We start from the raw sequence: 451,956 nt of genomic DNA, 5'->3' as shown, positions 1-451,956 counted from the left end.
AAAGAAAACGTGACTCAGGTATAAAATTGTATTTCAAATTTTATTCAACAGCACCATAAAGATTACACTAAAATCTTAGCTAATTGGCTTCCCATCAGCCAGAAACATTGGTTTTCAAATAATAATTGAAGATCACCATATTATGTAAACATCTCAATTTGAAAACTTACTAATGAATCCGTTGTAATTCATGAAAGTTATTACAGAAATATTGCAAACAATAAATGAATCATTTTGGGCCCTGATTCTTTTCCATATTCACCAGGCATAATAAAATGACATTTAGTGAAAGGCTGTCTCTGCAAACACCTCCAGTGAAGAGCTGAGACTACGAGTGTTGCCTTGGTGATGTGCAGCCTACATGCCAAGATGTTTGCAGTTTGCAGGGATTAGTTGATTTAGGTTCTTCTAATTCTTTCATGTACTGCATGAAGTGCAGTCCAGACCAGGCACCACACCCCCACACTCTTTATTTGCATTTTAAATTGATGTATGATTGCAGATGGACATTGGTCTCTCTCAGATCCTTTCACCAGTGCCTGTGATCCTGCAGCTTATGTGGTTTACCAAACAGACCAAAACTGGGGCAATACTTGTGCTATATAATATCAGATGAGAATTAACCTTCAGCATTTATTCGTTTTGTATGTAAGAACGGCATTGAGATATTAATTATCATTGAAACTGCATGGGCCATTCATGGCTACGTTAATAATAAACGACCCCTCTGGAAGTTGCAGTGGCTGTGGAGGGAGAGGGCAGGGCTCACAAGCAGAGATGTTGCATGTTAAATTTTGGACTTGGCCAGCCACTGGATTGGCTGCATTATTGGGGAAACATTTCACTGTGAGCCTAACAGTCTCTGTAACATAGAGCTGACGTCACTCCATTTGTGAAAATCCAACCTGATTTCCTGCCACTGGAATGATATAGAGGAGAGCAGCTGATATAGGTTGTAAGTTTTAATGTAATTCTAACAAAAAAAAAATCTCTGGCACAACCATACTTCATAATAGGATCTTGTTTGCATCTATTCTGAAGAGAATGCAGAAAGTCTAAATCAGTGGTATTTTGCCATCAGTCCAAAATTTAAAAAATCATTTGATGACTGATCTTATCTCTTTCTCACAAGAAGAGATGAAACTTCTTCCAAATAGAATTAGCGGCTCAGCTATTGACACTGGTGAAATGACAAAAAGTATGGAACTCACATAATTTCTAAGAGGAAATTGGAAAAAAAAGGCCCTTTGACTTATCCTTAGTTCATGCCTCTGGAGAGAACCAGGGAAGCTTTGGGAGACAGGGGTGCTTCACTGCCCTGTTTGAAAAGTTGACCATTTATTTAGAAATTAATGCAGATTTTATATTTTGGGATGTTTGAGTATATGCACTGATTACTGGGCAAATCAATTAAACCAGGTTATATCACAGAATCATTATTAGTTTACAAGGGGAACTATTGGATCAAGGAAGATTGAAGACGATTGCGGTTTGTCCAATTAACCAAGTCTTACCCAGCAATAGTTGAAGCTGCTCAAGCAGGTCATAACTACCTCCTGGATGATGAAGATTTCTCTCGTATCACCCTTGGTTCTTTTATTAATCAAAAAAATCCATTCTCATAAATTGTTAGCATAATCCATTACAGGATATGAAATAAACATCTTTATTTCAAATCCATGGGATTAACCTCATCAGGGATTTTGACTTAGTAAGACCTGAAGAGCATTTTGGATGACAGCAAAGTTCCTGCAAGGGCTAGGAAAAATGTGCCATGAATTTTACAGACAGGGCGCTATTCTGTGGACTGAGATGTTATTTCAGTATCAGGGTAAAGGGTACTTGGTTTGTTGAATAGTTGCTGTGCATTTATTAATCAGGAACATATATCTTTTTTTTCTGATGTTGGAGATGCTTCATATATTTGTAAAGCACCAATTAAATTTGAATTTTACCTGTGGTTAGCCTTGGAAGGTTCTCATTGACATTGAAAATATTTATTTCACCACACACGTGAATATTGATGAAAAATTATTTCCATTGACAATAGTTAAAAACAGTTAAATACTGTAAATGAAAAAACAAAGATTTGAAATGGAATGGACAGCCCAAGAAAGTTATATTTATATTTTTGTTTATCCAGCTATAAATGAATGAGCATAAGATTTATGGAAGTAAGACTTATACTTTTCATTTATACATACTTTTTAAAAATAATCTTTTAATAGTTTTTTTTGACGTTCAGGCATTTATGGGGTATCAGTCTCTGAAACCCAAATGATAAAAATTCAAATGGTAATAATCAAAATTAATGCCCAAAACCAAATAATGCTATTAGCTGCAAAAAATATTAAGATAATAGGAATGAATTCTGCCAAGTCTAATCGTAGCATTTATCTCCTTTATGTTGCAAGAGGTGTGTTTGCTTCCTCTTTTTGTTTGGAAAAGTACACTAATCATAAGTACAAATTGAGAAAACCATTTATTAATTGCTTTCTCCCCATTACAGCTGTCTGAAAAAAAATGCTGCTTTAAACTGATGTGGCAATGACAGGGTGGTGTGAAGTGAACTATTAAGCCCTTTGAGGTTTCCCTAATTATTATCTCTACCATGCGGGGGCAGGCCTCATCTCACCAAGACTCTGGTCATACTTCTATCTATGAAGAGGATCTCCTCTTCAATTCATCTGCTCCATACCATGAGTGTGAGAAGCAGAGCTTTTAAATATAGGGTCAGGCAATTTCTCTGTAGAATGATCTGATTGAAGTTTTAAGATCTGAACAAATCGCAGAACACGAGGAGTGTTTGACATTTGACAATGGTTCAATGAGCAATCAATGGTGTCTCTAGTCATAGGTTGGGCCAAATTTAAGGCTACATTAACTGAAGGATATTATGAGCATTGCAGAGCCTAATAATTTTTTTTTGCTAAATATGCATGTATGATTTTTTTGCAATCTCCTGATCTCAGCTTAAAAGTTTGGAAATGTTGCATTTGGAACATTTTAACATCTAAAGACATATTTCAACCTGTCTCTTCTGTAACCATGGCCCGGACTCTGAAAATCAATGTATTGTGGCTTTGTTTTTTTTATATACACTTTAGTCATTGTGTGCAACTGGAGATGTGTAAGAGACTTTAATTCTGTGATATCTCTCTGTCCTGCGGGGATATACTGGTGGCTCAGGGCCCAAGATGGTGGTGCAGCAGTCGCTCGTAGCCACCTCCTTGGGTCCTGGTGCTTCCGTTCCTATGCTTTTTGTAGTTTATTCGACTGTCTTTTATGTAGCACTGTGGGTTTGGGGAACTATCTCATTTTTTTTCCTTAAAGTGACAAATAAAGCTTACTACCATCACTATTGTATAAAGCCGTGGAGAACAGGAGGTTTTAATTCCAACGACCCCTTTTTGAATGTGATGGCTGGTGGCTGACATTGACATAGAGGCACACTTGGCTTCATGGTGCTATAAAAGAATTTTCAATGAGAAAGTGAAGTAACTACTTTTCCTACAAGTATTATTTAAAAGTTAAAAACGACATGGAAGTACAATGTAAAAAAAAAATTAAGATATGCTTCTAAAATCGTTGAAAAACCTTGGTTTCAGACCTTTGTGTACTACCAACGATGAATAGCATACTACAATTCAACTATTGTAGATTATTGATCATTGAGTGGCTCAGGTAATCTTTATCTTGCTCTAAGATGTCACACACACACACATACACACACACACATCTGAATTCTTTTGAAACACTTCCTCCTTGAAGATATAAAACTAGAAGAAATAAAGAAGAAAATGAGATCATCAGTTAACAATCTTGGCCAGATTGTTGCATTGGACGGAACATTTTAACCGCATTTCCACTTGGGATTGGAGCTCGGCAGCCTGATTTTTCTTTAACCCAGAGTTTTGAAAGAATTTAATTGAAAGAAAACACTCCAGATTTTAGAAACTTGAAGCAAAACAAAAAAAAGGCCAAAACAGCGGGCAGGTCAGATAAACATCAGTGGGGAAAGAAACAGCGTAAACATCACAGGCCAATGACGCTAAACCAGCTCAAAAGTATTGACCAAGAACATGGTCGGTATCTTTGGTCTGGTGCTTTCTGGACAAATGGCCTTAGTGGCATGAATACTTCCCCAGAAGTACTAAGGAGGCTCTTCCCTCAAACATTTCTGTATGGCGCAGGTGTAAACATTTAGTGATTTATTTTTAAAAAAGTTTTCAAATACTTAGGAAACTAAAATAAATTTCAAACTATTAAAGTTGAATAAACAAAGTTTAAAAAATTTAATTATTTTTGAATCATTCAAAAATAGCTAACTAAAATAATTTAAAATACAAAAACATGTAAAAACATTAAATTTAAGCAAATTGATGTAAAAAAAAGTAACTCCAAACCTGAAGCCTTACTTTGTGAGGTGAACAAGTTTTGGGATTCAATCAATGGTGTTCTGGATCCCATGTGAGGTCTAACTTGGTGGGAGATGGTGTTCCTGAACTAATGCCGGGGATCCTCATCAAGTCTGTCCCCTGCCATTGAACTTTGTTGGCTCTGACAGATCCTCTGGCATTAATCAGCGAGATCCAGCCCTGAAGATGAGTGGTGGGAGGTTCAGGAGAATACAAAGATTTTTTAATTGGCAAAATATTATAACCCATTAACAATGTAAGTTGGAAACGGGGAAATATCTTCTCTCTCCTGCCACTGATGTGCTCAAGCAAGCTGACCCAGATTATTCTTCCAGGTAAATGAAAGGTGTACAATTTAATTTCTCCCCTCCTGTAGCTTTGAACTGCGGTCTCAGCAAATTAAATGCTGCTAAGTGCTGGCAGTTAAAAAGGTTTAATTTGTTCTTTAACAATTCTGCTTTTTAATTATGTTCAAACTAACTTAGCTAACATTTTGGATCTTCTTCCACTGTGCATTTGAAAAAAAATTTTGACTGGTTGTATTCCAGAATAATAATTGAGATAAGCAGAAATTCTTTGCTTTTTGATTGGCACATCCTAATGAACTCTCTTCTGGCAATTGACACTAATTTAAGTATTGCAGAAAAAGACAATGTGCAAGAACAAGATTCCAACATGTCCAAGATGTCCTTTTAAGTGCAAGCACATGACAGGCATCATGTCTTCCATTTGTAAATTGCTATTTTAGTTAGACCAGTGTTTGTGGCAAACTTTAAATCCTGTTGAAAGCCAGGTTGCATTGATAAGGTTCAGTGCAACTCTTGCAATCCAGGTACGGTGACATCCATTCACATCTGCAACACCCCTCAGTGGTCGAGTTGAGTTGGACTGAATATTCAAATGGGAGCATTATGACTGGGAATAATATCACAATGTTTTTCCTTGAATTCAAGAAAATCCATGCAAAATATGTTCCTTCATTCACGCTTGGGTTTGTTTACTTTTCTTGCAAAATCAGTGGAAAAATTGTGGTGAACTCATCTGTGAAGACCATGTGTTTTAAATATCTGATGATATAAATGTAGGATTGTTGCTGGGGTACACTTATGCTGTGAGGTTGTTCCCTGTTATTTCCATGGGGTGGGTGAAAGAGGAGCAACTAATTTTTCTGATCTTCATTGTAAATATTATGAATTAATTTATAATGGCAGCAGCCAGAACAATTTTTCCTGTTCCCTCTGGTGAGACTATTAACCCCATGTGTGATATTTTGTATGAACTGCAGGTTTGACGCACAAAAGATGATGCTGTTGGAAAGATTTCTAAATCTACTTAGGAAGCTTAATGCCACATCAGACGGACTTCCAACTTGTGTTTTTTACAACCCAATGTGGAGAAAATTACCCCATTTATATACTTTACATAACAGCAACACATTTTTTTAAAAAAAGCACAGCATGCTTTGAACATTGCAGCCCCTTCTGACAATTGTAAATCAAATGTTTGAAACTCCACTGAAAATCAGACCTCATTGTTTCACTTTGGCAGAGACAAAATTAAGTAATTCTCTCAGGAAATGGCAAGAGGGTGGGGAAAAAAAATCAGCCTCAAACACATCTTCAAGAACACGCAGGGACAACATGAAAGGCTTAAGAATCGTAGAGTAAGTATTATTTGGGATTCCCTGTGGAGAATGATCATGCAGGTTTTGCACTTAAGAGTGGTGTTTAAGTCTTTATGCTAAAGAGGGAATTTATTTTTGAGACATTGGCTAAGAAATTACATCAGAGAAAACTAATGGTCCCACAACTCACTGATCTTATCCATTAAGATCAATAAACCAATTTACTGGGCTCCTGGTGTCAGTCCCAGAGGTCTGTATGAAACAGAGGGGTCACGTACTGATTTAGGAATAATCGCTTTATAAAATATGGAAGCACGCATCTTGTAATCAACACATCTCAAATACATCTATAACCACTTAATTAGAATTCACCTTTATTCTACTGTCTTTTATTTTAAGGTAAAATTTTTTTATCTTGAGTTGATCTTATTTTATGAATGATACCTATATTGTAAAATTTAACACTAGCCATAATTTTACCAATCTCACTTCTAAATTCCTCTGAAACTCCTTCATATCATGTTTCAACGATTCATTGCAAGTGTAAAAATATGAGGGTATAAATCATTGAGTACTAATAGAGTTATACAAAATTATGAGGGGAACAGACAGAGTAAATATAACTAGGCTCTTTTCGCTGAGGTTACTTGAGATACAAACCAGAGGACATGAGTTTAGGGTGAAAGGGGAAAAGTTTGGGGGGAACATTTGAGAGTACTTCTTCACTCAGAGAATAATGTGAGTGTGAAACAATCTGCCAGCTGAAGTGGTGAATGAGGCTCAGTTTAAACATTTAAGAAAAATTTGGTCATGACTCATGGCTGGGAGGGGTGTGGAGAGCTGTGGACTGGGTGTAGATCAGTGGGACTAGATAGTAAAGTTCGGCACAGACGAAGTGCCGAAGGGCCTGCTTTCTGTGCTGTAATGTTCTATGGTTCACTGGTTAAAAGGGATGGAATGTATTGTAATCCCCTCACTGAAACGGAATGTAAAAGAGGAATGGAAGAGAGCGATGGGTGTCCACCTGAGTACTGGCTGAAAATTAGCAAGCAATTTCTGCAAAAAAAAATGCTGTTAATTGTTTCTGCTAATTTGGATATTTTTCATTCCCCTCTCCCACTCCCCTGGTTTTCATATTCATTTGCTAGTAAATCAACCTCAGTCGTAGGTGCCATGTAGTTGGCCACTGGACCATATGCATGTTGTATTCCCCTTATGAAATTAATTGTCATTGAATTTAATGACCAAAGTCATCTTTCTATCGCTACAACAATTAATTGTCCGCTGCTGAGATAACAGAAATATGATCCTTTCAACTGGGGTCCTTTTCCTCACTGCTGACATGATGCCTGATACTGTCGATGAAACTTCCATGAGCCTTGATGAAAAGTGATGAAATTTTTGGAGCATGCAATTTAATCAGTGAAATATTCTGATAAAATATTTAATTCTTGGGAGATTGCAATCATTCAATATCAGAATGAATGAACCACTATTTGGTTAAACTCTGAATCCTGCAGTCATACAGTATCACCCCTAATCTATTTTTTTACACAAATAATTTTTATCATCGCCTCATGGATTTAGCATTTAATAACATAATACCAATTGGTGGAAGAAACTCATCCCTCATTATAATCATAGATAGACCTTATTTTGATGAAAACACTGCAATAAATTGACTGAAAACATTTGTGCAGTAACAATAAAAATATATCTATTTTCACAGTTTATGATCCTATAAATTTTGAATCAATATAAGGTGTGAAATATGTTCCAGTCCTATAAATGTACGCTACTTGGAATAATTCATAAGAAGACAAAGTATCTCCCCTACCTCTTAGTCCTGCGTACTTTTCTAGATATTCCCTGGGTGTGCAGCTATCTTCTCAATGATGAACTTCATTTCCATTTGAAGAATTGTAATGGGATTAATCATCAAAATTTTAATTTTCAGATGCAATTTCCATTGCGCTAAGTCATGTAGTCACTCCACCGAGAACTGCCAACATCATTCAAAAGACTCTCCACTGTAACACAGACTCTGTAAATGACTCCCATTGCATTAACCATTCAAAGTAGGGAAGTTAAAAGAGGACTGGACCTGATTGTAAGTGTAAAGGATTATTCACAGAGTCAAGGCATGGCCAACATTTGTAACTGCCCTTTCCACTTTAACATCATTAAATCTCTTTTTTTTTCCCTGCTCCACTGAACTCCATTTTAACACCAAATAGTAAGTTCAAAGTTCTACCAGTTAAGAGTTGGTTCACATCTAAATCAACAATTGTTTACAACTGTTGGATTTTCAACCAAGTGTACTGAGTCTGCAGATGTCTAAATTGGTTTTAAAACTGGAAGGCTGCTCAACAGAGATGTTTTTCTCTTTAGAAATGGAGAGCAATGATAATTGAATTAGATCAAAATATCAACAAATATAGTTAAAATTTTAGGGTGAATCCAGCCAGTCTGTATTTCTGCAATTTATTCATTAACTTTAAAGTCATTACTATTAAATCCCAAATGAAGACAAGATTTAAAAGCTAGGAAAGCCATCGTCAGCTATTCAGGGAAATAATAAAATGATCTAATATCTCTGATGTGTGCGTTAGAACTAAAAATCAGAACATTTTCAGGGAAGTTTCGATTTTTTTGAATCAGAATTTAAAATTATGGATTGGTATTAATTTTTGGAGCTAACACATTTTAGTACTTTCTCATAGCGATTAATTCACTCGTCTCGAGATCTGTGGAATTTGTTGCCACTGGTGGTTGTGGAGGCCAAGTCATTGGGAGCATTTAAGACAGAGATTGATAGGTTCTTGATTAGCCAGGGCATCGAAGGTTACGGGGAGAAGGCCGGGCAGTGGGGCTGAGTGGGAAAATGATTGAATGGCAGGGTAGAATGGATGGGATGAATAACCTAATTCTGCTCCTTTGTTTTGTAGTCTTATGGTTTGCTCAAGATCCCAGCACCTGCAGCTTCCTGAGTCACCAATTGCTTACAACTGTTGGATTCCCAGCAAGGTGGACCGAGAATGCCAAACCCAGAGGTACTATCTTCTACTGTACTACTGCGACGCTCCCTTTCCTATTTCCAAGTGTCCTTCGAAATTGTGCTGTAATATTCCATGTTTGCTGTTAGTAGGACTCAAACAATTTATTATGTTGCTAAAGATCATTAGCTAACCAGGTGAGATAGGAGGATCTTTTAGGTTTCTTAATGAACATAGGTAAAATTCCCACCATAAAGGTGCAAGAAGAAGTTCCAAACAATATGCCAACAAATCTAAATTTATTTGTATCTTGTCTTAAGTTCTTAATATTAATTTGACTCCTAATCCTTTTCTGACCCCTTTTGGAACTAGTAAGACCACTGACCTAAATTTGTCTGGCCTACATTCCCTTGTAGCCTTTTCTTTTGCTCTCCTTAGCCCTATATTATCATGTATCACTATATTAGTGAGATGGAAAGATGTTGTCCCTCCTACTCGTATTATCTGATGTGATTGCACGCCTGACTGGAAAAAAAACAAGAAGTTCTACTGCTGAAATGACTTTAATTTTCTAAGTTCATGGGGTCCTTTTCTTAGTATTTTCATAATTTATAAGATTATTTAGATCCTTTTTTGTGGTTTGGTTGTTTTCTCTTTTACAGTCATGGAACACATATGTACAAGGGAGGGGTCAGATGATTTTTACATTTGTCTTTTTTTCTTTTTGGTCTTTATCAATGTATCATAGGTTATTTGTAGCCATGTGTAATAGTATATCTAGTTTGTTGGATACTTATTCTTATTACCTATGTATAATTTACTTATAAAACTCAATAAAAATATTGAAAAAGGAATCTAAATTTAGGCGGACAACGATCTACTAAATGATTTTCCAATGATAGAAAATTGAGCCGAAAGCTTCTGCCAATCAATGCTGTGCATAACAAAAAGGCTGAATCATTATTATTCTGGAATGATATACAGGAATTATGTGAAAGACAGTAGAATAAAGTGTGGCGTGTTCAAGCATATCTTAAAGTTGCGTTTTTTACGTGTAATTGTATGGCTGGAAATCAGCCTTGTCTGATTTGTTCTTGGAACTCTTTAGTGCCCAATAGTAATGCATGGACTGGTGACCTTACATATTGTCTTTTAGCTTTTGATTCTTTTTTGATTTAAAAAAAAAACTGTTGTGAAGAAGGATTAAGGAATAGCGGTGATACTATTTCTCAGTGAGTGAAAGTTGAATAATGCGTTCCAATTCTTCCTCCTCTTGCTGCTTCAGTTTCTCCACTTCCTCTTGTTCCTTTGTAGAGAGTTCCATAGCGAGTCGCAACTGCTCATCATAGTTGGGGTAGAGTTGACTGCTGGGTATGTGCTGGGGACTGGGCTGACTGTGGTGTTGTGGGGTTCTGTAAAGTCAACGTACATAGAGTGAGAAACATAACTGCAAATGGGCTTTCTTCTGGATGATCCCAATGGGTGAGGGGATGAAGGCAGACATTGCATGTCAAGGAACGTTTTCCTACTCTGAGTAAGCTTAGAATAAACTCAGTAAAGTAGATTTGTCGAGTGTCATTTTACACCTACAGATAATCTAAAAGTAACACAATATTCATTCTTTGGTTTCGTACCTTAACCCTATAGACTCTGACCTGGTTTTCAGGGACTACCAACAAGCACATATACTGGTTTTATACCCAACTACCAGCTGGTTTGTGCTGGTGTTCATTCATACTCATCGACCTAGTCCAGAGTATATATTATGAAAGGTTAAAAATGGCCAGAGTCCAGGGGTTAATTGTTCAAGAAACGTACTGCACTATACTTGGAATTCAGATTAAATGAGAGTAATGTGTAATTCCATCTGCATTCTCTTCTTGTCCAACTATAGTGGAAATCTATTATCCAGGAAGCACTTGGCAACAAGAGCATCCCATGGGTTTTCTGAGTTGCACTTGGAATGTCTCTGGGCAATTTTTTAAAGCAAATAGCTGAAAACCAATTAGTGATCATTCTTCATATTTTCAAAGATATCAAAATCTCAAGTATTTTGCAGATGTCTAAAAACGAAAATTTGTAGCACAAAGAATACATAATTTTAACTGCTGCAAACCACTCAATGTTTATTGTCCAGAAAGATAACTTTTTTTTTTGGTGATCGGCCCAATTATACCCAATTGACCTACAAACCCGGCACGTTTTGAAGGGTGGGAGGAAACTGGAGCACCGGAGGTAGTCCATGCATACACAGGGAGAGCATACAAACTCCTTACAGACAATGCTGGATTCAAACCCGAGTCGCTGGCGCTGCAACAGTGTCGCTCCAACCGCTACGGTAACCATGCTGCCCTAATGCCTAGAGTAGAATGTTTAGCAAAATATACAACAGGTGAAAGGAAAGAATCTGATTATTTACTTTGCTTAAATTCTCATGTATTATTGGGAGGGTTTAGCTGGAATATTGGGAAAGCAAATGAAATTACATTGCGCTTTTACCTAGTCATCAGGCCTGCTGGTTAATATACCACTCTTTCAAAGAACAATTTAATCAATCATGAGAAACACACAAGTATATACAAAGTTCTCTACTCTGACCTTAACAAGGAATAGAAGGATTAAAAAGATGCAATCAAAATAAAGATTTAAAGCCAGCTCAACCCAAGAGAATAAAGCACCCATGTAGCATGGAAAATTAGAACGAATGTTGAAAATATAAATGATACCTATAATATCATTTAGTTCTGGCATTATGGTTATTACCGGTATAGGTGATTCAATTTACTATCTCTCCTGTTTGTTGGGTGCCAATGAATGCCTTTGGACCTGTAAAGACCATGCTGCGAAAGAAAATCATGAAACTTTAAAAACAGCCCAGGTTTCAGTGCTAGTGGATGAGAACAAGGGAATTAGTTCAGAGCTAGAAACCTTCAGAGGCCCCATCTCCATTCTTACCTTTAACCCTTTGAAGACTGAAGGACTTTTTAAAAATCTTCTGAAAAACAACCATCATATAGATAGAAGGACTAGAATGCCAACATTGATGCCAAAGAATTAGAATCCTAAATGGCACTGACTGAGGCCATTCAGCTCAGAGACTCAAGTGGACCAATTCTCATCGAGGCCCCTTTTGTAGGGTATTAAAAAAAAATGCGAAATTCAAACTTCATTCGATTTTGGATATGCTTTAGTTCCTGAAGGAGCAGATGTCCACATACTTTTCAGAATTGAGTGTACATCATGGTAAACTGACGAGCGTGAGAATAGTACATTCAAAACTGTACATTTATAATTAAGCCCAAGATACTCAGCAAGTTTTGTGACCTAGAGACAAACAGCGTGGGCATTTGAGTATTGAGAGCAGTCAAATAAACGGTGGGCTCTGCCTTTCTGCACCTTCCACTCAGATGAATTGGTGTGCTGTCTGAAATTCTACAGGAGACGACCAGTGGATTTTAATAGCTCTGAATCTTTGCAGAAATCTTGTGATAAATTAGCTCTGCTCACAACTACATAATCTCAATCTGGGAGGAGGCAGCAACACTGTGCCTGGTAACATTTTTCATTGATATTCCATACGCATGAGACAGCAACAGATCAATTTTAGCTACGCTGTCTTGTGGGCTTTTGATTTGTATAATCTGATTAAAGACCTTTATCGCATTGGCTGGCGATGACTCACTTTTTCTTCTAGCTCTTCATCTGAATAACCTTTATTTTCTCCATTTAAAGGTAATTTAAAAGCACCGTGCAGATTTTATAGGCTGAAAAAAGTTATGAAAACTTAGGTCTGCACCAACTTGAACAGGGGCATTGGGGATTTTTTTTTTGTAATGGGTACAGTTACTTTGGGAGAAAGGAAAGAAATGCTACTTTATTTCAGTGAACTTACACTACTTTATAAACATTGATTTGTTTTCAAATGAATATGGCCAGCTGCTTTTGGGTAACAAAAAATGAACGAGATGGAGAAAATTCAGGTAAGATTAACAATAATTCTTGCAACAAGGTCAATACTGATGAATTGGGAGTAGGATGGGGAAATGGAGCAAAGGTAGAGAATTAGCCAGAATCTAACTGAATGAGGATGAAGGTTCCAGGGCCGCACAACTGACTCCAGCTTCCCTTCTTAACAGATAGCTTGAGAAAGAAATTGGTTGTGAAACCCTTGTCCTGGGAGGTTACCACGTCATGGTCAATCATTTGAGTCTGATCCATAGAACCACAGAACACTACAGCACAGAAAACAGGCCATTTGGTCCATCTCGTTTGTCCCATAAACATCATACCACTAGTCCCACTGACCTGCACCCATTCCATAACCCTCCAGACTTCTCCCATTCACGTATCTGTCCAATTTATTTTTAAAACTTTTTAAAAATAATTTTTTATTTTTCACACTGTGAACCATATCAACCAAAATATGTACAAATGTTTCTCATTAAATATACACAGTGGCATTTTCTCCCTTTTTCCCCCCTTTCCCTCCCTCCCCTCTTCCCACCCACCTCCAAAACCCATATATATTCAACATGTACAATACAATAAAACCATAAAACAATATCTTTACAACAAAGGAAAATAAAAAGAAAAATGCATCATCTATTTGTTACACACTGAATCAAGTCATTTTTTCTTCTTATCATTTTAGGGGATGGAGGTCCGAGGCAAGCACTCTCTGTTATGTTCCATGTATGGTTCCCAAAGTTGTTCAAACAATGTGACTTTATTTTTTTAATTATATGTTATTTTTTTCCAGTGGAATACATTTATTCATTTCCATGTACCATTGCTGTATTCTCAGGCTCTCTTCCATTTTCCAAGTTGACATTATACATTTTTTTGCTATTGCTAAGACTATCATAATGAATCTTTTTTGCGCTTTATCCAATTTGAGGCCTAATTCTTTACTTCTTATGTTACTTAAAAGAAAGATTTCTGTTTTTTTTGGTATGTTATTTTTTTGTGATTTTATTTAATATCAGATTTAGTTCTTCCCAAAACGTATTCACTTTCGTACATGCCCAAATTGCATGTACTGTTGTTCCCATTTTCTTCTTACAGCGAAAACATCTATCTGATAATGTTGAATCCCATTCTTTTAATTTTTGAGGAGTGATATATACCCTGTGTAACCAATTATACCGTATCATGCGTAACCTTGAGTTTATTGTATTCTTCATAGTTCCAGAACATAACTTTTCCCGTACTTCATTTTTTATCTTTGTTTAAATTCTTTTCCCATTTTTGTTTAGGTTTATAGTTTATTTCCTCATTTTCCTTATCTTGCAGCTGAATGTACATGTTGGTTATAAATCTTTTAATTATCATTGTGTCTGTAATCACATATTCAAAGCTGCTTCCTTCTGGTAATCTCAGTCTGTTTCCCAATTTATCTTTTAAATAAGCTTTCAGTTGATGATATGCAAACATTGTACCATGAGTTATTCCATATTTGTACTTCAACTGTTCAAATGTTAATAAATTATTTCCCAAAAAACAATTTTCTATTCTTTTGATTCCTTTTCTCTCTCATTCTCTAAAGGAAAGGTTATCTATTGTAAAAGGGATTAGTGGATTTTGTGTCAATAATAATTTTGGTATTTGGTAATTAGTTTTTTTTCCTTTCTAAATGGATCTTATTCCATATATTAAGTAAATGATGCAATACTGGTGAGCTTTTATATTGCACCAACTTTTCATCCCACTTATAAAGTATATGTTCTGGTACCTTCTCCCCTATTTTATCTAGTTCTATCTTAGTCCAGTCTGGTTTTTCCCTTGTCTGGTAAAAATCTGATAAATACCTTAATTGTGCAGCTTTAAAATTATTTATAAAGTTTGAAAACTGCAAACCACCGTGGTTATGCCTCTCTGTTAATTTATCTAACACTACCCTCAGTTTCCTCCCTTTCCACAAGAATTTCCTTATTATTCTCTTTAGTTCATTAAAGAATTTTTCAGTTAATGGAATAGGTAACGTTTGAAATAAGTATTGTATCCTTGGGAACACGTTCATTTTAATGCAGTTTACCCTCCCTATCAACGTTAGCGGTAATTCTTTCCAATGTTCTAAGTCTTCCTGCAATTTCTTTATTAGTGGCTGATAATTTAGTTTGTACAAGTGGCTTAGGTTATTATTTAACCTGATCCCTAGGTATCGGATTGCTTGTGCTTGCCATTTAAATGGTGATTCTTTTTTAAAAATTCTGTTTAATCTGCATTACTCATTGGCATCACTTCACTTTTCTTTGCATTGATCTTGTACCCCAATATTTCTCCACATTCCTTCAATTTCTTATGTAATTCTTTTATTGCTATCTCTGGTTCTGTTAGGTATACTATGATGTCATCTGCAAATAAGCTGATTTTATACTCCTTCTCCTTTATTTTTATCCCTTTTATTTTATTTTCTATTCTTATCAGTTCTGCCAAAGGTTCTATTGCTAAGGTGAACAATGGACATAATGGACATCCCTGTCTAGTTGACCTACTTAATTTAAATTGGTTCGATACATATCCATTTACTGCTACCTTCGCCAACGGTCCATTATACAATGGTTTAATCCAATTTATATATTTTTCTGGTAGATTGAACTTCTGTAATACTTTAAATAAGTAGTTCCACTCTACTCTGTCAAAGGCTTTTTCTGCATCTAAAGCAACAGCCACTGTTGGTTTCTTATTTCCTTGAACTGCATGAATTAGATTAATAAGTTTACAGACATTATCTGCTGTTCGACTTTTCTTAATAAATCCAGTTTGATCTTGTTTTACTATTTTTGGTACACAATCGGCCAACCTGTTTGCTAATAATTTTGCTATTATCTTATAATCTGAGTTAAGTAGAGATATTGGTCTATATTCTCTCTTCTTTGGCTTGGCTTCGCAGACGAAGATTTATGGAGGGGGTAAAAAGTCCACGTCAGCTGCAGGCTCGTTTGTGGCTGACAAGTCCGATGCGGGACAGGCAGACACGATTGCAGCGGTTGCAAGGGAAAATTGGTTGGTTGGGGTTGGGTGTTGGGTTTTTCCTCCTTTGCCTTTTGTCAGTGAGGTGGGCTCTGCGGTCTTCTTCAAAGGAGGTTGCTGCCCGCCAAACTGTGAGGCGCCAAGATGCACGGTTTGAGGCGTTATCAGCCCACTGGCGGGGGTCAATGTGGCAGGCACCAAGAGATTTCTTTAGGCAGTCCTTGTACCTTTTCTTTGGTGCACCTCTGTCACGGTGGCCAGTGGAGAGCTCGCCATATAACACGATCTTGGGAAGGCGATGGTCCTCCATTCTGGAGACGTGACCCATCCAGCGCAGCTGGATCTTCAGCAGCGTGGACTCGATGCTGTCGACCTCTGCCATCTCGAGTTCTTCGACGTTAGGGATGTAAGCGCTCCAATGGATGTTGAGGATGGAGCAGAGACAACGCTGGTGGAAGCGTTCTAGGAGCCGTAGGTGGTGCCGGTAGAGGACCCATGACTCGGAGCCGAACAGGAGTGTGGGTATGACAACGGCTCTGTATACGCTTATCTTTGTGAGGTTTTTCAGTTGGTTGTTTTTCCAGACTCTTTTGTGTAGTCTTCCAAAGGCGCTATTTGCCTTGGCGAGTCTGTTGTCTATCTCATTGTCGATCCTTGCATCTGATGAAATGGTGCAGCCGAGATAGGTAAACTGGTTGACCGTTTTGAGTTTTGTGTGCCCGATGGAGATGTGGGGGGGCTGGTAGTCATGGTGGGGAGCTGGCTGATGGAGGACCTCAGTTTTCTTCAGGCTGACTTCCAGGCCAAACATTTTGGCAGTTTCCGCAAAGCAGGACATCAAGCGCTGAAGAGCTGGCTCTGAATGGGCAACTATATGATGCTGATGTTAATGGATCCTTCCCCATCTTTGGTATTACTGTAATTATTGCTGTCTTACATGAATCTGGCAAGTTTTGTGTTTCTTCTACCTGGTTCATTACTTCCAGGAGAGGAGGAATTAATAACTCTTTAAATGTTTTATAAAATTCTATTGGAAATCCATCATCTCCTGGTGTTTTATTATTCGGCAGCTTTTTAAATATATCTTGTACTTCCTCCATTAGTTTGTTTTGTTCCTCTTCTTGCAATTTCGGCGGTTCAATTTTAGCTAAAACTCTTCTATTTTATCATCTTTCCCCTCGTTCTCAGTTTGGTATAATTGTCTATAAAATTCCTTAAAGTTTTCATTAATCTCTGTTTATTCTTTTTCCTTGATGCCAATACAGTTATTTTAGCTTGTTCTGTTTTGAGTTTCCAGACCAATATTTTATGTGTTTTTTCTCCCAGTTCATAATAGTTTTGCTTTGTTTTTAGTATGTTCTTCTCCACCTTATACATTTGTAATGTTTCATATTTTATCTTTTTGTCCACCAATTCTCTCTTTTTCGTTATATCATCCCTTTTTACTAGCTCCTTTTCTGTTCTTACCATCTCCCTTTACAACTGCTCTATTTCCCGATTGTAATCCTTTTTCATCTTAGTTAGATGAAGGCTTTCATTGCGTCCCATAATATAAATTTGTCTTTCACTGAATCTGTGTTTATTTCAAAATATGTTTTAATTTGGCATTCAATAAACTCTCTAAATTCTTGCCTTTTAAGTAGCATGGAGTTTAACCTCCATCTATATGTTCTTAGTGGGATGTCCTCCAGTTCTATTGCAAATAACAGGGGTGAATGATCTGATAGTAGTCTAGCTTTATACTCAGTTTTCCTAACTCTTCCTTGAATATGGGCCGACAACAAAAACTTATCAGTCCTTGAGTATGTTTTATGCCTACTTGAATAATATGAATATTCCTTCTCTCTTGAGTGTTGCCTCCTCCATATATCCATAAGTTTCATTTCCTGCATTAATTTAACCCTAAATTTGGCTACTTTATTCTTTTTGTTTGTCTTTTGTCCAGTTTTATCCAACATTGGATCGAAATTAAGGTTAAAATCCCCTCCTATCAATATATTTCCTTGTGTGTCTGCAATCTTCAAAAAAGTATCCTGCATAAACTTTTGATCCTCCTTGTTAGGTGCATATATATTGAGCAAATTCCAAAATTCTGAGTATATCTGTCACTTTATCATTACATACCTCCCTGCTGGATCTATTATTTCCTCCTCTATTTTGATTGGTACATTTTTGTTAACTAGTATGGCTACGCCTCTAGCTTTTGAATTATATGATGCTGCCGCTACGTGTCCTACCCAGTCTCTCTTTAATTTGTTATGTTCCACTTCAGTTAGATATGTTTCCTGCACAAATGCTACATCTATTTTTTCTTTCTTCAGTAAATTTAGTAGCCTCTTCCTTTTAATTTGGTTATGCATTCCATTAATGTTTATAGTCATATAGTTCAATGTGGGCATCTTATATCTTGCTTACACCTCTTTTCCACTTCCTCACCACCTCCATCCCCTTTTTTCCCATTTTCATCTCTTATTTTTCCCTTATTAATCTCAATGTATGACAACACATTTAAAACATAAAATACTCCAACAATTCCCACACCCAATAATACCTTAATCCCAAATGCTCCCCCCACCCTGAGTTGCCCCTTATCCCTTGCTGGACAACCATAACTCCCCTTTTCATTTGGATTGCGATTTTGCTCGCAAGCGTCCACTGATTTTGCAGTGACAGTTATTCCCTCTCTCCCCTGCCCCCCCCCAGAAAAGACACATATAACAAAGCTCTCTCTTTTTCCCCCCTCACTTCCTTCCTTCCCTTCTCTTTTCCCTCTTTAGTTCTTTATACATACATTGTTTTTACATCTTTATATATACTTTATCGCCATTCTTCATTCTTGTTACATCTCTTCCTCTCTTCTTCTGTCCTGCAAATGTTCTGCGAATTCTTGTGCTTCCTCCGGATCAGAGAACAGTCTGTTTTGCTCCCCAGGTATAAATATTTTAAGCACAGCTGGATGTCTTAACATGAATTTATAATGTTTTTTTTCCATAAAATCATTTATGTCTGGGTAAAAAAATAGTTTTTGACCCTTGTATTCCAATGGCTTCTTATCTTCTCTAACTTTATTCCTTACCCGCTCCAGTATATTTTCTCTTGTCGTATATCTCAAAAATTTTACTAAGATGGATCTTGGTTTTTGATGTGCCTGTGGTTTCAGAGCTAATGCTCTGTGTGCCCTTTCTATTTCTATTTCTTGCTGCGTTTCTGTTGTTCCCAGGACCTTCGGGATCCATCCTTTTATAAATTCCTTCATGTCTGTGCCTTCTTCACCCTCCTTCAGCCCCACTATTTTTATGTTGTTTCGCCTACTATAATTTTCCAACATATCAATTTTCTGAGATAACAACTCTTGTGTCTCTCTAATTTTTTTGTCACTTTCTTCCAATTTTTCTCTTGTCATTTACTTCCATTTCTACAGCCGTTTCCCACACTTCCACATTCTCTACTCTTTTCCCGATTTCTGTCATGACCAGTTCTAAACTTTGCTATCTACTGCTCTGTTCATTTTCCTTTTAATTGCACTAAATTCTAATAACAACCATTCTTTCAATGCTCTCATTTGTTCTTCAAAAAAGACTTTATCTATATTCTGTCCATCAGTTTTACCTTCTATTTCTCTGTGAAGATCTTGGTCTTCTTCTTCCTCTTCTTCTGTGTCTGTACCTGTGTTTGTGTCTTCTCTTCTTTGTGTCTGTGTCTCCTGTTTTTCCTGATGAGCTGCTTCTATCTCTTTGTCGGGGCTCCTCTTGCTGAGCCTCTTGCTGTTGGTCCTCCCCTCCTGGGCTGCCCATCAGTCTGGCCTCCTGCCTTTGATCCTCTTGCCAGTTACCCCGCCATCTTTCTCCCTCATCTGATTCCTTGCTCCCTCCCCTGCCGCCATCCTCATCCTCCAGCTGAGCACCCAGTTGCGCACTTTTGTTTGGCTCCGAGAGCCATTTTTGAAGACCACCGGTCGGGAGGTCGCGACTCCACAGGGCAGGCACCAACCTCGGGGATCAAGTGCTCCTCGCCACCACAGCTCCCTGTTCCTTCATGCAGGTAAGGCCTTCTTCTTTCTTCTCCGGTGACTTTTCTTCTTTTTTTTCGTTGTTTTTACTTGGGTGCCATCTTCTTTCTCTTCTCTGTAACTTTATCTTCTATTTTTTATATTTTATTTTTGTTGAGCTTTGTCTTTTCGTAACTTTTTTTCTTTATTTCTGAGAGGGCTGGTTTTACCCGACCAGCCACTACTCCATCACGTGACTCCTCCCTCCTTTATTTTTAAAACTTAAGAGTAAGCCTGCATTTATCACATCAGACTTTCCCCTTTCACCCTAAAGCCATGTCCTGTTGGATTTATCTCTCCCAATCTTAGTGGAAAGAGCCTACTCGCATTTACTCTGTCTAATCCCCTCATAATTTTGGAAACCTCTATCAAATCTCCCCTCATTCTTCAACGCTCCAAGGAATAAAGACCTAATCTCTTGACTCTTTTTCAATCTTTTTTATTGTTTATATGAAATACAATACAATGAAGAAAAGGGAACAAAACTGAAAATACGGTATCACATATGTATATAAAACTTCAAACAGTATAAACTCGATCCCCCCTCCACTGCAATGGGGGAAAATGAAAAATAAAAATCAAAACTATTTTATATTTTAAAAAAACCACCAAACCTACTAAAACACAACTAACAAAAAACTGCTGAGCAGCTTCTCCTGAGGGTTTTGTAGTTTTTGGTTCCTACCATAAATAAAAAAAAAAGGTAAAACTATATCTTATCTGGAAGAGTAATACATCTAATCACATTAGAAACATTTACATCACATAAAAATAAGACATAAAAGGTCGCCATGGATCTTCAAATTTCACCAATGAATCAAATACATGATAACTAATTTCTTTCTAAACTTGGACATGAAAACCACGGTTGGATGTCTAGAGTCTTTCCAGTTGAATAAGATGGCTCTTCTAGCCAACAATGTAGAGAAGGCTACAACCTGTTGAACAGGTACAGAAAAACTCTCTATGTCTAGGTCAATAACCCTGAAAAAAACAGTTATTGGATTGGGTCATCGCTCCATCTGGAGTATAGTTGAAAAGATATTAAAGATTTCTTTCCAATAGTTTTCTAAGGATGAACACCACCAAAACATAGGTGTGTCAATGTAGCAATTTCAGATTGGTATCTATCACAAATAGGTTTAATATTAGAAAAGATACTAGCCAATTTATCTTTGGACATGTGAACTCAATGCACCACTTTGAATTGGATTATTGAATGTCAGGCACATATAGAAGAGATATTTACCAGTTTAAAAATCTTGTCTCATAGATACTCAGATAAGGGTCTTGCAAGTTCTAGTTCTAAGCCTTTTTAATCTTATCATGAAATACTGCACATAATTTTAATAATCTATTTTTTATATATATATAATTCCATTTAACCCTCTGTTTAATCTTTTCCTATAACTCCACTCCAATAATGGCAACATCCTAGTAAATTTTCTCTGCATTCTTTCAATCTTACTGATATCTTTCCTGTAGTTAGGTCCCCAGAACTGCACACAATACTCCATATTTGACCTCACCAATGTCTTATACCACCTCACCATAACATCCCAAATCCTGTACTCAATACTTTGAATTATGAAGGCCAAGATGCCAAAAGCTTTCTTCACAACCATGTCTACCTCTGACGCCACTTTCATGGAATTATGTACCTGAATTCCAGATCCCTTTGTTCCTCCGCACTCCTCAGTGCCCTACCATTTATAGTCCTGCCTTGGTTTGTCCCTATCCATGTACAGTTTGAATCCATTATAACACTGCTCTTAGCTAATCATTTATTTGGGGAAAGCCTAATCAGCAACATGATCATTCTGATAAAATTATACTTTTAAAAGACCATTATACTTTTAATCATCCAGAAAATATATATTTTTTGAGATACAGTACAGTAACAGGCCATCCGGTGCATGAGCCCCTGCTGCCCTGATACACACAATTAACCTACAATCCCAGTATGTTTTGAAAAGTGGGAGGAAACCACGCAGACACGGAAGAACATAAAACTCTTCACAGACAGCGCTGTAATAGTGTTGCGTTAATCGAGAGGTGAGTTGTGGTGACAAGAATATTTAGAATCACCAACTGTTGTTTTATTTTATATGTAACTCAAAACCATTAGGGAAAGCTTGAAATCTATGTGTTCTGACAGATTTCACTTTTGCTGTATCTCACAAACTAACTTGTTGAAGTTCATCTCCTATTTGAAAGTCATTGCAAGTACTTTAATATAGTCAAATACTCAGTGATAGAATTTTTTAAAAGCTCTATTTTTAAAGATTCAATGTTATTACAAAAGGATAGTTGGTGCTCTTAAGGGAGACCTTGGACAGCCAGGAGTAGGAAAGTACATGCAATGGCTATTATGCAAGCTGGCTCTTGGTGTAATATATTATTACTCTTCCAAATAGCTAGTTGGTGCGAGATATTTTATCACATAATTTCCAGCCATTCAGAGCTTTTTATTTTGACTTCAATATTAACGCTCATTTTTTTTTTCAAATAACTCACACATCAACTTCTTAATCTCTATGTGAGGCATGGAAATCCAATGGATGATGTTAGAATTTATGGAAACCTGCTGGGAATTCCTTCAAAGTGGATTATTAAAGAAAGGAATTTGAATTGGTGATAACGAGGTTAAAAATTCATTATTTTACCAATATTCGTGGACTTTACTGCTTAAATAATTTGGATTTGTGATAATTGGCAGCAAATTATTCTTCTCAGATGTCGCTATTGACTATAATAAATTCTTCAGATTAAAACTTGACATTTAGTCATGAACAATAGACTGGCATCGTGGGTACATGAATTCAGGAAAATAAGCTCTGCACGTTGAATCAGTTAACCCTTTTTGGATTGCAGGTGATTTACTGTAACAAAACTATCTCAATAATTGTCCTTTTCCAACAGAGAGTATCATCTATTTTAGAAATATTTCATGCAGCAATTATTCTAGAAGTTGACAGTATAAATATGATTTTAGTGGAGACAGGTGTCAGACGATGTAGGTTTCTCAGAATCTTTGAAGTAAAAAGGAAAAATATAATTTTGTTCTTCAGTTTGGAACTAGTTAACTTTGAAGGGTCAAAGGGGAAAGGAAAGAAATTGATGAACTTCATTAGAGCGAGGACCTCTGCATATGTGAAACAACAAACAATTGGCAGAGTTGGACCAAAACTACTGGTCAAGATACAGTTACTGTTTATTTGGATAAACCCAGCAATATAAGGCATTGGATGTTTCATATTTGATTCAGTCTGAACCTTAACCTTAACCCTAACCCTAATGTAAAGAAACAATGCTGGAGAATCTCAGCAGGTCAGATTATATAGCAAAGATAAAGATAGTTAACGGAAACTGTTAGCTAAGAGATTATTTTCAATATGCATAATTATTAATTACTACTATTTTGGGGAACTAACCTTATTGTGCGCCCATTAATTTCCTTTGTGTGCTGGTTGCAAAACGTGTGTGCATGCTTGGAGGGAACAGTGCTCCCATCAAGAGTTCTGCCTTGTCCATAGCTCAGAATGAAACTTGCTTTGAGGGGAAATTCAAATAGTGATTGATGATCACAGCTGTCAAGCTTACCAAATACAAACCCACACAAATTAAAAGCTCTCGTCAGAGACCTTGGCAATGTTCAGAGCACGTCAATTAATAGAACCCTTAGCCTCTCACTCTAAATCGACGTTTTGAATGTTTTCTATTGTATTCAAAGCAAATGAAAAATTCATCCAGTGTAGGTGATGGAAGGGTAGATTTGCCACACCTTGGTCATCTGAGCTCTCTATCTCCCACGGGCACCTTTCACATTTTTCAAATGCTTTTGTATTTATAACTATTACAGCTTTATATGTGCTTGCGCCAAATGACTAGTGACATTTATTTCATGAAGGCTTAGAATTAATATCCACTAAAGGCTTTGCCATGTGTCAGCCAGTGGGCAAATCCTCAGATGGACCTTTATCTCTTTAGTTTTTGACGCCTTGATGAGAACCAAAGCATCAAAGATCAGTGTGAATTAGAAGGGATCAATTTGAATTTAATTGTCGCACATCTGGTAAAACCCACCAAAAATCCCTTGTAACTGCTGGTCTATTTGCTTTTGTGTGAATATTGTTAGGAAGGCGATAATGAAGTTAATTTGGAAAGTTTCCCTTTGTGATAGCTTTCTCAGAATTGTCTCAGGGCAGCAAACTGGAAGATCTCAGCCCAAATCCCTCCAGTCTCTGGTACACTGGATTCCAGTCGTACAGAGAACCGTTGATTTTTGTTTGTTTGCACAGCTCTGGTCTTCCAGTAAATTAATTTGTCAGACAACTCTCCATTATCTTTTCTACATATATCAGGGCTCAGTAAAGGCTTTGTTAATGCCATGGAAGTCATTAAATGCATGGAATTATGAACTAAATTTGAGTAGAACAAAAGTAAATGCTATGCAGGAGGTATGATATAATCTCCTTTTAGCTGTGGGCTATTTAAGCGCAAAGATTGCTCAACTGCAATGTGGGGCCTCCTGCAGTCTTTGTATCCTTGCGTGAGTTAACTGTGGCATTACATGAAGGAAGAAAGATCTTTGCTTTGCCCCCCGCCCCGCGGTATTAATCAACACTCTTGCCACTACATCCCTCCTGCAAAAGGCAATGAGTGTGTTGCAGTGTGCTCATGTTAAAACTGTGAGCATGTTCTCTGCAACATGGCCTGAATGACTTTTTATGAGATTGTAATTGAGAGGAATCAGGTATATGCATTTTAATCTGTGTTTTATGTATCTTCTGGTGGATTCCTGTATTGTATGCGAGTAGAAGCAATTTGCTTTACAACATGTAGGTTTGAACTGACAACGTTTCGTCAGTTTAAAATATTAGCAACAACCTAGAAGTGTGCGAACTGCATGCTATTCAAAGAAGAGTGCAGAAACATAGTTCCTTATCGTGTCTTTCCACAATCATTTGAATTCAACCAATTTCTGTGATTGAGTTTACTTACAAAAGTTTACCAAAAAAAAGTTTACACGCCCAACCAAACTCCCTCCCGTAAAATAGGTAAAAGATTATTTTGATTTTTTTTTAAAGCAAAATCACTTCTTAGTTCCTCATTTTATTTTTCTTCATCTCATTACACCTGAAAGATGTGACCCACGCAGTGTAACAGAGATTCAGACATTTCTCACACATTATTGAATGTTCTGGCCAAATATGGAAAAGCATTCAGAACTTAATTCATGATGTAAGTGGAAAAACAAGAAACATCATTGCACATCAGTTTTTTTTTCAATATTAATGTTGAGTTTTCAACTAATACAACAACAAAACTTTGGTTCACAGTTCACAATGAAATCTTTCCAATCCCCCTGACTATGCTGACAACTAACCTGGTTCTTTGATTGTTTTGGTGAATACTTTCCATGTGACTAAATTAAGAAATTATGCTTTGAGACATTCAAATTTGGATATTTGATACATTGATTTAATCTCCTGACAGGTTACTTCATCTATTGGATATATTATACCAGAAACAGATCGACAACAGGAAGGAGTGAGCTGCCTGCAATCCATGCCTTAGGCCTTGAGATACAACAAGGCTGGCACCAAGAGGGTGCATCTGCAGGCATTGCCCCCCAAATGAGTTATTGTGCCCCCCCCACCCACAGCACTGGCATCACATGGTTTTGTCTCCACGTAATATAAGCAGCGCATTTGTCTGTTACGTCGGAGGGAGGGGGAAGGGTGACGACGGCACACAGAGGAGGTTTATGGCAGGTATGGCACCCACCACCCTCCCCTGCAGAGTGAGTTTTCGAACGCCAGTTTGTGCCCGCCCCGCGGTTACCCTAATGCCCCAGTTAGACTTGTTCTGACACCAACTCTGAGTTACGATATCCCAGAATTAATTAATCTTTCTGAATCCTGTTACCTTTCTCCATTCCTTTCCTCACAGGTCACCGGGCGTGTTCCTGGCTTGCTATTGGTCAATGCCTCCCAGATAGTCACCTGGAGCAAAAGTATAAACAAAAATTGTGATTTTTGGCATTCACAACTTCATTATTTTAGATTCAATGTAGTCTGTGAAAACAAAGCAATTATCATCTGATCTTAAGAAGGTTACATTGGTCCTTTTTAAATTTAAATATTTTAAATATAGACATACAGCACGGTAACAGGCCCTTCCGGCTCACAAACTCATGCCACCCCAAATACCCCAATTAACCTATAATCGCCATTTTTTTTGAAAGGTGGGTAGAAATCGGAGCATGGAGAGGAAACCCAGGCGGACACAGGGAACACGTACAAACTCCTTACAGACAAACCCGGGTCGTGGGCGCTGTAATAGTGTTGCACTGACTGCTACATTAACTGTGCTGCCATTTTCTGCTATCCTAACCTTTGCTCTACACTATCCATTTCATGTTTTCTCTACTCACACAAGGTAAATGCACAAACAATTTAACTCATGCATTAGGTTAAGTGGGGTCAGAAGTTCTTTGGAGATGAATAGGTAAGGTGAAGTTAAAAACCTTGGCAATTATCTTAAAGATATCATTAAAGTGTAATGAAACATGAAACTCCACAGATGCTGTGATTGTAGTAAAAATGCTGGAGGAACTCAATTGGTCCTGCGGTAAAGATGTATAAATAATGTTTTGGGCCTGAATCCTTCTTCAAGGTGTGAGCAAAAAGCAGACAGATACTTAAATAAAAAGTCTGGAGCAGGAGAGAAGAAAAGGCAGGGGGAAGAGCATTGGTCCACAGGCAAAAGGCCATAATTGGACATGGATAGGATGGACGTGACTCTGTGAATGCAGAGGTGGAGGAAAGGAGACAGGGAAAAGGAAAGAGGGAGAGGCAGAGCTAGAGAAAAGGAGCCTTAGGATAGGGGAGAAGGAGGGGGTGAATGGAAACCGGAGAAGTTGATGTAAATGCCATCCGGTTGGAGGGTGCACAGTTGGAAGATGAGGTGCTTTTCCTCCAATTTGCGAGTAGTCTCAGTCTGGCAGTGCATGAGACCATGGACCAGAGTGTGTGTTTCTCTACACTAGACTCAGCTGGGATGAATAAGCCAGGATATAACAAGTATTCTTTGTTATCAATATTGTAATTAAGAAAACGGAAGAATATGGACAAATGAAATACAACATAATTAAAGCAAAATGCTCAATATTCTGAATTATACAATAAATCTTACCTACAATTATTATTGCAATGTTGTGAAATCTAAGAAGAGATTTGCCTTAGGATTTCTCATGCTGTCCCAGGTCATGAACCAGCCCACCTCTGGTGGAAAATATTATCATGAAAAGGTGCTGTTTACTGACTGCAAAAACATTCTACTCCCAACTCAGTGGGATGACGATGGAAAGTGCAGTGTCTGTGGGCCACTGCAGACATAGATAGAGGTAGATCTGTAACCAGAGCTCTCTTTGCTGATCGCAACTGTAAAGTAAAGCTTATTTAATCATGTATATTCTGGACATTCTGGATTATCAGATTTTCTGAAGTATTGGATGTTATTCAATATTAATACTCTAAACATTTTTAATTCACCTTTTTAGATATTTTAGTATAATGATAAATGTTCAAGTCAACCCAGTATATTTAAAGGGAGAACAGGAAATAGGGATCCAGTAAGTTGCAAAGGAACTTGGAAAAGAGAACTAGTTAAGTGAAGGGAGAGCAGAAAGTGGAGCTCCAATGACTTTGAAGGAAGCAGAGGAACCGGGGTTGAGTTGTAAGGGATACATCACCTGGTGAGACAGATATTGAACCTTCAGGATTTCTGTGTAGTCTGACAGCGTCTGAGAGTTTCACTCCAGTACACTCCATTTTTAAAGGAACTCCATGCATTAAACACTCTGATAAGAATTTATACAAAGGCTAAGCTGAGGATCCGCAGAATTAACCACATTAAGTTACTCTGCAAGACTTTTATGCAGTCAGATTAATTATCACACATATAATGTGCAACTAGAACCATCCGCATCCTTGGTTGGTCACATTCACCAGCTAGGAGCTCAGTATTATGAGTGATGGGCACCAGTTAACCCTGATCTGCCCCTTGAAAAGAGCAAGTAATGAAGTGGGCAGGTCTCAGCGAGGATGCCCTTCCTGAACGATTTCACATGACATTACATACAACCCTGAGATTCTTTTTCCTGCAGGTGAGGCAGAATTAATTCTTATGGGTAGTGCAAAAAAAAAACATATAGAGGTTAACAAATAAAGAAATGTAAACAAACTGTGCAATACAGAGAGGAAAATAAATCAATAAAGTGCAAAAGTAACAGCCCTGATTGAGTTTATCGTTGAGGAGTCGATTGGTTTTTGGGTAGCAGCTGTTCCTGAACTTGGTGGTGTGAGTCTTGTGGTGGGCTATATCTCTTTCTTGATGGTGTGGTGTGGATCCTGATGATTGCTGCTGCTTCCCGATGGCAATGTTCCCTGTAGATGTTCTCAATAGTGGGGAGCGTTTTGCCTCTAATGTCCTGGGCTGTGTCCATTACCTTTTATGCTCAGGGGTATTGGTGACCCCATATCAGACCATGATGCAGCCGGTCAGCACACTTTGCACCACACCATTGTAGAAGTTTGCCAGGGTACAAATAGGCGCTCTTTGTAGAGAGGCTCGCCTTGAAGAATCGCTGTCTGAATAGTGCGTCTAGATAGGGTCATGACAGTCTACTCAAATCCAATGAAAGAGATTGACTTGTGATGGACCCTAACCTCAGGGAAGTTGTGCAAAAGGAAGAGGAAACAGACATGAGGGGATAAATGACCCACTCCCATCCCTATATATGTGAAATAGTCATGAGCTGTCATCAATACTTGTGTATTTTGCAAAATAGTATTCAAGAGAAATAAATTGACTGGAGCTTATTAAGGCCCAATCAATGCTTCTAAGTGAAATCAAATTACAATTACAATGAAAGGATATTGAAACATTAGAGAAAATGTAAGAATGATTTACGAGTGTTTCCACCAGAGCAGAGAGATTATAATAATCAGGAATGTTTGAACAAACTGAGATCTGAACGATTTTGAATAAGTTGACAGGAAGAAGATTTTGCATTCCACACTGAATCCAAAACTATGGCCATTATTATACAAGTCAGTCTCTTGACATGAAATTCTGGAAGGAACTTACTTATCCATTGAGGACATGGAATTTGCTTGCATTTGAACTATTTTAGACAATTACATAAATAGGTAAGAACACGGGGAGAAAGGAGCAGAAGGTGTTCTGATTGGCGGTCATTGGTTCCGACTGTGCTACCTTTTAAAGGTTAAAAGAATACAACCAAATTCATCTTTATAAAATGCCCCCACTTCATTTATTATTAGTTTGCCTGAGACTACTTGTGTGTTCCAAATAAATTTTTTTAAAAACATATTGGACAATTACAGTCTTTTGAGATTCTAAGGTAACACCATAATGAAGACCACTGATTTCCAAGCTTGTGTTTCAGAGTTTGAGAGGGGACTAAACACCACATATATAAAATTGACACTTCAGACCAAATGAGAGTTTAAAAACAGTATAAATGGCTTAGTGCCTCATAACAAAATATAACTCATGCAATGAAGTAAAAGATTTCTTTCCTCAGCAGTACAATGGAGAACATCTGACAGCTGCAGAATTGTGAGAGCAATTTATTCAGTTGTTTCTAACAGCCGTTTCTTTGCAAGTGATTCCAATTTCTGATCTTCAGCAAGAAAGTTCAATTTCCTAGCCCTGAGCATGCAGTCCCAAAATGTTGCTTAACATGTCATTCTAAACCCTGGCTCATGCCGATTCGTTCCTACCACCAGTACTTGCTCAGTAATTACAAACTATCCTTTACTGAGTGAAGTTCCTATCCCTGTCTATGCAGTTCCAATCCCCAGCTATGTACTGCTAAACCCCAGATCACAACTAAATCCATTGCCAGACCATAAGACATAGGAGCAGAAATAGGCTATTCAGCCCATCGAGTCTGCCCTGTCATTCGATCATGAGCTGATCCATTTTCCCACTCAGCTCCACTGCCCAACTTTCTCCCCATAACCTTTGATGCTCTGGCTAATCAAGAACCTATCAATCTCTGTCTTAAATACATCCAATGACCTGGTCTCTACAACCACCTGTGGCAACAAATTTCACAGATATGCCACTCTCTTGCTAAAAGATTGAAGTTGTGCCCTCTTGTCCTGGTCTTTCCCATCAGACGAAACAACCTTTCTACATCTACTCTGTCCATGCCTTTCATCATTCAAAATGTTTCAATGAGATCCCCCCATTCTCTGAAAGTCCAAGAGCTGTCAAATATGATAATGCTTTCATTCCCAGAATTATCCTTGTGAACAACCTCTGAACGCTCTTTAACATCAGCACAACTTTTCTGAAATGAGGAGTCCAAAACTGCTCACAATGCTCCAAGTGAGGTCCTACCAGTGCCTGACGTGAAAGTCAGCATTGCATTTATCTCTTCACCATCGTCTCAACAATAAAATTTACTTTCAGGCTATCTTGCATCTAGGCATTTTTGTTTTTCTCCCAAATTAAAAAAAATAGCCTGCCTGTTTATTTTTTTCTACCAAAGTGCATGACTGCATTATATTTTATTTGCCATTTCTCTGCACATTGCGCCAATCTAATTCCTTCTGCACCCTCCGTGTTTCCTCAACACTACCTGCTCCTCCACAAACCTTTGTATCATCTGCAAACCAGCCACAAACCATTCATTCCACAATCTAAATCATTAATATACAACATAAAAAGAAACGGCCCAACACCGACTCCTGTGGTTTACCACTAGCAATTGGCAGCCAATCAGAATATGATCTTTGTATTCTAACTCCCTGCTTCCTGCCAATCAGCTAATGACCAGACGTTACCATGTAGTTCTAATTTCCTGTTTTTGATATTTTAGGTACAAACCCCAGCCCTTATTATGTCCCTTAATTTGCAATGTAGACCCCATCCATCAGTTCTGGCATCTAGTTATGACCACCAGACCCAGGCAAGCATTTCCACTAGAATGAAGACCTTTCCCTACCTGATCATATTCGGTGCCTGCTTCGAGCAAACTCTGCTGAATGGCGAACTGCAGGAGGTCATCATCCTCCTCTCTCAGGGAATCCCGATTGCTGCCAACAACAGTGTAGCCTCTGGGCACCTCAAAGAGTGCAGGGTCCATGTCACAGCCACGGCATGAAGCTGGCAAAAGAAGCTTAAACTTAATTGACATTTTGTCTTTGTTAAAACAGATTTCAGCATGTTCTTTATGACCTCAGATGGATGCGAGAGCCATCTGCACAATGAGGGGGCACAGAAGGAATGGGGTGGGGGAGTTGAGACCAGTGGAATGGTTCAGTTGGCTGACAATATAAATCTGATGGGCAACTGGCCTCTTCTGTGACAGAAAAGAACTGACCAAGATAGTTAGGCGAGAACCTACTGAATGGAACTCAAAGTCATACCTGACGAAGGGCCCAGGCCCGAAATGTTGGTTACCCTTTTCCTCCTGTGGCTGCTGCATGACCTGCTGAGTTTCTCCAGCACGTTTGTGTATTGCAAATAACACATCTATTCTTCAGTTGCCTTTATTTTTACGGAGCTTCAGTGTTGCTATGTTTCTGCTATCCACTTTAAGAACACTCTCCTTTGGCTCATCGAGTGCATTCTGAACATCAGAGACCCATTTGTACCTACCCTGTTTTAATCCCATAATTTTATTCTCTCCACATCCCCTGAACTCCCCCGCTCCCCGCCCCCATCCCCACAGATTCTACCTGCCCACTATGGCAGCTTACAGTATTCAAGCAGGTTTTAATGTGAGAAATGAAACCAGAGCATTCCAGAGGAATCCCACATGGTCATGGAGAATGAGCAAACTCCAGATAGGCTGCAGAAAGGGACTGCTGAGAATTAGAATAAATGCACTTCACATTTATGGCCAATATCCCTAGATTTTTTAGCAGTTGTCGATGGATGAGGACCTCATCAACAGATGGGGAGAAAAATTGAAAAGGAATTGGGTTATATAATGGAGGTGGAGAACAGTTGATATGGACATGAAGATTCAAGATTGTCTCTCATTCCTCAAGCAGTTGGAAGTTGTCCTCTGGGCCAAAAGTAACACCAAGGCTCTGATCAGATAGTTTCTGCTACCAAGCTGCGAGGGAGGGAGTTGGCAGTAAGGAATCAAGAGTTCATGGTGAAAATAAAAGATCTCGAAATAAGACCAGCATTATTGCTGATGTTATAATAATCTAATCCGGGCACTGATCACCATAGTTCTTGGTCTATACACCTCTTAAGTCATACTGTGATGAACTTTTATTGTGGACTACAGGCAAAGTAAGTGGGGGTTTGGCGGAGAAGGTGCCACCATTCGGAAACCAAGTCAACACTGATGGGCCCCAGCACAACTGCACATTTATGGGATTCTAGAGAAAAATTCAGCCTTCCAAGCACCTAGACGAAGAGCCAGTCTGCCACTGTTGCAAAGCCAGAATTTTAAAGGACCCTTTTGAAGGTTATTTTTCAATCAGCATGAGCCCATCTTCCTAATCATTCTCCTCAGCTCCCCCCTGTTTTTTAAAATGTGTTTTTTGTTGCCAACTTCCTTGCTTTCTCTCTCAATTAAGCTGCTTATTCATCTGTTTAAAAAGGCACTTTCTGCTTCCATAGATTTCTAATACACTCCCAATAAAATGCTCCTCACATTGCGAGCTGCAGGCAATATCTCAAAAATAATGAGATGGAAAGTGTAGTAGCCTGGTGCTCTCTCTCTCAATGTCAGTGAAACAAAGAAGGATTCAGGAGGGGGAGGGTTGACTCCCTCTCTGATCCATATGATGGGTCCTGAAGTGGAGACAGTGTGGGAGTTGAATTTTACAGTGACCAAACACGTTGACATGGCAGTCAAGAAGGCCCAGGAAGTTTGTTGCTTCCCTCAACTCCCTTAACAATCTCCACAGGTGCACTGTTGAAAGCATCCAACCTGAACGCATCCCAGTGTGGTATGAGAGCTGCTCAGCTCAAGATCGGAAAAAAAACCTGCAAAAGGTGGTGAGTGCAGCTCAGAACATTATGCAAACCCACCCACTCTCTCTTCCATCAACACGTCCAACTGCCTACGAAAACTAGCCAACATAATGAAGAACCCATCCCACCCCAGACACTCTCTCTACACCTTCCCATCACAGTGAGTAGATTGAAGGAAGTGAAATTGGGCACTAACACGGATAAAGATGATTTCTTCCCCACATGCTACCTTGTCCTCATATGAATTGATCTTTTCACTGTGACACTATACATGTAATGGTGCTCTTGGTCTTTTACTTTGTACAGCTGTATGCATTTTAGTGTTGACTTGCAAGCCTGCTCATGTGAAAACTGTTCTCATTGTGCGAAGTATAACCAGAGAATAAATTTAAACCTGACTCAAATTTGAACTTGATTCCATTAAGTGTCCATAAATCTATTAATCTCTGTTTTGAATGAACACGTTACTGTTCCACCTTCTAAATTGAAACAAAATTGTCCTCATATCTGTCATTAATGATTTCTTTATTCTGAAACTGTGTTCAAGGTTCTATATCCCTCACTTAAGGGAAACATTCATTTTGCATTGAATCTTTCAAGCCATTCAGAACATTTCATGGCAATATTCTTCTTATTTGTCTAAACTCGGGAGACTACAATCTGCTCAAGTGTTTCTTTCAGGCAGACCTGCCATTCTGGAATTCCTGCTTATGTAAATTTGCACACAGAATTCCTGGTGCAGTCTCATCTCAGTCCTTTACAGGTGCACTAAGAGTTCTTTGTTCCTGTATCCACTAACTGTTTTGGGTTCCTCTCTTGCAAGAACTCAAACAGAAAGGTCAAGAAACCTACAGTCTCAATTTGACAAGAGGTGGGGTCCATTCATATATTGCTATCAGAATTGGAAGATTTAAGAAGTCTGGATGCTCCAGAGACCCTCTGTCTGGTGTCTGAAGATCGCTATCTGATCTACAATTCTACAAGTTCACCTTGTTTAGAGGGAGGGGTTAGATTAGTCAGAGGATTTTTGGTTTTTTTTTCTTTTTATCTTTTTTTAGATTAATTGGTGTAAATGGTTGTCATGGATCATATCATTAATTAAGATGCTATTTGCCCTTTGTTTATATAAAGGGATTGTTTAATCTTATCTATTTTCCATCCTGAACTGTATTTAGATATATTAGGAGAAAAAGATAAATGATTAATTACCATATTGATAGAATTTGATGTTTTAAAGAAACAAGTCAAATAAACAATTATGGATAGGTTTCTGATTTACATTATATGTTTTATATATCACATATATATATATATATACACACACACACACATATATATATATATATATACACACACACATATATATATATATATACACACACACACATATATTCACACACACACACACACACACACACACACACACACACACACACACATATATATATACACACACACACACACACACACACACACACACATATATATATATATACACACACACACACACACACACACACATATAATATATATATATATATATATATATATATGACCTATTGTTTGTTATATTGGATGACTTTGTATGTAGGATTTATATGTTAAACAATAAAAATATTTTAAAATGAAAAGAGAAACCTACATTCAAGGAGAGCAACTCCTGGATCATCTAACAGAGTCGTTCTGTGCTCCACTGAACAGAGCTGATAGGCTATTTGTTGAGATCAAGTCATGCCCCTCTAAAACAAGCACCATTCAATTTCCCCGTAATAATTAACAAGGGGAACATAAAATTAATAGTAATGTGCTTCGGTAGTGTTTTAATGGTACTGGCTCCAATGGGTCTAGCTCAGCTGGTGGAAGGAGAGGTCAGATCTACATTGGCTAATGCTCAGAAAAGTCACATTATCAAAATTTTAAAAAAAACCTTTTCACAAATTTGTGCCTGTAAACATTGCATAAAAACTGTTGATTGGAGCTTGTAGAAATCATTGGGGATCATCTCTACCAATTACAAGCAATTACAAGATAAAAACGACTGCAGTTATATGCACCGCACCCAGTTTAGAGCAAATGTATTTCATTTATATGGTTGCTGCAACGAAAAAAAATTCAGGAATTACTAATCTGCTTTAATTTTGTACCTATCTTTAAAAAAATTTAACTCTGAAGAAATCCATGCAATTACCATGGTTTAGAGTATAAAAGTTCATTATGGTCAAGCGTGGTTATCACCGGTTCGAATCCGATGCTGTCTCTAAGGCACTTTTGTGTTCTCCCTGTGTTTGTGTCTGTTTCATCCAGGTGCTCTGGTTTCTTCCCACCCTTCAAAATGTACAGGAGTTGTAGGTTAATTGGTATTTGGGTGGCCCGGCCTCATGGGCCAGAAGGGCCTGCAACTCTGCTGTATGTCAAAATAAACTTTCATCATAGTGAGGTAAAGTCAGATACTTCCTCTCGCATTTCACAAAGGCAGTGTTATTTGTTTATTAGTTTACAAATAAAATAAAAGCGGAGAACTGTTAATATTATTATCAAACTTCTAGTTTTGAAATAGTTATCACTCCGTTCATTTTATGCACTCTCGTTGATTTTTCAGAGGTTTAACCCTTCCTGGGCATCATCTCTCTGTCAGTCTGACCAGATGATCCCACTGGCTACATAAAAGCTGGGTTTTTTCTGTCTGACCAGCAGTAGTTTTGTGTTTTAGCAGAAATCCATTTCTGATTAAAAGCGGGATGCACTCATGAGACGAGGAAAATGTTATCTTTCACCACAAAATAATGTACCCCATTCTGGAAGTGCATTGCGTTTTTTATATACATTTGCTGGATCTGTTTATGACTGCTATTTGGTTTAAATCTCACTTTATGTTTCCAGCCATTGCCAGTATTTCTAACACTCTCTACCTCAGCATCTCTCTCTATAATATCCACCTAATGTTTCTGATGAGTTTCCATCACATTAATGTACAGATTCCTTTAAGTGGTTCCTATTCCAGCTTTCTTTAAATTTCAGATCTATTTACTGACTTGAACTTAAATTCCCCAGCTGCGCAGATGGGATTTGAATTATGTCTCTCGATCAGTGGTCCAGAACCACAGCCTGCTAGTCCTGAAAAGTGCCCATATCCCATAATTACTGCTGACAACAGCAACTTTTCAGATGGTTTACTACTCAGTGAGGCCAAAAGTAATGCCAGCTTTCCACCTGCTTTGCACCTTTCTACGTGACATTCTTTGGTAAGCCTGCATCAGATTCTAGGTTAGCGAAGGATAGAGCTTGGCTCTCGATGCTAAAAACAACTATCGAGAACATTGAGCACAGACAAAGGAAGTCAGCAATATAGCAGGTACTAATAGCCCATAATTACAGTCAATCTATCAACATAATTATTACAGATGACTCTCCATAGAACATTGACAAATCCTACATATGGTATCTCTTTTTGTTTATTCATGGGATTGGAAGTTATTTACCTGTGTCTAATTTAGCAACTGACTTGGCCATTTCAGACGCTGGCTAAAAATCAACCAAAATATGTGACTCTAGAATCACCAGAGATTAGAGCAGGTGAGGTCAGTAGTCCCCACATTTTTCTTAATGACAGGCAGTTCTCTAGTCTCCTTGATTTTTTTAAAATCAGATGATTTATTTTAATTTCTAAGCAAGTATGGTTGACGTAGCAGTTAGCGCAACGCCTTTACAGTGCCAGCAATTGGGATCTGGGTTCGAATCCTGTGCTATCTGTAAGGAGTTTATACATTCTCCCCGTGTCTGTGTGGGATTTCCCCCAAGGCTCCAGATTCCTCCCACCATTCAAAACATACTGGGGGTTGTAGGTTAATTGGGGTAAATTGGGCGGCACGGGATTGTGGGCAAAATGGCCTGTTATCTAAATTTAAAAAAATAAAAGTATGCTTGGATTTGGAAATATCCCAGAACCATTAATTCAGGATTTTCATTTAACCACTTATGCTTTCATATCCAAAGAATATTATATCTGGTATTTCTAAGTCAAATTATAGTTAAAGATAAACTACCCTCCTGACGTGCTGGGGAATAGTTCTGTCAGCTTCATTTCATTTGTCCGAGGAATTATCCTCAGAGAACAGGAGTTTACAATATAGACCTCTTTATCAGTGGAGAAACATCTCTCCAAGGCCGATGGAAATCTTATTAATATTGAGGTCAAAATTCACTGCACTCCCCAGTAAAGGTTAGAGATTTGGGGAAAAAAAACAGGTCTCAAGGGATTTCTATACCTGATGTACAGAGGTATCTTGTATAAAATACTACCTTACAATATTCTTTCATAATATCGTGTTATGAAGCTATATTTTTCCACTGAGCAAGTTCACTAAATGATCCAAATGGGGAATACTACTAGAATGATAAAACCATAGAAAGCCACAGATCAGAAACAGGCCCTTGGCCCACGTAGTCTGTACTAAACTATTCTTCTGCCTGGTCTCATCAACCTGCACATGGACCATAGCTCTCCATACCCCTCCCATCCATGTACCTATCCAATCTTCTCGTATATGTCAAAATCAAACCTACATCTACCAGCTCCACTGCCAGCTCATTCCACACTCTCATCATCTGAATGAAGAAGTTCACTTTTATGTTCTCCCTAATCATTTCACCTTCCATCCTTAACCCATGTCCTCTCGTTCTTGCCTCACCCAACCTCAATGGAAAAAAACCTGCTTGCATTGATCTGATCTATGCCCGTGATAATTTTGTATTCCTCTATCAAATCTCCTATCAAATCTTCCAGGGAATAAAGTCCTAACCTGTTTAATCTTTCCCTCAAGTCCTGGCAACATCCTTGTAAATGTTTCTGCACTCTTTCAATCTTTCCTGCAAGTAGATGACCAAAACTGCACACAATACTCTAAATTTGGCCTTCCCAACATGTACTAGTTTAACATAACATCTCAACTCCTGGAGTACATGCACAAAAATGCTGGAAGAATTCAGCAGATCTCGCAGCGTCCATAGGAGGCAAAGATATGTAACCAACATTTTGGGCCTGAGCCCCTCTTCAAGGTATGAAAAAAAAAGCAGGTAGGCACCTGAATAAAAAGGCTGGAGTGGAGGGAAGAAAGGGCAGGGAGTAGCACAGACCAACAGGCAATAATTGGACGGATAGGAGGACAGGAGAGGAAAGGTGAGAATTGATCAGGGGAGAGACTTGGCTCTGTGAAGGAAAAGGGAGAGACTGGGGAAGGGTGGGGTGTTAATGAAAACTGAAGGTCAATGTTAATGCCGTCTGGTTGGAGGGTGCCCAGATGCTATATAAAGTGTAGTTCCTCCAATTTGCAGTTTGTTTCTGTCTGGCAGGTCTGAGTCTATGGACAGATATGTCGGCATGGGAATGGTGAGGGGAAATGAAATGAGTTGCTACTTGGAGATCCCCACTATTGCAGCAGAGGAGCTCGATGAGGCAATCTCCAAATCTGAGTCCAATCTCTCTAATGTAGTGGAGACCATAATGGGACCACAAGGTACAAAAAATGATCCCTGCAGATTCACTTGGAAGGACTGTTTGGGGCCCTGAATGGTGGTGAAGAGAAGGTGTGGGTTAAGGTGTAGCACTTCCTGCAGACACAGGGGTAAGTGCCAAAGAGGCAAGTGGTGGGAAGGGAGGAGTAGGTGAGAGAGTCACAGAGGGAGCGGACCCTGCAGAAGGTGAGGAGGGGAGGAAAGTGGAAGATGTGTCTGGGGGTGGGATCATGTAGTTGGTGGTAGAAATGGAGGAGGAAATGTTAAATGCAGAGGCTGGTGGGATGGTAGGTGAGGACAAGGGGAATTCTGTCATTGTTGCACATGGGGGGAAAAGGGGGCCATGGCAGATGCGCAGGTAGTGTGAGTGGGCCAAATTACTGATCATAGAGGGAAAGGGTTTTTTTTAAAGAAGAAGGTCATCTCAGATGATCTCACATGGAAGCCATCATCCTGGGAGGAGATATGACAGAGAGGAAGGAATTACGAGAAAGGAATGGAATCCTTATAGGGAGCAGGGTTTGAAGAGGTGTAGTCAGGGTAGCTGTGGGAGTTGGTGGGTTTGTAGAAAATGTCTGTTAAGAGTTTGTCTCCCCAGATGGAGTCAGAGAGATCGAGAAAGTGAAGAGTATTGCTAGAGATGAACCAAATGAATTTGAGGTTGGGGTGGAAGTTGGCAGCAAAGTGAATAAAATTGATGAACTCATCATGGTTGTATGAAGAAGCTCTGGTGTAGTCATCAATTAAGCAAAGAAAGAGTTGAGAACCTTTGTTGATGTAGATGTAGCATGGATTGCTCCACATAGCAAAGAAAAGACAGGCATAATTAGGACCCTGGCTACTCCTTTGACTTGGAGAAATTGGGATGAGTCGAAGAAAAGTTATTGAGGATGAGGACATATTCTGCCAGAAGAGGGTGGTGATGAAGGAGACCAGTTGGATCTGTCATCGAGGAAGAAACAAAGGCCTTCAGTATAGGGGATGGAGGTGAATACCAATTGGGTGTCCATAGTGAAGATGAGGTGTTGAGTTCAGTTAACTGGAAATTGTTGGAAGTATGGAGGGCATGTGAAGTATTGTGCATGTAGATGGGGAGGGACTGGACCAGGTTAGCAAGGAGTCAAGGTTAGCAGATACCAGTTCAGTGGGGCAGCAGTACTCAGAAACTATGAGTCTTCGAGGACAATTGGGGCTTCAGATCTTGGGTAGGTAGAACCAGGCAGTGTGGCGTTGTTGGAAACTGCAAGGAAGATGACTGGAATTGATGAGTTCAGAGATAATACATGATGAGTTTTGGTAGGGTTGTGTTGAAGGTGTAAATATGGGGAGGTACATGAGAATTGTGATCTGGCTTCGGCCAGATAGAGGTTAGTGTGCCAGACCACAACAGTGCACCCTTGTCAGTGGGTTTGATAGGGAGGATGAGATCCGCCCAGAGTGAGTGGAAGGCCCGGTGTTCAGAGGGAATGAGATTAGAATAAGTGAAGAGAGTGGTAAGGAAGAGACTGTTAGTATCTCAGCGGCAGTTGGAAATATAAATATCCAAAGTGGACTGAAAGTCAGAATGAGGTGTACAGTAGGAGGAAGAAAGTGTGGGCGAAGGGGGACCGTGAGGCTTCTACTGAGGACAGAGCTTTCCGTCTCTGAGAGGAGAAGGTAAAGACCAAGCAGGCATTGGAGTGGGGACCAGTGGAATGGAGGGTGTCAAGGGTAGGAGGATAGGGTGGATCCAGGTGGGAGGGATCCAAGGAAGGAATGGTAGGCTTGGGGAAGTCGGAGTGGGGGAAGGTGAGAAGGGCCAGGGTGTGAGTATGTGATGAAGGCTCAGTTATCTAGGCCATCAGAGGCAGAGTGAGAGTTTGTGACAGAGACTCACTCCTGTAGATTGCCAGGGCCAAGTGGGAGTTCACAATGGAGGCTCGCCCAGAGCCAGAGTGGGAGTTTGCGACGGAGGCTCAGTCCTGTGGGACACCAGTAGTCACAGAGGTTGAAGTCTCAAGGTATGTGAGCTTTTGATCCTTAATGGACACCAGGTGAGTGTAGAATCGGTTGACTGCATGGATCCAGTGGAGAATGAAGTGTAGGGAAGGTCTATGGTAGTCGTGGCGAGAAAGTTTTGGAGCTATGGAAGTGAGAGAGTGAGGGTCTGCAGATATAAGTGCACAGAGTGTGGTCTATAGGACACAGTGAGAGAAGCGAAGTGAACAACAGTCAATTCAGCACATATACCTGAGGTCCTTGTGGGGGCCAAACTGGGAGGCCTGGAAACTGACCTGGCAGCAGTGGCATAAAGTCAGGAAAAATGATTGGCTGTGGAAGCCAGCCCATCATTTCTGCCACCTATCACGTGATCTCACCACCAGACACATCTTCCCCTCTACTTCCCTTTCCACCTTCCATAGGGACTACTCCCTCCCTCCCCCACTCCTCCCTTCCCACCAATCACCACGTTAGCACCTACCTCTGTGACCGTAGGAGTTGCTCCACTTGCGCTCACTCCTCCGCCCTCCCCACCTTTCTGGGCTCCAAACAGTTCTTCCAAGTGAAGCAACACTTCACTTGTGAATCTGCAGGTCATCTCCTGCATCCGGTGCTCCCATTATAGTCTCCTTTACATCGGAAAGACTGGCCACAGACTGGGAGATCGCTTTGTTGAGCACCATAGCTCTGTCTGCTGCAATATCAGGACTCTCCCAGTGGTAAACCATTTCAATTCCCTGCCCCATTCCCATGCCACTGCCAGACTGAGACCAAATGCAAATTGGAGGAACACCACCTCATATTCCATCTGGGCATCCTTCAACCAGGTGGCATTAACATCAACTTCTCCATTTTCCATTAGCAACTCCTCCCCTTTTCTTTCCTCTTCCTCTATCACTGTGTCTCCTCTCCTCTAATTCTCTCTCTCTTTCTTTTATCCCTCTCCTTTCCCTCCAGCTCTGCATTGACAGAGCCACATTACTCCCCTTATCAATTCTCACTTTCCCTTTCTTATCGATACCCAATTATCACCTTTTGCCTATTGGGTGATGCTCCTCCCCTCCCCATTTTTCCCTCCTCCCCCATCCTTTTTAATCAGGCACCCTGCCTGTTGTTTGTTCATACCTTGAAGAAGGTCTGAAACATTGATTATTTACCTCCTTTGGACGCTGCGAGACCAGCTAAGTTTCTCCAGTATTTTTGTTTTTCCACTCTAACCATAGCATCTGCAGACTTTCGTATTTCATTTCAACCTCTGTACTAAATAATTTATTAAGACCAATATGCCAAAAAATCTCTTTTCATCCTTATTTACCTCTGATGTCACTTTCAGGGAATAATTTATCTGTGTTCTCAGATCCCTCTGATCTAACGCACTCCTTAATACCCTATCATTTACCATGTAAATCCTACCCTGATTTGTCCTTCCAAAGTGCTACACCTCACACTTGTCCACATTAAATTCTATCTGCCATTTTGCACCCCATTTTTTCATCTAGTTCAATCTTTAAAAATCTCCATCACTATTCTCTACACCTTCAATCTTAGGATCATCTGCAAATTTTCTGACCTCATCTACCACATTTTCATCCAGATAATTGATATTGATGATAAACAGCAATGGAGCCAACACTGATCCTTGAGGCACACCACTAGTCACAGGCCTCCAGTCAGAGAGGCCTATGACTAATGACAGCCTTGTTTGTAACATAACCAAGGAAAGACAATGAAAAAGTGGTAAGAAATCAGAATTGTCAAAACTTTTATGGAAGATGCTTCTGGTAGAGCACAGGCACACTCAAGTCTACATTGGTCATGGGCTCTGCAGCAGTTGGCAACTGTTTGCAATTGGTTGGCTTTCCATTTTGATGAAGTACAACTGACAGAAGCACACATGGGCTGGGCAATGTACAAACAAAGGTAATCTTGGTATCAATTACATTATATCAGTTGGCCTTCAGAGAGTGGTGGCTGCATGGAATGAGCTTCCGGGAAAAGTAGTGGCAGTAGGGTCTATTTTGTCATGATTTTGTAGATTTCTATTTTCTATGTTCTAATCAGTGTTGGTGCTGCGCAATTGCTCAGCAAAAGGAAGTGTAAGGCGATCCTTCTATCCAATAACCTACAGGTCCCCCTTAGGAAAGGTGTAGTATCTGTTTGACCTCCCAATCAGGGTCATGTGAAGCCATAGATTGCAGATGGTGGATGGTTTTTACAAGCAGATTCTACAAATTGGAATTTATGACCCTAAAACTAAAAATGCCGGGCAGATGAATCTGCGGATCCACAGCCAGGTTTACTTGTCCAGTATTGGCACTGCAACTGAAAAAGGCAATGGAAAACCACTTCAGTATTTTTCCCTTGTATAATCATGAACTCAAAATCAACTATGGTCTCAGCTCGAAGATGGATCCTTCACCAAAGAAAAACGGGAGGAAACAACTACAATTCGGAGGGTCAGAGATTGTGATGGATGGAGAGACATTTGGAGAAATGCAGGTTAGGATCAATATTTATAGATTGGTTAAAATGTTATATAAAAACCCTAGTGTGAAGGTAGTCACTAATGCTCAAGTTTCAGCACCTTTTTGATTGACTAGATCAAGTAGACAAGGTTGTCCAATGTCGCCAGCTTTATTTATTTTAGCAATTGAACCTTTAGCTAAACTAATAAGACAAGATTCAAAGATTATCTGTATTAACGTGAACCAGGAAGAATATAAAATACATTTATTTGTAGATGATGTTTTTATTGACTTAACAGTCGTGTGGAACCACAGTTAAAAAAATTATTCAAATTAAATTACTCACCATTATTAAAGAAAAAAAGAGATGATATGGAAAGATGGAATACATTATTTATTACTTTAATAGGTAGAGTAAATTGTGTTAAGATTAATGTATTTCCTAAAATACAATATCTTTTTCAATTGATTCCAATTTCAATTCCTCAAAAAAATTTTAAGGAATTAAATGTTTGTGTTAGGAAATTTTTATGGAAAGGATTTCTTTGGAAAAATTAACATGGAGGTACGATTTAGGGGGTTTACACCTCCCCAATTTTATGAATTATTATAAAGCAGCCCAGTTGCAATTTATTAATGTAATGTATGGTTGAGACAAAATTCCAGCTCGGGTGAATATAGAACTCAGTAAAATAGGGGAAGCTTATTTTATTTATAAATGGAATTCAAGATTGTTAATAGCGAATAAAGAAACTCCTATATTGAAACATTTAATTGTGCTTTCGAATAAGGTTGATAAAGAGATTGGGGGAGGAGATTTAATGTCGAGAAGAACACCCTTATTTCAAAATAGATTTATTCCATTTTCTATGGGAAATCAATTTTTAAAGATTTGGCAATGTCATGGTATTAAGAAGATTGAAGATTGTTTTGAAGTGGGGAAATTTATTACTTTGAGTAGAATGAAAGGGAAGTATAAGGTATCTGAGAACACTAGACTTATTAGGTTACAAATATTTTACATGAAAATTTTGGTCAAGATCCGTTATTGCTAGGAGAGACAGAGTGGAGTCATTGTTGTTTAATGGAGATACAAAGAAATTTACTTCAGCAATGTATAGGTTGTTACAAAAGAAAGCTCAGAAAATAGGGTTACATAAATCAAGACAAATATGGGAAGTAGATTTAAATAAGCAAATAGATGAGTGCAACTGGATGGATTTATGCAGAGAAAGTATGAAATGTACAATAAATGTGAAGTGTAGGTTAGTACAATATAATTTTATTCATTTAATTATTTGACACTACAAAAGTTAAATAAATTGAACCATACCTTTTTGGATTTAAGTTTTAGATGTAGACAGAAAGTTAGTAATTTAATAGAATCAATAATGGGGATTAAATTCCCACAGGATTCAGTTATTTTTACTAGGTGATATTAAAGGGATTAAACCTAAATTAAAATTGAATATGAACCATGTGAAGTTTGTTCAAATTGCTTTAGCAAAAGGTAGAAAATGTATTGCCATAACTTGAAAGTCTGATATAGATTTGGGAATTGAGAAATGGCATGCAGAAGTTTAGAGATGTATACCACTTGAGAAAATGACACAATTTAAGAGATAAATATACATTCTGGAAAATATGGTGCCCGTATTTACAAAGTGTTGCTATGAATATTTAAATGAAACTCAGACATTCACTTTCTCCTAAAATAGGTCTCTGCATATTATAAAAACCCTTAGAGTGAGGAGTACTTCTGTCGAAAATCTCGTCCTGTTTTTCTATTTTTCTTTCTTGTTTTTGTAGGTGGTTAGAGGGGTTAAATAGGTGGCCTTTCTTTTTTCTTATATATACATGTATTTGTAATGGATTTGTAATATTTTAAAATAAGTGAATTTTATTGTGGTTTTAAAATTTATAAATAAAATGTTTAAAAAAGATGGAGAGATATGATCGTCCACACCGAATGGCAAGGCACCTGAATGAATGATGTCATATGTTAAGAGGGAGAGAAATAAAAATACAGCCTTTCTGTGAGGCATTAATTCAGAAGTCCAGTGAGATCATTCACATCACAGAAGGAATTCTGGTTAGAGAGAGAGAATGGTCGGTAGATGGGAAGCCATTTCCAAATTCTGTTAAATTATGTGTTGCATAAGCATGGAAATAAAGTGGTATTGATGTATATGGATTAGAATGTAATCTGTTGGAAACCAGTTGTTGATGGTATTTAAATTAAACACTTCCTGGCCAAAAAAAGCCCATTTTTGAATATTTCTATCAACAACAAAATATCAGGAATTCTTTAGTGGAGAGTACTTCTCCAGCAATGGCTGACTTGGTCATGACATCCTACAATCTCATAACTCAACTTCAGGTGATAAAGATGCAAAGTATATTATGACTTTGAATGCATGGCTAGAATTTGCTTTACAGTGGATGTTTTTCAGCTGGCAACATGAAGGGATTTTAATTTTGCAGGGATAGAGATTACAAAGAAAAGATAAATTCCCATGCGATCAAGACTCTAATATTTCATGAGACCACAGCTTTCAAGTTCTTCACATCATGCCCACAAAATGCAGGTTAGAAAAAGTAGTTTTGGCAAAGGATGCTACCCTTAGTAAATACTTGCTTCTGCACATTTCACCATGAAGCCCAGTGGGATTTAAAGGCAGATCAAAACATACACAGGAGAGGAGTGCATCACAATTTTTCTGCAGAGAAACAAAGCAAGGCAAAATCATATTAAAACTTGGATTAGAATCGTAATAGATTTGCTGGAATAAAAAAGGATACGGTAAAATCATAAATAATTGAATAAGTAATTGGCTTTGTGATTAAATATTTATCTGCTCTGCCAACATTTTAACTCAATGGGGGTAATTTCGACTGTAAAATGGGTAACAGAGAACCAAAATTCTGGTTTATACTTCTCAAATCATACTTACTACAATAAGAATTAAAGATGAGAGGACAAGTAAAATGAATTGACGCCAAATGTGACTTAATGGTTGGAATAATAATAAGCGCCACACATTGAGACAGGGTTGATGTATAGACTGCAGATAACATTGAACAATAAGATTTTGCTTCCTGAACACTTTTGGGTGCATTTTGTGAATTTTGGGCGCTGATAATTAAAATTGTCTAACATTTTTCCTATCACATACCATTACATTTTAGATATAACTGTTTTTGTGATATTTCAAATCTACTAGTATATTGCCCACAAAGCAAGCTGTTTTGGTCAGTCCAAACATGCCTGGTCGTGCACACAGTGCGGGTGCTACGCAAATGTTGTCTTCGGCCTGGGCACGCTTCGTCAGGATAGATAGCAGGTATAGACCACTGAAGCAACTATAGAGCACTAAACTACATTCAGCTGATTGACAACAGGCATAGAATACCACGAAGTGCAACGTGCCGTTGAAAATTAATTTTCTGCATTCACGATTGGACATCCTCCTGGCTGATCTTGATGCAGACAGTGATGGACATTGTGAAAGGTTTCACCAGGACTTTGCAACCATGGAAAAGCATATCAGAGCAACTGGAATCCATCATTGCTAGCCAACTATTGTTAGACACTGACACGAGGCATCAGATGCTGAGTATAAATTAAAACCAGCAGCAAAACATTTTTAGGTCAGTTGAATGAGCACAATATGTCAGCGTCGTTATGCGATTAAACAGGCTAAATTCAATAAAAGTTAATTTAATGTTTCTCCAACTTCCTAAGTGATACAGTAAATCTGTTTAGCTTGAAGTTGGCTATCATACTCCCCAGAATTTTTTCAGGAAGCAAACCTTTTGGAAAAAAAAATAGTTGGCCAGTGTAATTAATCACATACTGTGGCTTATTATAATACTTACTCATGGAGCTGGAACTGCTCACACTGGATGTGTCACTACTGGGAGATGGGGCCTCACTGGTCGGACTGTTTCTGATGGAGTTCACTGGCTCATCAGTACCATTCAGGTTTCCAAAGGTGATACGAGCATTCAGGATGTGGAAAATTGGAATTTCTGCAGAGAAGACGTAAACATTGTTCTCTGTATAAATCTTTTTAAAAACTTCATTTGCAAGTCAACATTTGAATTCAAAAACTTATTTCCTAATGGAGCTGCAATTCATAACTGTTCAAATAAATGGATTTCAGAAGAGAAATGCTTGCACTGGTGGAAGACTTTGTCACGCTCTCGAGAGAAGTGACCCTTGCTGCAAGAGGAATCTGGGTGGTCACTCTTGGCCTGAAAATTCTCACGTTAACAGGTTTGCATCAGTAATGCTACTTGAGGATTTAATCAGGAATAATCATTTTATGAAGAGGAAATTAATATATTAAGCTCTGTCCCTCCCATTTCAGCCTACCAGTTTGTGCCACCCAATTTACACCCAATTAACCTATAGCCCCCAGTACATTTTGAACAGTGGGAGGAAACCTGAGCCCCCGGGGAAAACTCGCGCAGGCATGGGGAGAATGTACAAACTTATTACAAACAGTGCAAGATTCGAACCCCATTCCCGATCACTGGCGCAGTATAGGTGTTCTGCTAGGGGAAAACCAGAGGTATATGATCCAGTGATCATTGGGGGATCAGAGATGGAGAGGATGAGCAAATTTAAATTCCTGGAGGTCACTATCTCGGAGGAACTTTGCTGGACGCAACACATGAATGTGATCGGGATGAAAGTATGTCAGCGTCTCTACTTTCTCGGGAGTTTGTGAAGGTTTGGTATGACATCAAAAATGTTGTCGAATTTCTACAGATGTATAGTGTGCTGACTGGCTGCATCATGGTCTGGTGTGGAGACACCAATACCGCTAAACAGAATTTCCTGCAAAAGTTAAGTCAGTGCATCAGAGGTAAAACTCTCCCATCATCAAGAAAATATACATGGACCACTGCCATTAGAGAGCAGAAGCAATGATCAAGAATCTGTACCACCCAGGACAGGCTCTGTTTTCCCTGCTGCCACCAGGGAAGAGGTATAGATGCCATAAGACTCGTACCACCAGGTTCAGGAACAGTTGGTACTCCTCCAACCTCAGAATCCTAAGCTACTAACTCAATGAGAGCCTCATTGGTGCACCATCAATAATCACAAAAACTGAGGGGCTTTTATTAACTATAGACTGGAACAGCCGTCAACCTCATTGACTGGTCAAGGCAGAGTGGAATGGGGAGTATGCAAAGGGCTATGGGTAGGATTGATCTCAAGAGGTGTGTCCAGTTGGCAGTAGCCAATCATAGCACAACATTGGTTTACCACACTCATTTAAGGGGTCTTACTTTGCACATTACTTATTATTGAATATTGATTTTCTATATTGCATAGTTTGTACTTGTTTCTTTGTTTACATTTTTCTTGAGAATAGTTTATTGCACTACCAATAAGTCGAAATTCTGCCCAGACCAGGAGAAAGAATCTCAGGGTTGTATGTGGTGACGTGCATGTACTCTGACAATAAATTTGAACTTTGATGAATGAAAGACTTTGAACTTTTGAAATGGGCTGCCATTGAATCTGATGGTCATGATATGGATCACCCTGGGTGTTATTTGTTTAAAGCTAGGTCTGTGCAGCCAGTAACCATTTATACTGTTGAACTTTGCCAAATGCCAGTTTCCAAGGTGAAAGCATAAACAAGCCTGGATGGTGATGGGGGCGGGTTGAGAGAATGAAGGTTCTATTTCCTGTTGGCTGGCATTGGGAGACAGTGTGCAAAGGAAAAGCAGCTTAATTCAAGAAAACAACAAACAAAGTGAAGCCTTGGACCAATTTAGTGCTAAGATGGAATAAAAACCAAAAGAAGCAGGTCAGATCATTGTGATTTATTTATTTTTCCAATATGTGTGTGTGTGTGTGTGTGTGTGTGTGTGTGTGTGTGTGTGTGTGTGTGTGTGTGTGTGTGTGTGTGTGTGTGTGTGTGAGCGACGTGCTTAAACCTCTTCTTCATTTGGTTTGTTGATTTAGCAATAAGATATGAGATACAGGCCAAAGTTCAAAGAATTATCTGTACCTCTGAAGAACTAGACACAGGACTAGGTAATTCAAAACATTGTGGAATGGTTTTCATCATTAAATGGACAAAATTGGAAACGGTTCCATCTGAAATATTACAGTTCATAGAATATCACGTTCTGGTTTGAAATCCTGGAATGTCACTATTCCACATTCTAGTCAACTGGTGGCAGAAATGACGGCAACTTAAATATCAAACTATATCTTCAGATTACGATGGTGCAGAAAATGACAAGGACTTTAGAGGTGTTCACACATGGGAAAACACTGCAGACCTTCTTATTAATGTAGAGGATTAACAAGAGTTATGTTCACCATAGCCCTGCTGAGTTCAGATATAACTGTTCAAACGGTTGAGAGCATTGTTTTAAGAAGAGGGGAAAGAAAACTAATTAATTTCAGCTCCATTCCAATTTTGATAATGTGAATTCTTCCCAGGTTGTAAATTAAAAACATCTGCTTTTGCAATTCCCAAACCATTAGCTTAGGCTTTGCCTGTTTTGGCCCATTACCCACAAAGGCTCCATCTTAACAGCCTGATGCATTGTTTCTTCAAAGATCCCCATGAATAATTACATAGGAACTCAGCAGCCCCTGTGTGGAGAGGCAGTGCCAGGATCTTGAAAGTTGGCAATATATTCCTTTTAATTAAGTTTACTTGCTCTTCAGACACTTTATTCAGAAACAAAATGTGTGTGAAAATACAGTTTTGCCTTTTTTGCTTGCTTACCTATTTTGACAGGAAATCCTGGAGGCAGCCGAAGGGTGATAAAGTCCCTAAGTTTCGCAAAAAGTGCATTGCTTATTGCCATGAGGTCAATGATGGGGGCTACTTGCTCTGACAAGGACAATGGGTGATCCTCGCATAGCCAGAGCTTTGCTTTAAATCTTGTAAAAGAAAAGGAGAAACAGATAACAATTCAACATCATTGTTGTTCACATCCACTACTTGAAGAACGAGCCAATAGATGAATTAGGTGACAGGAAAAATACAGCAGTTTAGCTAGATGAATTATTCTTAATAAACAATCTGTTGACTGAGTGAGTCCCTTAGTTAATATCTATATTTACAAGTACTTTCCAATTATATTCTCATGTTGGGGGGGGGCGTCCATTATTCCATTAAAGTATTTGATCTGACTTAGAAATACTCAGATAAATAGTTCATTAGATATGAGTGAATTTTAGCACCTGTAGAAGCAGGTTCCAGAAGCTAGCCTCCTCTCCGTTCTCCCTCCCTCCCCTTTCCATTGGTCTTCTTTCCTCCAGCTCTCCACCCCCTTCCTTCTCCATTCACAGAGCCATCCCCCTCCCCAAGCTTTCTGGTGTGCCCTCCCTCCCTGTTACCTATTACCTCCTGCCTTTGGGACTGTGCTCCTCCCCCTGCGCTCTGCACACCCCCCCCCCCCACCACCTGTTCACATTTTGTTCATACTTTGATGAAGTGTTGGTTCTGTATCTTTATCTTTGCCCTATAAAGTGCACTGTTTGACCAGGTGGGTTTTTCCAGCATTGTGTTTTTACTGCAACCACGGTGTCTGCAGACGTTCGTGTTTTACTTCACATTCCAGATGTATTTACATAATTTAAAATATGAAGTTCAACATCACAGACATCTGGTGATGCAGGCTATAAATTTTAAACATTCACAAGGGGTTTGATGACTAGATAGTAAAATGCCGGACTCAAGCATCTTGTGACCTATTCAGTAAACTGAAAGGATGAGAAATTAAAGAAAACATATGCAAGGAGTGGCTGTAGTGTGGATTGTGGAGGGTCATGTGGCCTCTCTGTCTGGAATCTGGTAAGAAGGTGGATTGTGGACAGTCACGTGACCTCTCTGGCTAGAACCTAGTTGGAAGTCACCTCATCTGCTCACAGGTTACATGGATGGGTGTTGCATTGAAAATGTCAAATACAAGCAGTCTCTGCTCTCTCTCTCTGTTGTTTGCTGCTGCTGTTGCTTGGAGACCGTCACTGAACTCCAGGCTGCAGGCCATGGGCAGGTCCAAAGGGCCAAATGCAATGGGCCTCTCCTGACCCCAAGTCACAGGCAATGCTGGAGTCCAGGTTCATTTGATATACTTGTTAGTTGTAATTAATTTACTATTTGTTAGTGTGCTGAGCCTGCTAGAGATGGAGAAAGTTGATACTGTGTGTTTAATCCTCACGTTCCCAATCGGAAGTTGAGAATGTTTAGTCATGATTTATTCTCACCTGAAGTGTAGTATTTGTGTATTAGTCCTGTGTGAGTATGTGCTCTTTTGTGAATTTCCCTGTGTGTATAAATAAAGTTTGTTGATGACATGTGTCCAGCCTGGATTCTCTTTGAACCCATCGAACCTATTCTTGAACCAACAGTGACTTTGCTTGTTCTTTTATCAAGTAGGTAGGCAGCAAAATTGCCCTCCACTCCACACCAATATCAGACTCCTCTCTTCCACTCCACACACAGTCCTACTGAACGCCAACCCCAATCTTGGTCATGGCTTCGCGGAGAACAACGCTCTTCCTGTCTCATCATGACAGGTCCAATACCAAAGCTCAAACAAATATGAGCTCTTTCTCAGTGTTCACAGATGCAATCTTATCCATCCAATATTTCCAATGATTTTCTGTTTTTGTTTCAAATTTCCAGCATTGGTTTTTATTTTTGGATTTTCACTCACAAAAATATCACTTTTTTTTTCTTTATAGTTGCTCACAATGTTCACACAAGCCAGCTATATAACCTTGGCATCTTCCAGCTAGTTAGTTGTAGGTTTACCCTGGTCACTCCCCACCAGAAACTAAAGTTGAAATTGGAGTCTCCATTCAGTTTGGACCCTTCCAACTGTTGGGAAGACAAATTACTTCTGGATAGGTTGGGTTCACACTAAACCAAATGCCAGAAGGCATGGTACAATCACCAAAATTTGAATCTGAAGAGGAAGGAAAATCCACAATTTTTATTTAAAGTGTTCCTTGAGGCACAAAATAATGGACTTCTTTAAAGTTGACAGTAAAGGTCCATACTTAATTAGTTTTAAATTCCCAGCTCTTTCTCAAAAGATGTCTATTTCTTTCCTCAATAGCTCCATTTTACTCAAACTGAATATAGAAACTAAAAATTTAGCCACATTCCTAGGCATTTGCAAAATTATGATTACTCAAAGCTTCATGTGTGAGGCTATTGAGGTCCCCATTTGTTTTCCACAACATGGAAACCCTGGATTTCACTTTGCAATTTCCATCAACATGAGAATTTGCTCAATCTTGGTTCCTGAAGAATTAATGTTATATTTCCTCTAGTTCATAAACTCTTCTTTTTCAGCATCTCTAGTTTTACCTTTGTTTAAAACGACAATGATGGGATAATTCACTTCCAGAAGAGGTCTTCTGCCCCAATTAATATATTACCTTGAAGGTGATGATTTTAATCAGCCATATTACACAGAGCTCCAGCTGAGATCGCAAATAATCATACAATAATTGCTGAATAGCTTCCTTCCATACTATTCTGCAATTCTGTACTTGGAACACATTAGGCATTTATATTTATAAATATAAACATTCAGCATGGTAAAAGGCCCTTTTAGCCCATGAGCCTGAGCTACCCAAATGCACCTACAAACCCTTGTATGTTTTTGAATGATGGAAAGAAACTGGAGCACTGGTTTAAAAAATATTTTGAGAGGAAACCCACACAGATATGGGAAGAGCATACAAACTCTTTTCAGACTGCACGGGATTCAAAACCTGGTCCCAGTCGCTGGCACTGTACCAGCCTTGGACTAACCGCTACACTAACCATTCCGCCCTTTAGAAACATGACTGAAAAATTAAAGGTGACAAATATTTGGTGAGAACCATGTCATGCCTACAGGGAGGCACGGTTGGTGTAGCAGTTAGCGCAACGCTTCTACAGCTGCAGTGGTCAGGACCGGACCTGGGTTCGAATCCCATGTTGTCTGTAAGGAGTTTGTACGTTCTCCCTGCATCTGTGTGGGTTTTCTCTGGGGGCTTTAGTTTCCTCCTACCCTTCAAAATTTAACAGGGTGTAGGTTAAGGGGGTGTGATGTAGGCAGCATGGACTCGTAGGCCCAAATTGGCTTGTTATACAGTGTTGTGTGTCTAATTTTGTTTTAAATTAATAACTAAAAAACATAAGTATTTTACGACTTGAATAGTTTATTCATTATTGTAGATATTCCAGGGTACTTTTAATCTTTTTGATATTAGATATTATAATTCCTGAGTTCTTTATTCAATCTAGCAGTTCTATGAGCATAGATTTTTTTTCCCCTAGATGCTTGTTTTGCTAACTGCAGTTTAATAAACCTTGATGAATTGAGCGAAAAAAGCACTGCTTCACGAGACAACCAATCATTTCAGCACTGCTTCAGATGTGAGAATGATAAACTGACTTTAATTGTTGTTGAATAGCTATTTAAAAACACTGTTTCTACATAAAATATAACCGTACTTGCCAAACAGGAAGCATCCGTGTACAGCGTGGTTAAACTGCGGGGTTTTTTTTTGTTGGAATAATTAAGGAGGCATTTTCCAGGAGAACTTGTTATTTATTCTTTAAGAACTACTTAAACTATGCATCCTCCTTGTGCCAGGATTTAATGCATAATCATCTGACTTGAAGTGAAATTGCTATAAAACTGGCTAATCTGTCATGAGAGAGAGAGAGAGAGAGAGAGAGAGAGAGAGAGAGAGAGAGAGAGAGAGCAATATTGCCTTGATCGCTAATTTAATACACGTTTTGGATATTACCTTGCAGATAAGAGTGGTTACATGTGGCTATGCACTAACCCTGTGGTCCTTCAAAGTAATTGGATGTGAAGTACTTGGAGAGAAGGTACTGTATAAATCCAACTTCTGGAAGTCTTTTGAACTGCATCATAATTACTGGCAAGTGGTAAATTTCCTTTGCAATAAATAATGTGAATGCAAAAATTCAGTTTTCTCTCAATTACCCTCCTCAGGCCAACAGATTTATGTAGGACTACTGAGCGAGGAACTTCATTGTAATACTTCATTACAAATCTCATAATCTCAGTTCTTTATTGCTCAGTGCAACTATTATCTGAAATCCAAACAGGTGGGTGATGAAACTCATTAGAACCAACACAGTGGAACTCAATTTTCTCCATTAAAACAGCTAAGGTTGAAATGTCTGAAGTCAGACCATTGGCCACCCCCTCAGATAGACACTTATGAAGAGAATTTGACACGTGCACTTGTCTCACAGGACTGTTGACAGTGCCAGACTCTGAACCATATTTAGCTCACCCAGCCACCACTGTCTTTATGGAAACCAACAATTAACACCCTCCCTGCATGTAATTCTGGATATCCGCTTGCTCACAATTAAGGGCCTTGCTGCACAAAAGCTTATTGTGGATAATTGTCTTTGAAATTTGATTCAAAGTAGGTAATATTTTGACCCTTGCTTAACTATGAAATCCAAAAATCTATTATCCAAACTCCCAAAGGGAAAATGTGCCCTGAAAAACAGTAGGTCTCTTCCCCCTAAACCTCTTAGTGTTTTTGTGTAATTCACCCATAGTGTGTGGACATGACAGGTAAACCCAGCACTGGATGTCCATCCTGAATTACCCTTGAGGAAGTGGTGGTGAATCACGTTTTGAAATTCTTGCTACAGCTCTGGTGATAAAGGTTCTCCTACCAAGGTGTTAAGTGAGAAGTTCGTGGATATTGATGCAGTGAAGATGAGAGAATGGTCATTTATTTCTAAATCGGGATGGGATGTGACTTGCAGGAAGTAATGTACGTGTGAGTTTGTAATCTAACTGAAACACTGAGGTACATAGAGAAATGATGAAATACATACATCTTGTTTATTCCACATTCTCCACTCACATCACGCATGTGTTCATATTTCACACAGAATCACATCAATCTGGGATCGTACGTAGGTCCTGTCTTGAGGAAGGTGTTATTTCTTGACTGAATTCAACAGAATCTATTTTTTTGTCCACAGTCTCTACTAAAGCAGCCCCTCATAATTACAGAATCCTCACTTCCTTTTGGAAATATTTTGCAAGAAATAGATTTATATTTCTCAATTCCATCTCCAATTTTCACAAGATATCTGTTCACACTTTGACTAGCACTCCATCCTATTTCCCATTAACATCACATGTAGGTGTTAAGATACAAGCTCATCATATTGTTGAAACTTCCTCTCTCCACAGCCTCATTCATACTTTCATTTTTGTTTAACTCCTTCCCCTCCACTCTCCACAAATAATTTAGTTGAATGATGTTCAGTCATGATCTAAATCTTCTGCATATCAATAACTCAGGAATTCTGGAAAGTGGTGTTGTTATTTCGTTTACTGGAATGTTTGATCATCGATGTCTCACTGTTAAACTTGAGCATCCATGTTCTTTCAGTGTTTTTAAAAATTTTTTGCTGACCTGATTCCTGGAATGGTTATCATATGAGGAGCGTTTGACAGCTCTTGGCTTGTACTCGTTGGAGTTTAGGAAGATGAGAGGGATCTCATCGAACATTTTGAATGTTGAATGGTGTGAACAGAGTAGATGTAGAAAGGTTTTCCCATGATGGGAGAATCTAGGAAAAGAGCGCACAACTTCAGGATTGAAGGACGTCCACTTAGAATAGAAATGCTTAGAAATTTCTTCATCCAGAGGGTGGAATTTGTTTCCACTGATGGTTGTAGAGGCCAGGTCATTGGGTGTATTTATGGGTCAGAAATCAATAGGTTCTGCAGGATTGAAGGGTGTCTGCTTAGAATAGAGATGGACATGGTTAAGTGATATTATGTCTTGTTTAAGTTTAGAAAAAAAAATAGATATGCCATTAAAGAGTCAAATATTAACTTTCAAAAGATGTGGGGTCATTTATGGACTATTATTGTAACCTAAAGAATTCAGATTGTTCTGAAGCTTTGGTGCTTTGCTATCCATTTCCAAGTCGTTGTCACTCAGTTCCTATTTGTTAGCTTTTAACCTTGCTTAATGGTAGGGGTTCTGAATTATAAGTTTTTTTTAAATTTTCTTATCTTTTGAATTGTACATTCTGGAGAGAAGGCCAGGCAGTGGGTCTTAGTGGGAAAATGGACCACCTCATGATTAAATGACAGGGCAGACTCAATGGGCTAAACAGTCTATTTCTGCTCCTACATTTTACGGTCTTATCTCACTGATATGCCATTCAACACTGTGTCACATGAAGAAATAAGTGTGTGCTTAATATAATTTCATCTCATAATGTGCTCATGTAGTTATTATCCCAACTCAGGACCATCAAACTCAGGACCATTTGTTAACCCACGATGTGAAAAAATGCATCTCAGTTCTTAAGTACTTGTCAGGGTACAGAATGTAGCATATTTCACTTTGCTCTAATTTGAGTGACTATCTCTGAGTACTACCTGATTATACATCTCTATCTCACCATAAGCAATATATAATTTTTTAAGTCTTGTTGGCCATTTCCAACTCCATAAAGGTATCTGCTGACTTCGCTCTGCAACATTCAGTATGCACAACTTTGTTCCATCACAGATCATGTTCTTACTCACTGTAGGACCCCATTTGTCCGACTCATTTGTTCATTTGAAAGATTCTGATGTCTTCTTACCTATCTTTATTGCTACACAAGAAAATAATCATTGACTTTTCTTAATGTGAACATTTTTTTCTCCCACATCCCCCTGATCGCATGGTTTTCCTACACCCATCCCAAAGACAGTCAGGTTGGTGGGTTGATTGGCCTCACAAATAGCCCCTGGTATGTCAATGAGCAGTAGAATCTGGGGCGAGTTGATGGGAATATATAGGATGAGTGTAGGATAAGTGTAAGTGGACGTTTGCCGATTGACATGGTCTTAAGCTGAATGGGTCCACAATTTCAGTTCTGCAATGTTTTCAGATGCTGTAATCTGGAGCAATGAGCAAGTTACTGGAGCATTTACTCTCTCTCTTTGGCTGCTTGTGAGCCAGTTGCATTCAAATTTAGCTCAACATAAATTATTTATTTCTGCCTGAATACACACTTGCTTCTTTTGTGTTTGTGTTGCTGCGTGAACACTTCTAGCATTTGAAGATGACCTCCTTTTGGACTTGTAGCCGCTATTAGATCATCCTGTTTCCATAGAAAATACTTTGTGGTATCTTGCAACTTGAAAGATTTTCAATCATACATATGCCACACATTTACAGACAGGGTAACCTGATCTCAATGATAGAATAAACAACTCCTCATTTCAAGGACTTAAATTCGCTTTTTTTTTCTTTCATTTGCACCATCCTCTTGTCCTCCTAGACCAGTGGTTTTCAAACTTTTTCTTTCCACTTATACACCACTTTAAGTGGTGCTCTGTGATTAGTAAGGGATTGCTTCAGGTGGTATGTGGGTGGGAAGAAAAAGTTTGAAAACCACTGTTTTAATTGTACTTAATTGACTCGTTATGTGCATGGTTTCATAACTCCGAAGGAAATGGGCCAATGTCAATTTTTCTCAAGCAAAATATTTCAGTAACAATTGGGTCTAGAACAATGGTTCTCAACCTTCCCTTCTCACTCAAATGCTATAGAGCACCAATGGCATAGGGAATTACTTAAGGTGGTATATGAGTGGAAAGAAAAAGTTTGAAAAGCACTGTCCAAGACCATGCCTCCATGTGAAATCTCCTGATATAATCACAGCCTTTCCCAAGACCTTACAGTAGCCTTAGGCTTTCTACCCATGCCACCGTAATCATTTTTGAAGCCATCTCTCATCCTTTTCTTAGATCTCTCACTGCCAGCAATTCCCTGCTCAGTTCCACTTTCTACAGCCTCCCTAATTTGGGAATTGCCTCTTTCCCAAATGTTTATCACTGCTTCTGAAGTCTCTCATGGACCTATTTTCGAACCCACTCATTTTCCTCATCCACACCCATAAACCTTGCATGCATTTTGCAGCCAGCAACAATGTGACAGCACTCACTGCTGATCTCGACAAAGCATCAATATCAATCTCCAATTTCTTTTTTCCTGCCCCCCTTTCTCAGTTTTTCCAGCTCCCTATCTAGCTTCCCTTTCCTTTCATATTACAGGTATACCCCACATTATGAATCTTTCGTAAGCCGAAATGGCGTAAAGCGTGGAAATGATTGCCATCGATTTATCCTTCTGTCGATAGATCTTACAATAAAACGCATCACACTTTGCATTTAGTAAGCCTTATTTGTGGCCTTGATCACACGGCTGCAGCCTTGAGATGTGCGCACAGCCTCACACATTTTTTCATAAAGGTAAAAACCCTTTCATAAAAGCAAACACGGCTTTCTTCGTAAAAAGTGAATTTGCATAAAATGAGTGTTCTTAAAGCAGAGTATGCACCCTGTATAGAGCCTCCATTTTATAGCCCTTTGGCCTCTCCCCCATCACTTCTCAGCTTCTTTCTCTTTTACCCTTCTGCCTGCAGCCCACCCACCTCTCCACCTGCCATTCTTCACTCCTCTCCCTCACCCCATGTCTTTATACAGGCATGGACCTGTTTTACCATATTCCCGACAAAGTGCCCAGGCCCAAAACGTTGGTTACCCTTGACTTCCTATGGATGTTGCGTGACCTAAGTTTCTGCAGCACTTTTGTGCTCTGCCCAAGTCGCCTCCATCCGCTGACTTCCTCGTCTAACCACTGAGTGATCTCTGTGGCATAGATTGCAATTTTCCTCAACGTTGCTGATTGACGAATGTCAACAGCGGTGAAGACATTTGAGCCACAAATCCCACTGGATAATTTTTATAAAGAAGCTGTGGGAAGTATAATTTTCAACAGCGACAAAAGTCAGGATCAGTCTGTGCTGAGAACATCCTTTAATGGCTAAATGTTAGGGTCCATTCTTTATTTCGTTATTTTTAAAAGCTTTCTTTATTGTCAGGAACATTCTTGTTTTGAAGAGAATTGCTAAATGTCTTTTTTGTTTCATATTTCATCAAAATAATTTGAAATTAAAGCAGGATTTCTTTTTTCAGTGAAGTATAAAATATGATGCATCAAGCCAATCCATTCCCACAAAATAAACCAGAAGGTGGTTTCAAAGCAGCGATAAAGCAGAAATGTAATTAAAAACAGAGCTAATCTTTCCTGTGGGGAAAGAGCTCCTATCATTATGGAAGCACTTGTATGCCTACAAATTAGAGAAGGCAGCTAAGCAAGCATAAAGCAGGATTTTGTTGAAGTCTGTGAAAGTATGGATTGCAATTCTCCGGAGCAAATAAGAACATCCTAAATACTGAGCAACTGTGAACAACTTTTTTTTAAAAAATTGGATTTATAAATCACCTTTCTCAATAGAGAACACAACAGAGGTACAGGTCCTATGCTCATGAAGACTGTATCAAACACGATGCCCAATTATGTTTGCACATGATATATATTCCCTCTATTTCTTGCATATTCATGTGTCTATCAAGGAGACCCTTAAGTACTAATATTGTTTCTGCTTCCACCGTTACTTCTGGCAATCTGCTTTTATCATTAAATTGCAGAAAAATTCCTGTTATCCAGAATTCAAGCAACCAGCAAATAAATTGTGAAAAATGAATAGGTAAAACAAATATGAATGTTTAAAATTGACGCCCACAGTGGTCAACTTGCTAATAATGCATCACACAATCTTAAGCAACCAGAAAATTCACTTATCTTGCATCTACCAACCCCAAAGGTGCCAGATATCTGGGGTTTTGGAGGAAATATTGTACAGATTACTTTCATGTGAAATCACTTTTAATCATTAATTTTAATGATATGGCACATATCATTACTGGTTCTTGAAACCCATTCAGCCAATTCACACCCAATTAACCTACCAACTCCATCTGCTTTGGAGTGTGGGATGAAACCAGAGCACCCAGAGAAAACCCATACAGGTTATGGGGAGAACGTGCAAACTCCTTACAGACAGCACAAGAGTTTGTACTTCACTTGAATTCCTGGAGCTCTCTATTTTTTTTTACTCTCTCAGTTTTCCAAGGCAAGGGAGATATTTCTATTGTTTTTTTCCACATTGAAGGTGTGATCTAAACACGTTAACATTTTACAAGCTCAGCAAAGTTTTGAGGAAGTGCATACATGGCAAGAATTTTTTTTACTTACTTCTGTGTTTTTGTGGTGAGTTCCATGGGACGTCCAATATCGCGATTTCCTAGATCAAAGTTCAGGTTGAAGTACTCTTCTGGAGTGATGGATGTTGGATTGGTATTACTGAATGTCTGAGTAATGAAGGCCTAGATCACAAAAGGATAAATGAAATTGTGGCATTTCTAATATTGCACACAGGAGTAAAATAAAACTGAACTAAAATTTCAGAGATTTGCTGATGTGCAGTTGCGAAGTACCTGAGGCTAATGAGTAAATTGTAGGTGTGTACTGAAAAAAATAGAAGTGATGAATCAATTAACATTGCTGTGAAAATCTTGGAGTTCCATGTAAAACAACCAGATTGTGATACACAGTTACTATAGATTAATCAGCCTGAGCATCATTAGGGGAAAGACAGAACATGATTCCAAAAGTTATTGAAAGCCTTTGAAACCCTGAATCACGGGAAAAAAAGGTTTGATTTTCATGCAATCTCTCAAACCTATGGTCGTTCGTATCGTCTAATGCAAGTCAGGGTGCAGGTAGTTTATTTCTAGTTCAAGTTGCCTATTTCTGCCTGACTTCATGACTCAGTGTAAACTACTTTTAAAAACTGGTATTCAGTCATTCACAGGCATTTACATTTTTGCTGGACAATGCTGGGAGGAGAATTTTCATCTGCATCCCCTCAACTGCTCGCTGTACTTTTGGTAGATCAGTAGAAATCTAGGGTGGTACGGTTGGCGTAGCGGTTAGCACAATGCCTTTACAGCACCAGAGATTGGGACCAGTCTGGGGTTGGAATCCTGCCCTGTCTCTAAGGAGTTTGTATTTTCCGGGGTCTGGTTTCCTCTCACTAATCAAAAATGTAAGTTAATTGGGGTAAATTGGGTAGCACAGACCCTTGGGCCTGCATGTTTGGTATTCCCGTAAAAAATGTGGACAGGAGAATCCATATAGATTTTTTTATCCTATTCATTTGGCACCAACATATTCTTTCAGGATGCAATCAGTTCCTAATAAAATTTGATCCCCAACTTGAAACTGCATAACGCCACCTGATTTACATTACATTCACATTCACGCCATGTCTCCTCCCTAGAAAACTAGGTTGTCTTGTATTTTACACCTTTGCCTTAAATCAGTTTTCTTCATTGCAAAAAAAATTTTTTTCCTCTATTATGTCAAGTTTATTGTCATCTGATGGCACAAATTCAACCCGACGAAACATTGGTTCTCAATGCAAAACACGCAGACACATAGCCAGACATAGCTTTCGTACAGACAAACAATGCATATGCAGGACAAGTATTCATATATACAAATAAACATTGCTTCGTAAATATAGAGTCTCAGATGGTTAGCGTGAGCAGTTCCTTTGGTCGTTTAACATTCTCACTGCCCGTGAGAAGAAGCTGTTCCTCAGCCTGGTGGTGCTGGCTCTGATCCTCCTGTATCTCTTCCCCAATGGGAGCAGCTGAAAGATGCTGTGTGTGGGGGTGGAAGGGATAAATTAGGACTCCCTCACAGTCTTGTACGTACAGGTCTTAAAATACCATTCTATTGACAGTGAGCAGATTTTAACTCAACAGGCCAAATGGTCATGGCAAACTGAATACTGCTGACTGTGTCGAGTTTGCATGTTCTCCATAGACCCACACATGTTTCCACTGGGTGCTCTGGTTTCCTCCCACACACCAAAGTCATGCTGGTGGGGTAATTGACTGTGATTACCATTTTGTATAGATCAATGGCAAAAGAATCAGAGTGCTGTCTCTCAATATACAAGAGAAAATAAGTTACAGCGAAGTAAAAAGAGGAAATGGGCCACAGAGTGTCCTTCTGTGGGGCAGTTGGAATCCTGCAACTCCAGCAATCTGGGATCAAGATTCCTTTATTACCATGTGATAAAGACACAAAATTTGTCAACTTTTGCTTGTACACCAAGAGGCTAACACTAACCTAACCCGCTGCCCGCTTATTACCAACTAACCTAGCCCAGTGCCCCCACCAATTAGAGAAGCAGAAGAGAGTCCCTTCAGAGACTGGATTCACCTCCTGCACTCTTTCACCCTCCACAGCCTCCTGTCCATTCCAGCAGTGAACCTGAGGTCCTAGTTTTGAAGTTCTAATATGAATGGGAAGCTGCCCTTCCTGCCATCGGCACCCTCATAAATCCCAGTCATGACTGGTACGCAGTCATGGGAGACCAGCCAGTCTCCAGGAGCCCGCAAGCCTGCCTGGGTCCTTCAGCCACAGGGCCCCTCTCTGATCTGCTGCCGTGGTCACTTTCTCAGCAGGATGTGGCCTCCCACTCTGGTGCCCTGCACTGGTCCGCTGATCCCCCAGATGCTGCCACCCTCTTGGTCCTGACCGTGTACAATTTGCATATCCACATAGGTTTCCTCCGGGATCACAATTTTATCCCAAAGATTTGTGGATTTGTAGGTTAATTGGGCCTAGTTTGTAGGTGCATGCTAAAACCTGGGGCAGTAAAGGGGGTGGGGAGCGGGGAGGAGAATGAACTGAGCCAAGTATAGAGCCGAGTTTGATGGTTGATGCAGACGTTGTGGGCTGAAGGAGTTTTTCTATGTAGTGTGGCTCTGGGACTTTAATGATAAAAGAGAGCGAAAAAGTGCCGGGTCCATAAAATATAATAAGCACTCCAAATAAAGTAAAATAATAAAGTTTGTAATACGCACCCCATTGTGTGGTCCAACATGTTGCTCTGCAATGCCCAGGAATGACTGGAGAGGAGTTTTACTTCCTGTAAAAGAGGAGTAGTGCCCTTCAGTGCTGTGTTAAATCTATGGCAGCTTATCATGACTAATACCTGAATTCAGCATTGCAAGTTTGCTGAGTTCGAAAGACATTGATTTAACTCCTCATTTCAGATGCAATTCCTCTGAGGACATTTGCTACTTATAAAAGCAAGTATGAAAGTAATCAGAGGGGAATTGTTTCCATCCAATTGGGAATGGTGCAGTCGTCAAAAAATACATTCTGTTTCCTTCAACTTTACGTGGCTTGTTAATTAAAGTAGCATTGACAAACGAGAATGATGTCAAGCCTTGCTCTTTTTATTTTTTTTAATTTCCCACCCAGTATTGTGAATGGTATGTTACCAACTTCAACTGTCCATAGTTCAAAAGTGCAATGTCCTCACCTGCATCGGAAGGTAACACCGGTTACCATACAGCGTATCTTTGTTAAGCTTCAACTTCGGCCTAATAGATTTAACATGAATTTATGGCAATTTATGTTGTTTATGGAATTATAACTGTCAAAGTGTGTCACTTTCACATCTTTCAGGAACAGTGTCAAGTTTTAAAATGTCTCCTTGGAGTCAGTTTATAGTTGAACATTTGTTTAGCTTGAGTATGTTGAACTGAGAAATCATACCATCTGGCTAGATATGGGAGCAAGGGAATTACTACCATCTGGGGAATTACAGCCACTGTAACCACAGTAGTACTATATCTACATGTACCGAACATGCAAGGTAAGGACCAGGGTTTTGCTAAACCTGCTACGCATAATATTTTAGGATTGAAATTGTAAATTTAGAATGACTTGCAATCCTTAATAAATTTTAGCAACATCTCTCACAGGGATTCAGAACCAGCTGAAGATGGATCCGAGGACAAGGAGTAATTAGACCAGGGTGAGCAGATGTAACGTCACCCTCATTGTAAAATCATGCATTCTTCCTTTAGTGTTACATATAGGTGGCATTTAACTGTGCTAAATAGACTTGTTGCTACTTGAGCAGCAGTGAAATATAAATGGCTGCAGCAGAGGGGCGTCTTTGCAGTAAAGCCTGATGAATACAAACATGAGAGCCACATTGCACCATGCTGGGTTGGTGGGTATAATTACATAGCAAGGTTATGTAAGCATTTTCCATAACAAATGTTGACACAAAATAGTGACTAGAAAAGTAACAACAGGACATAGGCAGGAAATGCATGCAGACATAATATTTTTAGAATTATAGAGTAACATTTACGGATATGGCAGGGTGGATCAGAAATCCAATGCTGCAGTATTCATTTCTATTTTTTTTTCATTAATAGGGGGAGCGTGTGCCCTGCTTAGAAGAAAATGCCACTTTGTACTGCCTGTGAATGATAGTTTTCATCAATATTACATAACCACGGATGAGAGGGGGGGGTGGGGGGTGGCTTGGGAGGAGGGGGGGGAGAAAAAGTCACTGTATAAGTGTGAAAAAGAAATAGTGTATATCATGGCTAATGTGATTTATGGTGTGAAAAATAAAAAATTTTTAAAAAAATTACATAACCACAAGATCTAAAAGCAATCTGCTGAAGGAACTCAGCGGGTCAAGCAACTTCAGCGAGAGAAAAAGAATGATCAATGTCACGAGACAAAGCCCTTAATCAGGACCTAGAGTTGCAGCAGCAGATTGTGTTTAACTTCTGATTCCAGCATCTGCAGTTTCCTGTGTGTCACTCACCATGGCGTTCGTGAGTAACTCATGACCATTGTTAACATCCAGCTCAGCACATTAACAAAATGCAGTAGCATAATGGTTAATGGACTCTAAAGGTTGTCATAGCCGAAGGTGGTAGTGGATGGTGGGTGGAGGGGTGCGGGGTTGAGTTCCCACTGCTACACAAATGCTCTTCATGGCGGGCATCTCAACAACCTCTGACAACCAAGTCCAACTCCTGGCCTTCACGTGTGGCATAGTTCTTATGCCCGGCGAAGCTGTTCACACTGACAGGAGAGGGGGCAAGGGTGGGTCACTGGCGCCTTGAAACCAATTGCTCCGGGCAAATGAGACTCATTAACCACGGATGGTAATTCACCTAGGAGGTAAAACTCTGATTTCAAACCTCTGCTGCCTTGTGGCTATACCCGCTCAAGGGAAAGGCTTTGGGAGTGAACCTTGAGGAAAACTCCAGAGTCGGAGTCCTCACGGCTGGTGTACCCAGCACCGTCACAGCAACTCCTGCAATGTTGCTCGCACCAAACTGTATCAACTTTCATCATTCCTTTGGACCTGTCATTAGCATGGAGTGGGGGGGGGGGGGGGTGGGTCCTCACTGCATGGGCAACAGATGGATCTCCATATCAGCTCTGCCTTAGCTTGTGTCCCAGAGAGCCACTCCAGCTTCACTTTAGGCACATTACCCATGGTCCACCACGATCAACAGAGGTCACAAGAGAATGGTTAATGTCAGAGCTGTGGATAATAGGGCATGAATTCAAATCCTACCATGGGTGCACAGAATTTAACTTCAAATAATTAAATAAATCTAATTCTGAAACAAAATCTAGTCTCAGTTACAGTACAGTGAAATTATTGCATTGCTCTAAAAACCCATGGGGCTCATTAAATTTTTCAGGGTGGGAATTCTGCTGTCCTTACCCAACCAAGTTTAGGTGTGACTCCAGATCTACCCTGGAGTCCACATTTGCAACTGCAGAATGCAGGATTGTCAATGACATCTAAATCTTATGAATGATTAAATTTAAAAACTCAGAGAAACATGCTCTCACAAACAAGCACACATCCACAGGGGTGCAGTGCTAATTTTCTAGATGCCAGAGCTTATCAAAAATGGCGACAAGGAGGTCAATTGACACCCGACCTTGGTGACTGCCATGTTGTTTTAGGTGTTGTATAATTGAGAGCGAATTGTAGGATGAGAAAGGAGGGCAACCAGTTGTGGAAGAAACAGGTATTTTTGTATGTCCAGAATAGCACTCAGCAGGTGTGGGGGGGGGGGGTTCACCAGAGTGGATCCATAAGGTGCCGGAGCGGCGCTCTGGTGAGCTCCAACAGCACTGCACCCCTGCACATCCACCTTGTAACACAAACTTACAAGAGCCAGGCTAATAATCTGTTGGAACAAAAACACAACATACTGGAAGAAATCAGTGGGTCAAACAGCATCTGTGGAAGCACAAGGTCTGTGTCGACATTTCGGGTTGAGATCATGCATCAAGACCGACGCCAAATGTTGACATCCATCATTTGTTTCCACAGGAGTTGCTTGACCTGAGGAGTTCTTCCAGAATTCTGGTTTTGTTCCTGATTACAGCATCTGCAATTTCTTGGTCACAAAGAAGAACTGCAGACAGCATGGAAGCAGGCATTTCTGCCGTACAAGTCCACACTGACCATCAAGCACTCACTTACATTATCCCTTTACTCGTCCTATTTTTTATTCTGACTGCATTCCTGTCAACACCCCCATATTCTACTACTCATTTACATCCTTGGGCAATTTACAGTGGCCAATTAACTCATCACACTGCACTTTTTTGGGGGGGATGTGGGACAAAGCTAGAGCAGCCAGAGGAAACCTATGCAGTCCCAGGGAGAATTCCACATAGGCAGAACTGGTCAAGAGAGAATCCTTGTCCATAGGGCTGTGAAGGAACAATGCTGCTGGCCACACTTCTGTGCAATCCAGCTGTGGCACTGCACCTCCCTTGCTTGCTTAGGTTGATATTACTCTACCCTGTCTCCAACCACAGTACTAAATGAGGACTGAATTTTGGATTGGTCACTTTTACACTGAATCTAGTTTTATCATCAGGCAGGTAAAAGTCATTAGTGATGCTCAAACTGACACACATGTTACACAGAGAAGCCGGTTTTATTTAATTTTCTTACCATTGTTCACCTGACAGCAAACAACTGATTTTCCTACTATCCCTGACAGCATGAGCATGGAGCGTAATAGGTCGATGAAGACTTCTACTGACTCCAAAGTAATGTAAGACTCCCTCAGGATGTCTCCGCATACTTCACTCTAATTTGGGATAAGCCAGCAATGATCTTACTACGTTATCAACCTCTGACAAAGGTGCTGATCATGGTGTAAATGTACTGCAGAAACTGGTCAGGTTAGGACCGCCATTCCAAAAGGAGGACATGGTCATAGGTCACTCTATACACACACACAAAGTGTTTGTATTTGTTCTTTTTGCAATACCATTTAAATTTTATTTAAAAATATATAATTTTTTTAGAAAAGCGTTTTTTTTTAGAAAATTTTAGAATATTTTTTAGAAAATATAATAACCTATGGCCAAGTCTTCCTTTTTGTAAGTTTGACCCGAGGTCAAGTTTTTCAGTGCAACTGCCCTTCTGAATACTGCACCCTTGCTGAGGAAGCGTCTGATCTCTGATAGTGTATTGTTAACAAGCGACCTCCAAACTGTTTGGCCCTCTGTCTGATGCTACAAACCCTCTGCCCCGCTGATGGAACTTCATCGTGCAGCCTCGACCTGGAATTCCCACAAGGATTTTGAAGCAAAGGGTAATAGAATACTTTTAAAGCAGATGCATATATAGTTTCTCCAAGATGTTTGCCAATCTTCTGTGGAAAACACAGTGGATGGTTCAGAAAAAAATACTGCAAGATCTTCCCCTTAATGTTAACTTAGAATTTTAGCTGTCGATTGGTGATGTGTGTTTGCTATGTCACAGATTGTTTTACTTTGAGGGTTTGAATTCCATGTTAGTGCAGGTACCTATGAGCTTTCAATATTTTGGGGGTTAATCAATGGCACCATTTCAAACTTTGGTGGCAATGAACATTTATTACTGCATTGAAACTCTTTTGGAAAGGAATTTAAATCTTTGATGAAAAAATAGGGTTAAGTTCCTATATAAATATTTGCTCAAAACTCTGCAGGTAAAGACCATTGTTCAACTCCAGGATGGTATTATCGTAAAAACCCCAGACTCGGGCATCTATGGAGATGATTAGATGCCGGATAAATGAATTTTCTGATTGCTTGAGATTGCTTGTTGCGTGATTGGTGAACTGACCATGAGGGGGCTCCAATTTTAAGCTTTCATATTTTTTACCTATTTATTTTCTGCGATTTTATTTTTGTCAGTTGCTTGAGGCTGCCAGTTGCTTCAATTCCGGAGAATGGGGATTTTACTGTATTCAGTTTGGTGAAGTAACCAAAGTTATATACACATCATATTGATGAAACAGTGCAGAAATCAGCATGTTGCACCTTCGAAAGGTGCTCAGGAATCGGAAACTTAAATACCAGAGATGTTAGTTTGTGGGTCTGTGAGGCAGAAATAGCTTTGAGGGACCTCATAAAAGTAACCTGGGTCAACCCTTTCTTTTCACATGATTTTTCCATTATATCTATTCTGAGTTGGTCTTTGTACCTCTTTTAGATAACAGTGAAACAGAATTCTCAGATGGCAAACAGCTCCAGGGAATTCCAAATGCCTTGGCACGTCAAATTTTCATAGTGTTGAAAGAAATCCTAAAATTGCACGAAAGTACAGTGGAAACTCCAAAAGGATCTTGGAAATGGGCAAATAACTGAGGGACTCTAAATCTGATCTTCCACAACCACATATACCCTGGGCACAACATTGAAAACAACTACAATCCAGTCAACAATAACGTAGATGGATTCAGGATCAAAAGAGTTTGTAATAGAACCCTTCTGACTGTACTAGATATTTTATGACAAATAACCTTAAACTTATACAATTAAAGAGGGGTGGCACGGTTAGTGCAGCAGTTAACGCAACACTGTTACAGTGCTAGCGACCTGTGTTTGAATTGGCGCTGTCTCTGAGAAGTTTTTACGTCCTCCACATGAGCTGTGTGGGTTTCCTGTGGGTGCTCAGGGTTCCTCCCACCCTCAGAAGAAGATATTGGGTTTGTAGGTCAATTGGTGCATTTGAGCTGCACAGGCTAATGGGCCGAAAGGGCCTGTTACTGTGCAGTACATATAAATTAAATTAAATTTACAAAAATAACTAAAATGCTTGGCAATCTGGGGATATTTTAAATGAAGGTTTATTCCACGAAAATTACAACCAATTATTTGCAGTTTTGACCGAAGGGAATTATGATTTATGGAGGTTCCACTGTAATAAATTTATTCTGAGGTCACTGAAAAGAACAGTTAAAAATTTAAACAAATATAAAAACACTTTACTTCTGATCTTCTGGTTGTTTGACGGAATAACTCGTTGGTGCGCCAACAAACTGGACGCTGCTGATACAGGTTTGTGTCGCCGGTGCCCTAGAGGTTGGAACAATTTAAAAAAGAATCTGGGGTTGAGAAATGCAAATTGGTGGTGTAGCTCGCTGGCCGCCATACAGCAAAGCGCTCGCAACATCAGCTTTTGAAACACGGTGCTTAGCTTTGAGAAAGCTCAGAGTTGACACACCTGCCTCAAACTTGGTATTTTGTTAAAAAAAATATATATATCTTTGGTCCTGGGGTCGAAATTTATCGCTTCATTAAAACAGAGCTTCACCCATCTCACCTGAAGGAAGAAACCCAAACAAAGCTATAGAAGACAACTAGTCAGCTAATCTTCACAATTATAGCCTGAAGCTTGCATTTCTGCTCAGATATTGTTACAACTTTGTTTGAAATATCACAACAATACGATCAGAAATGACATGTGCATAGATTATTTATAAGCTCTATTTTTTTTAGAAAAAGGCTCATTTATGATATCTGTACCTTAATAAATTAAATTACTGCTAAAGCAACCTTATCAAAACATTCTTAATCTGGTGAAGATCATTTGGTTTGAAAATACTTACTGTTTCTAGAGGTGAATGCTTGGCAATTCAGTTCTTTATTATTACCCAATAAAAGAACATAGAGCATTACAGCACAGTACAGCCCCTCCGGCCCTCAATGTTGTGCCAAACCATATATTCCTTAAAAAAAAGTACTAAACCCTCCCTATCTTATAAGCATCTATTTTTCTTCCATCCATGTTCCTAAGAATCTGTTAAGTGCCTCTAATGTTTCAGCCTCCACCGCCCTGGCAAGGCATTCCAGGCACCCGCAGCTCCCAGTGTAAAAAAACTTACCCCTGACGTCTCCCCTAAACTTCCCTCCTTTCACTTTGTAAACACATCCTCTGGAGTTAGCTATTCCTACCTATGGAAAAAGGCACTGGCTGTCCACGCTATCTATGCCTCTCAGAATCTTGTAGACCTCTATTAAGTCATCTCACCCTTCTTCACTCCAAAGAGAAAAGTCCTAGCTCTGCCAACTTTACCTCATAAGATATATTTTTTCAATCCAGGCAACATCCTTGTAAATCTCCTCTGCATCCTCTCCATAGCTGGCATATCCTTCCAATAATAAGATGACCAGAACTAAACACAATACTCTAAGTGTGGTTGCACCAGATTTGTAGAGTTGCAACATGACCTTGCTGCTCTTTAACTCAGTTTCCCTATTTATGAAGCCCAACATCCAATAGGTCTTCTTAACTATCCTATCTGTGCAGTGACCTTGAGGATTTAGAGGACCCTGTTTTTCCACACTCTTAAGTAGCCAACCATTAACCCTGTACTCAGCCTTCTGGTTTGTCCTTCCAAAATCCATCACCTACATTTATCCAGATTGAATTCCACCTGCTACTTTTCCATGAACTTTAAATCGTCTCCTTATTCTTTTGTAACCTACAACAACGTTCTGCACCGTTCATAATTCCTCCAATCTTCGTATCATTCACAAACTTACTGACCCGTCCTTCCACCCCTTAATCTAGGTCATTTATAAAAATCACAAACACCAGGGGTTCCACTAGTCACTGACCTCTAGACTGAATACTTTTCTTCCACTACTAATCTGCTTTCTACATGCAAGCCAATTTTTAAAATCCACACAGCCAAGATTCCATGGATCCCAAGCTTCATGACTTTCAGAACAAGTTTCCCATGGGGGACCTTGTCAAATGCCTGACTAAAATTCATAAAGACTACACCTACTGCCCTACCCTCATCAACTTCTTTTGCTATCTCCTCAAAATACTCAATTAAGGCTCATGAGGCACGATCTTCCCTTCACAAAGCCATGCTGATTATCCTTAAGAATCCTCTCCAATAGTTTGCACACCACTGAAATAATTTCTTGGATTCTTCCTATTTTTTTTAATCAAGGGGACTACATTTGCCATTCTCCAATCCTCTGGCACCCCCCCGGGGGTCAAAGATCATAGCCACTGCCCCAGCTATCACTTCCCAGACCAACCTTGGATATATCGAGACAGGTCTCGACTACATTATTAGTCTTAATGTTTATAAGAAAATCCAACACTTTCTCTACCTTAATTTCAGCATCATCCAGCACATAAGCCTGTTCTATTCCAACCTCACCCTAATCAAGGTCCTTTTCTCTTGTGAAACAAAGTATTCATTTAGGACCTCCCAACGTCCTCCTCCTCCAGGCATATTGCTTCCTTTATCTTTTAGCGGCTCCACCTTCATTCTCATCATCCTTCACATACTCATAGAATGCTTTGGGGTTCTTAATCCTACATGCCAAGGCTTTCTTCTGCCCCTTTCAAGCTCTCTTTGTGGCTACCATTTAATTCCCATGAGCCCCTCCCATTTCCTAAATCTAATGTATGCTTCCTTCTTTTTGACCAGCTGCCTCACCTGTTTTGTCAACCATAGTTCTCTTTTCCTACCATCTTGTCCCTGTCTCAGTGGGACAAACCTTATCCTGAACCCGGCACTAGTCCCTAAACTTTTTCCACATTAGTTCTGTGCTTTCACTCTTGAATATCTGTTTCCAATTTACTCTTATTAGTTCCTGCCTTATCCTATCATAATTAGCCTTTCCCTAATTAAATAGTTTACTGTTTTGTTTGCTTTTATCATTATCCATAGCTGTGCTAAAGCCCTGGGATATGTGGGCACTTTCAATAAAATGCTCACCCAATGAGGGGTTCACCACCTGACCAGTTTCATTACCTAGAACTAGATCCAGTATGGCCTCTCCTCTCATCAGCTGGTCATGTGTCAGGAATCCTTCTTAAACACACCTGGCAAATTCAGCCATATATATCCCTCTGGCAGTCAGGAAATATCAGTCAATATTGGGGAAGTTGAAGTCTTCTATTACAACAACCCTGTATTTCCTGCATCATTCCAAAATCTGCCTTCTTATCTGCTCCTTGGTGTCCCGAGGGCTATTTGGGGGCCTACAGGCTACTCCTAGTAGTGATTGCTCCCTTCCTATTTCTGACTTCCACCCACACCGTCTCAGTAGACACTCCCTCTTCAGCATCCTGCATTCTATAGCCGTGATGCTATCCTTGACCAGTAATGCTATTCCCCCTCCCTTACCTTCCATCTTATTCCTTTTAAAATACCTAAACCCCAGTATCAAGCAATCCTGCCCTTCCTCCAATTGTCTCGTAGTTCCATGCACTGGTCCACACTCTATTCCTAAAACTCCTAGACAAAAAACCCTCTGACTACATTTATGTTTTGACCCCTCCCTGTCCTTCCTCACAAACTCAGGACACATAGCATCATGCTTTTGATGTTTGCCCTATTCTCTGCACTCACCTTCTGCTTCGCGCCCCACCCCCCACAGGTCTAGCGAACCCACCGGCCAGGATATCGGTTCCTCTTCAGTTCAGGTGCAGCCCGACCTTTTTGTACAGGTCAGACCTTCCCCAGAAGAGATTCCAATGATCCACAAATCTGAACCCCTGTCCCCTGCACCAACGCTTCAGCTACACATTAATCTGCCACAGCTTCCTATTCCTACCCTCTCTGGTGCATGGTACAGGCGGCAATATTTTTTATGAAATGAAGTTCTCTTTATTTTTCAGGGAGTTAAATCAATTTATATTATTATCTAGGTCAGTCATGTTATACTACAAATTCAGATCCTAAACAATGAATTTGCTTACGACCTTTCTATGTGACTTCTGACTCAGTGATTATCTCAATGTTGCTCCCTTCTTGATACTGCAAAATATTTTTGTAACCAAGCCAGGAATTGACCATCCACTTAACTGAAATCCATTACAGACATTAGTGTGAGGCAATGCCTCAAGAAGGCAGCCAACATCATAAAGGACTCTGATCCCCCTGGTCTCAACCTCTTCTCAACTGCTACCTTTGGGCAGGAGGTGCAGATCCCTGAGAACCAGCATCTTTAGGTTCAAGAACAGTTTCTTCCCAAAGCTATCAGACATTTTCCCGTTGGTATATTAATCAGGGATTGCACTTTTGGGCTCTAGGATTACTGTGAATATTTATTATCTATCTAATGTATTTATTCTTTATTTTAATTTAATTCAATTTGTTTACTAATTATTGTTTTCCTTTATAAGGTACCTGTTCAGCTGCAGCGAGTAAACATTTCAAGCATTGTTCAATGTGAATGACCGTAAACTCTTTGCCATTGTGAGCTTTTATCTTGTGGTTTATAATCTTGTCAGAACAACTGAAATTGAATTACAGATTTGAAAATCCTGTGAGCACCTGAATACCATATACCTAGTGATGTCTGTCCACTGAAAACAAATGAGCAACAGGAATTCTCAGCTTGGTTTGGATATCATCAAGGGGGTTGAATAAAGAGTAGAATGTGAGTGTGCAAAGCCTTGTAAATTAACCCCCGCCACATGACCCCCCGCCCTCCACCCCAGCACCAAATCTGTCCAAATGCAGAATGGATTATTAATCTAATTCAAAAAAGATTTGCCTTCTATTCATGGACTTCCGCAGAATACCTTTCCTCTTGTTTGTCTTCTAACTCCATTGAATCAGCCTCCCTTCAATTCTCTTTCTCGCAGTGCTGGTGTCATGCTGGCACTGAGCTACCTGATTTCATGTGATTGTTTACAGAGAGAAAGTACTGCCTCACTTACCTTTGCTTTTACCCTTGTTCTGATCCGACAGATGCTCTGTCCTTGTCCTCGTGACTAGTTCCACATTGGAAGCCCCATACACCTAGAAAAGGTACAGAAGAGGACATGAAGTCATGGCCCATGTGGTGTTTGCCAGTGTTAATGAATCCCACAAGATTCCCCACAGCCTACTGCATCTCACTTGATCTACAGCTCCATCTGCCCTTGTGTATTTTAAGATGCATCCATATTATCAGGCCTCAAATGCACCTGCTGACAGTCTTTGTTTCGGAGGCACACAGTAGAGTACAGGTGCTAGAATCTGAAGCACGTGTTGAAGGAGCTCGTTGGGTTGAGCAGCATCAGTAGGAGAAATGCAATGTTGCTCATTCCATTGAGCTTCAGACAACCAAACAGCAATGAATCTAATGTGTGTGACACTTTGTATATGATCATACTTTAGAACAGCCATTCTCCCAGGGGGCCACAGCGCATAAGCCTTGTTTTCCTTTCACCTCACGTAAGTATATTGTATGTTTTATAAGCAGTTGGTAGGAAAGAAATACGGAAGAAACCAAACGACTGGCTCACGGGGAAGGGGGGCCATAAACTTTGAGCAGAGTCTTAGGGGGACCCATAGCTGATAAAAGGTGGCTTTGGAACAGTGGTTCTCAACCTTTTCCTTTTCACTCAAATCCCACTTTAAGTAATCCCTATGCCATTGGTCCTCTGTGATTAGTAAGGGATTGATTAAGGTAATATAGGAGTGGGAGGGGAAGGGAAGGTTGAGAATCACTGCTCTAGACCCAATTGTTACTGAAATATTATGCTTGAGAAAAATTGTCATTGGCCCATTTCTTTTGGAGTTATGAAACCCTGCACATAACGAGTCAATTAGGGATGATTAAAACAGTGGTTTTCAAACTTTTTCTGTCCTTCCACACACCACCTTAAGCAATCCCTTACTAATCACAGAGCACCGATGGCATAGGGAATACTTAAAATGGTATGTGAGTGGAAAGAAAAAGGTTGAGAACCACTGCTTTAAATGATCAAATAATATTCTAATAGCATTTTTGTGCTGTCTAGATAATGTGGAAGGATGATACGAAGGGCATTCATTCAGGTAATTTAAAGATGAATGATGGCATAGGATTAATAAACCAGGTGGTCCTTTCCCTGAATCAAGTTTTTGAGTATTCTTGTACCATTTTAGCTTCCAGAGTCCATTGAGGAAAATACAAAGGACAATTGGCAATCTATCTGGGAAATTATACATTTATATCAACAGAAACCTGGACTGTAATTATTGAGGTAGACAAGAAAATCTGCAGATGCTGGAGTCTAGTGCAGGACACAAAAGTGCTGGAGAAACTCAGCAAGCCACATAGCTTAGGAATGTTAACAGTGGCTCCCAGCATAGACCTTCACATGACAAAAGCACAGATTAGAAATTTTGGATATTGGGTTAATGATTGACAGCCAGGGACATTTCTGATCTGTTTTGCCAAATTCTCTAGTCGACATCATTGAATCCTTTAATATTTCTTTACCTTGGACTCGTATCCGTTTATTATTTCAGTCTTCTCACTTCTCCAGCCCAGGATTCCAGATTTATTTCTGAGAGGGAAAATCAAAGGAAACGGTGGTGACATCTTAATTGGCTTTTAACCGATCTTGTATTCAAGCCTGTGGAGCATGTCATTCAAATGATGTTCCCAAAGTCCATTAACCACTTAAATCTGGAGCATCAGACGAACACTAAGATATCCTCAAGCAAAACTTCAGGAAGAAAACGTTTATTAATCTGTTCTTTATGTTTAATGTTTATTTTTAGGTTCTCTCTGGGCAGTAAAGGCAAATTTATTTTCTTAACTAGTTAGAGATTTGATTGAGAAGAATATATGTTAATAACCTGTTATTCGATTCTCAATGAGATGAACCAGCAAAAAGGATAACAACTACAGAATGATAGCAACACTGTAGGAGGCTAGAAGGGAGAATGAGGCCACTGCAATATGGATTGATTGGGACAGAAATTTCCCTTTCCAAATGACTGCAAGAATTCTAATTTAATTAACTGGACAACTTCAAATTTGTTCCTGGTGATAGGTGTTTGTTATGTTGGCCTTTCTCAAAGAGACCATGGAGATGGTGGATGTGGGAACAAATCGTAATGGTGTGGTAAAAATTGTTTCTCCTCAGGCAAGATTAGAGCTCATACTGAATGGATCCAGTATTAGCGTTGTCACTTAGCTATAAGATGGAAAACTTTCATTCTCCAGCAGAATTATATTCTTTGGTCTTTATATCAAATGCTTATAGGAAAAATTTAGATCTAAATTCAAATCTACCATATATCATTTTTAGCCTTGGTAAGTCCCTTTCAACTGCCATGCAGTTCTGCAAAGTAATGCCATTAACGAAGATTGGTAATTAATCTTCATCATCAATCATGTGCTTAAATAATTTATTATAAATATTCATATGATGGTGTAATCAAAGATAGTTAGAGACTGTAGAACATTTGCTCAAGTTCAGGGTCCATATAGGACTGGAGGCAGCTGTGGTATCCAAACATAATCGCCTTTGAGAATTGGTACATGATCAGAAGAAGCCATTCAGCCCATCAGGCCCATACCACAGAGCCCAGTTAATCCCATTCTCTTGAGTTTTCTTTAAAGCCCTGCAACATTTTCCATTCAAGTAGATGGGTAACTTCTGGATCTGCTTTCAAGATCCTTACAGTTACTGACCACTCATTTGATGAAAAGTATTTTCTTGTGTCACTTTTGATTCTTTTGCCAACGATCATAAATGTACACCCTCCAGGGGTCAACAGAAGAGCTGTTGCCTCACAGCACTAGCGACTCTGCTTCAATCTAACCTAGGATGCTGTCTGTGTGGAGTTTGCACCTTCTCCAGGCATTCCCATTTCTTACATCATCCTAACAATGTCTAGATCAATTCGCCTCTGAAAATTCCACCCAGCAAGTGGTAGAATCTGATGGTGGGCAAAAGAGATGGGGGCAGGGGTGGGAGTGGCGATCTTAATTTTTTTTTTTGCATCTGTATTTACTTGAGAGATGGACACAAGTCAATAGGCAAAACCCCTATACAGATTTCAGAAGAGGAGGTGCTTGTCATCCTGAGGCAAATGTGTTTGGATAAATCCCTGGGGCCTGACAAGATATATTCCTTTGGATCCTGAGAGAGACTCATGCAGAGACCCTAGCAGAGGTATTTAAAATGTCCTTAGCCACAGGTGAAATGCCAGAGGATTGGAGGATAGTTAATTTTGTTCCATGCTTCAAGAAAGGGACTAAGACAGCAAAATTATTGGCCAGTGAGCCTGTCATAAGTATTGGGTAAGTTGTTGAAAGGCATCCTAAGAGATGATGACACTAAGATTGGGAGTGTAGTGGGGACCAGTGAAAGTTTTCAAAACTTGCAACAGGATCTGGACATTTTGGAAAAATAGGCTATAAAATAGCAGATGGAATTTAATGTGGACAAGTGTGAGGTATTGAACTTTTGGTGGACAAACCACAGTTGAACTTGTATGGTACACAGTAGGGCACTGGTGAAAGCGTGATAAAACAGATACATAATTCCTTTAAAGTGGCCTCACAGGTAGATTGGGTCATAATGCAAGCTTTTGGCACATTGGCATTCATACATCAACTGAGTACAGGAGTTGAGATGTTATTGTGAAACCATATACGACATTGATGAGGCCAAATTTAGAGTCTAACTACAGGAAAGATAATAATATGGTTGAAAGAGTGATGGCTCCCTTGCAACCATTTCTATCTTCATACTTACATAATTGAAATACATTTCTGATGTTTTGTGAGCAAGATTTTCCTAAACAAAATGATCTAATTTTAAAAAATAATGTATATGATAAAGTATTGTATTAAATCTTCGTCCGCGAAGCCAAGCCAAAGAAAAAAAAAGTATTAAGTTACTTCACCATCCACCTCACAAGGTTGACTGACTAACTGGAATTATGTCACTAAGTAATCCGATAAATGTAAATGTATGAATATAATTAGGAACATTTGTTAGATCTTACACAAGTGGACTTGAAAAATATACATGCTAATATTTTTAGAGGGTGTAAGTAGCTGGCAATTATTGCAATGTGTTGATAAGTTCCTTCAAATGAGTTTTGAGGAAATTGAAAACAGCACCGGCTGAAAATTTATACTCTGAGAAATGGAGTTCAGCATCCTGCCACATGACAGGGGGGTTAACTACCAGATAAAATGCTACAGATTGGCTGCCGTAAATTTACAGGTTTGATGTTGCTATAAAGCAACCAGTCAGATTAGAGCGGTTAGCAAGACTATTCGGCAGAATTGGAAGAGGCGACAGATAATGAGGATCAATTTGTACAAGAAAGGGCAGGAATATCTCCTTTGGAAAGAATATGCTGTAAACCACATACCTTGCACCTTTTAACCTAAGGCTGCATAATGGAACATGGCCATTACTACGAAATGATTAACATTGATTCTCTCGAGTCATTTACTACATTACTCAACAAATTCTGGCAATGGGATATAATGGTTTAAATATTGTACATCATTTAATTAATGTCATGAATCTTTGGCAGCATACAGATCTAAAGTGGATTACATGGACTTATGGGCTGAAGAATAGTGCCCTGGAGGGACAGTCTTGGGTTCACTTAGCTTATGGTAATGTGGCAGCTTAGAGCAGAATATGACAAGGAGGAGATGTTGTGAATGTGATTATTAGTTTAAATAATCAGAAAAAAAATTAAGCTATAGCAAGGAAAATGTAAGAAAGAATAGGGAAATTAGGATTTTTTCCAGAAAATAGGGAGTACATTCTTTTGAGAATCTTGATTCATTTGGCCTAACTCTGGAGTATACGTGCCAATCTTACAACATAGATATCACTGCCAAATGAAAAAAAAAACAAAGGAATTCTGTGTTGAAGGTTCAGGATGAGTTTGGTGATAGAGGAAGGAATTTCATAATTATGTGTCATGTTGGTGCTACTTTTTACTTCTCAAACTCCAATTAAAGATAAATGCATCCATGAGTCAACTCCAATTGCTAGACATATGAAGTAAGGGCTTTCATACTTCCTGGTTTGCTTTTCTTTTTCCCATGTTACTGAGAAAATTATTTTTAAATATGGAAACAGGTAAAATATGTATGTCTCAAATAAAGGTTTGTTTCAGATGTGAGATTAAGAAAAAATGTGAACGATTGAACTGCAGAATTTGAGTTTAAACTTTACATATTAGCTTTTAATATTTCCTATTTCTCATGACATTGGTCCACTTATTCTAAGCTTGTTTTGAGGGCAATTCCAGTCATCCTATTCAGCCAATTATTTCCCAGTAACTTGTTCCCTTTACATGCTCGTTGGCTCCCCTCTGATTCTCATACATAGCAGGAGCAAGTTGCAGAGGTAAACTGCAGCAGCCGGGAATGCTCTTGCAATTAGAGAACATGCAAGCTCTGCAGAGACAACATCCTAAAGATAGGATCAAACACAGTCTCTGGAGCTATCAGAAAGTAGTGCCTGTCACATTTGTGGCCCGAAATGTGAAGTTAATAAAACATTAAACACAAGTTTTATCAGGTAAACTCTGTGGCTTTATTCTCCCATTTCCTTTGTTCTCTTGCTTGTGTTCTTATCTCTCCCTCTCATACCACGTGACTTCCGGTACATCTCATACATATTCATTATCATGACATCCCTCCTTTAATCAGAAATAAACTTTACCTTCACTTACCAATATCCCTCGGAAACATACAAACATCGTAACTAATGGTAATACAATAACTCAGCTACATAAAATTTACTTCCTACAGCACTCATACATGCACTTTATGATATAAGATTAAAATACTGTCCCAAAATTCTTATTAAAACTATGGCACAAAGTCTTCGGATCGTTTGGGCACTTTCCGGTTTCGTTTCAGCCTGCCTGCGATATTGTCGTCGCTTCTCGGTTGTTCACTCTCAGCGTCGGAAATGCTGCTCGCCACGGCTTCGGGTGTTTCTGGCGCTCTAGTCACTTCATCAGGAGTGCTGGTAACTGCCTCTGGAACATCATCAGGTCTCTTAGTTTCAGCATCTCGTATTGGCCTTTCAACCTCATCGCTCGATATATCTCTGGACTGGTACCTTTTTACACCTGATACATTTCTCTTATACAGGACCCCAGTCGGAGACTTGACTGTCACCATACTGCCACTTCTGGATACGACAGTATAGGGTTGATGGTAATAAGGTGTGTCTAGCTTACCACCAGTTTCATGCCTCACTAGAACATTATCTCCTGGCATGATGTCTGAGTACTTGGCTCCACGTTTAGAATCTGTGTACAGCTTTGCTGCACCTTTCTTTTCAGCATCGTGGTCCCTCATCTCCTGGTCGTCTCGGATTTCCTTTATTTCTGGCATTTTTGTGCGGATTTTGTGAAGTTAATAAAACATTAAACACAAGTTTTATCAGGTAAACTTCTCTGTGGCTTTATTCTCCCGTTTCCTTTGTTCTCTTGCTTGTGTTCTTATCTCTCCCTCTCATACCACGTGACTTGCGGTACATCTCATACATGTTCATTATCATGACAGTGCCCACATTTGTCTCCTTAGCATTCTATAACTAGTTTAGAAAATATTCTGAGCAATTTCAATTTCAAGTATTTTGAATTCAAATGCAAAGTTACCAGGACTGATGGATTCGAATTATGAGGAAGGGCTGGTTTTGCTGGGACTTTTATCCCTGGAATATAGAAGGCTGAGGGAGAATCCTATTGAAGTTCATAAGCTCATGAGGGGCATAGATAAAATAAATAGTCCAAGAATAGGGAAATCTAAAACTAGAGAGCATAGATTGAAGGTAAGAGGAGAAAGATTTAAAAGGGACCTGAGGGACACCTTTTTTCATACAGAGGATGGTGGATGTGTGAATCAAGCAACCAGAAGAAGTGGTAAAAGTAGGTGTAATTGTAACATTTCTAAGACATTTGGACAGATTCATGGTTAAGAAAAAAAAATAGAGGAATAAGGGCCAAATGAGTCTAGAGCTGGTAGACAACTTGGTTGGCATTAACCTGATGGGCTGAAAGTCCTGTATCAGAACTGTAAAACTCTATGACTGAGTTTAACAGTTTTTTTCTGCAATCTCTTAGTTATTCCATAAATGTTATTTTTTTATAACTTAATGGCCATTTATTCTGGTATCTCTTTGATTGACTCAATACCACATTCTATTTTAATACAGTCCCCTAGCACCTCTTTAACCATGATAAAGGAATTCTACTTTCAGAGAACACAAAGTTACTGTTACCTTTCAAACGAGATGTTCTTGGTGTCTAACTGGGTGGTAACGATGGGGGTGCTGAGACGGCTTGCCACCTGCTCTTCTGAGGGCTGCACGGCAACCAACAGCATGTCGTGGTCAAAGTTAGCTAGCGACAGAGTCTCCGAGTAGACCATTTGTCGGTCGTGGTCAATCTCCATTACCACTGCGCAGTTATCTGAAGAAATTGGAAGCATCAGAACATGCAGATTTCCATCTCCTTCAATTAAATAATGCATTAAAATTGACGCTATGTGATGAACCCAGAAGTTCGCTGGTTTAAGACAGCGCAGAAAAAAACTAATCAGGAATGAGAAACTGGATGCTAGATAATAACAGATTAACCAAATAAGAGGCCCAAATTTCTCATATGAGATGGTTGCCCAATCAAGAATGATTAAAATATTTGGATCCAAATGCTTTAGGATTTAGAAGAATGAAAGGTGATTTTGTTAAAAACATAAGGTCCTAAAGGTGGGGGGGGTTGGGGGGGAGCAGTAAGGTAGATGTTGATATGATTTTTGCTGCTGTAAGAATCTCCATCAGGAAGAAATAATTCCAAGAATATAGATAGTTATTTAAAACTGGAGGTACAGGAATCACCCACAGAGGGTAGTAAATCTCTGAAATTCTATCTGCTGAGCGTTTTGAAGTTTAGATCAGTGGCCTTCAAACTTTTTCTTTCCACTCACATACCACTCACATATGGCAAAGGGATTTCTTAAAATGGTATGTGAGTGAAAAGAAAAAAATTGAAAACCACTGGTTTAGATTAATGGGGTGTTTTAAAAAGGAGGAAGATCAACTTTTGAAAGATCAGGCTGTCTGAAACTTACAGAAGAGGAATGAAGGCCTGGGGCAAATCAGCCATGATCATGTTGGATGGTGGGATAGATTTTCCCATTTTCCCATTTTCTTGTGTTCTTGGGTACTGCTAAATTACTGATACCACAAAATCTTTCTTTAATATTCAGAAACATGGTTTATTACAAATATTATAAATAACTGCTCAATAGAAATATTTTGCATATAATATGATGGTTTGTGGAAAACCATTCCACAATAATACTGTTAAGAACAGAAATGCTGAAAAACACTCTGCAAGTCAAGTAGCATCTGTGGACAGTGAAACTGAATTAAGGTTGGCTGTCAGAGATAGGAAAGAGAGATTAAATAATTAAATTGCAGAGATCGTTAGGACAGAGATGATATCTGTGATAGGGTGAGACCAGATCAAATAAGTTAGTGGGACGATTAGAGCATAATTAAACTTATTTCTCCGTTATGTATTGATAATAGCAGGGCTGTGGGAAACGTCCATTTGGTCAGGGTATAACAATGGAGACAGGAAAACACAGCCAAAGTCACAGATGGATTGGTTACAGCAGTAAAGACCAACTTGATACAAACAGAAAAATGGAGCAACCTTCCAGCATTTGCAGTTTCTTTCATTTTCAAAACTGCACAATTGAACATGCCATTTTGGCCACCACAGAATCTGCTCACCATGGTTTATGAACTTCCTGAACGGGAAGAGCACCCCATGTAATTTGAAAAGGAGGAAATAATTGTTGAGCGCCTTTTATGCCCTTAGTACATCCCAAAAACCTTTGTAAACATTGAATTGTTTTCATGCACCTTACTTCAGCAAGTGGAACGGCCATTTTGTTCTAAGGTAGGCTCAATGAGGAGCAACTAAGTAAACTTCCAGTTACTTTGTTTCGGTCATTTGGTCAAGGGAGTGTAAGGACCCCCTTGCTGTTCATAGATGAGTACTGCAGGTTCATTTTGAGGAATAGGCAATTGAGGTTCTAGTTTGATCATCAGAAATTTCAGCATTAAAATGGCCATTCCATCTAATACTTTTGGCTTTAGTCTCCCCACAAGCATAAATATGTGAAGATGCACAAGTCCTAAATTCTTGGATAGCTGTTATTCTGGAACCTTCATGGGGCTAGAACTTTGTTCCCACAGCTCTCAGGGGGAAAAAAAATGAAATGCGCTGTTGACTACAACTTCCCAATTCTAGAAATCCCTTTGCCATATGTGAGTGGTATGTGAGTGGAAAGAAAAAGTTTGAAGGCCACTGATCTAAACTTCAAAATGCTCAGCAGATAGAATTTCAGAGATTTACTACCCTCTGTGGGTGATTCCTGTACCTCCAGTTTTAAATGACTATCTATATTCTTGGAATTATTTCTCCCTGATGGAGATTCTTACAGCAGCAAAAATCATATCAACATCTACCTTACTGCTCCCCCCCCCCACCCCCCCACCTTTGGGACCTTATGTTTTTAACAAAATCACCTTTCATTCTTCTAAATCCCAAAGCATTTGGATCCAAATATTTTAATCATTCTTGATTGGGCAACCATCTCATATGAGAAATTTGGGCCTCTCATTTGGTTAATCTGTTATTATCTAGCATCCAGTTTCTCATTCCTGATTAGTTTTTTTTCTGCGCTGTCTTAAACCAGCGAAATTCTGGGTTCATCACATAGTGTCAATTTCAAGCTAGTTAGGGCTAGTAATATCTTACAGAAATAAATCAAACTCTCTGAGTGAAATGAAATTACACATTGCAGAGCATGCACTTCCCCTCCCCCTCTTAAAAAGGTGCACAGAGAGCTTTCAACAAGATTCTATATTGAAGGGGGAGTCATATGCAATCATGCCATGTAGTAGTATCTTAGGGAAGCACATTATGATGAGGGGGTACCACACTTCACAAATCTCATTAACCCTGAAGCACAGTATGAATAGGAAATTACATGCATTATAAACCTGCATTATGCCATGAGACCATAAGAGATGGGAACAGAATTAGGCCATTCAGCCCATTGAGTTCACTCCGCCATTCAAATCATGGCTAATGTATTTTCTACTTCAACCCCATTCTCCCTATCTTCTCCCCATAATAATCATAACCTTCAGGAACACCTGCCAACCTGAACCATCAGATTCTTCAACAACAAACTCATTCAGGGACTCATTTAAGGACTCTTGCTTTATTGAATTTTTAAAATTATCCCTGTGTTCCACAGTCAGTTTACTTACATATATTATCTGTTTACAGTTCTTTGAGTGTTTACATCTATACACTGTGCACAATTTTTCCCCCACTACCAATTAGTGGTAATTCTGCCTTGCCCACAGAAAAAGAATCTCAGGGTTGTATGTGATGTTCATGTATGTACTCTGAAAGTAAATCTAAAATCTGAGTCAAGTACCCATCATCCTCTGCTTTAAATCTACCCAATGATTTGGCCTCCACAGTCAAGCCAAATGCTGCAGGAAACCCACGTACTGACCTTGCCCTCGGAAGACAAAACTACGGTTTCCTCGTTGCCAGGTCATGTGATCAAAGCCTAATAACGTGGTGTCCACCCGCAGGTTCTGCCCACTTTTCCAAACCCTGTACGTATCACTTGGGCAGATCTTGGAGACCAGGGGCACTGCAAAGCCACACAAAAGAGCAAACTATTAGCATTGGTACCAGTCCAGCAGATTCTCCCTTGCAAAAAAAAAGACAGTTAAATGATAAATTAGAATGCCTACATTGGAATTAAATTTATTACAATGAGCCAAATATTGTGGTCACTAACAATCTTCACATGATCACTAGTACTGTAGAACAAAACAGGCATCAAAATCCCGAATAACACTACAGCACAGAAACAGACCCCTTGGCCAATCTAGTCTGTGGCAAATTATTATTCTGCTTCGTCCCATTGATCTGCACCTAGCCACAGGCCTCCATATCCCTCTCATCCATGTACCTTTCCAAGTTTTTTTTAAATGTCAAAATTGAGCTCGCATTTACCACTTCAGCCTGCAGCTTGTTCCACGCTCAATATGAATTGAATAATATTCTTTTTGAGTCCTTAAAGTGGAATTATTTTAAAGCAGTTTTATGGATAATGACATTGGAAAAAATATGAACTGATAAAATGCATGGTGGAAAATTACCAAGGATCAGAAATAACAAAAATAGATTCTAAAAATCTGTGATCCTTGACTTTCTCATTGGAAGACCGAATCGGAAACAACATCTCCTCCTCACTGATTATCAACACAGGTGTACCTCAAGAATGAGTGCTTAGCCCCCTGCTCTACTCATTATACACCAATGACTGTGCAGCCAAGCACAATTCCAATGCTATCTACAAATCTGCCGATGACACCACAGTTGTCAGCAGAATCACAAACTGCAGTGAGGAAGCGAACAGGAGGGAGATAGAACAGCTCGTTGAGTGGAATCACGCCAACAATCTTGCGCTCAACTTTAACAAAACCAAGAAGATGATTGTGGACTTCAGAAGGAACTCATGGGAACACGACGCAGTCCTCTTGGGTGTTAACATCTCTGAGGATTTGTTCTGGAGCCTCCATACTGAAGAAGGCTTGCCAGCAGCTATACTTTGTGAGGAGTTTGAGGAGATTCGGTACGTCACCAAAGACTCTCGTAAACTTCTACAGGGGCACCGCGGAGAGCATTCTGGCTGGTTGCATCACTGTCTGGTATGGAGGCGCCAATTCTCAAGACAAGAAAAAAACTCCAGAGGGTTGTTAACTTGGCTTGCAACATCACAGGCACCAGCCTTCCCTCCACTGAGAACATCTACAAGAAGCATTGTCTTAATAAAGCAGTCTCTATCCTCAAAGACCCCCACCACCCAGGCCATGCCCTCTTCTCTCTGCTACCATTGGGGAAAAGATACAAAAGCCTAAAGACAAGCTCTCAGTAACACAAGGACAGCTTCTTCCCCGCATCCCTCAGATTCCTGAATGATCAAGGAACCAAAGACACTGCGTTACTTTTTGTGCACTTTTTTTTTAAATTTATTGTTGTAAAAGTGTTTTATATGAACATTTACACTGTGACATTGCCACAAAACACCGAATATCATGACTTGTTCAAGACAATAAATCCTGATTCTAGTGAAGCATCTTTCAGTAACATTATTATTTTTGGTGCTGATTTCACTTGATAGGAAACTTTTTCCTTTGCAATCTTCACCTGCTCTCACGAGGAGGGCTGATCTACTTCACAGTTTGCAATAATATGTCACAATGAATGTGGACGTTTTGAGCTTGGTGCCGCAAAACCTTTTTACAGTGTATCAGGGCATCCAGGCTCTTAATAAGAAGCTGTTGCAGAATGAATTACCCTGGGGGTGTAATTACACAGAGAGACAGGTCACTTGTATCTACTTTTATAGCACAAGTGAATACTTGAAAGGAATTGGGAAAATAATCTCAGCTTTCCTATGGGTTTCAATAAAACTAACAAGTTCTTTGGCTTGGCTTCGCGGACGAAGATTTATGGAGGGGGTAAAAAGTCCACGTCAGCTGCAGGCTCGTTTGTGGCTGACCAGTCCGATGCGGGACAGGCAGACACGATTGCAGCGGTTGCAAGGGAAAATTGGTTGGTTGGGGTTGGGTGTTGGGTTTTTCCTCCTTTGCCTTTTGTCAGTGAGGTGGGCTCTGCGGTCTTCTTCAAAGGAGGCTGCTGCCCGCCAAACTGTGAGGCGCCAAGATGCACGGTTTGAGGCGTTATCAGCCCACTGGCGGTGGTCAATGTGGCAGGCACCAAGAGATTTCTTTAGGCAGTCCTTGTACCTTTTCTTTGGTGCACCTCTGTCACGGTGGCCAGTGGAGAGCTCGCCATATAATACGATCTTGGGAAGGCGATGGTCCTCCATTCTGGAGACGTGACCCATCCAGCGCAGCTGGATCTACAGCAGCGTGGACTCGATGCTGTCGACCTCTGCCATCTCGAGTACCTCGACGTTAGGGGTGTGAGCGCTCCAATGGATGTTGAGGATGGAGCGGAGACAACGCTGGTGGAAGCGTTCTAGGAGCCGTAGGTGGTGCCGGTAGAGGACCCATGATTCGGAGCCGAACAGGAGTGTGGGTATGACAACGGCTCTGTATACGCTTATCTTTGTGAGGTTTTTCAGTTGGTTGTTTTTCCAGACTCTTTTGTGTAGTCTTCCAAAGGCGCTATTTGCCTTGGCGAGTCTGTTGTCTATCTCATTGTCGATCCTTGCATCTGATGAAATGGTGCAGCCGAGATAGGTAAACTGGTTGACCGTTTTGAGTTTTGTGTGCCCGATGGAGATGTGGGGGGGCTGGTAGTCATGGTGGGGAGCTGGCTGATGGAGGACCTCAGTTTTCTTCAGGCTGACTTCCAGGCCAAACATTTTGGCAGTTTCCGCAAAGCAGGACGTCAAGCGCTGAAGAGCTGGCTCTGAATGGGCAACTAAAGCGGCATCATCTGCAAAGAGTAGTTCACGGACAAGTTTCTCTTGTGTCTTGGTGTGAGCTTGCAGGCGCCTCAGATTGAAGAGACTGCCATCCGTGCGGTACCGGATGTAAACAGCGTCTTCATTGTTGGGGTCTTTCATGGCTTGGTTCAGCATCATGCTGAAGAAGATTGAAAAGAGGGTTGGTGCGAGAACACAGCCTTGCTTCACGCCATTGTTAATGGAGAAGGGTTCAGAGAGCTCATTGCTGTATCTGACCCAACCTTGTTGGTTTTCGTATTTATGTTGAAAACTACTGAGAGTGATTTGATAGAGGCATTTACCATTACATAGAACAGAATCAATCAAATTGTTTTCATTTTCTTCTAGCAAGTGGTTGCGTCAAGGTGGAAAATGCCAGCTTAACCAAGAAGAGGAAATGTTGGAAGACGTCAGTCAGTGTATACCAGTTGAAATGCTTGCTTTGGAACATGATGTTACACAAATTGGATATGAGATTCCATGAATGTTTATCCACACTGCATCACCATAGAGCACTTTTTAATCAGAATAAATGGTTGGAATTACAGCCAAGTGGTGGCTGCTGTTCCGTTAGAAAATTGATGATGCTGTGGAGGACAACAGAGACCAGCTATGAACCATTCAGTCGATTGTGGTGGAAGCTGCAATCAATCCTGTTATAACCTACGACAAGCTTCTACATTATCCACACCTCCAACCTTCATGTCAATTGCAAATTTACTGACCCATCCCTCTAATTGTTCATCCAGGTAATTTATGAAAATCACAAAGAGCAGGGGTCCCAGGACAGATCCCTGCGGAACCCTGCGAGTCACTGGCCTCCAGGGAGAATACGTTCTGTCCACTACTACCCGCTGATTTCTGCAGATCTGAATTCGCCCAGCAAAGGTTCTATGGATCCCATGCCTCTTGACTTTCTGAATGAGTCTACGATGGAAACGTTGCCAAAGTCCTTACTAAAAATCCATATACACCACATCTACTACCCTATCTTCAAAACTTCTTTTGTTACTTCCTCAAAAACACAATTAAGCTCATGAGGCATAACTACCCTCACCCCTTGGGCAAATATGGTAGCTGACATTCTATCTATGTCCCTCATAATCTTATACACCTCTATTGTCACCTCTTATTCTCCAAAAAGAAAAGCCTTAACTTGCTTAACATGTTCCTAATCCAGGTAGAATCCTGGTGAATGTCTTCTGCACCATTTCAAAAGCCTTCACATAATGGTGTGACTAGAATTGAACACAGTACTCAGAGTGGGGTATAACCAGAGCTTAATTGAGCTGCAATATCACCTCCTCTTCAGAGCAGAGCAAGTTTGAGCTACACCTCGAGCTCACCCTTCCCACATGCTGAAACTCTCTCTCTTAGCACACGCTGCTTCAATGCAAGCATCTGTTTATTAAACTTTTGGTCATTGAGATGTTAGCCCTAGAGCACTTGGCACTCTGGTCTGTCAGTTTACATTGCAAAGGGTTTGGTGAGGAGTAACAATGTGTGGAAAATCAAGACAGCATTTGAATTTCCTATATACTAATGCGTAAGATCTTTGAAATGCAGCACAAATTCATCAATGCTTCTTTATATTGTTATCCCTCATAGTATTTAACTTAGAGGGGAAGGATTCCCTAGTTTGTCAATTAAAATTGACCTTGATCAGTAAAAATCACCTACCTTTCAGTGTTCACAGCCTGGAAGTGCTTAACTAAGCTAGATACAGCTTGATGGTGCTCATTTGGTAGATCATTATGAATCCACTGGTGCATGTATCAATGCTCAATAAATGTCAACATATTGCTTTAAAGCAAAGGGTCCCCAAATATGTATTTAATAGCAATGGTCAATGGGGCTAATTAAGGGGAAAACATTAATATTTCCGCTCTTATCCTAACACTCTCTGTTCTAGGAATAACAGGTCTTGTATCTGGATCAGACTCCAAATCCAATCGGATGGCTTGAAACTCCAAATTTCCTGGAGTGTGGTTCTGCCAGGATGTGTTACTTTGGGGTTGATATTTTTACAGAGCCAAGATCCTCATGAGAGATTTACCTGCATGTAAACTGCAGGATACATCCCAGAACATTTCCTTCTGTTCTCGCGGATGTTGAATGGAAGGTAAGCTCTCATTTCATGGCATAGAGTCATGGAGCAATGCAACATTGAAATAGGTCCTTCAGCCCACTTGTTCATGCTGACCAAGTTGACATTCTGGGCTATTCCCATTTGCTTGCATTTGGGCCATATCAGTACAAACACTTCCTCTGCACATATCTGTCCAAATATATTTTGAATATCAAAATCATATTGCCATCAATATTTCCTCTTCAGCTGATCCCAGATGTGGACTACCCACAAAGTCAAAAGGTTGCTCCTCAGGTCCTTCTAAAATTTCGCCACTCTCACCTTAAACCTATACCTGCTAGTTCAAATATCATCCATCCTGGTGCAAAAAAAAAAATACCATGCTCTCTCCTGCAATTTCTACACTGTTGGGAGGTAGTTTTGTATCAGAACTTTCAACCTTGCTTAGAGGAAGGGGTTTTGAAATTTTTCTTTTTGGGTTTTTTGTTGTTAAATCTTATCTTCGTGATTGAGCTCTGTGCTCTCGATTTTCTTATTATGAGAATATTGTATGATGTTTTCATGAATTTTTTCTTTCTCGAACATTGTAGTGCATTGTACAATTGTTCAACTGTTTATATTGTAAAACATTAATGAAAATATTTTAAAAAGAGAGGAAGAACACCTTGACTGGCAAGTGAACCTTTGGAGCATTCACCTCATCAAATAAGTATCTTTGATTTCATATTTAACAGCAGAAAATGCTGGAAATACTGTAAAACCTCGTTAGAACACGGTAGTTGGGGTCCAAGATTTCATACCGCGTTACAGCCTAGTCGCGGAACAGATGCATACAGGTCATGATTCAGGAAGCAGGAAAACAGAAAACTGTGACTCAACCCCTATAATAAGATCTTTAAACTCCACATATTAACTTACACATCTTGTAAATGAGCTATAAGAGTCCATTTTGGAGTTTGTGGCTGTTAGGCTGGCATCAATGTTTGGCAGATTAACGAATCGCGTTCTAACGAGGTTTCACTATACTTGGCGGGTAGTGCCTGTGGAGGGAGATTCAGATTTTTTTTGGGGTTCTCAATTTTTGCTTTTTGATCCTTGGTTTCACATCAAACCCATCACCAGGCTTTTGAATAAAGCCCAGGAAGGGGATGAAGGAACTGAAGTAGAAGTAATAGTCCATCTTGCCTGGTTTTACCCATACATCCAGGACAGAAATTATTTGCAAGCACTGCTTATTAAAGAGAAAATGGTAGCTTCTACAATAGCTTGTTGAAGAAGTGGGAGCTAAATATACAAACTATTGAATTCCCCAGTCAGGGAGGGAAAGTTCACAAAGCAAATTTAATCTCTTTTATTCCTCATTAATGTCCTGCAGTGTTCCACATGCAGAGTTCAGATTAACTTTACTGCTCAGAGAAAGCTGGATTTAATGGCAGAAATAATTGAACCCTGTGCTGGAGGTAATTTAGTTAAAAGAACATCCTATCCATATTTTTTATATTGCCTTGACAAATGCCTATATACTTATTATGAAAACTGTTCATATAGATTTGTAGCTAACAGCCACAAACTCAAAAATGGACTCATTTACAAGAATTTAAAAATGAACATCGGGAATTATTAGAATTGCCAGGAAGTATGACATTTATGACATTTCTGTCATATTTAATACAAATTCTCATCCTCATGAGCAAAAATGTATACAAGAATAAAAAAACATATACACACACACTTAATATACAGTCATGCGCCGCATCACATCCATTCGGGTAACATCCGCCCACATATAGGTCCATGGTCCCCAGGAATAGTTTCTGCCTCCCAGTTCCGGACAATAAGATTGTTGGTTTCTGAGTAAGATTCTTCATTGTTGGGTTTCAGACCCTCAGTGGTGCCACTGTACTCTCCTGAGGTCTTTTTTTTTAGTGGCTACAAAGAAATCAACAATCTTATTGTCTGGAATTGAGAGGCAGAGGCTATTCCTGGGGATCACAGAATACTGTCATCAAGACCATCTTCACCTAAGGAACAAGTCCATCTGTGATAACACAGAATACTGTCATCAAGACCATCTTCGCCTAAGGAACAAGTCCATCTGTGATAACACAGAGGGGTCCTCCTTTTGACTTCACACGGAGGGTTATTGCCAGGGAACTGAATTAGATAGTGAGAATGGAACTAATCTTGGGAACTGCCTCCTCCCCGATACCACTCGTGGTGAGGGAGGAGGTGTGGGCACAAATGTGGCACTTTTGTCCCCATGCCCACTTCCACAACAAGGAAAATATGATAATGTGATCTTCAGATCTAACGGGAACTTACTTAACCTACACAGAGACTACACTTCAGAACCTGTAGTTGAGCTGCAGTATGCAGGCCTGCATCTGTGTGCACTCCGAGCCTAAATGTCAAGTATTCATTGACATATTCATTGAAGCCTTGTTGGCTCATCAGCTGCACTGGATGCCACTATCATATTACATTTGAAAAGTATTAAGAAGTGTTCCTTCCAGCAGGCACTGATTGCCTTTCTGTCATTGATAGGTTCACCTCTACCTTTAGTTCCAGGTAGATGTCTGATCTGTGGACAACCTTGACTGCATCCATTTACTATGGACATCTCCAGCTTCTGTAGTCTGGAAGTCGACAGGTTGCCGGTGAGGTGCTGCGGAGTCATTGAAACTTGCAACTTTGGCTCACTTGTAGCCTCGTTTCTTTTGAGGCCAGATAGATGGAGATGATAGTGTGGATTAAGGGATGGTCAATCTAGCAGTCATTGGCATCTGAGCATTCTCACGATCCCTCACTCAGAAGGTCATGCAATTATGCAAGAGGTAATGCTGGGATGTGGATGTTGCCACAAGGTCTTGGCTTGGTCTCTGACAAAGCAGCTTCAGAGTGTTGGTTCTGACAAGGCCATCTCCAAGCACTTGGCGAGAACGACCCCAGTTGATATCAGTCCTTGCTAATCATCCTTGTCAGAGGATTGCCTCGGTTAGGTTTATGTAACCAATGCATGAATATGCAGAAAATAGAAGGATATGTGTAATTGAAGGACATGTACAAGGAGCAGAGTTTTAGTTTAATTTTGGTATCGTGCTTGGTGCAGACACCATGGGCCAAAGGCTTTATTCCTGTGACGTACAGTGTTATGTTCTCTGTTCCAAAGCTACTTGAAGAAACTGCTTTGTGTGCTCTATGTTGTGATCACTCTTCCTGATTATTTCTCAGTCCTAACATCGTTCTTCAAGAACAATTGTCTTTTGGACTACGCCCTCTGTGCAGCAAGTTTGTGACTACAAACTCCTGCTTCAGCTCCAATGTTGCCACAAGCCGTGGGACCAGCAGCCTCAGCGCAACAGATGTTGGTTGGAATGAACGAAGACTGAATCTGACAGCAGTTCCCACTTGATGAAGGCATAATTTCAGCTGTCACTGTGCTGATAAATTGTCCTTTTATCCTTCAAACCCCAGATCATTTTTGAAAGTCTTCTTTCTCAGGGACCACACTTTGATTAACTCCAACTACAAAGTTGTTTTTATCTTTTAAGAGCATCATAGATCCTTTCATGGAAAAATACCGACTGCAGATGTTGGAATCTTGAGTAAATAAATGAGCTGATGGAGGTATTCAGCAGGTCGAGCACCAAACCATGGGCAGAAATTATCTGTCAATGTTTTTTAGGTCAGTACCCTTTGTCCAGCCTAAAACAAAAGGTGGGGAGGGGGGGAAATAGAGCATATATGAAGGGGGAAAAAGTAGAAATGGGCTGAGAAGTTAGGGTATTGGAAAGAAGGTAGGTGAGGTGGAGAAACGAGTCAAGGGAGTGACTATTGGGAGATTAGAGTGAAAATTAAGAACAGTAGTAGATAAAGAGGTGGAAACACTGGAACCAGATGGTTGTGGGGGTGGGTGGGGGGGGTTACATGAAATTAGAAAAATCAGTGTTTTTCTTATTTCTGGGGCAGCATGGGTAGCACAACGCTGTCACAGCACGAGTGATCGGGACTGGGGTTTGAATCCCACACTGCCTGTAAAGAGTTTGTACATTCTCCCCGTGTCTGCATGGGTTTCGTTCGGGTGCTCTGGTTTCCTCCCACTGTTCAAAAAAAATGCACCGGGAGTTATTGGGTGGTATGGGCTCATAGGCCTGTTGCATGCTGTATTTCTAAATTTTTAAAAAGTTACATTTACCTTCAATCTTTACCCATCCTTCTCCATTGTTTGTCTGCCTATTGGTAATGATAGGATCTGTCAGAATAACTTGTTAGACCAGTGGTTCTCAACCTTTTTTTTTACTTACTTGCCATCTTAAGTAATCCCTTACGAACCACAGAGCACCTATGGCATAAGATTCCATACTTGAGGTGGTGTATGAATGAGAAAAAAAGGTTGAGAACCACAGTGTATACACTTAGTCTAACTTCAATTATTTGATGAATAGAAATTTTCCAAATACTGGGAGGACCAATGCTTCTGCCAGAAGCTCCATTGCCCTGTCAGTGATTCCCTTCCCTCATCCTGGCCGTTCACAACCTTTGCACCCAATTCAATCATGAACTGAATTTCCAGGCTCACTTCAGCTCCATCACTAAATCACCTCTCTCTGTGTCGTTCAGCCCCACTCTGCCTGACTCACTCCCGAGGCTCTCACCTGTGCACGTATCATCCTGGCTCAATGCTCCTCTCCGTTCCTGGTGGCCCTCTATCATTCTACCACCTGTAAGCTTATCCAGTTTTATCACCTTTACCTGAAGTTGCATCAAACTCCATGCAAAGTAACAGGCCTCTTTCTTCATAGTTCAGCAACACCTCAGATTTGAAGCTCCCCTACATGTACTCTGCCTGCTATGACCTCAACTTTACCTGCCGTGCAATCTCCTCTAGCCCTACTGTCCTCTGCATCCCTCTCATTCTCATCTCCTGTCCAACACCAACAGCCTTCATTCTGACATCTTTACATACAGCAGCCACAAACTTCTAAAATCTCTCCACCTTTCTCTCCTCCTCCATGATGCTCTTTTACAACTAATGCTTTGACCCAGACTTTTATCACTTTGGAGTTCAATATTAAATTTTATCTGATTGAGCTCCAATAATGTCAGTAAGGGTTTGTAACAAAGGTTCCTTGCAGCCCTGTACATGAGGTACAATGTGTTCAGAATTAAAGTACCTAAAGATATTGCATAAGAACATTTGATCAATCTCTTTATACAAAAGTAGATTATGAAAGTCAGGGATACCTGCATTGAATTACAGAAATGGTCCAGTGTTCCTTGGATTCAAGCCAAGGAATGCCAAATAATTTTCATGCTAAAACAACGGAAGGCAAACAATGGAATGAAGAGAGAGCAGAGCGTAAGTTTTACACATAACTTATAGTGCATTAATTGATTAACTGAAGAGGGAGAGACATTGTGGGAGCTTGTAAGCAGGAGATTAAACAAGTGGGATTGTATCCATGGAAGTTGAATGAATGTGAATGGACAATGGTCTTCCAGATCAACAAACTTAACGGAATTCCATATCCTCTTGTTTCTTTCTGAAGTCGGTACTCCTCCTGGGGAGAACAACTGAATACAAGCAATAGGGAGCTGAAAAGCCACTTTGGTTTTACTTGTTAACCGTTTGTGGAGGTTTTACCACTGGCCCAAAAAAGGTGCCCGTAGTCTGTAATTGTGGTCTGAAAATATAGTGAGTGTAGTATAGTTTATTTTCACAGCTGAAATTTCAATTATGACTTTGAGTCATCTCAGAGGAGGTGTAATGGAATTTTTGCCTTCCATGGAATGATCGAGACAGGGCTAGTTTCAAATTGGAAACTAACTACCATCAGGAAGCTGACAATGTGTGCTTTTCTAGGGAAGGTTCAGATCAGGAGAGGTGGGGCGAGGGATGACCCTGTAAATCATTTTTATACTCTGGAATTGGAGGGAGAGCAGATCAGGTCAACACCAAAGGCCAATTAGAACATGGGCATAAAGGCTTTGAGGAGAATGGGGGCATCAAAGGTGGAAATTAGTGAATGAGAAAATACTTGCAGCAATATCACCGAGGACCGAATCCAAATCAATAAGCGGTTTAAACTGCAACCGTGAGTTAGGAGAGAGATTTATCAGGACCCATGCAGAAAGAAATATTAGAAGCAATTAAGGAGACATGGTTCATTAGGGATGGATATAAATGTAATTGATCAACATTGTGGGAATGGAGAGACCATGCAGATGGCAAAGCTGTGGTCATGGTTACGGGTCTATTAAAAGAAATGAACAATTTACAAGGGAATAATGACAGGAGCTCTGTATTCAGGTGATGAGAGGTTATTGCGGCACAGAATCACCATGTTGTTACCAATGCAAGAACCCACAAACCCACACAGGCTGTTGGTGACTGTTTCATGGGAACCAGTTATTGGAACCCAGATTAGAGAGGGTGCTGAGGGCAGGAAAGGCTCTCATTGGGCCTCGGGTGCTGAAGGCTTCACGATCAGTTTAGATCTGAAGTATTGTTGCCGGTCATTGTTATTCATCAGGTAAAAGCATACTGCATAAAGTTTTCAAGTTCCAGTTTATTATTATCTGATTGAACAAGTGCAGCCTGATGAACAACGTTCTCTGACCCAAGGTGCAAAAACACATCCAGACATAACACACATCTGGACAACGATACATATACAGTATGTGCATACATATATATAAATAAATAAATATTGTTTAATAAATAGGGGAGTCTTGGAGGGTTTGTTTGAGCAGTCTTGCTGCCCATGGGAAGAAGCTGATTTTCAGTCTGGTAGTTCTGGCTCTGATGCTCCTGTCTCTCTTTCCCGATGGGAGTGCCGAAAGATGCTGTGTGCGGGGTGAAAGGAGTCATCAACGATTTTGTGAGCCCTCCTCAAACAATGATCCTGGTAGGTAACCTCGATGGGTGGGGGAGGGAGGGGTAGGTGGAGGGAGTGGCCTTCCAATCTAATTCTCTTCAACTGTACCTCTCATACAAGACGCTCTTGAGAGAAATCCTGTAGAAAGTTGACATGATGGAGACTGGTGGTCTAGCCCACCTCAGTCTTCACAGGAAGTTGATTTGCTGTTGTGCCTTCCTGACAAGTGGGGAGATGTGTGTTCAGGATTTATTCAGGGTTCTTGGCAGTGAGTAAGTAATGAATATGTTAACCTTCTGTCACAGATCAGCAAGGGATGCTTGCTAAATCAATAACCAAGGTGTGCTTTCTATGTGTGCCAGTCAGGAGTGAGATTCTCTCCAGGATGCTGATAAAAGGAGGCATGTCAATAACTTTTTTTTAACCAAGGGATAGTGTGGTTTGAATAGTGGGTTAATTAGAGTGATTTCTGTCACTGTGCTAAAGAGTTTATGCCTTTCAAGATCACTATGTAAATACTTAGTCCAAAGTAACCATTTGTGTTGTAGAGAAACACAGGAGTTGCAGTCGGACGCTGAGAATCTTAAACAGACAAAGAACAGCTGGAGGAACTCAACAGGTCAGACAGCATCTGTGGGTCTGAACCCTTCATCAAGATTAGAGACAAGGGGGTGAGATTATGTATATAAAGTGCAAAGAAGCTGTGGGAGGGGTCCAGTCATGATAAGACAAAAGATGTTAGAGATGGAGAGATGAGTAGAGAGATAATCCAAGGATGGGGTGGGGGGGGGGGGGCAGAATTAACCTCAAATTAGAAAAATCAATGTTCTTGCCATTGGGTTTAAGGCTGGTCAGGAGAGAAAAAAAAATTGAGGTACTGCAGACCCGGGAAAGCAGGGAGCAGAGACACACAGCACTGCTCCATAAGGTCCTCCAGCCCAATGCCATTGGTGACGGAATTAGGCTGGACAGTGAACTTGTAAAGGTCCGCCTCACCTGGATGGAGGTGAGTGAGGAGGTGTTGGGACAAAGAGACACACAGGAGACTGCAGATTTTGGAATCTGAAGCCAAACACAACCCAGCTGGGGAGAAAAGGAATAGTCCATGGTGCAGGCTGGAACCCTTCATCAGGATGGGTGCAGGGTTCTGGCCTGCTGCGATAACTATTCTTTACTCCAGCTGATGCTGCTCGGCCCACTGAGGTGTAGAGTCAAGTTTGCACTTTCTGCAGCTCCAGCAGGGGGGGGGGGGGGGGGCAGCAAAGGATGGGTGGGCTAGAGAGTCTTGGAGAGACTTATCCCTATGAAAAGTAGATGGGGTGAAGATGTGAACAACCCTGTGCTCAAGAAAGAAGCAGAGAGCCCTAAGGTGGATGTGTAAAGAGATTGCTCATCCCTGGTGAAGATACGGCCATTGCGGCTGGCCAAGAACTCTTCAAAGAGGTGGAGGGTGTCCAAATATAGGTGAGAAGGGACTGAACGAGGGAGGGACAAGATGGTGCCGAGGTCTGAGGAGATGGGTTTGGTGGGGCGGGAGCAGGCAGAAAGAACAGGTCTGTCAGGGCAGTTCTCTTTATGAATTTTGGGTAGGAGATGGAAGCGGGTGGTGCAGGGTTGAGGAACTATCAGGTGGGAGTTGTTCAGTCTCTGTCCTCCCCACATTCCCCTCAACATCTTTCCCAGATTCTACCTCTCACCTGTACACCAGTGCTGATTTGCAGAGGCCAATAAATTTTGTACGTCTTTGGGGTGCAGGAAGAGCTGGAGCATCTGGCAGAAATCCACACCATCGCAGAGAGGCCCACTGCAGCCATGAGGCAGCAGTTCCACAAGAAGAGGGTCGCTTCAACTAGGTGCTTTTCTAATTCTATCTGAGCCAGGGTGGGGGCTGCTCTCAGAGTTGTCTTGTTGCCTTCTGTGGCTTAATCAAGGACGGCTTCTGTTGTCCCCAACTTATAATAGTAAAAACAGAAGTAGGCCATTCTGGCTCTCATACCTGCTAATGTGCCCGTACTCTTCAATGGGATCCCACTGTCTTTCACTTCAATGCCATTTTCCTGAACTAATCCCAAATTCATTCATTCCCTAATTTCAAAATGTCTTAAATAATCTCAATCCCAGTTACTGGTCCTCCACTACACTCTCATTCCAAAATGTTACCATCCTCTGTGAAAATCAACCATTGGCTTTAATAGATGAGGGTCAATGAACACAGAACATCTCCAAAAGAAAAAAAACAGTTTCTGTCTTTTTTCATTGAAGAAAGTTTTTGCACTCTCACTAGGATTCAAACCATTAGTCCAAATGGCAACCTTGATAAAGGGCCCCGTCTTCAAACAGTGACTGGCCATTTCTATCCACGGGCACTGCCTGTTCTTTGGGATCCCTCCTGCTTCTCTTTGTTCACTCAAAATTCCAGCAGCTGATTTCCTCGTCCATTTTCTCTCCAGATCCATGTAAAAGAACCTACGGTATTGTTTTACACAATAGCAGGGAAATTATTCCTTGCCCATCATCTTCTGATTTATTTAGACATACAGCACAGTAACAGGCCATTTTGCCCACAAGCCCATGCTGTCCAATTTACCCCCAATTAAACTACACCTCCAGTAAGATTTTGAACAGGGCGAGGAAACCGGATCCCCCTTGAGAAATCCACGCAGACGTGGGGAGAAGGTACAAACTCCTGACAGACAGAGCTGGATTCAAACCCCCAGTCGGGCTCCGATCGCTGGCGCTGTAATGCCGTTGTGCTAACTGCTACTCCAACAATGCAGCCCTTATTCTGTAGTCAACATCAATGTGTTCGATTATCTGTCTGTCATCGTGTATTATTTGTGGATCCATTTGCAGTCATTTTATTTGCTGTATTGCCATACTTTGAATGTAAATACCTTTGGCAATCTCAAGGTCTTCAAAGAGTAAATTCTTTTATTTGAAGGGGAGTCATCAGGGGTAAAAAAAAATTTTACCCAGAGAGTTGTGGATGCCTGGATTGCCTTGCCAGGGATGGTGGTGGAGGCTGAAACCTTAGAGGCATTTAAGAGATGCTTAGACAAGCACATGGATGGAAGAAAAATAAACGGTTATGGGATAAGGGAGGGTTTAGTACTTTGTTCAAGGAATATATGGGTCAGCAGAACAGTGAGGGTCGAAGGGCCTATATTGTGCTGTAGTGTTCTATGTTTGACTCTCAGAGTGCTGGAATGTGTTAATTTTCATTGTTGATTGTAAATAGTCAAAGGTTTTCCTGTGCAGATTTTTGTTAGCAATTCCACGTGTGCCCAGAGGAGGCAGCATTCTTCCACCTGTGCATCAATGTCATCCATCAAATGTGGCTCCTGCCTCCTTTGAACAGCATTTTGGATTGCTGCAGTAGCATTAATGTAATCAAAGCAGGAACAACCAAATAAGATTAGGTTGATTGGTTTGGAGAGGGTGAAGGGGAGATGTAATAGGGAGGTACCACGGTGAGCAGAAACCAGACAACTTAGGACTGTTCCTAGGAGGTGAAACAGTTATATTTTTTAAGACACAATTTGTGTGATTTTACCGGCCTGAAGAAAGTCCGACATCTAGGCATTGGTCGTTCACACACGAATGAATAAACTCGAAATCTCAGTTTCGGGCAGCATACTGGAAGTGCGGTAATTAAAGAGACGTGACTTGCAACGCACGTCATCAATCCGTGCTATTCATTAGCCTGTTGTTCACAGAATGCCTGCGGTTAACTTTAGACTTTAGGAAATTTACTAGGGATCTAGGAGGCAAAACATCAGAACGGGAATGGTACCCGATCCAACCTTTTTACACAGCATGCGTTCCTGGGAAAATTTCCTGGAACACAGCGGCTACGTAAAAAACATAAATGATGATTAAAATCAATGAAGGGGTGTGGGAGGGCTAAACAATTTGTCATAGTCATAATCTAAACCAGTGGTCTAATGCAGCCATTCTCAATGGGGGCCACAACACATTTAAAGAGGGGCCAATGGACAGAAATCATTTTTGATGTTATTTATGTAGTCAGTAGGAGAGAAGTACCAAAGAAACCAACTAAACCTGACTGGTCCACAGGGAAGGAGCCTATAAACTTTAAGCAGAGACCTAAGGGGAGGGGGGTGGGGGGGGGGTCACAGCCAAAAAAAGGTTGTGAATGGTTGTTCTAATGTATCCATGCTGGCCGAAAAACAAAGTGACTTTAGTTTAATCCCATCCCCCAGGTTTCAGTATCTAGCCTGGTGAATTGTGGCTGTCAGAATGTTTATACAGGATTTTAAATGTAAAGGGGGCTCCTGCCTCTCTTAACTTTTAATTCAGACCTTCTCATGACTACACAATCACCGACACAAAGGGAGAACACCACCCTGCCAAGAAGGAAAAGCCTGGAAGAGGACCCTACAGGGTAGGATTCCACAGCAGGGGACCAGTGAGTGGATCAGTAGCCAAAGAACTCATAACAGACAGCAGGCTGCTAGAAACTGACTCATGTGAACTAGGATCTGGACTGGAATTTATGAGGGCGCTGATGGCAAGCTGGGCTTCCTAGTTGTACCAGAGGTTTGAAACCAATGAGGGAGGACTTAAATGCCTGCAGCTCAGATTCACTGCTGGGACAAACAGGAGGCCGTGTGGCCAAGGAAGTTAGGGGAGCGCAGGAGCCAGTGGCATCAGAGGATGTGGAGGGATCCATGGGCACTCGAAGCCTCTGAAGGGATTCTCATTGGCTTCACTTTCTCCTCTTTATGGGCAAGCACATTTTGTGCATTTACAGGCAGCAGAATTTCGAGGAAGCTAAATCAATTTTAAAATAGTTGACACTTCAAACTGGCAAAGTTGTTTATTAAACAAGAGGATGTGCAGAGGTGTGGGAGCTTTTTTTTGGTTCTGTCTAGTTTGAAATGTGTTGTTTTGCATCAGCATTACAGTGTAACTATTGCTTTAAATTATATTTCAACATAAACAGTGCAAGAAAATAGGAGAAAGTGAGGTCGTGCTTGTGGTTCAGTGTCCATTCAGGAATCTGAGGGGAGAAGCAAAGAAGCTGTCCTTTTGCCATTGAGTAGCAATTCATATTTTAGTGAAAATTGGAATCCTGCAAATCTCCTCAAAGCAAAGCTGACTGTATTGTATTGAACTTACCCCAACTCGTAAACTCCCATTTCATTTCAACATAAAAGTCTTGTGCCTGTTGGAAACAAAAGGGCTGAAAGTTAGGGTGATGTTTCTTATTACAATAAAGAAACTTTATTGACTAATAGATTTATTAACTAAGCAAACAGCCTTAAGGGCAGAACATATACATGCCAGTCCTCATGTGGAGGCACCCATCTTGAATCTACCCAAGATGCAACAGCATTCCCCAGATGCTACACACTCTGTCTCCGCCTCCCCCTGGTGGTAGCGCTCTGTCACTACAGTTAGGGGGGTCCGTTTGTTGAAACACTGAATCACAGTTTCGGAGAGATTTTGGACAAAGGGCGTTCACTCTTCAGGCAAGGTGATTCAAAATGCAGGGTCTTCATGCACATCTAGAGTGGGCTGAATGGCTAGTTTAATAATCAATACTGGTGTTATTATGTTAATATCCCATAAAGTGTGAATATGTAAGTTTATCCCATAAAGCCTCTACTTTCCAGCGGGATCAAATTAGTTGTGAACACTGGTCAGGCCAGCTACTACACAGAGCAACCTCTCTCCATGCTGAGGGATGTACTAAGGCCTGATGTAGCCAATGGGGAGATTTTGTGTGGAGGGACCCCAGTTTAGGGTCCTTCTGAGACTGGTGGGGAAGCCCCTCAGACAACTGAAGGGGGAGTAACCAGGGGGGCCATATTAGTGGCAATTAACAGTTAACATTGCAGAGTACAGTACTGACCTATGCATAGGAATGTTACACAAAAAACATGAAAAGATTTTGCACTGCTTTTTATTGTTTATAATGTTTACTTTTGAGAAAGAAAATCTCCTCCATTGACTCTGAATACACTCCCCACAGTAAAGCATTTAATATATGAAAAAGCCCATCGCACTTTCCCCACCCTCCTCCCATTGGGAAGAAGATGCACAAGATTGAAAAGACACACCACCAGATTTCCAAGGGCCGCCTCTTCCCCAGAGTTATTAAACCATCGAAAATAACTATTTTAACTCAACTTTTTCTCCATTACCCAAAACTCCATAATTTTGCATTATCTTAAGTATGAGTAGACTTGCCTGGGTATTACACAAAATAAAGTTTCTCACAAGACAATAAAACAATTTAATACCTTAAAAAATTCCATCTTGATAAATGTTTTATTGAAATTAATCACTACACCCATTCACTGTTCACTTTGCACTGCTTAATTTTCCTTTCTTTCCTGCAACAGTTTTATTAAATTTAATTTTTAAATTAGATACATCACGTTAACAGATGCTTCTGGTCCGCGAGCGCTTGCCACCAATAAACCAATTAACCAACAAAACCCCTTACGTTTTTGGAGGGTAGGAAGAAACTGGAGCATCAGAAGGAAATCCATGTAGATCACGGAGAGAATGTACAAACTCCTTACTGACAGTGACGGATTTGAACCCAGGTCTTGCTAACTGCTACGCCAACTGTGCCATTCTTTCAGAAGTGTTGTGATTTCCAAATCTGTGGACTTATTTTCATTAAATTCTTACATCATATTTTTTTCAATCGCCCCACTTTCTCCAGAGGTGACCTGAACCCAGATCATTATTAATATCTGTAGATAGAAGGCCCAAGATTTGAGGCTTCTGGTGACAAAGTTCCTCCAAGGTTTCACAAGGATCACAAAGTATAAGGAATTATTTGTGCCTAAAATAGAAAAATGATGTTGCTTTTGCTCCGTACCCGTTAATCTCTATTAAAGTACTATGGGCGGCACGTTTAATGCAACGCTATTGCAGTGCCAGTGACCTTCGTTCAAATCTGCCATTGTCGGCAAGGAGTTTGTATGTTCTCCCTGTGTCCATGTGAGTTTCCTCTGGGTGTTTTCGTTTCCTCCCACCTTTCAAAACCTGCGGGGTGGGGTGGGGGGCATAGGTGAATTTGAGTATTGGGGTTCATGGGGCCTACTGCAGGGGCCTGTTATCATATTGTATGTATGCATGTATGTACTTTACACTTTTGTACTGTCTGACTTGTACCTTACACACACACACACACACACACATTTATATATAAAATATGAGCTGTCTAACTAGTCTGCTCACAAAGCAACCAATAAACTTGAACTCTGAGCACCATATGATCATCAACTACATCAATGTACACCCAAGGGAAGATTATATCCATGATCTCTTTTTCTTCATACTACAAATTCCAAGGACAAGCCTTAATGTCAACAGGAAGTTATGACGCAGATAGCTGCTTTACCTGGCGGAGCTTCTCCAAAAGGCATGGGATCCCTGATAGTCGTTTAATAGATCTTTGGTAATCACGGTAACGAAGAACCAGTTGCACTAACTCCAGGTCACCTGTACTTACGGCTTCCTGAAGACCTGTGGGTCAAAGAGCATGAACCCATGTAAAACAAACATGACTTCATCAGGTGGGGTGTGATTTTGCATATTTATTCAGATTTTTATAGTAGTCTTCACAAGATGCCAGAATGTAGGACTTGGTTTCATAAAATTCATAGAAAAGACTAATGTTCCTGTCACTAAAGCAATTCCATCCCTGTTTACTGTACACACCGAGCAGAATATGCAAGGAATTATTGACAGAGGAAAACCTTGATCTATAAATGGTTTTTTTTGGATTGAAAAGGCATGATTTGATTTTGATTTTTCCATTATTAGAAATAACCACATGACAACATGAGAGGTAATTACAACCCTACAATGCAAGTAATTTAAAGTGAGAAAAGGAACAGAAATCAATGGCGTCTGCAGAACTTCCTTCATTTAATTGCAAAAGTCAAATTAAAGATCCAGAAATAATAATTTTAATGTGGACCACAAAATAACTTGCAAAATATCTGGTGAGCTATCAAATCCTTCCACGCGTCCTGAATTATTGACAGATATAATTATAAAGTCACATCCAATTCATATATTTATTCTGATTACACAAAATGCAATCTTATTACTGTGGTGCGCTGTTTGACAGAATCAGACACACACAAGGTAAAGACTGAACAACAGGCTTTAATCCACAAAAACCTCCACAGAGCCAGGCTGGCTGTGGCTGCAGCAACTCAGTGTGAGGCCTCGGGAGGCCGGCACAAGCTTATATCCCGGAGGGTGATTGACACCTGACCGGGTGGGGCTTGATCCATTCAGGGCGACTGATTGGCAGCCGGCCAGGTGTTGTCCTGTTCCCCTTAAACTCCTGGAGGTACAGAGGTTGCCCCCTGCAGTAGGCCAGCGGAACACTCCTGGAGGTATAGAGGTTGCCCCCTGCAGTAGGCTGGTGGTACACTCCTGGAGGTACAGAGGTTTCCCCCTGCAGTAGGCCGGTGGTACATTCCTGGAGGTACAGAGGTTGCTCCCTGCAGTAGGCCAGCAGAACACTCCTGGAGGTACAAAGGTTGCCCCCTGCAGTAGGCCAGCGGAACACTCCTGGAGGTATAGAGGTTGCCCCCTGCAGTAGGCCAGCGGAACACTCCTGGAGGTATAGAGGTTGCCCCCTGCAGTAGGCCAGCGGAACACTCCTGGAGGTACAGAGGTTGCCACCTGCAGTAGGCCGGTGGTACATTCCTGGAGGTACAGAGGTTGCCCCCTGCAGTAGGCCAGCGGAACACTCCTGGAGGTACAGAGGTTGCCCCCTGCAGTAGGCCAGCGGAACACTCCTGGAGGTACAGAGGTTGCCACCTGCAGTAGGCCGGTGGTACATTCCTGGAGGTACAGAGGTTGCCCCCTGCAGTAGGCCAGCGGAACACTCCTGGAGGTACAGAGGTTGCCCCCTGCAGTAGGCCAGCGGAACATTCCTGGAGGTACAGAGGTTGCCCCCTGCAGTAGGCCAGCGGAACACTCCTGGAGGTACAGAGGTTGCCCCCTGCAGTAGGCCAGCGGAACACTCCTGGAGGTACAGAGGTTGCCCCCTGCAGTAGGCCAGCGGAACACTCCTGGAGGTACAGAGGTTGCCCCCTGCAGTAGGCCGGTGGTGTACCACCACATTTAGAACAGGTATTAAGCCGAAAAACAAATTTGTTGTTATTATTTTTGTCCTTATTTATCTTCATTCATTCAGAACTAGCAGCACTTGGCCTGTTTAAATCTTCAATATTTCAAAAATAAATCACGTGTAGTATATGAAATGAAGCCAACATAACGAAGGTGGAATGGTTCCAGCCTACTGTCCGAAGATCAAAAGCTAAAAAGAGTGACTTCTAATGAGAGGGATCTTTACGCATCCATTTTGGATTCTCGGAGTAACGCAAGATTTGCAGATGCTGGAATCTTGAGCCAACAATGAGAAGGGGGAGGGACTCAGCAGGGTAGGAGCATTCAGGGAGAGAAATTATGAAGCTTGGCATCTCCCTCAGCTTCTCATTGTTTGTCCTTTTGTATTACTGGAAATATGGTGGCCAATTTTTATTCAATAAGCTGCAGATCATGACCAAAATCATCTGTTTTTACTTGGGGTAAATATTGGATTTCCTCTCCCTTGGCATTCCATCTCACTGGCCCTTTCCATAAAGCCCTGGAACACTTGGACAGCCAAGATGCATAAATCGAGACGCTCTTTATTAACTGCAGTTCAGCGCTCAACACCATCTTCCCCTCAAAACTTATCAGCCAACTCCAACACCTGGGCATCACTGTGCATTTGGATCCCGGATTTCCTCACGTCCAGACCCCAGTCAGTACAGATCGACAAGAACATCTCCTCCTTAGTCTCCATCAGCAGTGGAGCACCACACGGTTGTGTACTTATCTTCCTGCTCGACTCACTTTACATCTCTGACTATGTGGCTGGGTACGACAACAACACTAGATACAAATTTGCTGATGACACCACTTTAGGGGGTGATGAGTCAGCGTACAGGAGGGAGATTAAAAATTTGGCTGAATGGTGTACTAACAACAACCTCTCACCAAATTTCACTGAGACCTAGCAGCTGATCGTAGGCTTCAGGAAAGGAAGACCAGAGGTGCGTATGATCCAGTGGCCATTAGGGGATCAGAGGTGGAGAGGGTGAGCAACTTTAAATTCCTGTGAGTCACCTTCTCTGTGGACCTTTCCTGGACCCAACACACTAATATCATTGTATGAAAGCACATCAGCACCTTTACTTCCTCAGGAGTTTGCAGAGGTTTGATATGTCATTGAAAACCTTGGCAAACCTACAAATGTGTAGTGGAAAGTGTGCCATGGCTGCATCATGGCCCGATATTGGGGGGTCCCAATACCTCTGAACAGAAAGCCTTGCAAAATGTAAGGCTATCACAAACAAAAGCTTCCTCTCCCCCCCCCCCCCACCCCCTCCACCTCACACCACCACTGCCATTGGAGAGCAGCAGCGATGATTAAGGATCCACACCACCCAGGACATGCTCTGTTCCCACTGCTGCCATTGGGAAGGAGGTGCAGGTGCCACAGGATTCGTACCTCCAGGTTCCCCTCAACCATAAAACACCTGAATAGCAGACTCACTCAGAGACTCATTTAAGGACATACTTTTCTCGTTATTTATTATTGAATATTTATATTCCTGTATTTGGGCAGTTTATTTCTTTCTTCATGGATATAATTTACAGTTACCAATAATTAGAAATTCTGCTTGGCCTGCAAGAAAAAAGAATCTCAGGGTGGTATGTGTTGCCATGTATGTATTCTGACAATAAATTTGAACTTTGAAAACAGCACCATGGGATATTTCACATTCCCCTGAGAACATAGCTGGGGCCTCAATTAAACTTCACTTTGAAAGAAGGCACCTGCAGTGTGCAGCGTCCCCTCAGAACTGCACTGAGAGTCTGCCTGGCTCTTCCAGATTGGAGGTAATATAAGCAGGTACTATTTAAAGTAATTTTCTGTGACACCAGAATGTTTGAAGAGGTCTAATGATTTTATTTCTGCAATTATTTACTTGCTGCTCTAAATTTGCACTCACTGTTCTGTGAAAAATGATGCAATTTGTTTCTATATGTCTGATAATTAAAAGTTATTCAGCCATCAGATTTTATTTGATTCATCTTCCTCTTGGCTTAATTACTCCTGAAACCATGCTTTTGGAACATCTGATTGCTCTTACACCAGCCTAACCGTGACAACCATGTCAAATGCACTGCTCTGATCTGCGACGCAGCAGTTTCTTCCAGCGGTATGACTGCTCGCATTTAGCAGGAGGTTACATCCATTCTAACACCGTCCTTTGCGTCGGCAAATGAAAAGCTCCATTCTCAATCTGCTGGATATGTAAACAAAGCCATTAGTTTTAGTGCATTGTAGTTTAGTGGGAGATGCAGTATGAATCCATTGCACCTATCAAACCTAAACAGGGGTGGTGTGAAAAATGTGAGGTTTAATCAGAAATCATTTAATCATTATGGCCATGTGAGGTTTAATCTTTATGGCCATTGGCAAAATCATTCAGAGCACTGATCATAATTATGTAATAAAATAAAATAGGCAGTTGTAAAAGGAGTGACTTTATTACAAATAGTGCAGTATCATTCCCTTTGCAACAGCCAAGTGACTTCAGTGGAGAGTATAACAGCAAACACTGCAACAGATGAAAGGACAGGCTATTTCTCTTGAACCCACGCCGCCAGTGGGAATGCCGGACTAATCTGGCACATTTTTGGTTAAATATTGTAGAGGTACATTCCCAAAATTCTCTATTTGCCCTGATAGCATGGAAAATCACCCTGGCAGCACAGATTCGCCAACTTGGCCTGTTCACGCATTCAGAGTTGAAACAATCCAAATGCAATTTGTTTCAAAATTGCAGCAAATTGCTAGAAATCTACTATTTTTCATTGCTTAAATAAGATTTACCTCCACTGAAACCTAATTTAGTGCATAAATTTAAACATTCTACAGTAAAATGTGACATCTGTGAATTTTAGACTGAAAAAGGCCATCAATTTTTGCACATCATAATGGACATTCTTTGACTATGTGACTACATTTTAGAAGCGTTTAGCTGCTGAATGCAAGGAAATAAGTGCATTAAAAATAGATTGTGAGGGTTCTCCTCAATGACTGTGAATTAGTTTACTGTTATTGATCCTATATTTCCAAAATTGATGAACCCTTCCCTGACCTGATGGCTCTGATGTTGGGCCTCGTGGCAGGAAGTGACATAGTGAAATGACCAGGCACACTTTACATCTATCTAGGGAAGCGCTGCTGCAAGAATGTGTTGCACATTTAAATGGGGTCGTTGAAAGAGGTGTGAAGATAAAACATCATAACAACACACCAAAATGCTAAATGAACTCAGCCCGTTTTTCAGCATCCATATTTGTTACTCTATTCGACAAATTTTTTAAGTTGATCATTAGCGTTTCAATTGTCTTCATTAAATTTATTTTCTAATTCAATTACTCCAACCAATCTGAATAATTGGAATCACCTTGAGTCTGACACATCAGGCCCAAGTCTTTACTGGTGGCAAACATGGATGAAAATTCATTGGATCTTCCCAGGCAAGCTGCATTGTCTGATGCCTGCCACAGGTTACTACTGCCTGATTTGCCATTTAACACATTCATTTCCAGGGAAAGGAGAGATGACAGGTGAAGAAGGGTAATGAGCACCATGTCCTCTGTGGGATAGGCATGCACCAAATCTGGTTGTCAATCATCTGCCCGAGAATGATAGCTGGTTAAGGGAATATGGATATACTTTTGGCTCTTATTTCCAATCAGCTTAACCATGCAGAATAAGGCACCTCCAGTTCTGACTATCTCAATGTACTTCTGTCACATGTGATGGGCACCACATAAACAAGGTAGCACAAGAAGATGTGATATAACAAGTGTTACGTTGACGTCAGAGCGCTGTTGTGTAGTGTGATGATTTGTCTGGGAAACTAAGTGAGAGTTTGTTTACGTTGGAGAAAAGCAGTTGGTAGAAATTACAGCGTTACCGTTTGTTTTAAATAGTTTAATTGTACGCGATGGCTTCTAATTTTAGAAAAACTGTAGGGTCCGCACAACGCAAAATATCTGGGCCGAAACCTGAACTCACAGAAGAACAAAAGCAAGAAATTAGAGAAGCTTTTGATTTGTTTGACACTGATGGCACTGGAACTATTGATGTAAAAGAAATCAAGGTCGCCATGCGCGCCTTGGGGTTTGAACCCAAAAAGGAAGAAATTAGAAAGATGATTTCTGACATTGATAAGGAAGGATCTGGTAGCATCGATTTCAATGACTTCCTAGCTATAATCACTCAGAAAGTGAGTGAGAAAGATTCTAAAGAAGAAATTTTGAAGGCCTTTCGGTTATTTGATGATGATGGCACAGGCAAGATATCATTCAAAAACCTGAAAAGGGTTGCTAAAGAATTAGGGGAAAATCTGACAGATGAAGAATTGCAGGAAATGATAGATGAAGCTGACCGGGATGGTGATGGTGAGATAAATGAACAGGAATTTTTGCGGATTATGAAAAAGACAAGCCTCTATTAATTTCTATAATATTGTTCTAGTGTCCTGAATTAGAGTTAGTTTTGTTTTTATTTCGGTAATAAAGAATGAAAAAAAATTCTTTGAGGCATGTTATATTTTTGTGTTCAGTATCATTTATTTAATATAAACCCCAAAAATATAAATTCAAGCAATTGAAACTTGTTATCCTTCATTTATATCAATTATTTACTGTTGTATCCCTGCCATAGAAAGAAATTTCATCTTCATTTTCTGCGATCCCTGGGGAAATAAATAATTTTGTTGCTATTTCAGAATTTAAGTGGTTAGAATTCTGTAGAAATCATAACTTGAATATCCTGGGGTTGCGTAGGAAACTGCCATTAAGACAGGGAAGAATTGATGGGAATGGAAGAGTAGATCAAGGCACTGAGAAGTTAGTGACTGCTTTGAAATATTGAAAGATGAAAGGAGTCTAGTAATGTCTAGTGATGGGATCTCATTGGATCCGGTGAAAATTGCATCCTTTGGTTTGGAAGGCTGGAGGGGTGGATCAAGGGAACTGGACTTATTTGCATATTTCTAGAGCCACAAGAGGACGATTATCTTTATCTTTTGAATAACCTATGTGACAAAGATCTCCCAGGCTTTTCCAGAAACATCACTGACAAAGCTTTACCATTTATTTCTGGGGAGGATTAGCTGAGGCAACCTTCTCCAGTTAGTGCGACTGCCTCAAAGTAAAGCAGTAAAGAGCCCTGCATTGTCATAAATGTTGGATTTGTTTGTGGTTGATTTAACAAAGTCCAAACCCTGTTTATTATTTAAGCAATATTGTCGCCTCTTGACAAGAATAGTGGGGTGCTTTTATTGCTAAATAGGGGCATTCAACATAAGGCACACTAATACCTATTTTCCTGTCAGTTAACCAAATGAATTGTTTATCTGTGTATTTCTAGACACTTGAATATTGAGTAAAAGGATTCTGCATAGAAATGTGTTTCACCTCCCACAGATAAAAAAAAAGCTCTGCTCCTTCGATCTAGAAAAATCAGTGAATGTATATATGCTAATATTATTGAGAAGACAAATTTTCTTGAGTCTGGCCTAATTATGAGGAAAGGTTAAGTGGATTAAATCATTGCACCTTTGGTTCATCTAATATATGGGTTCATCTGATTCTGCCCTGAGGCTTCCTTTGTGTACATTAGCATTGGAGGTCAATTGAGACATTCTGAACAGTGATAGCAAATCTTTTAAAAAGAACTCCATCTCCCAAACCAAAATATTGTGTTTTTAAGATATTTTTTTTAAAAATAAAGATAATTTTATTTTGCTGCACTAATCCAGCATTCTCTTAACATTTTCTGAAGTTTTTTTTGGCATGTTTAGACATATTGAATTATGTATAAACTATTCAGTTGTGTGTGCAGTGGATGATCTGGTATGCTGTTTCTATTGGGCAATTGTTGGTTGAAGCAGCACTTGATCCACAAGAAATACAGTAAAGATCAAGCACACAATTCTGAGCATGTACATTGCCCAATTCCTGAGGGCGGACAGTATTTATGAGGACCACAAAGAAACAAGTATTCAGATTTTTTTTTAAAATGTAATAATGACTCAGCTGCATTTTCAAAAAGTATTTAATTCTGCCATTTCAGAGCAGGGCATTACCTGTCCATCCATTATGATTCTCTGTTCCAACATCAGCGCCATGCTTCAGCAAGACTTTTGAGCACTCCAGGAATCCGAGAGTAACGGCAAGGTGCAATGGAGTCCGACCACGCGGGTCAAGCTGTTCGATGTCGACCTGCCAATTAAAGGACAGGGTCATCCATATGTTTTTAAACTTTCCCATCCCATTCCCTTGATGAGTATGTCCAGTGTCTCATGCACTGCCAGATTGAGACCACCCGCAAATTGGAGGACCCTCCAACTGGATGGCATTAACATTCTCCGGTTTCCATTAAACAGTCACCCCCTTCTACCCCTCTCTCCTTCTCTCTCTCCTTTCACAGATCCAAAATCAATTCTCACCTCTCCTCTTATCATACCCAATGAACACCTTTTGTTGGTCTGAACTCCTCTCCCTGCCAGTCTTCAGTCTTTATTCTGACATCTTCCTGTTTTTGCTTACTCTTTGAAGCAGGGCTCAGGCCCGAAATGTCAGTAATATATCTCTACTTCCTATGCATGCTGTGAAACTGGCTGAGTTCGTCCAGTATTTCTGTGTATTTTTATAGAGACTTACAGCACAGTACACGCCTTTCAGTCCAGTGTTGGGCCAATCTAATAACCTACTCTAACAAATGCCTAGATATTCCCTACTGCATAACCCTCAGTCCATATACTTATCCTTTCCTACCTGCCTCCACCACTGAGACCAGCAACGCCATTCTCTGAAAAACTTACCTGCTACATCCTCCCTGTACATACTGCCATGCAACTTAAAACCTCAACCCCTCACGTTAGTCATTTCAGCCCTGGTTCAAAGCCATCCACACAATCAATGCCTCTCATCAACTTATACACCTCTTTCAGGACACCCCTCATCCTTTGTCACTCCAAGACCAAGTTTGCTCAACCTATCCTCATAAGGCATGTTCTCCAATAAAGGCAGCATCCTTGTAAATCTCCTCTGCACCCTCTCTATCCTGAGGTGACCAGAACTGAACACAATATTCTAAGTGAGCTCCAATTAAGGTTTTAGAGAGCTGCAGCATTACCTCATGACTTTTTAACTTAATCCCACCGTAACTAAGTACAGAAAGAAAGAGAGGCTCAATTGATTAATTTTCAACAGACCTCCTCCATCCTCAAGAAATTGATTTGCAATGAGGATTCCTCTGCCCTCACATCAAGGGGCCTTTTACCATACCCAAGAATGGCACTGCATATTGGCATTCTGTTCGTAGGTGAAGTGTGTCACCCACGTGAACGGGTTACAACAGCATATCACAGGAGAGCAGTAATTCACCAATGAAGCGCGGATTAAACCGGGGACACACAGGGGTTGAAGGCCCAAAATGTTGACCATTCTTTTTCTTTCACTGACACTGCTTGAACCATTGATTCCCTTCAATGGATTGTGTTCAGCTTGAATTAAATTGGGGCCTCCGAGTACCTTGGGTTAATGGAGGAATGGAGCAAGTGGATAGAAAGATGAGTGTGGCTGTCTTTGGAGTGGGAGAGGTGGCCAGAAAGAGAGGACAGAGGAGGATTGATGATAAGCAGGTGAATGAGCAGTGGTGGAAAATGTGATGGGGAATGGTTGGTTTGATGACAGGTTCGGAAGATAGTGGTGACTGGCTGGGGAAGAGGTACTCAGCAAATGGGTAACAAGATTATAGCATAATCATTGCGTGATAAGTAAATTAAACATAGAAGAATTGTGCAACTAACATGCAAAGCATGCTGGTGGGTGTTCCTATTAACATTAAAGGAAACTGGTTTCATAATGACCTGTTATAGGCCATGAACAAAACCCAAAACCTGTGGTCTGGTCATTAAGTGGTCGATAGGGAGATGTAAACAATTGTTACATGGGTGCCATGATTGGAGTAGCAGTTACCACAACGCCTTTACAGTGCCAGCTATCTGGACTGGACCTGGGTTCGTATCCCCTTCGAGTTTGTACGTTCTCCCCGTGTCTGCGTGGGTTTTCTCTGGGGGGTCTGGTCTCCTCCCACCATTCAAAATGTACTGGGGGTGTAGGTTAATGGGGTGGAAATTGGGCGGCAAGGACTCATGGGCTGAAATGGCCTGTTACCAAGCTGTGTGTGGTACTGTAAAAAAAATTCACAAGGCTCCAAAGCCTGAAGCAGGAATGGCTGTGAATGCTGTACAGCAGAAATAATAGGGCAGAAACTAGAGCCTTCGCATTACTACCTAGAAAATGTAACCACCAAAAATGTCTGCAGACGCTCGAGCCCGAAAAGTCGGTTATTTATTTTCGCTACATAAGGAACGCTGCGTGACCCGCTAAGTTTCTCCAGCACTTCTCACTAACAAAGCAAATCAAAATGCCTGTGAAAGGAAAGCAATGATAAACAATGGCTTTCTCAATTGGGTAGAGTGTTAGACTGACTGCCATGCATGCAACACGAAGTAATGCCAGCTCTGTCAGAGGAAGCCTCACTAGGAATCAGCCTCCATATTTCCATACAGAGGGCTCAGACTGCTGAGCAGTTGCTGGGACATTGAGATTCAAATTCAGATTTATTGTCAGAGTACCTACAGGACATTACATACAACCCTGAGAATCTTCCTCCAGCGGGCAAGGCAGAATTGCCACTTATTGGCAGTGCAAAAAAAAACTGACTCATATATATGAAAACAAATAAAGAAATGTAAACAAACTGATTGGGCAATACAGAGAGAAAAAAAAATCAATAAAGTGCAAAAGTGAAAGTCCTTAAATGAGTCTCTGATCGAATTTGTTGCTGAGGAACTGTTCCTGGTGGTACGAGTCTCGTGGCACCTATTCTTCTTTCCGGATGGTGGCAGAGAGAACAGATCGTGTGCTGGGTGGTGTGGATCCTTGATGATTGCTGCTGCTCTCAACGGCAGCGTTCCCTGGTGCCCTTGATGGAGAGGGTTTTGCCTGTGATGTCCTGGGCTGTGCCCACCACCTTTTGCAGGTTTTTTCACTCAGGGGCATTGGCGTCCCCACACCAGACCACGGTGCATCCGGTCGGCACACTTTCCAACTTTTCTCCGCACATATACCTGACCTTACACTTCCTGCCCATCATACTGGAATTTCCAGATTCCAGCCTTTCGTGTCATACCAGAAGCAGGGCTGTATGACTCGAAGGTGACCAACAGTCATCAGCAAAAAGATTTACTGAACTCAATCTTTCATTTAAACTTTGCATCCGTCCTCTTGCTAATTTTGCATGACTCACAGCAACGGTATTGTGATTGGTTGCGAGAACAGATTATTGAAATAGCATTTGAAACCTTAAAATAATAAAATGGATCTTTAATAGGAACAACATTATTTGTTAGGAAATCAGCTTCATCTGAAGTAGTTGGCCTGGACTTGTTTTGTAAAAATTCATTTCACCGCTATGATATCAATTTGGAAAGCCATCGTAAAATATAACCCATGCCAGAATATAATTCTGTCTGTGCGCAATAGAGGTGAACAGCAATCCTTTTTTGTGGCGTATTGTTTAGTTCAAAGTGATACAACAGACTGATGCTTAGTGTTTAAGAAATGAATATTCCCTTGAAAAATTGGCCTGACAGATACTTTTACTTTCCAGTGCCATAAATATACAGTATGTGCAGTGTTTATCAATGAAAGCTTTACCAGATATCACCCTGTATAATTGTTTTGCCATTATAGATTCAAATTGCTCAGTATCAGAACCATAAAGCTTTCAGGTAACAATGTCTGTCGGTCTTGCAGACATTCCACGGGGAAGGAAAAATGTTGGCTTCATTTTGAAATGCAATAGATCTTCCAGCAAGCAATAATGCATTTGACATTTTTTTTCATTTGTTGAGAATGGATGGCTGCCTATTGACCATTTATCAGTTCTTTGATAATAAAATGGGGCAAAGAAAAAATGTTGGCTTTTTCCAGCCTGATTTATGAATTTCAAGGTTTAGTTTCTTCAACAAATTCCTTCCACACCTTTGTGCATTCAGGGAGAAATTCAGAGAAGCAATGTGACGCTTCCATCACGATTTCCCAAGTGTTGCAATGATTGATTGATATAATCAGGCTGTCTTATAAACAAGAGCAAGAAGGATTGCCAATTTGTTTGAAACAATGTTACCTTACGACGGGAGATATTGCAAATCAGTTACATTTAATTTCCAAAAGTGTCTCAGAAAATAAATTGAAGCTCAATCTTTAAAATCAAAGAGAATTTATTTTCTGCAAAGCTCATGGGGTATACCATTTCCACACAGCCATTGTTTCTTTCCATGATGGCATTCTACATTGTCTACTCTGTCAATAAGCGCCACAGCCTCACAGTGCCAGAGACCTGCGTTCTATTCTGATCTCAAGCCCTGTCCCTGTAGTGTTTACATGTTTTCCCTGTGATTTTGTGGGTTTTCCTCCAAGTGCTCTGATACCCTCCCATACCCCAATGATGTTCAGAGTTAGTAGGTTAATTGGCCACTCTGAAGTGTCGCTAGTTGTGTGGGTGAGTGAGAGCATCTGGGAGAGTGAGGGAAGAATTTAAAAGATGGGGATGAATGCAAGCTCAGTGCAAATAGGTCTTTAATGCCCAGTACAGACTCAGAGGGCTGAAGGGTAAGTTCCCAAGTTGTATCTCTCCATGACTCCCTAAGAAAAGAGTTCAATTTTGCCATAACTTCACTTTGGTGATTCTTTTTTTAGACTTTGTAACCACTGTAGATTTTCAAAATTAAAGCAGGAAAATTTTAGTGATTGTCTAGTAAGATGATTGCCAATGTTTCTTATAATGAGTCATTTATTCCTGGTAATATAGGCCAGCCGTTCTCAACGGGAGCCCAACGGCCCCACGGGGCCCACTGTACATTTAAGTAAAAGCCTTGTTTTCTTCTCACCTCATGTAACATAAATATTTTTTCTGGTATTTTTTCTGTAGGCAATAGGAAAGTACAGGCAGTCCCTGGGTTGTGAACGCACGACTTACAGACAACTTGTACTTACAAATGGACTACCATAACTTCAGCAGTTGATCGGCTCGAGGAAGGAGAACACCGTCTGCCATTTTAAGTAAGATCGCACTGCCATTAATGTTTCTGTTAATGATCAAAATCACTGTAATAGGCCTGTTAGCCTGTACTTTAGAGCAAAAAAATGCTCAAAGCCTTTTCAATGATTTAAAAGCTGCACAGACAGCAAGTTCCAACTTACCTACAAATTCAACTTAAAGACCAGATCTCGTTCGTAACCCGGGGACTGCCTGTACAGAAGAAACCAAAACTTGACTGCTTCACAGGGAAGGGGGCCCATAAACTTTCAGCAGGTATTTTAAGGGAGCCATAACCAAAATAAAGGCTGGGAATGGCTGATCTAGGCCACAGAAATCTAATGCTCATCCCCATGTTGTGGTGAACCATGTTCTTGAGCCACTGGTACTTCAAGCATGAGGGAGAGATACAAAGCTGAGATGTAAAGAATTCCATGGTCTTGGCCCAATTACAAAGGAAGATGAAATACTTCTAAGCCATTTTGAAGAGGGAGAATTGGTGATATTTCCACCTAATTGCTTCCAGTCTGTAACAAAGAACAATGGTCAGTTATTTGTTTACAGAGCAGAGAGAGAAAATTGCTGACGGACTAAAGTTCTAGTCTCTAACGTAAACTGGAGGCTCAGTTTGATGCCAGATTACCCAGTATAGTTTTGACTGCATTTAACAAGTGGTCCAATCATAGATAACTATCCTTTGGTGGAAAAGACAGAAGGAAGCTTGCTGTCATAATCAGAGATCAGAGGTAGAAATGGGCATTCTATCCTCCTTCTGAGGCAATCACTTGTGAAAGAAAATCACTTACCTTCTATCTGGTGTTGTGGATTGGGAAGTACCCCAGACCGCAAAAAAAAACTGCCGCAAGTTGTGAACATAGCTCAGGCCATCACGCAGATTAACCTCCCCTTCACCAACTCTGTACACCCTAACCGTTGCCTTGACAAAGCAGCCAACTGTTCAAGGGTCCATCCTACCCCAATCACGCTCCCTTTCCCCCTTAAGGTTTAGGTCATGTAGTGTAGGAACCATCAGTCAAATAGCTTCCCATTCTGAAATTTATATAAAAGCATAATTATTCTTGCACTGGATTTTCTTTTCAAAGGATTGGAAAGATCAGATTTAAATGCCCCGTAACTTCAGGCCTTGAGGAGCTTAAAGGTTTTTTTCATTTACTGACCATGTTAACGTTGGAATGTTAATGTTCTCTTCTGCCAAAAATCAGATGCATTAATAGGGTCAATAGATTCATCCAGGACTTAATGAATTCAAATAGAATAATTACACTGGACAACAATTTTTTTTCAAAAAGTTTACTTTCTGAAAATAAATTGGGGATCATGATAGACAACTTCAAGCTGAATACAAAGATAATTTCAGATTTGCAGTATCATGTAGGAAGTTAGAAAAACATTAAATTAATTTTTATTGAATTTTATTGTAGTTAAATCACTTAATGATGCTGACATACTGCATTAGTCCAACTGCCCTAAAAATGTTTTCCACTGATTTTCATTTGTACTCAGCATCTGATTCCTCTCATGTCAGAGTCCAACAGTAGTTGGCCAGCATTGATGGATTCCACTTGCCCTGATACCATTTTTCCATGGTTGCAATGTCCTGGTGATACCTTTCACCATGTTTGTCACTGACTGCACCGAGATCAGCAAGGAAATAGAGAAAATGAATTTCCATTGACAGGTCGCACTTCATGGTTTTGTATGCTTGAAGTCAACCTAACATATGACGGGAAATCACAAAAATCGGTTATATCTAAAAAAAAGGGTACATGATAGGAATTTTTTAAGGTGATCTTCTTGGTCAGCAGCCCAAACTGTAAAATAAACCCAAAAGTGTTCAGGAAACAAAATCTTCATTGTTTAGTGTTATTTTTGCAGATTGCAGATGCTTCCCTGAAGCTTTCTACAAACTCCACAGATCTCCAGCAAGGTAAGTGCAGAATAGTGGACTTTCCGTGAATCCTTTGTAATGAAAGGGCTAGAGTGACTAAATTATTCACAATAATCTGACTGAGAAAGAAACGGAGTTTGAAAGTGCATCCATTAAGATTTAATGTTATCTTCATCTACCAGGAAAGACACCAGAAAAGGAACACTTATGATCTCATAGGAACTGCATCCAAGTGCCCCACCTCAGTGCCCAAACTATGGTGTGTGCTTAGAAATGAAATGAGGAGACATTCATGAAGAAAATTAGGGCATTGTGGAAGGTGAGCAGCTGTTGAAATGTCTACAACTAACGGCATTGTCCAACAACTGCACCATTTGTCCTGGAGTCAGACCACAAGAAATCGGTTTTAAAAGTGGTCATCTCTAAAACACACACACTGCAGTGAGACATTCAAACATTTGGTCTGGACTCTGAAAGAAATCATTAAAGAAACTGGAAGAATGCTTAAAAGAAATCGTCTGACTTGTTACATGAATGAGTGCAATGTGTTTGATGATGTCTTCTCAACTCGACAATGCCGACTCCCTTATACTTCCAGGTGTTGGAAGCATCCAAGAACCTCCATTTGCACAGAAGCTTTGTAATAAACATTAACAGTGATTCTCATTCCCATATGCAGCCATGCAGCCACAAGGAGACAGCATCAGTAATACAGGTAGGTTTCTTTTTTTTTTTCGAAACTTTATTTATTAATTTTAACATATGAAGAAAGTAAGTAATTCACGTACAGAAAAAATAAAAAATAAAGTAATACAAGTACAAAGTAACATAGTTAATATAATACCAATCTCGGCATCTCCCCCTAACAACTAAAAACTAAGACTAAAAAAAACCTATTTTTAACCCCTAAATCCCCCCTCCCCACCCCCACGATAAAGAATGAAGAATTAATACTATTAGTATAATAAAAAAAATAAAAAATATATATCTTAAAAAAAAGATCGATATATATAAAAAGAAACAAAAAAATTAATTAAGTATTAATTATTAATCCAAAAATTTTTTATTATATAAAAATATATATGAAAAAACAAAAACAAAAATAACTTAAATGAAAAAAAAACAACTAATAATAAAAAAGCTAAAAAAAAGAAAAAAAAAGAAAACATATATATAGAAAAAATATATAATAAAAAAAGTTTTTTTTAAAGAAAAAATGATTAATTCAAACTTATTTAAATTGTATATAATCAATAAATGGGGTCAACTTTACCTCATAAAAAGACATCTTGTATAGAAAAAGATATACTTTCCATATCCAAACAAAACCTCATCTCTGAATACCACCTATCTAAAGACAATACATTTCTATTCTTCCAAGTAATCGCTATACATTTCTTGGCCACTGCCAGCGCTAAGTAAATAAAAGAGATCTGGTAATTATCTAATTCTAAATCAATCAACGGTTGCATATTCCCTAATAAAAATATATCAGGGTCTAATATGAAGATTATATAGATTATTAAATACAGATTGAATACCTTTCCAAAATTGTTGTATCCGATCACACAACCAAACAGGTAGGTTTCTGAGGCCATTCTAATTCCCTAGTTTCCATCGGGTAAAAACACCCTCATAAAATGTTGGTCATCTGAATGTAAGTAGTTGATTTAATTTTTAATTTAATTCAGACATACAACACGGTGACAGACCATTTCAGCCCATGCTGCCCAATTAACCTACAACCCCCCCCCCCCCCCACCCCCGGTATGTTTTAAACAGAAACCGGAGCCCCTGGGGAAAACCCACGCAGACACGGGGAGAATGAACAAGCTCCTTACAGACAGCGTGGGACTCGAACCCCAGTACCGATCGCTGGCGCTATAACAGCGTTGTGCTAACCGCTACGCCAACCGTTCCGTCCTGAGATTCTGGAAGTGCCACCACAGAATGAACATCTACAATATACATATTTTATTGTCACCATATTTTTTCTTGCCTCTGAGATCAACCATGTCCTCACATTGGCATTTATGTTCACTATATTTCGGCAGGCTCTGCGACAACTTTTTTTGTCTCTCTGTGTGTACAGTCTTTGTCCAGAGAGCTATCTTTAGTGAATATTCTTTCATGAATCACTTAAAAGGGCCATGACAGTGAGTTAGAGGACTAAGATTCTGATTATATCACAATGCCCAGAGAAAAGCATACATAAACCGAATTATAGCCGTCAGCACAGCCATGGCTATTTGTTATTTCTCAGTATGTGTTATCTACTGTCTACTTATGTTGTTTCAAAACTTGCTTTCCTCTGCACCAAATCTGCTGTCCACTTACAGGAAGGGAATGAAAGAGCTGACAGCTTCTATTTTTTAATTAGGGCTGATAAAATTGTGTAAATTGTTCTTCATTCTGGGCTGGTGGGAGAAACACTGTGTACCGTCATGGGGTTACAACTCCCTGGGCTCACAGTTTTATAGAATTCGCTACAAGATTGCATGCCTCAAAATATATATCTTGATTAAATTGGAAAGAAATAAATGCATTGCACTTCTTTGCCTCTGGGAAAGCTTGTTGATCCAAGACCTGCACCAAAGATTTATATATATTTTTATCGATTTAGAGATACAGCACGGTAACAGGCCCTTCTGGCCCAGGAGCCCGTGCCACCCAAATACTCCAATGTGACCAATTAACCCACTAACCCCATACGTTCTTGTAATGTTTGAAGAAACCGGAGCAGCTGCAGGAAAACCATGCAGACACAGAGAGAAAGCAGAAACTCCTTACAGATAGTATCAGATCCGGGCCCGGGTCACTGGTGTCACAATAATGTTGTGCTAACCGCTACCCTAACCACACTGCCCTAGCTATTATTATTTGATAGCATATAGCAACTTAGCATCGAGTCCACGCTGCTGAAGATCCAGCTGCGCTGGATGGGTCACGTCTCCAGAATGGAGGACCATCGCCTTCCCAAGATCGTGTTATATGGCGAGCTCTCCACTGGCCACCGTGACAGAGGTGCACCAAAGAAAAGGTACAAGGACTGCCTAAAGAAATCTCTTGGTGCCTGCCACATTGACCACCGCCAGTGGGCTGATAACGCCTCAAACCGTGCATCTTGGCGCCTCACAGTTTGGCGGGCAGCAACCTCCTTTGAAGAAGACCGCAGAGCCCACCTCACTGACAAAAGGCAAAGGAGGAAAAACCCAACACCCAACCCCAACCAACCAATTTTCCCTTGCAACCGCTGCAATCGTGTCTGCCTGTCCCGCATCGGACTTGTCAGCCACAAACGAACCTGCAGCTGACGTGGACTTTTTACCCCCTCCATAAATCTTCGTCCGCGAAGCCAAGCCAAAGAGAAAGAAAGAGATAGCAACTTGTACTGGAGTGCTGCATTGCAAGAGATGTCATCACGCAGATGAGATTTTGAATCATGTATTACCCTCTCAGATAGAAATAAAATTCCAGGGAAATATTCCCTCATAGCAGATTAAACAGTCAGTCTCCCTTGCTGCTTGTTGGTTTTTGTTATTGGCTATCGTAAAACCTGCTTCACAACAGTGTTTCCATTCCAAAGGTTCGTGGCGTGCTTTAAAACGGTTGCATCACCGCAAAAGTACAGTTGCTTTATTGCCTCCAACAAGACCTTCTCAGCACAGTTCTTGCGATATGTTCCACTAAAGCCCCTTTCACACTTGCATCCCAGTAAATCGGCCATTCAGTGCCCCGGGATAGGAATGGGGGTTTGGCCTTTCACACTAGACCACTCCTAACCGGGACACTGAAGACTTTCACACTTGCAAGGATTTATCCCTGGCGTTTGGTCTATTCTACCTTTAATAGGAAGTGCCTGCAATGCCATTGCCTGTTTCACACTTGTCTGATCTCAATGCCAGCATCTGCAGATGCCGGGGATTGTACCAGGGATCGAGGCCGGCAATCCCCAGTGTCATCTGATGCCGACGTTGAGCAGCTTTTGCTTTCACACTTGCCACTTTAAAGGCCGATTGATATTCAGTTCCTGGGATCACTGGCAAGTGTGAAAGGGGCTTAAGGTTAACTCTTGGAATAAAGCTAATTTTAAAATGTTGCAGCTACTGCAGACTGCTTTAATGAAACAAATAATATGGGGAATAATAGGTAGAATATATCCAGAGAGGTGTAAAATTTAGCAGGCTAAAATTAAGAGGTAAAATTTCCATCTCCACTTCTTCTAATGGGAAGGGGGAGAAGAAAGTGTGTCCGGAGTTTGAAGGACCCTTCAGTATGTTGGCTGCCTTTCCCAGGCACCACAAAGCCCCATAAGCCATTAAAGGTATTTGCAGTAGTCCCGTTTCAAGTGCTGAAGTACTGGAGCTTCAATCCCCTACAAAGCACAATCTGCCTCACCAGCCTAAGTGATTGAACACAAAATCTCTGCCTTTGTGCTTCAACCCATTGAGATGTATCAAGTGCATCTATTCACTTTGAAAACTGGGCTGGTGATTTGTTCTATTAGTTCAAGAGCTGCACCAAGTATCAAAAAGATAAACCATCAACAGCATAAAAAGAAAAATTCAAAGACTATGTTTCTGCAACTGTAACTTTTCTCCCTTTTTCTGGTACATTAATGCAATAAAGTTATATCTGGTGAACTGCCAATGGTGGCATGTCATCCATGTCATCCATGAATCAGAAGAATCATCCATGAATCAGAAGATTAAGGGTTCAAATTCTATTGTAGAGATTTGGTCACAATCTCAGATCTCATTTCAGGGAGATACTGCTCTTTCAGATACCCCATCTATCAGCTGATTAAACTGAACCAAAATTCCATCCATACCTTTCACAGTATTTATCTCTCAACCAAACATCAGTAAGGCGTTTCGTCTGATCATTTATCTCACAGCTGTTTGATAAACTACACAAAACAAGCTAGATTGGATTTTACTGTCTGTTAGATTGTGAAAGCACTCTTTAAATGCACATTCCTTTTAAATGGATTGTCTGTCACAAAGCATTGGAGCTTAAGAACCAGTATTCACTTCCTTAAGCGATGAACCAATAAAACTGAAGATGGTTCATTGTATCATATGTTTTGATTATGTCCTTCTCTTCTCAATTGTTGGGAAGGCGTATTCATACACCACGTAGCTGCTTTTGCTTTCCTGATTGCCAGAAGGGCCGTACTAATGATAGGGAAAGATGCTGTCCCTGCCGCTCATGTTAAATGGCTGTCTGATATGATGGCTTGTTTATCTTTAGAAAAAAAGTAGATGGTCCATGACTGTAATGAATGTAAACTTTATTTCTTTACGGGATTCATAGGAACATAGGAAGTAGGAACAGGAGTAGGCCAAAAATGGCCCATCGAGCCTGCTCCGCCATTCAATACAATCATGGCTGATCTAACTTACGACCTAACTCCACCTACTGCCTTCTCCCCATATCCCCTAATTCCTCTATCATGTAAAAATTTATCTAACCGAATTTTAAGTATGTCTAATGAGGCAGCCTCAACCACTTCCCTGGTTAGAGAATTCCAAACATTCACTATTCTCTGGGAAAAACTATTTTTCCTCATCTCTGTCCTAAATCTACTCCCTGGAATCTTGAGACTGTGTCCTCTCGTTTTAGTTTCCCCGGCCAGTTCAAAAAACCTTCCTACATCTATCCTATCCATACCCTTCATAATCCTATATGTTTCTATAAGATCTCCTCTCATTCTTCTGAACTCGAGCGAATACAATCCTAGACGATTTAATCTTTCATCATAAGTCAACCCCTTCATCCCAGGGATCAACCTAGTAAACCTCCTCTGGACCGTCTCCAAAGCCAATATATCCTTCCTCAAATATGGAGACCAGAACTGGACACAGTACTCCAGGTGCGGTCTCACCAGTACCTTATACAGTTGCAACATTACCTCCCTACTCCTGAATTCATTTCCTCTAGTGATGAAGGCCAACATTCCATTTGCCTTCTTAATAACCTGCTGCACCTGCAACCTAACTTTTTGCGATTCATGCACAAGCACTCCCAAGTCCCTCTGCACAACAGCACGCTGTAGTTTTTCACCCTTTAAATAATATTCAGCTCTTTTTATTTTTCTTGCCAAAGTGGATAACCTCACACTTACTAACATTGTACTCCATCTGCCAGACCTTTGCCCACTCATCCAGCTTAACTATATCCCTCGGCAGACTCTCCACATCCTCATTACAATTCTTTTCTTTTCTTAATTATTTCCCAAACTTGTAAGGTTAATTAATTTTTGATTTTTGACCTCTTCATTTTTCATTTCATTATCAAATAGTGGACTATGTCTCTCTGTGGGAAGGGGGTTGAATTTGTAGAATATCTAGTTTCCTTGTTTTTTTTTACATGTATTCTTTCATAGATTTTGTCATCAATGTTACTAGTATCATATAAATTTGATTATTGTTCTACTCTTGTTTATTTACCTAAGTGAAATTTTTAAAAATATTGAAAAAGAAAAGGGATGAACCATTGCCAGGACGAACAGCACCAATTTCTCAGCTTCTGTCAGAACATCAATTGCAACTTTTCCCATTGCTTTTTCACTTCTTTCGTTGATATATTTCCCATTCACAAAGAATCATGATCCCAAGATTAAACATGGCCATCAACTGTTCTTTGGAAAACACACTGAAAACTTGTAACAAAGTCATTGAAATTTTCATGAAACAACCACAAATAAAAGCTTTTGCTTCCAATCCACATCTTAACACCTAAAAATGCATCTTAATTCCACACTCTCATTATCCTCTATGAAGAAAATCCCCCTTATGTTCCCCTTAAACATTTCACCTTTCAGATTTATTGTTACAGTGTACACATGACATCACATAAAACCCTGAGATTCTTTTTCCTATGGGCGAGGAAGAACTACCACATATTAGTAGTGTAAAAAAAAAACTGTATTCAACACACACATGTAAACAAATAAAGAAATATAAACAAACTGTGTGCAATACAGAGAGAAAAAAATCTATAAAGTGCAAAAGTGAGGGTCCTTAAATGAGTCTCTGATTAAATTTGTTGCTGAGGAGTTGTTCCTGAATCTGGTGGTACGAGTCTTGTGGCACCTATTTTTCTTTCCAGATGATAGAAGAGAGAACAGAGCATGTGCTGGGTGATGTGGATCCTTGATGATTGCTGCTGCTCTCTGATGGCAGCGTTCTCTGCAATATTCTTGATGGCAGGTAGGGTTTTTTCCTGTGATATCTTGGATTGTGTCCTCTACCTTTTGCAGGACTTCACAGTCAGGGGTATTGATGTCCCAATACCAGGCTGTGATGCAGCCAGTCAGCAAACTTTCCACCAAACATTTCCCAGAGTCTCCTATGTCATATCAAACCTCCGCAAATTCCTGAGGTAGAATCTTTCACCCTGAATCCATATCTTCTCATTTTCAGTGGAAAAAACCCTGCTTACATTGAATTTATCTGTACCCATCACAATAGTCACTAATAGTTCACCACCTGCCTGGGAACTGTTAGGTCTGCTTTGTTCATGAATGAGTGAGTCAAACACCAGACTGAGTCGAAATCAAGGTTCTTTGTTCTTTATTGCCGGATTGTAACACTTGCAACTAACAGTGTTAGTTGGAGAAGGCGCATTCTGCCGTTATCAGCAAGTGGTGTTTTTTTTATACCTCAGGATACGTACTTAGTAAATGATCATACCATTACACTGTCCAATGAATAAACTATTGCTATCCTTCTCTGTTAGTCTGCTGCACATCATCTTGTTAGTGCCAAGCTTATCTTGAGTGTACAAGGTCACGTCTGCATTCTGTTACTCCTTAGTACTGGGTGACTCCTTCTCCGGTCCCATCTCATGATGTTTTTACCTTACAGAACACAGGTTAAATTGGGAGCCATTCCAGTCTGGGTGGGGGGACCCCGCCTGAAAACTCAATCGACTAAGTAATATTGGACTGCTCTCTATTTCAGTATTATTCATTTTACTTTGCATTCTTTAGATTTCACACATTAAGAATAATGCTTCTGTTTTGCATCAGGCATAAAAGGAAAATTTCCATCATGCGGTGAGTACCGTAAGATGTGCTATTTATTCTGGCACAGTATATTTGTCTAATTTACATCACATCGAACAGTAAAATTCCCTCAGGGATCATTCAGCTGTGTAAAGAGTTCAGCAAATAAATTCTTGCTTTTGTGTGTGATATAGAAAAATCTGTCAAGGCATCACACAGTGAAGAAAAATAGCATTCATCTTCCTGACTCCTGACCCTAATATGCTTATTGCTGGGTTCATCAGTATTCTGTGTGAATATAGCTGTACATGGTACATTGAGAGTGACTACTCTCGCTGCATCCAGAGAGAAGGCGACCTATTAAACCAAATAACCACAAAGGCGTAAGTGATTTGTATGGATTTTGCATGCCTCGTCATTCAACTCACCTCCACTTCTGGCATTTTGGTTTTAAAATTCCCCAATTTTATTGAAGTCATAGTTCTAGTCATTAATTCAATTTGCTGCAGTTCATACTGATTTTTAAAAATACACTAAGCAGACAGTTTCCATGGCACTGTTGAAATAGACTGTATAGAGTTTATTTCATAGCTTGTGATGTTGAATGATTTGCAGCGCACACCACTGCTTTTCATGCCATATACATTATCAAAAGGTGCTGATCTGTGAGCAACTCTTCCATTCTCTGAGTAGGTACTAGCATAGATATAACAATCTCTGGAGTAATGTCAACAGATTGATCGGCATCGACAATGAAGACTGCAACAGACAATTAAAATATTTAGAATATTTAATGTAAAACCTGCATAGGCATCCATCCACAATGGATGTTTGACAGGTATGTTACGATGTCTAATGCTGAAGCGAAAGATTTTCCTGTTAAAATATGAAAGTGTCTTACTGTGATGAGTATTCTGTGGTGTCAGATGAAGTAGAGAGATTAAAAACCAAAATAAATTAAGTGGCCTTCTACATTTATATGACCTAACTCCATTTAATCTGATGTTCTGGCTGAGAACAGGAAGCCTGCACCAAGCATCTGGGATTTCATCAGACAATTTTAGTTATTTTTTTCAGTCAGGAAGATCCCATTTGCTAACCTAACATCTCTGTTTGGTTGCCATAGGGATGATCTACAGTATGTAGTCTTCACTTGTTGGGGTGATTTCACAGTCCTCACAGGGAGCAGAATTACAACATGATCATTGAGCTGTGGTTGAAACCTTCATCCACCTTCGCTCCCTCTGAAGTCACCTAAGGGATGATCCTCTCAAGGGGGCTTGGTTTCAGAGGAAGGGCCATCTACATGAGAAGGAGATGAAGAGGAATTCTTCTGTCAGCGAGATGTGAATATCATCTTTACCGTATCTTGATGTCCATGACAATAAACAATTCAATTCTATTGACTGAACCTTTGGAACCCAAGAGGCATTAGCAGCTGAGTCAATGAATATATTCAAGGCTGAAATGGACAAAGATTTGGTCTGCAGGGGAAAATCAAAGCTTATAACCAGGCAGTAAGGTGGAATTGAGGACCTTGATTAGATTAGCTGTGAACTTAAAGAATAATGAAACAGGCCGACTCCTCTCCTCCATCTTAGGTTGGGAGCCTGGCCTTCCTTGTTCTACTCATTCAGTTACTTGTGTCCTAGTTGCGCCAAGGTGTGCTTCTCTTCATCCCAAGCTTGTTGATCTTAAGGCACAGGTTAATTTCAAAATGTCCATCCTCGTTTACAAACTCATCCATCTCCCTTGTCACTGTGACCTCTTCAGCCTAAAGAGTCCTTCCAAGTGAAGCAAAGCTTCACTTGCGTATCTGTGGGTGTAATTTACAATATCTGGTGCTCCCATCATGGCCTTGTCTACATCAGAGAGACTGGAGATCTCTCTGAAGGGAGATTGCTTCACTGAGCACCTTCCACATCAGTGACAGGGATCTATCTCCCAGTGGCCAACCATTTCAATTTTCCACCCCACTCCCACGCTGACATGTCTGTCCGTGGCCTCATATACTGTCAAGCCAAGACCATCAAACCATTGGAGGGGCAACACCTAATTTTCCATCTTGGCACTCTCCAACCAGATGGCATCAATGTTGATATGTCTGTTTTCTGTTAGCCTACTCCCCGTTCTTCATCCCTTTGTCTTCCTTCCTCCAACACTCCACCCCCTTCACTCCCTATTCACTGACCCATCTCCCCTCCCTTGTTTGCTGGTGTGCCCTCCCTCCCTTATCCACCTATTACCTCCTGCCAGCGCTCTTCCCACTGCCCCGTCCCATACCCCCAACCTTTTGTTCAGGCACCTGTCCACAATTTTGGCAATACCTTGATGAATGGTCCAAGCCCGAAACATTGGTTATGTAACTTTATCTTTGCTACATAAAGTACACTGACCTGCTGAGTTTCTCCAGCGTTGTGTTTTTATTTCAACCATGGTGTCTGAACAGTTTTGTGTTTTACTTAAGTTTTGCATTTACTTTTCCTGTCTGAAAACACATCTCTAAAGGGTCTTTGAATATCAGTTTGCATTAAAGATTCTATAGGGAAGAGATTTGTTGCTGGTTTTGACATAGTTTCCATTTGGGGGCCTTTTAAAAATGCTGAAGCTCTGAGTATTTGGTGGCTACACACACCAGATGGTTCAGCACTGATCCATTCCCTGGAACTCTGACCTGTGTTAATCCCTGTGTGGTCAGCACAAGCCACATGAGAGCATTACCATTCGCCTTGGGGTCCTAGGTCCTGAAAGCAAAAGAGTTAACCAGCATTGATTGCTAACAATTGGCTCCTGCCGAGCGTGAACAGAGAGGAGGATAAGCTGTATCTCTGCCCAAAGAGGAACAGGCTGAGAATGCCAGCTGCCCAACTCACCCATGAAGAACTGCCATTGGGCAATTTTCCAACATGCTACTGCTGGAGTTTGGAGCCGCAATTGCTCTCTTTCTGTAAGGTGTAGCGCAACAAAATTAAGTTAACCAAACGACAGAGAAATCTGACACAATCACATTCAACAGAAAAGTATTTCCATGTTTCTAAAAGGAATACCACCTGGCCGGAGAGAGAAGTGCATAAGACAGGCCTGCTTCAAAAGGTGAACAATAGGCAATGGTGCCAAGGGCTTTAGGCATCCAGAATTTCTTTGACTCAGAACCACCGTGGACAGTTTTTGCAAGCTCAGATTTATTGGACGCCCTCGGCTGTTTCGGTTCACTGTGAAGCTGAACCAATCAAAACAAGTTTCTCAGTGCCCGAGGAGCTGAAATCGCACTGCCATTATTGCTTTGCATTCAATGGAGGAGATTCTTCATGGACTGCCACATAATTTGCCTGTAAACTGTATTGGTTATGTTCCATACTAAATTGCAGAAGCCCACACTAATGATCTCATGATTCTGCATTCAAATCCCTCCCTGGTTACTTGAGAATGTGAATGCAGCAAGGACCTGGAAATAAAAAGCTGTTGTCTGTGGCTATGGTCAAAAAGCATTTGAGTCACTGTAAAACATCATCTTCGGCAGTCCCTTAGAATCGAGCATGACTTTCTTCCTTGCTAGTTCTATGGGCTCCTAAGTCGCTAAGAGACTTATGTGGGGACCACAGGTCAGGTGGGCTTTGTGGACTCCTTCCACTATGTCTGCCTGCTTATAAATTGCCCCTGACATCAAGGCCCAAGATCTTCATTCTCTATTATCACCAGGCACAGATCAAGTGAACTTCCTTGAGGTACAACTTTCCTTTGTTGACATGTAAGAAAACAAGTGTAGTGCTACACAAATTTTGCTTTAGAGAGTCAGAAGGCAGACTGATTCACCATCAGCAGAAACCACTGGGAACCTCTTACAGTCAGAGAAAGAGAAGCAAAGGGGAGTCCCCCCCAGAGTCACCGAGTGTCCATGGATTTGCCTCCAATGCTTCAGTAGCCTCCACAGCCATACAGAATCCAGTCCAAATTAATTCCTCTGACAGCCTGGGCATCTCTTGCAGCTGGAATATGTTGCTTTGTTGGGAGGTTTGTTGTTGGGCACATGGATACTGGGGCCCAGCCACTGACTTGATTGAGCCTAAATGGTGGAGATAATGGAATGGGATTTGGATTTTGCAGAGGATTTGTGAATGTCTCCAGTATTGTGCAGTGCTTGCTATGTATTGTCGCATCTTCAAAGCACACAGGAGTGGCAAGATCCTTGCATTTCTGAAGACCATGTGATTGGCCATGGGTTAGAAGACTTGACAGGCCACTGAAGGCATTGGAAAATTTCATCTTTTACGTGCTAAGTGTTTGTTTTAGCACTCCAGTTCCATTCCTATGTGACTACTCTTATGTTTTTTTCCCATCATTATTCACCACCTTATCAAGGAAACTAATAATGGTTAAAACTGGAATGCTGGATCCTGCATTTGTATCAAGGATTGACAAAATATTTTTCATTGGTTGTTTCCATGGGCACATTCCCACCTTCCCTCTTCACTGACACCTCCAGGAGCAAATCAAGATTTTCTGTCAGAATTTCTATTGTGATATCATCTAAGTCTTCCAGGCAAGCCAGAAGATAAACTTCGCCTCATTTGTCTGAACTCTGGTTTTCTGTTATGGTGATCTCCTGTGTGGTGCGCTGTTAGCCAGAATCAGACACACACAAAGATAAAGACTGTACAACAGGCTTTAATCCACAAAGACTTCCACAGAGCCAGGCTGGCTGTGGCTGCAGCAACTCTGAGTGAGGCCTCGGGAGGCCAGCGCAGGCTTATATCCCGGAGGGTGATTGGCACCCGACTGGGTGGGTCCATTCAGGCCGACTGATTGACAGCCAGCCAGGTGTTGTCCTGTCCCCTTACACTCCTGCAGGTACAGAGGTTGCCCCCTGCAGTAGGCTGCTGGTGTACCATCACATTCTGATGAATATTTTGATTATTCTCTGATTCTGGAGTTGAAATATGATTCACAGAGATTAAAGTGAAGTAAAACTGTGCGGTGAGTCCATTATGTCCATGGCTCCCACCTTCCCCTGAGAAAGATCTTTGAGGGTTTCTTCTGGACTATATCTAACAGGCCTAAAATTGACGTCATACAATTGATACAAGCCCTTGAGAGGACCAATCCACAGAAGCAAAACCTCGACAGGGTTGCATGAATTGGAGGTTATGTTTCATGTTGGCGATGAATCTCCTCATCCAAATATGTTCGGTCACCCACGGCACACGTTCATTTGGATATTAAGCTACACGATATAGCCGTGAATAACAATTGCCTGTAAATTTAGTCACATAGCGCTGCAACTTTGAGGGTGATCCTTCTAAAATCATTTATTTATAGAGCAGAATATGGTTGCAACCTGCTCTTAACTTGAATCCTGCCTCTCTCTTGAATTTTTATTTTGATTAGACATACAGCACGGTAACAGGCCCTTTCAACCCACAAGGTCAAGCTGCCCAATTACATCCAATTGGCCCACACCTCAGTGCGTTTTTGAACAGTGGAAGGAAACCCGGGTCAAATGTACAGACAGCGGCGGATTCGAACCCCGATTGCTGGCGCTGTAAAAGCATTGTGCTAACCGCTACGCTAACTGGGCCACTCTTTCTTGCTTGGTGCAACATATTAAGAGGGCATTTAGTCCATTTGGGTCTATTCCAGCTGCCGACATTGCAATCTCATTCATCTTATTTCCCTGAGCTCCTGCAACAATCAACTGCATCCACAAGGTGGCAATGAGGAATTTATGACTCTGTGACTCAGACACAAAGAGTAAATGCGTGGGAGGAAACTAAGCCCATGCAATGCTATGTAGTGTAATGCTATGGGTATGTGCTTCAGTGACAGCCGTCTATTCATAATGTATGATCTATCCGACAGAATTAGTGGAACACTGCAAGAGAATCACATAGGAACACCCAGCCGTGAATTTTCCTGAATTTCTTAAAGGGAAAGTGGCATCTTAGATCCAAAGTTTCTTCAGTGGCAGGAAGCAAATGTTTTTGTAACTAGAAGGCCATTATTATTTGATATTCAGCAAGCTCAGTGCTTTTCACAATTTATATATAGATCTAAATATAAAGGTCATGATCAAGAATTTAATATTTTTTTAAAATTAGACACAGAGCACGCTAACAGGCCCTTTCAGCCAACAAGCCTGTGCCGCCCAATTACACCCCATTGACTTACAACCCCATATGTTTTGGAAGCTGGGAGGAAATCGGAGCACCTGGAGGAAGCCCACGCGGTCACGGGGAGAAGGTACAAACTCCTTACAGACAGCGTGGGATTCGAACCATGGTCCTGCCGCTGCCGTTGTGACAGCATTGTGTAAACCCCCGTTACGTTAACCATGCTGCCCTTGGGAGATGGTACAGAAATTGGACATTGAGTTTCCAATGAGGAAGAAAGCTACAGGCTGTAAGGGAGAACTGTTCAGTTGAGCAGAGAGGTGGCAAATGGAATTTAAGCAGACAACAGAGGCACCTTGGAGCCTATGTCCACTGATCCCCCAAAGGTGGAAGGAATTGGTCAGTGAGGTGGTTAAAGAAGGCAAACTGGATGTTTTTCTTTATTAGCTGAGACATTGAATATAAGAGCAGGGCTTAGACTAGAAATGAATACAACATCAATAAGATGTCAGACAGTTCCCGTCACCACATCGAAGGAATGATGTGATGGCGTGGGAGAAGGTGCATGAAGACACTTCCAGACATGAAACCTCACAGTAATGAGGAAAGATACTGTATTTGTTTTGGACCAGAAGATCTCTATTTTACTTAGCAAGGGGGAAGAGGGGGAGAAGAGGATGCCAAAAGCAGGCATGAAGATGAGGAAAGATTTTTATATTCAGCGGGAACTGGCAGTGACAGAAGCACAACCCCTTATCTCATGTTGGAAATATATGGATGTGTACTGAAGAGCTGTGATCTGCAGGGCTAGACTTCAGATGCTGGACAGTGGATTAGGCTGGACAGCCACTTTTTTTGGTTAGCATGGACTCAAGGGGTCAAATGGCCTGTATTGTAAATATTTAGTGTTTTTTATGAATCCTGCTCCTTATCAGAATCTCTCTCTTTCTGGTCTTAGTAAGACACAAAATCCTTTTCTCTGTTGAAAAATTTAAGTTGGCCCCAAGCTTAAACGTGGCTTTCTCCTCCTTTTCCAGTATTGAACACCGATTTCTGCTCTCACAAAAGTGGCAGCATCAGACATTTTTGTGGCACTCCTACAACCAACTGAGAGTCAAGCATTCCATCTCCTCTCCTGGGGCCTATTTTACCCAAATACGAATGGCAGCAGCCCAGCTCCCTGCCTTCATTCTCCCCTTCAGGGGGTCCTGATACATTTCCTGGATTTGATGTAATGTTTGCAAGACTCTTCAACCTTCAACCACCATAGAAGACACTGGATCAAAGGCAATATATCACAACAGATGTTGGCTGCTTTGTCAGAATGGCTTTACTCAATAGGTCAGTCTGGGCAATGACTGTGAGCAGCCTTCTGTTTCATGGGGGTTAAAAAAAAATCTACAGGCATCTGAAGGCTGATGTCCAACTTAAAACTTATGTCCCAGAGAACAGATTGCAGGTAGAAAGAGTCCCAGAGATCCAGCAATTTGGCCACAATGTATGGATTCTTATTCAAGGCTGGAGTTCTGATTTATTAGTTCAGTTTATTGGCATGAGCACCAAGGTGCAGAGAAAATCTGAGCTTTGTATATTATCCAGGCATTGCAAAAAAAAATTTGCCTCCCTCTGATACCATTTTGGATTTTAGAAAGCGACAGACAACATGGTTAAAGAAAAGTAACAAGATTAATCGAACCACGGCCAAATTGGGTTTGTGGCATTTTAACATAGCAGGCAAATCGATTTATTTACATTAAAGCACAAACATGTTAGAGGTGAAGTACAGTATGCAGGGTGGAAGATTGGGAAGAGGAGTAGGTAAATGATTCCTTCCACCAAAGAGGGATTCGCTTCTCATCTCTGCTGCAGTCGGGGTGGAGTTTGTAAATTCTCTCTAGGTCAACATGGGTTTCCTCCAGATTCTCCGATTTCACTTTTAAAGAAACTATTTTTTCTTAATTTAAATTCTTTGAACTAGATCATAGAACATTTAAGCAGAGAACCAGGCCCTTCAGCCCATGGTGTTGTGCCAACCTACATAAACCTACTCTACAACAATCTAATCCTTCGAATGCCCCAATTGTACCAGCCTCCAAATGCATTCCAGGCACCCACCACCCTCTGTGTAAAATCTGATGACTCCGTTAAACTTTCCTCAATTCAGACAGATATGCTGTTGTTGCCCCAAGAAAAAGGTGCTGTCTGTCCATCTTATCAAAACTGCTCATAATCTTGTATACCCCTCATCCTTCATTGCTCCAACGAGCTCGATCTCTGTCAACCTTGCCATTCTCCAATCCAGGCAACACCCTGATAAATCTGCAAGACTGAACCCTTTCGAAAGCTCTGCATCTTGTAATGAGGCAACTAGAACTGAACGCAACACTCCGTGTGTGGTCTAACCAGAGTTTTATAGAGTTGTAAGAGTTCCTCATCTTCTTGGACTCAATTCCTGACTGATGAAATATGCCTTATCCACCCTATCCACTTGCTCAGAAAATTTTGTGCTGAAGCTGATATAAACGTAGTGGGTTATTAGAGATAATGAAGTGTTTTTAATGACAGTGGGGTTTCAGGATGTTCTGAGGGCAGGCCTTAAGAGTGACCTCCTGAGGTCTCGTGGCTGTTCTGGAACTGCTCTGCCTTAGAGAATGACTATCCCATCCAAGACTTGGGCCATTGCCCCTGCCAGGCCACAAAATAGTAATGGGGTCATGGAATTGCACAGAAGCTCATGCATGGGTCGGGCCAAATCAAGAAAGGCCCAGGGAAGCATGGAGCTAGGTGGTGGAAAGAGAAATGGGTTGTTCCAGAGCTCCGATTCCATCCGCAATCCCACTGGGATGCCTCTATTGCAGAGTTGCAGATTTTACTTTTCTTTCAAAGTTGGACTTTCAGATTACTTGATGAGGTTAAATCTTAAAAATAAAATATGACAGTGCAAGCGTCTCCCACGCACGTCTCTGCAAGTCTGAAGCTTGGTCAAGTTCACAGTTATTACAACAAAAAGTGGATTTGCAGAACTGTCACCACAATTTTCCATGGAGCAAACTTCACAGTTGGAAGAATCAAGAGTCAATAAATAACTTTAATTTTTTTTTAAATTTAGACATATAGTACAGTAACAGGCCCTTTCAGCCTGCAAGCCCATGCGGCCCAATTACACCCAATTAACCTACACTCCTGTACTTTTTGAAGGGTGAGAGATAACCAGAGCGTCCAAAGGAAACCCAGGGAGAACGAACAAACTCCTTGCAGACGTCACGGTATACGAACCCCAAATGCTGGCACTGTAACAGTGTTGTGCCAACCCCTATGCTAACTGTGCTGCCCAGTTTGTTTGATAGTACAAGAGTTCCTACTATCCACATCAAATGCAAGACAAAATGGGGAGAACAGAATTTTTGATACCAGGAGTTTCTGGCACCAAGCGTCTGGCTAAATTTAACAAGGCGATGGAATGAAATGAGCATTATCCTGCCGGATCCAGGAACGCTGTCAGCGATCCCCACCTCCCTTTCCCCTTTATTCAATTCTGAGTGGCTGGATGATCTTATTCCTCTTGTAGGGCATCCCATGGAGTGGGACAGGACCTCTCTTGGTCATTTTTCAATAATGACAAAATATTAACTGAAGTCAGAGTGCAAACCAATTAAATAAGATCTGTGTATTTACTAAATTTTCCCATAGTGGGGCAAGGCAGTTTATGGTTTGGATGTATGAAATGTGCAATCAATTTACATATTGCTGGCGTTCTCAATCATTCATAATAATCTTTCATTACCATTGCTTGAGTAAGATGTGTTGGTCAAGGCATTAGAGAAATCGCTCAAAGTAGCATAATTGATTTTCATATCTTTCAAACTGAAAGATTAAGTAGGGGTTCATCATCATGTCGTATTTGAAAAAGCACTTTCAACAATTCAGTGAAAACTTATTCAGTATTGTATTTGGACATTGGGCACTCGGGCTCTCGGCAGGAGCGGAGACGTCGTGCTCCCGGTAGGAGCGGGGACCTCAACCACCTCGGAGACCCCTACTCTAGGAAAGGTAGAGTGCGGCAATGTTTTGACTTACAATGCGAGTCCCCAAACCCAATCCTATCATAAATCAGGGTCTACCTGAATAGCTGAGATTCTCCTCCAATGTGGGGAAACTTGAACCTATAATATCCTAATGCAGGAGGTGAATGTGCTACCAGTTAAGCTATGAGTTACATGTTCATTCAAAATTAAGATTTGGTCAATCATTTTCCTGACTAGTATTAATTTTGCAACATGTGAGTTTTTGAACATTCAATCTCTTCTGTTTACTCTAAATGAGGCACAATAGAGGAAACCTGGTTTTCACTCCTCTACTCAAGAACCCTGTGATCAAGTGAAATGTTGCTACCCCTACTTTACCTGACATCAATCAGCTGACGCAGTGCAAGTGGAGACAGTTGGTGATTTGCTGGTTTGCAAAATCTCAGTCGTTAGACAACCCTGGCAGTGCAAGACTGAGAGTTCTAATTAAAATGTCTGATTCTGTAGATTTAGATAAGGAGGTCTAACATTGCAGCTGTTCTGCCACGTCACTTTGAGACAATGTTTATGGTGACGCCTTATCCCATTGATATTTAATTTGCATGCCTTTATGTGCTGTGGTTTGAGTAGGAGAACTCAAGTTGCAAATAAAATTATAAATCAATGGTTCACATCTTGGAAGTGAAACTCTGTTATTCAAAATTTTTTCTTTTACAAGTTAAACCTTTTCAAGTTATCTCAACTGTATTTTTAGCTGGAAGAATCAATTTACAAGGCAAGATCTTCATATTCTCCTCCAGGTTGAAATCCAAATTCCAAGGGCCATTTCACCCTGCATTTAAAATCCGTTGGGTTGTAATGTGCTGTCAATTCCACGCTGATCAGTTCGCTCCGACGTTTAGGTCTGTGTCCAGTGACAGGGAGATCAGGGAGGAGCAGTTAATGTTAGGATGGGCCTGCTGCAGATTGGGGTGGGGAGATATGGAAATCAGGGGAGGTTAGATTTGAATTGATCTCTTGCAGACCCACTAGCAATGACTTTTGGAAGCCTGAAATAAAATGGGCTGAAAATAATGTGACATACTCAATCAAGGGACTCTGATAGAATAACGTCGCATTACAGAGATGAAGTTGGAAAGCTCATAAAATGGATCAAGAACAACAACCTGAGTCTCAACGTGGATAAGATAAAGGAGATGACTGTGGATTTCAGAAGGACGAAGGTTGACAATTCTCCACCATACATCAACGCTTCCGCCGTGGAGAGAGTGGAGAACACTCAGTTCCTTGGTGTGCATATAAGGTGTAACCTATCGTGGACTCGCAACAGCTTCTCGTTTTTCAATAAGGCACAGTAGCACCTGCACCACCTAAGGAGAGTGACGAGGGCAAGGCTACCAGCCCTCATCTGGACAATCTTTTACAGGACCATAACTGAAAGTGTTCTGACTGGTTGCATCATTGGGTGGTGTGATACATGGAGGATCATTAAAATAGCCAAGAGGATCACTGGCATCTCCCCTTCCTATATAGGTGACATTTACTGGGAGCACTGTCTAAATACTGTTAAATGCATCCAGCGCACAGCATCTTCAACCCACTACCATTAAGGAGAAGGTACAGAAGCAACACAATCAGGACTGCTGGGGAATAGCTTCCCACAGGCTATGAGACTGAAGAACAGTATCCTGTTAATGTGTAAATCATTCCAAATAATTATATATATTTATTTTACTTTTTTGTGATCTTTATAGAACCATATAACAATTAAAGTACAGAAACAGCCATCTCTGACCCTCTAGTCTGCACCGATTTAAGTGAACTCCACTAGTCCACTAATTTATGTGCCGTGTGTTTTTGTGTGTGCGCCATGGTTTAGAGAGATTCTATTTTGTCAGGTTATAAAATGTACAATCAGATGATAATAAACTTGAACTTGAATGGCTGCTGGCTTCGAAGACCCAGTGAGTTAGCAATTACTAAAGTTGCTTCAAGTATTATTCCCATACGGTAACTGATGACAAATAACCTCCTCATCTTCTACAGCAGTCAGCAGGGAAAATGTGCCCTCCTCTAAGACTTGGGAAACCTATTTTTAGTGTTCCTACAGTGTGAATGTGAATTAAGATGATCAGGTGAAGTAGCTGGAGCAGCAAGGAATCAAGACATTCTAGACGTGGACAGGCCTGAATATAACTCCTAAACATTTTGCAATTTCTTGATGTGCATACATGCATTTATATTTTACCTTTGCAGACATATCCAGCATGACAAAAATACCTGCCTGCATATATGAAAATGCCATTTCTTTCCTGCACTACTGTAACTGTGAATATTGATTACACTCAACAACAAATTTTTTTAAATATTTGCTTCTTGGAAAAAACATGGGAGATTATGATAGACCAAGATGAGTACAAAGACTATTTCAGATTTACTGTATCATGTACAGCAACATTAATTTAACTTTTATTGAAGACAGCAAGTTTAATCACATAATGATACTGACACATCGCATTAGTTCAACTGACCCAAAATGTTTTGCCACTGATTTTCATTTGTACTGAGCATCTGATGTCAGTGTCCAACAATCGTCGGCCAGCACTGATGGGTTCAGTTGCACAGATACCACTTTTCCACGGCCGCAATGTCCCGGTGAAACCCTTCACCAGGTCCGTCACTGATTGCACCGAAATCAGCCGGGAAGACGTCCAAGTGCCAAAGCGGAAAATGAATTTTCAATGACACGCTGTGCTTCACGGTTTTGGATGCTTAAAGGATATTAAAAATGACAGGAAATCAGAAAAATAGGTTATATCTAAAAAAGGTACCCAAGAGGAAAGTTTTAAGATGATTTCTATGATCAGCAGCCCAAAATCCATGAAATATACTGAAAAATGTTCAGGAAACAAAATCTTCATTGTTCAGTGTTATCTATCTATCTGGTGTATTTATTATCTTTCTGTACATTCATTTAGTGCAATCTATTGGAGATTTTCTTTGACAAACTACTTGTTTGGCGCAGCAAGTAAGCATTTCAGTGCAAATCTACAATTTATTTTTGTGTTTGACAATAGATAGATGATCATTTTCACTGTGCAGTTTGATCCTACATTGCCCATGAAGGAATTAAAAAAAGGTTTTTTGCCATAAAGAATGTGGAAGGATGTGCACATTTATCTGACAGGTACTAAAAGCTGATTCTGTGTCTTCCTGTATCACGTCATCTGTGTTTTTATTCTGATAAATAATTGATATTGTGACTCTTGAATTCACCCTTAAAATTTGTTCCACAAAATTTGGATAATTTTTTCCAGTTGAGTCTCCAGGTAAAGTTACATTTACCGCAAATTAATTGACTTCTCAATTCATCGTCTTCCCAACCCCAAATCCATTGTTTGTTATTTCAGCGTAATTTGAACACTGATGAAGATTTGCCACATACATTTTATTAGAAAAAGAACTTTGATACTGAATTCTTGGATTACATTTCTGGGAAAATAGTTTCAGGTATGAAGCGGGCTTGTAGATTGATTTGTGAACAATGCATAGTGTAGATTAATAAGCCTCTCAAGTGGTTGGCAGATTGCACAAATTGATTCGCTTGAGATGGTTTATTGTCGTTTCAGCCGGCACGTCTCCCATTTATTGCATTAGCAATCCCCACAAGTTTTATTCCAATATCAGGGGATTTTTACACCAATTGAAACCGGTGTAAAGTTCAGGGAGGAGTGGAAAGCTACCTTGGAACACATTCATTGGATATTCATTCTGTCAATGCAACCAGTTCCTTCTATGCCTTTATATACACAGGTCTTCCTGAACTATCTTCCTTCTGTCGTCTGTTTTCAAGTATCACAGTAACCTTTCCAATCATCTGAATCTGCCCACATTTTCGATTCAAAGGTAGAATAGTATATATGGAATTTCAGCATATGGGCCAGCTTTTGGAATCCCAGGAGAATGCTAATATTTTGAGAGCAAGTATTTGCCTTCAGAAATCCTGGATGTCACAAGCATCCACGACTTCCAATGTCTTTATTAATAATGCCTCTGTGGTGGTACACCACCGGCCTACTGCAGGGGGCAACCGCTGTACCTGCAGGAGTGTAAGGGGACAGGACAACACCTGGCCGGCTATCAATCAGTCGGCCTGAATGGATAAACCCCCACCCGGTCGGGTGTCAATCACCCTCCGGGATTCAAGCCTGTGCCAGCCTCCCAAGGACTCACTCAGAGTTGCTGCAGCCACACCCAGCATGGCTCTGTGGAAGTCTTTGTGGATTAAAGCCTGTTGTACAGTCTTTACCTTGTGTGTGTCTGATTCTGGCCAACAGTGCACCACAGCCTCCCTTTTAATCCCTTCTTCGATCTCAAGGGACATCCACCAATGATTCAAACCTGGCACCTTTAAACATTGTGACTCAGTTCCCTATTGTCCGATGCTCATGACCTTCAGATGATGATGCTGACATACGTGCCATATTCACTGGGCCAGTTAATGCGATGGGTTGTTGCGCAATATAATTCTGCTACCAATAGGTGCAGAGTTACTTGCTATTGGTGCAGAAATAAATATCGATGAACATTGCAGCCAGCTCAGTAAAAAAAAATGGAGGGCAACGTGAACATCCCCGTTGGCACTAGGTTAAAGAGACATTTGAGAAGAAGACTTCAAACTTCTTCCTAGAACAATGCAACATTAAGCTGAGATGGTGGGAGAACCATATTGGCTTTGTTTGAATTTTGAGGCAGGGATCATTGACGTGAAAAATGTAAAAGGACTTGAAGGTTTTGAGGTGAAAAAAATAACTGAGCTCCAGCAAAGAACTGAGACAAATGTTTATTAGTCATTTTGTTTTCTGGATTTACAATTCAACACTTGAACTGGCATTCACTCATCGAGTTCTGAAGAAGTACAATAAAACCATAGCTGTGAAATTACATTTCAATACTTACTCACAGCAGCTGGTGTTTTCAAAACTATTTAATATTTGATATTGTCTTTCGGTGAATTAGTTGTTCATTTCATTACGTTTCATGTAGTATGTACTATTTGTACATCATTAAAATAGGGTATTTCAAGATTAATTTAGAAAAAAAATTGTGTGTCGAAAGGGTACATTGAGGTAGAATCATGGCAACAGCCCATCAGCAAATTTTAAATCTTAATATTGAATTTAAAATAATTCATAAAATTGTAGTTTGAATAAATGTAATGTTGCCGTGGAAATTAAACTAGATTTATTGTCAGAGTACATACATGACATCACATACAACTCTGCAATTCCTCTTTCCTGCCCATTGGCTTGAAATTCAGTTTACTTGATTTGAGTTATTGTTAATGTGAGGATGTAAGGAATAATTCTGAGCACAAACCCCATATAATAAGCACTCATATTCTGGGCACAGCAGGACATTTCTCTGTCTGGCTGAGTCATGACCTCACTTTCTTAATGGACATGCATACAAACATTCAGATTTGAGGTCAAGGGTCTCTGAGAATCCTTTAAAGGCTCCTGGTTTGATTGACTTCAAAATAGATGAGCCCATTATACGGAGAGTGGCAAAGGAAGCACACAACTTAACCTGAAGCATTGGCTGGAGGTTGCATTTGAAATAAAAATAAATTAAACTTCATCCTAATCTAAAGGCCAAAATGGTGGAATAAATAAATGTGTCCGTGCCTATGATTCGCCGGCAACCACTGACCTAATTTAGGTGTTACCTTGCCTTAGTAGATTTTAATAAGTTCCAGATATGGAACTACAACAACAAAAATAAATGAATCAAATTGAAAACACAACTCTCTCATTCAAAATTAATTATAAATTATTCCTCCGAGGGCGTGAATTGCTTTATCAAATTCTGGAAGGGTGTATGCTTTCAGCTCTCTCATAATTCCCTTCATGTTGGGTGTGAATTTCCTTGACAATATGCAAATTAATTCAGCAGGAAAAATGCTGGCCTGAACTTAATTAATTCAGGGAAACTCCTAACCCTACTGACCAAAAAACATCTTATTTTTTTCCTTCATTGTTCTGTTCCTGCCCTGTCTTTTATAAACATTTATTCATCAAGCTTCATTAAAAACAATCATCTTAAATTATTGGTAAGGTTAAAGTGTTTCCACATTGTTCCTTTATTTTGCAATTCCTCTCATTCCTTTATTTTAACAGCTAATCCCTCACCAACTCCAGCCCTCAGCCACCCAATGTATTCTGATTACAGATCTTAAGTAAGACCATAACATGTGGCATAAGTGTCGTTTGCAGAGTTAGCAAAAACACCTTTGATCAAAACCGTCCTTGTCTCTCTTTCAATCTTTTTATTGAGTGTTATAGAACAAGCTTGCTGTGTATTGAGAACACAAGGTTACCAAATAGGAAGAATACAAGTACATTTCCAAAAATAAGAGTGTTGTACCCCTTCCCCATACAACCAAAGAAAAGTACTCCAATACCCTACTGGGAAAAAAAAAACATGGAATGTTTTGACATACAATTAAAGGCAGTATAGTTCTGCAGAATCTATAAAACATTACTAACTGAAGGAAACACCATGTGCATAAATAAATACATTCACTGATCAAGGCAAACAGATTTAATGAGCACGAAAAAGGACTCCAAATTTTGTCTCTCTTCAATGACGCTGCCTATTTGTTGAAAAGCTCCAGAAGTTTCTATTTGTATTTCAGATATCCATCACCTCTATTATTTTTGCTCCTGTATCCAAAAATCATCTCCTTTCTAATGCAGGCATCCATCTGTTACATTTCAGGCATCACATACATTATGCCCAATATATTTGATTAGCATAGATTTTACAATTGGCAATAAAACACAATAACCTTGGTAAACTTTGTCACTTCAGAGCAAAACAGATCAACAATAAACAGGAAGTGACATAAAGGGTATTAGAATAGGAAGACGTCTGCATTCTCCATTCTACAAAATTGTCTGCCAGTTTCAATATATAACATTGTCAAAGTAGGACCTGTCTTATTATGGAATAAATTAGGTGACACATGTAGTTCTTCTGAATTATTCCATTACACAAAGATTACTCCTGCGGTGTCTAGCTTTTACAACACCTCTTTGCTTTAAAAATATAATTCTGAATACATTTGTACTGGATTTGAGTTTTTAAAAATGAATTATTATATTGGGAAGGGTTGTGGCTGACAAGTGACAGCACTGCCCCCTACCTAGGCGGAGGACACACCAGCTGGCAATCAAACCTTGGATCCGCCCCATCCATTAGTGCACACCTTGCCGTTGGCACTATGTAAATTACCTGAACTGGACTCTCCAGCTTGCCTGTACTTGGCCTTAGGCCATTGGCTGTTGTAACTAGATTAACCCTCCTGGCACTGAGCCATTGGTCCCTGCCAATGACTTGGGTTGGACCCTCCAGCAATATAAAGGTGTCATGTGTTCTTTGTTTTCCCTCATTGCAGTTTGGGACTACCCTGCTTCACTCCAGGATTGAAACATGGAAGGCCACTGGAGAAACTCTTAGTAAGATGTGGTTAAAAGGGTTTAGGAGTGTTTAATTCCTGTCTATTTTAGCATAGAGCTGTGCCTGCACTGTCGTAGTAAATTTTCCTTGATCATTGTATGTACCAGTTCATTGTATGTGCATGTGGGTATTTTGTTCCCACGCTATTTTCCCCATGTTCGGGGTGTGTGTGTGTGTGTTGCATCAGTTACCATTTCCCACACTTGCCTTCTGTAAATAAAATCCTTCCCTACAAAAACTGCATGTCCAGACTCCTAGCCTTTGAGACCGACCAAATCTCTTTCCTCACTCACAGCAATTGTTTAAAAGGCATTGTTATCAGGTATCATGTGAGGTAACGACAAAGCAAAGATGGCCCTCAAACTCCATTGCAAAGAGAAAACAACAGATTTTGTGAACAATAACAAAATCAAAGCTTAAATACGTTCTAATGCCATCTGTAACCTTGAATGAAATCAGTGTCTTATTATCATCTGTGATAATGCATTATTCTCAATATAATTAAAATGACTGTTCATCTGGTATCCAGGGTTTGGGGTTTCATCGTGATTTATAGCTAACACCATATTTTTTATGTTGGTCTTTGCATATTCCAATCAAAACATTCAAGCCACCTGGGTATAAAGCTCCTTCTCTAAGGATAAACATTAACATTGTGGTTTGAAAAGGCTCCTTCCAGTTTAATCTGACATAAGTGATGTCATTGCTCTCATTCTTCACCCAAGTCAACCAGAGGCAAATTGGATTGTGGCTCATGAACACTCGAGTACTTGGTGCCATTGGAATGATAGGAGTGTGTCAATGCTGCAGAAGTTAGAAAGCACCTTCCATGATAAGTACATCAGAGGAGCCTTTTGAGGAAAGATCGAGTCCTCTGGGACTGAATTTAGGTATCTTACAGAAACGTCAAAAATTATGCAGGGCACAGATAAGAAAGGTTGTTTCGATTGGTGGGCGAGACTAGAATTAGGGGACATAGACTCAAAATTTGAGATAAAAAATTTCGGATGGAGATGAGGAGGATCTGTGTTTTCCCCAAAGTTGGTGAATCTATAGAATTCATTGACCATTGAAACAGTGAACATTTCCTCAATAAATATATTTAAGACAAGGTTAGATAGATTTTTTACATAGTAAGGAAATTACGGGATATGGGAAAAACGAAGGTAGGTGGAGATGAATCTATCACCAGCTGAATGGCAGATTGGCTCGACGGTTTGGATGCCCCACTCATATGTTCTCATCTTTATCATCGGCTCCTTTACAGGTCCATTTTTTAAAAAGATAGACAGCATGGTAACAGTTCATTTCGGCCCACGAGTCCACGCCGCCCAATTTACACCCAATTAATCTAATGCTTCAAATGGTGGGAGGAAACCGGGGAAAATCCATACGGACACGGTGAGAATGTACAAACACTTTACAGATAGTGCCAGATTCGAACCCTGGTCCCAATCACTGGCGCTGTAAAGGAGTTGCACTAACCATGCCCTTCGACAACTGTGCTACGCCAACCATACCCTTCAATTTTGAAGCTTGCCAGAATCAGTCATCACCTGCACCATTGGGGCTAAGTAAGAACATATAAATGCTTGCAGTGTTGGTTTGGGATTGAGATCCATCCTCTCTATTGGGTGCCTTGAGCACAACTTGAAAATATTGGGCCATTGGTGGAAAATTTAAGCTAGCTTCCCTAGGTGCTGCCCAGTACTAAACCTGCTGTGGTGCATTCTTGTATCGAGCAGCTCCATTTGAAATAATGTATTCTCATTTTCTCTTATCTATTCCCATATTCCAATTCATTCTAATCTTGTGCAGAATGCATTCCCACTAGAACAAATGCCCATGCTATTAATGAGCCACATTTGATACAGTCCAAGCCTATTCCAAGTTATAGTCCCACTTACACATCATAGCAAAATATTAAAACATAGCCATGACAATATTACGATAACTGCCAGATGAATGGAATCCATGACACAGTGTAAGGACTTGCGCTGAAAACTATTTTCACCTCCAAGTCCAGAGTCCAGGGAATGATCCCCTTTGGTCATTGTTCGATGCAGAATAAAGGGAGCTCTATCTAGAATCTTTGGCCCATGGAGTAATTGCAGAAGATTTTTAGACCACTGCGCTTATTATAACTGCACTCAGCCCTATTCAGGAACAGTCGATGCTAATATTAGATGAAACATTTCATCTCCCAGGGACGGTTACCCATCATTTTAATGAACATCAGTGACATTATTCTGAAAAAATTCAAAGAAAAATCCTCACTTCTAACCCAATCTCCATTTATTTGTAAAATTGTTTCCCAGAGCTGTTGGCAGTCTTTATTTTAAAATAATTGTTGCTTCTCACATACATGCGGCACTCCTAGAGAGGAGGTGATACATGCGACATCAGAAAAATACCTTGGGCATTCTACAGCAGTGGGTGCCGCAATTTTTCTCTGCAGTTAAAAAGCTGACATTACATAGCTTCAGCGAAGGCTGATATTTTAAACACAAAAAAACAACCAAATGTTAATTTTTAGTGTATTTTCAGTTTGTTGCTCCCTGATTGCAGTAAAAACACAGAAATGCTGGAGCAACTCAGCCGGTCTCACAGCATCCATAGGAAGTTCAGTTCTGGTCTCCACGTTATAGGAAGGATATAGATAAGGTGGAGAGGGTGTAGAGCAGATTTACAAGGATATTGCCTGGCTTAAAACACCTAGAGTACAGAGAAAGATTGAAGAAGTTAGGACTTTATTCATTGGTTGAGAGGGGATTTGATCGAGGTGTTTAAAATTATGAAGGGAATAGATAAACTAGATGCAAGTAGACTCTTCCCCCCGAGAGCAGGGGAGGTTGAAACAAGAGGACACAAGTTGAGGGTAAGGAGGCGAAAATTTAGAAGATGCTTCTTCACTCAGAGAGTGGTGGCCGAATGGAATAATCTTCCAGAGGAAAAAATTGAGGCAGTCAATTCTTTCATTTAAGAGGAAGCTGGATATATACATGGATAGGAGGGTTATGGGCAGAGAATAGGCGGAGGGTATCTAGTGGAGTTGTTTGAGTGAACCGGCGTGGACTTGAAGGGCCGGGATGGCCTGTTATATTACCGATAGTACATGGAAGGGTGGGAGGAATCCGGAGCCCCTGGAGGAAACCCATGCAGACACAGGGAGAACATACAAACTCCCTACAGACAGCGTCGAATTTGAACTGGGTTGCCGGTGCTGTAGTAGTTGCGCTGATCACCGCACTAACCGAGCTGCCCTTTGTTTTAAGGAACATCAGTATCCCAGAGACATCCAACTTGTGGTATACTCTCATTGGCCATAGTACGCTTACAAAGTAGCTGGGCTTGCTTTCATAGTGTGCCTTTTAAAAAAACAAATCTTAATATTATTTGAAAAGATTATATGACTAATGCAGGCATGATCACATTGTGTTATCTGGAGGCAGTCTTCTTTATTAACAGGAAGAAAATTTCTCAGCAGCCAAACGCTAGAGAATTGAAATAATTACAAACTCTGCATTGACTCATCCTAAAAAGATCACAGATGCCCAAGGGAATGTGCTTTCTGGAAAAAAAATGTTAAAATTGTCAGCTATTTCAGGATGGGTTTACAGTCTAAGTGCTGTATCAAGATTGAAGCTAGCTTATATTTTGCTGGTTAATCACAGATGGTGCGTTCTCCCTTGGAAGTTTTGATTCTTGTTGGAATGCATCTATTCTGTAAATTCTGAACAATTATGTTAAACAACTCTCCGAGACACTACTATTTAGTGTGTGTGTGTGTGTGTGTGTGTGTGTGTGTGTGTGTGTGTGTGTGTGTGTGTGTGTGTGTGTGTGTGTGTGTGTGTGTGTGTGTGTCATTTCTCTCTATGTGCTTGCACTGTGGACCGGTTGTACTGGTACAATCGGATGATGAATAAACTTGAATACACACTTCTGTATCTCCACTGACTGATCCCTTAACTTTCCAGTTCCTTTTAGATAGCTCTATTTTCATGCCCTCACATTAAAAAATTATTCTGGGCCTAAAGTGAATGCAAACTTCAAATCACACTTATTTGTGCTGATTAATCCCAACTTATTACATAATAACAGACTGGAATAGCCAACTCTCTGGTTGATCCCAGAATGTGCTGTTCTGAGAAATTATCCCAAACATATTCTCCAAACTCCTCGTCAAGGCTACTATTTGTCCATCTAATTTTTCCCCAATCTGTTTCTTGACTAAAATTGCCCTCCATCATCATTGCTCTTTCTGAACACACCCCCGGTTTTTTCCTCAATATGGGAGGGTACAGTTACCGCAACACTATGACAGCGCCAATGATCCATGTTCAAATCCTGCACTCTATAAGGAGTTTGCACGTTCTCATCGTGATCTGTATGGGTTTTCTCCGGTCCTTCCCACCCTCCAAAACATATGGGGTTGGGAGGCTTTTTATCTGTGCTGTATCGTTAAAATTAAAATATTAAATGTCTTGGTCTCCATCTGCTTACCTCAAGTGATTGTTGCTTTAAGTATTTCTCATCCCCACCCACACTCTGCTGACATCCTGGTTTTCTGAGTTGAGGTCATTAGACTAAACCGGCTGCTAATCAACGTGGCCACTTCTCAGCTTTTGCTCAGCTTCCTTTCCCTCCTAAAAGCAATGTCTCCTTTCAATGATCAGACCCCCATTCCAAGTCATCCTGGCACTAATCTCTGTAATGCTCCCAGCTCACAATTAGTTATTGCTATTTGCACTCTGAGTAACTGTTTCTTTTGAATGCTATATTCATCCAGATACAAAGCTTATAGTTTTGACCTTTATGGTTGTAATCTCTATCTGATTTTCTCTTGAATTTGTCTTTCAATGTCTATTATAAATTTTAATATCTTTCTTTCTAGCCTCATCTTTATTCTTTTGTAACTTTGATCTCTTGAACCCATCACTGCATGAAATCCTCTTTGCTTTAGCCTATTATATTTTCAGAATATGGTTGGCAGTTAATCCTCAATAGCCTCTCCCTCCAGATCTAAAAATGTCCAATGAAGCCTATCAAGAAATTCACAAACACAAGACAATCTCTGATCAAATCCATACGGTTTGTTGCTAACTTTGCGATTAGGATGCCAAACAAAACAAGTTAACGTGATCTAACTAGATGTTAGGACCAATTTTGATTATAATTATCCAAAAAGAGAAGAAAAAGAGACTGATCTTTGGAAATGTACAATTTGTCATTCAGCTGCCCCTTCAAATAGTCACCAATCCCAGACAGTCGTCGACACCAAAGCTGAGGTTAACCTTTTAGACTAAGTATTTGCAAAATTAAATTAAATGTCCAAGGGCATCAGGTAGTACAAAAGAATGGGCAGGAAGGTTATGGAGGTGGAAACTCCAGACATAGGAGCGGGAATAGCCCATCCAATCCCACGCCTGCTTCACCATTCAAAATTGTGAATGATCTTTGACTTCTTGCATTTTCTTGCACCATCCTCATATTACTTCATTCCCACACACTCAAAAATCCATCGGTCGCTGCCATGACTATATTCGGCGTCTGAGTCTCTGCAGCCAGGCATTTATTTTGCCAAGACCATTCAGAATTTCTCAATAGCTCCTTTTCCACTGACACATTGTCCTAGGAATTAATGGGGAATTAATTGGTTAAGGGTCCAGAGGAAAAGGGGGAACAAAATGACGTCAAATCCTGCCTGTGATTGACAGGCTCTAGCCCTACTCCTATCCCTTGCATTAGCTGACGCTGGCGTGCTGAATAAACCATGGAAAAAGGACAACTTCCATCCATTCCATTCAAAGATAGACTCTCCGATCCCTGGGGATGAGTTAGATTCAGCGGAAAAGCAGTCAATGTCCTGCCTAAAGGAGGCCCAGTGGAAAGAGTACAAATGGCTTCCTATCCCAGGACACTCCACGGCCAATTAACTGGGATGCCAGTGGAAAAAGGGCTATCGAGAGAAGCAAATATGTCTTGAGTGTGCCTCCACCCCAGAATGTCCTGATGGCTTTTAACGATTCAGTGCTTATGTGCTCTGATATTTATGAACTCTTCAAATAGGGTTAAATAATTAAAAGAAAATTAACTAGACATACTTTGTAAATATATTCTCAACACACCTTAAAATACCTATAGTTTAATGTTTTAGAAAGTGAGATAACTCAAACACTTTCCTGCTTTTGACCTTATTCATAGTCAGTGATTCCATTCAAACAGGTGGCATTGGTATTCCAGTCCTCCTTGGGGAACAGCAGAGACCAAGTGGGGTGGTACATTTACACCTTCTCCTTGCCCAGATTAATTATGAGTCTAGCACTGAAGCAGATGGTTATGGGCACTGGTACCTGACCTCCACAACATCTCAGACTTCTGCATGAGGGAGTCCCAGATCAGCTGAGGTATATATGGCTGCTGCCCAACTATCCCCCTGGGGAACCATCTCCTGGATCCGGCCCAATCTGTCCATATCAACAGAAGACTCATGGAAATCTGTTAACTTGATATAAAGCAGCACAGGCCCAGCAACAGCATATTAAATTAACCTCTCTCCTAACAGGAGAAATGGAGCTGTGAGATCAAAAAGTGATATTTTTTGGAATTGTTTGCACACCTTAATCTTTATTTGGATAAAGAGAGAAGGTGATTTTGTAAAAAAAACTGTGGCAGCCTCAGCATCCACCTAATTGTAGAGGGTGGGAGGAGCTTCGGGTGCTGAAGGTGTACTTCCTGATGGTGTCAGAGGTTTGGATCTGGAGCTCAGGTTGCTGACAGTTTGAACTGAAGTACCTGTGGGTGCAGAGGCTGTGGGAGTGCTGGAGGCGAACCCACAGACACTGTGTCTGGGAAGGGACACTCTCTCTGACTGTAAGGGGTGCCAAGCAATTTCTGCTGATGGTGAATCTTTGCCTTAAGCAGACTAAATGCAATTTTGTAATATTACATCTCTTTTACCACACGACAATAAAAGAATCTTGAATATGTACGTTGTTAATTAGCATTAACCTTCATGCTGCTTAACATTACACAAACTGCCGATCAGAAGCTGTGGCAATCTACCTTATTTATCCTTACCACGTCTCCACCCGGACTTAAAGTGCCCTCCATAATACTTGGGACAAAGACACCTTTTTCCCCCCCCTTATTTGCCTCTGTGCTCTACAATTTTAATTTTGCAATTATACAATTCACATGTAATTAAACTGCACATTTCAGATTTTATTCACAGTTATTTGTGTATATTTTGGATTGACTATGTAGAGATTACAGGATTTTTTTTTTTTATATACATAGTTCCCCCATTTCACAGGTGTTCGTGAGTACTCGAGTATGTTCAATTGCTTCATTGGTGCAGGTATAAGAGAACTAGGCTCGCTTCTAAGCTTTTGATCACCTTTGGAGTTGTCATTTTCAACACGAGGACCAGAGATGTGCCATTGAAAGTCAAATAAGCTATTATGAGGCTGGAAAATAAGAATAAAATGCTGAGAGACTTCACCCAAACTTTAGGATTACCAAAATCAACTGTTTGAAATATCAGCTGTCTCTTTCCAATTACTGAGCTCACCAGTACAATCTTTCTTCTTAATGATGTTCCAAACAGTTGATTTTCATAATCCTAAAGTTTGGGTTATGTCGCTTAGTTTTATTCCGGTTTTTCAGCCTCATAATGGCTTCTTTGACATTCATTGGCACAACTGGGTCCTCATGTTGAAAAATGGCAACTACAGGCTCCAAAGGCAATCAAAACCTGAGAAGCAAACCTGGTTCTCTGATACCGGCACCAATGAAGCAATTAAAAATACCCGAGTACTCACAAACAGCTGTGAAGCCAAATGTCCCAGACATTAAGGTGCCCTGAATATGGGGGAACTGTGTATAAAATGCAATACGATTTCTACACGATCAAACCAAATAACCTCGAATAAAATCTGGAATGTGCACTTTAATTACATGTGAATTGCTTTATTATAAATTTAAAACTGTGGAGCACAGGGGCAAATACAGGAAAAAATGTCTTAGAGGGCCCTGAAGAGCATAAAATCATGTTGTGGTCTGCTATAATTCATAGTCATGTTTAATGTGTCTCTCACACACTTTCTGTCACAAATCCTTTGGCTAACTGACATTTTAAAAAGTGTGACTGTCAGTTGTAACTAAGCTACGGTTATAATGACTCTTCAGGGAAAAATGAGAAACACATCTTCAATCAAATTCCTCATATTCCAGCTGTCCCAAATGAGCAACTTCATCTCGAGTGTATATCTGACCTGAATAAGTATATTCTTGTGCCCAGAAGATGATGCCACCTTCATCAAGAAGAGAACAAAGTATATATTGTACAAAGAAACTATATTCCAGATAGTCATGGTTCCATACAAGATAATGGCAACACACATTTTTCTCGAAGGAAGCTGCTAACAATGTTCTAGGAATTTTGGGTTCCTTTCTCCTGATGGTTTGGCTGTGGGTGATGTGGCAGCACTGAAGGCGAATCCACAAACACTCAGTGTCTCTCGGAGGTCTCTCTTTTATTTCTGACTGTAAGAGGTGCTCCAGGCAATTTCTGCCGACGGCTAATCTGTCTACCTTACAGCAGGCAGAAGAAATTTTGTGACATATGACACTGATTTTTAATTATGTGACTATAGATTGAATCTTGAAGGTTTCCCAAAGGATTGCTGAGATCTAACAATAGTGATGGTTCATAGAGAGTCTCATCATCCCATTAGGCCGGAACCAGAAGGCGACAGTAACAGGCTTCAATGACTATGACCCAGTGGCTCTGCCTCCACCATTCTGAAATGCTTCGAGCATCTGGTGATGGCACACACCAAAGTGCTCCTCCCAGAGATACTGGACTCATTTCCATTCATCTACCTGATGATGCTATAGCCTTGTCCCTCCACTCCACCCTGACCCACCTGGATAACGACACCTCATACGCCAGGTTGCTGTTCATCAACTTCAGCTCAGCATTTAGAATTCATTCCCCAGAGGTTTGTGGGGAAGCTGTCCTTGTTGGGACTCAACATCTATCTCTATAATTGGATTCTGGACTTCCTAATGGAAAGACCACTGACTGCCCAGGTTGGCAGCAGAACATCGAGCGCCCTTGCGCTGAGCACTGGTGCACCTCAGGGCTGTGTGCTCAGCCCACTCCCATTCACGCTACTGACCCACGACTGCATCACCAGAGCCATCTCCAAAAGTGTCATCAAGTTTGCAGATGACACAACAGTTGATGACCTCATCAGCCACAACAATGAGCCATACTGCAGAGAAGAGGTAGAAAATCTTGTGAAATAGTGCAGAAATAACAACCTGATTCTCAACATAGGCAAGACAAGATTGTGGACTTCAGGAGGACCAGGGAAGAACAGCCTCTAGTATACATTAACAGCTCAGTAGTGGAGAAAGAGCATCAAGTTTCTTGGAGTCCACGTAACAAGTGATCCATTCTGGACACACATCTGCTCCATGGTCAGGAAGGCTCAACAGCGATGGCACTTCCTGAGAAGAATGAGGGCAAGGCTACTGACCACCATCCTGTCAACTTTCTATAGGAGCTCTATTGAGAGCATCACAGCGTCATATGTTTGCTGTAGAGCATTGGATTGGAGGTCAAGAGCGGCAGAAAGGATCACTGGGATCTCCCTACCACCCCATTAACGAGATCTACTGGGAACGTTTTTGAAGAGGGCTTGCAAAATCGTTGAGGACCTCTACCATCCCACATGCAGCTACTCCCATCAGGAAAGAAATACAGGAATACAGGCTGAGAAACAGATTCTTCCCATGAGCAGTGAGACTGCTGAATGACCAATGAACTGTTCATACAAAGTCTCCGAGACCCTTCTATGTATTGAACAATATTTATATATACATATGGTCTCCAAATGTATCCGTAAATATATTTGCATGTTTTTGCACCAAAGACTGGACAATGCTACGTTTACTTGAATCAGATGGTAATAAACTTGAACTTGGACCTTGAATAGCAGCCAGTTTTACTGAAGAGTTCTTGCCACTGAGAAACCAAATTGTTAAACACTTGGCAGAGAGCAAGTTGAAAGTCAGTTTACAGTGGTCCATTATGCAGCAAGTTGTAACCATTTATCTTTTCGTGCATTTTTTTTTAAATAGTAACGTCATAAGATGGTTATAATATGAATAGTTGCACCATGACGCTGCCGCAAAACACCAAATTTCATGACTTGTTTATGACAATACATTCGGAATACATGGCAAAAATTATGGAAGCTTTTCCCAATAAAGATTGAGCAATTTCTCAAAAAAAATATTTGCAGTTAATGGAGAACCATTACATTTGAATTTATGCCAGGATGTTTGACCGTGGAATTGGAACTGCTTTGTTTTCATACACAGCTGTTCACTTATTTCTAAGAGATACAGCACAGTAACAAACCATCCCGGCCCACGCTGCCCAAATAACGTCTTCGGAATGTGGAAGGAAACCGGACCACCGGAGGAAAATCACTTGCTCACAGGGAGAATGTACCAACTTTTAGCAGCGCGCGCTGGATTTGAACCTGGGTCATTGGTGGTGTAATAGTGTGGTGCTAATTGTGTCATCTTTTATTGCAGATTTCCAACACCCACACTGTTTTGCTTCGTTACGTGTTCAGTACTGGTCTGGTTTGCACCATTCCCTATGGCTCATTTCTTTAACTCTGTTCCTGCCCTCATTGAAGAAAAGTTCATTTAGATTTTTTATTCTCGGTATATTCAGTGCAGTCATGGAACTATTGGGCCATGGCACTTCAAGGTGATGTAAAGAGGAAGGCAAGAGATACTAATTCAAACAGCAAACCAGGAAGGGTGTGTGGCAGGCTGCACCAAAGGAAAATAGAGGCACAATACTGTTTGGTGCAACACAGCTTTATTCCACTCACACCCACCAACAAATGTGACCAAAGGGCAGTTGGCCTGAAGATTCCTGCTGCTTCGTTCATTGAATTTATTCAATGAGTAGTTAAACACAAAAGTGAGAGATGAGGCAGATTAATATAGAACCTGTTGACATGGGCACAGAATTCAATGGCATTGATGGACTAAATGGCTGCTAGCTGTGCTCAGAGTGTGATCCCGGGGAGAAAGAGAGAGCACACAGTCGGGACCTCTAGGCCTACCTGGTGGTCGGATGCCATTAGGCCGGGTGCCGTGTTTCTAGGCCACCTGCTGGCCGAGTGATGTACCGCAGCGTATCATCACAGGGTGGCCAAAAGAGGGGCAATCACAGAAGGGATTTTGAACAGGACAAGAGAGATGGATGGTGTGGTCAGGTGAAGAGTTGTGGAGAGAACAGTTTCATCTTCCTGCAGACACACCCATTGGTGATGGAGTGAGTGGGATTTTGATAAAAGGAATTTGTGAAATGGGCTTCTCAAAGTGATGAGTCACAAGGAGGGAACGAAGCGAATTAATGACAGGAGGCAAAGCTAAAGGGGTTAGGGAGGTTTGTGGATGAGCAAAATCGTGCATGAGGTAAAGAGAGTTGAATGCATTGAGATCAGTTCTTCGTGGATCTGTTGTGCATTTTCCATGCTTTGTTTCAAGAAGAATGGAGAAATATTTAACAGGGGTAAAGCAGAACCAAGTCATTTAATTATGTGGATATTCAGCAAATAATTTAATGAAGTCACCAATAATTACAAATTAATGTCTCAGCCTAATAGGACCATCTGAACATTATTACACTTGATGCTAAAGGTCACTACTAAAACTGCTCGAATTCCATGCTGTTTTATATCAGGATGTGCCTGGTGAGACTCTGCAATCTCCTACATAATAATTGGGCTTTCTAGTAGAATGTGATTCCCAAAATCCATGCTCATAAACCAGAACCTAAACTCATTCATTCACTGTAAGTTGACATTTACTCTACAGCAGCAGCATCTGGCATTTAGTCCATCAATGCCATTGAACTCTGTGCCCATGTCAACAGGTTCTATATTAATCTGCCTCATCTCTCGCTTTTGTGTTTAACTACTCATTGAATAAATTCAATGAACGAAGCAGCAGGAATCTTCAGGCCAACTGCCCTTTGGTCACATTTGTTGGTGGGTGTGGGGATAACTGGAGTTAGTGTTGTACAGCACAAAAAAGGCTCTTCAGCCCAAATTGTTCACACTAGCCAATGTTGTGCACAAATGAGTGGCCACATTTCAAGACAAAATGGATATCACAGAGGGAATGAAACAAGTATAAGCCTGCTTTCTGAACTCAAAATATTCATGCATTACTAACCAGTTAACCCAATCCAGTTAGCCAAATTGGATTCACTATTCATCACTAAATGTTGGTTGAAGGACATTGTGTCACAGAATACAACCAGGGAAATTCCTTGTTCCTGGCTTGGACAAATCTTCGCAGTCGGTTAAAATCCCTCTCTAAAACCATTAAGTTCATTTGTGGTTAAAGCAGAAGGCAGATGTTTACATTTGAAGTTCTGAGGACTGCTTTTATGCTCGTCATTAACTGGGACAAACTTGGCAGGGGCGAAAAGCAGAGTTTATCCACCAACGATGCGCCTCTGAACTCGGCAGCCAATTAAAATACTTTTGACTTTGCCATGCCGAGCTGAATTGGGAAGCCTAGCTAGACCAGAGCAGTGCCATGTAAAATACAACTCCACAAATAGATTTGGCAGAAATTTAGTAGTGCCATGCAAATCAAAATGAAAATACTATTCATGGATTGGTAAAAAATTAATTAGAATGTTAAAAATCAAACTTTCATGAAGTTATAATTCAACCATTTTATGACGCTGAGACATTTTAAAGTGAACAACGTGAAAGATTTATTCCAGCAATATTACAAAGGCTTTTTGAAATATTAAGCTTCTGTTTAAAGAAGTGTGTATTAAGACTCTAGCTGTGGTGCACTGTACTAATGTTTGTTCTAAACTGCATGCCAAGATCAGTGATGTTTGCCACCTTCTTGCTTGCTCAGTGAAAGATAATGAGCTGGTTCAGTGGAGCAATTGAAGTCAGTTTCCAATCCATCCACAATTATCACCTGCTGCCATTCCAATCACATCCTCATTGTTGCTGCAGTATCCCCATCGTCTGCTAAATACCCATTATCTGGTCACTGGGTGTCCAAACTTCACCGATTAATAAGACCAATAACCAATAACTATTGATTCTATAACTGAGGGGGAAGTCGGGGTTTTTTTAAAAAAAAAACCTCATGTATAACCTTTTGAATAATTTTTGAATTTATTGAAATGTAGTATTATTGTTTAAAATTTATAAATAAAATATTCAAAAAAGTCACTACTTGGGCCACCTTCTCAACTGAATTAGATATTGTTGTAAGATTAGATATCCTTCCACACTGTCCACCTCACCATCAATTTGGTGTCATCCATAGAGCCTCGGGCGTTGACGTCTTCCTGATTATATTTGACGTTTGGACCTGTAGCCAATGGTTTGAACAGGAGTCTGCAGGGCTGTGGGAGCACTGGGGGCGAACCCACGGACATTCAGTGTCTCTGATGGGACTCTCTTTTGCTTCCCTTTCTCATTTTATGATGACCCTTTGCCTTTTGGGCGACAAAAGTATATCCTATATATTACGTTTTTATGTGACAAAAGGATTCTTGCAGGAAAAAAAGGAACCTTGAAAGTTAGCAGAAGTAGAAACGGTCAGGGAGATGTTTGGGGCTGAAATCTGCTTGGATGCCTGAAACTTCATGCATGTACACATTGGGTGAAGGTAGAAAGGTAAAGGTTCCATTATTGTCAAGTAATACTATATTTAGAATGCAACATACATGAAATTCTTCAACTTTCTGTCTACCGTAAGGAAGACAGAGAGGGGCCACTTTGTCAAATGCCCCTCACAGAATTAGGCTTGATGACAATGTCCTTCATGATTTTAAAAAAACTGAAAATAACGTGGCTACCAGATGAAGACCAGGTGACTTGATCAAGGTAACAGAGGCTCGTGGATCCATGGCTGATCCGAATGATGTGGGAGGGATTTGGAGGATGAATAATGAAATAGATCAAATTCTAAGGCTAATTGGCACTTCCTGAAACTCACATTTGATTTGGAATTTTTTTGTTTAAAATAACAGGAAGCAGCCTGACAGTTACTTGACAAGCCAGTCCAAAGTTCAGGGCTATATAATGAGCTAACATAGTTCACTTTAAAGGTTGAGCAGCAGCTTCTAATAAATTAACAACATTCATTATGTAACAAAGTCAAGAAACATAGTAATTAATTTGGAAACCAAATTGTGAGCTCATAAGTCTTAGGTAATCTATAAATACGCACATATTATGGAAATGACCCATGACACAGCAAGTCAGAAGCCATAATATTTTACAAAAAGATGTTTGTTTCTGTGAAGTGCGTGCGTTGTTTTGCTGTTAAAATCAGGCTGTATGCATTTTAAGGATGCAAAGTGAAAATTAGAATTAAGAAAACACAAGGTGGGTTCATTCAAAGGTTAATTACTATTGGGCTGGAGATAAAAATCTTGGTTTTATTTGTGAAAGGATTATCAAAATGCCTGCTGCCTTCATACCTCTGGTATCTGTTCCTAGTGAGTTTTTTCTTACTATTCCAAGTGTTTATTATTTTCATTGTGGCAATTTCTTTAAATGTGGCACTGGCTTTTGAATTAGTTAATGAGTGATGGTAATAATGTGATAAAAGTGTGTAAACTTGTTATACTGTAGATACATCACACAAACTGTAAAACTCCTGTTATCTGGAGTTCAAGCAACTAGCAACCTCAAGCAACAGGCAAAAAATATAAATCACAAAAAAATAAGTTCGCCAATCATGCAAAACAATCTTAAGCTATCAGAAAATTCACTTATCCGGCATCTACCAATCCCCATAGGTGCCTGATACCAGGGGTTTTACCTGTAGACAGATTAGCAAACTTGCAATGTCCTATAATTGTCAAACTCTTCCAGGAAATGTCACTAAAAAGAGCCTCTGACAAGCAATGCAAAAGTCTTATGGATTTTGTTTCCTGAAAAACATTCATCCATCTTTTTCCCTGTCTTTTACCTTCACCTGGAATGCCTTTTTCCTGATTCCTGTGACTGGGTTTTGGTTCCTTTCTACTGCACTCCTTCCAAATTTCATGGAACCATTGCGTTTTTATCTCTGTCCATCAAAATTTACCCCTTCCATCTCCACAGGGTCTTTGGCTTGGCTTCGCGGACGAAGATTTATGGAGGGGGTAAAAGTCCACGTCAGCTGCAGGCTCGTTTGTGGCTGACAAGTCCGATGCGGGACAGGCAGACACGGTTGCAGCGGCTGCAGGGGAAAATTGGTTGGTTGGGGTTGGGTGTTGGGTTTTTCCTCCTTTGCCTTTTGTCAGTGAGGGTAAGCTTGTCGCATATGTAGGAGGTTAAAAGGTTTCAGGCCTGAGCTCTTATTCAAAGTTTCTGTGCTTTTAATACAATTAGGCTAGACCATTTTATTAAATGCAGGTAAGTATTTAACAAAGCCCATTCGTACTGCTTAATAAACTCCTTAGTTCTAAAGTCATTTATTGTATGTAGGCCATAATTCCCTCATTTAATATTTCAAAAATATGGGATGTTTTAAAACATTTATGTTATAGTTTGTTATGAAATTTTGGCTTCCACCTTCATTCTATTGGATACATTAAAATCTTTACATCATGTTGGTAAAAAAGAATAGCTTGAAACTGGCCTTCTTCCTTCCTGGTTGAATATGGAGAGATTGGTAAATTGTGTGGCCATTTTCTTTAAGGTTATTGATTGTCTCCAGAATGGAGGACCATCGCCTTCCCAAGATCATGTTATATGGCGAGCTCGCCACTGGCCACCGTGACAGAGGTGCACCAAAGAAGAGGTACAAGGACTGCCTAAAGAAATCTCTTGGCGCCTGCCACACTGACCACTGCCAGTGGGCTGATATCGCCTCAAAACGTGCATCTTGGCACCTCACAGTTCAGCGGGCAGCAACCTCCTTTGAAGAAGACCGCAGAGCCCACCTCACTGACAAAAGACAAAGGAGGAAAAACCCAACACCCAACCCCAACCAATTTTCCCTTGCAACCGTGTCTGCCTGTCCCGCATCGGACTTGTCAGCCACAAACGAGCCTGCAGCTGACGTGGACATTACCCCTCCATAAATCTTCGTCCGCGAAGCCAAGCCAAAGAGAGAGAGAGATTGATTGTAAAGTTCAAGTCAGTATGTTTTTCATTTAAATGTAAATGAATTCCTTGCCTGTTGAGTTGAAACAGTTTTCAGTCAGGCGTAAGGTAACTACCAGTAAGTAAAATATTTTTTTTAAACAATCTAACACATTTTTTCAGTGGGTATAACTCTGTAGCGATAACTCAATCAGAGACTAATTTAAGGACTTTATTGATTTTCTTTTGTTCTCTCTGTATTGCAGTTGGTTTACATGTTTACACTGTGTAGTTTTTCTTTTGCACTACCAGTAAGTGGTAATTCTGCACAAGAAAAAGGAATCCTAGGATTGTATGTGATGTCATGTGTGCACTCTGACAACAAATCTGAAATCTGTAAAAACAATGCCTTTCCACAATTCTGCTTAAACATTAATGACACCATTCATCTTGGTGAACACGGAAATCTGCCTGAGATAAATATTACCTGTAGGTTTGATGTACATGCTCTGTTGAGGAATGGATTTGCTGAAATCAATTCAGAGCAGGACCTGAAGCAAGTAGCAAACTAACTCTTTTCCTTGTCTGCAATTCACCTCCTTTCTTTTTGTGCAGTCTTGATGAATTTAAGTGAACTGTTCTGCAAAACTATTTAACCTACCCCAACATGAAGTGGGGGGGGGGGGGGGAGGGATAGCTCAGCAATCATTCACTGTTGTACGCTTAACTGGCTGTGTTCTGCAATTTGTTTTATTACAGCACGGGCAGACTTTTGCAAGGAGACATCAGTGGGCAGTAAATATTAGGTCCACAATTCGACTGAAGGGCAGAGCACAACTCGAGGTGAACTTCCTCCTTCTCCGATTGTTTTCTTGGATCAGGCTAATGGAGTCTGTCTCTACCAGCCCAGATGGTGTTGTAGCTATGAAACCATGATGGTAGATTAATCAAGGTGAGTATGGTTCAGGGTGGTATCAGACCGAAAATCACTCCTAAGTGTGCATAATACTCGCTTGAAGAACTAAATCTGGGCTTCTGCTCAAAAAAAACAGCACAATTAGTTCTTTAAAGTGTGTGCAACAGTGCGGGCACTGATACATGTTACAACAACAAAAAAAATCATCTAAATATTGTCACAATGTGTACGTGCAATTAAATCTAACAGATGGTGCGGTAAAAAGTCTCAACTGGGGCCAAGATGACAGTTACAATCTGTTTCTCTTGAACAATGTCCCTATTTCGACTTATTTAGCTATCCTCAGCAGAGTGAAAAGAATTCAGTAATGGTAGTAGAATGTATTGGCTTCCTTAAAAAAAAATCTAAATGTGTTAGAACTCTGTCCCTGGAATTACCTCCAGCTCTGCAGGGACATCAGATGATCTGATAGAATCCCAGCATTTTCAGGCTTTCCTCTCACAACAGCACTACATGAAGCTGTTTAGCAAGTGAATGATTTCCTCATGGGCAACGGCAGGTGATCCCCTCAAAGCAGCCCTCCTTTGCAATGAATGTTGCCTGGTCAAACGTGCTCAGCAACACGTTTAGCGGCATTAATATTTGAAAGCAGTGGTTCTTGAGCTGGAGTAGACAGGAGTCCGTCATTGCCTCCAGAGGGAAGATTGAGAAATCAGTACAAGCTTCAAATGGCAAGCTGGCTGTGAGTCAGAAAACTAAAATCTGAACAGCACATACCACACAGCCTGAAATAGCAAAGCAACAGTTGACTGAAAATAGATTCGGGAAATAGGCTGGCGGAGAAAGCCATCAAGAAAAGCTTCAGCTCTGAGTGTGAGGAAGTGACAGCTTCTGAGATTGGAAAGATGAAAGAGATGGGGAAAGCAACATTCATGAAGACCATTTGTCGGAGCGCTGCTGCTGCGCAGAGTCTGTGTCCAAGGTACCAAGCAAGCAATGGCAGTGCTAATCTGTCCATGTATTTTATCTCTGTCCATCAAAATTTACCCCTTCCATCTCCACAGGGTCTTTGGCTTGGCTTCGCGGACGAAGATTTATGGAGGGGGTAAAAGTCCACGTCAGCTGCAGGCTCGTTTGTGGCTGACAAGTCCGATGCGGGACAGGCAGACACGGTTGCAGGGGAAAATTGGTGGGTTGGGGTTGGGTGTTGGGTTTTTCCTCCTTTGCCTTTTGTCAGTGAGGGTAAGCTTGTCGCATCCGTAGGAGGTTAAAAGGTTTCAGGCCTGAGCTCTTATTCAAAGTTTCTGTGCTTTTAATACAATGAGGCTAGACCATTTTATTAAATGCAGGTAAGTACTTAACAAAGCCCATTCGTACTGCTTAATAAACTCCTTAGTTCTAAAGTCATTTATTGTATGTTGGCCCACCAAGGCCATCCGTAAATTGGAGGGGCAACACTTAAATTTCCCGTCTGGGCCCTCTCCAGCCAGATGGCATTAACAGTGACTTTTCCAGTTTCTGTTAACCTGCTCGCGTTCTCTGCAGGGTTCACATTGAAAGGTTCAACCCAATGACCGGCCGTAGCCTCCTGCAGGGCAACCATTTTCTGGTTTTAATTGTTTTACTGATACAAGTGCGATGATTGTTACTTCAGGGCATCCCCTGTAGAGCCCTGATGAAGAGTTTTTTGGGTCAACTATTTGTTTAATAGTTATTAATATGTGATCATCCATCAGTATTGCAGTGTCTGTCAAGGCCATCTCTGATTCTTGTCCATGGTAACCTAAAGACAGGCCATATCTGATTAGTGAGATGTGATCAAATGGCAGAGAGCGCCAGCCAATCCCAAATCGTCAATAATAGTACAGTAAATGGCCATGCACCCAAATCTTGTATATATATTTACTTATTATGGTGCACAAGGAGGCCATTCAGCTTATCAAGCTGATGCTGGCTCCCAGCAGACCCAATCTTACTGGTGTCACTCTCCCAACCCAACAACTTCCCTTTGGTTGTTATATTTCCCATTTAGCTATACTGAGGGATAACTTACAATAGATAAACAGGAAAATCCACACAGTCATGGGGAAAACATGCAAACTCCACCCAGGCAATGCCAAGATCAAACCTGGTCCCTGATGCTAACTTCTGGGGGGATGGAAATCACCCACTGAGTGTTACTAATCATGACTTTCATAGATCACGATTGCATGAATTTGAATGTTGGCCATTTGTTGATGACTTAAATGACCTTTTAATGGCACACAAAACTCAAAACGGTCAACCAGTTTACCTATCTCGGCTGCACCATTTCATCAGATGCAAGGATCGACAATGAGATAGACAACAGACTCGCCAAGGCAAATAGCACCTTTGGAAGACTACACAAAAGAGTCTGGAAAAACAACCAACTGAAAAACCTCACAAAGATAAGCGTATACAGAGCCGTTGTCATACCCACACTCCTGTTCGGCTCCGAATCATGGGTCCTCTACCGGCACCACCTACGGCTCCTAGAACGCTTCCACCAGCGTTGTCTCCGCTCCATCCTCAACATCCATTGGAGCGCTTTCATCCCTAACGTCGAAGTACTCGAGATGGCAGAGGTCGACAGCATCGAGTCCACGCTGCTGAAGATCCAGCTACGCTGGATGGGTCACGTCTCCAGAATGGAGGACCATCGCCTTCCCAAGATCGTGTTATATGGCGAGCTCTCCACTGGCCACCGTGACAGAGGTGCACCAAAGAAAAGGTACAAGGACTGCCTAAAGAAATCTCTTGGTGCCTGCCACATTGACCACCGCCAGTGGGCTGATAACGCCTCAAACCGTGCATCTTGGTGCCTCACAGTTTGGCGGGCAGCAACCTCCTTTGAAGAAGACTGCAGAGCCCACCTCACTGACAAAAGGCAAAGGAGGAAAAACCCAACACCCAACCCCAACCAACCAATTTTCCCCTGCAACCGCTGCAACCGTGTCTGCCTGTCCCGCATCGGACTTGTCAGCCACAAACGAGCCTGCAGCTGACGTGGACTTTTTACCCCCTCCATAAATCTTCGTCCGCGAAGCCAAGCCAAAGAAGAAGAAATGACCTTATGACTGCTCTCAATGCTTCACAAGCTAAATGACTAAGCAGTTTGTTGGTAATGATTGCAATCAAGGTGGCTCTTGTACCAACATGAATTTGAGAACTTCTGGGCCTACAGAGCTCTTACAAATAATTTACAAATGATTAATTTACACTTTTAAACTTTTGCCTTAAATAACATTTTTCACCTTTTTAAAGCTAGTGAGAAATAGATACACTCCCACTGTTCATTTTCATGAATTTAGCTATATTCTTTGCCAGTTGGGTTGGGCATTCTAAGACGATTAATCTGATGCTATTTTCTAAAATGTAATGTCAATCATTTACCAGATCTTTTGAATATTTAATGTTTTGCCAGTTACTGGAGAACTCCTCTTACATTCAAGTGGGTGTTAAAGATGTTAAACCTTTTTATTGAAAAAAAATTAAATTTCTTTCAGGCAGAAGAACCTCATAAAATGTAAATATCCAAAGTTCTTGTTTAGTTTTAGTTATTTTACAACTTTATCACCCCCTTTCAAGATTTGAGATTCAAGATTCCCTTATTGCCATGTTATGAAAACAGTGCAATAATACATGGAATTGGCAGATGCAAGACTGACAGATTCACCAACGGAAGGAACTGCCTGAAGCGCCTCTTGCAGTCAGAGAAAGAGAAGAGTCCTCTCGGAGTCGCTGAGTGTACGTGGATTCGCCTCCAGCGCTCCCACAGCCACACAGAGTCCAGTGCAAACCATCAGTAGCCTGGGCTCCAGATCCGAACCTCCGACACCATATGGAAACCTTCAGTGCCCTCTGAGCCCTCTCATGTTCTGGTTCTAATACCTGGTACCCCTTCAGCCAGTGCAGAGCAAGTCTCCAACAGCCTGCAAAGGTTCCTCATCTCAAGTCGCCAACAGCCAGTCGCCTCCCTCTCTTCCATTCCATATCCTCAACATCCCTTGACCTCCCATTCTTTGTCATGACCCAAAAGCTTGGGCTTTGATTCTGTGGTTACTTCTCCTCACTATGAACCTGGACACTGATTAATAGCAAGCATTGCTTTTACTAGTTAGCATTTTAACAAGATGCTAAATTTAGGAATGGAAGCTCTGGATCTTGTTTCCCTTTTTTAGAACAAGCTAATGAAAGCATCAATTTTCTTGTCCCTGCTGAGATAAATTAACTGCCCAAGAAAGGAATTAACTAAAAAGCTTGGCCCATCTTGCATGCACAGCTTAATATTGCTCTGTAACAATGACCTTCCTCCTGAATTTATCAAAGCACCCTTTTCCAATGAGTCTGAACAAGGAGCTTCAATTACAGCAAATCCCCAATTTATGAATATTCCATTCAAGGAGTTCTGCTACAGCACCATTGACTGTGTCCATTCAGATTTGCGATTCCAGTGGCCACTCATTTCAGTTCCCCACACCACTCTCTTGCTGACACGTCTGTCCATGGTGCCATGCACTGCCAGACTGAGACCACCGTAAATTGGACGAACAACACCTCATCTTCCATCTGGGCATTAGCACAGACTTCGCCAGTTTCCATTGAAACCTTCCACCACACACCCCCTGACTTCTTTCCTCTAACTCTCTCTCTCTCCCTTTTCCTTCTGTCTCCTTTCACAGAGCCAAAATTAATTCTCACCTTTCCTCTTATATCCAATGAACACCTTTTGTCTGTTGGACTAGACTCCTCCCCCCCTCCCTTTCTTCCTCCCATCTCTCCCCAGCCATTAATTCAGACACTTGTTGATTTTCACTCACATCTCAAGGAAGGGTTCAGGCCTGAAATGTCAGTTACATATACTTAGGGACGCTCTGAGACCCACCGTTCCTCCAGAGTTTCTGTGTTTTGACCGCATCTGAAGATTGGGCCAAAAAAAACTGAACCTTGGCCATGATGTTGGTTGAGGAGAGACCAAAGCAAACATAGGCCTAGAAATTCATCCACAAAATACCCAAAAAGACATGCAGATTTGACAGTAATGTTCGTCCACAGTGAAGCAATTTTGCATGCATTTCTGTGTATATATTATGCCATTGGGTGTTTTGTATGTAATTGTCATGTTTGGGGTGACACGGTTGGCGTAGCGGTAAGTGCAACATCTTTACAGCGCCAGCAATCAAGACCAGAGTTTCAAGACTTGTTCTCCTGTGTCTAAGTGGGTTTCCCTGAAGGCTTCCACTGTTTGAAACATATTAGTGGTGTAGGTTAATTGGGTGTAAATTGGGCGGCATGGACTCCTGGGCCGAAATGGCCTGTTTCTGTGCTGTATGTCTAAATTTAAATCTAAATTTGCCATTGCTGTTTCTCTGTCATCAAACTCACCCAATATTGCACAACCACTTATTCACAATCAAGGGCATCAGTTGAAAGAGCATGGGCTGTTCTTCCCTCACCAAAGGGCAGGCTCTTACAAAGGAACAAAATTAAGTGAGAGGCCACTTGCTGTAAAGTTGCATTCACAGTCACTGGACTTGCTCAAGGTGCACACTGCCCACACTGAACACTGATGGCGCATCTTTTCTTACATCTTCAAACACTCTAAGCCACCTTCAAGATAACCTTCCAAGATCGGCTTGTCTAAATGCTGGAGTCCTCTCCATAGATGACATCAAGGGGACGGCTGTAGAAAGGGTCAGGAGCTTCGAATTCCTGGGTGTTAACATCTCTTAGGATTTATTCTGACACATCCACGTCGATGCAATCGCCAAGGGAGGCGCACCAGCAGCAATACTTCGTGAGGAGTTTGAGGAGATTTGGCATGTCACCAAAAAGACCTGCAAATTTCAACAGGTGTACCGTGGAGAGCATTCTGGCTGGTTGGATCACTGTCTGGTGCAGAGGTGCCAAGGGCAAGAAAAAAAGGACAGAGATTTGTGAACTCGGCCAGCGCCTTCACGGGCATCCGTCTCCATACCAAGGAAGACATCTACAAAAGGTGCTGTCTTAAGAAAGCAGCCTCCATCCTCAAGGACCCTCACCACCCAGGTCATGCCCTCTTCACACAGCTACCATTGGTAAGGAGCCTGAATGCCCAATGGTACAAAACCAGCTTCTTCTCCTCTGCATGGTCAATACACCACCTCACTTTTTTTTTTTTTGCACAAATTAATTTATTTTTAAAATGTAATTTTATAGCAATATTTACACCTTGATGCTGTTCTTGATAATTAATTCTGATTCTGGCTCCTAAGGTACACATGGGTTCATTGCAGGAGGCATACAAGAACTACTGCCCAACCTTTTATCCAGCCACATATCTCAGGAATAGATGCAATTGCGCCTTCTGTCACCTGTCCGAGCACTGACATCTTGCGGTTTGCTTGTCAAGAGTACAGGCCAAAAAGTAGACACCACTCGCTATTGGGTAGTGATGTTCTAAGATACAACTAATTGTGAGGCAAGCTTCTTCTCTTCCTGATCTGAGACCTTTACTTTTCTCTTTGACGATGTCAAGGAGATACTGGCTGAGGAATGCAGCACGTGAAATATTAATGTAAGGCACTACTTGTTCTGTCTCTGGAAAGTTGGCTAAAATCCAATGAGGTGAATGTATGTTCACGAGAAAGATGACAGGAATGTTGAATGAAATGGATCCAAAGAGACGGCATTCAGTGGCATTCGTCTATACCCTATCAGTTGTATTCAACAATTCCAAACCCTCACATGAAGTGTCACACAAAGGAAAATGAGATGCTGTTTGTCTGTTACCGTGGAGCTGGATGGAATGGAGAAAGGAAGACTTTACATTACAATCTGGTTGTGTCATATGACAACCTGGGAGCAGAGATAATAATTATTGCTCCTAAAGTGTGATAGGGAGTGCTGAATACAGTGAATGGAATGTAAAAAATATTTCATTTTATCACTATTGTCACCAAGCTGGGCTGATGTGTGAAGAAACGCTTCGTGCTCACTGACTGACAGGATCAGAACTGCTGTGCCCCAATCTCTGGTGTTTGGAACTGCCATCACCCTTACATTTAAATTTTAAATTTAGGCATTCTGCACGGTTACAGGCCCTCCTGGCCTGCGAGCCCATGGCACCCAATTTACCTACAGCCCCCATATGTCTTGAAGGGTGGGAGAAAACCAGAGCACCTGGAGAAAACCCATGCAGACACGAGAAGAACGTATAAACTCCTTACAGTCAGTATCAGATTTGAACCCAATTCATTGGCGCTGTAACAGCATTGCACTAACCGCCACACTAACCGTGCACCCCTTCTAGAGCTATTTTGTCTTGCTTCTTTCCCTGCTCCCCTTAAAGCAATGGCTAACACTGTCCTGACGTTTAACAAGAAAGGTATGAGGGTGCAGTTATAATCAGCTGGAAACATCATGGGCAGTGGGCAATTTTCTGGAGTTCCTTCCCAGGTGATCTCACTTGAAGCCCTATTCTGCTAATGTCGCAGCGTCATGCCTCAGTGATTGCTTACACGGGACTTGGCCATCTGATGATGAAGCGATTGGAGGTACATTCAATGATGCAGGACAGGGCTGAGTAACAATGTCCTCCCCCAACATCCATAAGCCTGGCAGCAGGAGATGCCTGCCACATAATGACCAACATGATGAATATAACTTGTTTCTGCCTCATTCCACTCCAGTAGACATTCTGGAGTACTGCTCTTATAATTGAATGAAGAGTCATGGAGTCATATAGCACAGAAAAGGCTGCATCCCAACCTATCCATGGCAACCAAGATGCCAATGTGCACTAATCCCATTTTGCTGCATTTGGCCCATATTTTTCAAAGTTCTGATTGTGCCTTACTCTATCACCAACTCTAGCAGCTTGTCCTGCTACCTTTGATTTCAGATCTATTGTCAGAGTACATACACAATATCACATACAACCCTGAGATTCCTTTATCCTGTATGCAGCATAAAACATGTAAACAATCAAAGAACTGCAAACGGATAATGAATGTAAACAAACTGACTGGGCAATACAGAGAGAACAAAAAGAAAATCACCAAATGCACAAGAATCCTTAAATGAGTCCCCGATTGAGTTTGTCATTGAGGAGTCTGATGGTGGAGGGGAAGCAGCTGTTCCTGAACTTGGTGGTGCGAGTCTTGTGGCACCGATGCCTCTTTCCTGATGGCAGCAGTGAGAACAGAGCGTGTGCTGGGTGGAGAGGGTCTTTGATGATTGCTACTACCTTCTGAAGACAGTGTTCCCTGCAGATGCACTCAATAGTGGGGTGGGTTTTGCCTGTGATATCCTGGGCTGTGTTCACTACCTTTTGCAGGGCTTTATGCTCAGGGGTATTGGTGTGAAAACATAACATAGAACATTATAACATAGTAAAAGTTCTTCAGCCCACGATGTTTTGCCAACCAACAGAAACCTACTCAACAAACTAACCTTCCCTTATCGCACTCATATCCCTTTATATTTCTTGCATTTATGAGCCTTTCTAAGATTCTTCTCATTGTCTCTATTGTACCAGCCTCCACCATCACCCCTGGCAATATATTCTTGGCACTGACTGCTTGTGTAAAATATTACCCCTGATCTCTCCACTACACTTTCCTCCTCTCACCTTGTATAGATGTTGTCTAGTGTTTGCTACATGCTCCCTGTGAAAAAGGTGCTGCTTGTCTACCCTATCTATTCCTCTCATAATCTTGTAGACCTCTATTACGTTACCTCTCATCCTTCTTCACTCCAAAGAGAAAAGCCCTAGTTCTGTTAACCTTCCCTCACAAGACAAATTCTCCAATCCAGACAACATCCTGGTGAATTTCCTCTGCACCCTCTCCATACCTTCCACATCCTTCCTATAAGGAGGCAACCAGAACTGATCACAATATTCCCGACACTTGTCCCTCAGATCTCTTTTAATTATTTGTCCTCCCACTTTCAACCTATTTCCAACCCGCTATCAATGGGCTCAATCCTTAAACATTCTCATACAGATATAGACCACTTCCATGGACTCTTGGCTAGGATGGAACAGAGGCCAGATCTATCCAGCCCAAAATCATTCTGGTGCTCAGTATACAGGTACTGAATATTAATCATGAAGAAATCAACTTGTCCTTGATTTCACCTACATAACCTGAAATGAATTTATTAGTTATAGGATATAGGCTATTCTGAAAAATTACCATTTGTTGTCCATCCTTTATTGCCCCTGCTAGGCTTTTTCAGGTCACAGTGAACATTTGACCATATTGCACCAAAGAGTCTCGAACAGGTGTACCATGGAGAACATTCTGACTGGTCGCATCACTGTCTGGAATGGAGGTGCCAATGCACAGGACAAAAGAAACCTCCAGAGAATCATTGGCTTGGCTTCTTCACTCCATCCATGACATCTATAAGAGGCAGTGTCTTAAGGAAGCAGCCTCTATCCTCAAGGAGCCTGCCCTCTTCACATCAGGATAAAGGTAGAGGAGCCTGAAGATGAACACCCAGCGACACAAGGACAGTATCTCCCACCTTCAGATTTCTAAATGGATAATGAACCTCAGCCTCGAACTCACTTTTTCCTATTTTCTTGCTTTATTTATTTTTGAAATACAATTTTATAGCAATATTTACACTGCCACAAAACAATGAATTTTATGACATGCTCTTGACAAATGCTGGTCCTGATTGACTTGGGTCTCGAGTTGCATATCAACCAGACCAGGTGAGGATTACATATTTCATTCTGTGAATCATCTGGAGTTTGTGCAATGATGATTCACTTTTATGATTCCCAAAATATCAGAATTCAATTTTCACATCGATGAGGAGATATGAATTCATACCTCAAAGTCATCAGGTTAAGGTCATGGGTAACTTGGAGGAACACCACCTTGAACTGTCCCAGCAATCTCCAACCAATATTGACCTCTCCCATTTCCAGTAACCTCCTTCCATTCTCTTTTCTTCACCTCCCCTCATCCCCCTGACTCCTTTCCCATCCTTCTCTTTCCCCTACCCATCACTTAAACCTTCCTGTGACCACTCCATCTGGAACCTAGTCAGACATCACTTCACCTGCCAATCAAGGTCAAGCCCTGCCCACAGGTTCATGCACACCTGGTCATTGGCACCTTTAATTACCTCATTGATACCTGGTCATTGGCCCCTTAATGAGCTGATGGTACTATAAAGCCCACTACCTGTGAGGTATCTGCCTCTTTTCTTCTGGGTTGCACCCTGGCTCCACTCCAGGTTAGGAACCATGGGCAACACTGAAAAGTAGTTGGTAAGGTGTGTGCAGACAAAGGGTTGGCAGTGGTAGTATTGTGTATCTAGAAATATCTGACTCTAGTTTAGTTAAGCACTGTGCCTGCTAGAGATATCAAGGGATGGCAGATATCATATGTTACATCTTGATTGTAAAGCTTTCTAACCACGAGAGCTCGCGAGCGTGATGAATGAACACAGCCGCAGGGGAACTGTTTCCGAATCAGGCCGGGAGAACTAGTGCAAGCAGCAAGGATTGGACTGACCGACGATAGTGCATGGCTTGGGAGCTTGGCAAAAATGCAAGTGAATCACGGCAAACCAATTGACTGGTCCAAGCACCTGGACCCACATAGTGAGAAAATGGGGCACCACATTATGTCCCTCCTCAAGAAGTTGGGATTCCCAAAAAACTAAGGAGAATCAGAAGGGTGCCTTTTGGCTGCTAGCGTCTCTCCGGAGACACCAGTGTGAGATCATAGAAAGAAAAGATTGGGAGAGTGCCCTGAAAAATAGGAAGATGATTGCACTCCAACTGCGTTGCTATGTACTGCAAGAGGCAGTACAGACCGCCCAAGCCCAAGCCATTGATCCCAAGGTAAAAGGTCAGAGGTAGTCTGCAGAATGCTTAAAATGTGGCTCTGGAGACAGCACGCCAATCCAGCTAGCATGGTTAAGATCTGGGCCATTGTCCAGTGAGGGTATGGGCTTGACAGGTGGTTGGGGGAGGGGGATGTGTGGATGGGTAGTGACGAGTGTGAGGAAGATGAAACCTGCCCCACACGTCCTCTCTGGTTCGCACCCAAACTCCTGCAGCCTTGACTGGTGACCACGCGGTCGCAGACCTGCCACAAGGGTGCCCCTCCAACCCTACAGAACAGGGAAGCAGCAAAGAATTGGGGGACTTTAGTGGGAAGGGAGGGGGCGGGGAGATATCTGGGCCTTTGCAAAACCACAGTGACACAGGAATATTCAGCGAAAGAGCTGACCGTGCTGGGACCTGGCTACGTGACTGCTCAGACCCTGGGATGAGGGGATTGCCAATACAAATCTCTCATGTTAGGAAGCAAGCACCCTGAGTGACTTATCAGACCAGCAGTCAATTAATCAGGCCCCGTGGGCACTGCCTGATGGGATCTGCGATGGCATCTCCTCGTGGGATTGGGTGGTGATTGTAGTGCAAGCCCCACTGTGCTGGAATGGGAAGTATACCGTCATCTACATTAGTAGGGGACAAGGGTCATCAGGGAAAGGGCTCTAATTACAGGCCTATATGGGGGAGCCTGCATCCCCCATTTCCCATTTCCCCTGAGAACACAAGGCTACTTAGTCACCACAGTGCGAACCCACCCTACCTCCGAACCCTCTATTTTTCTTTCATCTATGTGCCTGTCTGAAAGCCCCTATTGTTCCAGCCTCCCCACCCACCCCTGGCAATGCATTCCAGGCACCCAGAACTCTCAATGTGAAAAATACTTTCCCCTGATATCTCCCCTCAACTTCCCTCCCTTCACTTTGACCAGAATTATGCTTAAACTGCTGTTAATTTGCTTACGCAAGTGGGAAGCTGCAGCAAGTACGACATTCATTACATCTGTATATAGTACTTGCGTATATGACAATGAAGCTTCATTCATTCATCTCATCTCAGACACAAATTTACTCTCAACTCCAAAGCATGATTTACCCTGACGTAAAAGATCAAGGTGGCACTAGCTCAGCTGCGACAAAGAAGTATTCGCTGTACTCACGATTGGCAATCAAAAGATTTAATAGACTCATAACCGATGAGTTTCTCGAGGCTAAAATTGAATGTGCTTCTGTAAGTGAGATCAAATGACTATAAAGGAAGTCACATTCCACAGGAGGCCTGATTAGAGGGAGTTACACTGAAAGATTCAGCCAAAAAGGCTTCAATCAAATTATCTCAGATCTATTCCCTGGTATGGAAATTCTGAATGATTAATTAATGACACATCTAAGCTCTCCACAGTGCCACATTGCTGTTCTTTGCAATCAAATAATAAGCACCTGTAATTAACACAAATGGCCACAGATGTTTTTATGGAACATATAATTCCAGAGCAACATTAAGTTTTATGAAAGCTGTCTGGTTTTTTTTTTAAACCAATAGCAAACCCACTCTCATCAAAGCAAAAATGCTTCTTGCCTCTTGTTTAATTTAATGTCAAAATCCAGGCATAATAATATACAGGGTTACTGTAGTGACACAACCACTGCACCGGGCCATGTGCCTGCCAGCACCGCAGGGGACGACCTCTGTACCTGCAGGACGACCACCTGGGAGGCTGACTCCCCCTGGCTGTCAATCACCAATCTGTATACAGGCTTGAGCCGGCCCCTCCCGGGCCAGTTACACGTGGAGCCATCAAGACTACTACTGGTGTACAACAGAGTCTAAGTCTAAATAGTACTGCTTTTTCTGTGTTTTGTGTCTGCTTGCTACACCACAGTTACTAAACTTTGTATTTACATTTAATATGCCCTCTTTAAAAAGCCACAACCTATTTTGCAAAAAGCTTAAGACCAAGTGTCTTGAATTCTGAGTGCCATGAGTAGACTATTGCACCCCAGAGAACAATTAAAGTTCTTCTCCTAAATATTATTTCGTGGATTGATCAGATTGCATGTTGCCAATGTGGAATTCAAGATGAGCTTGAGAGGGTTGGTCAAATAATTATAGTAGAACATATTGGCATTTTCTGTAACTTACAAAAAATCTGTGCACCAATCGGATTTCCATCCACGTAATCTTGACCAAGAATCCTTTGAAATTTCAAATTGGATCTGTCAACGGTGTCCTCCTCCTCGACCAGAACATTTATTAGAAAGGTTACCCATCAAAATGAGCCATATTAAACAGCAAAAGGAAGGCAGGAGATGTACACAAAACATCTTAATTAATTTTCAAATGCCTGAGAAAGGTCAGCTTGGTATCGATTAAGCCTAGGGAATGTTTTGGACATGAGCAGTTGGTGAAATGGGCCAGAAGACAATGTATGGCCTGGGTTTGCTTTAGTCAGATGTTTACATTGCAGTGGAAATATCACAACTGAAATTACTCCAAATCTTTCAACAATTATAGAGATGCTTGATGGTATGTTTCCCTCAATGGACAGACATCTTCAGGAAATTAATGTTGCATATAAAAGTAAAAATACTGCCAAACACTTCAAATATTCTGCAGACTAGGCAGCATCTTTCGAGAGAGGAATTTTTCTGATGAAAAGCAATTTTGTTGCAATATTAAATTCTCACTCCACAGATGCTGCCTAACCTCCTGAATATTTCCAATATTTCCTATTTTAATTTCAGATCCCTGATACATGCATCATTTTGTTTTTGTACCTCAAATATTTTTGTATGTTGCATTAAATAGGAATTGTCCATTAATCAATTGTACAGAAGTGCTGTAGGTAGTTTTCGGTAACAATATGAACATTTCAGGGGAAGTATAAACAGACAATGATAAAGTAACGACTTTGTTAATTACATCACCACATCAATTAATTGCAAAACACTCAGTGTGATATCAGATAATTGACTGGAAAAAAAGCAGAGATGATATAAATCAAAAATGTTTTTGTAACAGATTATTATTATCTAGAACAAGCACCCATATACCAATATACTAACGTTCGCAAAGGAATTGGATAAATACTTGTAATTATACTCTTGTTCTTTTACTACAGCTGGCTATATATGAATGATAGAATTGACCTTTCCCTTCCCATTGTATTGGGTATAAAGTGACAAAGTTAAACTAATCAAGTACATCATTCCATCATATATCCCATTAAAGTAGTTGCCATGTTGTAAAAAGCTTAAGCAGAATTTAATTTTTTTTTCCCAGAACACTTTAGCTGATAATGATCACGGTATCTATACTTAGGAATAAAACACAGCAGCATTTGTTCCTTCATATACTTTATATTTCAAGTCACATTCTCCAGAGCCCTGGTTGGTAATTCTCAATAAGACGAGCCTTTTGCAGCACTCAATGCTCCGAGAACTTGATGTAAAAAGATAAATGAGACTATTTTCAGAAAAGATTTTCTTCGCGAAATTGATGCAATTTAGAATGAAACTCATTATTCCATACAGATTTAGCCAGAGAGGTAATGGTATGAAGCTGGTCTGTAAAAAATGGATGAATGATATTTTTTTTTTTATAAAAGTTGAATGAAAGAAATTAGGAGATTGATACAAGATGATTCTGAAGTGCTATACATCATAAAAGGTTCAGTGTGAAATACTGTATATTGCAATGTAATTTACCATACCTTTCAAATGTTAAAGCAGTTCTGTTGAAAGGTCAACAACTTTAAAAGATAACCATTCCTTTAGCCACAGAACAACCTCCACATCTCACTGCAGCATGCTAGCTCTGCTTCTCTCTCTGTAGAAGGTAATGTGTTTCTCTCGCCACAGAAGCTGATTGACCGGATGTTTTCAATGTTTCCACTGTGCTCCAAGCAATTGGAAAGGTCCCTTGTGGCAGGGTCATCCAGATGGTACAGGTGTGTGGGATCCACAGTGAATTGGTAGTTTGGATATGGAATTGGCTGGCCCATGAAAGACAGAAGCTGTGGTGGAAGGGTGGAATTCTGTCTGAAAATCTGCAACCAGCAACATTCCACAAGGATCAATTTGGGGCCTCTGTTGTTTTGTGATACAGGTAGTTCCTGACTTACGACCATAATGGGGACCGAAGAATTGGTCATATCTTGGAATGGACGAAAGTTAGAATTTTGCCCATGCATGTGGAATATTGAAGTCTTAAAGCAAACATTTTAATCAGATCATTTTTTTCATCATGGATTTGATGATAACAAATTAAAGCTTCCTGAATTTGTCGATCAACCTTGGTGAATCTTTCCACATTCGGGACCATGATTCCTAGGTCCTGGGGCTGGGCGTAGCCATCTTGATTCAGTTGGTGCATACGTGAGAGTTAAGCGCCCTGACGATGTTGAAATTGCATCCTTAACTCTCGCGCATGTGCCAACCAAACTCCAATAAGTGAACCCACTGCACATGCGCCAAACGAAGACTCACTCATGCGCACACGAATCAAGATGGCTACACCCAGCCCCGGGACCCTGGAATGCCGGCTAACAAGTACACACATTTTGGCTCTTACATGTTCTAAAGCCCTGTTATAGTTTCTCAAATACAACATAAACCACATAAATTTTATATATTTTTAACATTTTTTTTAAAAATTTGGTCATGTGCAGATGGACGCAAGTCACAAAAGTCACAAGTCGGAGAGTACTTGTATATATAAATGACCTGGATGGAAAAGTAAGTGGGTGATTTAGTAGGTTTGTGGATTAGCCTGAGGTCCTGTTGCTGCCACCGCTGGAGGCCTGAGGATCCGCTGCTGCCCGGGGGGGCCCCCGAGGTCCTGCCTGAGTCCGCCTGAGGCAACGGCCACATTGCGGGGAGAGACAGCCAGCCGAGACCGGGCTTGCCCGCACCGCTGCCCGAGCTCCGAACACAGACTGCCGTCGCCAGGCAAACCCCGGCAGCCCACACAGCCCGACCGTTGGCAGCCGAGCCCCGGGCTGGGAGCGGTCAATGAGAACTGTTTAGTGTATTTCAGAGTTTAATACACACCTCAAAAACCAATAGTCTAAACACTAACAACTGTGAACTCCATTGCAGAGTTCTCACCAGTCTTAAAAAAATTTCTACTAGAACTTTTCTTTCTGATCCTCAACCAATGCTGCATCCCCTTTACTCGGCCACGGCAGGAGTAAACGCACGCAGGCCGATTCCAGGGCGCACCACTCCATAACTGTGGACAGCGGTCGTAGATCTCCAGAAAAGGTTCGACCTAAAAGGGGAGGCTGGCCTCTTCAGCCCGGTTAAGCAACCTGCATAGGAGAAGGTCACTCCGATATAAAACCTACGACCCAAGGATCTCACTTCCACATCTCAGCTTGCTTGGCCACGGCACACGAACCATGGGTGTAAAGGGTGGGGCCAGTACTGCACACACTGCACTCCACCTAAAAGCTCCTTTGCGCAGGCCCGAGGACAGGTCCACGTCCTCCCCCTCAAAAGATGCACACAAACTCAAGTTAGCATGCTGGAACATCAGAACCATGCTAGACAAGGCTGACAACCACCGACCTGAACGTCGGTCTGCCCTCATCGCACATGAACTCCTCAGACTCGACATCGACATAGCCAGTCTCAGCGAAGTCTTCCTTGCAGATGTAGGCAGCCTCCAAGAACACGGCATGGGCTACACACTCTACTGGTCTGGCAAGCCTCAGGCTGAACGACGCCTATCTGGTGTTGGCTTCATGGTCAAGAATTCCATTGCCTCCAAACTCGAAAACCTCCTGACAGGCCACTCTGACTGGATCATGTCCATGCGACTCCCCCTTCAAAACAAGCGACGCATCACCCTCATCAGTGTCTATGCTCCAACCCTTCAGGCGGAACCAGCAGAAAAGGACAAGTTCTACACTGATCTGCGCAACCTCATCCAACGCACCCCTACAGCCGACAAGGTTGTCATCCTTGGTGACTTCAACGCTCGCGTTGGCAAAGACTCAGAAACCTGGCCAGGAATCCTTGGCAAGCATGGTGTCGGCAAGAGCGATGACAACGGGTGCCTCCTGTTGGAACTCTGCGCAGAACAGCGGCTTGTCATTACTAACACCCTTTTCCAGCAGAGAGACTGCCTGAAGACTACCTGGATTAGTGGAGTTTTGGGCAGTGTAGAGGGCATATCAATCATTATGGATATCAATAGATACGGGCAGAGAAAAGGCAGAAGGAGTTAAATTTGTACAGTGTGGCACTTTGGAAAGTCAAATGAAAGGGGAGTGTACACAGTTAAAGACAGGACTCTTAAGATTATTCCCGTACAGTGGGACCCAGGTGTCCAGATCCATAGCTCATTGAACATGGCCTCACAACTAGATAGGGTGGTCAGATAGTACAGGACCTCCAGCCCATGGTTACTGTGCCGACCTAGCTCTACCAGAATAAAACAACACCCTCCCAACTTCATAACCCTCCATTTTCTTTCATCAATGTGCCTGTCTCCACCACCACCCACAAAACTCTGTGTAAACTCCCTTAAACTTTCTTCCTCTCAGCTTGTACAGATGTCCTCTGGTGTTTGCTGCTCCAGCCCTGGGAAAAAAGGCGCTGGCTGTCCACCTTATCTATGCCTCTCAGAATCTTGTAGACCTCTATTAAGTCTCCTCTCATCCTTCTTCGCTCCAAAAAAGAAAAGCCCAAGCTCTGCTAACCTTGCCTCATAAGACTCATTTTTCAATCCAGGCAATATCCTGTTAATTCTCCTCTGCACTCTCTCCATAGCTTCCACATCCTTCCTGTAATGAGGAGACCAGAACTGAACACAATATTTTAAGTGTGGTCTCACCAGAGATTTATAGAGCTGCAACATCAGTACAGGCTGTTCTATGCTTATTATGGCCACCATCTCCAAGCAGGCACACCCTCATTATTCCCTTTGACTGAGATTCACTTTTCAATTGTTTAGCAGGTTTGCTTGTCTAATTTGCCAAATTGTTTGGTTATTCTATGCAATTTAGACTATCTCACCAATTCTGTTGTAGTAGGCAGGAAGAAAATTGAATGATCTTTCTGCTAGTACTTACATCCCTGTCATCAGATTTCCAACCACCTGACTCAACCACAAGACTGGCGGCCACTGAGCCATGCTGACACGGCAAGATAATTCAGCTTCTCAGTTTATTTTGATATGGTACTCAGTCAGTTTGCCTCAAAAGGAATTACTCATCTCCAATCCCATATGATTAATTCAAAGAAATGTTTAATTGGTAGCTATTTTTTTTTTTTTAAAAACTGCTTAAATTTGTGATATCCTGGAGATTTATTTTAAAAGACATTTATGAGACCTGACCTTTTCATATTATCAAGTCTCTCTGATGCTTCTAAAAAGAGATTCTATCGGCAGACTTAGAATACTATATCAAGGAACTCCCGAGTTAATTAAAATAGATAATTTCCACTGCAATACATAAAAGAACAATGAAAGGAGCTTGTAACAGACATGGATACTGGTTTGCCATTTATTATATGATGGCAGGGAAAGTTTGTTGACACTGAAGAAAAATGAAATATCCAAAAAGATCCTTTGTGACGCCAATAAATGATTTCTGAAGCAAGGTTTGCATCTGTTAGGTCTGGGATATTAATGTGACCCAATAGCGAAGAGTGACACCTCCTGTAACTTCCAGACAGGGACAGTCTTACCAATTATTCCCACATTTTGACCCTGTTATTTCAATTTCCTATAATGCGGGGACTCATTAAATTTGCACCAGATGATATTCACGTAAGTGAATTCATCAAAGTTACATGAAATTGCCTTTTAATTATCCATAGGGTAGCATATCACTGGATCAAGAACAACCATGGGACACGTGAGAAAAATGGAAAACCAATCTGCAAATATAAATAACCTTCTTCGAATGCTCATTTCATACAAAGCAGGAATGCAACTTCATATTTACTTCTCATTACAGTTGAGTTAACATCCCAATGTTTCATCACTGCTTCCGAACACACAACAGAAATGCTTCAGTGAGTGAAACATGAATAAAAACATCAGTGACTGGGCATGGGATCAGATAAGAGATGTTCATGTTAATTAAAAATATAGAACTAAATAATACACTGTTCATCTTTCTCCTTTTGTCCTTCACAGTAGAGCCTGATTTTAAGTCACAGAATGATTCAAATGTACTCCATTTGCACAATATGTCTCATTATATCCTACATTGTATTCAGTACATGTGACAGAAAAGTGAATTTATTGTTTATGAAATTTTCTCGCTCTCTCTGGGAACAGGTTTAGGGTGGCCAGAATTTCTTATTACATGCATTTTGTTTAATAATGTTGATATGTTGGTAATATTACAACAGGGAAATGTTTTATAGGTTTCCCTTGTACCCAAGAGCTTTAGGTTTCATCTGAAGGTTTCTTACAAAAGTTGCCCTGGACATAACTTTGTTTCATTCCCTCTATTTTTTTTTCCTGAGGAAAATTCCTCTTTTCCCCAGGGGAGTTCTGAAGGGCACCATGGATTTTCAGAGGACAGTTATAAAGATTCCATTGTAGGAATTGATGCACAGAGAGGAAATTGACTGGGAGGTAATATATAGGGATAAAGAAAGTGCATTGATCTTGTCTGAATGTAACTGGAATTGTGGGCAGATACCTGTTTTTGGGCCTCAGCTCTTTGCTGTGTCATGAGTCAGTTCAGAAAATGTATATCAAGCTTTGATGGCAACACAATAAACAGTGTACATGGGAGTGATACAACCAGACAGAATGCTGTCCATGTACACCTTTAGAAATTTTCTAGAGGCTTTGGTGACGTACCAAATCTACAACCGGTCAGTGAACTTTCCACAGTACACCTGCAGAAGTTCCATGGAGTACTTTATGACAGGCCTAATCTCTTCAGACTCTTGAGAAAGTAAAGGTCTCGATGTCTTCTTCAAAACGTGGATCGAGGAGAGGTTCTCCAACATATTTGTCACCCTCTCCTCCGCCATCCCGTCAATGAAAATAAGCGCGAGGTCCTCTCCTGAGGTCTGTTGTACCGTACCAACCAGTTGAACCTGACTTCCTGCTGCCTTATGTGGACCAGCAGCTTCTCTGATAGATTTCCTGAGCATCTGGAATAGCTTGCCTGACGAGAATATTTCCTGCAGTCTAGGTTTCCACAAGCACCCAGGAACCTTTAGATGTTTTGTCTAAGAACAATTCTTTGAGGGTAAGCCTCACAAGCGAGGGCTGGCAACTGGTTTCCCTCACAGGACAATGTGGAACTCGGTGCAGAGATAAGGCATTTTTTTTTCCTCTGAGGATTGCAAGTCGTTGAAATTCCATCTCCGAGAGCAGTGGAAGGAGAGACTCTGAATGTTTTCAAAGAAGATATAGGATAGGCAAGGGTGTGAGTGGTTACCACGGGAAAGTGGGATTGTACAATTGAGGTTACAATCAGATTTGCCATGATTTTATCAAATGGTGGAGTTGGTTTGAGAGTCTATATAGTCTTTTCCTCCTCCTGAATCTGGGTTCCTAGCCTTGCTCAAATCTTATCAGGCTGGACATGAGCATCACTCCACAGTGATCAGATGTGGGAAAGCCAAGCTAAATGATTTGCAAGCTAACATAGCACAAAGAGTTAAACATTTCATTGATCCGATGGAAATAGGTTTGTTATTCATTGCTTATAATAGTTATAAGGAGGTGAATTTACAAACAATAGATGTGCAAATACAGGCTGTGCTGCCAAAGAACTCACACAGGCTATGGGCAGTCAAGGGGCCCACACAGGCTGCTGGAGACTAGCTCATGGGAACCAGGCATCGGAAATGGGATTCGAGAGGGCGCTGAGGGCAAGACCTTGAGTGTTGAAGGCTTCCTGATCGTGTCGGAGGTTCAGACCTGGAGCTCAAGTGGCTGATGGTTTGAACAGCCCATCTGTGGGGCTGCAGGAGGCAAATCTACAGGCACTCAAATGTCTCTGAAGATATTTCCTTTTGCTTATCTTTCTCATTATTAGAGGTGCCGGGCAATGCTCATTGTGATTCTTTGTCTGCCTCACAATGGACAAAACCTTCAAACTTAACATTGAATTAGGCATTTTTTTTATTTGCTTCTGTGAGAGATGAGTAAACTTGACATGAAAATATGAAAGATGGGGAAACTAGTACAGACACATGGAGTGATGGATTAAACCAGTATGAACAGGCTAAGCATGGAAATTAGGATGCAGGAAGCAGAGTCAGCCTATGTAAGATAAGAACCTTCTAGTCCTTTCGACAGGATCAGTGAGCCCACCTTATGAATAAGATAAGGAGAGGCAAGGAATAATAGAATGTAGGAAGTAGAGGTAGTCTGGGTGAGATAAGGATCTCCTAGCCCTAGGCAGAAGGACCAAGTTCTACATATATAATTAGTAAGCCTTACACAGATTTATCAAGTTATGCATATTAAATTAGTAAAACCCTAGATAGGATTAGCGAACTCTGCATATGAAGAGACTGTAGCTCTGAGAATCGGAAAGGTGTGAATGGGGACAAGGGCAAGGTTGTGAATAAGGACAATGAGGATAATGACATGATGAGACACCAACAGGATACCCCTGGTCCTCCAAGTTCACAGAAACTGCACGTAGGCAGGAAGGATTGCCTAATGCCAAACCCATCCAGGAGGCAGAAGAATGTAAGGGGGAGGGTATTCCTATACTGAAATTCACTGTATAAAAGTTGGGTGAGCCCCAGTGTATGTGTGTATTCCCAGGGTAAGGGGAAGCACCCAACTTTGCATTGTTGTAAAATAAATGTTCTTCATTCTCAATTTTTGTCTGGAGTAATTTCTGTTAAGGTACTTCTATTTCTAACACTTCTTTATTTGTTTGGGAGAGTGGTTCTAAGTCCACACACACAAGGGTACACGATGGTGAGATTTGGAACCAGTTGGTAACAGCATCAATAGGCCGTTGATTAAAACCCCACTTTGGAAATAGAGTGTATAATCTGGGTAGCAATTCAACACCGAGCAGCAGAAAAATGAAGATTATAAATGCTGAAAGTGTGAAGTGAGCAAGAAAAGTTCTGGAAACATCTAGCAGGTTATGCAGCAAGTGTCAAAACAGAAACTGAATTAACAAGTGCCTCATCAGAATGTCTCTCTGAGTTCTTACGAAGGGTCAAATGTCAACTCTTGTTTCTCTTTCCATAGATGCTGGATTCTTCCCTCTACAAGTTGTCATGTTTTGGCCCAGTTCACCACCTGTTTGGCTGAATGAAAGTGATCTTGTTGGTTCTATTCACGGGGCAGAAAAGGTAGAAAATTCCCTGTTGTTAGAAACAGAAGTACCTTCACAGAAATTGCTCGAGACAAAAATTGAGAACAAAGAACATTTATTATACAACAGTGCAAAGTTGGGTGCTTCCCCTTACCCTGGGAATACACACATATACTGGGGCTCACCCAACTTTTATACAGTTGATTTCAGTATAGGAATACCCTCCCCCTTACATTCTTCTGCCTCCTGGATAGGTTTGGCATTAGGCAATCCTGCCTGCCTACGTGCTGTTTCTGTGAACTTGGAGGACCAGGGGGTATCCTGTCAGTGTCCCATCATGTCATTATCCTCATTGTCCTTATTCACAAACCTGTCTTTGTTCTAATTTACACCTTCCCAACTCTCAACAACCTCTGCATATGTAGAACTTGCTAATACTGTCTAGGGCTAGAAGATTCTTATCTTACTCAGACTGACTCTGCTTCCTACATTCTAATATCCATTTCTTATCCTGTTCATACTGGCTTTATTCATTTACCCATCTATCTATATTAGTTTCCTCATCTTCATATTTTTGTATCAGTTTTACTCATCTCTCACAATGTCAACGTCCCCAAGAGGTTTATTTTGTCTGTGGGGCTGGTCAGTTGAGTGGACGTCCACAAATAATTCACCGCACTGGAAAATAGTTCACAATGAGGTGAAAGGATCTGTGTCGGCCAAGCACGGAAACGGGGGCTTCCCCCTCCCCCATCTCCACCACACCTATGGCAACCTTCTACCCATCTACACTAATGCAATCGAGCTTTTATTTGAATGCAAGCTCTTTATTTTTCGCAAAGCACAAAGGTGAAAACCAGTGCATTTCAGAAAGCTGCTACATCTATTTTGCACTGGTTTGTCCAAAAATAATTGAAAGCCTCCAAGGTTGTGCGCAAATATTCGATTGAAGTAAGCAGCTAATTTAAAAGTTAGCGCAAGCTCTGGCACAGTTAGCTCAACTCTGCTGTGGCGACAGCAACCCAGGTTCGAATCAGGCGCCGTCTGTAAGGAGTTTGTACGTTCTCTCCATGCCTGCGTGGGTTTTCCCCGGGTGCTCCGGTTTCCTCCCACCCTTCAAAATGTATGGGGTTTTTAGGTCAGTTGGGTGTAAGTGAGTGGCATGGGGTCCATGTCCCTGTTGCTTTTTAAAAAATGCCAGCTGTATGTCTGAAAAAAAAAAATACTATACAACAGGCCCACTGAGTGGGGAAGATGATGTGCTCTGGGTTTAGTTTGCAGAACTCAAATTCCCAGCTCCACTTCCTTTATTCCAATCTACATACTTATTGGAGAAAACTGCTATTTGGAAGTCCTCTTTACTTTCACTACTGTTTGCCCCACCTCATTTCTCCTTGGCTCAGGAGTTTCTTGCCATATCCAAGGTGCAATTGCTCACCATTTCTAGTTGCTTCAGAGCCACTGTTGCCAAGGCAGAGCTTCCAGCAGTGTTGCCAAATTCATTCCTTCAGTGGTTTTCAAACTTTTTCTTTCTGCTCATAAGTGCTCTGTGATTAGTAAGGGATTACTTGGGGTGGTCTGTGAGTGGGAAGGGAAGGTTGAGAACCACTGCTCTCGACCCAATTGTTACTGAAATATTTTGCTTGAGAAAAAGTATCACTGGCCCGTTTCTTTTGGAGTTATGAAGCCGTACACATAACGAGTCACGATTAAAACAGTAGTTTTCAAACTTTGTCTTTCCACTCACAGACCCCCTTAAGGAATCCCAATGCTATAGGTGCTCTGTGATTAGCAAGGGATTCCTTAAGGGGGGTCTGTGAGTGGGAAGACAAAGTTTGAAAATCACTGCATCACTTGGCTGTTTGCAGAGTGGGGCAAGTATCTATAAAGTAAAAGCAGGTCCTCAACGCTGTTGATACCTTCTTGGAAAGTGCAACTTTGAGTGAAACGATGTTAAACAAAACCAATTTTACCATCGGTTCTCAACCAGTGATAATTTTTCTCAAGCAAAATATTTCAGTAACAATTGGGTCTAGAGCAGTGGTTCTCAACCTTCCCTTCCCACTCACATGCCACCCTTACTAAGCACAGATCACCTATGCCGTCCTATGCCATAGCTGCTCTGTAGTTAGTAGACAATTACTTAAGGTGGTACATGAGTGGGGGAAAGAAAGAAAGCCATAGGCTCAATGAAAACAAGAGTCAAGTTCTCACGATTACATTACCAAACTTCTAAATAATGACCCAAAGCACTTCTAATATTGAACTTGAAATGTGTGGCTAATAATGGGGAGGGAGGCCACTGGAATGCACCAGTGGTCATCATCGCCGAAGAGCGGAGGATCAGCTTGGGCATCACCATCACCGAAGGCGAGGGTGGGAGTTTTGCAAGAAATGCTTGAGGGACATGGTGTTGAGGTGGAGTGATAGGTGGTGGTTTAGAGTTATGCTGTTGCTGTAAGACGATGATTGACGGATCCGGCTGGTGCCACAAAACTGCTTGTTGTTGTGAGAGAAGGAGGCGGCAGCCAACAGGGCTATTTGGATTATATTCAGCTTGTCTGGGGGGACAGGGGATGGCAGGTGCTCAGTGAATCTCAGGCCACGGGACAGGCGAGGAGGTGGTAAAGGTTCCATTATGGTCACATAACACTATATTTAGAATGCAACATACATGAAATTCTTTAACTATTGTCTCCCAAAGGAAGACAGAGTCACCACTTTGTCCAGCACCCTCATGGTCTCCCCTCCAAGTACTAACCAGTCCAGAACCTGCTTAGCTTCCAAGATCAGAACAATCTCAGGGGTGTTGAGTATCAAAAGTAAAGGCAGGGAGCATCTGAGTACTCAGTCCAGACATTGAATGCCTGACATAGCAGCCCAGCCACGACTCACCCTGCATGGCCCTTCACCCAGCTATGGCCCAACTGCTTTTCCCCTCCTCCCTCCTGAGGGCCGGCCACATCAACATTCGATTCAAACCCAGACAATCACATTGTAATGAACGAAATGAACTTACTGTATACTCTTCACAGAGATCAATCTGAGGATCATTTTGTCTTCCGTTTGATGTTTTGTTTGGAAGTGGCCTCTTCTCCTGAGAGAGTTTTTTCTCAATATGCTATCAATAAATAAGATGGGATAGCCATTGGATCTTTAGATAGGCAAGCTCAATCTAGCAGCAATAGTCCCTGATCAAAACAAAAAGCTGCTCTATTTAAAAATGATTTTTTTTAATGGGTACAGCTGTTTTTCTGTGTGTGATTAAGGACTTTAATAGGACCATTTGACTCCAAGTACCAGTCATCCCCTGCACCTGGGGAACACTGATCTGTGCAGTTCTGAACACATAAAGGTAAAAAAAATCCTCTCTGAGCATCAATGGAAAGAAGACTTTTGTTTCTCTTTAATTAACTACTTGCCAATAAAATTGTATTTTCTGAGATCACTTCTTCACAATTGTGAACTGACATGACTTGCTCATTAAAAATTAAAGACCACAAGCACATCCCACTTTTTAAATAAAGGAATACATTGTATGTTCAAGCTCTCATTCCATTGGGGAAATTAAAATATTTTGCAACTGGATTACATTACCAATGTCATTTTTGACAAGCCAGTCCCTTTCAATTCCTAATTTGTTTGATGTTAAATTTTGCAGCCTTAAATCGTTAAAAAAAAATGCCCAACTTTAGTCTTTCACCCAATCCTGAGTTGGCAAGATAGAGTCTCTGAGTTTCATAATGCAACAATTTTCCGAACAGCACTTCTGTTCTTAGCAGTGTCTGAGGAAGCGGTTCAAATCATTCTGAAATTTTGTCAGCTGTAATGATATCTCCCAGGATCTTCTTTAGATTGTGATACCACTTTAGGCCAAGTTCAAGCCCATGATTAAATATTAGGAACTGCACCGAAGGTATTCGAAAGAAGACTTTTATTTCCTTCAGGTTGTTATCAATTCACTGCAGTTACTGACAGATAGTTGTTTTGCCACATTTTAGTGCATCTCGACATGACCACTTACTTCATAGTCCCCGGGATGTGCATCTCTCAATAGCTGAGGAAGATTAATGGCTGGACCTTTCTCTATTGTCAGAGGTAGGTGTACGAGAGCAGTGCTGCTTATCTTCCAAGGGTGGTCTCTTAATGTTTCCTCTATCTACTTCAATGATACTGGGACACCCCAAGCTCAGGAAAGTAGCAATTCTTCAATACCATTTGATTAATTAACTGCTGATTTCCACTAATTAAGAATATTGTTACCAAGTCTTGCACATTAATAGCTCTGTGTCCAAGGGTTACATTACACATAAATTACCAAGATCTCCAGAGCAGACTGTTAATTATTAATGCAGATGCAGAATACAATCTTAACGAATGAATGTGCATGTGTGTATGCACACACACCCGAGGAACAAAACTGCAGACATTATACAGTGTAAATAAAATTGATTAAACGTTAAGAAAATTGATGAATTCTTCTTATGGCCATTTTCACTGTGAAATTGGTCACACCTGCAATTACAGACTTGGAACACTAGGTGGAGGTTTGTTGGTTGCAGATCCCTAGAAAGCAGCCACGTCCCACACCCACTCTCTATTTCTCTAGCGCTGGTCTCCTTCAATGTTTCAAGCATGAGAAATAACACCATATTTTCCAATTAGGCAGGACACAGTCCACAGGGTCCAAAATTAAATTCAACCATTTCAGCTCATCAGAAATTCCAACCTTGCACCTCACAGGTCTGACGGTTATATTTCTCTCCTGTAAGTACAGATTTCACCCCTCTCCTCCCACTTGTTCCAGATGTAGTTTCATCACCCAATCAAGATATTCATTCCATTCCTGCCTCCACTCTTTCTTGGATCTTCTGTTGTTCCCCCATTCGCCGTTACATTTCCAACCTTTTCCCAATTCTATTGAAATATCATCGCTTGAAAAATTAACTGTGTTCTTCTCTCTCCACAGGTGCTGACCAGCCTGCTTTGGGTTCAGATTTCTAGTTTCTTGTGACATTTTGCCTTTGAGTAGCAATGAGAGCATCATCTCTGGGCTCTGGGGGAAATTAGGGATTACTGAGAGCAAGGCCACAGGAGAGGCACTATTTGGATCAAAAGGTTCACCAATGTAGGAAATTTACTAACACTATTATCTGACCTAGTTTTATCTTCTGGTGAATAAGTCACATCAAAGTAAATTAATTCTGAATGGCATTAGCTTGGTCTCCTAACTGCTATGAAGCTAGCAGGTCTGAGTGAATCATGGAGAAAGTTTGACTATAGAAAGCACAACTGAAACCCACCATTCAGCAGACCTCTTAGAAACTCGATGCAAAGACCATTCACACTAAATTGGCTTTGTGGGAGAAGCCAGAGTGTAGAAATAAATGATTACCTCTCTGACTGATTATTTGTGGTGTGCCTCAAGGATCGGTGCTGGGTCCATTATTGTCTGTTCATCTATATCAATTATTTGGATGATAATATGGTCAAGTGGGTCAGCAAATTTGCAGAGGACATCAAGATTGGAGGTGTAGTGGATGGCAAGGAAGACTTTCAAAGTTTGCTGTGGGATCTGGACCAGCTGGAAATATGAGCTGCAAAATGGCAGATGGAATTTAATGCAGACAAGTGTGAAGTGTTGCACTAAGGTAGGAGTTATGGTAAACCATAGGGCATTGCAGACTATAGTAGAACAATGGGATCTGGGAACACAGGTGCATAATTCCTTGAAAGTGACATCACAGTGACATCACAGAATCAAAAATAGAGCTTTTGGCACATTTGTCTTCCTAAATACAAGTACTGAGGGGTTAGGATCTTATGCTGAAATTGTATAAGACATTGGTGAGGGCAAATTTGGAATATTGTGTGCAATTTTGATCACCTGCCTACAGATTGAAAAAGTGCAGAGAAAATTTAGAAAGATGTTGCTGGGACTTGAGGAACTGAGTTAGAGGGAAAGGTTAAATAGGTTAGGACATTATTCCCTGGAGTGTCGGAGAGGGGAGATTTGATCGAGGTATACAGCATTTTCAGGGGTATAGATAGGGGAAATGCAAGCAGACTTTTTACACTAAGATTGGGTGAGGACATTGGGCAAGGGTGAAAGGTGTAAAGGGGAATATTAGGGGGAACTTCTTCCCTCAGAGGATAGTGAGAGCCTGGAATAAGCTGCCAGTGGGAGGTGTTAGATGTGGGTTTGAGTTTGACATTTGAAGAATGGATAAGTACATGGAAGGGAGGGGAATGGAGGGCTATGGTCTGGGTGCAGGGGAGAATAATAGTTCAGCATTAACTAGATGGCTGTTGGGCCTGTTTCCGAACTGTAGTATTCTATGGTTCTAAGATATATGAAGAGAGATTGAAGCAGGATGGGCCTTTACTGGGGTTCAGTTCAAGATGATTAAGGTGGGATTAATAGGGTGGATGCTGAGAGAATGGTTCCCCTCATGGGGAATCTGGGAACTAGCTTCGAAATAAGGAGTCACCCACTTGAGAGAGTGCTGAGAAGGGGTTCCATCCCTTGGAGGGTCATGGATATTTAGTTATCTATATGGAGAGCTAGCATGGCAGAGTCATTGAAGAGATTCAAGGTGGAATTTGGTGGACATTTGAAGGTGAAGAGGTTCAGTGAGAAGGCAGCAAGGTGGAGTTGAAGCCAGCAGACTCAGGCAAATTGGTCTGTTTCTGTTCTGGAAAGGAAGTGGTGGGATGAGAGACTGTGCCCAGAATGGTCTTGTCAGGAGAAGAAGAATGAGATGAAGCCAATGTTTTGTCTGTCGATGTTAGTAGCACCATTGCAATGCTGTTGAAGTCATTGGTTTTTGCATGAGAGAGGAGCTGTTGACTTAATTCACCAAGGTCAAAGGTTGATGGATGGAGAGGAGCATGAGAGAATGGCCTGGTGTTGAATTCATACCAGGTACACAAGAAAATCTGCAGATGCTGGAGTCTAAGATTGAAAGAGAGCAGAGAAGGTTCATTAGAATTTTACAAGGACTTCTGGAACTGAGTTACGAGGACTTTATTCCTTGGAGTGTAGAAGAATGAGGGGAGATTCGACAGAGGTGTACAAAATAATGAGGGTTATAGATCGACTAAATGCAAATAGGCTTTTACCATTGAGGTTAGGTGAGATACAAACCAGAGGACATTGGTCAACTCCAGAGTGGCAGAGAGGATCATTGAAGTTTCTCTCTGCCACCCTCACCCCCCACCATCAACGTGATCTATCGGGATCACTGTCCGAAAAGGACAAACAAAATCACTGAGGACCCCTTCCACCCCGCACGCAGCATCTTTCAGCTGCTCCTGTCGGGGAAGAGAGACAGGAGGATCAGAGCCAGCACCACCAGGCTGAGGAGCAGCTTCTTCCCACGGGCAGTGAGAATGTGAATGTCCAAAAGAACTGCTCACACTAACCATTCCAGTGTCTCATATTTAAGAAATAATTTTTATTTATTTATTTGTATATATGAACACTTGTCCTGAATATGGATTGTTTGTATGTGTGTTCTGTCTGTCTTGCACTGAGGACTGGAGAGCGGTGTTTCATCAGGTGGGTACTTGTGCAATCAGATGACAATGAACTTGACTTGACAAGTAGATGAAATGCTGCATCACAGGAGCCCTGATCGCACTGCATTTAAACAGCACGGAAGCACATCTATGAATGATTAATCAAAGAGATTCTCTCGTTCACTGATGGAACAACTGACCGGTTCATGGTAATTAAAGTGTGAGCAAGGTGAAACATTAAATGCTACCGAACATTTTGGGATATCTTTTGAGGGATAAAGAAGGCCTTGGACCTTTAACTTGACTTGCAATATCTAAAGAGACGGCCTCCAAGTCTTTCATCAATATAAACTATGTTGTGGTATGCTAAATTCAAACACTGCATTCAAAAGGAATTGGGCGGCACGGACTCGTGGGCCAAAATGGCCTGTTAATTTTTTAAAATTTAAAATAAATTTAAAATAGAAAAAAATATGAATGTGATATCAATTGCAAAAATTAAATTTAACATCAGAAGATTAGCACGGGCAGGATTGAACAGAATAATTTGAGGAAGTATGTGCAAACTGAATTGCAGCAATTATGTTTGTTTGAGTGGTGACTACTTTAGGTTTTCATTTATTTTAGTATTGAGATGCTTGACATTTATGTAGCTAATATGAACATTGACAAGGGGATGCAGCTGATCAACAGAAATATCATTTAATTTTCAACATTAATGTCCTGAGTGTTCCAGATTGTTTCATAAACTGATGCTGATTACATACACTGGCATAGCCAACAGTTCTAGAAGTATTTATATCTTTTTATTTGCAGTCTCCCTTGACAGTTATCTTACTGTGCTGGCTCCAGATTTCAAACTACGCCAGCACTACTTCTGGCATCAAATAAATAAAGCTTGCGGGTATTTCTGAAGGCAGAGGCACAGAGAAAAAGGCTGATATCACAGGCACCTGCGATCTTGTTGGAACAAGAATTCTGCATGTGGAAGAAAAGGACAGGCGTCCATGAAAAAAAAACGCAGCTCAAATGGCCAACCATGAAAAAGAATAAAAACACAAAATGCTGGAGAAGCTCAGCAGGTCACACAGTGTCCTTTATGTAGCAAAGGCAAGGATACTGAACCAAAGTTTCAGGCTTGAGCCCTTCATCAAAGCATGAGAAAATGCCAGTCCAGTACTTCACGATAAGGTTAAAAAGGCTTGGATATTGGAACTATGGGGCAAGATTCTTAAACTGGTGAATACATCTTTAATATGTGCCCGACATTCATTAATCCAATTCAAAGTGGTGCATTGTGTTCACATGTCCAAAGGTAAGATGGCTTGTATCTTTTCTAATATTAACTCTACTTGCGACAAATGCAAATCTGATATTGCTGCATTGACACCTATGTTTTGGTCTTTCCCATCCTTAGAAATCTATTATAACCATATAACCTAGTCCATGCCGGAACAAATCCCCACCCTCCTAGTCCCACTGACCAGCACCTGGTCCATACCCCTCCGGAAAGAAATGTTTAATATCTTTTCAACTGTATTTCACGTGGAGCTACAATCCAATCCAATAACTGCTCTTTTTGGGGTTATTGAACCAGACGTAGGGAGCTTTTCTGTACCTGCACCACGGGTTGTGGCCTTCTCTACATTGTTGGCTAGAAGAGCCATCTTATTCAAATGGAAAGACGACAGTTCTCTCATATTATGTCCTGTTTAAGTTGAGAAAAAAATTAGATATCATGTATTTGATTCATTGGTGAAATTTGAAGATACCTTTTATGTTTCATTTTCACTTGATGTAAATATTTTTAATGTGATTAGATGTACCAGTTGAGATATGGACTGAATCAAAAGCTACAAACTACATGTAACCCTCAGGATAAGCTGCTCAGATTTATTTTTTGGTTAGTTTTATTTTTATTAATAGAGTAGATTATGTGTTTTTTATATATGTAATATTTTTTTTTTTAATTTTTTATTTTTCACACCATAAATCACATTAGCCATGATATACACTATTTCTTTTTCACACATATACAGTGACTTTTTCTCCCCCCCCTCCCTCCTCCCAAGCCACCACCCCCACCCCCCCCTCATCCATTTTAGGTATACAATCTAGGTTGCATTAAGCCAGTCAGACAATGTTGTCATTCAACAAAAATACACCAGAAATTCTACTGAGTCCATTCTTTTCTTTCCTTCTCCTTCCATCAACCTAGGTAATGTTTGTCCCCGGCAGGTTTTCGCTACTGTATTTAATGTAAGGCTCCCATACCTGTTCGAATATTTCAATATTATTTCTTAACCTATATGTTATTTTTTCTAATGGAATACATTTATTCATTTAAATTTAGTAGTTTCTTCCTTTTAATTTGGTTATGTATTCCATTAATATTTAAAGTCATATAGTTCAGCGTAGCCATTTTATATTTTGTTTATCTTCTCTTTCCGTTTTTCCATCATTACCTTTCCTCCTTTTCCATTTCTGTTTTCTTATTTTCAACTCTTTATAAGACAACATTCCTACAACATCCAACATTTTCCTTATTCTCCTATTTCTATCTTCTTTATCCCCAATCTCCCCTTCCCCTCCTGAGTTGTCCTTTATCCCTTGTCGGACAACCACATCTCCCCTCTCCATTTGGATTTGCGAATCCACTCGCAATCGTCAACTGATTTTGCAGTGACCGCTATTTCCCCCCACCTAGCCCCCCCCGAAAAGATTTCACTTTTCATATGTCACAAAGGTCACTCTTTTAATTCCCTCCTTATTCTCTCTATTCCATTACCTTCCCTTATTAATTCTTGTCTATACTATCTATATTTTCCTCTAAGTACAGATACATTCACGTATGCACATTGTCTCTATTCACTCTTATACCTCTTTACCCGCATACATATCAATCGTGATCATTTTTACTCTCATTACCCGTCTTCATCCCTCAGTCTATTTTTGTCTTTACCCACATACATATCAATCGTGATCATTTTTACTCTCATTACCCGTCTTCATCCCTCAGTCTATTTTTGTCTTTACCCACATACATATCAATCGTGATCATTTTTACTCTCATTACCCGTCTTCATCCCTCAGTCTATTTTTGTAATTGTTCTGCAAATTTTCGTGCTTCTTCTGGATCCGAGAATAGTCTGTTTTGTTGTCCTGGAATAAATATTTTCAATACCGCTGGATGCTTTAGTATAAATTTATACCCTTTCTTCCATAAAATCGCCTTTGTTGTATTGAACTCTTTTCTCTTCTTTAGGAGTTCAAAACTTATATCTGGATCAATGAAGATTTTTTGCCCTTTATACTCCAGTGGTTTGTTGCCCTCTCTTACTTTTCCATTGTCTTCTCCAGTACCTTTTCTCTTGTAGTATATCTTAGGAATTTTACTACAATAGATCTTGGTTTTTATTGTGGTTGTGGTTTAGAGGCCAATACTCTATGTGCCCTTTCTATTTCCATTTCTTGCTGTAGTTCTGGACATCCTAGGGTCTTAGGGATCCACTCTTTTATAAACTCCCTCATATTCTTGCCTTCTTCATCTTCCTTAAGGCCCACTATCTTTATGTTATTTCTTCTGTTATAATTTTCCATTGTATCTATTTTTTGAGCTAGTAGTTCTTGTGTCTCTTTAGTTTTTTTATTAGATTCCTCCAATTTCTTTTTTAAGTCTTCTACCTCCATTTCTGCTGCTACTGCCCGCTCTTCCATCTTGTCCATTTTCTTTCCCATTTCTGTTAAGGTCATATCTATTTTATTCATTTTCTCTTCTGTGTTGTTTATTCTTTTTCTTAAATCATTAAATTCCTGTGTTTGCCATTCTTTAAATGACTCCATGTATCCCTTAATAAGAGAAAGTATATCCTTTATCTTGCCTTTCTTTTCTTCTTCTATTTCACTGTACTCTTCCTCTTCCTCTTCTTCTTCCTCTGGGTTGACCATCTGTTGTTTCTTTGTTGCCCTTTCCTTCTCTTCTTTCTTGTTTCTATTGTCTTCTGTGGTCTCTTCTTGCTGCAGGTGTTCTGCAGCTGTCGTTGCCGACTGTGGAGATCGACTCCCCAGCTGGTCCCCCCTCCCGTCGGTGTGTTTTTTTTCATGCGCATCGCGCATGCGCGACTCCTCGCGCATGCGCGGTTGCGCACTTTTACTCGGCTCAGCGAGCCATTTTTGTAGTCCATTATTTACCGACCTGAGGGAGCGGGTTTCTCTCTCCGCAGCGGGCCTCTTCGGACAGGTAAGGCCTTCACCTTTTTCCTCCGTTGTCTTCTCTTCCTCTCTTCTTACCGTTGATTTTGATTTTTCTTTTTTTGTCGCCATCTTCTTTCCACCTTTATATCACTTTTCTGTAACTTTTATTTCTGTGCCTTTGTGTTTTCCTTTGTTTTTCCCGACTTTTCTGGAGAGGGCTGGAGTTCACTGTCCGGCCACTACTCCATCACGTGACTCCCCCCCCCATATATGTAATATTTTTTATGTCTTTTCTGTCCTCATCCACTGCAGTGAAGGGGGTACGGAGTTTATACTGTTTGATCTCAATGTGATATTGCATTTTCAGTTTCGTTCCCTTTTCTTCGTTGTACTGTATTTATTATAAAAACCAATAAAAGAGATTGAAAAAGAAAATTACCTTCCAACCAGATAGCAGTAATATCAACTTCTCTGGTTTCTGTTAGCCTGCCATCGGCAACACCCCCCCCCCCCCCACCACCCACCATCTCTCATTCTCCTATTTCCCCCCCTCCATCCCTCTGACTCTTTTCTTCCAGTTCTACATTCACAGAGCCACCGCTGCCTCCAATCAATTCTCACCTTTCCTCCTAGCCTCCCATCCACGTCCAGTTATGGCCATTTGCCTGTGCTCGTTCCCGTCTTTCCTTCCCTCCTCTCCCAGCCTTTTTGATCAGGAGTCTGCCGGGTTTTTGCTCATCTGCTGAAGAAGGGCTCAGACCCAAATCGTCAGTTACACAGTATATCTTTACTCCTATGGATGCTGCGTAACCTGCTGAGTTCCTCCGGCACTTAAAAAAAAATTATTTCCTTTTTTTTTAAACTGCCCTCAGCATACATCAAATTTCCTCCCTGTCCTCTGGTGTCTCTCTCTTCTAAAGGCATCAGCTTATCACAGACAATGCCATCTCACCCAGCATGTCCATCCTTCAAGGGAACCCCGTAAGGATAACTGAAGTCATTACATTTCATGTTGATAGCCACAAGACCATGATTAATGTCAATGTGGTTTGGGATTCCACACCACGATCATCTAGCACCCCCGCGCATTGTTTAATAATGTCATCCACAAGAGTTACAAGTGAAGAGCTAAAACTGGACAGATCAAGTCACTTTTATTTGTCAATTGTACCATAACTGCTAATGTAATGCACAGTAAGGACGAGATAGAGTTTCTCCAGGACCATGGGCAAATTTACATCAGTAGGAGTTAAATAGTAAAACACAACACAATAAAAGTCCATGATATACTAGTGCACATTTGTTCTAGGAACTGAAGAGACTGATGGCTTGGGGGGAAAAAAAACTGTTGCACAATCTAGACGTGTGGGCCCGAATGCGACAGTACCTCCTTCCAGATGGCAGAAGGGAGAAAAGTTTACAAAGAGGAGTGTGAAAAGTCCTTCACAATGTTATTTGCCTTCTATTAACTATGATTTATTAACGCCTTTAACATAGGATAAAGTAGACTGAGCAGCTAACAATCCCAAGATGGGCAAGTGAGACCTTGCAAGATATTTTCTGCAATGATTCCAGAAGATAAGTTCAGAATAAAATATCAATGTAGTTAATAAAAAGGCATGCACTTTCTTTTCAGAGTAGCAAATAAAATGCTATAAATGTTCTTTGACGATATAGGAACAATGGAAAGGGAAATGAGAGTGAAAGGAAATTTTACAGCAATAGTGAGCAAGCAAGGGGAGACCTTAATTGTGTTGTGAGTGAGGAAAATGCTCATGAAGTATTCTGGTCGGCCTTCAGTTTAAGGTTGGCTAAATGAAATGGATATATTTATGCCAGAGCCGAGGACATAAGCCACAGGACAAGGAACAAGGAAATGTACATTTGTTCAAGCGTATTCATCTTTTGAGATCTGGCATCTCTGAGCAGGCCTGCATTGATTTCCTCTTCAATGGGAAGATGTAGAGCAACTCCACCAGATGCAGTAGATGGCCCCTGCACATTCACAGGTGAAGTGTTCCTTTATTTGGAAGGACTGCTTGTAGCCCCGAATGGTGGTGATGGAGGAGGAATGGGTTCTAGTGTAGCATTTATCTGCAGGGGTTACCTGCTGTATCTGGAGCTCCCGTTGTGGCCGCCTCACCATTGGAGAGATTGGATGCAGACAGTGACATCACTTTGTTGAGCCCTTCGGAGATCTCCCAGTACCCACCCGTTTCAAATCCCCGCCCTATTCCCAGGCCGACACGTCTGTCCATGGTCTCATGCACTGCCAGAGCGAAACCTCCCGCAAATTGGAGAAACAATGACTCATATTCCGTCTTGGCGCTCTCCAACCAGATGGCATTGACATCGAGGTTGAAGGCACAAGATGGCGGCAGAGGCAAGTAGCCAGGAAGGCAACATGGCTGTGGAATCGGATCTGGGTGAGTATATGGTTTTAAAGCTTGAGAGCAGCAGGGATTACAGATGGGGAGCAGTGAGAGAGAATCCCATAGAACCTCTCCAGCGAGATGGCATTAACATCTCCGGTTTCCATTTGCTTCCTCCCACCCCCCCGATTCTCTGTTTCCATAACCCTATGACTCCTTTCCTCTAACTCTCTCTCTCTCTCTCTCTCTCTCTCTCTCTCTCTCACTCACTCACTCTCTCTATTCCTCTTTCTCCCAGCTCCTCATTCAAAAACTCACCCCCCACCCTGATCAATTCTCAGCTTTTCTCTCCTGTCCTTCTATCCAAGTCCACCTCGGGACTCTTGGTTGTTGGCCCACGCTGTTTCCCCAACTCTTTCTTCCCTGACTCCCCAGGTCTTTTATTCAGGTACCTGCCTGCTTTGTGTTCATACTCTGATGAAGGGCTCAGGCCTGAAACGTTGGTTACTTCTCTTTGCCTCCTGGTAGACACTGCGGAACCTGCTGAGCTTATCCAGTGCTTTTATTTATCAACTGCAATTACAGTGTCTGCAACGTTCTTGTTTCACCTCACAGTTAAGAATGCTGCTGTTTACCAAATAAAGCAGCCAAACATATTGTGAATAAACAACCTTTTATCCATAGATAATCCTCCCATGAGAAAATATCCTTACAACCACCAATATCATGTCAGGATTGTAACATCAGCTATTCACAGGTAATTATAAAAAGTTAATAGGTATCAGGGGATGGGAGTTCCAGTGACTGGTGTCTCCTGGGAACTTATTAGTTATTACTAAGCGTTAGAAAAGAGATTCCTTGCATTTCCCCCACTACAGTGGCAAAGATTTGCCTTCTATTTCTCTCTCCCAGAAGACTAACTGCTGATGTGCATGTTTGTGTTTTTGTAGAGGAAAGAGCACAGATGGCACGAATATTGAATAGAAAGTTCACAACAATATTCTGTAGCTTCTCTACATGAGCAACCATTTGCATATCCCTTGTTGTAAGTGATCTAAGGTGATGAAAACAAATATTTTCACAGACCGGTACAGGAACAGGCCACTATGTCTCTGTCAAACGAGATGGAAGTTTTAAATGGTGCCATGGTCTACACCCCTCCAACCTTTACTTAGTCTTGTGCCAGAATAAATTCCTCCAAAGCACTGCTATCATATCTTCTTTCCCTGCTACTCCTGGCAGCCCATTCTCAGCACCTACATCTCTCTGTATAAACAAAAACTTGCCTTGCTTTCTCCGCTCAGCTTAAAACTATGACCTCTCATACTTGTCACTTCCACCCTGGAAAAAGACTCTCACCACCTTCCCTATTTTTAAATTTAGACATACAGCATGGTAACAGGCCATTTCGGCCCACGAGTCCGTGCCGCCCAATTTACACCCCATTAACCTACACCCCCGTACATTTTGAATGGTGGGAGGAAATCAGAGCCCCCCCCCCCCGGAGAAAACCCACCCAGACATGGGGAGAACGTACAAACTCCTTACAGACAGCATGGGATTCGAACCCCAGTCCGGTCCCAATCACTGGCGCTGTAAAGGTTTTGCGCTAACAGCTACGCCAACCATGCTGCTCTATCAATGCTCTCCTAATTTAATAAACTTTTATCAGGTCACCCTCAGCTTCCAATGTTCCAGAGAAATTTTGTCCAACCTTTCCTTATAGCTCAGAATCAAAATCCGAATTTATTGCCATGAACAGGTCACAAAATTTATCGTTTTGTGGCAGCCCCACACAGTGCAAATATCCATATAAACCACCTTATAAAAATAGCACACGAAAAGTCAAAGTAAGGCAGTGTCTGGTTTAGGAATCTGATGGCAGCGGGGAAGAAGTTGTCCTTGTGCCACTGAGTGCTCGTCTTTAGGCTCCTGTACCTTTTTTTCCCCCGATGGTAGCAGAGTGAAGAGAGTATAGCCTGGATGGTGGGGGTCCTTGAGGATAGAAGCTACTTTCTTTAGACTCCGCCTCTTGTAGATGTCCTTGATGGAGTGAAGTCTGGGGCCTGTGATGTCGCAGGCCGAGTTAACAACTGTCTGGAGATTTTTCTTGTCCTGAGCTAATACACTCTGATCCAGGTAACAACCTGGTATGCCCTCTCCAAAGCCTCCATATCTTTACTGAAATTAGACAACCACATCACTCCAAATGTGGCCTACCCCATGTTTTATACCCCAACATTTTTGGGGAGAGAACTGTTCATTTGGCTGCTCCAATCTCCTCATGTTCAGCTCTGTTATTAACGATTTCACGGAGCAACCTTGTTCCTCCAGTATCCCATCCCGTGACTTTCATTCCTAAATGTCACCACGATCCAATCAGGCCTGGCTATATTATACCATTATCACTTATGATCCAATCAGTCGGTGCTTTTTGGTTGGAAACCTTTGAGAAAACAACCCATTCCCAATGGGTTGAAATAGGTGATGCCATTGTATTTATTTATCTGCAGCTGACGGCATTCCTCTCTGTAAAGCTGTAAATCACCAGCTGTACTCCTTCAGCCTGTGCTGTCTGGATTACCAGCTATTAGGGTTCTTCTTTGGCTTGGCTTCGCGGACGAAGATTTATGGAGGGGGTAAAAGTCCACGTCAGCTGCAGGCTCGTTTGTGGCTGACAAGTCCGATGCGGGACAGACAGACACGGTTGCAGCGGTTGCAGGGGAAAATTGGTTGGTTGGGGTTGGGTGTGGGGTTTTTCCTCCTTTGTCTTTTGTCAGTGAGGTGGGCTCTGCGGTCTTCTTCAAAGGAGGATGCTGCCCGCCGAACTGTGAGGCGCCAAGATGCGCGGTTTGAGGCGATATCAGCCCACTGGGGGTGGTCAGTGTGGCAGGCACCAAGAGATTTCTTTAGGCAGTCCTTGTACCTCTTCTTTGGTGCACCTCTGTCACGGTGGCCAGTGGAGAGCTCGCGATATAACACGATCTTGGGAAGGTGATGGTCCTCCATTCTGGAGACGTGACCCACCCAGCACAGCTGGATCTTCAGCAGCGTGGACTCAATGCTGTCGATCTCTGCCATCTCGAGTACTTCGACGTTAGGGATGAAGTCGCTCCAATAAACCTAACTCTCCTAATCAAAAGTTTGGTTTATTTTCCTAAGGCAACTTGTATTTGCATCCATTGTGAACATCATTTTATTTTATCACCACCACATACACTGTAACTCCTTTATATAACGAACAGCTGTAGCAAGTCTCCAAAATATTTAGTAGGTCGTAGCCAAGAACAAAGAGCAAATTTGAGTTAGTTGCTGTTGTAAATATGAGTTTTGTTTGCTTAAAATATTAGTCATGGAGAGATACAGCACAGTAACAGGCCCTTCAGCCCACAAGATCTATGCCAACCAACACCCATCCTTTTACATTAATCCTATGTTCATCCCATTTTTTTCTTCTAACCTCCTCAGCACCCAGATTCTGCCACTCACCTGCACAGAAGGGGCAAATTGCAGAGGCCATTCAAGCTACCAGCCCATTGAGTTGTGGGAGGAAGCTGGAACACCCAGAGAAAACCTACACAGTCACAGCGAGAACATGCCAACTCCACCCATACTTCAAGGACCTCAGCAGTTCAAGAAGGAAGCTCAGTGCCCAAATGCAATTAGAGATGGGCAATTAAATGCTGGCTCCGCCTGCATAGTCCATGTCCCTTAAACAAATTAAAAAATACAACCCTGGATAATGATTAAAAACTGAATTCATCTGTTTGGCTTCCAATGTGGCCTTGGTAGAATCCTGGGCAGTGGCTTGGTGAGTGGCTGCTTGGACACTTCCTGCTGCCTTGATATTATACACCCCATTCAAGGAAGTGCTAACAACAGGAAATTCATCCTCACATTCACAAGGATTATTAAACACAACCTTTCCAGACCACTGTGTTGTTTTGAAAGGTATGTCTATTTACAGCCCTGACAGTATTATACATCCAGAGATAGCAAGCATTTAACCACAATGGTAATCTTTTGCCAGAACCACAGTAATTAAAGATGATTTAACTTGGAGGAGGGAAATAACTGATAGTATTTCAATAATCAAACAAACTCGCCATGACATAACAGAATTGCATGCACAACAATGCATATACTCTGGAAAATTTGATGCCATTGCTTTCAATCAGATATGACAGTAGATCTTTCTGTCTCTCTACCCTGCCCTTTAAAATCCTATCCAAAAGCCATCCTTTCCTGAAACTTTCAATCACCTCTCAGAACCCCTGCTCTCTTTTTCATTATTATTCAACTTTGGTTATCCGTGTAAAGGTGCATTTAAACAAGGAAAATTTAACCTAAATTACGGCTGCTGGTCGTCATCTCACCAACTGCATGAATCTGCCTCACACGTGGGTAGAGCTCATTGCTGTACAAGTAGGGAGTTTGTAACCTTCTGGAGAGGCATCATAAAACAATCATGGGTTATAACAGAGACAGACAGGCAATTCTAATACCAGCATGTTTTGTCTGACATTTGCACAAAAGTAAAGACTATTTTAAAAATCTTAACAATTACTTATACAAGGTGGTACTTCAATGAAGAATACACTCAAAGGAATAGGCTTCATTATAATGGGAAGCTCAGAAATTCAATCTACATCATAAACAGAACTCATGAGCCTGCCCTTCCACTAAATCACACCATAATTTTAACTCAACATTTAATTCCAAATCTACTATGAGTTAACTTAATGTTCAATATTTTCATTGACTTTGCTCCAACTGTGTGAAGAATTCACTTCACAGTAGATGCAGTATCACTGGCTCTCCACTCAGCTCTGGATCACCTAAATGTACATCATATGTCAACTTCTCTTCATCGACCACAGCTCAGCTTTCAGCACCAATCATGCCCCTCAGTGCTAGTCAACAAGCTCCAAAACGTGGGCCTCTGCACCTCTCCAACACCCCCCCACCCCATCCCACAACTTGATCCTTGACTTCCACAACGCAAGACTGCAGTCGGTACAAATCGGACGCAAGGTCACCTCTGATAATCTACACAGGGGCACCTCTAGGATGTACGCTTCGCCCACTGCTTTACTCATTCTACACCCGGGACTCAGAGACTAGGCACAATTCAAATGCTGATGACACCACGGTCGTTGGCAGAATCACAGGCAGCACTGAAGAAACATACAGGAGGGAGACAGATCATCTAGTTAAGTGACGTCACAACAATAAATTTGCACTCATTGTTGGAAAAACCAAGGATCTGATTGTGGACAACAATCAGGAAAACACAAACAAGTCCACATCGAGGGATTAGCAGTGGGAAGAGTTAAGAACTTCTGTCCTGGGGCCTCCACGGTGATGCATTCACAAAGAAGGCTCACCAGTGGCTATACTTTGTGAGGAATTTGAGGACATTTGCTATGTCACCAAAGACACTTGCAAATTTCTACAGGTTTACCGTGGAGAGCATTCTGACTGGTTGCATCACTGTCTGGTGTGCACAGGACAGGAAAAAAAACTCCAGAGAGTTGTGAACTCGACCAGTGCCATCATGGGCATCAGTCTCCACTCTATCAAGGACATCTATAGGAGGCGGGGTCTCTTCTATCCTCAAGAACCCTCACCACTCAGGCTGTGTCACCTTCACGCTGTTACCATCGGGGAGGAGGTTCAGGAGCATGAAGACGAACACCCAGTGACACAAGGACAGCTTCTTTTCCTCTGTAATCAGATTTTGGAATGGACAATGAACCACAGACACGACCTCACTTTCTCTTATTTTTTGCACTAATTTTTTAAAATGTCATTTATAGCAGTGACGCTGCTACAAAACAACAAATTTTGTGACATGTTCATGACAATAAATTCTAATTCTGATTCTGAATTCCAAAAAAATCTTTCAGACAAGAAATTCCTATGTAACTTACTCAATATTGCAACTACTGATTTTCAGATCCCCCATTAGGGAAACATTCTCTCTTCATCTACCAACCCCTTGCTGGATCAAACATGTTTCAATAAAGTCATCTCTCAATCTTCTCAACTGCAGCAAGAAAAACAAAACTTGCTCCAATCTTCTTTATAAAGAAGTCTGCAGAATGTGCTGTATTTTTATTGCTGAATATAATTCGGAGGGTCAGAAACCGTGATGGATGGAGGGACATGATTGCCCACGTCAAATGGCAAGGTACTTGAATGAACGTTGACGAGCTGGATTGCATGCAGAATGAACTTTCTCACAAAACACCTTGTTTCATGTGACGATAAATTTGAACTCAGGCTAAAGCAATTCCTTCACAAAGTGTAATGACAGCTCTATGTATAGAGGCTGCAGGTCTGGTACAAAGCAAGAGACGTGAACTTTGCTATGTAACTGAAATATTCCCAATGGCTTCAATGAGCAAGCACAGCTTATGCACAAGTGATTAGGTTACAAGTTTTACATTTCCTAAAGAGGTTGAGGAAGGCAAGGTTCTGGTCCCCCTCATTCTTTAGAACTCCAACGAATAGAGTCTAAGAGCCGTCAAACATTCCATTCATTCCAGAATCTTTCTTGTATATCTGAACCCTCTCCAACGTCAGTACATCCTTTCTTAAACAAGGAGCCCAAAACTGTAACTCAGGCTCCAAGTGAGGCCAAGCTTCAACATCACATCCTTGCACTTGTATCCCAGAAAAGAATACCCACATTGCATTCACCTTCTTAACCACTGACTCAACTTGGAGGTTAACCTTTTGGGCAGTGGTTCTCAACCTCTTTCTTTCCACTCACATACCACTTTCAGTCATCTCTATACCATTGGTGCTCTATGATTAGTAAGGGATTGTATGTGAGTGGGAAGGGAAGGTTGAGAACCACTGCTCTAGACTCAATTGTTACTGAAATATTTTGCTGGAGAAAAATTGTCATTGGCCCATTTCCTTTGGAGTTATGAAACCGTGCACATAACGAGTCAATTAGGTCCGATTAAAACAGTGGTTTTCCAACTTTTTCTTTCCACCCACACACCACCTTAAGCGATCCCTTACTAATCACAGAGCACCTATGGCATAGGGATTACTTAAAGTGGTATGTGAGTGGAAAGTAAAAGGTTGAGAATCACTGCTTTAACCACAAATCCCATTGCACCTGCTTATGGCAGACAAAAGTGAATTTCATGTAATATTGCACTGTTTTTATTACATGTCAATAAATTGAATCTCCAGGGTCATCTGGCACTGATTAGGAGAAGCCCATAAAATTTCAAAACTACATTTAAAACAATATTTTCCTTACTATCAAACTATGAATATTAATACATTGAGGTCCTAATTTAATCTTTATACATCAATGGAACCACAGAGTAGGGAATAAGCCCCCAGGGTCAAAACATTCAAACAGAAGAAACCAGTTTTATAAAAGAATATTCCCACAAGTATCCACTTTTCAACATTATGATGTTCTGAAATTAGAGCCGTCCAGGCAAGGAAATCTTCAAGTGGCATCACAGTCCTCTGCGTTGGTCTTGGTAAGTTGGTCATAGAAGGGAACAACTGGACATAATGACTTCAGGGAGGATTTAGAATCAGAATCATGTTTTCAGGTTTATTGTCATGAACACGAGTCATGAAATGTGTTGTTTTGCGGCAGAAGTATTGTGAATTACAGATACAAAATTCTATAAATTACAGCTCTGTAAATACAATATTTAAAAGTCGATAATTAAGGCAAAAAAAAAAGAAAAAGCTGAGGTGTGTCAATAGAAATCTGATGGCGGAGGGAAAGCAGCTGTTTTTGTAACGTTGGCCGTTCATCTTCAGGTCCTATACCTTCTTCCTGACGGGAGCAGTGAGAAAAGGGCATGCTCTGGGTCTTTGATGATAGAGGCTGCTTTCTTGAGACACAGCCCTCTTAAAGATGTCTGTAATGGAGCGAAGCCTAATGTCCATGACATATTAATTATGCAAGATTTCCACACTCAAATAACAGTGGGGCGGGGGGCATGAACTGCCTTCGCTCAAATGCCATTCTAATGCAATGTAAACCATCTATCACAGTTCCTCCTAGCTTCCTGACCAGAAACCCAACCAGACCATTGTCGCAAAAAATACTTCCATAAGGTTGAGGAATTACTCATCTCCTGACACTGGAAATTCTTTCCATCACCTTAAGGTACAAATCAGGAATATGATGGAACACCTTCGATGTTCCTAAATGAGTATGTCTCCAATGACATTCCAGAGGTTTGACATCATTCCAGACAAAACTGTCCTCGACTGGCACCAAACCCACTGCTCAAAACATTCATCTGATATACGACCATTATACTGCAGGGCTGCGCATACCATAAATCAGGATCGGAATCAGAATTTATTGTCAAGAACATGTCACAAAATCACAGTGCAAATATTACTATAAAATTACATTTAAAAATAAAAAAATTCAGTACAAAAATAAGCGAGGTAGTGTCTGTGGTTCATTGTCTGCTCGGTAATCTGATGGCAGAGGGGAAGAAGCTGTCCTCGTGTCTCTGGGTGGCCATCCTCAGGCTCCTGTACCTCCTTCCTAATGGTTGCAGTATGAAGATGGCCTGGGTGGTGAGGATCCTTGTAGATGGAGTGAAAACTGGTGTCTGTGGTGACACTGGCCGAGTTCAGAACTCTTGTCGATTTTCTTACCCTGTGCATTGGCACCTCCACAAAATTCATCGCCTAGGTTATTCTGAAAGCCCTTCTCAAATGTACAATTTCAACCCTCCGGGACAAAGAGAGCAGGCACATGGAAACACCGCCGCTTGCCAGTCCCCTCCGGTTGTACATCATCCTTGACTCTGGAATGTTATCTCTGGCCCTTCATCGTCATTGGTTCTAAGTCCAGGAATTCCCTTCCCCACTGTTTCGTGTGAGTACCTTCACCAGAGGCACCGCAACACTTCAAGAAGACATCTCCATCTGTGGTATTCAGAGATAAGCTTGCCTTGCCAGTCCACATCAAGAAGGAAAAAAAATTGATGGGAGCATTATCATGCAATTACTGGCACTGAGCCACAAATGGAGATAATATAATTGGTTTGCCAAAGATTTGGTTAATAGCCTTAAAAAGGCTTTAAGGAGGTGGAGAGGCAAGCAGGGTTAGAATTTCACTGTAGGTCTGCTAAAGAGAATGCAGGCTTCAGCAAAGCAAAGAAATTCAGAAATACAGAAAGGCCAGAGGAGTGTGGAACACCAAGATCCTGAATTTCTGGAGGACTGAAAGATCTTGATACGTCATCACACATTTGTTGTAATAAGGGTAACAGCATTGTTGGCAATAGGATACAAATAGTCTTTAAGGTAGATTATGAAGAAAATGCAACCTTCTAGATTATAAAGATGAATGCTCCCTCACCAGAAATTGATCACAGAGAAAAAACAAATTTTAAAGATTTATCATTAACCTCCTATTTAATATAGAATTCAATTTTAGCATTAGAAATTACATCTTCACTTTTCACATTTCTGCTGTCTTTAAATGAATTGTGTACTGCAACAGTGATATTTCTTTCTTTTACAATTAAGAAAACGCAAGTATACCAATTGCAATTTCACTGTGTGGGCCATAAACATCAAATTTGATGAGGTTGTGGGTCATGAACGTTTCTCCCAGGTCATTCCTGAAAAAACCCTGCCAGACTTCAACTTTTGCTACTTCAGGGGCTTTGGGACCAATTACGATGTACCAGCTGTTTGCTGGCAAAGAGAAAATTAGCACTAAATACCAAGAAGGGATCAAATCTAGGTCGATATTTCTCTGTAGCATTGATGCACATTTCAACTGATAGGTTATTGGGGAAACTAATTAGGTTATCTTTGCTTGTTTCCTTTTCTCTGTCCCATTCCTTATAACATAAAAGACTCTAAATTGAAACATTTAAATGTGGAACATTATTTTTATATCCACTATTGTACCTTGACTTGTAATTCCAAAATCTTAATTTTGTATTCGCAATAAGCTGCTTCTGATAAATTTATGCGAAGAGTTGTTAAAGGCCACATTTGTGGTATTGTGCCCAGGTAGTACCTCGAATATCGAGCAGTGCAGCTTAGTTACAGGCCCTTTGTCCTACGGTGTCTGTGCCAAACACGATGATCCATATACTTCCACTCACTGTGTCTATTAAAAGCCCCTTAAACACTAAAATTGTATCTGCTTCCTCCACTTCTCCTGGTAGCCTGTTCCAAGCACCTACTACTCCCTGTGTAAAAACAGTTCACCCCAGAAGTCTCCTTTAAGCATTCCTCCTTTCACTTTAAATACACATCCTCAGATATTTGACATTTTTACCCCAGGATAAAAGATACTGACTGCCTGTTCTATCAATGCCCCTTGTAATCTTATAAACTCCCATTACATCTCCCCTTAGCCTCTGTCTCTCCAAAGAAAAGAATTTGTTTGTCCACTCTCTCTGCATTTGCTCATACATTTTAATCCAGGCAACAATCTGATAAATCTCCTTTGTATCCTTTCTATAGCCTCCACATTCTTCCTAAAGTGGAGAGTGTTGGGTAGAAGCCTGTCCTCTGCTGGACATCATGACACCCACTTCATGATGTCACCCTTCCATATATATAACCCTATGTGTCAGTACCCATGTTCGTCTAATTGAAGTAAAGGATGAAAAAGCAGCACATCTCCGAGTCCGAATTGTTTGAGTGCATTCACAACAGTGGTTACGAGGAACGAAACAAACCCTACACATATTCCATGCACCAATTGTGAGAAGAAAGGTAGAAAACGATTACCTAACAACCCAAACAAATTCCCGCCAAAAGATCAAGGCAAAAGCGCACCAAAATGGCGGAGGAGAAGTTTGGGGAATTCAATGAAGTAGAAGAAAGTTAGGATAACTACGTAGAACGGTTTAACCACTACTTCATCACCCACAATATTGTGGAAGGTCCAGTAAACAGTAAACATGCCCTCTTCCTCAGTATAATGACCCTCCATAGACAAAGAAATTGAAACAACAGTGAGAATGCAAAGTACGTCAGACAATGCAGCCAAAAAGGGCTCAAGCCAAATCTAACCCATGGAAATGGCCATCCAAACCCTGACATCGGATTCATGTAGACTTTGCTGGATCATTCATGGGTGAGACTTTCCTAAAAACTGCGGATGCCCACTCCAAATGACCAGTAGTTTCACAGCTGAAAAACACCAAAGCAGATCCCACAATTGACTGTCTACGATCTATCTTTGCCACTTATGGATTGCCTCATGAATTAGTTACGGACAATGAGCCTCAATTTACATCAGAACATTTTTTAAAATTTATGTACGACAACAATATCAGACATATTTTGTCCATGTCCTATCACCCAAATACTAATGGGTAGGCTGAATGTTTTGTACAAACCATGGAACTTCTAAATGCCTCCTACTGGGATACAGAAACACCCTGCATTCTACCACAAAACGCACCCCAGCAGAACTAATGTTTGGCCACAACGTGTGGACCAGGCTGTCCACAGTTCATCCAGATCTGGGTCTCCGACTGCAAAAAACAGCATCACCACAGACCTCACCTAGAACATTGGAAGTGGGCGAGAGAGTTCTGATACAAGATTATAGACAATATAAAAACCCATTGTAATCTTACAAAAATTGAGCCCCTGCTCATACTCTGTTCTAGTGGGGGACAGATTGTGGAAGCGACACATTGACCAATCACGAGCATTGACCAACACTAAGGTCCATGAACTGCCTCATAAACTGGAGGAGGTGAAACCAGACCTGCCGTGGCCTCCCCCAATCATTCCACCCTTCAGGCCGAGTGGGGGGGGGGGGGTGGGGTGGGGAGAGACAATCGCGGAGCCAAGGAGTCCGGTAACTGAGACACGCAGCCAGGAGGGCAGCGAAGATGGGCAGTCGCCACTGAAGGTCAACGAAGGCGGGCAGTCACCACCGACTCGACCGCCAACCTGACTATCTATGGGGCCCGAGCAAGAACCGGCACAGCAAACCACACAGAGGCAGTCCAAAAGAGAAAGAAGACCATCTGAACGCTTTAAGGACTATGTGTCCTGATTATTATTAAATATTTTTCCTTTTATAATTATAATTACTTATGGGATGTATTCTAATTCTCATTGGTAGTCCTGGGCCCGATGTAATCTTATTCATTCGAAGGGGCCCAGTCAGCATTTATCGCACAGGGGGGAAGAGTGTTGGGTAGAAGCCCGCCCTCTGCTGGACATCATGACAACCACGTCATGATGTCACCCTTCCATATATAACCCTTTGTGTCAGTAGCCGTGTTAGTCTAATAGGAGTAAAGGATGAGAAAGCAAAACGTTTCCAAGTGCATTCACAACGGAGTGACCAGATTTGCAAACGGACTTCCATTTACTCTTGTAATCAATACTCCCATTAATGAAGGCAAGCATGCCACACACTCTTTTTTAACCACTCTGTGTTATTGATAATGATAATGAGTTTATTGTCATATACTCTAAATAGTACAGATGCACCAAAATTCTTACTTGCCTGCTGCTGAACAGGTACAGAAGATATAACAACTCAATGAGAACACTCCACAATCGACTATCCAACTATTCAGAAATCCCAACGGTTCAGCATTCGTCTCCTGAGATAACATTTATTCTGCGTCGTTTTGTCTCCCAGTTCCCAATCAACAGTGCTCCAGGCCCCACACTAACTTCAGACTCATGGGGCCCAGTTCCTGCACTTCCTTCCATGGTTGCCTCTCCTTTACTCCCTTCACTGGAATATTTATCATTCTGTTATGTATCATTTAAAATGTCTGCTGGGGTATCAGGATGGAAAATCTGCTGATCCAGCACCGCTAAAGCAGTTTTAGAGACAGAATCGGAGATAATGATCACATTCACAGATACGGAGGAAGCAATGATGAAACGAGGGGAAGGAGTGAGAATAATCCACAAATCCAACGGTCTGAGATTTGCCTGAATGGTGGAAACCCCTGCCTGTGACTTGCGGCCCTCCAGTCTTGGCGAAGTACTCAAGTGGTGACTCGTGCCTGCACTTATCCTGATGCCTATTGAACGTACATTAGAAGCAGGAGGTTAACGTGGCACAGCCAGTTGCTCTGATTGTGGGTGATGGCACTGATCGATCACCGTGTGGTGGGTAGTGCAGGAAGGAGCCACACTGTGGTTTAGTGAATCATCCTGGAAAGTTATGGAATGGCTGTCAGAAGAAGACAAGATGGGCCTCAATAATAATAAACTCCTGCAGCCCAACTCTTACCACACAAGTCACACATAAAGATCAGGCATGTCAACAAGCCTCCAGAAACCAATTTCGAGGGAATATTACAAATCCTAGTCAGACTGTTTATGCAAGGACAAGGCAAATATGGAGAATACAATGAATAAACCTGCTGGATCTGTGGGAAATCCACAATCATGTTTTTTTTTGCTTCAGTTCCATGAAGCAAGTTCCTTTTAAATGTAAGCAGCTGTTTATTTTAAAAAATAGCTCAGAAGTAATGTAGATAATACTGGAGAATTTTGCCTCTTCTATATTCACTCCCTTTGGACCATGTAGAAAGACCATGAGAATGCTCTTCAAAGATAAATTGTGTTAAATATGATTTTGAGGCATTTTGGAGTTTACGTATAGTCTGAGCTCGGTTATAATTATGTTCTTCTTCCCCTTCCCTCTCCATTCACAGAGCCACCCCGCCCCCTCTGCCCCTGATTTCTGTGGTGCCCTCCCTCCCTTATCCACCTCTTGCCTATGGGACAGTGCTCCTCACCTTGACCCTGCCTGCCCACCATTTTATTCAGGTGTCTGTCTACATTTTGCTCATACCTTGATGAAGGCGTCAAGCGCACTGTTTGACTTCTGTTTCTCAGAATCAATCACTGTGTCTGCAGACTTTCGGGTTTTCCTCCATAATAATGTTCATGTGTCTTTCTGATGCAGAATCTCCTTCATGAACACAGTGCTTGATTGCAATAACAACTTCTGTGCCAGAACTTTGTTTTCCCCATGCACTTAGTCACACTAAACAGTGTTCTATCCAACTGGGAGGGTGAAAAGCCCAGTTCACTGACATCTCTTCATTTACATTGTCAAACTTATTCCATCAGAAATCTGTCAAGAGGCATTCAAGCAATGACGAAGACTTTTCCCTGAGCCTAGTTCCTCTTGTAACCAGTGGTAAGAACTGTCAAATTGAGGCTGTCAAACCCATCACACAGTTGTACAGATGCCAGACTTGGGTCAAGATCTATAATTACTAGTTCATTTTTTGCATTATTTGTCAGATAAACTAAAGCAGTACAAAAGTTAACTTGGGCAGTTTCCACCCGTTTATATATTTTCACTCTGATGCGGAAACTTTTTAATATAAATTTAAATTTTTAAACATACAGCACAGTAACAGGCCCTTCCAGTCCACAAGCCCAATTCACCTACAAGCTCGTACATTTTAGATGGTGGGAGGAAACCGGAGCACCTGGAGGAGACCTACACATACATGGGGACCATGGACAAGCTCCTATAGACAGTGGCGGATTCGATTCTGTATTGCTGGCACTGCGCTAACTGCACTGCCTTAGGTTATGTTTGCTCTCCGTTGACCAGAAAAAATGAAATCCACTATTGTACAATCCCATTGTACACTTCAACTAAAATTACCTAGTTCACCGTGGATGGGAGATCTTGTAGAGCCGATTGAAACTTGATCTTATGAACTTCATAGCCATTGCTGTTACAGGAAAATTACATCCTCACACCAAAATCTGAATTCTCATTTGGTATCTTGGAAGTGCATCTACCATTGCAGTTTTGTTACTGACTTTTATATTCAATCACAAAATCATATTGAGGCAAAAATGTGGCCCATCTTTGAATTTGCAATATATCCATTGTCAGTATTAACAGCTAAAAAGTGAGGCATTGGTCAACTTCTAATGGCATTCTGGACCATGATGATCAATCCTAGACCATGGGTTACATGCATGAAGATTGATTAATATTTATTATCAATGTTATTATTTATTTTTCTCTTTCTTTTATATATTTTTCTCTTCTAATGTGTTGTATGTATTGTCTGTCACAATAGCGTGGATCTCTCAGTGGCCATCCATTTCAATTCCCCGTCCCATTCCCTTGTTGACATGTCTTGTACATGGTCTTAAGCACTGCCAGACTGAAACCACCTGAAAATTGGATGATCAACACCTCATCATCCATCTAGGCACCCTTCAACTGGATGGCATGAACATCAACAGTTTCTGTTAACTCCCCCCTTCTTCCTGTCGCCAATCCCCCAGCTCTCTCTCTCCCTCACACACACACACACACACACACACACACACACACACACACAATGAACTAATACATATTTGGCTTAAGGAGCGTACACATACACACACACACACACACACACACACACACACACACACACACACGCACACACACATATCCAATTAACACCTGTTGTTGGTCTAGACTCTTCCCCCTGCCATTCTTCAGTCTTTATTCTGACACCTTTCTGTTCCTTGCTTATACCTTGAAGAAGGGCTCAGGCCCGAAATGTCAGTAATACATCTTTACCTCCTGTGGACGCTGCAAGACCGGCTGAGTTTCTCCAGCATTTCTGTGTGTTTTTACTGTAATCACAGCATCTGCAGACTTTAGTATTTCACTCTGTATGTTTCATGTACCTGGTCTCTTCTTATGTGTTGTATGTTTCATACCTGGAAAGCTACAGCAAGTACGACTTTCAGTCCAACTGCACATTGTACTCATGTATATGACAATAAACTTCATAGAACATAAAATTTCACAGACAATTCTTATTGGAAAAGCATTTATTTTTTTCCAATTTTGAAGTGGGTATTTAAGATTTATATCATAAATAAGGATTGAAACATATGTGGATGATCTTGGATTTGATTCATGATCTGTAAAATGTTCATATATCAGCTAAACATTGTGTGTCTGCCATCTGCGTCAAATCTTTAATATGATTGGTTTGCATAGGCAGATTGACGATGTCCCTGGAAGCCCAAGATTCCTCACATTTTCATAAAAAGGTGCCTTCACGCCCCTCAGACTGCCGAATCTTTTTGTGCAGATTTCTTGAAAGTTGGTAGCAAGCACTGTTACTTTATTGTTGAGGGCAAAATTAGACCAATATTACTCCAGAAGAATGGAATAAAAATTTCGAGTAGAGGATGCAATACCAAAAAAAATAACAACTATTGATCAAGGATTAAACTGACAATTGCCAGAATTGTCTTCCCCCAAACGATATCACCCAAGCAGAGAATTCACAGTTACCAAAGAACTTTAGTTATTCTGACAATTTGGTTCAGGTGGCGAAAGATATTTTTCATTCACCTCCCTAATGTATAGAAATCTGAAAATCCTTTTTCTCCATAAGTCATTGAATTGTCTCAGGATTATGCCAATTTTCTTTTGGCATTGTCACAATGATTGAAAACGATCTTTCCTTCTCCCAAAAGAAAGCAAGAGCAGGAAATCTGGCTGCTTTTTCTCCTTTCCTTGGCCTATTTCTATTGCTAACTTGGCTGAAATCAACTAATTCGATGCAGATGAGGAATTGGCCCATGGGTCTATGAGTCTGGGTTCTGGATGAATACAACACTTTTAACACTGAGGGTGTAATCACAGTTTAAATTTAAATTTAGACCTACAGCATGGTAACAGGCCATTTCCGCCTACGAGTCTGTGCCGCCCAGTTTACACCCACCAATAACCTACACCCCACCCCTCCCCCAGTATGTTTTGCATGGTGGGAGAAAACCAGAGCCCCCGGGGAAACTCAAGCAGACACAGAGAGAACATACAAACTCCTTACAGACTGCGTGAGATTTGAATTCCGTCTCCATTGTTGGCACTGTGAAGGCGCGGCACTAACCGCTACACCAACCGTGCCGCCCGTTAACTTGGGCTCAGTGGGAACTCTCCTGCCTTTGAGTCAAGCTGTGGATCTAAGCTCTATTCCTGACATTGAGAATTTTTCTCCAGAGAGAACATTAAAGTCTGGCTTGGTTCACAGGCGAATGTAATTAATCCTGCTGAATTAGAAACATAGGGACATAGGAAGTAGGAACAGGAGTAGGCCAAAAATGGCCCATCGAGCCTGCTCTGCCATTCAATACGATCATTGCTGATCTAATTTATGACCTAACTCCACCTACCTGCCTTCTCCCCATGTCCCCTAATTCCTCTAACCGAATCTAACCGAATTTTAAATATGTTTAATGAAGCAGCCTCAACCACTTCCCTGGTTAGAGAATTCCAAACATTCACTCCTCTCTGGGAAAAACTATTTTTCCTCATCTCTGTCCTAAATCTACTCCCTCGAATCTTGAGACTGTGTCCTCTCGTTTTAGTTTCCCCAGCCAGCTCAAAAAACCTTCCTACATCTATCCTATCCATACCCTTCATAATCCTCTATGTTTCCATAAGATCTCCTCTCATTCTTCTGAACTCGAGCGAATACAATCCGAGATGATTTAATCTTTCATCATAAGTCAACCCCTTCATCCCAGGGATCAACCTAGTAAACCTCCTCTGGACCGTCTCCAAAGCCAATATATCCTTCCTCAAATATGGAGACCAGAACTGGACACAGTACTCCAGGTGCAGTCTCACCAGTACCTTATACAGTTGCAACATTACCTCCCTACTCCTGAATTCAATTCCTCTAGCGACGAAGGCCAACATTCCATTTGCCTTCTTAATAACCTGCTGCACCTGCAACCTAACCTTTTGCGATTCATGCACAAGCCCTCCCAAGTCCCTCTGCACAACAGCATGCTGTAGTTTTTCACCCTTCAAATAATATTCAGAGAATATGAGAATATCAGAGAATTACTGATAATGGTGGACAATATTTATTATTTGTTGGACTGTGTTTATGTTATTTGTGTTGTACCTGTCTTTATATCTAGGGTATTGTCCCCTAAAAATGGAAGCTAACCTTGGGAATTATTATTCCTTTACTTTTATTTAAGTTAATAGAAGAAACCATCAAGGATAAACTACCAAGGTACGTTTTGCCAATGGTAACAGAAACACAAACAACTCCTTGCACTTTTAGCACAATAAATAATCCAAAAGGGGCATCACAAGAATATCAAGCAATAGCTCTTAATAGGCAGTTGTATAAAAATGGAGTAAATTTCAAGGGCTCATTGATTTCTAGTTCGCAAGGTTAGTGCCCCTCCCCTTCCTCATTCATTATGAACCACCATTATGTAACAGCTTGAATCTCCCCACAGCTCCTTAATTTGCTGAACTTATCAAATAAATCACTTATTTTGATCACTTGTCAAATATCTGCACCAGAAATGTGTCCCTGGAAACCTGGATGGATAAGATTTCATTTCCTACTTTATGCAAAAAAGATGCAAGTATAAAATGGCAGAATAGGAGACGAATCCCTTCACATTTAGTTATTAACTCAAGCAGAAACCAGAGGAGAATATATTCTCCCTGCAACAAATATAAAAGCAGCAGTATTCCTTCGCATTTTTCACATCATCCTCATTTGTATCTTGGAGAAGTGGAATTATTTTTCATCCCAATTCGCATCAGTAAAGTATATTTTTGCCCTCAGGCAAATAGCAGTGAGTTGCTGAAAGAACAGGCCCACAGTAAGGGTTGGAAATACGAAATTGGAAAATGTCAGATGTACAGCAAATAGGAGACCATCTGTCAAGAAGAGCTAGTTTACCATTTTGTTTCCTGATTTTTTTTTTGTTCACGCATTGGCCTGTTGTGCACATCTAAGGCTTTTCAATTCAGCCATGATTGTATTGAATGGTGGAGCAGGCTCGATGGGCCATTTTTGGCCTACTCCTGTTCCTACTTCCTATGTTCCTATGTTCTTATGTTGTTTCATTATTTTGCACTATCTTGTTAGATCAGTTATTCACACACAGAAAATATTGTGTGATATGGGCAGGTCAGCAGCAACTTGATGGGGAAGACACAGTGATTTGTAGTTCTCCTGGCACTTTTGTCACCCACTTTGGTCTGTTCACAGCCACAGGTCAATGTTTTAACTGCTCTACTAACTGACCGCTTGCCTTTCAGATGTCTACAGATTTTTTTTTTGTTCACCAGAAATAGACTTTATTCACAATAAATTATTTGCCAAAGGAAAACTGTTCAATGTCTCTTCCCACCCTTATTTTGCATCCATACATTTCCATCACTGTACATCTATTTTCACCACTGTGGCACCTTGTCGTTACCCACCCCCCCAACCCTGTTGTTTGAAAGGCTTCCCTTTGGTCTCAGTCCCTCAATGCCCAGTAACAGAAGGTCTCTAGACTGTGGTCCTTCCCCACAGGGGCTTCGCATTATGACGAAGAAATTGAAAATTAAAAATACAACTGAGGAATAATGAATGATTGAGAAATGCTCCCTGCATCCTCCCTGTACACATCAGCTAAGTTAAAATGCTCTGGCACCTTAGTGGCAGCTATTTAATGTTTATTATAAGCATGAGGCAATGATCCAGTGGAATGTACATTTTGCAGATGTTTGCTGGAACAATCATTTTTCAATAGATAACCAATTTAGCCGCAGCTGTTATCATTCTTCTATATACATAGGCACGGCCCTCAGTTCTAGTGCAATGGCTTCTGCCAATTTGCTTCAGAAACTTCAAATTAGAAATATTTGGCAGTGATATTAACAGTTAGCTTCTGGAATTTTAATGCAAATAATAATGTTAATTTTAGATTGGATAATATTACCTCTAAAATGGATGATAAAGGGTGTCAAATTAATGCACTAAATATTTACTTGCTGAGATCATGAACATTGTGCTAAAATAATAGCAAGGTGAATGAAAAAGAATCTCAGGGTTGTATGCGATGTCATGTATGTACTCTCAAAATAAATCTGAATTTGGAAAGCTAATATCCACCAGTTCTTAAAGGTGGGCAGGGGGCAGAGTGCTGCAGGGGGTAAAGTGTTTATCCTGCAGCTTCAGTGGTCTGGACTCGATCCTGTCTATGTGGAGTTTGCACACTGCCCTGGTGATTGCAATGAGTTTCGTCACTCATCCTAAAGCTACGAAAGTTGGTAGGGAAGTCGGCCACTTAGTGTGCAGGTGAGTGGTAGAATCTGGCAGAATTGATATGATATGTGGGGGAGGAGGGGTATAGATGACACTTTCCTTATTCTAATATACTAATTTCAAAGTATCATCTTCCAAAGTGTGAGCTACGATATCCAAAATTTAGATCTCTTTAATCTAATAAATAAAACTCAGTGACTATTTATTTATATGGTTTTAAATCGTTGATAGAACAGATAAACATTTTGCATAGCTTCGCCACAAGATTTCCATAATGATGAATAACAAAGCATTAACTGTATGAAGATAGTCTTTTAGAATCTAATTACTGAAGAGTTGTCATAACAAAAGCAATAGCTAAAGATGCTATTACAATACAAAGATATATAAAGATATAAAGTTTTAAAGAGATACAAAAACAAATAAAAATGTCTTGTGCTCATGCTTCTTTCACATCTCGTAGAAAAAGAGCAAGCAGTTAGCCTGGATGGATATTATGACATATGACATCATAGTCACTATGGTAACACTACAAATCATAGTTTTCTTAAAGAGAAAGGCACAAAATTAACAAGAATCAAAAACCCAAGGTTTTGACCTTTATGGGGGTGGGGGGAGGCAGAAGGATTAAATTATGGGATTTGTGAAGGATTGGTGTAACTGGGTGTTTGATGGCCAGTGTGGATAGTGGACTGGGGATGGAAAGCCTGTGTCCACGATTTGTAACCCTCATGACTCTTTCACTGTGAATGGAATTGAGTTCACAAGAGGAGCAGAAGCATGATTCAGATACTACTATCCAAGTTGCATTCCTCTACTATAATCTTAGCAAATTGAAATTTACATCCTTGACCTCCCAATTTTTGTTTTGGAGTTGTTAATATTTTCCTTCTATTGAGCATCAAACATGTCAGAAAATTAATAACTAGTATGTTTAAGATCTCTGTGATGGTGCAGTGATTAGCTACAGGACTGGTAATTCAGAGCTCTGAACCAATAATCCAATGTCCAAAACTACTGGAATGTTGAAGAAAAATACAATTTGATTCTCTAATAACCTTCAGAGAAGGAAAACTATCACCCACTAACCAGTCTGTCCTATAAAGTCTCCAGACTTACCAATGCACTTTTAATTAGCTTCAGATGCCACTCAGTTCTAGGGCAGTTAGAAATTGGCATAAAATTCTGGCCTTGTCTGCAATGGCCAGATCCTGAGTAAACAAAACAATGTAGCAAAGTCTTTGCAAGCACTTCATAGGTGTATAATCACGAACAAAGTTGTGATCCACCTCTCAATTAGCTGAGTCTGATTGGACCCTTGATGTCTGGGTTGGCATTGACATTGGTTAACATCAAATGATTTTGGCCTTATTTGGGAAAAAAATGTTCCGCACTCACAGACCAAGTTGAGAAGATACAGTAGAAGTCCAAAAACCTGAATGCCAGAAATCCGGACCACGCGAGAATCCGAATTTTTCGAAAACTCTTAAACTTTTAAAATTTAATGGGCATGCGTGTGTGTGTGTGTGTGTGTGTGTGTGTGTGTGTGTGTGTGTGTGTGTGTGTGTGTGTGTGTGTGTGTGTGTGTGTGTGTGTGTGTGTGTGTGTGTGCATGCGTGCGCACGCGCGCATGTAAGCGCCACAGATGCACAGTGCAAACAAGCGACCTCTATAGAAGTATAGACTATCCATTTTTATAAAAAGGCTTCTTATAACAACAGGAGGAAAAAGCAATTTATAAAAATGAATTTTCACATGGTTAAGTATCACATGCATAGGCGTGTGTTTATGTTTTAATATTTTTGTGTATTTTTTGAAATTTAGAGCCCCTTTATAACACTTGCCCCAAATCTGGCCCTGAATTTAGTGATGCCTTGTATTGACTCAGCTGTAAATTGAAGCTACAATATTTTTTCAGTTCTTTAATGTGGTGATTTTATATTGCAGAAACAAGGCAGATATTATTTCTACATTTTTGCCTCTGTGCCACTATGATGTGAAAAATACTCCCTTTATATTGGAGAAAAGATTGACAACAATAAAACAATAAATAAGGATTTGTATACATCTCACAGCATACATGGCTGCATTTGGGACTGAATGGTGCCTTCATTAATGATTGAATAAGATCTGTTCATGTCACTGATGAGTGGAATCAAAAGGGGAACTTGGAACAGGATCAACCTGCTTCCTTTTCTGTACCAGTGGGGCTGCCAAATGCAGCAATTCAGCATTTTAATAGGCATTCAGATGACCTGTCTGCTTTCCACAATCAGGTACAAACCAGCACCTCTGCAAGGATAGCGTGGCCTGTTTCCTTTACCACATTAACTGAATGTAGTCATTTTGCTGCATTGATCACTAATGCCATTGCCCTGAGCCATGTGTCAAGAGGACATTTGTTGCTAAGCTTATCAAGCTAGCTGAACGCTTATTATTAAGGTACTTAAACAGAAATTGTGACAATGAGAGTATAATCATTCAAAGGAGAGTGGCAGAGGCAATTCTCCTTGCCAAAAATGATTTCCTGTAATTTCCATAGTTCTGATCGATGACATGTAAACAACCTTCCATACATTAGTTTTAATGATTATTCATTCCATGCATTGGTAATGGCCATTATTACTGAGATTGCAGACTGCAAGATAATCTAATTTAATATTTGGTCTAAAAGCAACAATTCCCTTTCTTCCAGTCTATCTGATTGTGATTAATGAACATCAGCTATCAGTTATCTTCAGTACTGGAATGGTCCTCTTGTCCTGCAGAGAATGGTCAAATACAGTTCTTTAGAGATAGGTTCCGATGCAAGAACTCTCATCTCCAGTGAAGAATGTGACATTAATATAAATAAAATCACATTCTTCATTGGAGACGCATGCACCTTATTGTGATATTCTACTCACACAATAAAACCTCCCAATGAATATGCACATTCATGGGAGATGTGAGAATGACTAATGTCGGTGAATACTGTCTCTTTATAAACTCTATCATGAAAGTTGTCCAACTGTTATGAGTCCCGAGGACTCCAAAACCCAGCAGCAATAGAAATTCAACAAGACAAATGGTTACTGAAACAAAAGTTGCTTTTAATTTTCTTTAAACACAATAACAACATCAATCTTAAACTTATTACTATTAACTTAACTTCCTTCTAATTCCAAGCGCACGTGTATGTAATGTGCACATGTTCAGTAAAGTTCTTCATTTCACAGTCCAATCATTCACTTCTCACTTCTCCAAGTTCACCGGTATCAGGCAATTCTTATACGGTGCACAGAATTTAACAGTTATGAATCTTCACCAGGTTCTGGTACTTAAAGGTAAATGGTTACCACTCAGAAAGGTTCTTGTTGGTTACAGAGAGATATTTGTTGCTCGTTGGACATGCACAAACTGATTTCCTCCAATCAGCCACTTCAGTGTCTTGCCGAAGAAACTTGTCCCACCATGGGTTTTCCTAATGATAACTTCTCCTTCAAGGTCACCACGGAGTTCCTCTTGTTTCCCTTATTTCAGAAGAAACACTCTAGCCAGCCATTTCCTCTTGTAAGGACTACAAAGGTTTTGAACAGGCTGAACTCAGAACTCACAACCCATCTTCAAAATGGGGTTTTTCAACAAGCCTGCCAGCTTGCCATTTTGCAGCCTCAACTGCTACTGTAGAACTGACCTCTCTCTCTCTCTCTCTCTCTCTCTCTCTAAGAATCCTGTTTGTTTTTTCCTTCTCTCTGCTCGTAAAAACCAAAAACCTCTCCCAAGGCTCCAAATCAAATCTTTAAAAGATTTTAAAGATTTGGCTCTCTGAGCCAGGACTTTATTACCCATACACGATAGATCAGCATTCTTCATTACTTCTGCAAAGTCAACCGGAGTCTCAACGTCTAGCTTCAACAAAGCTCTTGCATTTTATTTGTGAAGTGAAGTGACCTACACTAAACCCCCTCAATCTATCTCTTTTAAAGACATATTTATCCATAACCATAATAATATAACCATAACACAATCAAGAACATTCAGCTGATATATACAGTACTTAAGATACAATCAAAATTACTACTTTCTTTTGACACATTTCTGTCATGTAATTAATGTCTGGAGTTCATTCTTAAACTATAATGCTAGGTTTAAAGCTAACAATTTAATATCACAAGTCAATCCTCTTGCTATCAATAACACTGACTTGCTTTGGGTCCAGCCATCAGTTTACCCTGCAACATAAAACTACAGCCTCAATGTTCCAAGACTTCAGTGCTCTACACATCATGGTTTTCATATCTTTCCATCATTGTCGAGGAGGAGACTCATTTTGTCCTAGCTTTTCTAATCTTAATTTGGAAATCACCAGAAATAACTATATCCCCATTTTCTCATGAATGTCTCTGCTGCCTTCCAAAAATCTCGACAGTATATTCCTACAAAACCTGCATTGAGAACCAGGTCCAGTTAGTGGGAATAAACTGTTCAGATCCCTTTAAGATGGCTGTGCTAAATTACATAAATTACTTTATAATTATCCCACTCCATTTGATGTCAAAAAGTGATTGGGAGCTTTCAGAAAATTCAACTGCAAGCATAAAATCTTTTATCTGACAATGGTTAAATTTATTCCACACATGATGCTTTTAATTGCATTAATAGACGTCTCGATTGATTCAATTCCAAGTAGTGAAAGAGCAATTCTTAAAATACATAATATTCTTATTTATTGCTATTTTAATTAATAGTTAATGAGCAACTTATTGGTGGAGACACGATAACCTTCATCATTCTGCATGTGTGTGGGCTACATTGTTGATCACAGTTGACTCACAAAGGTGGAAAACATCTAGAATGTTACCATGTTGACTTTCATAGAACTGTCTGATCAGGTAAACAGTGGTGTGTACCTTACCCACCTGGTTATACTAAGGGAATTCGAAATCCCACGATTCAATGTCCTCTGTTTGTTGATGGGAGATTTATCTCCATGTACTTTATTTGTCCCTCATAATTAAATTTTAATTTGATAAGCTCATTGTGGTGAATGAATTGTCAAAAATAAAACCCAGGGAACACTCAATTCCATTTTATAATAAAAATATGAGTCCTGTCACTATTCAGTTTCTCCAGACTTAATTTAGATTACTGCTTCAATTGCCTTACCTTTCAGATCCAGTCATAGAGAGGTACAGCAAGGAAACAGGCTCTTCAGCCACTGTCTATACCAACCATCATTATAAGACAAAAGTGCTGAAGGAACTCAGCAGGTCTTGCAGCATCCATAGAAGGTGAAGTTATACAGTATAACCCCCATTTCAGGCCTGAGCCCTTCTTCAAGGGTTGAGTTAAAAAGGCAGGCAGGCCCCTGATTTAAAAAGTTGGGGAAAAGGGAAGAATGGGAGGGGGGAGGAGACCAACAAACAACAGGTATTTATTGGATATGATAAGAGGAAAGGTGAGAATTGATAAGGGAGGGGTGTTTTTGGCTCTATGGAAGAAGGAGAGAGAAAGAAAGGAGGCAGGGAAAGATGTGTGGGGAGTGGGAGCTAAAGGAAACCAGAGAAGTTGATGTTACTGCCATCCAGTTGTAGGGTGCCCAGACGGAAAATGGGGTGTTTTTTCTCCAGTTTGTGGGTGGTAGTCTGGTAGTTCAGGAGACCATGGGCGGACAAGGGAATGGGATGGGGGAATCGAAATGGGTGGCTGCCGGGAGATCCACGCTATCGCAGCAGACAGAGCCAAGGTGATCAATGAAGCAATCTCCCAGTCTGCGTCCAGTCTCCCTGATGTAGAGGAGACCACAATGGGAGCACACACCCCCTCTTCCCCACCACTACCTTTCGCTACCTCTCCCCCAGCTCTTGCTTTTTCTACCCTTTTCCCCAGCTCTGTGTCCATGGACCTAACCCCCCCCCCTGCCAATTCTCATCTTTCCTCTCTCCTGTGCCCCATCCATATCCAATAACACATTTGTCTCTATTGGTCTGTACCCCTCCCCCTGCCCATTCTTCCCTTCTCCCCAGCCTTTTAATTCAGGCACCTGCCTGCTTTTTAACTCAGGCCTTGAAGATGGGCTCAAGGCCGAAATGTTAGCTAATATATCTTTACCTACTATGGATGCAGTGAGATCTCCAATGTGCCTGTGATTATTCAGTAGGATCTTCAATTTATAGAAAATGGTAGTGTCCAGAGTCCAGACATGTGTTAACTTATGTTTTAAGACTGGTTTTATGCTCTTTGACCATGTCTGTGGTGAATGAAATCATGGTACGTCAGTCATGTCAGATGACTCAGTTGTAGAGATGTTAGCAAAGCATGCTTGTCCCTTCAGAACTAGCTGTTATGATGCTTCTACAAACTTTGACTGTTCACAACCATGACTCGAAAAATCTTTTACTTGATAAATTAATATTAAATCTTTTGACAAAACCTTGCTGTTCTGTTTGGCTACCATGATTTTTCTAAATTAATTTGAATTGAGTTTAAGCATGCAAGAATGGAAAATATTATGCTAAGATTCAAATTCTGCACATTGACCCTACCTGGGAACTTTAAATTTTTTTAATTTGAATTTTAGACCTACAACATGGTAACAGGCCCTTCCGGCCCATGAGCCCAATTACACCCAATTAACTCACAAACCCAATTTGTACGGTGGGAGAAAACTGGAGCATCCTGAGGAAACCCGTGCTGACACTGGGAGAATGTACAAACTCCTTACAGACAGCGCCGGATTCAACCCCGGGTCACTGGCGCTGTAACAGTGTGGCGCTAACCCCTATTCTAACCGTGCCACCCTAACTGACAAAGTGAATCGTGACCCAACTGTGCAGTGAATTCCTTTAACGACTGTTGGTTTGTTTGAGAAAACTGACCACAGCATTCAGGCTGACTTGTAGTAATCTCATGCCAGCATTAGGTAGACACCAGGTTGACTTTACAGCATCCCAGACTACATAGTTTGTGGAACACTTCCGCTCAATAAGGTGAAATATGGTGCTGTATGTAGAACTTAATTGATTTTGAATCAATGCTAAAATATAATTGATAGTTCATCAGAATCCAACAGTCTGCTTCATTCACTTAATCTGCCAACGTGGCTCCTGAGCTGAGTGTTAGGAAGCAATATTGAATTGTCAGGAGACAAATCAACTTCTCATCAATCTCATAGTAAGCACTTTTCTTAATGTTGGAATCAAGACAAAGATTTTTACCGTGTATCCCAAAACTCTTGACCTTACCTCTAAGAGGGTCAAGGGCAAGGGCAGTAGAGGGATGGGAACACCACCACCGGTAGGTTCCACTCCCAGTCATACACCATCCCGAGTTGGACAAATTAGTTCACTTTTGCTGAAAATAAATTGTAGAATTTCCAACCAAACTGTGCAGTTGGGATACCATCATTGTGTTAATTTTAATTTTTCAAATTTTAAAGTTTGAATTTTTAACTTGAATTTAGACATACAGCACGGTAACAGGCCCTTCAGCCCACAACCCGTGCCGCTTAATAACATCCAATTGACCTACAACCCCCAGTATGTTTTTGAAGGGTGGGAGGAAACCGGAGCACCTGGAGGAAATCCACACAGATACTGGGAGATCATTTAAGGTCCTTACAGATAGCGTGGGATTCGAACCCTGATCCTGATCATAATGCTGTAACAGTGTTACACTAACATCATGCGACTTTAAGTAGTCTCCTCTATATTGGAGAGACTGGGTGAAGACTGAGAGATCACTTTGTTGAGTCCGCTGCAATAGCGTAGATCTCCTAGTGACCAGCTATTTCAATTCCTCATCACCTTTTCTTGCTGGCATGTCTGTTCATGTTCTTGTGCACTGCCAGGCTAAGACTACTCGTAACTTGGAGGAACAACACATCATCTTCTGTCTGGGCACCCTCCAACCTGATGGCATTAATATCGACCTCTCCGGTTTCTGTTAAACCCTGCCCCCACCTCTTCCCCCTGTCATCTTTCCCCCAGCACTGTCTCTCTCTCTTCCCTTTTCCTTCTGCCTCCTTTCACAGAGCCAGAATCAATTCTCACCCTTCCTCTAATCATATCCAAGTAACACCTTTTATTGGTCTGGATTCCTCCCCTGCCAGACAAGTCTTTATTCTGACGCCTTCCTGTTCCTTGCTTATTTCTTGAAGAAGGGTCAGGCCCGAAATATAGCTTTATCTCCAATAAACACTGGAAAACCAGCTGCCTTCCTCCAGCATTTCTGTGAGTTTTTATTACAATCACGGTGCCTGCAGACTTTCCAGTTTCACTCTAACTGAAATGGTTCGACAAAGCAGCTCCTTTGAGACCACTTTCTCTTGAGCATTAAAATCCAGCAATCCTCACAAAAATATATGCAGGCATCATGTTGGAGAGAAATAGATCCTGCCACCTGCTTGCAGAAGCAACAACAACCATTGATACCCCGGGTAACCATCAGCTTGGACACAGATACAGCCACCATTTGTTAGATAGAACTGTTGGCATGGTCTTTAAGATGCACGCAATATCCCTGCCATCTTGTTGCAACCTAAGGCCCAAATTTACATCCCACTTCACGATCAAATCCTGCCAAATATCCTTTGGGAATCTTTTGTTTCAGTGCCATGAAACAGTAACAAATTCAGCAAACGGCAAACGGTAATAATTTCAAAAACATACCACAATAAAACCCCTGGAACTCGGAAGATAAGTGGACTTTCCAGTTGCTTGAAACCTCATGTTGTGTGATTGGCAAACTAACAGCAAGGTGTGCCGATTTTAAACTTCCATATTTTTACCTATTTATTTTCTGTGATTTTTTTTGGCCTATAGCTTGAGGCTGCCATTTGTTTGATAACAGGGATTTTAGCGTATTTTGTTGTTTAACCTGAATTCTATGGTTGGCTGTAACTATTTTTCCACAATCTGCTACTGCTCTAGGTCATTAAAACCAAACAGCAGCGAATTTACAGAGGACATCATCCCACCGTTCTGTTCCAAAGGGAGAGAGGTCTCACTGTGATATTGCTTCCACTGCCTGTGCCCAGGTAACCCCATTATGCCTTTTATACAACAGTCCAATAGATTTGGTGGCTTGAGAAACTCCCCCTACACTCTATGGAGCTGGGTTGCAACAGTGCACAAAATGTTTTAACCTGAAAAACAAAATTTACAGCAGAAATAGTTCAGATTTGGTCTACGTTTCAACGCTTATTAGTAATAACCCTTCTGACTTTTCATTTTGGGACTCAATGGTGCAATCAGTATCAAAGCCACATACTTGGGGAAGGGCCAAGTAATTATCAAAACAGGTAAAATTACACAAGGTTATGGATAGACTTGCACAAGTTTTACTTCGAGAAAGAAGGATGTTTGGCACGTTTCTATTTTTGCAGTCACTCTGGATAATAGGGCATATTCCCAGACATGGCAGATTCACCAACTGCTTTCCAAAGCACTGAGCATTTCCCTGACCATCAGTGACCCCCGAGTCAGTGCCAAATATCCTTCAAGACGTGACCATCCTGAGCACACTAAGGGCAAGGAACAATCAAAAACTACCAATGCTGGAAATCTGAAACATGAAACAGAAAATGTTGGAAATTCTTAACAGGTCAGACAGCATCTGTGAAAAGTTAAACAGTTCAGGTTTTAGGTCCAAGATCTTTTTCGAGAACCTGATGTGCTGCGTATTCCCAACCATTTTCTGTTTTTGTTACTGTTGATATGGCACTTATGAGAGATGACATGCTCAAGCCTCAGAGACACACATTACATCAAAAACTCAGTAAGCTACCCAGCTGCACACAATTACACTGGACCACACATTTTTTTCAAAAGTTTTGCTTACTGAAAAAAATTAGGGATTATGATAGACAACTTCAAGCTGTACATAAAGACAATTTCAGATTTGCTGCATCACGTAGGAAGTTGGAGAAATATTCAATTCATTTTTATTGAATTTAACATTTAATCGCAAAATGATGCTGACACTTTGTGTTAGTTCAACTGACCTAAAATGTTTTGCCACTGATGTTCGTTTATACTCAGCATTTGATGCCTCTCGTGACAATAGTCGGCCAGTATTGATGGATTCCAGTTTCTCTGATGCTGCTTTTCCATGGTCGCAAAGTCTTGGTGAAACCTTTCACCCTGTCCATCACTGGCTGCACCAAGATCAAGCACGAATGCAGAAAATGAATGTTCAATTACATTTCACTTCATGGTTTTGGTGCCTGAGGTAGACTTAAAATATGACAGGAAATTACAAACATAGTTTACAGTATATTAAAAAAAACACTACGAGATGGGAAAATTTTAAAGTGATTTTTGTGATCAACAGCCCAAAATCTATAAAATACACCCAAAAGTGTTCAGGAAGCAAAATCTTGGTTGTCCAGTGTTATTATCCCACTTGAAGTATGTCATCTAATTTAGTGTAGATTGTGGTTCAACAAAGGAGTTTCTATTTCCAATGGTTTGTTGTCATATTATAATACATTAGCTATTAGGAGAATTCATGAGGTTATTTTTAATTTAGAAATTTTACTATATCTCTTTCAACATTTTTCAAGGACAAATTATCTGCATTTATGCTGATTCCACTCACTGAGAGTCTGTTACGGAAGCTCCTAATTGTAGCCTTGTACACAGAGAACAAAGTCGATGCCTTTTTAATTCATGAATGGTTCTGTCTGTATAGATGCTGAACAAAGATCTTAGAAGCTCCCTGTTTCTAAGGACCTGAAAATTCACTCTTCCAGATCATTACCCTCACAGATCCATTCATCAGAATGTGTAAACTTCTCGATCCATTACTTTTGCAACCAGTGTGAATCGTATTTTAATACCATTGCTGTGAAAAGAATTTCAACCAAGATTAAGGAGCTGAAAAAGACCAAAGGAAAGATTATTTTGTTCCAAATTTGGTCCCACTGCACCATTTTGAAGTGATGAATTTTAGGATGACGTGAATCAGTGGACCTTCTGTTGTACTGATTAATTAGGCAATACTGTACATGTATAGTTTTCTTTTCAGTTTCAATTAATGAAGGACACATGCATTCATGCATCTTATTTGTTTTTTTTTGTCTCCTATTCATATTGCTTATTAAATGGACATAAATCATAGCTTTACTAACAATAATAACACACGAGAGCAGACAGCCACTGTGGCATTTTACGTGGAACTCTTCCTGGATAAAATCTCTTTCTGTTAGCTGACCCAATTTTAACCTTGGTCCAGAGCCATTGCATTGTAAATCTTTCCTTCCATAATACTGAGCTCCACAGAGCAGCTCACAATCCATAACAATCATGACTTGGCAGCAATCTAAATTATCGAGTCCAACTAGAAAAGTACAAATCAATTTTTAAACTGTTTTATATACACATGAAAATAATTAAAAAGCAACAGGCTTTAGAAGTGTGTTCAAAGTTCAAAAAAAAAATTATAATACATTATAATTGAAGAAATCTATAAAGAATGTTAAGGCTTTTACCTTGTGGTTTAAGAATTCCAAACTATTTTTATGAGGCCCTCTCTCGATTTTCCACCAATTCTTCTCTTTCCAAGCAGGACAGAGGTTGGGTCCTCCCAACCTTCACTTTTCGCTCTACTCCCCTCCATAGCTAGCACATCGTCTTTTGACATTTCTGCCAGCTGCCATTAGATCGCCACTGGCCAAATAATCCCATCCTTGTGCCTTCCCACTTTAGCAGACACCACATCTTGGTCCATCTCCCTCCCCACCCCCCACTCCCTGACCTTTGCACTTTGCCCCACAATGGCAGGAGGTGCCACACTTGTTCTTACATCTTCCCTCCCCCCCCCCCCACCCACCATAATTCAGGGTCCTAAACAGCCTTTCCAGTGCACCTCCTCAAACCTTGTCCCTATGTGGCCTCTGCGAGACCAAGCACAGACCAGGCAACCAAATTGAGAACCTGTGCTCTACCTGTAATTGCCTTCCAAGCTCACATTTGTATGCTATTTCAATTCCACTTCTCTTTCCTACACTGACCTTTTCCACTGCAACGGTGAGGCACAATGCAAATTAAAGGAACCACACCTCTTGTTCCAGCTGACTAGTCCACAACCCAGTGGTATCATTACTGAATTTTCCAATTTCATGTAATCCTTACCTCCTGTGCTCCCCTTTCTCTCCTGATCATAGGAACATAGGAAGTAGGAACAGGAGTAGGCCAAAAATGGCCCATCGAGCCTGCTCCGCCATTCAATACGATCATGGTTGATCTAATTTATGACTTAACTCCACCTACCTGCCTTCTCCCCAGATCCCATAATTCCTCTATCATGTAAAAATTTATCTAACCGAATTTTAAATATGTTTAATGAGGCAGCCTCAACCACTTCCCTGGTTAGAGAATTCACTACTCTCTGGGAAAAACTATTTTTCCTCATCTCTGTCCTAAATCTATTCCCCGGAACCTTGAGACTGTGTCCTCTCGTTTTAGTTTCCCCAGCCAGCTCAAAAACCTTCCTACATCTATCCTATCCATACCCCTCATAATCCTAAATATTTCTATAAGATCTCCTCTCATTCTTCTGAACTCGAGCGAATACAATCCTAGACGATTTAATCTTTCAACATAAGTCAACCCCTTCATCCCAGGGATCAACCTAGTAAACCTCCTCTGGACTGTCTACAAAGCCAGTATATCCTTCTTCAAATATGGAGACCAGAACTGGACACAGTACTCCAGGTGCGGTATCACCATTACCTTATACAGTTGCAACATTACCTCCCTACTCCTGAATTCAATTCCTCTCGCGATGGAGGCCAACATTCCATTTGCCTTCTTAATAACCTGCTGCACCTGCAACCTAACTTTTTGCGATTCATGCACAAGCCCTCCCAAGTCCCTCTGCACAACAGCATGTTGTAGTTTTTCACCCTTTAAATAATATTCAGCTCTTTTATTTTTCTTGCCAAAGTGGATAACCTCACACTTACTAACATTGTACTCCATCTGCCAGACCTTTGCCCACTCATCCAGCTTAACTATATCCCTCTGCAGACTCTCCACATCCTCATTACAATTTGCTCTTCCACTCAATTTGGTGTCATCCGCAAACTTGGCTACACCACATTTGTCCCCTCCTCCAAGTCATCAATGTAAATGATGAACAGTTGTGGGCCTAACACCGACCCCTGCGGCACCCCACTTACCACACTCTGCCAACCTGAAAAACTCCCATTTATCCCGACTCTCTGCCTCCTGTCAGACAACCAATTTTCAATCCAGGCCAATATATTTCCCCGGACTCCACTTTCCTGTAACTTACTGATAAGTCTCTTGTGCGCCACCTTATCAAATGCTTTCTGGAAATCCAAATATACAACATCAACCTGTTCCCCTCTATCCACCGCACCCATTGTATCCTCAAAGAATCCTAACAAGTTTGTCAAACAAGATCTTCCCTTTCTAAAACCATGCTGCGTCTGCCTGATTGAACCCTTACGTTCCAAAAGTTTCACTATTTCATTTTTAATGACGGCTTCAAGCATTTTTCCAACCACAGACGTCAAGCTAAGTGGCCGATAATTTCCAGTCTTCTGCCTACATCCCTTCTTAAAAAGTGGCGTGACATTTGCTGTCTTCCAGTCTGCTTGGACTTGCCGGGATCCATCCTTTTTGTTCCATTTCCCTATCAACTTTCCAGCTCCCCCTCGCCCTCCAGTCCCCATGTACAGTATTTCATCCACTGGATTCCCTCCCCCATCTAGTTCCATCTGCCCTTTACCTCTCCTCTAATAGGCCTTCCTTACTTACTACTAGAGACCTGTGTCCTCACTCATCACCCTCCAGCTGTCCCTACCTTCATTCCCCCATCCCTACCTGACTCCATCATTTGTCCCTCCTCATTCCACTATCACCACTGCCCTCTGTCTCACCACCCCCTCTTACACCTGCTTTATTCCCTCTCTACTCTCAGTGGTGATGCAGGACCTCAAGCCAGACGTCAACGATTCCTTTACCTCCACAAATGCTGCTCAACCTGCTGAGTTCCTCCAGCAGTTTGCAAATGCCAGCCCTTTCGCTAATGATCTGGCATCTGACAGTACTCTGAACATGTGAGCCATGGTTTAGTTGGTACCAAATCACCTATGAATTACAGGTTAAACATGAAAGCCTGCAAATGGTGTGACTGTAGAGCAATACATAAAAGTGCTGGAGAAACTCAGCAGGTCACACAATGTCCATAGGAAGCAATATTTTGGGCCTGAGCCCTTTGTCAAGGTAGGGATCTGGTTTCAAACCCCACTCCATATTAGTAAGCAGATAAGAGATTAGAAAACTCTGAAGTTGTGAAAGACACTATGTTAACTACAAGCCTTCTTGCATTATTAATTCTACCAGGTGTCAGGAAGAGGACAATCTAACTTTATCCATGTGGAATTTATCAGGCTAATGTATGGAACCACCATTGTTTAGATATCTGAACAACAGCAAATTTGGAACTTGATCCTGCAGACCGCAAGCAGTGAGAATTAGTGTCAGCACTTCCTCCATGCTCATCCTCAACGTTGCGGCCCTGCAAGGCTGTGTACCCTCAGCCCCCTACATTACTCTGTACACTAATCCTCAACGTTGCGGCCCTGCAAGGCTGTGTACCCTCAGCCCCCTACATTACTCTCTGTACACTAATCCTCAACGTTGCGACCCTGCAAGGCTGTGTACCCTCAGCCCCCTCCATTACTCTGTACACTAATCCTCAACGTTGCGGCCCTGCAAGGCTGTGTACCCTCAGCCCCCTACATTACTCTCTGTACGCTAATGTCCACATGGGCAAACACTGCTCCAACTCCATCTATAAATTTGCAATGACACCACCGTTGTCATGGGTGTCAACATCTCTGAGGATTTTTCCTGGAGTCTCCATGTCAATGCAATCACGAAGAAGGCTCTTATACTTTGTCAGGAGTTTAGAGATTCCATATTTCACCAAAGACTCTTGGAAACTTCCATAGGTATACTGTGGAGAGCATTTAGGCAGGTTGCAGCACTGTCTGGTACAAAGATGCCAATGCTCTGGTCAAAGGGAAAATGGCCTGTGACATCACAGGCACCAGGTTTCACTCCATTGAGGACATCTACAAGAGGCGATGTCTTAAGAAAGCAGCCTCTATCCTCAAGGACCCCCACCACTCTTCACTATGCCTTCATCAGGATAAAGGGTACAGGAACCTGAAGACGGGCACTCAGTTGCGCAAGGACAGCTTCTTGCCCTCTGCCAACAGAACAATGAACCACAGACACAGATATTTATATTTGTAAGGTGGTTTATGTAAATGATTAACTTTGATTTGCTGCTGCAATTCAACAAATTTCGTAACTTGTTCATGAAAATCAATGTCTCAACTTCCTGAAATGAAAATAACATTTAAAGTTTGCAAAGATGAAGAGATTGCAAGATTGGAATCAGGCCAAATGTGAGTTTGTAGCGGTAGCTACGAGGAGAAATCGAGAACAGAACTACACGCTGGAGTCAGTTTCGTTTCCAACAGTTTATTCGAGAAAGCCCGCGCTGTGCCTTATAAACTGGCCATCAAGTCCCGCCTCTGCATTGGCGGGGGTAACCCGCGAGGGAAGTGAAACCCGGTGGCGCCATCTTGAGGCGGTTTGCCTGCCACAAGCTAATCATTTAATTCTCATTTCTAACATCTCTGCAATGGCCAGACCTAGCCCAACACCAGAGTTCTCCAAATGCTCGTGACAGCAGTAAAGCAATTTTAAATTCATAATGTTAGCCGATCCCAGTGCAGGATTGATATGGAGAAAGGGCAAAGTCAACACCCTTGTCCGTATTAATGATATTGAAGTCAAAAGAAAAAAATCAAGTTCTTACGAATAGTTATCTCCAATGACCTGAACTGGGACAAAAACATCGACATGACTGTCAAAAAAGCACACCAAAGCCTCTATTTTCTTAGAACCCCAAGAAAATTCAGCAACCCCCCCCCCCCCCATCCCTCAACAATTCCTGCAGCTGCACCTTTGATAACATACTTGCTGGATGCATCGCAGCATAGTACGGGGAGCTGCTCAGCTCAAGATCAGAAGAAGCCACAGAAAATAATGAATGAAGCTCAGAACATAATGCAAATGAGATAAACAAAAGAGACTTTAGATTCTGGAAAATTGGAGCACACGTTAAATTCCGGAGAAGCTCAATGGGTCAGGCAGCATCCACAACAGGCAATAGGTAGTCAACAGTTTGGGCTGAAACCCTTCATCAGGAATAGCAAGAAACTCTCCTTCCATATATATCTCCCACTGCCTGGAAAATGCAGCCATCAGATGGAAGAACCCATCACACCGCAGACACACTCTCAGCTCCCATTGGGGAGATTATGCACCCCACAATGTTATCACGCTGCCCTTGCTTGGTGCTAATTGATCATGGTAATCTTGTTCTGTGTAATTCTTTTTACAAGGCCGTGTGAAATGTGAGCTATCACCTTGCAGAAGAATTCTCTTCACAGTACTAGATATTGTATTTTATGATAAATAAACTTAAATTTAAACTGATATGCGATCTGCAGATGATCTTACTCATCTTATATGTAGATTAGTTAAATCAGCAAAGGATCCTACTTGTAATTAGTATGCATAATCTTTAGGAGAAAGCGGGCATTTTGGTTGAATGATTTTTTTTTGTGCACCGTTCCCAGAGGCACTGCAATACTGGGTTGATGCGTGGAGTGGACGGAGCAAGCCCCTATTATTCTTGATATTCACATTTAGATAAACTGCCAGCATTCAGTATTCAGACTCATGGATAAATTATGGATTAATTTTACTGTGCTCAGTTAATTCACTACGAAGAATCAAATCAGGAATTTCAGCTTTCCATAGTTTAGCTTTACTTGGACAGTGAATCTGTTGTTGTGTCAATCAGTATACAATACAGTACATGCCGTGACCATGTCAACACTGAGACAGATGCATTGAACTGCTGTTTGGAGTTTGGTTCCACAGAGGTTAATGGAACCAAAATTTATATAACTGTGATGCAACATGATCCAAGTTCAGACACCAAAGCACTTTTTGTCAACAATCTCTTATTTCAATACTTCAAATTCACACAAGACATTTTATTAATAAAGGTAAACTTGTTAAAAAAAAGATTATTTCATAAGCTTATGGATCAAGTATGAACGTTCAAAGTTGAATGCTAAAATTAGAGAGCGCTCATCTCTTAGAAGTGCTTTTTTAAAAATCTTAAGATAAACGCAGTGTTGTCATAATTTCATCTACCTATTTGCCCTTATTGATAGCACATTGTCCAATGTCTTACCAGACCCTTGCAGTAAAACACTTGCAAATACTGTTTTAAAATTGTGGCTATTATACAGTTTAACATCTGGGCATTTATGTCCGTTTATGACAAATCTTAAACACAATCTCTTCAACTGTTTTATACACTTTAGTTTAAATGGACATTAAAAAACCATTTGTTTATACAGTGACATCTTTAATATCTTAAATATGAATGTTCAAATTAATTTTGAAAATATTCTCCCACAGGATTACTTAAAAGCAGGCCAATATTGAAAGTGTGACTGAAAATACTTAGGATAATTCCACTGCAGCTTTTTCAAAAAACCCAAACTGCAAATTTACTGCTGCAAGATATTTCAATGTTGACACAAAGCCAAAATATTGCCTTACTAGGTTTGAAAATTACACGTTAATTATAAAATTGCTTGATTTGTAAATCCATTTGCTCCTTTTTCATAATTTAACTCATAATTTTAATTATGGGGATTGAATACATGTGTGTTGATTAACACCTTGAGTGCCTGCAACATTTTACTTCACTTGTGAGTGAATTATTTGATCTAATATTACTTCCGTGCAATTGTGAAACCTTTGCCTTTTGGAATGGGCACAGGGCCAGAGTGTTTTATCTGAATTCTGCTTGTATCAAGCAGTTAGCTGGGGCAGATCCAAGGGAGTAAGCTCATTTCCAAACAGATCTGTCTATCCAGTGTTATTTACTGTGCCTGTGTTTCTCGCAATGGTTCCCTGCAGAGCTCTTGTGGTTGTGATTTATTTTAAACATTGTCTGCCCTAAAGGCCTTGTTGCTGAAAGTACCATGTATGGTACTGGGCCAGACAAAATAAGAAAACTTTATGTAAGTGCTAATTAGCTGGGGGGGGGGAAAGAGGTGAAATTATTTCAGTTTTCCCCAGCTCAACTGCATGACGACTCCAGAATCATGTCCAGTGACGCAATCTTAAAAGCACCTCTATGGGAGGGCCCAGGCCTGAAATGGCGACTGCCTATTGCTTTCCATGGATGCTGCATGACCTGCTGGGCTCCCCCAGCATTTTTGCATGGATCTGGGGAAAACTGGATTAAGTTTGACTCCAATGTTCCCTATAGGAAAGTGTGTTACCTTCACTTATCTTGTGGGTTTTCATATGAGAAAAGTAATGCACAGATTTTGGTTACCATGGAATCCAACTCAACCAAATGGAGGCATCACCAGGAGAATAAAAACATCTGTTAAAAAAATATTAGAAATAGGTTCGTACCTTTATCCTATGTGTGTCCTACTTCAACTGGTTTAATTTTAGTTATAAGAGAGATGTCTTTATTTGAATATTTTGATACCAGGTTACAAATTTCAAACAAGGCACAAATCTCACTTGGTCAATTCTCCCCACATATTAGGGCAGAAAAACACATGAAGCTAAAACATCCATTTTACATGTTACATTTAAATACAAAAAAGCAAATTGAAGTAATCTTTTGAGATTTCAATGCAGCGACATTTTTATAAGGGTTTTACTCCTTTGATATGATTTATGGTATTGTAATTTTGCATGACATTTCTAATAACTGTGGAGAATGATGAGCAGACAAGACTGATTGCAAGAAAATGACCTTGTTAAGTTTTCATACAGCGTCAAAAAAATTGGCAAAATTTATTATAATCTAGGATCTGAGATGAGATTATTTTTGTTGTGGTAATGCTCTTCAATTACATTCAGGAAACAAGCACTGGAGTTACAAATAATACATTGAATTTTGTGTGGCATTGCTCATGGTAAAGAAAATTGAGCAGGCAATTATCAACCACTCAACCAACCCCCTGCTTTGCATCATAAATGACCAGTTCAATGAAAGGTGCTGAGCTAGTAATGTTAACTGTTAATTTTTCTTTCAGTGTATATCATCTAATCTGGTATTTCTAGCATTTTGTGTTTTATTTCAGTTTTTCAGCATCTGATTTTCTATTTTTGATTGTCGATTATCATGCACAAGTACTAGAATTAGGGAACATATTCCCAAGATTCGGGGGACGAGATGTAGGACAGAGAAGAGGAGGAACTGCTTCTCCCAGAGAGTAGCGTGTCTGTGGAATTCTCTGCCCAGTGAAGGAGGAGAACAACCCCATTACATTTATTTAATATACAGATAGATTTTTGAAAAATTGGGGAATTAAGGATTGTGGGGAACAGGCAGGTAAGTGGAGAGAAATCCACTGCCAGATCAACAATGACCTTATTGAATGGCAGTGCAGGCTTGGCGGCACAACTGGCCTACTCCTGCTCCTGCTTCATGGTTCATAGTGAACAAGATAAATATGTGACCATTGTATCCAGCAGTGATCACAAATGAATAAATGTGTAATATTGTTGTTATTGGTAAAGTTCAATTCTAACTCATTGATAATAATGAAATATGTATCACAATTACTCAGCTTTCTACAATTACATTTTGTAAATCATTCAAATTTTTTTATTTCTTTTGCCAGTTCTCTATTCATGTGCCAGTGAGATTATGACCAGGAAAACAAAGCAGGAGTGTTTACATCTGTGTGAGCCAATGGATTTTAAGCCCAGCAGATGTAGATTTAGAGAAAGAGAAATGTTCAAACTAAGCATCGACTTTGGTATCAAAGACTGAGGCCACGAAAATGGGCCTTCACTAGCTCTGATTTTCTCAGTTGGATCCTTCTGGTGGAGAATACTCTTCATCTCATTTGGTACTCTGGCCTCCATTCTCATGCTATACTTCCTCATGAGGAATTTCAACTCATCAACTTTTTGCTGGTTTACAGAACAATTCCATTGCCCAGCAATTTGTTTCAAGTCAAGTTAAATTTATTGTCATCTGATTGTACAAGTATAACCCGACAAAACTGCATTCTCTGGCCCTCGGTGCATAACACAACCAGACATAAAACACATAAAAACAATACATATACAGGAGAAATATTCATAATATATAAATAAATATTGTTTTGTAAATATGAGAGTTTTGGATGGTTAGTGTGAGCAGTCCCTTTCGTCGTTCAGCTCTCTCACCGCCCATTGGAAAAGACTGTTCCTCAGCTTGGTGGTGCTGGCTCTAATACTCCTGAATCTCTTTTGCGACAGGAGTAGCTGAAAGAAAGATGCTAAGTGCAGGGTCTCTCATACCCTATTCTCTCTACGTTCCCATTAACTCTCCTCAGATGACACCTGTATAATGTATAATTATACAGGATTATGTATAATCCAGGTGCTATTTATAGTGTCCAATTAACCTTGCGTTAATTGCGTTAACCTTGCGTCCCGCATGCCAATTGGATGTAAGAGCAAACCGGATCGCATAGAGGAAACCCAAAACAGCTATCGGGAGAATGAGCAAACTCTACACCAGCCTAGTGGAGGCTAAGGTTTAACCTGGGATACTGGAGCTGAGGCACCAACATGATTAGCAATGCTACTGAGGCATCCCATGTTTGAAAGCATAATCTCATCTACTGAGCAATCCTCATACCTTCATATTTCTACTTAGAGAGGATGTTTCTTTCTCCATCATGAGATAACTCAGCAAAGAAGGAACACATCATGCTTGTTAAAGAGCTATTCTATTAGTTCCACTGATCTGTTCTTTACCCATTGGCCCTGAAACCTATTTCCATTTCTCAGTTTTAAAAAAAATCACGCACAATAAAGATAAAATCCACCAAAAAATAACTTCCCAGTCTGCAACTCTTTAACCCAGAGGCCAATTATGTTTACTGTACCACGGCATCATAACCATATAACCATTTACAGCATGGAGTCTAAAGTCAATTTACAGTAAATTGCAGAAATTGAGTGAATTGTTTGTTTGAAAGGTTCTGTGATTCAACATTAGATGTAATTATACATTAATCCATTAATAAGCTTGAGAGAGTTATTTCTTGTGAAAATAGATATGAATGTCAACACATTCCTATGGACATAATCTATTACCATGAAGAGAAATTGTAATGTAAATATCTTGTAAATAAGGAAATATCATAACTTTTAATCTTTTTTACTCAATGGATTCAGAATAGGTCTTATCAAGGAGCAGTGTCTCAGTGTCTGACCCTATTAGCATTAATCTGGTTTGTACTTGTTCTTCCCTCACATAAATAAGTAATACCACAAAATAAGAATTCCTTTCAACTAAAATTAATATTTATAGTGAATTTTAGAAAGATATTTTCAGAACCATTGAATAGGGATGTTACTGAAAAGTAAATTTAAGTTAGCTCCACAATAGGCAATTGTGCTTTTTAATTACAAGACATAGAATGTAATTTTTTTAAATTTTGGTAATATAAGTTGTAACAGGTAAGATTAATTCAGTAGTTTTCATCTTTTTTTTTACTATCTTGTTCATTGTAATTTGTACATAATGTATATAATATCACATAATATGAAGCAGTTCATCTCGCCAAGTGTGAATTTTAGAACATTTTAGAATGTTTCAATCTTGCTTCCATTTTCTGGATATTGTTGAACCAAACTTTAACAATATTCAGAAATATAACAAATGCACAGTCTATAAAATGTTAATTCACATTTTCATGAAACTCAAATAAATGAAAACACATTTGTCTTCCAAAGCTCAAACAAATTTAAAAGCCAATTTTAACAAAGAATTCCAAAATAGTTTAATGTTAAAGAACTTCAGTTGACATCCAATTTTTCACTTGGGCAGTTTAACTTTGCATTTTAAGTGTCAAAGCTCATTTCTATATATTTCATCACTGAATTAGATCATTTAAACAACCAAAGCTATATCTTTCTTTAATACAGTATATGTAAATTACTTTGTTTGGTGACAAGTTGATAGAAAATGGTGCAGAGCCAACAACTTCAAGCCGAGTGAACTATCGAATAGGCCAGATGTGCAAAATGAGAAGCTGTAGAAATGATATTGAAATATATAACAAGGTTGCAACATAATGTTCCTGTAGAACGTAATGGCATAATCATAGCAAAATAAAACTTGGCCATACAATGTGTTACTTTGTTTATTCATCCACTGCCCTTTCTGGTACCTAACTGGTATTAATTTGCAAACATTCACGTGAGAAGAAAATCCTAACATCACGAAATAGATGCTCTAATGGAATTTTTTTTTAATCAAGATTTCTACAGAAATGTCTACTGAGGTTGGAGTCAAAGGAAGAAAACACACATTTAAATTATTTGTCATCTACTACTCCTCTCCAGAGCTCCTTGTGATTTTGGTAAAGAAGAACTGAAAACTAGATGGGAGGAGAATGATTGACATCAATGCTGCACATGAACAAGTATGATATCAAAGAACAATTAAAATCAATGGCATTCAAGAGGAAAATTCTCCATTGTAAAAAGAAAGGACGTTTAAGGCATTGCGGCAGAAGATCCTCAGCGCACCTTCAGCTGGACTTTAGGTGACACTTTGTCCATCATTAGGTCAGAAGTGGAACTATTCCCAGATGAGTGAATAGTTCAGTTGCATTTAGAACTTTTCAGGTAAGAACTTGTCAAAACCCGAAACAGAGATGATAAGAACTAATTAATATTCTAGCCTAGACAGGCAAACTAGCATTTCCATTAAAAGAAAAAAGTTGCCCCACATCCCATAGTAACCAATCAGTAAACCTACTACATATTATCGTCATCCAAGATTTTCCCTATTTAGGAACCAGAAAAATACTGAAGCTACAAAATTAGATCAAGTTGCTGAGTATTCAGGGGTGAGTGATTCATGTTCTGGCTTTCCACCATTGGGCATATCGGAAGGAATGTTCTTCATGTCTGGAAGAAAGCAGTTTCAACAATTCTGAAGCTTGCTGTAATTCTGGGGGAGGGGGGAATATCTGTAATTAACGTCTGTATGCAAGGTAAACAGCAAGACTTCTATAACTGAGAAGAACAAGTTAAGGAGGTGATGAGAACACCCACACTTGTAAGTTCCTCTTTGAGTCAGATGTTAACTTAACCTGGACAATAAATATTTTGCTTCATGAACACCTTAGTGGTATTTTGGGCTGCTGATCATCTTTAGATTTTCCTATCACATACCATTTTTTAATATATAACCTATTTTTGTGGTCTCCTGCCACATTTTACTTCAAACATACAAAAGCATGAAGTGCCACGCAATTGAAAATTAATTTTCTGCATTTGCACTTGGACGTCTTCCCTACTGATCTCGGTGCAGTCAGTGACGAACATGGTGAAAGGTTTCACCAGGCCATTGCAACCTTGGAAAAGTGGTATCGGGGCAACTGAATTCCATCAATGCTGGCCGGCTATTGTTGAACATGAGAGGAATCAGATGCTGAGTACAAATGAAAATCAGCGGCAAAACATTTTTAGGTCAGATGAAATAATGCAATGTGTCATTATGCGATTAAACATGTTAAATTCAATAAAAAACTAATTTAATGTTTCTCCAACTTCCTACATGAAACAGCAACTCTGAAATTATCCTTTTGATAGACAACTTCAAGATGAATACAATCTCCAAATTGTGTCCAGTGTTATCACCATTATGTCAAATCCTTGAATTCTCTATCTAACAGAACGGGGATCGCCTTCATAATATCCAATGCAGAGATTCGAGAAGGGCAGCTCAACCTCACATTCTTAAGGACAATTAGGGTTGAGCAATCATTTCTGGGCTTGTCACTAGTGCCCAAAGGTTGGGAATGAATTATTAAGCCAATAAATATATGGATGATGAAAAAAATATTCTGTGCACTGAATCCTTGGAAGAAAAATACAGCCAAGCAAATATTGCAATGGACTTAAATGCAACAAAAAGACATGGTTAGGGTGAAGAATTTAAAAATGAAACTATTTTTTTCATGTTTTGGAATCCATGTGAGGCAAATTCAAATGATGAGAAGACTAATATACAAAAAGAATTGTACTTCAATCTCAGTGAAGACGCTGAAAAAATGAACAAAATCATTTCAATGATCCTTTGCAAATATTAATTCAGTTGGAATTAACATGTTACTATTACCAACAAATCAGAATTTCAATTTTAAAGATATTATTACATTTTAAAGGAATTCTCAAAGTCAATTCATTTTAAACAACCAATTTTCTTTGTTAATAAATATTTGCGAATTTACACAGTAACCTACTTGCATTGCATGTTGATTAAACTTGCAGGTATGTTTCAAGGCCTGCTATGTCACATGTGCTAAAGGAATCCCGACCTACCCCATCAGTACCACCTTCTGCCATTATGGAAGGGATTCTTTGTTACCCCAGTTAATTAGGACACACACCCGGGGCGATGAAGGTTGCAAGCTTTTGAGCAAAGAGCTTAAAGGCGAAGGCAAAGTTTGCTCCATGATTCAGTGAAAGGATAGATTGGTTTAAAAATGAGGACTGCTAAAATCGTGCTTTAAAACGGTAACGTCTTAATTTCTGTAAAGGTTACATGGTGGTGGGGGGGATACATTTCGAGGAGATCCACACAGAAACAATCACCATCCAACAATTGATACACCGCCAATTGTGAAGACCATCATCCAAAATTCGCCTGTCACCAGATTCATTCAAAGTTTCGTGCATCGAATTCCCGGCACGACATTCATCCAAATAAGCTCCAAAAGAAAAAGTGACTGCACTGCCATTTGGGGGGGTGGGATTCGGTCTTCTCGGAAAATGCACAGTAGCATTTGCCTGTTTCCGGATTCAAGGCAGAGAGCTGGCTATTGCAAGTTGCTATTCTAAGAGGTTTCCCCCCCCCCCCCCCCACCCAGTTATTTTGCTCCATTTGCTGCATTTCCGGCCCTTTACTTGAACTGATTTATTTCGCATTTCGTATGCCTGCTGTCGTGGAAGCCGAGTCCAATAAACTCTTGCTGTTTTGTGCCACGATAGCGTGAGAGCAGCCCTCAAACTCGCACCTTGTCCGGTTGCTGCAGGCGCCTCGGTGTCAACCGCAACCGAGCGAGTGCAGAAAAGATCGCAAGTCCACCGCAGGGGATCAGCGCATTGTGGACTGAGGGGATTTCCCCCCACGCCCCCCCAACCCACCCCACGCCCCCCCAACCCACCCCACGCCCCCCCAACCCACCCCACGCCCCCCCAACCCACCCCACGCCCCCCCAACCCACCCCACGCCCCCCCAACCCACCCCACGCCCCCCCAACCCACCCCACGCCCCCCCAACCCACCCCACGCCCCCCCAACCCACCCCACGCCCCCCCAACCCACCCCACGCCCCCCCAACCCACCCCACGTCCCCCCCAACCCCTCTGTGAAGGGGGGGGGGAGGAGAGCGCGTGTTCAGAAATGCCAAGAGATCCAATAACAGCAAATGCATTATTATCACCGAGCCCAAGGGGGAAAAAAAACGAGGTGTCAAAGTTATGGGCGAAAATGACAGCTCGGCGTGTATAATTTTCCAGCAGCTGCCCGTGGATTTAGAAGGTTAGTTGATGTCGATCCATATTTTCGTTTATGGCGAAATCAGCTCAGTAAAGTAATAAAGGAAAACACATTGAAAATAAGCGCTGTCTCCTGTGTTTTATGCTCTTTCTCTATAATAACTTCCTCCATAATTATTAACCGCCTCTACAAAACCCATTTCGATCTCGATTAAATTACTTATTTTTAAAAAGAATCACTGGACAATGAGCAGGAATCCACCTCGAGTCACGTTAGTCTGTTGGAGTCTCGCTACAAGATCGGATTTGTCCTCCTGCACCCTCGATCAGGGTAACATCTGTCCAAAGCTCCTGAGTCCGGTGCCAAGTGCCCGCTGCTCACCAGAAGTTAAAATGGTAGTGAAATAGAACAATATTGATGCTTTATTTAATATCCCCCCCCCCCCCCCCCATTTGTCTTTTACTCCCAAGATCACATCGCAATCAATTTACGCAGCTTGTGTCAGCTATGAATGATAGCGACCATGCGCGGTTGGCAAAAGATGTTACAGTTCTATAGTAGAGTGGCGCTTGCGCGCTTTAACATGCACCCATCTCTCTAAATCGAGCAGCATTGTAACCGCAGCAGCTTCAGATACGGCGACCACCGCCCCCCCACTCCTCCCCCCGCCCCGTGGCTCTTGGACGATGCCAGAAAGACAGATTCCAAACGTTCATGAAAATTTGCCAACGTTTTCGTTTCCACCCAAAAAACTAAGTCAGACTGATGACAACACAGTAAATATGTTGAGACACCTGTCTGTTTTTGCATAGTTTAAAAATAAATTTAAACTCCAATCTTCACAAGAAATATTGTATGTTAAATATCTTCCTGTTTTCACCAGGCTCATCTTATTTGTGGTTTATCTTCATTTAGTTGCACTTTGTTAGAAGCTATTGTCGTTTTACTTCCACAGAACACAATTTAACAAGACAACATCTTTATTTCCTTATTAAACTATAACAACTTGTTCCCTTGGGGAGATTTCAAATCCTTTCAGAATTTTAATTATGCAGAATTAAATTGTAACACTACACAACTACTGTTCTCTATTTTATTTCTAAATGGTCTGAGACATTTCAGGTAAAATAGAGTGGTCACAGTCGCGTTGTTATTTATTGAGAAGACCAACATTGAGACAAAGCCAAGGAAAGAATCGGTTCATTATACGACACTAGCACAATTCCGTCAATCTAATGCACGAAAGCTGACATTGCCACTGTTCGAATTCCAATCAATGTTCATGTTGAAAGGACATCCAATCTCCAATCCTTTTTTCTAAACGGCAGAATTTAATTTCCCGATCCATAATTTCACAGCGACTTGGTGAATGCCACTGTATTTAGACAATTGTACTTGCAATGCACCACTCCAAACACACACATCACCCACCTGCTTGTTGCTAAGTTCCTTTTCCAGCTCCTTGTATTTATTATACCAAACCAAATAATGCAACGGATATCTTTCTGCCACCCTTCTCGTAGAAATCATTCTGATATCATTCTTCTTTTTCCAGATATCATGCAAACTACCTTTGCAGTACACAATCAAACCCCTGGCAACAGGCACCAATCCCTATAATTGCTCGACTACTGAACATCAGACGATAGGAAGCGCTGTAATTCTTGCTTTCGCTGTGCTAGAAAGAGGAAGTGGGAGAAAAATCGAAGGATCAGGAATTACCAAGTGGACATGGGGGAAGTTAGCCTGTGGGGGGGAAAAATGGATAGCGTGCAGAATATCCATATTTTAAGTGAAATCATCCACTATAAACAGTGTAAATAAAATACTGGATCTTATGCATTTAATATGAATATCTCAACAGTGGGAGATGGACTATTCATGCATTTTATTTTGAAGTCAACCCTGTTACCTCCACTATTGCACTTGCACGGTCGTAAAACCTCTTGGGAGCTGTAGTTCATTCGATATGATTGGAATTATTGATGAAAAAATCCATTTAAAATAAGCTATAGTTTATAAATGAACTCCTTGAGAATAATTATAATATAAAAGAAATATTGGCATTGAGTTCAATGAGCTCCAGTTTGCATGACATCACCTTTACACCAGTTCTCCAGGCGAACTACAAATCCCATACCTGCTGGCAGCCCTCAATCCCAAACGGGGCGGGTCAGCGTGCACTGTCGACCAAACTTGCAGCGGGCGCTGGTTGGCGCGTGGTGACCTCATTCACAGCGCTCCGCGGGCTTCTTTGGAGGGCTGGGCCGTCCATCAGGCTGACGCGCGTGGGAATTCCGCCAGCAGGTTCGGCTGCGCGGCCGCCGCTGTCGTCACTTCCTCGCTGCTCCGGGGGATGGGGGCGGTCGAGCGGACTCTGCGGTTCTCTCACAACTTGCCTCGCACCGGATGCGACTGCATTAAACAGGCCGGCCCTGGGAGACGGGAGGCTTCGCGGTTTCGGGGGGTGGTCAGCGCTGGGAAGAAATAAACACGGGGGCGGGGGGTGGGGGGCCCAGCCCCGGGGCCCGGCCCACTGGCAGCGAAATAAAGGAAGATGTCCCGAAAGCTGCGGCCCAACGAAGTGTGCGCTGACTGCAGCGCCTCAGGTACGTGACTCGCGGGACGGGGAGTAGGGGGAGGTGGTCGGAGGCAGCAGCAGGGCCGCCCCCTCCCCGAAACCTCGGGCGGGGTGGCTGGGGGTGGATCTGGCTCGGTCAGCCCCGACCTCACGACAGCAGAGCGAGCCTATAGGGCAGATCCACTGGGCGACCTGAAGCGAAGCAGCTCGAATGCGGGCAACGTTGTGGCTCAATCTTTTAAAGGGTCGCAGTGGCCGGACTATAAACTCTGTTGGAGGCATCAAGTTGGGGACTAATCCTTAACCATCGGTTCATGATCGAACCGTAAATTAGAAGGGCACATTTATTCATCTATGAGATCAACCACTGGGAATCTGTGATGGGTTGTGATCCCTGCTCCTCCTGTTGTCTTGCTTTATCATTTTTAGTGAGGCCAAGTTTCTAGATCAAAGCTCCTTGAGGTGGCTTTGCATTAAGTGTATTTGACATGGTGGGTTCATTGGATTACACTCGCAGCTGAGGCACAAATGCAAAATGGTCATTTCAGTTGTGTTGCAATAGTTCTGATTTGCAAATTAGATTATGCTTATTTCAAGATATAAACTTATAATTGGGTGATGCTGCTTTAATTTCGGTTGAAATTCATTGTCGGAAACTTGTCCATCATTAGGTACTTGTGAGGGAAATGTAACATGTGCATGGTGGTTCAATTTGGCGTTAACTGCTTTTGATTTGCTTTCAACCGCTCTGCTACAACTTGAGGTGTAAAGTTCATTTCAGAAAGTTGTTCAAATTTGAAGTTTGCGGCTGAAGTCCACACCCACATTTCATAAGATCACCCTTGTGGCTTTATTATTCATCCAACCTCAGATGAGGGAGTAAATAGTCAAAAAGAAGCGGCACCTTCCTGTTCACGGTATATTGCTGAATCGATTGATTTGGAATGTGATGCGTAGGATTATGCAACCAAAACTGCTGTTCAAGTTTTAAAGTGAGTTGTTGGTTGATCTTGGATGATCATTTGCATGGATACCGACAAACCACAATTGTCAATTAAAGTGAATAATGGAAGTATTTAATTTTGGTTTAATTTTCCTTGTGACCAAAGCTTGTTGAGATTTAACCTGACTGTCAGAATTCTTAAGAACCTATTCTTCCACTTCCCTGTTACCAGTTTTCTTTTCCATGCCATTTGATGTTCCCCTCAATTGTTTATAGGTCACAGGGAGTACCTGCAAACCCTATGCAGTCAATGTCAGTGATCTGGATTGAACCTGCGTCAGAGGAGATGTAGGACATCAGTTTTATCTGATCCATCATTCTGCTGCCCAAATCATAATTTTTAAAATCATATTTACAGTCACTGGCAGTACCTTTTGTGGCATATTGATATTTCAAAAGTGGGTGTATCATAATTTAGGTGTTTACATTTACTTTCAATGGCTGAATGAAATAGAGTAATTGTCCAGCAAGCAATCCATATGCTTTATCAGTTTTGGTCCAGGTCAACAAATTGTGATTATAACATGGATGGAAGTGAAAACCTTTCCAGGAAGCCTCGATGATTTGTCAAGCAAATGAATTTACTAGTGGTTTGATTAACTTACCAAAATGTTTGATTACCTGTTTCTGTAGAATGACAATTATTGTGTTTTCTAGCAATGGGGGATTTGAGGGAAAAAGTTCTTTTTTAAAATAGTTGACATCTGGAACTTATTGCCAGAGTCGAGATGCAAGAAGAACATTCAGGAGACACTTAGACTGTCACTTGAATAGGTAATGCGCGGAAGAATACAAACCTAATGGAGGCATATGGATTAGCATGAATTTAAATTTAATTTTTTAACATGGTGGCTGAAGGGTCTGTTTCTGTGCTGAATAACTGATTCAGTGATGTTTGCAATAAATACTGAGGAGAAAAATGTAGTCAATTTGTATTATCTGTAGCAATTGGAGTTTGCTTCTAAAGATCATTGAAGTTTAAACGTCTGACAGTTTCAGAACAGATGATTTGTTCATTTTGCTTTGTTATATAATTCAGAACTGGTTAACTGAATCATCAAATTGGCAAAGGTGATTTTTTTTCCTGTCTGTTATTTAATCAATTTCCTTAGGGTTGTAAATATAGATTAAAAAAAAAAGAAACCAGTCAGGTTTTGCATTGGAGTCCTGAGCAGTTTTTGCATTTTTCTTAAAATAAAGGATTAGGTAACTCGTATTATCACTGTTTCATTAACCAACCACACTTTCATATAATAGACATGTTTTATTTTGGTTTCTGGCTACAGGCATAAGTTGCTGATATTAGGTAACTGGATTGAGCACTTACATAGTTTTTGGGAATCTTAAAACCTATTTTTCCATGCAATGGATGTTTACTTCACATTCTTTGGTAACATTGGGAAAAGTCATTCAAATGTTGAATATTTTATCACGTGTATTTGAAGTTTAAAAAAAAATCAATATTGTAATATTTTTAAGGAAAGGAGTTATAATCTACTTTCTGTTGGAACTTTGCTCTTAAAAATACAATCTGGTCTCTGAATTGGTTAATTAACGGTAATAAATGAACTGATTTGATGTAATTTAAACTGTATGATCTAACTTTACAATGGTATCTCAAGGTCGAAATAACTTTGTATTGTCTGGATTTTTAATTGATGCTCAATTTTATTCTGTGTTGGAATTATTCCAGACATTCCACCTGCCCTTCAGCAGCGTAGCCTTTTTGTTTTTTTTTTACTCCTGTTTATAAAAAAAAAAATTGAAATATGTACTACATATTCAGTTTTGGAATCATTAAGGCAGTGTATCTTGTTTACTTGGTCTTTCCATTGCAAAATTATCTTACTGCAAGTGAGATAACTGCAAAAAATGGTGTGGTTACCTCCCTGTTTTAATGGAAAGCAGCATTAATTCTGGAACTCTAATTGGACACTAGTTCTAAAACTATTTTGGTTTAATGGAAGTCTTTCCATTTAACTATGGAGGCTTCTTTCAGTCCTTTAGCTATTGTTTTGTTTTTTTTCAAATTAAGTATTTTGTAAGGTTGCAGGGAAAAATGGATGGTTTTTCATGAAATAATTTGTTTTCCCTGTTTTTAATTTCAAAGGCATTTCAGATTTGAATCTGATTAATGTTCCTTCATTTGAATGAATGTGGAAAATGTGTCCTTTCTTTTGTAACATAACTAATCCAGTGTTTTAAATAATTTGTGAACTGGATCATGAGAGAATACCTTTGAATTTTTATCGGTTTGTGTTTCAATCAATTTTTTAAGACTGATGGCATTTTAGAACAAATTTTATTTATATAAATTTGAGTATCAAATTTTGCACCCACGATTGTTATGCAGTTTTATGCCCTGAATATGTGTTCTTCTTCAGTAATGATTCTTCTACCTTGCTCCTTTTATTCCAGTAATGCCATATAGCAATAGAAATGATCTCACCCTCTTAAAAGATTGTGAGAAACTATAATGAAACTTCCTTGCTATTCTCTGTCCAATATCTTTCCACACCTTAACTGCTATCATACATTGTGTTAAATATTGATATTTGTTTCATATTTTTAAAGAATTGGGAAGAATTAAATAGTCAAATAGAAATTGTATTTTTATAGAATCTTTGGCTTGGTATAAAAATAACATCATTTAGAAATTTGCTGACGATACCACAGTCGTGGGTTGTATAAAGAAAGGCGAGTCAGCACACAGGAGGGAGATTGAAAACTTGGCTGAATGGTGCACCAACAACAAACTTGCACTCAATGTCACTAAACTAAGGAGCTGTTTGTTGACTTCAGGAAGGGGAAACCAGAGGTAGACAATCCAGTGATCATTGGGGGAAATCCAAGGTGGAGAGGGTGAGAAAATGTAAGTTCTTGGGAGTCACCATCTTGGAGGATCTTTTGTGGATCCAACACACTAATGGCGTCGTGAAAACGCATCAGCGCCTCTACTTCCTCAGGAGTTTGCGGAGGTTAAGTATGACACCAGAAACCCTGGCAAGTTTCTACACATGTGAGGTGGAAAGTGTGCTGACCAGCTGCATCATGGGGACACAAATACCCCTGAGTGTAAAGCCCTCCAAAAGATAGTGGACCCAGCCCAGGACATCATACGCAAAACCCTTCCCACTATCAAGAATATCTACAGGGAACGCTGACATCAGCAATCAAGGATCCACACCACCCAGCACACACTATGTTCTCGCTGCTGCCATCAGGAAAGAGGTCTAGGTGCCACAAGACTCTCACCACCAGGTTCAGGAACAGTTGCTACCCCTCCACTATCAGGCTCCTCAACAACAAACTCAATCAGGGACTCATTTAAGGACTATTATTTGTGCATTATTGATTGAAAATTTTTTTTTCTCTATTGCTCGTTTTATTTACATTCGTTATTTGTTTGAAGTTCTTTATTTGTTTATATGTATATGCTGTGTATTGTACAGATTTTTTTGCACTACCAATAAGTGGTAATTCTGCCTCGCCTGCAGAACAAAGAATCTCAGGGTTGTAGATGACGTCATGTATGTACTCTGACAATAAATCGGAAAGTAAAAAGAAGCTTGAAAGTGGAGATTAAAGTTACAATTGAAAAGGGCCACTGAAGATTGAGATTTGAATAACTGATGATCTCTGGCTGTTCCATTTTTGAAGTCACATTCCTTCATTTATTTCTCTACAAATGGATGAGGCCCTTGTAATGGAAATCCTCCTGTGGAATTCTCACCACTTTCAATTAATTTGAGATAAAGAATAAAATTGGCTCAGAGAATTTGTTCTCCCCTTCATCCACAATATGGAAATTGTTTGTCTTTTTATCATTTAGCTACAATACTGTGCAGCAATAAGATTTGGATATGATGTCACTGCATTGATAAGATTGGCAGTACGAGTCAAATCCCTCATTTGTTAAGCCTTCTCTAATCCAAGGACATGTGAACAGGTGTCTCAAGGCCCTTTTATATGGCAAAAAAACTGAATGTAAAGGCAGAAATTCTCCGTCCTTGTGTTGCAAACCTTACCTTCGTAAATGGCCTGTGAGCAACTCCAAGGTGCCGACTCCTAGCCTTCTGTATCGTCATGTCAGAGGTGGAGTCGAGCACTCCATGAATGTCCAGCCACTGCAGATGCTGGCTCGGGCTGGGCTGATGATGTTGTGATGATGCCATCAGCCTGCGACACAGGTCTGTTTAGTGAGCGTATTATGCCAGGGTATCATGGAATAGTCATTATCGGAGGAGTCACGTGATGGAGTAGTGGCCGGTCGGGGAACTCCAGCCCTCTTCAGAAAAATTTAAAAAAAAACGCAGAAAACACAAAGGCACAAACATAAAAATTAAAATAAAGTGAAAATAAAGGTGGAAGAAAATGGCAGCGACTATAAAGTCGAAAGCAATGGGAAGAAGAGAAGAAGAAAGAATGTCGGAAGAAGAAGGTGAAGGCCTTACCTGTCCGAGGAGGCCCGCCGCGGAGAGAGAAGCCCGCTCCCTCAGGTCAATCGAAGTCCCGAGCTCAGGACTACAAAAATGGCTCGCAGAGCCAAGTAAAAGCGCGCAACCGCGCATGACAAAAAAAACACTGACGGGAGGGGGGACCAGCTGAGGGGTCGATCTCCACAGCTGAGAATGACAGCTACAACACAACAGGAAGAGAACATAGAAAATAATGAGAACAAGAAGGAAGAGAGTAAAAAGAAAACAAGGAAACAACAGATGACCAACCCAGAGGAAGAAGAAGAAGAACATAGAGAAATGGAAGAAAAAGGGAAAGGCAAGACAATGGATATTTTTTTTAAAGAATATATGGAATCAGTAAAAGAATGGCAATCACAAGAATTTAGTGAAATAAAAAGAAGAATTAAAAGTACAGAAGAAAAAATGAATAGATTAGAGATGGTCATGTCAGATATAGGAAAAAGAGTGGACAAGATGGAAGAACGAGAAACAGCCGTAGAATAGTCATTATCGGTGTGCCTGTCGCCACACCTTCGGGGTCCTGGATTTGCTGCTCCACTCCCCCTGACATCTCCTAGTTGCGCCAGGTCAAGATCATGAAGCTGGGGCCCCGAAGGTGTGGCGGCAGCGGCTACACCAATAATGACTATTTTTCTGATGGTTTGCAATATCCAGAACCAAGATGAGTGAGAGTGAAATATAAACACTGTGAAAATGATCAATGGCTAACGTCTTTACCCATAATCTCCCACGCAACTGGAACTGCTCTTCATTTCCCAAAGTGGTTCCAGCGTCAGGCGGGATTATGGGAAACAAAGTCAGCCATTGCACGTTGCAAATTCATGACGACAGTCACTCTGCCTACAGAACCTTTGGAGGGTGTAACTCTACAAAAAAGTGACTTTGGAGCATCCTTTTAGGGCTGCTCTATAAAAATGTTAACTTAAAATTTTCCTCCTCAGATGGAAGAGACCCTCCATAAAAACATCTTTAGATTCTAGTGCTGCTGAGCTACATTGTGGGGAGCCACAGTAGCTTCTTAAAGTAATCCCTTGGCCTTTACTCCATTTCCACTGTCAGTACCCTTTAACCCCTTGCCTCCCTCCCATGAATTCCTCTACACTACGCATGAACTCCAATCCCATCCATCTCTTTTGCTGGTATCCTCAGTACCCAAACCCTTTGCTAATCCACAAGCTTTGCATATCAGAGAAAATGCCTTTGCAGTTAGTGTGTGGCTGGCTGTATTCACTCTGAGTTTGTCCCTTGAACTGGAGAGGAATTGTAAAAATGGTTCACATTATAGAAAATTTCAATAAAAATGTGTTTTCTTTGAACAGCAGCCTCAATTACACAATCTTCTATACCTATTCTTCATCTCATACCATTAAATTCTCAGGAAATTACTGGGAGTAATTTACAATAATTGATTAATCCACCAGTTAGGTTGAGTTTGGAATGTGGGAGGATGTGGAAGAGGCTCCTAATGATGCCACATAGTTACAAGGAATGTTCAAAGTCCTACTACAAGAGGTTGGAATCGCCCACAGTTCTCTGGAGTTGTGGAGCAGAAGCATTACTTGCTGCACTGCTATGACATCCAAGATTAGTGTGTGCTGGAAAGTGATGACTGAAAGTTCTGCCATCTGTGATAATAAGTGTTTTGATAACAATGAACTGGAGGATGGGAAAGCATTAGAGATGAATGAGCAGTAAAGCAAAGGTTAGTGAAGTGCTAAACTTGCGTTTGTGGTATGACACTGAGGAGACTGAATTGGAATGGTAAAAGAGAGCATTATATGTATTTGAAATAAAACCAGAGCTTAACAATGTGTTGCAGATTAGATGGAGTCTGTGGTGAGACAAACTTAACATTTCAATCAATTCCTTTTATAATAATGTTTTATCCATGTCTGAGTATGGATATTGGCAGCACAGGTACTTTCCTCTCACCATTGTTCTTGTTTCCTGTGATTTTTGTCATCTCCTTTTCCTCTCTCCATTTCCCTTCATGTATTTGTCCTGAGTCGAGCTCTGCCTCCAAACTATTGCTGTGAAAATAAAACATAATTTACACAGGAATCGGTTGCAAGAAACAGGACGAACTTCACGTAAGGAAAATAACAAGTATGATGTTGCGCAGGGAGCAAAGAGAGGAAATGGGAGTTTGAGGTTAGAAAGAAAAACTGGTTTAACTATTTTTTTCGGGGGGGGGGGGTGAAGAGAGCAGGAAAATCAGCCAGATTTCTGGCACTTGATTTGGTCTTCTCTTGAACAAGCAGATTAGACAATTTTTAGGCCAGATTAGATTCTAGAAAGAAAGACTTGACTTTTTTTTCCAGATTAGACAAATTCTTGTTCGGTGAAGAATAAGAAAACTGGTAGAGGTCCTTTCTTGTACTATGTTTTGCCTGTTTATTCATTTATGCTCATTTTTTCATTCATTTTAAACTGGTTCTGCAATAAGAAATTGTTCCCCTTGGTACTGCTCAGCAGGCTTCAATACCTGGGCCACTACAACTGGATCCTTGACTTGCTCAACTGAAGACCATAGTCATTGAGGATCAGTAACAACATCTCCTGTCTGACAATCAACTCAGTCGCATCACAAGAATGTGTTTTTAACCAACTGCTCTACTCTCTCTACACCCATGACACTGGTTGTAAGCAGAAACACATAGCAATGAGCAAGCATACAGGAGTGATAAGGATCAGCTAGTTGAATAGTGTCACAGAAACAGCCTTGCACTCGATGCTTACAAAACTAAGGAATTGGTTGTGGACTTCAGGAAGGGGAAACCAGGCTGAACCAGTCATCATTGAGGGGTCAACAGTGAGAGGGTAAGGAACTTCAAATTCCTGGAGTTTACATCTCTGAAGGCCTATCCTGGGACCATCATGTTGACGCAATCATGAAGAAATCATGGCAGAGGTTATATTTTGTTAGGAGTTTGAGGAGCATTATAGCTGTCTGGTATGGAGGCACAAATGCACAGAAAAGGAAAAGACTTCAGAGTTGTAAACTCAGCCAGCGCCATCATGGTCTTCACTCCATTGAGGGCATCTTTAAAAGGTGGTATCTCAAGAAAACAGCCTCTATCCTCAAGGACCCTAACCACCCAGACCATGGCTTTTTCTCGTTGCTACCATCAGGAAGGAGGTGCAAAAGCCTGAAGGCATACACCCAACATTACAAAAACAACTTCTTCCCCTCTGCCACAGATTTATGAATATGATGGACACTACCTTGCTTTTTCTCTTTTTTTTGGAACAAATTGTTTATTATTGTAAATCTTGTTTTACAGAATTGCAATTTTGCACCTACTGCCCCAGAACAATAAATTTTGTGACACATGTTCATGACAATAAACCTGATTCTGATCCTGTTCTTGTGCATCAAATTTATTTCATAATGAAATTGGCTGCTACTAGGCTCAGATTTGTTAAAGCAGCATTCAAACTTCATGTGCAGATAGGATACAGGGTCTTGAATGCTTGTATTTAGAATTCATTTGATCATGTTAATACATTCAAGTCAAATTCAAATTCTAAGTTCGTGCATTGGCAATCCATTGCAATTGTTCAATTTGATATCAAAACCTGGTTATATTGCATGAGAGCTTCCATTAGTTCATGCCAAATCTTTCATTTTGCATTGCATCAAGACTGACCATGTCCTTGAGGGTCAGTAGATTTGTGTTAGTAACTGCAGGGGAAATTAATTTTATATACTGAGTGTACTGGTTTTATTTTGAAAGAAATCAATCCATGAACATTCTTTAATATTAAAGTCAAAGTTATTTTTTTCATGTGTTGCCATTTCAGTAGCCCCTTTTACACAGAGCTTGAAAGCCGGGCTTTATCTGTGTGTGGTGGGGTTGGGAAATGAGGATTGAATGGGTCTAGACTTGCCCGACTTTGATCCACCACGTAGGTACTCTCAGCAGTGGAGCGTATCGATGTGGGACCTATCTAAAGTGGTTGACCCATGTGGCCGGGTCAAAATGGCATGGGAAGATGTCGTCGCCATGTTGGGTCCAGAAAAGGTTCATAGTGGCAAGTAGAGCAGGGGACATTACTAGGCGTATAGATTGTGAATGTTGGCATTGCCTATGTGAATCAGATTCGGTGGGCCTGGACACAAGGGTTTGCAATCACATGTGGCTTTTATTAACAAAACAATTTGTAGAAGAGTGTGGGAAATTTTAACATGAATAAAACACGTATACAATTTGTAAAAGAGTGTGGGAAAATGTTGAACAGCAGAATTACTGCTCCTATGTCTTATAAAAGTGTGCTAAAGGGGTGCTGTTTAGTACATTTATAGACACTTAATATGCTAGCACGCATTTGTTTGCAGATAGCTGCAATTGCTATAATGCAAAACCATTCTGTAACCTCAATCTCAGCAGCCATAGCAATTGTATTTTTTAGATTTGAATGTTTATCTGTGAAAATCGCTAAATTCAAAAGAAATAGTCAACCATCAGGAAGGAGGAAGAAGGAATAAAACTGCGCGAGTTTTATTCCTGTAACATTTTCCCACGGTTGTGTTTTGTTCCCATAATATTTTCCCACACTCTTCTAAAATTGTGTGTTAATAAAAGCTAGGTGTGATTGCAAACCTTCGTGTCCAGACCCACTGAATCTGATTCTTTTTTCAACACAAAACACAACATCACATTAGGCTGCTGTGCTATACGTCCCGCCTCTTTTGTGTGAATAAGCAAGAAGGCTTCCAAAGACGGGTCGTGTATATAGCAGTAATGCTGTTTTTCAGTGTAAATAGGGCTGCATTTTTGAATGATGTACCTAGTTCATTTCGGAGGCCTGCCTCTGTGTACTGGCTTCTGTACTTGGACCAGCTGGCTCTCGTCCAAGTGAGTCGACTTTAGGCAGTCCACTTGTGAAAGATTCCTCTCCACCCCCCCCCTCCCCCAATATCTAAGGTGAAAGTGCGGAGAACTCTGTATGGTCCCTCATAGGGGTGCTGGAAAGGTGCTCTGTGTCCACCCCTGTGCATGAAAATGTAAGCACAAGCCATTAAATCATGGGGAACACGAGTGGGGGAGCTGGCCATGCTGTGAGGGTGGTGGTGGGGAGCCCAGTTTCTCACGGATGCACACGAGTGTGGCTTCTCTGTCTTGAGCTGGATTGGGGGGGGGAGGGGGCAGGAAATGTCCTGGGATTTTGAGGGCCCATAGAGAAACTCGGCATTGAAAGCATGCAAGTCATCTTGGGGCAGTGTGGATCCTCAGGAGAACCCAGGGTAGCTTGTCCGACCTGGCCGGACCCTTGAGGCGTGCCGTGAGGGCAGATTTGAGGTGCCGATGGAACCGTACGACCAGGGCATTGGACTGAGAGGGATAAGCATTTGTGTGATGGAGCTGTTTTCCCAGGAGTTGAACAATTCAGTCCACAATGAGGAGGAGAACTACGCACCCAGGTTGGTGATGATGTAGGAAGGAATACTGATATGGGAGACCCAAGTGGACAGAAAAGCTCTCCCTCAAGTGTTTGTGGCCATCTTGGGTAGGGGGTCGCCTCTGGTCAGTGTGTGCATTGATCTACCATTGTGAGGAGGTAGGAGTAGCCCCGCGAGTCGGGCGGTGGTCCGACAATGTCCACGTGGACGTGCTGGAAACGGCATGAGGCTGGCTGGAACTGCTGCACACGGGCTCGGGTGTGGGATTGTGCCTTTGCCATCTGGCAGTCTGGGCATACCCACACCCATTCCATGACCTTTTTACGAAGGCCGTGCCAGACGAAGCGGGTGGAAATCATCTGGAGCGTGGAGCAGATGGAGGGGTGAGACAAACGGTGTATGAGGTTGAAAACCACCTTTTGCCACTTCACTGGTACCACTGGTCGGAGGCTGCCTGTGGAGACGTCACAGAGGATGGTGATGGAGATGGTGCAGTCGTCCGAGGCAGGTCCTGAAGGTGGAGCCCCGTGATGGCTGTGCAGAAACAGTTCATCTCTGGGTCTGACTGTTGGGCCCTGGCCAACTCAAAGAAGTCGACAGCCTGTGAGAGTGAGCAAATTGTAGGAAGCACACCTGAAACAATCAGAATTTGTCATGAGCATGCCAAGAAATTTCCTGCTTTGCAGGAGCTTACAGAGCAAATATTGCTATAAATTACATTTAAAATAGTTTAAAAGAAGAGATTCATTGTCCATTTGGAAATCTGACAGCAGAGGGGAAGAAGCTGTCCCTGTGCTGCCAGGAGTTTGTCTGTCCTTGTGCCGCCTTCCTGATGGTAGTTGTATAAAGAGGACATGGCCTGGGTGATACAGATCCTTGAGAATACAAACTTCTTTCCTAATACACTGCCTCCTGCAGATGTCCTGGATGGAGTGAAGACTGATTTCCACGATGGTGCTGACAGAGTTCATAACTCTTTAGTTTTCTCTTGTCCTGTACGTTGGCACCTCCATACCAGACAGTGATGCCACCAGTCAATGGTCTCCATGGCACACCTGTTGAAATTTGCAAGTGTCTTTGGTGATGTACCAAATCTCTCCTCAAGAAGTATGGCCACTGGTGAGCCTTCTTCATAGTTGCATTAACATGGAGGCCCCAAAGCAGATCTGTGGCAACCGAGAGACTGAATGACCAGTGGTGATGACTTGGAAACACTGAAGGACGTCCGGTGGCGGGGGGGGGGGGGGGGGGGGAGAGATGGAAATGCCTTGAGCCTTTTCACTGTGGCAACAATTCAACTAGTTAAAATGCAGTTCTATTCAACATATACTGTTTCACTTCTAGTTGCCCCTTGTCTGCCTAAAATGCTACAAGTACATTCATCGCCATAGGCCATAGCCACCAGTGTTTGCTGTACATGGTAATTTTGTTATATTGTTAAATCTGATAGCACAAATAATTCAATCTTTACAATTGCACATTGTCCATTTTCAATTAGTTTATCATGACCTGTTAGATTTTCTTACTAATACATTGCTCCTTGGCCTACGCCAGCAGTTCTTGGATTGTTTTAATCAATGTTCTTGCTACTAATGAGTGGTAGTACTATGATACACGTCTAATGAGAATGTGTTTAATACTCTACCCACTTAAACAGAATACTGGCCACTTCAAATATGAGTGGTTTCTGTTGAATATTAGGTGATAAATACTAGTATTAACAGATTACAGGGTGAACAATTTAAGGTTGAGAATTAAGAATTTTCTTTGAGTTAGGAATTGAGTGGTTTAATTTACCTGTACTTCCCACCTCTTCTTCCTTCCTCTTTTTCTATACCACCCTATACCCCCCTTCCCTTGCAACCTCAATAGGAAATCATTTGGTTGCAGAAAATAACTTGGATGTCAGTTTGCAAAACAGGTCATACTGGAAGTAAGTGAGAGATCAGAAAATCAATTGGTGGTAGAAAAGATAAAATTGCAAACAATAACTTGGACTCCAGTGATGTTTACCAGCAGGTAGAACTGGAAGTAAATCTGAGCCATGAAAATGGGACCTCTTTAGTCCTACAGTTCTTTTTCTGAACTCTCATGTGAGGAAGACATTGTTCATGTGTGACCTACAGAAGTCTTCCAGATCATAGTCCTACTGTCAGAGCTTTGCTGGCAATTTATTGCTAAGCAACTTAATAATACATTAAATTGCTGGAACAAGTTCAATTGACACTAACTAGTTGGTTCTTGTTTTTAAAAATCCATTTAAATTGCACTGATATCAAAGTAGTATTCATAGTTCTATTTTTGTTTGCAGTAATCCTTTACTGTGAAGTCAGGTGATAGATAATATGTGTCATTATAGCCTCAAACCTGTAAAGTCTTCTGTTGTGTTGGTTAAGTTAAAAGGACTTGGCATTTTACCAAAACAAAAGTTGTACTTGAGACTTGATAACTGAAGTTTGAGTGAGGAATATTATGTTCAATTCTTTTCTTGCCACTTTTTAAAGACTTTATAATTGTGCTTTTTGCCTCTGCTGCTTCAGTGATGAATTGTTGTTGGAAATTGTGGTCATTGTAAATAATGTCTTTATTCGCTGTCTGAGTTGGGCTTTAATCAATGACCTGAAAAACACTGATTCCTTCATTTGAGAATTTCTACTGCAGATTTTTACTTATGAATATGATGATTAAGGAGTTCAGTTCTGAAACCACAAACAGAAGTTGGAGACATTTCCTCATTAACCCAGCTAAATGATCACTTTGCATTTGCATCGATTCACAAGGGCAGTGTCAGCCTCCTAATGCCTGCCCATTTTAATTCTCACTATGATTTATTGGCCTCCTGTACTGTTACAGTGAGGCCTAACACCAGCTTAAAGAACAGCACCTTATCTTGCTGTCTGTCTTCTGGAGTCTATATCACATTTTACAACTTTGGGTAACTTTTTTTTTAAATTTTTTATTTTTCACACCATAAATCACAATAGCCATGATATACACTTTTTCTTTTTCACACATTTACAGTGACTTTTTCTCCCCCCCCCCCCTCCCTCCCTCCTCCCAAGCCACCCCCCCCCCCCCCCTCTCATCCATTTTAGGTATACAATCTAGGTTGCATTAATTCAGTCAGACAATGTTGTCATTCAACAAAAATACACCAGAAATTCTACACAGTCCATTCTTTTCTTTCCTTCTCCTTCCATCAACTTAGGTAATGTTTGTCCCCGGTAGGTTTTCGCTGTTGTATTTAATGTAAGGCTCCCATACTTGTTCGAATATTTCAATATTATTTCTTAAACTATATGTTATTTTTTCTAATGGAATACATTTATTCATTTCTATATACCATTGCTGTATTTTCAAATTATCTTCCAATTTCCAGGTTGACATAATACATTTTTTTGCTACGGCTAGGGCTATCTTAACAAATCTTTTTTGTGCATCTTCCAAGTCAATTCCAAATTCTTTATTTTTTATGTTACTTAGGAGAAAGATCTCTGGATTCTTTGGTATATTGTTTTCTGTTATTTTATTTAATATCTGATTGAGATCATCCCAAAATTTTTCTACTCTCTCACATGTCCAGATTGCATGAATTGTTGTTCCCCTTTCTTTTTTACATCGAAAACATCTATCAGATACTGTTGGGTCCCATTTATTTAACTTTTGCGGTGTAATGTATAGTCTGTGTAACCAATTATATTGTATCATACGCAGCCTCGTATTTATTGTATTTCTCATCGTTCCAGAACATAATTTCTCCCATGTTTCCTTTTTTATCTTTATATTTAAATCTTGTTCCCATTTTTGTTTAGTTTTACCATTTGTTTCCTCATTCTCCTTTTCTTGCAGTTTAATATACATATTTGTTATAAATCTTTTGATTAACATTGTATCTGTAATCACATATTCAAGGTTACTTCCCTCTGGTAAACGCAAATTGCTTCCTAATTTATCTTTCAAGTAGGATCTCAGTTGGTAATATGCCAGCGCTGTATCTCCAGTTATATTGTACTTATCTCTCATTTGTTCAAAGGATAAGAATCTACTTCCTGAAAAACAATTTTCTATTCTTTTAATCCCTTTTTTTTCCCATTTTCTAAAGGAAAGGTTGTCTATTGTAAAAGGGAGTAGCTTATTTTGCGTCAATATTAGTTTTGGTATTTGATAATTTGTTTTATTTATTTCTACATGAATCTTCTTCCATATATTGAGGAGATGGTGTAATACTGGAGAAGTTCTATGTTGTACCAATTTTTCGTCCCATTTATATAATATGTGTTCAGGTATCTTTTCCCCTATTTTATCTAATTCTAGTCTCGTCCAGTCTGGTTTTTCCCTTGTTTGATAAAAATCTGATAGGTACCTTAATTGTGCGGCTCTATAATAATTTTTGAAGTTTGGCAATTGTAAGCCTCCTTGTTTATACCGTTCTGTTAATTTATCTAGTGCTATCCTCGGTTTCCCCCCTCTCCATAAAAATTTCCTTATTATTTTCTTTAACTCTTTGAAGAATTTTTCTGTCAGTTGTATTGGCAATGCCTGAAATATGTATAGTATCCTTGGAAAAATGTTCATTTTAATACAGTTTATCCTTCCTATCAGTGTTAGTGGTAGCTCTTTCCAATGCTCTAAATCGTCCTGTAATTTTTTCATTAGTGGATTGTAATTGAGTTTATATAATTGGCCTAGATTTTTGTTTATTTGTACACCTAGGTATCTTATTGCCTGCATTTGCCATCTGAATGGGGATTCCTCCTTAAATTTTGAGAAATCCGCGTTATTCATAGGCATTGCTTCACTTTTATTTACGTTTATCTTGTATCCCGACACTTCTCCATATTCCTTCAATTTCTTATATAGTTCTTTTATTGGTAGTTCTGGTTCTGTTAAGTACACTATCACATCATCCGCAAATAGACTGATTTTATATTCCCTGTCTTTTATTTTTATTCCTTTTATATTTTTATCTATTCTTATCGATTCTGCTAGTGGTTCTATAGCTAGCGCAAACAATAATGGTGATAGTGGGCATCCCTGCCGCGTTGACCTGCTTAAGTTAAATTGCTTTGATACATGTCCATTTACTGTCACTTTCGCTAACGGTCCCTTATATAATGCTTTAATCCAATTAATATACTTCTCCGGTAAACTGAATTTTTGCAATACTTTGAACAAGTAATTCCATTCTACTCTGTCGAAGGCCTTCTCTGCGTCTAAAGCAACTGCTACTGCAGGTGCTTTATTTCCTTCTACTGCATGAATTAAGTTAATAAATTTACAAATATTGTCTGTTGTGCGTCTTTTTTTGATAAATCCAGTTTGGTCTAAATTTACCATTTTCGGTACCTGTTCTGCTAATCTGTTTGCTAATAGTTTAGCTATTATCTTATAATCTGTGTTTAGCAGAGATATTGGTCTATATGACGCTGGTGAGAGTGGATCTTTCCCTTGTTTTAGTATCACTGTAATTATTGCTGTTTTACATGAATCTGGTAAGTTTTGTGTCTCATCAATCTGGTTGATTACATCCAGGAGGGGCGGTATTATTAGATCTTTAAATGTTTTGTAGAATTCTATTGGGAGTCCATCCTCTCCTGGTGTCTTATTATTTGGTAATTTTTTTATTATCTCTTGTATTTCTACTGTTCCAAATGGTTCTGTTAATTTATTTTGTTCCTCTATTTGTAGTTTTGGTAGTTCAATTTTAGTCAAAAATTCATCTATTTTCCCTTCTTTCCCTTCGTTTTCAGTTCGGTATAATTGTTCATAGAATTCTCTGAAGTTTTCCTTAATTTCTTTTGGATTATATGTAATTTGTTTGTCTTTTTTCCTTGTTGCCAATATCATTTTCTTAGTTTGCTCTGTCTTAAGCTGCCATGCTAAGATTTTGTGTGTTTTTTCACCTAGTTCATAATATTTCTGTTTTGTCTTCATTATATTCTTCTCCACCTTATATGTTTGTAATGTTTCATATTTTATTTTTTTATCCGCCAATTCTCTTCTTTTGGTTGTATCTTCCTTTATTGCTAATTTTTTTTCTATGTTTATTATTTCCCTTTCCAACTGCTCTGTTTCCTGATTATAGTCCTTCTTCATCTTGGTTGCATAACTTATTATTTGTCCTCTAATGAATGCTTTCATTGCGTCCCATAGTATAAACTTATCTTCCACTGATTCCGTATTTACTTCAAAGTACATTTTTAATTGTTTTTCAATAAATTCTCTAAAATCCTGTCTTTTAAGTAGCATGGGGTTTAATCTCCATCTATACATTCTTGGAGGGATGTCCTCTAGCTTTACTGTCAGCATTAAGGGTGAATGGTCCGATAGCATTCTCGCTTTATATTCTGTTTTTCTTACTCTATCCTGCATACTAGCTGATAACAAAAATAGGTCTATTCTTGAGTATGTTTTATGTCTAGTCGAGTAATATGAGTATTCCTTTTCTTTTGGGTTTTGTTTCCTCCATATGTCCACAAGTTTCATTTCTTGCATTGATTTAATTATAAATTTGGTTACTTTGTTCTTCCTGTTAATTTTTTTCCCCGTTTTATCCATATTTGGATCCAAATTCAGATTGAAATCCCCTCCTATTGGTATGTTCCCTTGCGTATTAGCTACCTTCAAAAAGATATCTTGCATAAACTTTTGATCTTCTTCGTTAGGTGAATATATATTAAGTAGATTCCAAAGCTCCGAATATATCTGACATTTTATCATAACATATCTCCCTGCTGGATCTATTATTTCCTCTTCTATTTTAAATGGCACATTTTTGTTAATTAATATAGCCACTCCTCTTGCTTTTGAATTATACGATGCTGCTGTTACATGTCCTACCCAATCTCTCTTTAATTTCTTGTGCTCCAATTCAGTTAAGTGTGTTTCTTGGACAAATGCTATATCTATTTTTTCCTTTTTCAGTAAATTTAGTAGTTTCTTCCTTTTAATTTGGTTATGTATTCCATTAATATTTAAAGTCATATAGTTCAGCGTAGCCATTTTATATTTTGTTTATCTTCTCTTTCCGTTTTTCCATCATTACCTTTCCTCCTTTTCCATTTCTGTTTTCTTATTTTCAACTCTTTACCAGACAACATTCCTACAACATCCAACATTTTCCTTATTCTCCTATTTCTATCTTCTTTATCCCCAATCTCCCCTTCCCCTCCTGAGTTGTCCTTTATCCCTTGTCGGACAACCACATCTCCCCTCTCCATTTGGATTTGCGAATCCACTCGCAAGCGTCAACTGATTTTGCAGTGACCGCTCTTTTCCCCCACCCAGCCCCCCCCAGAAAAGATTTCACTTTTCATATGTCACAAAGGTCACTCTTTTAATTCCCTCCTTATTCAACTTTGGGTAACTTGATTTCATTTCTAATATTGACTCATCTGGTTTGTTTTCTTTTCTCTGTGAGTGGACAACACGCCAAGCCCACTGCTCCCATTCTCTCATTTGACTAGATAACCTTGTTTACAAGTTTTATCATTTGTGATCACCCCAGTTTCTTTGTATCAGAGACAACCCTATCCCTTGCCTCCCTCCAAATTACTGACATCTCTCTCATTCCCAATTCTGATAGTATTCAACTTGAAACTTTAATTCTCTTTTTCTTCCACAGATTCAGGTTCATCTGCTGAATATTTTCATTATTTTTTTTTTAGCATTATGATTGTCTGGATAAGAAAACTGTTCCAGATTGGGAGACAGCAATTGAGAAAAAGAGCAATAAGCAGGGTGAAAATAGACCGACCCAATATTCTCAGAATTAAAGAGAGAAAAATACGTCCCATTTCCCAGTTTAAGCAGCTTGTGGAATGAATATACAGAACAATCCCTGGTAACCAGTACCTACAAGGATTGGTAGATATGCAATCTTTCTGGTTGCTTGAGGCTCACTCATACAATGTCTAATTCATACACCAACATTAAGAAAATAATTTAAAGGACAAAAGAGAGAAATATGTAAAGTCATTTTAAAAAAAAGAATTGTAGATCTTAATTATGTAAAGATCACTTTAATCAGGTAACTCCCATGATTTACTACATTTAAATTGGAACCCCAGTCACTGGTGCTGTAACAATGTTGCGCTAACTGTGCCAGCTTCATAATTAACCCTTCCCCTACTCCCCCAAGCTTGTCGATAAGCCTTACTAATATACTTAACATACTAATAAAACTTACAAGGGGCAGGGGAAGCGAGGTACTTTGGGGGAGTCACTCCAGTGGTGAGTGGCCTTGGCCGCCTCTTCATCCTGGGTGATGTGACTTTAGTCAGATGCAACATTAGTCAGACAGATGTTGTGGGCGGGGTACGAACGTGGCATTCCACTGGCTGAATGTTTGCTCCCACCTTCACCAAGGGTCTGTGTGCTGTTTTGGAGAACATTTAATATTTTAAACTTGTAGTTAAATTTTTATTTATTTCAATTTAATTATTTATCAAATTACTTTTTTTGCTGGTTGCTTGAATTTGGATCATGGGGATTTTACTGTACTTTTAATCCTATAGAATACTTTTGTTTTTCCAATCAACATATGGGCACACAAATCATGTATTTTCTAACAACGATTCAAAGTGCCAGGTTTTCCAAGGCTATCAGATTTCTGCAGTTCTCTCTAAATTGCTGCGATTCTCAATATACACTGAATACAGTTACAGTTTGGGCCATTCTGACCATGTTGAATCGTTGGGGTTGAAAATGAACTGACATCAGCAATTGCTTCAACTTGTAATTTTTTTCCAGAGCATTACTCATCACTGTTCTTGCCAAAATTACAAGTACCATGTAATGACTTCATGTGATTTTCAATTTTTAAAGTTTGTTTGCACTTCAATTCACCGCTTGAAAATTGTGTGCTTGTTAAAAAAATTTGTTACTGTTTCATCAATCCTACATGTCAAAAAAGTTTTAAAAAAAAAGCTCCTTTGCACTGACTTTTGTTTTGCTACTTTTCCCAGCAAGTGAGAAAAAGCGTTAAATTGCACAATTGTACAATTACCACATCTGGATTTTTAGCTTTCTCCATGTAGCTAGTTCATAAAAATATTGGAGATAAAATTCTTGGATTGAAAGATCCAATTTTTTCTATTCTGCAATTACTACTTAGCAATTAAGATTTCCTACAATGACAGAGTTTTAATTTCTTCTCCTGTATTTTTGTTCAACAGGCCTGGAAAGGAAGATAACATCTTGTATTTTTGTATGATTTAGTGATTTTGTTACTTAGGATATATAGAATAAGATCAAGGCTTTTGGTCCAACCTGTCCATAATGATCTAAATCTATCAACACATCTTTCTCCCTCCCCCTTGTATATTTGTCTGACCCTTCCTTGCATGTAGTTATTATTTGCATCAATTGGTTGCAAATTCTACATTCTCTCCCTTCATTGGGCAAGAAGTTCCATTTAGATTTTTATTGATTTTTTTTGGTAACTATCTTGCATTGATGGTCTCCAGTTATGCTCTTTACACAAGTCAACATATTCCCCCTTGCATTTACCATCCAAAACCTTTGCATAATTTTAAAGACCCAAGAGCACACTTTTCTCTTTGAGAGAAAAGAGACCCAATTTCTTAATTTTATTATTTTGCTATCTTTGGTATCATCCTTGTGAAGTTCCGTATAACACCATCTGCGATATTTGTAATGTTTGCTTGATAATTGAAACGTTTGATGCATGTTCAATTCTGTCCCTCTAGATATAAAACCAAATGGCAATTTACTTAAAATGGCTTGTGACACAAGTTCTAGTAATTGGAGTCTTAGTAGGCCAAGGTCCTTTTTATTTCTCCACCTGACCTAAACTCACTCTCTTATAAGCTACTCAACAAAGCAATCTCCCAGTCTGTGTCCAGTCTCCCTGATGTAGAGGAGCACCGGATGCAGTAGATGATCTCTGCAGATTCATAAGTGAAATGTGGCTTTACTTGGACAGACTGTTTGGGGCCCCAAATGATGCTGAGGAAGGAGGTATGGGTGCAAGTGGAGCATCTCCTGCAGTTATGGGGGTAGGTCCCAAGGGGAGGGAGGAGTGGACAAGGGAGTCAGGGAGGGAGTGTTCCTTGCTGAAGGCGGAGAGGGGAATATCATGTAGTAGGTGACTGAAATGGCAGAGGAGGTTGTGTTGGATGCAGAGACTGGTGGATGGTAGGTGAGGACAAGAGAAATCGTGTCCTTATTGCGCATGGGAACGGAGGGGGCCGAGGCAGATGTACGGGCAATGGACGATATACGGGTGAGTTAATAGTGGAAGAGGGAAAGTCACAAAGGAGGAGAAAATCTCTGATCTAGCAAGGAAGCCCTCATCCTGGGTGCAGATGCAACAGAGATGGAGGAATTAAGAGATTAGAATGGAATCCTTATGGGGGCAAGGTAGTCGAGGTAGCTGTGGGTGTTGATGGGTTTATAGAAGATGTCTGTCGAGAATTTGTTTCCTAAGATGGAGACAGAGAGATCGAGGAAAGGGAGAGTGTTGCTAAAGATGGACCAAGTGAATTTGTGGACAGGGTGGAAGTTGGCAGCAAAGGGGATGAAGTTGATGAGCTTATCTTGCGTATATGAGCCATCACCAAAGAGGTCATGGATATGGTGGAGAAAGAGTTGAGGGTCCTTGATTGCTCAATGTAGCCAACAAAAAGGCAGGCATAGCTGTAATAGTGTAGTGCTGACACTAGGCCATTTCTGATAGCCCAAAAGTTGAGATGTAAAGGCGGAGAATGTGCGGAGGCAGTCTCCGAGCCGTATATTCCAACCCCTCTCCAAGAGGGATCATTTCCGCAGCGCAGCCCTTCACTGATCAATCTGAATGTACAGCTGCACTAACCGGCTATTTAGGGGTGGGCTGATGATGCTGTCAGCTGCGACCCATCTCCCCACTCCCCTCTCTCCTTCCAAGTCAGGGGGAGATGGGGGCCGTCGTCAGGGGGCAGTGGGGACCATCAGGGCAGTCGGGACAGCAGGGCCGGCAGGGTAGTGGGACCTGTCAGTGGGCGGCTGGTGCAGGTTGGGACAGTCACACCGGGCCGCTTTGGCCTTTGGGGCCGCTCTCTGCGAATCAAAATGTGGCAGAGCAATGGCCGTCTTCCCCACCCATGATCCTCCATGGTCTGGAACTGTTCTGAGAACCAGAGAGCGGTTTCAGCTGCGTGGGGGATTATGGGTAGGGAAGATGGCCATTGCACTGCCGCGTATTTATGACGGATGGCGCTATGGCACTGGTCGCCCCACCTCCGTCAGATCAAGAGGGCAGTACGAGGCACCTCTGGATATGAATGGGGCGCTGGAGCAGCCTTTTAGGGCTGCTGTCTGAAAGATAAGTTCCTATTTTTCCATCCGCTCTGAAGCTAGTCTCAAGGAGGAGGCCCAACATGAAATGGCCTAACTACACATTTATCATCTATAGCACCCCTGCTGTTGTCCTGACTGAGATAAATTAATTAACAACAATACTTGTATTTGGTCTCAGCAGTTTTCAACTCGATGGCATTAATACCAACCTCACAAATTTCCATTAATCCCCTCCCCAGTATCTCTTTATCTGTCTTTCCACTAACTCCCCACCCTCTTCTAATTCTTCTCCTGTCAAAACTACTCTTCGTAGCCCTCTGTCCTCTTACCTATCGCTTCTTTCTCTTCTACCCTCCCACCTGTATCCACCTTTCACCTGTCCTCCTCCCCCCCCCCACCTTTTCAGATATCTACCTGTTTTCCTTATTCCTGAAGAAGGGCTCAGGCCTGAAATCTTGGTCACTTTTAAATTCCTTTGTTTGCCGTGTGGCCTGCCGAGTTTGTCCAGCACATTTGTGTATTCTACTTGACCCCAGGATCTGCAAATTATCTTGTTTAAGTCTAAAATTCATTAGTTGTGCCATGGGATAGTATGAATTCTATTCACCTCAGTTTAGATGACCATTTTGTTTAATTAATTAGCAACATTATGCTCAGTGAACAAAAGTGCTGGAGAAACCCATGGTATTATCTGTTCTCAATGCTGATCAAACCACCATAAATTATTAAGACTTCAGAGTCTAAAATTATTTTAATTACCACTTTCAAATGTTATTACATGTATTTTGTTTTCAGAGCCATGACTTTTATTTTGACAAAATTAGAACATCCTGGATTCAGCGAATATCATATTCTATGTAGGTTAGCTCTTCTATTTTGGGTCCAGGTTAAAGTACAACGATAAATTAGCCTCTATCTACTACAATTTGTTGCCTTTGTCTGATTAACCATCATTTGTACCCCTTGTCTCTAGTTTTGTTTCCTCCTCCACTCATCTCTTTCTCCCTCCACCCAAATTCCCAACTTTTTCTTACATTTGAATTGTTGCCCCTGCATTGTCTTGTTTATAAGACCCACTTATACCCTATTGCCACAAAATTAATCAAATTTTCTTTTCCTTACCCTTCAATAACTGATATTGTAGTTGTTCTTTCTCTTTAGTTTCTTTGCAACTGCTGTGAATGGGCTTTACTTTAACCATAACTTTTTTGGAACATTAGTTACTTTAAGCAAAAAATCATAGATCTAATTTTCAACTTTCTTGAAATGCCGACTACCTTTTACTTCCGATGAACGTTTTTTTTGACTTGTTGAGTTTCTCCAGCACTTTTTTTGTATTGCACTAGTCCCCAGCATCCGTCTTCATGCCCTTTACCACAACCAGGATTCTCCACCCCCTCTACATATCCCTTCTTCCACTTTAAATCTTCTTCCTCTTCCTGGACACCTTGATCCAGTCTTCTGCCTGCTCTGGACCTTTATATCTCCAACTGCCATCATGATTTCATATCGATTTCACTACTCCCCTCATTCATTCCAAACTCACCCCCTTGGAACACTTGGCCCTCCACTCTCCATACCAATCCCAACCTCACGATTAAACCTGCAGATCCATGGGTGGTGCTGTTGTGGACTGGCGCACTGACCTCTAGCTGGTCGAAGCCAGATGACCACTCTGACAGTTCCTCTTACTTACTCCTCCAACAAGGCCCCATCAAAAGTCCTCTAACCACACGCACCATCTCTGAACTCATCACATTCGTTCATCTCCCTACCACAGCCTCCAACTTTTTTTTCCAACCCTGCGCTGCTTGTTTCTACCTCCTAAGATCCACAAAATCCAATAGTCTCAGCATACACATCATGTCTGCGTGCTCCTGCCCCATTGAATTGATATCCGCTTCTCTCAAATCTGTTTTGTTCCCCCGATCCAGTCGCTCTCCACCTACATCCAGGAGACATCACATGCCCTCCATCACTTCAACAGCTTTGTTCCCTTAACTCGATTTCCTCATGTTTATCATGGACATCCAATCACTTTACACCTTCATTCCCCTATATGGAAGGTCTTAAAGCCTTTGTTTCTTTCTGGACAATAGAATCAACTAGTCCCCTCCACTGCCACTGTCTTCTGGTTTGCAGAACTTATTCTCATCCTCAATAATTTCTCCTTTGGCTCATCCCACTTTCTTCAGGTCAAAGGGGTAGCCATGGGTACCCACATGGGCCCTACCTATGCCTGCCTTTTTTGTTGGTAGTGGGGCAGTCCATGTTACAAACCTACACAGGCAAGGCTCCTCAACTCTTCCTCCACTTTGTCGACTAATTTGGGCCTGCCTCATGCACCTGTGATGAGCTTGTTGACTTCATTTTTTTTGCTGCCAGCTTGCACCTCAACCACAAATTCACAGTCCATATCTAGCAACAAACTGTCTTTCCTTGATCTCTCTGTCTCCATCTCAGAAGACAAACTCTTGACTTCTGTTTAATCGCATAATAACTGACCTAAATCACTGATTTTCATTTGTACTCAGTATCTGATGCCTCTCATATCTGTGTCCAACAATAGACACCCAACATTGATGGATTCCAGTTGAATTGATACTGTTTTTCAGTGGTTGCAGTGTCCTGATGAAAACTTTCACTATATTCGTCACTGACTGCGCCAAGATTGGCAGGGAAGAAGCCCAGGTGCGAATGCAAAAAATGAAATTTCAATGAAATGCGGCACTCATGGATTTGTGTGCTTGAACCATGCTGTCAATCAGCTGCATGTATTCTATGCATGTGAGCTGCTTTTATAGCACCTCTGCATCCATTCTGGCATTGCATACCCAGGCCTAAGGCAACATTTACATACCACTTGCACTGAGTGCATTTCCAGGCGTGCATGGACTGACTAAAACATCTAGACCTGAAATATGCCAAGAAATCACAAAAATGGGTTGTATCTAAAAAAAAATAGGAAAATTGAAAAATGAGTTTTGTGATCAGCAGCTTAAAATCCAGAAAATGCACCTAAAAATGTTCAGGAAGCAGTGTGAATGATTTTTTTTGGGGAGGAGGAAATGTGCTGCACCATACTGCAAGGAAGGTCAAATTGGGTCCAGGCATTGTACGAAAAATCAACACCACCATATCAAGGGATTAGTGAAAAGGAAAATCCTAAGAATAGGAACTGGTTGAATTATCCAGTTAATTGATTTTTTTATTAATAATTTTATTAATAAAATTTGCTGTATAAGTTGAATCGTGAAACCCTCAAAATTTATCAGGGTTGGGGTGGGAGGAGGAGGTCAACATGTATGCCAGAAAAACTTTTAAGAACTTAAATTCACCAAAGTAAAATCCAGATTGATGTCAATTTGACATACAAGTTGATGCTGGAAGCACCTCCCCACTGCTGGTGCCGCCTCTCCCCAACATCTCCCCACGTTGGGCGCCACCATAACCGCTCCTACCCTGGGACCCTGAGATCGCCATCGCTGTTCCTGCCTAGTAGGCTGGGTACCTGCTCCCTCTGGGAGCACAAAGTTGGTGCTCCAGCTCCATGGGCTGTCGGCACTGCCGCCTGATTTCTGCTCCTGCCTGGATTGCGATGTCGCCACACCAGCTCTGTGGGCCATCGCTGTTGCTGTCTGGTAGGCCGAGGTGTTTTTTTTTGTTACTTGTGAATGGGATGTTTTTTAAAGAAAATGTGAGTTGTTCCTGGGAGGCCCTGACAACCTGAAAAAATGGGGGTCAACTTGTATGCCAGATATACCATAAAACCCTTAAAATTAGGCTGAAAAATGGGGGTTGACATATGCTGGTCGACTTGTATGTTGAAATATACGGTAATGCTTTTTAAGTTTTGTGTATTTTAAATGTGAAGCTACATTATAATAGAAATGTTTTTTGCACCTCTTTTAGGAATATGCCCTACATTTTCACGTAGGATTGTTGGATATGTTCTAGAGCAGACATTCTTGATCTTTTTCGCTTATGGCCTCCCTAGGACTCTGTTCAAAGTTTTTGGCACCCGTGCCTCTAAAGCAGTCAGGTTCTGATTTCTTCTGTACTTCTCTCCTACCGACTATGTTAAAAATATTTATGGGGTGAAAAGAAAGCAAGCCTTTTACTTAAATGAGCTGTGGCCCCCAAGGTGGGCGTAAGGCTCCCGTTGAGAATGGCTCTTCTAGAGGGCCCATACATTAGGTTTGTCAGTCAACATTTCATTTATGCAGGTTCTCTGTCTTAATTGCAGTCAAGTGGATAATATGCATGTTTGGATTCAGGAATGCAAGTTTATTAGGATCTTTTTGTTTTGTATTTGTACCGATTAAAATTTCCTATTATGTTAGTTTGGATGCAGCATGTATCTTATCTGGGGTTTCTTTGTTTAACAGTCTAAGATTTTTTAAAACTGCAATTATCACCATATCACCATATACAGCACAGAACAGGCCAATTTGGCCCGACTAGTCCATGCCGGAACAAATCCCCACCATGAGAAGTTTCATTAATTTCCTTGGCAGGTTAACTTTTGACCTAAATTAATAAGAGCTGCTTCTTGGGCATTTATTAAATGCCACAGGATAAAATACAATGGCACACTATGTAGTAACGCTGAGAGCTAATTGTACATCCGTCAATTAATATACAAAACTGTCTTTGTTATCTTGTAGTAATAGTAGTCTGAACAGCTGCTGGTTAAAGAAAGTAATGTTTGTCTATTTATAAAGGGCAAGATTTGTTCAATAACTTTATTGATATCGGCCACAAAGTAGCCTGGTAACTGTTCTGTAGTGACAGTAGAACTTTACCCTACTGAATAAAAGTAACTATTATTGGGATTTACCACAATGCTACCAGCATTGTTTTCCCGAAGTTGGTTCAAGATAAAGAAAAAGTTGCAATGAGAAACAATATTCAATTTAGATGAATAACTGTGGAAGACCTATCAGAATCTTATAATTTACCTGGAGTGAGACTGGTCGATTGAGGAACAACAACTTGTTGACCAAACCTTGTGGGTCACCCATAGCAATTGGTGAATTTATTCCCTGTCGGATGTGTCATAAATTATATCTGTCAAAAGAAAGTGAATTCCTTCTTCTCCTAGATGTAATCTGTTCTAGAGCTAATTAGAAGGGTAGTCCGATAGCAGTAAAGCAGCTGTCAGATCAATTTGATCAAAATCCTTATTGACTAGGTTGTGTGCATGTGTCACACTGAAGATACAGAATGAAACAAAGAAGATATTCAAGATTTAGTTTATACTTATGTAAAAATAGTTCTATTCCTCCAAAAGCACACGGACACTTTTAATATAATGCTATTATCAAGATGATAAGTAAGAGTCGCTTCATAGACGTTGATGGATCCCGCCACCTCATGGGCTCCTGTTCATCAGCGAACCCAAGCCTGGAGCATTCAAGTCACATCACCTCGACTGCTGGTTCTAAACCCCAAAGTGTTAGGATGCCATCAGCACCCGTGGCCCTTTGGGATCCCTGCTCACCATCACACCTTCATTAATCCTAGACCCAGTACCAGCAGCTAGCGCCTGGCGAGAGGCCCTCAGCTGCCGAGCCCTGAGGTGTAGCCTGGACAGCTGCTGTAGTTTCCTACCCTGTAGGTCCATTTCAAGGCTTCTTCTTCTCAGTGGGGGCTGATCTCAACTCTGGTGCCGTCAGATGTTATAGATTCTGACTTAGGAGAAGAGAGCTATTTGCTTGAGGGAGTGAGATGGATTGAAAAGACGGGTGAAACACGGAAGTCTGCAGATGTTGCAATTGTAGTTAAAAACAAAAAATGCTGGAAGATCTCAGCAGTCATCGCAGCGTCCATCGGAAATAATGATGTATAACCAATGTTTTGGCCCTGAGCTGCCTTCACAAAGGCTTAGGCCTGAAATGATGGTTGTACACCTTTACCTCCTATGGATGCTGCAAGATCTGCTGAGTTCCTTTGGTATTTTTGCTCTTATTTGAAAGGATGGGTTGGTTTAGTGTTTGATGCATGACCCAGAGAGTGAATAATTTGTTTCCATATGTTCCAATATATGAGTTTGGGAGTTAAATCTCAAATTCATACAACCCTTGCAACTAATTGTGAAAAGATATTGCTACTTGATAATTATATTATACTGATATTAACAGATATTATATCTGTTAAATACAGATATGAAAATGAGTGTCTGACCAGTCATTCTTGATAAAATTGATGACTATATTGTCTCAATATCGAGCAAAATGACAAAGAATGATGGAGTGGAAACAGTATAAATTTATCTGAAATCAACTTTATTGAGGCTGCTTCAAGCCCACGTACAATTTGAATATAATATTCCAGTTTGAGAGACTTGTTGGTGAATTGGGTTAGCACATTGTTGCCAGCATCACAACCCATGAATGAAAAAGTATTCTGTTCCTTCCATATAGTGCTTTATCTTAAAATGTTAACTTGTTACTTTGGATCTGTTAGATGCATCAGATGTTCTTCTTTTTCTTTCTTTCTTTGGCTTGGCTTCGCGGACGAAGATTTATGGAGGGGTAAAGTCCACGTCATCTGCAGGCTCGTTTGTGGCTGACAAGTCCAATGCTGGACAGGCAGACACAGTTGCAGCGGTTGCAAGGGAAAATTGGTTGGTTGGGGTTGGGTGTTGGGTTTTTCCTCCTTTGTCTTTTGACAATGAGGTGGGCTCTGCAGTCTTCTTCAAAGGAGGTTGCTGCCCGCCGAACTGTGAGGTGCCAAGATGCACGGTTTGAGGCGAGATCAGCCCACTGGCGGTGGTCAATGTGGTAGGCACCAAGAGATTTCTTTAGGCAGTCCTTGTACCTCTTCCTTGGTGCACCTCTGTCACGGTGACCAGTGGAGAGCTCGCCATATAACATGATCTTGGGAAGGCGATGGTCCTCCATTCTGGAGACGTGACCTACCCAGCGCAGTTGGATCTTCAGCAGCGTGGATTCGATGCTGTCGGCCTCTGCCATCTCGAGTACTTCGATGTTAGGGATGAAGTCGCTCCAATGAATGTTGAGGATGGGGTGGAGACAACGCTGGTGGAAGCGCTCTAGGAGCCGTAGGTGATGCCGGTAGAGGACCCATGATTCGGAGCCGAACAGGAAGCTGTATGTGTTGGCTAAATCACAAAGTGATCCTGTCCAAACATATTTCTTTCCTCTGACTTTTTAGATATTCATCAAGCCATCTAGAACAAGAAGTTTACAAGATCTTCATCTGGTATCCAGTGATGACCTCAATACATGTGAATGAGTAGTGGATTCCTGCTTTGTTCAAATTAGCATTTTTGTTGGCCATCTTGGCGCCTCACAGTTTGGCGGGCAGCAACCTCCTTTGAAGAAGACCGCAGAGCCCACCTCACTGACAAAAGGCAAAGGAGGAAAAACCCAACACCCAACCCCAACCAACCAATTTTCCCTTGCAACCGCTGCAATCGTGTCTGCCTGTCCCGCATCGGACTTGTCAGCCACAAACGAGCCTGCAGCTGACGTGGACTTTTTACCCCCTCCATAAATCTTCGTCCGCGAAGCCAAGCCAAAGAAAAAAGAAAGAAAGAGTATTAGAAGGCAGTAGTGCTCTGAAGCCTGTGATGCCAAAGCCTTTGTCTTGGGGAAATTCCTGCCTGTTTAATTGGAATAAATCATCAATTGAATGGAAGTAAATTGGAATTTTGTAGTTCTAAGTTAACCACCAGGTGCAGGCTATCTTTAATCTTGCTCAAAGTTGTGAGACAATTTAGTCATCAATTTTATTGAGTAGTTGAAGTTGGGCACTCATTTGCATAGGTTTTGTAATTTCTAATTGTGTAATTGTTTTCCATTTTACCATTTTCTCAATGGTCTTGTTTTTTTAACATCATCCAACACCTCGATCTGAGCTTTGATGTCTTAAATAGCTGGTTAAGGGCTAAAAACAGTGCAGCTCATGTTGTTTCTATCTGTGAGAGGTTAATGAATATGATGCATCAAGCCATAGGTTTGTCCATCTCCCCAGATTGTTTAGGAAATCACCAAATTAGAGATTTAACATTGGGATACTGTGGGAGAAAAACTGAAGAAAGATCAAATTCTTCCATTAGTTTATAGAGCACCACGGATATGTGTTCTCATAGCTATCACTCTGTTGTTCTAAGGATTTATATGTTGGGCAGTCAGTAGTGTAACTGAGGTCATTGGAGGTGGATAGTTGTGGAGAAATCTTCCAAAATGGGATTCTGAGTTGGCAACATTACTTGGCATACAGCAAAACTCTTGAATATTGTGGCTCACCAACATAATTAACTAAGGTCTACATATTTTGCCAGTGCTTGCTCTAGGGTTACTTGTTCTTTTTCATGCTTTAAGCATAGAACATTGCAGGTCAATAAAGTACAGTCCCTGATGTTGTGCCAATATATGGAAATGTACTCCACAACAATCTAATTCTTCCCTACCTCATACCAATAGCCCTCTTTTTTTTCCTTGCATCCATTTGTATATCTAAGAGAATAATGTCCCTATTGTACCAGACTCCACCACCATTCTGGGCACCCAATGCTGAGTTTAAAATCTGATATCACTCCTAAACTTTCCTCCACTCACCTTAAACGGATGTCATCTGGTATTTGCTACTGTTGCCCCAGGAAAAAAAGGTGCTGGCTGTCCACCCTATCTAAAGTCTTTTATAATCTTGCATATGTCTATTAAGTCATCTCTCATTCTTTGTAGCTCCAAAGAGAAAAGCCCTTCATCGATATAATAAATCTTTGATAATCTGCTTTTACCTGACCAGGTTTTCAGTCAAATTAGATCATGACCCCACTAATTAGATAAGTTCATATAGTTTTTGTTGCGGTGTGCATAATCTTTATTAATCAATGTCCAAATGCTAATACAAATATTCTTTTATTATTTGAGAATTTTAACCAAAAGTGCAATTGGCTTATGTCCTCCATTTCTGAAAGTTTCTTTGAAGTAATGATTATTCCTTGATGTTGGCAATAAAGGAGCAATTGAAATCCCAGTTCAGTGGATAAGTTATCTTTGGCACAGCTGGACACTGTAAACAAAGATTGCAAGCCACTTGACAGACAGCTGCTCAGCTGCTGACACAGATCATTGACTTTAATGCCTATCAAAATAAACCATGTAATTCGCTGAAGCAATGTGGGTATTGGAAGTCGACTCCTATTGGCTGTAACAGAAGGTTGTACTGAGAAATGTTTCCTGTTATAATGTTAAGAATGGGAATAGGGTGAAGCAAGTTGGTAGAAGATGTGAATCAACAGCTTGTGCCCCTGGGTTTAATGATGCTGGACTTGACTTGAAATAATGTGAAGGATCAGTAGATCTGAAAGTACCTATAAACATTCCACAAAGTTTGAAAACCCAGAATGCAGTAGGTCCAAAAATACAGATGCCAGAAATCCAGACACTTTGAAAAGCCAGAATCAGAATTTATTGTTATGAACAAGTCACAATTTGTTGTTTTGCAGCATATAAAAACCACCTTGCAACAATAAATAAAAATAGTGCATGAAAAGTCATAGAAAGGCAGTGTCTTTGGTTCATTGATGGAATCTGATGGCAGTGGGGAAGAAGCTGACCATGTGCCGTTGAGTGCTTGTCTTTAGGCTCCGGTACATTTTCCCAATAGTAGCAGAGTAAAGAGGGACAGCCTGGGGTGGTGGGGGTCCTTTAAAGATGCTGCCTTTTGTAGGTGTCCTCGATGGAGTGAAATCTGGTGCCTGTGATGTCGCAGGCCAAGTTAACAACCCTCTGGAGATTTTTCTTGGTCTGAGCGTTGGCACTTCCATACTAGATAGTGATGCCACCAGCCAGAATGCTCTCCATGGTACACCTATAGAAATGTTGGAGAGTCTTCTGTGACGTACCAAATCACCTCAAACACCTTACAAAGTATAGCCATTGGAGATCCTTCTTTGTGATTGCATCGGCATGGAGGCTCTGGGACAGATCCTCAGAGATGTTGAAATCCAGGAATTTGAAGCTCTTGACCCTCTCCATTACTGAGTCCTCAATGAGGACTGAATCGTGTTCTCCTGACTTCCTCCTGAAGTCCACAATCATCTCCTTGGTTTTGCTAATTTGGGCGCAAGGTTGTTGGCGTGACACAATTTAACAAGCTGATCTCTCTCTTCCTCCTGTACTCTTCCTCATTGTTGTTTGTGATTCTGCCGACAAATGTGGTGTCATTGGCAAATTTTTAGATAGCATTGGAATTGTGCCTCGTCATGGGTGCATAGTGAGTAGGCAGTGAGCTAAACATGCATCCTTGAGGTGCGTTTGTGTTGATAGTAAGGAGGAGACGTTTTTGCCAATTCCTACTGACTGTGGTCTTCCGATGAGGAAGTCAAGGATCCAGTTGCAGAAGGGGGTGCAGAGGCCCAGGGTTTAGAGCTTCTTGACAAGCATTGAGGGAATAATGGTCAAGAACTCTAACTTTGTGTGTGTGTGTGTGTGTGTGTGTGTGTGGATGCAAAAGCGCTACAGATGCACAGCAACAACAACAAGCGACCACAAATGTTGACTTTATTCTTTAAAAATGCTTGTTTTGATAAATGAAACATGCTGTATTTGCTAATGAATAAGCTGTCAACATTTACCTGTCCATTTTATTCCTTGTTAAATTTGAATTTTAAAAGTACTGCTCAAGGAACTGGACTGACCCAATCCCCGAGCAGTATGGATTTTGGACTTCTACTGTATTCTTGTTGGAGCAGAGGGAGGAGACACCAACAATGGATATAGTGCAACAGCAGAAAGTTTTTTTTTCAAAAAAGCTGAAAAAAATATTTAAAAAGGTAGCTATTCTCTTAAATGAATGTTCAATATCTATAAAATGGGCGGTTTTAGAAGATGATACATTTGCATGTTTATGTTGAGGATTGTGAACATTGCTCCTTGCTTCAAGGCAATTGACAATTCCTTTACTCCTTTTAGAGGCAAAGTTGAGGGTAACTAAGTTTAAGCCCATCTCAATCTACTATTCAGAGAACAGAAGGCTGTCTTTTCCTTCTTCTGGCTATCCATCCCATAGATGATGGTTCCTTCCAGTCAGTATATGGGGTTTGGTCTGAGGATATCCCATTCCTTAGAAAGGAACAGTGTGTGTGTGAATGGATTTGGGTGAGTGAGTTGCACAGGTCCAGACCCACCCTCTTGACATCCCCTCCTGGATCTATCAGAATGGTGAGGTCCAAAGGCGGTGAAGAGACTTTAAAGGGCCAATCTTCCAGCAGTGTAGCAATTTAATACAAAAGGCTGTATGTTGTTTGCCCAAGTATTACATATTCTTCATTAAACGAGACCTTGCGAGAAATAATCTATAATCACGCCAATAATCATTATTGGTAGTGTAACATTGAGATGACTCCAATCATCCAGCTGCTTTTAATCTCCTCTCATCACTTTATTGTTACAAACCATGGATTACTTCTAAGATTTGCTCCCTGCAATGTGTAATGAAGTATTTGAAGTTGAGTAGTCACGATATTTTCACCATTCAAGAAGTTTAGAGGAGGTACAATATCAAGAGACACTGATGTAATCTATGAAACAGTGAACGGCGTATGAAATAAATTATAGCTCCATTTCCAAGGAGCTGTAGATTTCTGAATCTGAAAAATCTCCAAGAAGACTTCATCGTTAACAGATGAGAGTGGTGGAAGAAGATTTACTTGTAATTTTCAGAAGAGAATAGAATATTAACCTGAAAAGGTGAGGCTAATGGAAAAAGCCAGGATGTGTGTAGGAACGAGTTGATCAAATGGTATTTTTTCAAAGATCAAGCATAAGCATTTTGAATAACCTCTTGTACTGCAAGAGATCATCTTTGTGAATATACCCAAATGGTTTATTTCTAATACAGAATGCCATGTGGGAATAGAGTGGACCGAAGACTTTACCTTTGGATCACTTTATTGACTAACGTGCTTGTGGATAATATTGAGATTCTAATTTATAGCCCCTTAGTGGAGAGATAAAAAAAAAGCGCTGATGATGTAGGGATCTGCTAAAATTTGAACAAAATGTTGACTTTAGTAAAATGCATCTCTTAATCAAAATTATTTTAATCAGATAACTAATCAGCCAGCTGTTTTTGGGGGTGGGAGGGAAGAATTCAAAGTATTCAGAAATCACTGAAAATATTCAGATTATTATGTAGTGGAACATCAAATATTTAAAAATGATCTTTCCCTACTTTTTAGTAATGCTTGGATATTAATTTGAAACATTACTGAAGTACTATATTTCTGCCTCACCCAAGAAACTACAGACAGCTGTGAGTGCACTTAAGACCATCACACAAACCACCTCTGTCAGCTCCAACTACACTCCCCCCATGGCCACTGAAATGCAGCCAATATATTAAAAGATTCACCCCACCCTGACCACATTCTTTCTCCACCCTCCTGTCACAAATCAACATTCACAGGTGTGAGATCAAGCACCACAGATCCTTTCCTGCCATAATCAAACTCCTGCCAGAGCCTCGCAAAATAATGTTGCCTTTGCTCTGCTCTAACTGATCTCTCTCTGTAATTCTGTTTTTAACTGTTGTGCGATGTATGGATTGACTAGCTAGACTGCTTGCTCAATACACTTTCTCAATCTGCCTCAGACTTGAGCTGGAACTAATATAGACTGGAATGACCAGAGATTTGAAATATTGAATGTATTCAGAAGAGTTTTTCAGCTACTGTATATATCCTGGCCAATAGGTGAAATGGCTATATTGAATTAAATCATGAGTGAATTTCAATTTAATTTTTAAAATGTAGACATAGAGCATGGTAACAAGCCCTCTCTGGCCTAAATACCCCCAATTGTCCTACAGCCGCCATATATTTTAAATGGTGGGAGGAAAGCACAGAGGAACCTTAATTTACACGTGAAGAACATACAGATCTGAACCCAGGTGGCTGGTGCTGTAACAGCATTGCGCTAACTGTGCGGTCCTAATTGTCGGCTTAGCATTTAGGAGAGAGGGTGGGGAATGTATTCCTGTCCAAATCAATTATGTGGAAGTGGAGAGAGTAGATGGCTTCAAATTCATTTCCACTGATCTGACCTGGAGGAACCACATTGACCTGACAGTCTAGAAAATATACCAATTCCTCAAGTAAAGTCTAAGGAAGTTCAGTATGTTCCGAGAAGCCATCGATAACTTTTATAGGTGCTACCAGCTCTTCAGCGCTTGACGTCCTGCTTTGCGGAAACTGCCAAAATGTTTGGCCTGGAAGTCAGCCTGAAGAAAACTGAGGTCCTCCATCAGCCAGCTCCCCACCATGACTACCAGCCCCCCCACATCTCCATCGGGCACACAAAACTCAAAACGGTCAACCAGTTTACCTATCTCGGCTGCACCATTTCATCAGATGCAAGGATCGACAATGAGATAGACAACAGACTCGCCAAGGCAAATAGCGCCTTTGGAAGACTACACAAAAGAGTCTGGAAAAACAACCAACTGAAAAACCTCACAAAGATAAGCGTATACAGAGCCGTTGTCATACCCACACTCCGAATCATGGGTCCTCTACCGGCACCACCTACGGCTCCTAGAACGCTTCCACCAGCGTTGTCTCCGCTCCATCCTCAACATCCATTGGAGCGCTTACACCCCTAACGTCGAAGTACTCGAGATGGCAGAGGTCGACAGCATCGAGTCCACGCTGCTGAAGATCCAGCTGCGCTGGATGGGTCACGTCTCCAGAATGGAGGACCATCGCCTTCCCAAGATCGTGTTATATGGCGAGCTCTCCACTGGCCACCGTGACAGAGGTGCACCAAAGAAAAGGTACAAGGACTGCCTAAAGAAATCTCTTGGTGCCTGCCACATTGACCACCGCCAGTGGGCTGATAACGCCTCAAACCGTGCATCTTGGCGCCTCACAGTTTGGCGGGCAGCAACCTCCTTTGAAGAAGACCGCAGAGCCCACCTCACTGACAAAAGGCAAAGGAGGAAAAACCCAACACCCAACCCCAACCAACCAATTTTCCCCTGCAACCGCTGCAATCGTGTCTGCCTGTCCCGCATCGGACTTGTCAGCCACAAACGAGCCTGCAGCTGACGTGGACTTTTTACCCCCTCCATAAATCTTCGTCCGCGAAGCCAAGCCAAAGAAAGAAGACTTGTTAAATGGATCATGCCATGTCATGGTAACTCCCTTGTCCTAAATCAAAAGCTGCAGAAGGTGGTGAATGGAGCTCTGAACAGATCAAAACCTATCTGAACATAACATGGATTCCATCTGCATCACCCACTACCCAGGAAAGGCAGCTAGTGTATTGAAGGACTTGTCAAAACCTGGGGCATGCTGTGTTTCAATCAAAGTCTAGAATATATTTTAAGGCCTTGGGAAGATGTTTAAAAAGCAAGGAGTGTAAGGTTACCACAGATAGATGGGAATGCAGAGTTGAAATTACAAGCAGGTCAGCCAAGATCTTATTAAATGGTGAGCTGGTGTATATATTTCGAAGGATGAATGTTCTTTGAATTCTGGTAGTTGTTTTTCAATTTTTTTTGTTCTTTGCACAAGTATAGATAAAACTGTTAAGTTTGATAGAGACCTCCTTCAATATTCACTGCATTGATGAGAAGGGTATTGAAGAATACAGAAACAGGTGATTTTAAAAGTTTTCATTCTCCCCAAGGTTAAATCAGAAATAAAATTTTAATGCACGTTCCTTAGTCCACAAGGATTATGCCATTTGGTTGCTCAGTAAACCCAGAAATTATAATTTTTAAAATTTAGACATACAGCACGGTAACAGGCCATTTCAGTCCACGAGACCATGCTGCCCAATTTACACCCAGTTAACCTACAATCCCCGTTACGTTTCGAGCGGTGAGAGGAAACCAGAGTCCCCGGGTAAAACTCAACCAGACACAGGGTTAATGTACCAATTCCTTCTTACAGACAATGCGGGATTCAAACCCCAGTCCCGATTGCTGGCGCTGTAAAGGCTTTATGCCAACTGTGCTTCCCTGAAGATAACCGGGTGGGGGGGGGGGGGGGGTGGGTCAGAGTTGAAGAATGCTGTAATCCACATGAACAATTCCAAATTAATATTTTTTAAAGTCGTATGGTTAGACCACTAGACATTTAGCAACCAAAATGTCATCTATTCCCATTCTTCTAGTGATACTGCAAGTGGAAGAGCAAATGTGTTTAAAAATATATTATGTTTGGAAAACGACGTGTCAAACAGCATCCATGGGTAGAAATGGTCAGTCAACATTTCGGATCAAGACCCTCTGTGTTCATTGACCATTTCTACCCATGGATGCTGCCTGAGTTGCCGATTTCCTCCACCTTCACGTTGTTTCCTTAAGATTTGGTAAGCAAGATTTTCTTTATTGCAGTTAACACATAACTTTTTCCAACATCACCAGTAATATTCACTATTCCCTCTTGTGAACAAATATTGTTCATGGAACAGCTATGTGATTTAGCAAAAGAGGTTGAAACGTTGCAGTGGATAAAATTTAAACTTAGACTGTTTTTTTTTCCATTAAAAATGATGAAATTAGATGGGTGAGAATTGTAAAAGGCATCTTATATTTTACTAAAATCTTTGTAATTTTCAGGAAATCCTGTAGTTTGCATGTGTACAGATTTTTAAGTTTTGGTTAAAGAGGCCTCGTTACACATCAACTTTTATTGTTAAAACAGAATCTCAGAATGTCCTTGAGATCTTTATAGGCTGTACACTGTAGTCCAAAATTTATTGTAATATGAAAATGAAAGGAATATAATTGTAGATATAGAGGAGAGAGCAGAAAAATGCAGTGGAGAAATGGGGTGAAGGATGGAACCAAAGAGGAGGAATGAGACAGGTTAGGGGAGTGGGCTATAATTGTAGAAATGGCTAAGAGATGGAAAGCAGAAGTGAATTTTGATTGGAGTTCTAAGATGCTTATTGGTGTTCCACATGGATCTATGATCTTGGGTTTCCATTTTTATTTAAAAAAAACTTTAGACATACAACAAGAAAGAATGTTACTACCAAATTGGAGGAGATTTAAAATGAGACATGCAGCATGGTAAAGGGCCCTTCTGATTTATGAGCCTGTGCCACTCAAATAACTCAATTAATCTACAATCCCCATACTTTTTGAAATTCGTAGGAAATCCTTTCAGAAGCAGGGAGAACTTACAAATTCCTTATATACAGCGCCAGATTTGAACCTGGGTCACTTGCACTGTAATCGCATTGTACCATTCACTTTGCTAACCATGACCCCCCCCCCCCAAAAATAAAATATGTAAAGTCGAAAGCCTTGGAGGTTAATGGTGACAAGAATTAACCATAAGAGTTGATCTTATAAACAAATTGAAAGGTAGGTAATACTTTTAAATATGGAAGTCAATTATTTAAACTGTACCACTATTTTCCTAAACATTTTTAATATAATGTAAAAGCTATTGGTTATCAATAATGGACAGTCTTCAACCCAAATTATATTAATAGATTGGATGAAGCAATTTAAAAAAAAATCTGGTTAGAGTATGAAGTGTCTTTTTTCTGAATATTTTATTTTAATTTTCAAACAAGTATCAAGAATTAACCATCACAAATACATAAAGTAAATGAAAAGAAATTATTGATACAGGTTTTCCAAAACAAAACAACCCCACCCCAGTATGGAGTTTCTTTTGATCTACACTATATATATATATAAAAAAAGGACATTAAGCTTTTTTCTCAATTATTTATCATATAATAGGGTTAAAAGAAAGCATGTGCGTTTGGGGAAAAAGTAGACCTATTAAACTGAATGGCCTCTTAATTGCCATTATTACTTGTAAGATTCTTGGATCTAACCATAAGTTTGTGCCTGTAATGTTAGCAGTCATTTTTCCTGCAATAAATTACACTTTCATGAATTTAATGAAATGTCTTCCATGATGTTTTAATTTGTAAGCCTTTCAATTGCAGCCTTTCCCCAACTGGTTCCTAATACATTCTCACCCAGTTGAAGTTGGAGGGTAATGAGGTGCTACTCTTTCCTCCTGAAACTAAGCAAGGTATAATCAAAACTGTTTGAAGCCATTTTATCTATAACAGAATAAACACTATGACTTACTTTCAGCTTTCTACTCGTATTTTATAACAGGGAGTCCAGGATTATAGGTTGTAAAAAATATCATTCACCAAATTAGACTCTTGCAGACTCCCTGAATGTTTGTAAAAATTCTCATCTGTAATCTGAATTTCTAAATTTTAAAGCGATGAACAACAGCTATTAAGAGTAAATGCTATTTTGGCTCAATTTTTTTTGGGAGAATGCTTTTGTGATGTTGCCCAGAGTATGTAGCATTTGCCAAGTTCTAATCATTTTTAATATAGCCACTTAGCAATACTTTCAGTACAAATTAAATACACAGCCTGAATTACTTCTATAAAACAATTCAATACCTCACTGCAACAGTTGCAGTATCAGGGTATTTCTTGACAAGGGAGTGATTGGGCAATGATGTTAATATTTCTGTTGGAATTGAACGATGGAGATTTTTTGAGTACCTTGTTTAGGCTTAGTTGGTTACATGGTTGTTGAAAATAGGAAATAATTTCCGCACATCTCAGAATTTGTTATTTTGATTGAAAGGCCCACTGTTATTGGTAGCAATGTACGACTGAGTAAGGTTTCTGATATGGTTTCCCTACATAAAAATGTCAAAGAATGTGTCTGATAGAAGACCCTTTGTCTGAGTTAATTTCCTGATCAGTAAAGGGTTTGCTGTCAGTATGTCTAAAAAGACCCAGAGAAGTATTAATGGCATATTGTTCTGTGTGCAAGTTTAAGAGAATAATTAAGCAGAAATTCTAGATTTTGTTCAGACATTTTCAGTATGTTTGGGTGGGAGGAACCCTTCTCCTTAATGAGCTTCATGACTGATGGAAGGATCAGTTCTGCCATGTTATTCTTAGCATTTGGCGTTGCTGCATCAAACAATCTGTGAAATTTCACACTTGGCTGGGATCTTGTGAATTATGGAGCTGTGTGGAATCTATACAGAGGTGGTAACAGTGGAGGTGAAAACATGTTATGAATAGCATATTTAACACCATTTGCCCAGCGTAACTGTAAAAGTTTAATTCACTTTCTAGTGCTTCACATAGTAATAATGGCCGCAGCTTTTCGTTACACTAAAAAAAATGCAAGGCATTATGCCAGAAATAAAAATAGAAAATGCTAAAACAACTCAGCAGATCAGGCAGATCTGTGGAAAAAGAAACAGTTAAAACACAAAAATCTGTAGACACCATGGTTGAATGTTCTGGTTTGTCAAAACTGCAAAAGAGAAAACTATTAGGACGAGCTTGCTTTCTTCTGATAAAGGATCCTTGACCTAGATATAGCCTGACTTGAAATTTTCCAGCATTCCGTGTTTTTGTTTCAGATTTCTATCATCTGCACTTCTTGATTGTCATTGAACTTGTCATTATAGCTTTTATAAACATCAAAAAACTACAAGTTCATGTGCATATAACATTATAGGGAGGGAGCAGCTACCAGATTTTCAATCCACTCATCCTGTCTAAATGAGTTTTTTGGCTCAAGTTTTATTTGGATCTTTTGAAAATGAGAGAAAATTTAACAATTGTAAGCTTTGTAGCTAACTAACTGCTTGTGACCTAGATTTTAACTCCTAAATACAGCACAATCTAGAAGTGGCACATATTCTTAAATCCCTTAAAGTAGTTCCTTCTGTTGCCAATTGTAAAGTGGTATCCTAAGAAACCACTTTCCTTTTAACCCCATGTCCAAAAAAATTAAAAGAAAATGTTTCTCTACTAGGATAGTCTGATCTCATGGATTTTCCTAATTAAATAGATGATGTATGAGATTACTGAGGAACTCTCTAGCAATTTATATCCTAAGATTTCATTGCATTACAGTAAATAATCTTGTACAAATTGCTAAATATATCTTTATCTTCAATCCTTTAGAATCAGTGACATTTTCATATCTGTTCTAGGGATTCTGGTATAACTGATGAGGGCAATGTAGATTCTGCCATTTCAGCATGGGGGGAGGGGGGAAGGGGGAAAATGGCCTTAATGGGATGGGCAGGTGGAAAGGTTAGGAGTTGGTGCATTTTTTTTCCCTCCATTATCCTGGACTTCGTTCCTAATGAATGGATTTGAGGTTTTCAATTCCATTCTGAGTGCTATTCCTCCATTTTGAAAGCTCATGGGTCAAGAACCCCTGCCAGTTAGTTATTGTTGAATGCTGTGTCCCCAGTATTGTAATATTTAGCCTGTCAAATTCATGCTGTCTCCCCAAGGACAATCCTTACTTTTTTCCTGTTTTCCCCTTAATTCTCTTCATTTCTGCAAATTAACCTCTCTCATTTGTACCCATTAGCCTCATTAATTCTTTTTACCATTACACTAAGAAGTAGCCAATTAATTAGCAGGTTTTGGGTGGCCATATTTGAGAACACCTTTGAATCTTTCCCCTCTTCAACCAGTGCTTCTCTTAAAGTAATGGAGCTCAGATTAAATTCTGTTTCAGGAGCGCAGTGCTGAGCTTTCAAATGGCATGGCCTGCCCAGTAGAGATAACAGTACAAATAGGACTTGAAAACTGGGGATATTGGCCTTTAAGATAATTTTGATATTGACTTGCTTACCCACCCAAGGATTTGGATATTTGGTAGAGTCAGTCCAGTGTTTTCTGCCTGCTGTGTGCAAATATTTTTTCAAGAGTAGAGTCAAGACAGAAATCATAGCTGTCCAGTAGATCACAAGCTTTCTTTTGGGTTTGACTTAAGTTTCGAATTTAGACATACAGCAAGGTAACAGCCCTCAAGTCCGAGCTGCCCATTTTACACCCGATCTAGCCTACACCCCCCAGTACGTTTCAAATATTGGGAGGAAACCGGAGCCCCTGGGGAAAACCCACGCAGACATAGGGAGAATGTACAAACTTTTTGCAGACAGCGTGGGACTCGAACCCTAGTCCCAATTGCTGGCACTGTAAAGGTGTTGCCCTAACTGCTATGCTAACCATACTGCCCTATGGTGATTGGTGAATTTCATCATTTTCTGTCTTTGCAAAGATTTAGGACCCACTATTTCTCGGGTCTAATTCTGGACCTCTGTCAGGGTGTATGCTTCATGAGATTGGTCTCTCTTGCCGTAATTCTTCACCTTGTTCCTTGCTGGTGTGGAACTAACGTAAATGACGATGATCAACGTAAATTGTACTCCAGAACCAAGGTCAGTTCAACTTCACTAATCAAGCTGCAATAAACAAGCTCATTCAGAGCCTGAGTTCCAATCATGAATAACTTGGTCAATGAGGTTTTAGAGAAGACCTGTACACTTAATATTTACCAAATGGAGGTCTTGTACTGATCTGTCCTACTGCACAATATGGGTCATATATATGTATCTTTAGAATATACAAAATTATTTATTTGTTTGCAGACTATATATGTATTTGGTACAAAAAAAATTCTTAAATTTACTTATTTTGACATCTTTTTATGACTATTGGATGTATACCCTGGCATTTGGTTGTTTTGTTTCAGCTGACATTAGTTCATTAAGTGATTTTGAATTTTCCTGTGTCAGGTGGAGTTAAAGGTTGGTGCATTTTCTGTTCTTGCTTGTCCTCCATGCACTTCTTGAAAGTGCATGAGGATGATATTGGTGATTTTGTCTGAACTTGTTCATGAAGAAAGCTTATATAAACAGTGAACTTGAAGAATTGATTCTTTGGGAACTTTGTCACTTGTTCTCGCCTTCAGGAAAAGGAAACAATTGGGATGAAAATATAAAGGTTGGAGTTGCATGTTTCTGTGGAACTTTAGTGATTTAAAAAAAAAAAAATTATTTATTCTTTATTGAACTGCAAATTTGATATATTGGAGCCTCTACCTAGAACAGTGGTTCTCAACCTTTTTCTTTCCCCTCACATCCCACTTTAAGTAATCCCTGTGCCATCGGTGCTCTATGTAAGGGACTGCTTAAGGTGGGATGTGAGTGGGGGAGAAGGTTGAGAACCTTTGCTCTAGACCCAATTGTTACTGAAATATTTTGCTTGAGAAAAATTGTCATTGGCCCATTTCCTTTGGAGTGATGAAACCATGCACATGACGAGTCAATTAGGGAGGATTAAAACTGGTTTTCAGATTTTTTTCTTTCCATCCACATCCCACCTTAAGCAATCCCTTACTAATCACAGAGCACCTATGGCATAGGGAATACTTTGTGGTGTGTGAGTGGAAAGAAAAAGGTTGAGAACCACCGACCTAGAAGATTGTTGCTTCTTAGCATAATGAAATAGATAAATTTGCATTCAAATTAATTTCTGTACTGTTTAGAATAAAGCTAAATTTACAGCTTCATCTATATTTAATCCTGCCAGTGTAACACTATGATCAATATTTAGGGCTCTTTTGCGATTCTTTAGAATGATGTGTAAAACTATATGCAAATATGCCTAATTAGTCTATAGTTTCCTCTTTTCTCTCTTTTGAAAATATGGCTGAATTTGTTTGGGGTTAATATTTAAAGTTCAAACCTTTGGAATGCTTAAAAAATCATAATATTAGTGAAATTGCCAAATGTAAAGGTTAAATTGTAGTTTAATAGTTGTCTTTAAAGAAATTTCTTGGTGCCTGCCACATTGACCACCACCAGTGGGCTGATATCGCCTCAAACCGTGCATCTTAGCGTCTCACAGTTCGGCGGGCAGCAACCTCCTTTGTAGAAGACCGCAGAGCCCACCTCACTGACAAAAGACAAAGGAGGAAAAACTCAACACCCAACCCCAACCAACCAATTTTCCCTTGCAACTGTGTCTGCCTGTCCCGCATCGGACTTGTCAGCCACAAACGAGCCTGCAGCTGACGTGGACGTTACCCCTCCATAAATCTTCGTCCGCGAAGCCAAGCCAAAGAAGAAGAAGAATAGTTGTCTTTATTTTAAAATATCCTCACTTTATGCAAGTCATTGGCCAATATGTATATGCAGCATGTAAAAATTATGATGGAAATACTTAAACTAGATAATATACAGAAAACTCCATTCTTCTTTTGCTTAATATTCAGAAATTTCCTGAGTTCCTTGATTGCTGATTGTAATCCATTATATTATACAACAAACTCATTAGTGTAGCACTTTTAATCTTGCAGATAAGCGGAAATCCATGCATGAAATGCCATTAGTATGAGTTTTTGTGAAAAAAATTATTACGGTCACAAAGATGATGTATTTTTGTGAGCAACTTCTTTAGCATAGGAAAAAAATAATTCCAGGTACTTCAGACATTGATTGCTAAGTATTTCTAACCTGTATCTCTGTTGTAATTCTTATGGACAAGTACTAGTCATAACAGCCTATCAACCTATTCCTTCCTCATTTACATATTTAACTTTAAACCATCTTTGCTATTTTACTCTATTGCTTTGGTAACATGACACATTCCAGTCACACCCAAGATACAGGAACTTCTAAAAGATTGAGAAGCATTTAAAGTAGGAGGAAGGCCCTGTTTCCAAGTGCAATATAACCAGTCATGCTCTCACAATGTGTGGGAGCTAGTGGTTTACAATTAAATAACTGCCAGAATAGCTTCAAGGCTATCCCATCAAAGGTGGCATTGATTTAGGTTTAGAGGATTATCAGATTTCCTTTATCTATTTAGCTTTAGTCGTGGCTAAGAAATGTATAGCACTTACTTGGAAAGATAAAAATATATTTAGATAAGTGGTATTTGGAGATGAAATTTTGTTTGACAATGGAAAGGATATCTTTTTCAATTCAGGATAAGATGTCTTTTTTATAAGTTAAAGTGGACTCCGCTTGCTAATTATATGCATTTAAGTTTGATTTAAATATATGTTTAAGTGTGATATTTTAGTATTGATAAAAAAAAATTTTTGTTAGAATTTTTTTTAGGTTAAGTTTTATCATTTTTTTGTAAGTGGGTATTTTTTTTCCATATATAATGTTAATTTTATTAACTCTTCACTCTTTATTTTGGGGGGGAGGGCTGGACTACTTTTAAGTTAGGTTACTAATATTGTGTTACAATTAACGGGGGGGGTTATTTTGTGTAGTTTTCTGATGTAATATTGTAATCATACCATTTTAATTTTTCTTTAAATGTAATTCTCTATTGTATTCATGTTATAAAATTTTAAATAAAGTCTTCAAAAAAAAAGATGGCAATGATTGCCAGAGGCAAAGCTAAGAGACTTGCAGTCCTATTTAGCCAGATGTGCTGAGGGATTGCTGTGTCTCTTTCTGAAGTCACCACTATTGCAGCCAATTTGATGGAAACTATTGAAGCAAAGGTCCATGTGACCTGCTCAGAGCAAGCCGCACCAGTGTGGCTGGATCACTGGTATCTACCTTCTTGATACCTTGTATGAATCTAATCTGGCATTACTACCCATCAATAACTTCAAGGAAATTGTCACCAACGCATTGTTTACCAATACTCAGTTTGGGTTTTGTCAAGACTGACTCCAGATTTTATAAGGGCATTCCTGAAGAGCTCCTGCAGCTATGAGCAGCTATGACTCCAGACAAGAGCAATTTTTCTTCAATGGCAATAAGGAGTCTTGGTGAAATTTTAAATCCGTGAAAATCAGCTGGACTTGTATCTTGCATGAAGGGAAATGTTTGTTGGTAACTTAGCTTTGTTCTGTACATTGTTGTAAGAGTTCTTGCAAGTGTCTAATGGTCAGACATCTCCAGGTTCCATCAATACCATCCTTAGAAATAAGGATGTTTGAAGATTGCACAATGTTCAATTCCATCTGTAACTTGGGGTGGGATGAAAATGGCTACTTGTGCTGCATCTATCTAGACCAAGGCACTATTCAGGAATGTGTGCATAAATGGAAAGTAATTTTCCTGCACATTGCTGCTAGCCAGTCTCTCATGATCCATGGTGTACAAACCAGCAGGACAAACCAATTTGACCTCAATCCCTGGAATAATTCCTAAAGATTTGAGAACAAACATGGCCTGTTATCTAAAATAAAAATGTTGTTTATCAACCTGACATCAGTAGAAGATAAAATACTGGAATCTGTAATAAGGATGTGATATAAAGGCCCATGTAAAAATATAATTGAACAGAGTCAATATGGCTTTATAAAATGGAAAATTGCTTGACCAATTTGATAGAGTTCCTCAAGAATGTATCTATCACTATAGCTGGGGTGAAATTGTGGACGTGATGCATTTGGATTTTCACAAGATTTATTGTTAACCCTCACGATAGAATTGGTTAATAGACTGTACCCAAATAGGCAAACATCTACATACAATGGTTTGACGCAGCCCCCTTGCCCAGTGCAGAACAGTTGAGCGGCATGGATGTGCCTTTGTTCTAAAGCTAATAAAATTGATACACCATCCCAAAAGACTGAAGTTGAACAAACTGATAGGCTTTTATTAGCTTTGGAACAAAAACACATCCATGCTGCTTGACTGTTCTGCACTGGGCAAGGGGGCTGTGGAACATTCCGGAGCCATTGGTGTGCCCAAACAAACATATACATACAGTGGTTTACCACATAGACGATAATTTTTAAAAATGGTATTGCTGCTTTAATGGCACCGCTACCGCTGATGCACAGTCCAAGGGGTTCAACCTCTGAAGAGTTCTTCCACTCACTTCCAATGCTGACAGTTCCATACAGGCTTTAAACAGCCTGTTAAAGAAGCTTGTACCAAAAATGGGGAGAAGACCCTTGTTGAGAAGGAGAAGCCTAGGAGATGACCTTACAGGATAGTGACCACAGCAGCGGATCAGCAAGTGGATCATTGTCTTAGGGACCCACACGAGTAGTAGGAGGAGTATAATGGAGTACTACAGGGATTAGATAAGAGCATTAAAAAATGGGAACATGATTAAATGATATGGCTCCCTTGAACCTACTCTATCATTCATTGAGATCATAGGATGATCTTCCATTTCAGTTCCATTTTCCACAATGTTCCTTGATTCCCTTAAAGCCGAGAAATCCTTTCTAACAGGATTAATCTTCCACAGTTAATTTGGGGAGAAATTCCATTGGTTCTCTGCTCTCTGAATGACATATTCCTTATTCTTGGGGCATAATCCTGGTGCTAGGTTCCTCAATTAGGGGAAACATCCTCCTTGTATCTAGGTAGTACGCACTGGCCATGCTCATTATATTATCTTTACATAAATGTAAGGTATAATTATCAACTCTGTTCTCCAAGGTAATGACTTAAAATTATGGATGAAAATTTATGAATATTATCAACCTTTTCTTTCTGACTAAAGGATGTCATAAAGTATTTGTTTATTTAGATGATTCTGATTTCATTTAATTTAGACAAACAGCACAGTAATAGGGCCTTTCGACTCACAAGCCCAAGATGCCCAATTTCACCCAATTATCCCACAAACCCCGTACGTTTTGAATGGGAGGAAATGGAAGCACGCGGAGGAAATAACAGAGACACGGAGAGAAGTACAAACTCCTTGCAGACAGCGCCAGATTAGAACCCTGGTTGATGGCGCTGTAACAGTGTTGCACTAACTGCCACGTTAACTATGCCACCCCTATTATGCTATTGATATTATGCTATTGTCTTAGTTCATTGGGATAGAAGCCTCAACTTTCAATTTAACATTTAAGAATGTATCTGAAAGAAACAACACTGGTATATAATTTTTAACCATTCAGGGGAGGATGATAAGCTTTAAAGCTTAAAAAAAAAAGTTTCTTTTTCTTGAATGGAGGGTCCGGGTTAATCCACGAGAGGAGCCCACCCAATCAGATCCTTCCTGTGCAACCAGAAATCACCCACCATGCATGTTGTCCCCAAGATGACTGTGGTGGAGTGGAGACGGTTGCCAATTCTTTGCTGGATGCAAATTCACTAAGAGTGTGGAGAAGGATGCAACAATAATGTGACAGAGGACTCTCTAATCTATGGGCTGTTGCCATGGGCACACACAGAGGCAGATATCCAGAACTGCTGGAAGACCAACTCAGTGAAAGATGCTCTTTTGTCTGTCTGAAACCTGTTGGTCTTTCAGCATATGGAAATGTCGGTGAGGGAATGCTGCCGACTGGCACATTCCAGGCTGCAGGCAATCGTGCTAAGGGATGCACAGAGGCTTGGTACGGCCAATGCTAGGGCGCTGTGGGGAAGGACCACAATCCTCCCATTACTGGGCATTGAGCAGCTGAGATCAAGGGAAAGTCCCTCAAACAACAGAGGTGGGGGGGATGGGGGGAGAAGCAAGGTGCCATGGGGTGGTAATGGTGTATTCAGAGAACCATTGTAACAATTTACATTTATGGGAATATGTAGATGTGATTGATGCTATGTATGAAAAGACTTTGAACAGTTTTCTTTTTAATTTATTGTGAGTAAAGTCTATTTTTGAAGCTCTTGAGCATCTGAGGGCAGAACTAAGAAATGATGGTTTCATGGAGATGTGGGAGGTACATGGACATAATTCCCAACCAGCAGTAACTGGCTGAGTTGAACAGCATAATTCTGTTCCATTATGTCTTGCATGTAATTTCCAGATAAGATGCATTTCACAATATTGGAATTATTCAAAATAGTTTTTTTTTAAATAGTGATTTCCTTAAATGGATTACATAAAATTTATGATGCTCAAAGTTGGAAAATATTTTTGTTCGCAAAATGGATAGTTATTTTTCCAGGAATATCCTTGCCTGCTCTGCATTATTACTGCCATGTTGCCCAACATTGTGACAACATAATTAGAATTAAGATCGGCTTCATGAGAAAAGTACCTTTATTTTTAAGGGCCCTTATTGTCACTAGTGTAATAGAGGAACATTATTGTTCAAAAAATGTAAGTATCAGGTGAAGTTAATACAACAGTGCCATTGGGTAGGGAGTTCATGAGAAAAGTACCTTTATTTTTAAGGGCCCTTATTGTCACTAGTATGATAGAGGAACATTATTCAGTTGGTAATTCAAATACTGTAATGGCCCTGAATTTTGAGAGGAGTAAACTCTTTCTGTCAAAGCAAACACTGGAGGTGAAAACAAAAAAAAACCTCCTGAAATGCTTAATCTTCAAAAATAAATGTTTAGGATAGTGAGTACGTCAGTGAGAAGAGTCTTTGTAAAGTCTTACCAATCAGATGAATTCTCTTCAGTATATGGCAGCAATGTTCACATCTGGGGCCTGGGTTCAAATTTCATTCAGGCAGATGGGATGAAAGTTTATTTGACAGCTGCTGAAAGTTCAATGAGAAATATATTTCCATCTGTTTTTCAATCTGCATGCAAATTTTGTGTCAAGTGTAATTTAAAAGTGTGGGAAAGCAAATTTACAATTGGCAATGCTCATCTAAATTTGGAGCTTGGGCACCATTGATGGGATAGGATTATCACAGCCTTGCGTGAATTTAAGTTTATGCTTTTATCTGTTATGATGAAGAAGTAGGTGAAGCGTTCACTTTTTTGCAGAATTTTGGGAAACAACCTCGTTTCTAAGCTTTTCAACAATGTTAATTGAGGGAAGCATTTTTAAACTTAACATTCATGGGACGTTGCATCTTTCAGTACAAAAAAAACCAAAATAAATTTTTGATAGCTTATATTAGTTATCTACAAATTCTGCTGATCTCTTTATCTTTGTAACTTCTTACAGAAGGTATTCCTTTGGGTATCCACATATGTTGCAAATGGTGCCATTAAACTGGCCTGCATGCAATGCCCTGGATCATGCAGTAATACTCAAGTCACTGATGCAGAAAATTGTGTAATCGAGCCTGCAGACATGAAGTCAAAAATTCAGCAATGAGAAAATGCTGTAGTTTCGCAGATGCTTTTAAACAAGACTTGCATGCTAAAGTAGGTGTAAAGACTTCATTGGACTTTTCAAATGGGGGGAAAAGTCACAGTAAAACTTTTCCTCTCGACCAAAAACACCCCATCAGGCCAGATATTCATAGAACATTACAGTACAGAGACAGGCCCATTCAGCCTTCTAGTCTGTGCTGAGCCATTTTTTTTTGCCTGGTCCCACTGACCTGAACCCAGTCTGCACCCATACCTCTCCCAACCATGTACCTGTCCTTAAATGTAAAGTTGAACCTGCATTCACCACTTTAGCTAGAATCTTGTTCCACACTCCCACCACTCTTAGTGTGAAGAAATTCCCCCTCGTGTTCCCCATAAACTTTTCCCCTTAACCCATGTCCTCTGGTTCGTATCTCGCCTATTCTCAGTGGAAAAAGCCTATCTACACTTACTCTTTCTATCCCTTCATAATTTTAAATGCTTCTATCAAACCCCCCTCCTCATTCTATGCTGCAGGGAATTAAAATCCTAACATGTTTAACTTTACTTGAAACTCAGTTCCTGAATTGCAAGTAACTTTTCTGCCCTCTTTCTATCTTATTGATATCTTTCCTATAAATGTTCATTTTTTCTTTATGGGCTCATGCTCTACAATTTACATTATTTTTAAGAAAAGCCAATTGCTTGGGTAAGGTCAGGCAATTCAAATATTATTGAAAACTTTGTTATTAATAGATTATCCTTGTACTTGAATGGATAATTCACTTTCTGGTTGATTTTTTTCTTCTCTGCATTGTGCAGTAACAGTAAAGTATTTATTTCAAACTTTTGAAGACCTGTGCTTTTTGTTAAGGGAAGAGGTGACCTTGCCAAATTCAGCCTTTTTAATGCTTCGTCAGAGCTGAAATATTGGTTTGCATCCACAGCTTGAGAAAGAAATATTACATCAGTTTTGGGAGGTTTGAGAGTAAGAATTATTGTTTGTTTAGCACACAATATTTGGACTTTTAATACAAAGAGGATGGTGTATAAACTTAGATGCCTTTCTACAATGCCTTTCTAACATGGGCACAGATTGACATTCAAATCTGGAGTATATGTAACATTGTTTTCGTCTCCATTTAATAAGGAATTTGCTTGCATTGGATGCTGTGTAGAGAAGATTCACAGGGTTGTTTCCTGGGAAGTTTTTCAGAGGAAATTTTATCCATTGGGGGGGTTAGAAGAATAAAAGATGGTCATATTGCAGCTCAAGGTTATGAAGGGATTTGACAGTGAATGTTTGTTTTAATGAAGAAACCTCGAGCGAGGAGTGCATTCTTTTGGAATACAAACCATCCATTTTAGTCCTTGGAGTTATCGATCCTCTCTAATCAGAGCTGTGAAAACTAAACCACAAGGAAGCTGTTGATTGTGAAACAGGCAGGATAGTACAGTTAAAGCAAAATCGGACCAGTTTAAATCAGGGCAGACCCTGCTGGGGGTGCCTTTTGGCATAATCTTGGATTCAGTTTTTCTGTTCATAATAAAAGGACAACTGTTTATAATGATGGAGTACATTTCACCAATACTTTCAGTTATTTTCTGTTACTTCAAGATCGGTTTGAACAGAAAACCACTGACCCAGATTCAGATGAGATGATTTGTAGGCTATTTTCATGTACATTTCTCTTGAGGTTTTTTCTGTCAGGGAGTGTCTTAATCATTGCAGTATTTATCTGGAATTGGTCTCATGGTAAGTATCAGCAAAAAAGGCATTTTTCCTAATTCTGCTTTATTAACGGCATTTGCTTAGTTTAATTATTGTTGGTATTTGTTATTCATGGATGAGTTCTACTGGTTTCTAGAATTCTGCTTACTATTTGCACTTCTCCCATTCTTTAATGTGTATTTTTTTTTCAAATGGTTGGCTTTGATTAATAATTTGAGATTTTATTACCTTGAAGTATCTCAAAGTGAGTTGTGGTAAAACATGGGCACAGATGGCAGCTATTTTGTACACCATAAGATCCTACAAACACAGATACCCACCTTAATTTGGGTTTTATTTGAGAAATTGTTGGCCAGGATCTCCTGAGAATTTCTGGCTCTTTAAATGGTAGACATGGCCTGACTCCAGCAAAGAGGTATTCAGAGCTTGGTGAAAGGGCCAATTGAGAGAGCCCAAGTCTGACATTGTATTTAAATCTTCTACTATCCAAAAAAAGTGATTGAATAGGTTTATTTGCTGCAGGGTCCATTTCTGTTCAACTTCAAAGTGAATTAAACCCAGGTATGTTGGTTCATACCAACATACTAGAATATCTGAGGCGCCTGCAAGCTCACACCAAGACACAAGAGAAACTTGTCCGTGAACTACTCTTTGCAGATGATGCCGCTTTAGTTGCCCATTCAGAGCCAGCTCTTCAGCGCTTGACGTCCTGCTTTGCGGAAACTGCCAAAATGTTTGGCCTGGAAGTCAGCCTGAAGAAAACTGAGGTCCTCCATCAGCCAGCTCCCCACCATGACTACCAGCCCCCCCACATCTCCATCGGGCACACAAAACTCAAAACGGTCAACCAGTTTACCTATCTCGGCTGCACCATTTCATCAGATGCAAGGATCGACAATGAGATAGACAACAGACTCGCCAAGGCAAATAGCGCCTTTGGAAGACTACACAAAAGAGTCTGGAAAAACAACCAACTGAAAAACCTCACAAAGATAAGCGTATACAGAGCCGTTGTCATACCCACACTCCTGTTCGGCTCCGAATCATGGGTCCTCTACCGGCACCACCTACGGCTCCTAGAACGCTTCCACCAGCGTTGTCTCCGCTCCATCCTCAACATCCATTGGAGCGCTCACACCCCTAACGTCGAGGTACTCGAGATGGCAGAGGTCGACAGCATCGAGTCCACGCTGCTGAAGATCCAGCTGCGCTGGATGGGTCACGTCTCCAGAATGGAGGACCATCGCCTTCCCAAGATCGTATTATATGGCGAGCTCTCCACTGGCCACCGTGACAGAGGTGCACCAAAGAAAAGGTACAAGGACTGCCTAAAGAAATCTCTTGGTGCCTGCCACATTGACCACCGCCAGTGGGCTGATAACGCCTCAAACCGTGCATCTTGGTGCCTCACAGTTTGGCGGGCAGCAGCCTCCTTTGAAGAAGACCGCAGAGCCCACCTCACTGAGAAAAGGCAAAGGAGGAAAAACCCAACACCCAACCCCAACCAACCAATTTTCCCTTGCAACCGCTGCAATCGTGTCTGCCTGTCCCGCATCGGACTGGTCAGCCACAAACGAGCCTGCAGCTGACGTGGACTTTTTTACCCCCTCCATAAATCTTCGTCCGCGAAGCCAAGCCAAAGAAGAAGAACTATGATTATCTTAAAGTTATTAGATTCGAAAGATTGTTTCTCATCTAGGCTTGTATCTGTAAGATCTATTTTTGATGTCCCATAATGAAGGAGCACGTATAAGCATGGACTACATTGCTCTCCGTGTAAATTGTTTCAAACACGGCATTTATATGGATTGAATTATCAGTTACTGAAGTGCTAAGTTTTAAAAACAACTGGACATGCATTTTACAACTATATAAATTGGATTAAATGCCTGAGCTTCCAGCAATTTGACCTCAACTGAATTTCTTCAACACATGAAGCCCCCATGTGGCAAACACTTGAAATACGGTTCATTTCAGTATTGAAGTTGCATCTGAGAACCATAGCTTTCACTGAAACTGAAAACCAGATGACATGAATGTGGTATACAAGTATGAGATTTTGTATTGAGTACTTGATGCATATCTCTTGGGCTAGCCTCTTGAAAAAGCTTAATTTCACTCAAGGGAAGAAATTGCAGTCAATCATTTTTGGTAAGCTTTGTTAGTCAATTGATGAAAGTTCTAATCTATTGACATGCATAGATAATAAAGTCTAGTTTGTATCCTAATTCAGGCTAACTAGTCAGATTTCAATGTTTTTCCACCCTGTTCCCTTCTTTCTAGGTATTGTGTGGCAGGCCCATGCTATTCCAGAATTGAGTCTTCCAGTGGGTGAAGATTGTCCTTGGATGGAATATGCATTATTTGTACATGACAATGCCAAGTTCAATCGTGACCTATCACTACAATACTAACCTTGATTTTTTTTTTTAAGTACTTCATTCCTTATTAACCTAGAAAGTTTAATTTGGACATTGTGGACTTCAGAATAGGTTTCAGATTTGGTGCAAGGGTTTGTCATTAAGAATATATAGAATGATAACAATTTTTAACAAAGTAGAAACAGAGGAAAAAATCATGAGATCGAGAAGACCATTCAGCCATTGGCTTTTTGGACTAAAAGAGATGCTCAGTCAAATCTTCTCTTCCAGTTGGTCATACGTAGCTCCTCAAGTACACATTCAAGTTTTTTTGGATGTGATGAAGGTTTCCATCTCGCTATGTTCCAGATCCCAAATGCTCTGGCTGAAAACCTTTTTTTTTTCTTTATTGCTTGTTGGTTTTATCTACCATTTACTTTAAATTTGTGTTTCCTAGTTTTTGATATGTTGGCTCAGGGAAATGGATCATTCCAATTTAGGTTCTCTCATAATTTCACACACCTCACTTAAGTCTCCCTTCAGTTTGAAAAAAAAGCAATTGTAGTTTGTCCCGTCTGGTAGCTACACCTTTCTGTTTCTGGCAACATCTTGGATGACTTCTCCGCACCTTCTCCATTACAAGCACATACAGGGTATTTCACGTAAAGTGTGTAGTTAAACTATGGTTTAACTTGTTGCATAAACTTCTGTCAATAATATCCCTGCTCTTCTACTCCAAATTGGGACTTTTTGATGACCTCCTTATGTGTGTGTGCAACCTTTTAAAGATCTGTGAATGCACATCTCCTAGATTCCTTTTTTTCTCTGCACCACTCCAAATAGTCTTTATTATGGACAAGGCAAATTCATGTACAATTGTCCATATTAAATATCTTATCCCAGTTTTCTGATCTACTGACCCGTGTCTATATCTTCCTGTAGGCTAAATTTTTCCTTTTCCCTGTCAAATCCAAAGCCAAATTTTGTATCAGCAAATTTCCTTCATACCTTCAAAATGTACAGAGGTTGTAGGTCAGTTGGGTGTAACTGGGTTGCAGGTGGTCGTGGGCTGGAAGAGCCTGTTATCGTGCTGTATGGCTAAAATTTATAGCTCTATATTCAAAGCCATCAATATATGACGCAAAAAACACAAGTGATTAAATATTAAGCTCCAGTATGCTTCCTGCCACGGAATGAATTTTGGATTCAGTTTGCCTTTTTCCTTGGACACCCTGGTTTTTTTAACCTTGCCAAAAGGCTTGAAGTTCATGAAGACTACATCAAATGCCCTCATCCACTCTTTTATAAATTCGATTGTTGATTAGACGTATCTTTAACGAATGCTTCTGATAGTTTATGATTAATCAATGACTTTCTAAATCTAGGTTTATATAGTTCCAACCAATTTTCCCTTGCAACCGCTGCAACCGTGTCTGCCTGTCCCGCATCGGACTTGTCAGCCACAAACGAGCCTGCAGCTGACGTGGACATTACCCCTCCATAAATCTTCATCCGCGAAGCCAAGCCAAAGAATATTGATTAAAATTATTTGTCCAATACTGAATTTTAACTTGTGTGTAATTATTCAGTTTATCTTTTTTTTTGTAAACAAAAGTAATCCTTACACAGCATTACTGGAGTTTAGGGTTTTAAAAAAACAGTCCAATTTCTGCAAATTTTATCTGTCTATTAACAACTTGAGAAATTTCACTTGGGCCATGTGATTTATCTGTTGGCTTACCCTTCAGTACTTTACCACATTTATCATGTGCAATATTCCAAATTTGTCCTTAACTTCATTACACATCAGCATCATCAACTTCAACTGAGAGATCATCGTGGAGTCACACAAGCCTAAGGAAAAAAATTGATGCATAGGAAAATTATATTAGAAAGGATAACAAAGAGCTTCAAATTATATAAAATTTAGAATTCCAATGGCCAAGTGATTAAATGTGGATGAAAAAACACTCCATGGATTTAGCTGTTCACTAATTTCATCTGGATTAATTTTAGATCAGAAGGGCAAGAAAGTCACAGCTTCTACACATACGAGGAAATCAAAACTCAGCTAGATCTCCAGCAGTCTCATTTCTGCTATTCATGACCATTCTTGTGAAAAAGTGGGTGAAGATTTATTATTGGTATCAATTATTTCCTTCAGTGTGATTACATTTTGATAATAGTCTGACCTGAGTTGCACAGATCTAATTTTACACACAATTCCACCCTACTTCACGAGTTGCCTACCATTTTCAGGCAAGGGGAATGATTAATGCTGAAGCTTCAAGATGGAACAATAATCTAGATGTGTATCATCTTGAGAGATGTGCACAATCCTTTTCACATTTGCTCCACAGCTACAAATTTCATCGCCTATTGCTAAATACCTGGTTAGCTTTTAAATTGGGGAATGTGCACAAATGAAACCTACTCTGCGGGATTTTAAAAATGAGCAGTTCATTATCAGTTGATGGGGTTTCTGAAGCCCGCCACTCTGAATAGACTGTGATGCAGCCTTTTTTTTTTTAAAATCACCTGTCTGTTCTCTAACCCCATCAAATTCATAGCTACACAGTAGGTTTGATCAACCTACTTTGATCAAGGTTTGATCACTTGGCCAAGTGCTGACAATTGCAGATAATGTCTTAAATGTTTGGAATGGTCTCCCAAAGTTGCAATGCATTTCCGATCTGCACCTGGGCCCTAAAGCAATTCTCAGCTTTCCCTGGCACCACCTGTTCTAGAAGAGGTTCTGTTTCTTTTTAGAATTTTAGGAATGCAGTACTTCTTCATCTGTCTTGATTTTTGACTCCGATTTTGTCCAGCCATAAAATTGAAGTGGATTTTTTTTACGTTAGAATCTCAACAGAACTGACTGAAGAAGAAAAAAATAAAGGTTTCTCTTTCCTTTTTGCCCATGTAGCTGCATGGGGAGCAAGGGTTATCTGAGTAAATCTTTTCCCTTGGATAATAATTGTATTTTTTAAATATATTTAAAAAAAAATAATAGTTCAAAGGTCCAGCAAACCTCTACCATTTAAAAAAAAAACGATTGTTCTGTCACTTTCGGTGCTTTGTTCTCAACCTTTTGATGGGAAGCTATGGCTGGTAGTAAATGGGTAGGCAATTTTGGACATTTTTCAGAACTGATAACTGTTAGGTCTGCTTTGTTCACGAATGAGTGAGTCAGACACCAGACTGAGTCGAAATCAAGGTTCTTTGTTCTTTATTACCGGATTGTAACACTTGCAACTAACAGTGTTAGTTGGAGAAGGCGCATTCTGCCGTTATCAGCAAGTGGTGTTTTTTATATACCTTAGGATACGTACTTAGTAAATTATCATACCATGACATTGTCCAATGAATAAACTGTTGCTGTCCCTCTCTGCTAGCCTCCTGCACATCAATTTGTCATCCCCACTCTTATCTTGAGAGTACAAGGTCACAACTGCATCTTGTTACGGCCCAGCACTGGGTGATTCCCTCTACATTCCCAGCTCATGATGTTTTTACCTAACATAACCAATGTGTTAATTCAGTTGCTTCATCTGTAAATCAGTAAAGCATATCGCAAATTGACCTTAATTTGTAGTATTGCTAATTTCATATTGTAATCCCAACAGATCCTGGTTGGGCATCGATAAACCGTGGAGTACTGGTGTGTGACGAATGTTGTAGCGTTCATCGAAGTCTTGGTCGACATATTTCAATGGTGAAACATCTCCGACACAGCTCGTGGTCTCCAACTCTGTTACATGTGAGTTGTGTTTAAATACATATGTTATCGCAAATGTTTTCACTCCCAAGGAAGGATAGTGTTTAAAAAAAAAAAGCACTATCTGAAACTCTAATTCAACCAGGAAAATAAGCAATTCAGAAATAATTTGAAAATGTTTTTTCACACCATATTTGATATCCTGTTGCTGGGGAAAATGTGGTGGGCCAGATCGGTTCTGTCATGCTCAAGTACATGCAACCTCTGCATTATGGGGCGCGGGGAGGGAGAGATTGCATTTATAGAAAACTGTCAATCGTGTAAAACCAGATCATCTATGCATGCATTAAGAAACAAAAGATGAAAATTTATTTTTCGCAAATTCTGTGAGAGCAAGTTTTATTCCATATCTCAAATTCTCGAGTAGTGATTTTTTTTATCAGGATGAATTTTCTTTTACCTGAACAGCAGTAATGGGAAAATTACTGCTACCGACCGAATGATTAGTGGCATTCACTTTTGAGGTCCATCCCTGAGGAACAGCAGTTTCAACAACTTTTGAGAACTGCCACAACAAAGTGTCTCCTGTTCTAAATGTCCTGATTTGTATAATCCTTGAAAGGGGGGGGAATGACTTCTGAAATACTAAAACTGGTTGAAAAGGCAATAAAACTATTGTATAGGTAGCATGTATTATGAAAAATTGGCAGTAGTTCCACCACCGTCATGCTTTGTGTTCAGATAGTTTTTTTTTTGGAGAAGATACTTTATACCTTTTCTCAAAGTCCAGGCAAAGATAGGTTTCATGTTTCTTTGTTTTTTAGTGAAAGTATTAAGATAGTTCACTACGATTATCTTGATCTTAAATTGCTTGTAAATCAAATTATTTTTCAATTTTATAAAACGTACATGCAATCAGTTATTCTTCACACTAAACTTGAATATCTAGATCAACAAACATTTCTATTTTAAGAACTAACTTAAATGTCATGTTTGGCAGCTTGTGTGGAGCACTGTGTGATCCTTAGATTTTCTTCCAGGTGCTCAGGTATTCTCTCACATCCAAAGATGTGCAATGGGTAAATTAATTGGCAACTTTAAATTTCTCTTAAGTGTAAATTAGTGATCGAGTCTGGGAAGAATTGATAGGGCACATGAGAAAAATGAAATTGGAGTGTGTTGAATTAAGTACATAGGCTGAAGACACTGTTCCTGATTTATATGATCTAATGTTGAGTTGATGGTGAGAAAAGGATAATGTTTTGGCTGATTCTGAACATGTCTTTCATTTTTTGTGATTTATTTTGAGAATTTTGCTGGACTTTGGTCAACGAATGTATTGCACCGTATAAATCCAGTTCGTACACAATTTCTTGAAGCAAGTGCAGTGACTATGGATACTTGTAGCATCTCTGGTCATGAAAGCAAATTTTTACGATAACATTTGAGTTGAAATCCCTTGCAGGAATCGTGCTTTTAATGTTGCTATAATATAAATTCTCCAAAAGCCAATTATTACATTTGGTTTCTCTGATGTAGGGAGGACCACAGTGTGACTAAATAATGTAGAATTCTAAATTGGAAGAAAGGTGGAGTTTTAGATGTTAGGAAGACAGGAGATAAAGGGTAGGTTGCATGGAATAGTAACATGAGAAGAGGAATGTGTATAGGTGGAAGACTGGAAGTTGACCTCCTGTGTGCAGATAATCTAAGTTCGGGCAAAGAAGTCGCTATTTGTTAGACCCATTATATGCAACTTTTATCAGCGTTGTGGCATTGACATATTGACTGATCAGTTGTACAGTATATAACTAATTTGACTTGGCTGCTAGGCTTGTGCAACATTTGACATTTTTTCCTATTTTGCTGTATATTCTGGTGTTCAGAGTCAGTGTGATTTTAGTGAACGGGGTTTTGTTGATGCAAGAGCAAAGGTGTAGTTTTGTATTTAAAGAAACTGCTGTAAGATTTAAAAACCTTGTAAAATGCTGGTAATTCCCAACCAACCAAGCAATGTCTGTGGAAAGAGAAAAACTGGCAAGTTCAGTTTCAGAAACTTTTTTTTAAAAAAAACAAACATTTTATCCAAAATTGTCTGGAATCCATTGTTGTATCTTGAGGCGACCACATCGTGAGCATGAATGGAATATAGTATAAAGTTAAACAGGCAAATCTGCAGACACTGGGATTGTTGTAAAATACACAAAAGTTCTGGAGAATAAGCGGGATATAACCATATAACAATTTGCAGTATGGAAACAGGCCATAATCAGCCCTTCTAGTCCACACTGATTTACGGGAAACCACTAGTTCACCTACCTACTCCCATGCCTATAACCCTCCAACCCCCTCACATCCATGTATGTTCAAGTCTCTTTCCCAATCGCCCTTGATCCCCACCATGAAGACTTATTTTAAATCCAATAAATTATTATAAATACATGATATCAATCCACCATGAAAATAAAACCTTAAGTTAAAAAATAGATCAAGAATATTGAAATTTGTAGGAATTTAGAAAGCTTAGACTGAACAAAATGTCTAATTTGTAAATGACTAAAAAATGGCTGTTAGAATTATCAAATTTGGCAGATAATTGTTCAAAAGAGGCATAATTATCTCAAATAATTAAAACTCTGGATGGCTAATCTATGCCATTCCTTGAAACCTGCGTCCAGCAAGGATGGTTATCTATAATAGGACTAGCCAAAGAAAAACCATTAAGCCTAAATTTCTTCAAGTGAACCCATATTCTCAAGCTATTTATCATTAACAGATTATGTGTCAACGTAGATGCAGCACCTATAAGAAGGAAAAGGGGGGAACTAATGTTTTGGGCCTCAGGTTTTTTGTCCAGGTATAAGCAAAAAGCAGACAGGCAGGCACCTGAATAGAAAGGTGCTGAAAGGAGGGGAGCATAGGCTAGCTAATGGGTAAAATAGGTGGGAGATGAGGAGAAGAAAACTGAGAAATGATAGGGGAGGAGGTAGCTCTCTAAATGGAGATGGAAGGGAAGGGAGGGAGAGAGGTAGAGGAAAGGAGACTGAGGGATAGGGAAAGAAAGATTCAGGGAAGGGTTTTAACAGAATTTGGAGGTCAGTGTTAATGCTGTCTGGTTGGAGAGTGCCTCGGTTTGGCAGTGCATTGAGGCTATAAACACGCATATTAGTGTGGGAATAGTGTGTGGAATTAAAATTGATGGCCATTGTGAGGTCTCCATTATTGCAGCAAACAGAGCGAAGATGCTCAACAAAATTGTCTCCCAGTCTGTGTCTAACCTATGTAGAGAAGGCCACAACTGGAGCTCTGTATGCAATAGATGACACCTACGTATTTACAAGTGAGGTGTTGCTTACTTGGAAGGCCTGTTTGGGGCCCCAAAAGGTGGTGAGGGAGGTGGCATGCATATAAGCGTAGGACTAAATAGAAAGGAATGCAAGAGCTATGTTTGGTTTCCTGGGAAGCAATAAAGGAAAGAAAAATAGCAGGTGGAGTTGGAAATATGGTGTGGAAACTGCAAAATGAATCTTGAGACTGTTGAAAAGAGAGGGGAAGATGTGGCTAGTGGCGGAATCTCTTTGAAAGTGGGAGAGATTGTGAAGGATGATTCATTGATTGTAAAGGTTGGTGGAATGAAGAGGATCAAGGAAACCCCATCCTTATTCTGACTTGAACAAGAAGAGTTGGAAGCCAAATGAGGGAAATCAAGAGGCATCGTCAAGTGCTCTGTCAATGGGAAAGCCATCATGAGGAAAAGGGAAGACTGCTTCAACACCTGTGTGGAAAGTGCTGTCATCAGCGCATGTACAGCAGAGATAGAATGGAGTGCCTACAGGGAACAGAGATGGAGAAAATAAACTCAAGATAGTTGTCAGAATCTGATGGTTTATTCAGGATATTGGTCACTAACTGATGTCCTGAGATGGAAAAAAAATCCCAGGAAGGGAAGATGGAAATTAGCGATGGCCAACAAAGGTAAGAGTAGATTGTTTAATTGATGGAATGGTGTCTTGTGTCTTTTACAAATTGCTTTGAAGAAGTTGTCCTCATTTTATCTCATCCTAGATGGTACAGACTCTGGCAAGTAATGGAGCCAATTCTATCTGGGAGCACTCGCTACTTGATCCAGCCCAAGTACAAAGTGGACGGCGCAAACCAAACCCCCAGGATAAAGTGCAGTGAGTACCATTCACCTTAAAAGTGCGAGCCTGAAGTATTGAAGGTAAATGCATGCAAATGATTCAAAGAATGGCATATTATGAGATTGGCATCCCAGAGATTATATTCTGGAGAATGCTGCTTAGTCAATGTGCAAGTGCCTTTGATTTTATGATATAGACCTCATTATTTAGAATTTCTGGCAATTTTCTTAGAATATGTAAATTACTCACAAAAATATGTTTTTTTGAAAAAGGCCAGTTGAAATTTTTAATCTAACCTACAAATGCATCCATGAATGCGTCTGACATTGCAACCGATCATGTGAAATTCGCTAAAATGTGCCTTTGTGTTCTTTTTTAAAAATATCTTCAGTCCAACGAAAGCAGAATTCATAAGAGCCAAATACCAGATGTTGGCATTTGTACATAAACTGCCTTGTCGTGACGATGACGGCGTTACCACAAAGGATCTAAGTAAGGTGAGATCACTTGAAAATAAAAAATCTTGAAGTTGGACATTTATGATTTAACATAAATTGTATGAAAAATTCAATTTTTTGCAAATCTTTGAGAATGAGATTTCTATCCTCTAGAATTCTCATAAGAACTGCTTACGCAAAATATGATTTGACCAGTTCTTGGGTCAATCAAGTGCTTGCTGGCTTGATCTAAAGCTGTTTTGTTCTCACAAATTCTAAAGAAAAAAACAAAACCCCTTTACATTTTGTGTAGAATGTTCCTTATTCTACTAAAAGATTAACTAAAAGATAGTTCTGAAATTCTGTAAAGGTAAAATTAATTTAAATTGTATCCTCCATCTGTTTTCCACATAACTAGCATTGAATAGGAGTGTTTGTTCTGCTTCCTTTTAGTATGCTACAAGAAACGTTTTATAAGACATTCATTTCTACTCTCGTTTAAAATGGTAGGACTGGTCATTTAAATGTTTGATATCTTTTGATTAGTCTATAGTTTTGATCCTTGTATACAAGGGTAGCTAATCCAATGCCAGTTTTCCAGCAGGTTGTTTCTTGTGCTCTCGCTTTACAAGGATACTCGGAGATCATTTTGTATACTTCCAAAGGATTGCACTTCTTAAGTGAATGTAAAGACAATTGGCATACCTGCTCGGATCAGTTGATGCCTCAATTCATCTCAGACTGCAAGACAAAATATTCAATGTACTATATATTGAATATAAGGAACAACACTTTGATAGTAAATACTAAGAATTCTGAAAACTATTTTTGCCAGTTTAATTCCACTTCTGTATCTGGTTTCACTGGCTCCCAGATCTTTGCTATCTATAAATTTACACTGTCCTGACTTAAAAAGCTTTAAGTCTCTATATTTATAATTGGATAGTTCTTGCAATTGAGTAACATCAGGGCTGGGAATAGGATATATTTATTAAAATCAAAATATTCCAGATGTTGAAAATCTAAAATGAACACTGAAAATGTTGAAGCTACTCAGAAAGTGAGCCAGCACCCATGGAGAGAGAAACAGTTGGTATTAAACAACAGTAACGTTACAGAAATCGAAAACATTTAAAGAAAAGTGTAAAGGTTTGTTAATTTAACCAAATTTGAAGGTCTGTTCCAGAGTTATAGATTTGATATAAATAAAAATACAAATGTAAGTTCTAATATAATAGGACATGAACACTTAACCTATGGGTCTCCTTAATTATCTGTAAAACATACCGGTAATTCTAACATTTTTCCTTTTTCTCTTTTATCAGCAATTACATTCAAGTGTCCGGACAGGGAATTTGGAGACATGTATCAGGCTATTGTCCCTGGGAGCGCAGGCCAATTTCTTTCATCCGGTAAAGTTCATTTTGGAAAGTTATGCTAGCCTTAGCGGTAGCAAAAAAATGTATAATGTCAACTTGGAAAATGGAAGAGAGCCTGAGAATACAGCAATGGTACATGAAAATAAATAAATGTCTTCCATTGGAAAAAATAACCTATAATTTAAAAAATAAAGTCACATTGTTTGAACAAATTTGGGAACCATACATGGAACGTAACAGAGGGAGCTTGCCTCGGACCTCCATCCCCTAAAATGATAAGAAGACAAAACGACTTGACTCAGTGTGTAACAAATTGATGACACATTTTTCTTGTTTATTTTCCTTTGTGTGAAGATATTGTTTTATGGTTTTATTGTATTTATGGGTTTTGGAGGGGGGTGGGAAGAGGTGAGGGAGGGAAAGGGGGTGGGGGGGGGAAAAGGGAGAAAATGCCACTGTGTATATTTAATGAGAAACATTTGTACATATTTTGGTTGATATGGTTCACAGTGTGAAAAATAAAAAATTCATCCTGGATGATGCCATTTTATTCAAACATAACTTTATTCAAACAGCTGCTACAAGCAAAGAATGACCAGGGTCTTCCACTGGCTGAATATTTGCTCCCACCTTCATCAAAGGTTTATGTGTTACTTCAGAGAACATTTACTTTTACAATTTTAAACTCTATTTCAATTTCATTTATTCCAAAACTTTATTTATTTATTTCTCGGAAATTCTTTTTGGCCGGTTGCTTGAATTCAGGATAACTAGGGTTTTATACATTCCACATACCATTTCTAGTCCTACAAAATTTATTTTTAAAGTTTAATTTTGTATTTAAATTTAGTATTCTGTATGCATGCACTATCCTTTCAGACTGTTTCTGTAACACTGGATGTATCATTTAATCTGTTGCATTGACTAATGAGTCATTAAGGGAACAATATTTTCACGCGTAAATATGTTATAGTGATTCTCAATTGTGAGGTAATGGTCTCAATCAATGATAAGTAGCCTCTCCTCCACTGCCTCAATTCAACTTTTTTTGTCAAACATTCCTTGAATCAAGTGTGACATCTCCACGTGCATTCACTTTAAATGGTTTTGATAATTTAGCACTAATTGGTTTCAAATTTAGACAGTATTGTTATGAGAAGTTGATCTTCAGGAACTACACTGAGTATGTTCATGCTTATTTTCATTCGCTCCTGATGTAAGGTGCCGGGAGATGATTCGTGGGCTGGAATGATAACTATTTAATGATAAAATCCATACACGCATTATTACATTAAAAATGGAGCAATATTCTAAGTCGGCTAATGTGTCTCAAAGCTGGTTTGGCTTTTTTTATGTATCAAATATTAACTGGTTTTTGATTTCTGGCTCATTAGGAGAAAGGTACCACTCCTTTGCATGTAGCTGCCAAAGCAGGACAAATACACCAGGCTGAACTTCTGGTTGTTTATGGTGCAGATCCTGGAGCACCTGATGTTAATGGGAGAACACCAATCGACTATGCCAGGTCAGTGGAGGGGGATTACCATGATCCATCGTTCTTTTTGCGGAGTGAGTTAATTGGAGTTGCGTTAAAGGTGTGGGAAAACGAACAACAGTGGGAGTGGTGCCAACTGCTTTCCATTTCTCCAAGGATTGCACTATTCACATTTTAGATTCTTTTTAATGCTTTTGCAACGGAAGTAGTTCACTCAAACAGGATTATTCTGAAAGATTGATGGAAGTTCCTCTGATGAGATGTTTAAATATCCAAAGTTTTTGTCCTAGGCACTTAAACTCAGGAGAGAGTACACTAATTTGCTATGACTAAACTAGTCAGAAGCAAAAGCTTATCGGTGGTTTTGTGCAATCTGAAAATTATACTGGTTTTAAAAGGCTCTCCATTCATACAATAGAAACTATACTATCCTTGCTACAAAAGTAGGTTTTTCAAAGCAGGAGTTCTCCAACATGGGGCAGGAGAAAGTGGCAATGGCAGCAAGTCCACTTAGTCAGGATTTCTTTTTTTCCCCACATTTAAAAATCTTCTGTGCTATTGAACTCAAATTCCTGATAGTCTATTTTAAAGATATTTACTTCAGGGGTCAGGAGTTTCTGGAAATTAGTCTTGATTGCATGAATATGTCAATACAGGTTAAATTCCCCTTATTCGAATATCCAAAATGATCCAAAATCCAAAACTATTTTTGTCTGTGGTCCCATAAGGTAATAAGTAAGAGTTCAGAAATCCCGATTGGAGAACGGGACGTAGCAGATGTAAGTAGTGCATTATTGAGTGTAGATTTTTTCATTATATGTCCACTTCAGTTAATTTGTGCATATGTAAATATTTGTATTGTAATGTGAAATCATGTATCTTTAAGTCTGAGTGAATGAGTGCATTTTAAAAAAAAAAATGGTGTTCCAACATCCAAAAAAATCCAAAACACTTCTGGTCCCAGACATTTTAGATGAGGGGTATTCAACCTGTACTACCCACCTGGATGAGTGCCACTTTTAATTTACAAATAGAGTAAGTTGCTCTGAGTTTTCAATAAAGGCCAGAGATAAAAATGTCTTTTGCTTTAAAATCTGGACAGGACAGCAAAGGCTCCAATTCTGTAGTGGTGCAAAAGCACCTTGAAAATTCAAAGCCCCTCAAGATGATTTTCATTTGAAGTCCCAGCAGAATCTAAACATTCAAATAAATGATGGGCCTGTCAACATCTGGGATCAAAATAAGGTGGATTTGGAATTAACCCATCTTTAATTTGCTTGACTGCATTTCAAGTATTTTGTTGCTTCAGATTTTCAGGATTGATTCACATTTTCTAAATTTTGATTAAATCATTAATTCTGCATGACGGCTCAACTAGTAACCCAACAATAATAGATGTATTTTGCCATCTGTCAAAAATGAGAACTTAATGACTTGTATATCTAATGTACAAAATCTCGACCCATCACCTCGATGGACTGAGTTCTTGCTAGCCTTCCTGTAGTTAATTGTGATTTTTTTTTTAAAAACCCTTTAGACAAGCAAATCACCATGAGCTTGCTGACAGACTGGTAGAGTGTCAATATGAGCTTACAGACCGATTGGCATTTTACCTTTGTGGGCGGAGACCAGGTAAGTAGTTTCTAGAAAATTCTGCATAGGGACATGAAATAAATGTAAATGGAATGCTAGAGATCTTAACTATATAGTGACATGCTTGTATTATACAGGGTGGGCAAATTCACCTCTTCAGGTTGTAAATTACTAATGAACATCATGGCTGCAGGCTTTATCTCAGTTTATCAAGATCAGTATCACTAAGTTGTTTAAAGACTCTCATCCAACATGGTATTGATCAATACCAATTTGACGACTATGTTTGAAAAGCCAATTTTTGTGTTAGTTTACATTTGTGTATTACTGAAAAGCTGGTATTTGTGATGGTTTCTAATTTAAATAACTTCTAGAGAGTCACTTAAGAAAGAGTCAATTGCATGGCAGATGGGCCTTATTGTAAAGGGACCATACCCAGTGAGAGTGGCAGATTTTCACTCTGGAATCATTTGAGAAAAGCTTGGATTTTACGATCTTTGATTATCATGGTATCCCAGTACTAATTTTAATTTAATTTTAATTTAGGCATGCAGCATAATAACAGGCTATTTCGGCCCACGAGTCTGTGCCGCCTAATTTACACAAATTAATCTACACCTCTGGTACGTTTCGAACCGTGGGAGGAACAGGAGCCCAGGGGAAAACCCACGTAGTCACGGGGAGAACATACAAATTCCTTACAGACAGCGCAGGATTCAAACTCCAGTCCTGATGGCTGGCGCTATAAAGGTTTTGCACTAACTGCTACGCCAACATTCTGCCCACATTCGTGGTATTTACATTCCATAGCTGCTGATGTGGGATTTGAACTTGAGCCTGGGATAGATCTTGCCCTGCGGTTTCTTAAACACAAAATTCAGACTCAAATAAGCTGTTATTTTGAGGGTGGGGAGGAATACCAGACATTGTCTGAAAACTGGCATTGGATTTTGCAATTCATTGTAAGAAAACTTTAATCTAAAGAAGTGATCTCATAACCCCTCTCCAACCAGAAAGACTTCTTCAAAGCCCCAATCAACATAACTCTACTTTCCTCTGCAAGCAATCCGAAACCAATCGGAGCTGCAGAATGAATTTACGAAATCTACGAAATTATCATTGCTCATCTAAGTTATGATCTTTGGCAGTCAAATTCTGGTTTTCTGAGTTATGTGAAAAATGTATTATTTTACTTACCGTCGTCACATTGCCTCTGAACTTAAAAGACTTGGGGAAGTTGTAAATAACAAAGATGACTCAAAGTTATGGGAGGCCTCACTTTTCTTTTGATCACTAGTTTTGTTTATCGTTGTGGCATTCTTGGCTATCTTTCATGCCAGGGCTGAAATTCAATTGCTTTCCAATAGCTCTCAAACTTAAAATAGTAAATATGCAGCATTAAAATATTAGAATATTGGAAAGCACAAGATTGAAGATTTCAGATTTGCATTAAAAGAATTTCAGAGTGAATTAAGAAGACAAATGCTGGAGGAACTCTGCAGGTCTCACAGCGTCCATAGGAGGTAAAGATATACTGTACAACTGACGGTTCTGGCCTGAGCCCTTCTTCAAGGTGTCAGTAAGGAGCAGGCAGACGCCTGAATTAAAAGGCTGGAGAGAAGGGAAGAGTGGGAGGAGTACAGACCAACAGAGAACAGGTTAATTAGATATGGATGGGATATAGGAGAGAAGAAAGATGAGAATTGACTTGGGGAGGGGGTTTTTTGCTCTTTGGAAGCAGAGTTAGGGGAAAGGAGACAGGGGAAGAAGGAAGAGAAACATTTATTTTGACAGAGAGCCAAGGTGCTCAACGAAGCGATCTCCCAGTCTGATGTAGAGGAAATCACTTGGTAGAGTGCAATATCCTGTTATACTTCATTCTCTTGGAATGGGATTTGATTTCAAGGAGCTAAAATAAACTAGTCTCTACTAGCATTGGAATAGAACAATACAACCCAGCCACAGACCCTTTGGCCCACAATTTCTGTAGCAAGCATGATGCCCAAATTAAAACTACAATTCTGCCTCCACATCATGCATATCCCTCTATTCCCTGCACATTCATGTGTCTACCTGGAAGCCTCTTAAGTGCTACTGTCCTATCTGCTTTCACCACTATCCTTGGTAGCCCTACCACTATGTAAACATATATATTAAGAAAAGCTTATCTGCCATATTTCCTTTAAACTCTTACTTCCTTCCTTCCCTAGCCCTGCTTCTATAAATACATATGAAGGCTTCACCCGGGATAAAGATTCTGATTATCTCTGCCTCTGACAATTCTATAAACTTCAATCAGGTCTCCTCTCTTTCCAATGCTCCAGGTAAAACAACCCGAGCTTATTTTGTAGACTGTAAATTGGCACAGGATTAATTGGTTTTACCCGAAGCGGCTGAGAGAAGCAAAATGGGATTTAAGAGCTATTTCTTGGAATCTTCTATCATCTTTCTACAGTGGAATCATTAGCCCAAGGACTGCAGCAATTTTTTAAACATCCATCAACACCAATATTTTGTCTTCATTGCCCACTTCCAAGAACAATTTTTTTTTAAAAAGCACTGCAATAAATGTGACCTTTGCATCCATACCCTCAACAAAGCAAGAATTTCTATTGAGGAAAACAATAATGGAGAATAAAATAAGCCTGTCTGATGTAGAGCAGCTTTTTACCAGAATTTTGTATAGCATCTTGCCACCAGAATCAAAATGCTGTATTCAACAATCTGCTGCAACTTTTAACTTTCAAATAAATAAATATTTTTAAATGAAAATATTATGGATGTGGTCATGTGATACAGCGAAGCTAGATAGACACAGGCTCACCAAACAAATTCATTTTAAAGCTTTTAAAAACACCCAAACCCACTTTAAATTTGACCAGACAGCTGTAGTATGGACCAGAGACAAAATAATAAACATCTAGATTCAGCTAGTGAGCAAATTCTGACATCTGCAGAGAAAACTGTTCCCGGGGCTGGGTGCCAAGAAGCTTATGCAATAGTTATGGCACAGGAACATCTAAGCAGAGAAGACTTTCTTATTCTTCAAGAGATAAGAAAAGGCAATCAAGCCTTTCTAGTAAACTTGACTCTAAAACCGCAGAAATGAATCAGTCTATTTCTGGACTGAAAATTATGCTGGATAAGCTGAGCTCCTGTGTAATCGAGACAGAGGAGCATGTCAGTGTGGCAGCGGAGGACTGTTTGGTAGAGCTGGGCTCTTGTGTTATCAAGTTGAGGAAGGAAAATTACTTTTTAATGAAGAAAGTCAACCAACTGGAAAACTGCAGCCGATGCAACAACATATGTGTTGCTAATCTTCAGGAAGGTTGCGAGGGAAATGACCTTGTAAACTTACTAACTGGATCCCAGTCATTGTGGGGCAAGAGCATTTTACTGAACCCATGATAATAGAGCAAGCACATCGGGTCTTGCAATCCATCCACCCACAAACCAGAGACTGAGATATGTCCTGATAAGCCTGTTCAATTATCAAGACCGGGACAAAATCCTACGTATCACAGCACGGTGATCCAGAAAGAATAAGGGTCCCATTGTGTCAGATAAGCCTGTGCTATTTTTGCTTGACTTGAGTGCCAGCTTAATGGAGCGAAGGAAGGAGTATGACCAAGTTAAGAGGGAGCTTCGATTGAAGGATATTACATTTGCCCTACACCACCCTGCAACACTGAGGATCACACTCCCCGATAGAGGGAGAAGATTCTTTAAAACACCTGAGGAAGTGGTGGCATTCCTGTGTGACTTTTCAAGAGAAACGTAACGGACGAAAACAGGTGGATGAAAACCATACAGACAGTTGTAGTTTTGATGAGCTGCCATGTCTGCATGATTAAAACTGATGTAACTCCTGTTATGTTAAAGATGTTCTAGATAATATAAGTGATGACAGCGTTCTCAGTCATTCTCAGGATTCAGTTTAAATTAACTAATTTCCAGAGTAACAATTTTTCAAATGGGTATTTTCAGTATTTGTAATAATTCAGAATTCATTTATTGCATTTAAAATTGGATATTTTTGTTTGGTAATGAATGTTCAGTAGTAGGCACTGAGTGTGGGGGTGGGGGTTACTGTTTTGTTTCTTACTATTGTCAGTGCTTTATCTTACTTTTTGCTATTTTATTTCAAAAGACGCATTTTCGCTTGCACAGGGATTCCACAAAAAGAGGTAGTGAAATTTATCAGCTTTAATGTGAATGGGCTAAATAGTCAAGTTAAAAGGAAGAGTCTTGGCACACCAGAAAAAGCTGCAAATTGATATTGCTTTTATAAAGAAACCCATCTTATCATACAGGAGCATATGAGACTGATGAGAGAATGGGTAGGACATGTATTATCATCACCCTTTAATTCCAAAGCCAGGAGGTTGGCTATTTTGATAAATAAAAACACTCCGGTGATGATTGGAGAAACTATTGCAGTATTGATCCATCAGGCAGATATGTATTAGTTAATTGTCAGATTTACTCAGAATTCGGGGCACTTATAAATTTATACACCCCCAGCTCTGATGATGAAATCTTTATTCAGGATATTTTTCTCAAGGTATCAGGGGATGATGTACATATTGGGCGACTTTAATTTTTGCATGGATTTTGTTCTGGATAGGTCGATAGTATCTAAAATAAAAGCAGCCAAAAACTGCCATGGCTTTTATGAAATATTTAAATTTGACAGATGTGTGGAGGCAAATGCACCCTCAAACCAGAGACTATCTATTCTTGCCCCCATACTCATATTAGGATTGACCTTTTTCTGTTGTCACCACAGCTAATTCATAGAACATTACAATCTGAATACTTATCTAGAACCCTATCACATCATTCACCTTTGATCCTGTCTATTTTAATACCATAAAAGCCAACTAATTTGTATAGATGGCATTTGAACCCCATCTTCTTCAAAAACCAGATATTAAAAAAAAAGTTTATTAGGGACCAGGTAAAGTTATTCTGTGAAACAAACTGTGCCTCCTCCCCAATAGTCTTATATTTTTACTTAAAAAAGCTTATTTAAAGGTGGGGGTGGGGTGAAATAAACTTGTATACAAAAAAATTAAGAAGAAATGCATGGCAGAAATAGAAGAACTGGATGCAGAAATTTTGAAATTGGAACAGGAGTTCCAACAGTCGCAAATACAATACTTATAGAATTGAAAAAGCTATTTTAAGAACTAAGCAAAGATATTATGAATTGGGAGAGAAGGCCCACAGTCTTGTCCTGGCAACTGAAAACAGAAGAAAGTTCAAGGATAATTAATGCAATTCAAACAAGTTCAATTTAATAGAATTAATGATACATTTAAACAGTTTTATACAAATTTATATACATCTGAATCACCAGAAGACCTGACTAAGATTGATTTTTTTTTTTTAATGTCCACTGTTGAATTGCCCAAACTTGGCCAAGAAGACCAAATGGATTTGGATCTTCCCTTCACTCAAAATGAAATTGAAAAGGCCCTAGGCTCACACCAATCTATAAATCACCAGGGGAAGACTGTTTTCCTCCTGAATTTTACAGAGAATTTAAGGATGTACTCATCCCTCTCATCATGAATGTAATTAACAGTATCTAAAACTCAAACTCTTCCCTACTGCCATAATCACTGATTCATTAAAAAAAAGAGACTCATTAAAATGCTCTTCATTTCAGCCCATTACATTGTTAAATTCAGACTATAAGTTGATCTCTAAGGCCTGGCTAACTGGCTTGGCCAATATTTGCTAAAATTAATAAATCTAGACCAGAGTGGCTTTTTTAAAATCTCTCAGCTAATAATTTATATAGGCTCTTTAATATTATCCATCTCATAAAATCTAAGATAGCCGAGTATTTTTGCAGCTTTAGATGCTGAAAAGTCCTTTGATAGGCTGGAATGGCCATATTTATTTAAAGTCGTGGCCAAGTTTGGGTTTGGGCAATTGTTTATTAACTGGGTAAAAACCCTCTATCATAAACCCAGGGTCAAAATTGCAACTAATGGACAGATGTCAACAGCTTTTCCCGTGAGTATATCAAGCGGACAGGGCTGCCCTTTATCTTGACTATTAAGCCCCTAACCAAAGCAATTAGACTGGATCCTAATATAAAGGGTTTCAAAATATATCAGACAAATCATAAAATTAACTTTATGTGGTAGATTACATGATTTTGTACAAAACAGACCCTGCTAACTCCTTCACCAAATTAGATACTCTATTAAACGCCTATGGTGTTATTTCAAGGTGTAAGGTGAACTGGGGAAAAAAGTGAAATTATTCCACTAATGAATTTTGATTACATTGAGTATCAGCGATCAAGCCCATTTTAGTGGCTTCTAAATGGTATAAAATATCTTGAAATAACTGTAGATAAAAAACTAAAAATTTGTACAAACTTAATTATCTCCCATTACTCAGTAGAATTGAAGATGATCGATGTAGGCAGATGAGTCTACCCATTACTCTAATTGGCAGAGTCAACTGTGAAAATGAATATATTACTGATGTTACAGTATCTTTTCCAGTCCTTGGCTATTCCACTATCTCAAACTTTATTTAAAAACCCTCAACAAACATGTTAGACAATTTGTATGGAATTGTTAAGTGCCCAGAGTATCTATGGGAACAATTAACATGGGATTATAGATTGGGAGGCCTTCAATTACCCAGTTTTAAAAATTATTATTTGACAGCTCAAATGTGATTAATTTCATCCTTTTTTGAGGGTGATGGTGTCCCCTCCTGGATACAAATTGGATTGCACTCCCTAAAAAAAAAAAGGTATTCAATTATTTTATTTATAAATGGAACTCCAGGATTATATCCAACAGGACAGACAATCCTATTTGGTTAAAATATGGTGCGAGACCCCTGGAAGTCTTGGACTGAAAATGGGACTGCCAGGAGGAGTCACGTAATGGAGTAGTGGCCGGTCGGGGAACTCCAGCCCTCTCCAGAAAAGTAAAAAAAAATAGAGAAAAAGCAAAGGTACAAACATAAAAACCAAAACAAAGTGAAAGTAAAAGTGTGGAGAAAATGGCAGCGAAGAAAGAAAAGCAAAAAACAACGGGAAGAAAAGAAGAAGGAAAGACGTCAGAAGAAGAAGGTGAAGGCCGTACCGGTACGAGGAAGCCCGCCGTGGAGAGAGAAGCCCGCTCCCTGAGGTCAGTCGAAGCCCCGAACTCGGGACTACAAAAATGGCTCACGGAGCCAAATAAAAGTGCGCAAACACGCATGCGCGATGCGCAAGACAAAAATAACACTGACGGGAGGGGGGGCCAGCTGAGGAGTCGATCTCCACAGCTGAAAATGACAACTACAACACAACAGCAAGAGGAAAACACAGAAAATAACGAGAGCAAGAAAGAAGAGAGTAAAAATAAGAAATCAAAGAAACAACAGATGACCAACCCAGAGGAAGAAGACCAACATCAAGACACTCCTAATAAAAATAAGAAGACCAAAAATACCCAACAAAATAAAACAAACAACCCAACAAGAAAACCAGAAGAGACAGAGGTAAAGGACGCAGGTCCTGGAGTGGACTCAGAAGAAGAAGAAGAGGAAGAACACAGAGAAATGGAAGATGAAGGGAAGGGCAAGTACATGGATATTTTTTTTTAAAGAATATATGGAAATAGTAAAAGAATGGCAGTCACAAGAATTCAGTGAAATAATAAGAAGAATAAAAAGTACAGAAGAAAACGTGAATAGATTAGAGATGATCATGTCAGATATAGGAAAAAGAGTAGACAAGGTGGAAGAACGAGAAACAGCCATAGAAATGGAAGTAGATGACTTAAAAAAGAAATTAGAAGAATCTGATAAAAAAAGTTAAAGAGACACAAGAGCTGTTAGCTCAGAAGATAGATATAGTGGAAAATTATAATAGAAGAAACAATATAAAGATAGTGGGCCTTAAGGAAGATGAAGAAGGCAAAAATATGAAAGAATTTATAAAATAATGGATCCCTAGGAAGACCAGAATCTCAGGAAGAAATGGAAATAGAAAGGGCACACAGAACATTAGCCCCTAAACCACAACCACAACAAAAACCAAGATCCAATCTAGTAAAATTCCGAAGATATACAACAAGAGAAAATATATTGGAGAAGGCAATGAAGAAAATAAGTGAAGACAAAAGACCACTGGAATACAAGGGTCAAAAATTTTTTTTCTATCCATATATAAGTTTTGAACTCCTGAAGAAGAGGAAGGAGTTTAATGCAGCAAAAACGACTCTATGGGAAAAAAGGTTATAAATTTATGTTAAAATACCCAGCAGTTCTTAAAATAGTTATTCCGGGGCAGCAAAACAGACTATTCTCGGATCCGGATGAAGCACGAAAATTTGCAGAACAACTACAAAACAGACAGAGAGATGAAGAGATGTAACAAGAACAAAAATGACAACAAACTATGTATGTGTGTATATATATGTATATGTGTGTATGTATCTAAGAAGGGTAAGAAAGGGAGTAAGGAGGGAATTAAGAGAGTGACCTTTGTTATATATGAAGATTAAAATCTTTTCGGGGGGTCTGGGTGGGGAATAATTACAGTCACTGCGAAATCAGTTGACGCTTGCGAGTGAATTCGCAAATCCAAATGGAGAGGGGAGATGTGGTTGCCCAACAAGGACAAAGGGCAACTCAGGAAGGGGAGGGACTATTGGGTTAAAGGAATTTTAGATATGAGAATAGTGGAAATATTTTATGTTTTAGAAATATTGTCTTATAATGTGTTCAAAAAAAAAAGCAGAAATGGATAAGAAGGGAAGGTGGTGATGAGGAAACGGAAAGGAAAGATAAACAAAGTATGAAATGGCTGTGTTGAACTATATGACTTTAAATATTAATGGAATACATAACCAAATCAAAAGGAAGAAACTTAAATTTACTGAAAAAAAAAATTCATATAGCATTCGTACAAGAAACACATCTAACTGAAGTGGAACACAAGAAATTAAAGAGAGATTGGATAGGACATGTAACAGTAGCATCATGTAATTCAAAAGCCAAAGGAGTAGCTATATTAATCAATAAAAATGTACCAATCAAAATAGAAGAGGAAATAATAGATCCAGCAGGGAGATATGTAATGATAAAATGTCAGATATATTCAGAATTTTGGAATTTACTCAATGTATATTCACCTAATAAAGAAGATCAAAAATTTATGCAAGATATCTTTTTGAAGATAGCAGACACACAAGGGAACATACTAATAGGAGGGGATTTTAACCTTAATTTGGATTCAAACATGGATAAAACTGGAACAAAAACTAACAGAAAGAACAAAGTAACCAAATTTATAATTAAATCGATGCAAGAAATGCAACTTTTGGATATATGGAGGAAACAACACCCAAAGGAAAAGGAATATTCATATTATTCGGGCAGACATAAAACATATTCAAGGATAGACCTATTCTTGTTATCAGCCCACATTCAAGGGAGAGTTAGGAAAACGGAATATAAAGCTAGACTATTATCTGACCACTCACCCCTGTTATTGGCAATAGAGCTAGAGGACATCCCACCAAGAATGTACAGATGGAGATTAAACTCCATGCTACTTAAAAGACAGGATTTTAGAGAATTCATTGAACGACAAATTAAAATGTACTTTGAAATAAATACGGAATCAGTGAAAGATAAGTTTATACTATGGAACGCAATGAAAGCGTTCATCAGAGGGCAAATAATAAGTTATGTAACTAAGATGAAGAAGGACTACAATCGGGAAACAGAACAGTTGGAAAGGGAAATAAATATAGAAAAAGAATTAGCAATAAAGGAAGATACAACTAAAAGAAGAGAATTGGCAGATAAAAAAATAAAATATGAAACACTACAAACATATAAGATGGAGAAGAATATGATGAAGACAAAACAGAAATATTATGAACTAGGAGAAAAAACGCACAAAATTCGAGCGTGGCAGCTTAAGACAGAACAAACTAAAAGAATGGTATTGGCATTAAGGAAAAAGGACAAGCAAATTACATATAATCCAACGGAGATCAATGAAAACTTCAGGGAATTCTACGAGCAACTATATCAAACTGAAAATGAAGGGAAATAAGATAAAATAGATGAATTTGTAACTAAAATTGAACTACCGAAATTACAAACAGAGGAGCAAAATAAATTAATAAAACCATTTGAAATAGAAGAATTACAGGAGATAATAAAAAAACTACCGAACAATAAAACACCAGGAGAGGATGGATTCCCAATAGAATTCTATAAAACATTTAAAGACTTATTAATTCCTCCCCTTCTGGAAGTAATCAACCAGATTGATAAAAAAACAAAGCATACCAGATTCATGCAAAACAGCAATAATTACAATAATACCAAAGCAAGGGAAAGATCCACTTGCACCAGCGTCATATAGACCAATATCTTTACTTAACACAGATTATAAGATAATAGCTAAACTATTAGCAAACAGATTAGCCGACTATGTACCAAAAATAGTAAAACTAGACCAAACTGGATTTATTAAAAAAAGACGAACAACAGACAAAATCTGTAAATTTATTAACTTAATTCATGCAGTAGAAGGAAATAAAACTCCAACAGTAGCGGTTGCTTTAGACGCAGTGAAGGCCTTTGACAGAGTAGAATGGAATTATTTATTCAAAGTACTAAAAGAATTCAACTTACCAGAGAAATATATTAATTGGATTAAAGCATTATATTAGGGGCCATTGGAAAAAGTGACAGTAAATGGATATATATCAAAACAATTTAACTTAAGCAGATCAACAAGGCAGGGATGTCCACTATCTCCCTCACTGTTCGCGTTAGCTATAGAACCACTAGCAGAACTGATAAGAACAGAAAATAAAATAAAAGGGATAAAAATAAAAGACAAGGAATATAAAATCAGTCTATTTGCAGATGACGTTATAATATACTTAACAGAACCAGAAATATCAATAAAAGAATTACATAGGAAATTGAAGGAATATGGAGAAGTGTCGGGGTACAAGATCAACGCAAATAAAAGTGAAGCAATGCCAATGAATAATGCGGATTTCTCAAAGTTTAAGAAAGAATTGCCATTTAGATGGCAAACACAAGCAATGCGATACCTAGGTATACAAATAAATAAAAACCTCGGCCATCTATATAAACTCAATTATTATCCACTAATGAAAAAATTACAAGACGACTTAGAGCATTGGAAAGACTTACCACTAACACTGATAGGAAGGATAAACTGTATTAAAATGAACATTTTCCCAAGGATACAATACCCATTTCAGTCATTACCAATACGCCTAACAGAGAAATTCTTCAAGGAGTTAAAGAAAATAATAAGGAAATTTTTATGGAAAGGGGGGAAACCGAGGATAGCACTAGATAAATTAACAGAATGGTACAAACAAGGAGGCTTACAACTACCAAACTTTAAAAATTATTATAGAGCCACACAATTAAGATACCTATCAGATTTTTAGCAAACAAGGGAAAAACCAGATTGGACCAGTTTAGAACTAGATAAAATAGGGGAGAAGATACCTGAACATATACTATATAACTGGGATGAAAAATTGGTACAACGTAGGAATTCACCGGTATTGCATCATCTGCTCAACATTTGGAAGAAGATTCATGTAGAAAGGAATAAAACAAATTACCAACTACCAAAACTAATATTGACGCAAAATCAGCTAATCCCTTTTACAATAGATAACCTTTCCTTTAGAGAATGGGAGAGAAAAGGGATCAAAAGAATAGAAAATTGTTTTTCAGGAAATAAATTATTATCCTTTGAACAAATGAAAAATAAATATAATATAACTCACGATACAATTTTTGCATACTACCAACTGAAAACCTACTTGAAGGACAAATTGGGAAACAGTCTGAGGTTACCAGAAGGAAGCAATTTTGAATATATGATTACAGACACAATGATAATCAAAAGATTTGTAACAAACATGTACATCAAACTGTAAGAAAAGGAGAACGAGGAAACAAATGGTAAAACTAAGCAAAAATGGGAACAAGATCTAAACATAAAGATAAAGAATGAAACTTGGGAGAAGCTATGCTCCGGAACTATGAGAAATACAATAAACACAAGGTTACGTATGATACAATATAACTGGATACACAGGCTATACATCACACCTCAAAAGTTAAATAAATGGGACCCAACAGTATCGGACAGATGTTTTCGCTGTAAAAATGAAATGGGAACAACAATTCATGCAATTTGGACATGTGAGAAAGTGAAAAAATTTTGGGAAGATCTAAACCAGATATTAAATAAAATCACAAAAAGCAATATACCAAAAAACCCAGAGATCTTCCTCCTAAGTAATATAAGAAACAAAGAACTTGGACTCGATTTGGATGAAGCACAAAAAAGATTTGTTATGATAGCCCTAGCTGTAGCAAAAAAATATATTGTGTCAACCTGGAAATCAGAAGATAACTTGAGAATACAACAATGGTACATAGAAATGAATAACTGTATTCCATTAGAAAAAAATAACATATAATTTAAGAAATAATATTACAATATTCGAACAAATATGGGAGCCATACATGAAACACAATAGAGAAATCCTACCGTGGACTTCCACCACCTAAAATGACAGAAGAAGATAATGAAAAGAACTGACTCAGTAAAATTTCTTGTTTATTTTTATTAAGTGACAACATTGTTTAACGGGTTTAATGTATCTTATAGTTTGAACTTTAAATAAATGGGAAAGGGAGGGAGGGAGGGAAGGGAGGGGGGAAAAAGGGGGAGAAAACGACACTGTATATATTTAAGAAGAAAAATGTCTGTATGTATCTTGGTCAATATGGTTTATAGTGTGAAAAATAAAAAATTTAAAAAATAATGGGACTGCCAAAAACACCTCTGAGACTAAATAAACATGCCCATGTCTCTAAACAACAAGATTCTGGAGACTTGGCATTATAAAGGGATCCAACATTTGGAAGACTGTTACAAAAAAGGACTCTTCATGTCCTTTGAACAATTGAAGGGGAAGTACGACTTGTTCAGCAAGACTTTCTGCTGTTATCTTCAGTTAAGATCTTAAAACCAACCTGGGCCCTGAACTGACTATCTGTTCATACTGATGTGGAGAAACAGCTTCATGAGGGAAATCTATGCAAATGTATTTCTCAAATGTATTCCTTACTGTTGAACAAGGGCCCAAAGCCAGGTTTGCACAAATCAAGAGGCAGATGGGAATCAGATTTGAACATAATGATTGATCTGGTCGGATTTGTGGCAAGGCAGTTTGTTAGCTACCATAAATCCCAGTGCAGACTGGTTCATTGTAATTTCCTCCATCAACTATACCTTACCCCTTGGAAACTACATAAATATAAACCTGAATTGTCAGAAATGTGCTTCACATGTGGTATAGAGGTCATCTCCTTCTTGCACTCTTCCTGGCTTTGTTCAAAGGTGAGCCCTTCTTGGTATTGACCTCTGTGACACCTTGACTAAGATCACAGGAGTCACCTTCCCATTAGATCCTGAGCTTTGCTTATTGGGGAATTTCACGAGTGTCAGTAGATCTTTAACTAATTTCGAAATTTATGCAAGTTCCTTTGTGTGGCCAGGAAATGATAACAGTGACCTGAAAATCTGATTTCCCATCTCCCTATTGATAGGTGGCCTTTGGAAATGAACGATTGTATTCCCCTTGAAAAAGTCACAAAGAATCTTAGAAAAGAATTCAGCACGTCTGAAAATTTGGCAGCCTTCCCTAGAATATATAGGCACTTCACTAGTGCCACCATGGAGATGTGGTTGGCCAGAAGACCTCTTTAAAGGATATAGCACTGTGTTAGTACAGTGTGTGTTTCACTGTATGCACTTATTTTTCTTTAATTGGGTTTATATAGAAAGGGTAGGGAAGTGGGATTTCTTTGATGTTTTGTGTTCTGTATAATTAATTTTGAAAATGAAAATAAAATGTATTATAAAATATGGATATAATCTTTCTAAATAGTTCTATTTTGATATTTAATAGCTTGTATGTATTGAACCATCTGCTTCAAGAGTAATGAGAAATGCTGTTTGTTTTTCATTTAACCTAAAACCTTGTATATATCTCAAAGGTATATTTGCTTAAGAGTGAAATAGACTTTTGTTTGATGTAGCCATTGATAGTTTGCTATTGCTGCAATGATGTTTTTTCTTTTTCCATAGATCATAAAAATGGACATTATGTCATCCCCCAAATGGCTGATAGGTGAGACTCCATCTTGCTTTACAGAAGGAATAGCAGATAAGAGAATGTATATTCAATCTCAAAGACATGGATTTGCTCATTTTTCATAATACAGTACTAAAAAAATCTCATACTTTATAATTTCTTTAATTTTATACTTGGATTTAAGTGATGACGTCATTTCACAAGTTCATAAATAATCTCTATCAATCTGACTTTTTTCACTTTAACGTTAAGGGTAATTTTTAGGACTAATGTTTGCAGTTTTTTCAAAATTGTAATGTATATGAATCCAGTTATTGTTCGTATTCAGAAAATCCTAAGGTTGCTGGTCATTAATCACATTCTAATTGGTGCAGAGAAGTTGCCAACAATTCATTGTTTTAAAAATTATGTTTGGCAAGGTGATAAAATCATCTTTAACAAAGCTCAAATAGATGTTGAGGTTTGTGGTGATAGAAATTTTATTTAAACATGTTTGTTACCATTCACAAAAAAACCATGTCAAATACATGCACTCTCAATGTGCACATTTTTAGGAAATCCATCACTAATTTTGATTGTTTAAGACTTTCTTGATTTGGGGTTCTTTGTTATACTCATTGTGTTGGATTTGTGTAATTTTTAAAATATTTTAAAGTTCTGTAATTGTCCAGATTATGTTATTGCACAAACTGGCATGATCACTTAGTTATATTCTAAGGTAAATAAATGCCAGTTATCCATGATGGCAAAAGTTAAACTGCTGAATGCATATAGTGAAGTATTTTTTTGTGGCGAAAATGGTGTTTGGTTTGGAGGGAAACTTTTTGGGAGTTTGGGTTAAACTGCTGAATGAACCCTGGGAGGCTGAAGTGAAACTAGATAGTAAACGCTACAGCCATGTCAATGGAGAGAGAGTTTGTTTAAGGTGGGTGGAATGTTGGTTGCATGTATTGCATCGTTAAAGATAGTGATGACAGTAATTTCAGTTATTGAGGCAAATGGAGAAAATTTCATTGCTCTCCCCTCAAAAGTATCTGTAAGTCTAGAATTAAGGTGTTTTTGTGCCTGTTTTTGTTCAATTTTTGATTCATATGACTTCACCACAATTCTCCTCCTATCAGCCTCATTCCACTCGCATGCCCCTAAACTCCTCTGATTCTTCTGCCTCTCATCTACATTTGTGGCAATTTGCAACAGCTAGTTTATCTACCTACTTGTCTTTGAGGTGTGTTGTATATTCACACCGTGATATAGCAGGATTGTAGAACTTGACCTGACATATTGCTTGTGGGGTCTCTTGACTCTGAATGTGGAAATGCTCCTCCTCTATATAGCATGTAAGTTATCTTGGGTTCTCGTTGAGTGTGACTGTGGAGAAGATGTTACCTATCTTCACTGATTGCTGCCTGTTAGATGAGAAGTCAAGAATCTAGTTGTGTTGAGGCCTGGATCCTAATGTTTGGAAATGAGTTTGCTAGGGATTATGGTATTGAAAATGGAGCTGTAATCTATTAACACGTGCAGGTATCCTTGTTCCAGGGACAAGTGGAGAGTTTGGGAGAAACTTATGACCAAACTAAGGGATCTGGGACTCTGTTCATCCTTCTGCAATTGGATCCTTGACTTCTTCTTCGTCAAATCACTATCAGTGCGAATGGCCATCTTTAACTCCTCCACACTGTCAATACAGGTGCCCCAAGACTACATGCTTAGTCCCCTGCTCTATTCCCTGTACGTGGATGACTACGTAGCCAAGTTAGGCTGCAACTTGGTTTACAAATTTCCCGATGACACCACTGTTATTGGCTAAATAACTGGAAATGATGAGTCGGACTACAGAATGAGGATCTGGTTGAGTGGTGCCAGAACAACATCATCAAGACGAAGAAGCTTATTGTTGATTTTGGGAAGGGGAGGCCAAGAGGTTATGCACTTTGTGTACATTGGTGAGACGGAAGTGGAGAGGGTTAAAAGCTTCAAATTTCTGGGAGTCCTTATTTCAGAAGACCTATCATGGAGCCAGGACATCGAGGCAACGGTGAAGAAGGAACACCACAACTACTTTCTAAGGAATCTGAGGAGATTTGACATGTTATTGTTATAAATTTGTCTATGAGAGATAAATTGTGGGGGTTTAGTGTAGGTCACTTCACAACGGACATTTATCATTTCATGAAAGACATCTCATTTAAAATGCAAGTGCTTTGCTGAAAGACAGATGTCATGTCCACAGAACTTTACAGAAACTTGAAGAATGCATTTGGAGACTTCACAAGTAGGTGTTAATTGGACTGATGCTGTGGAGTAAATGGACTATTGTCTTTAAAGCAATAGATGCTCAGGCAGAAACCGATTCAGGGGCTGGCAATATGGTTGCAGTTTGCTGTTCTAAAAGGGGTCATGTGGTTTTGAAAGCAGAGAGAGAAAAAAGACCAAACAGGCTCTCTCTAAAGGCTTTTTCAGGTTCATTCTCCGCTAAAGAATGCACCTGAAGAAGCAGAAGCTTCCCTTTAAATTGCAGTTCAGGTGGCAGCGTTGAAAGCACAGCGCTGGCCACCTAAAAGGACAGCTGCACCGGGATGCGCAGCTGAGCGCATTCCGGCTCCTGTCGCTTGGGCTGTCAATTCAGGATGGCTGGCTGTGAGCTGGGACAGTCACCGCGGGGACGTCCCCACACTGATCCCGCTGCCCCGCTCTCTCCCACTCATAAATTCAGTCCCCACACTGTGTGGTGGCCGGCCTGGGCTGTCCCCACACCGTGAGGTGGCCAACGCGGGCTGTCAGCATAGGATGTCCCCACACCGATCCCGCTGCCCAGCTCTCTCATTCACGGGGCTGGAGCGCGGGACTGAGTTCAGCCTGTTACAAGAGGAAATGGCTGGCTAGAGTGTTTCTCCTGGAATAAGGAAAACAAGAGGAACTCTGTGGTGACCTGAGAGAAGCGGTTATCATTTGGAAAACCCATGATGGGGCAAGACACTGAAGTGGCTGATCGGAGGAAAAGAGTTTGTGTGTGTGTGTGTCCAACGAACAACAAATCTCTCTCTGATACCAACGAGAACCTTCCTGAGCGTAACCATTTACCTTTAAGCACCAGAGCTTGGTGAAAATTTATATATGTTAAATTCTGTGCACAGTATAAGAATGACCTTATATTGGTGAACTTGGAAGAGTGAGAAGTAAGTTTGGACTGTGAATCAAAGAACTTTCCTGAACATGTACGCATTACATATATGTGTGCTTAGAATTAGAAGGCGGGGGGGGGGGGGTTATGTTAATAATATGTTAAAGCTTGATCCTGTTTTTAATGTTTAAAGAAAATTGAAGTAACTTTTGTCTTGGTGAATTTCTATTGCTGCTGGGTTTGGGGGTCCTCTGGACTCTATCAAACATCTACAGATGCACTGTGAAAAGTATACTGACTGATTACCTGGTTTGGTCATTTGAATGGCCAGGAATGCAGATAATAATAAGCTCAAGGGCAAAATAACCAGTGGGAGATTAATGTGCCTTAATGATAAAAATGCTTGTGTGTGGAGAATATGGGCAAAGTCCTAAATGAGAATTTCATGTCTGCTTTTGCCATGGAGAAGGACCTGGATGCCAAGGAAATTGGGGACTTAATAGAGATGGCTGAAAGAGTTAATATAACAGATGAGGTGCTGGAAGTCTCAAAATATATAAAGGTCGGTAAATCCCCAGAGTAAGTGCAGCTAGGACATTGTGGTAAGCAAAGGAAGAAACTGCACAGAGTGAAGTGTTAGAAGATTGGAGGATGGCTAATGTGACTTTATTTTAAGAAAGATTGCACAGAAAAGTCTTCAAACAACATGGTGGTGACATTAACATGAGCATATATCGGAGACCAGATCTATATAATGTTTGGGACAAAGACTCCTTTTTTTCCCCTTTACTTACCCCTGTGCTCCACAGGTTTAAATTTGTAATGAGCAATTCACATGTAATTAAAGTGCACATTCCAGATTTTATTTGAGGTTATTTGTATAGATTTTGGTTTTACCATGTAAAAATATATATATATACATTTCAGGACTCCATAACATTTGGGACATTTGGCTTCACAGGTGTTTGTGAGTACTCGGGTATAATATGTTTAATTGCCTCATTGATGTATAAAAGAGCTAGGCTCACTTCTAAGCTTTTGATCACCTTTAGAGTCTGTAGTTGCCATTTTTCAACACAAGGGCCAGAATTGTGCCAACGAAAGTGAAGGGAGTTACTTTGAGGCTGAATAAGAATTAAATGGAAAGAGACATCACCCAAACCTTGGGTCACGTCTCCAGAATGGAGGACCATCGCCTTCCCAAGATCGTGTCCTATGGCGAGCTCTCCACTGGCCACCGTGACAGAGGTGCACCAAAGAAAAGGTACAAGGACTGCCTAAAGAAATCTCTTGGTGCCTGCCCCATTGACCACCGCCAGTGGGCTGATCTCGCCTCAAACCGTGCATCTTGGCGCCTCACCGTTCGGCGGGCAGCAACCTCCTTTGAAGAAGACCGCAGAGTCCACCTCACTGACAAAAGGCAAAGGAGGAAAAACCCAACACCCAACCCCCAACCAACCAATTTTCCCTTGCAACCGTGTCTGCCTGTCCCGCATCGGACTTGTCAGCCACAAACGAGCCTGCAGCTGACGTGGACATTTACCCCCTCCATAAATCTTCGTCCGCGAAGCCAAACCAAAGAAGGATGACCAAAATCAATTGTTTGGAACATCATTAAGAAGAAAGAGCGTAGGGAGTGGTATTCCAAGGAAAACATTTGCTGCCTAATGATAGAAGAATTCTCATCTTAATGAAGAAAAATCCCCAAACTACTGTCTGACAGGTCAGAAACACTCTTCAGGAGGCAGATGTGGCTATGTCGATGACTACTGTCCGCATAGGGTGGGAAGAAACAGGAGCACCCAGTGCAAATCCATGCAGACACGGGGAGAACATACTAACTCATTGCAGACCACACTGCATTTGAACCCGGATCGCTGGTCCTGTATCAGAATTGCGCTAACCGTGCCATTTACTTTAGGGCTTCGTAAGGTCATGCATGGAGATAGTAAAAGATAAAGGTAAAGATTCCATTATTGCCATGTAATACTACATTTAGAATGTAACACACATGACACTCTTTAACTTTTGACTACCGTAAAGCAGACAGAGAGTCTCCATTTTGTCCAGCGCCCCTCACAGAAACCTACAGCACCTGGTGTTCCTAGGCGGTCATCCCTCCAAGAACTGACCAGTCCTGAGCTTGCTTAGCTTCCGAGAACAGACGATCTCAGGCGTATTCAGGCCATTACATGCTGTGGTTAATTGTATACAGAATTGGCTTGATTTAGAGAGACGGGGTGGTCATGGAAGGTTGTTTAGAGTTGGAGGCCTGTGAAAAATGTGTGTGGCAGGGATCAGTGCTGTGTCCATTGTTGTTTGTCGTTTACATTAATGATCTGGATGAGAATATTCATGGCACAGTCAGTCAGTTTGCAGATGTCACTAAAATTAATGGTATGATGGGCAATGAGGAAAGTCTTCTAAGATAACAATGTTATCTTGATGAACTGAGTATGAGTTGAGGAATGGTGGGTGGAGTTTAATTCAGTTAAGTGAAAGTTGGTATGTTAAAACAGAGCAGGGTTTGCACTGGCAAGTATTGTACAATAGAAAGACTTATGGGTGCAGGCATACAGTTTTCCAAAATTGGCAACCGATGTGAACAGGATGCATTTGGCACACTTGTCTTCATTGGTCAGGACATTGAATACAGGAGTTGGAATATCTTATTACAACTGTACAAGATGGTTGGTAAGATCGTATAGTGTATGCATTTCTAGTCATCTTGCTATAGAAAAGATATCAACAAACAAAGGGTGCAAAAAAAATTCACAAGAAAGTTATCAAGACTGGTGGGATTGAGTTACAGGTCGAGGTTTGATGGGCTGGGACTATTTTTTCCTTGGAGATTAGGAGAGTGAGGAGTGATCTTTTTTTCTTTCTTTTCTTTGGCTTGGCTTCGCGGACGAAGATTTATGGAGGGGGTAAAAGTCCACGTCAGCTGCAGGCTCGTTTGTGGCTGACAAGTCCGATGCGGGACAGGCAGACACGGTTGCAGCGGCTGCAGGGGAAAATTGGTTGGTTGGGGTTGGGTGTTGGGTTTTTCCTCCTTTGCCTTTTGTCAGTGAGGTGGGCTCTGCGGTCTTCTTCAAAGGAGGTTGCTGCCCGCCAAACTGTGAGGCGCCAAGATGCACGGTTTGAGGTGATATCAGCCCACTGGCGGTGGTCAATGTGGCAGGCACCAAGAGATTTCTTTAGGCAGTCCTTGTACCTTTTCTTTGGTGCACCTCTGTCACGGTGGCCAGTGGAGAGCTCGCCATATAACACGATCTTTGGAAGGCGATGGTCCTCCATTCTGGAGACGTGACCCACCCAGCGCAGCTGGATCTTCAGCAGCGTGGACTCGATGCTGTCGACCTCTGCCATCTCGAGTACTTCGACGTTAGGGATGAAAGCACTCCAATGGATGTTGAGGATGGAGCGGAGACAACGCTGGTGGAAGCGTTCTAGGAGCCATAGGTGATGCCGGTAGAGGACCCATGATTCGGAGCCGAACAGAAGTGTGGGTATGACAACGGCTCTGTATACGCTTATCTTTGTGAGGTTTTTCAGGTGGTTGTTTTTCCATACTCTTTTGTGTAGTCTTCCAAAGGCGCTATTTGCCTTGGCGAGTCTGTTGTCTATCTCATTGTCGATCCTTGCATCTGATGAAATGGTGCAGCCGAGATAGGTAAACTGGTTGACCGTTTTGAGCGTTGTGTGCCCGATGGAGATGTGGGGGGGCTGGTAGTCATGGTGGGGAGCTGGCTGATGGAGGACCTCAGTTTTCTTCAGGCTGACGTCCAGGCCAAACACTTTGGCAGTTTCCGCAAAGCAGGATCTTAGTGCTATATAAAATCACTAAGGACATGGATAAGGTGGATAGACACACTTTTATCCCCAAAATGAGAGGAGAAAGATTTAAAGGGGATAGACACCTTGGTCAGCATGGACCAGATGGACAAAGGTCCTGTGTCCATGCTGCAGACATCTGTAAAAGGATATTTCTGAAATAGCTGGGCTCTTACAGTGATCATTTACTTCATTATTTTCATTATGGATATTAGCTTCTTTAAAGATTATTCTAATTTTGAAAGGTTGAATTTTAATAGCACAAAGATTTTTTGACAGGAAAACAATGCAAGGAACATTCACTTCCTTGCTTAATCATTCATTGCTTATTAATTATTAAGTAGTTATTGATTATATTGATTAATTCGTAGATTAATTTAAAAATGATGTTAAGTAATGGAGTGAGCATGAACAGTGGAAACAAAGACTGTTTTTAACAGGGTTATTCTCACACCTGTAGATGGTGCTGTGAATACAAATTTGTATATTTAAACACCCCAATTACAGAATTTGCATTTAAAGTTGACTAGTTAAAAAAGATGAGGGTATCTAAAGGAACCTACAAAGATGTCATTAATCCTATATCTGAATATGGAACAAAAGTAACAAAATTAAATAATATATTGAAGTTTGGAGATGCATAGAAATTCTTGCTTGTGGCAGCAACACAGCTATTCTGTATTTGGGGTTTTTAAATATATAGAACGTTTTTCCCCTTGTCTGAAGTTCCGTTTACCATTAACCGAACTTCTTTTTGTGGTGCCGACTTGCCCAGGTGGGGGTCTTATACTCTGTTGCCGCCACTTTGATAACAATAGAGTCCTTGTGGTTCGTGGTAAGCAGAGATCAAATTGTTTATTGGAACGTATTAAACATAATTTTATGCTCAAAAACCTGCCGTTGTTTAACTGCTGGTACAAGTATTCTGATGATGCTTCTGGGCTACTTAAAGCCATTGCTCCGTTAACTGGAAAAAAAAGAACTGAAAACCGACCGGTTCCAAGCTTTTCAGATATGGGGCAACGCACTGTACAAATTTGTATTCACACTAGTTGGGAAGTTATCTTAAAATTCAGCAGAAAAGCAAACATGAAATTATTTAAATAAAATAAATTAAAAATCAATAGCAAAGAATGATAAAACATCAAACAAAATAAGGCACCTACTGTACAGAAGTGTTTTGTTTGAAAGGTTCACTGGCATTTGTCATTCCCTCAAATCACTGAGCCAAATGGTATATGGGACTTTCACAAGCAGTGTTGTAATTACTACCCATTTCTGTTTGGAAAAGAAGACCCATCCCTGGTGACTGATATCTTGGTGTCCAAAATTGATCTTTTCCAGTTTCCCCTTCAGTATCTCCAAGGTGAATGCACAGTTTGATCCATCCTTGTTCATTCCAACATATGCACTTTGTTTAAATTTTCCTTTCGCTCCTCTCCCCACTTACACCCTTCTCACTTTTTTCTCTCTCTCCATTATATTCATGTCTGTTCCCCTTTGTTCCTTATTTATTGCCACCCTCCTTCCCTCAGAGCCTCATGATTTTCACTTCTCATCCTCTGGAGCCCTGTTTTTCCATCCCATTTATTTTCCAAGTTCTAATTTACCCCCTCTTCCTCCGTGCCTCATTCTTTCTCTTTCTTCCGCTCTTGGGAGCAATGGGTAGCTTTTCCAACATTTCTTTTACTCCAGCCACTCAATAGGAATTTACTAATGCTCAAATTCTAGTGTTAATAGAATTCAGGAATGAGATCTGAGATCAGATTGCTAAAAGCAAAATTTGTGACTCTGTTTCAAATTGTCTAAATGGATTGCTATTTCAGAATATTGCCAATGGTGGCTGGAACTAAATAGCTGTCTTCGGTGCATAATATTGTATTTTAAAGAAAAGCGATGCCTCGTTTAGAGAGATGACTTCAATGAAAACATTCCTCTATTTATCTGCTTAATGTGTAGGAAATGGAAACAATTTGATGAATCACCTGAAATAAAAGAAAAACTGAAAGTAACAGGGAAATAAATTCAGCCTTCAAACAAGAAATATTTGAAGGAAAATAAATGTGTCATTATTCTGTGACTGCATCCAGTACAGTTGTGGAATTATCTTGTATTACCCATTTTAAAATATTTTAATACTTTGAGAATTCTAATAATTTGTTTTAGAACAGTCTTTGCACAATTGAATCTACTTTTGATCCATTTGAATTATTTAAAGTTACATTTAGGAAAATTTACAATCTGAAGGGCAGAAATGTCTTAAAATTGTGATGCTTGTAATTTTTGTGAAAATCTTCCTGACAGAAATTGAAAGATTTGTCAAATTTAGTGACCCTTTGACATTTTTTCCTACACATTTTAAAACTCAACACTTAGAACTTTGGTGCTAGATTAATAGATTTTCTGGACCACTGGATGTTACTCCTATCATTTCACACTTCATTCGCTTTTGGTGTCATGGAGTTGTGTAATAAATTTTCCTGTAAACCTGGTGACTTTCAAAGGAGGATGTGAAACATAATCGGGTGAGATAGTAAGGGAGCACAGGAAGTGGCCTGAGTACAAATAGAGGGTGAGAATCCAAAGTTGGAGAGCCAGATCCAGAACCATCGTGCTTTCTGACTAATAGGCAAGCAGATTATCAGAATTTTTCTTGTAGAAAGAATGACTCTTGCATTAAGTATCATATTTTTAATTTGGTGCTTAATTTTCTTTCCTCTAAATACCAGTAGATAAAAAGGAATTTCAAATATCTGCATTAAATTGCTGTACTAGACATCATGGTCAGTAATTTTTAGATGACTAAATTCAACACCTTTTAAAAGTTGATTTTGTTATCTGATGTACCAAAATTTTGCAGGTAGCAATACTGTATCTTAAACACTTATGTGGTTTGAATAATCTTTTGAGGTAGCTAGACAGCTGAATTTTTTTTTCTACACCCATATATGGTTGAGAATGTATGCAAACAACAAGCTCTTTTTGAATTTCTCATTATTCTCAATAAGGCAATATCTTTGTGGAAGAAAATGTGTGGAATGTTTATTCTGGGGAGATCCCAGGAAGAGCCAGAAGCATAATTTTCTGTAATGCAATTATATAAGTTGATGTAAAGCATTTCATTGTCTAATGATCATGCAACAAAAATAATATTGCTTAATAATGCACTGATATTTATATGCTCTTTTATGTATGCTCAAATGGTGTAGGGACTTGAGGCTGTGAAACGAATACCCAAAATTGCTATACAAGTAAATATTTAGTAAATGCTATGAGGTAGCTTTATTTAACAAAAAGGTAAATAGGGATTTTTCAGTCTCGACTCTTTGTGTTAATTACTGCTAATCAAGCTTGCTGACGCACATAAGGAGATTTTTAAAAGGTCAAATCTAATGTTAGAAGTATTTTGGCCTTTATTTCTCTAATTATCTTTATTGTCCTTGATTCGTTCTTGTTCTGAACCTTGCTTCAATTTAGCTTCTCTGAATTTGCATGTGGTTCTCGGTCTTTCACTTTTTTCAAAATCTTTCCATTTGTCTGGTTGAGGTATCCATTTGCCTTTCTTGTCACAGATGCCCTATTTCCCTTGCACAGCTAACATCAGCTCATGCTTTCACTCTTTCCAGCAATTGGCTTTTTATTTCAGTTTCATTAATTTACCATACAAAATTATTTAAATACCCTAAATGCATAAGGGTGTGTAGCTTGTTTTAAAAAAAAAAATTGTTATTATGTGGAAAGGTATTTTCTAGATGTGTTTAATGTTCTAAAACTAGTCAAATAATTTTTCAGGAGGATGAGTAAGGCACGATCTTGGATTAATTCTGTGATAATACCGATGAGTTGAATATGTTTAACAATTTATTATTGGAGAAAAAAGGTCTCGTATGTGCTTATACAATTTCCTGAGCATCCTAATCTTCTCTGACTTTTAAAGCTCAATTTACATAAATAGCTTTGAAAATTCTAATGGCCTCGCTTTGATAAAATAGGATTGTGTTAAATATGAGCAGAAGTTTGGGTGAATTAAATTGAGAAAACCTGTAGTGTGCTTTGTTCCTGCAAAACACTGAATTTCATGACTTGTTCATGACAATAAATTCTAATTCTGCTTGGTACGAATGTAATGGATTAAGAACTTTGGTTGTAATTGCACCTTTTATAAACACAAATGGTGATGCAACTTAACACACCAGTATTTTCTTAAAGAAATTGCTTAAACATTTCACCGTTTATTGCTTTCAGTGCTCATGCAACAGTGAATTTTTTTTTATCTTAATCAATCCATGTACCAAAGGATGTATGTATGTTTTGACCTGAAAGTAACAGGAGACCCACAAATAATTTTAGGTTCTCACAGGTTGATTATTCTAACAGATTTTCCTGTTTTTCCTCCTTTGCATTCCTTGGAAAATAGAACACGGCAAAAATGCATGACCCAGAGGTATTTTTCATTTAGATCTTCCATTTGTTTACAAATGCCAATATTACCTGAACTTCAAAAAATTGCTTCTTTGTAATACTTGCATATGATTTATTTCTTGCCAAAGTGCATTAATCAGGTACTTAATGTACTGGCATGTGAATAAATTAGTTGTTTTAAGTTTATTATTTTGCTTAATGAAGTACCTGTATATGCTGTAAATTTTGCCTGGTAGTGTATCCATCTGTTTAATACAATTTTTTTGCATATTGTCATAATTAAAGATTATCGAGATGATACAATAAGAGATTATTACACCAATGGGCTGGATTGGTTGAAACTTCCACCCTAGCCTCTTACCGCATCAAGATTTTGCTGTTACGAGCTCACCACAACTTCGAGGCATTGGCCTCAGTTCCATGGCCATTCTGTGGGCAGAGCGAACACTTGAAACCTAAGACCCCTGTCCCCTGCATATCTGAGACATCTAAAACAGTTCAAATTTAAATATCTTTGAAAAAAAATCATAATTTAAAAACAAAATAGTTAATAAATGTTCATTTGAAATTATGAAAAATCAATAAACAGGAGCATAGTCTTGAAAGATTGCAGTAACTCTGGCAAACTTCACCTAAAGATGAGGGCCAGATACAAAGTATGTCTGTTGCCTCAGGTCTATAAGAAGTGCGGAACCTTTCAGCTTTTTTGGGAGTCTTATATGGAGCAAAAGTTCAAAAGTGCCACTAGCTGACCCCTGGATGACTTATTCTTCTGCTATGCAGTATGCAGGAATAGAGGTCCAGAATAATTAATACACTGCAACCAACCAACATTTCCTTATCTAAAGGTCCACCAGTTGCTCATCAGTGAGATGTTGCCCACTTTTGCTTATGTACATGAGAAGTTGGTTTATTTGCAAGATTTGGCTTTGTCAATGCTTTTCATAGATATTTCTTTCATTGAGTTCTCGGCATTATTTCCCTTTTTCCTACTTTTAATATTTCTACTTCTCCCCAATAAGAAAATAAATTTCTCTTTTACGCTTGATTTCTTCATTGGTTCCAGCTGTAGACTTTGTTCAGGCAAAAATATTCTAAGATTTCTCAAGCTTTAGCATCAAAGACTCTTGGCGCTCTGGAAGCTAACGGTGCTCAAACAGATAAGCCATATCTGAGAAGATGATTACAGATATTCATTGCTCTCAATCCACTGGTGGTAAGGGGAGATTCTTGAAATATTGCTTCATACTGTTAAACTGTCAACAGAACCACCTCATTGAACAGCTACTGCTTGAAATGCAGAAACCTTAACATCAAAGTGGCGCTCATTTTAAGCATGACCTATAAGTTAGATTTTAAACATAACTTGATTGGAAATCTTGCTATAATTGAAAGTTACATTGAAAACTGTCAAATTAAAAACTTCAGTGAGAAAAATTGTAGTTCCGTCCATCTTCTTGAAACGTCTGGCATTTAATACTCTTAAATGTGGTGTGATGTGTGTTGTAATGGTCAACTATGGGTTACTAACCTTAAGGTGGACAGCCTGTACTAACTTGTATTCAAACTTTATTATTTGATGGTATTGAAAATGTTTCTTTTGCCAACATGCATGTTACCTAATGTTGTACAAAGACGATATCTGCAATTTCATTTGGCGTGAAGATCCAAAAGCTTCAGGATTGAAAAAGGATTTTTCTATTTACTTGCTAAGGTTGCAAATTAGTAGCTTGATTTGACAATTTCTTCTTTGAAATCCATCCACAAAGAAGTGAAGGATTAGGGTTGGTTACATTTTTGTTCAGTAAGCTATTATTTGACATTCTATCAAAGTAATGAGAACTTTAAAATAGAATTGTTGTTTCAGGGTGTGTGCTTTTTTTTTGTTAATCAACAGAGAATAAATGTGCCTCTAATGTTTAAATGTGATAAATTACAGTCAGTTTTGAGAATGAAAATTGTAAAAGATGTTTTGGATATTAGCAATGGTTTATGTGGGGGAGGTGGGGAGGAAAACAATAAGATTACACTACAACCTAGTCAAATGTCTTTGAAAAATCTGAAATTTTAAACCCATAAAATTATTTTATAAACCTCATTCAAGTATTTTCAATATATTAATACTGTCATTTTCTAAACAACAAAAAATAGTCACCATAAAATAAGTGAATTTATTTATTGCTGCTATTTGCTTAATTCCTGATGCAATTCCCACTGACCCTATGTTGGTTGGCTTTTGGAAAAAGGTAGAGCAACATTGATTTATGTTTTTGCTGATTTGCTTGGACCGTCAGGGAAGGTTCATCTTCCAGCAGGTGTTACCGAATCAGAAAACAAGGGCTGAACCACTGTAATGCAAATGAACCCAACGGATGCTAGTTATTGGACCATTTCCCCGCTGTAGTATGTAATATTAAGACAGATTTTCCTTGAGAAACTTGTTTCTTGAGATCTTTTTTGTTTGTAATCATGAGAAATGTCAGTATCTTTAAACTGAAAATATTGTCCATTATTTAATTGTTAATCATGTGTTCAAAACTCTATAATATTTCTAAATTAATATCTCTCACTTTTTATGGAAAATTGAGCAATGTATTATAACTTGGGGCAGTTTTCAAGTTAAAGTGCACAGAAAGTAGAGGAGCTTTTTTAAAATGTGTATATTTATTGTAAATCTACAGGTGACAAATTAAACTGGTCATCAAAATGTTATCATTAGGAGGATTCCACTGATGGAGGCTGCTTTTCTCATAATAAGTTGCAAGTTGTCATTGAATAAAGTTGCTGAGGAGTAGCTCTCAGTGTACCCATTCCAAACCAAGGAGTAACAATGAATGTGCATCTTAAGTTGCATACTTTGCAAAGATAATGTAGAAAAATTAAGTTTTGTGGTATTGCTTCAATTCCAGTTGTTTTGAATCTCTTGCATTCTAAATGTGTGTGAAAGACTGTAACTGAGCAGTTTTATAAAGTCACAGATTCTTAAGTGTTTATTGCAGGTTCTGTGTGAAATTTAATATTGTTATAGATGCGTATTTTGACCTTGTTCCTGAGTTGTCTTTTTCATGTTTCTCTTCAGTAGCTTGGACTTGTCAGAATTGGCTAAGGCAGCCAAAAAGAAACTACAAGCAGTAAGTAATGAGTATTTTTCTCCTTGATTGCTGGAAGTGTAATATTAACTTGCTGTTACCATATATAATTAAATTACATTTAAAGGTAGCGTAAATATGAAAATTAGAGTGATAAACAAAAAATGCTATATGTATTTAACTTAACAGTTGGGATGTGAAACAATCCATTAACATTTAAACTAGAGAAACTTCAATTGCAATTATTGCATTTCTCATAATTTAACATTTTAAAATATAGGGGCCTTGGGCAGAAATCTCATCAAGTGTTTAATTCACTCCAATGTTTTATTTTATTAATGCAGATTTAACTGTTAGGTAAAAGTAATGCATTTTAACTTGAGTCTATTTTGTGTAAAATAGTCTATTTCAGAGTACTGTGGTCTGCCACTGACCTTCATTTGGACGTGTATTTCATATTAAGTTGCAACAAGCCTTCAAATGAAAAGTTGCAACTCATTTACACTTATATCGTGTGGTGTTTGTGTTTTTCTCAATTGTATATTTTACCTTTTGCCTGCTAACTGCATTTAACTATTCTGTATTAATTTGAATCCAAGTCTTTTTGCTGCAAATTTTTCACCATGGGGCCTAGTGTAAATGTCACCATCTGTGACTCTCGAATGTTTTGTGAAATGATCTGTAGACACAGGAAGACCTACTGATATTATGTTAAGTTTGCTGCATTTCTCAGTTTCTTTTGACATGCCATGCCAAACTAGAAACTGTTCCATTGAGAGTTTCTATTAACTGAAGGAAGGGGGATGATCATCTTACTGCAATTTTGTGTGACCTTGGAGAGACCTCCTTAAGAACCTATGAAAGAATGCACTTTATGTCACAAAAATACAGTGCAGATTTTCTAAATTACTCCTAGGATAGTGAATTTGCTTGTGAAGAGCGGGTGGATAGGGTGGGGCTGAAGAAGAGATCTAATTGAAACCTAAGTACTCAAAAGGCTTGACAGGTTGGATGCTGGAAGGATGTTTCTTTGGCTAAGGAGTCTTGGTCAGGGAGCATATTTTTACATTGTGGATATTTCCTCTGGTTGAGGAGCCTAGAGCCAGAAAGATACATATTTCAGAAAAGGGAATGAGTTGTTTTGGACTGATGAGAGGAGAAATTACTTTGCTCAAGATGACGAACTTGTAGAATTCTGGCCCCCAAATGTTCTGGAGGCTCAGTCATATTCATTCAAAATAGATCAATAGATTTCTGGACTAAAAGAATTGAGGGATTTGGGAATGATGCTGGTAAGTGTTATGGAGGTAGAATATCAGCTACGATCTCTAATTTGTGTGTGTGTACCTATTGCCCTACTCTGTACAATAGCATGAGAAGGAGAGCGGCAAAGCACCAGCATTAAAACCTGATCAGCTGGTAGCAGAACTGGGAATGGAATTGACGTCCCTTATAGGAGTTGTAGGTCTTTTGGCAGGCAGAATTTTGCCATGCTTTGGCTCTGCATGAATATTTGTAAGGACTGTTCTGCATAGTGCCCACAGCTTCTAAAAGCAAAATGTGACACAGAGGTGGAAATCTGCAGCAGTATAAGCTGCTAATAGACAGCTGATCAATAAACACCCTGCACCTTGCCACAAAGCCTGCGGCGGAAGTACAGATAAGATGAATTCCCTTCGATAAACCAGCTGGAAGAAAGCGGGAAAGGAATAAAAATAAACACAAACATGGTTCTCACAGTAGGCAGATGTACTCCTACACCAGGAGACGAGAGCCATCAGAGATCAGCAATATTTGCTTCAAGCTAGTGATATGTATAAACTGACCTTGGGACAATGCCATAAAATATCTTTTGGAGGCCCTTGAATTACAAGGCTAGAAACTATCACCTCGAGGATTTCTGCAGCTAAGTTAAATACAGTAATTAAAATGATTGAAAAGTAGGCCCTGTGCTCACAGACAAAAAGGCTTTAATTTTCTTGAGGCAAAATAACATTCTTCTCAAGATTTAAAATAAGTTGCAACTGTTGCTCTGTCATTTAGACAGCTTGGGCAAACCATCTTTTGAATTGCATCAGTGAAATCTAAAACAACTCTAGAATTCTACATCTGTTTTTTCCGTGCAGCTGAATAATCGACTTTTTGAAGAACTAGCGATGGATGTTTACGATGAAGTTGATCGACGTGAGAATGATGCAGGTATATTAATAGTTCATTTTTGCTGTACGATCATTACTAGACCGAGGAAAGGGATTTCATTAAGAAAAATCTGTAAATTGGTTTAAAGGTAGGTTGGTACAATGTGTTCCAATGGTCAGAGTGGTGTGTTATTCTGGAAGGTAAAAATTTAATTCTGTGAATCAAATCAAACATACCCCAAAGAGTCAACGGCGTTGTGGTAAACCTGAATACAGCATTCACAAATCAAGGAATACACGTAAAACAACGCATCTTTTCATGTGTAAAATGCAATTGGAAGCTGCAATAACATTTAGTGTTTAACAAATTACTAGAAAATTATTTTTCATATCAAACTTACGAAGGAAGCATAAAATGTAGTGTAATACTGGAATTGGTGGTCTGGGCGTCACTAAAAATGAATTGTGCAGATTTGGTAAGGAACTGCAATTGGAATGTGCTTACTGTAGGGAATGCTTGTTGTTGCTGCCAACAGACATTTTGGAGACTGGAAAAATTTATCCATTTTTGGAGAAGCTTTTGGTTCAGCACTTTCCCATTATCTGATGAGGATAGTAGCATGTGGTATTTAACTCTGTATGAACAACAGCATAGAAGGTAGCTGAATAAGAGTGGGAAAACAAACTGCCTGGAGTTCAGCTTGTTTAATTCATCTGAAAATGGATTGCATTCAAATTGTTTCTGTTATTCATCAGTCTGGAATTTTTCACAAGTTTCGTATAAATAGAAGTTAGCTACCAAAACAGGAAGAAACAACTAAAAGTCAAAGCTCATTTGAATTTAATCCTTTGGAACACATGGCTCTAACCTAATATATCTTGGGTTCAAAGTGAATTTAACATAACCAACAATACATGTGGGGGATGGAACTGGAAGTCAAATAAGGTAAGATTTTTAAAAACGTTTGTCATTATTTGGATGGATTTAGCTGGCTTTGATATTGACTATACTCTAAGGGTGGATTAAATTTCTCTGAAGGTTGGTTATTTGACTTAATTATTCAATATCTTTTCCAAGTACCAATTGTGCAATTTGTGTAGTATTCAGGAGGTGTTGTCAGTTCATGATCAGAGGTCTTTGTTTAAAATGTCATAGCTCCAAAGCATAGCTGTTGATTATATTGTGAGTGCCTGATCTTTTAGCAGTATTAACAGATCTAGATGCGAGATAAAAGGTGAACGATGTAAACTGGCTAGATAGGAAAAGGAAAAAAAAAGTCCTTTGTATAAGGCCATTGATCTGTAACTTTCTTTCCAAATTTCACCCTCTGAAGTAGTGCTTTATTTTGCGAATATGAAGTTTTCCTGATGCAGTATTCCCAAATGAGCCTAAACAAGCTACTCACCATACCCGAGGCCATTCTATGTTTGCCTGCTATGCCCTCGTTCTGCATTTAGACAAGATGTTTCAATCTCTTTACCTCAGAGGTGGATATTGGCTGAAAACCTCAGCTAACTCACCTTAACCTGGTTTTGCTTCATCTGTCGGTGTCACATGAGGCAATGTTTTACTAATTGGTGATGACTGTTGAAATGCAATACAGTTTAAAACACTGAAGCATTCTGCAGAAATCCGTCCATGCCAAAATCACAAATGCTAGTAGGCGGCAAACCCAGTTGCAAAAAAAAAAGCTGCATTGAGCTCTGAAATTATTTCCTGTGGGTTCTTCTATTTACATAAAAATGCATGTTTGAGACATGGAAATAGGGTTTTGCAACTCACCTAAGCTATATTACTGCTGTTTAGGTTTAATTTAGACATGTAGTACGGTAACAGGCCTTTCCAGCCCACGATCCCATGCCGCTCAAATACCCCAATCAACCTACAACCTGTGTACATTTTTGGCAGTGGGAGGAAACCGGAGTAAACCCATGCAGACACGGAGTGAATGTACAAACTCCTTACAGATAGCAGCAGATTTGAAACCAGTGTTGTGCTGACCATTACCCTAACCATGCTGCCCGATCAGTGGTAGTCTTAATCTGTAAACCTTTACTTTTGTTGTTGCAAAATTCTGTTTCAAGCATTATACTTAGTCCATTCTTGAAACATTTTTAAAAATAATAATTCTTCCATGAGTGATCATTTGTTCCAATTCATTAGCCACTGGAAAATGGTCCAAAATATACTAGTGTCATAAATATTCTGTTCCATAACACTGAATTCCAACCCCCAATTTACATATTTCATATTGTCAGTCTGCCTTGTGGCTTCCTTTGATCATTTGTTATTTAAACTAAATTACCATTAGATCCAATCACTAATAGGACATGTCTAGGTGGTCCCATTCAAGGGTGAGCAAAGGGCCTGTGTTTAAATTTGAATACTTCTATTTCTAAATCAATGATGTCCTAACCACTATCCACATTCAATCATGCTTGAGAAATTGTTTTTGTTTCCTCAATAACTATTTTGAATCTATTTTAATACCCTAAATCCATACTCGGAACTTTTTTTTAACTCCTCTCAGGTGTTCAATACTTTTGAATGTTCCGTGAAATAATGCGCATTAGTGAGTGCTATCCAATATTATGGGTTTTTTGCTGAATTTCCAATATCTCAGGAATTCTTCCCATTAATTGGAAGGCATCATCCATTTTAATTAACCAAGTTTTTTAAAATTTTCATAACAATACTCTATGCACTAGAGATGAGAGAAGTAATCTTTCAGCCATCTACGATTTTAATACTGATATTGTTAGAACTGTTGGGTCAGGAGATTCTTGCCAGCCACGTCAAATCTGATTCATATTGGAGTCCCTATAATATTTGAACTCATTTTGTTACGTAGTATATTTATTGTCTAATGACAGGCCTAAAATGGCAGGACTGTTGCAGGGTTTATTATTGCAAAAAGAACAAAGTGCAAAAGCTTACACCTGTCATCTGATTGGAGAGGTTACATTCAAGATTCAATTTCTTGTCATAGTAATAAGACCAAGTGCCCTATTATATGAAATTCCTTTTTGACTGCTTAAAGTCAAACAGATTTGCCACGGGCAGAAATTTCCTAAGCACCTCTTTATATTTCTTACAGTCAGAGAAAGAGAAGCAAAAGAGAGTCCTCCCCCCCCCCCCCCCCACCCCGAGTCACTGAGCTTCTGCAGCCACATAGTGGCAACCCGAGCTCCAGATCTGAACCTCTGACACAGTCAGGGGCCCTTCAGTGCCCTTGGCACCCCCTCACATCCCGTTTCCGATACCTGGTACTCCGGCCAGTTCGAGCCCGTCTCCAGCAGTCCGCAACCTGGCGCGAGCAGCCCATAGCTTCCGTGGGTTCCTCGCCTGGAGTCACCAGCAGCCCACCACTTGCACTGGTCCCTCTGCTGCAGAGCCTCCTCACTGGTCCACCTCCGTGATCACAGCCCCGTGGGTCGTCTCTTCTGCTTCTCCTTCTCAGACGTGGGCTGGCTTCCAGTCCTCCGCCACCCCAGAGTCTACAGTCCCTCATGGATGCTGCCGATTATTAGGCATTGCCATCTTGGGTGCAGAGCCCGAAGATGCAGGATCGGAAATAAAACCACTGTTGGCTCCCTCAGTGGGTCGTTCCAAGCCCATATAGAACCGACGGCAGTCGACTGGGCAGCTTGACCCCGCAGGATCGTTGCATCTCTACTCCCTCGCTCCCTGCGGGCCGCACTAGCTGCAGCACTGCCACCATTACAATTCTGATCATACTATATATTTTAACCCAGATAAAGATTTTTGGATACTCTTCACATAGTTTACACCATCCAAAATCTGATTTAGCTATGTATAATATATGTGTCTTAAGCTTTGAGGTTGTTTGGGTACCAATGTGCTTATCTTCATTTTTCTGGAGCAAAGAATACAAGTGCAGGAAAGTTACAGTACAATAATGCTCCCTTGTTGTTGCTCCCTCTACCATTCTCTCTGGAAAATCGTTCTATATGAGCGCTTCCTTCTGTTTGGAAGTATTTGCCACTTAAGTCCCCGTTACCTCTTTTCTCACTCACCTTAAACCTACGCCATCTAGTTTTAGAAACTGCAGGTTGAACCTCTATTATTTGGTGCTCTGTGGTCCGGCACTCCAGTGATCCGACCTGCTTTGAATCTGCCGCTATTGGTTCAAACTCCTTATAGACAGCACAGGATCCATTATTTCAGGTTGATAATCAGTTCAGTTGGAAGGTTAAAGACCTGAAATGTTTACTTTTTGGCTACAGATTTTTACCTGACCACTGAACAATTCCATCATTTTGTCTTTATTTCAGAATATATGTAACGGTGCACTAACCTGTGAATTTAAGAAAATAAGCATTTCTGCATTATTTTGGAAAACTTCTGCATTTCTAAATTTTCTTGCCACTTTTGTAAATGTTAACAAAATATCTTTCATTCTCATTATTCCTGACTGAATGGAAATTCATAATTGAAAATCCAATTTTTTTTGAAAATAAAGTTTTATTAATGCACTTTTTTTTTAATGCAAGAATTCACTCAAATCCTATAGATAAGACTTTTCATCAAAAACTTTTAAGTTCATCACTTTTAACCTCTATCATAATGTGGATCTGGACAAAACTTAAAAGAGGGAGAACATAGTCAAGTTTTAGACAGAAATTTTATGAAAAGTCCTGTTAATTGGCACTGTTTTATTGCAAATAGCTCTTTTCTACAGATTCATTTGGGTTTTGGTAGCTGTGCCCTAATGTTTGACATTTATTTTTGCAGCAATAAATCCTCATTTGCTACAGAGAAGACAAATAACCAAGACATTTTGCTGCTTTCTCCAAAAAAAATGGCAGATCTCATTTACTCTGATTTGGAATAAATTGATTTTCTGCAACTTGTATTTGTATCCAGCAGAGGGTACTAAAATGGAGACGGGATCTGAATGGTTTGCTTCTGGCCAATGTGTTTTCCTCCTCAGTGAATCGCTATTATCCCATCAGCAGGCCGAGTGTATCAAAATTAGAATGCGAGTTTTTTTCAGTTGCAGTTTACTATATTTATGAAACAATTAAATCCATTCCAATCCTAGCAAACAGCAACCTCCAATTGAAACAAAATGTGTTTCTTGTTCCTGTTGAACCAAAAACACCTTTTATTGTATTAGATAAAAAATTGTTAGTCATACAGTGAACCCAAGATCTTAACATCTAAATTAGTGGTTTTTAAACTCCCCCCCCCCCCTCTAAACTCCCATTCCATTTTGAGTGCAATGTGATTAGTAAGAGTTTGCTTAAGGTGGGATGTGGGTGAAAAGAAAAAGTTTGAAAATCACGGTTTTGACTTGTTATGTTCACAGTTTCAGAACTCCAAAGGAAATGGGCCAGTCCAGTGACAATTTTTCTCAAGCCAAATATTTCAGTCACAGTTGAGTCTAGAGCAGTGGTTCTCAACCTTCCCCTCCCACTCACATCCCACCTGAAGCGATCCCTTACTAACCACAGAGCACATGGCATAGGGATTACTTATGATGGGATGGGAGTTTAGGGGGGGGGGGGGGGGGGATCTAAATGAACATCACAGTCTGAGTAACTTAATGTATACCACTTCAAGCCTGAATTGCCTCGATATCATTTTCTCTGGTACAGTCCGATTAAGTTCATGCTACTCACAGAAAGTTTCAAATGGTTATTAAAATATCATGTTCACTAATGTTATTTTGGTGCTGTATTTTCAGTGTGGCTGACCACCCAGAACCATAGCACTTTAGTGACTGAACGTAGTGCTGTGCCCTTTCTCCCAGTTAATCCTGAATATTCTGCAACTAGGAACCAGGTATGTTAAAATACAAGATTCTCATGACATTATGTTCTTCCTTGCATTTGCCCAATTTAACATGTGTAAAGTTATCGCTTACAACTATTGTATGCTAGATCAGCCAATCTCAACCTTTTTTCGACTCTGGCACTCTGCTCAAAGATTTTGGGGCCCCTTCCCTGTGAAACAGTCATTTTTGTTTCTTTAATACTTCTCTCCTACCAACTATAAACAAAAATATTTATTTATGTGAGATGAAGAAAACAAAGCTTTGACTTAAATCTGCTATGGCCTCTGGTGGGGTGGGAGGCTTCAGGCCCCTATTGAGAATAGCAGTGCTAGAAATTGATTAAGATCAAAATTGGGCCCTTGAACACAGAAGCAAGTGAAATTATTATAGCAGATAAGTTGAACAGGTACCTTGGATCTGTTTTCACTAGGGAATATACAATCTCCCAGATATAATAGTGGACAGAGGGCCTAGGGTTACCGAGGAACTGAAGGAAATTCACATTAGGCAGAACATGGAGTCGGGTAGACTGATGGAACTGAAGGCTGATAAATCCCCAGGACTTGATCCCAGGATACTTAAGGAGGTGGCGCAAGAAATCGTGGACTCGTTGATAATCATTTTCCATTGTTCTATAGATTAGGATCAGTTCCTATGGATTGGTGGGTAGCTAATTAAGAAAGGAGGGAGAGAGGAAACAGGGCATTATAGACCAGTTAGCCTGACATCAGTGTAGGGGAAGATGAAATACAAGCACATTTGGATACCAGTAACAGGATTAGTTTGAGTCAGCATGGATTTATGAAGGGGAAATCATGCTTGAGTAATCTTCTGAAATTTTTTGAGGATGTGACAATGAAAATGGACAAGGGAGAGCCAGTGGATATAGTGTACCTGGACCTTCAGAGGAGTGGACAAAATTAGAGCACATGGTATTGGGATAGGGTACTGACATGATAGAAAGTTGGTTGGCAAACAGGAAACAAAAAGTATGGATTAACAGGTCCCTTTCAGAATGGCAGGCAGTGACTAATGGTGTACTTCAAGGCTCAGTGCTGGGACCGCAGCTATTTACAATATACATTGATGGTTTAGATGAAGGGATTAAAAGTAACATTAGCAAATTTGCAGATGACTCAAAGCTGGGTGGCGGTGCGAAATGTGAAGAGGATGTTATGAGAATGCAGGGTGACTTGGGTGAGTGGGCAGGTGCATGGCAGATACAGTTTAATGTAGATAAATGTGAGGTTATTCACTTTGGAGGCAAGAACAGGAAGGCTGACTACCATCTGAATGGCGTCAAGTTAGGAAAAGAGGAAGTACAACGAGATGTAGGTGTCCTTATTCATCATTCACTGAAAGTAAGCATGCAGGTACAGCAGGTAGTGAAGAAAGCTAATGGCATGTTGGCCTTCATAACAGGGGCAAAGAAGTCCTGCAGATGTACAGGGCCCTGGTGAGACTCCACCTGGAGTATTGTGTGCAGTTTTGGTCTCCACATTTGAGGAAAGATATTCTTTCTATTGAGGGAGTGCAGCGTAGGTTCACGAGGTTAATTCCAGGATGGCGGGACTGTCCTATGTTGAAAGATTGGAACGTTTGAGCTTGTATACATGGAATTTAGAAGAATGAGAGGGGATCTGATTGAAACACTAGAGGCAGGAAACTCGTTCCAGAACCAGAGGCCACAGTTTAAGAATAAGGAGTCTGCAATTTAGAACTGAGTTGACTTGAAACTTTTTCACCCAGAGTGTTGTGGGTCTGTAGAATGCTCTCCCTCAAGGCAGTGGAGGCCAATTCTCTGGATGCTTTCAAGAAAGAGTTATATAGAACTCTTAAAGATAGCGGAGTCCAGGGAACTGATTGTGGATGATCAGCCATGATCACAGTGAATGGCGGTGCTGGCTCAAAGGGCCAAACTCCTGAACCTATTGTTTATAATACTAGTCAGACATTAGAATGAATTGAGGCAAAGGAGAAAAGGAAGACTGTAACCAGGACATTATTCAGACACTCATTGTTGTAGCACATCGTCACAGGAGTACTGATGTTGGGATACGAGATTGAATTCATGTAATTTGTGATCATCTACAACTAGGGCCTTCTCATGAAACTGTAATATTCCTGTGTTCAAACTTACTGGAGTAAAGTCGCATGTTGCAACCAGCTCACTGTCTTTGGATTACATGCATCCTGACTTGCTGCTGTTCTTTCTAAGAGTAACTGAAAATGATAATGACCACCACCATTGAGCTGTAGTTATTATGAACTTTATTAATGAAAGTGTTCCTGATCTTTGAAAGTCTAGTTTTGGTGGCATCACTGAAACCTCTTATCCAGCTCTTGATTCTGTAGTTTTTCCCCACCTTATTTACTGTCAGCTTGATGTAATTTTAAAATGTTCAGTGGATTTGATATTAACAAGTCATACTTTGTATTTTGGTGTAAACTGTCACTGCTGTATTCTTAGCAGGAAGGGGGTTAGGAGAAAATGTGTGTTTGACCTTAGCGTTTCTACAGATATATGGAAACAAATTTGTTTCATCCGATTCATAGACTGCCTGCCTTTACCACAAAAATTCAAAGCATGAGATTTAGTCTCCTCAGTTGCCACATAACTGCAAAAATATGTAGATTTTTGAACTTGATTATCCTTACAAAGAAAAACAGGCTTGGGGACACTTAAAGCAGTCTATTCAGAAGAAATACAAAGCCTACGAATGTATAAGAGCATGTTTGTATTTCACTTCATTAAAAAAATTCTAAAAGAACTAGAGATTTAGTGATTAAAGACCAAAAGTAGCTCCTGAAGTTATTGTGCCATGTTCTGCTCCAAGATTCTAATCTTTGGTTTGTTTTTGAGTGAATGGAAAAGGAGGATCCTGGAAGGTAAAGATTAAGACTGATAACAATCCTCATTTCTGAGAGAGGGTGGTGGGATATGATGCAAAATTAATTATGTTATGTATGTGTAGTTGTTATCACTGTCTAGCTTCCTATCTGCTCCAAAGAGTTGTGAACTCCATTCATGGCACCTCACAAACCTTCTCTTTCACCCTCCCCCTCCCACCTTATTTCCATCAACTCCAACTGCACACTTCCCTCTGCCATAAAACCCATCCCAGCCACACCCTCTTCACCCTCTTGTCAAGAAGAAGATTCACAGGTACAAGATCCTGCACTGCCAGATTCACCATTTTTCCCAGCATAATCAGACTCCTCAATGAACTTCACATAAGTAAATGTAATGTTTCCTTTGCTCTGAACTATCTGATCTCTTTCTCTCTCTCTAACACTCACTCTCTCTCTCTAACACTCACTCTCTCTCTCTAACACTCACTCTCTCTCTCTAACACTCACTCTCTCTCTCTAACACTCACTCTCTCTCTCTAACACTCACTCTCTCTCTCTAACACTCTCTCTCTCTAACACTCTCTCTCTCTAACACTCTCTCTCTAACACTCTCTCTCTCTAACACTCTCTCTAACACTCTCTCTCTAACACTCTCTCTAACACTCTCTCTCTCTAACACTCTCTCTAACACTCTCTCTCTAACACTCTCTCTCTAACACTCTCTCTCTAACACTCTCTCTCTCTAACACTCTCTCTCTCTAACACTCTCTCTCTCTCTAACACTCTCTCTCTAACACTCTCTCTAACACTCTCTCTCTAACACTCTCTCTCTCTAACACTCTCTCTCTAACACTCTCTCTCTCTAACACTCTCTCTCTCTAACACTCTCTCTCTCTCTAACACTCTCTCTCTCTAACACTCTCTCTCTCTAACACTCTCTCTCTCTAACACTGTAGTGATTAATGAACATAGATTAAGTAATTATGTCACTTACAAAAGCAGTCACAGCAAATATTTTTTGCTATTGTTGCAAAAGATCCATCTGCGTTGGAAATAGAACTGGTGAATTAAACATTTAAGTTGACATCATGGATTTGATGCCTAAACTGTAATGTGATTTGGTGATGTAGTAGACAGATTACAACTGGCCTCAGTAAACCTGTTAGAAAGTCGGCTGAAGTGAAAAACTTTATGCTTCATTATTTTTAGTTTTGATGCATATGGCCAAAAGCATCCATTTTGAATAAATGGGATAATGTTTACGTACGAATGATAAACATGGTCTTGGGCTTCAGCTCATCTACGAAGCCATATCATATGATCTGCTGCTTTCTTCCGAGAAGATAAAAACACTGGTCAGAAGTTCAAATGATAGTATTAGAAATAGTACTTCTCCTATCTCAACTACATTCACATTGCAGCCTATGCCAACTTCACAGTCATGTGAAGCAATTGTTTGGGAGTAACTGGGTCTCAAAAACAGTATGGACAACCTTGAATAGTTAAATGCCTACTTCAGTGCCTTCCTCCAAAATTATTCTTCCTTCTGAATGAAATGGCAGTGAAGATTAAACATGTACAAATGACTCTCAATAAATGGTTTCATAATCATTGGAAATTGCAATGTCTTGCTGAGATAAATGATGACGGGCAACAAATGCAAAAGCTTTTTACATCCGGCTTAGAATTAGTTTCTAAATAAAAGTTTTCAGTGCTTTTGAAAAACAAGTTGTTTTTATGAACCTCATCCATGCCTTTCACATCTTCAGACTTTTCAATTCCATTGCTGACTTGGGAATCTCCTTGTGTAAATCTCAGCTCCTCTTTAATATACAAGTTTTGCTTGTCTAATATTGGTTTTATCCCAACTACTCCCTTTACCTTATCCCCACTGACTCCATGCATATTTGACCATGTCTTCATCTCAGCAGACTCCAGAATTTCCTCACTAGGAATTTCCTGACTTCAGCCATTCTGTTTCTTGATTTCTCTATTTACTTTCTCCTCTGGCATCTTTTAGTCCATCCTTTTGGCTATTACTACTTCTGTCCATATTTTTTGATTATCATCTCAGGCAAGGGGTTTATAAAGCAGAGAATGTCCAAGTGTTCACTGCATAAATACAACTCTGAAGTTGCAATGATTCATGACGCTTTAAAAATAATTCTGAATGCTTTAATGGTGAGGAAAATGTGGGCATTTTCTCATGATTAATTTGCCTGAATGCCATGTTCAAGCTTGTGCACAGTTCTTCATTGTTCAAGTCAATGAGATGAGCCAGCATTAGAAGCTGGGTTAATCAGCTCAACGCCACCCCTTCTCAGAACTTGGTTGCTGCAGCAAAAGGATAGCACTGGAATATTGTCCCCTCTAGCTATTAGATTTATCAGTCATGAATCTATTTGAATGCATTGGGTTGGGATTAGAATTCCCTTTTTCTTATGTACATACTCATTCTTTTAAACAGAATAAGTTCCAACCAGACTCTGCATTTATCTCCCTCCATGTTTCTGTGCAATTCACTATACTAAATACCATTCCATTAGAATGATTTGCATCTTTGAAATGGGTTTAAAACTGGTCATTTTGGTGGGGGGGGGGGATTGATACACGGAGAAAAACAGCCTCATTGCCGTTTTGATCTGAATTAACATAATGAAAAGCAGCAGGACGGCAAAACCTGCAGAGGATTAGAGTGGCTCTGTATACCCCTATTCAGGCAGAGTTCCTATTTCTGCATTATACTGTAAGTGAGGGAAAAATCTGATCTATTTTTAAACAATAAACAGTTTATTCCTTGGCATGTTCTGTGGTCTCTTGAATTTTTAATATTTTTTTTCCTGCTTTGAAATCTCAAAAGTTCAGTGGCTCTTGATTGGCTCAGTTGTTGGCACGCCTTGCATATTTCCCCAGCTGAGTTCAAGTGATCCCTGTGATCATTGGTTCCTTTCGCTGTGTGGTTTAAAAACTATTTGAAAGTGGGTCAGCAGACTGTGGCCAGGCAAGGGACAAGAAAAAAACATTGACAGAAAAGAAAGCTTCCGAAGAAAGCTTCTGTGAGACTCTTCACATTCACAACCGTTGATTAAATACACCATTTTCACCATTATTTGTTTCAGGGACGACAAAAACTTGCCAGGTTTAATGCCCGCGAGTTTGCAACCCTGATTATTGACATTCTCAGTGATGCAAAGAGAAGGCAGCATGGAAAGACACTAGGTAGTCCGACGGGTAAGTAGATTTTTTTGTTTGTTTTGTTTTTGAGTCGTAGGTTGGTATTCCTTCTGTATTTTAGGTGTTTTGAAACATTTATTCAAAGATTGCCTCTAGTTTAACAAGTTTAATATAAATTCAGATACATCAATGCATGAGGTGCCGTAAGATGTTAAAATGCCTGCCTCAGTTGCTTCAAATCTTTTCTATATCATTTATGGGTGGCGTAAAGGAGTATTGGGAGAATAATGGATGAGCAACCTTGGAACCCCATCGAAGGCTTAACAGTATTCTCATTGCATCCCAATTTAGTAGAATTAACTTGAACATTAGATACAAATGACGGCCTGTTTAAAAATACTTGTGTATTAATGAGTCAATGTTGCTTATTCTATATATTCATGTAAAATAAAGTTAACTTAAGGATTTTTATTTTGAGCCCAATCCTCACAACATTTGTTTCCTCCTCAGAGTGGAAGGATGGTATTTTGCTTGACCATTTGCTCTAAACCAGATGTATAGAAAAACTTGTAATCACCCTGATTTTGATCCTACTCTGGCTGTTGTATAGCAAACAACAGAGAATGCATCATCTGATACCCAGCAAAAATTATAGATCCTGCGAGACTTATTAATATGACTGCATATTCCATTGTTCCAATCTGATTCTTGTGATGTCTAAGTTTTAACTGCAGGTGATATTTCACAGGCAGGGAAATTGGTGTCTGGGACAGTCTTCTGTACTCTCATCACGTGTGTTCATGCAGTGTGTCAATCAGCAAGGTATAAAAAGACATCCTGATTAATCCCCATAAACACGACTCAGATGTACTGTCATCTTCCCGTTCTCCTCCAGCTGATTTATTGAAACAATTTCTAATGTCCTCTTCATTGTCGTGTCTAGTGTTGTTCTGAATATCCCTTCCTCTAGGAAAAATCATCCACCTTCAGCATCTTGGGACTGGTTGAGAAGGGTAGCAGGAGGTCACCATTATTGGAAGCTTGATAAACATGACAAAGTGGACCCTAGGATTTCAATTTGGGAGCATTCCATGATTTAAGTCCAGCATGAGTGCGTGAACAGTGATGCACATCGAAGCAAGTGCACAGTGTAGCTTGGGGAGGAACAAACTACCCATGACATTGCTGCTTTGTTGTTTTGTTAGAATTCACGGTTGGGAAATAGAGTTTAGCAATGTCATGGAAGAAAGATGGTTTGATTGCAACAGATCTGTGGTTTGTATATTTTGATATTGCAAAAAGCCAGTGGCAGATTAATCATCATACTCCAAGTTTACCTTGAGCTCTCAAAGCTTCTGCCCATCCAGTGAGTATTGGAATACTCTCGAATTGTCTCTATAGATCCAATAGCAGATTCAAAACGTCAAGTAATCCAGACTACTATATTATACTCAATTAATGCTGCCATGCACCAGTTAGTTTTGACATTCAACCTCCACCAGCATCTTATTGACTTAAATATATGCAATCCACTGAACCCTCATCATTTTTAGAACCCGTTCTTTTGCTTTTGCTGGACCTAAATCCTGGAGCTTCCCTTAAAATAGCTTTGATGCATTATCATCTTTAGAATCTAGGAGTTCAGGAAGCCAGTCCATTGCTTGGGGAAATTGAAATCAGCAATAAATGCACCCTGAAAATACAATGTGTATTAAAGAAAATGGAATAATGCACTCTTGAAGTTGTCTGTATTGGCTGAGGGGAAAAAATGGCTTCCAGACCACTGCAAAATGTTGGCCTAACTTCAATTTTGTTGCAAGAAACTTGTGAGAGAAATGAAATGATGTGATTATGAATCAAAGACCTTTGAATGCTTCTGAAAATCTGTTTATTGGTTTTGATCCAATATCATTTCCAGCTTTTAAGTGTTTACTTTTTTTAACATGGCTTTCATTTCTAGCACTTTTCCCTTCTACATACTGATCAAATACTGATAGTTTGAAAACTAAAATATTTTTATCTGGTATCGTTATGGAAAAAGATTTTTTTCTCTGGCAGTGAAGTTTTACATGAACATAGCTGTGGTTTCATTTTAATATGGCTGTAAGTCTGGCCAGACTTGAGATTTTTCTCCTGCTGGGTTATTTCTCTTAATTTCTTCAGTAGCAAGCTGGCAACCTTCAGTATTTGCATCCTATGTGTACTTAAGACTCACCAAGACAATTTGTGATGTGATGTTACTAAGATGTTGGTCAACCCGTGGAACCTGAGGGTTGTTTGAAAGAGTAATATGGGAATGGGTTTTCCTCTTCTCCCTGAGGCGGTCGGTGTTGCCTTAGCACTTTTAATAGAATGATGTCAGCTTTTTGCGTTTGCATCTGTGGGTAATTATTAACTTGGCTCCCTACACTCAAGCAAAATATAGTAATAATACCAAGCTGAACTCTCTTCATGCAGAAACTATTGATTACCTTTTACGAAACCAAAATGACCGTCCTGACAGCGATTTCGGCGATGATCAACATGATTACGATAGTGTAGCTTCTGACGAAGATACCGAGGCTGAGTTGCACCGAAACGCATCCTCATCCAGAAACAACCGAGCTAAGGTGAGAAGTGAAAATGTTCAATCGAGACTCAAATATTAACTCTCCATCAGAAGTTAATGGACGCCTTTAGTTTAACACTAGTTTTAATTACAGTATTTACCGTAGTTTATTTGGGAATATCTGTTTTTAAATTGATTGTTGTGTTTTTCCAGTAATATGAGCATTGGAAACCTTTGCTCATGCAGCTGTTTTATAGTGATGGGCTGTCAATATTTTCTTGGTCCATGACAGCACAGTTCAGGGAAGATGCCATTTGAGATGATCTATCTAAATTTGTGCCTTTCGAGTCAAAAGTGATTGTTCTAAGTCACTGAATGATCTTGAAGATTTTTTTAAAATTTAGACATTAACAGGTTCTTTCGCCCCATGAGCCCATGCTGCCCCATTACACCCAGGTATATTTTGAAGGGTGGGAGAAACAAGAGCACCCAGAGGAAACCCACACAGACACGGGGAGAAAGTAAAACTCCTTGCAGGCCTGGGTTGCTGGTGCTATAACAGTGTTATGCTAACCATGTCACCCTACCGTTCTAAAGAACAAAAAAATTCAATTGTTGGGTGGCTAGAAAGCCGGAGATCGGGTGGTAAAACAAATAGGGTCCTTTAAGCCTGAAATATTCAGTGATTTATTCCTAATTTTTGTAACCTCATCTTTTTCATGTTATGAATTCAATAAATTTGTTGCGATTGGGAATGTAGAACTAAGATTCAGTCTCAATGAAGGATTTACAATTGTGGAAAAGGTGAAGACATTTTTACCGAGAGGAAGTCAGTTATTGGAATTCTCTGTCTGAGTGCATAATAGTGGTTCAATTGCTGAGTGTATTTGAGAGAGAAAGAGAGAGAGGTTGATAGAATCAATGAATATTGTTGATGCCCAGGTCTGAAAAGTGAATAAATATTTGAAGTTAGTGCAGGAAAGTGGCATTTGGGTAAAAGACTAGTGCATCTTGTGTGAGGACCTGATGGCCACCTTCCTTTGTTTATACTCTGATCACTTTAAAGTATTTGGTTATACAAATGTTACAAGTTGAATAATTTCAGAAGCAGAATGTATTGTCATGGCCATGTTACAAAATTTGTTGTTTTGTGTAGCATCACCAGTGCAAATACAAAATGAATAAAAGTAGAGCAAGAAAAAGACAACGTGAGGTATTGTTTGTGGTTCATTGTTCATTCAGGAATTTGATAACAGGGAGGAAGAAACTGTCCTTGTACCACTGAGTGCTTGTCTTCAAGCTCCTGTACCTTTTTCCTGATGGAAGCAGAATGAAGAGGGTATGGCCTGGGTGGTGGGGGTCCTTGAGAACGAGGCTGTTTCCTTAAGGCAATGCCTCTTGTAGATGTCCTTGATGGAATGAAAACTGGTGCTAGTGTTGATAATAATAATTTAAAAAAAACAGTGACTTAATTTTCGGTTTAATTATACTGTTCTGCATGGCCTTAAACTAATCAGTCCACATATTTAACATAATTTGTTATGTTTTCAACTTGCGGGAATAGTTCCTCTTTTTCCTGAATTACCTTTAGTATATCTGGATTAGCTGTGGGAGTGTTTGAAGAGACCAACTAGAATTTGGATGAACTGTGATGATATGCACCAAGCATTTATTGCCCCAAACGTTTGGATCCACAATGGTAAAGAAAACTCCATTGAATACGGATCTACTGTTTCCATTGTAGAATAGCCAGTATTAATTTTTGAAGAGTTTTAGCTTCACTAACGACAGTCCATGTGACCTGGCTGCACATTAAGTGAAGACAAGTAAAGCAAGTTGATGCTCTTGAGCATTGGCAACATTTTCTGTACAGTGAACCTGTTGGAAACGGTGATTATTTTCAAATGTGTTAGTTTCATATATTAACAGTGTGAAATAATTATATGAAAGCTATTCGTTTAGATTGTAGGGCTTTAAAATGTTTTCCCATTGCTGTTCTCCATCATGCTGCAATCTGTTCACTATCTTTCTGTATGGTCCCATACAAATATGGTAGATGAGAAATATAAATGCGCTGTGACAAGTACCCAAGATTTTTAATTCCAAAATGTTCCCATTGTGAGTCAGAAATCAAAACGCAACCATTAGGCTTGCCAATCAATTGCTTATCATGGGGCTGAGATGGTGTCATTGCATTTTAACTACCTTGCAATCTAAATAATTTCCATTCAGAATAAATCTAATGGTAGTTTTTAGATTGCTGTTTATTCTAAATGACTTAAGAGAGAATGTGCTCATTTATTTTTGAGAGTTCTGGTGTGCTGTTACTCATTCCTTAAGTATTTTTGATCCATGCTCAACTGCAAAGAAGTAAAAGGGAGGCTTTAAAATTACAAGCTTGAATCGACAAGATAAATACATACACAATCCCCCAACATGGAAATACCTATATATGGGAGGGGTTGGAGAGGAGGGATGGTTATATTTCAGGTAGCAAGCCTAAACTAAAAGCAGATAATGGCATTTAAAACTTCTAACAATTGTGATCTTTGGTTTTTTTTTAAACTAAATTTATCAACTAAATTTATGTTTTTTTGGACAAAATAATTATATAATCGTAATTCATAATACAGTCTTCAATTGAAATTAGACGTAAAATGTTTTGACTGTTATTAACGTAAGAATTAAGCTTGGTCCCTGAAGCTGTCTCTGATATTTACTTATTTCATTGCTGCTCTGATTGTTTCCTTACACAAGAAATAGGAGCAGGAGTCGGCCATCTGGCCCGTCGAGCCTGCTCCGCCATTCAATAAGATGATGGTTGATCTGATCATTGACTCAACTCCATCTACCTGCCTTTTCCCCGTATCCCTTAATTTTTATGTAAAAATCTATCTAACTGAACCTTAAATATGTTTAATGAAGTAGCCTCAACTGCTTTCCTGCACATATAATTCCACAGATTCACTGCTCTCTGGGGGAAAAAACGTTTTTCCTCATCTCCATCTTAAATCTACTCCCCTGAATCTTGAGGCTCTGCCTCCTTGTTCTGGTCTCACCTACCAGTAAAAACAATTTTCCTGCCTTTATCTTATCTATCCTTTTCATGATTTTATATGTTTCTATAAGATCTCCCTTCATTCTTCTAAATTCGAGTGAGTATAATCCCAGCCGATTTAGTCTCTCCTTGTAGGTCAACCCCCTCATCTCTGGGATCAACCTGGTGAACCTCCTCTGGACTGCCTTCAAGGCCAGTATATCCTTCCTCAAGTATGGAGACCAGAACTGCACAAAGTACTCCAGGTGCGGCCTCACCAGGACCTTGTATAGTTGCAGCATGACCTCCCTGCACTTGAATTCAATTCCCCTAGCGATGAAGGCCAATATTCCTTTTGCCTTCTCAACAACCTATTGTATCTGCAATCCAACTTGCAATTCATGCACAAGCACTCCCGAGTCTTTCTGCATTATAGCAGGCTGCAGTTTTTCACCATTTAAATAATAATCTGCTCTTCTATATTTCCTACTAAAGTGGATGACCTCTCATTTACTAACATTGTGCTCCATCTGCTACACCTTAACTATATCCTTCTGCAGCCCCTCCACATCCTCTGTACAATTTGCTTTTCCACTCAATTTACTATCATCCACAAACTTGGCTACACAACACTCTGTCCCCTCTTCCAAATCATGAATGTAAATGATGAACAGCTGTGGGCCCAGCAGTGACCCCTGCGGCACCCCACTTACTACTGTCTGCCAATCAGAAAAAAACCCATTTATCTTGACTCTTTGCCTTCTGTCAGTTAATCAATCCTCAATCCATGCCAATATACTTCCCCCCCCCCCCCCCACCGACTCCACTCATCCATATCTTATTGATAAGTCTCTTGTGCAGCACCTTATCAAACGCCTTCTGGAAATCCAAATATACAGCATCAACTTGTTCCCCTCTATCAACCGCATCCATTATATCCTCAAAGAACTCCAGCGTTTGTCAAACAAGACCTTCCCTTTCTGAATCCATGCTGTATCTGCCTGATGGAACCACTTTGTTCTAAATGTCTCGCTATTTCATCCTTAATGACAGCTTCAAGCATTTTCCCGACTACAGAAATTAAGCGAACTGACTAATAATTACCCATTTTCTGCCTACATCCTTTCTTAAAAAGTGGCGTGATATTTGCGGTCTTCCAATCTTCCGGGACCTGTCCAGAGAATTTGGGTAATTGACTACTAATGTATTGACTATAACTCCCGCCATTTCCTTCAGTTATCTGGGATACATCCCATCAGGACCAGGAGATTTGTCCGCTTTCAGTCCCATTAGTTTGCTCATCCTATCTCTTTGTATCAATTATTTTATTGAGGCCCTCACCTCCCTTTACATCCTTATCATCGCTCTTGGCATGCTGGACATTTCTTGAAGACTGTGAAAACTGACACAAAATATCTGTTCAATGCTTCGGCCATTTCCTCATTATTCAACATCAATTTCTCTTTCTCATCTTCCATGGGACCCATGTTGACTCTAGCTATCCTCTTTTATATATTTATAAAAATTTTTGCTATCTGTTTTTACATTTTGTGCTAATTTACCTTCATAATCCTTCTTCACTTGTCTTTTTTCTTGTTTAGTTGTCCTGTGTTGCCTTTTAAAGTTTTCCCAATCCTTCAGTTTTCCACTACTCTTGACTACTTTGTACACATGAGCTTTTAATTTTATACTTTCCTTTATTTTCTTAGTTAGCCAAGACTGACTCCTCCCTCTCTTACTGCCCTTATTTTTAATGGGAATATATTTTTGTTAAGCCCTGTGAAAAATCTCTGAAAGTCTTCCGCTGTTCCTCAACTCTTCTGCCAACTAGCCTGTGCTTCCAGTCTACACTGACCAATTCCTCCCTCATCCTGTTGTGTATTACGCTTGAACAGGGGAGCCAACTAGTTTTAGATCGAATTATTGCATGCTCCATCTGAATGAGAAATCCAATCATACTGTGAACAAGAGGGTCCCTAGCTACTAGATCATTAATTTTACCTATCTCATTGCACAATAGCATTCTCCCTTGTTCGTTCCTTAACGTGCTGCTCAAGAAAGCTATAACGGATGCATTCTATGTGGAAGTTGGTCCCCCACGACAAATGCCATTCCATTCTTGCATGCCTCAATTATCTCTAGGTTAATTGCCTGTGCCACTGTGCTATTGTTTTTTTGATGGGCGATAGACAACTCCCACCAGTGATTTTTTTTTTTTACCCCCCCCCCCCCCCCCCTACTGTTCTTATTCTTAATCTCTGCCCAGATGGGCTCAACATTCTGCTCCTTAGATGTATCGTCTCTCACTATTGCCCTGATCTCATCCTTGATTAAGAGCGCCACCCCACCACCTTTTCTATCTTTTCATACTACCTGATACCCTTGAATATTTAATTCCCAATTATGTCCATCTTGCATCCAAGTTTCTGTGATGGCCACTAAATCATATGCCTTGGAACTGATTTATGCCTCAACTTCACTAACCTTGTTTCAAATACCACGAGCATTCAGATAAAGTGCCCATATGCTCATTGTCCTTTCAGAATCTAGTGACCTTTGCATCCTTTGCTTTTGACTTTTCTGCCCTCTATTTTTCTTTTTCCCTTTCCTAACTCGAGCTTTGGTCTCTGTACCCCCTTCCTCATTCTTTCTTTGTAGGTTCCCATCCCCCTGCTCCATTAGTTTCAACCTTCCCCAACAGCGCTAGCAAACAATTTCCCTAGCACCTTGATCCTGGCCCTGCCCAGATGTAAACCGTCCTATTTGTTCTGGCCCCATCTGCCCCAGAACTGGTTTGAATGCCCCAATAAATTGAAACCCTCCCTCCTGCACCACCATTCAAACCACATATTCATTCTAACTCTCCTGCTATTTCTACTCTGGCTAGCTCATGGCACTAGGCCCTAAATTTATCTCCTAGCCCACTAAATTCAGCTTTTAGTACCTCATTTTGCTTTTTTTCCTATATTGTTGGTACCAATATGGTCCTTGGCAGCTGGCTGTTCTCCCTCCTCTTTCAGAATGTCCTGCAGCCGCTCCGAGGCATCCCTGACCCTTGCACCCAGGAGGCAATGCATCATCCGGGAGACCCGTTTGCAGCCATTTACTATAGAATCCCTTATAACTATTGCTCTACGATTCTTTTTTCCTCCCTATTACACAGCAGGGCTACTCACAGTGGCATGATCTTGGCTTCTGCTGCCTTCTCCTGATGGGCTATCTCCCCCAAAGTAGTATGTCTGTTTTGGAGGGTGAAGATCGCAGGAGATTCCTGCAATAGCTTCCAGTTACTGCTCTTGCTGTCCCTATCTTTCTCTACTCTCTTATGCTGCAGTATGACCAACTCACTAAATGTGCTATCCACCACATTCTCTGCATCTTCGATGCTCCAAAATGAGTCCACATGCAGCTCATGCAGTCTATCAGGAAGCTGGACACACTTCCTGAACTCAGAGTCCTCAGGTACTCTCTCAGTCTCTGAGTTCCCTCATGGCACAGGAGGAGCATGACACGGGTGGGAACTCACCTGCCATGTCTCAAATGAATCCCAGTGATTATGTTAAATGAAAAGAACTTGCCCCTTTTATCTGTTCTGAAGCCTCAGTGCTCCACTCCTTCTCTGTGCCACTCACTCGCTGGCTGCTCCTTGACCTTTCCCTCCTTTTATTGACCGCTACCCATTAATCCTGTTGCTCGCTCCTACTGGTCCTGTTGCTCGCTCGCTCTTCGCTGGTCCTTTATCTCTCATCTGAACTGGGACCAAGACTGATAAGAGTGCCCTTTTACTTACTGTTCCTATCAATCGTTCCTCGCTGGTCCTTCACCTCTTGCCCTTAAGCTTTCATTTCTGTCATTCTGGGGTAACTGCATCTCATTGCTTATCTTGTATCCAGGAATCTATCTTGAACTTAAAAATGTTCAAAGACTCTGGTTCCATTGCCCTTTGAGGAAACGAGACTGAGTCACATGACTTCAGAAGTTGACGCAATGCTATTACAGCACTAGTAACCTGTGTTCGAATCTGATTCTGTCTGCAAGGAGTTTGCACGTTCACCCTGTTACCATGTGGGCTTCTTCTGGGTGCTTCGGTTTTATCCCACGTTCCCAAGATGTACAGAGGTTAGGTTAATTGATCACGTGTGTAATTGGGCTGGAAGGGCCTGTTACTTTGCGGTATATCTAAATTTAAATTAAAATTAATCTCATCTCAATCATAACTGGATAACCCTTTTAAGGAATGACTCCACATGCACCCTTTCATGATCCCTTAGGATTTTCTACATTTCATTTCAACCTTTCTCATTACTTTTATTTTAATTTGGAGATACCACACAGTAGCAGGCCCTTCTGCCTCCCCGAGTCTGTGCTGTCTAAATACACCAATTATCCTTCAAACCCCGTGCATCCCAGAATGTGGGAGGAAACCCACAGTGACACAGGAAGAATGTACAAACTCCATACAGACAGTTGCAGATTCGAAACCAGGTTACTGGCACTGGAACAGCATTACACTAACCATGATGCCGCCTGTTCTTGGCTTCAGTAGAATAAATCTAACTGGTCCAACCTTCCTTCATGAGACAACAAACTGAGACCAAGTATTAGTTTAGAAAATATCTGAGCTGTTTCCAATCCATTCACTTCCTTCTTTAAAGAAAGGGACAAAACTGAAAACCGTATTCCAGATGTGTTCTTACCAGTGACTTGACTATAAATTCCCTATTTTTATATTCAATCACACCATCATTTCTCACCGTGAGAGTACACTTTGATCCATTAAGATTCCTGCAAACTCCTGAGGATTAAATTTGGAAGGAATAATTTTTTAACATTCTTTTTGCCCTATTCCTATAGTTCTTTGAATTGTCTAATATACAGAAATGTAGCCATCTCTGTTTTTGATACAATCAATGATTTAATTTCCACAGCTGGAGTAGAAAATTTCAAAGATTCACCACCTTTTGAGCAAAGTTTTTGGAAGAGAAATTGTCACAGAGATCGTATCCAAATGTGTGGACCAGTGTAACTCACTTCAACAATCTACCACTGCAGATCATACCAAGGCTATCTGTACTTTCTTCCCTGTAAAATAAAAACTCCTTTATCAGCCTCTTATCACTCAGCTCAAATTATTTGTCTTTCCATAGCTTGACCATTTCAAATAGTGGACCTTGGTTGACAAAAGGATATATAATACAGGAATGTTGAATGCTCCACTCCAGTAACAGCCCTAATTTGTTGCCTCAAACTTGCACCCACAAAATACTTATTTAGTCAATTATAGAGCAATATCGGGCGGAACAGTTACTGTAGCAGTTAGCGTAACACTTAATATAATGCCAACGTCAGAGGTTTGAATCCAGCGCTGTCTGAGGAGTTTGTACATTTTCCCCATATCTGCTTGGGTTTCTCTGGGAGCTACAGTTTCCTCCCACCCTTCAACACGTATTGGGGTCATAGATTAATTGGAATATTTGGGCGCACTCTTATCGGTCTTGGCCCCAGTTCAGATGAGAGGTAAAGGACCAGCGAAGAGCGAGCGAGCAACAGGACCAGTAAGTAAAAGGGCATGCTTACTGATCTTCAGCCTAGTTTGGGCAAGCAGCAAAGGATCAACAAGGAGGAGTAAGAAGCCAGTGACAGAACCAGTAAGAGGCTGTACTTACCGGTCTCAGGCCTAGTTCAGGCGAGAGGCCAAAAGGGCCTGTTATCTTGACATACTGTGTGTCAAAATTAAAGATCCTTCAGGAAGCTGATGGATGAAATTGGAAGGGAGCCACACTTCCAAATTGACGAAGGGAAAACAGAAAAAGAGGCAGGAAAATGAGAAGTAAAGTGTGATTTTTCTCTCAATGTAATGCAAATACCAGCTTCAGCATTGAAACTGGTACTTTTACGGCCTTGGTTCACCATGGTGCTTGGGTAAAATGTTCCTTTTTTTTTCTGCAAAATAAAAATACGTTTTTTTAAATCTTTAGAGCATGGATTCCTCTGACTTATCAGATGGTCCCATAACATTGCAGGAATATTTGGAAGTGAAGAAAGCTTTGGCTGCATCTGAGGCTAAGGTACAACAACTAATGAAAGTGAATAACAACCTCAGTGAAGAACTGCGCAGACTTCAGATGCAGGTGGGTAAATATTAATGGAGATTCCAGTGGAAGTAGGATTACATTTTTATTATTTTCACAGTAAATTTAAAATTTGTTGTTCTCCCAAAATGTACGTTTGATTCCACATTGTTTTCCAAGGTATTGAAGGGCACATTGTTATTTTTGAAGAGTCCATGACATCATTTGAAATTTGGTTTTAAAAAAAAATCATTTCAAAAGTGAGTATTCCAGATGTACGGCAGATTGATTTAATTGATTTGAAATTGTAAGTCAATCTTTTAATAGTTTAATGGATTACATGTCCTCAGCAATTGTAGCTATTTGGCACCCGAGCTCGTCCATTTCAATATTCTTTATTGACCATGTATGTACATTAAGTTTGTTTTTATTTTATCCAGCTATTTGTACCCTCCCTTGTGGTTCAATGCCATGCGAAAATGATTGCATCACAAACCTAAGCCACTGGTTCTCTTCCTCTAGACCAGCCTGCAACATTGTTTTCTGTGCTATTTTTACATGGGTCATTTGTCCCACTATTAGCATTTTAAACTATCCCAGATACATTCAAGTTCCGATGCTAATCTTTAATGATGCATTTGTCCCTTAGTGCAACTATCTCCATGGTAAAGATTCAAGATTCTTTTGTTGTCATGTTAAAAAAACAGAAAATGTGATGCTATTCAAAATTTGCTTTAGACTACTGTCAGGGAGACAACTATTCGCCACCAGCAGAAATTGCCCAGCACCCCTAACAGTCAGAGAAAAAGATTTCAGCATTGCTAACATTATGAACATTCTATACATGTTGCTATTAAACCAGCTTGCATAATCATTGTTTAATTATTGCTTTGCATTATGAAACAAGAAAAATGAATGGCCTGATAGCATAGGCTTCTTAGTTATGATGGAGATCAGTGCAAAAGTCGTTTTCTGTTCAGTTCCATTCTATGAGCCAGGCCTTTTCCAAAGCAAGTAAACAAACCCTCATACTTAGAGCTTCGCCACAGGTAAAGCTTGTGGTGCAGAAGTATTTTTGCCTTAAAGCTTTGCATCAAAGGTAAAAGTAACAGCATTGCTGTAGCCTATTAGTGACTGGAATATTTGGCTTTGTACTGTTGTCGTTGATTTGTTTTGCCTGGCTGCCAATTTTCCAACTCTTACTCAGCATTATTAGGTTTGTAATTGGGCTTCCTGCTTAAAACTGAAGTCTGGCCTGGAGCTGATTTGCTTTGAGTTGAAATTTCTGGAAAACAGGTCCATAGAAATGTATTAGAATTGTCAACTGTGAAGGACTGTGGGCTTTCTCTCCATTTATGCTAATTGGAGAAATATTAGAATAAGATGATTCCTGATATGAACTTGCCTGAAATGTTAATTTTTTAAAATGACCTTTTTTGTAACTAACTAGTTATGGGCATAAGATCAATGTGCGAATTGGTGTGTGCTGCAACTTTCTTGCATGCTTAATTGCTTTTTGCTGCAATTGTTTTATTATGATTGAAATCCCCTCCTCACTCGTGTCAGGAAGAAACTAATTACAAGGTCTATTACCTCCTTTTGTTTAGAAGGAGTAAGCATTGCCACACAAGTGCCAGGTGGCATACTCGATCTTAAGACTGAAATGCACTGTTTACTACTGGACGCGAATATTTGATGGCAGTAATGGGCAGATAATAGCCATAATATCCTGTACTTTTGATTGGTAGAGATAGTTATCCACTGTGATTTAAAGAAACGCTTGCTAAGCGTAAATTTGTGGCCAACTGGGGATCTTTGAGTGCAATGCCAAACTGTGTCCTTTTATCAAAATGTCATTGCCCTGGGTACTTTGCCACATTATGAAGTGTTTTAAAGAGCAAACTGAATTTGTAAAGTACCATCCACCACCATCGTCAGGTTATTTACCATTTTAATTGTAATTTCAGTTTGTGCTGTGAATATGCCTTTATTCGTATATATGTACGCTTGCCTTGGTTGTTTTAAATGTAGTATTCACTGAAGTATTGTACAGTATTTGTTTGCACAATGGAATAACAAATATTGAAAGAAAATCAAAAATCTATTCTGTAATCAGGTGGATTCTACATAAGGTCAATGTGCGAATTGGTGTGTGCTGTAACTTTCTTACATGCTTAATGGCTTTTTCCTGCAATTGTTTTATTATGATTGAAATCCCCTCCTCACTTGTGTCAGGAAGAAACTAATTACAAGGTCTACTTTTTACCTGAAATAAAGAACTTTGGCCTTGGGTAGTGACAACTTAGGAAAGTCAGCTAACCTCTTATCATATGGCCCTGTGCTGCAGTAATCTCTTGGCGTGATGTAGGTTTTGGGACAGAACAACCCACAAAAATTAACAATCCCTGATAGCCAGTTAAGACACATCTAACAGCCAGAATTATCAATGACTGACTTTAAAAAAAAATATCAGTGTTTCAACTTTTGAAAATTCCTTAAATCTTTAAAAATCCTAAAAAATTTATAAATGGATTAAAACAATTAAAAATAATTTTAAAACATTAAAATAAAAAAAATATAAATTCTAAGTTCATGATTCTCACCCATGTCTCTCAGTTGTTCCCCTGCATTGAGGAGCTACACTTCAATGGCAGATTTCTCACAAAGTTTCAGGAAGCATCCACATAGGAGAAGTGGAACACTGTGACGCATGGACTTTCAAAGCAATATTCAAAATTGAGATTGATCTTTAAAGAATTTGGTTGCAATCTCCCATTTTGCGTGTGTTCTATCTCCTCAGTCAACAGAAGGCAAGAAATTTAATGCTATTTATGCTAAATAACTGAGCATTACATTTGCCCTGGTTTTACACTTGATTATTTGCCAGCTCGTCCATTTTATTCAGCACTCTCGTTTCTACTTCCGTGGACATGCTTATTTGCTGAATAGTTTGAGAGTCTTCAGAAAACGAATAACTTGCAAATAAATGACCACTTAATTTGGGTGTGACTCCTCCTGTAACTAACCTTTATAAATAGATTTGAATATCAAGTCTATCTAATTTCAGTTATAAGAATTTGTTGTGTTTGACACTGTTGGTACATCCAGAACAGCCATAGAGTGGATTCCGTAAAAGTACTTCTCAATAGTTGTGGACTCATGGGCAATACCTGTGTATTAACTAATGTTTTCCTGGGTCTCTCTCCTCAAAATCATTTTGGAATCAGCAAATATTAAAGTTGGTAGTAGTGACTACTTTAATTGTTTGTCCACAGTAATCTGGTGTCAGTGTGAGAAATTGAGGTTGCAAATGTGTCCAAGCTTCTGTGTGAGACTTCACTGGCACTTTTAAAATTTTTGGTCTACCTGATACTTCAGATTGTTTTGGACAACCCTAGCATATTTGGTCTTTGAACTGGATAAATATGAATGGTTATGAAATAAACACACAACGACACAAATATTTAATAAACAGGTTTCTAACTGATAATACACCTGAAATGTAAAATAACATAATTTAGTCATGGCACAAATACTGAACCTAATAAGTTTGTGCTTTACTATAGAACACATCCCTATCAATTATTTGAACAAAAATGTTTATATAATAACTGAAGATGGGGCCTTGATAAATATTAAATTACTATTTTAAGATGTTGTGGATCTCTTTCATTACGTCAGATTAACAAACTGCAGACAGAGAATGCACAAATGAAGCAACAAACTCCTAGTCTGCATCCATCATCAGCTGCCAGTGACCGCCAGGAGCTTGCCCCACATACAAGTGCCAATAGACGCGATCGGCAAGCTTTTTCCATGTATGAAACCAGATCTGGGCAGAAATCTTTTGGACAAACTACTGATGATATTGTCACAAGACTTCAGACTTTGGACTGCAGTGTGAGTTAATACTTGCAAAATGGATTTAATTTCATACTTAAAGCATATTGACCTCTACTAACTTATCGGAGCAATTAACCATTAGCAACAAAGCTATCTGTTTAGTTTATGGATAATATTTTGCATAAACAGAGGGGCAGCAATTCTCTTGCCCTCTAAATCAACTAACTACTAATTTTAATACCTCAAATTTGGCTAAATGACAGATTAACTGATAACTGAAAAATAGTAATTTTGGCTACATTTTCAAGTTTAAGTTCATCTAATACTGCATTGGCATATTGAATTGGAGATGAAAATAATACCTGTAGTAGGTTCTAGATTAATCATTGAATTAATTCCCTTTTTCTTGGATTGGCTCAGAGAAGAATAAAGGCTTTGAATTTGAGAATTAGGCAAACCCTTAGTTGTGATCGAGTTTCATGATGGGCGTAACATTTTTTTATCTACATTGTTTTTATCAATTTGGGAACTGGAATGAAATCCCGGGGAGTATAAAGGAGTAGAGGTAAGAGTTCATCACTGGCAGTTGTTGTCCAGTCAGTGAGAAGAGGGACAAAATGTGCGCAAAAACTGCTGGATACTGAACCACAGATATTTGTAGTGGGTGGTGAGGTGGATAGCAAGGAAAAAGACAAATTATCTTTAGAAAAATATTGCTTGACTCCTGGTACTGAAAACTTGAAGTTCTGGGTATGTACTGATATTTTCTAGGTGTGTACTAACAAATTTGTGTCGATTAAATATTTTGGAGAAACTTTTTATTTCTTTTTGCTTGTGATGTTGTAAAGCGTGGAAGAAAGTTGATTAAATGAAGCCAGCAAATAATTAAATCATATACTGTATAATTATGTGAATACTATTCTTGAGGTTATGGAAATAGGGATATTGCATTGATTCATTATTGGGGTGTGTGTGAATGTTGCTTCATTTGTGCTAATTTGTTCTATTAATTCAATATGCATGTCGCATTAACAGAAATCACAATCTGCCAGTAGGTGTTTGACATGAGATATCTTGGTTTATTTGACACTGTCAGCATGAAACTGTTTAACCAATATTTTTCTACAAACTGCAAGTTGTCTGTAGCAAGTTATATGCATGGTTTAATTTTGAAAATGCAGTACTATCAATGTGCATGTCATTGTTTACACTGTCCCTTCCATGTTACAGATTCGCAGGGGTGTCTCCGTGACCTCTGTACCCTTTCCCTTCTCCCCGCAGCACTCCTGTTCACAGGACTGCAGCAGATCCGTGGTTAAGTACCATCTCAGTTGGGCTCAAGTAAGAAGGGGCAGAAAGGATTCCAGCAAGTGTCCTAGGCTCACATATCCATGCCTTTTGCTTGGATTTTATTCCTTCTCTAACGTTGGCTTCTGCTTTCCCTTCAAACATGGGAGGTTCTTTTTTGGAATGCCTATATGATGAATGTCAAAGGAAATTACGGATAGTATTTATATAAAATTCTTAAACATTGCATACAGTCATGGTCTGCTTTTATTTTGTCATTGTAATTAATTTACCATTACATTGATGGGAAAGGATCAGTTTTACTTGTGGGGAAGGACCTACAAAAATCATTTGTAGTCATCGTACTTCATTACATAATCTGTGTAATCTGTAATGCATCCGGAGGGAATGGCCAGTGAGATTTTTGCATCGATTTCAGACCCCATCAATCCCAATTGTATCAAATCAAATGCAGACAAGGACATTTCCTGCTGATGACCAACCACTAACATCTGTTGGTTGAATCAGTCCTTTATTTTACTTTAAAGAACTTGGGGTAGCTCAAATACCACAATTACTGGTGCCTTGTCCTCCAAATTACTGGTGTCTTAACCTTCAAATCCTTCCCACCATCAACTTGGCAGAGATCCGAAGTGTTGTGAAATACATTTCACTTGCCTGGTTGAATGCAGCTTCAACAACGTTCTAAGAGGCTGATTCACTTCTGGGACCATTCAGTACAATTTGTTAATGTGACTTTTCTGCCACCTTCAGCAGTTCCACCCTTCTCTTCCGGCATTCCGCACTGCAGCAACTTCTCCAGCGAGCTTTGACCATACGACAGAAGTTTGTATCTTCTACAGCAATGAGCCTAGAGGAGTATTATAATAAAATGGTATCAGTTACAGGGGAACAGCACCACCATCTCACTATCCTGACCCATTCCGGCATTATTACTGAGTCAAGAAGTTCTTCAATTTAACTTGTAGGAAATGCAGTGTTTGGAGAAAGCCTCACACCATCTAGGGGTTGCACAGTTAGTGTAGCAGTTAGCAGAATGCCATTACAGTGCCAACAATTGTTCGAATTTGGTGCTGTTTTTAAGGAGTTTCTACATTCTCCTTGTCTCTGCATGGGTACCAACAGGGGCTCCGGTTTCTCCCACCATTCGAAATGTACCAAGGGTTGTTAGTTAATTGAGTGTAATTGGGCAGGCACAGGCTGGTGGACTGAAGTTGCCAGTTACTATACTGTATGTCTTTTTTTAATTAAAAATCATGTTCTTGAGGGTTATTAGAGAAGGTCAAGCATTGGTTTCTACATCTTGAATACTAGTAAATAAAAATCATAATTAAACTGCAGTTCAGCTTCTTACCTCAAAATAGTAAAATATAGAATCTGCTTCAGAAATGTTATGAATAATTTCATAATTTGTTTTCTCAGTGCATGAAATTTTTAAGATTTTTGTAAAGGTTTGAAAAGTAAAGCTGGTAAAAGTGCTATTAATGTCAAGGGCAATCTCCAATTGACTGACTCAAAACTTCACAATGAAACAAGATGGGCAAAGAACAGACTAAACTTTCAGAAATGTATGGTTTGTAAGTGAGGCATTCCAAAAGAGGAGCCCCTGTTACTGAGCTGTTACCACCATTGCTTCCAATCTAACTATTGCTTCCCTTTCGAAATTTTTAACATCCTTCTTGAATAGTACAAGGGCTTCCAGTGGCTATAATTTGTCAAGCAAGTCCATTTGCCATTCAAGTGTTCTGATTTTCTTGGGTTACCCAGGTGATAACCCCAGTGTTATTCTATTAACTCTTTGAATGCTGCTTTACTTTTTCATTTTAAAATTATATTGAGACACAGGTTTTGTAAATTTAAATTAAAGTAGGTAATAAATTGTATTATGTTTTAATGCCAAGTATGGAAACCATTAACTAAAGCATTATAAAACTTGAACATCTGTTTTTTTATGGTCTTAATGTACAAAATAGCCTTTATGGGGCTAGGGAACAATGGTAACTTAAACTGTTGATAGGGAAAATATTAAAAATCTCATGTTTGCCAAAAACTAAACATCTTGCAATTCAAAAATGCTTTTCTATGTAACTAGAGCTTAATTTTTGTTGTCCATTAGTTTTGACTCTTAATATTTCAAATGATTTAACAGCAATTAGTTATTTCCTCAACTGCACAGATCAAATTTTAGATTTGCAAAAACTGCGTCAAAATATTAGTAGATTTTCTGAAATATTGCAGAATTGTTTGTATCTTCAAGTTGTTAACCCTCTAAGAACTTTGTACGTTCTGAAATGATCAAACACAGTTTTGTAATTTCTTTGTGATTTATTGTAAATTTCACTATAAAAGTGCATTTTGTCAGTAAAGACGTAACATTTTTATTAACTAATGCAGATGCTAATGTTCTCCTCTAAGGGTTAAATTAAGAACTTTAATCTGAGTATTTTTTTTTATAAATGAGAGCATTGCAATCAAAAGTTTCTAATATTGAACATGTAAAATAAAGTAACATCTTTAGAAATAGAAAGTTCCATTGAGAGGATGTAATACATAATTGAAGATGATTGAAGCTGTTCAGGTTAATCTTGTAAGATTCTCTTGAATCAGAGTTTTATTATATTGAACTGTCAAAGTAACTTGCCCCTTTATCATTTCTGGTTGTATTCTATTTAGATATTGGACCAATGAGTATACGATGAGATCTATTCATTTTTTTTGTTCCATTTTAAATTTGTTCAAAGCTGACAACATTTCAGAATAAAAAAAACTAACCCGTATGCCAATATCGTTGATATAATTGGTATATTCATAGAACCCTAGTTATTAGGTTATTTAAATATAGCGAGTGAGAAACTTGTGTGAGCAAGTTTTGAATCATTCCAGAAAACTGACAATTTTTGTTTAAAAGGCAAGGATGCTTTTGAATGGCTATAGGCAAAAGTGATTTGGTATTAAATATGATTAGGTTACTTGAATGCCATCTCCCAGAACCATTTAATTCAACCATGCTAATATAAAATCTTTTATTTATATTTGATCCATTAATTTGCTTTGTATTGGACCGTTTTCGGAGAAATCCATGGTCATTATTCATGGAAGCAACCGTCTCCTGTGTCTCCCATTCACAGCATCCAAAGTCAAATGTTAAAAATAAAGATTTGAAAAGTATTTTATCTTTTAGATTTTACATTTTTATGCAACAATTGCTACAGTTCATTATTAAACTGCAGTAGTGAAGACGAAAGGACTTATTTTCAGTTAAATTTTGCTCTAGTTTACCAAATCTTTCCCATTACCTGTACCTTAATCTGAAAAGTGCATTTTCCTTAAATTTGTTTGGAAAATTCAGTAAATTTAAAAAAAAACAGAAATTGTTCAACTTAAAGCATATTGACCTCTACTAACTTATCGGAGCAATTAACCATTAGCAACAAAGCTATCGGTTTAGTTTATGGATAATATTTTGCATAAACAGAGGGGCAGCAATTCTCTTGCCCTCTATATCAACTAACCTCTAAATCAACCAGCAGTTACATAGAAGATAGGAGCAGGAGTAGGTCATTTGACCCTTCGAGCCTGCTCCGCCATTCAACGAGATCATGGCTGATCTTAAAGTTCAGTACCCCGTCCCCACCTTCTCTCCGTAACCTTTAATACCCTTATATTGAAGAAATAGATCTAATTCCCTCTTAAATAGATTTAATGAACCTGCCCCTACTGCCCTCTGTGGCAATGAATTCCACAGATTCACCACCCTCTGGGTCAAGAAATTCCTCCTCATCTCGGTCCTAAATGGTTTGCCTATTATCCTCAAACCATGGCCCCGGGTTCTGGATTTTCACATCATTGGAAACATCCATCTGCATCCATTCAGTCCAGTCCTGCCAGAATTTTATATGTAATATGATATATGATATAAAAATGCCTTTGAAAAAGAAAAACAGTGATGTCCTGGAGCCTTCTGCCATTGTGTAAGTACTTTTAAAGAAAGATTCAGAAGGGTGCGTGAATTTTTTGTACCTTTTCCCTTTCTCAGGGTGTAAGAAAATAAAAAAAAAGAAAACATCTCTATTCTTCAAAATGTAAATCACAAAAAGATCTAACTGAAAAAAAAATTGAGATTCAGAACATTAGTGACCTTAAAGTTGTGCATTTCGGAACTGTTAATCCTCGAACCACAAATATGGAAGGGTGAGCACTGATACAGGACAAACAGCCACTGAGAAATATATTAAGGAATGTTGTGAAATCAAATCTGGTCCAGTTTTTCACAGAAATCTTTCTAAACACAACACACCATTGTGGAATCTGTTCTATGAAACATTGACAAAACCAGGGTAAATTTGTACCAAACTATTAATGAAAACTAATTCCATATTGAAAATTATCCTTTTGAAACTGAGTAAATAATAAAAAGGGTAACGACAGTATCCCAACTACCACCTTCTTGTCACTTTGATTTATACATTAATAGACTAAATAATTATTTGGTGCTTAATACTAATGACCATAACACAAAACTAAATTTCATTTGCTTAATTTTTTTTTTGCATTGTAATAACCAAAGCTTCTATTTCTTGTGTGAAATTGAAATATTCTATCCTATTGTTATGCCTGCACTGTTTTGATAATAATTACTTCTGAACAGTTCGGCAGAGATGTTTATGTATCTTAAAGTGGTCTTGTGCTCAAGTTTTGCTTTGCCTTGCAGGTATCCAAATTAGACAAACGTGGCAGTGGAACAGACAGTGATTATGACAATACCCAAGCCATCGAACTGCCAGCGAGGTGAGAAGAGCTTGATTGTCGATTATGACTTGTTAAATCAATGTGTGTTGTGATACTCAACAAAGGAAAAAAATCTGCAAGATGTCGTGCTTTTAGATTTTGTATAGTTCTGCTCCACCCACATGCTTATCTCTGCAAGTGATGCTGTTGTATTCCAACTATGTAAGCATCCAATTGTAATTCGTGTACACCTTCATATGAAGTTGTGCCCAGTCATGCTGCTTTGAAACATCGAAGGGGAAGATTTGTGCAATAAGTGTGAGTTCAATTCTGCATAATGGAAAATGACCAAAAAAAAGGTCATCATCCATGCTGGGATTCGGGGTCCTGTTCCGAATCATGTTATTATCCCTGAGAAAGAAAAATCAGATGGTCAGTTTCTATTGGATTGCTAAAGCCTTGTTCAGGTATAAAAACATTAAAATTAATTTCCATGTATCTTGATTTTGAAGACGGAACATGCCATCTGCTTTTAACTCCAATTTTATCAAGAAAAGTTTTATCCCGGCGTTCGGATCAGTCATTGTTCGCGCTTGGTCGCTCAGCCAGCGAGGGCCGTCCAAGAAATTTTTTTTTTTATAGATTAAAAAAAAGAAAAGTTTTATCCCAAACTACAACATTATCTATTCGGCGCCAGTCATGTTTTGCATGCAAAACCTAGGTAGTAAAAGAGGCCATGCTGACAGTGAAATGCACTGCAATCTGGACAATTGCATGAGTATACACTATTTCACTCAATAGCAAACAAAACACAAATTTTTACCTGGGTTACTCTCTCCAATTTTTTCATGAGAAGGCCATTGGAGCTTTTCATACTGAGGTCAAGTTGGTTGCTATGGTCAGCCACAGTAATGAAGGCCAATCTTTGAATCAGTTCCATATTGCCTTTTTACTTTGGACTTTTACCAAAAGTTCTTTAGATTATTTTTTTTAAAAATCTTTATCTCATAAATGCCGTTTCCTTCGTTAGCTGCTTTCAAATTGGGCCATGTCTAACTGTGCTCTAGCGAACTCTTGTTAGTGACTGTTAAAACTGGGAAGAGCATGCCTTTGTTTATCTTGCAATTGGCTTTTTGTTGAATTAGACATTATCTCTCTGCTCTCCTGCTAATTGCCGGGCAGGCTCAGCTATGTAATCTGGCTACTAGCCCAGGCAGTCCTGGGCTTAGTGCCTAGTATTAAAGTTCACACCTTTGCTGAAGCAAATGTGTCCAATGGTTAGCTGCAAGGTTTTAGTCCGTCAGTGACTGAATACAAAGGAGCAAGAAAAATAGATTTGGGTTCATGGAGGTTTTACAGATTTGCTATTTCCCAACACATTCATGCGCCTGCTAGAGTAACCTTAACATTTCTGCGCCTGTTCTTTCGTGGGGACTTTAATGGCCACGAGCTCCAATGGCCTTCTCATGAAAAAATTGGAGAGAGTAACCCAGGAAAAAATTTGTGTTTTGTTTGCTATTAAGTGAAATAGTGAACCCAACCCACCAATTTTCCCTTGCAACCGTGTCTGCCGGTCCCGCATCGGACTTGTCAGCCACAAACGAGCCTGCAGCTGACGTGGACATTTACCCCTCCATAAAGCTTCGTCCGCGAAGCCAAGCCAAAGAAGAAGAAAGAAGTGAAATAGTGTATACTCATGCAATTGTCCAGATTGCAATGCATTTCACTGTCAGCGTAATTCCATCAAGAAGCAAACAGATGGTGACGAATGAGAGACATTGACTGTAGCTTTGACTTCAGGATTGATTGGCAAGTTATACTGAAGAGCAATATAAAACAATGGCTTTTTATCCCCAAACACTCCTGAGCCTGGAGGCAAGACATCACTGACTGTCAAAGTCATTTGGAGGAGTATTGAGCACTTACTGTGCAGAGTCTCACCAATGAGGAATTGAAAGATTGTGCCCTGGAGCCTACTGAAAGAGACAGTGTGTTCCCACTGATGTAATTAGCAATCTGCCAGTCATCCAAACATTCAGACTGCTATCTCAAGACCTAATTATTTCAAGTATATTTTTTACATTAGTTCTTGCTTGTTGATATAATTGCCTTTGTATTCAAGCACTCATGTTACAAAACCGTGTCATAAAGTCTATTATGCAGTAGGTGCTGTTGTGTTATTGAGCTGTAAAATAATTTGGTAAACAATTGTACAGTAATTTTCTGGAAATTGTAGCATTCATCAGATCGTAACGGTTGGAGGTATTGATTTGGCAGAGCAAAATCATACTTTTGAAGCTTAAGTAATCTGTAGTGATTGACAAGTGTTCTCACCCAATAGCTTTCAGACACAACTATTGTAGACATTTTGAATTTCAAACACTTCATTATCATTGGTGGTATTATCTGAATTCGGAGTCTGGTTCGCCGTGTAGCTCAGTGAGGCATTTGGGTTCTCTCTGCACCTAGCAATGAACTGAAAACTCCACTGCACACGCTATTTTAGTTGCTGGGCTGCTAACCTGAATTTGTTATTGCATCCTAGTATTGCTGATGGGAAAATGGGCAGAGATGATGACCTACATCTAGAGTTTGATGAGCATGATGGTGAGGTAGATCCAAGCCTCCCCAGCACAGAGGATGTAATCCTTAAAACAGAACAGGTCACCAAAAATATCCAAGAGCTGCTTCGAGCAGCACAGGAGTGTAAGCATGAAAGGTTTGTATGGAAATTCCTTAAATAACTCATAAATTATGTTTGTCATTGTCACATTCAAAGGAGGTAACAGTAAAACCTCGTTAGAACAGGGTAGTTGGGGGTCCAAGATTTCATACCGCGTTACGACCGAGTCAGGGAACAGATGCACGTGGGTCATGATTCAGGAATCAGGAAAACAGAAAACTGTGACTCAGCCTCTATAATAAGACCTTTAAACTCCACATATTAACCTGCACTTCTTGAAAATGAGTCCATTTTTGAGTTTGTGTCATTCTAAATCAATGTTTGGGGTCCACAGACACCCGCACTATAAGCGATTCCGCGTTTGAACAAGGTTTCAATGTATTAAACTATTTGATTGTACTAATTACCAGATAGTCAGTAGTCCAACAGGTGGGGCATAGTGTTTGAATAACTGAATTTTTCTCTATGCCATGTAATGTTTACTGCAGTAAAATCAAACAGCCATGAAACAAATAATGTTATGCAATTAATGATATCAAGTAGTTTCTTATTACAACAGTCTTCTGCACAACTTTTTGCAAATTGCGTCTTGAACCCTTTCACCTCAATGCCTCTAACTATCTCAAAGGCAGTGGATTGAACTGACTGACTGTGATCAAACCTAACAAATCATGTGCCTGTTTCCGAGAGTGTTTTCAGGTTGAATGGCAACCTCTGGCCTCTGTGCTGTCCCTATCCTAATATTGTAAGATTTTGACTCATCGTCAGAAATCGTGAGGTTCAAATGATCGGAAAACAGGGTTTAATGCTCCCATTGAAAGCAATCCTATTTGGTATTGTCACTACTGATGTGACTCTACCCATGGTTCCAAAAACAATCCCTTATTTAGGCAGGAAAAAAATATGATGAAAATATTCAGCAGGTCACCGCATTAGCAGAGAAAGAAACTGAGTTAGTATTTCATTAGGATAAGAAAACAAAGTTATTTAAAGTTGCAAAAAGAGAGGGGAGGAGAGTTGCTTAGTGTAAACCACCACATGAGCATCAAGTGCATCGCACAGAATGGGAAGATGGCATGAATTGGCACTTCACCCAAGTGGAATATTCAGACCTGAGGATAATGGGAGGGGAAGAGGCAATAGGGCAGAATTTCCAGGGAAAGATGCCACAGGAAAGAAAGTGGGCATTGGTAGCTGTAGAAGAATAAGCCAGGGAAGGGTAGGGGGTCGATGTTTCTGATCAAAGCAGCATCTTGTTGAAGGTGGCAGAAATGACAAAAAATGATGCATTGAACGTGGAGGTTGTCCTTGCCCTGGGTGAGAACTGAAAGTGAGGGAATTGAAACATGCAGTTGAAAGCCCTGTCAACTATGTCAGAGGAGAAAGCACAGTTTAGAAAAGGAAGCATTAACGTGGAAGATGTCAAGAAAGTAGAATCAAATCCTTTCTGGAAGCATTGTAGGAGGAGGTGGAGATGACCTATTAAAAAGGCTTTCTTATACAAGGTTGGGTCAGGAAACGTGGAGCTGCTTAATCTCAAGCTTCTTTGACATTTATTTCACTGTTACATTAGTGTTCTTCAGTGTTTCAGCCTTTATTCAACTTGATGTTTAGCTTCTCTAATAATCTCCTGGTTGCCCTTCCAGCCTCATTCTACAAGTAGTTTCATTTCCTTTGCACACAACCTTCCCAACCATTCTCTCCACATTTTGCCATCTATGTACTTTCCTGAAAGTGCCATAGTAAAGTAGGTGATGAACAAGGCATATAGTATGCTTGCCTTCATGGGTCAGGAGTAAAAAGTTGGGATGTCCGACAGAACTTAAGTTAGACTGCCCTTGGAGTATTGTGAACTGTTCTGGATACCACATAATAGGAAGGACATGGTGCACTGGAGAGAGTGTAAAAATTCTTCAGGATGATGTCTGAATTGGGGGATTTTAGATTTGGACAGAGAGTGGATCTGTTGGGTTTTTTTTCCTGGAATGAAGGATGCTGAGAGTGAGTTGATGGAAGTAAATAAGAGGTATAAAAAGGGTAAATGGTCAGTCCCCCACCCCCCCCCCCCCCACCGATAATGGCATTAAAAACAAGAGGTACAGGTTAGAGGATGGTGTTTTAAATAGGATTCGAGGTGAATGGTGGATTGATACCCGAAACACTGCCAATTGCTACATTTAAGACGCTTAAATTGACATGGCACAGAATATGGGCCTAATCCAGATGCTTGACATTGGTTTAAAAAAGGCCCACTTCTGTGCTCTACAACTCTGACTGTACCTTGACATATTTGTATGAACTCCTCATTGCCATTGGTTAAGTAATCAACAGTCCCAGACTGAAGACCTATTTCTTCAGTTCACTCTACATTTTTTTCCTCAGATTTAAAAGCTAAACTCATCTCATGAAGTTAACTGCAGATACTGACATTGCTGGGTTAAAGTGGGAAACAGCTAAGTTTCCAGCTAAGCCATAAGCTTCCTGATTAAAAGATCATCAGTCTGAAGAGTTTTTTTTCTCTTTTCACAAATACTATTTACCTGCTGAATATTTCTGGTAACTTCTCCCTCTGAACATGTCTTTGGTTTGCTCGTCCTCTCTAGATTTTCTCTTGGCATTCTCCAAGTATTTATTTTGCTTCCTAAGGTCTCATTTTGAGACTCCTATATCTGTGTAAATGCAAAAACTGAAATGAACTGAAGAAAAATGTTGCTCTGCAACTTGTGCAAGTAAAGGTCAGTGCATGAATCTCAATCTCTTGTGTATTTCATTAACAGTTTTGTGCCATGTTCTGAAAAGATTCATTCTGCTGTCACTGAAATGGCTTCTCTCTTTCCGAAGGTAAGTCTTGATTTCAAAGGGATTTCCACTAGATTATTAATGTCAAAATTAGCATGAATAGTTAGTTAACCTGTTTGTGGTGGCATTAAAGGAGGATCTCGGCCAAAACTGGTGTTGAACTAGATCCATCGACCTGAACAGGTTGAAGTGACGCTTATTTAAAGCCTTTCAAAGAAGAATTTGCTCAGTCAGCTGATTTGTGTGATGACGTTTACCATCTTAAACTTCTAATTGTATAACATAAGTCAGAATATTAATAACTCAGTGTAGCTGATATTAAACTTGGAATTAAATGATCCATATCTATCCATGATTAAAAATAGGTCAGCATTCATTTCTTGCATATGTATAATGGAATTTGCCTATTAAAGGCGTGTCATTCTGTAATTGCACTTTTCCAACAGTGGAATGCTAGAAGAAGCTTCGGTTTCTATTATAAATGTTAACCAAGCAATTTACAGTGGCAAAAGATACAAATAAGAAAATCTGTACCTTTAAAATGATCTCCCACAATCCTATCCCAATTTAATTTGGAGAGCATACCCAAAGATTACTGCAGGAACACAGCAGCTCAGATAGCATCCATGGGTCGAAATGTTTGGTCAATTGACTGTCCATTTCTACTCACGATACTCTTCAATATACTACAGGTACACGATCCTTTATCTGGAACCCTTGTGGGGACAGTGTGTTCTGAATTTCAGATTTTTCCGGATTTTGAAAACCCCACCCGAATTGTGCTGCCGTATCCACCCCCACCCCCTTCCAGTCGCCCTGCCGTCTCCCCAAACCCCCTCGCCTGCCAGATTCGCGCTGCCGGTCCGTTGGCTGCCCGACTCACGCTGCCGGTCTCCCCCCTCGTCCACCTGGCTCGCGCTGCCAGTCCCTCGGCCGACCGACTCACGCTGCCGCCTCTCTCCCCACTTGCTAGATTTTGGAGCTTTCCGGATTTTAGTTGTCTGGATAAAAAATCGTGTACCTGTTCTCTTCTCCAGCAATTCCTTGTCTGCTCAAGAATCCTTTGCTCCTATATAAAGCAGCCATTAACATTAAAACTGGTAATCATATGTTATTTAATAAAATTTGCTCTGAAATTGTAGAAATTTATTGTGTGATTATCATGTAATTTTGAATTTGCCAAGCCAGACAAATATAATAGATGGAATTTAGCTTAAATGTAAAGGTAAGGCACTTATTCTGGATCAGTAAAGAAATGCTGTTGTTGTCTGGAAGATCTAAAGCTTCTGTTGATGTTCTCCCTTATTAATTTTTTTTAAAATTAATCAGAAACCTTCACTGGACACAGTTCGGTCATCTTTGAAATTGCTAAATGCTAGTGCCTTCCGACTGCAGTGTGAATGCAGGAAGACCATTCCACCAGAGCCGGGTGCACCAGTTGACATTCAGTTGCTCACACAGCAAGTCATCCAGTGTGCCTATGACATTGCCAAGGCAGCCAAGCAACTGGTTACCATAACAACCCGTGAAAAAAAGCAATGACGGTAAAGCACTTCGATCACATTCCGGCTTTTTTGGAGTACTAAAAAAAAATGCATCTTCAAAAGCAAACTGAGATCCCTGTATATATACTGATTCAAAGACTGGATTTTCTTTCTCTGTAATAGATTGTTTTGGCTTTCACATTGAAGAAACTTCTAGAAAGTTCAAATTTCCCAGTTCTGTGGTAGAAAATACCAGTCATAGTTAACCAGAATTGCTACCACTATATACAATGACTGGCCAAAGCAAAAGTTGCAGTGCAGTGATGGCCCAATGCCTTCAACTTTTGTCATTTTGGCAAGGTGTAAATATTTACTTTTTTGACCATCAAGGTGATGTTACACTGGAATTCTTGACTCAGTTAAATTGTTTTGAAAAAGTACTCAGTGCTACATTTTTGGTGGATACTACGCTGTAAATTTTCAATGCAACAAAGGCAGCTTTGCTTCCCAATGACTTGTACAAAAGATCTGCAAGCAAGTCGTTTCAAGCATATAGCCATACCTTGAACATTTCTGTAAGTTATAGAGTTGTACAGCATGGAAACAGGCTCTTTGGCCCAACTCACCCATTCCAACCAAAATGTCCACCCATACTAGTCCCACCTGTCTGTGTTTGGCCTATATCCCTCAACCTTATCTGTCCAATTATTTCTCAAATGTTGCAAAAGTATCTGCATCAACCATCACTGCCGGCCCCCTGTTCTGCACACTCCCCCTTCGCCTTGTATCCTCTGGTTACCAATTCCCCTGCACCAGGAAAAAGACTCTCTGCATTAACCCAATCTATACCTCATGATTTCATATAGCTATTGATGCAATGAGATCACCCCTCATCCTCCTGCTCTCTGAGGAATAAAGCCATTGCCTGCTCAACCTCTCCTTATAGCTCAGGCTCCCAAATCCTGGCATCAGCCTTGAAAATATTTTCTGTGTCCTCTCTAACATGATTACATCTTTCCTGCACCACAATGACCAAAACTGAACATGATACTCCAAATGGGGCCTCCCCAATGTTTTGTATAATTGCAACATCACCTCCTAACTTCTATACTCAACGCTGTAACTGATGAAGGCAATGTGCCAAAGCCTTTTTTTTAAACCACGTTATGCACCTCTGATGCCACTTTCAAGGTACAGGTTGTACCTCTTTAATCTAGTCATGTTGGGACCTGGCCTTTGCCAGACCACAGAAATTGACCCCTATATAAACATATCAAAGGTAGAACAAGCTTAAAACGTGAAATAATACTGTGGGCTGGAATGATGTGCACAGCAGTTAGTGAAAAACCTTTATAACACCAGCTATTGGCGCTGGGGTTCGAGTCCCTCACTGACTGTAAGGAGTTTGTACTAACAGTGGCAGACCACAGAGTGCTGGATAACCTGCACTATGTACCTATAATCCCCTGCTCTATTACACTCCCAGATCCCTAACATTCACTGTATTGCTCACACCCATGTTGGACCTCCCAAAATGCAACACCTCACTTTTCTCAGTTCAAAATCACATCAACCATTCCTATGCCCAGTTACCCAACCAATCAAGATCCTGCTGCAATTTTGGCAACAGTCTTCGCAGACACTTTGGTATCACCAGCAAACTTGCTAATCATATCTTGTACGTTTTCATCTAAATCATTGATATAGATGACAAACAGCAGAGGGCCTAGCGCTAAACCCTGTGGTACCCCACCAGTCACAAACCTCCAGTTCAAAAAAAAACATCCTTCCACCATCGTCCTTTGCTTTCTTCCATACAGCCAATTTTCTATTCAATCTGCTATCTTATCTTGAATCCCATGCGATCTCGCCTTCCAGCACAGCCTACTGTGCGGAACCTTTATGGAATGCCTTGCTGATATCAATACACACATGGACACACTTCTGCTCTCGTCACCCTTGATCACATATTCAATAAAAACACAATCAGATTTGAGAGCGATGACCTCCCACTTAACACAATTATGATGATTATCCCCTCATCAGCCTTTGACCATTCAAGTGGATGTACATCTCCATCAAATAATCGAATAACTTTCCAACCATGTGTTAGTAGGCTCACTAGCCTGTAGCTTTCAAGCTTTTCCCTGCAGCCTTCCTTAAATAGAAGCACAACATTTGCCACCTGGCAGCTCACCTGTACTTAATAACAACCCAAAAAAAATCTCATCCAGGGAACCTGCATTTTCCTCTCTAGCTATCTGCAGCGTCTTCAGATATATCTGTTAATGCCCAAGAGATTTGAATAACCTTCACATAGCCATATAATAATTACTGTTCAGAAACAGGCCAATTCAGCCCTTCTGATCCATATTGAACACCTTCCACCTACTCCCATTGACCCACACCCAGCCCATAACCCTCCACACCTCTCTTGTCCATTTACCTATTCAACTTTTCCTTAAATAGTAAAATCAAACCCGCATCCACCCTCTTGAGTGAAGAAATTCCCTTTTTTCCCTTCAATCTCAATCCACATCCTCTTGGTGGAATCTCCCCCCACTCTCAAAGTAAAAAGCCTGTTCACATTGACACTATCTGTCCCCCTCATAGTTTTAAATACCTCTATAAATCACCCCTCAATCTTCTACACTCCAGAGAATGAAGTCTCAGCCTGCTCACCTTTTCCCTGTTACTCAAACCCTGAAACCCCACCAACATTCTTGTAAATCTTCTCTGCACTCTCTCTATTTTGTTTCATTCCTTCCTATAATTCGGCAACCAAAACTGCACACAATATTCTAAATTTGACCTCACCAATGCCTTATACAACTTCAACATGGCATCCCAACTCCTGTTCTCAATACTCTGATTTATGAAGGCCAATATAACAAAAGCTTTCTTCACCATATGACTCCACTTTCAGGGAATTGTATACCAGAATTCCTAAATTCCTTTGTTTCTAATGCACTCCTCCATTGTCTACCATTTAATGTGTATGATGTTTGCTGATTAGTCCTACCAAAATGTAGCACCTCGCACTTCTCACTATTTCACTCCATCTGCCATCTTTCAGCCCACTCTTCTAACTGTCCTACATCCACTGCAAGCTTTGATAACCTTCTTCACTGTCCACAGCACCACCAAACTTCATATTATCTGCATGCTTACTAATCCAATTTACCATCCTACCATCTAGATCGCTAATATGTGATAAACAACAATGGACCCAGTACTGATCCCTGAGACACTCAGGCTGGTCACCAGCCTCCAATTTGACAAACAATTTTCCACCACTACTCTTTGATATCTCCCATCCAACCATTGTTGAATCCATTTTACTTCAACATTAATACCTAATGATTGAACCCTTCTAACTAACCTCTTATGTGGAACCTTGTCAAAGGCCTTACTAAGGTCCATACAGACCACATCTACAGCCTTCCCCTCATCTACCTTCTTAGTAACCTTCTCGAAAAACTCAAGAACTCAGTCTACCACATACAAAACTGTATTGACTACTCCTAATCAATCCCTGTCTTTCCAAATAATTGTATATACCATCTCTAAGAACCCTCTCCATTAATTTACCCACCACCAACGTCGTACTCACAGGTCTATAATTACCAGGTTTACTTTTGGAGAAACATGAGCTACCCTCCAATTCTCCGGTACCTCCCCCATGGCCTGTGACACTTTAAATATTTTTGCCAGAGCCCCCACCATTTGAACACTAACCTCCGTTAGGGTCCTAGGGAATATCTTGTCAGGACCCGGAGATTTCATTCGCCACATCTTCTTATTTCTACCCTCTAGCAATCCCAAAATTACCACCCTTGAGGTCCTGTTTTTCAACTTCTTTCTTGACTCCATTTTTTCTTTCTTCAGAATCTGCAACATCTCCTCAACTGTAATATTGACTGTTCTCAAGACATGACCATTGACTGTCCCAAGTTCCCAGACTTCTCCACAGCAAAAACAAAAGTAATCATGGATGACCTTGCCTACCTCCTGTGGCTCCACACAGAGTTGACCGCATTGATTCCTGAAGGGTCCCATTTTTTCTCCGATTGCCCTTACATATACACTATATATAAAAGGTCTTGATATTATCCTTGATGTTATCTACCAGAGCTATCTCCTTTCCCCTTTTTTGTCGTCCTGATTTTCTTTTTCCATGTCTGAAACTCCTCCAGGTATGTACTAGATCCCAGCAGCTTATACCTACCCACCCCTCCTTGTTGTTGACCAGAACCTGAATTTCCCTTGTCATCCTAGCTTGCCTATGCTTGCATATCTGAACCTTGAACAGGATTCTTATCAATGTATTTTTAAAAACAACCCATTTTCATAATATTCCTATACCTTCAAATGACCTGTTCCAATCAACTTGAACTAGTTTTTGTATTGTATCTTCAAAATTGGCCTTGCCCCAATTCTGAATTTCAACTCTTAGTCCCATCTTGTGTCTCTCCATAACTATCCTAAACCTATCAAAACAATGATCATTGGTCTTCAAAGGCTCATCCATGAACACTTCATCCACTTGACCTTCCCAGTTTCCTAAGACTAGATCAAACATTGCCCTTTTCTTTGTGGGACCCTCGACATATTGCCAGAGGAAACTTTCAAATTCCACCCTGTCTAAACATTGCAGATTGACTTTCCCAGTCACTATTTGGAAAATTAAAATCCCTTACTGTGATGATTCTTGTTGGAGTCCATCTGAGTTCAACATGACCTATGGGTTACTTGCTGCTTTATTTTTCCATCACCTGGAAGCTGAAGAACAGTGGATGCTGTTTAAAAACTGCCTGAAGTATTAGTAGAGGGTGCCTTGTTGTATAGAATACTGTGAACCTGTAACTGGCAACCATCAGTACTCATTGCATTTCTGTGCATTATATGCCTTACAACAATTGAATCTTGTTGAACAATTGGACCCCGTAAGTAGTATGAGTTTCCACTCTTTGCTTAGTGGCACTAGTTTGCTTTGACCACTCCATCAAAGAGCATGAATAGAGTGTAAATTAAGTGATAATTTACTAAATTAATTACTGTAGAATGGCTCAAAAAGTTAATTAGCCATAACAATCAATTGTACGGAAAGGGTCTGAACACTTAAGTTTTAAGACTAAATTTGGAGAGTATTTTCTTGTGCCATCTTGCAGTAATTGATTAGTATGGTGATATTCAGATATGTGACTTCTTCATTGCCCAGAGGCACGTTGATGGTAAATTCTATTGAGTGAGTTGACTGATCGGTTATTACAATGCAATACTGAAGTCTGATTTTTTTTTAAAAATATAATGTAAATTCTTAATTAAGAATGAGAATTATGATCCGTTTATCCATTTTTATTTATGAAAGTACTTGCAATGAAAAGAAAACTATTTGCAGCATTTGTGCATTGGCTGGATGTTTAATGCTGTTGTCTAGAAGATTTAATTTGGTTCAAATTTGTGAACTGATGTAACCTAATTTTTTTTTTCTTTCAAAGATGTGGGGCTTTGGAAAAATTATCAATCAGAAAATTCTGTGCAAAATATGGTCTTTGTTTTGTAATCCAAATTCAGTTAACAAATAGAGTAGTGTTGATAAAGTTTCTCCACTTGAAATTAACAATTTGAGAATTAAATTGGGATGCCAGAATTGCAAGCTCAAATGTCTGAAACTAATTAAAAAGGAATGGTAATTTAAAAAGGGCTTTATCAGCTTATAACTTGGAAGAAGCTTGGATAAGCAAGATTCTTATACGCACACTTGGACAGTTTTTTTAAACTGGCCTAATTGAAGCCTGAGGCATTCAGTATTGGGGTGCTAATTTAGTACATAAATGTGTGTCATTTCACGATGTTAAATGCTAGCAATTTTCTTCACTCTGTAATCTTAATTATGTAACCAGGGTAAGTAAAACATCTGCATTAGACACAAGCGTGGATCCAGCTTGGGTGAAGGATCCTACGTAAAGTCATATGTGGATTGAGCTTGGAACTATTGCCAATCGTTTTATGTTCACTTGATAAATCCTCTGGTTTTGATCATTTTAGGAAGGTTTGGTACTAAAAATGTACTAACATTATAACATTTAATGGGTATGTAGATTGTGAAACACTAATGTTTGGGTGAGAAAGATGCAGAATTAAACGCTGTTTCAGGGCATGCTGCAGACTGGCCATGCAATCCAAGGGCAGTTGATCTTTTTTTTCTTTGGAACTGCCTCAAATATCTTGTTAACTTGACACTGCTGTTAAATTTGGATTGTATCCTGGAACATTTATCAAGATTTGCTCTGAAAAGCAAGAGACTGATGTAATAGCATAATTCATCTTGTTGCGACAACCCTTTATTTTATGGGATAGCTGCTGCTGGGATCCTTACAAACAGAAAGGATAAAGATAAGATAATTTGGTATGACGTCATGATTACTACTCACTTCTGCCCAACCCGGATTCTTCATTAATGCAAACATCCTGTGGACAAGTGGTTTTATTCTGCATTTCCTTCACTCCAAATTGTTTTCCTTTGACTCTGCAAGTATCAAGTCTTGTTTACAAAAGTCAGGAAATGTTGATACAAGTTGTAGATTTTCTTCTGGAGCATTAGCAATTAGAATGCCTTAACTAGTTTTATTTTTAAAATTAACTTTGGGAAGCAATTATCCAATGGACATTGAACAATTGTAGATCAAACTAATTGTAGGTAACTTGCAAGCATCATACACATAGCATCCATTGTTGCAAAAATTGCACTTCCCTAGTTACAAAACATGTCAGATGGAGGCTCTTAATTGCTGTGACTTTTAAAGGTGAGAATTAAGTAAAAGTGCCTTCTGCATACCATGGATTTGTTCGATTTTCTCCTGTGTCATATTGGAGCACCAAGCAAGCAGAATGTTCAGAGTGTAGGGTAATTTAGCAAGCAGACCAACATGGTGAATCAATACCTGGGCCAAAACTGCAAACTTGTTCATTCAATTTTTACATTTTTAAAATTTAAAATATCAGTTCTAAATAATATTTCCTTTTGGCCGCTTTAACATTGCTTGTAGAGATGTGTGGAATCAGCTGTTTTTAAATGTGAATAACTGCCCATGTAAAACTAAGATTACATGCAATGTAATAATCTCCCTTTCTCACTAAGGAACACATTTTTATATAATTGTCAATTCAAGGTATCTCTATTTATGTCACGAGGAATTTTCACAATGAATCTCCATGTATAGTAAAACAACAGCACCAAAGGTATTACTGTAATTTTTTGTTTTTGTAATCATGGGTAGTAGCTGCTAACCTACCAACACTGTTTATGACCTGAATTAGCTTTTCTCCACTTACATTGTCACCTTGAAATCCCAACATTTAGTAACTTTTGACCTTTTAGGACGAGGAATGAATGCAAATTAAATTTGGTGTCTGTATTCTGCGAACAAAGAAGTGACTTTAGAATTTTTTTTAAATCTGAGAAAATGGAAATTACAACAAAAGTAACACAATTCCTCAAAACAGTAAATTGGCAGTTTGTCAAAAAGGATGTTTGTAGGAGGCCATTGATTGCGATATCAGAATCCACTTGAAGGGCGAGTGTGCTTCTCAGGTCTTTATCATCCATCCACACACTACAAGTTAGGCTACATCCTGGGAATGCTAAGAAGCACATGAATGCCAAAATGTCGAATTTTAAAATGATCTTCTAAAACGAATCTGTTTTAATGCATCATAGAGGGGAGTGATGCCTACTTTGAACATTACAACACATTTGAGGCACTAGAACTCAACCAATAGCAATTTGAAATGTTCATTTTATATTTACAAATATGTTGTATATATTCTAAAAGAGTACTCTGGGTGGATCGTTTCTATCCAATCCTCCAGATTCTGATGTTTATAAGCTACATTTCACACAGTTTTAGAATGCCTTCTGAAGGGATACCTCTTGGATCCAGCCTTGTAATTGTTTTCTGTTCCACTACTAACCCCGAATGTGTGGTACAAATGTTTTTATTAAAAATAATCCAAATGTCTGATATCTCAAACAATTGGTGTTAAGCATGCACTTTTGGACAATTGAGTGCTAAAAGTTATATTGAACAATGATGGTCACTGACCTTACTGTTTCTTTTGTGCAATGAATGCTTAATTGTAACTCATGCCATTTAGAAATGCACTCTATTGTAGATGGTAGTGGAAATGTGGTGGTGGGCTTCCTTGTAAACTCATCTATTGTACATTTGTATTGAAATAAATACATGCAGTTGTGCACAATGTTTACTCTACACTCAATTCTTATTTTGGAATAGTCAAATGTAATTAAGCATGGAATATTAAGAAATACTAAATAATGTATACTAATTATTGTATACATATGCCGTTCATCTGAATGAGAACAAATATTGACCGTTATCATTTCAGGACAATTTTTCATTGATTAAATGCCTTAAAAAAAACAATTAGATTTTGAAGAAACTATTTGATTGTCCATTTGAATTGAATTTGTATGTTGGTATTTATATGCCAAAAATGCACAAGTCATGTGCCCTTATCAAAATATTAACTTTACTGCATTTTTTCTTGTTGGACATTCAAGGAGCTTCTAACGTAAGATATACATAAGCATTTGATGCTAGCTATAAAATTTTTACATTTCACTTTTCTGGAGAAGTTTTAAATATGCTAGTTTCAATCCAGTGTGAATGAATTTTAGAATGTTGATATGGTTTATATTCATTGAACCCTCCTGAATAACTTGAAGTAAAATGATGCAAGCTTGACTCAAAAAGAATGTTGTTCAGAAATGGCACATACGTTGTAAAATTAGAAATATAATGGCTTGGGAACAATTAAATATGCTGCCTATAAATTATTTGGATCAAAGGGAAATTTGAATATTCATTGTCATGCAAAGTAATTTCACCTTTTTCTCCTCTCCCTCTAGATATGGCTTGATCTGCAAAGTAATTTCAACTTTTTCTGTTTTAATTCCAATTTGTAGCATCTTCATTTTTTTTAAAAGTTGAATACTTGTTCATTAAGGACCTCACCCACGTTTCCTGGTTCCACACATTTGACCCACGTTTCCTGGTTCCACACATTTGACCCACGTTTCCTGGTTCCACACATTTGACCCATGAGATGACCCGCCTCTCCCCATGGTTACTCTCTTATTCCGATTAAGCTTTTTTAAAAATTAATCAATATAGACTTGCAGCGTGCTAACAGGCCTTTTGGCCCACGAGCCCGTGCCGCCCAATTACATTCAATTGACCTACACCCTGGTATGTTTTGAACGGTGGGAGAAAACCCACATAGAGCATACAAACTACTTACAGACAGTGTGGGATTCGAACCTGATCCCAATTGCTGGCACTGTAACTGCACAGTGCTCTATATCATGGGAGTTTTCCTTAATCTTGACCAACATATTTCATGACCTTGCCTAGTTTACCTTGAGGGTAAGAAAATAGAAATAGAAGCATTCATAAAGGTTAATTTTAAAAAGTGGGAAAAAGGTAAGTGATGTGGACAAGATCTAGTCACATGGAATGGTTTGGATGGTATACTGAGTGGGGAGGGAGAACAACCAGAAATGCTGACTAATGAAGTAAGTACACACATTTTAACTCTTGCATGCTCTGTATTAACCAGTACGGACCTGAAGGGCCGACATGGCCTGTTTCCGTGCTGTAAACGGTTATATGGTTAAATGGTGTGAAGAGACTGTCAGTGCTCCTTGTAAAAGTTTTGTTCATTCAGTTGATATCTGTGATTTAATCCTTCCAGCTACCCTGTTTACAGAGAAATAATTGACTAAATGGGATTGCTCTGAGAGCTGGCTGAGATACAATGGGCCAAATGGCTTCATATGTGGTAAGAAGATATGAAATGGGAAAGCTTAAGGATGATAAAATAGCTACAGGTAATTTGGACCATGTGATATTCTCGATTTGAATGTGCTTTGGACGGTGGAGCAATGTGTGGCTTGTTTCCAGTTGCCCTTTGATGTATTTGTAACATGTGACCTCCCCCCCCCCTGAATCACTGCACCCTTTTCAATGTAAAACTGCCAGTCCTTGTCTGAATACAGTTGCATTCAAGTTGACTAACATCAAAGAACATTATTCTTGATTAAATTTATGCTTCAACTCCACATCAGATTGACCTGATCAAATTATAAGACTGTAATTCTCTGTCCTACTGAGGCTTTTTAAAGGTTCTTGAACAGATAACCAGTCCACAATAGAAATAATGCATCAGTACATTTATGAGTGACCTAGTTTATACCAGATTTCATTTGTGGCTGACTATCTAACACAATCCAACTTGCTTATTCTGAGTTCTTTCTCATCTTTCATGCTCTAGCACAGCTATTCTCAACCTTTCTTTGTCTATGCCCCCATCACAGCCCTCCCACCCTTCCAAAATCCAAGATTCTGCTCAGTTTATGGAACGCTTTCCCTGTGAAGCAGTCTTTTAGTTGGTATCTTCTATACTTCTCTTCTTCCACCCCCCCCCCCCCCCCCACCGACAACATTAAAAATAAATTCATTACACAAGGTGACAGCAAATCTTTCACCTAAATGTGCGTGGCTCTGCGGGGGGGGGGGGGGGGGGGGGCAACCTGCACGTCTTTGGGAAGTGAGGAGAAACCAGTGGAGTCGCAAGAACTTGAAACTCCATGCAGTCAGGTTTGATGCTTGCTCTGGCCCTGAGATAGCAGCTCTACTGCCTGCCCTTCTTTGCCCTCCAATTTGTATTCCCTTTAACTATGATTCTACCTAATAATAAATACCTTGTTACCAATTAATTTTCCAACCTGTTGTCAGTCTAATTGGTTTCCATTCTGTTCATTCAATCCCATCTTTCTTAGCGTTATACTCACAAAGACTCGATTCAGTTTCAATCAATTTTTACCTGCTCTCTATTCTAATCTAAGAAAAATGAAACAAACCATCACAGTTAACAACAGCAACAAAAACTGAGAATGTCCTAGACCCTGCTCACAAAAAAACAATGAGCAAGTAGTGTAGTTACAGACATTCCTGTATTGTTTGAGGAATAGAGTTTAAAAAGAATCAAGGAGGAAAGTAGAAGTTTTATTAATTTTAGAAACTTACAAAATTGTTGTAGTGGTCACAAACATTTGAAAGTATTTTCTTAGTGAAACCCTCGCATTTTGTAAATTACTACTTCCTGTCCGCATTAAAAATCCCCAAAGTGATACAGCCCATCTCCAAACCAATCTGAGTAAAGAGTCACAGCCATCTTTATTTAGGCTCTCTGTTTAGCTTACAGAAGATAAAACTAACCTTTAGATTAATTTATATTCAAGGTAATGCCATCCTTCAGAATTTGTTTCAAATTTTTAACTACCAATTTTCACCATTAAAACTTCAGGTGCTGCCAAACCTGAATCATCTCCAAAGAGAAATCATTGATCATTTAAGTTTGATCATTTATGTTTTTACTGGTACTATACTTGCATTAGAGCAAATACTGTTTTGTTCTAAATATTTCAGCCTATTGGGTCCTCCTTTTGTGCATGGTAAGGAGTTTGGTGCCTGCACATTTTGGCTTGAGGATAACTGCAACAGAAAATGTTTGGCAGGAGTTTAAGACTTTAAGAGAGAATGTGTTGGAGCAATTAAAATGCATTAGGACAGATAGGTCCCCGGCGCTTGATGGAATATTCCCCAGGCTGCACCACAAGGCAAGGGAGGTTGCTGAGCCTCTGGCTAGGATCTTTGTGTCCTCGTTATCCACGGCAATGGTACTAGAATGGAGGGTGGAAAATGTCCCCTTGTTCAAAAAAGGTAGTAGGGAAGGTCCAGTTAATTACAGACCAGTGAGCCTTACTCCTGTGGTGAGCAAGCTTTTGGAAAGGATTCTTAGATAGGATCTAGTGAATCATGGTCTGATCAGGGACAGCCAGTACGGCTTTGTGAAGGGCAGATTATGTCTCACAAGCCAATAAGAGTTCTTTGAGGAGGTGACCAGACACATTGATGAGGGTAGTGCAGTGGATGTTGTCTACATGGATTTTCGTAAGGCATTTGACAAAGGTTCCACGTGGTAGGCTTATTCAGTAAGTCAGAAGGCATGGGATCCAGGAAAACTTGCCTTTAGAAAGCAGAGGGTTGTGGTGGAGTGAGTACATTCGATTTAAAGGGTTGTATCTTGAGTCCCTCAAGGATCGGTTCTGGGACCTCTGCTTTTCGTGATTTTTTTTAACGACTTCAATGAAGGGTTAGAAAGGAAAAGGTTCCATTATTGTCATGTAATACATTTAGAATGTAACATGCATGAAATTCTTTAACTTTGCCTACAGTAAGGAAGACAGAGAATCACCACTTTGTCCAGCGCCCCTAGCGAAGAATGAACTTGCGACCCCAGTTTACAAGATTTGTGCTCTAACCACTGAGCTATCGGAGCCTCGAAGGGTGAGTTGGTAAGTTTGCAGATGACACAAAGGTTGGTGGTGGTGTGGATAGTGTAGAGGATTGTAGAAGATTGCAGAGCAATTGATAGGATGCAGAGCTGTGCTGAGAAGTGGCAGATGGAGTTCAATCTGGAGAAGTGTGAGGTGGTACACTTTGGAAGGACAAACTCAAAGGCAGAATACAAAGTTAATGGGAGGATTCATGGTAGTGTGGAAGAGCAGAGGAATCTGGGGGTCCATGTCGTTAAGAAATCTTATGGTGTGTTAACTTTCATAAATTAAGGGATTAAGTTTAAGAGCCACAAGGTAATGATGCAGCTCTGCAAAATAAAAAAAACAATTAGATTTTGAAGAAACTATTTGATTGTCCATTTGAATTGAATTTGTATGTTGGTATTTATATGCCAAAAATGCACGAGTCATGTGCCCTTATCAAAATATTAACTTTACTGCATTTTTACCAGGATGGTATCTGGTTTAGAGAGCATGTATTATGAGCAGAGATTAAGGGAGCTAGGGCTTTATTTGGAGCGGAGACATGATAGACGTATACAAGATATTAAGGGGAATAGATAGAGGTGACAGCCAGCGCCTCCTTCCCAGAGCCCTACTGTTCAATACAAGAAGGCGTGGCTTTAAGGGAATGGGTGGAAAGTTGTTTTTTTACCCAGAATGGTTGGTGCATGGAATGCATTAGCGAGGTCAGGGTGGAGCCAAGTACATTGGTGAATTTCAAGAAACTACCAGATACTCGTATGGAGGAATTTAAAGTGGAGGGTGATGTGGGAGGCAGGGTAAAGGTTGGCACATCATTGTGGGCTGAAGGCCTGTACTGTTCTATGTTCTAAAGAGGTTTCAAGTTATTTTTTAATTCAGCTTTGAATCGATTTTTCCATTATATCCTGTTCTATGCTCGAACAATCACCGATGTAAATCATATTCCAGATAATCTGATGCCACAAACATTTACTTTAAAGTGATTTAATTTTTATTTCATGGGACAAGCTGGTGTAGTTGATCAAGTCTGAAACCTTGAGCCCAGTTCATAAAAACTTTTTATCGTAAGAATCAACGATCACAGCCACAACACTGTGTTCCAGCTATTGATGTTCCCAATTAATTATTTAAACTGAGAAACCTTCTGGTGATTGTCATGCGCTGAATCGAGTTCATTCTACAATTACCTGATGGTATCGAGGTATCCACAGCCTGCAGAATTGGATAGACTGCAACAAAGATACTGGTTTAAACAACCTGTTCCCATACAAATAAATGAGTGCTCTATTTAATGCCACACCTAATGACGGGCACCATTGTTGCTCATGTTTTTAAAAACTCAACCATGGAAAATTTAAACCAAGCAAGGGAATACACTGCAATAAAACGGTGTGATTTAATGTACAACAAAGGCTTTGATTTGTAATATTCACAAAGGTTTTTTAAAAAGTCCAGCTACTGCAATTATGTAAAAGTTCAGATTTCACTCTAGTCCCAAAAACACAAGTGAGAGAGTAGCAGAATAACCCTGTCTTGCATCATGTCAGCTTTTAATAAAATATACACTTTCAAACTACTTTCCTCCACTTCCCCCATCACCAGGTTGAAGTTTTGTTTTCCCAGGTATGGTCTAACCACCTTGCTGCAGTTTGCAGGTGCCTGGCGGCAGTCGGGCCTGACCATTTGAGTCACTCCATGGAATGCAGAATTTGCTGCAGTCAGTCACTGTTGTCGCTCGGAAGGACCTCATAAGGTGGAATTGATTTTTTCTTCCTTTTTTTCCTCTTCTTGCTAAGCCTGATGATTCTTCTCTTTATGATATCTGGAGGATATAGTAAGTTTAGTTTTGCCTGTAAAAATATTTTAAGTGCTATATTTTGTAATTGAGCAATCCCGTGCGCTTGACCAATTTCAATGTACTTTTAAGGAAATTGCTGAGGTTAATGTGCCCATATATTTGAATAGATAATAATTTGAAAGGCGACCTCAGGAAATTGATATGTCACTAGCAAGCAAGCATCTCATGGCTTCCTTAAGCAAAAAATCTTGCCTGACAAGCCTGTTGGAAAGAACGATAAAGAAACGGCAGTGTATGTGGTTTACTTTAACTTTCTGATGGCCTTTGCCAAGGTGCCACGCACGAGGCTGCAAAGCAAGACGAGAGCCCCTGGTGTAACAGGAAAGATATTAGCATGGACAGATGATTAACTGGCATGAGGAAAAGAATGAAGATGAAAGGGAACTTTTGCCAGTGACCAGTGGTGTTTCTCAGGGCTGGGGCCACTTCTTTTACATCTCAATGATTTGAATGATGGAATTGATGGGCACATGGCCAAGTTTGCAGATGATACAAAGATCAGAGGAGAGGCAGGTAGTACGGAGGAAACTCTGAGTTTGCATAAGGACTTAAGCAGGTTAGAAGATTTGGCAAGGAAGCACTTTCAAAAGAAGAAAGGTGTAGATGATTTTTCTAAACATGCAGATTCAGAAATCAGAGGGACGTGGGAATTCTCATGCAAGATTCCCTGAAGGTTAACGCAGGTAGATTCAGTGGTAAGGAAGGCACATGTAATGCTAGCATTTACTTATTAGAATATAAAAGCAGGGATGTGATGCTGAGGATTTATAAGGCATTGGTCAGACCACACTAAGTATGTGAGCAATTTTAGGTTAGCATTAGAGTGTCCAGAGGAGATTCACAAGAATGAAACCTGGAATGAAAGGGTCATCATATGAGGAGCATTCATTGACTCTGGGAAAATACTCATTTGGGTTTAGAAGAATGAGGGAGATCTCAATTAAACCTATTGAATAGAGAAAGGAGTGGGTGTGGAGATGTTTGCTCTGGTAGGAGAGTCTGGGACCGGAGGGCTTAGTGTGAGAATACAAAAATGTCCCTTGAGAAGAGAGATTAGGAATTTCTTTAACCAGAGGGTGGTGAATCTATGGAATTCACTGCACATGGTTGTGGTGGCCAAGTCACTGGGTATATTTAATGCAGATGTAGGTAAGTTCTTGATTAGGAGTCAAGGGTTCCAGGGAGAAGGCAATTGAAAGGAGAGTAAATCAACCATGATGGAATGTCAGGGTGGACTCGATAGGCCAAATGGCCTAATTCCAATCTTGTGTCTTATAAATTTGTAAATTAGATCCACAATTGGTTTGGTAATAGGAGGCAGAAGGCAATAGTGGAGGGCTTTTTGTGATAAGAAACCTGTGCTCGGTGATGGACTACAGAGATTAATTGAGAGAGCTTAACTGTTCGTTATTAACAATTTGGATATGAAAGGTAGGAGCTATGAATAAAAAAGAATCAATACGGAACCACTCAGCAGCATCTGTTGAAGCAAGAGGTACACACCGACCAGATTCTTCCAGTGTTATTTTTGTTCTAGATTCCAATCTTCGTGGTCTCACAGGAGATGTGAATAGTTTGTTTACAGATGACACAAGATTAATGTCACTGAAAGTGAGGGAATTATCAGCAAAAGGAAGATCGGTGAAATTTAATTCTGGTAAGTGCGAGTTGATGCAGTTTAAGAGAATAAGCAAAGGTCATTCACAATGAATGCTTGGGTTCTTTAAAGTAGACATTCTCAATCTTTTGGCTATGGCACCCTTGGGACTCTGCACAAAGTTTATGGGCCCCCTTCCCTGTGAAGCTGTCGTTTAGTTGGTTTCTTATATAACATGTAACCATATAACAATTGCAGCACTGAAAGAGGCCAATTTGGCCCTTCTAGTCTATGCCGAACACCTTCTCCCACCTACTCCCATTGACCTGCACCCAGCCTATAACACTCCATTCCTCTCTTGTCCATATACCTATCCAACCAGTGGTGCAGTGCTAATTTTTTTAGGTGCAGGAGTCCACCAGAAACGGCGACAAGGAAGTGCTGGAGCTGCCCCATAAGGTGTCAGAGCAGCTCTCCTGTGAACTCCTGCAGCACTGCACCCCATATCCAATTTTTCCTTAAATAGTAAAATCGAGTCCACATCTACTACTTTGGCCAGAGGCTCCTTCCATGCTACCACCACCGAGTGAAGAAATTTCCCCTCCTGTTTCCCCTAAACTTTCCCCCTTCAATCTACATCCTCTAGTTTGAATCTCCCCCACTCTCAATGGAAAAAAGCCCGTCCACATTTACTCTATCTGTCCCCCATATGATTTTAAATACCTCTATCAAATCAACCCACAATCTTCTACACTCCAGGGAATAAAGTCACAGCCTGCTTAACCTTTCCCTGTAACTCAAACTCTGAAACACAGGCAATATTCTTGTAAATCTCCTCTGCACTCTCTCTATTCTGTCGCTATCCTTCATATATTTTGGCGACCAGAACTGCACACTATGTTCCAAACTTGACCTCACCAATGCCTTTTGCCAACATTACAGCCCAACTCCTGTACTCAATACTCTGATTTATGAAGGCCAACACACCAAGTTTTCTTCACCATCGTATCTACATGTGACTCCACTTTCAGGAAATTACGTACCAGAATTCCTAAATCCCTTTGTACTGTACTCTTCGTTTGTCTACCATTTAATATGTATGATCTTTGCTGATTAGTCCTACCAAAATGTAGCACCTCACACTTTTCAGTATTAAACGTCATCTGCCATCTTTCTGCCCACTCTTCTAACTGGCCTATATTTCCACTGCAAGCTTTTAAAGCCTTCCTCACTATCCACACATCACCAAACTTAGTATCATCTGCATATTTACTAATCCAATTGACCACCCTATCATCCAAATCATTAATATCTAGTAGTCACCGGCTTCCAATTTGACCAACAATTTTCCACCACTACTCTCTGGCATTTCCCATCCATTTCACTACTTCAACATTAACACCTAATGATTGAACCTTCCTAACTAACCTCTTATGCAGAACCTTGTCAAAGACCTTGCTATATAGTCCATTTAGACAACATCCACCACTTATCCCTCATCAACCTTCTTAGTAACCTCCTCGAAAAACTCTTAAAATTTGTTAAACATGATTTACCATGCACAAAAATTGACTACTAGTCAATCCTTGTTTCTCCAAATAATTGTATATACCATCTCTAAGAACATTCTCCATTTATTTACCTACCATCAACATCAGACTCATATGCCTAAAATTACCAGGTTTACTTTTAGATCCTTTCTTAAACAGTGAACAACATGAGCTATCCTCTGGCACCTCCCCTGTGGCTAATGACATTTTAAATATTTCTGTCAGAGACCCCACTGACCTCCCTCGAGGTCCTAGAAATGATCCACCTTTATTCTCTTTAAAATAACCAGTACTACATCCTCTTTAATCTGTATATTTTCCATGACCTCACTACCAGTTTTCCTTACTTCATCTGACTCAATATAGTGAACACTGAAGAAAAAAAATTATTTAAAATTCCCCCCCATCTCTTCTGACTTCTCTCACAGCCCATTCCTCACTATTCTTTTACTTTTAATGTACTTGTAGCAACTCATTGGATTTTACGTTGCCTGCCAAAGCAGCCTCATATCTTCTTTTAGCCTTTCTAATTTAAGATTTTTTTTGCCCTCTTTATATTCCTCAAGCACCTCATTTATTCCCTCTTCCTCCGAATCAAATTCCCAATAACCTTTGAAAACAAAGGCTCCCTATATTTTCTAACCTTTCCTTTAATCTTCACTCTGTAGACTCAAAATTTCCCCTTTGAATATCCTCCATTTACCTGTTGCATCCTTCCCAGAAAATAAATTATCCCAGTCCACAACTTCTAAATCCTTTAGCATCTGCTCGAAATTTGCCTTGATCCAATCAAGAATCTCAGCCCTATCCTTCTCCATAATTAACCTAAAAGTATTTTGATCACTAGACCCAAAGTGTTCCCCAACACAAACCTTTGTCACATGACCGTGTTTCTCACCCTCCGACTATGTAAAAAAAACATTATTAAATATTTTATGATTTCAATCGTAGGCCCCTCATTGAGAATGGATGCTTTAAAATATTGAGGGTCAGAGGGAACTTGGTTTTATAAGTCCTGAACATTGCAGAGGCTAAAATGGTTATGTGAAGACATACAGGATATTTGCTTAGACTGTACTAGCGAGGACATTAATGGACAACGTTGTTGTGCAGAATTGTGGTTGCCACCATTACCTGGAGGATGCAGAGGAGATTCAGCAGGGAGGGCAGAACATTTGATTGAAATGAGAGAGACTGGATGCATGGGTTTTCCTCAGAGGCCATTGGTTTAAGGTAAGTGGAAAAATATTTAGAGAGAATTTGAGGAAGAAATTTTAACCCAGAGGATGGTTGGTGTTTGGAACACTAGTTTTCTATGCCTTGTTCACCTAGACCAGTGTTTTCAAACTTTTTCTTTCCACTCACATACCACCTTAAGTGGTACTCTGTGATTAGTAAGGGATTACTTAAAGTGGTTCGTGAGCGGAAAGAAAAAGTTTGAAAACCACTGTTTAAATCGTACCTCAGTGACTCGTTATGTGCACGGTTTCGTAACTCCAAAGGAAATGGGCCAATGACAATTTTTCTCAAGCAAAATATTTTTGTAACAATTGGGTCTAGAGCAGTGGTTCTCAACCTCCCTTCTCACTCACATATCTTACCAATCCCAGAGCACCGATGGCATAGGGATTACTTAAGTGGTATGTGAGTGGAAAGAAAAAGTTTGATCTAGACCTTAGAGAAGACTTATCACAACAAAGACCTGCTATAGATCAGGATGGTCCAGAAGGCTCAATTCTGTACAACTCCAAATTAACCCATCATTCAAACATCTGCATTTCTTATTTTTTGAATTTCTGGGTGAATGTCCAGCTTGATGCCCCTCCTCAGGAGGGGAACAATATGGTATTCTCATTGGCGAAAAACCTTCCCTTTGTTTACAAGCGCCTCTGCAGGTTTGTTGTTTAACATTACTGTTCAGTTCAATCTTTATATTTTTTACATTTTCTCTTCATCCTATTTTCTTAGTTTATTAAAAACCCCAGTATTCAGCTCCTATGGGGATTAGTCGATGCCAGATAAAGTGAATTTTACATTTGTTTGAGAAGGCGTTGATTGGAAATCTAACCACTAGGGGGCATCAGTTTTAAACTTTTGCATGTTTTTTACCTAGTTTCCACAATTTTATTTTGCCAGTTGCTTAAATTCCAGATAATGGGTATTTTACTGTATCTGCCTCCTCCAGTTTCCTGACTGTTGAGGTTGAATGATAACCCACCCAGCATACAGATCCAAGGTGATTCACATACAGTCCCAGTTTGACCTGTTCTTTCTGATCATCTTCCTGCAGCCTATCAAGGTGTTTGCGGTCGCCTTCTTTTCGCACACTTACCTCACAAAATACAAATCAATACACTGACTTGCATTGGTCAAACCTCCATGGTTTTTGCAGAGGTGTACAGAAAAGTAATGCCAAATTGTAGAAAATGGTTGGGATTCAAGCTGAGTAAATTGCCAAACAATCTAATCTCTGGAAATCCAGAGGTTTAGCTTGCAACAAGAGAGTGAGTATCATGGGGCTAAACTTATTGGTTTGGAGATTCAGGGGATTAGATATAAGAAGAGGAACTGCTTCCAGAGGGTAATGAATCAGTGGACTTCTCAACCCAGTGCTTTATGGGGCCAGATGGCCGATTCTGCTATTATTTCTTGTTCTATAACCTGAAACAAGTGTCAAAGGTACTGGACACGCGGATACTCAAGTTGCAGATGATATAGCCTATCAAGCAAATAGTGCTGGTAACATGGATTGTTTGCAATATTTTTAGGGTTATTTTGGAGCTTTGAAAATTGTGGAATATTAGTTGGGATGCAGTGTTAAGAGTCAAGTCTGGAAGGTGGCAAATTTCAAAGATTAATAAAATCTGACAGAAACACCGTTTACAAGGACAGGCACTTGTTTGATTACGTACATCATGAGACGAGGGCAACTGGTGAGGATTGACGGCAAGGTTGTGCAAACAGGGCCAAAGCCCGTTCAGGCAAGCTGCAGCTCAGCCATCTTGTAACTGCAAGCTGCCAGTTATTGCCCAGACAGCACAAAATATACACCACCACCTCAGGCAGCAAAGCTCCAGGTAAATTTACCTCAAATAATGTTTTTTAAATCACCAAACAACTATTGAAAAAGTGGGGGGGGGGGGGGGGGGGAGTGCTCACCTGCTACATTTTCTTGCCCATGGACAGCCAGAACAGGGGTCCAGTACAGACTCTCACTCTTTATGAATCTTTTGTACAGCCTTGTATACAACACCGCGAACGTAAGGAGAACAAAGAGAAAGGTGAGTGCGGCGGCGGCCCAGCCAGCCTCCTCTGTTCGTGGAGTCGGCACATATATTATCCTGTTGTCAGGAGACACCTTCACAATTTCTTCCATTAAACCATTTGTATCTTTGCTGTCAGAGTCAACCTGGACATTCTTCAACGTCCCATCACATTTGCATTTAATGCTTCCAGGCTTTGCTGCTGTTACATTGTGAGTATCCCAACCTTGTCGGGCCAAGGTTGCGTTTATTTCCATCTCCTCTTCTTGCATTACCCTCTCACTCTCTCTAGAGTCGCTTTTATTGAAATTCCCGTTTTGCATCCTGTCATCATTTTTGGAAGAGACTTGTACATTCTGCTCACTGACAAGAGTCCCATTCTCGTTCACTTGTCCTTTATTGCCATTCAGCCCCTTGCCGTCTGCATCAGACAGAGTTTTGGCAATTGTTTTAGCCATCTCCTGTTCCTTAAGCTCAACTCTGTTCCCATCCTTTCCAAATTCTCCTTGTTGAGTTTTCACTCGGATATTCCATGAAGAATGTGAGGTGTTGTGCATTTCAAAGGACTTAACCCATCTACTCAAGAGCTGAATTCTATCAGTTTTCAATGGGTCAACTGAATGGTTGCTCAGAAGGGAATGGCTATCAGCGCCCTTTAACTCTGATTCATTTGCAGTTCTCTTTGGTGTTGCTCCAATTTCATGGCTTCCTTTCTTTGTCCCTTGACTTACACTAGTCCTTACCAGAGCTTTCTGAAACTGTTCCATTGTGTGCCCAGTAGGTTCCTGGAGATCTGCAGCAAAATTAGTGGATGAATCCTCATCTTTCTTGTTCTTCTGTGCAGATTCCTCAGAGGAAAGATTGACTGGAGCAAGAATTCTAGAACTAACATTTCTTCTCAAAATTACATGCCTGTTGGGAAGGCGTCTCATTGAACGAACAGCAACTTTATTCCATTTCTTTGCTGTCGAATGAAGATCCTTTTTCTTAAAGTAATGTTGCAGTTTCTGTTCAAAAAAAGCAAATTTTACATTCAAATAATTTAAAACCTCCTTTCACAGACATTTGCCCTTATGGAATTCACAAATGGCTATTTGAAAATTTGATTTGGAATAAAATACACACAAAAAAAAGTTACAGAGCGTCACGATCTAAACAACTTCCTAGGAAAGCATTGTGTTTTTTACATCAATCCTGGTGACTGCAGACATCTGCGTTTTACTCTTTGCCTTGGCTAAACTAGATTTATTATAATGAGAGTATCTACAATGACTTTCTAGAACTTCCTACAAATTATGAGCGGTTTCTGTGGGGACATCAAGGTAAAGGATGCATAATACTGCAAAGTGAAATTGTACATAGGGGAGTGGCAAAAGCTGACAATTGGGGCCTTGCATGACTCATGTCCCAACCTGGGGTGCATCTGCCAGTGTCACACCACTACGCCAACCCCTGGTTCAACCCTCACCCACTGCTCTCAATGTAGAATCTGTAGGTTGTTTTGTGCTTTGCCACATGCCAATGGGCTGGTAGCTTCTAGAAAGGGCCCCTTTCTAGAAGGGGAGAATCCTAGTCATTAGGAAATTCAGACTAACAACAGAGGCCTCCTATGTTTGGATTACAAGTCACCTTGATAATAGCTCCATCATAAAGCAATTACATCTCCTTCAGTTCCTTTAATTTGCCTTGAGCAATTTACCTTCATTTGATCTGCAGGGCAGATAACACCATTGTTATCCAATACCGGCTTTGCTTTCTGGATCAGCAGAAACGTGTACACCCCATCACCTTCCACCTGGGAGGCCTGAGCCTGGATGGCACTCTTCCGCAGCCAGCCCTCGGCTTCTGCAAGGTTAATCTCTGACATCTCCAGGGTTTTACCCCATGCCACCAGAGCCAGAGGCTGTGAACACAAGTGAGGTCAAGGTTATGTTCTTCTAATTGCATAAGTACTGTTACAAGCCCAAAGGACCCCAAAACCCAGCAGCAATAGATATTCACATCAAATGGTTACTTCAAAAGTTGTTTTTAATTATCTTGAAAACAGAATCAAACTTTAACTTACTTAACCCCCTTCTCATTCTAAGCGCACGTGTTTGTAATGCGTGTGTAAATTTAAGGAAGTTCTTTGGTTCACGGTCCAATCTCATTTCTCCTTCTTCCAAGTTCTCTCGTTGCAGGCAATTCTTATACCGTGCACACAATTGAACATGTATAAAGTTCACCAGGCTTTGGTGCTCAAAACCACTCACGTAGGTTTTGTAGAGAGATGTGTGAGGTACCACCATCAATCTCGCTGATGAAACTTGCCCCGTTAGGGTTCTCCGGATGATAACCTCTTTCTTTTAGGTTATCACAGAGTTCCTCTTATTCCAAGAGAAACACTTAATAGCCAGTACTTTCTGCCACTCTGGGGCTTCAGTTTCAGCAAGCTTCTCCATCTCACCTACACTGACTGTGACCACTTACTTGATCCTTCTCCCTCTCTCTCCGACTCACACACAGACTGCTTGCAAAAACACCTGACCTTCTCCATCGAACAAAAGTCGTCAGTATTCTGGTTCATCTGTTGTTTTTAGGTATAAACAGGATATCTTTCTGTGTACGCTTCAAAAGCCTTGCAGAAAGGTATCAGGAGACAGTATACCTCTTGCTGTTGTTGCTTTAAAGACAAAATAGTCTATTCATTCCACAAGTCAATTCAATTAACACCAATTTGTGAAGTCTCCATAGGCACTCTTCACAATTTATGTAAAGTCACTATGGATATGAATTCTTCAGCATTTCAAATAAGATCTGTTTTAAAGTGTGTGGTAACCTACTCTACTTTTCCAAATTTATCTCCTAAAACTATTCCTACATATTCTGTCATAGTACTTGTCAGCCACAAACGAGCCTGCAGCTCCATAAATCTTCGTCCGTGAAGCCAAGCCAAAGAAAGAAACAACCTAACAAAACAGCTTTCTCTGGCCCTTGGCAGCACTCCTCATTGCATTGGTGAACTAATCAGGGTTTTTAAAACAATCCAAAAATTTCACTATCATTTTTATTGTCATGCCCCAGGAGCATCATTAAGAAAGGTATCGAGAGCCACAATCTATGATTGTTAAAAAAAATCACCAGGGATTGTGCAAATACAGCTTGCATTCTCCACTTACTTCCCCCTTTTTTTTTGCTGTAGGTAATATTGAGGAACCACAATTCTGGTGCCATTTTATGCAGTCCCAATGTATACCCTGGGTCAGAAACATGTGCTGCATTCCTGTCCTTCATCATTTTTAAACTTTACACCACAAACTATCCTCACAATTCCCATTGGAACAAAAGCTTGATATTTTGAAACCTCAAAATGCAAATTAAAACAGAAATATAACATTTAGTGTTAATCGAATAGCTGCCAAGAGTATAAACCTCAATTTTTCTCCATTACATGCACCTAATCTAATGGTCTCTTAAATTATCCTATTGTAACTGTGCACCCTCGTGTTAGCCATTTCAGCTCTGGGGATAAAACCTCTCACTAGCCACATATCTCATTACAGAACAACACAGTAAAGGCCTTCATTGATGTGCTGACCTATATATAGAACCAACCCAAAACCCTCTCTATCCCATAAATGCTCCATTGTTCCAGGCACCCACAACTCTGTTTTTTAAAAAAATGACCCCTGATGTCTCCCCTAAACATTCCTCTCTTCACTTTGTACACATGTCCTCCAGTGTTTGCTACTCCCACCCTGGGAAAAAGGTGCTGGCTGTCTACCTTATCTACGCCTCTCATAATCTTGTAGACCGCTACTACGTCACTTAACATCCTTCATCACTCCAAAGAAAAAAAGCCCTAGCTCTGTTAGCCTTGCCTCATAAGACATTTTCCAGTCCAGGCAATATCCTGGTTAATTTCCTCCACAACTTTCCTTTAATGAGGTGACCAGAAATGAACAATATTCCAAGTGCAGTCTCACCAGAGATTCATGGAGCTGCAACATTACCTTGTCACTTGAACTCAATCCCCCGACTAGTGAAGCCCAGTATACCATAGGCCCTCTTAACTCTCCTATCAACCCACACAGCAACCTTGAGAGATTTAGGATTTGGTCTCCAAAGTCCCCTTGTTATTCCACACTTGAGTTTCCCACTATTAACCCTGTACTCAGCCTTCTGGTTTGATCTTCCAAAATGCATCATCTAACACTTTGCAACCTGTCTACATCCTGTTGTATCCTACGACAACTTTCAAAACTACATCTCTAAACTATGTATCATCCGCAAATTCACTGGCCCATCTCTCTACTTCTTTGTCCAGGTTATTATAAAAATCACAAAGAGCAGGGGTCCCAGAATGATCCCTACTGACCTCTAGGCAGAACACTTCCTGTCCATTATTACTCTCTGCTTTCTACAGATAAGCCAATTCTGAACACACACAACCATGGTTCCATGGATCCCTGAGGGACAGAGTCAAATGCTTTGCTAAAATCCATATTCACCACATCTTCCACCCTACCTTCATCAAATAATTTTGTTACCTCCTCAAAAAAACTCAATTAGGCTCTTCAGGCATGACCTTCCCCTCAGAAAGCCATGCTGACTCTCCATGGAGACTGTCTATCTTGTCCTTAAGAATCCTCTCTGATAGTTGGTCAACCACTGATGCAAGATCAACTGGTTTATAATTCCCAGGATTCTCCCTATTACCTTTTTTAAACAAGGGGGACCACACTTGCCATTCTCTGATCCTTCAGCACCTCCCCTGTGGCAAAGGAGGACACAAAGATCATTGCCAATGCCTCAGCAACTCTCTCCTCCTACAGCAACATAGGGTAGACCTCGCCTGGTTCCGGGGATGTATCAATTCCTATGCTCTTAAGAAGATCCAGCACCTTCCTCTCTCTTAATCTCAACATGGTCCATCACATAAGCTTGTTCTATCCTGATCTCACCTTGACCAAGATCCTTCACTCTCATTATCCTTCTGTTCTTCACGTATGTATAGAATGCCTTCGGGTTTTCCTTAATCCTACTTGTCAAAGCCTTCTCATGCCAACTCCATCCCGCCAACCATATAATTCACATGAGCCCTTCCAATTTTTTGCTTTCAAAATCTAATGCATGATGCCTCACTTGTTTTGTCAACTACTGTTCCTTTTTTAAAATTTAGACATACAGCACAGTAACAGGCCCTTTTAGCCCATGCCCCCAATTGACCTACACCCCAGCATGTATTGAAGGGTGGGAGGAAACCAGAGTACCAAAAGAAACCCATGCTGACAGAGGGAGAATGCACAAACTCAGGGCACTGTAATAGCTTTGTGGTAACCATGCAGTTTCCTACCTGCCTCAGTGGAACAAACTTATCTTAAACACCTCCCTGTCATTAAAGCCTGTGGTGTAAGGAAGAGTGATTGCTTACCCGTTCCTGACTGAGATTGAGGTGGGGAGTGATGATGTGGTTAGACGTGCAAGCCTTGGCCAGGAGAGACAGCTCCTCCTTGAGTCTGGGATGTGCACATGGATGATAAAGGAAAGCGATCCCACCACACTGGCACAAGAGGAAAGAAATACAGTTAATATACAGCTCTGATGAAAAGGAAGTTTATTTACATGCATTTAAACCACATCAGTAGTTTTCAGACTTTTTCTTCCCGCTCACATACCACCTTCAGTAATCCCTTACTAATCACAGAGTTCCTAGGGTAAGATGGTATGTGAGAGGAAAGATAAAGTTTGAAAACCACTGACCGAAATGGTATGATTCTGGGCTAAAGTGGAAGTTGGGGCAGAGCTGAGACAAGGAGAGGAAAATCGCTCTCGTCTCATTTAGAGCTGCAGACAGTGATGTAGGAAAGTCAGTGCTCAAGGTGATCGGCAACAGATAGTTTGACGATTTTAATTGGGGGATAAATATTGACCGACCCACCAGAGATATTTCCACTGACGTGGTGCCGTGGGATCTCGCTCCTATTTTACCTGGAAAACAACCTCTCCGGTGGGACAGTAGCCCCTTACACTACAGTAGAGTGTCATACTAGACTTCAGTGCTCAAGTCTCTGAGTAATCAAGAGGCACCAAGACGTGATACACTTCGTTTATCACCAGAGTCCTAGGAACAGCACGTTTAACAACCAGAGACTGCTACTGCTCAGAGCTAATGGATTTTCACCATCAATGGACAACAAGATTATTCAAGTACATCTCTATCTGGTGTATGGTCAACATTATGAGTTTTTCCATACACATACTATACCTAATAAACAGAATCTTCTAACTATCTTGACTGTGGTCATCAATACAAACATTTTTAAAGTCAGTGTGACTGACAGAGTAAAACCTCACAATTTTCTTCTCTTATTCAGTAGACCCATCGTGATCCACGCAAAGCCACCAATGCTCTCTCATCTTTCATCTACTCCACCCCCCAAGGACGCCATTTGCTCTTGTCACAGATGTACCACTCCCATCCTCTGTCTTTAAAGCCTACATAATTCATGGTGCAAGGAAGAGTGGTTGTTTACCCATTCCTGGCTGAGATGATGTGGTTGGATGTGCAAGCCCTGGCCGGGAGGGAGAGAGCATTTGAATGCAACAGGATGTACACCACACTCTCGGCTACCCCAACGTTTACACTGGGTGACATTAAGCAGAAAATAACTGGCTTTCCATTTGCTTGATGGCTCAGTGAATTATCCACACTGGCTGGTTGTTATTCCCAGCAATCACATCCCTCTTTGTGTGTGCCACATATAAAATATTTGCCAAGCTGCCATGGGGTGACACAAGAAAATCAGGAGATGCTAGAGTTGAGTACAATACACAGAAGTGTTGGAAAAACTCAGCAGTTCATGCAGCTTCCATATGAAGTAAACTGTTCTGACAAAAAGAACTCAGGCCCAATCCTGTGGATGCTGCGTAACCGTCTTCCCTGGTCGCCAAATTTTCCATCCCATTCTGTGAACCAATGAAAACTGGGAGAAAAGTTGAAAATTAACACCCCCCCCCCCCCCAACTCTTGAAGAAATCAAGCTTGTAAAGAACCAACCATACCTTCAGGTTGTGTACCCAGCGCTGGGCGGGGACATACAAGTATTCTCCATACATTGCCCTGTTGGGTCGATGCATGCCACTATCCAGTGTAAACAGAGGCAAAGAGAGAGGGTTAAGAGATTAACAATTAGTTTTCTTCTTCCAAACCAGCTCAGCTACAACCATGCAGATTCACTCAGCTCATCAGGATTCTACTTGATTTGTAAGAATCCATTTAAACTAAAGGAAACCGTAGTTTCTCCACTAAACAACCCATCCATCTACAGAAGGCCTAAAGCCAGAATGCATCAGGAAAGAGCTCAGCTACAGAATTAACTGTCCATCTTAAATAAATTACTAATGAAGTTAACTGGTATCAAAATAAATGAATGCGTGAAAACGTTGCATGATCTCAGGACACGTTACCTTGGCAGTTCCAACTTTAACATTGAGAAGATTACCCAAATAACTCCACCTCTTTGGAAAGAGCTGGACACATTTTCAACAATTCAGAATGATCTGTGTAATACCAGGCTGGAAACTAAAAGAAACTTTGCTAAGCAGGTGACACACAAACTCTCAAAAACAGCAAAGCTAGCTCATTTCAATCATCTTGCATTTTGTTATTTTCTTCATGGACCACAAGCCTAAAAGCTAGATTTTATAATAAGCAATAAAATATTTAAACTGGAGCCTTACACATAAGAAATAGGAGCAAGAGTCGGCCATTCAACTCGTCGAGCCTGCTCTCCCATTGATGCAGGAGCAGGCCATTTGGCCCTTCAAACCAGCACCGCCATTCACTGAGATCACGGCTGATCATCCACAATCAGTACCGCATTCCTGCCTTCTCCCCATATCCCTGTACTCCGCTATCTTTAAGAGCTCAATCTAATTCTTTCTTGAAAGCATCCAGAGAATTGGCCTCCACTGCCTTCTGGGGAAGAGTGTTCCACAGATGCACAACTCTCTGGGTGAAAAAGATTTTCCTCATCTCCACCTGCCTGCCTTTTTCCCATATCTCTTAATTCTCCTACTATGCAAAAATCTATCCATCCTTGTCTTAAATATATTTACTGAGGTCACCTCCACTGCTTCAATGGGCAGCGATTTCCCCAGATTCATCACCCTCTGGGAAAAGCAGTTCCTCTTCTTAAATCTACTACCCTGAATCTTAAGGCCATGTCACCTAGTTCTGGTCTCCCCTACCAATGGAAACAACTACCTAAATCTTATCTATTCCTTTCATAATTTTATCTGTTTCTGTAAAATCCCCTCTTGTTCTTCTGAATTCCAGTGAGTACAGTCCCAGAGACTCAATCTCTCCTCAAAGGCTAATCCCCTCATCCTGGAATCAACCTGGTGAACCTCCTCTGCATGATCTCCAAAGCCAGTACATCCTTCCACGCAGTACTCTAGATGCTGTCTCACCGGTACCTTGTACAGTTGCAGCATAACCTCCCTGCTCTTAAATTCCTCTTGCAATGAACGCCAACATCCCATTTGCCTTCTTGCTAGCCTGCAAACCAACCTTTTGTGATTCATGCACAAGCACTCCTAAGTCTCTCCGCACAGCAACATGTTGCAATCGCTTGCCATTAAAATAATATTCCTTCCAAAGTGGATAACCTCACCTTTGCCAACATTGTACTCCATCTGCCAAACCCTTGCCCACTCATTTAATCAATCTATATCTCTTTTACCCCGTTAATACACGGAAGGGTTGGATCAGTCTTAAATACTGCTTGATATGCCTTTCTGCTGTTACTTATATCTGCTTGTAACTGATGAACAAAACAATGACGCTTGAAACTTCAGAGCCAAGTTGACTGACCATGCCAGTTACAGCGTTCAGGCCAATGAGTATTAACATGGAAGAATAGTCATGGGTATACTCGTGGCAAATAAACCAGTGTTGCACGAACAGAAACTGGTCCAGTCGTTGCCCTGCCCCAGACGTAACCAGACTCCCATTAATTTACAACTTTGCTGACCACAATAATTGTGACCATAAAGCTGTAGCCATGAGGTTACTGGAAAGTTATGAGAAGCACTTTTTGAAAAGCGATTCCATCTCGTGAAAGTTCTTACAAGTAGGAAACCTGAAGGTGTTGCCACATTTACCCAATACAAGGTTGAGTTTGAACATTGAAACATGTTAGATGTATAAAAGGCAATTCTCTAACTTGCATTTTTTTTTACCCACAGGGATCACAATTCGAATCACAAATGCGAATTCTCGGCAGCGACCGGGAAAGGTTTGCATACTCCGCGGAGCAGTGCGGGGTACCAGAAATGGAAAAAAACACCCCTGTTGATAAGGAGAGGCAGAGGAGACTATATCAGGAGGCCAGCGTGGGGTTCAGCGGCTGAAGGACCCACACAGGCTGCAGTCGGGGGAACCCCGTATGGGCAGCTGGAGACTGGTTCATGGGAACCAGATATCGGTGCCGGGATTCGGGAGGGTGCTGACGGCAAGACGGTCTTCCAAAGGATCTCAGGCATTGCGGGCTTCCTAATCGTGTCAGACATTTGGATCTGGGACTCGGGTGGCCAATGGATTGAACAGGAGTCCATGCGGCTGCAGGAGACAAATCCACAGACACTCAGTGTCTCTGAATGGACTCAGTTTTGCTTCTTTTTCCCTCTAATTGTAAGGGGTGCTGGCCAATACTAATGGCAGCTCTTTGACTTACGGCGGGAAGGCGGCAATTTTGTGTACTATTACATGACAATAAAGGAATCTTGAATTTTGAATCTTAGTCAGTGCATTATTTTCACCTCCACTCAATTGGTTACATGGTTTGGTTTGGCCAAACTGAGTGCACATGAAGATCGACCGTCCAGTGCAACACCAGGGCATTGGTATGCTTCATTCTTGATCAAACAAGATCCTTCAGATCCTGTAACATCATTCAACGTACAGGACATGCTCTCCATGCTGAAAAGCCCAATAGAAACATCTTAATTCCATTGATGATTTGCCAACACAATTATGGTCATTTACTTCAGTGTAATGAACTTGAAAGGAACTCAGAAATTATATCGAATCTCAATGTTCAAAAAGAGAAATGCAAATCTTAAATGCTGGATTATTCTGCCTATAGATTGTCATAGCATTACTGGATTGAACTGCTGCACCATATTAAGGGAAACTTGAAATATTCTGCACCATTTCTTCAACTGAAGAAAAACCTTTACAAGCTCTTTAACATCATTAATATAACAGTACCTGTTTGGAATTTGAATATTGTACACAATCCGCTCTCCCATGCATACACGTGTCGCCTTCTGTGAAAGGGAAAAGTGCCTCATGAGTTCATTGAGATACCATTCCCTCAATCAATCCATGTAACATCGTGCAAGTTGGAAGGACCACAAAACATGTTCAGATAGGAATAAAATGTTTTTATCCAATTCTGCACAACAGCCAATGTTAGCATTTATTGCCTCTCCCCGCTCGCTTTTCAGCCACTCATATCACAGTAGAAGTCCAAAAATCTAAATGCCAGAAATCTGGACCACCCAAAGATCTGGACTTTTTGAAAAAAATTTAGCGAGCTTCTGCGTGCACGTGTAAGCGCTGCAAATGCATAGCAGCACTTTACATTTTCTTTAATACTGTTCGTGCTGACAAATGAAGCGTGCTGTATTTGCTCACGAATAAACCATCAAAATTTGCCTGTTCCCAAGCAGTCCAGATTTTTGGACTTCTGCTGAATTTAAAACAAAGTGATCCACAGTCACATTCCATCAGCTGTATTAGCCATTTTCCAGTCACATGAAAATACTCAAGTTCAAATGGCATCTGGGAAGAGAAGTCTTTCAGATCAATGACCTGGCATGACAGGACTTGATCCTGGATTGTTTCCTGCCGTGCTTTTGCTTCCAGCATCTGCAGTCATTTTACTTTTGAACCACCACCTCACCCTCTCATCATGCAGGTCACCAATGTTTAAGAACAGTCTCGAATTCTTTAAAAACACTCCACAAACCAGCAATTTAAATTTAGACATATAGCACAGTAACAGGCCATTTCAGTCCACGGGTCCGTGCCGCCCAATTTACACCCAATTAACCTACACTCACGGTACTTTTCGAACGGTGGGAGAGAACCGGAGGCCCCGGGGAAAACTGACACGGAGAGAACGTACAAACTCCTTACAGACAGCATGGGATTCGAAGCTCCATCCCAATTGCTGGCACTATAAAGGCGTTTCGCTAACCACTACTCCAACCGCGCCGCCATGCAAGACCAATTGTGTTGCATGTGTTTATAGCCAAATTTAACAAATCAAGAGCATTAACTATTTCATATAGAAGAATGAGACGCTAAAGAGATTGCGCAAGGATGATGTCATTGCAAATTATTTGCTTGTTGTGCTGCCATACATTTTGGATGTATATTGAAGAGAGCAATGATATTCCGTGATGGTGAGTGTACACAGCTAAAATAACCCATATACTGTAGTTGCTAACAATGGTGTTAAAGCAAGCTCTCTGGAGGCCCCAATGCTTAGGACAATTCAAAAAACACCAGAGGGTTGTTAACCGTGGCCTGCGACATCACGGGCACCAGACTTCACTCCATCGAGGTCATCTACAAGAAGTGGTGTCTTAAAAAAGCAGCCGCTATCCTCAAGGACCCCCCACCACTGAGGCTACGCCCTCTCCACTCTGCTACCATCGAGAAAAAGGTACAGAAGCCTAAAGACAAACCCTCAGTGGCAAAGGACAGCTCCTTCGCCGCTGCCATCAGATTCCTGAATAATCAATGAACAATAGACTGTCTCACTTTGTCATTTTCTTTTCCTTGCACTATTTTTATTTATTTTGTAAGGTGGTTTCTACAAATTATTGCACGGTGATGCTGACACAACAAATTTCGTGACATAAATTCTGATTCTGAAAGAGGCAACAGGTCAGATAAAGAGTCTTTGACCCAAAACATTAGCTCCATTTTGCTTCCCCACAGATTGACTTGTTGAGTATTTCCAGCAGTGCCCATCTAACAGGTAGTTGGGTAGAAGGCGTGGAAGGAGTAAAAGGGAACAGTGACGACATTAGGATTTGGCTACCAGGATTTGAGGGAGAGGCAGAACATGATGCACAAAGGACGGGTAGGGGAGGACTGTGGAGAAAGAATGATTTCAGATTTATTGTCAGAGTACATGCTGAGATTCTTAATCCTGCAAGCAAGGCAGATTTACCATTTATCGATAATGCAAAATGTATATGTACTCAATGTACACAAATAAAGAAATGTAAACAAACTGATGTTTTTTTTTCTCTCTGCTCTTCACAGAGGCATGGTTGGAGTATCAGTTAGTGTAACGCCTTTACAGCGACCTGGGTTCAAATCCCACACTGCCTGTAAGGAATTTGTACATTCTCCCCGTATCTGGGTTTTCTCCAGGGGCTCCAGTTTCCTCCCACTGTTCAAAAATGTACCAGGGTGTAGGTTAATGGGATGTAAATTGGGTGGCACAGACTCGTAGGGCTGTATGTCTAATTTTTAAAAAAATCAATAAAGTGCTACAGTAAAAGTCCTTAAATGAGTCCCTGATTGAATTTGTTGTTGAGGAGTCTGATGGTGGAGGGGGAGCAGCTGTTCCTGAACCTGGTGGTGCAAGTCTTACGGCACCAATGCCTCTTTCTTGATGGTAGCAGCAAGAATAGAGTGTGTGCTGGGTGGTGTGGATCCTTGATGATTGCTGTAGGTCTTTGTCAGCAGTGTTCCCTGTTGATGTTCTGGAGGGTTTTGCCTGTGATGTCCTAGGCTGCGTCCACTACCTTTTGCAAGGCTTTACGCTCGATGCCCCCAATACCAGACTGTGATGCAGCACACTTTCCACCATACATCTGTGGAAATTTGCCAGGGTTTCAGATGTCATAACAAATCAACGCAAACTGACATTCATGCAATATAATGTCTCCCTTTAAGGACAACTGTTTGCCTTTCGCAAACACTCCTTTAGGCCCAAATCATATTCTCTCATCTCAACCACTCCAGTTTTCACTGCTTCTGCCAACAATCCACACCCAACCTGTTTCATTGCAGTGAATGTGAAATCTGTGTCATCTTAACTTTAACAGAACTAGAATAGATTGTGGGCAGCATGGTTTTGAAACAACAAATCCCAACTCCACAAAGCCCATTTTCCTACCATGCCCTGGACTCCTGCAGTGGGGAAATAACACCGCCTAGTCCAACAGCTTACACCTTTATCTAAAAACATTGCTCAATTTTACACAAGTGAATACGAACACAAAACTGGGAGCAGGTTCTCCCTGTTGGCTGCTCATGACAAGCCATTTTCTGCAGATCAAGACAATTGAGACAACAGGAATGTTGCATCACAACTTTGAGGCAATAATAGCTTCACAAAAATCAAGTCTGATTAATTTGTTCCGAGAACCAGCTCTTCAAACAATTAAACTATAAATTGTATAAAGCTTGCCTAAGTGATACAAAGCACAAGTAAACATTCTAAGGCCTGGATTAAATCACATAATTAAGCAACAGAAAAATTATACCTACTTAGATCAATTTTACTCTATACAATTACTCTCAATGTAACAGGGAAATGGAGTCGAGGAACACCAATGGTGAGGGGTTTACATGGTTAATTTGAACATTAGTCAATTGCATTTCAATCCGCCACAGTGCTGGCTACCTCATTAAATATATTTAAAACACATCAATTTTTGATCAATAAGGAAATTAAAAGTCACGGGGGAAAGGCGGGTAAGAGGAACCAAGTCCAGATTAGTCATGAAGGGTGGACTGGGCTCGACAGGCCAGACAGCCCATTTCTTATAATAAATTCCCTGCATTTTAAAAAATGTTTCATGGGGATTTTTTAAAAATAATTGGCTTTGGTACATAGAAAAGTCCTCAGAGAAATAACACCCCAGTTGATGGGCAATAACACTGGACAACAAGAATTTTTTTCAAAAGCTTTGCTTCCTGAAAAATAAATTGGGGTTTATAATTTCAGATTTGCTGAAGTTGGAGAAACATTAAATTAACTTTTATTGAATTTATCGAATACTTGCCATAAATGTAATAGAATGTATCGCAGCTGTTCCGACATTGATGAGACTTTTCTGCAGTATTGAATCTTCCAGAAGACAATAAATGCTAATGCTAAGTACACTCACTGTGCTATGTCTGAAGGATATTGCATCAACATGCGTTCAATCGATATCAGTGGTTTTCAAACTTTTTCATTCCACTCACATACCACTAAGTATTCCCCATGTCATAGGTGTTCTGTGATTAGTATGGGATTACTTAAGGTGGTATGTGGGTGGAAAGAAAAAGTTTGAAAACCACTGTTTTAATCGTAGCTCACTGACTTCATATAACCATATAACCACTTACAGCACAGAACAGGCCAGTTCGGCCCTACTAGTCCATACCATAGCAAATCCCCACCCTCCTAGTCCCACTGATCAGCACCCGGTCCATACCCCTCTAGTCCCCTCCTATCCATGTAACGATCCAGTCTTTCCTTAAATGTAACCAATGATCCCGCCTCGACCACGTCTGCCGGAAGCTCATTCCACATCCCCACCACCCTCTACGTAAAGAAATTTCCCCTCATGTTCCCCTTATAATTTTCCCCCTTCAATCTTAAACCATGTCCTCTAGTTTGAATCTCCCCCTTTCTTAATTGAAAAAGCCTATCCACATTTACTCTGTCTGTCACTTTTAAAATCTTAAACACCTCGATCAAGTCCCCTCTCAATCTTCTACGCTCCAGAGAAAAAAGCCCTAGTCTGCACAACCTTTCCCTGTAACTCCGACCCTGAAATCCTGTCAACATTCTTGTGAACCTTCTCTGCACTCTCTCTATTTTGTTTATATCTTTCCTATAATTTGGTGACCAAAACTGTACACAGTACTTCAAATTTGGCCTCACCAATGCCTTGTACAATTTCATCATAACCTCCCTACTCTTCAATTCAATACTCCAATTTATGAAAGCCAACATTCCAAATGCCTTCTTCACCACACCATCTACCTGAGTATCAGCCTTGAGGGTACTATTAACCATAACTCCTAAATCCCTTTGTTGCTCTGCACTTCTCAATTGTCTACCATTCAATGTATATGACCTATTTAAATTTGCCTTTCCAAAATGTAGCACCTCACATTTATCTGTATTAAATTCCATCAGCCATTTCTCAGCCCACACCTCCAGCCTTCCTAAATCACCTTTTAATCTACGGTAATCTACTTCACTGTCCACAACACCACCAATCTTTGTGTCATCCGCAAACTTGCTTATCCAATTCTCCACCCCTACATCCAGATTGTTAATATATATAACAAATAATAGTGGACCCAGGACCGAACCCTGAGGAACTCCACTAGTCACTGGCCTCCAATTGGACAAACAATTTTCTACCACTACTCTCTGACACCTCCCATCCAACCACTGCTCAATCCATTTCACTACCTCTTTATTTATACCTAATGCCTCCACCTTTTTTCCTAACCTCCTATGGGGAACTTTGTCAAAAGCTTTACTAAAGTCCAAATAGACAACATCCACAGCTTTCCCTTCATCAACCTTTTTTGTAACCCCCTCGAAGAACTCAATCAGGTTTGTCAAGCATGATCTACCCCTGACAAAACCATGCTGATTACTCCTTATCAATCCCTGTACCTCCAAAAATTTGTAAATACCATCCCTCAGAACACTTTCCATCAACTTGCCCACCACAGACGTCAGACTTACAGGCCTATAATTCCCAGGTTTGCATTTGGACCCTTTCTTAAACAGAGGAACCACATGCGCCACCCTCCAATCCTTTGGCACCACCCCCGTGGCCAGTGACATCCTAAATATCTCTATTAATGGCCCCACTAACTGTCCACTAGCCTCCCTGAGTGTCCTAGGGAATATTTTGTCCGGTCCGGGACATTTATCCACCTTTATCTTTTTTAACACAGCCATCACTACCTCCTCAGTTATCCTTATATGCTTCATGACCTCCCCACTATTTTTCTTTACTTCAACTGGTTCAACATTTTTTTCCCTAGTGAATACCGAGGCAAAGAAATCATTCAAAATTTCCCCCATTTCCTCAGACTTCTCACTCAGCCTACCCTCGCTATCTACAAGGGGTCCAATTTTATCTCTCACTAATCTTTTACTTTTAATGTACTTATAGAAACCCTTTGGATTTATTTTTACTCTGTCAGCCAAAGCCTCTTCATGTCTTTTTTTGGCCTTTCTAATTTCTTTTTTAAGATTCCTTCTACACTCCTTGTAGTCCTCCTTCAACTTCTCAGCTCCCTGCTCTTTATACCTCTTGTACACCTCCCTTTTTCTCCTAACCAAATTTCCAATATTCCTCAAAAACCAAGCCTCCCTATGACTTCCAGCTTTTCCTTTGATCCACACTGGGACATAACTATTCTGTACCCTCAAAATTTCTTTTTTGAATATCCTCCATTTTTCATTAACATCCTTACCTGAAAATATCCTGTTCCATTCAATACTCCCCAAATCCCTTCTTATTCCTTCGAAATTTGCTCTTTTCCAATCCAGAACCTCAACTTTAGGCCTCTCCTTGCTCTTCCCTAAAACTAACAGAATTATGATCACTAGACCCAACTGGTTCTCCAACATTAATGTCCGCGACCTCACCGAGCTCGTTCCCTAACAGGAGATCCAGTATTACACCGTCCTGAGTCAGTTCTTCTACTAACTGATTTAGAAAACAATCCTGAGCACATTTAACGAACTCCAGCCCATCCAGCCCTCTAACCTTATGGGTATCCCAATCAATGTGTGGGAAGTTAAAATCTCCCATGATCATTACCTTATGATTTTCACACATATACGTTATCTCCCTACAAATTTGTTCCTCTAATTTTCTTGGCCCATTTGGTGGTCTGTAATACACCCCTATTAGCACCCTCTTGCCTCCTCCACCCCTCAATTCCACCCAAACAGCCTCACTGGTCGATCCTTCCATACCATCCTGCCACCTCACGGCAGTAATGTCCTCCTTAACAAGCAGAGCCCCTGATCTGACTCGTTATGTGCACGGTTTCAAAACTCCAAAGGAAATGGGCCAATGACAATTTTTCTCAAGCAAAATATTTCAGTAACAATTGGGTCTAGAGCAGTGATTCTCAACCTTCCCATCCCACTCACATTCCACCTTAAGCAATCCCTGACTAACCACAGAGCACCGATGGCATAGGGATTACTTAAAGTGGGATATGAGTGGAAAGAAAATGTTTGAAGACCATTAATCGATAATCAATGTAATGCACAGCATCTGTATATGTGAGCTGCTTTTATAGCTTGTCTGAATCAATCCTGACTAAGCAAGCCCAGACCAAAGACAACATCTGCATAGCACCTCCACTGAGAGCATGCCCAGGCATGTTTGGACAGCTCGCTTTGTGGGCAATAAATATACCAGTAGTTATATCTTAAAAAAACAGTACATGATAGGAAACTTTTAAGGTGCTTTTCATGATCAGCAGCCCAAGATCCACAAAATCCACCCAAAAGTGTTTAGGAAGCAAAATTTTTGTTGTCCAGGATAATGGACTGTGTTTCAATGCAGTGTGGTTTCACAGGTGGCAGTAAGACATGGGTACGTCGCACAGTTCATGCATAGGTCAGCAAGTGTCAACAGCACAGACACACTCCACCAGAAAGTTTAACAGGATAGTGAGTGCATTAAAGTTTAATTTCAGTTGAGACCAAATCGATAGCCAAGCTCACACACCCCTTCCGCCACACCTCTGCTGATCATTACTGACATTGAGGGGCTTATTTTTTTAAAAATGAATATTTTAAAATGTAATCAAGTATTCCAAGGTCAATTAATATACAGATCAACAATTCACATGCAATTGAACATATAAATATAAAAGTCTAATCAGTGGCAGATTAATATGAGTATTATACATGAGTATTACACATGTATGTATGAATATAATACAAAATTACCAAACCTGTTACAGCAATACAAGCTTAAATGTAATGACGACAATTGGTGTGCAATCATACCTGCTCAGGATACACTTTGGCCAGACTTGGAATTCCCTGATGGGTAAATAAAAATTACACAAGTGTGAAACACACAAATCATTTAGACCAATTCAACATACTTCCTGTAACCCAGATAATTAAAGGGTACTCAATGGTACAAAAGGTCAAACAAATCATCTAACAGCAATCAGGCTCTTGAACCCTCTCCCCACCAGAGCTGTTCCCACTGGACCCATAACCTACCACAGGATCCCCAGGTCTTTTTGTAATCCTGTGGTAGGTTAAAGGGTTTTCAAATACTCTGGCAAAAAAAATCAATATAGATCTAAAACCGAGCCCTTTGGAGGCCCTCTTCAGTACAATGGGAGGGAATGGCTCTTCTTTATCTCTGGTTCAGAGGCGGGCTATTTCTTCTGTCTCTTCTGGCGAGACGAGCAATTTCACTGAAATGGAAAGCTGCTGTCCCACCTACTCATGGTCAGTGGTTGTGAGACATCGTGTCTTGTTTAAATACAGAAAAGATTCGTTACTATATAACCATATAAACATTCAACTAATAATTCAGATGTAAGATTCCAGAAGTTATGGGGGTCATTTCTACCTCACTCTCTTACTTTAGCATTTTACTCCAGTGTAATTAAATTGTCCGACTCATATCTTTTCCACGTTCTTTATATTAATTTTTTTTAACCATTTTTATTTTAATACCAGTCGTATACAGCATCTGACAATGTGGCAGATTTGCATTACAAGAGTTTTTTTTTCTAAAAAAGGTATATACTATTTAGAATATGAATACAATTTATGATTTAAAATTTATGTGTTAGTGTTATATGGAATATCTTATTTAGTTTGTGTAACTGTCCATATCATCTTATTGAATTGTACCTTTGTTTGTATGTTCTTTATTAAAATCAATAAAAATATTTTAAAAAGAAAAGCACAAATGCCAGACATCTTTACCTCCTACGGACACTGAGTTCCTCAAGCATTTCTGGTGTTTTTACTCCAATCACAGCATCTGCAGACTTTTATATTTCACTATTTTACATACCCGTTTGTCCGCAGCAAGATTTTCAGCCCATCCATGTGTGGATGACAATTAACTCACATTCAACATATGCATCCACCTAATTCATAATATGTTTGTTTCGTTCTTATAATTGCTTTCTCAGTTCTATAAGTTTGTAATGTATTATACTGAAGTTTTTTTTGTGTTAATCAACTCCCTATGTTCATCTTCGGAGGTACGATTTTGAAGATCCTTTTCCAAAACTGAGATTTTTTGTTCTAACTGGTCTACCTCTCTCATATATTCCTTTTTAATTTTAGAACCAAAGCTTATAATTTGACCTCTTAAATATGCCTTTATTCCATATAATATATTTATTATTTACTGAATTCAAATTTATATCACAAAATATCTGAATTTGTGATCGAATAAACTCACAAAAATCTTTTCTTTTCAACAAAAAGAATTTAATCTCCATCTATAAATCGACTTCTCCTTATCAGGCATTTCCATCGTTAATAACAAAGGTGAATGATCAAATAAAATCCTCGGCTTATAATCCACTTCAAGGATCCTAGCCTGTGTAAACACTGAGTATTAATCTTTATACAAGTTAAATTATGTTCCTTTATTAAAAAAGATTAAAGCACATTTAATTAAGTGGAAAGATTTTCCGTTAACTTTAATTGGTTGAGTTAATTGTATTAGGATGAATATTTTCCCCCGATTTCAATATTTATTTCAATCAATACAGTGTTCTCTTTCAAAGGGATTTTTTCAGGATCTAAATAAAGCTGTGAGAGAATTTTTATGGAAAGGTAAAATACCACGGGCAGCGTTATATAAACTTACCTGGAAGTATGCATTAGGAGGGCTTCAATTACCCCATTTTCAAAATTATTATGAAGCAGCCTAGCTGAAGTTTATTAGTAGATTGATGGGCTAAGGTTGAGATGGTTTGTATTTCTGAAGTTGAAATGCATCGATTTATATTTCGATGGAATGTAAATTTGTTGCGGGAATATAATATGCCAATCTTAAAACATTTATTAAAGTTATGGACTAAAAAAATAAGATTTTAGGATCAAGAGGTAAACTGTCAATCTTAACTCCTTTATATAATAATCAGCTTATTCCTTTTTCAATGTTTAATAATCATTTAAAGATTTGGGATTCTCAGGGTATAAAGATGTTACAGGATTGTTTTGTAGAAGGACAGTTTCTTTCTTTTAATCAATTGAAAGAGCGTTTTAATATTACTGAAAATTATTTGTTTGTTTATTATCAGTTGCGAGCTTTGATGATGTATGGTAGAGAGATGATTTTATCTGTATTGACAGAATTCGAATCTTTGATTTCTTCTGTACCAAAAAAGGGTTATATTTCAGTTATGTACCAAATGTTTCAAAATATGGACAAACCAGAATGGGTCAAGTCTAAGCATAAATGGGAAAATAATTTAGCTTTTGTTTTTCCAGAAGATTATTAGGCGGATATCTGTTATGGTAGAGTTATTAAATTGACGAATGTGCGCTATGGAATGGTTAATTATAACTTTTTACATCAGTTGTATTTAACCCCAGAGAAATTGAAAAAAATATGGTTTTAATAATTCGGACTCTTGTTTCAGATGTGGTGTATGTACTGGAACCTTTTTTACATGCTGTTTGGTCTTGTGTTCATGTACAACCATTTTGGGAAGAAATTAGGTTAAATTTGGAAACACTGTATGACATTGATACCATTAGATCCTTCTATTTTTTTAATGGGATATATGGTTCCTTTAAAGGGTTTAGGGTTGGATAAATTTCAAATTGCATTTATACATTTAGCATTATCTGTTGCTCGAAAATGTGTTGCAAGTACGTGGAAAGATGATTAACATAATGAGATGGCATAATGAATTGAAAGCTTGTATTGTTATGGAAAAAATTACGTATAATCTGCATGAGAATCATTCTTTATTTGTTAACAAGTGGTTACCGTATCTGGAATCTATGCATCTAGATGTACTATGAGCTATTATATATTCTTAATTTCTGTTTATATGGTTTTGGCTCTTGTTTTAAATCCCCACTCCATCAGCCAGCTCTCTTAAGGAGAGCCAAAACCATATAAACAATATTATATTATAATAATATTATAATTTAAATTTTTTTAAAACTTTTTTTTCATATATACTTACATAAAATTGTCTGTATGGTATGTATGCTGTATTATTACTAATGATTTTTCAAATAAATAAAGTTTTTAAAAAAAGGATCGTAGCCTACACGAGCAGAAATCAAAAATAAACCAATTCTAGAGTAAGAATCAAATCTACTTGAATAAAATGAATAATAATTTCTCTAGGATTAATCCTTTCTCCATAAATCTATTAAATTCAAAATCTCTCATCAAAACCAAGATAGCATTAGCTGTTTTTGTTCTTATCATTGATCAGGTAGATCTATCTAACAACAGATCTAAACAAAAATTAAAATCCCCTCCTATTAAAATATTTTTATATGCCTCTGCTAAATTGTGAAATATGTCTTGAATAAATTTCTTATCGGCAATAATTGCAGCACAGAAATTCAAAAAAGTCCACATTTCTGAAAATATTTGATAATGTACTAGATAAGATATTATGAATTAGGTGAGAGGTCACAAAGTATTAGCTTTTATACTAATGTGGTTACTGAGAAGCCTCAAATAAATAAACAATTATTTATCACAGATAATATTGCCTTGATTAAGTTCAGTTTATTCTTCCAAACTTAACACCCTGTTTACTGAGGTCGAAGTAAGGGAAGCCAAGACTTTCTTACAGAGTAATAAATCTTCAGGAGCAGGTGGATTTCTACCTGAATTTTATAAAGAATTTAAGGATTTATTAATTCCTATATTTACGCAAGTATTAGATTAGGCTTCAGAAACCCATACTTTTCCAGAATAATTTTCAATGGCAATAATTACAGTGATTCCTAAAAAAGATAAGAGTCCCTTTAAAACCTTCATCTTATAGACTATTTCATTATTAAATGCAGGTTGCAAAATTTTTGGCAAATAGGATGAATAATCTGTTACCTAAATTAGTAAATATGGACAAGACAGGCTTTGTTAAAAACAGGCAATTGTCAGAAAATGTAGTCAGATTGCTTTGGTGCCAAAAAAAGTGAGTGCTGCAGTGGCCTTGGTTTCAGGAAAGGCGTTCGATAGATTAGAATGGGATTTTCTGTTTAAGGTGTTGGAGAAACCTTTGGATTTAATTTTTAAAATTGGATTAGAGCATTATATAATAACCTTAAAGCTAAAGTAGTAACAAATGGACAAGTATCTACCCCGTTCAAAGTAATGAGACCTAGTAGACAAGCATATCCTTTATCCCCAGCTTTATTTATTTTAGCTATAGAAACACTTGCCCAAGTAATTTAGTCTGATTAACAAATTAAGGGTTTCAGAGTAGGTCAAGAAGAACATAAAATTAGTTTATTTGCAGATGATGTTCTAATAAACTTGACTGAACCGGAGACATCTTGACGAAGATTATATGTTCAATTTAAAGAATATGGAAAAGTTTCGGGTTATAAAATAATATGAGATAAAAGTGAAATTATGCCTTTATCGGAAGGTGATTATACTCAATGTCAAAGAGACACCGAGTTCAAATGGCCAAAAGAGAGTATTAAATATTTAGGTGTACATATGGACAGAAATCTGAATTTATATAAATTGAATTATTTATCATTACTTAAAAAGATTGAAGATTTGGAAAAAATTGATAAATGTACCTATACCTTTAGTTGGAAGGGTTAACTGTAAAAAGATGAATATATTTCTAAGAATACAATATTTTTTTCCAAACATCACCTATTTTAATGCCTCCAAAAAAAATTCAAGAACCAAATGAGTAAGGAAATTTCTTTGGCAAAGCAAAATGTTAAGAGTTTCTATAGAGAAGTTAACATGGAAATATGAACTCAAAGGTCTACAGCCTCCTAATTTTAGAAATTATTACCCAGTGGTGCAAATGAGATTTCTTGCTTCCTTTTTTTGAAAATTAAAATTTGGCATGGGTTAATATAGAACTGAAAAAAAAGGAGAGAGGAAAGCCGAAGAATTTATATACGTGGCAACCAAAATTGATAAGGAGACAACATTATTGAAACATTTCCTTAATGATGAGATTGGTGTAAGAGGGTCTATAATCACCAAAAATGCCATTGATTCAAAATCACCTTACAGCTTTTTCAAAGGATAATCAGTTTTTGAATATTTGGTCTCGTAAGGAGATTGTAATCATTGAAGATTGTTATGAAAGTGGTCAATTCATGTCATTTGAGCAATTGAGGAATAAATATGCTACCACTATAATACTTTTTTTGGTTATTTTCAACTGAGAGCATATTTAAGGGATAAGCTTAGACCAACCATGTTTTTACCAAGTTGAACTTCTTACTGGGAGAGGAATTGTTTACAAGCAGGAATTCCCAAACAAGGACTAGACAGAGATGGGAAACATAGCAAGAACAAACAAGTTTCTTTCTGTATGGGGTACAGGTATGGACATCATTAACAACTAGCACTCAGTTCATCACCCAGTCAGTCACTTATTCAGAGAATGATACAAAAGTCACCCAATGAAAAGAAAAAGTCAATAAATCACCGATTCTGGAAGTGGCCAAACAGGTCCAGGGCAGCTCCAGCCTTCCACTGGCGGCAAGTCCACTTGAAGTTGAAACTGAAAGCAAAAATATTATAAATAAGAAAAATGACAAGAGGAAGACCGGACCACGTTAAAAAAAAAACACTTTCGACACATCGACCGGTGCAGCCCGAGGGGATACGACGTGATGCGGAAGGGATGTTTCCAATGGTGGGGGAGTCCAGAACCGGGGGCATTGGTTCGAGGATAACAGGCAAACCATTTAGAACCGAGATGAGGAGGAATTTCTTGACCCAGAGGGTGGTGAATCTGTGGAATTCATTGCCAGAGAGCAGTAGAGGCAGGTTCACTGAATATATTTAAGAGGGAATTAGATCTATTTCTTCAGTATAAGGGAATTAGGGGTTATAAGGGGACGGGGTACTGATCTTACTGAATGGCGCAGCAGGCTGGAAGGGCCGAATGACCTACTCCTGCTCCTATCTTCTGTTTCTAGGATACATGCCTCTTTCCCGACCCTTTTTTAAGGCAGTCGCGGATACAACCGGGACACGTTCCTGACTTCATTAAGTAGAGACACAATGGAACACAACTTGGGTGGGTTTGTGGCACCAACCTTGCCGTTGTCACACGGGACCCACCGACCCCTCGCCTCCGCCAGCAGAGCACAGAGTAGCAGAAGCAGCCCCAGGCCGGGCTCGGCCTCCATGAAGCTGCTGCACGACTCCCGACCAGCTCGGCCACTAGCACCGCTGCACCCAACCCTGCCTGCGGCCCGGGGCAGGGCGAGAACGGGGCCGCACGCTGTTCCGGTCCATCGAGACGCCGGCCAAGGTCGCGGAACCGACCCGGCTCATTCCCCGAAGCCACTCACGGGCCCGCGAGGCGGAGCCAGCACCTTCCCCACGTCTGATTGGATGGGCGGCGCAATGGAAACTGACACAGTCACTGACATTGTTACAATGTAACAGCCCCATCCCAGCAAGATCAAACAGGGCAAGTCCTGGCCACGTTCAGCTTGAACCAGTTCAGGGCAAGTCCTGGCCACGTTCAGCTCCAACCAGTTCAGGGCAAGTCCTGGCCACTTGCAGCTCCAACCAGTTCAGGGCAAGTCCTGGCCACGTTCAGCTCCGACCAGTTCAGGGCAAGTCCTGGCCACTTGCAGCTCCAACCAGTTCAGGGCAAGTCCTGGCCACGTTCAGTTCCGACCAGTTCAGGGCAGGTCCTGCCACGTTCAGCTCCGACCAGTTCAGGGCGAGTCTTGGCCATGTTCAGCTCCGACCAGTTCAGGGCAAGTCCTGGCCACGTTCAGCTCGGACCAGTTCAGGGCAAGTCCTGGCCACGTTCAGCTCGGACCAGTTCAGGGCAAGTCCTGGCCACTTGCAGCTCCAACCAGTTCAGGGCAAGTCCTGGCCACGTTCAACTCCGACCAGTTCAGGGCAAGTCCTGGCCACGTTCAGCTCCGACAATTTCAGGGCAAGTCCTGGCCACGTTCAGCTCCGACCAGTTCAGGGCAAGTCCTGACCACGTTCAGCTCCGACCAGTTCAGGGCAAGTCCTGGCCACGTTCAGCTCCGACAATTTCAGGGCAAGTCCTGGCCACGTTCAGCTCCGACCAGTTCAGGGCAAGTCCTGGCCACGTTCAGCTCCGACCAGTTCAGGGCAAGTCCTGGTCACGTTCAGTTCCGACCAGTTCAGGGCAGGTCCTGCCACGTTCAGCTCCGACCAGTTCAGGGCGAGTCTTGGCCATGTTCAGCTCCGACCAGTTCAGGGCAAGTCCTGGCCAAGTTCAGCTCTGACCAGTTCAGGGCAAGTCCTGACCACGTTCAGCTCCGACCAGTTCAGGGCAAGTCCTGGCCACGTTCAGCTCCGACAATTTCAGGGCAAGTCCTGGCCACGTTCAGCTCCGACCAGTTCAGGGCAAGTCCTGGCCACGTTCAGCTCCGACCAGTTCAGGGCAAGTCCTGGTCACGTTCAGTTCCGACCAGTTCAGGGCAGGTCCTGCCACGTTCAGCTCCGACCAGTTCAGGGCAAGTCCTGGCCACTTGCAGCTCCAACCAGTACAGGGCAAGTCCTGCCACGTTCAGCTCCGACCAGTTCAGGGCGAGTCTTGGCCATGTTCAGCTCCGACCAGTTCAGGGCAAGTCCTGGCCACGTTCAGCACGGACCAGTTCAGGGCAAGTCCTGGCCACGTTCAGCTCGGACCAGTTCAGGGCAAGTCCTGGCCACGTTCAGCTCCGACCAGTTCAGGGCAAGTCCTGGCCACGTTCAGCTCCGACCAGTTCAGGGCAAGTCCTGGCCACGTTCAGCTCGAACCAGTTCAGGGCAAGTCCTGGCCACGTTCAGCTTGGACCAGTTCAGGGCAAGTCCTGGCCACGTTCAGCTCCGACCAGTTCAGGGCAAGTCCTGGCCACTTGCAGCTCCAACCAGTTCAGGGCAAGTCCTGGCCACGTTCAGCTCCGACCAGTTCAGGGCAAGTCCTAGCCACGTTCAGCTCGGACCAGTTCAGGGCAAGTCCTGGCCACTTGCAGCTCCAACCAGTTCAGGGCAAGTCCTGGCCACGTTCAACTCCGACCAGTACAGGGCAAGTCCTGCCACGTTCAGCTCCGACCAGTTCAGGGCGAGTCCTGGTCATGTTCAGTTCCGACCAGTTCAGGGCAGGTCCTGGCCACGTTCAGCTCGGACCAGTTCAAGGCAAGTCCTGGCCACGTTCAGCTCGGACCAGTTCAGGACAAGTCCTGGCCACGTTCAGCTCGAACCAGTTCAGGGCAAGTCCTGGCCACGTTCAGCTCGGACCAGTTCAGGGCAAGTCCTGGCCACGTTCAGCTCCAACCAGTTCAGGGCAAGTCCTGGCCACTTGCAGCTCCAACCAGTTCAGGGCAAGTCCTGGCCACTTGCAGCTCCAACCAGTACAGGGCAAGTCCTGGCCAGGTTCAGCTCCGACCAGTTCAGGGCTAGTCCTGGCCACGTTCAGCTCCGACTAGTTCAGGGCAAGTCCTGGCCACGTTCAGCTCCGACCAGTTCAGGGCAAGTCCTGCCCACGTTCAGCTCCGACAAGTCCGACAACGGTCAGGAGAAGAAGGGTTCAAGAGTCCAAAACGTCGTTATGTATCTATCTTTGCTGTTCGACCTGCTGAGTTTCTCCAGCGTTGTGTGTTCACTTCATGGTGTCTGGAGACTTTCGGGTCTTACAAGAAGTCAGAAGTAGTTCTGCAAGTTTTATTCTGTCTTGGTTGATAATAATGGTATGGAATCAACAATATAAAGAACACAAGTAATTTAAAAGCTACCCAGTGGATATTAACCCAACAATACCTTTTTAAAAGGATTAAGCTAAATATTCCAGATTTGGAAAATCTTAAGCTTTATAAAAACCAAACAAATAATATTATCTCAGCCAAACAGGCAATATCTTTGTTTCTCGACCTGACCACTTTTCCAATATTGCTGGTTATGTACCTGCGACTTTATTAGAATCCTGATTAAAGGGGATAGGGCTCAGTCCCAAAACGTTGGTTATGGATCTTTTTCTTTGCAATATAAAGTACGGTGTTTGACCAGCTCCAGCATTGTGTTTTTTTACTTCAACCACAGCGTGTGCAGACTTTTGTGTTTTATTCTCTTCTCTAAAGGTGACAATTCCTCAATCCTCTTGTTAGTTTTCAGAAACGATCTAAATACAGAACAAGAGCATAAGAATTTGGCCTGATGTTTATTGCATACATCTCACACAACCCTGAGATTCTTTTCCCTGTGGGCAAGGCAGAATCACATGTTAACAAAAAAATGTAAACAAACTGACTATGCAATACAGAGATTTAAAAAAATAAAGTGCTAAAGTAAGAATCCTTCCTTGAGTCTCTGATCGAGTGTTGTTGATTCTGATGGTGAAGGGATAGCAGCTGTTCCTCAACCTGGTGATGCAAGTCTTGTGGACTCTTTCTTGATGGTAGCAGCGAGAATAGAGTGGATCCTTGATGATTGCTGTTGCTCTCCGACGCTAGCATTCCCTGTGGATGTTCTCGATGGTGGGGAAGGTTTTGCTTGTGATGTGTTGTGCCCATGACCTTTTGCAGGGCTTTACACTCAGGGGTATTGGTGTCCCCGTACCAGACCATGATGCAGCTGGTCAGCACACTTTCCACCACACATCACAAAACTACTAAAATTGCTCCTTTATGTGATACAAATATTTTGGGACATGAAACAGGAACAATCGATGGAGTTTGATGCCAGATCACTGGTAGATGAAGTTGTGTAATGGGTCGGACGCAGCCTCTGCTCCAGGGGAAGGAGGAAGCTATTCCTTAATGAGACAGAATGACGTTTATTTACTATTTACCATTAGTGCATCTGTGGGCCTTCAGCACACCAAATGAGTTTTATATCTTGTCTTTTACCTGCTAATCTGCTCTGCAACTTATGCAGTAGGGTCTACATTAAAGAGCTACAAATATGTGAAAGTTCGCAATTATCCCACGTGGCTGACCTCAAGGAGGTGAATACATTTTATTGAATGCACATGCAGGAATCTGCAACTCATCGTTACGGCAAAATAGGAAAATTAAATGCTAGCGTGGCCGAGCGGTCTAAGGTGCTGGATTAAGAGTCCAGTCTCTTCGGAGGTGTGGGTTTGAATCCCAGATTGTCAGGGTGGCGTGGTTGGTGTATAGCAGTTAGCACAACGTCCCTATAGCCCCAGCATTCAGGATCAGGGTTTGAATCCCACGCTTACCTGTAAGGAATTTGTACCTTCTCCCCGTGTCTGTGAGGGTTTTCCCCAGGGGCTCTGGTTTCCTCCCACCGTTCAAAATGTTACTTGAGGCATAGGCCGAAAATTTGGTGGCATGGACTTGTGGCCTGTTACCATGCTGTATGTTTACATTTAAATTTAAAATCAGAAATGCTGCCATTACAATGGTAATTATTAATAGAATAAAAATTGAGGTTTCCAGGAACTACACGACATGGGCAGGAATTGCAAACAAGAGCTTACGTCTTCCATAATGTATTTAAAGTAGTATTATATATTTTTTTTTCTTTGGCTTGGCTTCGCGGACGAAGATTTATGGAGGGGGTAAAAAGTCCACGTCAGCTGCAGGCTCGTTTGTGGCTGACAAGTCCGATGCGGGACAGGCAGACACGATTGCAGCGGTTGCAAGGGAAAATTGGTTGGTTGGGGTTGGGTGTTGGGTTTTTCCTCCTTTGCCTTTTGTCAGTGAGGTGGGCTCTGCGGTCTTCTTCAAAGGAGGTTGCTGCCCGCCAAACTGTGAGGCGCCAAGATGCATGGTTTGGGGCGTTATCAGCCCACTGGCGGTGGTCAATGTGGCAGGCACCAAGAGATTTCTTTAGGCAGTCCTTGTACCTTTTCTTTGGTGCACCTCTGTCACGGTGGCCAGTGGAGAGCTCGCCATATAACATGATCTTGGGAAGGCGATGGTCCTCCATTCTGGAGACGTGACCCATCAGCGCAGCTGGATCTTCAGCAGCGTGGACTCGATGCTGTCGACCTCTGCCATCTCGAGTACTTCGACGTTAGGGGTGTAAGCGCTCCAATGGATGTTGAGGATGGAGCGGAGACAATGCTGGTGGAAGCGTTCTAGGAGCCGTAGGTGGTGCCGGTAGAGGACCCATGATTCGGAGTCGAACAGGAGTGTGGGTATGACAACGGCTCTGTATACGCTTATCTTTGTGAGGTTTTTCAGTTGGTTGTTTTTCCAGACTCTTTTGTGTAGTCTTCCAAAGGCGCTATTTGCCTTGGCGAGTCTGTTGTCTATCTCATTGTCGATCCTTGCATCTGATGAAATGGTGCAGCCGAGATAGGTAAACTGGTTGACCGTTTTGAGTTTTGTGTGCCCGATGAAGATGTGGGGGGGCTGGTAGTCATGGTGGGGAGCTGGCTGATGGAGGACCTCAGTTTTCTTCAGGCTGACTTCCAGGCCAAACATTTTGGCAGTTTCCGCAAAGCAGGACGTCAAGCGCTGAAGAGCTGGCTCTGAATGGGCAACTAAAGCGGCATCATCTGCAAAGAGTAGTTCACGGACAAGTTTCTCTTGTGTCTTGGTGTGAGCTTGCAGGCGCCTCAGATTGAAGAGACTGCCATCCGTGTGGTACCGGATGTAAACAGCGTCTTCATTGTTGGGGTCTTTCATGGCTTGGTTCAGCATCATGCTGAAGAAGATTGAAAAGAGGATTATACTTGTGTGACAAACACCAAAGATCTTAGCTTAGGGATGAAAAATAATTCCTCACTGATCTTCCTATCTACCATCAGATTTCTGAATCAACAATGAACAATAGACACGACCTCACATTCTCTTTGTGTTTTAAATGTAATGTATATCAATTTTCGCACATGTAACGCTGTTGCTATCACAAAGAGGGCTAGTGGAGGAAAGGAATGTGAAGATGCCTCTAGAACAGCAGAACAACAAATTTTGGGAGATGTTCATGACGATAAATTCTAATTCTGAAAATGTACAAACTGCATGGAATCGGTGTCACTGATCTTCGATTCAGAGCCACTGAGTTACGACACAAGAGAAGTGATATTAACAGTGGTTCATCCTTAAGCAGTCACGATCCTTACTCTTGGCAAATTCAAGACTTTGCTGATAAATAACAGTTGTGAAAAAAACACATGTCCAAAAGTTGTGTCAATATGTTGAGTGCTTTGTTCATTTGAAACCTTTAGCTCCTCTTTAATCTTTCAGGAAATGGTCAAAGTTCTGCTCTTATCAGTTCCAACAGTTGTGTGAAAGGAACAGGCAATGTTTGCAGAAGTATCCTGAGAAAACAGAAGGAGTCATTGCTATCTTATAAACACCTCCATGTTATGCGCTTTCAACTACAGTAAATCCTACTATTTCAACAAGACCTCGGAGTTTCCCAGCCACGTTGATTGACTACTGCTAAACTAACACTAATGGATTTTTGAAAAGCAAGGTAACCATGGGTTACGGCATCAAGGCAGCTGGACAGAAAGAAATTGTCATCAAGTCGTGTTCTGACTGAATACTGAAACATTTGAGAGGCATTGCTTTCCCCCACCAGCCCTCTTCAGGTTAGTGATGGCCTATGCTGTTGTTGAGTTCCACAGGCAGTTTGAGGGGCTTCCCTATGATCTCCCCCCCCCCTCCCCGGAGGCCACAGCAGATGATTAAAATCTCCCTCGGGTGTTGCAAAAGTTGTTAGCACAACTCCATTACAGTGCCAGCGACCCGGGTTCAAAACCGGCACTGTCTGTAAGGAGTTTATATGTTCTCCCTGTGACCCTGCGGTCTTCCTCCGGGTGCTCCAGTTTCCTCCCACCCTCCAAAAAAACATATGTGGTTTGTATGTCAATTGATGCAATTGGGTGGCATGGGCTTGTGGGCCAAAAAGGCCTGTTACCGAGCTATATGTCCAAACCTTTAGAAGAAGTGCAGTGATGAACAACAGCTGAACTGACAGTCTCTCGGGGCAGGGGTAGCAAACACCAGAGGCCATCTGTACAAAGTAATGAGAGGAAAGTTCAGGGGAGACATCCAGGGGTACGGTTTTTACACAGAGAGTTGTGGGGGCCTGGAATGCCTAGTCAGGTGGTGGAGGCCGAAACATTATGGGCATTTAAGGGACTCTTTGTCAAGGACATGGATGGAAGAAAAATCGAGGGAGGGTTTAGTTTATTTTCGTAGGAATATATAGGACCGGACAACATCAAGGGCTGAAGGGCCTGTATTGTGCTTTAATGTTCTATGTTTAGCATAGATGTTTCTGTCTGCTTGGACTAGACCTGAATTGGAGACAAAAGGTTGGGGCAGAGAACATCAATCCAATCCAAACCCCCAAGATAGATTAAGTGGTCAGTCATCAATGCCCTGGAGTTAATGATGTCAAATTATGCACATACATGCACAAACGCTGTGTGACCTGCTGAGTTTCTCCAGCAATTTTGTGAATTGCCCTACAACCCCAGCATTTGCGGACTTTCCTGTTGAACTGCAATTGTCACATGGTAGGTAACTTTAGTACCTCATGAAGTTTGGCAGTGGAGAAGTAAGATCGGCCTGCTTGCCTGCAAAAGGTGAGATCCTCCTGGAGTCATTCAGCATGGGAACAGGCTCTTCAGCCCTCCAAATCCATGCTGGCCATCAAACAACCATTGATGTGAATGTTACTTAATCCCTGTTAGTGAAGAGCTATCACTCGTCTGCACACTATAGGGGCAATTTAGAGCAGCCAATTAACCTACATAGTCACACAGCTTTGGCATGTGGTAGCAAGCCACCAGAATGCGAGTCTTCAAGTAAAAAACAGAGAAAGGCAGAGAACACTTCACGTACTGATGATTCAACAAGGTACTGTGAAGAACAATAACTTCCTATTTGGCAAAGACAGTGAAAGACTATTAACCACTGGGTAAGGGACAAATGCTAAGAAATATCTTACGAAACATGTGGAGAAGTCTGCAGAGAAAACTAGAAATTTACCTGCATAAATATGCAACCTGTGAGCCACGTGGTGAATTAGCTGCAGGTGGGAGTGCCACTTGCTGTAACAGAGTTCTCGCCTTTTGCAAAGCAACAATACAGTACTTGGCAGCTGTACTTGTGTTTGTTTGTCAAAGCCTTCGTAGGTCCACTTTAACATTTGGCGATGTCAGCAATATTCCAAGATGGGAATCAGGGATTAAGTTCGGGCTGAATAATTGGCCAGGCCAGCATCGGAGAAACAGATGCTATCAGGAAAGAGGTGTCGGTGCCACAAGGCTCGCACCACCAGGTTCAGGAAGAGCTGCTACCCCTCCACCATCAGACTCCTCAACGACAAACTCAACCAGGAACTCTTACCTTTACACTTTATTGTTTTCTTTATTCTCCAAATTGCACAGTTTGTTCATGTTTCTTTATTTGTTTATATGTGTATATTGTGTACAGATTTTTTTTGTACTACCAATAATTCTGTCTGGCCCTCAGGGTTGTGTGTGCTGTCATGCATGTACTCTGACAATAAATCTGAAATCTGAGTTTGCCCACCCCACAGTATATTTACCTTGATCTCCTTCCATCAATCCCCTGGTGGCATGGCCCCTCACCTGTGTTGACTGGATTTCCTTGTCAGGATCACAAACGAAACTGCAGGAAGGAATACAGATTGGACAAGGTGAGTGAGTGAGTACCGGTCAATGAATATGTTAAATGGTCAGTGAATGGAACTCAGTCTATAATTCAAAGTTGAATTATAGTACAGGCCTCAGGACACCAGTGCTCCGTTCAAACAGTAGCATCGACGCCAGTATCCCATGGTCCAAGGATGGGATCTGGTAGCTGATCCAATGAAGTCCTAGTAAGCTATGTCCCACAGGATGTTACAGTGTATACTCATGTAATAGTCAATCTGTGTAAAAGTCGATTCATGTAATAGTCGATCCGTGTAATAGTCAATCCGTGTAATAGTCAATCCGTGTAATAGTCAATCCGTGCAAGTAGTCGATCCCGTGTAAATAGTTGATCCGGTGTAATAGTCAATCCCTCTTTTTTTCCCCAAAAATTGCATTTTTCCATACAACCCGTGTAAAAGTCAACTCCCTATTTTTGACCCCAGCCACCCACCCATCCGAGCTCCCAGCACCTCAACGGCAGGCCCTCACCTCGGCTGCCCGTCTACCAGAACTCCCAAATCCCCATCCTCTCATCTAGGCCCTGGCTGCCTGGCCATCCGAGCTCCCGACGCCTTGAACAACACAGGTACTTACCACAATCAAAAATATGATCCGTGTAAAGGTTGACCCCCTCCCCCAATATGACCTTAAAAATTGGTCCAAAAAACTCGACTACTACAAGATTATTTGTGTTAAGTTCAAACAGATGCAATATTGCTGGATCTCCATTCAGCTCTGGATCACCTCTAAAACAGCAATTCATACATACAGCTGCTCTTCATCAACTACAGCTCAGCCTTCAACATTATTCCCTCAGTGCTGGTCAAGAAGCTACAAACTCTAGGCTTCTGTACCCCCCCCCGCAACTGCGTCCTTGACTCTCATTGGAAGATCACAGTCAATACAAATCGGAACAACGTCATGTCCTCACTGATCATCAAGGCGCTCCCCAAGGATGTGTGTTTAGCCCACTGCTCTACTCATTATACACCCATGATTGTGTGGCCAAGCACAATTTCAATGCCAAATACATTTCCCGGTGGCACCACAGTTGTCGGCAGAATTGCAACGGTAATGAGGAAGCAGACAGGAGGGAGCTAGATCAGCTCGTTGAATGGTGTAACAACAACCTTGCACTCAACATCAGCAAAACCAAGGAAATGATTGTGGACTTCAGGAGAAAGTCAGGGGAACATGATCCAGTCCTCATCAAGGCCTCAGTAGTAGAGAGGGTCAAGAACAAATTCCTGCTTGTCAACATCTCCAAGGATCTGTCCTGGAGCCTCCACATTGATGCAATCACAAAGAAGGCTCGCCAACGGCTATATTTTGTGAAGTGTCTGATGTGGTTTGGTATGTCACGAAGACTCTTGTAAACTTCTACAGGTGTACTGTGGAGAGCATTCTGGCTGGTGGCGCCAACTCTCAGGACAAGAATAAACTCCAGAGGGTTGTTAACTCGGCCTGCGTCATCACAGGCACCAGACTTCCCTCCATTGAGGACATCTACATGAGGCGGTGTCTTAAGAAAGCAGCCTCTATCCTCAAAGACCCCCACCACCCAAGCTATGCCCTCTTCACTCTGCAACCATCGGGGAAAATGAACCAAAGACACTGTCTTACTTTTCATGCATTTTATCTTTATAGTAATGTCGTAAGATGGTTTGGTTCTGTACACTATGCGGCAAAACACCAAAATTTGTGACTCGTTCAGGACAATAAATCCTGATTCTGATCACACTCCTTAGTGTACATTGCGGTGTAAATGGAGTAGTTTTGGGGGGGGTGGGGGGGAAATATTCTCAAGAAATGCCTGCGTCCAGGAGCTGAATACAATCCATCTTTCAGCAGTTGGTCTATTTTGCGAGTTGTGAGGCAAACACCCTCAAGTTGTACACATCATCAGGAGCTGCCTGGTTCAATGAATGGGTGGCTGGATGCTGCCACCTTGTGGTCGCATTCAGGTGACAGCTGGTGAAACCACACATTCAACCAGTCAACAGAATTGGATTGAATTAAAAAGTGAAATATAGTTGAAATCATCCCCTCCTGCTGCCAGATGTCTGATTGGATTGCCACTGTTCATATTATACAACCATGCATCAAAACGTAAAATGGTGCGTGAAATTGAACAGCCTCAGAAACATTAAGCTAGTCATCTGTGCATTTGTCTTTATTTAACATCTAACGCCCTGCTGTCCTTTCATTTGTTGTTAATTCTATACTTTCCAAAAGGTGAAAGGAAGGATCAAATGGGCAATAAAAGCAGAAAATTCTGGGAACATTCAGCAGATCAGGCAAACCTGTAGGAGAAGGGAAACAGTTCATGTTTTCGATTGGAGTCAGAGAGACCTGGGAACCTGAAACCTGAACTGTTTTTCCCTGCACAGACCTGCCGGGTGTTTCTTTCATTTTCTATTTTTTATTTTAGATCTGGAGCATTGGAGTTTATATTTATTTTCAAAATGAATTAAGTGTCGGCTTTTAATAACATTGGACAACAAAGACTTTTCTTCCTGGACAATTTTGCATGTATTTTATGAATCTTGGACTGCTGATCACAAAAAACACTTTAAAATGTTCCTATCATGTACCTTTTTTTAGATATAACCTATTTTTGTGATTTCCTGTCATATTTTAAGCCTACTGACATATTGACCACAAACCAAGCTGCTTTGGTCGGTCCAAACATACCTGGGCATGCACTCAGTGCAGGTGTTATGCAAATGTTGCCTTAGGTCTGGGCACGCTTCGTCAGGATAGATGCAGATAGGCTATAAAAGTAGCTCACATAGACAGATGCTGTGCATTACATTGATTATAGATAGAACGCATGTTGATGCGCATGTTCTTCAGGCAATAGCACAGTGATTGTACTTAACAATAGCATTGTCTTCCGGAAGATTCAATACAGCAGAAATCTCCCATCAATGTTGCAACAGCTGTGATACACTCTGTTACATTTGTGGCGAGTATATGCTTAAAGCTCAAAGACGCAGCATGACTGCACTGATTAAGAAAGCCGATGAACTCTACTTCGGTTGTAAAATTGGTGACCAAGACAAACCCTGGGCTCCTCACATTTGTTGTGCAACACCTACAGTCAACCTGAGAGCTGGGCTCAGCATCTTTCTGCAATTAAACATGTTAAATTCGCCAAAGGTAATTTCATGTATGTGAGTGGAAATTATCTTTGTGTTCATGTTAAAGTTGTCTATCATAATCCCCAAATTTTTTTTAAGGAAGCAAACCTTTGGAAAAAAAATTGTTGTCCAGTGTAATTTGAAATCTTATTCAAGTGGGATTTAAAGCTTTGTTTAAATGTCTTCTTTTTTGTTACTATGAGGGTTCATTGTCCCTCGATTCACCATGGCTGCTTGAGCAATGGAGTGCTGTACATTTTGGAAACGTTCTTTAATTTTAGATTTTAGACAAACAGTACGGTAACAGGCCTGCTCAGATTCGACGACTCTCTGCTTATCTCTCACCAGTACCTCACAGAGAGGATGGTGTGTGTGTGTGTGTGTGTGTGTGTGTGTGTGTGTGTGTGTGTGTGTGTGTGTGTGTGTGTGTGTGTGTGTGTGTGTGTGCCTACCTTTGTGTGCACATCTGTGTGTGTGCGCGCGCAAGTGAGGTCGCCCTCTACCACAGTGGTTCTCAACCTTTTTCTTTCTACTCACATACCACTTTAAGTAATCCCTATGCTATGAGTGCTCTGTGATTAGTAAGGGATCGCTTAAGGTGGTACGTGGGTGGAAAGAAAAAGTTTGAAAACCACTGTTTTAATCGTACCTAATTGACTCGTTATATGGACGGTTTCATCACTCCAAAGGAAATGGGCCAATGACAGTTTTTCTCAAGCAAAATATTTCAGTAACAATTGGGTCTAGAGCAGTGATTCTCAACCTTCCCTTCCCACTCACATACAACCTTAAGCAATCCCTTACTAATCACAGAGCACTGATGGCCTAGGGATTACTTAAAGAGGTATGTGAGTGGAAAGAAAAAGATTGAGAACCACTGTTCTACCATCTCAAGCAGACGTTCCGTCTGTGATCATAAACATGATGTAACTGCCCTTTCCATCCCACCAGCTCCCTGGATTCTGTAATTCAGCTGATGAAATGGTGGTGGGGGGGGTTGACACCATGAGTTACCACACTTGGTGACACCAATCCTAGGGAAGCAACTGCTTCTCTCCTACCAACTATATACATATCATAAAAATAATTTGTGTTACACGAGTTGAAAAGAAAACAAGGGTACAACTTAAATGTCCCCAGGAGGACTGTAGGGCCCCTGTTAGGAATGGCAGGTCGGACTGGTGTGGGTGGGACAGTTTGGTCAGCACGGCCAGGTTGGGCCGAAGGGCATGTTTCGCGCAGTATAATTCAATGCCAGTGTCCTTCTCCTTCCTGCTTCTGTTACTCTCCTTGCCTCACCCAGTAAGTCTTGTTCTCACCTACACTGTGCCATCCCTCAAACCCATAGCCACCACCACTCCCCCCCATCTCCTCCCGCAACAGATAAACCAGGCCTACTGAGAATTTCCCACGATGGCAACTAATGAAGACTATCAATATTGGAAATTAACAGTTAGAAATCAACGTTTAGAGCACCACTCCCTCAAAGGGGTTCTGCACTTAAAAAGAAAAAACACACACAGTTCTCATCACCCAGTTATGTTATTAAGTTGGGCAAGGTGTAGAGAAAATTCATGAGAATGTAACTGGGGCTGGCAGACTTGAATTATAAGATGTTGAATAGGGTGGCACTTTTCTCCCACGAGCATAGAAGGCTGAGGGGACCCTAGAGATGTTTAAAAAATCATGAAGGGCATGGAAAAGGTAATGAGTTATCGCCTTTTTCCTAGGGTGATCGTTAAAGCTAGAGGGAATTGAGGGGAGAGGCTTCATATGGACCTGAGGGGCACTTTCTTCACTCAGAGGGAGGTGAGGGGTGTGGAACAAGTGGGGAAATTGTTAGACGTATACCACGGTAACAGGCCCTTCTGGCTCATGAGCCTGTGCCACCCAAATACCCCAATTTGCCTGCAACCCCTGCATATTTTGAAGGTTGGGAGAAAACCCACAGGGAGAGCATAAAAACTCCTTAGACAGCACCGGATTCCAACCCGGGTAGGCGGCACAGTGACAGCGTTGTGCTAACTGTTTGACAGGTACAAGTACAGGACAGCCTAAGAGGGGATATGGGGCAAACGCAGGCGAATGGGATGTGATTGGGAGGAAGGGGGGGCTGGGATGAAGGGCTTTATTTCTCTTTCTGTGCTGCAGAGCCCGACGTGAGCTGTGAAGCGCTGTGTGAGGCAGGCGAGGTGTGCTAGAAGGAAGGGAAAGATGTTGAAGGTGCATTTGATTTCTCCCCACAACCCTTTCCCATTGTTGACAATTGGCTTGAGTCTGGGAGAAGCGGAGACCCCTGGCTTGGGTTCTGTGGAGTCCTTCAGTCCAACACAAAAAGAGACACTGGAAGCAACAAAGCACAAGGCACCAACAGCACGTTCACCCTCTTGACAGGAGCAGTAGCAAGATACCCTCCCTGATTTTTGTGGTATGTTATCCATTTGTTCCCTGTCAACATTATTATTCACCATTTTCTTAATTTTATGCTCTTTTATTTTTCCTTCCTCATTTTAAAGAATAACCAGCACCTTTACCTGCCTGTCCACTCACCCTAAGTTGGTGACTAACCGTGCTGCCTGCAGCTTAATTCCATCATCTGGAAAGGCCATTAAATAGACAAGCCTGCTGGGAAACTGAGAGTTGGGACCAAACAAGAGCACAAAGATGGAGTCTTCACAGTACTCATGCTTTCTGGCCCTGTAGGGGAGGCTTCTCTGGATCTCCTTCAGGTTGCCGATGAGCAGGAGGAGGTCGTTCAAGATGTCCTGCCGTTGAAAATAACTGAAGAGGAAAAGAAATGACACTGGAACCGGCATGTTGAGCATGTCAAAGGTCAACAGTGAGTTGGTGGAAAAGTTGATGAGGATTTGGAGCACTTGGAACTTGATCGTGGAGGATCCGTTCTCCAGCAGGTGAAAGAATTCTGGGATTACATGCCTCAACATCTGATGGTTCTGATGGCTCTGTGACAACTTGGTGAGGAACCTCAGGCAGGGCAACTGTTCAAACTCTTGGAACGTTGACGTGGCTAGCTTCAGCACCTGTGGGATATATTTAACCAGCAGCTCCCGATTCACCGGGTCATTACTGAGGACGTTGAAGACCATCACGGCGCTGGTCTTGATGAAGTTGAGTGGATCGTCCAGAGATTCTGCAACGATGGAAATCCCGCCTTCAGACCGAAATGTCTCCTGGTGACTTGAAAGGCCAGGAATGCGATAAATACTCGTAAGGATGGCTCCTCGGATGACGGGGTCCTTGCTTTCACGAAGAATTGTTAGAACTGTCTTGAGGTCTTGAAGATTCATCTTCACTGAGTTTGAGCAAATGTTGTGGTCTCCCAAAGCTCCAATACTATCCAAGGTACTATTGCCATACCTGTCAATCAGCAAGTCTTCACCATCGTCCTTTGGAGTGGCAAGCCCAGGGTGGATCGCTTTGTACAGTAGATATGCAGCTCCTACACCTGTTACAATCCCTATCAGCTTCTTCCTGCACGTTTCACTGATGAACTCCCCCATATTGAATGATTAGAACTTGCTTATGCTGCCTGGTGTCAGATAGTTCAAAGCCCTGTACTGCCCAATGTGTAGCATTCCAGTGACATCTTGCCTTCTCCCCATGCTTTGTCTTTCCCAGGGGACATCAGTGTCATAATGATCAATGACATCACAATGGTGCAGCCAGTGGTGGGACCATTGCTAAGCCTTGTGATGGTTTGGTCACATACCTCACCTCTGGGCAATACTCCCCTACCCTGACCGTTTCTTCTGTGTTTTAAACTGTTGTTGCATTCTGTGCCAGTTTATGTCCTCCTGAAAATGCCCAAGAAGATGCGTGAAACATTAATTAGATGGTTAACCCCAGAAACATTGGAACAGGTGCCCCCCCCCCCCCTTACTCTCAAGACCCAGCACTGCACGTGTACAGTTTCCATCAACTTGCTGTGCACCAATTAGAGAAGGGGATCAGTCCTTCAAGAGGTGCCTGTGGCAGCCAAACAGCGATAACACAGAATATTGGTTGCCATGGAAGAGAGAGAACATTGAACACTACAGCACAGGCCCTTCATCCCTCAATGTTTTGCCGACCTATGTATATATTCCTACTAAAATAATGAAACCCTTCCTACCACCTAACCTCTATTTATCTTTCATCCATGTGCCTACCTAAGTGTCTCTTAATGTTGCACACCTGGTAATGAATTCCAGGGACCCACAACTCTATGTAAAAAAACTTATCTCTGATGTCTCCCATAAACTTTACTCATTTCATTTTAGTGTGTACTACCCCTGCCCTGGGAAAAAAGTGCTGGCAGGCTACCTTATCTATGCCTCTCATAACCTTGTAGACCTCTCGTCCTTCTGCACTCCAAAGAGAAAAGTCCCAGCTCTGCTCACTTGATCAGAGTGTAATGCACAAAAGGAGAAACTCAGTAGACCGCGCAATGTAGCAACTTGTTTGTGCGTAGTTTGATCCCAGGAGAGAAAGAGGGAAGAAGCCCGCAGGTTTACTGAAGGATACCTGGATGTACTCCGCAGTTAAACAAGCAGCGGGAGGGAGATCCTGTGGGCCAGGAGGGGGAAAGGGGCAGGGATCTCATGAGGGCCAACATTGAAAGGAGTTTGGAAGTGCCTATCATCTGCTCCAGGTGAGAGAATCTGGTCAAGCAATGCACAAATAATCCAAAAATGTCTCTAAAAATTTTTTTTTGAAAAGGTCCTTGAGACATATAGTGTTCAAACAGACCCTTAAGACTAACTTGCCCACCCGAACCAAGAAAGCCCACCCACACCGGCCTGCATTCAGCCCATATCTCTCTAAAGTCATCCTATCCATGGTCCGTCCAATTTTTTTTTTAAAGATTGCCAGTTCCTTTGGTCATGGTTAGTGTGATCAAAGGAACTGCTCACATTGACCATCCGGAACTCATTTACAAAACAATATTTAGTCAGAATTGATTGCTGTGAACAAGTCACAAAATTCATTGTTTTGTGACAGCATCACACAATGTAAACATTTATATTATCTACCTTAAAAAAAATCATTCATGAAAAGTTAAAGTGAGGCAGTGTCTTTGGTTCACTGATTATTCAGTCCTTGTGCCATTGAGGGCTCGTCTTTAGGCTCCTGTACCTTTTACCCCCAATGGAAGCAGAGTGAAGGGGGCGTGGCCTGGGTGGTGGGGGGGTCTTTGAGGATAGAGGCTGCTTTTTTAAGACACCGCCTCATGTACATGTCCTTAATGGAGTGAAGGCTGGTGCCTGTGATGTCGCAGGCCGAGTTAACAAGCATCTGGAGTTTATTCTCGTCCTGAGCATTGGCACCTCCATACCAGACAGTGATGCCACCAGCAAGAAAGCTCTCTTATGGTCCACCTGTAGAGGTTTTCAAGAGTCTTCGGTGACGTACCAAATCTCCTCTGACTCTTCACAAAGTCTAGCTGCTGGCGATCCTTCTTCATGATTGAATCAAAGTGGAGGCTCCAGGATAGATCTTCAAAGACGTTGACACCCAGGAATGTGAAGTTCTTGACCCTCTCCATTGCTGACCCTCGATGAGGCCTGGTTTATGATCACTGATCCCGTCACAAATGTAACAGAATGATTTAAACTTTTGGTTGCTGATCACGAAAATACACCCACAAGTGTTCAGGAAGCAAAATCTTTGTTGTCTAGTGTTATTGATAAGTGTATGGGACGGCCACTGGAGCATGAGGGGGGTCACTGTGGCCTCTGGTATGCGGGCTCATTGTGGGGAGCTGAGGCTGTGGGGGGGGAGGGGGTGGCACAGTGCTTGTCATCGTTCCTGCTCCTCGATCCAGCCACCGCTCCATTGCCCTTGCTGCTCCCCCTCCAGCATCCAGTGTGTCCACAGCTGGGTTCTCCCTGGATCGAGGCAGACACCTGCGTTAGAAAGCTAGTGCTGCCTCTCACCGTACCCAGGCTCTGCTGCTGTGCTCAGACAATGCAGTCGTGTGAGGATCTTGGAAAGCAGGAGGGGTGGCTCTTGACCCCCCCCACCCCAGGACTCCAGCTGTTGGAAACGTCTGATGTGCTCCCCAGAATCAGGACCCTGACCACAAAGAGATTCATCTGGTGGGACAAGGGATGGGAGCAGAAACATCCCTGTTGATGAATGGGTTGGATTCACTCATTGGAGCCCTAATGGATGAGTGCAATCCATGGATCCTGTACCACAAGCCAGCAGGAGACAGGGCACCTCTCTGATGATGGAAGGAGCGGATATCTGGGAGGCAAGGCAGAGATTTGCTGCAGCCACTTAAAAGCATTCTGGCAGCTGCAAGGAGATTGAGAGTGAACTGGTTGGCCCACCCCTGATACTGTAACCTCCCCCTACAGGATTCCTAATATGTATTCCTAATGGTATTGCCCAATCCCCTCCCTTAGTACTGCCTTGGAATTGGCCCAACAGCATGGAAGATATGACTGTAAATTTATAATTTTCGCGCAAACAGAGGAACTACTGATATGGTCTTTGCCCTCAGACAGCTCCAAGAAAAGTGCAGAGAACAAAACAAAGGACTCTACATCACCTTTGTTGACCTCACCAAAGCCTTCGACACCGTGAGCAGGAAAGGGCTTTGGCAAATACTAGAGCGCATCGGATGTCCCCCAAAGTTCCTCAACATGATTATCCAACTGCACGAAAACCAACAAGGTCGGGTCAGATACAGCAATGAGCTCTCTGAACCCTTCTCCATTAACAATGGCGTGAAGCAAGGCTGTGTTCTCGCACCAACCCTCTTTTCAATCTTCTTCAGCATGATGCTGAACCAAGCCATGAAAGACCCCAACAATGAAGACGCTGTTTACATCCGGTACCGCACGGATGGCAGTCTCTTCAATCTGAGGCGCCTGCAAGCTCACACCAAGACACAAGAGAAACTTGTCCGTGAACTACTCTTTGCAGATGATGCCGCTTTAGTTGCCCATTCAGAGCCAGCTCTTCAGCGCTTGACGTCCTGCTTTGCGGAAACTGCCAAAATGTTTGGCCTGGAAGTCAGCCTGAAGAAAATTGAGGTCCTCCATCAGCCAGCTCCCCACCATGACTACCAGCACCCCCACATCTCCATCGGGCACACAAAACTCAAAACGGTCAACCAGTTTACCTATCTCGGCTGCACCATTTCATCAGATGCAAGGATCGACAATGAGATAGACAACAGACTCGCCAAGGCAAATAGTGCCTTTGGAAGACTACACAAAAGAGTCTGGAAAAACAACCAACTGAAAAACCTCACAAAGATAAGCGTATACAGAGCCGTTGTCATACCCACACTCCTGTTCGGCTCCGAATCATGGGTCCTCTACCGGCACCACCTACGGCTCCTAGAACGCTTCCACCAGCGTTGTCTCTGCTCCATCCTCAACATCCATTGGAGCGCTTACATCCCTAACGTCGAAGTACTCGAGATGGCAGAGGTCGACAGCATCGAGTCCACGCTGCTGAAGATCCAGCTGCGCTGGATGGGTCACGTCTCCAGAATGGAGGACCATCGCCTTCCCAAGATCGTGTTATATGGCGAGCTCTCCACTGGCCACCGTGACAGAGGTGCACCAAAGAAAAGGTACAAGGACTGCCTAAAGAAATCTCTTGGTGCCTGCCACATTGACCACCGCCAGTGGGCTGATAACGCCTCAAACCGTGCATCTTGGCGCCTCACAGTTTGGCGGGCAGCAACCTCCTTTGAAGAAGACCGCAGAGCCCACCTCACTGACAAAAGGCAAAGGAGGAAAAACCCAACACCCAACCCCAACCAACCAATTTTCCCCTGCAACCGCTGCAATCGTGTCTGCCTGTCCCGCATCGGACTTGTCAGCCACAAACGAGCCTGCAGCTGACGTGGACTTTTTACCCCCTCCATAAATCTTCGTCCGCGAAGCCAAGCCAAAGAAAAAAAAACAAGAAAAAATTTATAGTAAAGCCTATTAATCTCAACCTGGTCTGTCGGGTCTAATTGATAATGCTACAGAGAGTCAACATGGGCACAGGTTCAACATCAAGACCATTCCATATGCCAAGCTGAATACAGAGAGAGAGAGAGAGAGAGAGAGAGAGAGAAAAAGGGGGGCAGAGAGAGAAAAGAGAAAGAGATGCAGTGAAAGTGACATGGAGAGAGAAAAGGGGGCAGAGAGAAAGACAGAGAGAGAAGGGGAGAAAAAGAAAAAAAGAGAAAGACAGACTGCTTGGTTTTTGTAGGAACCATGACTTTCACAGGAAGATGTGTCTTTACAGTTTGCTCAGCGTTTCCTGCCCCATTCCAGGGCCCCAGATACTTGTGTTGAGGTCCACAGCCAGCCAAGTATCACTGATGCATCCACCTCAGGAGTATCTCAGCAGTGAAATGTAGTAGAAAGCATTTCCTCATGGCCTTAGCTCTCTGTGTGGACTTTGGAAATTGCCCAGTTGGCTGCCCTGAGAGTGTTCCTCTCCCTACCATGTAAAACAAAACATTAGCAGGATGTGCCTCACTCATTTGTTGCCTCCGTACAAATTAATTACAACATATCAATGTAGCCCATCATTTTGTTTCTTGCTCGTCTATTGGCACAGGAAAACAGAACAAAGAATTATGCAAATGTGCTAACAATTCTTACAATACCAGCACCATCAGTATGGGATACCATAGGTGTTCTGTAGTTCATAAGGGATTATCTAAGGTGGTATGTGAGCAGAAAAAAAAGATTGTGAACCACTGGCTTAGTATTTTTGTCTTTTAATCTTTATTCTTAACACCAGTGTATTAGTTAGGTAGTTAGGTATAGGGAGTTACAAGAAACTGGAAAATTCACACATATCCGGCATCAATCATTCCCCATAGGCGTCAGATATCAGGGGTTTAATTGTAATATTTATCTAGCCCAGTTCTTATTAAAAAAAAAGGCCCTCAGAGTGACATAAACACAGAATATTCTGCCAACCCTTTGCATTGATCAGCAAAGTGAGAAGGGCTCAGTTAATTCTTAGATTGTGGTGAATACATCACTTCAGGATAAAAAAAATGAAAGTAAAAATTCCAAGAAAGCCCTGAAGAGCGTGAATTTTTCATTATTGCCTTCAGGAAAAATATCTGAGTTCAAATAATACTTGTTTTATTAATGAATACTGTTTGGATTTCTTTACGGATTTTGGAGTATTTACTGTACAAGGCTCTTGTCCTGACCTTGCGTAAGTATAAAAGTAAGGTTAATGGTACTCACATTGAATAAATTGATGCTTTTCCTTCATCGTGACTGATGATGCTACGTCCTTGGCTGTCTTCAGCAGAATGACCTTTTCAGTCACTCACATCTCTCCTCTCATGGACAATTACAAATAGGCATTATTAAGTTCTGGTAAACATCCTGAAAATAGAATAATTAGAATATGAGAAAGAGAGTCTGCTCCTTCACAGGCTAAACTCTAACCATCTCCATCAGCGGTATCCAAGAATTTAGCTGTTAGAGACATAAAACGTAGACCTGGCGTGCATTGGGATTTTTAACAGGATGATGATTGATAAAATGTGGTCAGACACCGTGTCGGACCCTGAACATTTAATTTCAAAAACCTAATGATTCAGCATCCGTGATATTCTTGTGCATTCTCGTTGCCGGGAGCGAAGAGAACTGTGTTTTTGTTTCTATGTAGCGGGGTCACTAGTTTGTAAAAGCAATCTGAAGTATTTGTGAGACATAATTTTTTTTTTACCCTGACCGGCAGATCAATAGGTCAATTACAATTTATTGTTGAATTAATGGTGTGGCCATGACTATTCAGATTGGGGAACACGGCACTTTTGGGTCATGTGAGACCTAGGTCAGTAAATCCTCCGTTTAAGAAACTGTTTCTTCACTTTTGATTAGATTTCATAAAATAAGCCACAAATGAAGTAAACAGTAACAATTGTTTTCTCAACCTCACTAGAGCATCTGATTATTGAGCTAAAATATAATTACAGTAAAATCCTGGTTGTCCAGAATTCAAGCAACCAGCAAAAAAAATTGCGTAAATCAAATGGGTTAAAAAAAATACAGTTTAAAATTGGCACGCCTTGACGTTAGTTCTCCATTCACGCAACACGCAGTCTCAGGCAATTGGGAAAATTCACTTATCTGGCATCCTGTAGGTGCTGGATACCAGGGGTTTACTGGACCATCTCTCAAAGCTTCCATGAAATGGCATTATCAAAGCCACTGACAGTAAAATCATCTTTGTTTCTTGATTGGATCGCCCCCTTCACAATATTAGTTGTCTCAGACAACTAATCTCAGACAATTTTGCCCTGCACTTAATTATCACCTCTATTTCTTTCATAGGCAATCCAACACATTTGAATGGAAAGAGGTGTTACCACATTCGGAGCGTGAACAGGAATCAAGGAATATATTGCTCAATAGACTCACCACCTCAAATATCACCACCCTCTCACTGAATATAAATGAAGCTGAAGTATCTTGCATTCCATGCTTGGAGTTGCAAAAGAGTTTACAGTTCCATTCTCATCGCTTGCTACAGTCTGATGTAACGGCCATCTTCACAGAACGGTGACTTTATGGTGGGAATGTCATTTATTTAATAGGAAAAGCTTTGAGATCAACAATTTTCCAGCAGGATCAGGTGGATGTGAAGAAAATTTCAACCAAAAGAAACATCTAATTTGCATTTGCAAGGTGTCTCCCAATCACATATTGACCACAGGAAAAAGATATGGGTTTCATCTAACTTGGGACCACTTTGGGAACAGAGACCCATGGGTGCATTCTGGTGACTTCCCTTTGTGAATGACATAAATAGTTGGCTGGGAATTTCTCCTGAAGTTCAGGAGTTCCATGTCAGCCTTTGCAGATATAATTGGAATTTCCACATAGCTGATCACCCCTGTTCTGTCCACTGGGTCAACTTGCTGAATCCTCCTGGAGTCCAGGAGTGGGGTATAAACTTCAGCAGTTGAAACTGTGGAGGTTCAGGGACTTCATTCATTCACAGTAAATGCCAAGAAGTGGTTGAGGTCAGAGGGAAGGTGTAAGTGAGTGACTTAAATGTGTTGAATCATTCTTAATTGCAAAAATACTTTTAAGTACTATTATTTCTGAAATGGTTTATTTAATTTTCTTTTACGATTTTGCATGTTTGTGAAGAGCCTGAGCTCTTTTGACACCATTGGCAACTGGTTCAGCATCAGACCACGGTTGAACCAGTTCGCCGAACGATTTCCAGAGGATTTGTGACTCCCAAGTTCCTGTGTGGCTCTGGCATCCAACAACTTGGTTCGTCTATGTTAAGGCGAACATCTACATTGGTTTAACAGGCAGGCGAGAAATGGCAGTAAAAGGTAAACAAGGAGTCTGCAGATG

General features: G+C 40.3%; 5 protein-coding genes and 3 long non-coding RNA genes across 22 annotated transcripts; 4 read left to right on the top strand and 4 right to left on the bottom strand.

Moving 5' to 3' along the window:
* Window positions 1-9,975: 9,975 nt before the first annotated feature.
* Window positions 9,976-244,863, bottom strand: ankrd13b (ankyrin repeat domain 13B). The gene is made up of 15 exons (XM_069911666.1): window positions 244,765-244,863; window positions 111,693-111,828; window positions 103,847-103,971; window positions 101,605-101,650; window positions 84,517-84,660; window positions 81,194-81,383; window positions 75,406-75,472; window positions 73,874-73,955; window positions 62,907-62,971; window positions 60,220-60,350; window positions 49,820-49,977; window positions 46,935-47,087; window positions 31,106-31,266; window positions 25,990-26,066; window positions 9,976-10,450 (listed from the first exon to the last, which is right to left on the bottom strand). Exons 1-15 carry the CDS (start codon window positions 244,861-244,863, stop codon window positions 10,261-10,263), a joined length of 1,824 nt encoding a protein of 607 aa, XP_069767767.1. The 3' UTR covers window positions 9,976-10,260.
* LOC138749798 (uncharacterized) lies at window positions 48,793-64,362 on the top strand. The gene is made up of 4 exons (XR_011348869.1): window positions 48,793-48,883; window positions 53,861-53,938; window positions 63,816-63,868; window positions 64,281-64,362. It is a non-coding gene; the product is annotated as an uncharacterized lncRNA (long non-coding RNA).
* On the top strand, window positions 109,428-110,101 carry LOC138749797 (centrin-2-like). The gene has a single exon (XM_069911667.1). The coding sequence runs from the start codon at window positions 109,545-109,547 to the stop codon at window positions 110,055-110,057; it is 513 nt and encodes a 170-aa protein (XP_069767768.1). The 5' UTR covers window positions 109,428-109,544; the 3' UTR covers window positions 110,058-110,101.
* Window positions 183,439-201,350, top strand: LOC138749422 (uncharacterized). 2 transcript variants are annotated; one of them, XR_011348626.1, is made up of 5 exons: window positions 183,439-183,538; window positions 187,503-187,599; window positions 188,471-188,629; window positions 191,839-192,337; window positions 201,057-201,350. It is a non-coding gene; the product is annotated as an uncharacterized lncRNA (long non-coding RNA). The 2 variants fall into 2 exon arrangements; XR_011348627.1 differs by lacking the exon at window positions 201,057-201,350 and adding an exon at window positions 198,539-198,742.
* An 827-nt stretch (window positions 244,864-245,690) lies between the features above and the next one.
* git1 (G protein-coupled receptor kinase interacting ArfGAP 1) lies at window positions 245,691-414,379 on the top strand. Of its 11 annotated transcripts, none has more exons than XR_011348518.1 (26): window positions 245,691-245,942; window positions 303,615-303,748; window positions 307,772-307,884; window positions 308,240-308,345; window positions 309,611-309,697; window positions 311,059-311,189; window positions 312,697-312,791; window positions 326,956-326,998; window positions 338,338-338,364; window positions 341,422-341,473; window positions 343,558-343,630; window positions 349,281-349,378; window positions 355,343-355,454; window positions 357,855-358,006; window positions 366,961-367,113; window positions 370,735-370,953; window positions 372,127-372,237; window positions 376,916-376,992; window positions 379,478-379,651; window positions 382,393-382,456; window positions 383,744-383,958; window positions 393,679-393,814; window positions 396,224-396,343; window positions 399,727-399,846; window positions 402,450-402,569; window positions 413,831-414,379. XR_011348518.1 is itself a non-coding variant. In XM_069910441.1 (22 exons), exons 1-21 carry the CDS (start codon window positions 245,891-245,893, stop codon window positions 383,954-383,956), a joined length of 2,286 nt encoding a protein of 761 aa, XP_069766542.1. In that variant the 5' UTR covers window positions 245,691-245,890; the 3' UTR covers window positions 383,957-383,958; window positions 387,787-392,163. The 11 variants fall into 11 exon arrangements, 1 of the variants encoding a protein (XP_069766542.1); XR_011348525.1 differs by adding an exon at window positions 302,005-302,111 and having other exon boundaries at window positions 245,836-245,942; window positions 396,224-399,846; XR_011348523.1 differs by having other exon boundaries at window positions 341,425-341,473; window positions 372,127-372,210; window positions 396,224-399,846.
* Window positions 371,959-379,044, bottom strand: LOC138749269 (uncharacterized). Its single transcript, XR_011348527.1, has 3 exons — window positions 378,859-379,044; window positions 372,862-373,054; window positions 371,959-372,370 (listed from the first exon to the last, which is right to left on the bottom strand). It is a non-coding gene; the product is annotated as an uncharacterized lncRNA (long non-coding RNA).
* Window positions 394,971-431,978, bottom strand: tp53i13 (tumor protein p53 inducible protein 13). Of its 2 annotated transcripts, none has more exons than XM_069910444.1 (9): window positions 431,771-431,978; window positions 428,313-428,387; window positions 422,671-422,706; window positions 414,855-414,913; window positions 411,644-411,722; window positions 410,013-410,141; window positions 406,299-406,502; window positions 404,496-405,606; window positions 394,971-398,153 (listed from the first exon to the last, which is right to left on the bottom strand). In XM_069910444.1, the coding sequence occupies exons 4-9, from the start codon at window positions 414,893-414,895 to the stop codon at window positions 398,050-398,052; spliced, it is 1,668 nt and encodes a 555-aa protein (XP_069766545.1). In that variant the 5' UTR covers window positions 414,896-414,913; window positions 422,671-422,706; window positions 428,313-428,387; window positions 431,771-431,978; the 3' UTR covers window positions 394,971-398,049. The 2 variants fall into 2 exon arrangements, with proteins under 2 accessions (XP_069766545.1, XP_069766543.1); XM_069910442.1 differs by lacking the exon at window positions 431,771-431,978 and adding an exon at window positions 428,929-429,256.
* Window positions 431,979-434,624: 2,646 nt separating this feature from the next.
* Window positions 434,625-444,262, bottom strand: LOC138749268 (armadillo repeat-containing protein 10-like). 3 transcript variants are annotated; one of them, XM_069910445.1, is made up of 4 exons: window positions 443,147-444,262; window positions 437,345-437,427; window positions 435,722-435,799; window positions 434,625-435,098 (listed from the first exon to the last, which is right to left on the bottom strand). In XM_069910445.1, exons 1-4 carry the CDS (start codon window positions 444,115-444,117, stop codon window positions 435,049-435,051), a joined length of 1,182 nt encoding a protein of 393 aa, XP_069766546.1. In that variant the 5' UTR covers window positions 444,118-444,262; the 3' UTR covers window positions 434,625-435,048. The 3 variants fall into 3 exon arrangements, with proteins under 3 accessions (XP_069766546.1, XP_069766547.1, XP_069766548.1); XM_069910446.1 differs by having other exon boundaries at window positions 443,165-444,262; XM_069910447.1 differs by lacking the exon at window positions 435,722-435,799.
* Window positions 444,263-451,956: the final 7,694 nt, after the last annotated feature.

The sequence above is a fragment of the Narcine bancroftii genome, chromosome 14, assembly GCF_036971445.1.
Source record: "Narcine bancroftii isolate sNarBan1 chromosome 14, sNarBan1.hap1, whole genome shotgun sequence".
Classification (NCBI taxonomy): Eukaryota; Metazoa; Chordata; class Chondrichthyes; order Torpediniformes; family Narcinidae; genus Narcine; species Narcine bancroftii.
Note: the sequence above shows the minus strand (reverse complement) of the source record. Positions and strands in the feature narration are given on the sequence as shown.

What these genes read in the sequence shown, in the direction of transcription:
- LOC138749797 (XM_069911667.1), top strand. Translation starts at nt 109,545, where the DNA reads ATGGCTTCTAATTTTAGAAAAACTGTAGGGTCCGCACAACGCAAAATA.
- ankrd13b (XM_069911666.1), bottom strand. Translation starts at nt 244,863, where the DNA reads ATGATTTCTACGAGAAGGGTGGCAGAAAGATATCCGTTGCATTATTTG. An exon ending in ATGGGAGTTTACGAGTTGGG is followed by an intron (nt 84,661 to 101,604) that starts GTAAGTTCAATA and finishes GTGGCTTTGCAG; the next exon opens with TGCCCCTGGTCTCCAAGATC. An exon ending in CAGGCACCGAATATGATCAG is followed by an intron (nt 26,067 to 31,105) that starts GTAGGGAAAGGT and finishes CTTTTGCTCCAG; the next exon opens with GTGACTATCTGGGAGGCATT.
- git1 (XM_069910441.1), top strand. Translation starts at nt 245,891, where the DNA reads ATGTCCCGAAAGCTGCGGCCCAACGAAGTGTGCGCTGACTGCAGCGCC. An exon ending in TCGACGTGAGAATGATGCAG is followed by an intron (nt 343,631 to 349,280) that starts GTATATTAATAG and finishes CTGTATTTTCAG; the next exon opens with TGTGGCTGACCACCCAGAAC. An exon ending in ACCATCTCAGTTGGGCTCAA is followed by an intron (nt 372,238 to 376,915) that starts GTAAGAAGGGGC and finishes TTTGCCTTGCAG; the next exon opens with GTATCCAAATTAGACAAACG.
- tp53i13 (XM_069910442.1), bottom strand. Translation starts at nt 429,021, where the DNA reads ATGGAGGCCGAGCCCGGCCTGGGGCTGCTTCTGCTACTCTGTGCTCTG. An exon ending in TTTGGCCACTTCCAGAATCG is followed by an intron (nt 422,707 to 428,312) that starts GTGATTTATTGA and finishes TTTACCCATCAG; the next exon opens with GGAATTCCAAGTCTGGCCAA. An exon ending in GCCCTGCAGATCAAATGAAG is followed by an intron (nt 405,607 to 406,298) that starts GTAAATTGCTCA and finishes TTTTTTGAACAG; the next exon opens with AAACTGCAACATTACTTTAA.
- LOC138749268 (XM_069910445.1), bottom strand. Translation starts at nt 444,117, where the DNA reads ATGGGGGAGTTCATCAGTGAAACGTGCAGGAAGAAGCTGATAGGGATT. An exon ending in CGGTTAGTCACCAACTTAGG is followed by an intron (nt 437,428 to 443,146) that starts GTGAGTGGACAG and finishes TCCTTCCTGCAG; the next exon opens with TTTCGTTTGTGATCCTGACA. An exon ending in ATTGATGGAAGGAGATCAAG is followed by an intron (nt 435,800 to 437,344) that starts GTAAATATACTG and finishes TACTTTGTACAG; the next exon opens with ATGGCCTCTGGTGTTTGCTA.